Source organism: Eschrichtius robustus, chromosome 6 (genome assembly GCF_028021215.1).
Source record: "Eschrichtius robustus isolate mEscRob2 chromosome 6, mEscRob2.pri, whole genome shotgun sequence".
Classification (NCBI taxonomy): domain Eukaryota; kingdom Metazoa; phylum Chordata; class Mammalia; order Artiodactyla; family Eschrichtiidae; genus Eschrichtius; species Eschrichtius robustus.
The window spans coordinates 3,999,815-4,576,530 of record NC_090829.1 but is presented as its reverse complement, the minus strand read 5'-3'; the positions used below and the strand labels follow the sequence as shown (position 1 = coordinate 4,576,530).

General features: G+C 41.1%; 1 protein-coding gene, 1 long non-coding RNA gene and 1 pseudogene across 5 annotated transcripts; 2 read left to right on the top strand and 1 right to left on the bottom strand.

The window, feature by feature from the left end:
* Positions 1 to 961: 961 nt before the first annotated feature.
* LOC137766115 (uncharacterized) lies at positions 962 to 6,257 on the top strand. 3 transcript variants are annotated; one of them, XR_011074274.1, is made up of 3 exons: positions 969 to 1,205; positions 3,645 to 3,935; positions 4,845 to 6,257. It is a non-coding gene; the product is annotated as an uncharacterized lncRNA (long non-coding RNA). The 3 variants fall into 3 exon arrangements; XR_011074272.1 differs by lacking the exon at positions 4,845 to 6,257 and having other exon boundaries at positions 962 to 1,205; positions 3,645 to 3,982; XR_011074273.1 differs by lacking the exon at positions 4,845 to 6,257 and having other exon boundaries at positions 962 to 1,205; positions 2,236 to 3,982.
* A 109,166-nt stretch (positions 6,258 to 115,423) lies between these two features.
* LOC137766113 (ubiquitin-conjugating enzyme E2 E2) lies at positions 115,424 to 477,117 on the top strand. 2 transcript variants are annotated; one of them, XM_068545852.1, is made up of 6 exons: positions 115,424 to 115,580; positions 120,852 to 121,035; positions 129,197 to 129,247; positions 392,429 to 392,561; positions 426,944 to 427,091; positions 476,299 to 477,117. In XM_068545852.1, exons 2-6 carry the CDS (start codon positions 120,860 to 120,862, stop codon positions 476,394 to 476,396), a joined length of 606 nt encoding a protein of 201 aa, XP_068401953.1. In that variant the 5' UTR covers positions 115,424 to 115,580; positions 120,852 to 120,859; the 3' UTR covers positions 476,397 to 477,117. The 2 variants fall into 2 exon arrangements, with proteins under 2 accessions (XP_068401953.1, XP_068401954.1); XM_068545853.1 differs by lacking the exon at positions 115,424 to 115,580 and adding an exon at positions 115,648 to 115,784.
* Positions 237,803 to 239,171, bottom strand: LOC137766703 (elongation factor 1-alpha 1-like; annotated as a pseudogene).
* Positions 477,118 to 576,716: the final 99,599 nt, after the last annotated feature.

Genomic DNA, 576,716 nt, shown 5'->3' with positions numbered 1-576,716 from the left:
GTCTTCTGCTGGGGGTGTGGATCTTGACTGTACCACACCCCTGCCCCTCCTACCCATCTCTTTGTGTTTCCTTCTTTATATCTTTAGTTGTGGAAAATCTTTTCTCCTATTCTTTGGGTCATTCTCATCAACAATTGCTCTACAAATAGTTTTAATTTTGGTGTGCCCATAGAAAGAGGTGAGCTCAGAGTCTTCCTACTCTGCCATCTTGGCCACACCCCTGATGTGTATCTTATATTTACACAATATCTTAATTAGGAGGACCAGCCACATTTTTAGTGGTCTATAGCCACATGTAGCTCTTGGCTAATATTGGGCTGTAAGCTACTGACCTATAAGCTACTAACCCCGGCACAATTCTAAAACTGATTGTGTCTTGGTGAAGCCTGAAGCAAAAGCTTATGCACTACTACTTCATTAAAGATGCAATACCAGGAAGTAGAAATGGGACAAAGGGAGAGTGCAGCAGGGAAGGAAGGCCAGTGAGTCAGCCACAGCCTGGAAACAAGGACAATTGTTTGTTCCATCTCATACAACCATCTTCTGAGACACGTGGACCACTATGTCTCAGCAGGAGGAAGGAAGAATTTATCAGCCAGCTTCCGTCTCACCTTGACCCAAGTCTACTTCACAGAACATTAACTCCCCCACACTTTCAAGTCACATATAACATGATGCCATTTCAGATTCCTCAGCATCTCACACCTTAGGGGCTATACGGAAAGCCTGGAGAAGCAAGCGAGTAATGTACAGCTGGGGTAGGATGCAGAGCATTGTTGGGTTGTACCCATGTGAAGGTAGTTGCCATAGCAGCTGGGAAAACAAACGGCCAAGGGCCCCAGGGACAGGAGTGGTAGAGGGTATGTGAGGTGGTGGATAAGGAATGTCTGATGCAACCAAGAGAAGAATGCACAAATGACTAAGAGTTGCCGCTGGTGCACCCAGACTGAGTCATGTCAAACTGAATTCATATTATGCTTTGTTCAAAGCACCAGATGTGTAGATCATGTTATGACTCGCCTGGATCTCTACCTCTCCATTGTCCATCTAATCTTTAGATCTGATGTAGCTTAGTTCCTTCGTACAGACCAAGCGTTGCCCTCCTCAAATTTCTGTATGGAAAGAATTTAAAGAAGCCCAAACCAATAACACCACATCCAGAGAGCTTTGCCCTGATTTTCTTCTGATCCCAGGACCCAGTTCTGGTAAGTGGGTTTCTGTACTGTTACTTAGTTCTTATCCTTTTTTCCTCTATTTCCTTCCTCTTTCCCATGAAGCTGGAGACCAGTATCTGCCAGGATCCGTCAGCCTGAGGCTGGGGTTGTTCCTTCATTTCTTTGTATTACTGTTCGCTTCCCAGGGCATTGATCTACCTGGAACCCAGATGACTTGTTTTATTGGGTCTTCCAAGTAGAGATGTTTCCCTGGTGTATCCCTGTCACCCTGGTCTCCACGAACAGCCTTCCTCAGTGTTATTGGATTTCCCACAATATCTGCAGCTTAATCTATCCCCCCTACTCCGCCCTCCAGAGTGTTCATTCTACTTTAAAGAGACATCAGTTCTCCCAAGTGCAAAGATCTGCTGTCTTTGGTTTTTCCTAGCTAGGGGATTCTGCTCCCCATCCTGTAGTTTGCACATCCCTTTCTCTGGACAGACACAGCCCTGTCCCAGGGTTCATGGCTTGGTCAGCAGAAGCACCTTTGTACAAGTCACAAGCTGCCCCACTTCACCTTCGCCTTCACTTTTGCTGCCTGGAAAACATTTCCTCCACACTCTTCCAAGGACTTTCTTCTCATCCTTCCAGTATTTGCTTAAACGTTCTCCCTCAGAGAGGTCCTCTCTGGCCCCCCATTCTAACGTAGACCCTTACTAACATCTCATGTCACCCTCAAAGCGCTTGTCATAATTTATATATTATATACCCGTCTGCTTATTTACTTATCTGTCTTCTATTTCAGACTGTAAGGTCCATGAGAGCCAAAATTACCAATTTATATCTAGCCTCCTTCATAGTTCTAAAATCAATATTTTTTGAATGAATGAATGATCTATTTACCTAGCAGCCAGGCTCCTTACATTAAAAATCAAGGGAATGACAGAGACTAAAGATCAGGATCTCACAGGGGTCAGGCAGGCAGCATAATATGTAAACCACTGGTTTACAACACTAGAAAGTAGCAGGATTGGGGGAAAACTGCAAAAATAACCAAAAGACATTTGATTTCAAATTTCAGATATATTCTACTGGCCCAATAGAACTCACCCTGGTCTCAGCCCGTTACCTCTACCAATACTGCTGGACTTCCTTCAGCTCCTGCAGCGTGTGGATCAGGAATCCAGGACCCATGGACATAGTGCTCTCTTAATTCTCTTAAAATAGCCTCGTTGGCAAATTAATATGGAATTTTACCCCCAGGACTTTGCATGTGTTATTCCCTCAATTCCTTTCACATCTGTCTTCTCCACCTTCACTTTACCAACTCCTATTCACCCTTCCTCAAGGAGCCTTTCATGACCATCCCCACCTTCTCCCCATCCTGTGTGTTTGCCCCATGCCCGGCACTGCTGTTTACCTGTTTGTCTCCCTCCCAGACTCCCCTTAAGGGAAAGGGCTGGGAATTGTTTCCTGCTGTATCCTTGGTGCCTGGCACTGTGCTTGACACAAAATAGAATTCAAAATATTTACCGAAGGAACAAATGACTCCACCATAGGGATTCTTAGCTGGTTAACCCACGCTGCTTGGGAAGCTAAAGAATGGATCCAGATACAGGTGAAGGTCACTAACGCTGCAACCAGGCTCCGTCCTCTTTGATCTCCTTTCTGAATGACTCTACTGAAGGCAAGCTTTGCTCTGACTTGCGAGGCATGCAAAGCAGGGCAGAAGAGTCAGGGTGTTGGGAAACGGCCAAAGGAGAGGAGATAAGAGATTGTGGCTGTGGTGAGTGTGGGTTGAGGTCATGGTTTTACAAACCAAGTTTGAATATTTTTGTGAGTGCTGGGATGCGTAGGATGGTGGAAGAGTGTGGAGGAGGAGGCGTGGCTCAAGGTCGGAATGTGCATCTGTTTATTGGATTTGCTTCCTGGTGGTTTTACAAGCCCAAGACGGGAGCGCTTTCAGTGGTTTCACTTTTGTTTTGCCAGAAAACCTGTAAGTGTTATTTTTAAAGTAGCATTGCTGGCAGGATCCTATAAATTAATCTGCGTGTACCTTTCCCACCCACCTCGATTATATAACATGGTTAGAACCTAGCTCCCTCTCTTGCTCATCCTATACACATAAATCTAACTGGTTCATTCTCCCTCTTAAATGAATGGACTGATATTTGCTTTATTCTTGAATTTGATATCAGGATTGCTAAATGTCTGTTAAGGTTTAGGAGAGGAGAGTTGATATAAATGGGGCCAAGAAAATCATATATTTTATATGATGGCCAAACGTCTAATGCAGTCTCTAAAAAAAAAAAATCCACCCAGTGGAACCCTTGGGGGAATGGTCTTCTCTAACTTATTGTCTCGTGAATGCCTCTCTCCACGGATCATAGAATCATATCTGTTAGTAGCTAGTAGAACCCCATTGATGCTAGCCCTAGGAAATTATAAAAGTAGGGATGCTGCATGTGTATAACTACTTACTTCTCACAGCAGCCTACTGAGATGGGTGCTTGTAACAGACCATGGAGTTATCCTGCATAACCACTAGACTTGCATTGAACATTCTCCAAAGAGTGGAGAGGCGCTGGAAATTGAGTTAATCGTAGATCACGCCTACATGATGAAACCTCCATAAAAATCCCTGAAGTATGGGGTTCAGAGAAGTACCAGGCTGGTGAACAGATCTACATGTGGTGGATGAATGACGCACCCCCATCTCCACAGGGACAGGAGTTCCTGCACTCAGAACCCTTCCGTATCTCTTCATCTGGCTGTTCATCTGTATCCTTTATCATATCCTTTATTATATAATAAACTGGTAAATGTAAGTAAGTGTTTCCCTGAGTTCTTTGAGCCGTTCTAGCAAATGATTCAATCCAAGGAGGGGGTTTGGGGACCCTCTGATTTGTAGCCAAACCAGAAAGAAATTGGGAGTAAACCGGGGACTTACTACTTACTATTGGCATTTAAAGTGAGGGCAGTCTTGTGGGATTAGCCCTTAACCTACAGGGTTGCACTAACTCTGGTTAATATCAGAATTTAATTAAATTGTAGGACATCCAGCTGATGTCACAGAGAATTACTTGGTGTGAGAGAAAAAAAAAAATCATGTCTGATATCAGAAGCATTATGTGGTTATGTGTATAAGCAAAGGAAGACACCCAGGAAAGTTTTTCCTGTATACCCCCAATGATCCTCACCTTCTAATACTAACAAACACCCTTGTTTTAATTTTCTTCCTTGGGTGTGGGCTAAACTTACTGACTTGCTTCTAACACGTAAACTATGACAGAAGTGTTGAGATAGCATATTCAAAATTAGGATATAAAAAGGCTATAGCTTTCATTGTGCATTCTTTCTTCTCACTCTCTCCTGGATCTTGCCATGACTTATGGACTGAACTGTGTCTCTCCCAAAGTTCATGTTGAAGCCCTAAGTCTCAATGTGACGGTATTTGGAGATAAAACCTTTAGAGAGATACTTAAGGCTCAATGAACTCATAAGGGCTGGTGTCCTTATAAGAAGAAAAAGAGACACCAGAAATCTCTCTCTCTCTCCCCACCCCCCAACTCTTCCATGCACAGAGAAAAGGCCACATGAGGGCACAGGGGGAAGGTGGATTTCTACAAGGGAAAAAGAGAGCTCTCACCAAGAACGGAAATTGCTAGCAACTTGATTATGGACTTCCAGCCTCCCAGAAAAGTGAGATTACATATATGTATTGTTTAAGCCACCTGGTCTGTGGTATTTCGTTGTGGCAGCCTGAGCATACTAATACCTCATGCCATGAGGTAGTCAGTTATGCCAAAGTCCATACGGCGAGGAACCAACAACCACGTGAGTGAGTTTGGAAGCAGATCCCCCTTGATCAAACCTTCAGATGAGGGACTTGCCTGGTGGCCCAGTGGTTAAGAATCTGCCTGCCAGTGCAGGGGACACGGGTTCGAGCCCTGGTCCGGGAAGATCCCACATGCCGGGGAGCAACTCAGCCCGTGCGCCACAACTACTGAGCCTGCGCTCTAGAGCCAGTGCTCTGCAATAAGAGAAACCACCGCAGTGAGAAGCCTCCACACTGCAACAAAGACCCAAAGCAGCCAAAAATAAATTAATTAATTTTTTAAAAAAACCTTCAGATGAGACCACAGTCCTGGCTGACAGATTGACTGTCAGCTCATGAGATGACACACAGTTAAGCCACAAACAGGTTCTTGACCTACAGAAACTGTAAGGTAATAAATATTTGTTGCTATAAGCTACTAAGTTTTGGTGGTAATTTGTTATGCAACAATAGATAACTATTACATGGAATGTCAAGAGAGTAGATGGGTGCAGTCAGCCCCAAATGCATTGCCATCAAAAAAAAAAAAAGTCACATCTGTGAATGGGGAATTCAAGTGTGAAGCCGAGGAAAATAGAGGTACAGGAGGCGAAAGCAAGGAACCGACAACTGGCCGGGCAAATGGGAGACCATCTTTGTAAATACCAGAGCCAGGAGTTTCAGCCTGGGCCCACTTCCTAACACCATTAAGTTGTACATTAGATTAAAATATATGAATTTGGGTGGGGGACACAGACATTTGGTCTATAGCAGCCAACACACAATGTGTTCTCATGCAAATTATCACTGTGGGAAACTGAACTTTAATGCCACTGGGGAACTCTGGGAGACAGAATAGAACAGGCATCTTAGAGTTTTCCCACCCAGGGGTGAGGGAACTGGTGTATTTATCCACTAACTCTTGTCCATCATTGGTTGAGGGCCGGGGATGGGGTCATGAATTCCCAGCACCTGTTGCCTACAGAGAATAGGGAGAAGTTAGCTGGTGTGCATGGCCACTGTAAATGCCAAGAAGACTGGAATCTGATTCTGAAAGCAACTGCTTCCTATAGGGCCCCTGAAGTAGCCTTTAATTATTTAGGTAGCAACTATATATAGTCTATCTAAATGACTGTATAGCACAGGGAACTCTGCTCAATATTATGTAACCACCTAATTGGTGGTTACATGGGGAAAAGAATTAGGAAAAGAATTGGGAAAAGAATGTGAAAAAGAATAGATACATGTATATGTATAACTAAATCACTTTGTTGTACACCTGAAACTAACACAATATTGTTAATCAACTATACTCCAATATAAAATAAAAAGCTTAAAATAAAAAAAATGGCATCTTTGAAAATTATTGTTGTGAAAACCTGTCAAAATGAAGCAGGCTGCTGTGCTTTTTAAGAGATTTGAAGAAAGGTGTTTAAATTCCAACGAACTCAGTCCCACTCTTGTTTCAAGCCTTGATTTGTTTCAGAGACCTTTGAAAAGTTACTTTGCTTCTCTGAGCCTCAGTTTTCTTACCTGTGAAATGGACACAATAATACCTACTATATTCGGTAGTGGTAAGATAAAGTGTGTAAAACAGCAAGCATAGAGATAGATAATTGCTTTCTTTAAAAATTTTAAACTTGCAATGACAACTTAGTGATGGCAACTTTGCCTATATAACGGATTGCTCAAACAAAAATAGTAATAACAAGTCAAAGGCAGTACTAGTGTATGTAATAGACTGAGTGTTTGTGTCCCAAATTTCACGTTAAATCCTAACCCCCAAAGTGATTATATTTGGAGATGGAGACTTTGGCAGGTGATTAGGTCATGAGGGTGGGACCCTTATAGAAGAGACCCCTTCCATCTGCCATGTGAGGACACAGAAAAAAGACAGCTGTCTATGGGCTAGGAAGAAGTCTCTCACCAGACACTAAATCTACCGGCACCTTGATCTTGGACTTCATCCAGCACTGTGAGAAATAAATGTTTGTTGTTTATAAGCCACTGGGTCTGTGGCATTCTGTTATAGCAGGCTGATAGACCAACAGAGTATGCTTAGGATAAAAAAACTCAACAATGCCTATCAGTATTGAAATACTTAATCTACGATTGTTAAAATAACATTAAAAATCTAATGCTGTTTTCAGGTATATGCATCCAAATTTTTTTTCTTCAAACTTGCTTTTTCTATAAAACTTTCTTTATTAAAGTTGTTATATATGAAAGAAATATGCAATCAAAATGGTGAAAATGTATCTAAATAAGTTGCCAACATTAGGTAAAAATGAACTTTGGATCTTAAAAAACAAGATGACAGAGAAAATGAAGGAATAGCTCTCCAAAATTGAGATTTTCAATTGTAAAACCACATTAGCACACACAAAATTTACCGTTATATGAACTAGTGGTTGGAAGCACCCATTTTCAGGAGTTTGTTTCTGGAAAACTTGGAGCTGGAGACAAAACTTGAGTTCATGAAAGATTGCCAAACAAGCTAAGCAGCCGTAACTGGTCAAAAACTCCAAATACGTGAGAAATGAACAGAAACTGTACCATCTTATAAATATCACAGGGTTCATAAAAATAGTTCAAAAACCCTGATACTCTCTGATAAATAGAAACAAATATTTACGATCACATTAGAATTAGCAACACTATCATCATGGTGCGCAAAATTACCAGTGTGACAAACTGCTATGATTGAAAATATTTATTTTTGAGCAATTTTTTGTTTCAGTCAATTCCCCTGGAGACTCCAGCCTGACACATGGTAGATGTCTGAGAAATGTTTGCTCCCCCTATTTATCAGTATGCCTGCAGTACTGTTAAAGGAAGAAAATGCTAACACAGATTTCTGAGACCCAACTCCAAGCGCAAACCATCACCAAATAGGGACTATTGGTAAAAGCCCAATTATGGGAACTCAAACAGAAGGATTGCTATAAAGTGCTTTGGGGTTGTTAACGGAAGAAAAGAATACCAAAGAGACAGAGGCAGAGATTAGACACCGAGAGATCCAGTCAAGGCATCGAATTGGATAGTGGTCCAATAGTCTAGGTGGTACCTCCCAAATAGTAAGGTCTAGGAGGTCCAGAAGCAGTGCCTGGAACAAGCAGGCAAAATGGAATGGCTCAGAAGCTGCATCTGTCAATTGAAAGTATCTCTTGAGACATTCTTTTTACTAAACCAGACATAAAACTAGAGATGAAACCTTATGCCGTCAGAAAAGACTGGACCAAGTCCATCCAATGCCTCGGATCTCTAGCACAGGTAGAACCCTGTAATGGAAAAGAATGACTCGGTAGCAGCACTTCTCAATGAAAATATGTCTTTAGGAGACTCAATTCCTTTCAGGCGGATTTCGTGTTCATCAGATTTTAGTTATTAATTTTTCCCAAAGATCTTCCTAAGAATGAGATGCACTGACCCATGAACATAAATATTCTGATTTTGATGGTCTCGATGTCCAAAACCGTACATTACAACATACATTCCAGTTTACTGGCCACAGGGGAATTAAGTCAGTGGGAATCCACACTTAAAGGCATAAGACAGCAGCAGACTTTTAGATGTGTGCTGCTCTCAGAAGGGGTTATGACCTTGGGAGGCATCTTTCTTTAGCCAAGTACAAGTCCCAGAGATGCACTGTCTGAGACATGTAGGCAGCCAACCCTCCAGGCAACTGGGAGAATGAATGTTGTAGTCCTGGAGTGGCAGATCTGGGTGGCACGTCCCAGCACCACATACCTTTTCTTTTTTTTTTTTTTTTATTGGAGTATAGTTGTTTTATAATGTTGTGTTAGTTTCTGCTGTACAACAAAGTGAATCAGCTATGCGTATACATATATCCCCTCTTTTTTGGATTTCCTTCCCATTTAGGTCACTGCAGATCACTGAGTAGAGCTCCCCGTGCTGTACAGTAGGTTCTCATTAGTTATTATTTTATTACATAGTATCCATAGTGTATATGTGTCAATCTCAATCTCCCAATCTATCCCAACCTTTATCCCCCCTTGGCATCCATACGTTTGTTCTCTATGTCTGTGCCTCTATTTCTGCTTTGCCCATAAGTTCATCTGTACCGTTTTTCAAAATTCCACAAATATGCATTAATATATGATATTTCTTTTGCTCTTTCTGACTTACTCCACTATGTATGATAATCTCTAGGTCTCTCCACATCTCAGAAAATGGTACAATTTTGTTCCTTTTTATGGCTGAGTAATATTCCATTGTATATATATACCACATCTTCTTTATCCATTCATCTGTCGATGGACATTTAGGTTGCTTCCATGTCCTGGCTATTGTAAATAGTGCTGCTGTGAACATGGGGGTGCATGTATCTTTTCAAAGTATGGTTTTCTCTGAATATATGCCCAAGAGTTGGATTGCTGGGTCATATGGTAATTCTATTTTTAGCTTTTTAAGGAACCTCCATACCACACACCTTTTCTTAAGATGCAGGTAAATTAATGAGAAACTAGTCTAAGGTGGAAATGACATCTAAAAATCTGTTGCTGTCACAATGAAAAGACGCACCATCCTCAACCCAATTCAAGATATCTCTGAAGGTTCATCCCAGCTGGAGTTCCCCACAGGATTAACTGAGGTCCTTGTTGTGACTGACCGCATTGCAGTTCAACTGCCCTCCCTGCCCAAACCTGTCTCCTCATTCCCTCAATAGGTATTGATTCTAAGAGCTCGCCCCAATAAATGGCCTGCATGCAAAAAATGAAAAATAAAAAATTAAAAAAATAAAGGCATAAGACACCAGGCACTATACCCTGAGTGTCCTTCTCTGAGGCTCAACCCCAGGCTCAGCCTGAGACAACTTGCCAGCCTCACATCCCAATAAATGTATTCTATGCTTGGATGTCAATGGTTACCACCAAACTCTCCGAAGCCATAAATCAAATTCTTTTCACGTGGCTAGATGCAATTCTGTTTGGGGAGTTGCTAAGCTGCTTTGTCTCCTTCCTGGAGACCCATGATTAATTGTTGAATGTCTTGGTCGTGTTGGCCCCCCAGTTGCTGGTGTGGGGAAGCACCCATCGCTAGGCAGCAGGACAGTAGTTCTACTCCAGACGGCAGCTGTGCCACCTTTATTTGAGAAAGCCTATTGCCAAAGTTTTTTGAGAAATGGCAGAAAGAAGATGCAGTGTTTCTCTTGGCCAGAAAGATTTTATTTGGAAAGCTGTGATCTAGATGTAGAGAAGGTCTCTGCCTTCTTAAAGCATAAACAGTGACCTTATCCCAGGGATTTCGTGCCATCGGGTTAGAACTTGTCAAAGAGCTGCAAGGGTGTGCCCCATCTTCAGACTTACCCCTTGGATGACTCAGATTGTGTTTACCCAACGGGTCTCCAGTTCCAGCAAAGTCAGCGGCATGATAACAGCAGAAGCCAGTCTGCCAAGTGGCTAGTTGCATTTGTTATGGGTGGTGATGGGGAAAAGTTTTTAGTCAAAATGTATGATTTGTGACCAAAGTATTCATATGATCTCAGTTTTGACTCCTCAGCATGAAAGAATAATCAAGAATATAAAATCATAGCCCAAGCCTTCAGGACCAGATCTTATTTGAAAACAGAGTGTTAAACCACTGTTACTGACCAGGGTTCTTGGCCTCCTTAATCAATAGAAACTGATTAGAGGCCAGACAAGAAATCCAGGCAAGGCTTTATTGGGGCCCCTGCTGCAGCAGAGGGGAGCGAGAACAAGCAACAGGTTCCCTCGCTCACTCATCAAGGCTGGATGATCTGGTTCCTTCTATGGGGTGAGGGTAGGGATAGGTTCAGGGGTTGGACCAGAAGGGTGGTCTGCCCACCCCTTAGGCGGTGTTGAGTGCAGGGGGCATGTGCAGTGCCCTGCTTTTGCTCCCAGCTCTTCAGAAGTGGCAGTTGGGCTTTTTTGGTCTTTTTGTATCTTGTTGTCCATAATTTGCCCCAAATGTGTGCATGCACACAGTTATTTTTAGTCCCTTATAGTTTCTTTGTATTTTCTTGCTGGAGGAGACGTTTGTCCAGGTGCAAGCCCTGCAGCAAAGGGTCTCAGGTCCCAGGTCCCAGGTCCCTGCCTATCTCACCACACACACCATGACTTGGGAACTGGGCAGATACTTTTAAGCCCAGATGCAACTCCTTCAGTCCCTGAGACATTGAGTGAGTCACAAATCCCTCTGAGCTTCAGAATTTCTTGAGATAATAAGATCCGTGTAACAAGTAGTTATTGAGTGCCTGATGCATACCAGTCATTCTTTGAAGTGCTGGGGATAGAGAAATGAAGAAGAAAAAAGAGAGAACATTTCAGCCTTTATGAAGCTGAGATCTTTCTACTCTTGGGGATTGGTTAGAGGAGTAGAAGAGCTAACAAAACAAACATAATGTTATTAGCACTTAGGAAGTTCTTAATGTTTGGTCATCCGGCTAACCCCGTCACTCAATTTGTTTCATAAATAAGTGCTATGGAGAGAGGAAGAGAAAATGTAGTGTGTCATTTCTGGACTGCGTTTGGAAATCAAAAAAACCAACCTGACCTAGGCCAATATTTTTTTACCAAACTTCAGATTCTGACATATTGGTGAGTTGTAAAGGGAGACGCAAGAGGGAAGAGATATGGTGATATATGTATATGTATAGCTGATTCACTTTGTTATAATGCAGAAACTGACACACCATTGTAAAGCAATTATACTCCAATAAAGATGTTAAAACAAACAAACAAACAAAAAAAATCAATTCAGTCAGTTAAGGCCAGCATTTTCTTAAATTAAAAAATGGAATGGAATAGTATAGAAATGTAGTAAGGTTAAGTATTGATTCCTGAAGCTTTTGTTTCAGTTGTGTGTGTGTGTGTGTGTGTGTGTGTGTGTGTGTGTATACATTGGGTCAGGATGTAAAATGCATCTCTGTAGGTCACAGTCAAAAAATTTTGAAAGCCATTAATCTATATATAGTTTTAAAACAAAGAGAAGAAATTTTCTTTCTGCTTTTGTTATTATCCCCAAATACCTAACTTCTTACCTAGTATTGACAATGATGACTACTATAAAAAGGTACAAGATAAATTCATGTTTTTAATGAGAAACTATTCTGTAAAATAGAAAACTGTTCTGTAAAACATTTTGAAAGTCATTTTCTATAGGCCCATAGACTTTATTGACTTCTCAGAAGGTCTAACCCAGAAGCAGAATAGACAGAAAGGGGACAGACAAGGGGTGTACTTGCTCCTTCTCAGCACATTTTCCAAAAGTGACACCTTCTCAATAATCTCTAAATTAATACATTTACATGATGGTGTTTAAATCTATCATGAAAACAGAGAAAGGCAAATACCACATGATGTCACTTATATGTGGACTAAAAAAATGATACAAATGAACTTATCTGCAAAACAGAAATAGACTCACAGACATAGAAAACAAACTTATGGTTACAAAGGGGAAGATGGGGGGAGGGATAAATTAGGAGATTGGGATTAACATATACATACTACTATATGTAAAATATATAACCAGCAAGGACCTACTGTATAGCACAGGGAACTCTACTCAACATTTTGTAATAGCCTATAATGGAAAAGAATCTGAAAAAGAATATATATATATATATATATATAACTCACTTTGCTGTACATCTGAAACCAACACAACATTGTAAATCAACTATACTTCAATTTAAAAAAATTAAAAATAAAGAATAAAAAATGTCATAAGAAATTAAATTGAGATATGAAAGCAAGACTGCATGGTGGGAAAAGAAAGTAGGCATACAGCCTTGCCCCATCTCCAGAGGTGCTGCCTCAGATGCTAGAACCTTGATATGTGTCTAGCGCAGCTTAGAGTCACCCAGCCCGGGTACAATATCATGGCTCTGATCCATGACCACGTTGTTTCCATGAGTCTTACCCTCACATCACCTGTCTACTTTGTAGATCATCCACTGCTGGGAACTAACTTACATCAATTTAGTCATGAACAGCTAGTAGGGGGTTTTCTGTAAATATCAATTGCCTTACTTCCCTTAGTATGATAACCTCTGGGTCCATCCATGTTACTGCAAATGGCAACAGTTCATTCTTTGTTATGGCTGAGTACTATTCCATTCTGTATACATGTGTACCACATCTTTATCCATTCAGTTCAGGGAACTATATTCAACACCTCATAATAACCTATAATGGAAAAGAATCTGAAAAAATATACATATATATATATATAGCTGTATCACTTGAAACTAACATAACATTGTAAATTAACTATACCTCAATTAAAATTATTTTCAAATATATATATGTATCAATTGCCTTTATAAAGCAGATGTTCTTAACTATTTTTATGTCTTCTCAGAGTGACCTTTTTAAATGCATAAAATAAAAGGCATAGGGGTTAAAAAGAAAGCAAAATATATTGAAATACAGTTGTTGAAATATTTTTAAATATTTATGATACAAAAATACATAGAATTCCCTACTAATAAATTAAAATTAAACCTACTAGTGGTTCTACTGCTGCTGTAATTTCAAAGTAATGGTGAGATTAAATGACATGTTGAGGTATCCATAACATCAGTAATGTGTCATAAAAATAAATGTGATTTCTATTAGTGACGAAGGAAAGTTAGCAACACCAGGGTCTGTTGCCTACGCTCATAACTGAAGGAAATTCTATATTTCAGTTAGAGTTAGTGAAGATGAAAACGGAATTCATTTTCATATCTAAGACCATGGACTCCTTGAATTCTACCTATACAAAAGGTCCATAGACTGCAGGTGGAGAGCCCCTAATCAGAGATAGGAGACAGTTCCAGGTCATCCTAAAATCTCCCTACAAGGTGACAAAGAAAGCAAATGTCTGACAGAACCCTGCCATTTAATTAGCAGGCAGTCCCAAGACAATCGTTTATTCTGTTCTTTAAACTTGATGAAATCCCAGCCCTCTGTCTTTTAGAAGGTCCGACAGCACCTTGCAGGAAAGTCTTTCCCAAGCCAATATGCTAAAATTCAAACACCAGAACTCCTCTAATTCTCAAAGTTAGACAACCAAAAATCTTTCCAACTAGTGGCCGGAAATAGGACTGCTCAGAAATCACATCCGGGGCATTTTTCAGGGCTGCTGCATACAGTTGTGTTGGTTGAGCACTGTATAATCCTATAACTAGATGAAATGACCCTGTACCCCATCCTTAAGGGTACAGACTGCTGGGCTCTCTCATTCTTATACCTTGTTTAAGATGCAATGCTCAAATATTCAATATCAAAAATAGCACAGATTACCCAATCAGAAAGCATGCTGACTGTAAACAACTAGTATAGGCATAAAAAATGTGTCTTAGCTGAATTTCAGCCTTGCCCTGATCATGCAAGGATGGGGACTGTCTTCTAGACAATCCCTATATCTTGACCACTAATTTCACCAAGGAAAGTCAGTTTCTAACCATGTATTCATTAACAAAGCCTGTGGTATTGATCAGAAATCAACATAGGTAAAATACGCACAGTAGCTATCTCTGGAGGGTGGGCTCTTGATTCAATGCTGGCTAGCCACTTCTGGTGGGTGTAATCCAGCAACTGTCTCTAGTATATGGATTAAAACGAACACAAATGCAGATATATCATACAGATTATACTAAAAATTTTTATAAAGAATACCCAATACCCACATTGGCCAAATACCCAATTGTCACTCCTTTGGTAAAAACAACCTGTTAGGTTATTAAGCTGCAAAAATATTTTGGAAACAAGAAAGATCTCTTACATCTATCATTGAAAGGATTTTTTTTTAACTTTCTCTTTGAGTTGGGGTGTTGCAGTTAGCCTTCATTAAATGATATTTTGCAAGCTTTGGGAAATCCCCAAAGTTTAAAGTTTCAGTAGAGAGATCCTGTCATCCCCTTTATGAAGCATGAAGGGATCCAGTTAAACAAGCCTGTCTGGAAAAACTAAAAGATCAGCACATGGAAAGATCACGATGAAAACAGAGCAGTAGAAGAGGATAAAGCTGTTGCTCTTTGAAAGTGACAAGTTGCAATTGTGTGTGAGAGAAGACATTAGTACAGCACAATTGAAGACACCGAGAAACAATGGGTAAGATTGAAAAGGAAGACATATGGGCTAGAGAGAAGGGCAGATTCCTTGCTTCCTCCTCCAAGGTCAAAGCAATCTCAAGGGTCCAGACAGCAGTGCCGCTTTCCACTAGGCTGCACCTAGTGAAATACAGTCTCTAAAAACAACCCAAGTTGGGATCATGTGAAGGAAATGCGGAAGTGAAGTACTCAGCTAACCCAGGAGTCAAAAAATAGCCCAAACAAAACTCAGAGTAAAAGCTGTAACAAAAAAATAGCAACTATAAAAAGAGAGAGATGTAACCTAACTAGTTCTGATCCAAAAAATAATTTTAAATAAAGAATGATGTTTCTAATAGCAGACACACTGAATCATGGCAAAAACAAAGCCAACTAGAATGCCAAGGACTCAACAAATGGTAGTGATTATAGTCGAAAATACCTTTTTTAAAAAAAATTCTGGGACAAAGCTAGACTCCATTTCCCAGCATCCTTTATAGCACTGTGTGCCAGTTCTGACCAGTCTACTATGGATGAAAGTGATAAACCTCGCTCCAGATCTGGCCCACACAAACCACTCATGCTCACCTCCCCACTTTTTCTGGGCTCCTGAAGAACTGCATAGAGTAAAAGCAGTGTGAAAAAATGTGGGTACCAATGAATATTGGAATTATGAACAATCTTTTTCCACTTCTTTTCAATTTCCTGTACTTCTCAAAATTTGTATGATAAGCAACCATCATAAAACATTTCAGTTTTATGATACAGTAAATATATATTTTATATATATATTATGTATATATAAAAAATCTTTTTTAAAGTAAGTTATAACTTTACTAACTTACTAACTTTAATAACTCCAGATAGCATGGATTTTGGTGTGCTTGTTCACTAATATATCCCTAGCACCCAGGACAGGGCCAGGAACACTGCCAGTATTTAATAAACGTAGTTTGAAAGAATGAATAGTTTCTGGTATCCTCAACATTTTGCCTAGTTGTCAATGCTCCTCTTAAAATGTGACAGTCTCAACTAAATAAAATGCTTAAGACAAAACCAAAATACTTTCCCTGTCCTCTTCATGGTGCAAAGTATCCTGCGACTGTTATGTTCCATTGCCGTACATCTAGGGCTATTATTTATACAAACATGACCCAAGATTGCACCTGATACATTTTGGTTTTGTTTTTATAAGGAAAACACTGTTCACTTATAATCAACTAAAACCCTTAAGTCTTTTTCACGTAATTTGCTGTCAAGCCTGATTACCCTCATTCTGCACTTGTACCATCGATTTTTTACCCCCAAATGCTAGACTTTAAATAATCCTTGTTAAGTTTTATCTTATTTGTTTTGGTCCACTATTGGAGTCCACTGACATGCTCTTGAATCCCTAATTCTGCAACCTTGTATGTTATCCACCTCTCCACACATGTCTTCTGATAACTTTATCAACTTCTAAGTCTCCAGAGGTGAGGATAAAACCATGAACCCCATTAGAAATCTCATCCAGACATCAACACTCTTGAGACAGGTATCTTTGGATGTTGGATTTGAAAGAAATCATCAAACTCATCCAGTTCAACCTCTAAGATGTACACTAAACTCCACAGCCTTTCGGTTATTCAATACTTTTATGACCCCACCTTTACAGACATGCTCATTATTTCCTTTCTATCCCATTCATTCCACTTTCCTGGAGGAAAGTTCTTTCATAAAGAACCTACCCTACGCCATCCCTGGAGGGAGAAGTTCTATTTACTTACAAGTGACTTCATTCCCCTGACCCCAGCTGATTAGAATAGGGAGGGGCAGCTAACAGGGTAGGAACACATCTATACACTAGGAGTCATTCATTTCTTTAACAGATACTGAGCATCTACTATGCTCCAGGCACTGTTCTAGGCCCTTGCAATATATCAATGATCAAAATAGACAAAGATTCCTCTTCTAGTGGAACTTTTATAGCAGAAGGAGAAAATATATATATTAAATATAAATATTAAATATAATATACCCATGTATTTTGCATTATAATAGAAGATGATAAATCCTATGAAAAAGAGAAAAAGTAGAATGGGATAAAGGGCCTTGCAGTGAGGAGTAAAATTTTAAATAGATTGACTAGGTCCTCATTAAGAAGGTGACATCTGAGCAGAGACTTGGAAGAGGTAGGGAATGAGCCATGCAAATTTCTAGGAAAGGAGCATTTGTGCAGAGGAAACAACCAGTGCAAAAACACTAAAACAACAGGCAAATGGCATGTTCAAGGAAGAAGAAAATCGAGGTGGCTGCAGCAGAGTGAATGATTTGAGGAAAAGACTAGGGACTAGACTATGAGATCAGAGCTATAATGTGAGTCAACATAAGGACTTTGATTCATACTTTGGATGAAAGGAAAAGCTGTTGCATTTCTATTTGAACAGAAGTGTGATATAATCTGATTTATTTTTTAAGAGAATACCTTTGGCTGCTGTGTCTAAAGGGGAGAAGTAAGATCTGTTAGGTCGTTATTGTGGCAATCTAAGTAAGAGATGGTGACTTGGACCAGGGTAGAAGCAGTAAGAAATGGTAGTAGTGAGAAGTAGTCAGATTCTGCATTTATTTTGAAGGGCAACAGTCTTTGCTGATGGACTGCATGTGGTTATGAAAAAGAGGAGTCATGCCAAGGTTCTTGGCCTGAGACATCAACTGTGACAAGAAAAGTAGGAGGTGGAGGAAGAAGGTGAGGAGGGCTGGAAGATCAGAAGTTCCGTTTTGGACAGATTGGAAATACAAGTCTGGCGTTTGGGGAAGAGATCCAGGCTAGAGATATATTGAAAGTTGTTCACATATAGATAGTTTTTAAAGCCTCATGGGCTGCAATGAGCTCAAAAAGGATGAAAATAGATCAAAAGATGGAGTCCTGGGCACTGCAGCATTAAAAAGTTTGGGAAAAGGAGGAAAACCCACAGAAGATGATTAAAAAAGGGCAATTGGTAAGCCATGAAGAAGTCAAGATAATATAGAAGACTGTTAGACAAATGAACAAATTTTTTGTTGTTGTTGTTAAAAAGGCTTTAAGTTTACATCTTTAGCTTTTTAAATCTGTATTTTCCCTTTTTGGAGAATGGAATGATTGACTATGTCCTATCTCTCTCAGTGTCTTCAAAGATTATCCATCAAGATTAACGATAGATTGGGAGTATGAGATTGACATGTACACAGCATTATTTTTAAAATAGATAACTCACAAGGACCTACTGTATAACAGAGCACAGGGAACGCTGCTCAATACTCTGTAATAACCTAAATAGGAAAAGAATTTGAAAAAGAATGGATATATGTATATGTATAACTGAATCATTTTGCTGTACACCTGAAACTAACACAACATTGTTAATCAACTATTCTCCAATATAAAATAAAATTTAAAAAGAAAAGAAAAGAAAAAATTTTTTTTCCATTTGCTCTAAAAAAAGGAAAAAAGAAAAAAAAGATTAAAAAGTCCCATGTACTCAAGAGTTACACTTCTGGTACCTAACCTACCTCAGGGAGATCATCACACATGTGCCGAAGGAATCATTCACTCAGCATTTGCTTACATCAGAACATCAGAAACCATCTAAATAGTTAAGGGGATGAATACACTGTGATATACTCATAATAGTATAATAGCATGCAGCAATTTAAAAGAACGGTTATATACATATGTATTTCACATACACATAATCATATGTATCATACATATTTTATATATATATGAAAAAGAAATGAGTTCTAAGTTATTTTTTGGTCTGAAAAAGGCAGCTGACAGATGAAGTTTGATGTCGTACAATATACATTAGTATATGATGTTATATTAATGTATTACTCGTATAATAAATATTTATGTTAATTAAAAGACAAAAACGATTAAATAGTCCCATATGAAAACTCTGTCGGTATCCTGGCGTAATTTACTTGAACCGATGACAATCTCTTTTTAAATACCTAGGCGCCCTCTCATTACTCATCATCTGTCCTAGGCATCAGTTCTCTCTTAACTACATTTAAGAATCATTCTTCTTAATAGGGAAGCCAGAAGTATACATGGAATTAAAAAGTCCTGCTTTCTCTGTTTTCTGTTAATATTGTACAATATGCCCTAGAAGCTGTCCTCTTCCTCCTTTGTTTCGTAGCTACGTAGCTGATCATTGCCCTTTGCATTTTGTAGGTCCAGCTGTCATTACTGGAGTGAGGTAGGCCATGAGGTATCCTTCGAACTCATACAGTGGGAAAGAGAGGAAACCAGTTCTGTAGCAGGAGACCTGGTTCAGCAGTAGGGCTGGCCCTTGAAGAGGTGTAACTAGTAATCCAATATTGAATATCCAAAGGGCATTGATTGGAGCTGGTGTCAGTATTCACGAGTTTCTAAGCCCAGAGGTTTTGTTTAGCAGGTGAATACTCAAAGCCAGATGGAGCATGGCCTTCACCCCCAATGATGGGTGTAGATGACCAAGGGGGTGCAAAGTCTCAAGGGGTGAAACTCCCAAATGATGGGGTTATAAGGCTACCTAGAGGTGTGGTCTTAGTCCCAGATTCACTCTTGGCCCTTGAGAAAAGGTGATGAGATCATGCTTCAGTGCGATCCTTTCAAGCAGACCCTCAATAGGCTTATGGGATTTAGGAAACATATCTGGTGGCCAAAAAGAAGGCAGTCCCCTAAGACGAGAATGAGGATATGGTCCAAGAGGAAGTAGAAATGTCACATTCAAAAGCCAAGAGAGTGGCGTCTCATGAAGACTGGATCCGTATGGCAGAATGGACAATTAAGATGGCACCCGGGACTGAAGCGCATTAGCTAATTAGTCATCAACTGCACATTCCACAAGACACGACTCACTGGCGGGGTGGAAGCTTCAGATACTCTTCCTGCCACCGTTAAGAAGGACTCAAGAATGAGTTTCCTAAGTGAAACTCACATCTGCATCAGCAGGTGCCTGCCCCATTTCCCCTCTAGAGCATGATTGGTTTACCAAGTACGCATTTCATGTTTTAAAAAATCTGCTGTCTTCCTGGACCTGGATTTCCTTTTGCCTCTTCTGGTTGTGGAATCATCACAATTGATTCTCTAAAAAGCTCAGGGGAGATCATGGGTCCCGGTCATCACGTTCTGTCCCTTTACTTGCACTCACTCTAAGATGACACTGTGACATCCTCTTTCAGTGTCTGGCACTCCCATACCCCCAACAAATTCTCCCTAGCGACCCGGATATAGTCGTTTCCTTTGTTGCTTCCTCTACCCTATGGAAAAGTAAAATCAGCAAACTCAAGAATTTGTGAAAAATTCCAGGTGGCAGAAAAAAATTCTAGGAGTTATCTGAATAATTAGCATTTCCTTTTATTCCTGTTTCTTATTTGTTCTTCACTTTTGAAATCTCTTCCAATAAGAACTTACTCAAATCTTCTACTTTGTCTGAGCATCTATGTCATCCTTCCTCATGCCATTATTCCAAGAATGGAGAGCCTCACCAGATGGGCTCACGGCAAAGTGGGAAAAAACATGCATAAGCATGAGTATAACCAGTATAATATAAAATAAAATGTATGATATAAAATTGAGGTTGACCAACCATCCTGGTTTGCCTGGGACTTGAGGGGACTTTTAGGATGTGGTCCCAGCGCTCAAACTGGGAGAGTCCCAGGCAAACCGAGTTGATCACCTTAAAACAGTAAACAAACACTGCACCTGTCCTGAAAATCACCAAAAGTTCCCTCGAAGTTCCTATTTCCTGGGTTTCAAACAGAATTGTATTCCTTTATGATTTTCCCTTAAAACCGCTGCTGCACACAGCACACGGACCTGACCTCCCTCTTAATCTCTGCGAGATATTGATAATTAGAACTGATCCACCCTTCAAATTTTTACCCAGTTCATCTACTTCTCTTTATCTCCACAAGCACCATCCTGGTTGAAGGCATGATCACTGAACACCAAGCCTGGATTAAGGCATTCATCCTCTTCCCATGGTTTCTCAAGCAGCGATGAAGGAGCAGTTTTTTTTCGTTTTTCTTTCTGTTTTGTTCTGTTTTGTGTTGAATGTGCAATCCATTATGAACCCATACTTTTGTAACATTCAATAAAAACTAGGAAAATGGTCATGCCCTTGGGTCTTGAAACAATGTCGAATTTGCTCTAAGAGTTTCTAAACGTTTCCCGTCCGTTTCTATATTGGCTTTGTCATGTATGGGGAACAGTCAGAGAAGCCACCAAGGACCGCACTTTGAGAAACACCCTCATCCAAACAATTAAGGCGTCAAGCCAGCCTCTTACCACGCGATAAAAGAGCAATACATTTAAGATTTCATGCAGATCGTTTGTGGAAGATCAGATTATTTTTCAGCAAATATTCACTCCTTTCTCCCCACTTATGGGAGAACTATATACCCACCTCCTTGGCTTTGCACAGGGCCATGAGTGAGTGAGACTTGCTCCGGCCAATGGGATGTCAGCAGGGCTGGTGCAGTTGGGTTTGCGCTTGAGTTTCTGCCATCACCGTGAAAAGAACAAGTTCTGGGCAGCCCACTGGCTCCAGAAGATTGAGAGTCACCTGGCTCAGACCCGAATGGGGCCAAGCCCAGACCAGCCCATCTGAGCTCAGCAGAGCAGCCCTGGCCAAACACTGAGTCACTGAAAATTGTGTGTTTGTTTGTTACACAGCCAAAGCTAACTGTTCACACGCTCTCACCTCTTTTCTTTTCCCTTTCCTTTAAATTCTGCTTCTCAGGATTTTGTCCCATTTCACTGCTAGGAAACCCCACTCCTATATGCTATGGTACATCTGGAGAAGTAGCACATTCGAAAAATAGCCCTTAGTCCATCCCATGGTTTCAGAATTTGGGGAAGCTCCTGAGGTTTTACTTTGGTCACTCAAAATGCCCAGTTTTTAGTAAATGTCTTGAATAAATATATATATTATGTATACATATAATTTTATATACAGGTAGAGGTAAAGCCCTCTCTTGATTGGTGCTATGTAAAATCAATCCAGAAGTGCAGAATTTGAGGTTGTCTCCTAATTCCCCATCATCTGAGTATAAGCTCAGGCTTACACATTAAAGCTGAGTGTAAACTGAGTGAAGAATATAAGAAACAGAAGGGCAGTGGTGTCCATGCCCGGAGAGCACAGGTTCACAGGCACAAAAGGAAGAACTGAAATTGCTACCATTTCCGTTCCTTTCCTACTAGATAATATAAAACAGAAGCTAAATAACTCTAGAGCTCTCAGATAAAATCTAAAATTAATTCTCACACATGCCAGTGATATTCTAAAGGTGCCCACTAGTTTGTAATAAGATTAACGTTTGCTATAATATTCAAACAGTTCCTTTATATTTTTCTCTCAGAATTTTTAAATAAATACGTACTCCGGATGTTTTCCCAGAACTGTGGCACATGTTGGTCTTCTTTTTCCTACAAGGATAGTGGGAAATGGTTGCAGTAATGGTTTCTGAGGCCCCTGCAGACGACTCCTCTGGGTGAATACACACTTGGCTGTGGATTACTGCAGTGCATTGTTAATTAGCCAGCTCACAACTCCTGTGAATGTTATTGGATGTCAACTTGATGCTGCAATGGATTTTGCTTGCTCTAAAACCTTAGGCTCTCACTTCAGATTTTATTCCCTCATGTCAAATGCATGACCATTTGAGAAAGCATTTTGAAATTTGAACTGAGATATGAGTTAACGATGGAATGTGTCAAGATGGACCGTGTTATTATTTTTTAACCAAGAAATAGCCTGTTACTTTGTCCCTTGCTTATTTATTTATTTATTTATTTATTCATTCATTCATTTATTTTTGGCTGCGTTGGTTCTTCATTGCTGCACACAGGCTTTCTCTAGTTGCGGCGAGCAGGGGCTACTCTATGTTGCGGTGCGCAGGCTTCTCATTGCGGTGGCTTCTCTTGTTGCAGAGCACGGGCTCTAGGCGTGCAGGCTTCAGTAGCTGTGGCACATCGGCTCGGTAGTTGTGGCTTGTGGGCTCTAGAGCGCAGTCTCCATAGTTGTGGCGCACGGGCTTAGTTGCTCCGCGGCATGTGGGATCTTCCCGGACCAGGGCTGGAACCCGTGTCCCCTGCATTGGCAGGCGGATTCTTAACCATTGTGCCACCAGGGAAGCCCTGTCCCTTGCTTGCTTCTTACCTTGTGAAAATTATGGCATCTTAGCACGAACTTGACTGTTGAATGTGTCAGGGGGTGGGGGGAGAGTTGGGTTACTGAAGTTAAAACTCCTCACTTTTATAATTCATTGACCGAGATGAAGTGAATGTTGCAATGGTTTTTTAATGTCGATTTCAAAGGTTTTCTCAGTTTGGCTTTTCGCCATGCTAAGGTTCACGGGATTTATGTTTGTTTAGTAAAATATACAAAAATTCCTACTTGAAGGTCACCACCGGGTTAGTGGCATAACAACTATATTCCAACTTGTCCAACCATCTATAGCTGAAAGACAGAACTAAACATACCTTCCCTCTGAAAGAGCATGTTAATTCTACCCCTCCGATCTGCATAAACTAAAGCAAGTGGGGAGGAGAGGCTGGCTTCCAAAGCTCCCTGGTGAAAGTACATTAAATCCAGAAGCAGCTGGTGACACTACATCAAAGGTTCCAAAAAAAAAAGAAAAGCTCTGAGGATCAAAACATCAAGGCTCTTTTTGTCTGCCAAACAATCTGATTGATTCTGCAGATCAGCCCCGACACTAAGTGATTTTCTTTAAGTTTTATTTTTTGTAGTTTTTTGTGTTTTGTTTTGAGAGGGTAGAATCATGATTCTTTAGGCCAGCACTAATACAAACATATATTTAGCATTAAAACCTAGCAGAGTTGAATATTACCCTTAGTCTAAAGACAGGTGATGACTTTAAGTAAGCTGCAAATGCTCTGTTTTCTGAATTACTTTTTTTTTTTTTTTCTTACTTGAAGTATTGACCTACCATACTATGTTAGTTCCAGGTGCACAACATAGTGATTTGATGTTTCTAAACATTCCAAGTGATCACCGCAATAAGCCTAGTTGGTTTCTGTCACCACACAAAGTTATTACAATATTACTGATTACATTCCCCGTGCTGTACGTTTCACCCCTGTGACTCATTTATTCTGTAACTGGAAGTGTCTTGCTCTTAATCTTTCTCACCTCTCATCCCTCAACCCCCCTGCCCTCCTACGACGACCTGTTTGTTTTCTGTAACTACAAGTCTGTTTCAGTTTTGTTATGTCTGTTCATTTGTTATGTATTTTATATTCCAAATACAAGACTGCAAGTTTTCCAGTTTTTCTCATCAGTAGTTTCTCTGTAAATAGTTGTAGTTTTGGTGCCTGTGAGAGACAAGTTCTTCATACTCTGTCATCTTGGCCACACCTCTCCTCCTTGAGCTTGGATGCCTGTATTGACAAAGAAGATCTTGAGCATAACAGCCTACGAGAACCCTGCATGTAACTCTTCCATAAAACATTGAAAAGCGTATATCACCTACCGTGCCTCCTCTAAGCATAATTTAGAGATGAATAAGGTAATTATGGGAGACTTATATAGTTAGTAATGGAATTTACATGTCTTGAAGGGACAGGTTCTGTCAGAAAAAAAAAAAGAAGTTTGCAGTGGAAGTCTCATCTTCACAAATAAAACACATAAGGTTGAAATGGGTGATGTATTGGGAGTTTGAGATTGACATGTACACACTACTATATATAAAATAGATAACCAACGAGGACCTACTGTAGAGCACAGGGAACTCTGCTCAATATTCTGTAATAACCTAAATGGGAAAAGAATTTGTACATGAATAGATACATGTGTATGTATAACTGAACCACTTTGCTGTACCCCTGAAACTAATACAACATTGGAAATCAACTATACTCCAATATAAAATAAAAATCAAAGAAAAAAAAATTTTTAAGGACACATTTGGTATGGCTTTCTGGCATGTCGTATAAAATTATCAATCAAAAGAAAAGCTGCAGTGACTGTTTAGAACAACTATTGCTGAAAAGCACAAGACGAAGAAGGAGAAGGAGAAGGAGAAGGAGAAGGAGAAGAAGAAGGAGAAGAAGAAGGAGAAGAAGGAGGAGAAGGAGGAGAAGGAGGAGAAGGAGGAGAAGGAGGAGAAGGAGGAGAAGAAGGAGAAGAAGGAGAAGAAGGAGAAGAAGGAGAAGGAGAAGAAGGAGAAGAAGGAGAAGAAGGAGAAGAAGGAGAAGAAGGAGAAGAAGGAGAAGAAGGAGAAGAAGGAGAAAAAAGAGAAGAGGAATCAGCTTCGCCCTTAGGAAAATAGTCCCTATATGTGACGCAGGGACTATGTTGATTGACAATTCTAAAATGAATGTTGAGCAGAAAAAATGGGAGGAAAGCTGTCAGTGGATCATTCCAGAGAAGAGAGCACTGAGCTGGGTTTTGAGCAATCTGAGTTGTAGCTTCATTTCCATGATTGATTGACTGATTGGCTTTGGGTAGATCAAGAGCCACTTGCTTTCACTGGAGTTCTACTGTTCACTAAGTGCTGTTACCCGAATCACTGTGATGAACTGCATTCTTCTTCAAAATACTTACTGTCCCTCCCTGCAAGGCAAGCCCTGCCCTGGAGAGAAATTGTACTTTCTGCTCCTTCGAGGTTAGACTAAGCCTATGACTTCCAAGCAGATGTTTTAAGAGCCAGTATTTACTTCCTCATGATCTCTTTACCCATCTGTCCACCAGCAATGTCTCAAATAGAGGCTGCTCTGTGGGCCTGGCCCCAGAATGACAGTCATCACCAAGGGAAGCCACACCTGGCCTAGCTTGGACCTGTAGCAAGAGCAAGAAATAAACCTTGGTCACTGAAATTTGGGGGTGACTGGTTACTAGGGCATAACAGCTTAAGCTGATTGATAAAATCAGACTGACATATTTAAGATTTAACTGAAACCCATAGAACTTATGTTTTCCAGGCTTAAGAGGACCTAGCTGAATAAGCCAGTATTCTTTCCCCCTTCCTGAACTCCCTGTGATTATAAATTTGGGGCCTTCAGTTCTTCAGCCACATATTGAAAAAGTTAGAATAAATAATCTCTAAAGTTCCTTCCCTTCTAACCTTCTATATTCTTTTGGCTCCCTCCTTTCACAGACTTTTTTGAGTCTATGTGTTCCGTAAGGGTTGCTTAGGTGATATTTGCTACTATGAGTAGTTATCTTAGATATATTCACTTAGATGAGATCTAAAATATTTGCATATTATAAAAAATCCCACAACTATTATTGCAGAGTTCTAGGGCATCTTGATTTGCACTCCTTGATACTTTACTGTGTAAATATGTTACTCAGGTTTTTGTAAATTTGCCTACAACCTTTCTGATTTAATTGCAAACTTCTTTGTAAGAGAAGTTTTTCTTTCTCTTTTACTTTGCTGCTTATCATGTCTCACCATGTTTTAATAGGTGCTAATGAACTTGCTTTTTTTTTTTTTTTTTTTTCTTGCCACACCACGAGGCTTGTGGGATTTTAGTTCCCTGACCAGGGATCGAACCCAGGCCCTTGGCAGTGAGAGTGCCAAGTCCTCGCCACTGGACTGCCAGGGAAGTCCCTTAACCAATAAATCCTTCTTTTTTTTAAATTCAAAATGATGGAAACCAGATTTGACAATTAGGTAAAGCATTCATGGTAAAGATTTTAAAGATGGCAACAAGTTCTTTGGTACTCCTCCCATCAAGAGATAAGAGTCGGGCTTCCCTGGTGGCGCAGTGGTTGAGAGTCTGCCTGCTGGTGCAGGGGACACGGGTTCGAGCCCTGGTCTGGCAGGATCCCACGTGCTGCGGAGCGACTAGGCCCGTGAGCCACAATTGCTGAGCCTGCGCATCTGGAGCCTGTGCTCCGCAACAGGAGGCGCCGCGATGGTGGGGGGCCCGCGCACCGCGATGAAGGGTGGCCCCCGCTCACCGCAACTAGAGAAAGCCCTCGCACAGAAACGAAGACCCAACACAGCCATAAATAAATAAATTAATTAAATAAAAATACGTTTAAAAAAAAAAAAAAAGAGATAAGAGTCTAACTTCCCTCCCTTTGAATCTGGGCTAGCTTTAGTGGCTCACTCGTAACCACGACAATGCAGCAGAAGTAACACGTGTGACTTCTGAGGCTAAAAGTCAGAGAAAGTCATGCAGCGTCCATCTTGTTCCCTGGAGCGTTTATTCATGGAGCCCCGGAGAGTAAGGAGTGCAAGTACTCTAGACCACCAGGCTATGAGGAAGCCCAAGCCACATGAAGAGGCCACATGGCACACACTCCAGGAGACAGACCCAGCAGAGCCTGGTTTTCAGGTCATCTTAGCCCATGAGCTAGACATGTGACGGAAGAAGCCTCCGGATAATTTCAGCACCCAGCTATTAATGTCACCCCCAGTCATTTGAGTCTTCCTAGCAGAAGCCCCAGGCTTCGCGGAGTAGAGACAAGCAATTTTTGCTCTGCCCTATGTAAATCCCTGAAGCACCCTTAAAAATCCACACACATAATAAAATGGCTGTTTGTGTTATGCTACTAAAATGCGGGGTGGTTTGTTACGCAGCAAGAGATAACTGGAACATAGAGGGTCTGCAAAAGTCAGCCCGAGCCACCATGTCAGCCCAGGCAAGTGTCACACAAAGAAATGTGTGCAACCACACACTTTCCTGCTTTGTTTATTTTTATTAAGGTGTAGCAACCCAGTGGGGTAAGCACCTCTCCGGTTAAGAGCAATCTGGAAGACAGGAGTATTAAAACATCAGGGGGAGATACAATTGAATTACTATCAAGCAATTGCAACCTGAAAAGAGTAGGCACTGACAGCGTCTCAGAACCTATTACTTTACTGTGCAATTGCAACACAACAACAGCACCAGTCAGGGATGTCATCACAAAGACAAGTGAAATCAATACTGACTCCAAAATACATTACAGCCCACTTTTAAATAAATATGGAAAAATCTGCTTAAGTTGATTCTAGCTCAGCGGGAGCAAACTGCTGTAACAATTTTTACATACAAAGCCCAGAGAAAAGAACATGGAGGAAGCACCCAACACGCGCACAGCCTGGGGCATAGCTTGGGGCGGAGAGATCCACTTCTTAAATTCACTCTGCAACACGTCCTCCTTTACAGGCAACAGCAGATTTCACCTTACGGATCTCGAAAGCTCTACTCTGGGAGAGAAAAACCCACACGTTCAAACTATAACACCTAGAAAGTTATTTTAAAAAAAAAAAAAAAAGCCAGTGCTCTTTAATGTCAGTTCAGTTGCCTAAGAAGTCTGCTGTTAGGGAGCAATAAAAAGTGTTAAGTTCGTTTGGGTTTGTTTGTGTGTTCGGTTGGTTGGTTGGTTTTGGAGCCAGGTACCATATAAGTTTATATGCACTTAACATAGGCTTAATGACGTTCTCTGTACAGGGTACTATTCTAAGCACTAAAAGATATGAAAGGCATAATCCTTGCCCTCCAAGAGCTTACATGTCAGTAAGGAAGTTATAGGTGTATCTAAAAGTTAGCTGTTGTGCAATAGGCAAGACATGGAAACAACCTAAATGTCCATGGACAGATGAATGGATAAAGAAGATCTGGTACATATATATCGTGTAAAACTACCCAGCCATAAAAAAGAATGAAATAATGCCATCTGCAGCAACATGGATGCAACTAGAGATTATCACATTAAGTGAAGTAAGTCAGAAAGAGAAAGACAAATACCATATGATATCATTGATATATGGAATCTAAAATATGACACAAATGAACCTACCTACAAAGCAGAAACAGAATCACAGACAGAGAACAGACTGGTGGTTGCCAAGGGGGAGGGGGGGGAGGGGGAGGGCTGGAGTGGGAGTTTGGGATTAGCAGATGCAAACTATTATATATAGAATGGATACACAACAAGGTCCTACTGTATAGCACAGGGAACTGTATTCAATATCCTATGATAAACAATAATGGAAAAAATATTTTTTAAAAGTATATATATATATATGAAACTGAATCACTTTGCTGTCTAGCAGAATTAACACAACATTGTAAATCAACTGTGTTTCAAAAAAATATTACAACTGAAAAAAAAAGTTAACTATTGTGCAAAGTAGAAGTTTCTAAGAACAGGAAACAAAAACAGTTTGGTACAGGCCTGTATCAGAAAGTTTTAATTTAATTTGGACATTAAATAGTCCAAATCATATTTAAAATCCATGAATATAAATTCAACCCCACCTCCATCCTTCTTTCCAAGATGGCAGCCTCCTAGAAAAAGTAACCTTTTATTACACGTTTTTAAAATCCCTCGCCATGTCCTTCAGGTATGTTGCTACACAGCAGTGCTCAGCAAATATGCATGGATTTAGTGAGTGCAGTGGATTAGGTGTAAGACCTACCACTAAGGACAACCGGCTTAGTGTCCCAGGCTCTCTTTACCTCCTTCTGTGGTGTCCATGGCTCTCGTTCTCATCTTCCCACTTTTAAAAGCTGTCAGTGTGGTTTTAATAAGACTTGAAGTGTTACCTTCAGAATTTTGTATTTTGAGCTTTATCGTGAATTGTGCAATAAAAGATTTGGTTCCCTGGACAAGAAAACAGCCCTGCTGTGGATAGACGAGCATGTATTTCACCGATGGATGACACAAGTCCTGGCTTCTTTACCCGACTTCCAGCTATAAAGTGGCCCCACAGTCATGCGGTCCACAGTCTACCAGCTCTGCAAGGGCCTCTAAAATGTTTGAGGCCTGATGAAAGATTTATTGACTCTAAAATATGAAAAGAAGCCTGCAAAATTGAAGTGGAAACTGCTTAATTAAATACCTTCAAAGCGTAAAGTTATATTACCTAGATGATTGCACCTCAGCTTTTACATAATTGTACAGAACTTATATTCAGAGTGGGCTATGGGCACATTTTTACATATATTAGGAAAGGAGTGAGCTGTCAGGAAACAGAGGTGACTGTTCTTGGTCTCTAGCCTTCGTTCCGCCCACCCCCTGCTTTTTTTCCTACAAGGCTCTGGCTTTGTTCAGATATCCAGTCCTTCCACAAGCAGCTGTGTGCCTCGGGGGAAAGCTGACCCCAGTTCTAGAAATAAACTTTATGGTCTGATGGTGATATCACTCCCTTTGGCAGTGGTTGGTTCAGAAACTGGCATACAGCTCAATTCTGACCAGTGAGATATGAAAAGAATTCTACTGAGGGAGGGGGATTCTGGAGAAAGTTTCTTCTCTGCTAGAAGAAAGGCAGTCCCTTATGCCTGAAATTTCTCTGTCTGAACATGATGCCTGGAACTCCTCCAGCCATTCTGCTCAAGCCTGAGGAAAAACCAACGCTGAGGAGGGCGGGATGAAGAGATAGAAAGTCCCTGGTCCTTGACAACAGGGTCAAGCTGTTGAATTCACTTATCCTACTAGACCTTCCTACCATGTGAGATAAAAATGCCTCCTCTGTTTAATCCAGCTTCACTCAGTGTTTCCTCACTGCCTTCTAGGTACCCTGTCAGCCTACGAGCCAATAGAAGACATCCCACCTCCCACTTCTCTGTTATCATCTGCTTCAGGCATATTCAGAGGATGACAAAACGCCTTTCTGTCACTGGCAGTGAGTCACCCAGCACAAGGGTCACATTGCACCGGTTCCAAGTCAGTTAGTTTGAATAGAAGATATCCTTTCTCATATCAATGCAACACATTCACTCTTTTTTTTTTTTTTTTTTGGCTTAAGTACACTATCTTTTTTTTTTTTTAGTTTCATTTTATTCTTTTTTTATTGAAGTATAGATGGTTTACAATGTTGTGTTAGTTTCAGGTGTACAGCAAAGTGATTCAGTTATACATATATGTATGTATATATATATCACAGTTACATATATCTAGATAGATAGATAGGTTCTTTTTCAGAATCTTTTCCCTTATAGATTATTACAAGACGTTGAGTATAGTTCCCTGGGCTATAAAGTAGGTCTTTGTTGGCTAACTGTTTTATATTTAGTAGTGTGTATCTGTTAATCCCAACCTCCTAATTTATCCCTCCCCCACCGCTTTCCCCTTCGGTAACCAGAAGTTTGTTTTCTCTGTCTGGCAACACATTCACTCTTGACAATGGCTAGATTCAGCCTTGTGTCTGGATTCAGTAAACTGTTGCCCAGTGGCTATAATCTGGGGACCTTTGGCAAGTCCCACGGACAAAAATCTCTCTACTAGATTTCCACCATTAAAGCCAAGACAGTGGAAAAAACTAACCAAGATATCGATTGCTCCTACCTAAGTAATCATTTGTGAGCCTACCTGGAATTGACCTACAGAACTATGTGACAGTAATTGGGTGTTCTTGTAAGCCATTAAGTTTGTGATCATTTGTTACACAGCATTAGAAAAGAACTAGGATGTCATACAAATCATGCAAAAAATTTTTAAAACACACAAAACGTATAATATATGCTAGGGGTCAGCAAACCACAGCCCATGGACTCAGTCAAGCCCGTGATCTGTTTTTATACAGCCCACAAGCTAAGGATGTTTTTTTATATTTTTACAGGTTTGTAAAAATTAAAAAAGAAGAATATAGGACATAGACTATACATGGACCACAAAATCGAAAATGTTCACTGTCTGGCCCTTTACAGAGAAAAAGGGCTCCTGCAATACACTATTTATTATACCTTTCTGTATAGGGACAAGCATCGGTAATAGTTCAGGATCCACCCTGTGCTGCGTCTTTGCTGCATTCACCTTCTCTGATCCATTTCCCAATAGCCTCCTTGCCCTGGGAGGCTGGTCTGTATGGACCCCAAGGTGCCTCCGGTTCCCGGCTGGGTGTGCAGATAAGCAGTTTGAGGGCAGGAGGAAGGTGAAACTGGGGTGTCCATTCACCCCTTCATCCAGAGCACTGTCTCAGGCAGGTACATCCCTCAACCAAAGGGCACAGCTCCTTTCAAGGCCGCTGCCTTGCACAGTTCTTTCCTCCAGAGTCCGAGACCTGCTCCCCCTTCTCCCCTTAGGTCTAGGGTGTCAGCACCCTAACATCCACGGTGATTTCCTACATTCTACCCACACCTGTGTAAGCGTCTTTTCACTGCTTGCTCCACACCTCACCCGCCTCGAGTGTGGCCCCTGACTGATACACCCACTAACTTAACTATCGTGGTTACCTCTGGGGTGAGCAAGGGAAAGGAATGAGAGATGAGAAGCGGAAACCTTCCACGTGATCTGTAGTGCTAGCTCTTTCATTCATAAAAGGACTTGAAGCAAATATAACAAACTCTTCCTCATGGCTGACTCTGGGTGGCAAAACAGACACAAATGTTGTTTTTTTTTTCCGGTATTTACATATCTTTTAATATCTTTACAGACATGGAAAACAAACTCATGGTTACCAAAGGGGAAAGTGGGGGGAGGGATAAATTAGGAGTTTGGGATTAACAGAGACACACTACTATATATAAAATAGATAAACAAGGTCCTACTGTATAGCACAGGGAACTATATTCAATATCTTATAATAACCTATAATGGAAAAGAATCCAAAAAAGAATATATATATTGTATATCACTTTGCTGTACACTTGAAACTAACACAATATTGTAAATCAACTATACTTCAATAAAAAAAAAAATTAAACCACTGTACCAGCCACACTATTATTTTGGATTAAGACTATCAAAACCACCTATCTGGATTCAAATCGCAGAGACTCCCTGATGGGCCCCAGTCTTGCCTGATGGACGGGTGTACCTCCTAACTAGTAACTTCTTCCTGACTCACTGCACCAAGATGCCCACTGCCCATGCTGCTCATTGCCACCCAAGGCATGAAGCCATAGAGGCACCTCAGCCCGGGACTGACTCAGCACCACGACCGTCAGCACTTCTCCCAGAAGAGCAGTTCCAGCGGCTCTCCTCCCCAGACCTCCCCAGCAGCTCTCTGTGCTGTCTGGGGAATGAAGTAATAAACCTTCCCTGCCAGTACTTATAAAATGTTCTGGCTTTATAGGACAGCATCTCCTGCTGCTTTGGGCACAAGTCCAGTTTAATCAAAGAATCTGGAAGGACAGCAAAAAGACTATTGGATAACCATCACACTAAGAACAGTGGAAACGAAAAATTAGGTGTGTGGTGAAAAAAGACCATACTAAGGGAAGTCAGACAGAGAAAGACAAATATCATATGATATCACTTATATGTGGAATCTAATAAAAAATGATACAAATGAACTTATTTACAAAACAGACTCACAGACCTAGAAAACAAACTTATGGTTACCAAAGGGGAAAGGTGAGGCGAAGTGATAAATCGGATACTGGGATTAACATATACACAGTACTATATACAAAATAGACAATCAACAAGGACCTACTGTATAGCACAGAGAACTCGACTCAATACTCTGTAATGACCCATATGGGAAAAGATTCTGAAAAAGAATGGATATGTGTATATGTATAACTGATTCGCTTTGCTGTACACCTGAAACTAACACAACATTGCAGTTAGTTCGGTAAATTATCAACTATAGTTCAATAAAAAATTTTTTTTAAAAAAGAAAATTCAAAAAAAAAGAAAAAAGCTCATCTTCAGAGCAAATGCAAAAAATAGGACTACTAGCTCAGATCTGTCTAGATGAGGTTATAAACGTGAAATTCTTGAGTTACTCATAAAAGAAAGCTTTAAGCATATTAGAAGACACTCCCCTCCACACAAACACCCACAGAAGGATTTGCCATCCCTCCCCCAGTGCTATGAAATACATGATCGTCACTGCAAAGTCATATCTTACCTTGGATAATCTATCCCCCTCATCGGGATTCTGACTTTTAGGGAAGTGCCTTTTGTGAGTTGTGTATGCTCGGTGGTTCTATGTGTGCTTCATTTTTTACCAGCTGTGACAAGATTTTTTAATCTTTATACAAGAGAAACCAAACCTGTGTAGGAACAACCTGCCAGGAATACTTACAGCCTGGCAGTTAACAGTTAACACTTCTCTCTCTTTCTCTCTCTCTCTCTCTTTCTCTCTTGCACGTGTGTGTGCGTGCGCGCACGCGCATGCGATTTAATCAGCAAGGTGCTGCTGACGATGTGTAATAGAACATTGTAAAAGCTACATGGTTTAACACCTCTGAGGGTGCCAAACGAGACTCCATAAAGGGTACGGCAGTGAAATGAAAAACGATGATTATTTAGCATTTATTAATCCTAAGCAGTATGCTAGGCTCTAAAGAACACAGCACTGAGAGAAGTGGATTGCCTCTAAAGTTCCATGCTTTCCTAAAACAAACATGGAAGGGACTTTTACAACACTATCCCTATATAAGAATATGAAATAGAAATACCTTGACTCCATGGACAAAGGCAGAAAAGTACCAAAATAAAAGCTATAAGGACTTTGGAGACGTGTGTCCTTCGTCTATAATCTGCTTCTGTTTACAGCACAATCTTGGGCAGCTGGATCAGGGTTGGCCAGCTACAGCCTGTCGGGGTGCCACCTGTTTCTGTAAATAGAGTTTCGCTGGAACGCAGCCATACCCATTTGTTTACATATTGTCTGTGGTTGCTTTTGCACAACAGAGATGAGTACTTGTGACAGAGACCATATGGCCAGCAGAGCCAGAAATATTTACTATCTGGTCCTTTCCAGAAAAGGTTTCCTGACCCCTGATCTAGACTGAACTGGAGAAAACCTGAACCAGATTTGTGATCGTCTCAATAGGTTTACTTACTAATGTACTTATTCATAGTTACTTATGCAAGGTAAAATTCAATTTAAGTTATTAGTTTGTTAAGCGTGGGGAAAATGTCTATTATTTTGCACTGAAGAGGAATATACGTACCACGGTGAAGGCTAACACATCATCCCTTGGGAGCAAAGGCACTCTGCCCTGATGGAACTATGGGAGATTCCCACAGGGAAAGCTAGTTTCCCTCACTACGTGTTTGGAAAAGGCCAGAGATCCAGATGTTGAATGGAGTTGAAGTTGAATGGATAATTAATAAAAAGAAGATTATACAAGAGCTCATTCTATGTAGGGTAATAGTTCATGGTTTAATTACTAGAACTGTTCTAGATAAGATTTGAAAACTATTTGCAGCATTAAGGTATTTATTGGTTTTATTTTAAAGCCTATGAGCTCTTGAAAAAAATCACTTGCAATCCTCTTCCTAATTCTGTGGTTATAGGGCATTGAACCCCACACTCAACAGTGTGATAAAATCAAATGGCATTTGTTTATTCAGAGACCACAAATGACTTTCTTGATATGAAAGTAAACATTGCTTGAAAAGTTCTAGCCTGAAGGATTGATTTTTTACGTCTTCTTGGAAGAACCACTTTTAGGGCTGCAAAAAATGTGGACATTGGCAAACTACTCTTTCATCTGAATAGACCAATAAACGTGTCTAAATTTCCCAGATGCATGGAAAGAACAGAAACAGCAGTATTCCAGCACATAGATGGTGCTTCAAATGGATGTTTTATTTTGTTCAACAAGAATTGAATGATATGACTTAATCTTACCTGCTTAACACCCAAGATCTGTTTTAGATTTTTGGCAACTAACATGCTCTCCCATGGCAACTGCATAAAAACATCATACAGTTTGAAGAAGGAAAAAAATTCAAAACCTTTCAGACCCAGTTACTTTATGAAACTATTTTACAAGTGTCTTTTTTATTTTACAACAGTTTTAAAGAATCTATTTGAACAATTTATATCTTTCACCACCTGTACCTCTAAACAAAAACATGTTTTTCACAAAGAACTATGAAGAAAACATCCAGGCTTATTCAGAGAACTGATAATGGATATTCTTTTTATTTTTTTTTTTGCAAATATTTTCTCCCAACTTGTGACTTGTGTTCAGATTCTCGTGACGTTGTCTTTTGCAAAGCAGACATTTTAAATTTATTTTATTTATTTATGGTTGTGTTGGGTCTTCGTTTCTGTGCGAGGGCTTTCTCTAGTTGCGGCGAGTGGGGGCCACTCTTCATCGCGGTGCGCGGGCCTCTCACTGTCGCGGCCTCTCTCGTTGCGGAGCACAGGCTCCAGACCCGCAGGCTCAGTAGCTGTGGCTCACGGGCCTAGTTGCTCCGCGGCATGTGGGATCTTCCCGGACCAGGGCTCGAACCCGTGTCCCCTGCATCGGCAGGCAGATTCTCAACCACTGCGCCACCAGGGAAGCCCAATAATGGATATTCTTAAGCAGAATCAAAACTAGCACTGAGCAGATGAGTCAGGATTTGAGTTTTAGCCTTGGCTGGGTTAACTAAGGAAATGAATGACCTTGACAAGTTACTTTCTGCTCTGGGTTTTGCTTTCCTCATCTGTAAAATCAGGTGATTTAAATCAATCTCCCAGAGCACTTTCAGCCCTAAATACAATGATGACTAAAGCTTGGCACTGATTGTAATTCTAAATAGTATTAACTGCTAACCTTCTTCCAGCCTCATTCCTATGCATGACAGAATGCCAGAGGGAAAAATCACAGTAAACCGAACACGAATTTGATTCTTCCCTTCTACCCCGGAAGGAGTCATCAAGACATTGCTGGGCCACAGAGAAAGTACGTTTCTTTGCCCCTCTTCCAACACGTCATACATTATTAGACACAAGTTCCTTCTCAGGTTATTGTTAACTGTATTATTTAAAAGAGTGGACTTGAAGAATGATTTTTAAAAAGAAGAATTTAGGACCACTTGGAATCTTATGGGTCAATACACTGGCATATTGTAGAAATAATCTTTCCTAAAGCTTGCTGCCCAGACAGCTCCATAACCTGTCCTAGAAATAGGGTGTGGTGTTGCTAGAACTTTCAGATTTTGCTGATGGAAGGAAAATATGGTCCTGCTTTGGAGAGCTGTTTGGCTGTCTCTTTTAAACAAACACATAACCATCCTATGACTCAGAGAGAATATGGCTATTAGAATCATGATATTTTACAAAAACGTAGTACAATAGTAAGCCCTTCAAGTAAAAAGCCTATCATAAGGGTTCTGAATTTTTTTGGAATTAATTTGAAGTATCAAATGATGACGGCATCACAAACTTAAATATGTTCTTTGAAAAAGAATGCAGTAAGCAGACAATCTTTTAGAACAATAATTAGGAAGAATTAAGAGTGTGAGGAAATGGACTTACAGACTACATTTTTTGAATGACCAGGTTGGGAAGTTTAGTGAGGATGGCTTAAAACAGTCAACAGTTTCTCATATCAGTAAGGACTAGCCAAGCAAAGAGAAAACAATTAAGCAGACTATCTTTTATATTATGAAAGACCCTCCAGGAGGTAAGGGGTCCCAGGGAGGAGCTGATGGTATAAGCAATAATTAAAAGCAACCAAGCACAAACTGCATAATTGCTAGTTTCTAGGAATTTATTTTTTTTTTTTTACTTTACCTCAAAGCATTAAAGGAAACAAAGAAAATAGTGATATCCCCAAGGAATAATTCCCTACTTTTCAGTCGTCTTATGCAAAATAATAAATCCAGGGAGAGAGAAGCTTCAGTAAAGTAAGAATAGGACATTGTTTGATAAATTTCTCAGACCCACCAATGACAGCAATAGCATGGGAAAAAATCAGACGACATTCAAATATTCCAAGCCCAAGGTCACCATGTTACATGAAACGAACTCCAAACTCTTTACCCAGCCTACAGAGCCCATCACAACCTGGCTTCACTTCTTGGCCTCACCCTTGGGCTAGGGTGAGGCCAAGAAGTGGCCTCCTCGCCCACTGGGTTCCACCATGTCCCTAGGACTCCTTCCCCTTGATGCAACCTCCAGCTGGCTGCACCAGCCTTGCCCTATGCCTTGCAGTGCCCTTTCGCCCAACCGGCGTGATGGTTTTGTCTTCCAGCTCTCAGCTGAAAGGTCTTCTCCCTGGATTGTTCCTCGGTGATCACCCAGCCTAAGGAAGCCCTCTATCCACATAAGGGGAAGTCTTAACATATTTGTTATTTTTAAAATTGTTTGTTTGTTTTTATGCTGTTTTCCTGAGCTTGGGGTTTTTTGCATATTTTGTCTCTACACCAAGCTCCATGAAAACTAGTAATTTATCTGTTTTGTGCCCGACACTGTTAAAGAAAAACTTATTCTGACATTTGTTAAAACAGTAAGGAAGACTTTTTATTCGAGACTACTGCAATATGGGTCTTGCAATAGAGAGAGACGGAGCTCAAATCCAAATATAGCAAAGACTGCTGGGGATTTACAGCCAGTGAGCATGTAGAAGGTCGGGGATAGGAGATGAACAATTACTAAGAGGAGACATCAAGGTTGGGGGATCTTGCTAAACTGACTTAATAGGATTCTTACTGAAGGCAGGCCAGGGTGGTCAGCTATCAAGGGTATGGGGGATAACTTGGCAGGATTCCTTGCTAAGACTGGGTTGAGCAGACCACGGACAGAATGGGGACCAAGGTTGAGGTCTAGTCAAGGAGAGGGCTTGGAGGAGACTAATTAAAGTTTGGTCAAGGAGAGAGTTTTTGCCAACACATAGTAGGCTGTCAAAAATTATCAGCTGAATGAATGAACAAATTCTCTTCCTCAAAAAGATTTAATGGCTTTACTTTTCCATTTCACCTTACTACCATAAACACTGGTAATAATAGGGATAAACAAGGAAAGAAAACCAAAGAAGAAACTCTCTACTCCCTTGCAAAGTGAAAAGAATAAATCTTCACAATTAAGGGTACATTTTGTTCATTTATTTGTCCCTCAGATACTTATTGAGAGCTCACTGTAATGCACTGGTTACTCTTCCAGACCTGGACAGACGAATCCAAAGGACACATCCTGACTTCGAGTTCATTTTCACTGTCTGCTGAGTGATAAATACATGAATAGAGTCAGGTATGGGAAAAGGAGTAGCTGAGATGGGTGAAGGGCAGCAAGGACCCCTCTTGGCCATGGGGATGACAGAAGACAGACTCAGGAGGAGAAAAGTGTGATGAGAACTTCACAAATGCAATACCCTGCGACATGCCTTCTGCCAGAAACCCTGCCTATCTTCCACAAAATTCCAAAGCCCAGGATAGGCCTGGCATGATTCTATTTCCTGTGGAAGTCAGCAAAAAGGCCAGGTTGGGCCAAAAGTTTGTGCAGAGCTTAGACTCAGCCAGGCAGACAAAAGGACAGCTGCCCTTCCAGCTTATGTTAATAAACTGGAAACGCATGACTATAAGAAAAGCACCTAGTTCAACTACTCCAGGACTGATGCCAAAGGGAAAAAAATGGCACAGATGCTCAAGAGGATGTCATTATTATTCCCCTGAGCTCAGAGGGGTGAGGAAGGAATGTGGCCCCATATGAGCACGCTGCTGCCCCCAAAGGCGGATCATGTGCATTTCAATCTCAGTGGCTCTCAGGAAAGGACAGGCCAACAGAGGAGAGAGCAGAAGCTGAGACGCTACTCTTCTGAGCGTGGTCCCAGCATCACCTGCACCCTCAGCAGTATGGAAGGTTAACTACCAAGCTGAAAATAATGTCTGATAATACCTGGGTATTTTTAAATTTTAATCTAACCAAGATCTGAGACTATAATTATATTTCCCAATGAATAGGAAAAAAAGATTCTCCCATTTTAATCTCAGGAGTATCATAAGCTAAAGCTAACTAGGTGATCCCAAACAGTAAAAGCAAAAATGTTGGGAAAGAGAAGACTAGATCAATGTAAGAGACGTGATATATGGTGGCAATGATTTCCAACACATGTTTATTAAAAAACTGTGCTAATTGGAAGCTTTGCTTCTTCCATGTGAAAGCAGCTAATAAGAAGCTGATGAGAGCAGAATCAGGCGCCAGAACCCCACAAGGAAATTACAGATGGAATAGATAGCTCTGGGTGCATACAAGACTTTTAAATCTAAATTGAATCTTTATTTAGAAATCAATTTATGTGGGTAGACTCTTTGCCCAAGGGTATTTGTTTGTTATTTTATGAATGTTTCAAGCTAGCAGTTTTTTCCTAGGGTTATAAATGCCTCTGACTAAATAAAATATGAGGATAGATTTTTGTAATAAATATGTCTCTGACATTATCTATTTATTTGTCCATGGAAATGTGTAGACTTTATCTAAAACAGTTATTTAACTATCATACTCTTTATTTTATGAAACAAAACTGTCTCTAAATGACCTATTTCCCCCTATGCCCTCCAAAGGAGCTAAAATAGTAAGACTTTATCCCAGACACTATGAGGTCAGTCTGACCACCCCCCTTTCCAAATAAGGTAAAGGCTACTCAGATTTATTTAATCTCTATGACTCATAGCAAAATATTACATAATTTATTTTAAAGAGCAAGATAGACATTTCTCTCTAAAGCTTTACCAATTGCTCCTTTTTAAACCACACTTCCATATCCCGGGGGGAAAATGGGGCCACAATTCAGGCAGAATCAGCTCTAGATAAAGGCTGACGGGGGTGGTGTGGGGGGCAGTTATGGGGGAGTGGGGATTCGGGGATGAGGAAGTTGCTCCCGGAGTCAGACAGAACCAGGGCAGGGGAGCTGCCTCAGCCTGGGTTGGGCACTGAAGCTGATGGTCAGCAGTCCACATGAGGATTTCTTAAGAAGAGTGTGAATTTTTTTTTAACATCTTTATTGGAGTATAATTGCTTCACAGTGGTGTGCCAGTTTCTGCTTTATAACAAAGTGAATCAGCTATACGTATACATATATCCCCATATCTCCTCCCTCTTGCATCTCCCTCCCACCCTCCCTATCCCACCCCTCTAGGTGGTCACAAAGCACCGAGCTGATCTCCCTGTGCCATGTGGCTGCTTCCCACTAGCTATCTATTTCACATTTGGTAGTGTATATATGTCCATGCCACTCTCTCACTTCGTCCAAAGAGTGTGAATTTGATGCAGTTGATGTGGATCCCCAAGGAGCCTACTTAACACTTTCACGTCTCAGTGGCTCAGGAAAGTCAACAGATGACAGTCTTATGAAACTCTCTGGTCCATCTTGTTTGGAAACAGATTCCAGCTAACAGCAGGGAGTGTGGAGATCCACCACTCAGCAAATATAGATTTGTCAATGGGATTTAGGGCAAGATTAAGTCCCAATAAGTTTCTGTTAGGAACCAAGGAAGAAGCACATTCCTATTGGCTAGACAAGGTTAAAGTAGAGAAACTTGGGCATATGGGAATTTGAGCGAACATTAAGCTACACAACCTCTCAACTGTACGTAGCCACTAGTGAGGACACGTTCCTAACTCTAGTCCTGCCTTTGATCAAATTAACCCCCCAAATTGTACAGGATTATTCAATTGTGCTGCCTTTTGGATTCCCTGAGATGGTGCAACAGGTAGGCTTTGCACGATAAAATGAGACAAACTCAAGTGTCTGAGGGAAAAATAATATGGAACTCTCCAGTGCAGTACATACACTAAACAATAAGGTAATGATAAGAAGATGAATTTTTTTTTTACTGTACAGATTTTTTTACTACACAGATCACAGATTTGAAGTGATGCAGTGTATTAGTCCCTCTCCTCTCAGATGTCAAGGTGTAGAAACAGCCTTCACGGCCCTGTTTCTCTTGATCATTGAGTTTCATATTGAAGGCTCTCTTTTCCAGTAAAATCTTCTGCTGTGCTTGAGAATTTCTTAATTACCTTTTTAAGTTTTCTGCTATCATGGCAGAATAATCCAGAAACTAATTATGGAGCTAATAAAAAGAATGAAAAGCTTTTGTTTGTTTGTTTTCCCAAAAACATACAATAATGCAAAGTTGTAAACACAGATGTAAATGATTTGCTCCACATTTGTCTCAACAAATTAAAATGGCATCTTCCCTCTATGAAGAAAATGTAGGACTTCCCTGGTGGCGCAGTGGTTAAGAATCCTCCGGCAAATGCAGGGGACATGGGTTCGATCCCTGGTCTGGGAAGATCCCACATGCCACGGAGCAACTAAGTCCATGTGCCACAACTACTGAGCCTGCGCTCTAGAGCCCTCGAGCCACAACTACTGAGCCCTCGTGCCACAACTACTGAAGGACACCCCATCCATTCTCACTGGCGCTGTCCCCACGTCTGAAGGAGAGAGTGGTCTAGCCCCACACAGTTGAGTAAGAATGTCCTCCACTAGCCCCTCGTTTTCATCAGCAGGGTCAGGTGGGAGCTTCTGAACCCTAGGTATTCCTGGCAAGCCCCCCCTCCATATCCCCCCTCAAAATTCACAGCCTGAAACTACAGTATTATCTTCACTGCGACTATCGACGCTAATTTTATCACGCCGTTATTCCTTCATCCTTGGACTCTACAAGTCCCCATACAGACCTGTGCACCCCATTTTCTGACGCTGTCTTCCCCCACTCCCTAACTTCTAACAACAGGTCAACAAGGCCCTCTAGAACTCGAGATTCAGCAGCAGCAAAATTCTAGAACCTGTCTCCTCTCTCAGTGTTTGATTGACCCGGTTGTCACCACCAAAGTCTCTAGCTTCAGGAGGATCAGGGGGCGACCCTCATGCCACTGACCTGAGGTTGGAGTGGGTGTCCTCACTGCCACTCCCAGCCCGTCCTCCCCGCTTCCTCTTGAGAACTCCAAGCCTTAGGTCTCATCACACTGTAATAGCCATTTCCCCTCCTTATAAGAGTCACCTAACCACCTCCAAGGGACTCTGCCTGCTCCTTGAAGATCTGAGCTCTGTTTCACAGCACTGCAGTTACCATGCTTCAGGAGTTCCATACCCATGTCATCTTTTCCATACCCTCATCTCTCAGTTCCTTCAATGATCTTCTTGTGCTTGATCACTCACTTCCATGGTCCTATGCTAGATCTTACAAGATTGCCAATAACTCATCTCCACCGTGACCCCGGTTCCACATCCCACTCTGGTCACCACTTCCTACCTTTCCAGCTCACTTTTAGTCCAGTTTCAGTGGTGCATTGACCCCACCAGGACCTCATCTACCTCATGGAATCCCTTCCCTTGTTAACCAGCCTAAGATTCCTGGTCTGTCCTCTTAGTCACTTGCACGCACCCTCAACTCTCCTGTCCTTCCCTCAACTCTCCTGTCCTTCCCTCAACTCTCCTGTCCTTCCCTCAACTCGGGCTCTCAGTGGGGGAAACCACCACGCCGTTTCCATCCAGCTCTGCAACCATGGCAACTCATCTTCCTGGAAATACATGGGCTCTTCACCCTGCCCACAGATTATATTGTATTTCCCCCATCCATTCCACCTCGCACCCTCCCAAGCAACTACTTCCTGCTTTATTGTCACTCTTAAAATCTCTGATGTTTCTCCGTCCTCCTCCCTCTCAGTCGATGACTTGGCTTCCTATTTCATAGAGAAACGGAACATTCAGAAGAGAACTTCTAAAGCCCCGCGCCCACCGCCATATCTGATTGCCCCCCTGCATCTGTGTCTCCACGTTCTGCATTCTCTCCCGTTAACTGTAGAGGAACTACTGGTGCTCCGGCGAGGGTGACCTGCCATATGCTTCTCACCTCCTCAAGTTCACCGCTCTAACGTGTTGTCCTCTCTATCTTCTGGATTTCCCCCCAGCAGCATTCCAGACACTCCCATTTTTTTAAACCGTGTCTTAAGTCTACTTACCCCTCTAGCCACTGCTCTGTTTCTTTCCTTCTCTTTACAGCTCAGCTCCTTACGGCGTGATCCATACACAATTCTTCTCCTTCCATTCTCTCTTGAACCTGCTGCAGCCAAGCTTTGACCCTGACCCGTCTACTAAAACTGCTCTCTGCTCAAGGTCCACAGCGAAGTAGCCTCAGTCCCCACCTTACCTGCACCCAGTGGATTAGTCTTTCCTCATCACAACACTTTCTTCATTTGGCTCCAGAACATTCTCCCTCTTGGTTTCCATTCTTCCTCACTGGTCACTTCATTTTTTGTCTCTGTTACTAGTTGCACCCAGGACTCAATCTGTGGTCTAGTCTACAGATGTATCCCTAGCCATGCGTCAAATTCAAATGCCTTGCCGAGGCAGGTCTCCACTTCCCACACCCACTGTTTCCCTTGATTATTCGAGTGAAAGCAACTCACTTCGGTAGGTTCTGCATCCAGATGATTCCTACAGACTCAGTTCTGCCTGATGCGTTAGTCTTCCCCTGGTTGTCTACTGGCCTAACCTGCTGAGGTCCCAGAATGCCTGGGGGCTCCCTCACCCACTGTATGACAAGATGAGAGAAGGAATAACTAAGAAGTCTAAAGTGAGGATGGTAGCTAACTGTCAAAAGGTCCAGGAAGAGGAGAAAAGGCTGCTGACTTTGGCTTTTGTAATTCTACTGACCAGCTGGCATGGTTTTGGCTCTCCCCATGCCTACAGGGGAGGCAAATCCACCCTCAAGCAGTATGCCTAGCTCTACCTATCAGGGCCCCAGGGGTGAGACTCTGCCAGAACACGCTTGTTCCTCTTCCTCACATCCAGTCACAGACCCTAGAAGAGTTTTCTGCCACCTGCTCACTCCCCACCAGATGTGACGATCGTTTCCCTCTCTGTGACACCACCTTTGCTCCAGACCTCGGGTTTGGGTTCCCTGCTCCCCGCCCCGTAGAAATGAGGCTGATCCCTTCTGCCCCCCAGACCCGCGTCCTGAACCACATGGTCAGAATGTATGTGGTGTGTAATCTTGAGGAAAAACACCTTGCAAGATATTTGAAAGAGGAAGTGCATAAGAAGGTGAGCAAGTAGAGAAGTCAGCTCAAGGTCAAGGAGACACAAACGAATTTTTAAGCTAGGATTGGTGGTGCTTGTTTAAAGCTGGAAGATAACCAGCAAGGACCTACTGTATAGCACAGGGGACTCTACTCAATACTCTGTAATAACCTATATGGGAAAATAATCTAAAAAAAGAGTGGATATGTGTGTATGTATAACTGAATCACTTTGCTGTACACCTGAAACTAACACAATATTGTAAATCAACTCTACTCCAGTTTAAAATAAAAATTAAATTAAAAAAATAAAGCTGGAAGAGGAGAAAGAGAGAGAAAATGAAGATGCTAAAAGGGAACATAAATATGATACTCAAATCCCCTATGAAGTAGAGGGTGAAAGGCTGTCTTCCTCCGAAACTTTGAGGAAGAATAAAGTAGCGGCCGTTAATTCAGTATTTTCTTTGAGCCACACACAGTCCCAAGTGCTTCATACATTGACTCAATTTATCTTCATACTAATCGTATGAAGTAGTTCCTGTTAATACGCTACTTAACAGATGAGGAAACTGAGGCACAGAAAGATATGATAACTCACCCCAAATCAGACAGTTAACAAGCGACAGAGCCAGAGTTTGAGGCTGAGCAGTCTGGTTCCGCTGTGCTCTTAACCGCTACACAATGCTGTCTAGGAAAGGACAGAGATAGACTGATGGCAGGTCCCCATCAGACAAGGGGAAGCCATCTGGCAGCTCACTCTGGACAGTGCCAATTTTTTTGATAAAGGAAGAGGTAAGAAGTCCTAATGAAGTGCTGTTTAGTAGAACTGTAATGTGAGCCATAAATGCAAGCCACATATCTGATTTTCAACTGTCTAGTTGCCACAGTTAAAAAATAAAAAGGGGGCTTCCCTGGTGGCGCAGTGGTTGAGAGTCTGCCTGCCGGTGCAGGGACACGGGTTCGGGCCCTGGTCTGGGAGGATCCCACATGCCGCGGAGCAGCTAGGCCCGTGAGCCACAACTGCTGAGCCTGCGCGTCTGGAGCTTGTGCTCCGCAACGGGGGAGCCCGCGACGGTGAGAGGCCCGCGCACCGCGATGAAGAGTGGCCCCGCTCGCCGCAACTAGAGAAAGCCCTCGCACAGAGACGAAGACCCAACACAGCCAAAACTAAAATAAATAAATAAATAAATAAATAAATAAATAAATAAATAAATAAATAAAAAATAATAATAATAAAAAGGATAAACAGCAAGGTCCTACTGGATAGCATGGGGAATTATATTCAATATCCTATGATAAACCATAATGGAAAAGAATATGAAAAAGAATATATATATATATATGTATATGTATGACTGAATAACTTTGCAGTACAGTAGAAATTAACACAACGTTGTAAATCGACTATACTTCAACAACCCTTTAAAAGATAAAAAAGAAAAATAGGTAAAACTGTTTTAATTAAACTCAGCTTATCCAAGATATTATAATTTCAGTACTATAATCAATGTTACTGTATGTTTTTAACAATATTATATCAATTGCTGAGATATTTTACATTCCTTTTTTTTAAATAAATTTATTTATTTATTTTTGGCTGCGTTGTGTCTTCATTGCTGTGGACGGGTTTTCTCTAGTTGTGGCGAGCCAGGGACACTCTTTGTTGCGGTGCGCGGGCTTCTCATTGCAGTGGCTTCTCTTCATTGCAGAGCATGGGCTCTAGGCATGCTGGCTTCAGTAGTTGCAGCATGCGGGCTCAGTAGTTGTGGCTCGCAGGCTCTAGAGCACAGGCTCAGTAGTTGTGGCACACGGGCTTAGTTGCTCCACGGCACGTGGGATCTTCCCGGACCAGGGCTCGAACCCGTGTCCCCTGCATTGGCAGCCGGGTTCTCAACCACTGAGCTACCAGGGAAGCCCCACATTCCTTTGTGCATACTAAGTCTTTGAGATTTTTTTTTTTTTTAATTTAGCCAAGCCAAGTGGCTTGCGGGATCTTAGTTCCCTGACCAGGGGTTGAACCTGCGCCCTCAGCAGTGAAAGCGTGGAGTCCCAACCACTGGACTGCCAGGGGATTCCCAAGTCTTTGAAATTTACTGTGTATTTTAAACTCATAGCACATGTTAATTTGGACCAGCCACATTTCAAGTGCTCCATAGCCACACATGGCTAGTAACCACCAACCTGGACAGTGCAGGACTAAAAAGCCATTGGTAGGAGGAGTGACAAAGAATTGAGGATATGGAAGGAGCTAAGTATTTAAGAAGAGGGAAAAATCTAGAATACCTGTGGTATGGGATCTATCTTGAGTAGTTGTTGAGAAACAAATAATAGAACTGACCAGCAGAAGCCAGGTCTATATGGAAATAAGACAACAAAAACCTATAGGAGTGTGTACCTTTGTGTATGTGTACACACACTGGGTACAAACAGAGTCAGCATTCATGATCAGTTGACCGGCAACCGGCACAACCTGACATCAATAAGGACTTCACATCTCCTCCGCAAAATGCTTTAGTCTGCCTATGATAGAGTATAGACTCTGCTCTAATTAATCGAATTAATTAAGTTCAATTTTGGGAACTAATTTTGAATTCATTCCAGGTTGTCTCCCTTCTGTCCACCTTTTGCCTAATTTCCAGTCATGCTGTCCCCAGTTCTCAGTTAGGTACCATCTCCTCTCCAGTCTACCGCCTATGGCCCCTTTCTCCTCATTGCGGACACCCATGGCAAACTCACTGACCTTGGACTCTGGGGCACTGCCTTTGCCCTTTCCACTCCTACACCTCTCTCTCAGCTAGTTTTATTGAAAATATGAAACCACGTCCTGTGGAATGACACCAAAAATCATTCCACTCAATACGCACTGTTCAACGTGTCATCCTTCTTTCTAGTTAATGCCCTTCCTTTATCTAAAGTTTGCCATCTCTTTAGTAGTGAATGAATGTTCATGAAGGACCAAGGACCCAGAGAATTGTTTCAGTGTCATGTAGATAAGAATCACAGGGCAGTTTGCCTAGAGGCCAGATTGAAAGATAGGAGCTGGGAAAAGAAAGCAAAATGACTGAGGAAATGTATCTCTATAAATATATTTTAAAACTACGGAGCAATATAATAGCTATGATATTGAATCTTCTTCCCTGGGGTAAGTAGGTAACACAGTATCAGAGGCCTTGGCAGGCAGAATAGTCCCCTTTTCCAAGTTGGAAGATATCATCCTTTGATCAAAAATCCTAAGATCCTTTCATTTTCTCCACCACAGTCAATGTTTCAATTTCAAAGGCCACTTGCTGTTTCTGGTCTGTTATCAGTCAGGCAGACTCAACACACAGAGAGAAAGCCACTTTCGTATAAGCTGCGGTCTCCTTTATCACAAATGCAGACTTAAGGATCCGATCCTGCTAAAACTACACAGCTCAAGGCCAAAAGGTGGAAATGAGGGCAGAGGAAAGCCAGCTTCACGAGGGGAAGTTGCAAATCTATTGAGAGAAGTAGTGATGTCAAATGCAGGTGAAATATGGCAAGTTGTCTAGGTGACTCAAACATCCCTTTGTTCTGAGCTACTTTCACTCCTAACATCAGAATTGCCAAAAGAAAAATACCAGGATGTTGTTGGGCACGAATAAATATGACATCACGAGTAGAAAGGAAATTCATTAATATGCTCAAGAACCTAATACATGCCAGGCACTGTGCTGTTTTTTTAAATACAGCAAACCTCACAGTCATCTCTGATGAGGAAAGGGAAGCTCAGAGAAGTTACATACATGCCCATAGTTTCGCTCTTAAGTGGAGAAGCCATTATTCAAACCCCTGGCTCTCCGGTCCTAAAGCCTGAGCTTTTTCTTTTCCTTTTCTTTTTAATTCTCTTTCTCCTATAGCACACTGCCTCCAGAGAAACAGAGAGAGGCTTGGGTGTGATGGTCTGTGGACTGGTTTAGCCAGAAGGGCAAGCCTGACCACAAGCAAATTTGTCTTCATTTTGTCCATTCTGTGTACATCCTAATTGTGCCTCCCTCAGAAAAAAAGGTTTGGCCAAATAAATACAAGACACATGAAAACATCTCTGACTCATTTCCACAACAGAAATCATATTTGCCAAAAGTTCTCACATTTGCTAAATTGGTGGCCCACCAGTATGAAGCTGCTGATTCATCCATGTGCTTTGCTTCCGTGGGACCACAATGTAATGTTCTCCATCTGGTTTTTTTTTCAGCAGCTCTTGATATCACTTATTCATATTATTCATTCAACAGTGTTAGTCAACAAAAGACAATTAGACAAAGGACAAAAAAGGCAAAGGACAGCTGGGATGGAATGACCATTGGAATTGAACCAAATATGAACTAAGTCTTCAGTCCAATAATAATTGTAATTTCCCAACTAGTTCTGTTTCAGATTTATTTACTTCTGTTTCCTTGCTTGAATGTTTGTGACTGAATCATTTTAGTGCTTTTTCAAATTATAACAGTAATACAAGAGGTAGAAATATGTACTCACTAGATTCTCTGTGTTAAGTTTGGTGTGGATTCTTTCACACCTCTATCCATATGCTATACAAACATTTATAATTATAAGAAACAATTTCCCTACTTTTTATAAAAATAATATTTACACACTCTATTCGACAATTTGTATTTGGTCACTTAAAAAATATCTCATGCACATCCCTCCAGATCAATACCTTAGACTGGACTTTATTCTTTTAAGTAGTTACATCATTTTCTATGATACATCTATCAAAATATCTTTAATCCTCTAGAGATGAACATTTAGGATGTTTCCAAGCTGGGTGTTCTTTTTGCTGTTTTACTGTAGTAAATACTATTATGACAAACTTCCTTGTGTGCATATCCTTATGCACATGAACATTTTTCACAATAAGATATAGCCCCCAAAACAGAGCAGTTAGCTCCAGGCCTATGCATATTTTCTTCTTATTAATAATATTATTAAGACACAGGCCTTAAGTGTACAGTTCAATCAGTTTTGATAGGAGCATTTACCACCCATGGAACTAACCTCCCAATCAAGATACAGAACCTGTCCTTGTGCCCCTTCCTAGTCAAACCTTTCTTAATCCAACCCCATCCCGATCAACCATCGGTCTGCGTTTGCCTGTTTCACAATTTCCTACCAACAAGTCAGAAAGTTTGACCCTTTTCGCGTTTGGCTCCTTTGGTTCAGCATAATCGCTCTGCCTTCATTCCATTTTATTATATGGATGTGCCACAATATTCATTGCTTTTTAATGATATGAATATTCCATTATGCATTCAATTGTTCTTCCACTGATGAACATTTCAATTGTTTCCGGTATTATTTTCATGACAATAGATGACACTTCAGTAAACTTCCTTGAACTCATGTCTTTTTGTCCTGGGACTTCTTTCATCCCAGGATGTGCCCCCCAAAACCAGATGAAGAATGTTAAAGTTCTTTAAATTTGTAATTGTGTTAGATACTGCCAGATTACCTTCCCAGTAGGTGAAAGCAATTCACACTCTTACCAGCCCATTTCCCCACACCTGTATCATCTGAGAAGCTCTTTGGCTCTCAGGGGTACTGACCCTAAATGTTAAAAACTCGTTCAAGGAGAAGCACCTACTAAAATATTAAAAATACACATACAGAGCACAAACTTTGTGTTGAACACTTTGCTGGGTACTGGTGATGAAAAGGGGAACAAAGCCTGTCCTCACCCTTGAGTGGCTTACAAATCAAATAAGAAAAGCCGTATGATTCATGCAAGAAGGAAAGTTTTTACATGGCACAGCAGGAGAGGCGATTTGGGAACATCAGATTGGGAAGTCTTATTAAAATGTGTGTGGCCAAATGCTTGTAAGCGCTAGTTCTGAAGAAGTCAGAATTAGTTGGACGAAGTAGAGGGAAAGAGTATTCTAGGCAGATAGAAGAGAGTAGGAGAAGCCACGAAGGCATAAAAAACTGACCGTCCGCATTAGAGATGCAGGTACGTGGCAATTACACGCAAGGAGGGAGCACAGAGAACAACAAATATGTGCTATAAAAACTGGCGAAATTTGAATAAGGGCTGTAGATTAGGTAATACTATTTTTTCTAATTTTTAAAAAATTTATTTATTTTATTTATTTATTTTTGGCTGTGCTGGGTCTTCATTGTTGCACGCGGGCTTTCTCTAGTTGTGGCGAGCGGGGGCTACTCTTTGTTGAGGTGTGCAGGCTTCTCATTGTGGTGGCTTCTCTTGTTGCAGAGCACAGGCTCTAGGCACACGGGCTTCAGTAGTCGTGGCACACGGGTTCGGTAGTTGTGGCTCACGGGCTCTAGAGCGCAGGCTCAGTAGTTGTGGCACATAGGCTTTGTTGCTCTGTGGCATGTAGGATCTTCCTGGACCAAGGCTCGAACCCGTGTCCCCTGCATTGGCAGACAGATTCTTAACCACTGCACCACAAGGGAAGCCCGGGTAATACTATTTTATTGATGTTAAATTTTTTGAGTTTGATAACTGCCCTGCGTTTGTCTAAGTGAATGCCTTTGTTCTTAGGAAATACATACTCGATTAAAAGGACATAATGTCTATGATTTACTCTCACATGGTTCAGAAAACACATAACACTATGTAGACAGGTAGATAAGATAAATTGTTAAAACTGAAAATATAGAACAAAAAAGATACTGAGCCAGAGATCTTTTTTCTTCAATTAAATCAAGTCTTTTATGATAACCCGTATATCATATTTTTAATCACGCTACCTGGGGGTTTATGAACCATTTGATCTTTCTTATTAGTGATATTAGTGCAAGAAATACATGTCTATGTGGGCTTAATGATAGCTTAGGGTGGAGGTTTGAGTTGTTATTTTTTTTTTGGTCTTGTGAAAATTCCACAAATACATTATTTGGAATAACCTGTGTATCTGTGTATCATTTCATTTATTTTGTCCCGGAAAGATGTTGATTTATAAGTGGTGGCTTACAAATGCATTGACTGAAATTTATAAGAGAAACAAACTCAATAGTATTTTATTCAATAACGGTATCCTGATTGAGGCATTAAAAAAAGATAGATAGATAGATGATAGGTAGATAGACAGATAGATGATGGATGGTAGGAAGAATGATGAAACAAATGTAAAAAATGTTAACAAATGGCAAATCTAGGTGAGGAATATATAGGATTTTTTTTGTACTGGTTTTGCAATTTTTCTCTAAGTTTGAAATTATTTCAAAATAAAAGATTTTTGTGTTAAGATTCAAAATACAAGAATGCCTTCATTGACCATCAGTTGGTTCTCTATGACAAGCATAAATGACATGAAATGGAAAGCAGTGAGCTCCAAGGGAGAGAGTCAAACCAAGGCAAATTCTTTTTTTAAATTTTTATTTATTTATTTATTTATGGCTGTGTTGGGTCTTCGTTTCTGTGCGAGGCCTGTCTCTAGTTGTGGCAAGCGGGGGCCACTCCCCATCGCAGTGCGCGGGCCGCTCACCATCGCGGCCTCTCTTGTTGCGGAGCACAGGCTACAGACGCGCAGGCTCAGTAGGTGTGGCTCACGGGCCTAGTTGCTCCGCGGCATGTGGGAACCTCCCAGACCAGGGCACGAACCCGTGTCCCCTGCATTGGCAGGCAGACTCCCAACCACTGAGCCACCAGGGAAGCCCAAGGCAAATTCTTGAAGGGCCTGTTCCTGCTGAGAAATTTTAATTTCATCCTGAAAGCCAAGTGGAGGAAAGGAGTGCTGAAATCCAATGGGATTTTTAAGAGTCCTTTAGCAGCTTTGTGGAGATGAACTTACCCTGGGACCAAACGAGGGGCAGGAGACCAGCTGGGAGGTCACCATGATGCATCAGACAAGTGAAGGCCTGGCAGAGGCAACAGCTGAGAGATGGAGAAAAGAAACAGCAACCAAATGTGTTAAGATTCTGCATGACCTAGAAAGTGGAGGATGTGGGAGGATTCTGGCTTGGGAAGCTGGTTAGATGGTGATGCAGGTCACCAAAATAGAAAGTAGAGGTAGAGCAGGAAGCTTGGGAAGAGAGAGGGTGAGTTCTGGGCAGACCATGATGAGTTTGAAGCACATGTGGAAAATTCAAAGGGAAACCTGTAGAGCTCAGAGCAATCTGGGCATGAGATACCGACCTTAACGTCGTCTGCATGTAAATGGTTTGGGCTCTAATAAAGGACTGGTCCTTAAAGTTTTTGCCTATTTCACCACTGTCAAAATAACGTCTTCTGAGGGCATTTTATTTTCAAAAGGAGGCTAAAAGTGGTAAGTTGTTTCCCTACAGTACCTGGAATGCCTTCTTCCAAGTACCTGTGGAAACAGGCCCATCCAAAAAAATGTATTAACTGCTTTAGATTGAATGATGTGTCACACGCTAGAGATATTGCCATTAAATGCAGCTGTGGTGAGCTCTCATGCAAAATACAGTCATGGCTCTTTGCACCATTGGAGCCAGAAGAGCATGGTAGTTCTGAACAAGGGGACAGATCTGACTCATCTCCACTGTTCCCCCTTAGCTCAGTCAGGGGCTTCACAGACACAAGAAACATTCAGACATGCCCCCAACATGCTTCACCACCACCACCCAGCAACACTGTTTCTGGAAGCCGCCTGTGTTGCGCCATATTGTCTGATGACAATTGAGGGGGAAAGTGGGAACCTGGGAACTTGCTAGAAACGCAAATGCTTGGGCCCCACACCAGACCTACTGAATCAGAAATTGGAGGTGGGCCCAGTAATCTGTGTTTCAACAAGCCCTCCAGGTAATTTCTGATGCACAGCAAAGGCTGAGAACCACTGTCAGACTTAAGTGAGGAAAATGAGCCTACTATAATCTCTATCCAAGGAGTGGCCCCATCCCAAAATTTGAAAATGATGAGCTTCTCAAGATGCAAGCCCTATCTTTTAATTTTTTAAGTTCCTGTAAACCCAAAGTCGAATGTCTTAATTCAATAAACGTTTACTGAGTCCTAAATGAGTCTGGTTCTTAATTAATGTGAAAGAAGAAAGGAAGGAAGGAAGGGAGGGAGGGAGGAAGAGGAGTTTGGTTACACAAAATCTGTGATTTCAAAGCTATCCCAGACTTTTAAAAGTCCATATTTTTCTCTCATTCTTCCAACAATGGCCAAGAAGCAATAAGCACATGGGGGTGCATAAAAATGAGCCGAGATCCTGTGGGTGGTAAAAGAAAGGAGAAAGCTGGGGAACAAAAAATATTTCTCTCCCACTGTCAATGCAGCCTGGCTCTAGGTATGCTATAGGCCAGATAAAAATCTCATGATTTATCCTCTAATTTGGGATACACTCCCCTTCCTTCAAAAATCAGCATTTCAGGGAGAAACCAGATAGTCAGAGAGAACATAATAGCTGACATTTATGAGCACTAACTATGAGCATGCCTATGTGTTAAGTGCTTTAATAATTTATCATATATTTTCTTTACAAAAACTCTATGAAGTAATTGTGCCCATCAGCTCTATGAAGTTATGTGCACATACCTGTGCCAATTTCATAGATGAGGAAGTTACAGATTAAAGAGATTGAGTAATTTACCTAAGATCCAACTATTGTAAGGGAAAAGCAGCTAATTCCAGAGTCTGTGCTCTTAACTACTACAGAACAAGAAATCTTGGCCACTGAATAAAGCTTGTGCCGTTCCAGTCACAACATCAGTTTTGTTATTGGCTGTGCGAATCCAATCGGAAAAAAAAAACCTCCCTGGCCAAGACAAGGGGTCTCAGGCTGGGCTAGGACCCCGGCTCAGGTCCAGTCAACCAATTGGTAACAATACCCTGGACCAATTAAAAAATCATCTGTGGGGGGACGACCCAGATATCTGTATTTTTGAAGCTTCATGATGATTCCAGTGCACAGAAAAGGCTGAGATCCACTGATTCGAGTCCAGTTCTCATATTTTGTTGGTAAGACAGCTAGTGACAATAGAAACACAAATAAGAGTGACAGGGGAAGTGCCTGCTACCCACCGACCCACAATGAACAAAGGAAGGCTTCCACCCACCGTGGGGCAAATGTGGAGTGCATTGCTATTCTACCTCAAAGAATTCACGTGTAAATCTTCCATGTCTAAGATTGGTAGGAAGAGGTATCATTGTTTTGCTTCGAATTTTTAGGCTGGGTGTGGTATCCTAGAAAGAACAAGGTTAGTGGTCATACACTCTAGAATCAACTCTGACACTTACTAACCATAATCTAGAGACACTTAACCTCCCTTGAACCTCAGTTTCGTTATCCGCACAATTACTGTAACAATAGTCCATGCCTTACTGACTTCACAGGTACTTCTAAAAATCAAATAAGACAGTGTATACAACGTATACCTTTGATGCAATAAGCATGATGCAATGCTGGTTTTTAACAGGTAGAGAACTTAAAGGTAATATGCATTGATGGCACACAGAACAGGATCTGAGTCTCACGCTTGCTATTCATTAACTCCTCTTAGGGAAGTAAGGCAAGATCTTTGAAAGAGTACTCCCCGCACCCCCAAAGGGTAGAAAGCAAAATCAATAACGTCATGATTGTTTTGAGAATTAAATAACACTTTGCACAGCATTGTGGCATCTCGAAGGTATTCAAAAGTATTATTTTCCCTTTCCCACCATCATTTATATGTCTTCTTCAGTCCATCATATATTTTAAATTGAAGTATACCAGAAAAAAATTAAAGGGTACTTAACAGCCTTATTCACTTTGAATAAGAATGGGCTGTCCAACCCTCAGAATGGAAGAAAATATTTGCAAATGAAGCAACTGACAAAGGATTAATCTCCAAAATTTATAAGCAGCTCAGGCAGCTCAATATCAAAAAAATAAACAACCCAATCCAAAAATGGGCAGAAGAACTAAATAGACATTTCTCCAAAGAAGATATACAGATTTCCAAGAAACACATGAAAGGATGCTCATCACCACTAATCATTAGAGAAATGCAAATCAAAACTACAATGAGGTATCACCTCACACCAGTCAGAATGGCCATCCTCAAAAAATCTACAAACAATAAGTGCTGGAGAGGGTGTGGAGAAAAGAGAGCCCTCTTGCACTGTTGGTGGGAATGTAAATTGATACAGCCGCTGTGGAGAACAGTATGGGGGTTCCTTAAAAATCTAAAAATAGAACTACCATACGACCCAGCAATCCCATTACCAGGCATATACCCTGAGAAAACCATAATTCAAAAAGAGTCATGTACCACAATGTTCATTGCAGCTCTATTTACAATAGCCAGGACATGGAAGCAATCTAAGTGTCCATCAACAGATGAATGGATAAAGAAGATATGGCTCATATATACAATGGAATATTACCCAGCCATAAAAAGAAACAAAATTGAGTTATTTGTAGTGAGGTGGATGGACCTAGAGTTTGTCATACAGAGTGAAGTAAGTCAGAAAGAGAAAAACAAATACCGTATGCTAACACATATATATGGAATCTAAAAAAAAAAAAATGGTTCTGATGAACCTAGAGACAGGACAGGAATTGAGACTCAGACGTAGAGAATGAACTTGAGGACACGGGGAGGGGGAAGGGTAAGCTGGGACGAAGTGAGACAGTGGCATGGACATATATACACTACCAAATGTAAAATAGATAGCTAGTGGGAAGCAGCCGCATAGCACGGGGAGATCAGCTCGGTGCTTTGTGACCACCTAGAGGGGTGGGATAGGGAGGGTGGGAGGGAGACGCAAGAGGGAGGGGATATGGGGATATATGTATATGTATAGCTGATTCACTTTGTTATACAGCAGCAACTAACACACCATTGTAAAGCAATTATACTTCAATAAAGATGTTAAAAAAAAAAAGAATCGGCTGTCCAAAAGGAGACGAGCAAATACAAAAACATCCCTTGTTCTTGGTTAGGACATCTCAACATCATCAATATACCAGTTCAAAGTGAATTTATCAGTGTAATGGGGTCCCAATAAAAATATCAACAAGTTCTCACAGATTTCAAAAACAAACTTATGGTGACCAAAGGGGAAACATGGGGGGAGGGGAGGGATAAATTAGGAGCTTGGGATTAACATACACACACTGTTATATATAAGATAGATAACCAAAAAGGACCTATTCCACAGGGAGCTCCAGGGAAATCCAGAAATATGCCCAACAAAATGCAGAAATCTGGATATGATCAAAGTGACATCTCAGATCACTAGGGCAAAGCTAGGGGTTTTTAAAAAATATTTATTTATTTAATTTATTTATTTTCCTTATTTTTTTGGCTGCATCAGGTCTTAGTTGCGGCACACGGGATCTTCACTGAGGCATGCAGGATCTTTCATTACCGCACGTGGTCTCTTTGTTGCAGCGTTCAGGCTTCTCTCTGGTTGTGGCCTGGGGGTTTTCTCTCTCTAGCAGTGTCGCGCGGGCTTAGTTGCCCGGCAGCACGTTGGATCTTAGTTCCCCGACCAGGGATCGAACCCTCAAACCAACAACAAACATATACTCCAAATGAATCTGAGATCTTAATATAAAAAAGTAAAAGTATACAAATACTAAACAAGAACAAGCGAATTCCTCTGTAAGCTGAGTGTAGGGAAAGGCTTCTACGACTAAAAATCTAGACGCAGTAAAAGAGAAGCTTGACAAATTGACTATAAAAATAAAGAATGTTTGCATGGCCAATTTAAAAAAGAACACCAAAATAAAGTCAAAAGGTAAATGGTAAACTGGGAAAAAAACAACTGCAAAATATTACCAGATAAGGAGCTAATAAACCTACTACACAAATAATGCTTTAAAATTGAGAGGGAAAAGGCCAAAAATCCTAAATAAAAATAAAGGCATAAACAGACAGAAGTTTTTAGGATATAAAAATGGCCCTTATACATATGAAAGATGTACATTACTACTCACAGTAAAGGAAATGCAAATTAAAACTAGGCGAGATACCATTTCTCATCTATTAGACTGGTAAACATTAAAAACCTTGACAACACATTCTGTCGGTTGGTGACACTTTGGGGATACGGGCATGTTCCTACATTGCTGGTGGGAATGCAAAATGAAGGAAAATTCCCTTATAGAGGCAACTTCGGCAATAGTTAACAAAACTACATAGGCAGTTCCACTTGTAGGAATCTATCCTGAAGATTATACTTCCAATAATATGAAAAGAACCTGCACGAGGTTAATCATTGCAACAGTATTTGCAGTTGCAAAATATCAGAAGCTATATAAATGCCCAAGCATAGAAGATGGGTTTATTATCACAATTGAGTACTATGAAGCTGTGAAAAGAAGGAGAATGATCTCTGTCAGCTGATACAAATTTATCTCCGGGAGATATCATTAAGCAAAAAAAAAAAAAAAAAAAAAAAGAAAGAAAGAAAAAAAAGGTTTAAAAAGTAAAATGCAACAAAGTAGATAGGGAGAAAGAGAAAGAGAGAGAAAGAATGTTCCCTTTAAGGAAAGAAGAAAGGGAATTAAAATAACATACATTTATCTGTTACCTTTACCAAAAGAAACGCAGGAAGAATAAGAGAACAAAACAAGGGTAGGAGGGGGCAAGGTGGGTGGAAAGGATACAGGAGAGAGTGATGCTTCCGAATATATCTTTCTGTATAGTTTTGAATTTTGGAACCATGTTAGTCTTCTAGATATTCAAAAATTAAATCAACGAAGATGGGAAGGGAAAATAATTTTAAAACCTAAAATTGAAAGCAAACCAACATAATGAATCCAATTGTATTTCAAGTGAATACCATGTTCATAGTGACTAGGGAAAGAAAGAAAGAGGAAAAAACTAATCTGAGAAACATGAGCAGAGTATTTGACTTCAAATATATATCTTCAGTCTTGGGCAAGGTTATGGAGTGGGGGGAAACTGCACACAAAACCTCAACTCTTTTTTTGTACGTTTGTTCACTGTAATGGTATGGGCGAAGTAATTCTGAAACCATCTTGGATAAATTATAGCACTAAAGGAATAAACGTGTTGCCATTGTTGGGACCCAGGATTCTCACTATGAAAGAAGCAACATCCAAATTACAAAATATCAGAGGGTGAGAAAGAATCCTTCGGAGATGGATTGGGTTTCCAGACACTGGTGAACCCATAATTTTAAAACTATGCATGTGTCTATGCCTACTTATGCCCATATGTATACACATGCCTGTGCGTATGTGTATCTGTAAGTGTGTGTTTGTATATGTGTACATACATGCATATATTTATTAGCTTTGTCTGCTGAAAGGCCCTAGAAACAAAGATACCTCAGTAGCATTGAACACACCTGGCACACAGATCTTCGTTTTTAATATCATTCCTCACTAAAAGGAAACAGGGCTCCTGAGAAAATGGCCTGTTCTGGGAAGGATAGATTCAAGGTGAACTTGGAATATCTTATAAGGAAGTGCTCACAAAAATGGTGAAGCCAAGTCATAAAGACATGGGAGTCAGCTTGAAGGGTTTCCACTGGGCAAATCTGGGATAATGGAGCACCAGATGTTTAAAGACAGTAATAAATTATAAACTATTGAGAGAAAAAAGGAATCGATAAGTTATTACCGTTAATAAATACATAAAGAAATGAGAGAGAAAGGGGGGATCTTATTTACAGCAGAATGTCAAGTGCCAACTGGTAATTGTGGAATACTAGAGTTTTGCATGTTTTGCAACCAACGTAGAGCTAATTAGTCCAAGCAGGAATCATCAACAGACGCTTAATCTAGGAGACAGTTTGATGAGGAGCAGAATACTTGCATGATCTTAAAGTGTTTCCCACAGATGGCTTATTAGTTGTAAGGAAAAAAATAGTAACTCTACAGTGGAGACATAGGGCAACACTTGACTAGGTGATGAAAATTAACACCACTAACGTGAGCAGGTCAACACCATGGGCCTCCGAGGACCCCTAAGGTATCCAACGTCATTTCCGTGATATTCCAGCCGGGAATGCATCACCTGAATCTAATCACTAGAAAACATCAGGCAAACCCCAAATGAGACACTTTTGTCATAAAAGGCCAAAAAAGGCTATGAAAATGTCCCAGATGAAAAGAGATTAAAGACACATGACAACAAGATGCAAAACCCTCTCCTAGACTGGATCCCGGGCTGGGAGCCCAGCTGAGGAATGACAAGGGGACAAAACTGGGTCCATAGGCAAGATGAGAATACAGATGAAATACACGCTGTGTATTTGGGCTTTACCCCGTAAAGGGGCCATGGCATATGCAACTGACTCTCAAATGAATCACAAAATATATGTACTTGTGTCTATATATACATGCACACACATGTTATACACATAGAGAGAGAGAGGGTGCACAAGTAACAAAACAAATGGGGTAAAATGTTAACAATAGATGAACCTGGGTAAAGGAAAGCTCTTCTTTGTACTATTCTTATTCTTGAAACTTTTCAGTGCACTTAAAATTATTTCCAAATAAAAGTTATTTTTTTAAAAAAGGAGTAGAATGAACTTATGGTTAGCAGGGTTGGGGGGAGGGTGGAGGGGAGGGATAGTTAGGGAGTTTGGGATTGACATGTACACACTGCTATATTTAAAATGGTTACCCAAAAAGGACCTACTGTATAGCACAGGGAACTCTGCTCAATATTATGTGGCAGCCTGGATGGGAGTGGAGTTTGGGGGAGAATGGATACATGTATACGTATGGCTGAGTCACTCTGCTGTGCACCTGAAGCTATCACAACATTGTAAATCGGTTATACTCTGATTATATAAAATAAATATATAAATATAAAATAAATATTTTATTTATTATTTAAATAAATATATTTTTATAAAATATACAAATATAAAATAAAAAGATTTTTTTTAGAAAAGGAGTATGCTGTCAACTTGATTTAGGAAAGACAAAAAATAAATGGTTTAGGTTAGCCCCAAATAGTGTAGGTTAACATCAAAATAAGCCAGAAATTCATTTTAATCTAGATCTAAAACATGTTGCAAGCTAATCTTAATTAAACAACTTCACTATTTAATATTTATAAGGCCATTTGCTGAAGTACTTTTAATACAATGGCTTACAAATTATAGTACAACAAATAGAGTATATTTAATAAATAGCGATGACTTAGCAATGTGCCACTGATAGGCTGGTCTGTTGCTGAGAGTCTTGACAGGAAGATCTGCTTAGTGATCCAAAAAATATTGGGGTGTCTAATCAGCAGGCTTCATAGGTTTGAAATAAATGTTTCAGTTACATTAGTCTTAAAATTATATCACATTTCTTTCTCATATTTTAAAATGATGTCTTGAGACCTAACAGCAGTATCTTTTTAATTTCACATTTTTAGTGCTTACATTTATCTAGATATTTATGTTGAGATTCTTAGGGCAAAGAAGACAGAATTAAATATTTCATGACTTGTAAAAACTTAGATTCCTTTAGTTCACAGGGAGATAGAGAGGCTGACATCAGAACATCTTTATTTCAATATTTGCTTCCTAAGGACAAATGTAAACAGAATATAACCTATTACTTTATCTGTATTCAGACAGCTTACATCCACCGGCCAGCTATGACTCTTCTCAAGGAGATGAGGTTGGATCCCAACTGGATCGCAGGGGTTGATTTGCATAACATGACTCCAGGCCTTGTTTTTCTGCATTTGTTTTATTTTAAAGGAACCAAATTTGTTCTAGATCTGAGATATTGTTACTTCAAAAGCTTCCCGTTACTATACCAGAACAAGAAAGTATGATTTCCGGGTTTCCCTGGTGGCGCAGTGGTTGAGAATCTGCCTGCCGATGCAGGGGACACGGGTTCGAGCCCTGGTCCGGGAAGATCCCACATGCCGCGGAGCAACTAGGCCCGTGAGCCACAGCTACTGAGCCTGCGGGTCTGGAGCCTGTGCTCCGCAACGAGAGAGGCCGCGACAGTGAGAGGCCCGCGCACCGCGATGAAGAGTGGCCCCCGCTTGCCGCAACTAGAGAAAGCCCTCGCACAGAAACAAAGACCCAACACAGCCATAAATAAATAAATTAATTAATTTAAAAAAAAAAAAGAAAGTATGATTTCCTTATTCATGAATTATCTACTACTTACAGTTGAATCAGATGAGCTAATTCTTTGTTTACTTAATGGGCTAAGTCTAAATAGTCATTAGTGGCTATTAGTGAATGAAATAGTATTTGTTTAAAAAAAATGTTTTTTAATTCCACTCTGCATTTCATGTGTATTGATTTTATATAAATACACTTCTGATTAAAGGATGACTTTAAAAAGTCAACATTTAATTTCTCATAATTGCCTGTAGAAACAAAAGGAAAATTCATAATTCATCAATGTTCTGTGGTAGACATCAAATTATGTCTTACAGTTGAATTGTACTTGTACTAATAAGCCTGTAGTGATTTCAACACCAGAATGGAGACATGAAGCAGAACTGAATGTATGGAGGTAAGAAGTAAATGCAAGGAGTGAGGAAAAGAATACAGAGGTAAAAAGAAAAGAGGAAACAGCAGAGGAAGGAGAAATAGAATGCCAGTGGGAAAGAAGACAGAACAGATGTTAAGAAAAGGGAAGAAGACAAAACTAATTCAAAAAGGTACATGCACTCCAATGTTCACAGCAGCACTCTTTCCAATAGCCAAGACATGGAAGCAACCTAAATGTCCATCGACAGAGGAATGGATAAAGAAGATGTGGTGGGAATGTAAGTTGCTGCAGCCACTATGGAAAACGGTGTGGAGGTTCCTCAAAAAACTAAAAATAGAGTTGCCATATGATCCAGCAATCCCACTCCTGGGCATATATCCAGAGGAAACTCTAATTTGAAAAGATACATGCACCCCAATGTTCATTGCAGCACTATTTACAATAGCCAAGACATGGAAACAACCTAAATGTCCATGGACAGATGAACGGATAAAGAAGATGTGGTACATATATACAATGGAATATTACTCGGCCATAAAAAAGAATGAAATAATGCCATTTGCAGCAACATGGATGGACCTAGAGATTATCATACTAAGTGAAGTAAATCAAGATGATTACCATATGAGATCATTTATATGTGGAATCTAAAATACGACACAAATGAACATATCTATGAAGGAAAAACAGACTCACAGACATAGAGGACAGACTTGTGGTTGCCGGGGGTGCCGGGAAGGAAGGATGGGGAGTTTGGCATTAGCAGATGCAAACTATTATTCATAGAATGGATAAACAGCAAGGTCCCACTGTATAGCACAGGGAACTATATTCAATATCTTGTGATAAACCATAATGGAAAAGAATATGAAAAAGAATATATATATATATATATGTATAACTGAATCACTTTGCTGTATAGCAGAAATTAACACAACATTGTAAATCAAGTATACTTCAGTAAAATTTTTAAAAGAAAGAGGAAGAAAGGGAAAATGAGAATGAGGCAGAGAAGGAAAAGTGGGAGATCAAAAGTTCTCTCTCAGCTGGAGGGTTATTGAAAAGACTCCGAACTGGAACCACCTTATTTACATTTTGGTAAAAGGGAGTACGAGATCTATAAGAAGAGAGGGTGATTTCCTATATGGCCCATTGCTTCTGTTTGTTTAATACATATTTATTTTATGTAAGCTAGAACTTAGCTTGCATGAAAGTATTCCCTTGGACTTGTTCAAAATGTAAGCAGTTGTTTTAGAGGTGGGTGTTAATGAGAATAGGTGACTAGGCTGAACAGAGACAACGCAATATGCCTGGAATTGGTAAGAATTGCCAACTATTAATAAAGCAGTTTTCTTCCAGTTGTCACTGTGTGCCATTCTTTGAAGCATCCCCTGTGGGATGTTTTTAAACAAGCTTAGACAGAGCTTGTCATGATAGCATATAACTGCTGTTGAACTGTTCTGAGCTTTAAATCAGCCATGTATCCTTTGTATGAAAAAGAAAAACAATCTGTCATAGAAGTGCATGAAAGTTGACAAGACTTTCTCTAATAGCTATATCCTGGGAATACATATTTATGAAGGTTTTTAAACACTAGCTTGGAAAACACATACAACCATTCTCAGATTGTTTAAAATATGAACCACTGACCTTAACCATCACACAACTTACTTTGCAGCTAAACCTGTGGTTTTTCTGACCGTCAAGCAGCCTATAGAGTCCTACATTAAAGAAAGAGCCTGTGTTTGTATTTCCTTTCAATGTTTTAAGTCATGATTAAGTATAGACATTATTCAAAATAACTGTCTCAACTTTTCTTAATGTTTATATAATATCCTTTCGGTATATTAATTTATGGGTAGATATAGACATTAGTCAAAATAACTGTCTCAATGTGTCTTCATGTTTATAAAAATTTCCAAACTATATCAATTATTCTTTAATATTCTATCATTATACAAGGAAATCAATGGGGTTATTTAAAGGCAATAATAGAGCAAAATGTCAAGTGAAGAGATCATTTTCCCTCTCATCTAAAAAATTGTTTTTCTCTTTCAAACCTTACAGTTAACCCACATAATTTTTGAAGTGGAAATCTTCCCTGGTTTTAAAAGTATTGAAGCTGCGACAGAGTGATCTATGAATGTTCTTAGGACACATAAAAAATTTTACATGAGAACAAGTGATGACTATAGTTGGGTTTACAGAAGCCCTTAGAATAAGTGATGTCTTTGCTTTTAAGTTATGTTGGAGTTTATTTCAGGATTCCCAGTATGAGCACACACAGACTTCTAGAAAAACACCTCACTATGTTAAACCCTTAACAAGAGGCAATACAATTCCAAGAGTGGTTTTCACATAATAGTCAACCATAAATGTTACAACTGTCCTTGCTAATTTGCATAGCATTCAAAATTACATCTCCCAGTCTTCTTTCTTTGACCTCCAAATACTATTATCTGCCTTTTAAACAGATAGACAAAATGATCTAAAGGTAACTTTGCCACCAATTAATTTAAGGTTCATTGTAATTCATGAGCTTCTAATTCTTGTACTTAAGACACCAAGGTATTATTTCCTTCCATCTCTGCTTGTGACATTTATCTCAAATGAGACCTAAATACCAAGATTAGCTTACAAATTAAGACCAGAGTGAAATGCACTAACATATAAAAGCATAGATAAGGAACCAGAAAATTTTTGAGCTGATGAAGATGTTAAAGATAATGCACCCAACAATTTAAAAGAAACTGACGTCCAAGGATGTGAAAAGGCCTTCCAAATCTTGCATAGCTAGTTGGGGGCGTGAAGCTGATGTGAGAATAAGTAGAAAGGAGGCTAAGTACATTTGATAAGTACATGAGAAAGGGTCAGAGAATAAACAAAGCCGTGGCAGGTAACAAGACAGCATTCCACAGTATTCCCAGGGGGCTCACATGGTCCATGGAACACTGCCCAGGAGAGACCTTCTAACACGCTTGTGAGCTGTAACGCCAATTCATCTGCTACGTGGTCATCCTTCACCACAAGCCAGAGCTGACAGGCTTTTCACCATCACTTTGAACATATGATCTGTTCATATGATCTGTTCATATGAATATATGATCTGTCCCCAAACTCCGTAAGCAGCAACTACACTGAACTACTAGTGTTCTAAATTTTTTTATTAACAGAAAATACCAGGCTTTCATCAAATGCATGAAGAAAATGTTTTAAATCATGAAGTCCATCCCCTGGTGTTTTTTTAATGAGTCAGGAAGCAGAATGGGGAGGAAGGGTGTGTCAATGACAGCACAACCTCTATGACTAAGAAGAAGAAGGAAAAACCTCCTGGCCTTTAAAGTGAAAATCCCCTTCTATTTTAAGGAACACTCTCTCACTTGAACGAATCTCTCAAATGAGTAATTAGGGTTGGATCATATCCTCCTGGGACAGCTACTTTCCAAAGAATAAGTCTTTAATGCATTGATAAAAAAGGGAAAATACACTGTGATGCCTAAGAAGGGGAACCATCAGTTTCCAAATGCCCTGTGTGTCCTGTTCGCAACAGTGCAGAGTCCAGATGACACTCGGGCAGCCAACTCTCAACTTGGTGGAAGGAAAAAGTCTCCCACATAAGTTCTCAGGTCCCAGGGCTTTCCATGGCTGCTTTTCTGGTGCTATTGGCTTCCCAAAGCCTCTACTTGGCCTTGACATGATGTGTCCCAGGGGCAGAGAAGCACATCTGTTGGTGCTTTGAAAACTTTGTCAGCTTTCAGGGTGAAATCATAACAGTGTATTTTAAGTCAGACTGGATAGAGACATTTATGAGTAGCTGCTATTTTATTGCTCACCCATTTAAAATGCAAATGATAATACCCCAAATTACCAAAGTCTACGTTGCAGATGTTCTTATTATTCACTAAGCTGCTTTTTTTTTTTTCCTGGCTACACTTATTCTCTCCTACATGTCTCTGAATTTAATCTACCACATAACCCTCCTTATGAAAACTCCTACTTGTTTCTCAAATAATTTTGTTGTATATACTTAAGGAGTTGGACTAAAAAAATAAACTCATTTTCTCAAGGAATGAAGAAAACAGATCTTCATTTCCATATCCCAAAAGTCAGTTATAGAGAAACAAACTAACAACAACATAAAGTGACAGACAACCTATTTAGGAAGCTCCATTGATCGCTCCGTGGAAACAAAGTGGCCCAGCTTTTGTCAAGAGCAAGTGAGATATCACTTATATGTGGAATCTAAAAAAAGGATACAAATGAACTTCTTTACAAAACAGAAACAGACTCACAGACTTAGAAAACAAATTTATGGTTATCAAAGGGGAAACGTGGGGGAGGGATAAATTAGAAGATTGGGTGGTGACACCACTATACTATAGACACCACTATACTATATATAAAATAGGTAATCAACAAGGACCTATTGTATAGCTCAGGGAACTCTACCCAATACACTGTAATAACCTATATGGGAAAAGAATCTGAAAAAGAATTTATATATATATATAACTGAATCACTTTGCTCTACACCTGAAACTAACACAACATTGTAAATCAACTGTATTCCAATATTAGATAAAAATTAACTGTAAAAAAAATTAAATTTAAAAAAGAATGAAATAATGCCATTTGCAGCATCATGGATGGACATAGAGATTATCATACTAAGTGAAGTAAGTCAGACAGAGAAAGACAAATATCATATGATATCACTTACGTGTGGAGTCTAATAAAATAGGACACAAACGAACTTATCTACAAAATAGAAACAGACTCAGACATTGAGAACAGACTTGTGGTTGCCATGGGGGAGGGGGTTGGGGAGGGCTGGAGTGGGAGGTTGGGGTTAGCAGATGTAAGCTTTTATATAGAGGATGGATACACAACAAGGTCCTACTGAAGAGCACAGGGAACTATATTCAATATCCTGTGACAAACCATAATGGAAAAGAATATGAAAAAATACATATATAAGTATGTATAACTGATTCACTTTGCCATACAGAAGAAATTAACACAACACTGTAAATCACCTATACTTCAATAAAATAAATTTTTTAAAAAACTGAGCAAGTGAGGGGAGGACTTTAAAGAGAGGAGTTAAAGTTCCTTGATTAGCTTCCAACTCCCCACCATGAGATTGCTTAATTCAGTCTTCTTGCATCTGGAGGAACACACACATACACACACACACACACACACACACACACACAAGCCCCCCTCTTTCTGCATGAAGGGAGAACCCTATTGCTGGCCGTAAACTCCAAGCAGAATGAGAGAGAGCAGGTCCCTTCTTCCCCCTCCAGCGGTGGTCTCCCTCTGGTGCCCTTGACCAGCACAAGCTGTGTCCCCATGAGTTACCTGTTTAATTTTCTTAATCCTCAATTTCCTTATCTGTTAGGTGGGCGCTCACATTAGTCCTACCTTCTGGACTTATAGGGAGAAGGAAAAAGCAACGAGACATGCCATGTGCACATGTAGTGAATGTTCAGCAAATAACTTTCTCTGTTATTAAAATAGGGAACCTGGGAGGAGAGGGGGAAGTCGGCATTGTTTGTCTGACAGTCAGTTTTTGTTTTTTGAAGAGCATGGGGGACAGGGAAGAGTGGGTTGTTGTAACCCTGTTGAGTTTGAGCATCTTCTAGAACAGTTTTATTTCACGTGGAGAGAATTGGAAGTGTAAGTCTGGACTCCACTGAGGGGTCAGGGCTAAAGGATAAATAGGATGAATCTGGAGTAAAACCATTTACTTGGGGAATATAACTTTTTCTGACAACTGCCAGCTATGAGCTGAGAAAGACAGGTGTGCTCAGGGGTCAGGTGGGAGCTTATGGATAAAAGCTTATGAAGCTTCTGAACTAAAGCTGAGGTTCTCAAAGTCTAGTGTCTATCAGAATCATCTGGAGGGATTGTTCAAACAGATTGCTGGGTCCCACCCTGGAATTTCTGAAGTAGGTCCGGGATGGTAAGGTTTGAGAATTTGCATTTTCTAACAAGCTCCCAGGTGATGCTGATGGTACAAATTCAAGGAGCACACTCTGGGAAGCACTGGTCCGGAGAATCAACAACGGAGCTGCTATTCTTGGTAAGCATCCAGAGTAGCTTTAAAAGGGGGAAGGGAAGATATAGAACCAAGATGGCAGAGTAGAAGGACGTGCTCTCACTCCCTCTTGCGAGAACACCAGAATCACAACTAACTGCTGAACAATCATTGACAGGAAGACACTGGAACTCACCAAAAAAGATACCCTACATCCAAAGACAAAGGAGAAGCCACAATGAGATGGTAGGAGGGGCACAATCACAATAAAATCGGATCCCATAACTGCTGGGTGGGTGACTCACAGACTGGCGAACACTTATACCACAGAAGTCCACCCACTGGAGTGAAGGTTCTGAGCCCCACGTCAGGCTTCCCAACCTGAGGGTCTGGCAACGGGAGGAGGAATTCATAGAGAATTAGAATTTGAAGGCTAGTGGGATTTGATTGCAGGACTTTGATAGGACTGGGGGAAACAGAAACTCCACTCTTGGAGGGCACACAAAAAGTAGTGTGTGCGTCAGGACCCAGGAGAAGGAGCAGTGACCCCATAGGAGACTGAACCAGACCTACCTGCTAGTGTTGGAGGGTCTCCTGCAGAGGTGGGGGGTGGCTGTGGCTCACCGTGGGGACAAGGACACTGGCAGAAGAAGTTCGGGAAGTACTCCTTGGCATGAGCCCTCCCAGAGTCCGCCACTAGCCCCACCAAAGAGCCCGGGTAGGCTCCAGTGTTGGGTCCCCTCAGGCCAAACAACCAACAAGGAGGGAACCCAGCCCCAGCCATCAGCAGACAAGCAGATTAAAGTTTTACTGAGCTCTGCCCACCAGAGCAACACCCAGCTCTACCCACCACCAGTCCCTCCCATCAGGAAGCTTGCACAAGCCTCTTAGATAGCCTCATCCACCAGAGGGCAGACAGCAGAAGCAAGAAGAACTATAATCCTGCAGCCTGTGGAACAAAAACCACATTCACAGAAATTTAGACAAGATGAAAAGGCAGAGGGCTATGTACCAGATGAAGGAACAAGATAAAACCCCAGAAAAACAACTAAATGAAGTGGAGATAGGCAACCTTCCAGAAAAAGAATTCAGAATAATGATAGTGAAGATGATCCAGGACCTCGGAAAAAGAATGGAGACAAAGATCGAGAAGATGCAAGAAATGATTAACAAAGACCTAGAAGAATTAAGGAACAAACAAACAGAGATGACCAATACAATAACTGAAATGAAAACTACACTAGAAGGAATCAATAGCAGAATAACTGAGGCAGAAGGACAGATAAGTGACCTGGAAGACAGAATGGTGGAATTCACTACTGTGGAACAGAATAAAGAAAAAAGAATGAAAAGAAATGAAGACAGCCTAAGAGACCTCTGGGACAACATTAAACACAACAACATTCACATTATAGGGGTTCCAGAAGGAGAAGAGAGAGAGAAAGGACCCGAGAAGATATTTGAAGACATTATAGTCGAAAACTTCCCTAACATGGGAAAGGAAATAGCCACCCACGTCCAGGAAGCACAGAGAGTCCCATACAGGATAAACCCAAGGAGAGACAAGCCGAGACACATAGTAATCAAATTGGCAAAAATTAAAGACAAAGAAAAATTATTGACAGCAGCAAGGGAAAAACGACAAATAACATACAAGGGAATCCCCATAAGGTTAACAGCTGATTTCTCCTCAGAAACTCTACAAGCCAGAAGGGAGTGGCATGATATACTTAAACTGATGAAAGGGAAGAACCTACAACCAAGATTACTCTACCTGAAAAGGATCTCATTCAGATTCAGTGGAGAAATCAAAAGTTTTAGAGACAAGCAAAAGCTAAGAGAATTCAGCACCACCAAACCAGCTCTACAACAAATGTTAAAGGAACTTCGCTAAGTGGGAAACAAAAGAGAAGAAAAGGACCTACAAAAACAAACCCAAAACAATTAAGAAAATGGTAGTAGGAACATACATATCGATAATTACCTTAAACATGAGTAGATTAAATGCTCCAACCAAAAGACACAGACTTGCTGAATGGATACAAAAACAAGACCCATATATATGCTGTCTACAAGAGACCCACTTCAGACCTAGGGACACATACAGACTGAAAGTGAGGGGATGGAAAAAGATATTCCATGCAAATGGAAACCAAAAGAAAGTTGGAGTGGTAATACTCATATCAGATAAAATAGACTTTAAAATAAAGAATGTTACAAGAGACAAGGAAGGACACTACATAATGATCAAGGGATCAATCCAAGAAGAAGATATAACAATTATAAATATATATGCACCCAACATAGGAACACCTCAATACATAAGGCAACTGCTAACAGCTCTAAAAGAGGAAATCGACAGTAACACAATAATAGTGGGGGACTTTAACACCTCACTTACACCAATGCACAGATCATCCAGACAGAAAATTAATAAGGAAACACAAGCTTTAAATGACACAAGAGACCAGATAGATTTAATTGATATATATAGGATATTCCAACCAAAACAGCAGATTACACTTTCTTCTCAAGTGCGCACAGAACATTCTCCAGGATAGATCACATCTTGGGTCACAAATCAAACCTCAGTAAATTTAAGAAAATTTAAGTAATATCAAGCATCTTTTCTGACCACAACGCTATGAGATTAGAAATGAATTACAGGGAAAAAAACGTAAAAAACACAAACACATGGAAGCTAAACAGTACATTACTAAATAACCAAGATATCACTGAAGAAATCAAAGAGGAAATCAAAAAATACCTAGAGACAAATGACAATGAAAACACGACGATCCAAAACCTATGGGATGCAGCAAAAGCAGTTCTAAGAGGGAAGTTTACAGCTATACAAGCCTACCTCAAGAAACAAGAAAAATCTCAAACAATCTAACCTTACACCTAAAGGAACTAGAGAAAGAAGAACAAACAAAACCCAAAGCTAGCAGAAGGAAAGAAATCATAAAGATCAGAGCAGAAATAAATGAAATAGAAACAAATAAAACAATAGCAAAGATCAATAAAACTAAATGCTGGTTCCTTGAGAAGATAAATAAAATTTATAAACCATTAGCCAGACTCATCAAGAAAATGAGGGAGAGGACTCAAATTAATAAAATCAGAAATGAAAAAGGAGAAGTTACAACAGACACTGCAGAAATACAAAGCATCCTGAAAGACTACCACAATCAACTCTATGCCAATAAAATGGACAACCTGGAAGAAATGGACAAATTCTTAGAAAGGTATAACCTTCCAAGACTGAACCAGGAAGAAACAGAAAATATGAACAGACCAATCACAAGTAATGAAATTGAAACTGTGATTAAAAATCTTCCAACAAACAAAAGTCCAGGACCAGATGGCTTCACAGGTGAATTCCATCAAACATTTAGAGAAGAGCTAACACCCATCTTTCTCAAACTCTTCCAAAAAATTGCAGAGGAAGGAACACTCCCAAACTCATTCTACGAGGCTAACATCACCCTGATACCAAAACCAGACAAAGATACTACAAAAAAAGAAAATTACAGACCAATATCACTGATGAATATAGATGCAAAAATCCTCAACAAAATACTAGCAAACAGAATCCAACAACACATTAAAAGGATCATACACCACGATCAAGTGGGGTTTATCCCAGGGATGCAAGGATTCTTCAATATACTCAAATCAATCAATGTGATACACCATATTAACAAATTGAAGAATAAAAACCATTTGATCATCTTAATAGATGCAGAGAAAGCTTTTGAAAAAATTCAACACCAATTTATGATAAAAACTCTCCAGAAAGTGGGCATAGAGGGAACCTACCTCAACATAATAAAGGCCATATACGACAATCCCACAGCAAACATCATTCTCAATGGTGAAAAACTGAAAGCATTTCCTCTAAGATCAGGAACAAGACAAGGATGTCCACTCTCACCACTATTATTCAACATAGTTCTGGAAGTCCTAGCCACGGCAATCAGAGAAGTAAAAGAAATAAAAGGAATACAAATTGGAAAAGAAGAAATAAAACTGTCACTGTTTGCAGATGACATGATACTATACATAGAGAATCCTAAAGATGCCACCAGAAAACTACTAGAGCTAATCAATGAATTTGGTAAAGTTGCAGGATACAAAATTAATGCACAGAAATCTCTTGCATTCCTATACACTAATGATGAAAAATCTGAAAGAGAAATTAAGGACACACTCCCATTTACCATCGCAACAGAAAGAATAAAATACCTAGGAATAAACCTACCTAGGGAGACAAAACACCTGTATGGAGAAAACTATAAGACACTGATGAAAGAAATTAAAGATGATACCAACAGATGAAGAGATATACTATGTTTAGAAAAGCAGCAGGGTGGTTGGGCGTGGTGGTGTGATGAATTGGGTGATTAGGATTGACATGTATACACTGATGTGTATAAAACTGATGACTAATAAGAACCTGCTGTATACAAAAAAATAAGCACGATCATAAAAAAAAAAGGGTGAAGGAAATTAATTGTTGAGTACCTAATATGTGCCAGGAGGTTCACAGGCATTATTTAATCTCATGAGTTCAACACCCCTAAAAAGCAGGTGTTATCATCCAATTTCTCAGACAAGGAAATTGCAACTCAGAGAGGTAAGGAACTTGCCCAAAGCCTCACAAGCAGGAAAGCAGTCACACTGATGCTCTGATTCACATCTGCCCTGCTCCAAAGCCCATTTCTTTTCCAAATATGTCGTGCTCTCAACTCCTCTTTGCAAGTTAAGTCAGGAGGGTCATAGGAGGCTTGTTTGATAAGAAAGACCTTATCAAACATAAGGAAGTTTCCAGCGAGTTTGTAAATACCATCTAGGTGATAACTCCAGAATTTATCTTCCGGGCCAGCACTCAGCTCCCCACCCATCCTCTCCAACTTCCTCCTCAGCTTGTCCTAAACTGAACTGTTACTATTCCCCTCAAAGGTGCGTTTCCCCCAGTTTTCCCTTCTCAAACTGACAGCAACTCTATCCTTGCAAACGCTCAACCGTACATCTTTCTCAGCTCCTTCTCACACGCTCCACATCTAATCTGTCAGCAAACCCTGACGGTTCAGTCTTTTAAAAAATATATATATATTTTTTACTTTGCTTTATTGCACTTCACAGGCATTGTGTTTTTTTACAAACTGAAGGTTTCTGGCAACCCTGCATCAGGCAAGTCTATTGTCACCATTTTCCAATAGCATTTGCTCACTTTGTGTCTCTGCGTCACATTTTGTTAATTCTGGCAATATTTCTTTTCTTTTAATTTAATTTTTATTTTATAGTAGAGGATCATTGGTTTACAATGTTGTGTTAGTTTCAGGTGTACAGCAAAGTGATTCAGTTATACATATACATATATCCATCTTTTCCAGATTCTTTTCCCATATAGGTTATTACAGAGTATCGAGTAGAGTTCCCTGTGCTCTACAGTAGGTCCTTGTTGATTATCTATTTTATGCATAGTAGTGTGTGTATATTTATACCAAACCCAGCCACTTTTCCCCACCTCTACTGCCCCCACCCTGGTCTGGGCCACCAGCATCTCTGTATCCACCCTTGCTTCTCTGGACCTTATTTTCAACTCTGCAGCCAGACTAATCGTTTTCAAATCTGAGTCAGATCACGTCCCTTTCTGCTTGAAACTCTTGCATAATTCCTCAGTGACCCACAGTAAAACCCCGTTTTGACATGACGCACATCCCATTATCTCTCCCCTCTGCTGCATCTTCATCTCTCCCCCCGCTCCCCTCTGCTTTCCTCTCTTCCTCCTGACCAATGCCCTCTACTTCTGGCACGTTGATTCCCCTGGGGACTTTGCACAGTCTCTCTTCCCCAGATCTCCTGGCTGATTCCTTCCTCCCTCAAGCCTTTGCTCACATTTCACTTTCTCAATATACCTATTTCATTGCAACCACTCTTACTCCCAAGAATCCTAATCCCTCTTACTCTATTTTTTCCCTTCTTTTTTTTTTTTTTTTTTTTTTACTTTTTCCTTATAACCCTTCTAAAACACTAATTTACCTATTTTCTCTATTTATTATTTTTTTCTATGTTTAGCCCCTCACAGACTAGAATTCTAGGAGAACAGGAATCTTTGAGTTTTGTTCACTGATGTATCTGAAGTGGCTGACACTGGGCTGGTCACATAGTAGGTGCTCAGTAAATATCTGTGGAATGAATGAGGACAGAACTGAGTTCAAGGGAAATAAGAAAGTGGAAAAGATGCAGAGTTAGAACAATGATGTCAGCAAGAACTGTCTCGGAATTGGAGCTCTCGGTGATGGTGTGGATCCTGGTGACGAGACCACCATGTGAGGTCTGTGCAAGGGGGAGGGAGAGGGCAGATGGGCCGGGAGGAAGGGCAGATAGTGAGAAATGTCAAGAACTGAAGTAGAAGAGCTTTTCTTACCACCATCCCCAGAAAAGAAATAAAGGGAAAATTGGAAAATTATTCTCTTTTTTGAAATTGTTCAGAGTTTCATAGTAACCTTAAAAACATGCATCACTTTTCAAGTCAATGTTTCATTACCTTAAAGAAGGATAAATAGAACCAGGTTCTCTCCTAAGAACCACTGTCATTTTCCATAGCTGGGCTCCTGCACTCTTTCTGTTTGAACCAGAAGGGCATCAATGAGAAGTACTTCCCTAGGCAGAAACAGAAGAAGAGGTTCCATCTACTCTAAGCAAAATTCCAGGGTTTGGGAGTGCAGAATTCTTTGGGTAGGCAGTAATAGAAGAACCAACTAAGATTGCCTTAAACAAGGGAAGGAAAGGAAATTTATTGCCTTTTGGAACATAAAAGCCCAGAGTTGTCCTGGTTTCAGGTCTGGTTTGATCTAGGCCCACACACAATGTTATTAGGAATCTGATGTTCTCTAGCAGTACGTTCTGCTTTCCTCTGGCCTGGCATCATTTCCAGGCAGGCTTTGCTAAGATAGGGCCTGCAGCATTTCTACATTTACACTTTCTCATATTAGCCACCTCATCAGAAAGAGCCTCTTTGGCAATCATTCCAAGACATGTTCCAAGCTTGTCTCTCTTTGGCCTAACTTGTGTTCTCCCCTAAATAAATGACCATGCCCAGGGGATGCAGTCCTCTTATTGTCTAGTCCCAGGTCTTACAGGTGTCCACTCATGGAGCCAAAAGATGGGTCAGACCCCACATGAATTGACTGCAGAGAAGAATGATTCTCCAAAAGAAAAATTGGGGCTCTTTTATCAGAAAATGGGAAAAGAATGCTGAGTAGGCTGCAAAAGTCTATTGGTATCTCTTTGGGCTTTTACAGGGGAGAATCTTACTGCTTATATAACAGTGATCTTGGGAATGTGCTCAAAACAAAGGCCAAAAACCATTTCCCTTAATTTAGAAAGTCCATATTTTTATAACAGTAAGTTATTTTCAGTGACTGCCATGGTTGAGGACAAGTTTCTTTTTCTTTCTTTCTTCTTTCTTCCTTCCTTCCTTCCTTCCTTCTTTCCTTCCTTCCTTCCTTCCTTCCTTCCTTCCTTCCTTTCTTTCTTTCTTTCTTTCTTTCTTTCTTTCTTTCTTTCTTTCTTTCTTTCTTTCTTTCTTTCTTTCTTTCTTAATAATCCTAGGCACTGCTGAGACCTGTGTCACCCTATCCTCAGCTGATGTCTGATATTTCCCAGATTCAATGCTAGACGCCAGGTAAGTACAGACAGAGCCAAAATGGGCCGTCAGGGACACCATGTTCCTACTTTTCTCCCCCTCCCCCAGCCTTCTCTTTTGATCCCATGAAATGACATCATCTTGAACCACCTGTCCTGGTCCCAGGCACTCATGACTGCCTGTCGTCCTGCCCAGCCCTACGTTCCAGTAACCTCATCCCTTTCTGTGAAAATGCTTTGGAAGAATTGGGACCTTAAAACCTCAGAAATCTAGAAATCTCAGAAATGCCACTCATAAGTCTGACCCTGCCCACCTGTCCGGAATCCAACAAGAAAATCCACAAGCACCAGCTCAGCATTTTTTTTTTTTTCCTAGAATTGAGCAAACCATCATGATCCCCCGGGCAAGGAATCGTAGTGCTACAAGTAAAAGTGGTGCTCATCTACTCCGGCATTGTATTTTCCTAAGTAGGAAGAAAAGAGTTGCAGACAAGCGGGAGAGCACAGATGGCTCTCCCCAGTGCTGTTGAGAAAGTCCACTTAGGGGTGACTCAGAAGAGCAGCAGGGATCGTAGAGGAACGAGAAGGGAAGAAATCACCTCTCCCAACCTGGTCTCCTGCCTTTTGGTATCCTAAAGCCTCCTTTTATTCTTTCATTTCTCCATTTATTTTTTTTCAGCAAATATTCGTTTAGTGCTTATCACGTGCCAGGCACAAGGCAGGTATCAAATGGAAAAGACTCTGTCCTTCCTCCCAAACACTCAGTCAACAGTGGACACATGCCTTTTGGGTGTGCACAGTATGTGCAATGATGGAACTGACAGTGACCCAGAGGTTAACGGGGGATGGAGAGGGGCCCTTACCCCAGCTCAAGGCAGTGGGAGGCCAGTGGGGGTGAGGTCACAGGGAAGACTGCCTGGAGGAGATTAAAGTGGTCTGAGTTGTAATGAATGAGTTAGTTGGGAGGAGGACAGCATGGTGGGTAGAAAACATATCCAGCAGAAGAAGGACAGCAACGATCAAGGCTGCCAGGATATAGCTCGGCAGGTACAAGTGACACCTGGAGAGACCAACAGGAGCCAGATCACGTCAAAGATTTTAAGCCAAGTTAAGAAACTTGGAATTTATCCTGTAGGCAATGCCCGTGAAGAACTAATGGCGCATTTTATTCAGGCTAGTAATGTGATCCAGTTTCCATTTTGGATCAAATATTCTGGCAGCTGTATAGAGGGTAGTTTTGTTTTGTTTTGTTTTTTTAACACCTTTATTGGAGTATAATTGCTTTACAATGTTGTGTTCATTTCTGCAGTATAACAAAGTGAATCAGCTATATGTAAACATATCTCCTCATATCCCCTCCCTCTTGCGTCTCGCTCCCACCCCCCCATCCCACCCCTCTAGGTGGTCACAAAGCACCGAGCTGATCTCCCTGTGCTATGCGGCTGCTTCCCACTAGCTATCTATTTTACATCTGGTAGTATATATAAGTCCATGCCACTCTCTCACTTCGTCCCAGCTTACCCTTACCCTTCCCTATGTCCTCAAGTCCATTCTCTACATCTGTGTCTTTATTCCTGTCCTGCCCTAGGTTCATCAGAACCATTTTTTTTTCTTTTTAGACTCCATATATATGTGTTAGAATACAGTATTTGTTTTTCTCTTTCTGACTTACTTCACTCTGTATGACAGACTCTAGGTCCATCCACCTCACTACAAATAACTCAATGTTGTTTCTTTTTATAGCTGAGTAATATTCCATCCTATATATGGACCACATCTTCTTTATCCATTCATCTGTCGATGGACACCTAGGTTGTTTCCATGTCCTGGCTATTGTAAATAGTGCTGCAATGAACATTGTGGTACATGACTCTTGTTGAATTATGGTTTTCTCACGGTATATGCCCAGTAGTAGGCATATTGCTGGGTCGTATGGTAGTTCTATTTTTAGAATTTTAAGGAACCTCCATACTGTTCTCCATAGTGGCTGTATCAACTTACATTCCCACCAACAGTGCAAGAGGGTTCCCTTTCTCCACACCCTCTCCAGAATTTATTGTTTGTCAATTTTTTGATGATGGGCATTCTGACCAGTGTGAGGTGATACCTCATTGTACTTTTGATTTACATTTCTCTAATGATTAGTGATGTTGGGCATCCTTTCGTGTGTTTGTTGGCAATCTGTATATCTTCTTTGGAGAAATGTCTATTTAGGTCTTCTGCCCATTTTTGGATTGGGTTCTTTGTTCTTTTGATATTGAGCTTCATGGGCTGCTTGTACATTTTGGAGATTAATCCTCTGTCAGTTGCTTCGTTTTTAAATATTTTATCCCATTCTGAGGGTGGTCTTTCCGTCTGGTTTATGGTTTCTTTTGCTGTGCAAAAGATTTTAAGTTTCATTAGGTCCCATTTGTTTATTTTTGTTTTTATTTCCATTTCTCTAGGAGATGGGTCAAAAAGGATCTTGCTGTGATTTATGTCAAAGAGTGTTCTTCCTATGTTTTCCTCTAAGAGTTTTATAGTGTCTGGCCTTGCATTTAGGTATTTAATCCATTTTGAGTTTATTTTTGTGTACGGTGTTAGGGAGTGTTCTAATTTCTTTCTTTTACATGTAGCTGTCCAGTTTTCCCAGCACCACTTATTGAAGAGACTGTCTTTTCTCCATTGTATATTCTTGCCTCCTTTATCAAAGATAAAGTGACCACATGTGCATGGGTTTATCTCTGTGCTTTCTATCCTGTTCCATTGAGCTATATTTCTGTTTTTCTGCCAGTACCATACTGTCTTGATTACTGCAGCTTTGTAGTATAGTCTGAAGTCAGGGAGCCTGATTCCTCCAGCTCCGTTTTTCTTTCTCAAGGTTGCTTTGGCTATTCGGAGTCTTTTGTGTTTCCATACAAATTACGAAATTTTTTGTTCTAGTTCTGTGAAAAATGCCATTGGTAATTTGATAGGGGTTGCATTGAATCTGTAGATTGCTTTGGGTAGTATAGTCATTTTCACATTGTTGCTTCTTCCAATGAAAGAACATGGTATATCTCTCCATTTGTTTGTATCATATTTAATTTCTTTCATCAGTGTCTTATAGTTTTCTGCATACAGGTCTTTTGTCTCCTTAGGTAGGTTTATTCCTAGGTATTTTATTCTTTTTGTTGCAGTGGTAAATGGGAGTGTTTCCTTAATTTCTCTTTCAGATTTTTCATCATAATTGTATAGGAATGCAAGAGATTTCTGTGCATTAACTTTGTATCCTGCTACTTAACCAAATTCATTGATTATCTCTAGAAGTTTTCTGGTAGCATCTTTAGGAGTCTCTATGTATAGTATCATGTCATCTGCAAACAGTGACCGTTTTACTTCTTCTTTTCCAAATTGGATTCCTTTTATTTCTTTTTCTTCTCTGATGGCTGTGGCTAAAACTTCCAAAACTATGTTGAATAATGTGGTGAGAGTGGGCAACCTTGTCTTGTTCCTGATCTTAGTGGAAATGGTTTCAGTATTTCACCATTGAGAATGATGTTTGCAGTGGGTTTGTCATATATAGCCTTTATTATGTTGTGGTAAGTTCCCTCTATGCCTACTTTCTGGAGGGTTTTTATCATAGATGGGTGTTGAATTTTGTCAAAAGCTTTTTCTGCATCTATTGAGATGATCGTATGGTTTTTCTCCTTCAGTTTGTTAATATGGTGTATCACATTGATTGATTTGCATATATTGAAGAATCCTTGCATTCCTGGAATAAACCCCACTTGATCGTGGTGTATGATCCCTTTAATGTGTTGTTGGATTCTGTTTGCTAGTATTTTGTTGAGGACTTTTTTATCTATGTTCATCAGTGATATTGACCTGTAGTTTTCTTTTTTTGTGACATCTTTGTCTGGTTTTGGTATGAGGGTGATGGTGGCCTCGTAGAATGAGTTTGGGAGTGTTCTTCCCTCTGCTATATTTTGGAAGAGTTTGAGAAGGATAGGTGTTAGCTCTTCCCTAAATGTTTGATAGAATTCGCCTGTGAGGCCATCTGATCCTGGGCTTTTGTTTGTTGGAAGATGTTTAATCACAGTTTCAATTTCAGTGCTTGTGATTGGTCTGTTCATTTTTTCTATTTCTTCCTGGTTCAGTCTCAGTAGGTTATGCTTTTCTAAGATTCTGTTCATTTCTTCCAGGTTGTCCATTTTATTGGCATATAGTTGCTTGTAGTAATCGCTCATGGTTCTCTGTATTTCTGTAGTGTCAGTTGTTACTTCTTATTTTTTACTTCTAATTCTGTGGATTTGAGTCTTCTCCCTTTTTTTCTGATGAGTCTCACTAGTGGTATATCAATTTTGTTTATCTTTTCAAAGAACCAGCTTTTAGTTTTATTGATCTTTGCTATTGTTTCCTTCATTTCTTTTTCATTTATTACTGATCTGATCTTTATGATTTCTTTCCTTCTGCTAACTTTGGGGGGTTTTTTGTTCTTTTTATAATTACTTTAGGTGTAAGCTTGGGTTTTTTATTCGAGATTTTTCTGTTTCTTGAGGTAGGATTGTATTGCTATAAACGTCCCCCTTAGAACTGCTTTCGCTGCATCCCATAGGTTTTTGGGTTGTCGTGTTTTCATTGTCATTTGTTTCCAGGTATTTTTTGATTTCCTCTTTGATTTAGTTATTAGTAGTGTATTGATATCGCTTGGTTATTTAGGAGTGTATTGTTTAACCTCCATGTGTTTGTATTTTTACAGGTTTTTCCTGCAATTGATATCTAGTCTCATAGTGTTGTGGTCAGAAAAGATACTTGATATGATTTCAATTTTCTTAAATTTACCAAGGCTTGATTTGTGACCCAAGATAAGATCTATCCTGGAGAATGTTCCATGAGCACTTGAGAAGAAAGTGTATTCTGTTCTTTTTGGATGGAATGTCTTACAAATATCAATTAAATCCATCTTCTTTAATGTGTCTTTTAAAGCTTGTGTTTCCTTATTTATTTTCATTTTGGATGATCTGTCCATTGGTGAAAGTGGGGTGTTAAAGTCCCCTACTATGATTGTGTTACTGTCGATTTCCTCTTTTATGACTGTTAGCATTTGCCTTATGTATTGAGGTGTTCCTATGTTGGGTACATAAATATTTACAATTGTTATATCTTCTTCTTGGATTGATCCCTTGATCATTATGTAGTGTCCTTCTTTGTCGCTTGTAATAGTCTTTAAAGTCTATTTTGTGTGATATGAGTATTGCTACTCCAGCTTTCTTTTGATTTCCATTTGCATGGAATATCTTTTTCCATCCCCTCACTTTCAGTCTGTATGTGTCCCTAGGTCTGAGGTGGGTCTCTTGTAGACAGCATATATACAGGTCTTGTTTTTGTATCCATTCAGCCAGTCTATGTCTTTTGGTTGGAACATTTAATCCATTTGCATTTAAGGTAATTATCGATATGTATGTTCCTATTACCATTTTCTTAATTGTTTTGGGTTTGTTATTGTAGGTCTTTTCCTTCTCTTGTGTTTTCTGTCTAGAAAAGTTCCTTTAGCATTTGTTGTAAAGCTGGTTTGGTGGTGCTGAATTCTCCTAGCTTTTGCTTATTTGTAAAGGTTTTAATTTCTCCATTGAATCTGAATGAGATCCTTGCTGGGTAGAGTAATCTTGGTTCTAGGGTTTTCCCTTTCATCACTTTAAATATTTCCTGCCACTCCCTTCTAGCTTGCAGAGTTTCTGCTGAAAAATCAGCTGTTAACCTTATGGGGATTCCCTTGTATGTTATTTGTTGCTTTTCCCTTGCTGCTCTTAATATATTTTCTTTGTATTTAATTTTTGATAGTTTGCTTAATACGTGTCTTGGTGTGTTTCTCCTCGGATTTATCCTGTATGGGACTCTCTGTGCTTCCTGGGCTTGATTGACTATTTCTTTTCCCATATTATGGAAGTTTTAAGTATAATCTCTTCAAATATTTTCTCAGACCCTTTTTCTTTCTTTTCTTCTTCTGTGACCCCTATAATTCAAATGTTGGTGAGTTTAATGTTGTCCCAGAGGTCTCTGAGACTGTCCTCAATTCTTTTCATTCTTTTTTCTTTATTCTGCTCTGTGATAGTTATTTCCACTATTTTATCTTCCAGATCACTTATCCGTTCTTCTGCCTCATTTATTCTGCTATTGATTCCTTCTAGAGAATTTTTAATTTCATTTATTGTGTAGTTCATCATTGTTTGTTTGCTCTTTAGTTCTTCTAGGTCCTTGTTAAACGTTTCTTGTATTTTCTCCATATAATTTCCAAGAGTTTGGATATCTTTACTATCATTACTCTGAATTCTTTTTCAGGTAGACTGCCTATTTCCTCTTCATTTGTTTGGTCTGGTGCTTTTTTACCTTGCTCCTTTATGTGCTGCATATTTCTCTGTCTTCCCATTTTGCTTGACTTACTGTGTTTGGGGTCTCCCTTTTGCAGGCTGCAGGTTTGTAGTTCCCGTTGTTTTTGGTGTCTGCCCACAGTGGGTAATGTTGTTGGTTCAGTGGCTTGTGTAGGCTTCCTGGTGGAGGCGATTGGTGCCTGTGTTGTGGTGGGTGGGGCTGGATCTTGTCTTTCTGGTGGGCAGGGCTGCATCTGGTGGTGTGTTTTGGGGTGTCTGTGAACTTAGTATGATATTAGGCAGCCTCTCTGTTAATGGGTGGGTTTGTGTTCCTGTCTTGCTAGTTGTTTGGCATGGGGTGTCCAGCACTGGAGCTTGCTGGCCGTTGGGTGGAGCTCAGTATTAGCGTTGAGACAGAGATCTCTGGGAGAGCTTTCACTGACTGATATTATGTGGGGCCGGGAGATCTCTGGTGGACCAATGTCCTGAACTCAGCTCTCCCACCTCAGAGGCTCAGGCCTGACATCAGGCCAGAGCACCAAGACCCTGTCAGCCACACAGCTCAGAAGAAAAGGGAGAAAAAAAGAAAGAAAAAAAATTTTAAAAATAAAGTAAAATAATTTTTAAAAATAAAAAAATTATTAAAATTTTAAAAAATTAAAAAGTAATAAAAAAAAGGAAGAGAGCAACCAAACCAATAAACAAATCCACCAATGATAACAAGCACTAAAAAGTATACTAAGATAAACATAAAAATCAGAAACAAGTCAGTTGCAGACACCAAACCCCAAGTCTACAGTTGCTCCCAGAGTCCACTGCTTCAATTTTGGGATGATTCGTTGTCTATTCAGGTGTTCCACAGATGCAGGTACATCAAGTTGATTGTGGAGATTTAATCCGCTGCTCCTGAGGCTGCTGGGAGAGATCTCCCTTTCTCTTCTTTGTTCACACAGCTCCTGGGGTTCAGCTTTGGTTTTGGCCCTGACTCTGAGTGTGGGTCACCCTCAGGCTTTTGTTCTTGCCCAGACAGGATGGGGTTAAAGGAGCGGCTGATTAGGGGGCTCTGGCTCACTCAGGCCGCGGGGAGGGAGGGGTACGGACGCGGGGTGAGCCTGCGGCGGCAGAGTCCAGCGTGACGTTGCAGCAGCCTGAGGTGCGCCGTGTGTTCTCCCGGGGAAGTTGTCCCTGGATCACGTGACCCTGGCAGTGGCGGGCTGCACAGGCTCCCGGGAGGGGCGGTGTGGAGAGTGACCTGTGCTTGCAGACAGGCTTCTTGGTGGCGGCAGCAGCAGCCTTAGTGTTTCATGTCCGTCTCTTGTGTCTGTGCTGATAGCCGCAGCTCGTGCTTGTCTCTGGAGGTCCTTCAGGCAGTGCTCCAAATCCCCTCTCCTTGTGCACCCCGGAACAATTGTCCCTTGACTCTTAGGCAGGTCCAGACTTTCTCCCGGACTCCCTCCCAGCTAGCTGTGGCGCCCTAGCCCCCTCCAGGCTGTGTTCATGCAGCCCACCCCTGTCTTCTCCCTGGGGTCTGGCCTCCGAAGCCCGAGCCTCAGCTCCCAGCCCCCGCCCACCCCGGCAGGTGAGCAGACAAGCTTCTCGGGCTGGTGAGTGCTGGTCTGCACCGATCCTCCGTGCGGGAATCTCTCCGCTTTGCCCTCTGCACCCCTGTTGCTGTGCTCTCCTCCGTGGCTCCGAAGCTTCCCCCCCATCCACCCCCACCCCCGTCTCCGCCAGTGAAGGGGCTTCCTAGTGTGTGGAAACTTTTCCCCCTTCACAGCTCCCTCCCCGAGGTACAGGTCCCATGCCTATTCTTTTGTCTCTGTTTTTTCTTTTTTCTTTTGCCCTACCCAGGTACATGGGGATTTTCTTGCTTTTGGGGAAGTCTGAGGTCTTCTGCCAGCGTTCAGTAGGTGTTCTGTAGGAGTTGTTCCACATGTAGATGTATTTTTGATGTATTTGTGGGGAGGAAGGTGATCTCCACGTCTTACTCCTCCACCATCTTGAAGGTCTCCTAGAGGGTAGTTTTTAAGAGGACAAGATAAGTCAGAGGGAAATTAGGTGAAAGGTTGAACTAGAAGGATTGAGACTGGTGGCAAGGAAAGGAAGGAATAAATACATTTGAGAAATGTTTAGGAGGTAAGTCAGAATAACTTGGGGATTAATTGGATGTACAGGCTGAAGGAAAGGGTGAACACAGAGACTAGAATCTGCATACCAGCTGGTGACTACAGGAAGTGGGAGACTAGAGGTGCCATTGGCCGTGGAAGGCAAGGAGAGAGCCAATCTGGAGCAATCTACACTCTGTGGGTGGCTAAGACACAAGTGCTTTCCACAGACTCATGGATGCAATGAAAGTAAGCATGTTCAAGCCATCTTGACAGGACCTGTGGTCCATGGGGAAAGGGAACCTCAGGCGTTGGAGACTACGGCATAGGCTAGCGGCAAGAGCAGGGGGGGCTGGACCCACAGGTCAGTAGTGAAAGGCATCACCCACATCGCTCCCCACAGGAGTGAATTCCAAAGAACACACGCATGTCCCATGGAAGAGCCAGACAGTGTTCACTGAGATAGGACAGTAGCACCAGTGACAAAAGACTTTTGCTCTCCTGAGAAAGGCTGAGAAAGAAGGAGAGACCCTTCTGACACTATAAGTCCCCCGAAAGTAAGGTTGCTGTTTGGATAGTAGGTTGAATTGAATCTTCTAACACCCCAACATGAGTTATAATTACCTAAATGCGTTGTTTTACATAGCTGAAAGTGACTAGATCTTGTCCAACAATGAGAGGGTAGTGGTGTGTCCCTGTTGTGGTCTGAAGTTTGTGTCCCTCCCAGATTCCTCTGTTGCAATCCGAATGCTTAATATGATGGTATGAGGAGATGGGGCCTGTGGGAGGGGCTTAGGTCATGAGGGTGGAGCCCTTATAAAGGAGACCACACAGAGCTCCCTAGCCCCTTCCACAAGGGAGAACTCAGCGAGAAGGCACCAGCTATGAATCAGGAAGACAACCCTCACCAAAAAACACAACCATGCTGGCACTATGATCTTGGACTTTCCAACCAACTGTAAGGAAAACATGTTTGTTGTTTCTAAGCCACGCATCGTGGTATTTTGTTATAGTTGCCCAAATGGACTAAGGCAGTCATCGTTGAGAAAAATGTTTAGAAAAAAATAAAACCAATTCTTTGTTGTCCTGTTCCACCTGAGTTGGTTCCACCAAGTTCAGCCCATTCTTAAAAACAGTTGCACTAATATCTCAGGGCTCCGTATTCACACAAGGTAAGGACTGTCATTAATGTTAACAGATGTTTATCTATGTTGTATAGTCATCTCAAGGACGACAATTTATTTGGCTGACCTTGTCAGATCTAGTTAGGTCATCATTGTTTGTTTGTACCTCCTAAGCTTGTCTGGGGGCAGGAGAAGTGGATTCAGCTCTGTTCCTTTGTGGTTGCTTGCTTGTGCTTACACTGAGTTTAGTCTTCAGTTTCTTGGTAGGAATCTGCCTGATCCACTCGTTCATCTTATAAAGATGCAATAATTTATAAATACAATTGACAGGGCACAAGTCAGCTACAACACATCAATCACAATGCTCTGAAACATTCAAATAAGATGCCAAGGCCAACCCTTTCCCCCAAAACATACATAGTGGAGCCCCTACTCTTGCCCTAAGAACCCCCCCAAAGACTATAGGTAACACGTAACCATGGATATGCACTAAAGGCACAGGTGTCACTGTGTATTCATCACTAGTAAAGCTTAATTGTAGGTGAAAGAAAAGGGGAAGCTCTAACATTTTCTGCCCACCTCCTGGGAAGCCATCTCTCCCTCTGCCCTGGGGGTGTGCCCGCAGCTGGAGACTCCTGCTGTTGCATGCCCTCCACTCTGCAGACCTGTCCTGGCATCGGCCAGGTCACTGGCTGCTTTCTCTTCTCTGCCCTCTGCCCCTTCCAGGTCCCGCTGCCCCTCCTTCGCCTTCAGAAACCTCTGGATGTTCTCAAGGAGCCCACGCTGCATGGCGATTCTCCCTTTCTCACCTCAAAACACCAAATTCTGATGACTTTTCCCAGGCAGTGGGAGTGAAGAGCAGGAGAGGAAAGACTGTGACTCAACTGCGAGTCATCCTTTCAAAGTGTCTCTCAACAAAGTCGCAACTGGAGAGCAAGGATCTCCTGGGAGGGGTCGTCCCTGACGGCAGAAGCAGAGTCTTGCAGGACTGAGCCTGGTGAGGCCAGGAGAGGAGCTGAGGCCCGCTCCACTTCTAGGGAGGGATGGTTATTTCTTTTCTATTTTTTTTTACTAAGCAAGCATCAAGGATTTGGGTTAGGTTGTAAACTACAGGAGGCTGGGCAGTGGCCCCAGGACCTTCTCTCGACCTGACTTCAACTCTGTTCCCTTAAAAGTTTCTGGACTCTTTTCCACCTCCTGGGGTTCCTTGATGCCCTCAGCCCTCATCTTCCTTATTGATATTCTCCCTTCTGATCCTGGCACTTTGCCAGTTCCCTGAGGTTATCTCCCGTAATTCTGCTTACCTTTGGAAAAAACCCATCATCTTTCTAATTATTTCTAAGCTACCTTTATGCTGGGACTCTTGGTCATTCTTTGTGTACTCCAGCTTGCCTTCAAGGGCCACAAACTCTCCTCACCCTCCCTGTCTTTGAGGATATTTTTGTAGTTCTCATAGGGAAATGTATCTTTTATTCTGGGTCCAGATATATGCCTGTCTGTCTTTTTCCATGGATATGCAGTATTTTGGATTGTATTATACATACTTAAGATTTTTTGTTTGTTTGTTTCATATAGTGCTTTCATACCTTTGTGTGCACACATGTAAAAAAAAGAATTGTGGAATAATAAAAAATAATCAGTGGAAGAATAAAAAATAAAAATCCAAGAAATAACACCTTCAGAGATGGAATACATTATTGAGTTATTTTTACAAGTTAAAAAGGGGTAAGAAGAGAAGACATAATGTGTCATTTTGGCAAATTTTATCACACGCAAAATGTTGCATGAATCCTAATCTATTTTTCCCTTAACCAAATTTAGGTAACAAATGCTATTTCCAAATGCTAGTACCAAAATGGATATGAAATGACACTGCATGAAGATATATATATGCATATATTCTCTATTTAGCTATACATTTAATATATATATTCTCTATTTAGCTGTGTATTTACTATATATATAGAGAGAGAATTTATATAGAGTATGTATACCCAGAGAATATATAGTCTATATTTAACTGTGTAGAAAATATATATATTCTCTATTTAGCTGTAGAAAAATCTACCAATCTACCCCATCATTCTTACAACCCTATCCCATGCTTGCCAACATGCCTCTCCACACACACATACTGAAATAATTGTTACCAACTGTATTCAAGTAATGTTTCATACAACATTCAGTCCACTCAGGATGGTAGAATTTCCTACTGAGACACTTATAATATTTGTGCTATTGATGTTCATAAAAATTTTCTCTATATGCGTCTGCTGAGCTGCTATTTAATTGTCATCCTTTATGTAACAACTAAACCATGAATTATTTTTAAATGTGAAAATTTCTTTTTTAATATCAAATAAATATTGAATATGTAAACTCAAGTTGCCAGGTCTATCTATGCATCATGATTTCTCTCCAGAATAGTAATTTAAGCACCATTGTTTAGTGTAGTCAATTCTCCACATTCATCAATTTCTTTTTGTAAAACAATTTAGAGAATGAGAGGTTAAAAATATTATTTCTGTGCAAATGAAAACTGCGGGGGGGTACCACCTCACACCAGTCAGAATGACCATAATTAAAAAGTCTACAGGCTTTCCTGGTGATGCAGTGGTTGAGAGTCTGCCTGCCAATGAAGGGGACACGGGTTCGAGCCCTGGTCTGGGAAGATCCCACATGCCGCGGAGCAACTGGGCCCGTGAGCCACAACTACTGAGCCTGCGCGTCTGGAACCTGTGCTCCGCAACAAGAGAGGCCGCCATAGTGAGAGGCCCGCGCACCGCGATGAGGAGTGGCCCGCACTTGCTGCAACTAGAGAAAGCCCTCGCACAGAAACAAAGACCCAACACAGCCATAAATAAATAAATAAATAAATAAAATTTTTTAAAAAGTCTACAAACAATAAATGCTGGAGAGGGTCTGGAGAATAGGGAACCCTCCTTCACTATTGGTGAGAATGTAAATTGGTGCAACCACTATGAAAACAGTGTGGAGGTGACTCAAAAAATGAAAAATAGAGTTTCCATATGATCCAGCAATCCCACTTCTGGGCATATATCTAGACAAAACTATAATTTGAAAAGATACATGCACCCCAACATTCATAGCAGCACTATTTACAATAGCCAAGGACATGGAAGCAACATAAATGTCCATTGACAAATGGATGGTTAAAGAAGATGTGGTGTATATATATATATATATATGCACAATGGGATATTACTCAGCCATAAAAAAGAATGAAATAATGCCATTTACAGCAACATGGATGCAACTAGAGATTATCAAACTAAGTGAAGTGAGTCAGAAAGAAAAAGGCAAATACCACACAATATCACTTATATGTGGAATCTAAAATATGGCACAAATGAACCTATCTACAAAACAGAAATAGACACGGGGCTTCCTTGGTGACGCAGTGGTTAAGAATCCACCTGCCAATTCAGGGGACACAGGTTTGAGCCCTGGTCCAGGAAGATTCCACATGTCGTGGAGCAACTAAGCCCATGTGCCACAACTACTGAGCCTGCATGTCTAAAGCCCATGCTCTGCAACAAGAGAAACCACCATAATGAGAAGCCCAAGCACCGCAACGAAGAGTAGCCCCCCCGCTTGCCACAATGCCCGCGCACAGCAATGAAGACCCAACACAGCCAAATAAATAAATAAATAAATAAAATAAATAAATTTATTTAAAAAAAAACAGAGACAGACTCACAGACATAGAGAACAGACTTGTGATTGCCAAGGGGGAGGGGGTTGGAGGAGGGATGGATTGGGAGATTGGGATTAGCAGAGGCAAACTATTATATAAAGAATGGATAAACAACAAGGTCTTATTGTATAGTACAGGGAACTATATTCAATATTCTGTGATAAACCACAATGGAAAAGAAAAAAAAATACATTATTTGTAGATTATTTTAACCAAAGAAAATGCATGAAGAACAAAAACTCTTTCAGAGTCAGGAAACGCTATATTACCTGAGCTTCCAGATTTCTTTTCTTCTTCATGTGATCTTTCATTAGTCAAGTAAAATGACTGCAAAACTCACTGAGCTTTTAAACTCCTTGTACCATTTGAAAGGAGCCATGTAGTGTGTGCTGTTGGTGCCCCACGGGATCAGCCTGAAGCCAGTCTCCAGCTGAGACCACATCCCTGTTACCTCCTTTCCTTACCCCATCCTGTTTACGTACTCCTATTCTTCTGGAAACACTCCTCCAATAAACCATCCAAACCAGAATCCCATCTCAGGCTCTACTGATTTAAGACAAGTCCTAAGCAAGAAATTTCTCAAAAAGAACAATTACTGCCTGGGTGACCTGCATGAAACCTCAGAAACGGGTGCTATCCTACTCAGTATCTTTTTTTTGCATATTTAATTTACAACCCTGTCAAATCATCTTTTCTAATTGAAACATAATTGACATATAACGTTATATGAGTTTCAGGTGCAAACATAATGATTTGATATTTGTGTATTTTGTGAAATGATCACCACAATAAGTCTAGCTGATATCATCACCGTACATAATTAACAAGATTTTTTTTCCTGTGTTGAAAACTTTTAAGATCTACTCTTTTAGCAACTTTCGAATATGTGACACAGTATTATTAACTATAGTCACCATTACATCCCCATAACTTGCTCAGTATTTTATATATAACATATAAAATTTACTTAGTAGCTATAATATTATTTAATATCTATGGTATTATTTAATATCTAAGACATCAGAGAATTTAATGCAGCAATGACCTTCTGGAGAAACCTCTTACTGCCATTTACTGCCATTTGAAGCAACGTCGGTAGACCTAGAGATTATTATGCTAAGTGAATTAAGTCAGACAGAGAAAGACAAATACTGTATGTCACCTATATGTGGAATCTGAAAAATAAAGGAATGTATATAACAAAACAGAAACAGACCCACAGATATAGAGAACAAACTAGTGGTTACCAGTGGGGAGAGGGAAGGGGGAGGGGCAAGTTAAGGGCATGGGATTAAGAGATACAAACTACTATGTACGAAATAGATGAGCAACAAGGATATATTGTACTGCACAGGGAATTATAGTCATTACCTTGTAATAACTTTTAATGGAGTATAATCTGTAAAAATCCTGAATCACTATGCTGTACACCTGAAACTAATATAATATTGTAAATCAACTCTACTTCAGTAAAAAAGACAAAGTAGCAAAACTTTTACTCATATATTCAGAAGTGGGCAAGGTAGAAAGGATGGGCCAATTAAAAATATTTTGCTTTGAGTAGCAATTAGATTGTATACAAGAGCAAGAATTCAGCTGCCAGAGAGGATCAAAAATACATCTTTGCAAAATTTTTAGACAACAGTCAGTCATGGTTTTCTAGGCTGTTCTTTCAGTCTGTCAGTAGCTTCTAGCTGTATGCTAGCTGTACAGAACATTGAAAGTAGTTATGGTGTCTGGCCAAGCCAGAGAAAACAGGGTGATAATTAATCACCTCAACCTGGACTGAATTCTCCATGTTGTTTTAATGGCATAGCCTTCTTCTGAGCTACAAATCCTTTTCCAGAAGGAAAGAAATATGTGTAGCCAACTCCCAATTTTCAGCTTTAATGGAGGGACTACTCATTCCCCAAATATTTATTGAGTTCTTGTTATGCTGTGTGCATAGCGCTTTTTTAGGTGCCAGGTAGAACCCGGAGGAGTAAATAGGCCGGGGGGACCCCAACCCACCTGCAAACACATCTGCCTTCTCTGAATGCCCCCCTCCTCCCTTCTCAGTTCTATTTTCTCTCACACGTTACATTTATGTTTTTTGGTTCCCCCTCTCTCTGCCAAATTATAGAGAAATATTGCTTCTTAAAAGGGCAGCCTGAACTCCTGCTTCTGCTTTCCTTCTATAACTCCTCTCCCTGAAATCCCATCCAGTTCCCTCTTTTTATGCTTCCTGGAGACAAGAGGATAAACAGGAAGTAAGCTCTTCAGTCGAAAAAGACATCATGGATTGTCCAGACAGGGTAAACTGTGCTGCAGCCTAGATTCAGTGAAAATCACCCATCTTCAAGAGAGCCAAATGCTTCTTTTTTTTTTAATTTATTTTATTAAAGTATAGTTGATTTACAATGTTGCGTTCATTTCTGCTGTACAGCAAAGTGATTCAGTTAGATAGATAGATAGATATACATTCTTTTTCATATTCTTTTCCATTATGGTTTATCACAGGATATTGAATATAGTTCCCTGTGCTCTACAGTAGGACCTTGTTGTTTATTCATTCTCTGTATAATAGTTTGCATCTGCTAATCCCAAACTCTCACTCCATCCCTCCTCCACACTGCCTTCCCCTTCAGACGCTTCTTTTTACATTCCTGAATTTGGCAACTGTCAAAGATAGATCTAGCTCACTGGCAGAATGAATGAGCCTAGGTAATGACCCCTTATATTTACCTAGTGTTAACAAAGTTTACAAAATCCTTTCACGTACGTCACTCTATTTAATTTGCACAACGATCTTGGGAGGCTGGCCTGTTCCATCAGAGGAAACCGAGGTTCAGAAAGGTTAAATTTGTCCAAAGTCACCTTGAATCAAGTCTTTCAGCTCCAAGCCTTTCAACTCTTCCCGTATTACCTCCCTTAAGCTCCCGCAAACCCTAGACTCCTTTAAGTGCTTTCCCCTACTAGTGCCCTCCCACTCCTCAACTGCAATTGCTACCTAAACCACAATACACTCGTCCTTCAGAAAAGCTGGTCTCTGGGATATTACAGCACTCTCCGCCCTCCGTACCACCCCGTTCTTTAGAAATCAGACCGGTAATATATGAACCAGAACCGCAGGGACAGTAATTACATGACCTACCTTCCTTTTTCCCTCCACTTGGTAGGTAATGATGCTGCAAGACACAATATTTTACTGACCAAAATGGTCTAGAGACCATTTCAGAATTGAGATAGAGAAAACTGACACAAAGCATATCTTGCTAGGATTCATACACTGTTGTTTTTTTTTTTAAACAACACTCCAGTACACCATAAGGGGGTGGGTGGGAAGAGCTCCTTGCATGATGAAACATGTTTGGGTCTCTAAGTAGGTGCCTTACTTTGGTATCTCTTCCATGACTTAACCGTTTCGTTCCTCGTATGAATAATGAAGGCGGAGGGAGATTAATGTTTTCAACTTGGACCAGACATTGGAATGGCCTGGACATGTTTTTTTAGGACAGTAGTTTAAAGTATTCACCCATTCATAGTCTTGTACATTACATCAATATTCTTATGTATTAGTCGTTGATGACCAGCGCCTAGACCGATTGCTATTGATAACCATTGCCTACCTCCGTTGACTCATCAGAGTTACAGAATGATGATATTCTAATTCTAATATTCCTTCTAATAGTATTCAAAAAACTGAAAAAATTTTAAAACACACACATAAAAATGGTATGTATGACAAGAACCAAACACAAAAAAATTAGGATGTAATTCTTTTTACAATTTACAACTTAATCTAAGCAAGGGGTGGCAAAACATTTTCTGTGAAGAGCCAGATGGCAAATGTTTTAAGCTTTACAGGCCATACAGCAGTCTCTGTTGCAACTACTCAACAGTTCCATTGTGGCATGAAAGCGGCCACAGACAATACGTAAGTGAATAGGTGTCGTTTAGTGTGTTCTAAAAAAATTGTATTCACAAAAACAAGCAGCAAACTGGCTTTCACCTGAAGGCCACAGTTTGCTGACCCCTGAGATAAGCCAAAGCCTTTGCATTTTTGGACACAGTTTTTCATTTTTGACTCTTTCTAAGGGGCAATTTCAATCATATGCAAGAGTTGAAGAATTAGTATGATGACTTGTTGGTAACCATCAGCTAGCTTCCTCAGTTATCAACTTTGGACCAATCTTGTTTCATCTAACTCCTTACCCACCTCCTTTTCTCTGAATTATTATTATTTTTTCTTGGCTGCGCCACGCAGTTTACAAGATCTTAGTTCCCCAACCAGAGATCGAACCCATGCCCCTGCAGTGAAAGCACCGTGTCCTAACCACTGGACTACCAGGGAATTACCTCTCTGAATTATTTTAAAGCAAATCTTTCTATCTTATTCAGAAATATTTATATTCATTTCATCCATGAATATTTCAGTAAGCAGCTCTTAAAACATATCTGTAACATAATTATCACACCTAAGAAAATTTATTTTTAAATGTAAGCGAATCAGAAACCTAACAAGATCCATCTTCAATTGACTGATTTGTTTCTTAAGTCTCTTTTACTCTGTGGGTTCTCCCTCTATCTTTTTTCCCCTCATTCAATGTATATAATGAAGAAACTGGATCATCTGACCTATAGGTGTTCTCACAGTCTGGATTTTGATTATCGAATCCTAATGGTGTTATTTAGCATGTTCCTCTGTCTTCCATATCTCCTGTGAATTGAAAATGAGCTATAGAGACTTGATGAGATTCTAGTTTAAGTTTTTGGTAAGAACACTTTACATATGGTATCGTGTACTTCCATCAGGAAGCCCATTTGGGGTCGGTCACAACCATTGATTCATTAGGAGCGACAGAATGTGGTATTCTAACATTCTTCCTTTACTTACTAGGGGCAATACTTCTGTAAACAAAAATTGTCCCTAAACAGCGATTTAACTTTCCTGATAATGTTGGTAAATGAAAAGCAGGATGAATACATGATTTTCCCCTTTATTTGGCAGATTTTAAAATAATGATTTGCTTCTCTACCATCCTCCAAAGGTGACCAATGAATTTTTTTTTTAATTGGCATCTCTTTAAAGTACAGGATTTACAGTCAGTAAAATACTCTGTCTTGCAGCATCATTACCTGCCGAGTGGAGAGAGAAAAGAAGGTAGTTAATGTAATTACTGCCCCAGTATTGACGGTTCATATATTATCCGTCTAATTTCTATAACACTGGGTCTCCTCCCGCAGACCTATTGAACCAGAGTCTCCAGGGGTAGGACCTGGCCTCCGCATGCTTAAAACTCTTCCTGAATGATTCTGAAACATGGTCTACAGCCCAGCCATTGAGAATGTCCGCCCCGGGTGACCACTGAAGTTCATCCCAGCACTACCATTCTACAAGTTTATAATGCGCAATTAATTATAGATTTCCCATATTGCTGCTCCTTGCTCTCCTCCAGGAGGGCTGGTGAAATGGTGCCAACCAGATGTTCAGAGAACATCCAGATACTCTCAGTAGCTTGGCAACCAGTTCTTTTAGGAGCTGCACCGTTGGTCAGGGGTACTTCTATTTCCCACCCAAAGGGTAGAGGTTGGTACCTTCAGAGTTACAAAAAGTTCAGGATGCCACTGAAGTTCTTCAGTTCTGCGATTCCACTCCCAGAGGTCGCAGGCACATGGATTAATATCTTAAAGTCACCCCCAGAGCTGGCTCTTCTTGCCATGAAGTACCCATGAAGATAACACACAGCGTGAGATTCAGGGGCCAAGACAACAAACCAGAAGGCACTCTGGTTATCTGCCTATTGAAACATACGGAAGACCCTTATTGGCGTCTAGGGACAGATTTATTCAAATCCTGCCTATCTCACTTAGTATGTGACTCACGGCAAGTTACCTTGCCTAATCTCTTGTGCCTTAGGTCATTGCATCTAAAATGGGGATAACAGTAACTATCTCACTGAGTTTATCTGAGAATTCAATAAATTTAATACATATAAGATGCTTGAAACAGTGTTTTGCCCTTAGATTGCTAACCACCATTATTATTTCAAGCCAGGAATATCACCTGTGTGATGACTTAAAATCAGTAACGGGATGGATAGATACAAACTGACCACAAACTGCGGCTTTCAGAAAAACTCAACCAATGTTTTAAAGACTCCAAGATCAAGAACAGAGTAGAATGTAATTCTCTTCTTCACACTATGTGTGGTCATATGAATACTGTCAGCTGAAGGAAGGAAGGCCACAGTATCCACAAATCTTAGTAAAATTTGGTTCAAACCACCAGCACTCTCCTAACTCCACAGTTCAAGGGAGTTCAAGCCCCCTTCTCACCCCAACAATACTTTTTGCAACTTTACGTGACCATCTTAGACTCCAACCTCTTACTTTTGAAATACAACCCATATACCATGTCATATTGATCTAGGCAAGAAATGTAGCCCTTTCCTAATTTACACTGACTCCTACAGAGCATTCATGAAATCAATAGTCTTTGCTGGTAATATGGGGAAAGATGAAAGAGGTGTTTCCCTTACATCAGTGATTTCACCACCTCCATAGTCAGGAGATACAGCCATGCTGAACTATCCTTTGACTCAGTTGTGTCCAAAAGAACATTCTATGGTGATAGAGATGTCCTACTTCTTCACTGTCTAATACAGTCATTACTACCACGGGTGGATTTTGAGCACTTGCAATGTGGCCACTGTGACTGAGAGATTGAATTTGACATTGATTTAATGTTAAGGTATTTATACTTAAATAGCCACATGTGGCTAGTGGTTACCATGTTTATAGCACAGCTCTAGCCCCTTCCCTGTGGCACCATGGGCGTTCTACCCGAGTCCCAGACTCTCTCCATCTTCCTACTCTGCTTACCTCTTTTCGGACCTTTCCTTAATTCATACCAAGCACTTTGTCCATCTACCATGACACTTTAGCACCTGCCAATGGCCATATCTTTGGATCTCTACTTATTACGTGACTCGACAAATTCCTCAGTGTCTATGTTCCTCAGACTTCTTGCCTCTAACATGGGGTTAATAATAGTAACTATCTCATTGCGTTAAACTGGGAATTAAATAAGCTAATACATATAAAGTGGAAAATATATCCCAGTGGGCTTAGCATAGGTCATCCCAAAGAGAGACATTTCATACCTAAAAGGAATTCTGACCATAAATGTTAAGAAACAAAATTTTCACTCGTCACATAATTGTAGGCTGCACTGCCCAGGGCATAGTCACTGCCACATGTGGCTATTTAAATTAAATTTAAATTAATTAAAACGAACGTTTAGTTCATCAGTTGCACTAGTAACATTTCAAGTACTCAATTGCCACATGTGGCTAGAGACATTGGACATGGCAGATGCAGGAAAGTTCTATTGGACAATGGCCGAACTTTGTCATCTCTATGTCCATAAACTCAAGATAGAAGAATTGCCACAGTAGGTCAGAAAATCAATTAAATTGGGGAAAACCAATCAACAGCATGTATGTCCCCTTGGTCAGTCTCACCCTCTCATTCTTGCTATACAATCTGAATTCCCACATTTCATTTTTCCCTTTTACTACCTCCTCTCCCACCTCGACAGTACTAATGAAATACATTTAATAAACATCAATAGAATATTGTAGACCTGATTTTCAATGTTATCAAGAACACTTCCTTTGGAATTTATTTTCTTCTAAGGCTTCACAGCAGAGGAGATTATGTTTTTCTTTCTATTAATACTATGTCATATCTGGCAAAACACCAGGCATAATCCTATTTATTTTCTGCAGCCATAGCACAGCTAGTCACAATAGATAACTTAATGAACATTTTTTATTTAGTCCTATTTGCTCCTAGGTTGACAGAGCCCAACATGAGGTGGTGAAGGGAAGAGGGGATCCATTGTGTGAGTGTGTGTGAGTGTGTGTGTGTGTGTTTACCCACAGTGTTCAGCTCCATGTGTATCTTCTGTCATTAATTGTAGTTGACCGTAACTTGACTGGCCAGCTAATAAGCATTCTCCCGTTAAGCTGCTATTCTCTTGGGCATTTGCTCCCAAGGGAAGGGAAATGTTATCATTAGTACGTGATGGAAACTTTCTTCCAACTTATAGAAGCTTATGCTAAGAGCACACTGTATTGCTCTGCATGTTGTTCTGAGTCTTGACCACCAGAAGACTCCTGTTTTAATCTTGGTGAGAGCACAAGTAAAGAGAAGTGTACTTGGTAGAGAAGAGGTTCATGTGGTCCATCATCCTGAAGAGTATTTAGTTAGTACTGGGTTTCATTAGAAGAAAATAAAAACAAGTAAATAAAATATTTTAATATATTATTAAATAATGAAAATAAAAACAAATCATGACTGATCTTCGAAACAAAAATTTAGCCACATATTCTGGATGTTTTATGTGCAAATGGAAAAGGAGCCAGATTCAAACCCAGATGGTTTGAGTCAGGCTCTGTCACTCCTTACCAGCTCCATGACCTTGGGCAAGCCACTTCTCTGAGCCTTTGTTTTCAGACATCTCTAAACCTTGGAGTTCAGGACTTTCTTCCCTCTCTGGGTTGAAGAATGTCGTAGGTCAGTTTCCCCAAGAAACAAACTTTGAGATAGAGATCTACTAGCAAAAGTTTTATGGAAGAATGCCGTTGAGAAGAAAAGCAGGGTGGGGCAGAGGGAGAAATTGGGTTACAATGAATCGCAACAGGGTCGTCAGCCGATTTCCCGGGAGCCCTGAAACTGGGATGGCTCTTCAAAGTGGTTCCACCTAGAGACAAGGGGGCCTGGACTTTGAACTCCCACATCTAACAGCCATGCCGTGAGGGTGGTCCTTTGGCTAATGGCGATTCACAGAAAAGGATGTGAGCTGCTGAGTTTCCCAACAGCTGGGGAAATGAGTGTGTAGGTCCTGAAGGAGAGAGCTGGGCGGCATCCACTATAAAAGGAAAGCCCATCTCATTTCCTGCTCCAGGGGTGGTACCCATTTTATTCAGATGTGCGGGCTGACCCCCAATGACCCAGACACAGCAATCACAAGGGTCTGCCATGAACCGCTTGTCTTAGGAAGGGTTCCCTGGAAGCAGACCCTGACATGGAGATTTGTGTTGAAGTGATTTATTAGGAAATGTTCCCAGAACAAGCCAGTAGAGAACAGAGATCAGGAAAGGAACGAGGTCAATAAGGCTATCGAGCACCATCCTACAGCTGGTCACTTTGGCTCAATTCTACAGGGGAGCTTTGGTGACAGCATAGGTAGTTGATCAAAGTTGTCCCCATTAGGGGGCAAGGAAGCTGCCATATTTATACTGCTGTACCCATCAGGGAGAACTCAATTCCCAGGCATCCCGACTCCCCAAGTGTAGACAAATTGGATTCCAGTCACTGGGGCAACCCTTCAACAAAGACATGGATGCTGGTTTTACTGGGGATGAAAGCACGCGGGCAGCCCGTGTGCATTAACACAGTAAAGGGACGGGGGAGGCTGTGGGTGGAGAACTCACAGCCCAAAGTCCGGGCTCATCAGGCTTTCATAACCTCACAGGTGGAATTACTCAGGCAGCAGCTGAGCCCGACTGCTCCACTTCCTTGCCCCAGTCTGTACCCCAAAGTAAGAGGAGTAGGTAATCAAATCGGCCAGTCACTCCTTCCTCAGCATGACGATACATTCTCCCACAAGCCAATGCTTACAAAGAACACACACGTCCCCCCTTCTCCCCAGGACAAGCAATGATTTTTAGATCAGGACAATCCTAATGTAGATGAACAAAACACAGCACCACTGCTGTCACTAGAACCAACCTTGGATTCATCCAATGGTTTTTCAGAAGACATCATCTTCGCATCCAAGTCAGTTTTTGAAATACAGCACTTTTACAATCCATGCATGACGCTATTAGAGAACTTATCCTAAATCCCATACTCTTATTGGCATAATATTAAGAAAGTTGAGTTCATCTTGTAAGTGTATGCACCATAAGTGCATCTCCTCAATGCAATAACTTTCTGAATTGCTTTTCAAAGGAATTTTAAAGAGTTTTTTACTCTATCCAATACAAGTGTTGGTGGAGTCAGACTCCCGGTAGGAGTAATTTTACCTGTGTTAAAATTCTTTGCCTCCTTTTAAAATTTTTAACTGAGTTCATCAGGGGACTTCTATCAGCATCTAAGACTCATGTGAAGGAGAGTCTTTTCAGGCTAACAGCTCATTTCCAAACAGTACTTCTTTGTTCAAAATTTAAAAATTGGGAGAGACCCTCATAGTACGAGAAACACCTTAAAGACTTGGGTATTAGGCAATTCCTTCTTTTATGGGCAGCTAGTTGAGGGTACAACCCTTACTTTATAATGATAAACAAAATGAAAGGAAGCCAAGATTTACCACCCTTCAGTGTTGGTACCCATGTGCAGGTATGAAAAGGGAGCTATTAGGCAGGCTAACAGCTTTATTAGACCCACCGTAAAGAAGCATTCTTCACCTTTTTTCTTAGGATCTCCTATAACTTTATTGATCCTATCTACAAGTAAAAGACTGAACACATTTCTATACAAAGGCTAAGGAAAAGGGTTTATTCTCTTTTGCCATGTGACCATTTTGAAGAAAGGACTTCGGTATGGTACCAAGTAGCAACTTTGATGTGATACTGAAACTGAAATGCTCTGTTGATTATTTTGCTTAATCCTTAGTATAATTTACTTGGAAAAGTGTGGTGTCTATGTAATAAGCGTGCAATCTTCTTTTTTAAAACTTATTTATTTATTTACTTATTTATTTTATTTGGCTGTGCCAGGTCTTAGTGGCGGAATGGGGGATCTTTTATTTGTGGCATGTGGGATCTAGTTCCCTGACCAGGGACCAAACCCAGGCCCCCTGCCATTGGGAGCGTTAGCCACTGGACCACCAGGGAAGTCCCACGTGTGCAATTTTCTAAGTGTCTAGATAAGAGATCTATATACTTTTTAAAAATATGATTTATTAAAAAATCATAGACCACTTAAAGTAAAGGCAATTTATAAAGTATTTTGCAAAGACTGTTTTATGAGGCCATCAGGTTAGAAATTACTGATGAACTAACTTTTTGTTTATGTTGCCCAATACGAAAGCATAAATATATTGATATTTGGTCACGTACTTACAGTTTAACAGTATTCAGGGATTGTAAAAGGAAGTTACAATCTAAATTAGAAAGTATGTAGTATTATCTGTAATCTGTGGATAACTTTTTTGTTTGTTTGCTTAATTTGCTAACATTCCACTGTTGGAATATTTGCTTTGTTTCCGAATATCTTATAATTAAGTTTATAAATTCCTATGAAGCACAAAAAGCCTCCAATCACTAAAAAACTGCACTGGGCTCAGACACGTTGGCCCTCTTATAACTCAAATTTCTTATCTGCAGAAAGGAGATACATTGTGTCTTATCGCCTGTGTTTGATCTGATTTTGACTGGGAATTTGAGCTCTGTTTTTTATTCTGTTGAAGGCATCCTGGAAACAGACAAAGGCTCTCAAGGTAAAGAACAGGAAATGGTTATTGATTTCCTTTATCCACCCAGTCTTTTTGCATCTTTTCGTATTGTACTATGATGGATTAGGGGGACAGTCCAGCAAATGGTTCACATTTGCTACCGATTGGATGCGCTTTGGGAAAAAGGATTTGAGGCATATGCTAGTAAAGAGAAGAAACCTTAAAACCAGGTCTGGGTCAGTGTGATAAGTAGCGAGGCATAGGTCAGAATGCCCCCAACCTCCTAATATTTCTCTTAGCCCCCCACCCAGCTCTCTCTTAAAGCACACGCACAAACACACACCCTACTGTAATAGATAACTGATGCTTTTCTGAATCTAAAGTTCCTTTTGGTCATTTCTGTCTTCCCTTTCTCAGGAGTGAATAGAGTCATCAAAATGACACTTTCTCACAAACTTATGGTTACCAGGGGGAAGGGTTGGGGGGAGGGATAAAACCAGAGTTTGGGATTGACATATACACACGACTATATATAAAATGGATAACCAACAGGGACCTACTGTAGAGCACAGGGAACTCTGCTCAATATTCTGTAATAACCTACATGGGAAAAGAATTTGAAAAAGAATAGATACATGTATATATATAACTGAGTCACTTTGCTTTTCACCTGAAACTAACACAACATTGTAAACCAGCTATAGTCAACACAAAATAAAAGTTAAAAACAAACTTGCAGATCACTAAAAAAAAAAAAAAAAAAAAAAAGATGCTTTCTCATTCTCACCTATAATCTGCCAGATCAGTATTTTTCAAAGTGTAATTTGCGGAGAAAGTGTATCCAAACCATACAGGGTATAATGCAGATCCTAAACTCATGGAAGCAGAGTCTTAGGGAGGGGGCCCAGGAATCTGTATTTCATCATAAAAGAGTCTTGTGCCCATTTAAGTTTGAAAGCCGGTGCTATGATTTGTTATATAGAATATAAATGGTAAATTAAATTAACCGAGGTACAGCCCCTCCAAGAGCTATCTGACACTCGGAAAAAGAAAAATACAAAGATTAAGTCAAGGTGGCACACCAGCTCACCTGGCCTCTGAAGCATCCCAGCCCCCTCTTCCCTACTGCTTTCGGTGCTTTGCCATTCTTCTTTCTCAGCAGTAAATTATTTACAACATAATTAAACAGTCATTGCCTGAATGTTTCTAGGCCTCTCACCCTATCCCACTCTGCCTTTCTAGTTTTTCCTGACCTTCTCTTTCTCACTCCTTTCAAGAGAGTAAGTTCAACAAATCGAAAAATGAAAGACAAAATAATTACTGTAGAAACGTAACACTAGAATGAATGGCTCTCCCCCAGATACCAGCAGGGGCAACTGTACAGCAGGCAGTCTGTTTTATTTACTTATTTTTTTGGCTGCGCAACTTGGGGGACTTGAGGGATCTTAGTTCCCCGACCAGGGATCAAACCCGGGCCCCCTGCACTGGAAGCGTGGAGTCCTTTCCACTGGACTGCCAGCGAAGTCCGGGCAGTCTGAGTTAGCCCCCACTCCAGCCCTGTCTCCCGGTGTCAACCTTGCTCCCCCCTCCAGCCACCTGGTAACCCGAATGATGTCCCCAAGAGAGCAGGTCTCCCAAATCCATCCTGCTGGAGCGATGCATCTCAGGAACCCTATCTCGAGGTTTTCCCTTCTTCCCATAACACCTTTTCTGTTCTGCCTTCTGGGTGAGCAAAACAAACAACAAGTTAATCAAGAAAAATGTCTATTTTGGTATTTTTCATTGTGCATATAGTTTTGCTTTTTTTTAATATTGTTTTTTTCTTTTTTTAATTGATGTATTTTTTTGATTGAAGTAGAGTTGATTTACAACGTTTCAGGAGTACAGCAAAGTGATTCAGTTTGGCATTATGGCTTTTACAAAAATGCTAATGTATAGTCCTGGCATTCAAAGGAATTTTTTTTTTAATTAAAGTATAGTTGATTTACAATGTTGTGTTAGTTTCTGGTGTACTAAGCGAAGTGATTCAGTTCCATAAATATATATACATATATAATATATATATTCTTTTTCAGATTCTTTTCCATTATAGGTTATTACAAGATATTGAATATAGTTCCCTGTGTTATACAGTAGATCCTTGTTGTTTATCTCTTTTATATATAGTAGTGTGTATCTGCTAATCCCAAATTCCTCATTTATCCCTCCCCTTTCCTTTTGCCTTTGGTAACCATAAGTTTGTTGTCTATATCTGCAAGTCTATTTCTGTTCAGTTTTTCTTTTTAAATCAACTTTTTTGAAGTATACTTTGATAGAATAAAATTCATCCATCTTGAGTGTGCAGTGAAAAGGGTTTTGACAATATACACCTGTGCAAATATCTCCACAATCAAGATACATAACATTACTCATCACCCCCAAAATTTTCTTCCTGCCCATTTGCAGTTAATCTTACCCACACATGACCTCCCAGCCCCAGGCAACCACTGATCTGCTTTTGGTCATTATAGATAAATTTTACCTGCCTTAGAGTTTCATAGAAATGGACTCATACCATGGATACTTTTTGTGCCTGACTTTTTTTCTCTCAACAGAATGCTTTTGATATTCATTCATGTTATTGCGTGTAAGGATATACCACAGTTTTTTAATCCATTCTCCTATGGGGGAGACAGTTGGGTTGTTTCCACTTTGGAACTATTAGGAACAAAGCTGCTATCATTATTGTGTATGATTCTTTCTTGGGCATATCGTTTCATTTTTCCTGGATAAAAACCTTGGAGTGGAGTTACTGTGTCATATGGTAAATTTGTATTTAACTTTACAAGGAGCTGCTGAACAGTTGTCCTATGTGATTGTATCACTGACTTTCCCATCAGCAATGGTTGAGAGTTCCAGTTGTTCCACATCCTTGTAAACACTTGCTATTGTCAACCTTTTAAATTTTAGCCGTTTGGATAGGTGTGTAGTGGTATCTCATGGTGATTTTATTTTGCATTTCTCTGATGACTAATGATAATGAGAATTTTTCATGTGCTTTTTATTCCCATTCATACAGTTTCTTTTTTGAAGTACCTGCTAAAACCTTTTGCCCATTTTAACTAGGTTATTTGTCTTATTACACATACACACACACAGTACTTTTGATACTGAACTCAAGGGATCAATTCTGATGGTAAGCATCAGACTGCGTGGTAAAGGATGGAGTCTTTCTGTATATGGGAGATGGAATTTTACCCCATATAAGCTGGAAAGTACTGGAACTTAGTATTAACCTTGCCCTTGCTATGTTTTGGAATAACACAGAGATCAGGAGGACAGGCTTAAGAAAAGCAGCCTGGATTCACACACGGGCTCCACCACTTACTAAATGCATAACATTGGAAAAAGTGCCCGGTTAAACCGTGGCTCAGTTTTCTCTGCTGTAAAATGGGGCAATGCTCACCTCATAGTGTGCTGTGATATTTAAGTGAGGTCATTTAAAGCACTTTGAACTGTCCCAATACAGAGTGAGCCCTCAATAAATGTTGGCTGTTATCAGGATGAAGAATCTGAGTTTCATTCATTAAAGTGCTCACCCAACCACATTCTTTCCAGAATCTTTATCTATACAGCATCATAGTTGTCCTCCAGTCCTCAACTCTATTTCTACATCTGTTTTCTAGACAAGCAGTCTCTGGACACTTATTTTCCTTTTGCCTGCAGGTGATTTGCAAAAGCATCCGTAGAGAAGGAAGTGGTGTGAAGGTAGCTTTTACCTAACTGGATTTAAATTTTATATCAATTTATACCCATTTGTTCCTTGGAAGTCTGATTTTTTTTAGAATATTTCAACAAAGACCTGACATAACTTAAAGTTCAAGAGAGGGAAGAGAAACTAGACTTATCCCAGCAGGAGGCTGGCAGTAACATTTGACAATTACATTCTTTTATTTCAGGGCAGAAATTTAGTGGCCTTCAAGACAAACAGAGGAAGTGAAACTTTAACAGCTTTTGGCTTTGAACTTCAGGAAGCCCTAAACATTCCTGAAGGCACATATTAAATGAAAAAAAGAAAGAAAGAGAGAATTAAAATGTATTAGATTAAGAGAATAAAAGACAAAAACCACACGATCACCTCAACAGACACAGAAAAGTCATTTGAAAAACGAAAAACATCCAACATTCATTCATAACAAAAACTCTGAAACTAAGAATAGAAGAGAACTTCCTCAACCTGATAAAGGGCATCTATAAAAAACCCACAGCTAACATCACACTTAATGCTAAAATACTGAATGTTTTCCTTCTCAGATCACAAACAAGGCAAGAATTTCTGCTTTGGGCAATTGTATTTAACCTTGCACTGAAGTTTCTCTAGCTCATGCAATTAAAAAAAAAAAAATTCTTTTTAAATTAGGGGCATCCAGATTGGGAAAAAGAGAAGTAAAATTATCTTTATTCACAGATGGTATGATCCTATATGAGAATCCAAAGGAATACCCCCAAATTTTACCAGAACTCATAAAGGACTTCAACAAGATTACAAGAGCAATAAACAAAAGTTAATATCTCTATACGCTAGCAATGAACCAGCAGAAACTGAAATTAAGAAAATAATTCCTTCACAATAAGAGCAAAAAGAGTAAAATACTTAGGACCAAATTTAATAGAAGAAATGCAAGACTTGGACACTGAAAACTATAAAAAATCACTGAAGGAAATTAAAGAAGGACTAAATAAATGGAAAGACAGTTCACGTTCATTGATTGGAAGGCTAAATACTGTCTTGTCTAGATTGCTCTTCTCCTCATACTGATCTGTAAATTCAGCATAATCCCTGTCAAAATTCCACCAGAGAGGATGGAAAATTGAGTATCCCTATTAGCTTGGACAAGGGTACAGATGGAAGTCCACAGCCTGCTCTCTTCTCCTTCCATGAACTGGCTCTGTCTTACACCATGAGGGGCTTTGCACGCTCACACGTGTGTGTGTGTATGCATGTCCCAGCCCATGGGTATAACTTCCAACTTCTTCTCCCCTCACCCCATCACAACTAGCTCCCCTTTGGCCACACCTTCAACCTCGGGCTGTGCACACAAAAAACAACATCCTCTTTTAGGAGCACAGACCCAGGGCAGAGGACCAAAGAGTTGCTGGGAAAAAGCTCTCTCCGAGCCATTTGGATGGGGAATCGCACAGCTCTGTCTCCTAGAGACACGGTCTAGAAGCAGAAACGTGGGCTCCAAATGGGCACATCCCTTTGGCCTCACTGACGCCTCTGAAGGGAGCCCGGGGCGTCCTCTAAAGCAATGCTTCTCAAACATTAATATGCACACAAATCACCGTGGATCTTGTTAAAATGTAGATTTAGTAGGTCTAAGGTAAGGCATGATGGTCTGCCTTTCTCATGAGCTTCCAGGTGATGGATGTTCTGCTGCTGGTCTGTGGACCACACTTTGAGTAGCAAGGCTGTGTGTGCAGCAGTGGCCCAGATAGGAGCCCCACTGAGCTGACTCTAAGGGCAGAACTCATCGTGTAAAGTAGTGACAGCTAGAGGAGTGAGAGGTTGTCTAGACCCATCAAGCCTTCATCACCTGCAGCGGGGCATGCTGGTGATGGCTGACAGGGAGCCAACGGACAGTGCTTGCCGTACTGGTTCTTGAGAAGTTGATCGTCTACCAGGCAAGTCAGATACAAATAAATAATTGCAGGACATTGTATAATGGGGAACAGTAGACGAATCTATGAGGCACATCGGTGACACAGTAGACGTGAGTAATGTCTGAGCAGAGCCGTGAGGGATGAACTGGGCTTCACAGAGAACAAAGAGGGAAAGGTGATTCAACACAAAGGGAATGATGTATCTGAGGTAGGTTGCATGTTCCAAAGAAGGCTGCAGCAATATCTCTAGTCTCATACAACCTTCTAGAAATTTCCACTCCCCTATCAAGAGATGATGTTTAGTTCCCTTCTCCTTGAACATGGGTGGATTTATGATGGCTTCCCCGAATGCAATGTGGAGAAATGACACTCTGTGACTTACGAGGTTAGATTAGAAACGAGTGTGTAGTTTTTGTCAGGTTTTCTTGGGTTGCTTGTTTTTTGGAACCAAGCCACCATGCTGTGGGGGAGCCAAGAAGCCCATGGAGAGTCTCGGTAGGGAGGAACTGAGGTCCCCACCCAGGAGTCTTGTTGAGCTCCAAGCCAACAGCCAACAGCAACTTGCCAGCTATGTGAATGAACCATCAGGAAAGCAGGTCTTCCAGCCTTTAGTCAAACTGCTCCAGGTGACACCGCATGGAGCAGAGATAAGCCATCCCACCAGGCTCTGGCCAAATTTCAGATCCGCGAGCAAAAGAAATGATTGTTGTTGCTTACCAGCTTTTGGAGTGGTTTATTTCACAGCAATACATTTCAGGAACAAGCAAAGGTAAAGAAGTGTGTTTTAAAACATGACCCAAATAAGGGCATGTTTATATATAACTCAGCTATTAGAAATAAAAACATAAAAATATAGGAGATGTTGGGAACGTTGAATTTGTGATGTGGAGGGGAAAAAGTTTCATCAACAAAGCTCTAGTAGTGAGTGTAATGCAGTTGTACTGTGTAGTCAACCACGCTTAGATTCATTATTCATGGCTCTGCCAGAACAAGTTCTAGATGTAAATACAAACGTATTTATCCAACAAATTTTTCTTTCTGGAAAAAAAACAAATTGTTATTGAAAATAATAATGATCTGCAATTGTGTGTGCTCTGGAGATGAAGCCCAGGTTGACAATTTCAAAAGAAATCAATTTATAGTTTTTGCTACCAAAATGGAAACATGCTGTAATTTCAAAAACAAATAAAAAACCCCACCTGAAATCTTCTATGAGGGATACGTCCCCACATTCTTGGGATAGAAGTACACAACTCTGACCTGCCAACAGTCCCTTTATTTTTCCTCCTAAATACACATTTCTTTTTTAAAAAAATATTTTATTTATTTAAAAAATTTTTTATTGGAGTATAGTTGATTTACAATGTTGTGTTAGTTTCTGCTGTACAGTGAAGTGAATCAGTTATACAGATACATCTATCCACTCTTTTTTAGATTCTTTTCCCATATAGGTTATTCCAGAGTATTGAGTAGAGTTCTCTGTGCTCTACAGTAGGTCCTTATTAGTTATCTATTTTATGTATAGTAGTGTGTATATGTCAATCCCAATCTCTTAATTTACCCCTTCCCTAAATACACATTTCTAAGAGAACTAACCAAGAGTTTCTGAAAGAGGTAAAATTTATCACTATTCTTTAAGGCTGACAACCTTATTTTCTATAGGCCTGAGGAGTGGTGGGTGCATGCTGATTGGAGAGAGAAAGATTTAGAATGTACTGAACTGATATGCCAACATTGTTTCCTGGGCTGTGGGTCTCCCCCAAATTTTTTTTTACAATTCTTTTGACCCTACTCTAGTGTTTAGTTGAAAAAGCGATATCCTCAAGCATCATAAGAATTTACATTACATGTAGGAGTTTGGAATCAGCGATTCCTGGGATGGAAATAGCAGATGACAAATATCTTCCTTCTCTTCTCAGCTAAGCTGACTACTCCTCCTGGGATACTGGGCTCAGTTCCTGACCACATGTTTTTATAGAAACATAGGCAATTTAGAGTGTGTTCGGAAGAGAGTGACTTAAATGGTCCAGGGACACAAACCTGTGTCACATGATGAACAAATGGAGAAAAGGTGGATGTTTCCTTGAGGAGAGGACAACTCATGGGGCATCTTAGCCAGTTTTAAATAATGAAAGAACTTTCTTGCAGAAGAGCTCTTAGCATAGCTCTGTAGTCCCAACGGCATAATGAGAAAGGGATTGGGAAGCAACTGAGGGGTGAAGAGAGTCACAACTGTCCAAGGATGGGATTGGCTATCAGGGGAGGTAGGAGATCCCATCCTTGGAGACATTCAAGCAAATTAGTTTGAAAGAATTCTAAATAAGGTAGTGGTTGGAGTAGACATCCTGCAAAATCCTTTCCACCACTGAAACCGAGCAGGGCCCTGTGGGGCTCCTGGGCACAAAAGCCTCTCTGTCCCCCATTTCTTGTTTGTAGGGAACAGACTCTAGCCTCCATGACCTTCCCTGAGTCCCAAAGGGCAAATTCAAACAGTTGCTAATCAGGGAAGGGAGGGGATGCAGAGACAAGGGAGGAAAAGTCAAGAGGGACAGAGAGGACAAAGATGGAAGCCCTAATGTCTTTTATGATCTTAGAGTATGTTTGCTTTACAATGTTGTGTTAGTTTCGGGTGTACAGCAAAGTGAATCAGTTACACATATACGTGTATCTATTCTTTTTCAGATTCTTTTCCCATATAGGTTATTACAGAGTACTGAGTAGAGGTCCCTGTGCTATACAGTAGGTCCTTGTTGATTATCTATTTTATATATAGTAGTGTGTGTATGTTAATCCCAAACTCCTAATTTATCCCTTCCCCTCACCTTTTTAAGTGAACTTAAAATTTTTCAGTATGATATTTATACTACGAAATAGTGGGACTTAAAGAAGTACTCATGTAATCTAGCAGTTTCAATGTGATTGGTCATTCTCCATAAGATTTCACTGCTGAAATTCTAGTCTATATATCAGGGAAAAAATATATTCAGTGGCTTGCTGATAGTATTTGCAAAGCAATTTTTATGACTCATTCAATGCTAATTATAAATTTTGAGAGTCCAATTAAGAATAAATTGTATATGTACTTTACACATAAAGATATTTGTGCACACACCTGTTTGAACTTGTGGGTTAAGACACAGCATGTTTTGAGATTCCCTGGAAAAGCTATAGATGGTGGAGAGAGTGGATGTCTGCCCTTCACTTTGAAAAAAGCAGAGAGAACTCTATTTATCTCTTCCAACTGAACCTTCCTTACAAGTGCATAACTCCTTAATGTTGGAACATGTCAGAGGGGGAAAAGAAGCCAACTTTTTGAATTCTTATATATTCTTCAGAGCGTCCTTCACTGGGCCCCTTTCTCTTACCTTTAAAAGGGAGAGAAATGAAAGGAATTAATGAGAAAGCTAATACTCTACTTGCTCTGTCTTTAAACCACCAAAGAACTTGGGCGTTTGTTCTGATTTGCTGAGGCCAGTCTAAGGAAAGTTGAGCACAGCATGGGATTGAACAAATCGACTATTAAGCAAATGCAAATGGAAGAATTGGGGGCAAGATGTCAGCTATGATCAAAGGAACAGAGTTTATAACCTAGGTGGAGATGGTGAGCAATAGCATGAATGAAGGAGCCCATGCACGTTAGCAAGTCCAAGGCAGATGGACAAATAGAAGTCTAGTGTCAAATGATATTCACGAATGTGGAGTTCTGATGACCAAGAGGCAAGGGGAGTACACATCTATGGAGATGCATGAAGAGATGTCACTCTTCAAGCAAGAACTTGCTTATCTGATGCGGGGAGTTCAGTTAGCTGACAGCTTACAGCTGCGCCTTCAGGACCCATCTTACCTTTTGAACCGAGGACATGCTCTTCCCGGGCGGTCTCTGCAAAGGACTAAGCATGATGGAGGCACTAGGACCTGGTAATGTCTGCCAAAGGTGGGACCGCTTTACGGATGATCTTTGCACCGGAGCTTTTTGTTAGGCTAGGTGAGACTTCCTCAGAGTCAGTCCAAGGCTCTTCCTACCCCAAACCTCCTTCCTTCCCCTCTCCTTTCACAGGTGTCAACCCTGCATTGTAGCCTGAAGGATTTCCCTGCCTACTTCTGCTCCCTTTTCCCTTTTTTTTTTTTCATAGATAAATAAGTAAATTTCTTGCACTTCTAACTTCATCCTGAGGTCTGCTTCCTTGAAGACTCAACTGATACAGGGGATTGGATGGGTGATGGTGCCATTGTTCTGGGACACAACCTGAACAGAGCCAGGCTGGTAAGATAAATCATCAACTGGGGGCCTTGGCTTTTCTGATGATGGTAACTTTTTGTTTGACCCTGGTTTGAATATTAATCCCAGAGAGCCCAAAGACATAGTTTACCTACGGGGTCCTCATAGTAAGCCCTGGTCAATACAAAAATAGAATAAACAGTAAGTGAAAGAGAGCAGAAGAATCTTTATTCTTCTCCATTCACAAAAATTGTGCCCTCCTGTGAATATACTGAAAACCATGGAATTATGCATTTTAAATTGGTGACTTGTATACTCAGTGAATTATATCTTGATAAAGCTGTTATTTAAAAATTGTGCACTTCCAAACATAGAAGTAGTACTAACGTGACTGTACAGGGGAAAAAGCAATAAGATAAAGAGAGCAAATAGCATCTTCTTCATTTTGGTCACATATAAGGAGATTTCATAATTTTTCTTAATGGAATCTGCAGAGAGGGCCAGAGAGTTCATAAAGCTCTGGAAAATATTCATTAATATACTTCTGAACTTCTAAGACATAGTAAAGAGCTCGTGTATTCTTTGAAATGATCGTTGAAATAAAAGACATAGCACACTAAGAAACCTACCTCCCAAAGTTCCATAATTTGAGGAAATCGCAGTTGAATAGCAGGTATATTACTTGATTTGACCAGCCCTTATGGGGTGCCTACTCTTTATCCTAACGGGTAGACACAGAGATAAATAAGCCTGGTCTCTACCCTTGAGTTGCTCACAGCAAAGTAGGGGCTTTTAAACAGTGTAGGATATTGGGAGGCACGCTGCTGTGACTGACGGGGAGAATGTTTGCAAGAAAAAGTAGCGGACTCAAGTGAGTCTCAACTACCTATTGATGTACAGCAAATTACCCTCAAAACTTAGTGCCTGAAACCGTTGATTATTTCAAGGTTCAAGAGTGGCTTAGCTGGGTGTTTCCGGCTCAGGGTCTTTCATGAGGTTGCACTGCAGGTGTCCAGCGGGGTGGCATCATCTGAAGGCTCAGCTAAGGTGGTAGGACTCGAGGTCACTCATGTGGGTATCAGGGCGAGACCTCAGTTTGTAGCCAGATGGGTGTCTCCATAGGGCCACTCACAATATGGCAGCCAGCTTCTCCCAAAGTGAGTGACGAGAGAGAGAGCCACAGAGGGACAGAGAGGACCAAGATGGAAGCCCTAATGTCTTTTATAATCTCAGTAGTGATGTACTATCCCATCTCAGTGTAATACCAACCAACCCTAGTAGGATGTGGGAAGTGACTACACCAGGGTGTGAATACCAGGAGGCAGGCATCATTGGGGCCATCTTTGAGATTGACTACCGTTCTTGGGCAGGGGCTGGGGTGGGAGGAACAGCCAGACTTCTGTGTTTGCATCTTCATTTATGTGAATGGTGCCATCTGATGTTTTGCAGTGTGCAACATACACAACTGTACATGGTGGCCCAAGTGGGAAAGTCAGGGGGATTTGTCCTCAACCCCTTCCCTTCTCTGTTAAGAATTAATTCATTTATTCATTTGTGCAACACGCATTTGTTAAACACCTGGTGCATGCCTCTGTGTTGGTGCTATACTAGGTAGTGGGGTCTTCGGGTTTCAGCTCTAATGGGGCTTCAATTTTCTCACAGGGTTCTTAAATATCCAAGACATTCAGAGGGACCACAGGGTGCCTATAGCCCCTTTCAAACGAGGCTGTAAGCAAAAGATTCTCTTTTAACCCGTTCTCTCAGGGTCCATTATTAGTTTGGTAAACAGATTAATAATGATATTTTGATATTTCCTCCGAGGGGTACAATCCAAATGTTTAACAACCCCTGATCATTGGGTGCCTAACGAGAATAGAAGTTGCGTAAACAAGGAGCAGCTCTACCAGGATGATGTGTTTTGCTGAAGTCCAGCCCAGTTGTCCCCAGAGAGGTCTTTTTCATCACCTCTCTAGTCAAACTAGAAAACTAATGGTGACTCTAGCTACTCACAAAGCTGGCAGTAACAAAAGTTATAAGAAGAGACCTACAAAAACATTCCCATTTGCCAATTCTAGGGGGTAAAATGTAGGCTCTATATTAAAGCCTAGAAATAAGAAGTGTAGGAGAGGAGGGAGTGAGTTCACGATGATGCATTGATGGACCAGAGCAGGAAATCGAAGGAAGGTGAGCTATTTGTTTTGGAGACCAAGTTTAAGTCTCAGGGGAGAGGAACTGAGAAAATCAAGTAAAATCTATTTTTGTAACACTGGACTCATGCTGAAGTGTCCTGACGTTCACAGACTCTAGAGCCAAACTGCTGATTCCAAATCCCAGATGTGCTGTGTGATTGTGGGTAAGTGATTTCATTCCCCCGCTCTGCAGTGTTCTCATCTGTCCAGTGGGAGTGACTGAATGAAACCAACCTTATGGGGTGTTTGCGAGCTAGTATATGTAAAGTGCTAGCATTTTGCCTGGTACAAATTAAGAACACGCTAAATGCTAATGTTATTATTGAAGAAATTAGAATAATGTCTATCATGCCAGCAACTGAAAGAGGGCAATTTCATTCACTCAACTAGTATTTGTTGAATATATATATAGCAATGAACCCCAGCCAACGAAATCCTTTTTCCCAAAGTACTTATATGTAGAGCGGAGAGGGACAGAGGAGCAGAGGACAAGGGGAGGACTAAAATAAATAAGTAAAAAGTATGTTATTTCAGATTTCTTATGATGCTCATGAAGAAAAATAAAGCAGAGAAGGGAGATAGGAGGCGCTGGGGGAGGGAAGCATGTTACAGAGATAGGAAACTGTTGGCTGAGAAACGTTTGGTGCGTTCCATACTAGCAAGGAGACCAGTGCAGCTGGAGGGAGAAAAGAGGGGGAAGAAGTCATACACCTGAGGTCAGAGGGGTCCTGCCTGGGGTGGCAGTCAAATCCTGCAGTGGCATGTTAGCCATTGTAAGGTCTCTGGCTGTGGCTCTAGGATAAGAAGCCACCTGAGGTTTTGAAAAGAGGAGAGACTTATTCTAACCTATGTTGTAAAGGATCACATACTCAGCCTATGTTGTGTGTAGGATGGGGGCTGGGGTGTGTGGGGAAGTGGATAGGGGAATTGGAAAGATCAGGTAAGAGGCTGTTACTGAGAGATGATGGTGGCTTGGACCAGGGAATTAGCTGTGGGGAGGGAGATGGGAAGAAATGGATACTTTCAGGATATATTTTCGAAGGCAGAGTCAACAGAATTTCCTGAGGAATTGGATGTAGTGTGTAAAACAAAGAGTCAACGATAGAAAAGCTCTGACAGGAGATGTCATATCCCAACCACCTAGACAGTGCCTGGTACTCGATAAATATTCCTTGAATCAGTGAAAAGCGTAACTGTGATTTGTATTATGATGCCCTTCTTAAACTCAGTGAATAGTACATAGCAGTTAAAACATCTACAGATAAATGAAGTCCTGTAGCAACTACAGTTTCAGCATTTGAGCAGTGAAGCCTTTTCCAATCCTTTCATAAAGTTAGAAGTTGCCATTTCTGCATCCCTGGCCCCCAGCTGCCAATGACCAGGACTGAAAAAGGCAACCTGGATAACTTTCTGTAATAGAAGAGTACTTTATTACAAAATAGTCATTGTGAACAAACAGAAACCAACAGGATATACGCCAAAGAGTATACAAAAGAGTAGTTTATTTGGAGAAAAGCACAGAGACCTAGGAAATGGGGATTCTGTCATCTATCCTCACCAGACAGTTGCAAAACATACTGAAACACAATCAATACAATGAGAATATTAATACACATGGATTTCACGAGGTAAAATAAGTTATGTAGACATTTAAGGCAGTCTATGAAATACTTTAATTTGGCCATATTCTAAGTATTAAAAAAATACGATACATTTTATGTCATCTTTGCCTACTTATATATCGCACCATGTGAGAGAGAGAGGTGGCTGTATAATTAACGATAAGCCCAGGATATGGTAATTTCTAATCCTCCAGTACATATTTTAGAGCTTAAGGGTAACAGGGCCTGTTGATGTCCTTGAGTGATACATAGAACACACCCACGTTTTGCTCAGTGGTGATTCATGGAGCCTAGAAGCAATTTTCAGGGATGTTATAAAGTAGTAGTGCTTGAAGAAGGCATTTGATAAAAGATGTTCAGTTCTAGACATATGTACAGATCTCGACTTCCTCTTGTCCTCTGGGGTCTCATGGCTGCTTGAGTTGCGGAGGTGGGGGAAATTTTGTGGAAGCCGAGTTTGCATAGCAGACATAGGTTTTTATTTTTTAATGGGTATCTGGGGTGAAGATGATAGGGGGACCTAACGTTTCCTCGGGTCGCCCACAGCACTGCTCCTGTTCTCATACCCTTCAAGTGCACCTTACGGCAGCATCTCAGTCGCTCTGGGAGAGCTGCTCCCCTACCTGCACTCTCTCCCCAGTATCCCAGGGATGAACGGTCGGGAGCTCTTGGCTCCCACATTCTGGGCCCCGAAGGCAGAAGGAGGCTGCAAGGTCGGGTTTAGAGGCTGGCTTAGCCTGGGCGAACTTTCCAGGCCATCGCGAAGTTTTCCATCCTGGGTGCACGTGGACACCACGCGTCCGAGTTGCGGTTAGTGTGTCAACAGGGTCAGTCCAGTAGACACTTCGAGAAAGCTTCGAGGCCAGTGTGCAGCCAGGGCCGCGGTGGCCGGGGGTAAAACGCCGCCCCTGCTTCGCCTTAGGGCAACTCCCCCTCCCCCTCCCCCCCCCCCGGCCAGTGTTTGCCTTTAACGCGCGTGCCCGTCAAGGTCCCCGCGTCCCCTCCCTCCGGCCCGCCCGGCAGCCTCTGTTTCCCTCCCCGCTCCCGGTCCGGGCCGCTCCTTCTCCATGGGACGCCCCTCGCCCACCCCCGCCGCTGCCCGCTCGCGGGACCCGGCTGTCACTTCACTTTTCCGCGCCGCCTCCCAGCCCTCTCGCCCGGCCGCGGGGCCCCGCCGTGCGCGCGCCCGCCGCCGCCCCCTCGCGGCCGCGCGCCCGCGGAGGAGGGGCGGAGCGGGGAGGGGGCAGGGAGGCGCGCGGCGCGGCGGGCCGACGTGGGACTCGCGCTCTCGCGGTCTCTCCCGGGCGCGCCGGCACGCGCAGTCGCGGGCGCGCGCGCGGACGGCCGGGCGGCGGCGGCTCACGGAGGCGGTGGCCCCACTTTCCAGGACTCAGGGGCGGCCACAGCGACAGCCGCGGGCAGCAGCCTCGGGAGCCGGAGCTGGAACGGCCGGGGGCGGCGGCGGCGGCGCCGGGGGTGAGTCCGGGCGGGCGTGGCGGGGACAGGCGTGGCCGGGCGGTCCGGTGCGCGGTGCGCGGGTCCGGGTTCGGTGACCGGACGGTCCGCGGGGACAGCCCGTCCCCGGGGCCTCCTCCGCGCCCCTTTCCCCCGCGCCTCCGCAGACTCCTCTTCCCGGGCTGGGGCTCGAGCCCGCGACCTGCGCGGACGCCCCTCCCTCAGGTACCCGCTGGGCCCCCGCCCCGACCCGACCCCCCGCTCCCCCCGGCGCCGCTCGCGCCCCGGTTCCCTCCCCGCGCCCCGCGTGCCCCCGTCCCCGCGCCCCCTCCCGCGAGCCTCCTGCCCCGGTTTCTCGCCCTTTCCACCCCTCCCCCTCCTCCCCATCCACCCCTCCTCCCCATCCACCCCTCCTCCTGCCTCTTCCCTCCCTGCCCATCCTCTGCCCCCTTCCGTTCTCGGTTCCCCATCCCTCTCCAGCCGCATCCTGGAACTAAGTCTTTGCAAAAGTACAGGATAAATGTCACGGTGGAAAGTGCCCGGCTCGGTCTTCTGCTATTTTCACTAATTGCATAATTGCAGCACATGGTGTCTCTCCGGGCGAGTGCCGGGTCTGGCCCCCCCGGGGCCCGCCTGGAGACCCGGTGGGGTGTGTTTGTGTTTGCCCTGGTGTGGAGTGTGTGTTGTCCTGGTCTTTTGTGAAGCCCAGCGCTTGTCACAGTTTGGAGCCCAAGCCCATTTTTCTCCAGCCTCTTCTCTGCAGCTCCCACTGGCCTGGTTCGAAACTGGATTCTCCCCCCGCCCTCCCCCCTCCCTCTCTCTTCTCTCTTAGTGTTTTGATCCTTTTGCCCTTTACCATTTCTAATGAAGATAAAGCGTAGCTTCTTGTGGTTTTTTTCCCACGACCGACCAGAAATGTCCAATCCATCTTCCCTTAAGGAAATTAAGGCCGCTTTAGAAAGACCTCATCCTGTGCTCGGTGGCTGTTAGACCTATTTGCATGTCTTCAAGATTCATCGTTTTGCCTTGTGTATTCTTGAGCGTTTACTCAAATATTTCTATTTAAGAGTACAAAAGGAAATGCTAGGGTTTACCTTAAGAGTATCTCGCCTTTAAGAAAGATTTTAAGTTCTTCTTAGTTTTTTTGTTGTTGTTGTTGTTTTAAAATCCCTGATTCCTAAAAATCTATGTTTCTGAATAGGTGATAATTCAGTCTGGACCTTGGGAATCTAAATATTTGTGTTTACTTAGTTTGGATGCTCCTTGGCTGTTTAGAGTTTTGTATGTGGGCTGATGCCAATGACGGAGGGTTTTCATATAATGTCATACCCCATTATAGAAAGGTGCTCCCTTCCAGGACATAGCACCTTTTCCTCAAAACTTGGGTGTTCCACGATTATTTCGTGCATAAGTATCTTTGCAGGTAAGTGCAAAGCTGGCTATTGCTAGATATTCTGCATATAATATAAATTATTTTACATTTTAGAAAAGTTTGGAAACGTGAGTGGGAAGACAGATAGCAAGAAATCAGATGACAGAATTACGCGTTTTCCTGTTGTAAAAGCTCAAAGGAACACTTGCTTTTGCAGTTTTATACCGTGAGGTACACTTATAAGGCTTATTTGGACAGTAATCCGGATTTATGGAGTGACTATGGTTGTTTTTATGTTATCAGTAATATTTATAACCAAATCACTTCATTTTTATGGAACATGTGAGTTTCATTTTGGATGTTGCTAATTTCCAAGACTGTAATTTACAATATAGAGTACATAGCTAATACAGGTTTAGGTAATTTGTGTGTTGAAGAAAGAACGATATCTAAACTCCTAATATAACCCGTATTTGAGGAAAGTTCTACTTTACTATTTTATGTTTAGAAGCCAAGTTTTACTTTGTGAGTACAAAGCAAAAATATCAATTTAAGTATCTTAATATCTTTGAAAATAGTCATGGAAGAGTAGCTCTATGTTTATAACGGTGGGATTCAAGTTTATCTTCACTCTAGATAATTGGATCAAATTAGCTATTTAGGAATTAATGTTAAAAGATGATTTTAAAGCGCTGATTTAGAAGATAACATTTAGAGAGTTTTAATTCAGGAAGTTTCATTCATTTGTACTTTAGAGAGACAAAACACCAATCTTGTAACTCATTAAAATGCTTATAGACAGTTTTTTCTTCATAAAGATTAGTTGTCACTTAATTTTTCCCCATACTTTTTCTGTAAGCAGGCATTCAAAAACCAACAGCCACAGAAGTTCCCCTTACTCTTGATATTTGAAAAAGATATGAAAACTTTGTTTCTACAGGTTTCTACAGTGGTTATTCGTGGCCTTGAGCGAATTTATCGTCTGTAGGTTAAGATTTGGACAAAATAAGGTATCTTAGGTCAAAAGTGGAAATAATCTTTTTTCCTTATTGTGAAACTGTAGAAATTATACATCTATTTGGGTATTTTAATAATTCTCTAGTGAGACTAATTTTAGTCTTCTGATATTCTGGAGCAGTTTATGTAATTTGGGTTTCAGATTATGGCTCAGATTATATCATTGAGTAGTCTTTTAAGTAATTATATATACTTGTGGCATTATTAGATATTATGTAGTTACACATAAAGATATTAAGACGAACGTGTAGCTTTATAACTAATGTAATATACAACTGAAATTCTAGGCATAGTTTATTAAACTGAAGCTGGAGGTTCAGTAAAAAAGAATTTTATTTAGGTTTCCATATGTTTGTCATATAATGGATTGCTTCTGGTTTAAGACGTATAAAATGACTTCTCACTCATTTCACATATCTCAAAATATTGCCAGCAGCATTTTGCTGTATCTGAGGGCCTTTCTCTGAGAATTATTCTCTTTCTTACTCCCATGCACATCTGCTCTATCTAACATGCTCTTATATACATACTTATAAGGTTTTAAACTTCTGATATATTTTTTTTTACTGAAAGAAGTAAGCTGAAAAAAAAATCAGTGTTAAATCCAAGGGTGAGAATTTAAGTGAAATAGCAATGAAAGGAAAAAAAAAGTAAGAAATACGTTCGGACTGTTAGAGCTAGATGTGAAACATACTGATATAAAATTTCAAGATTCTATTAAGTGACTTTAGTGCTCATAAAAGATGTCACGGCAGTGGAGACTCATGCTCTCCATTTACAGGGTAGAGAGAAAAGCTGTCAGGGTTCCCTGTGTGTTTCAGGATTCTATTAAGTGACTTCAGTGCTCATAAAAGATGTCACGGCTGTGGACACTCATGGTCTCCATTTACAGGGTAGAGAGAAAAGCAGTCAGGGTTCCCTGTGTGTTTCAGAGGTGCATGGAGGAGGGGGCCCTTGAGGGTGAGAGGGTGGTGGTGCTGTGTTTGGGTGTTGTCGTATTGAAGACATTCAGGAGTTTCTGTTGCCTCTTCACCCCCTGTACTTCCTGATTCCTCCGTTCTCTTGCAGTGCTTTTTGGTTTGTGTTACCCTACAAATTTCAACCACTTAAAGGTCTGTATTAGGAAATCACTTTGATTTAGAGCAAGCTACAAGTTAAATCTTTGGTGGTGATGAATTTTAATCATTGTCAGCTAGCTATACATTTGGACCGATTATAGTAATAAAAAACAGTGCTTTAGTTGAGGTGTCTCTCTTTTACGTATTCTTATTCTCGATCTATCAAATACAGTTTTATTTCAAGTCCTGATTTGATTGAGAGTAACGTAGTATCTTTTTCAAAAGGAATTTGTCCCATTTATGTGTGATTCTTAAAGGTATATTTTGTGTTGTTAATGTCACTTCTTAAAGGTAGTTTTGTTTTTTAAAGAAGAGGTACCTCAGAAGGTAGCTGCACCACCTCAAGTGGTTATGAGGTGACAGTAACATCGTGGGAGTCTGGGTGTGGGTTTTGTCACTTTGGTTTTGGATGTGTCAGTAAACTCTAAGCTAGCTGGGTCACGAGGGATGTATTCATGGTACTCAAACTCAGAAACTGATTATGATAGACTGACAGTTGCGCGGAGAGGACGGGCACTTTTTTTGTGTTATCTGGGTTATAACAGCTTACAATACCAGTGTACCAAGGTATTGAGGAAATGGAGTCGGTCATCAGAGTTGCTTGTGGAGCATGAACTCAGGGCCAAGGGAATTTGAAAGCCTTGAGGGATATTCCATCCAGACCGGGGGCGGGGGTGGGGAAAGAATCCTTCAGTGTCTCCGTACAGTCTTCATCTCCTGTGAAACGGGGTTGCTTGGTATATTGCCGGATCCGTGCTGGCACTGTGGTACAGTTCAGTTTTTATCTAGAGTCATGGAGGCCTCTGTGTTCTTCTGTTATCACAAAGGTTACTTCAAACAATTGACTGGTTTAGAGGATTTTAACCTTAGCCCGGCCCGGAGGATGTATTCATGTAATATTGATGCGAAAGTGTGCCCCATTCCTCTGTTGTTGTGGCTGTCTTTACTAACCTCTGTTACAGCACTTAGCAAGTTGGCTTACCCACTGGATCAGATTTCTCATGCTTGTGGGACCAAAGGGCCTAGCACAGTGCCTGGTGGGGAGTAGGCCCTCAGTTTTTTTTTGGTAACAGATCTATTGCCGTGTAATTCACATACTGTAAAATTCACTCTTCAAAAATGTGTAACTCAGTGGGTTTTAGAATATTTAGAGTTGTACAACATCACCATTATCTAGTTTAAGAACACTTCATCACCCCAAAGGGAAACTTTGCACCTATTAGCAGCCCTTTCCCATTCTTCCCTCCCTCCCAGCCCCTGGCAGTCGCTTACTGACTTTTCTGTCTCTGTGGATTTACCTATTCTGGACGTTTCATATAAATGGAATCATGCGGTTTGTGGTCCTTTGTGACTGGCTTCTTTCACTTAGCATAGTGTTTTCAAAGTTCATCCGTGTTGTAGCATGTAGATACTGTTCCTTTCATTCCATTCATTCCTTTACGTGGATGAGTAATAGTGCGTCGTTTGGATATAGCACATTTGGTTTATCTGTTCATCAGTTAGTGGACATTTGAGTTGTTTTCTTCTTTTGGGTTCTATGAATAATGTTGCTATGAGCATTTTGTGTGTATATTTTGTATCTTTTCATTTCTCTCCTCAGTACACTTTGAATGGATGAAAGAAAAGTTTTGGCAACTCCCAAAGCTGTTTTGTAAAGTGACCAAGTCATTCATTTTATAGTGAGCTTTCCTTGGTTCCTCTAAGATTCACTTTCTCTCTCTTCTTGAGGTACCTTACTGCAGTCCTCCCACAACTGAATAAATGATTTTTAACTCTCTAATCCAGGATCTAAAATGTCCACTGAGGCACAAAGAGTTGATGACAGTCCAAGCACTAGTGGAGGAAGTTCTGATGGAGACCAACGTGAAAGTGTCCAGCAAGAGCCAGAAAGAGAACAAGTTCAGCCCAAGAAAAAGGAGGGGAAAATATCCAGCAAAACAGCTGCTAAATTGTCAACTAGTGCTAAAAGGTACCTCAATTATTGTAACCTCTTTGGTTTTAGTATCAATTTATCACCCTAAGTTCTATCTTTCTCTTGCATTTAATCATTTATCTGGGATGTGGACCATGAAGTTCATGGACTTTTCTTTCTTCTTCAGGATTACTTCTTTTCCATGGTTTTACCTGTATGCAATATGAACTTTTTGGTATTTAAAGTCAGTTAAACAGCGTGGCAAATTTATAAAGTACACATCCATAGCGTGTGTGTGTGTGCGTGCGTGTGTGTGTGTTTATGTATTGTTAGGTGAGTATGTATAGGAAAATGCATGTAAAAGTGTGATGATTTGATTTATGGTTCCTTGACCATTAATATTTTATTCTGTTCAGTAGCAGAGAATAAAGAGTGGGATTCCATTGAAATAGTTATTGGATGGTACTGTATTTCCTACTACTCCCTGTTAGTAAAGTGAGAAATACAGGAGTTTAGTAACAAATGCATCTTGGTTTCATCATTTTAGGCAGTGGTTCAGTCTTGATACAGATTTTCTTTTTCTCCAGAGAATAGCTAGATCTGGAAGGAAGATATTTGAGTGATTCCCTATTGCCACATCAGTTGCTTTTGATGATTGGCATGTCATTGGACTCAGCAGACAAATCTGCTCTAATATTGTTACGTTACAGAATATCTCTTGGTAAATAATTTAAAGGTGAATTGAATTTAGTAGAATCTTTCCTGGTCCTGTGATGTACTATTCTTGTTTTAATACCTTTTTTATATCAAATAGGAAGTGTAAAGAAAAGCAGTCTGTAAATTTTAGGCATAGTGGAATGTCTGAATGTTGAATGGTAGCTTTATACTTTACTCGGTAGTATGAATTAGGGGGGGACCCATCCCAAAGATTATAAACCACGTGGGCTAGTGGACCTTGTTTCTCTCTGGCCTCGTCAGTCCACAGGATTGGGAAGAACCTTCTCAGGCCCCTGGCAGGACATGACTTTCTGGGGAGAGGTGTTAGAGCGATGGTGCGTGGTGAGTAGCCCATTCTAAGGGACTAGGGTACTCAGTTTCCCTTTTCCAGAAGTGTGTTGCTGATCCCTGACCTCTGTTGAAAGAGCTGTGTGACAGTCAGGTGGCTTTGAACTTTAAACCTTCGAGCCTCTATACTCGAATATGCCAGCGTGGGGAAAGGGTTCACTTTGTTTCTGCTGTCAAACCACAAATCCAGGAGGCCTCAGCTGGTGGACCTGGTGGCAACACAAAATGCCCTGCTGCGGGGAAATGGGGGTGGAGTTAGAGCGGAGAAGGAAGGTGGGGATGGAGAAAATAGGGCATTTAGATGAAGGAAAGGAGGTGGGTGTGGGTGGGTAGGAGGTACTCAAGTACAGATTGTGGCCCATGTAAATGGAGAAACTCTAATCAGTCAGTGTCTGATTGGCTCATAATAGCAATTGGTATTACTGCACTGCTGAAAGTAAGAAGGGTCTTTTGAGTTGCTTCCTGGCTGAAAAAAATCCCTCCATTGACAGATATATTCTTGTGAATCTGTGGTTTTCAAACTGTGATTGATGACCTTCCTCTAGACAGTCTCTGGGTGGTTTACGGGACAGTGTCTGAAGTGACTTAGTCATTTACTATTTGTTTTAAATATAAAAATGCTGCTTCACTGCTAATTTTTTAAGTAAAAAAAACCCCCAAAAAACCCAATACAAAAAACTTAATTCTTCCCTTTTCCTTTTCCCCAATTTAGTTGATAGTGAAGTTAATTTTGTTCCCCCCACCATCTCTGCTTAAGTTCTAACAACTGAGGAAAACATTGGGACTCATGAGCGCAGGGACTTAACATCTTTTTAATTCACCACAGTGCCTAACATAGTAGGGTCACGATAGTTTTTTACTGGCTGCCTTAGATCTTGAGTTTGTTGTAGGAGTTGGATCTTCTGTAGAGATTAGAGTCCCAGTACTAATGTGTTCAGAAGATCCAAGTTAGAGGCAGTTTCAAAATAAAATTCTAACTTGTTATTATTGATAATGATTTTTATTCAGATGAGACGTCTTTTCCAAATAGTGTCATTTTGTGAGCCAGGGTTAATCATCTGGATCCGGGTTTGATTCCGGGTTCTGGCATTTAGTCTCTCTGTGATATTAGATGCATAATTTAACATTTCTAAGCCTCAGCTTTATCTTCTGTAAAATGGGGATAATAACGGTCCCATCCTCACAGCCAGTTAAAGTCTACAGTGATATTTCTCCAAGTCCATTTGATAAACTTTAGGAAAATGAGGTATATGTTAACCTCTGAGGACTTAACGCTGTTTGTTAAACTAGAAAAACTCAGATTTTTATGGTAACTCAAGAAAAGTACTTTGCACATAGATGTTCAATTGCATAAAATGTGCTATAATTGTAGAATTAATAATTAGGTGTAGAAACATGTTTTCTTGAAAAAAAATTTCAGTTTTCAGATATTACAGAAAAGTAATGTTGGATACAGAAAATATTAAATGGGAAATTTATTTATTTACTTATTTGGCCGTGCTCCACGGCTTTTGGGATCTTAATTCCCTGACCAGCGATAGAACCTGGGCCCCAGCAGTGAAAGTGCAGAATCCTAACCACTGGACTGCCAGGGAATTCCTGGGAATTTTATTTAAACTATGGTAAAAATTAATTTCTGTCTTCTTCAGAGTTAAGAGGGAGATTTTAGTTACTTCTTTGATGCATTTTTGCTCTTCTTTGGCTTGAATTTGTTTCTTAAAAAATTGGCATGCTCTTATCACGGTCTGTTCTCTCGATAACGTCTATATCACTCTTGGTATATTTGCTATACCTCTAATTATATTTGTTTTGTATATATATATTTGTCTTATTTGTAGTTGGACTATGTCTGAAGTAACAAATTTTGATGATTTCATTAAATGGACTAGTCAATTCAATAAGACATCCATTTTGAGCTCTTCATTGAATTGACTGTACTGTCTGTCAGTGTGAATTTTTTAAAATATTTATTTTATTTATTTATCTATTTACTTATTTGGTTGCACCGGGTCTTAGTTTCGGCAGGCGGGCTCCTTGGTTGCGGCTCACAGGCTCCTTAGTTGTGGCATGCTAACTCTTAGTTGCGGTATGCATGTGGGATCTAGTTCCCTGACCGGGGATGGAACCCGGGCCCCCTGCCTTGGGAGCTCCGAGTCTTGACCACTGCGCCACCAGGGAAGTCCCTGTAAATGTGAATTTTAAATCACATTTATTGCATACTACCTTTGTTCAGAGTGGACGTTGTGATTTTACTGGATACAATATAATACTGTCCTAGGGATGATACTTGGCTTTAGACTCTAAATTTTTGTTAGGTTGAAAGGTTGATTTCAGTGTACATGTATTCCAGTGTGAACTTTTATTATATGGGCTCATCTAAGCTTGTTTTCCACATAAGAATGAAGTGATACTCTTTATAGATAATCTTTCATAACTATTGTATTTTCTTGATTCTGAATGTGCATTTAAAAACTTTTTAATGTTGCTGAAATCAGGATGCATCTTACAGTTGATGCGCACAATCATTAATTTAGGGTGTCTTAAAAATCAGTGGTCTTTTGGATTCACAGGTACGTGGTATGTATCAATCACCATTCAGAATTAAACTCTAGGTTTATTACTTGCAATGGCTCTGTGTTTTCTGGGTTAATTCAGAGATTTAAGGTTTAAATCTCAAAATTTAAATCTCAAAACTTTGAGATTTAAGAAATTTTAGTAATTAGTTGCATGAGGTTTTCTTCTTGAGAATGAGTTCATTTTGGAAGGCTTTCAGGAATGCAGACGGTAGGGGAATATAGAAAGTCATCTAAGTGGATGAAGGTTTTTTAAAATAATAACTGTTAAGCAAACACCTTTGTGAATCCCCATGTCATATATTCATGTCCCGCTTGGCCCTGAGTAAGTTACTGAATTTTCTTTAGCCTAAAATATGTTTGTGTTTTAAACATGTCAATACCTATACACCGCTTCATTTTTCTGAACCATAAGTCCAATATGTTGGTGTTAAAATGAATGTTTCATATTGCCTCCATTTTTGTGTCGTTTTGGTGCCGTTTTCTTCAGTGAAGGCTGAATGAATCATGATTGTGGCCCCAGTCCTCCACTCCCCTTTCTTTTTAGCAGATGACAGTCACGTGCAATACTCTTACCATTCCTGGAACATTTAAGGTATTGGGTGAAGTCTTACAAACTGAAATTTAGTCTGTATTTTGCTTCTGACTAGTCTCCGTAACCATGTGCAGTCACTGACTTCTGTATCATAATGACTAAGGAAGTGGCACTGCTGGACAGAAATTCGAGAGTTAGGCGATTGTCTAGTTGATTTATGTCTCAAGAAAGAATTTTGTCTTAAAAGTTCTGATAAGAGAGAGGAGAGGTCTTTTTGTTTATTTGACCTAGCAAGATAATTGCTTGTCTTTTCACCTTACCAGTGTACAGTTACTAACCTTAGTTTCCTAAATGGGGACTGATAAAACGGTAGTACTTAGAAAATTCTGTGAGATTTATTTAATTCACTTTTAATAGCCTAAGATCATCATGTAAAAGGTACACGGTAAGTGTGAATTATTGATACTTTTTCATTTTTCGTCACCCTAAGGGACAGTGCCTGAAATAGCTGCCTTCCTTACCCCGCATGTCAAGACTGAGAAACTTAATACATACCATGATCACAACTTTTGAGATAGAAATGAATTGCTGTTATTGAAAACAGCAGGACGTCTTGCAACCGTTTAAATAGCAATTCTTAGTATAATCTTTTCTGTCAAGAGAAATACAGCCATTCTTTGGTAGCAGTGGCTCAAAATATAGTAGACTGACTCACTGCTCAGAATTGTCAAGTTTATCAATTGCAAGTTTATAAATTGTTTTTTGTATTGAATAATTAGATTTAGAATTATAGACATCTGGAGGGGTTTCAAGTTCTATTATAGAATTCTGTGACAAAATTATGACATCAGTTTTTTAAACCAAAAGGGACAGTATAAGTATAAAGCAAGATGAGTTATTTGAAAATCCCAAAGAAGTTCTTTTATGTTAAAAATAGTTTTCTTTGACAGTTTAAGCATACTCTTGAATGCCTGTTCTTTTGGTCCTCTTGTTTTAAAAACGAAAGTATATATATATGTGTATACACACACACTTATATAGGTATTTGTGTATATATATATGTATATATCAGAATCACTTTACTGTACACTTGAAACTAACACAATATTGTAAATCAACTGTACTTAAATAGAAAAATTTTATGCAAGTTATTCATGTTTCTGGTAACAAATTAAACAGCACAGAGACATCTTTAATGAAAAGCAACAGTTTTCTGTTGAAACGCTCTCCCTGTACCAGTTCCATTCCTTTAGCTGTCTCTGGTTTGTCCTGCTACTGGTTTTCTGCACAACCCTGAATCATATGCATATACCTACTTTTTGAATTGTTAACTTAAATAATATCTTTTGTCTCCTTGCTATGAAATTTGAGGATGTAGCTTGTTCACCTGCTTTCTTTTTTTTCCCTCCTCCCAGTTAATGATAGTTATATTTAAAAGAAAGAGTATTGGTTGTCTTTCTAAACTAAATAATATAGTTAAGCCACTATTTCTTATTCCCTCACATTTCAACAGTATTCCTTGGTTCCCTAGTTTGTAAAATGGGGATATTAGTACCTTTGTTCTTCTTTCCATCTACTCACACCCCCCCATCCACTTTTTTTTGGTTTCTCTTAGCTACACCCAATTTCACATCTTCAAGGTTAGTAACGTTTTCATTGTGAAGTGCAACTACAACCTGTCTTCTGCGCTTTATCTGTAAGTAAAAGGCCAATAAACTGTCTGTACGTTTACCTAAATATTTAGTGCCAGACCAAACACGGTGTTAGGATTAGATTTCCTCTAAGTCCAATGTTATGATCTCAGGGCTCCGCAGTGAGTCATAGCATTTAGGTGAAATAGGTCACATCTTTCTGTTTTATCCCTTAATATCTGTTACATGATTAAAATTATTTTACTTACGTTTTAGTTTCCTTCCTGTTCGATCTATGATTTTCTTAGGCAGAAAATGTAATCTCTTCTGGGATTTCTGACTGTCTTTCTCCCCGCTCCCCGAATAGTAGGTCTTTTTTAATCTTTATGTACTCCGCAGTCCCCTCTTAACCATCTCAACCTGTTTGATCTATGCCCATCTGCTTTGTCTTCCAGAAATACACTGAAATTTCTCCTCCTTTGGTGACCACCCCCTTCTCTTGGCTGTCTATTCCTTTTTGCACTTTCTGTATCTCCACCTGCTCCCCCTGCCCCATTACCATGGGGTCCTGAAGGAGTGGGAGGTGAATGTGTGTGTTCTCAGTTTGCTGTCTTTAACCTGGACTTACCCATTTTGTTATTTATTTATTTATTTATTTATTTATTTATTTATTTATGGCTGGCTGGCTGGCTGGCTGGCTGGCTGTGTTGGGTCTTCGTTTCTGTGCGAGGGCTTTCTCTAGTTGCGGCAAGCGGGGGCCACTCTTCATTGTGTTGCGCGGGCCTCTCACTATCGCGGCCTCTCTTGTTGCGGAGCACAGGCTCCAGACGCGCAGGCTCAGTAGTTGCGGCTCACGTGTCTAGTTGCTCCGCGGCCTGTGGGATCTTCCCAGACCAGGGCTTGAACCCGTGTCCCCTGCCTTGGCAGGCAGATTCTCAACCACTGCGCCACCAGGGAACCCCCCCATTTTGTTTTAAAGTGCCTGTTTTATTTATATTTTTGTGTGAAATCCACAAAGGGTGTTCTCGTATATCAGATCTTTGAGACTTCTCATTTAATTCTGGGCCATATATGTACTTTAAATGCATATAAACACATCACAGAGTCCATATTAGAAGGAAATCATACGTTCTAATGATAAGCGGTCATGGAATTTGTCCTAGTTAGAACCTATTCATCTTACAGGAGAGAAAATTGAGGCCTAAAGAGAGGGAGCAGGTGTGAGCAGCCTTTTTGCCCAAGAATCCTCAGTTAATGGGATAGCAGAATTAATAGGTTTTTTGTCTTTTAATTTGTTAGTCTTGCTGTACTTCATAATCCCTCCCCAACCCTGAGTCACATGGCTTACAGAAGTGACCATTCTATCTGGACCATGCGCTTCATTTGGGAGGTTGGTGGCAGTCCTTCTGGGGGATTTGCACCAATTCTGAGCTTCCGTTTGTTGTCTTGAAAAAGGCATAGAATGAAACTGTTTGAGAATAAATGTCTTTGTTAAAATTCTTATTTTTTTGTGGTACTTTAGTCACCTGTCATTACCAAAAGAGCAGGCATCCAGCAGTTAGTGAATCTCATATTTTAAAACCAAGGCAGAGGAGAAGAAGTAGTTTTGAGAATTTTAAAAAATTAGGCTTAACAAAGCCTACTTTTAATAATACATGAATGATAGAAGGTTGCTAAGTATACTCTTACAGAACAGTGTGGCACTGTTAGCCTTTGTATATGTATAGGGGGTTAGGTGCAGTTAAGAATAAAAGATGAAAATAACTCATGAGGGCAAAAACAGGTTTTTAAAATAAAAGTTCTTTTTTTTTCCCCCTTTGCACAAGGCTCATGCAGTTACATTAAAATGAAGGAATTCTAGTCAGGCTTACTGAAACTTGAAAGCCTCAACTTGCTCCCGCCTAGAAGCTTCAGGGAATACCATTTATACTTTGATAGCGGTTTTGGGTGTTAGAATGAGATCCTGATAATCCTTTCTTCACCAGTTGATTGGCTCAGTCAAGATGCTTGGATTCAACTTAATATGATCATTTTTCCATCCTATATGGGATGTTCTAGTACAGATCAGAAGTTGGAATGATCCATAAATAGTGTGGCAAACGTTTCCAGTTTAAACTAGAAATTTTGGTTAGTGTTAGCAGTGGCTTAACGAAGTTTTCATTGAAGTCATAGTGTTGCTAACACAGGCTGCAAGCACTGATGGTGGCCAGTCTCCGTTACTCTCTGTAGGTGCATGGTCAAAACTGTGGCAGAAGTTACTACTTTGTTGGTATTGTATATGATGATTTATACAGTATTAGTATTTTAAATTAAAAGCATCCAAATGGGAAATACTAGTGTAAAAGTGTAATTGTAATGAAATATTAAAAGAGTGAAGACTTTTTAATGTAACTTTCTTTGTCTTTACTTTGAAGAATTCAGAAGGAACTTGCAGAAATTACGTTGGACCCGCCTCCCAACTGTAGGTAAGTACTTACGGATTTTTATTTATTTGTATCTTTTGCAGAAGAGGTAATTGAACTGTTGGTCTGATGCGCAACTATTGTCCTGATTAGTTAGTAAACACATCATTGTGGTTTGGAGTTTAATGACTGTGGAAGACAGTGGTGGTGGTTGTCTCTGCAGAAATGGGTTATTCCGCAAGTATGTTTGCAGTGGTGGAGTGGCGTCACCAAAAAAAAGAGTAACGCAATAACAATAAGGTAGTGAAATCATAGGGTAACAAATACAGTCACCTTTTAGTGGAAGAGGCGTGAGGGTTTTAAATGATTTCTTCAATGGTGCAATAACAGCGTGGCTAAAATATTTGCTATTGGATAATTATTCGATTGTTACCCTGTTGGAAATTGATTTTTAAAAGTGCTGGAACATTAAACAGTGTTCTTTATGGTTTACATCACTTCTTGTCGTCATGGCTTGTGACTAAGTCAGAACGGGTGATTGGAGGCAGGTTGAATTTAAAACGCTGTCTCCTTTACGACCACGTACCCTCAACTTTCTGGTCTGAGTTTACTTATAGGAAGTTAAAGTGCTTGCCCAGAAATGATTAATGATGTGCAGGTACGTAGTAAAAAGAGGAGAGAAACTATCTCCCACCTTAAACAGTATCTTGCATCTGGAGCAGTAGTTGCAAGATGGCTGTTTGGCTGTTTTAAGACATTTCTTTCTGTTTTGATGTGAGCTCAGTGTTGAAACCAGGCCAGCGTGGAGTTTTTGTCGTTTAAATTGGTGGTGGTGTGCATCAGAGGTGAGAGGGCAGGTTTCCAGTATTGAGTGCGTTGTTGGGTGTGATTTCTGATTTCACTGATTTTGTTTTTATGTGAAAGCAAAGATAGCAACTATGGTTGTTAGTGAAAGTGAAAGTTTTGTAGATGGCTCTATGGCTAGTTGACAGCTATTTTGTGTAGGAAAAATTCTAGTTAAGACTTAATGTTTGTGGTGAATTTAATATGGTTCTTTACATGAGAGTCGTATATAGTATATATAAACTTGCAATAGTAACATTCGAAGAAACTTTCACTCAGCTAGAACAAATGATTCTTTGTTCGGAAAAACTGTTTAATAGTTAGACTTTTTTGGTCACACTTAAGACTATGTTACATCAAAGCTGTTTCAGATGACAGATCATTGTTTAGGCTTTGGTGGCCAATTTGTGTAAGTGGATTGATTTGTGGAAAAACTTCAGTTTGAATTAAACTAAAATCCCTTGTTTCTTAGGATAATATTTGTTTTAATGGTTTGAATTTTTTTTTAATAAACTGTGTTTTACCTCATATATTATTTTTGTTACCTTTTTACAAACAACTGAACTGGTAAATATGTGAACTTAGTTTATACACTTACTTGCTTAAATTTTGACAACAGATTCTTGGCAAAATAAACTAATTGCTTTCTTTCAATGAGCTTGTTTAAGGCTCACTTTTGATAAATGAAACCCACATATAATATCATGTGATGATTAGACTGTTTGCAACTTTACTATCATATATTATTTTCTAATGCATTAGTCTAATTTAGCCTTGACTTAGTAAAAATAATAATTTAACTTAGATTAAACCAATATATTGTAAACATGCATGAAAACTGAAGAGTCTGTGAAAGGAATTACATAATGGTTGTTAACTTAAATAAACTTAAATAATTGAACCATAGTTCTATTTAATGTAAAAAAGAAAAGCTTAACTATGGTGTCATCTGAAATTTGGGGATTTACTTTTTCATTGAGCCTTAGTTAAAGTATCATTACTGGTTACGTAAGCGAAATATATGTAATAGTTTCGCATTTAAAAATGTAGATGTTACTCATAATAAGCCCCTCAGACAGTTTCAGGAAAGACACCTACTTAGTTTTATTTTTCCCCCCATTTTTATTGAGATATTGACGTAGAACATTGTAGGAAAGATACCTCCTTTGGTTGATTTGCTGGCTTTTGGAAATTTGCAATGAAATCCTTTTAACCATGTGAAGATTGGGTAACTAAATTTGCTTTAGAAGCAAGGACTATTGGTGAAGTGTCTTTAGCTCCTTTTATTGATCCCCAAATAGTTGATTGGACTGATCACACAGACGTTAAGATCATGCCCACCTTCATGTTTGTGGTGCTACCCCTTGACAAAGGATCCACCGTGCTGGGGCTGGCTGGGAAGTGGTGATTACCCCCAGGTTCCCTGCGTGCTTGCGCTACTTCACTTAGACGTTCATGCGCTTGTATTAAGCGGATTGCTGTGGCCTTTGGAGTTTGGGTGTCAAATATTTGATTGTGGTTTATAGTAAATCTGCCCATCTATATTTCAATGAGAATGTAGTCACGATCTTCAGAAAGAGAAGGTAGAACAATTTTGGTTGGGCATGTTTTTGGCACAAGGTTAACAGTGCTTTTGTGGTTGATTTTTTAGAAGTGCTGTGCTGTCTTCATGTGTGTCCTACTGACTGTAATGAATTAGTTTATAGAAGTGTAGTAATTAAAGCCATCTGCCTGATAGAGTCAGAATCCCCGGTCGCCTAAGTATTCCCTTTGCGTGTTACCCTTCCTGGGACACGTGCCTCTCACAGCCCTGCTTTTTGGTGGCTTGGGTACTTGTTAACTCACTGTCGCAGGTAAAGATCATGTGTGGGGAGCATTGGTGTGTTCAGGCAATCCGAGTGGAGAAGGATTTTATCTGTTAACTGTCTCGGTGAGGGCGGGTGTGTGTCACCTTCCACTTGGAGTGTGGTTTATTCTTATTTTCTGGAACTTAAGAGGCTAGTACAGCCCAGTTCTGTGTGTATGTCAGGTTAGAGATGGGACTTCTGAGTCTCAGTGCATCTCTTACGTGATGATGTCCGGGTAAGCAATTCTTGGATTCGTATTGCGGGAACTAGCATGTGTTTATCCTCTACTGCAGTATTGTTTAAGTTTTTTTTTTTTTTTCAGGTTTTGAACAAACTTAATCTTTTAAAAGAGCATGCACAAAACACTTTGACAATAAGTTACATTATTTCTTCTTACAGGAAACACCTGCCTATACATTTTTTGGTTTTCTTTTCACTTTTTTTAATCGTCTTTGAGGTAAAAATGCAATAATACTTGTTTTTTTTTTTTTAGGCTGCGTTAAATTAATTCTTTTTTTATATTATAACATTAGAATTAATGTTTAAAAACAAAACTTTATGATATACCTAAGAAAACAGTTTGTGTTCATAAAATCATAAGGTCTGTAGGGCTGTGGGCATAGAAAATTGTACATAATTTGTGTGAAATTCAGTTATATACTTAGAGTAGTCTCTGTAAATAGTAGAATGTATTTTGCTTAGTCTTTTTTTTTTTTTTTAATGAATTTATTTATTATTTTTTGGCTGCGTTGGGTCTTTGTTCCTGCACGCAGGCTTTCTCTAGCTGTGGCGAGCAGGGGCTACTCTTCGTTGCGGTGCGCGGGCTTCTCATTGCGGTGGCTTCTCTTGTTGCGGAGCACGGGCTCTAGGCGCACAGGCTTCAGTAGTTGTGGCACACGGGCTCAGTAGTTGTGGCACATGGCCTTAGTGACTCCGTGGTACGTGGGATCTTTCCAGGCCAGGGCTCGAACCTGTGTCCCCTGCATTGGCAGGCGGATTCTTAACCACTGCGCCACCAGGGAAGTCCTTAGTCTCAGTTATTATGATTGATATCATAATTGACCCATGACATTTGCAGGGGCTCTCTCCGGAGACCGCTGCACATCCATAAATGTTTTGGTACCGCCAGCTGAGTTGGAGGTGCTGGGCTGTTGGCTAGAGTTGCTCACGACCTCAGTGCCCTGCACACCAGCTTAGCTTGTAGATGACTAAGTTGTGACTTTCAGGACTCTTCACAGTTGTCAAAAACACAGATTTTAAATCTGTAAATGTGTTAGTGTTCTCATTTATATTTCCCTGAGGTTAGTGGAAAACTGGCAGCTAGCTAGAAATATTTCTGCATTAAAATAAAAATTTCTGTCATCCTAAGGATAATCTGTTTCTCTATATTGCAGAGAAAAGCTAAGTTCAAATTCTGTTATGATCTGATACTGCCCAAGTTTATATTAGCTTTATGAGCGTGGAGCTGACAGAGATCCTTATTACTTCTTGCAAGTAGAGACTGTGGTAAAATGATCCGTTTGGATTTGACTTTTGATTTACTAATTGAGCAAATAAAAGGAGGAGATACTAAAAAAGAAGATGTAATTCAGTTATATTAGCAGTTTTTACTCTTATTGCTGTGTTTCAATTATCTACTCACTGAACACAGGCTCTGCTTTATTTTTTAATTGTAACAGCTTTATTGAGATGTGTAATTTACAGTATAAAATTCAGTGGCTTTTAGTGTCTTCACAGTCTTACATCCATCACAATCGGTTTCACATTTTGGCCGCCCCGGAAAGATAACACCACACCTTTTAGCAATCACCCCTTTCCCCTTCCCTCTCAATTTTGCCACCACCCAGCCCTAGGCAACCACCAGTCTACTCTCTGTCACCATAGATTTGCCGTCTGGACGTTTCATATAAGCGGAATCATACAGTATGTGGCCTTTTGTGACTGGCTTCTTTCACGAAGCATCGTGTTTTCAGGGTTCATCCTTGTTGTGGTGCCATCAGTACTTTATTTATTTTTGTCTGTGAATAATATTCCATTGTGAGGATGTACTACATTTTATCTGTTCATCGGTTGATGGATGTTTGGATTGTTTCCACTTTTTGGCTATTGTGAATAATGCTGCTCTGAACATTTGTGTACAGGGTTTTGTGTGGACATTTGCTTTCATTTCTCTTGATATGTACCCAGGAGTAAAATTGCTGGGTCATATAGTGACTGTGTTTAACCCTCTGGGGAACTGCCAGACTGTATTCCAGAGTGGCTGCACCATTTTACCTTCCCCCCAGCAGTGTATCAAAGTTCCAGTTTCTCCGTAGCCTCAGCAATTGTTATTTTCTGTCTTTTAATGATAGCCATCCTAGCAGGTGTGAAGTAGTTATGTCATTGTGGTTTTGCTTTGCATTATTACCCTGTTGAATAATGATGATGATGACCATCTTTTCATATGCTTATAGGACATTTTTATATTTTCTTTGGAGAAATGTCTATTCAAATTCTTTGACCATTTTTAAGTTGAGTTTTGTCTTTTTGTCGAGTTGTGTTATTTATTTTGAATACAAGTCTCGTATCAGATGTATGATTTGCAAATATTTTCTTTCATTCTGTGGATAGTGTTTTCACTTCCTTGATAGTTACTTTTGAAGCATAAAAGTTTTAAGTTTTGGTGAAGTCCAGTTTACCTACTTCTTCTTTTGTTACTTTGTGCGTTTGGTGTTATTTCTACGAAACCATTGCCTAATCCAAGACTAAGAAGATTTACGCCTACAGTTTTCTAGTAAGAGTCTTTTTTTAGTTTTAGCTTTTATGTTTTGATCTCTGATCCATTTTGTATGTGGTGTGAGGTAGAGGTCCAGCTTCATCGTTTTCCTTGTGGATACCCAGTTATCCCTGCACCATTGCTACAAAGACCATTTTCCCCATTGAACTGTCTTCATATCCTTGTTGAAAAATCAATGGATCGTATATGTGAAGGTTTATTTCTGAACTCTCAATTTTATTCCATTGATCTATGTCTATCCTTCTGCCAGTACCACAGTCTTGATGACTGTCTTTGTAGTAAGTTTTGAATCAGAAACTGTAAGTCCTCTCATTTACTGTTCATTGTTTTAACTCATTAGTTAAGGCATTGCTAGAATAGAGGAGGCCGTGACTGGACATAAACCTTACCACTGTCTCACCTTCCTGTTGATGAGAGCCACTTAACAGAGGAAAATGTATTTTCCAGATCCTAGTAACTGAAACAGTAAGTAGGAAAACCGTGTGTGTGGGTTAACATTTTTCAAAACTATATTACAGAACAGGAAAGCATTGAGGTAGAAATTGGGGTTAGTGTCTATATAGGTGTGATCTCTACAAAGAGCCAGCAGTGTGAAAATCTAATTATTGTCACTAATTGTTGTTCTTTTTTTGGTTACTATAGTAATATTTATGTAGCATTTTGTAGCTTTTAAAGGATTTCCATATATGATGCAGTTTAGTCTTTTCTGTGAGGCTCCTGGGATTAAGTAATTTGCCCAGGGTTGCACAACTAGAAATGATTGATTTGGATTTGAACCCAGGTTTTCTGAACTTTCATCCTTTATTTTCCAACATGTGTGAGTAGATAGAGAAATACATTAAAAATTACATTTGTGGCTAGCTATTTGTGCTTCAGTCAAGGGGAAAAAAAAGAAAAAAATCAACATGCAAGGCAATCCAAAGTATCATTTGTACTGTGCTTGATTTATATTTCTGAATTCCATGAAACAATATTTAGTTGGAACATTTTGAAAAGTAATTCTGTGAGTGTAGTGATTTCTATAACTTTCCCTTGTGTGTGTGTTTATATGAGTGTATATGTTCGTGCTATGTTATTATTACCAGCACTGCTCCAGGGAAAGGATTTCTTTACATTTGACAGTTCCTAATTCGGGGTCTGCACTTTTAATGCCAAATTGTTTTTTCCTGTTACTCAGCCTGATTCTAGGTCATGTTCCCCTACGCTTCAGTATTTACTGAGAGCTTAATATTAGATCTGTGGTAGGACAAGTATAGCCTGCAAGAAAATAGGCAGATGCAGTTCCTAATCCTGCAGGTCTGGTTACAAGTAATTGAGAGATAAGACATAAAATGCTTAAAGAACCAAGACCAGGAAAATGATGGTACTGTTGGCAGGAACTGCCAATATCTATGGGCTCTGCAAATCTTAAAATTGATCATGCTTCCCCTCTTTACTTTGGTTGCCCTGAAACTGTGAGCCTTATCTATTCTTCGATTTTAGTATTTAACTGCATTTTGTGTAGAAACCTCAACTCTGGTTGTATTTTATTTTCTTACTCTTTTTTTCCACCTTATATCTTCTCTTCATTTTGTACTTTTCTACCACAAACACTTTTTTAAAGCCATCTCAGACTCTTTTTGGAGCAAGGAAGATTATTAGTAAATAAATAGTACGAATAACTGAAAAGTGATGTAAATGTGTATTGGTTAGCAGAATGCTGTAGTGCGTCTTATGAGGAATCATTAACGTGATAAAATTTAACTATATGTTGAGGGCTTATGTTATGTAGGACGCTGAATGATTTATATCCATCTCTCCTTTCTTTAGTGTGGATAAGCAAGGAATATTTTTTTTTTAATTAATTAATTTATTTATTTATTTATTTTTGGCTGTGTTGGGTCTTCGTTTCTGTGCGAGGGCTTTCTCTAGTTGTGGCAAGCGGGGACCACTCTTCATCGCGGTGCGCGGGCCTCTCACTATCGCGGCCTCTCCCGTTGCGGAGCACAGGCTCCAGACGCGCAGGCTCAGTAATTGTGGCTCACGGGCCCAGTTGCTCCGCGGCACGTGGGATCTTCCCAGACCAGGGCTCGAACCCGTGTCCCCTGCATTGGCAGGCGGATTCTCAACCACCGCGCCACCAGGGAAGCCCAAGCAAGGAATATTTTTATTCACTCCTTTGAGTTTTTGCCCCCACTGCTGCAGTGTTGAGTGGTCTTGCGTAGACTTTTATGGAGACAGAAGTCTTTAAAGGCCTTAGAGTTGCCCTAAGCGGTTAGAACGGCTTGAGCAGTGTTTGCAGCAGCACCTGCGGGCTGAGGCGCTGCAGAGCTGGCGTGTATACCGTGTGGCAGCGGGTGAGAAAGCATGGCCTTCCCTTACGTGCCCTTGGCAGTTCGGAGTTTCACGAATTTCAAGCCTGTTTATATTCTCATTTCCATACCTTCTTTTATGATATCTGAGGTGCGCTCCTCTGTTACTGCCAAGAGTATATGTACGGTTTTCTTTTCGCCTTTATCTCAAGGCTGACTTTTCACCCGGGGCATGACCAACACGGAGCCGTGAGGGGCCGTTACTTCAGACGGTGAAGTTCAAGTGTAATCGTTTGCTGTCGTGTACCTTTACGTTAAAACTGATCTTGGGGGAAGACATCACTATCTCAATAAAATCACCGGAAAAATTGCTTACGTTCTTACTTCAAAATGTTATTTTTTAACATCTGCCTTTAACCATAGATTTTTAAAATGTTTACTTCATAATAAAAGAAAATGTTGAGCGGTAAAGTGAGTGTTGTGCCCGTTATTTGTGGTCTCTGATTTTTTTTTATTTTTTCTAATCTTTCTTACCTTAAGAATGGTGTAAGAATGTGTCTGAAGAAACATGCATTAAATGATTACACAGGGATTATATTTTATAATAGCAACAGAACATTTTATCACTTATTTTAGGTCGCCCAGTTTTATAACTGGTTATTATTTCAGATTTATTACTTAAGCACTTTAGATAGAAAGTGTTATATTACTCTCTAGCATGTAATATTTTAATTCCCATAGCTGTTTTACCTTTTAAGATATCCTGAAAACTATTATTTAGTGCACCCAAAGCATTTCTTTACAGTGATTATTACATTCATTGGCTTAAATATCTTTTATCAGCTAAGCATTATTGCAAATAACAAGTAAAACTTTATTAATATTTTTTATGTTAAGAACAATGTAAATTTTGATTTTTAAACTTAACATTACCAAAGTTTGCTTTCTGACTGTGCTTTTTGTAAATGTTCATTTAGAACTGTTTATTTAGAATGTCTGTATACTTTAGGTTAGGGACTTAATGGGATGCCTTTAAAGCTATAACAAATTCCATATTTGTGTGGAAGCAGCATATTATTCTAAAATGTGTCATGCAGTCAGGTAAAGCCAGAGCTAAAATTGACTTTCTAGTCAAGTACGTAACAGGTAGACTCGCTCCCTCCACTCTTCCCCTGTAGAATAGGAAGCCTAGCAATAATTTCAGACCACGGAAAGGAGAGGTAGCACCCTCCTGCCAGAGCCGAGGTTTCTGCTTTGATTCCTGCTGTTCCAGCCACGTGGGATCCACCACTCCCCGCTCCTACACCCCATTGCTGTCAGGCCTCCTGATACTACAGCTCTTTTACCTAACTTACCCACTTGGGTGAGAGCTTTTTCTTTAACCTCTATATTTCAAATCTTAGCATTCATTTGAGGTTCAGTGTACCTATGAGTGAATAAATACAGTTGCTTATACTAGAAAGCTGACGTCTGTTGAATGCTGCCAGTGTTTGAGGCGGTGTACTGCCTGCTGTAATTAACCAGCATGATCTCACTTAATCATCATAACTCCCCATGAGGTAGATACTAGTTTTAGACAGTATTTTATAGGTGGGAAGATGGGCTCAGACAGGTTAAATGACTTGTTCAAGGTCACACAGCAAGTAAGTGGCACAACTAGGATTTCAGCCCTGGTGTTTCTGACCTTAGAGACCAAGGGTTTTGGGTCTTTACTGTGCTGTCTTCTGTTTGCAAAATAGATACAGGTGAATCAATCTAGAACAGCACTGCCCCACAGAACTTTCTCTTATGATGGAAGTGTTCTGTATCTGTCATCCAGTGCAGTGGCTGTTTAGCACTTGAAAGGTGGCTAATCCAACTGAGTACATTAATTTCTAATCTTACGGAATTTTACTTAATTTAAATTTAGGTAATCATATATGACTAGTGACTACTGTGTCACATAGCTACAGTCCTAGAAAAGTAAACACTTCTCAAGCTTAAATTTATGCTTAACTTTAATTTCAGGTAATATTAAACTAGAAGACCATTTTGACCTTTTTAAGGGTGCTTACAGCTATGTATTTACTTGTCTTCCCCCTCCTTTCCTACCGACCACCATTATAGTCTAACAGCCAGGGACCCCTAACCAACTTATTTTTTAGAGCATTACACATAGTGCCCTTAATTAAGTAAAAGACCCTTGTAAATATTAATATTATAAAGTATTGGTTAAATATTTTTTACTTTTTAACAAAATGAAAGCGGTATTGAAAGCATTGTTTTTATTTATTTTTAGTAAGTATTTATTTATTTATGGCTGCGCCGGGTCTTAGTTGTGGCATGCGGCCTTCTTAGTTGCGGCATGCATGTGGTATCTAGTTCCCCGACCAGGGATTGAACCCGGGCCCCATGCATTGGGAGCGTGGAGTCTTACCCACTGGACCACCAGGGAAGTTCCTGAAAGCATTCCCTTTAGATAGACTCATAGGATATTGAAGCAGGAAAGCTTATGGTCTGGCACTTTCTCCAGCCCAGAGAGAAAACAGCACTTCTCCAAGGAAGTACAGTTTCATGACAAAGCCGGGTCCAGCATTCAGCTCTGATAGGTCAGTGTGTTGCTTATTGCATTGACAGAATGGATATGTTTTATACACTTAGAATATCTAGATACAGTTAACTTTGTGACCACCTAGAGGGGTGGGATAGGGAGCATGGGAGGGAGATGCAAGAGGGAAGAGATATGGGGATATATGTACAGGTATAGCTGATTCACTTTGTTATAAAGCAGAAACTAACACACCATTGGAAAGCAATTATACTCCAAAAAAGATGTTAAAAAAAAATATGAACCTCAAAAAAAAAAAAAAAAAACATAAACATGGAGACTTGGGAATTCCTATCCATGATCACAGAGTACATGTGAAAGGAGTTGGAGTTACCTTGTCTAGTGGAGTGAGGGGTCATCATAGCTGTGTTTAACTGTTTTCAGAGCCATCAAATGGAAGAGAGATTCATCTTATTCTGTGTGGTTTCAGGGTGTAGAACTAGCAGTGCCGTGTTAAATTAGAAGGAAACTATTTTCTTCTTGATAAAAAGGCTTCGTCTTCATTCAGAGCTGTCCAGAGAAATAATGGACGGCTTCAGGAGGGTAGGTAGTGTGTGCCCCGTCTCTGGAGGGGTTGAAAATGACCCTGTTTGCTCATTTCAGAGGGATTTTCAGGTGTCAGATGCAAGGTAGTACTAGGATGGTATTTCCCAGCTGCTGGACTCCAGACAGATGAAGTATAATTTACCAGCTTTGTCTTCCTCATCACGGATTGTGACTCATTTTTTCTCTCTCCTTTGCCTTCTTGGAGCCTGTGGCATGTAATTTGTATAGTTTATTGGCCTGGCTATTTTATTTATTTTTATTTATTTATTTATTTATTTTTAAAAATAAATTTATTTATTTATTTTTGGCTGTGTTGGGTCTTTGTTTCTGTGCGAGGGCTTTCTCTAGTTGTGGCAAGCAGGGGCCACTCTTCATCGCGGTGCGCGGGCCTCTCACTATCGCGGCCTCTCCTGTTGCGGAGCACAGGCTCCAGACGCGCAGCCTCAGTAGTTGTGGCTCATGGGGCCCAGTTGCTCCGCGGCATGTGGGATCTTCCCAGACCAGGGCCTGAACCCGTATCCCCTGCATCGGCAGGCGGATTCTCAACCACTGTGCCACCAGGGAAGCCCCTGGCTATTTTATTTAAAACAGCCAGTTTATTTGTTATCCGTTCCATACATGAATTAGTAAGTGAGGCTTTTATTTCCTTTTCTATTTATAACTTTCAAATTTATAAGAAGAGGATGATACATGAAGAACATGTAGAAATAAGAGCCTGGTGTGGGGTTTAGAGACATTAACTAATATGCAGTAATTTCATAGGCCCCAGATTATTACATGTTATTTCATAAACTCCACTTATATGACATAGTGAAGAAATAAAAATTTTAGTGTTAGTCAAATGCCAATATAAATTGGCAATCATCTAATGCAAATCTTTTGAATATTCATTTGGCCAGTAAACATACCTTCAAGTCTATCAAACTATGTAACACACTGTTTGGAATTCTCATGGTTTCCCCCTCCTCCCTTTGGTCCTGGAAAAAATATTTGCATCCTTAGAAATTGAATAAATGTTAACGAAGAGAATTTATATTTTATTTGGTATGTGTTTTTTTCTGACATAATTTTTCCATGAGCCAAGCATCTTAGAATTAAAAGAAAATTCAGACTTTCAAAGATTTCAAATGACGGACTATACTGAAGAAACTACCGCTGCTCTTTGTGCGTTCGTGTGGACTGCTGTTTTATTTATGATCTTATTAAGTGATATTTATTTTAACACTTTTGTCCAATCTTGTGGAAAGATGGCTGTCGTGTCTGTAGGCTGGGGCACAATTCTGTGGCCTGATGTGTCGGAGCAGGATGATCTGAGACCTGCATACAAGTGACGAACTGGAAGAAGATGACAGGTTCAGCGCAGGTGCTGGAGGGAAACCCTTTCCTGCAGCCAGGGCAGAGTTTCTGAAGAGAGGCAGCTCTGCTCATTGCTTGAGGCAGTGGACATTCTGGTGTTAGGCTCAAGTTAGCAGGCAGTGCAGCCCAACATGTGCAGTCTTTGGATTCCAGGTGGCCAGCGGGTGAGGAAGGGGGTCTGCAGGAGGGGGACTAGGGCTAGCCTGACCCTGCTGGGGCAGGGACCGGGGTCTAGAATCTGAGAAGGTAGAATAAGGGTTTGGGAGTCAGGCCTTCTTAACTAAGGTAGGGTGGGATTGGCTAGGAGGACTCTCTCAGTTCTTTCTGAGTTACCTGTCATATCCTCCAGTGTAAGAGAGAGGATTTGTCTTCTTAGCCAGGCCCTCATGTATCACAGCTTGGTTCATAAATGATATGGAACAGTGTTATGATACTACTTTCAAACAACTGGGATTTGAGGTGGGGGGAAAGGAAGGACAAATTTTAAGAGGGGGCAAAGAAATTAAATTTACAGTCCTGTTGCATTGGTGTCAAATCCTTTAGAAATTTTTAGAGTTCATAGAATAGATACATTGAAACAAAACCTTGTGCATTTTGCTTTAAATTTGAGTTAGGTGTAAGGCACTTTTTGCACTACTTAAATGGCCTGGACTGTCTCTTAAGTGGCTTTAGTTATTGCAGTACCAAAAGAACCTCATTATAAGTTAGCTTTGCCTAAAAGGTAAAATCGACCCCAAAGATAACATTAGAAGAAGCCTCCAATATTTGTGTTGCAGACCTAGTCCATTCTTAATTATATGCATTAATGGGAAATTAATAATTTCCTATGTTATATAAGGTGAAACGTATTTAAAAACCATGGAATATGAATTATAGATAGTATTCTGAATAACATAACGGACAAAGTGTTTTAAGTAATAAATGTAGGGTAGTCTCCCCAAATATGTAAATACAGGTGATAAAACGTTTAGTAAGTATTTATCAAAATGATCATATGGTAGCTATCTAAAATTGATTCTTTCTCCTTCTCCAAATTATGTACGGGCCAGATGTGTCCAACTTTCAAGCAGGGAAAAACTGTTAACAGTTCTCCCAGTTTTTGAGCTCACCAGAGGTGGGGGTTAGTGGTTGGCTACTGACAGAGAAACAGAGTTGTGATGGTTTCTGATGCCATCATTCTCCATACTTGAAATATTTGGTTATTCCCCTGCTTGCCATCATTTTAGGAAGTTAGGGGTTTGGACTGGGACATGACCAAATTGAGCGTAGCTTTGTAATCAGCCAGCTGGGGACTCCTGACTGTGGATTTTGGAGATGGTAAATTTTGGTTGAGCAGATTTTCCCTCTTCTGTGTGGAAGGTAGTCAGAGATGGATATTCAGTTGGACACATACATGTAAATGCACCCAGTGACCTTCAGCTCCTCCGTGGTCAGGCCCATCAGCTAGGGATCCAGCTGGGGAGTTTTGACTGATCTACGAAGTGGAGAGTATATTTGAGTAAGCACCCGTGTCTAGGTAGGAGATCAGGCAGGCTTACATGGATATTTATGGGCTTACAACATTACCTTTATAACGTAGGCATAGTCAAGGACTGTTGGGATTGACGCCCTGAAGTCCGCTGGAGGCCTGGGAGGGAGGGGGCCTACTGACATACTGATCCCTACGGCTTAGGACAAGCGTCTCCGTTTCTAAGTGCTTCCTGGAATCTGGGTAGGAGAGAGCAGAAATGCATTTTGCCGCATTGTTAAGGAGTAAGAATTTGTCAGAGGGATAAGAATAACCATCATGTTTGATAAAGCAGCTGGTCAGAGATTACTAGGGAAGCCTTTGAATAGGCTCAGGGTGGTATTGGGACCTGAGAAACAGCAAAATAAAATTACATTTTTGAGTAAGAATGTGTAAGGTGCTGTTGTATTCAGAAAATAACTATTCCTAGGTTAAGCGAATAATAAAATAAGCTGAGTAGGGTGTATTTTGAGATTAATATTGGTAGTCGTTTAACACTAAACAAATGTTTTCTAGGAGCCTGTTGTGTGGTCAGCACTGCGCTGGGTCTCGGGATGCAATTACAAACGAGACAGTGGGTCTCCAGCCCCTGCGGCGCTTATGCTTCAGCTGTGAGGTCAGACTGGGACTTAGATTTAAGAATGCAAACCTACCTCACGGGCAGTGAGCAGATAAAACAATTGCTATGAAGACAACAAACGGGATGAATTTTAGGGTGGGGACCTACTTGTACTTTGGGTTTGGAAGGCTTTTCTAAGGAGGTGACCTCGAAACTGAGCGCCCAGTGGAGCAAAGGCATGGAGGCCCCCGGCTGTCGAAAGTCACCTGTGCCGAGAGTCTAAAGCGCACGGAGGCTTGGTGTTTGAGCTGGGAGGGGTCCGGTGTGGCTGGGTTCAGGGGACTGTGGAGCTTGCCTGGGGCTGCTGTGCCACAAGGTCAAGTGCAGAGTGAGGCCGGGCCAGGTCGAGCAGGGTTCGGCTTTCATGCAGATTGATCTGGCTGCCGGCTGGAGGGGCGTGTAGGCTGCGAGAGGATGGTATTCTGGATGAGGGTGGCGGCAGCGGAGAGGGAAGGAGGGTAAGGTGAGGTGTGTATCTTGAAGGAGAATTGACAGGGCTTGCTGCTGGATTGATGGCAGAGCTGGGGGGATGTTACAGGAAAGGGAGCAATCAGGTTGGGTTTGGGTCTGTTGGGGAAAGGGTGCTGCCTATTCTTGGATGGGGAAGATTTGCGGAGGGAAGCGGTTCAGGAGTCCTGTTGGGCTGTGTTAACTGGGAAATGTCTGCGAGACATCCGAACGGAGATGTGAGACAGGCAGCTGAACATGAGTTGGAGTCATGGAGGGCTGGAAATATCAATTGAGAGGTGTCGTAATAAAGATATTTAAGTCCACAGGAATTGACGCATTTATGTATGGAAAGGGTATGAGAAAGGAAGCGGACCCAAGACTAGGCCCTCTGAAAGCATAGCGTTTGGAGATGGGTAAAGGAGAAGGGGCCGTGGAGGAGGCCTAAGGAGCCGGCCGTCCAGGGGGCAGGAGGAAAGCCAGCAGAGAGGGTTCTCTGAAGCCAAGAAGGAAGGGGAGAGTACTCAGTTCTCGGTGAGTGGGTCTGAAATTGATCATGAATGAAATTTTTAAGTGAAGTAAGATCATAATTCCTCTCCCCACCAGGAAAGTAATAAGTGAATAAAGACTGTCAAGTTACACTGAGATTTCAAGAGTAATTTATTTTGTAATTTTTCAAGATTATTCATACTACCTATTCAACCAGACTCCATAGCTGGGCTCGAGAGGGAGGGCTTTCCCCTTGGGAAGCACGACACTGCCCACGTGCATGTTGGCCAGCCAGGCTCAGGGGCCAGCTGCATTAGGAACACTTTTGAGAACTCGCAGCCCGACCGTGACCTCGGACTGGGCACAGCCGGTTGTGCGTGTGTCGTTATTTATTGCCTTTCTCTTAATCTAGTGTGTTTCTCACTAGAGCAGAGGTCATTGCTGACTGCATGTCAGTTTGTGTACATCTGCTTCCCGTTCTCTTGGAACACACAGCCGAGTGTTCTTCGCTTTTGTCGCTGAGAAAGAGCTGTCAGGGATGTAGTACTTGGAGAACAGCAGAGGCTGCCTTTAGAGCCAGGGTTGGCTTAGGTGTACTTGCAGACATTTCCTGTGGGTGTGTGGCTTACCTGTCTCTCTGTCACCGTTCCTGCCTGTGTCCGTGTGTGAAGAGGCCAAATAGAAATAGCAGAGTCGGAAAGCCTTTCCCTACACACGTGCATAAGCATAGCCTTTTCTCCATGTCTTCCATCTAGACTTCAAGGCCTAGCTCAGATGTCACTTTTGTTCTATGATTTTCTCTGCTCTCAGCGTACCCACGGCACATGTTCCTTTGGGTTAGAGAGGCAGTATTGCACGGTTGTTTCTTGCACAGAGACTGCCTAGGTTTTCTATATTTAACCTCTTGGTCTAGTTATACAACTTCTCTGTGCCTCAGTTCCCTTACCTGTAAAGTCCCATGAGTCTGTGTGACGATTATGTGAGTTAGTGTATGTAAAGGACTGAAGGGTAGTGCCTGGCACATAGGGCTCAATAACTGTTTGTCATTGATGCAGTTGGTGTTATTTATAAGGGTTACATGCATTTATTGTCTTCCTTTGTTTTGAGGATGGTGAAGGCACATGATATATGTAATTCACTAACTTCTCAGTATGGTATATTGCATGTAAGAGGCACTCAACTATTTTTGGCATTATTAAGTTATTAAGGCAGAGAACTTGTGAATGTTTCATTTTTCTCTAAAAAGCTAAGCGTACTGCTTGGTGGTCAATATCTCTTGATAAAGATTTTCCATTTTCGTTTGTATGTGGACGTCTCAGCTGGGCTGAGGTCAGTAAAAGGAAGATGATTAGAAAATTCATTAGGAGGTTGTAGCAAACATTTTATCACTAAATTAACTCATTACTTTTTCATGTTTACAGAGCTCATTAATTGGGGTTGTATTTATTGTCAGCTAAAATGTCTTTTTTCCTTAAATTGTAATCTTTAGTTCTTTATGTTAATTACTCTCCATGTGAGGTACTTTGCTTCATTCTCACAGGTATGTAAGTTGTCTTAGTTCTTGTGTCTTGTAGCAGGGCCTACCACCATCAGTAGTTTTGGAGAGTAATAGTTGTTGAAAGGTATAAGCTCCTACTTAAGCTAAAAAATATTCTGTATAATGCAATTAATAAACAGAATCTTAATGTATTTGTTAAATATTTCTTCATAACATGAGCTGAAGTTTGGTTTTAAGCTCTCATACAAGTTTCTGGGAGGGGAGGGGAAATCGTTTTTTAAGATAAAAAATTTTTTCAGTGTTTTCCAGTTTGAAAAACTTTTCTGATGATACAGTTCAACAGCCATGAGTGTATTCAATGTACATGGGTAGGAGCTCTTGGCATTTTTAATCAACTTACCTCCAAGTCCTTAGTGCTTTGGGGATGTGGGACAACTGTGAGATATGGCTTCTTGACTTTAGGAGCTTATAATCTTAATTGTTGTAATAAGGCTGACTCACTCGAAATAGAGAAAATTATCAGACGGTATACAAAGGAAGTGTGGTGTATTGAAGTAGTAAGATAATTCATGCAGCAGTCTTGTTCATTTATTCACCAAAACCCTTTGAGCACCTCTTTCTCATTGGAGTCAGAACCTCTGAATTTTAGTCCAGGATCTGCCACTGAGAAGTTGACCAAGCCCCTTGTCTTTCCTTACTCTGCCTACCTCAAAGAGTGAAAGAAAGAGCAGACACAGCAACGTGTATGGAAGCTCCCACGACACCAAAGCACCCTGCAAATATAGAGGGTTGTATAACGCTAAGCCATCAGAGGCAGGCCACACGTCTGGTAGCAGTTAAAAGAAACAAACCAGTGGCGGCTGGGACAGCCAGGGGTCCCAGAATGAACCTTGAAGGCTGGGTGGGATTGTCCCCCGGAAGACAGTGGGGGAGAGGCTGTTTTTAAAAGCCAGTGCACAGGATTGATGCAATAGTTGGAGAAAGAAGAGTAAGATGGAAAAATTGTCAAATTGTGTGTTTTTGGAAGATGAAGCGTTCTGCATGACTGAATTCGTTGAACAACTGGAATGTATCCTTTCAAGTTTACAAATTTCTGTATTTCTAAAATGAGTTTTGCATTTCCCTCCCCTCTGAAACAGAGTATACTGAGTTTAACATTTTCTTGTTCATTTAGGACCTTACTCTGTAATGCAGTGATAGATCATGGAACTGCTGAGTTATTGAGGTGTGTAAGGACTTTACCTAATGCCCTATAAAGGATCTTGGGGTACTACCTTTTTTTAAATTGAGATATAATTTATATATCATAAAATGCACCCTTTAAGAGTGTGTCATCCAGTGGTTTAAATGTATTCATGAAGTTGTGCAGCCTCACCACTACTATTTCCGGAACACTTTCATCACCCCACAAGAAACCCCAAACCTAAGAGCAGTCACTTCCCATTCTCCCCTGCTGCCGGTCCCGGGCAGCCACTCTCTATCTCTGTGGATTGGTCTGTTCCGGACGTTTCACATAAATGGAATCATACGAGGTGTGGCCTTTTGGGTCTAGCTTCTCTCACTTAGCATAATGAAAACATTCAGTTTTATAATAAAGAATGCTAGTCAGATAAATTGAATGGGGGTGGGAGGTTTAAGAGAGCCCATGAAAGGAGGAAGGTGAAATAAGAGGGAACAGGATGAGATCAGAATAAATTCAGATTTAGGGAACACTGAGCATCTGTAAGCTTGGTGCTGTGTAAATTACTGGGTGATAACGCAGAGGAGGTTCTAAAAGGTGTGCTGGTATTTCATCCTTGGGTTGATGGTAATTGGACTTGGAGTAGAAAGAAGTTATACCCTCTTAATGTATAGAATTGCAGAATGAGCCCTTTGGAAAGGAGTTGGAATGATTTCAACTTGTACTCCTCTTTTAAAGTATAATTCCCACTTCTTCCCAGTTTCCGTTATTTGAGATATATAGGGTTCTTGCTGCATGGCGCCAGCCTTGTCCTTGGTTTTTTTATATATACATACACATACATACATACATACACACACACATATATATGTGTGTGTGTGTGTGTGTGTGTGTGTGTGTGTGTGTGTATATATATATATATATATGTATATATATATATATATATATATTTTAATTGCAGAGCATCCAGTTGAATTTTGGAAATACTGACCGGGAGAGTAGGCGTCTCAGTAATTTCCCTGTATTCCTTACTGCTTAATATTTAAGGTTCAGATAATTGGCTAAACATTCACATTTTATTAACTGGTAATTCCCTTTTTTCATTTATTTCATTGACAATCTTGCCTCCCCCCATTTCACTTAAATTATGATTCTTTAGCTTTATAATTCTTATAGGGTTAAATTAATTTTTGTTTTGTTTTAAAGTTGTGCTAATGCACTAGCCTTTAAAATTAAAAAAAATCTTATTAGGTAAACAGCTAACTTGGGTAATGCTTGAAATACGGCAGTGTGTGTAGCTGCATAGCAGTGTTCTTATATTAACCATCAATACTCAATTCTGGTTGTACCATGTTGTCATTAGTAAACAGTCATTATCCAGTTATTTTGTTTAGGGAGAAAAGCTGTCATTAAATAGTTTTGTTTCTTTGGTGCACAGTAGTACCATTTATGATGCCATTATGATCCTGCAGGGCTTACTGTGTCTGCAGTGAAAGATACAGATGAAATCTGACAGAGTCTTTGGGCATTTTCACCTCTAAGCATTATACATCTACTATAGGGGCAAATTAAGCCTTCTGTATTGTTGCGCTGTGATTATTTAAGCTGACTGGATAGCCTAAGTATTTTCTGTTTGCCCATATTCACTTTTTTTGTGACCTTTAATGATGGAGCATTACATAGATGTACTAAATAAAGATTAATAATATTGAAAAAATGTATTATATTGATTAGCTAGTCAAGTTGATGTTAACAGTTAAGATTTAATCTTATTGTTTAAAATTTATTTTTGTTTAGCTGTCTATAAAATAAACCCTATCATTTAAAATTTAACCTCTGTGTCTAGCTTCCTGCTCAACACTCCATTTGAATATTTAATAGACACCTCAAAAGTAACAAGTCCAAAACTGAACTCCTGTTTTCCCTCGCAAGTCGGCTTCATCCACAGTCTTTGCATCTCAGTTAATAGCAGCTCATCTTTCCAGCTAGCAAAACACCCTGGAGCTATCCTTGATCTCTCTCTCTGTCTCTGTCTGCATCCATCCTGTCACCACAGCTCTTTAGCCTGACCTTCAGAACATACCTTGAGTCCAATCACTGCTGCCTTCCTTGTTGTTACTGTTTTGGTCCAAGCCATCTTCATTTCTTGCTTGAAGTCCCACCGGGTCTCCCCACTTCTGTCTTTCCTTCTCTGTAGTCTATTCTTAACATGAGAGAATGGTCCTTTAAAAATGGAAGTCAGATCGTTTTACCCCTTGGATTCCCGTCACAGTGACCTGTGAACTGGTAAGCGCTCAGGTCTCTGTCCGTCTCCCTGTCCTCACCGCACATTCTCTTGATTCCTCTGCGCCTGCTGCATCAGCCCCTTTGCTGTTCTTCAGACGTGCCAGACGTGCTTCCACCTCGCGGTCTCTGCCCGGGCTCTGTCCTCTGCCTGGATTGCTCTTCTTTTAAAAGCTGCGTGACTTGCTCCCTGACCTTCATTCTTTGCTCCGATGCCACCTCAGTGAGGCTGCTCTGAGCGCCCTGCCTCAGCACGCCCAGTCTTCTTTGCTCTGCTCTGTGAATTCTTTCCATGGGACCAGACAGCCGACACTTCCTCTGCGACTTACTTGTGATGATCATGTGTATTCTCTTCTCGCCCGTTAGCCCGTGAGTATCCTGAAGGCACTGATAATTTACTTGTTCAGTGAAGCCCACTTTGTTGGCACCAGGACATTACTAGCACCTGAGAAGCCTCCCTCGTTTTCCTTTCCATCACACCTCTCCCTGGTCCGATGGTTTTTCACATTGTTTTTAATATATTGGATATCCTTCTCACACAAATAAAGGTCTGTTGCAGAGTGAGTGGTCTGTGCGTAGAGCTTTGTTCTTCGGGTGAGGTTATAGAGTAACAACATCCTTTTACCCTGTAGTTTCCGGCGCTGTCATGAGCAGTCCACAAAGCTGGAATGCACTTTGGAACAGAAAGGCTATCTTTGTGAGTGTATGGGAGTGTGTTTTAAACTGTTTTTACAGTCTTCTTCGCTTCTTAGGAATACAGTGTCGCAGGGACGACAGCCTTCACCATTTTTACTAAATCTTTATGATTTAGACGATGATAATTTTATTCTGTTGAGAGTGTGGAGTACTCTGCAGGTGGATGTTAAGGTTAATTATCATATTGAAAAGTGAAGCAGTACATTCTACTAAATCACGAGTCTTTCTGCTGATAAAAATGGAATGATTACCATTTGAGCGGTATTAGGTTAATAAATTGGTTAATAAAAGCAATTAAAACCCCTGATTTTCTTATAACTTGCCATAACTGCTTTGCTTGAAAATAGTTATCATTGAATAGATCTATAAAAAAGATCAAGTAACTATTGAAGTTTAAAAAAAGGGGACTGCAAAGAAAACCTTCAACACTATTGTGGTTTGGGTTTTTGGTGAACAAAATTATTCTTCATGTGCTGCACAAGATCCAGTAATATGAACAAACAGTTTTCATAATAAATAATAATATTAACATTTGTTGAGCACTTATTGTGTATCAGTTCTTATGCTTTATCTTTTATGCTCCCAACAGTTTTATAATGGCAGTTACTACAGTTTCACTTTCCTAAATATGTTTTATTCAATTTACAAGCCTCAGTTTTCCTATCAGACCTCAAATACTGGGCTCTTTACTCTACATCCTGTCTCCTGTCCCCCACCTTATACCTGATTTTTTATTTTGTATTTGATATTCTGAATTTCCTCGAAAGAGCGGCATATACTCATTTTGAAGTTAATGGCTTTATTTAAGGAAATAGTTTATTTAATGTTTAAAATAATACCGTACTCTGGCTCAGCAAAAAAATTATTCTACCATTAGTTCAGGCATAATTATTTTGGCAAGTTTACAGCCTTTTTTCAAGCATTGGTTAGGCTAATTGAATGTCTGAATACCTTTACGGTATTAAAATTTTTTTATATCAGTTGTCTGTTAACTAGTATTTCTTTTTCTTGGCCTTAAGGCTTTCTTACCAAATAGTCTTCTTCAGAATACTTAAATATAATAAGATGTAGCAGATTTTGTTCCCCCAATGCCAATTTAGAGAATATTTACCTTTTTGTGAGAATTATGATGCTTCAGGATTTTTCTTTAGACTGCACACTTACTGATTTTCACTTGGTATTTTAGCCGCCACTGGGTATCAGCGGTGCAGCCTTGATGATGTTTCCCTCCTCCAGCCACAGAGATTTTTTTTCTTTCAAACCTGTACAACTTTATCTCATCATTATTATACTTATTAAGGGTGATCTTATAGAAAAACATATACCCTGAGTTTTATATGGAAAAAAAGAGTAAATTGTTAAGTGGGAAAAATTTTTAAATACACTTAAGTTTTTGTCTTTTGATTTTTTTCTTTTAAACATACTTAGGAGAAACTTTTAAGATGAATATGCCTTGTGCAGAAATCTTAACCAAGAAAGACTAAATGATCTTTAGTAATAGATTCTCCCTGTATGTTGACAGATTCATATTTGCATACATTATTTATATATAAAGATAGATTAGTGCCTAGCTTTGTGGGAATTTTATTTTCTAAAATACATTCTTCCTTTTAACAAGTCACATGACTGTGCAGTCTGCTTTTCAAAATTAGTGTTCATTAGCCTCCTTAATGAAGATTTTTACAGTCAAAGTGGAAGAGGGCCAACTTTTTATTGTTAGTGCAGCAGCATAATTAACTATACAAGGTTTGTTTATTGTAGCTGAGTACTAGAACAGTGCTTCAAAGAGGAAAACAGAGAGAAGATTAGTGAATAACAGCAGTGTGTGAGGCTGGCCAATTGTAATAATGCCTTCATTGGGTGGTTCGTGAATTTGTAAGCACATGCTTACATTTTTCAGTTAATAGGAACTAAAATGTCTAATTTTAATTGCCATTTCTATTGCACTGCTATAAGGAAATAATGGAAACTTTGCTTGGAGAAACGATTGTATTGGAGATTGTATTCACTACTTGTTAAGTGAATAGTCTCCACCACAGTGGAGACTTTCTAGACTTTTTATTCTTTTTTTCCATTTTTCAAAAAGCCCCTTCTCCAATATAATCGTTTATGTATACTTTGGTTCTGAAAGACTGAGCTCTTTTATACAAATGGATGATGTTAGAAAGTTAATGAAAATTCACTCTAAGGCACATTATTTTTTGGTTTCTGATTTTATTGAATTAGAGCTAAAGAAAAATGATGCATTCCAATAACTAATTTAGTAATAATAAATTTGCAGTGGTGTGCAGAGAATTTAGGGCTTTGCTCATCCTACATTTTCTGGGAGAGTCCTGATTTCTGATACCCCTCCTTGTTTTCTTTTTATTAAATACATGTATAAATGAAAATACCCTTTGGGCCTACTTATATATTATGGCCTAGTAAATGTGCTTAGCCAGTATTTTAGGCACTGTGGGGATATACCAAAAAAAAAAAAAAAAAAAGATGAGATAGTGAAAGATACTGAGATTACAGTTCCATTTACATAAGAATGGAGGGTCATAAATGGAAAAAAAACCTGCAAAGGTTTTATTGTCTGGTAAGAGGGTATGTAACTGATAATGATAAATAGGTTATACATTGTTCTAAAGAAGGTAAAAGGGAAATATTGAGTTCTCGTATGTGATAGACATTATGCTGAGTATTGTCATGTTCTCATTTATTTAATCTTCGTGACATCTGTCTCAGGTAGGTATCTTTGCCCTCGTTGTGCAGTTATGGAGACCGAATCCCAGAGAGATTACATTGTTGAGGGTCACACAAAGCCAAGATTCAAATCCTAACTTTAAATCCCATTTTCTTTCTGCTAAATCGTAGTAAATGACTAGAAACCCTCAAAGGATGTAAGTTCTTTAAACTTGACTGAATTGGCAAAGTGTTGGATATCTTTAGTTAAATACTACAACTAAACTTACCAAGAAAGGATATGATAGGCCTTATTTGGTTCTTAAAAGTACCAATTCAGGTTAGTAGGGGACTCTTGATGTTCATAATAATAGCGTGAATAATTGAAGCCATCAGAGTAAACAAGCAATTTTGTTTAGTAATAATATATGACATTAGAAAAGCATCCTATAGTTTTAAAGGGCACTTTCATATATGTTATCTGAGCACCTTAAACCTTTTCTTAGATCTACCACATGATTGGTTTTGTTCACTCTTGACCTTTCTAAAGTGAGGAGGAACCATGCCTCTTTAAGTCCAGAAGCTGTCTTTGCATATTTACATACTTGCATCTTTCATTCTTCCCCAGTAATTATACCCATGGTTGGGCAATTACGGATAAATGGATGGACGAATAAAAGGACAGCTTTCAAAAGGAGGAGCAAGAAGCTTCAGGTTGTTGAAAATAGGCAATAAAATGTATTTTGAGCATAGACTGCCTGGTTATAATCAGTGAAAAAATGAAACATTTCATCAAATCTTTTTTAAACCACCAGTGGCGTATGTGCGTCTTCCCTAAGAATTTTACGAGAGGGCATGACAAAGCACCTGAATTGTTGCCTGGCACTTCGTAGGTATTCAGTCACTACTTGTTAAGTGAATAGTCTCCACCACGGTGGGGACTTTCTAGACTTTTAATTCTTTTTTTCCATTTTTCAAAAGCCCCTTCCCAAAGGCTACAAAAAATAAGAGAATTTATTAATTGCTGAAACATTATAAAACTAGACTAGTTTTACATATTATTGTTCTGGCACTGTAATATCTTGTTCTTCATTATCTGATGTTTAAGTCAGAAAATAACTTCTTTCCGTATTACTTATATCTATGGGTATATCATTTATTAAGCAGAAATGTTTGGGCCTAAAGAAGAAGAATTCTTCCAGAGTATTGGAAAGGCATCTTTTTGACAGTGGGCTGACTATAGAGGTTCATTTGCAAAGGCATTTCCCATTGCACCTCTCCCCCAGAAATTAGCTTATAAAGTAATTCTGTGGACATTTACTACTTCTTCCTCCCCTGCTCCTTTTACAAGAGAAACAGTAATTTGTAAAAAGTCACTAGCAAATTCAGTTTGGTTTTCCACTGTACCCAAATAGCAACCCTAAAGGCTCTAAGTTGTAAAAGTCTTAGAGTTGTATTTTAAAAGGATAGTATTGCCATGTAAAATTTTTGATTAATATAGAGTTAGAAGAGTCCATTGCACATACCAAGCAAGTGTATTCTGTGTGCAGTTCCCAATTCTAATAAATTTTGTACTCACTTCTCTCTATTGCAGAAGTATAGATCACGTTGCCCATTTTTTTGTAGTTGAATACATTTTCTTCCATCAGCAAGGTAATTATTGATTGGCCTGATGCACCCCAGCTTCACACATTTCTGTAGGTGATTCCATCAGGTGACTGCCTTAATGACAGGCATCTGATTCCGTTTCTAAATGTGGGAATACTCACTAGGCAATGTGATCTGAATTACCCTACATCCTCACTGGTATTCCTCTCACTTTTACAGGTAGGAAAGGAATTTCTGTGGAATTTCCCTGAGACTTCAACTTAATTCTGTACTATAATCCCTTGTTGAAGGAGAGGTTAAGGGAATCAGGTCATGAAATTTGAAATTGTTCCACAGAATCTGAGTTCTGCCAGCTAAGTGGAATATTGAAAATTTAGAACATTCAGCCTAAAAACATCTCCTGACCAGTTTGCATATGGAAACCTCAAAAAAGAATGTGTCACGTTATACAGTTAAACTATAATATATAGACATTGAAGTTGTATGGCATCAGAACTACTTTTAGAATTTTTAGTGCAGACATTATCTCATATGCATTGTGTCTAAGTTCAGCTGTGTATACTTAATCTCCCATAAAGAAAAGAGGGAGCATGCTTGGGAGAAATGTAGTCTAAAGAGTGTAGGCGGGAGTCATTCAGCCATTCCTGTCTTCTGATCAGTGAACGTGTATCCTCCAGTGAGAGGTGGGAGATGTCCTTTCCGTTCTTGATTGTGTTTCATAGTGCGAACAGCTCCCTCTCCTGAGTGTGCCTTCAGTCTTTCTGGAACACGTCAGCCCCCTCATCTGGCATTCAGCTGAACGGCCAGTGGTCAGAGCAGCGCTGGAGGAAAACTGGCTGTGCGGGCCTAACTGAGGGACGGCACTTTACTGGCTGGTTTAAGGAGGTGTTCAAAGGAAATTTGTGTGCAGTTTTTGCCATTTACGATGACTTCAGAATCTAATTCTGGAGTAAGGTGTGACTTTGCTGTAATTTTACATGAATTAAAGATTAACTAGACCAACAGAGCTGAAGCCAAATGGAGGCATTCGAGAACAAATGGCTTTGAAAAATCCTGGACATTCAGTAAGATATGCATAGAGAAATAACTCTTTAATCAATCAATTTTCTTTAAGGCCACTTAGTATATTTTCCAACTTCTTAAAACTTTGGGCAAAGAGAAAAAGTGGGAAGCAAGGGATTGAGTCAGGATAGGTGTAGTTAAATTATCCAAGATTAGGGCTTCTAGTGACCTTGATAGTAAATGTCTATATTAAGTAAAAATCAGGTCATTTAAATTAAATCTGATAGTTAAAAAGGCTTCTATGTTAACCTAAAGTTTTAAATATATATATTCTTGAAGGATTGCATAATAGCTGATAAGTTACATATGTCAGACCCTGTCCAACCCCGTTTAATCTTCACAGTTCCAGGTGGGTCAGTAGACCCTGTCTGGGAGCTTATATCTATCAATATTAACTTATTTAGTTCTCAACAACTCTATTGAGAGTGGAAACTGTTGTTATTACAACCTTGCCGATCAGAAACTGCAATATAGTCACAGAAGGTCACACAGCTATTAAGTAGATGAGCCAAGATTCACACTGAGACTGGCTCTGTTTTCTGTACGTCTTCTGTGCTGATTCCTGATTCTCTGTGACATCACTGTGTCCTCTGTAAAGGTTTCAGATGCCCACTCCAGTGTATGAAGAGTGACTGCTTTGAGGATTCTGAGACTAGGTCTGCACTCAGTGAAAATTTTCTCATTTTGTTATCAGAGGCGGTTACGAGCATGAGATTGGAGACGGTGGCATAACCTCATTTGTAACCTTATATCAAACTAGATCATCAGAAAGATGGCTAGTCCTATATTTTAATATCATTCCCTCATATTTTATCACTTTGTAAGATGCAGTTATATGGTAAATGTTTCTGCATCTCCTATGAAGCTGTCTCTTAAAATATGTTCAGTGTTCCTTTTATAAGCATTCACATGACAAATTCTTCAAGGATTTAGTTTCAGAGAAAAGTTCTCTTATGATCTGGCACGCTTCCTTCTATCAGCCATTGAGAATTATTTAGCCCATTGTGTTTTCTATTTGCTTTGGCTGCAAGGAAGCTTGGAGTTATATTTCATTTTAATTACAGTAACTTTATTAGCCTAGGCTTTTGATAGGGATAATTTCTCCTCTAGTTCTCTCTGGCAGGAGTTTTTAAGCCATCCTCTTTGTATCAGCTTCAGGGAGTTTGTGAACCCCTCTGAAATGGTAGGTAAAATTGTGTGCACGTGGGAATCTGGGGGAGTGTCCTTGGCGTTTATCAAAATTTCAGTGACTTCCACCCCCACCCCCCCCAAAGATAAGGAACCATTGTTCTCTGGGTTTGCTGTTCATTTTATATTTTAATGGTCTAACTGTATAAACTCTCTTGTTATAATCTGCTTATAACCTTTTTGGCAGTAGGTGGGCTATAAATGATACCTTCACATTCAAATCATTATCCTGTTTCTCAGTTTTGTAACAAAGTTTTCAAGCAGTTCTCTGTAATGTTAAAAAACACTCAGTCTTAGAAACTTAAAGAATAGTTGATGTGCTTCAGTAGCAGTAGAAGTGTTCACAACCTTTAATTTAGTAGTTTAGCATAAGGGGCTCTAGCTTATGGAAAACAATTAAAAATAAAGACTATTACTTGTAACAGTGAAATGTGAAAATAAACAGTGTTATGTGAAGAGAAATGGCTAAAGTTAATTCTTAGTTTGGATGGTTATATATCCAATAAAAACAAATGGGCAAACTACATAGCAATATGAAAAGATGCATATAACAGGAGTAGGCCATGTTATATGTTATATATGATTATAGGTTGATAAAATATATTTTAAAAACTTGAAAGGTAAAGAAGAACATTTAGTTTATAATACCTTGTGGTAGGTTACAGATGATCTCCTTTCCTCTCTTCTGGCCTATCTGGAATAGTGTTATACTAATTTTAATATTTAAATGTAGATTTATATTTTTAAGAAGATCTAGCTCTTGTTCTCAAGGAACTGCTAGTCTAGTGGGATAGAACTACAATAAAAAGAAATACGTTATTGGCATGAGAGAGACATAAATGCTCTGGGAAGACTCTTGAAATTCAGTTTTGTACATACTGGGTTCTTATAAAGTCAGGTGAACCTTAAAAAGTTAATATTTCTTTTTTTTAAAAAATAAATTTATTTATTTTTGGCTGCATTGGGTCTTCGTTGCTGCGCGCAGGCTTTCTCTAGTTGTGGCGAGCGGGGCTACTCTTCGTTGTGGTGCTCAGGCTTCTCACTGCGGTGGCTTCTCTTGTTGCGGAGCATGGGCTCTAGGCTCTAGGAGAGCGGGCTTCAGTAGTTGTGGCACATGGGCTCAGCAGTTGTGGTGCGTGGGCTCTAGAGCGCAGGCTCAGTAACTGTGGCGCACGGGCTTAGTTGCTCCACGGCATGTGGGATCTTCCCGGGCCAGGGATCGAACCCGTGTCCGCTGCATGGGCGGGCGGATTCTTAACCACTGCGCCACCAGGGAAGTCTGAAAAGTTAATATTTCTTAATGAAATACATAAACTAGATTTTTAAAGGCACTAAAAATGTCTCAGAATTTAAAACTGTCAATGAGATGCTGTTTCTTTTATTCACATTTTGATGGTAGAACCATTAAGTTACATTCTATACTATTGTGTTGCAGAATGGTCAGCTAGGTATTTATTTAAATAAATTTGCGAAATGCTTGTGAAATCTCCTAGGCATGTGTCTGGGGGTGAGAATGAATGGAGAACTTGGTCCCAGCTCCATGGGAGCTTTGCTTTGGTTGAGGAGAATCGTCTATGCATCTGATTAGGTCCCGCTCTCAGTCACACTTTATTAAATACTTCCACCACTGTTTATATCAAGAATGACTCGAAACTGTGGGGAAGAGGGAATTTTGACTGAGGGATGCAGAGAAGACTTTACAGGGGTTGTGACGGGCTGCTGAACCTTGAAGGATGATAAAAGGTCATGAAATAAGCAGTGTTTTTTTCATGGATCCTCTGAAGGCAGCAAAGGATCCATGAAGTAAATGAAAGGAAGATACTGGGAATAGCATGAGTGAAGGCACGGGTGTCCCCCTGGGTTAGGGGACATTCAGGTTGCCGTGTGTTTCTGGAGTTGTAAATAAGAAGGTGTTTGTGCGGCAGTGAGAGGAGAGTTGCTAGCCGGTATTTGAGAAGCTGGTCCCTGCTAGTCTGTGCAAGTGACGAGGTATACAGAGGTGAAGAAAGTTCTGTTCTCAAGGAACATGTAGTCCAGTGTGGGGACCAAGAATTAACTAAGATCCAGTATATTGGCTTAAATGTGTATGTTAAGGGCTTTTTGGCCGTATTAAAATTCCTTTTCACGAAATTCTGATTTCAGACATTGTGCTGTTCTAAAGGAAACCATGAGATGTTACGGGATTACATGGGGGTGGGGGGCTCTTTGATTCTGGCTGGGAAGGAGTGACCAGAGAGGACTTGCTGTAGGAGGCTGTGTGTGAGCTGAGCTTTGAAGGATAGATGGTGGACTTTAGGGGAGAGGGTGGGGGTGAGGAGAAGAGCACCCCGGAAAGGCAAGTGTAGCCAGATTATCCTCCAGGTAGCTGGACAGTCTTAAAGGGATTTGGGGATTCTGTTAGTTTCTTTATACTTCTTTTAATCTAAACTGTTTTACTGTTGGGTAAATTTCCTGGTAGCTGGGAATGAAATACTCCAGCATAGCAACGTTTGAGAGTACTTACTAGCAAACTTACTTTCCCAAACCAGCCTTTGAAGTTAATTCAGGAAAAGCCAGTGACGCTGCCCATCTTAATCCCATGAGGCAGCTGTGGAGGTCATTCCGTTTGCCTGCTCTTAGAAATAAAACTGGCGTGAGTCATGGCCACCTAATTTTTCTCCTGTTCTTATAAGTTTTGGATTACAGAGTTTTTAGCATGTACATACTTTCAGTGTATATGGGAAAGACTTCACTGAAATTAATAGGATTGTATTTATAATCATGATATTTCTAATTAAAGTGATAATTGTTTATTTTAGCTGTTTGAACACCGTGTCATATTGAATGCTTGGCGATTTAGGTTACTGTTTTTATTAGTCTTTTATTTTAAAGGATGTTGCATAACAAGATGTACACGTGCCTGTGTGCATTTTTATTAGTAATATAAACTAAAGTAACTTCTTTGACAAAAAACAAGTTAGTTCAAACTGTATTCCTGAAGGATATGTTATTTAATCAAGAGCATTTTAGTTCTTAGTTATAAACTTAAAGTGAGAAAAGTGTTGATTTGTTGAGGTTAATGTCAATTTCTTTGAAAGCAATGAAGTCCTTTTGAAATTAGTGGGATATATAAATTCTTTATAATAATACTATATTAGGTCAGTGCACGGCTGCGTGTTTTGGTCTGAGTTCTTTCTACATTTTAATGCAGTGCATTAGATATCGTTTTGATCTTTAGTTGTTTACTTAGAAGCTTTATTGGGTTCTAAGGCTCACACGTGTACACACACACACACACACACACTGTCACGCCACACACAAAATCACTTTCTCATCATTGTGCATTTTCATTTTATTCCCCCAGAGGTTGCTAGCAGGGCATCTCATCTAGCTTGAGTAATATGCAGTTTATTTCAATTCTTCCTGACCCACCTGCATGTTTTGACAGAACATCAGGCACTTAAAAAAGAATAGAACTCTACTTATTTGGGTGTTGTGAACCAAGAAGGATGTGACACCAACTTAGTTATCTCTCCATTTCCCCGCCTTGGGTCTCGGGGATAGGTGTTTTTATGGACCACGTATGGACCTTTGCTCTAGGTGGATGGGGCTTACGGGAGAAACTGTTAGTAACTCCTGAGCCCCGGCTCCTCTGTGTGGGTCTCTGTCTTTCAGGAGAGGCCAAGCCAGAACTCTCCTAGCCTCAGGTTGTTGTCTCAGTGGGATGGATGCAGTGACAGCCACAGCACATGGCACAGGCCAGGACCTTTCCTGGTGATCTTTTCCCATCCAGCTCTTTTCCATTAGAGCGGGACACCCTTCACTGCTCGCACGCCTCAAGCTTGTTAAATCAGGCCATGAGCTGAGCTTTCATTCTTCCGTCGCTGTCTAAGGGCCAGTCTGTGAGGGAAGGTCTGCAACACCACAGCTCTCCTGGTTAGCTTCACGGCCTTACCCTGCTGAAGGGAAGAAAAGTATAATATAGTAGGACTTTCTTCTGGCTTTTTATTTTTTTAGATTCATGGTACATTTGAATCCAAAAAATACTCAGTATCTAGTACTAAACATGTCAGTATCACTTTCATCTCTTTTTTTAATTTGGAGAAAATATTAGTATTTTATGGAAAATGTATAGTATACAGGTTGTCATTCACTTCATCTTTCTTCATCCTCCAGGATTGTAAAATTAATAATCAGAAAGAAATCTAAAGTTGATATAATTCCTTATGTTCTGTATTTTTTGCTTTTCTTCGTTTAGATCTGTGTCTTTCATCTGTTCAGCCACTGCCATTAAAAAAAAAAAAAAATTCTCTTCCTAGGAGAAATGAGTGTTAGAAATGGATTTCAAAAGAAAAGGTTAATGAGAAGAGATGACAGTACATATATAACCATGTGATGGCTCTGTAAAGTCTGAGTTAATTATGCTGATAAAGGAGGCGAAGCCTAGCACAGGGATGGGATCCGAGTGCTCGCAGGACGGAACGGCAACTGCACGTGCCAGATTAGAGCGTGTAATTGAACACACTGAAGATAAGACTGAGAACTTGCATTTGATTAGGAAGGCAAGAGGCAGAACAGGAGATGCCTCGCAAGGGGAGCAAAGAGGATGAATAGTAGATGTTTCTAGTAGGACAAAAAGGGAGAGATGTCACCAGCAGTTTAGAGTAGAATAGGAGAGAGGTGAGTCCTAGCATTGGAAATGATCTTGATGTAAGTGGGGTTAGTAGTGATAGTAAGAAGTAGAAAAACAACCTAAGCTGATTCATGGCCTGTTGAAAAAAGTCACCTTAGTATACTGCTTTTGAACGGCTATTTTTAAGTACTTTGCCTTTTCTATCTTAGTTTTATTAATAACAACAGTAAAAGGAGCTACCAAAATATGTGTTATAATTATGTTGATTATAACAAACACGTTTCTTTTGGTGGTGATCTTCTAGAAGTGGATCTAACCTCAAGAAGGGAGAAGGAATTTGTCATAATGTTTTGACTTGTATACAGTAAAAGACTTATTCTGAAACACAGAAAGTCTTTGGCAGCTTTAAGGTGACCATTTTTATCCAAGTGAAATCTCGGGTGTTTTTTTTGTATCTGTAAATTTTTTTAAGTGCACCTTATTTTTTTAGAGCAGTTTTAGGTTCCCAGAAAAACGGAGATTTCCGTGAGCGTGCTTCCCTCACACGTGCATGCTCTCCCACATTATTGGCACCCCGCCGGGTGGCACGTTTGTCACGGGTGATGAACTTGCACCGACACACCATTCCACCCAGAGTCCATAGTTCACTCCATGGTTTTCTACCGGGTGGTCACGCCATCCGAAATCTTAGTTTTTGAGGGAGCAAGTGAGTTTTATCGAGGATGGCACTGGGGAGTCGTGGGAAGGCCGTCGCACACTCCATGACCGTCCGTGCGGCGTCATCTCTTCCCAGGAGCGTGGCAGCCCTGCCCTGTCCCCTACAAAGCGTCTTGGGCCCACAGATGACCCGGAGCCGCCCTGCTCACTGTGCCCCTGTGCAGGGCCCAGGCTCCCGGTGCCGCTTCTCCTTTGTCTGCGATCTTCCCATCACACGTACCTGTACTTTAAAACTCCCCTCTCCCCCCCACCCCCATCTATTTATTTACATTCAGGTATAATTGACCTGCAGCGTTATATTAGTTTCAGGTGTACTACATAATGATTTGGTAATGAAATCTGTTTTTCGTCTTTTTTTAGTTTCATTAGAAAATGAATTTATTAAATGTAATGCCAGAGGTAGAAGCCGCAGACGGATAAATACGCAGCATCCCTGTGGGGAAAAGGGCTTCTTTACTGCAAAGACCGCTGCCACCACTGGTGCTCAGAACCGGATGCCAGAAATTCCATCGCTGCCCCTCCGAGGAGTGCGGGGATGGGGGTGAGCGCGCGGGGAGGAAAGAGCTCTCTCTGCAGGCTCTGCTGAGGAGGGTGGGTTTGAGAAGCGAGCAAGGGAGGAGGTCCAGGTCCTTCAGAAGCGGCCACAGCCCAGTCCCGTGTGGGGCCTCCCAGGCCTCGGGCCTCTCGGGGGCACAGCTGCCGGCTCTCCTGGGCCCTGCGGCGGCCCCGCCTTCCGGAGGGTGCTCTGCTCCCTCTGCGCCCGCCGCAAGCAGAGGCCTCGCGGAGCCCCGAGCTGGCGCCCTGGACGCGCCTGATGAGCAGGGCCCTGTGCGGACCTGCGTAGGGCGGCTCCAGGCAGAGGGCAGCGCCCGGGAGGACGAGAAGGGCTGCGGAGAGGCGGAGCCGGCGTCTTCATGGCCTCGCAGGAGGGCTTCTGCAATCTCTTTCTTCAGATGGACACTGCAGTCGGAAAAGAGTCACAAAAAGTCACTTTAGATTATGGAAGATGGATGCAACGGGAACATGAATGTTACCCACCGGTACCTCTGTGGGATTTCATGAGCGATGGCCCACTGAAGGGCCATCTCCACTCTGCCGAAATACGCAGATTGGCTCCCCTAAATCACTGTCTGTGTCCTCAGTGATCTTCGTAAGAGTGTGTGTGTGTGTGTGTGTGGGCGTGCATGCATGTCTGCGTCCTTGATGATCCTTGTAAGTGCGTGTGTGTATACACATGCATGTGATCACAGATGATCCCAAGGGTAGCTCTGTTCATTTGTGTACAGTAATATTTAAGTTATTTTCGGGGCATGGTTTTATAAGATATTAGGTTGTTATCCTTTTCTCTAAATATTTAATGAAAATGTTGCATTGTTACTATATTATTTCTTCTCATGAAAAAACAGTATTGTAAAAAAAATCACCCAAATGCTGCAGTTTTTCTTAGAGTAGAATTTAGTGACCAAAGCTTATTGCATGTGTATGTTTACATGTAGAAAAATTACCTTACGTCATATCTACCCTGTGGAAATTGTTTGGATGATTTAGCATATTTGAAGAGATTTATAGTGATACAGTTCCTTAAAGGAAAGATTTCTGTGGAAGATTTAAGGGTAAAAAAGGCCTAGAGAACTTTCCCAATTTAGAAATAAAAGTAAAATTCACCAATTTTGTTTACCTTTTTCTGCTTTATAATGTCAGCAAGAGTTATGGGTAGAAAATATATGGAACTAGATGGACAGACTGCAAAATCCAACTTAAGTTCATTAAAGATAATGCTTGCTTCTTGAATTCTCCTTTCTTACAAAAGCACTCTGTGTGGAAGACTTTTTGTAGAAGCAAGTTGTCAAAGGAGGAGAGAACCAGGACCTAGAGGACTCAGGGTCGAAGGAGGATTTAAATTACTTTATCTTTTAAAAGCAATTTACTTTCTCACAAAAGTAAATATCTTTTTTAAAACATGAAAATGTTACCCTTTCCTTAGTGTCATTTAAAAGAGTATCTTAGTATCACAGTGGAGTCCTAGATATGGGTATAACATTGCTGGGTTAAAAATTACTGATCTTTGTGTCTTTGAAAGCATCTGATTTACAAAGGAGGTTTCTGGGATGTTAGTCCTGTTTTGTTTAATGAGTCATTATGCATATGGTAAGCACAGTGGGTATATTATAAAATTTAAAGACTCTATTATCTAATCCATATATTACATATGTTTAAGAATTGGAAAACAGTTGTAAATTATCCTGTACCAAATTGTTTTCAGCGCCAGGAATATTTCATAGTGTAGTTTTAATTTAAAAAACAGTATCCCCGGGACTTCCCTGGTGGTCCAGTGGTGAAGAATCCACCTTCCAATGCAGGGGACACAGGTTCGATCCCTGGTTGGGGAACTAGGATGCCACGTGCCGCAGGGCAGCTTAGCCCGCGCGCCACAACAAGAGAGCCCGCCTGCCGCAAACCACGGAGCCTACACGCCCTGGAGCCTGCACGCCACAGCTAGAGAGAAGCCCGCGCACTGCAATGAAGAGCCCACGTGCCGCAACTAAGACCCAACACAGCCAAAAATATAAATAAATAAATAAGATAAGATAAAATAAAATAAAATAAAAAACCGTATACCCATCTCAGTGGTTGGCCTTCTGCATAGACAAAAGCCTTTTCTAGCACCAATGCGTTCCAAACAATCTCTAACACAGAATATCATACTTTAAAAGGGACTTTCAAATAATTTCTAAGGTTTTAAAGGATTCTACCATACCCTTACATTGCTTACGAGATACCAGGTATTGAGTTCCATTAAGTTTAGGAATTTATCACATATGAGATACCATCTTTTTTTTTTTTTTTTAACATTTTAGCTCATTTTAATTTATTTTTTTTAATTTATTTTATTTTTTTGGCTGTGTTGGGTCTTCGTTTCTGTGCAAGGGCTTTCTCCAGTTGCGGCGAGCGGGGGCCACTCCTCATCGTGGTGCGCGGGCCTCTCACTGTCGTGGCCTCTCCCGTTGCGCGGAGCACAGGCTCCAGACGCGCAGGCTCAGTAGCTGTGGCTTACGGGCCTAGTTGCTCCGCGGCACGTGGGATCTTCCCGGACCGGGGAACGAACCCGTGTCCCCTGCATTGGCAGGCAGATTCTCAACCACTGCGCCACCAGGGAAGCCCGATACCATCTTTTTTAAAAAAAGTAAATTTCTTTACATAATTGGATGCAAGGATGCTATCATTTTCACATCCTTATTAGAAAACCACCAGGATGGGCATACTGTTTAAACCTTAGCATAGTCTTAACTTTCAGTTGACAAAGTCTTTAGCTTCGGAAGACTTGAAACTCTTTGAATTGTGCTAGCTTGTTTTCTAAGTGTAGGAAAGACCTTCCTTCTGATGAAGAAAAACAGGTGTGGCGTTGGTGTTGTGACAGAGAGCTGTACCTCTTGGATCAGTGTCTCCCCTCGTGATGAGGATGAGGGGAGGGACAGTCGGTGTGCAGGTGAGAGAGCACGTGTGGTTGGGATACAGCCGTCTGTTAGCTCCACACGTACTGAGCCATTTGGGACAGCAGGGGGCATTTTGACATCCAGTTGAGTTAGGTGAGCAAACAACCATGGCTTTCCATCTTTTATTTATTTAAAGATTTTCCTCAGGTATTAGTTTGTAAAGTCTGATGTTTACGAGAGCCATATAGAAAGATACCATTTACACAAAGATCTTTTGCATGTTTAGGTTGAGCTTCTTAAGTAGGTAAATGAGTTAAGTTGAATAGAATTTCTGAGGAGCGTCTGCCAGTAACAGTGGTTTTGGCTTTGGCATAATTGATATTTAGCTGTTCTGACAGTAATAGGCTAACAGATTCAGCTGCTCCTTGAGTCCCTTTTTGGAACATGCTAATAGGATCATGTCAACATAGTGGAGGATGCTTATCTTTTTAAAAAATTATAGTTGGGGAGGGGTCTTTTATTTAAGAGCTGTAATGATTTGTGAGGTATGTGTTTAAAAAAAAAGGTGGTTGGAACACAGCCTTGTTAAATTTTTAGGAGTATAATTGCTTTAGCAAAAGATCATTTCAGTCATTTTGATTTTTATAGTATTTTGGTAAAGACTGAAAAGGAACACTAAAAGACTTGACTTTATACTAATATCATAAAGCTTGGTCCATAGATAGGTTTAGGACGCAGGGTAAGATTTTAAAAGATATATATATCTAAAAATAATACCAAAGTCATAGTGTTTTTAACCCTTTTTATTAAAGTTTTGGTGAAATAGCGTAGGTCAGTGCTACCTTAGAATAGATAGGCCTAAGCTTCCCTGTTGTTGTTTTTTGTTTTGTTTTGTTTTGTTTTTTTTAATAACAAGCTTCCAGATTGGGGGAGCCAGACTACAGTTTATTTGTACATTTGTATTCCCATCTCTCCACAGAGGATTTGCGGTGAGTAATCACAATGATAGTGACAGCAGTAATTAACATTTATTGAGTGCTTACTATGAGCTAGGTGCATGATCCTTACACTGACCATATGATGTAGGGACTGCTGTTATTTGTGTTTTGCAGTTGAGAAAATAATGCTTAGAGGAGTTGAGTAACTTGCCAAAGTTTAGCGTTCTGGGAGACGGAGGCAGGGTGCAGACCTAGGAAGCCTAACCTTTGCTCCTAGTCTGTACAGAGGGGAGGAGATGCAAACCAGAAGCAGTGGCCAAACCAGGAAGAAAAAGAAAAGGAAACCTTCATGTCTTTAGGTCCCACAGCTGTTACGACTAAACCATGAATTTGACTCTGAATTTCCTATAGCAAAAGAAAAAAGGTGGGGCAGGTGAATGGGGTATGGGAGAACACCATATAAAACCCTTGTCTTAGGACTTAATCCTCAAATAGAGCCCCCCTGTGGGAGCCTCCAGAGGAGACTCACTGGGAGATGTTGGAAATGATTTCTTCAGTAATGTTTCCTATGTTATATGTGGTGATGGGCTTAATAGGACTGCTTTTTTTTGATCCCACAACAAAACTTGAGGCCAGAATGCCCAAGCATGATTTGGTAAGAAGAGCTCAGTGAGATACCATGTTGATGGACCATGCAAGTAGCTCGGAGTAGCTTGATCCACGTATAAAATCCAGAATACTCCCTCAGAATGGGAGAAAATATTTGCAAACGAAGCAGCTGACAAGGGATTAATCTCCAGAATACACAGACAGCTCGTGCAGCTCAATATCAAAAAAACAACCCAATCAAAAACTGGGCGGAAGATCTAAATAGACATTTCTCCAGAGAAGACATGCACATGGCCAAAACACACATGAAAAGATGCTCAACATCACTAATCATTAGAGAAATGCAAATCAAAACTACAATGAGGTATCACCTCACACCGGTCAGAATGGCCATCATCAAAAAATCTACAAACAATAAATGCTGGAGAGGGTGTGGAGAAAAGGGAACCCTCTTGCACCGTTGGTGGGAATGTAAATTGGTGCAGCCACTATGGAGAACAGTATGGAGTTTCCTTAAAAAACTAAAAATAGAGCTACCATATGATCCAGCACTCCCACTCCTGGGCATATATCCAGAGAAAACCATAATTCAAAAGGATGCACACACCCCAGTGTTCATTGCAGCTCTGTTTGCAATAGCCAGGACATGGAAGCAACCTAAGTGTCCATTGACAGAGAAATGGATAAAGAAGATGTGGTACATACATACAATGGAATATTACTCAGCCATAAAAAGGAACAAAATAGTGCCATTTGCAGCAACATGGATGGACCTAGAGACTGTCACACAGAGTGAAGTAAGTCAGAAGGAAAAAAACAAATATGGTGTAATATTGCTTATATGTGGAATCTAGACAAATGGTACAGATGAACTTCTTTGCAAAGCAGAAATAGTCACAGACTTAGAAAACAAACTTAACGGTTACCAAGGGGGGAAGCGGGGGATGGGATGAATTGGGAGATTGGGGTTGACATATACACACTGCTGTGTATGAAATAGATAACTGATAAGGACCTACTGTATAGCACAGGGATCTCTACTCAGTGCTCTGTGGTGACCTGGATGGGAAGGGAATCTAAAAAAGAGTGGATATATGTACACGTATAAGTGAATCACTTTGCTGTACGGCAGAAACTAACAACATTGTAAATCAGCTATACTCCAATAAAAATTTTTTTAAAAATCCAAAGTACTCAGAGGAATGGAATAGATGGCTGCACGTTTGCCAGTTAATCCTGGGCTTTGTGTGCACTTCGGAAGGCAGATGAGCAGGTAGTAGTTGACATCTCTGTTTGGAAAATTGAGACGTATAAACAAGGCACACCGTGACAGTTGTTCATTTGTTTAAGCTTACAGTTGAGTGGGTAATTATCCCAGGCTAGGGGACTACCGTGGAAGCCAAGAAGGTGAATTTCCAGTGAGAAGGAGTTTTTCCGTCCTGTGCAGTGCAGCAGAGAGATGACATGTCAGATAAGGACGGAAGTGTCCACTGTGCTCAAAGGCAGGTCCTGTGCGTCTTAGCTGGAACAGCGTCAGTGGAGTGGTGCAGAGTAGAAACCTCAGTGTATTGGGTTCCGGAGTGAGCGCAAGGTGAGGAATTGGCAACCCTGTGTGTACACTGCTCTTGTAGCTGCACGTTGTGTTGGGGAGAAGGAGAGGACTGGGAGCTGGAGACCCCACGGTTGAAGGAAGATTTTTGTATAAGGCCTTGAAGAGGCTTGAGACTGTTTGTATGCTAAGGAGAAGGAACCAGCAGAGAAGGAAAAAGTGAAGATGGAAAGCAGAGTGATGATGGGTGTTGCAGGGCCCACGTGACGGGGCCTGGAGGGGTCGGAGCTCAGATCGCAGAGGGTGGCGAATGGGTCAGCTCTCCTGAGAAGCGCGAGTGGCTCCCACGCCACTGCCCCGCCCTCCCCAGGCCACACAGAGGGGGGCAGACGCGGATCAGGGGCCGAGCCTAGAGAAGGTGGATGAAGTCCAGAGGTGAGTCACACGCGCGTGACCCAGCTGGAGGGGTGGCGCGAGGGCCGCTCTCTCCTAGCCCTGCACATGGGCTGCTGTGCGAGTCGGCGAGGAGGGCACTGGCGTGGAAGACGGCATAGGCTGGAGGGTGACAGAGAGGCCGAGAATCCTGGGGGAGGTACAGATGTCTTCCTCTCTGCCGCTCCTTCCGGTGGCTGAGGGTGCTTTTGTACCCAGCGGCTCCCTCTGCCCCCGGGGCGTCCGGGAGTGCGTGTGTGCAGGTGGCAGGGAGCCGCTGCGGAGGAAGCTGGGTTTGCCCCTCTCTTACAGGAGGTTTGCGTTGCGTGGGCCGTGCATTCGAAACCCGATTGGAGTTGGCACGTAGAGTTACAGGCGAAAGACCAGAGGCCTTGGGGGTCCGTGTTGCTCTTGGGGACGCACTGAAAGAAGGAAATGTCGATGATACTCAGAGACTGAACTGGAGAGGGGCACAGCCAGATCAGGGTCGCCCTCCAAGGGGGGGACTGCAGGGTGGGTCGGGGGCACAGGAGCGAGGGGAAGGTGCCTCGTTACCGTGCAGAAGGCTGATCAAGAGAAGGTCGTCTGTTCTGGGCACCAGAGAACGGCTTTCAGCTGGCATTTCTGCAGGAGCAGCGGCGGCTGAGGTAGGTTGTTCGGGGCGCTGGAGCTCTCCGTGGGCAGAAAGCAGAAAGCCCGTGTCAGCGGAGGTGGCTGTAGGGAGACGTCACAGAGGAAGGAGAGTGACCTGTAGCTTACGTGGCGACGGCTGAGTAGAAAAGGGGGGGCGGCATTTTTTCAGCCAGTTTTTAAAAGAACAACATGTTTTCTCAGGCCCTGGTAGCCTGATGGAGCCAAGAATCACGACACAGGGGCCACCGTGAACACCAGGAACCGGGAATTCCTTGAAAGTCTTGGTTTGGAGCCCCTTCTCTGTAACTCAGGGGCTCCAGAAACGCCTTGTCCAGGTGCAGGCCCTGCACCACTCTGGTTACTCCCCCAGCAGCAGCAGGGGGCCACAGGGGTGTGTCTAGCAGGCTCTCTCTGCCACGAGGTCTTCCTCGTCCAGGGCGAGGGCCAGAAGTCTCCCTCTCCTGATGCCACCCCCCAGTCCGCTGTGGAGGACCCCTTTGCGTGCAAGGTGTGCGCTGGGATGGTGGATTTGTGCAGCCGACATGGCCCGGCTTGTGTGCGGCTCTCCCTGCCCTCCTCTCTATGAGACCCCTGCCCAGGTTATGCTGCGCCTCGGGGAGGGGGCTGGAACCAGGCCTTGGGGCCCGTGGGACCCTCAGTCTGACTGGCAAACGCTGGGGCCGAGGCTTAAGCCCGTGTCTCCGCAGGCGTGCTCCCACTCTCCTCTCAGCCAAGATCTTGTAGGGCTCAGGTGTTCTAGCCCTCTGCAGTGGTAGGGCACACACAGAGAGGTGGGCAGAGACGCTGGGCTCTGAAACGACCCAGTATTTGTCTCTGAGTTTTCTGTCTCTGTGACCGGGCAAAAGAAATAAGGAGGAGACGGTTTGAGTGAAGGAATCATTACTGGCTTCTGGTATTTCCAGCTCCCCGTCCACCCTCATTTTGTGGATATTTGCTTCTAGTTACAATGCTTAATAACAGTTTCAGGAATTCATTTAATCATTTCTCCTAGGTATGCAATTGTTTTTCTTTTCTTTTTCTTTCTTTTTTTTTTGGGCTGTACCGCACGGCTTGTGGGATCTTATTAGTTCCCTGACCAGGGATCAAACCCGGGCCCTCAACAGTGAAAGCGCTGAGTCCTAACCACTGGAACGCCAGGGAATTCCCTGCAATTGTTTTTCTCAAGCAAATTTGGTTTTCAGTCACAAGTCCTGGATTAAGAACTGTTAGACAGAAAAACCACAGGCCCCAAAATGGCGCCACTTGTGCTAAAACCCACGATACCAAACCTCGACTTAATACCTGACTTAATTGCAGTTTTGACCTTCCTCAGAAGTGTAACTTAATCAGCCAGTCTGGAATTTTCTGGTCAGCAGCAGTGAGGTAATCTGTCATGTGGGCCCCCTCCATTCCCCTCAAGCGAAAGGAAGAAGCAGTCTACCTGATAAAACTCCTGTCTTCCCTCCCTGCCGGAAAAGGTGTCCTGGCCTGAGAATAATTTTTTATTTTCTTTTGCTAATAGCTCCCTTGCCCAACCCTTCTTCCTATAAAAACCTTCCATTTCCTATAAAAACCTCCCACCTCCCACCCCCAGAGCGCTCTGCTTGCTAGATGGGCTGCTGCCCGACTCATGAATCACCTCATAAAGCCAATTAGATCTTCAGATTACTTGGTTAACTTCTGTTTTTTTTTTTGTTTTTTGTTTTTTTTACAGAGCGATAATTGTCTAACATTTATGAAATCATCCTGACACCTGAACCTTATACCCCGTTTGTTAACAGGCTGCCCCTGATTGGGTCCACTTGCATCTTCTCTAACCTGTGGGCAGCTGGAGGGAACAGATTTTATCTTACCCATTCCTCTATTACCTATGCTTAGCGCGCAGTAGCACCCAAAAATGAGATGAGAGCAGGGATGCCAAAAACCGTGGACCTTGAGTTTCTGTGCTTGTATTCTGATGGGCCTTCAGAGGTTGCTGAGTGTAAGTGTGTTGGGGTTTATGTGTGAGAGGGGAGAGCTTCGAAGTGGGTGGGGATGTGCGATATATGGTGTAGTGGTCAGGGTTCTCCAGAGAAACAGAACCAACAGGATGCATATATGTAGAGAGAAGGATTTATCATAAGGAATTGGCTCACCTGATAAGAGAGGCTGAGAAGTCCCAGATCTGCAGTCGGCAGGCTGGAGTCCCAGGAGAGCCCAGTGGTGCGGTTCCAGCCTGAGTCTGAAGAACCAGGAGAGCTGAGGGCATGAGTTTTAGTCCAAAAAGCTGGCAGGCTCCAGAGCCAAAAAGAGCTGATGTTTCAGTTGGAGTTGAAGGCAGGAAAAGACTGATGTCCTAGCTCATGCAATCAGGCAGGAGGGGTTCCCTTTTACTCCAGGAAGGGTCAGCCTTTTTGTTCTACTCAAGTCAAACGGATTGAATGAGGGCCACTCACATTAGGGGGGGGCCATCTGCTTTACTCAGCCGGTGCTGCAAACGTTAATCTCGTCCAAAAACACCCTTACAGGCACAGTCAGAATAGCGCTTGACCAAATGTCTGCCCCCAACCCCAGTCAAGGTGACACATAAGATTGACATCAGTGATGGTTTGCACTGCTAGAACAATTATAAAGTATAAAATGCAATATGGTAATTCTAAAGCATCATGAAATCGGTGAATGAACTTCTGCAATTGCTGAATTAAAGATCATTCTCCCACTTTCCAGGATTATTTTCATCTGAAGTTGACATAGTACATGCTGTTAAAAATGATTCAGATATTCACAAACTTGACAGTCCTTAGTGATTAAATCATTCTTACGTAGAAACCCTTTGATATAGTGGGGAAAAAAGTGCTGTTCATAAAAGAAGGGAGGTCAGATATTATAGGACAGGAGTTTTGATTTAAAAACTTTTTTTTTAAAGCACAGCAGCAGTGAATTGCTAGGCTGCTGTATTTTGTCTCCCAGTGTGTGATGCTGATTTGTGATCTTGGATCATATTTAAAATCAATGGTAGTTTGTGAATGTGAAAAATTTGTATATTGTGATAGCCTTTTAAGTTATGAAAAATCATATTGTTGAGGAAATGCCTGGATTCATTAAGAAAATGATTTTCAGTGTCTAGATATTCCTTTATTGGTATATTTCATAATTTATCCTTTATCGCTGGAATTCTTTACTTTAAAAAGTGCTGCATTGTTCAAACGAATGAAATAATGCCATTTGCAGCAACGTGGATGGACCTGGAGATTATCATACTAAGTGAAGTCAGTGAGACAGAGAAAGACAAATATTGTATGATGTTCGCTTATATGCAGAATCTAAAAACAAACTTATTTATGGTTACCAGCAGGGGGAGGGTGCGGGAGGGATAGATTGGGAGTATGGGACTGACATATACACACTCCTATATTTAAAATGGATAACCAATAAGGACCTACTGTATAGCACAGGGAACTCTGCTCAATACTCTGTAATAACCTAAACAGGAAAAGAATTTGAAAAAGAATAGATACGTGCGTGTGTGTGTGTGTGTGTGTGTATGTATATGTATATATATATAACTGAATCACTCTGCTGTACACCTGAAAGTAACACCTTGTTAATCAACTGTACTCCAATATAAAATTTAAAAAGATGCATCGAATATTCTTGTTTATAAGTATTCCGCATAGCTCTCATAATTCTTTACAATAAGTGCTGTGGAGTTAGTAAATAAATAAGTGGAGTGGAGGTATGTCAGTGTCCACTTTTTGAACAGTTTTAATAAGTATTCCTAATTGCCCTTATTTATTCACTCATAAAAAGTAAATATTGATAATAACAGCTAACTTGTATTGAGTGCTGGTCTGAACCGGGGCTTTCTATGGATTGTTTAGTTTAACCCTCGCGGTAGCCTAGGAGGCAGGCGTTAATGCTGCCTGTCAGGAGGCGGAGCTGAGTGCCTCCTGGGTGCTGGACGGGGTACTGTAGTAATGAACAGAACAACCATCGCTGGTGCCACACCCAGAGCAAAGACCGAGGGTCAGCAGCTGCTCTCCATTTGTTAATGACCACTGTGAGAAGGCTCTGAAAGAGACATCTGGGCTGCCTTGACAGTATATCACACAGGGTATGGGAAGGGGTGTCAAGGAAGAAATTAGCTTTGAAAAAACACCTTTGCAGCCTAAGCTGAGTAGGCAAAGGGGGAGCAGGAGTGTTTTAGGCTGAGGAGGCGGCATGTGGACGGCAGGTGGGCAAAGTTCTAGGAGCAGAAATAGACCAAGTGTGGCTGGAATTCCGAGGTGCCTGGAGTGGGGTGGCTCAAGTTGCAGCTGGGGCTAGATCACACCAGGTCTTTCTGGCTGTGCTAAAGATTTTGTTCTTTTTCCTAAGAGCAGTGGGCAGCCTTTGAAGTGTTTTATGTGGAGGAGTCCCAGGAGGATTTACTGTTTAAAAAGAACACTTTGGCTGCTATGATATGGACAGTGGGTTTGTGATGTATGACATTTTCTATTGCCGTATAATTGTTAGCAACCGTATTATCATCGGTTTGATAGAGGTGCTTAAATTTCTTAAACAGAAACCAAAAACTTAAAGAAATCCAGTCATAGGACTGGGGACAGGCGTTGAAAGGGTGGCTTTGGGGAGAAGGGAGGGATGATTTCAAGGCTTAGAAGTCAGAGAACTCCCACTTCCTTTTTGTCACGGTCCGGAAGACTGAGTTTGCATTTGAAGCAGTATATGTTGACCAGCTGACCCAGATTCATTAAAAATCTGAATTTGAACTTCTTTCAATTCATAATAATGCTTGCCTCCATCCCTTCTGACCCCCGTGGACCACATAAGACAGGATGTCACGTAAGGGACTTACTGAAAGATACCGAAGCCTTGGTAGATGGATAAGACATGGTATGGGGAGGACAAGTAGAGATAAGCCTATTTTTATTTTATTTTTCAATTTTTTTTCCTTTTATCTACCTCATGATGCCGATGAAAGTAAGACAGCTACCTGGCACGTGCGTAGGTTGGTCCTTATAGCTACTCCATTATTTTCAGTTATTCATTTCTTTCTGACAATCCTTCAGTAGGTTACCTACCTCCTACATTTTTACCCTAAAACACAGAATTTTACAACCCATATGTAGAATTGTAGTTCTATAAAAGGTACACTTTTCCTAATTTTTTCTTTTAAATTTGTTTTAGTTTCAAGAAACAAACCTTTAAAACCAAATACTCGAAAACTGTTCTGCTCTTGCATAAGTTAAAAATAATGAACTGAAAAATTTTAATACAAAGTTAAGGAGAGGTTGGTTTCCATTAGCACAGAACTTCCTTTCATTTAACCTTCTTTGAATCTTTTCATGACCTCAGAAGGAAAAAGAAAGGTAGGAAGTTTATAAAAACATTAATATATTTCATAATGCTTTCTGTCTTCTAAAATGTGTGAAAATTCTCTTACAGTGGGATCGTGACCCAGACTTTTGTGTTCAAATGATCATGCCCCTTTTTCCTTTGCTTAGTTAATCCTGAGTGCAGCAAAGCTATAAAAATCACAAGTAGAGAGAAGTGGGTTGTGTTTTGAGGTCTTTAATCATTATGAACAAAAATAAAATAGAAAAATTTCTCAGGATTTATCATGGGATACTGTTTTACATTGTGAGCATTTATACTTTTGTTTTTGTTTCTAATCCTGATTGTGATTTTGAGATTATTTCTTTATATAAACATTGATAAAGAAAAAGTTAATCATAGTAGTAATATTTTAACAGAATAATTTTTTTGTATTTGCCTAAGGAAGAAATAAAGAATTTTTTAAGAAATTCTTTTTAAAACAAAGCAAAATAAACCTGAGCTACTTTAAGCAGTTGCAGTGTTGTGGGAAAACAAAAGCTTGGGCACTCATGCTTTTGCTAGTAGACATTGTGACCTGTATGCTTTCTTAATAAAGTCTGACATTATCAAATTGATTAACTCAACATGGGGCCTAATCAGATTTAACTATGGTTGGCAGCTGTACGCTAGAAGAATAGTAATACAGAGGGGGAATGAAATTAGCTCTTTAATCAGCTGTATTAAATACAGAACTAAAAAATATATCAAAAGTGTTCATTATTTCACAGCAACATGTAAAACTTGTATTTCACATAGTAGCCTTCCCAAATTTATGCTGACTTACATTTTCAAAGATTGACTACTGCCAAAAACTAGGCCTGCTAATTAGGCTTTCATCTGATAATTGATGGTGTGGGTTTCAAGCATTTATGATTTCCTGCAGGCTTCAAAAGTCAACATTTGTATCCATATATTGTATTTACTGTGTAAACCTCAGACTAACCCAACCATCTAAGAACGAGAACCCAAACCACTGATGACTTTTCCTAGGGTCAGCATAAATATTTCTCTAAGAAATTTGTCATTGCAAAAATAATTGTTTTCCTTTTTGCTTTTAAAAAATACAATCATGAAAAGTTAATAAATGATACATAAGAAAGAGTCCTAAATTAAGGGGTTGTAATTGAGTCTGATTCTGCTAGGAACTGTAGCTTGAGCCTTAGAGGTTATTTAGACAGTAAGTGCCTGCTGTGTGCAGGCCATTCAGGGCTCTACAGTTTTGACCAAAACAGCAAAGATGCCAGCTTCTTTCAAAACACTATTTTGATGTGCTGAGAATTCCTGTTGAGGATAGCAGGCATTAATTAACCTGTGAGGACTAATTTTCACCCATTGAGAAATAGGCATGACAAAAATAGTGTGAATTTCTGAATTGTGTTGCATAAAGTGTATGCACAGAATTTTCTACTCCACTAGGTGTGGCATCCAGCTTTTAGTCAGTGTTCTAAAGCTATTGAGCTAATAAAACTTTGAGTATTCAAATATTACCCAGTCAAATGTTATCATTTGGAATTAAGGTAACAAAACAGCTGATAAGTGAGTGGAAAGGCATGCAAATTATGTGGAGCAATTTTCACCTTCTGGGAAAAGAATAACTGCGTTTTAGAGAGCAATTTTCCAAATAAATGTGCATTAGAGTGTACTTAGATGCCAAGTATGTTAACACATAATCATGTTAAATGCATGTATGAGAAAGAGTGTATATTACATTTTTCATGTTGCTTAAGATTTCTAACTTAATTAGTACAGTATCATGACTAGTTTTAATTCAGAAAGTTAAATATATTTAATTTAGGAAAAAGAAGCAATAGCTGTCATTTTAAGAAGGTACAGTAGTCCCCAACAGGTTCTCATTGTAAGATAATATAATTTTTAAAGGTTTGGTAAGTCCCTGAATACATTCAATTTAGATAACTTACTCAAACTTAACCTTAACTATGATTTTGCAGATGAGAATGAGAGTAAAAATATTCCAGGTCCAAGAGGGATTATCTTGAGGTTTAAGTGCCTGTAAACAGTAGCTTATAATAAACGTGTATTTAGCTGTCACTATAGCCTTGTTTTAACGTATAGTATGTCTGGAACATGTTGTAGGTACGCAGAAGCATTTGCTGAATTGTATGTATGCTTCCTAGGTGTAGCTTCCAAAAGATATTGAGCAGTTGTTTAACTGCATTAAATTATAAATAGTAATCAAATGATCAATAATTTATGAAATCTGAAACTAATTTTGAATAAATGGAATTGATTTGTGGTAGAATTCAGCAATAAATTTTGCATAAATATGCTGTTATAACCGGAATTGCCAAAATCCTAGCAGTATAAATCCAGGCATAGCAATATTAGATGTGATTTATGACTTTTGATAGTTTAAGCAGATAGTCACCCATTAATTTTGTGATTTTTTTTGGATCATGTAGTAGTAAGTCATTCAGTGTACTAAATGGTTACTTTTTAACATTATTGGAATTTACATACACTCTACTGATCAGATCTTGAGTCACTGGGTAAGTTTTTAAAGGTAGGAGGTTGGGAAGAAACAAATTCACTGTTTAATTTATCCTCTATTATAGACGTGGTTTTAAAATAACTGTCATTTTAAAAAATTGTATTATTCTTTACAGGTAATAAATCGACACATTCTGTTTAGTAGTGGAGTGTCATCTCGGGAAATGCTTACTTACCCTTCTCTCCTCAGTACCTCTGTCACCACTCACTCACTGATACTTAAAATGTATTAGTCATCAGCAGTGCCTTTCATTCACCTATTAGGAGGCCATAAATGCAGATAAGCCTGGGAGAGAAAGCATGTTCGACTTACCGCCATATTAAGATTCAGATCATTGATACCGAATTCCTTTTCTTCGGAGGCTTTGGTAGAGAAGAGAACACAGTGGGGCAGGGTGGAGCTTGTAGCAAAGGTAGGCGAAGGGTACCAAAGATAAATAACTTGCCACAGCGTATTCTAAAACTTTGCCAAGGGCAAGGGCAACCCCTGTGATTAAGTTCCTTTATAAAACAGTTTTGGGAGGTTTTGTTTTTTTGTTTTTTGGGGATTTTTTTAACTTTCATCTGCAACTCTTTCTGGTATTCAGTGTTGCACCCCTAAGTGTAGTTGGTTAGCGGTGGGAATTGTGTTGGTGCTTATTTTCTTTGGGAAGTGTAAATGTTGTGCATACACTGTCGTCCCCCTTAACTGTTACAGGGAAGAGCTGATGTGGATCAGGATCCCTCTGGTGCCACTTGAACTGGGGAGTTTTGAGGCATCATGAGTGAGACTAGACACGGGCGCCCAGTCTCTTTGGTCCTGCTTTGTTTCACATTTTGCGCTCTTTTATTTCCATCTGTAGTTGGCACCTGACAAGTGTTGAGGCTGCCGTTTTCTTGGGAAGCCTCTTGGCCTACCAGCAGCCCCGATGGCCCGGTTGTCTTATGCGCTCAGAAGTGCTGCCTTCTTTTAGGGGCGCTGGCCGCAGTTGCCCTAACACGCTGCTTGGCATATAACCCTGCTTGGGTTCAGTTCGTATTTGTTGCATGAAGGAGTTAATACCGGAGACCCAGCTTCTTTGTTTCTGCTTCGTATTCTCCTTTTCCGTTTTTACTGATTCTATTTTTCTTCGTTCATGTTACCTTCTCTCTTATTTTACGTTCAGAATTCCCATAGAGGGTCAGATGGGTCAGTTACCGTCAAACCTGGGGGGTGACCAGAGTTCTCACACCAGCTATCCCCAAGAGCTCTGGTTTCTCTTCTGTTCAACCCTTGGTGGGTTGCTTTTGACTAGGGTGTGGAGTCCTATTCTAATTGGCTGTGTTTTGGGTGAATGGCTGGCCTGACCCAGAGCTTACGCAGTCAGTCACTAGTGTGTGGGCAGGGATTACTGTGGTTGGCCGTTAGTAGAGTTTGAATGGAAAAATGTATTTTATCTTCTAAACATGCTATTTATTTATATATTAACTGAGAAATGTTAGTTTTTATGGGGGATATGTTACATGGAAAGCATGTATTCTTGTATTATGAAGGTTAAAAGTAAAACTTTTAATGAAAAAGTTGTATTTTTGTCTAGAGGAAGAATTTTTGAAGATGTCATTTTTATTTTAGGTATACCTACTTATATCCACTTATAGCTACTTACATCCACTTATATTGTAGGTGTATCTATGTATACACCTTTAGGTATATCTATTTATATACATTATGAGATGTCTTCATGATACTAAAAAATACAGTTGTGGTCCAACATTAATAAAGCTAGACGCTTTATAAACAATTTTCTATAATTTATTTTTGTTTTTATTTTTTAAAATTAATTAATTTTATTTTTGGCTGCATTGGGTCTTCATTGCTGTACGCGGGCTTTTTCTAGTTGCGGCGAGTGGGGGCTACTCTTTGTTGCGGTGCACGGGCTTCTCATTGTGGTGGCTTCTCTTGTTGCGGAGCATGGGCTCTAGGCGTGTGGGCTTCAGTAGTTGTGTCACGTGGGCTTCAGTAGTTGTGGCACATGGGCTTAGTTGCTCCGTGGCATGTGGGATCTTCCCGGACCAGTGCTCGAACCCATGTCCCCTGCATTGGCAGGCAGATTCTTAACCGCTGAGCCACCAGTGACGTCTCTAATTTGTTTTTAATGTTAAGAATAAATAACCAGAAAATCTTGTGAATAGAAAACTTTTTTTTCAACTATACTTCAATAAAATAAATAAGTTTATAAAAACTTCCTGAAAATTTCATTAACAGTGACGTAAATCTGTTAAATCCCTTAGAAATCTAAGAAATACAGAATAATTTGAATTACTTTTATTGAAGAAGTAGATATAGGCCAGATTTTCAAAAGTAGGTTAATTGTTTATTAATAAAGTACTCAATTTATTGAGTACCTCCTTTGTGTCACAGATACTTTGGATGTAGTTTTAATTCAGTCTTCAAAATGATCCTGGAAGCTTGAGGGAATTATCTAAATTTTGCAGATGAAACTCAGATTTTGGGATGTGGTCGCTTGCTCTCAAAGCTTTGTAACCAGCAAGGAAGAAACAGCAGATCTCCATCTTATTCCAAAGCCCAGCCCTCTCCTCTATGCCATGTGTAATTTCTACTGTCCTGTGCAAATGACTACTTTGCAATGAATAGAATTTTAAAAATTGTATCACTGTTGGAGACTCTGAGAAATTTCTCATTACATTGTGTTTTACAAGCTTTCATCTAGGTCCTCCTGTCATCCTGGTGTAGTTGGCGGTGGATCAGTGTTTATTGTAATGAATTCAGTATAACCGTTGCTCTAATGACACAGCCTTAACTTTTAATGTAATTATGTATCAGCTTCTATCCTATTGTAAACAGTTTTCTCCGCTCTTCTCCCACCAGACTGATACAAGCAAAAGCACACACATATAAAATTCTCACGTTGATAGCTGATAAATTTATAGGGCTTTTTATAGGAGATGATACCCCATTGAGTTTGAGTTCACTTTATCTAAGTTGTGAATAAAATTTGCTTTGTATACTTAACAGTAATACCGTATTTGATTATCCCAAGCCTTGTATTCTACAGTGTGAAATTTAGAGTTTTATCCTCTTTCAGGATAAAAATTCTGGTTTTATATGCCAACAAAAAAAACTAAAGTGAACTTAAAAAGTAGAGTCTGTGTATTGTCAAAGTAGTGAATATGAAAATAACTGGGTTCAGCTTGTTTTTCTAAACACATATTACATAATCATTTATAGAAGCCTTGATAAAAAAAAAATGCAACAGTGAACTAATTTAGTAATGGACTAGGTTAGTTTGTAGGCAAAAGGCTCTGGCTGGTCAGGATGAGATTTAGAGCTGTAAGATATACATTAGTATATCAGAATTGGCAGAAACTTGGATAGGGCTAGAGTTCATGTTTTGTCAGATTGAATGGTAGCCAAATGATTCCAGAGGTGGGTCTAAATTGTCAGGATAGTTTAAAAAGGCTGATTTTTTTGTCGGTAAAATTCTTATCTAAAGAGAAGTTAATAATGCCACCCTCCTATGTCCACTCTTGAGAATGCAGATTAATAGGTGATGGATCCCCTGTGCCTCTGAGGCAACCAGTACACATTTTTTTCTTTCTAGAAAGTTGAAGCTTAGTTGTTTCACAGGTAAAACTCAGGCTTTGAAAAGTGGTCACTTGCTCCCCAAATTTGTAACTGGCAAGGGGGGTGGGGGGTAAGCTGAGACTTGAACCCACTTGCGTCTTATTCCAAAACACATGCTCTTTCCTCTGTATTGTGTGGGGCTTAAATCAAATGCCAAATCTGCCAATTTTCAAGATTTCAGACCCGAGATCAGTGGTCCTCGCAGTGTGATCTCCAGGCCAGCAGCTTGAAATGTCACGTGGAAACTCGTCAGCAGCACAGATGGTCAGGCTCCACCCCACGCCCCTGAAACAGAAACTCTGGGGGTGGGGCCAGCGGTCTGTTTTAACCGGCCCTCCTGGTGTTTCTGATGCACGCCAGAAGTTCAGGAATCACTGCCCTAGGTATCCTTGCGACTTGAAACCTTAAGAACGCAGGTAAGAGGGGTTCTGTACAATGTAGGGCTGTTCCTGCTTAGAGTGGTGTTAGGAATAAACCCATCTTGTGACCAGTTGATTGTAATTCAGGTACAGTCTGAATTAATAACACTCCAACTCCAATTCTCTGTAGGGAAAATTTTTAAAGAATAATCCAAATAGTAAATTTGATCAAAATTTGGTTTATCTGGTTTACTATTTTTTTTTTTTTTTAAATAGCCATCAGTCATAATGTTTCTATTTTAGACTTATCCATGTTGAGGGAATTAGAATTTGGGTAAGAACTATATAATATTTATGTGTTATGAAACATAAATATAAAAAACAAACAACTTTTTTCTTACACTGAAGAGAAGTTAACAATATTTAATTTTTTTTTTTTAAAGTATTTGTTTATTTATTTATTTATTTACGGCTGTATTGGGTCTTCGTTTCTGTGCGAGGGCTTTCTCTAGTTGTGGCAAGCCGGGGCCACTCTTCATCGCGGTGCGCGGGCCTCTCACTGTCGCAGCCTCTCTTGTTGCAGAGCACAGGCTCCAGACGCGCAGGCTCAGTAGCTGTGGCTCACGGGCCCAGTTGCTCCGCGGCATGTGGGATCTTCCCAGACCAGGGCTCGAACCCGTGTCCCCTGCATTGGCAGGCAGATTCTCAACCACTGCGCCACCAGGGAAGCCCACAATATTTAATTTTAATGAAGTGTATGTGATTTTAAAATAATCTCTTATTGGCCTTACCTGTGCTAATAAAATATTTGGACATTTTATCAAGAGATTTTGTTAAAATAGTGTAAGATGATTTTATTCTTTCCCAGTGCTTCAGTGAAGAATATTTGTTTGAACTGACTGGATATTTGCTGATATTACGAAATTATTATTTGTGTAAGTATGTGTAAGAGAGGGGATGATACTTTGCGTATGTTTAATAGGGGGAGTGTTTGTCTTTTAAAGTTAAGGCATAATTTCATCTGTAAATATTTCAATATGTATCAGGGATTTGCTTTAAAATAATTGGAGTGGAGGTAATGAGAATTAATACATGGGGGTAGAATGGAAACGTGGTCAATCGTGACTTGATAATTGTTGAAGCTGAATAAAGGGGGCTGTGGTCTGAATGTTTGTGTGTGTCCCCCCACTTATTCCCCCTTCCCCCCAGTATGTTGAAATCCTAGTGCCTGACGTGAGGAATTAGGAGATGGGACCTTTGGGAGGTGCTTAGGTCCTGAGCGTGGAGCCCACATGAATGGGGTTAATGGTCATAAAAGAGACCCCACAGAGCTCCCTAGGCCCTTCCACCCTGTAGGATGCAGCCGCTACCCTGTGAGGCGCTGGCTCTCACCAGAATGCCACCATCCTGGTGCCTTGATCTTGGACGTCCCAGCATCCAGAACTGGAAAGAAAGAATTTCTGTTGTTTATAAGCCACACGTCTTCCCAGTCTAGGTACCTGTTACAGCAGCCTAAAGGGACTAAGATAGTAGTGTATAAGGGCATACTCTTCTCTCTGAAAGTATGCTAGTAATCTTTGATTTTTATATTTTGTTTATATTTAAAATAAAATATCTTTAAAGTTGGAAAGAAAAAACCCAACGTTGATACTAGCTCAGCAGCCTCCTCGCACAAAATTTGTTACTTGACTTTCCTGGATTGTAACTCATCTCTTGAACAATTTCCAAGTTCTCTAAGTGGCTAGATGGGAAACAGTTATGAAAAATAAAAAAAGAAATAATCAGGCAAGCATACCATCAGGATAACTCTGTAATTTATCGCTGATGTGGGGAGATGCTGGCATTTACTTGTGCGTAAAACAAGTGTTCAAGAAATGTCTTAAATATTGATAGATGCATTCTCATCTCCATGAAAGTTAATGTGTTGTCAAAGCTACAATAAGCAGAAAAGAAATAAATATTGGAAAGAATGTAGATCAGCTTTTATGTTATGATATTCTTAGTGTTGTAAGAGTCTACTTATTAAAAACTAAAAGAAGCCCTATTTCCCAAGAAAAAAAATAATGTTAACCGAAAACTTTTCTGAGCAAGAAGCAGTTTGACACATTGCCACTGCCTGATATAATTTTTCAAATGTGATGTATGAATAGAAATTAACAAACAAAAGCAATCAGGAGGAAAAACTATTAAAACAGTCACTTTAAAATACCATATGATGTTGCCATAAACGTACAACATAGGGTCCGTTTCCAGACGCTATGTTTAAAACATCTTTTTGATTATGTTTACAATTTTCTCTTTATATGTTTAAATATACACATTAGCTGAAGACTGTGGTATTTTAAATGCTTCTTATTTAGTTTTAAAATGTCCAGGTATTTCTTAATATATAGTTAAACTTAAGTTATGAAACTGTAAAGAAATGGCAGGTGCCAGTGACATTACAATAAAGCCTTTTATGATCAAATTGTAATAAATTGTTTTATTTAAAATTTCTACTTTAGGAATATAATAGTACTGTAAAAGTGATTTTCCTTACTGTGATAAAATTTTTCTTTAAAATGCAATTATACTTTTGCATAAAGATGATTGATAGACTCTTAATTTCTCTTGTGATGTGTGTGTGTATGTGTGTATTCAAAATTGACTAAAGAGGACTCGTTGAAATATTTCTAAAGGAAAATCTGAGTTCACAAAAGGGTGAACATAAAAGACATTTCAAGTCAAACCACCCAATGAAAGGTGGGTTTTAGAAAATATGCATAAGAATTATTTGCGAGAACAAAATCCAAATATGTGTTTACTCTGCTGAGCAACTACAAGGTAGTAGCTGCTGTATCTAGTTAGGTCAGTACAATAAATGAGGGAGCACTTAATCTAGATTGTGGGATGGTTCTTGAAGCTGTTCAGGCCACATAGCGCCCAGGGTTTGCTGTCTCTACTGGTCTAGATCACTGTTCCTCAAACTTGAATGTAGGTGAGAATCATCAGGAGATCTCGATAAAAATGAAGATTTTGTTTTTAGGAGGTCTGGGATGGAACCTAAGATACTGCATTCCCAGATGATTCCAGTGTAGGTCTGAAGACCACTCTTTGAATAGGAAAGGACAGGATTATCATAGTTGTGATTTAGTATTGAAAATCTCAGGTAACATATGATTATAGATAATATATTTCCACTGACTTTAAAATATGTACTTTTTAAAAAAAATTTACTTATTTATTACTTATATAGGAGGTTCTTATTAGTTATCAATTTTATACACATCCGTGTATACATGTGAATCCCAATCTCCCAATTCATCCCCCCATCACCCCCCCCCCCCCCCCCCCCCGCTTTCCCCCGTTGGTGTCCATACGTTTGTTCTGTACATCTGTGTCTCTATTTCTGCAATTGCAAACCGGTTCATCCGTACCATTTTTCTAGATTCCACATATATGTGTTAATATACGATGTTTGTTTTTCTTTTTCTGACTTACTTCACTCTGTATGACAGTCTCTAAGTCCATCCACGTCTCTATGAATGACCCGATTTTGTTCCTTTTTATGGCTGAGTAATATTCCATTGTATATATGTACCACATCTTCTTTATCCATTCGTCTTTCGATGGGCATTTAGGTTGCTTCCATGACCTTGCTATTGTAAATAGTGCTGCAATGAACATTGTGGTGCATGTGTCTTTTTTGAATTATGGTTTTCTCTGGGTATATGCCCAGTAGTGGGATTGCTAAGTCATATGGTAATTCTGTTTTTAGTATTTTAAGGAACCTCCATACTGTTCTCTATAGTGGCTGTATCAATTTACATTCCCACCAACAGTGCAAGAGGGTTCCCGTTTCTCCACACCCTCTCCAGCATTTGTTGTTTGTAGATTTTCTGATGATGCCCATTCTAACCGATGTGAGATGATACCTCACTGTAGTTTTGATTTGCATTTCTCTAATGATTAGTGATGCTGAGCAGCTTTTCATGTGCTTCTTGGCCATCTGTATGTCTTCTTTGGAGAAATATCTATTTAGGTCTTCTGCCCATTTTTTGATTGCGTTGTTTGTTTTTTTAATATTGAGCTGCATGAGCTGTTTATGTATTTTGGAGATTAATCCTTTGTCTGTTGACTCGTTTGCAAATATTTTCTCCCATTCTGAGGGTTGTCTTTTTGTCTTGTTTATAGTCTCCTTTGCTGTGCAAAAGCTTTTAAGTTTCATTAGGTTCCATTTGTTTATTTTTGTTTTTATTTCCATTTCTCTAGGAGGTGGGTCAAAAAGGGTCTTGCTGTGATTTATGTCATAGAGTGTTCTGCCTATGTTTTCCTCTAAGAGTTTTATAGTGTCCGGTCTTACATTTAGGTCTTTAATCCATTTTTATTTTATTTTTGTGTATGGTGTTAGGGAGTGTTCTAATTTCATTCTTTTACATGTAGCTGTCCGGTTTTCCCAGCACCTCTTATTGAAAAGACTGTCTTTTCTCCATTGTATATCCTTGCCTCCTTTGTCATAGATTAGTTGACCATAGGTGTGTGGGTTTATCTCTGGGCTTTCTATCCTGTTCCATTGATCTGTATTTCTGTTTTTGTGCCAGTACCATATTGTCTTGATTACTGTAGCTTTGTAGTATAGTCTGAAGTCAGGGAGTCTGATTCCTCCAGCTCTGTTTTTTTCCCTCAAGATTGCTTTGGCTATTCGGGGTCTTTTGTGTCTCCATACCAATTTTAAGATTTTTTGTTCTAGTTCTGTAAAAAAATGCCACTGGTAATTTGATAGGGATTGCATTGAATCTGTAGATTGCTTTGGGTAGTATAGTCATTTTCACAATATTGATCTTCCAATCCAAGAACATGGTATATCTCTCCATCTGTTTGTGTCATCTTTGATTTCTTTCATCGGTGTTGTATAGTTTTCTGAGTACAGGTCTTTTACCTCCTTAGGTAGGTTTATGCCTAAGTATTTTATTCTTTCTGTTGCAATGGTGAGTGGGATTGTTTCCTTAATTTCTCTTTCTGATCTTTCATTGTTAGTGTATAGGAATGCAAGAGATTTCTATTTATTAATTTTGTTAAAATACGTACTTTAAAAAAAATTGTTTTCTTGGGCTTACAAAATATCATTGGCTTAGGGCTGCTGCTAGCCTCTGCAGTATCTTTGCTGATTGGGTACACATGCTCCTTCAGGTAGATGCATAGCTTGGCCAGCTGTGAGGCCTTCATGAGTTAGAAAAAGATGCCTGCCCTCGGTATGGAACCCTGCACAGTCAGGCTTGAACGTAAGCCCTCACTCGCTCCCTGGGCCAAGATGCTTTGTGCAGTATACAGGCTTGCAAGTTACTAGATGATTCTGCCTTGTTTGACCGCTGAGTACAAAGTTACAAAACAGTGTGAAAAGACATTTCAAATAATCATAATACTATGTAATAATTAATATATATAATTACATATTGTATATGTGATAACAAAATCAACTGCTCAAAAAGTGTATAAGCTAAGTAAGAAATCTTACCTTTTCGTGTGTTGTAGTAGTAGGATTTTCCTCTACCATTTTAATATACTTGCTATAAAAATGAATACTGTTGCTACCCAGGCTAACTAAAATGCAGAGCACATATACATATGTAAGCAACATACTGTTGACCATGGTAACTTAGACAATAGCCACATCCACAGATTTGTAATCTAGGGAAGTGGTTCTCAAATTTATGGTATCAGACAAAATGAGAAAAATAAGGTAATGTAGTGAGGTTTTCATATTTATAAATTTATTTAAGGGACTTTTCATTATTTATTACTATTTTTTGGCGTTAAAGTGTCTTCTTTGTGAAACAATGTTGGGAATATATTAGAGGTATATTTTTGTGTGTGTGCTTGTGTGAAGGCATGCATACCCATGCTACTTCTTTTCCTGGCTTTTTTTTTTTTTTTTTTTCCCAAAGGGAGAAACAGCTTCTCTTCCTGGTCTTTAAGAAAGAAGAGGAATACCAAGGCTGAGCCTGGTAAAATTTGGAATAGATAAAATGATAGCATTCTTTTACTTTTCTTACCTCTCAGAGATCCTCTCACCTGTCTCCAAGGTGCCTCATAAGTAGTTGCCAGCTCTCTTTGTTGCAGTATGTCATGAAAATTCACCTAGTCCTGGGAAGCAGTCCAGGCCTTCAGAATAACCTTCTGCTACCTGGAAGTAGCATGGTGGCTAAGTTCCTGCCTTGCCACTTAATAGCTGTGTAGCCATTACGTAACCTTGACAAAGCTATGTGACCTATTTGTGCGTCTTTTTATTCATATTTAAAATCAGGATAATACTACATCCCTCCTGTGGTGCTTGTGATTATTAAACGTCTGGCACAGCGCCAGTCACATAATAAGCACTCAGCTGCCTTATTGTCCTCACCCTAATTTCAGCTGTTGCGTGGAAAGCAACAGAACAGATTAAACAAAAATTCACATCCCTCCCCCAATTCTGTTTCAGTCCCTCTCTGTTGGATCCACTTTCCAGGTAATTCTTATATTTAAGACATTACCCTGTATTATACTTCATACATTATTCTAAGGATCCTCTCAGAGTAAACTTCATCTTGGACCTGGCTTAGCCACTAAGGATTGATTATATGTTCTCATATACATGAGCGGGCAGAGATATTGACTTGTTCACTGTGTTTAACACTGTATCTACAGTGCCTAACAGTGCCTTCAACGTGTGGTCAAACCTCATGTTTTATGAGATAATATAGTCTTTTTAAAAAATTGAGAGCAAACACTGGTTCTAGGTACGTTACAGAGACCTTAATGGTGAATTCACCAAAGTGTAAGAAATTAATCATCTGTGAGTATTCTTCCCATGGCTTGTTAAAAAAGATCAAATGAGCTGTATTTAAACCATAATCTTATTCTCTGGTATAAAATTTTTTAATTCAACTTTAGCAGTTATATAATAATGTTTCTTTTGAATTAAGAAACATAGTTCTTAGGCAGCGAGGCTGCTCATAAGTATAATCTATAAAATAGAAACATGTTTTATTTACCTTGAATAATTTACTAGGGCACTGAATAAAAATGCTAAGAAACTAATACTTCCACAATAATTGTGCAGTGATCTTATTTTTGAGTGAGGCATTTTCAACTACGTGTTAGTAGAAGAAAAAACTTAAATGTCCTTGGTAAAACATTATTCACAGCATTACGATAGGTACAAAGCAGTTCTTACTGAGTCGTAATGATAAATCAGTGTGTGGTTAAACTAGGAAAAACACTGGTATTTAGCATATGTTTTTTCCTGATGTAAGTTGTATATGTGGTCAGCTGTTTTTGTAATAGTAGATTATCTGACATAGATTTATTGATGAGAAACCTTGATTTCCAATTGGTGTGATGTTATCCTCTACCTTCCTTGATTACTCTACCAGAAAAGAAAAGATAATCCAGAAATGACTTATCTGATTTCCATTGCTCTTTATCATCTGTGTTCAGTTCAGAGTATAGGGGGTTTGGTGTATCTTTCAATTTCATCATTATTTGCTCTAAAGATATTCTGTTCAAATATGTTATGGCCATAACTATAGCCAGGAAGGTAATTATTGTCTCAGTCTACAAAATTACTCTCTAAAGCCAGTCACTCTACTGAATACAGAAACTTCATTGTTTCCATCTGCCTGAGACTGAGTCTAAAACCACTTCTCACAACTGCCCCCCCTCACTCTTTTCCGTTCAAATGTATATAAATATCTGCAGTTAAAAATAATCATATTATAAACCTGTTTACATGTAATATCCGTCTCTCTTTTGTTGTTATTGCCATCTTCCCTTTCTCTAGCCCTTTTTTTTTTTTTTTTTTTTTAAATTTTTACTCTCTCCCTTCCCTTTTTTTTTTTTTTAAATTTATTTATTTATTTCTAGCTGTGTTGGGTCTTCGCTTCTGTGCGAGGGCTTTTCTCCAGTTGTGGCGAGCGGGGGCCACTCTTCATTGCGGTGCACGGGCCTCTCACTATCAGGGCCTCTTGCTGCGGAGCACAGGCTCCAGACGCGCAGGCTCAGCAGTTGTGGCTCACGGGCCCAGCCGCTCCACGGCATGTGGGATCTTCCCAGACCAGGGCTCGAACCCGTGTCCCCTGCATTGGCAGGCAGACCCTCAACCGCTGCACCGCCAGGGAAGCCCTCTCTAGCCCTTTTAAAATTCGTCCACTGTGGGATGGATTCTGCAGATCAGCTGAGTCTCCTCTCAGAGGCTGTCAGTAACCTCCTCCTCGCTGAATTCTAGTGTCTGCTTTTGCTCACTGAAGTCATCTCCTGCCTTGATTTCTGCAGTACTGTGCTTATCTCTGATACTTCTTTCTTGGTCCCTCTGCTGGTTTCCTTTCATGCCTCAAAGTCTTTTCTAAGACAGAGGTCCTAATCCTCTGCTTCTGTCTGTTTTAGGGTTGCACAGTCCCCCAAAGAGGTCTCTGTCAGTGATGTGAAGGAATGAATGGGCCAAGTTAGGGACACAAGTAGTAAGAAAGCAGATTCCTGTCCAGAAGGAACACCGCTGTTTGGCTTACTTTCCTGTGGGAAAGAAACGTTTACTGTAATCAGATCTTCTAATTAAGAAAAGTATGAGAAGTCTAAATATTTGTATGAAATATTCCAGATTTTGAATGTTGGCAGTCAGTTGAAGTTTGGGAATACCCAGATGAGAGGGGGTTGGCATAGTACGCTGACTGGAAAGGGGTTATGTCGCTGGTACACTGCACGGCCATGTAGTCTACGTTATAATATGCACCACTTGTACTACCATAAGAGTGCCTTGAAGCTGTATTTTCACAGCAAGTGCATATTTTGGAATTTGAATATATGTATATTGTTTGGGGGTGACAGAGAGGAAAGGTTGATGGAGACGGTAGGGGTAAATGTCCCCCAAGCCTCTCTTCCTGCCACAACTATTGGAAGCTGATTTTTTTTTTTTTTCTTTTTTTAAACCACAGTCCAAGCAATATGACTATGGACCTCTAAGTTGTAACCTCAGCTCTGAATCTTGGAGAGCTCATATATTCTCCTAGCTTCCAACATTTAAGTAGAAGGTAGAAAACTGAAATTCTGGGTCCTGTTCCAGAAAGTTTTAGCTGGTGACCTGGGAGTCACAGTTCTTTGGCCATCGGTTGGCTCCACTTTGAACTGGAGGCAAGTACTTATCTACCTCAGAATGATAGGGCAGCTCAGCTCAAGGACCTTTCCAGTTCGAAAATTTATGATTCTCGTATTCTCAGTCTCTTTCTTGTCTGACCTCTCACACTAGGTCTCATGTTATGTGTCCGACCACTTTTGGGACATTTGGCTACTTCAGTGTTTTTTTTCTTAGCCAGTTTAAAATTAGCATGTCTCAAATTGAACTCACTTTTTTCCCAGTCTAGTTCCTTTCTGTTTCTTTGTCTTAATCATTTTCCTGATAAATCAGACTTGTGAGAAGTTGCTGATTCACGTCCCTCCGTACTCCTGTCCTCCGGCCCAGGACTTCCCGAGACCTGGCAACCTACAAGTTGCTCTGTAGCTTATCTCCATGACTCTGGTCTCTCTGTGTCCATGATGCCCTTTCCAGCCATGTCCAGTCTACTGTCAACAAAGCTCTGACCGTTCTACTTCTCTTTTCAGAAACGCCAGTGGTTCTGATTAGGTAGGAACCTACTAGATATATTTCTCTTTCAGATTTTCAGAGACCCTGTAATCTCATCCTTACCCTATCCAACTGTATTTCCCACTATGAAATAGTTATTACTCCGAGTTAGGAAGTTATGTCTCCTGTCTCATGTCATTGTCTGTTACTCTTCTAGCACAATCCCCCTCATCCTTACCAGCCCAATTTCATGCTTTCTGGGAATCTCCTCTGGTGACCCTAGCTCATAACTGACTTCTTTCTTTGAATTTCTGTTACATCTAATGAGTGCTATATGGCTTATCACTTAAAATCTTAGATACTTTTGGAGCTGGGAAGTATCTTAAAGATCAGCTCATCTGTGCATTTTATAGATGATAGAAAATTTGCAGCTTGCCCTCGATCATATTAGTTAATAGCAAAGCGCAAACTTCCTATGTGGTTTGGCCAAGGTAGTATGAAAGCGGCTGTAGACAATACTTAAAACTAATAAAAGTGGTTGTATTCCAATAAAACTTTACCAGAATTATGGCTTATGGGCTGTAGTTTGCTAACCTGTTCTAGAATATTACTAACAACTGTCCTAGCAAATTTTTTTCCTTTTATGTTGGTTTTAGAACCAACACATTAAACACACAGACACACGTTTTTAAAAACTCGTAACTTTTCTTTGAATTGTCATCAGATAAAGAAGGAAGGGCAGTTTACTCTTTATTATCAGGTACAAATTGTCATGTTTAGTTCAACTTCAGAAGTCATACAATAATGTTTCTTTTCAGTTGAGAAACATCGCCCTTAGGTAGTAAGGAAGCTTTTAAGTATACTCTGTATAGTAGATCCACGATCTGCATAAATGTGGGGTGATGCCATTCCAGTGACTAGTGTAGGATTTTAAATCACAGAATTATTGTTTTTCCTCATCCTCCAGATACTTGGAATAAAACAAAAGTAAGTTACTGAACCGGGGGTCACAACAACTTGTTACTCGAGCTAGAAGCAGAACTGCGTAACTCAGTCTATCTACTAAAGCCTGCTGAGGTACAGCAGTCAGATTCTGACCACTCTTGGCCACGAAGATCCCACGGCTCTCCTAACGGGAGTGAGACTGCTAACCCGTTCCTTCTCGCCACGGCCCAGCCAACGGAGGGTTATGCTTTCAGTCTTGCCTGAACTCCCTCTGCAGAATGCAGTCGTCTGAGCTGGATTCTAGCCCGGGCACTAACGGGGCTTACTAGCACCCCTACTCGAAAGGGGTCTCCTTATCTTGATTCCTTGACTGTTGAGCAATTTCATTTCTGCTGTTCAGCAGCTAAGTACTGTCCTCCATGGAAGAATTGGCACTTTATGTTCAGTGTAGCGTATGTTCGGTTTCACTGTTTACTTTGTGTAAGAACAAAACTGACCTCGGGCATGTCAAAGATGTAAACATGATGACATTGTAGCAAAAGGGTTAAATATTTTCAAATAAAGACATTGGAATCAACCTTAGAAACATAGAGACCTTTTAAGTTTTTGACAGTCAAAACCCACTGTTTTATGCCATGTTATTTTTTTTAATAGTGATAATGTAATCTTTTAAAAATTAATTAATTATTTTTATTTTTGGCTGCGTTGGGTCTTTGTTGCTGCGCACGGGCTTTCTCTAGTTGCGGCAAGTGGGGGCTACTCCTCGTTGTAGTGTGTGGACTTCTCATTGCGGTGGCTTCTCTTGTTGCGGAGCACGGGCTTCAGGCGCGCTGGCTCACTAGTTGTGGCTCGTGGGCTCCAGGCGCGCGGGCTCAGTAGTTGCGGCGCACGGGCTTAGTTGCTCCGTGGCATGTGGGATCTTCCCAGACCAGGGCTCGGACCCATGTCCCCTGCATTGGCAGGCGGATTCTTAACCACTGCGCCACCAGGGAAGTTCCTATGCCACATTATTAAATCAGCAGTTCTCAAGCTTTTTCGTCTCAGGACTTTACACTCTTAAAAATTATTGGATTATATCTATCAATCAATATTTGCCGTATTAGGAATTAAAACACAGTTAAAATATACTTACTTTTAAATACACTTATTTTTTAATTTTTTAGAAATAGCAACAGTAAACCCATTCTGTGTTAGCATAGATTTTATGAAAAATATATATTAGTTTAAATATATTCTGAAAAATCCCTGGAAGAACGGCATTGTTTTACATTTTTGCAAATCTCTTTAATGTCTGATTTACTAGACCACAGCTGAATTCTACTTTTGTAGAATGTTGTTATATGTTGTTTTACTTAAAGTATATGAAGAAAGTCCTCACACACATATATGTAGTAGGAAAAAGGAAGAATGTTTTAACAACTTTTTCAGATGATTGTGGATTTTTTTGATTATACACCAAAAGTTGACAAATAGTAATTTTTATACATTAAATGCCATGTGGAATCTAAAACTATATCAGTGAACTTATCCTACTATGTTACATTAAAATCCACTGGTCCGTCTTACACTTTCCACACATGCATTCATTTACTTATTCATTGGGTATGTGTTTCTGTGTATGTGCACACATGTTCACATGCGTGTTTAATTTCTATTTTTTTCTTGTATGTTCAATGAATCCTTTACCCATGCATGATTTTGTAACATCAAGTATTGGTCATTTGGGAATTATTGACTCTCTTAGTTTCGCTAACCTTCCAAATGTTGATACATTTCATTATACAATATCAAAAAATATCAATTCTCTAATATCAACACTGATCGCATCAGAAAAATCTTCTAAGTATTGACAGCAGATGTGTTTTCCAAAATTCTGATTTTTTGCTCTAAAGGTCAAATTTTATCACTGGCAGCAAATAACTTTAAGTTGATTTTCTTGATATGACAAGCTCATTTAGTTATTATTTTTAGAAGATACCTGCTATATGCCCAAGTCTGGATTAGCATACTTTATCTGTCATTCTTTCAAGGAAAAATGGTGTTCCATGAAAAAAAAACAGCTAATTCAGGTTGCAGCTCTAACAGATACACAAGTGCTTTGCTTCAACACAGCCATCACATTTAGGTATGCAGTAGAAATGCTTTATGCATGCTCAAGGGTCAATATTTAATGCGTCTAATAGTTCTTACTGCTTTTATCAAGAACAAATGAAGCCAATTTGTTTTTCTTTTTTAACTGCATGTAGTACAGTTTGGTACCATTGTATTGATTTTGAGATAAGACACCAGCAGTTTACCTGATGTTGTGTTTGCATTGTCATTGCAAATGTCAACACATTGAAAAAGGTAAATGAGGTTTAGTATTATTCCGAGGTAGTTTTGACTTCATTGACTCTCTGAAAGTGTCTCTGGGATGTTCAGAAGTCTGTGGGCCACACTTTGAGAACTGTATTTATATCCCTTGTAGGAGACAATATTTAATGTTTCCTTTTCTTTTGACAGTATAAAATATAACCATTCTTTTATCTTGCTCATTTCATTTACTTTGCTGTTCTCTAAGAACATTACTATGAAACCTTTGTTCATTTTCTAACCCTAGGCCTTTATTTGTTTTATTGTTTGGTTCAAGTAGTGGTACTGTCACATTAATAATTATGCTTGGATGAACCCTCAGAAATTAATGGTAGATAAAAAAGGAAGCGACTGAAAGCAGTGTTTAGAAAAACTTGTGCTAGAAACTTACCTAGCCACTGAAGGAATTAAAATAAACTAAGGTTTGAAGTATTTTTTCCTTTTATAATAATGATTGAGCATTAGCTGCTTTGTGTGCCCAAATCTAATTCCAAAGCTGTCTGTTCTGTTATCCTGAGCAAGTCATTTGACCTGTCTATACCTCTGTTCCCTTAACAGCTATAATTCTGGGCTGTATGTCCAGGAACTGAAGTAGACCTCCATGGAAGGAAACACAATCCTTTACGTAAACCCACTAACAATATTTTAGTTGTGGATTGGATCTAAAGAACAGTACTGTATTAGCACCCCCCGGCCCAGGACTTGTATTCATTGTATTTTCAGAAATGAATGGTGTATGTCTGAATGCTAAACAACTATCTATCAAAGAAGATAAAAATGTTCTGGTTCCGATTATAGATATCAGTAAGATTCCAATCAAAATACATCAAAGAGGTGAGTAAATCATCTAGTTGCAGCCCTTTCTTTTATACTGCAAATGTCACTGTGGCTTCGTGGCACTGATTTGTGATTCACGGCCAGACACGTACACATTTTTCTCCACTTTGCTGCTCTTGGTTGGCTTTCTTACAGCACCACCATTCCATCTGGAACGACAAGCAAATGAGCTGGTGGGTACCTGCAGGGCAGGTAGCACCCCTGAACCGTGGACCCTGAGTTCAGAACCCGGCTCAACTGATACGGGCACAACGTAGAAGAGTTTTGTTTTGACTGTTTTCCCACCAATCCAGACAGATATTCTTTAGATATTAGTTATTAAACTTCAGATATTGGATTTTAGATATCCTTTAAACTAGATTCTGTGATTAAACGTGAACTCTTCAGGAAAATTAAGCAAGTCTTAACGGTTTGACTTAAGTAAGGAAAATTGACACACTTTTCCAGTATGTTCGTAAGAATCCTTTTGTTCAATAAAGACATGATAGGCTTTGGAATGCAGGAAAAGCAGCAGAGAAGCTGACCTTTAGAATACCATTTTCTTTATAATTCAGAGAAATTTAAAGGGAGTACACTAATTTGGAGATATTTTGGGTAGAAGTGCTCAAATTTGATTAAAATTTGTTCTGTGTTCTGTAAGTAAGACATATAACTTTCTATGCCCTTTCCATTTTGTGAATTTAAAAAAATAGCATACTTACAGTTTTATGCTGTGAATATCTTCTCTGAGTAAATTAGTAACAGTTTTTTCTCTGTATAGGCTTTCTCCAAGTTGCTCTTGTTTTTTTTGACTCTTTTATGTCCCGTAGTCCTTGGTCACTTGTGTGTATTATGGGCCAGGTTTCTCAAGTCTGCTAAATCATTATTACTTGTTTATGTGCTTTCCAGCTTCCAAAATTTATTGCTTTTACCTCTTTTCCCCTTACCTCTAGACCGATGTATTTATGCTTTTTTTACAAGTTTTACTCTGTCATTTTAATAGGGCTTTGAAAGGGAACAAAGGTGTTTGTTCTGTTTCCATCTTTACTTTGATGGAAATTTGCTTATTTAAGTTTGTTATTTAAATGAAAGCAGCCGTACTGTTTTTATTTCAAACCAGAAGTTGAATTCAGCAAACAAGTACTAAAGTCAACACAGTGGTTTAAAAAATTGTTTTAGCAATCATATTTTTATATTTTATAGATCCTGTAAAATAATCTTACGGCTTCAGTAATGTTGCTTACGAGTTATCATTAATTGTTTTCGTTAAAAGGTAACAGGATTTTAAAATTAAGTTATGAATTATTTTAAAAAAGACATTTTATTTACTTAGTGAATTAGGTCATTCTCAGTAGGTGAATTAAATAGAAATGGACATCTTAATGCTCCACACCTTAAGCAGTAATTCACAACTGGGAAAGATTTACAGGAGCACAGAAATAGTTTGGTTTTGAATATGCTCAATTTTGCATTTGTGTATGCTTCTCCTGACCTACTAATCAAGTGGCTCCTTCTAGGAAGGTGAGTTTCAAGAATATTAGCCTTGAGATTTTTACAAATTCCCCCCAGTAATTTAACAGATGGCCTTGGGATGAATAGTGGAATGGCCACAGATGTTGGAATCAGAACCTGGAATCGGAACTGGTTTTAGATCCTAGCTCCATTACCTTTTAGCTGTGTCTGCTTAAGGAGGATAAAATGGAAAATGGTGATAATATGTTTGCTTCAGATTGCCATCAGAATTAAATGAAGTGAAATGTGTATAGTACCTAGAGCAATGCAGGCATTCAGATATTCGTTTCTTTCCCTTGTAAGCCTGCTTTCCAATTTTTCTTTCTTCAGGATGACAGATGTCAATTCTCCCATCATTTTCCCATTGCGCATGATTTATTTGTATTGCTATGATCATCCCTCAGTGTGAAGAATCCATCACACACTATATTGTATTCAGTTAAATTAACAATAACATTAGAAGATGACTGTACACAAAGAGGCTACTGTTTTTACACCAATAAATGTTAAGGTAGTGACAGTGGTTTTGATGTCATTGGCAGTCATTATAAAAAATTTTTATCATGCCTTGTATTAAAAAAAAGTTGAATTTTTTTCACTTGAAGACGGTTATTCCTGTTAGACACATGACATCTGTTGGTCTCTCAAAATCTACTGTGATTCGGAAAGATCATGGGAATATCTCAGAAAAGGGAACACAGTTATAATAGCTTAGGTACTAGGTGTTATTTCAGATACCTCATTCATTCCTTCTCTGGCAACTGTGTCTTCAGTACGAGGTGCTAGTGCTATAATGGAGAAGAAATTTGTCAGTTATTTATTGCTGCATAACAAGTTACCCCAAAAGGTGGCGAGTTAAACATTTATTATCTCACAGTTTCTGGGGGCTAGGTCCGGCTTGGGGGTGTCTCATGGGGTTGCTGAATAGCAGCCATCTGAAGGCTTGACTGGGCTCGAGGGTCTACTTTCAAGGTGGCTCAACCACATGCCTGCCAAGGTGGTACTGGTTGTTGACAAGAGGCCTCACTTTTCCACTTGTGGGTGCCTCCACGGGTTGCTTGAGTTTTGAGTGCCCCTAAGACACGGTGGTTGGCTTCCCCCAGAGCAGGCTTTCAGGAGGGAGGGGAGGGCAGGGAGAGAGGAAGAGGTAAGGAAAGGGGAAGGGGAGGTGGGGAAGCAATCCAACAAGAATCCTTCACAAGTCACATAGCATCAGTTGTATCACATCATTTTCATCAGAAGCAAATCACCAAGTCTGGTCCACATTCAACAGGAGGGGAATTACTACCTTTTGCAGGGAGAGGTATCAAAGAATTCATGGACATATTTTAAAATCATCGCAGTAAAACATCTTTCTCTTCCAGATACTCAATTTCATAGATACCTTGAGACTGTAGTTACATTGGTAACCATAATTTAGTGTTATCTAACACCGAATTATAGTTACATATTGCTATAGGAGCAATATGTACCAAAGGCATGCCCTTTTTTGATAACTGCTAACTTGGCGTTTTTGACTTGGGTTTCCTACCATTTTCTCAAATTCAAAAGATCTACGATCTGACTCACCAACGATATCCCCAAACCAGCTCTCTTTACTTCCTGTTGTCATTGTTAACAGTTCTTCTCCGTGTCACTTTGATTTGAGGCTGAGCCACCTTTTAAACACCACACTGCAAGCAGCCCTCTAGAGCGGCTCCCCTTGGCCTTTTCAGTTTGCTCGTCCTGTGTCCTAATCATGCCCCTCCTCCTCACTGCCCTGTTACTCGAAGAATGAGCTCTTAGTTCCTCAACTGTTCAAGGTTCTGAGATCTCCCAGCTTCTCCTTCTGTTTTCTTTTTTTTTTTTTTATTAAAAAAGGACCTACTTCATTAGTCCTTCCCACCAAAATTGGAGAGATTCTACCACAGGGAGACATTAGTAAATGTTCTCAGTATGTTTCTAAAGTTGTTTTCTATGGGATAAAAATGCAGTACTACAGCTAAAGAATTCTCTTAAACCTAAATGTCGAGAGGGAAAAGATGTGACCAGGTTGACTCCATTGTGGAGAAGCGTTTGGAGGGAAGGGAGGGGATGGAGAGGAACGAGACAGGATCTCTTCAGGTGTTGGAGAGGGGCTAAGTGGAAGGATTCGAACGGAAAGGGAATCTCGACTGACAGGAGTGCAGAAGCACTTAGCACAGTCTGGGGAGGAGAATGGTGATGCCGTTACTCACTAGCCCGGGTAGCATGCGTCTCGGGAGGAGAGAGTAGAGCTGTCTACTGCGCGTGGATAGGACAGGGAGAGACGGTGGACCATTAGTATCCAGAAAGACGGGTTCTCAGAGGCTGCTTGTGCAGCCGCAGTCAAATTGCTTACGTTCCCTGGACTATAGCTTCTTAATCTGGGAAAATAAATGGGTTGGACGAGATCATTTCCAGTGCTAACATATTATGCCTTTGGAAAGGAACTTAGACATACTTGAAACAATTGAATTTCTCTATTTTTTTAAACAAGTTTCCCCCGCTTATTTTTTTAATTCCATAAAAACAATTTCAGAGACATATTTAGAACATCTACTTAACATCTCCCTTTGATTGAATCTCTCCAATTTCCATTTATTAAATGGAAGCCCATATGAAATCAGATTATGCCATTATAACTGAAGTTGCTATTTAACTAATATATATTAATATTTTAAAAAATACATTCTCAATGGGTTATAATTTGAAAGTGTTTATTAGAGAAACACTTTCCAAACTTACAGGCAAGAAAGAGTTAAAGTGGCCAGTATATCTGTGTAGACAACAATCTGCTTATACATTGTCTTATAAATTAATATTTCCTTATATAGTTTTGAGTATTACTTTAAGATTGCATTCTTCCCAGTGTTCCAGCTGCTAAAAAATATTTTCATGACAAAAAGGAGTGTGTTAATTCTAAGAAGTCAGTGAACATTAAATGGAGAGAAATTGATAGTCTGTTACTTTATAGAGAATAAAGGATTTTCAAACCATGACTTCCTATTTTAAACTGTAAACCAGATTGATGTTATAATTCATCTATGTTGACCATGTTAACCAAAATCGATTAAAGCCTGGTTTTATGAACTTTTTAATCTTCCAAAGTAAACAGGAAGGGGTTGGGTCTGTTGCTTTTTGCTCTTTCCCTGCCTTAGCCCTGATGATCTCTTTGGCCTGAAATGGGCCTGGCCGTTCTGCCAGAACTTAAGCTCTTGGTGAGAAGAGTTACAGGTGAGCACAACCTCCTGAAACGCTGTGCTTTTCACCCTCCTTGAAATGTCTGTGTGTTGACCTTGGTAACACACTGTAATTCTCTTCATTTTATAGCCAGCGCCTGTATAGTGCTGACCGTGTGACAGACACATCCTGAGCTCTTTCATGTTTTAACACATTTGATTCTCAGAACAACCCTCTGACAAAAAGCTGTCCTTCCCTTTTTTACAGATTGTCCTTCTCCTTTGGTGTCAAGGCAGCTGGGTCATAGACAAAGCTGAGATCCCCACTTCTGGCCAGCATTCATGGTTTGTACCCAGTGGAGGGCTCAGAGAGAGCACCCTTCTAGGGGAAAACCAGGATTTACTCGGATTGTCACAGTGCCTAACACACAGATACCCAGAGCTGAGATCTGAGAATTGTCCCAGCCATCCTTCTCCCCTTATTTCCTCCCATCCAATCTGAAGTACTGTTAGTTCTTCCAGCACAATGTTTCCCCTGATGGGTCCCCTCTTCTCTGTGCCCACTGGCTGAGTTAATCATTGTCTCCCTTTGGACCTGTTTAAGTGATAGCCCCACACTGCTTCATGCCTCTGTAGGTATTACTTTTCTCTAATTCTTCGCAAGTTGTAGGCTGTAATAGCTTTTCTTTTTTGGTAACAGTTTTTATGAAGCTGTTCACCCATTGAACGTGTACAAATCAGTCAGTAGTATATTTCGTTGCTCCAGAAAGAAACCCTGTACTCACTAGCACTCACTCCCGTTTCCCCATACCTCACTCATCTACTTCCCAACTCTGGAGTTTTGTCTGTTCGGGACATTTCGTAGAAATGGAATCATACATGTTTCTTGTGACTGACGTCTTTTATTTAACATAATGTCCTCAAGGTTCACTGCTCAGAGAGGTTACGTATTTGCTCTGCGTTCAGCCAGAGACTCAGAACGTGGAACTTGGGCTTCCCTGGTGGTGCAGTGGTTAAGAATCCGCCTGCCAATGCAGGGGACACAGGTTCGAGCCCTGGTCCGGGAAGATCCCACATGCCATTAATGGCATTATTTCATTCTTTTTTATGGGTGAGTAATATTCCATTGTATAATGTACCACATCTTCTTTATCCATTCCTCTGTCAGTGGACACTTAGGTTTACTTAGCATTGCTTTTAACTATAATAGTAGGTACCATTTCCTGAGCATTTAGAATGTTCCAGATATTGGGCTTCCCTGGTGGCACAGTGGTTAAGAATCCACCTGCCAGTGCAGGGGACACATTGAGCCCTGATCCAGGAAGATCCCACATGCTGCGGAGCAACTAAGCCCGTGTGCCACAACTACTGAGCCTGTGCTCTAGAGCCTGGGAGCCGCAACTACTGAGCCCACGTTCCACAACCACTGAGCCTGTGTGCCACAACTGAGCCTGCGCTCTTGAGCCCGCGTGCCACAGCTACTGAAGCCCGCATGCCTAGAGCCTGTGCTCTGCAACAAGAGAAGCCACCGCAACGAGAAGGCCGCGTACCGCAACGAAGAGCAGCCCCCGCTCGCTGCAACTAGAGAAAGCCTGTGCACAGCAATGAAGACCCAACACAGCCAAAAATAAATAAATAAACTAAAAGAAAATTTAAAAAAACAAAACAAAGAATGTCCTTCTCCAGTTGCTTTTCAGAAGTCACAGTTGTGATCATGTGTATGGTGTTCAGGACCACCAGGGATTATTGTGGGTTAGTGGGTTCTCTTTGACTGCCCTCTTTATCCCCTAGTCTCCTGCCTACTCTGTATCTGTCATCATCACACTCAGCTGTTAGCTTCTTAATTCCTAGCTGTATTAGTTTTCTAGGGCTGCTGTAACCAGTTACCACAAACTGGGTGACTTAACAGAAATATATTGTCTCACAGTTCTGAAGTCCAGAAGTCCAAAATCAAGGTGTCCGCAGGGCCATCACGCCTCTGAAACCTGTAGGGGAGAATCCTTCCTTGCCTCTTCTAGCACTCGCCTCTTCTGACACTCTTCTGGTGTTTGCCAGCCGTCCTTGGCATTCATTTGGCTTGTGGTGGGGTCAGGCCAGTCTCTGCCTCTGTCTTCACATGGTGTCCTGTCTTCATGTGGTCTTCTCCTCTGTGTGTGTATGTGTGTCCAAGTTTCTCTTCTTATGAGGACACCAGTCGTATTGGATTAGGGTCCACTCCAGTGACCTTATCTTTCACTTGATTACATTCTGTAAAGACGCTGTTTCCAAATGAGGTCACATTCACAGATGGTTAGGACTTCAGCCTTTTGGAGGAAGAGGCCATTCAACCCATTGCTCTTCTGTCCTCAGTAATGCTGTGGGTCATAGATTGCTGCACGTTCTGACCCAGTGTCTGGCTCCTTGGCCAGGATTAGGGTGCTGCCGGTCTTTGAGGCTTGCCTGGACACTCTCCTAGGCTTAGAACTGTGCATCTGTAGCTAGCTGGTGACGAGGGGCCTGCTTTCCACCCGGATCTTCCCTGTGGAGCAGGGGCTGTGTATATGTTGGTGTGTGAAGGGGGTAGAAACTGATCCTGCCATGCAGCATGGATTGTCCACAGCCTGGATCTAGTAGTGGGAATCTGGAGTGGCAGAGTGGGTGCTGCCACCTCCTCGGTGGGGGTCTTCTGCGCGTAGAGCCAAAGGACGTGATGTCTGCAGATGTTCACCAGCCGTCACATCCACCAGGCAGAGCTCTGCCACTCCAGGGGTCTGTGGGCGACAAGCCTACTAGGTCCTTATAGCACAGAGTTGGGGGCCGGGGGTTGGGGGCAGACTCTGGCTGGAACGCCATGGCCTTCCACTGTTGTTGCCGAGGGTTGATGGATTTCATTAAATAAACGCTTTGCAGTTTGTGGCAAGCCCTTTGATTGATCTCCAGGGACTCTGAATCACTGTCTTTGTTAATTTTTGCCAGATTAATAAATAGTGCGTAGGGGGAGGGGGAGGTTCTCCCAGCTCTTCATACAGCCATTCTAGAAAATCTTGCCCCTTTGAAGAGTTTTAAAGCAGCATCTTTGAGGGTGGGGTAGTGAGACAGACATAGGGTTGGAGTGGCACATAGCTCCTCAGGGAATTCAGGCCATAGAAGAATCATTTCCATTAGTGTTGATGTTATTTTTCAACATATTCAACATTTTCAACATTTTACAAAAGTTGTAAAACTCTTACAACCCTTTGTTAACATGACTGGAAATCATCTCTTACTTCATTTAAATAGCCTTTTTTTTCCTACCTACACAGAAAACATTTAAAAATAAATGGTTAGAGAAGAATGTTCTTAATAAAGTTTCATTTTAGCAAGTAAAGTTTTGCTTAGGATATTTAACAGGTTAATTATATAAGCTAAGTCTTCATTTCATTGAAAGCTGGAATTTTTCATGATGAACTTATAGCACATCTCTTTCGTGGGTGTTTATTTGATGTAAATGTCACCATCTGGGCTGCATTTTTTTTTTTTTTTTTTTTTTTTAATCTTATTCAGTTAGTTGAAAGGGCCAGCAAGACATCGTGAAAGCTTTTTAGAAACTCTGAATGTATTTATGTTGGGTTAGCGTTCTTGTAGTGATTAGTTTTAACTAAGCTGAGTTCTACACTTAGAGATTTCTGAAACTAGAAGCTGTTATAAATCTCTGTTATTTCTCCCAGACCGAAGTACTGGGAAGTCACTCTGACACTGCAATAATGAGGAATTATCACAAGGTATTTTTTTAATGTTTTCTGTAAAGCTTTGTAGGCTTTGTATCTTATTTTATAGGACTATAAATACTACCTCTGTGTGTGTGTTCATTTATCACCAACGCTTTTCATTAGAATTTTAGAAGCTTGAAACTTAGATTTTGCTTAGTCCCACCCCATCGTTTTGATGAAGTAATGGAAGTACTTAGAGATTATGTAACTTTCTAAACTTTAGAATTTAAGATTGCATATATAACTGTAAGGGCTAGAACAAAACGATAAATACTTCCCAGAAGCCATGGAGCAACGTGTAGTCTTCTTTTTTCAGAAAACTTTAGGAAATACCATGTATTTTTCCTTATAATATAGTATTATACTCATTATTTTGTCAAGCATTAATTTGGCATCTATATACCAAATAATTTGATTTTAGGCTTAACTAAGCCACAGAGACCTGATAATTTTGTATTTTCTTTCCTAGTAGAAAGCATTTCCTTGTTGCCTTTCTCAACATTTATGTTTCAGTAAATCATAAATAGCTGTCAATAGTTAGTATTAACATAAACATAAAATCTGATCTATGTACCTCACTTAAAATTTTTTGGAATTCATGAATCAGGAATTAACATCAAAATTTATTAGGTCTTAACAAATTATGATTTGCTGTGTTTATTGCTGTATATTGATAAAGAGACTGTCTGTATATTATTATATTTGATCCTCACAGCCACCTGATGAAGACAGGTTGGACAACCTTTATCATTGACATTTTATAGATGGAGAAACTGAGGTTTGGAGTTTACGTAACTTGCCTAAATCTTATGACCTTACTAATTTACTCCTGTAGTTACCCATTTCTTTGCATGTCACTGGTCAGTCACGGTAGCATTATCTCATTTCTTCCAACGACTGCAAACGTCCTTGTTGACCTTTATCTTAGAGAATTTAAGAGGAATAATTTGTGTTACTCAGGTTGACCCCACAGCTGGCCCAGGAGGGAGGGGTTATAAGTTAAACTCCTCTGAAGGCCAGGATTCCCTTCCTCCTCCTTTCAGCAAACTCCTGTCCTTCTCTCAGTTTTAGCTCAGATGCCACTTTCTCTGTGAAGCCTGCCTTTTTTTTTTCAAAGGAGACAAACATTTTTTATTCCTCTCTGCTCTCTATAGCGCTTGGTACCTGCATCGCTTGGTACAAGTAGTATTTGTCGATACCGTGATTGAGCTCCTTGAAGGCAAAAGCTGTGATGAGCTTCTTCACTTCTCCAGGGCCTTGCATGAACCATAGTGGAGCTCAGTCCATGTTTTCCTAATAAACGGATGAATGAATGTGGCCCATAAGCTGTGCAAGCCCAACACGGTGGAGCCTCTGCTTCTGGATTAACTGTGCAGTGTTAAATGTTTGACTGCACGATGTTTCGTTGTGGTTTGCTGCATCAGTACTCTGGAGTCCTCCGTTGGTGCTGGGCCAGTTTATTCCTGCCCCGCTTCATCTCTTAGGGTTATTTGGGACCTGAGTCAAACAGTTGCGTTGTAATGTTGCATTAGTTGAGCCTGTGATTTTATTAAAAACAAAAAGTATTGTTCAGGACGTTTAATTTCTTAACGCAAGTGAAGTTCTGTCGCTTGAGGTCTGTCATATTTGTCTAAATGTGTTTAAAAATAAAAATCTTAGCTAAAGTCTGACTACCACGCAAGTGAACTTAAGAAAGAGCAGAGTTCCTTGTGAATTATGAAGGGAGTTTAAAGGTGGGTACGTGCAGAAAGGCCTGGTTAGGGTCTGATTTCCTGTGTTTTCTGTGCTTTTCTCCTCTCTTCTGGCAGCCACCTTCTGACCAATTCTGCTGTTTAGTAGCTGCAGTACCGGAGGGTGGAATAGGAAATGAAGTTCCCATCCTTCAGTCTAGTTACTTCTTAGCAGATTCTGTAAATTTTAGGTGTGAAGAAGAGTGAAAATAGTTAGGTTATTTGTGCCTCTTCCCAATTATCCCTACCTCCCATTATCACAGATAATAATGACTTACCTGTAATTGGCTAAAATTGTAAGAAAAAAAAGTAGTTAAGAAATGCTTCCTCAAGATTTTTTTCACAGTTTCATTTTGGGAAAAAAATTAAAAAGAAAAAAAGCTCTAAGTGGATTCTGATTATTTTCTTTATGGTATTTTGTTTTGTTAAATTGTGTTTTATATAATGAATAGCAGAATTGGCTCAGTTGTGAATTACAGGAAGTGACACACATGATAGACTGCGGTTTTATGTCTGTTCAGCATTTCAAGGTGGAACTGAAATGAAACTATAAATATTTTAACAACGCCAATTGCTTCTGCCACCAACCAGGACTAGTCCTGATGAAAACTAGATCTGCTGATACAAAGTTAATGGAAAGCAGGGTCCTCATTGACTATCAGGCCAACTTTAGCAACTTTGAGTCTGCTAGGCACACATTCATTTTGTTCACTAAAAATACAAATATTAGAATATGTAAATGTTTACATTTAGTAATAAAATGTGCTTTATATTTAGTAAATGTGCATGAAACAGTAATATATTGAAAAGCAAATAAAAACGTTCAATTTGTGTAATCTTTCCACAATTTACATACCAATCTGATACTGGGCTGGAGGAGGGAGACAGATTCTTCAGATTATTAGGCTGCCAGGAGTATACCATACTTTGCAGAAGCTTTTTCTTGAATAGTGGTAGCTATTAAGATTTTACTGTTAGGATCGGAACACATTTAGGTCCTTTAGTAGTCTATAGAGAACATTAAAATATATTTAATAGGATAGCCTAAATAATTTCCATTTTCATTCTTTTCTTGGATTTTTAAATCCAGAGCAATAGGTTTACAAATTTAGACTTTGTCCAGAGGAGTCAGAATGTTACACTTACTTGTGCTTTCCTGAGCAGCTGTGAAAGTCCTCTTGAGTTTATTTGTTCATTTTCCAGCATGAAACTTGAATGCTTATTAGTTCATGCAAGATAGTGTAAAGCTGTAGGAAATACAATAATGAGTTTCCAACTCCCCTGTACCATTGCTCTTCAAGTCTAGTAGAGGAAGGAGAAGGATGAGGGTAACCAGGGAGCCCAAGTGTCCTGCTTTACGTCTCTCGTCCTGGTGTAATTTTATTTTTTTTTAATATTTTTTTGATGTGGACCATTTTAAAAGTCTTTATTGACTTTGTTTACAGTATTGCTTCTGTTTTTATGTTTGGTTTTTTGGCCACGAGGGATGTGGGATCTTAGCTCCCCGACCAGGGATTGAACCCATACTCCCTGCGTTGGAAGGCAGAGTCTTAACCACTGGACCGCCAGGGAAGTGCCTGGTGTAATTATTAATCGTACCGCCTTTCACTTTCAGGTGTCCTGGTTTGGATGACAAGTTATATGGTCATACTCTGAATAACTATGTAAAAGTCAGGCTGAGTTGAAACCTGCTTCAAATAAAGCATTATGAAAATTTAGAAGGGGGGAGATTGGTTTTTGTGAGGGTGGAGAAAGAACAGGTATCTTAAACCTGACGCTTCCTGGTTACTGATAAGCGTCCGGTAGCACGGGATTGCCACTTGGTTCTTGGAAACTTCCCAATGTAAAAGTAAGAATTTCCTCTCTCATCTTCACTTCTTATAGATGTATGTTTTGTAAACTGTAATCTAAAAAAAGAAGAGAAGGGCACCAACTCCCATGTTTTTTATGCTTTTATTTTTTTTTTAAAGTCTTTTTTTTGACGGTTTTTATTTATTTATTTGTTTTTATTTTTGGCTGTGTTCGGTCTTCGTTTCTGTGCGAAGGCTTTCTCTAGTTGCGGCAAGCGGGGGCCACTCTTCGTCGCGGTGCGCGGGCCTCTCACTATCGCGGCCTCTCTTGTTGCGGAGCACAGGCTCCAGACGCGCAGGCTCAGTAGTTGTGGCCCACGGGCCCAGTCGCTCCGCGGCATGTGGGATCCTCCCGGACCAGGGCTCGAACCCGTGTCCCCTGCATTGGCAGGCAGACTCTCAACCACTGCGCCACCAGGGAAGCCCAATGTTTTTATTTTTGATACTGTTTTTTCTAAGCAGCTGCTGAGATTTTTATGTTTTTAACTCAGATAAAAGAGAAACATTTAAGATGTTTCCATCCCTTGATTTTTCTAAATCACTTAATCTTACTAGAAATATTGATTATTAAGTGAGAGAAAGGTTATAATTAATGTCAGGTATCCTTTAAAAAATTTGAGATTGTGTTCAGTTTTGGCTTCAAAAATTTTCCAGAAGTCTTATAATGACACATAAAGTTTAATCTGCAATACAGAATAAGCTACTGCTACTGTACTCCTTTCCTCCCATCATTGTTCACGTCGTTTCACTGATGAGAAACTCTTTAGCCTTATAACCAGGAGAAATGCTTGTGTAAGCCAATACAGATAAGACTGCTTATTGTACCTACAGCGTCAGAAGGTAACTCTGGAATTGCTTTTTCTGTTCTTTCAGACAATGAAGGTATATGACTTCGTTCTCTATCTTTTCTTCCTGTTGGCAGGACAAACACATACGTTTAGTAAAACACTCCTTGTCTCTTCTTGGCCATATGTACCAGAAAAGCAATACTGAACACTTGGGCAAGCAAGGTTCTATAGAATGGTCAGGCAGGCGTCAGGTTGGGGACGGTGCTGCAAATACAGTCAGTCTTGCTGAAATGAAAAACGAACGATGACCCGAAATAGGAGGCTGTGTTCCGGTGAAATAAGCCAAAACTCTGGCTTTATTTCATCTCATCAACCCTGGGAATGCCGGACAAAGTTTCGTAGACTAGTGAAACCATATACAGGTCTGAAAAATGCATTGTAAGGTTCTGATAAAAACTTCTGTGTGCAGATTAGGAGTTGCTGTGGTTTGGCAGCTTGTGAAGATGGAGTGTTCCGGGATCTGATTTCATGAAATGTCGCTTCATATTTCTTTTCATCTTAGTTGTATGATGATAGGAATATGCTGATTTCTTGTTTAACAGTGATTACTGTGTGTAATAATGAACTCATCTCATGTCTATTATTGTAAACATAGAATGATGGTCATAGTATAAATACTGAGGACATCAAGTATTTTCTTTTTCTGTGATCTAATGTGAAAAGTAATGCAACCTTTCAGAATAATTTGGTACAGTGAAAAAGAAAGGAAAAATGAAGCATGCCAGTAATCTTGACAGGCAAGTTTCCTGATTTGCAAAACAAAAGATCAGATTAGATAATCTCTAGAAGCGCCTTCTACCTTTCTCTGTGTCTTTGAGTCTGTAAAGCAGACTCCTGTTTATTTTGGCTAAAATATCTTGGTCTCAGTGGTCTTTTTGCACGTGTGCTATTTAAATTGAATAAGACATTCATACTTAGGCTCCTGCCCTCTCGCCCCGGGATTTTATTTGCTATAGTAGATGCTGGTTTCCCTTGAGACTGTAACAAAGTAATAACTTTTGATAAACATTTTAGTGTTTAATGATATGAAAATTAAGGTAGGAATACGTAGATGTAAGGATTTTTATATTAGATAATAGGGCATTCTAGTTATAGCTAGAAGTCAAAATTTCCGTATTATATTGAGAAGTCAAATCAAGTAGACAGAATACCTGTGGAGCTTCTGAAAGTGAGCATGGCTCCTCTCAGAATGGGCATCAAAAATTTTGCTTTGAATAAACAGTGGATGCATTTTTACTAGGTACTTTGGGGGATGAAATTGCATATTTTCTCTTTGTGTTGCCTTGAATTTGACAGTTAAAGGCAAATGCAGTGCTTATATTTTGCCAAAAGTACAAGGCAGAAGAGTAAGCAAAAAATTGTTATGTGGGCGGGCAAAAGGGCAGATTCTCTGCCAAATGGCTCTAAATGAGTTGATACAAGGAATTTAAATATTAGGTTTTGATGAGAGATTGTTGAATTTAGTCAGTGTTGGTGTTTCCCTCGGTATGCAAGCTAATTAGACAACAACAGCTAATTGGAGCCAGTGGCTCCCACAGCTTGCCTCTGTTTGCACAAATGCCAGAGGGTGGCACGGTTGGCTTTATGCTGGCCAGGAAGACTTCCATCAAGGCTTAGCTGTTAATGTCTTCAGACCTCTCCTGGCCCTCTCTTGGAGAGCCTTGCCTTAAATAACCATTGGTAACAAGGGGTGTTCCAGGTGATCCCTACTACTTTCACCTTCTGTAATATTGACGCAATTTGTACTCACCCCCTTAATGTATATCAGCAATTGCAAAGTTCTACCACTGTAGGAATATAGAGAGGTCCCCTATTTGGGAAGGATAAAAATTATTACAAAGCATCCTGCTTCGTATTGAGTGGTAACTTGCAACAGAACAGATGATCTCAGTCTTAATTGTGCATGAAAACACCCAGGAATCTTGTTAAAAATTTAGATTCCTGTGGCACTACACCATAAATTCTAGTGCAGTGGGTGTGGGATAAAACTCTGTAGAAGCCAGCCTTTCCCCAGCTTACCCAGAATGGAGACTGCCTCCTAAAATATTCAGAAGTCAGAAATGATTTTAAAACCAAAGTGTTTATAAACAATTTAAAGCAAATTTGGTCTGTCCATACGTACTTCAGAGCCGAACTTAGTACTCTCCTGTCACAGCTCTAAGTATTATACTTTCAGTGGCATGACATGAGGTCATGTCTCTATTACACTTCCAGACTTTAGCGATGGGACTTTGAAAGCACTCTTATTTTATTGTGTAGAAGTAAATATTGGAAATAAGGTATCCTCAAAAGTAAATTTACTGTACATTGCTGGCTAGGATACATTATCCTGTAGAGGTAAATGATTATAACTGTCTTTAAAACTTTGACACATAATAAGTACAAGAGAGGTTATTTAGATAAGAGTTGTGTATTCCACATTATACGTTGAATAGGTGCAGATTACCAGGAATTGGGATTTGGGTGTCTCCTGATTGAGCTGTTTGAATTTGGATAGGACAGGGTGCCTTCCCTGAGGTGCAGGGAGAGAATCCAGACGACCCTTTCATTGTCCAGCAGCTTCATGCATCAGGGTTGGACTTGTTAAAGTCTGGGGTAAATGATTCAGGATTCTAAAATGCTCTGAACTATTTAGCTGTGCTTATTTACATAGTTACTTCTGAGATCAAACCAAATTAGTATCCTAGCCTCAGAAAACAGATGAGAGGTTACATCTTTGGTCTCAAGAGCTTATTTATTATTCCTCAAGAAGAATGCATAAGATTTACCATTACCGAAAAAGGTTAGGACAACATTGTTATACCACTTAATTATTTCTAATTATCCTTTTGCGATGCTGTAACACTTAGTTTATTCATATAATTGATATGTTAGTTGGCCACCATGTAATGGAGTTGTGATTTTCAAAGTAGAACGTGTTGACTTAAGGAAATGTTTGGCAAATATGTTTAGACAGTGAGTGATTTCTGTTAGATTTTCCAAATCCAATTTATCCTTCGATGCTTTGGTATCATACACAAGCTTAACTATCTTAATGTTTTGTTAAAAAAATCCAGTGCAGTTAAAAACTTTCAAAACCTGTTTAAATGATGCTTGTTTAAAGGAAAACTATTATCCTTTAGTCCTTTTCAAATAATAGTGATAGGACTTGCTAACATTTGATTACTTTGTGCCAGTCACTCTCTTAAACTCTCATTTAGTCCTTAACGTTGACTCATTATGAAGGAAGTTAATGATCCCTTCAATATGTATCTTTCCATTTTCATTACATTGGCTTTTGAAGTTAAACGTTTTAGGTTCAGATAACTGTAGACTCAAATACAGCCATAAGACAAAAGACATAGATTCCTTGAACTCTTTCCCAGTCTTTATATCCTCTTGACGAGGTCTTTCACAGAGCAAAAGTTTTAATTTTTGACGAGGATTAGCTTATCAAGTTTTACTTTAGTGGACGATGCTTTTGGTGTCACGTCTAAGAATTCCTTGCCTGGCCTTAGGTCACCAGGATGTGGTGGGGGCAGAAGGTGAGTTAAATTTTAAATTTAATTTCTTACTTTACTATGATACATTTGTCACGACCAGTAAACAAATATTGCTGCATTATTAGGAAGTAGGGTTCATATTTTATTCATATTTTCTTAGTTTTTAATCTAATGTTCTTTTTCTGTCCCAGGACCCCATCCTGGATATCATATATTACATTCACTCATCATGTGTCCTTAGGCTCTTCTAGACAGTGACAGTTTTTCAGACTTTCTTTGTTTAGATGACCTTGACAGTTTTCAGGAATGCTCTTCAGATATTTTGTTGAATGTCCCACAGTTGGAATTTGTCTGATGTTTTACTCTCACGATTAGACTGGGGTTTATGGGTTCTTGGCAGGAAGAACACAGAGGTAAGGTGCCATTTCTCATCGTATCGTATCGAGGGTACACGTGATCAACATGACTTGTCACTGATGATGTTCAGTTGGACCACGTGGCCATAGGTCCTGTTTGCCAGGTTTCTCCACTGTAAAGTGACCCTCTCCTTCTGCCTGTCCTGTAATCATTGGAAGGAAGTCACTGTGCAGCTCACATGTGAGGGGTGGGGAGTTAGGCCCCAGTCACGCATTTTGGTATGGTATGTTTTCATTTGCATTCAGTTCTATGTATTTGTCTTTATTTTCTTCAAGGCTTCCTGTTTGGCACACGGATCATTCTATACATATGTTTATTATCTAAATGTTTGGGGATTTTCCTGTTGTCTGTCTGTTGTTGATTTCTAGTTTAACTCCATTATAGTGAAAATATACTCTGATTTCAGTTCTTTTAAATAAATTTGTTTTATGTAATCTGCTGTTGTTGGGTGGAATGTTCTGTGTATGTTAGTTGTATCCTGATGGTTGATTATTTGTTCTGTTTTTCTGTACCCTTCCTGATTTTCTGTCTAGTACTATCACTTGTTGACAGTGGGGTATTGAAGTTCCCAACTATAGTTGTGGCTTTGTCTTTTTCTCCTCTCAGTTTTTGCTTGATGTATTTTAAGATTTCCTGTTCAGTGCAGACACATTTAGGATTATGCTTCCTGATGGAGTGATCCTTTTATTGTTATGTAGTGTCTCTGCTTGTCTCTAGTAACTTTTTGATTTGAAGTCCCTTTTACCTGATGTTAATATAAGTATCCTTGCTTTTGAAAAACTTACTTGCATGGTATATCCTTTTCTATCATTTTACTTTCTAGCTACTCACGTATTACATTGGATTTTAAAAGTAAATCAAATCCAAGTTTAGGTTTTAAATGTTCTCGTGAAGTTCTTTTGAATTCTTTCAACTAAGGTCAGGGTACACATGTGGATAAATGGTACAAATCACTCTTTTTTTTTTTTTAAAGAGGGAATTTTTTTTTTTAAAGAGTAGCAGCTATTTATTTATTTATTTGTTTATTTTATTTGGCTGCATCAGGTCTTAGTTGTGGCACACAGGATCTCACTTGTGGCACGCAGGCTCTTTCGTCGCGGTGCACGGGCTTTGTAGTTTGCGGCGCATGGGCTTCTCTCTAGTTGAGGTGTGCGGGCTCAGTAGTTGTGGCACGTGGGCTTAGTTGCCCCATGGCATGTGGGATCTTAGTTCCCCGACCAGGGATCGAACCCACGTCCTCTGCATTGGAAGGTGGATTCCACTGGACCACCAGGGAAGTCCCACAAATCACTTTTAAAAACTAGAAAATGGAATATTGGTACAAAGCAGAGTAGAGAGAGCCTTATTCATTGGGTCAGTCTTTTGGTCATTAAACATATATCTGTTGAATACCTCATGTGTGCCAGGAACTGTTTAGGTGCTGGAGACATAGTAATGAGCAAAACAGAAGGAAAACAAAACATGACTAGCCTGGAGTTTATATTCTAGTGGAGGAAGAAGAAAGTGAACAAATAAATTACATTATATGTCAGAAGGTAACAAATGCTTTGGAGCAAAGTCAAGCTGGGAAGGGGCTAAGACAGGTACCACCAGTGGATGGTGGCGGGGTGTGGTTCTGTTCCCCTAGGGTGATTGGAGAAGACCTCTCTGATAAGTTGACATTTGAGCAAAGACCTTAAGATGATGAGGGAACAAGCTGTGTTAATTTAATTTCTCTGGGAGAGAAGTACCTCAGGCAGAAAAGGGCATGCTGGCACATTAGAGGAGCCCATGGGAGGCCGGTGTGACTGGAGCAGAGTGAGCCCTGGGGGGAGGGCGGGTCAGAGAGGAAGCGGGGAGGTCAAGTTGAACCCTGAAGGCATCCTAAGGACATTAGCTGTGCCAGAGGGGAAGTCACTGGAGAGTTTTGAACAGGGTGGTGGCATGATTTAGCTTTCATTTCAAAAGGAGCATTTGATAAATTGTGTATAGTTACCTGATCTGTTTAATAAAAGACAGTAGGGAGGTGGGCGTTAAATGCTTTTGATTTTAAAAATTGTTTTCTAAAAAGAGGAAGGCAGGCTAGATAATTTCAGAGAGTTTTTTCACTTCCCAAACCCCTTCTTTGCCTTTCATGGATCTAAAGTAATTGATTTTTAATTTAAAATGTATGAGGGGTGCTGTGGAATAATTCTAAATGTGACCCCAGTAGTAGCTTTAGGAAAAAACCCCTCGTTCCTGTTGAGCAGTTTGACAGGACGTTTTAGAGGTCTGAAGGAATTCGCCAGAGGCACAGATGGTATCACGTCAGGAATAGCAAAGACTGGAACCCCGGCCACAACTGTAATCTATCTTGGTTTATTTTCAGTGGACTGTCAGGCACTTCATACCCACTACAGCAGCCAAGTGCTTACAACAATACACCCGCAGCAAGAGCAAACGCAGTAATTGCGGACGGTAAAGAAAGAAGAAACGCAAGCCACTGATAACAGAGACTAACATTACGCAATTTTCAAATTGCCAGGGCCTTGTCACATTTCGTTTTCTGATAGGTCATTTCACTTAAAAAATTTCAGTGAAGGTGAGGACAAGAAAAGACAGACATGAGAAAAGCGCGTCTTATGGATAAAGAAGGAAATCACGGTCACAGTGCTTAAGGATCCAGGAAATGCACAAAGATCTGTTTTTTACAGATACCATAAAAAGTAGATTTTGCAGAGGTTGAAAGCAGAGGGTTTATCTGAGATACGATCAAAATCCAATCCAGTTCACCTTTTGGAAAGAATTAAAGGATAAGTACAAAGAAAGAAATAGTACCTTGGGCCTTATGTGAAGATGATCTCACAGCCTCTGTTACAATTTCTAACCTGTACCCAGGGTAATCTATAACTACAGTCTCCTTAAACCATCATGAATACTATGTCTGAATATCTCCAGAATTAAAAATCCTTCTAGGGGCATCTGCATGTGTGTGTCTTAAACTTTGCTTCAGTTTGAACCCTGCCTCTACTCCTAAACCAAAAAAGTCTTTGTAGGGGCTTCCCTGGTAGTACAGTGGTTAAGAATCCACCTGCCAATGCAGGGGACATTGGTCTGAGCCCTGGTCTGGGAAGATTCCACATGCCGTGGAGCAACTAAGCCCGTGAGCCGCAACTACTGAAGCCCACACGCCTAGAGCCCATGCTCCGCAACAAAAGAAGCCACCGCAATGAGAGGCCTGCGCACCACAACGAAGAGAAGCCCCCGCTCGCCCCAACTAGAGGAAGCCCGCGTGCAGCAACGAAGACCCAACACAGCCAAAAATAAAACAATTTTTAAAAAAAAAGTCTTTGTAGGTAGTAGTCTCAAGTATTACCTTCTCATAATCCTCCATAGATGCTTTTCATATAGCAAGGACTCTACAAATGCTTTCTGATTCAACAGCTTAGGTAAGTTGTACCTGATGAGAAGGTCAGGCAGCAGGACCATTAATAATAGGAATTATAATTATATTTTCTGATCCAGGTATCAAAATAATAGGGTCTGACAGCATGTCAGAATCTATGAAAACTTAGTGACCAGAAAATTCAAGGTATAAGCTCTTTGTATCTACAGAGGAGACTACTTTTGTCTCAGATTTGGAATCCTGTTTCCTAATTTAGTGTATAAAATACTTGGCCAAAATGCACTGATTAGCCAGAAGTAATGTCTGTATCAAAACTACATCTGACGATGGCTCTTAATATGTGAAAACTCACTTACATATGCATGACTCATATTAAAAATTTATGATACATTTAAATAAATCTGTGAAAATAAATGCAGTAGCTGAATAATAGATCTGGTCTGTTAACATCAATTAGACAAATTTTTTTTTAAATTATTTATCTACAGAATAAACTCATGCTTTTAAAGAATCAATCTATGTGTAATCATTTTTATTTCTTTATGGCTACTCTACAGTTAATATTAAAGACAATGTCAAGCAATAACAGAGAGGAAGTAGCCCAGACATTCGGCCCTGACCCAGAGAAATAAGTGTGTTAGTAATTCTGTGTGATTTCAGTGACCTAGCTTTGCACCAAACAAGTTGGAAAAATTTCAGTTTATTTTAAAAAGTCATATTGCAACACACAAACCGACTTCCCAATTTCTCCAGTTCTGACAGTCATACTAATAAAAATAACGTAATGATAACGATGCTCTGGATAGACCTACCGCTTTGTTGGGCCAGGTTACACGCTGTTACTTGGAATACTTGCCCTTTTGTCAGAACACTTCCTCTTCCTGCATGCAGGTATTAGCGTGCTCAAGCGCCATCATCTTCAGGAGGCCCCTTTGACAACATAAGCCCATGATGATGATTTCTCTGAATTACAGCGGTCAATTTGTCTCTACCACACCATCTAGCATTTCATGATGCAGGACTCGTGAAGTTCTCTGGCTGTTTTTCTGAATGTACAGTAATTCTATTTGCCCCTAAAAATAAGCTCCTTGTGGGTCAGTGCCATCTTCTCTTTCCCATGCCTTCACTCATATAGCCTAGTTCTGCAAATACATACACTTAAACAGACCCCTCCATTTTGCTTTTAATGTTAGTTAGGATTCTTGTTACTTTAATTTACACAAAAATTACCAAGTGATTATCCTCCTTGTTCTTGACCTCAATGCTTTATCAGTAAGTTCCCTGCAAAAAGGCCTAGTTCACAGACACAAAGTTGAGGCTGACCTTGAAGAAAGAACAGAATATCTTTAAGTGCTAATAATGCACAGGAATAAAATTCCCGACCCCGTTCAACCAGGTTTTTTGAGTATAATTGTAACAAACTTACGTGACTTTTTAAGTAGTGAGCTCTCCTATTAGCTCCAGTATCACCATTATTTTGAAGGTCATGCTGATCAGAATAACACTTCTCTGAATTCAGCCAGAGGTCCCAAGATATTTTAAGAAATCATCCTTTTACAACCAGGAAAGGTCTGGAGGGAGGGGGTCATTTAATCCATTTTACAAATATGGGATCTAAAGTACAGAAAGGTTAAGTGGCACATAATAGACTCTCAGTACATGTTCACCAAAGTGAAAGTGCTAGGTAAATTGATGAAAAAAGTGAAGATTAAAGGTGGATCATCCTGAACCTTAGTTTAAAAGCACCCTCGTTTAAGGAAGGCTCAAGTCAAACTACGAGGCGTACACCTCCACAACAGATCAGGGAAAGATGTGCTCTCTTGCAAACTTTGGCACAAAAGATAATCTTTTCCTTTTAAAATTGTTTGGCTCCCCATTCAGGCCATCTCTTCCACCACAAAATTTAAATGTTTTGTGACTTCAGTAAATGAAAATATTGATACATACTAAAACCTCATTAATATAAAACCTAAACTATTTGGGAGAGTTGGTTTGAATTATCTGCTGTTTATTAAAGACTTTAATCTCTGAGAGGCAGAAGTTTGTTTTTCTTAAGGTAACAATTTTAGCTTGTGATCGGTAAGCTAAATTCTGTGAGTAATTAATGAAACAACTGTGGCAGCAGCCTTTAAAGGACTCTTCGCATGTGTTAGAAAGTTACTGACAAGAAACACTTAGAAACGGAATGGATCACTTCACAGCAGCGTTGCTATCGACCTAAAGGTGGGAATCATTTAAGCATGGAGTCGCAACTGTTCAGAGCCAGCAGCTTCAATTAGTAGGTTGTCCATTCCCTTGGTTTTCTTCTTCCTTGCTGATCGCTTGTGCTAGAAAATAATTTATTCTGTCTCAACAAACTACAGATAAGATGTAATAAAATTCAAATCGGATAATTTTGCTTTAGGTAAGGCGCACCTTCAGAAAGTATTGTGGATTTCATTAAATAAAACAGAAGGCAAGACTTCTTCTTGTTCAGTTGTTCATAATGCTATCCCTAATATTATGGATAAGTACTGGCTAAGCAGTAACCAAAATCAAGCCACACTTCTACAACCACTAAAACTATGATTGTGGCATCTTAGCTGGGTTGTAGTTTGTAGATTGAAGAAATGTATCGATTGACCTAATTTCTTTCTTTTTAGTTCTTTGAGATGTTTGTACTGGTTTCCTGCAAGCAGGTCTTAATTAGCAAAGATTTTTAAGCCCCCCCCCCCCCCGTTCCTATCAAGACAGGCAGAAACCAGTCTTGGCAGATAAACTGACTCTAATCTTGGGAACAATTAAAAAAAAAAAAAAAACAAAAAACTTTAAAAGGTCAGATCTATACATTTTGATACATAATCACAATATATGCTGATGGAGCAGAGTTTGTGGGTTAAATCACATACCAGTTAAATTCAGTTTGTTTTGAGGGTACAAGTATCACCCCAAATACAGATCAGTAAATGTATCTCAGGAATCAAAGGTATGGGGCTTCCCTGGTGGCGCAGTGGTTAAGAATCTACCTGCCAATGCAGGGGACACGGGTTCGAGCCCCGGTCCGGGACGATCCCACATGCCGCGGAGCAACTGGGCCCGTGAGCCACAACTACTGAGCCCGCGCTCTAGAGCCCACGAGCCACGACTGCTGAGCCCGCGTGCCTGGAGCCCGTGCTCCGCAACAAGAGAAGCCACTGCAAGGAGAAGCCCACGCACCGCAACGAAGAGTAGCCCCCGCTGTCAGCAACTAGAGGAAGCCCGTGCGCAGCAACAAAGACCCAACGCGGCCAAAAATAAAATAAATAAATTAAAAAAAAAAACCTAAAAAAAAAGTATGAGAGAATGGACTGCTGAATGGAAAAGACATTAGACGTTTAAAAAATGATGCAGCTTTCTGAAATAGTGTTCGTATTTGCCCTGAAGTTGATCAAAACAGAACTTAACCCTGCACATGAAAGTGAGGTTTGGCTCTGCTGAAGATCGTATCTGATTTCTTAAGCAGTTTCATCAGTGTCAGCTGTGAGATACACTTAACATTAAGTGACAAGGCAGGATTACAGTGCAAGCCCTGGAGTCCAGCCAATTTATCATCCTTGAAGCTATGTGGAATGCTGTGTAACACGATTGAAAATAGATGACAGAAGGCTGTCCAAACAGCTGCTGCATGGTGATCTAAAACGGGGGATCGCAGACCAGGCTGACAGAAGAAATGCTTTAAGGGCGCACTGAATCACAGCATGAAATGCTAAAACACAGCTCAGGGCAGCCAGGAAAGAATTGTTTCTGTGAATGCCATAATCAGAAATGAAGTGATTTCTTTATAGCAAAGCCACTGAAAAGAACATGGTCCTAAAGCAGTTGCTTGCAAACAGGGACAGAATGTACAAATAATAGTTGCAATTCAAATCAAAGGACAAGTTAATACAGACATCATGAAAAGAATTAATTAGATCCTTTCTTTAAAGCAGTTCACAAACCATTAGAAATATCTTTCATTATCAAGGCATCAACAGCCTTAACCACTTACCTAAGACAGAATTTTAAATTATGTTAGTTTGGTTTAAAAAATAATAAATGCCCAAAGGGCTAATTTTCCAGTGTAGAAATGTTCCTCCCTCCTCTAGTGTAAGACATCATTTTGAACATGTTCAGTGCTTAGAAAAATTGTGGACTTAATTTATTAATAGTTTTCTATGACATGAAACTGAAATCTTTTTTTTTTTTCATTAGAAATAATGCATTTCACTGATGGGGATAGAGACTGCCTGTTCACGTGCCTTTGAGTAAATCTTATCGGCATAATAATATAGAATAATTTAGTTTAAAAGTTCTATAGCATAAGAGTATATCATCATACTTAAAGAAATGAGGTAAAACTGAGCCAACTAAAGATCCAGAGGAAAGCGTATTTTCAGATGTAGCCAGGCTTCTAACTTAAAGCAAGTTATATCCCCAGATTTCTTCAAAATAAGTAACAGAAACTCAGAATGCACTTTTCCGAAGCATAATAACGTTAGGTTCACAGACTGGCCCACAGATGCCAATTTAACACATAAAGTACCTAAAATATACATTTGCATTTAGAAATGAAAGTAACCACTGCGAATACATACCAGTAATTAAACAAAACGAAAAAAAAATTGAAGAAATAAGTGGATAAAATAGTCAAATATAAAATGATCCCTTTGCAGCAAAGCTGTTGAAAAGAAAGTGATTCTAAAACAGTAGCTTGCAAAAAGGGACAGAGGGTACAAATAATGGCTGCGACTAAAATCAAAGGATAATGTGATATAAACAGCAAGAAAAAGATTAGTTCTAATTAGAGACATACGGATTTATTTGAAAACTTTGGGGTCTGTTTTGAAATCTGTATTGGAGCAGGGCGTGTATTTTTGAAGTTATGCTTAAGGGAAAATTAGAAGCTGACTTCTTCCTCTGCTCAATTCTTAAAAGCCAGTTGACTTCTTTCTCATTCTATATACTTGTTGGTGATTTCATCTACTTCCCCTTATTTCACGACCATCTATTTGCTGGACTTCCAAATCTATACTCCTGATTTAGTGCTTTTTTCTTAAGTTTGTTCAACTGCCTACTGAACGTTTCCACATGGATGTTCCACAGATACCTTAAATTCACTATGTCCAAACCCAAAAATGTTACTGTACTTAAAACTCTTCAACTGCTCTTTTTTGCCTTCAGGTAAAGTATAAACTCTTTCAGGTGAATTACAACACCCTTTATAATTTACACCTGTTTATCCCAGTTACCTTTTCCCTCCTGGCAGGATGAAGGGCTGACCTAGCAATTCAGTGAAAAAACACTTAACCATTCTTTCTCCTGTCTGGTCCTTTGCACATGCTTTTAAATGTATAAAGAAACTGTAGAAAAACTACACAATAAACTTATAACAGTTATTTGTTTTGAGGGGTATAATTTCCTTGTATTCATAAACCTAAATGCTGCTCAGAGCATGGATTTTAATTATCTCCGTACAGTGAAGCCCAGGTTGACCTGAGACACGCTGACTGCCGTATACTTCTCCAGCAAAGATGAGTTCATTTGGGATTAGCAGAGAATTGCAATTCACAGTCTGCAACCATAGCGAGCCACGAGCCACGTGCAGAAGTCCCTGGCAAGGAAAGGAAAATACTTTCATAGAGAGGAAAAGGAAGTTGGGAGGGCTGTAATAAACAAAGGGTCTGTGGCTTTTCATTGGCTGAGTCCTTCTCCTTCCTGTTGGGCTTTGCTATAGTTGCAGGGTGTGAGAGCTCCCCCTTCTGGTCTCCTAACTCTAGTTAAGTGGGCTTTCTGTTTGTTTATTTTTTAATTAATTAATTAATTAATTTCTGCATTGGGTCTTCGTTGCTGCGTTGCTGCGGGCTTTCTCTAGTTGCGGCGAGCAGGGGCTACTCTTTGTTGAGGTGCGTGGGCTTCTCATTGCGCTGGCTACTCTTGTTGTGGAGCACAGGCTCTAGGCTCGCGGGCTCAGTAGTTGTGGCTCACGGGCTTAGTTGCTCCACGGCATGTGGGATCTTCCCGGATCAGGGCTCGAACCCGTATGCCCTGCATTGACAGGTGGATTCTTAACCACTGCACCACCAGGGAAGTCCTGTTTATTTTTTATACCCTCCAGCAATGCTGTGATTTAAAAAAAAATTTTTTTTTTAGGTGCTTAATTTGGTTAGGAGTAGTAAGTGTAAAATAATGAATTATGTGAATACTGTTTCTTCCAAAATAAAAATTTGGGTTCATTTAAAAATATGAGTATAAACTTTCCCCAAAATGCCATTGATATGCTCACAGTAAAATCAGTTGTTTAGTTTTTTTTAAGTGTCAGTACTTATAAAGAGTAATGTAATTTAAATTATCTTACTTTGTTACATTTTGTAAACTACAGATAATAAAATTGTTAATCCTGGTGTATTATCAATGATAGGTAAAGTTAAAAGTCTCTCAAGTTACAGCAACTGTTTTAAAAAATGGGTTATGGGGCTTCCCTGGTGACACAGTGGTTAAGAATCCTCCTGCCAATGCAGGGGACATGGGTTCGAGCCCTGGTCTGGGAAGATCCCACATGCCGCAGAGCAGCTAAGCCCGTGCACCAGAGCTACTGAGCCTGTGCCCTAGAGCCTGTGAGCCACAACTACGGAGCCCATGCTCCACAACTACTGAAGCCCACGTGCCTAGGGCCCATGCTCCACAACAGGAGAAGCCACTGCAATGAGAAGCCTGCTCGCCGCAACTAGAGAAAGCCCACGCACAGCAACAAAGACCCAACGCAACCATAAATAAATAAATTTGCTAAAAAAAAAAAAAAAAAAAAAAAATATGTTATGTTACCTCCTACACTGTAGGTGGGAATGTAAATTGATGCAGCCACTGTGGAAAACAGTACGGAGATTCCTCAGAAAACTAAAAATATGATCCAGCAATCCCACTCCAGGCATATATCCAGACAAAATTATAATTCAGAAAGAATACATGCACCCCTATGTTCATAGCAGCACTATTCTCAATAGCCAAGACATGGGAATAACTTAAATGCCCGTCAACAGAGGAACGGATAAAGGAGATGTGGTACATATATACAATGTAATATTACTCAGCCATAAAAAAGAATGAAATAATGCCATTTGCAGCAACATGGATGGACCTAGAGATTAACATACTAAGTGAAGTAAGCCAGACAGAGAAAGACAAATACCATATGATATCTGTGTGGAATCTAAAATATGACACAATGAACTTAGCAGAAACAGACTCACAGACATAAAGAACAGACTTGTGGTTGCCAAGGGGGAGGGGTGTGGGGAGGGATGGAGTGGGAGTTTGGGGTGAGCAGCTGCAAACTGTTACATAGAGAATGAATAAACAACAAGGTCCTACTGTATAGCACAGGGAACTGTATTCAGTATACTGTGATAAAAGCATAATGGAAAAGAATATGAAAAAGAGTGTATATATATATATGTGTAACTGAATCACTTTGCTGTACAGCAGAAATTAACACAACCTTGTAAATCAACTATACTTAAGTAAAATAATTTTTTTTAAATGGGTTACATTAGAGTAAATTATCCCCAGGATGGGAAAGGAGTAAGTAGGAGAAGGACTGTGGAGACCTGCCAGCATAACCGTATGAGAGTCCCTTGTGGTCAGCAGCTGCCCACCTTCACCTTCTCAGTCTGCATCTTCACACTCCAGGTCACAGTGGCCTTGAAACACTGGGAAACTGGCATCCAAAAAAAAGTGTTATCATAACCAACAAAGTACCAAAGAAAGCTCCTTTATTTTCATCTAAAAGTAAGTCACGTACCTGAAACGGGACTTTCTGAATCATGCTCCCAAAGAGAATAAATTGACCGTGAACTGAATTCTCATTGGTAGCAGAAAGTATTAGCAGGCGCTTCTAAGTGATACTTGTAAGATGTTGTCTTTTACAAGTAATCTGTCCCTTTCCCTTCCTGACTGATACTCTGTAATTCAGAAGGGCAAGAGATGCTCTATGTACCAGCGTTTCAGCCAGCAGGATGCTGGCAGGAAGGTCCTGAGGAGCAGTGCAGAGCTTTGAAAGAATGACTGACACACACACACAGACACACAATCACCTTAGACATTTTTTTTTAAAACAAACCTGATCCTATACTTGAAAAAGTACCCCTAACCTACCTTCTTCTGAGACATTTGCGTAAACTAACGGTTTATGATCATTTGCCGTTTTCTGTGCGTGGACAATGCGGTTTATAGATTTAGTGAGACATCAGATAGCTTTTCTCATTTTGCTACCGGGATATCTTTCTACACACTTCTTTACACACCTAGAAGGAAACCATATCTGACCATCTGATCTGAATCCAGTGCTAGTCTACGCTGTAATCTTACCGTGAACCTATAAAAGTACGCTGCTAATACAATCTTCAGATTGTTTGAAATGTGGGAAAGTAAAAGAGATCAACAGGGAGATGATCTCAAGTTCTTCATTAGAAAAGAAGCATCAAATAAAATGCCCTTTCCAGTGAAGAGAGCAGGAAGCATCAAGGCTCCATTCACAAACACCACCAAAAATCAGAATCCTGTGGATTCTCGCAATGAGTCACAAAACAAGATGATTGAAAATGAAAATACAGTTGAGCTCAAGCAGTTCCCAACTTCTACACTGGTTATATTTCAAAACTTGGTTTATCCACCTTAGTACTTAGACCCTGGAATTCACTTACCCAATTTAATTATTTTGTATACTGTTCTTAAGAGCCCATGACTGTTCATTTAAAAAAAAAAAAAGGTAAGCCACAGTGTACCTGAAATACAGAACATCATTAGCCAATCCAATTCTGAATCAAAGAAAAGCATACTCAAAGGTGTAATAAAAGAACAATATCTACACTGTTTACATGGACTGAGAAACCCCTCAGACCAAAGTCATTGACAGCAGGCATGTAAGCACTTCAACAGAATTGCGCATATGGGGCCCGGAGGGTGAAGGTCAGGGAGGTCAGTGCTCAGGAAGATGTTTTCCTGACTGTGAAGCCTGTGCCTTAAGTATGAGGAGAAGGCATAGGGGCGGGAGCCCTGTTACCCAGGCAAGGGGAAGGGACTGTCCTCACAGACTGCCCCCTCTTTATACTGTCATCATCGTGGGTCCTGTTAGCACAGACCCAGTTCTGTATCTCCTTCCTAGATTCAGGGGAGGCATGGCTGGGTGTACACTGTGGCACAGGTGGTGACTGGCAAACGGGCAAGAAGAGGGCAATTCAAATGCAGTGTTAAATCCTGAAGGGGATTCCTGTGGCCCTTCCCACGTCCATTTGCCTGTAGTGACTGAGGTGACTTGAGCCATCAGAGACCCTGTTTGCGGAAATCTTAACAAAAGGATGTCTTGGTGGGTTTTTTATAGAATAAGGAGAGAAGTTTAGCAATTTTATGGAGTTTTTTTATTCGTGGTACTCAAATTCTCTTAATAGTTCTCCCTTTGCAATCAAGGTAAAGTAATAGCGTTAGCTCTGCTGTGGTGTTTTGTTTTGTTTTGTTTTTAACATCTTTATTGGAGGATAATTGCTTTACAATGGTGTCTTAGTTTCTGCTTTATAACAAAGTGAATCAGTTATACATATACATATATCTCTTCCCTCTTGCGTCGCCCTCCCTCCCACCCTCCCTATCCCACCCCTCTAGGTGGTCACAAAGCACAGAGCTGATCTCCCTGTGCTATGCGGCTGCTTCCCACTAGCTATTTTACGTTTGGTAGTGTATATATGTCCATGCCACTCTCTCACTTTGTCCCAGCTTACCCTTCCCCCTCCCCGTGTCCTCAAGTACCAGTCTCTAGTAGGTCTGCATCTTTATTCCCGTCTTGCCCCCTATGTTCTTCATGACCATTTTTTTTGTTTTTTTAGATTCCATATATATGTGTTAGCATACAGTATTTGTTTTTCTCTTTCTGACTTACTTCACTCTGTATGACAGACTCTAGGTCCATACACCCCACTACAAATAACTCAATTCCTTTTTTTTTATGGCTGAGTAATATTCCATTGTGTGTGCCACATCTTCTTTATCCATTTATCTGTTGATGGACACTTAGGTTGCTTCCATGTCCTGGCTATTGTAAATAGGACTGCAATGAACATCGTGGTACATGACTCTTTTTGAATTATGGTTTTCTCAGGGTATATGCCTGAGATACTGGGATTGCTGGGTCGTATGGTAGTTCTATTTTTAGTTTTTTAAGGAACTTCCATGCTCTTCTCCCTAGTGGCTGTATCAATTTACATTCCCACCAGCAGTGCAAAAGGGTTCCCTTTTCTCCACACCCTCTCCAGCATTTATTGTTTGTAGATTTTTTGATGATGGCCATTCTGACCAGTGTGAGATGATATCTCATTGTAGTTTTGATTTGCATTTCTCTCATGATTAATGATATTGAGCATTCTTTCATGTGTTTGTTGGCAATCTGTATATCTTCTTTGGAGAAATGTCTATTTAGGTCTTCTGCCCATTTTTGGATTGGGTTTTTTGTTTTTTTGATATTGAGCTGCTTGTAAATTTTGGAGATTAATCCTTTGTCAGTTGCTTCATTTGCAAATATTTTCTCCCATTCTGAGGGTGGTCTTTTCATCTTGTTTATGGTTTCCTTGGCTGTGCAAAAGCTTTTAAGTTTCATTAGGTCCCATTTGTTTATTTTTGTTTTTATTTCCATTTCTCTAGGAGGTGGGTCAAAAGGATCTTGCTGTGATGTATGTCATAGAGTGTTCTGCCTATGTTTTCCTCTAAGAGTTTTATAGTGTCTGGCCTTACATTTAGGTCTTTAATCCATTTTGAGTTTATTTTTGTGTATGGTGTTAGGGAGTGTTCTAATTTCATTCTTTTACATGTAGCTGTCCAGTTTTCCCAACACCACTTATTGAAGAGGCTGTCTTTTCTCCATTGTATATTCTTGCCTCCTTTATCAAAGATAAGGTGACCATATATGTGTGGGTTTATTTCTGGGCTTTCTATCCTGTTCCATTGATCTATATTTCTGTTTTTGTGCCAGTACCATACTGTCTTGATTACTGTAGCTTTGTAGTATAGTCTGAAGTCAGGGAGCCTGATTCCTCCAGCTCCGTTTTTCTTTCTCAAGATTGCTTTCGCTATTCGGGGTCTTTTGTGTTTCCATACAAATTGTGAAATTTTTTTGTTCTAGTTCTGTGAAAAATGCCAGTGGTAGTTTGATAGGGATTGCATTGAATCTGTAGATTGCTTTGGGTAGTAGAGTCGTTTTTACAATGTTGCTTCTTCCAATCCAAGAACATGGTATATCTCTCCATCTATTTGTATCATTAATTTCTTTCATCAGTGTCTTATAATTTTCTGCATACAGGTCTTTTGTCTCCTTAGGTAGGTTTATTCCTAGGTATTTTATTCTTTTTGTTGCAATGGTAAATGGGAGAGTTTTCTTAATTTCAGATTTTTCATCATTAGTGCATAGGAATGCAAGAGATTTCTGTGCATTAGTCTTGTATCCTGCTACTTTACCAAATTCATTGATTAGCTCTAGGAGTTTTCTGGTAGCTTTTTTAGGATTCTCTATGTATAGTATCATGTCATCTGCAAACAGTGACAGCTTTACGTCTTCTTTTCTGATTTGGATTCCTTTTATTTCTTTTTCTTCTCTGATGGCTGTGGCTAACACTTCCAAAACTATGTTGAATAATAGTGGTGAGAGTGGGCAACCTTGTCTTGTTCCTGATCTTCGTGGAAATGGTTTCAGTTTTTCACCATTGAGGACAATGTTGGCTGTGGGTTTGTCATATATGGCCTTTATTATGTTGAGGAAAGTTCCCTCTATGCCTACTTTCTGCAGGGCTTTTATCATAAACGGGTGTTGAATTTTGTCGAAAGCTTTCTCTGCATCTATTGAGATGATCATATGGTTTTTCTCCTTCAATTTGTTAATATGGTGTATCACATGGATTGATTTGCGTATATTGAAGAATCCTTGCCTCCCTGGGGTAAACCCCACCTGATCATGATGTATGATCCTTTTAATGTGCTGTTGGATTCTGTTTGCTAGTATTTTGTTGAGGATGTTTGCATCTATGTTCATCAGTGATATTGGTCTGTAGTTTTCTTTTTTTGTGACATCTTTGTCTGGTTTTGGTATCAGGGTGATGGTGGCCTCGTAGAATGAGTTTGGGAGTGTTCCTCCCTCTGCTATATTTCGGAAGAGTTTGAAAAGGATAGGTGTTAGCTCTTCTCTAAATGTTTGATAGAATTCGCCTGTGAAGCCATCTGGTCCTGGGCTTTTGTTTGTTGCAAGATGTTTAATCACATTTTCGATTTCAATGCTTGCGATTGGTCAGTTCATATTTTCTATTTCTTCTGGTTCAGTCTCGGAAGGTTGTGCATTTCTAAGAATGTGTCTATTTCTTCCAGGTTGTCCATTTTTGCTGGGAGTTAATTTATTGTCAAGCGACACTACCTGGTGGGGATTCCTGCTCATCCCCTCCCTCAGCAGGCCCCCCTACGCGCGGTTACTTTGAGTTTGTCTAACAGACCATATTCCCTTCAGCCCCTGGTCTCTGCACATTTTGCTTCTACTTGCACCTAACCTGCCCTTACCCCTCTCAGATTTTCAACGGAAATGTCACCTCCTCAGAGAGGTGTATTTAGTTGTCTCCTGTCTCTCCCATTAGCTGAGTGAGTCAGGAGGATAGGAACCATGTCCATTTTGTTTACCCCTCCGTACCCAGGGTTTAGCACCATGCCTGAGATGTAGTTAGAACTCAGTCGGTACACAGTCTTGAAGAAATATAAGGGAATCTCTGTGGAACGTTTCTTCAGGTGTGAAGAGCTACTTTATAATTTACATTTAAAAATCTCCAGTGCTTAATGATTCCCCAGACGTTCAGTCTCTTGATGAAACAGTATCAATATACTTTTTAAAAAAACTTTTAATTCTATATTGGAATATAGTTGATTAACAATATTGTGTTAGTTTCAGGTGTACAGCAAAGGAATTTTGAAAAGGAGCCCTTCTCCCAAAGATGTAAATACAAATATAGCAGCACTAATTTTAAAGAAACACTTCAGTATCTGACAAGTCTATAGACCACAACACAGTTTGCACAGATGTTAGCAAATCACTGCTTCTAAAAATGTAATAACGGGAGTCAGAGATTTGTCAAACAAGATTAGTATTAATGTTATTCTTCTCTTAAGTAAAATGTAGGTCCGTCAAGACAAATAATATTTTTAGTTAAAATACCATCAAATATCCACCTTTGTTTTGTGCAGTCTCCACTCCACAACTTTAGCCGGTTGTGTCTATACTAATTTTCTTACTGAATTTTTTAATCAACACACTTTTAAAAGTCTTAAGTAAATACATTTATTACACATGAATAAAAAAATTGAGCGCTGCCTGCAAACATTTTGCTGCTGACAGCTGACATATTTTGAGAAAACATGAGCTTGACTAGCTGGTCCCTGCAGAAGATAGAGTTTGGTTACATAGCATACATGCTATTAAGGTTGCGAAGGACAGAACACACCTCATATTCAGCTTTAGTTGTAGAGTATAATCAGTACCACAGTAGAATTAGAATTATTCAGGTGGGGGACACATAGCTTTGAAATTTAAAGAAAAAAAAGTTTTTTACAAAATTCCTGTATACACTAATGAAAGTAAGATGTGTATAATTTTAAAGTAAACTGTGGTATTCTTTTACTCCTCACTTGTGGTTAGCTTTGAGTATATTCTGCTTTCTGACTAAATTTCCTTTTTAGATAGGTATATAAACATCATGTGCCTGAGCTCACTTTGTGTTCTTACTTTAAGAAACTTGTGCGGTTTCCTGTTCTGCTTTTAAATACCTCTCAGCTGTAGCCATAAATCTCACATTATAGCAGATTAAGAAAATATCACGGGAGGAATAACTAACTTTTAAGACACCAAAAATAGGTGTTGGGAGTTGGTAATGACTATTGTGTCCTCATAAGCATAAATGTAGTTATATATATGTAGTTGTTTCTAGGGAGAAAAATGAAATTAACTACAGGTTTTCATCTGATACAGGTACACATACAAGAGATAGGTAAAAGTTGTTGAAAACTTGAAATTTCAAATATTGCTATTTAAGATGAAAAAAACAAATAGTATTTATTAAGCTATTTATTAAGCTCTAATTATATACCAGGCACTATGCTGAACACTTTGTTATTTCATTTAATTGTCTCAAAAACCAGAAGGGAGATAAGGAACTGAGATAAGGAACTGCCAGTAAGTTGGGCAGGTGAAATTGACACACACCTGTTGTATTCCAGAGCCCAAGCTCTGTACACTTTCAATTTCAGATTCTAAAAACCATCTTTCACCAAGTCCTCCCAGTATTCCACATAATGACGAGGATCTAATAGATAAATTGACTACTGACTGATCTAGTACATGTGGATCTAATAGATAAATTGACTACTGACTGATCTAGTAGATGTGGATCTAATAGATAAATTGACCACTGACCTAGTAGATGTGGAAACCATCCTCCTGGTTTCTTTCACATCAAGGCTTTTGCACATCCTTCAAACTCTGATCTCCTAAAGGTAGAAATAATATTGATCTCACTGTGAAAATAATCAGGCAACAGTTAGTACCATAAACTATCACTAATGATTACCTAAAATTACATGATAGCGAGCAAAGTCACATAGTAACATACTTTGGATGCCGGCTGAAGCATACATACACAGCTACTGGTGCTTCCGGTGTGCTTGCTAAGTGAAACGATGTTATCATTCCCGGCACATGGGCACCAAGGCCTAGCTGATGGAGTGCAGTGCAAATCACATCAAGGTCAGGGGTTTGATTTCCTTGTAGGCTAGTTAGCTGCCCACTGTTAGAGACAGAACATGGGCTCAGTGCCAGCCGGTGGCACGGTATGTTTGGGTGGATATAGTAATTAGAGAAAAGCATGACTAACATCCACATCTAGGAGAGATGCCTGAGACTGAAGCTAATAAGAATCCACATAAAATGTCTAAAATAGACTGGCTACAGGAAAGTTTTTCAGAAGCATCACAATCTGTCTTGTGATGTAAAAGACAAGTATCTCAATACATATTGTTAGGTAGCGGCCCACCTGAAATTTATCCAATGGAAGAAATCTACAAGTGTGGGTGTTATGACAGAGGACATGCACAATACATACATTTAATTTATATAAGTTCCTTTATGTAAATAATTTATATTAAAATACTGCAAGTAAAATACTTTTGGATTATGTATTCCTTATTATATCATGTTTTACTAAACATTATACATATTCTACTGAATATTGTTTTAAGAAACCCACTTATACTCTAACTTATAGGCTGTTTATGGAATTTTTAAGAGTACTCTGACTATATATAATTTTTGCCTTATGCACTAACTTTAGAGTCAGCCTACAAGTTAGCGGTGACTCTAGAGCACAGAAGTAGAGAGATAGATGTTGTAATAACAATCAGAGTAAGAATGGGCTTTTCGTGGATCTGGATATGTTATGGTTTAAAAACATTTGCAGAGTGTCTGAAACATATCCAAGAGCAAAGATGCCCTAATTATAGACATATGGGCACGGTTCTTTATACACAGACATGCAGAGAAAAAGGAAAGGTAATTTATTAACCAATAATGGCTTGAGAGACATGTGTTACTTTACAATGCATCCACCAAAAATCCATCTGCAGTATAATTTGGCTTCCTAACTTTCAGAGTCTACGTAGCAGAAAGAAGGAGGCTTCCTCTCTACATTGAACCACTGCAGCTCCCTCACGCAGTTACTGTCATCTGACTTGGGTGTGTCGTTGTCCAAGACCTCTCACCAGGTTATGAACCTGTTAAAAGACCAAGTGCGTTTCACCTCTGTATTCACTGTAGTGCCTCAACTGAGAGTAGCAGGAACTCAGAAACATCAGATGAATTTTTCTGGTTCTTGGATCAGGTCGCTTTCTCGTGGCAAATTAAAAAGTGATTTACTCGTCTGTAAATCAATCTCTTGTGAGTTTGGTTAGCACAAATTAATTTCCCAGAGTTTGATTCCCTTGGGTGAAGTGATAAAATTAGATTTCAGTGGAATGTACATAGATCAGGAAGGTACAGGGGACAAAGTTTCTAATAAATTCCTGTAAATGAACGGTATGTTTCTCCAGTGCATATCAATGGGATTTCATGATAAGCTAACCCTCTTTCTGTGCCACATCCTCTGATGTTTTTTCACATCTCATGATGTCCAAATAGGAATAAGGGTATTTTTGCCCTTTATTATTATAGAAAGACATAACTCTCCACTTCTGGAATGGTTTTAAAGGTATATAAATATATTAAAGGAAGAAAATATAGTCTCTTTATAGAATCTAGAGATTTAAACAATTAGAACGATAAACGGACAAACATAATAATTTTATTTAGCAATCCCTAAAGGCAAGAGGCAGCAAATTCCATCTTGAAAGTCCCAGCAAATCTGTGATCAGTATCCTGTGGGTGTAGTTAGCAGTCTGGTGTTTTGAGAAGGAAGATAGTGGTTTTTAACTGGCTCATTTCTGAGTTACATCCTGAAAGGAGAGGAATGAACTTAGAGCCAATATGAACAGGTGGTAATTAAATTATGGGTTCTGCATGCTTAATGTCCTAGACTAAGGCAAGATGAGACAACTGAGGCCATTAACTTTAATAATTGGAATCGGTATCTCTCTTAAGTAGTATGTTATAGCACATTAACAATGGTTGATTAGTGTTAAATCAGAAAACAAACTGTTTTCTTACTAAAGCATGTTTTACTAATTCAGGTCCATACCTATACATTTAAATGTGCAGTATAATTTATAGGAGGCAATGTCTTCTACAAAGGTAAAAAGAAAGATAAATGTAAAACATTTGTCAAATTTTAAAGTCAGTATCTCTTGACGGCCCGTGATTGGCTGCCTTTAATTATAAAGAACTGGGAACAAGAAAAATTTAAACATTTAATTTTATTATTAAAGCTGAAAAATTCCCAATTGAAATGTTTATTCTTTTATGAAGATTTTTTGCCATCTGACTTAATGTTTTAAATACTAGGCGGTTATTCCACATTAATTATATAGCAGTGCTGTAGGCATAATGTACGCATTACATCATAGTAATGACAGTCCTCTTTCCAAAGAGTTTTTTGTTTTGTTTTGAAGAACATTTAATGAACATTTGCATTTGTAATACTTTCAGACATAACTATTACCACATTGACTTTGAAATACTTAATGTCATTTGCCTATATTTCGGGTTTTTGTTAAACAATCCCAACCTCCCCTGAGAGGTCCATTTTGTTATGACTCGAGTGAACATATAATTTATCTGCCAAACTTTTGGGGAGTGAAAGGGGATGCTGTTATTAAAAATAAATATGCCAGGACAACAGGTGTAAACCAGGATATATATCACCCAGTGCAGTAGTAGACTATTACAGTATTATAGTAGAATAGTCCCTGAATTATTATACTCCCTAATCACCAAAGCAATGCATCTGTGGAGAAATGCTTTCAGGATCCCTGCTTGGGATAACTGGAATGCATGTTTCCCTGAGATCTGGGTCTCCCTCACCTCCAAGTCACTGGACGTGTTTTTGTTGTTGTTTTCACTTTGGTGCCTGGTGCCCAGCACATGAAACGAGTGGAAGCTCAGGCCCAGACTAGGAGAGGAATGTGCTGGAATTGTGCAAAGGGGGGGGGGGGTCGGAAATGAAGGGAATTGCGGGCTGAGGACAGGGAAGCTGGGCTCTCCTTCCTGTTTAAACTCCAAGGGAGAGAGTCTCTTATGGGATTGCCAGAATTTGAGCTATTTCCGCCAATCTGGTGTTTTACTCAGTACCCACTCAGAGAAAGACAACGGCCATTCATAAGGTACTACCGATAAGGGATTAATACCCAACACATACAAACAGCTCACACAGCTCAACGTCAGAAAAACAAACAACCCGATTAACAAATAGGCAGAAGAACTTAATAGACATTTTTCCAAAGGAGAAATGCAGGTGGTCAACAGGCCATATGAAAAGATGCTCAACATCCTTAATCACCAGGGAGATGCAAATCAAAGCCACAAGGAGATATCACCTCACAGCTGTCAGAATGACTATTATCAAAAAGAGCACAAATAAATGTTGGTGAGATTGTGGAGAAAAAAGAACCCTTGTGCACTGTTGGTGGGAATGTAAATTGGTGCAGCCACTGTGGAGAACAGTAGGGAGGTTCCTCAAAAAACTAAAAATAGAGCTACCATATGACCCAGTAATTCCACTCCTGGGTATATATCCAAAACAAACCAAAAACAAAAACACTAAGTCAGAAAGAGACAGGCACCCCCAGTGTTCACTGCAGCACTATTTACAATAGGCAAAATATAGAAGCAACCTAAATGTCCATCAATAGATGAATGGAAAAAGAAGATGTGGTATATATATGTACAATGGAATTATTACTCAGCCATAGAAAAGAATGAAATAATGCCATTTGCAGCAACATGGATGGACCTAGAGATTATCATACTAAGTGAAGTAAGTCAGAAAGACAAATACTGTGTGATATCACTTATATGTGGGATCTAAAAAATACCACAAACTAGTGAATACAATAAAAAAGAAGCAGACTTACAGATAACAGAGAACAAGCTAGTGATTACCAGCAGGGGAAGAGAGAAGTGGGAAGGGGTAATAGAGCAATGGGGAGTAAGAGGTACAAATTATTAGATATAAAATAAGCTACAAGGATATTATACAACACAGGGAATATAGCCAATATTTTATAATAACTGTAAATGGAGCATAACCTTTAAAAATTGTGACTCACTGTATGGTACACCAGTAACTTGTATAATATTGTACATCAGCTATACTTCAATAAAAATAAATAAATAAAGTTAAAAGAAAAAAGAAAGACCATTCATAAGAGTGGTGAATGTTTAAGTTCAGCAGGATTCTGGAGGGCGGAAGGGACGGATCTGGGGTTTCTGCACCGCCCTCTTCAGTTCATCTGTTCTCCCCCATTCTGCTGCTGGAGACTGTGTTTTGAATCAGAAGGGGTCAACATTGATAGGATTGAAGGACCAAGGAAGGGGGGGGCAGGTCAGGCAAGAGGGGAAGGAGAGGGAATTGGGAGAACAGTAGTAGATTTGGCCCCAGGCACAACAGGTTCTAGAATTTTAAAGTGGGGGAGAGAGAGGAAGTGCTTCGGCTGAGAAGCCTGTGTGCATGGCGAGCTGCAGGTAGGACAGTCACAGAGATGCCCCTCTGTCTGGACATATAACCTATAATTAATCTATACCTGTCTGATTCATACGTATTTTAGACAGGTCTGTAATCTTCTCAGAAAAATAACAGCATGAGTAGACTTGCTCAATTTTTCTCTTGTTCCAGTGATTTCACAGCAATACCTCTTTGCTCCCAGAAAAAAAGAAAGGTCTTGTAGCTCCACATTATCTTTAAATGTGCTTTTATTGTGTGCTTATCTGCACTACGGTCGTTCAGTGTACAGACCCCATGGTGCATGCACGATCTTTAAAATGGGGGAAACCATGTAAGGAAGTTAAATTAGGAAAAAAGGAAGAAAATCAAAACAGAGTACAAATCGCAAGGTTAAATTGAGTGCTGTTAACCCCCTGCTGACACCAACTAATAGTGCAGAAGCAACAGTGGGAATCTGAAACAGAGGCTAGTGTTGGGAAATTTCGGCTCATGACAGTTACAAATGAAATATATTGGCTGGTTTTTCTTCCTAGGGTATCCCTTTAAAGAAGAGTTCAAAGATGATACTCAGCGTATATCCAGTAGAAATAATAAAAACTAAAATAATATCTTAGTCTGAAGTACCCATTAGAACTCAGGTGAGTTTTCCCCTGCCTTTAAAAAAGTAAGATGTAACTTACATACAGCAAAATGTGTAAACGTTAAGTTTTATTTATACATCATACAGCTCAGTGACTTTTAAGATAGGAATAAACCCATGTCATCAGCAATCAGATCAAAGTTCTGAACATTATCACCATGCCAGAAAGTTCCCTCATGCCTCTCAAAACCATGTCTGTTATTCAGAAGTTTGATTCTCTAGTTTATTCTCAGTTCGCCTCCAGTTCTATGTCAACGACCATATCAGTTTCACAGTCATAGGCTTGTTGCATGTGGTTGCAACAAGCAATTGTCTTCTCTCCCCAGTGTGTTTCCAGAACACTTCTCTTCTGCTGTTGGCCTTATTCTCTCATATCCAGTTAAATGGAAAACAGCTCTTATTTTATGGATAAGTAGGTAATTAAATAACAGTGACATAGTTGCCTTAGCAGAAAACTCGCTACTTTGAGAATATGGGTAATTCAGAAAATCTGAGAACAAATCAGTGACATTGAATGAAAGATATAAAATATCCATAATACTGTATGTAGGGTATAGGTACTTAACATCTTAAAACACCATTCATTAAAAATATGTTCATAACTGGTTGTAGATTTCATCACATAGAAAAAGGGCTCGTCACACTCTAATTTAATAACTAGTGCATCTTTTGAAAACTTAAAACTTTATAAGCAACAGCCACATTGATTCTTCTTTTCTGCCTACACTTCTCCTCTCTTCCCGTTTTATGAGAAAGTTACACTCAGGAAGTTTTTGTTTGCCTGTTCATCTTCCGCTGGAGGTGTTCTTTGGTTGTCTTCACCTCTTTTCCTTCCCATTTCCAGAGCTCAACAACATCTTTTCTGTTTAGATTCAGATGAATCCAGTAGTTCCACCTCCACCACTGGTGGAGCTTAGGATTTCCTCATTCTACAACCCCGGTCCTTAAGTATCAAAATGCCGTTCTCACAGCTCCTTGTTTTCTCACCATATCACAGAGCACACCTATCCATTCTTCCTTTCACACCCTTCCTATGAAAATATAGTAAACATTTATTTAGAAAGCTTTTAACTATCATGAATATGATTCTATCCTATTTCCTGGAATACTTTATATAGAAAGGCTACATATAAAAAACCAGGGCATTCTGTTCCTACGTTCCCGTGTGGGGTTTACTTTGTTTTGAATTTAGTCAGTGTTTCTTTAATCATCTAAGTGAACACTATTGTCTATAGCCAATCCACTTCCACATTTTGTGTGTTGATGATTAGCTGCTGGGTAGCAGGGCCGGGTGCCCACTGCACTCAGGGTGAGCACAGCCTCACTGGAGTGAGTGCCACAGGAAAGGCCTTGACAGCGATTCAGGACAGGGACAGACTTAGGACAAAGACGGGAAAGGAAATCTGGCAGGAAAGTAATATAGAACTGAGGAAAGACAAAAAGTTGTCCAAAGAATGTAGACAGGTTAAGAGAAAAAATTAACGATGCAGGGTCATTAGGTTCACTGAAACAAAGCAAAAGCAAAACAAAACAAACCCTGCTTTTTGAAAACTAAAAATAGAATTACCATATGATCCAGCAATCCCATTCCTGGGCATATATCCAGAAAAAACTCTAATTCAAAAAGATACATGCACCCCTATGTTCACAGCAGCACCATTCACAATAGGCAAGCCATGGAAACAACCGAAATGTCCATCAACAGATGAATGGATAAAGAAGATGTGGTACATATATACAATGGAATATTACCTAGCCATAAAAGAGAATGAAATAATGCCCTTTGCAGCACCATGGATGGACCTAGAGATTATCATACTAAGTGAAGTAAGTCAGACAAAGACAAATACTATATGATATCACTTATATGTAGAATCTAAAATATGACACAAATGAACCTATCTATGAAACTGAAACCGAATCACGGACATAGAGAACAGACTTGTGGTTGCCAGGGGTGGGGGGAGGGGAAGGGATGGAGTGGGAGTTTGGGATTAGCAGATGCAAACTATTATATACAGAATGGATACGCAACGAGGTCCTACTGTACAACACAGGGAACGATATTCAATATCCTGTGATAAACCATAATAAAAAGAATATGAAAAAGAATGTATATATATATATGTATAACTGAATCACTTTGCTGTAGAGCAGAAATTAACAGCACTGTAAATCAACTATACTTCAATAAAAAATTTTAAAAATTAAAAGTAAAAAAACCCTGCTTTTGGTTAAAAAAAAAAAGACGGGGAAACCAAACATGGAAGAGAGCAGAAATGTGTTCTGGGGACTGAGTTGATAGAGCTTTTGAGAAATTTTCACAGCTCTAAAACAGTAATTAACAATGGAAAGAGCTTGTATTTTCCACTTCCTACATGAGGCTATTAGTATCTAAAGAGGCAACAGATATAAAATATCTAAGAGATTTGGGAAGATTGTTTTCCTCATTAAACTTTGTTTTAATGGGCCTCAAAATTCTATGACAGATTTTTGGTCAGGTTGTTTCCATGAGAAAGTACTGATTTAAAAAACTGATAACTTAAAACCGCCACATTCACAAACAAATGGTCCATAAAACACTCTCCTTTTCCTTCTGAAAGCTTAATGATGAACTGTAATCATTAACCACTCTTTTACTGTTAAACTTAAATGTCCAGTTGAGAGAAGCAGCTCTGAGACCATTCTTCCACCACTGACTAAGACTCGGGTGGCAAGTATTAGGGATAATATTCACTTAACTCTCTGAGCTTTCTGGGCAGGCTTGGTGACCTTGCCAGCTCCAGCTGCCTTCTTGTCCTCTGCTTTGATGACACCCACAGCAACTGTTTGTCACATGTTACAAACAGCAAAATGACCCAGAGGAGGGTATTAAGAGAAGCTGTCAACACACATGGGCTTGCCAGGAACCATATCAACCATAGAGCATCAGCAGATTTCCAGGATTTAGGGCCATCTTCCAGCTTCTTCCCTGAACGGCAATCAAGCTTCTCCTTCAGCTCAGTAAACTTGCAAGCGGGGTGAGCTGTGTGACAGTCCTGCACAGATGCATGGCCAGCACTGATTTGCCCTGCATGGCTCAGGATAATTCCCTGAGCCGTGAAGCCACCTGCTTCCATTGGTGGGTTCTTCTGCTGTTAACAGCCATGTTGCTGTTGCCGTGATGAACATCTTTGACAGACATGTTCTTGACATTGAAGCTCACGTTGTCCCCAGGAAGAGCTTCACTCAAAGCTTCATGGTGCATTTCAGCAGACTTTGTTTCAGTTGCAAGGTTGGCTGGAGCAAAAGTGGCCACCACGCTGGATTTGAAAACACAAGCCTCCATGGGGACAGTACCACCTTTGCCACCAGTTTTGTAGACGTCCTGGAGGGGCAGACACAGGGCCTGTCAGTTGGATGTGTTGGTGGCAGGATACAGTCCAGAGCTTCAAGGAGTGTGGTTCCACTGGCATTCCTGTCTTTACCAGTGAGTTCCCATCCCTTGAACCAAGGCACATTAGCAGTTGGCTCTAGCATGTTGTCACCATTCCGGTTGGAATTTGGCACAAATGCTGCTGTGTCAGGGTTGGAGCCTGTTTTCTTAATGTAGGTGCTGACTTCCCCAATGATTTCCTTGTTTTTCTTCTGGCGGCAGGGTGGCTCAGTGGACTCCATCCTGCTGACACTAACAACTAGTTGTTTCATACCCAGTGTGTCAGCCAGAAGAGCACGCTCACAGGTCTGCCCATTCACCTGCTTCAGATTCAGCAGTGCCCGCATCAGCAAGCAGAATAGCACAGTCAGCCTGAGACGTGCCCGCCGTCATGTCTTCGATAGTCTCTTGTGTCCTGAGGCATCAGTGATGGTCACATCACACTTGCTGGTCTTGAATTTCCACAGGGAGGTATCGGTGGTGATGGTACACTCGTATTCAGCTCTCAGTTTATCCAGGACCCAAACATACTTGAAAGAGCCCTTTCCCATCTCCAGCAGCCTGGTTCTCAAAATTTTCAGTGGTTCTTTTGTCAGTCCCATCACATTTGTAGATCAGATGGCCAGCGGTGGTAGATTTGCCCATATCTGTGTGTCCAGTGAAGATGTTGATCGGAGTTTTTTTTTCTTTCCCATTTTGGCTTAGATTTGTAGTGGTTTTTTATGACACCTGTTGTGGTAGTAAACCTCTTGCAAAAAAGTGAGAGGATTTTCTGTAAGGTGATGTAAAGTTAACCTAAAATTAATCTGAAATTCCCAGTGTAGAAGGTTGATTTAGGGATTAGGGGCCTAAATAAATATGACTGTACCTACAATTACACCAGCTAGGCTAGAGTTGCAAAAGATCAGTCCTCGTGCTTTGTAAAAAGATCACCGGATGCAATGAAAGCAGAATTTCTCCCTTCTGTACGTTGCTACCCAAGTAGGCAACTCAAGGGACCTTAATGCCTGCCTCTAATGCAAGACAGACTGCGTTCAGGGCAGAAAACCAGACCTGATGGCTGGATGGCTGGCTTCAGCATGGAAGTTCCCACATTTCTAAGAGCGTATGCCAAAAGTATGCTTAATGCCTCAGCAGGTTTGGTAGCTCACGGTGCTGGAGGAACAACCATAGCGCTAGTCTCTGGGGACATGTTATACCAAAACTAAGATGGTATGTACGTGAACCGATAACTCACAGGAATCTGACGGCTTTCAAGAGTGTAATCCCATTATTTTTCTTAGGAGAGAATGTAAGAAACCAAAAGATCTAAGCCTGAAAGCTCAGTGACACCTTATGGCTCTGTCTGTGAAATGTATCATTATTTGGTTATTCATGCTAGAGGACAGCAGTTTTTTAAAAAACCAAGGCAATAAAGCAATAACTTCTGAAGTTTTACTCATCTTAAGAGGCATTTTTCTAGGAATGCCATTATTCCTGGGACCACAGAGTTCTATGTGCCTGACCTAACAGGCTAATTTTAGACTCCTTCCTCCTATACTGTTTGATGTTGAAGAGTCTTTTTTTTTTTTAACAATAAAAACAGCATCTTTGACCAAAGGCCATGATCAAAGCTGCTCTTTGAATGAGAAATAAAGCTTTCAAACAACTGAAAATTCACCATCTGAAATTCCAGATTCTGCAGTTATAAAAGAGTAAAATATCTGTATTTCCTCCTTCAACTCATGAATATATCAAAGCTGAATCTTATAATTCTAGAGTAATGGGTTATAGAAAAATACACATTGTAAAATAACTGCAATTCCAATGGCAATCACAAGTTCCATTAAATAGACACTTTTATAATAACAAGCTGTTAGTTAGATTTACTTCATGAGGTCAGGTAGTTTTTTAAAACACTACTACTATATTTTATGAGGTTTGTTTTAGAAAGCTAATTTCATTAATTCCACATCTTTCCTTCCCTTTTGAATCTTGAATCAGCTGAGACAGGGGTATGTATTTGTGGATTCTCTCTCAATAACAAACAGGAGCAAGAGACATTTTTACTTTCTTAATAGACAAAGTATATAAAAATCTAGAAATGTATTCCTACAACTGTGGACTGATCAAGTTTTTATGAATTTCATACTATATGCACCAAAAACTGTATTTAAACTCTGAAGTGGATGCTTCTTTACACCAAGGAAAGACATTGTAGTGCAGAGCACAAACGTGAGAACTAGAATGGCTTGTCTTAAACTGTTAAGACACTCCCCACCTGTGTGAATTTCCTCAGTTCCCTTCTCCATGAAGTCAGGATGATTGACACTAACCTTGCCGGGTTGTGGGAAGGATTACTCTATATATACTGCCATGTAGAGCGCCTGCACACAGTAGGAGCTTCACAGATGTCAGCTGTCAACCACCATCATCATCTTTTTTCATACTCTAGCTGGTTTCTGTGTTAGGATTATAATTTTTATAAAGTGAGTTCCATACATAATGATATAAATAATTAAAAGAGATTAAATGAAATGTTCTATTAGGTGTTAAGAAATATACTATACCAGTTCCTACAATTAAAAAATACGAGAGAATACATAGGGAAACAAAAGCCATAACAAAATGAAAATACTAATGAAGAGACCACTGACAAAATTAGTCCTAACACAAACGTTATTTCTGTTTAATACCAGTGTCTATCTATGTGCTCATCCTGTCAAAGACTGGTTTCTCAACAAATACAAGGCAAGTTCAATTAGACTATAAAGTGAAACTGGAAATTATTCAGATTTCATGAAATGAATTAAAATGATGAAGAGGGCTTCCCTGGTGGCGCAGTGGTTGAGAATCTGCCTGCCAATGCAGGGGACACGGGTTCGAGCCCTGGTCCGGGAAGATCCCACATGCCGCGGAGCAACTGGGCCCGTGAGCCACAACTACTGAGCCTGCGCGTCTGGAGCCTGTGCTCCGCAACAAGAGAGGCCGCGATAGTGAGAGGCCCGCGCACCGCGATGAAGAGTGGCCCCCGCTTGCCGCAACTGGAGAAAGCCCTCGCACAGAAACGAAGACCCAACACAGCCATAAATAAAAAAAAATAAAATAAAATAAAATAAAATAAAATAAAATAAAATAAAATAAAATAAAATAAAATAAAATGTTGAAGAACTGCTGGATCACATTCCAAGCCACCAATAAACGAGAAAGCCAACAGGGATGACAACAGAATAGTTCTTCCGAGTGACTTGACTGTCAGAGGACTGAGAGAGGCCCTTGCAAAAACTGATGAAGCACCTTAATATTTTTTGTAAAAATGATGCGTTCATTATACTGTAAAAGCCAAATATGCAGTAAAAAAAATCTAAATGTGTTGTCAGGCATACAAAAAATCATGCCAGTAGAACATTCAATTTTTACTATCCTTCTAATTAGAACACTGTTTCAGTCATAGTAGAGATTTTCTTAACTGAGTTAAAATCAGGTTAGTTTTCTATTCTTGTTTGGTTTATTTTTTTCACAAGTTACTCTGTTTTATCCTAGTTTTCAGTGATAGCACTTTAAGGAGCCTTTTCATGGAATTAGCCTCAGAGAATAAGTATCTACTATATATGAAATAAAAGTTTGTATAAAAGTTACTAAAAATTTTAAATTACATAAAGTGATACAGATGGTTCTCTGTATTACCCTTGCTTAACGCTCAAATAGATGATTTTTATATAAAGTGGTTCTGTGGTTATGGTATAAAGAATATCCAACAGTATCTTCAATTTATAAAAAGGAAATTTCTTCTGAGGAGTTCAAGTTGCTCCCTACAAAATTTACAAATTGACCCATCTAGAGCCTGAAATAACTCTTAATTTTATTTTTCTTCTCTAGCAAAGACTCACAGACTAAAATCCCAGAGGAATGACCACGGTAAATCCCAAGCTAGTAATCTTTCCAAATATAGTTACACCTCATTTATCCGACACCACTGGAGAATGAAGTATTAACTGGAAAATCCACCATGATTCTGAAGCTGGTCTTGACCACTTCCTCAGGAAGACGTCATTATTCTTTCCTCTGTGCTCCTTAGTAGTATCTGTAGAACACACCCGATAACAATAATATTGTATTTGAATTATTTGCTTATGTGTTTATTGAACCATTACATAGCAGACTCTTTGAGGACGAAAAACATGTTTTTTACTCATCTTTGTGTCCACAACACTCAGTACAGGTCTGGCACACAGTAGAAAAGCAATTAATCTCTGTCACATAAGGAAGAGGGAGGTAGGGAGGAGGAAGGACTCAGACTTTTTTTTTTTTTAACAGAAATCTTTCTCAATTACAGCACTCTCTCTTTTTTCCTAACAGAGTGAACTACACATGCTTGGTAAACTTCTTTGGACGACTGAGGGCCGTAGTTGGGAACACTATCCCTCTGTGCTATAATAAAGATGCTTTTCAGGGCTCTTCGGACTCCTAGGTTGATCTTTCCAGGAATTCATAACTGTGGCGGAATGAAGTGGGGATTCCCCTTGTAATTGGCAGGAGGAAAAACCAGGTGCCTAAGGATGTGAAACCAGCAACCTTAACCCGGAAGACAGTCCTGGACCCAAGTGCGGGCCTGGCTCCATGGCAGCTCAGAGGTCTTCTCTGTATTCCCACGTTCAGAGTTTAGAAAGTTAGTTCATGTTTAATTCCATTATCTGTGTTTCATACAATTTCCCCTTCTAAATACATTGGAATTCCAAACTTTCAAAGTGTTCTCAAGAGGCAAGTATAATTTTTGAATTAATTAAAATGCTTAATTACGTAAAAACCAGAAACATCTTAGTGTTGACTGAGAATTACCCAAAGATAAAAAGCGTGTCATTTTGCAGTGTCCGGAGAAGGGCAAAAATGAAAAGTTCTGTTTCTTAAATAGTAGTTTTTAACAGCTACAAATGTTTATTTTGTAGATCAAGGTCCATTTCCAATATGCTACCATTAAAGCAGTTTCCAAAGTCCACAGATAACAGTTATAAAGGTCAAGAGAAGTTATTTAGAAATTACTTGTCATTTAATTCCAAAAGGAGGGAATGACTAGATAGTGCTTTGTTTTCTCGGAGAAGGAACTTGCCCAGTAGGCTACCACCAGCCCATCCATGCCTGACTAAGGCCCGAGGAACCGAGGTCATCTCCCCAGGGTGCGCGGCCAGGTTACAAGCCCACCTGTGTCTGTCCACACCCGCCAAGCCTGCCAGAATTGTGTTTCTCAAAGCAAGTACTACACTTGAGCTGGCAGGACCAGTGCTCTGCCACTACCTGTGGGAACACCACGATCCTGAAAGAGTGCAAGAAACATGAGCAAAGGCACAAGAGTAGTAATTTGTCCAGAGTCTGTGAAAAGCAGCAAAGCATGAGCTCTGAAAGAAATGTGGGGCTGACCATGCTGGATAGTTGAAAGAGGCTGAAGGCAGAGCGGGGTCAGGTCCAGCTCCTTCACCATCAGTTCCTTTGTCCCTGGCACTCCCACCCCCTCCCAGAGTGCAGAAACAGCAAAGCAAAAGGAAAAGAACAAGCACGAGGGTTCAGATTTTGCTTCTAAAATTTAGTGTCCTTGGGCAGTTTATGGACTATATCTGAGTCTCAGTTCTCACAGGGTTACAATGGGATTAAATGAGATACTGTGTGTAATAGGCAGGGTATTGTGCCCAACATAGGCAAGCACTCAATCCAGGATGGTTTGTGGCACGTTAACTTAAAGCGTATGATGTGTTTTTTTTGCTTTTCTTAGAGACAAATAATTAGGTATTTAAAGACCTGTTTTCAGTTCCCTTGTGATATTCTGACAGCTGCTTTTATAAATAAAAGAGATAGATGTAAACAAAACGAAAGTGATCTTGTTGTAAGCAAGACATTGTCTTTAACCATATAATTTAATAAATCACTTTGTAATTTATAGTTATAGAACAAGTGTATCAATTTGATTCTGACAGACTCATGTCCTTAAAAAGATCCTAAAACCCAAGTGTCAACTATTCAGTTTTTTACAAAGGTACTTACCAATCCTGTCCATGGAGCTATTCAAAACTCATTTTCACCCCTTCTTTTAAAGAGGTTTGTTATATAGAATATTTTATCACGACAAACGTATTAGATGTTTCCACACGAATTTCATTGGCAGAGCTTAGCGAATTTTATGACCCGTGGTACACAAAACTTGTTAAAAAAACTTAATGTTTATACTTTGCTCTGACACGTTGATTCAGCAAGGCAGAATAACTACACTATTGTATACCGTATGGGCATTTTAACAGAGCTTTCTGTAAAAAACAGCTAGTAGCTAATTCAGAACCCCACAGAACAACAAAAGCCTACCAGGAGTATATAAATATTTTTCCAAGTGGTCCTGCCATCAGTTTTGTGTCTCTTCTTAAAACAGATTTCTTTCTGTCTTTGAAGATGCAACAATTTCAGAGGAGGACTTTCTACCTAAGTATAGGTGACATATGTTTAGGAATCAAGAGTCAGGCAGTGTTGCTAGAGTCATACCACCTCCCCAGAGATAGAAACCTTCGGTGTCTCTAGTTCTTTTTCGTTATCTCTCCATTCAGTATATTTATTTTCTGAAAATCGTCCCTGGTGATTGAGAGCGCTCATGTAGAATTAATGGCTTTAATGGAAAGGCTATGCTCCCAGACTCCTCAAATCTCTTCGGAATGTAATTTCACATATACAATTAAAACAGATAAAAAAAATCCTAAATCTGCCTGTTATAATGGGTACTATTGGGACTTGAAAAGGAATCAAATACTTAAATATTTTCTGTGGATATGCTTGCAGTCTCATTTGTGTGTGTGTGTATATATACATATATACACAGACATGTACACACTTCTCCGGGTACTGGCATTCTCAGGACTCAGTAAATGAAAGCTGGCCCTTTAGAGGAAGGAATTAAGTAAGTGATCAGCCAACAGGTAAGAAAAAAAGAGCTTAGGGTAACAAACACTGTTACAGTTTCTTGCTTCGCAGAAGTCCGTATCAGCACATCAACTTTTCATTGCCCAAGCAAGGTGTGCTGATGACTTAGTATTTATCCATTCTGGTTCCCTGTTCCTTCTGGTCCGTGGAAGGATTATGCTTTCCCCCTCCTTGCAGTTGAGCAAGACCGAGAGAGTTTCTGGCCAATGGCATTTGGGCCAGATGAAAGCCTTTAATTGCTAATTCGAGACTCTCCACTCTCTCCTTCCCTGCCATGGCAGTCATGGTAATAAGCTCAAAGCAGCCTGGATTACTAAACTACTGACGTAGGAGTTATAGCCCGGGAGAATCACTCTGGTACACAGTCTCTGTGTGCAGTGAGAAATGAACCCTTGTTCTGTGAATTACTGAAGTTTTGATGTTTGTTATGCAGCATAACTTAGCTTGTCCTGATTGATAACAGAGATTTAATGTTTGTTTTTCCTCGGAGGGCTAGTTCTGCAAGCTACTTGGAGTTTGTGTGAGGTTTACTGGAAAGGGGAGATGAGTCTCAGGCAAACATTTTACAGAGTAAAGGGTACTGATGAGGAGTAGAGGAAAACTTTTAGGGGATATTCAAAACAAAGATGAGGTGGTGAAGTCAAGGAATATACTTGGGTATAGGAAGAAATGAAATAATCCACAAAAGTAAATTCTGGAGAAGAGTTTTCAGGGCACGTATGAAAGTGAAGAATTTGTCTACAGTCCGTGTCAGTCTGACATGAGGTTGAAGTCTTGGTTCTAACCTCACATCCCTCTTTGACTTCCCTAACAGCACTTAACCGCAGGCGCAGCCTCTGCAACTCTTGGGATTCATTTTTGAGCAAGCATGCAATATTTGTCTACTTCACAACCAAGATTTCTTTGTTAACAGTGACTCTTGCTCTGTAGATGGCTGTCTAGCTCAAGCCCTTGATCATCTGACTACACTGGGTATATTCCATCCTGTTTCTTTACCGTCTTCCTGGGTTCTGACTCACTGCTTTTGCCTGGCTCTAAGGACAGTCCAGAGACTTCCTCTGCTGCTCAGAACTGGCAGCTTCACGCGTAAAACAAAAACTTTAAGAGGTGGCGGAATATCTAACAATAAAATTCAGAAAGTCTTAGATCATTTACATGAGAGCTAAAAAAATTTTCATGTAGTTGTAGAGGGTGCATATTGCTTACACTACTTTATATGGTTAGTAAACAGAGAGACATAAATGATAGCATGATATTTTTTATCCTTCAAAGGTAATGCTGTAGAAAAAGGAGGAGTCATAGCATTAATCATTGAGTACAGGTTTTATAGATCGGGAATTTTAATTTCTGTGGGGATTGTGACAGTATTATAGTTTGACGTTTTCTAGCATCAGAGGTCTAAATTGGCCAGTCCCAATCTAGGGTGTGCAAAAAAAGTAGCTTTATTGTCTGAAGTGATCTCTTTCTAGTTCTCAGCTGCCATTCCCAATCATGGTATAAAACACACAACCTCGCCTTTTAAAAAGGTATCTCAGTATCTTCTCACTTGAAACACTTTCTTTTGACCAATTATTCAGTCTGTAAAAATTTCTCCTCCTCTCTAGGGTTCTCCTCTCCCTCTTAATCAAGATGGCATTTGAGTACAGGCGAGGCATGCCCCCTCTTGCTGTGCTTCCAGTGATATCTTACATGGGCTTGACCTCTGGGCCTCCGGCCTGTCCTCACTGCATCCACGGGGTCAGTAGGAAAGCTGTGGCAGGGGCTGCAGAGGCGTGCCGTTCTGTCTGTGTGTAGGAAATCTGCACTCAGCTGCCTTCCCCTCCCTCTGGAAACCAAGTCAGTTTTAACCCTGCAGTTCCCTAAGCACCTCCAAACTCCTTATCAGCACCTTGAAATTCTTGGTTGCTTTCTCTGCACTACCCAGGAGTTTGTAGAGTCCTGTAAAAACTACCCTCTGGTCCATCAGCCGGGAAAACCTTCCTCAGACTTCATTCCTCTGTCCATTACTTCTGGGCCACGATGGACACAACACTTTGTCCCCAACAGGACTTTCTGAAAGGCTTGCAGTTTTTGCAGGCTCTTCCCCCAGAGAAGCCAAGCGACAGCCTGAAAATTTCGGGCTTACCCTTTAGCTTTTCTGAGCATCCTGTCTTGTTCCACCTCTTAGTGTGAAAGTCAGGGAGGATGAAGGGAACTTGGTCCCTCCTCAGGACTGCCCCACGCTAGGCTCATCCACTCAGAATCTCTGTGTCCCCCAACCCTTCTGGACCTGGAAGGTGTGGAATTTTCTTTGCAAGGTATTTGGAATTACTCTTCTCACTATGATTATAGTACAGTTAATCCTCCAAATTTGTTTTTTCTTATGTAAAAACTTAAGCTTTGGAAGTTCTTAGAAAACCTTTTAACCACTTGAAAGCCTGTCTTACAAAGCTTTGAACTTAAAAAAAAATCTATTTTCAAACTCAAAGTTAAGCTTCCCTGTTGGTAGGTGGCAATCCCAAGCAATAAAGTTTCAGCCTTATAGGTTACTTAAGAATAGTCCTAATGGCAGGAGGGGGAGAGGGGCCGGGGTGGGAGGTGGAGTAAAGAGAGGGGACTAGCATGACTGAAAAAGAAAAGGTCGCTGGATAACGTTTAAGAAGCTACTATATTATCCTCAGTACTAATTGGCCATCAGAGAATGGTACCACTTCAGGGGAGCGGAGCCTCTGATTACAATTGTTTAGTACCCACAGTATCCAACTGTGGTCTCATATGTAACTTAGTTTTCTCCTTCAGGAAGCAGGTTGAGCCAGAAGTTTTCACGAATGAACCAAGTTTTCCAGAATATAATAAGGAAGTAATAGTGCTTTCTCCATAACTGTCCATGACTCTATGATGAGTAAAAAAGTAAAAGAAACTTACAGAAAACATGGATAAATTTTGTATTTTTCTAGTATTGTGAATAAAATTCTATTGGTGCTAAAGAACACCGCTAAATACAGTTTAGGAGTAGTATTTATATAAGAGAACATCTTATTAATTAATATGCAGTACATTACAGTCTTTAGTGAACAGTGAATGCCTTTATAAGTGTATATACTTTTGTAGCTAAAACTTCACCAGCAGTCTGTCAAAGCAGTATCATGTCTCCATCAGTAGACTGCTTGCAGCTCTTTGATAGCTAAATACAGTTCACTGAAAGTTATGCCTTGATAGTTGGGTAAATGGCATTTTCAATCTATGTGTGATGATAGTATCTGAAAGCAAAATCTGGACCCAGTAGGTTAATTATAAGTGAAAGGTACTAATCTTTTATTATTCTAGGATATTACCAACTCATCTAAAGGCATTTGGCAAATGTGGGACAAATTTTCACATAGCTGACTATTTTATTTTAGTCAAATAAAGAATATTTGTTTTGTCTAACACAAGGCTTAACGTTTGTTGCAACTCAACAGGCTGCCGGTTTTCTTTCACTGTCAATTATTAGCTTTAAAATAAACACATAGTTAGAAACTACCTTTTAAGGAAGGGGGAAACCTGGAGTTAGCTAGGCTTAAAAATTATAGGGGAGTAGAATGCATCCCAACGGAACAATATATGAATCACACAAAACTGCTTTCTGTTACAGCACCTTGATCAGTTACATCAGCAACAGCTGAAAACCGTTAGTTGCTGCTGGCTGCTCTTCCTGAGATGCTTTCCTTCCTCTTCGGTGTCCTGACATCAGTCTATCACTTTCCTACCCAAACAGTGCTTGGGGCTCTGCTATCTTTAAATAATTGAAAAGAATGAAAGAAAATATTTTAGTAATCAAAATGAGAACATCGGTATCTTGTTTATATATTAATCAAATGTGCAGCAGTAGCTGCTCAAAAAAGGATTTTAAAGAAAGTTTTATAAAGGTAATTTAAGTGCTTATTTAACATGACAATTAAAAAACCCAATTTATCAGTTTAGCAGTCTCTACTTTTTGATGTCCGTAACCTTAACTTTTATATTTATTTTATTTTACTTTCCACGCTGCACAGCTCGCAGGATCTTAGTTCCCTGACCAGGGATTGAACCCGGGGCCATGGCAGTGAAAGCACTGAGTCCTAACCACTGGACCACCAGGAAACTCCCTGTAACTTTAATTTTTAAAGTTTCAGTGACTTGTATTATTCTTCTACCCATTTTCTCACATGACTATTAATTTTGTGAGTAGTCAGTGCTGTTAAGATGGAATTCAAGCTCATTTTTAGTTACATTTTAAAAAGTATTGGTTTAGAAATGCGACAGATTTCTGTATATTAATTTTGTATTCTGCAACTTTGCCAAATTCGTTGATGAGCTCTAGTAGTTTTATAGTGACATCTTTAGGATTTTCTATCTATAGTATCAAGTCATCAGCAAACAGTGACAGTTTTACTTCTTCCTTTCCAATTTGGATTTCTTTTATTTCTCTTTCTGATTGCTGTGGCTAGGACTTCCAAAACCATGTTGAATAAAAGAGTGGGCATCCTTGTCTTGTTCCTGATCTTAGAGGAAATGCTTTCAGTTTTTCACCATTGAGAACGATGTTGGCTGTGGGTTTGTCATATATGGCCTTTATTATGTTGAGGTATGTTCCCTCTTTGCTCACCTTCTGAAGAGTTGTTATCATAAATTGGTGTTGAATTTTATCAAAAGCTTTTTGTGCATCTATTGAGATGATCATGTAGTTTTTATTCTTCAATTTATTAATGTGGTGTATCACATTGATTGATTTGCAGATGTTGAAAAATCCTTGCATCCCTGGGATAAATCCTACTTGATCATGGTGTATGATCCTTTTAATGTATTGTTGGATTTGGTTTCCTAGTATTTTGTTGAGGATTTTTGCATCTATGTCCATCAGTGATATTGGCCTGTGAAGTATCAGTAAGAGAAATTAAGGAAACAATCCCATTTACCGCTGCATCAAAAAGAATAAAATACTTAGGAATAAACCTACCTAAGGAGGCAAAAGATTTGTACTCTGAAAACTATGACACTGATGAAAGAAACTGGACATGACACAAACAGATGGAAAGCTATACTGTGTTCCTGGATCGGAAGAATCAATATTGTTACAGTGACCATACTACCCAAGACAGTATACAGATTCAGTGCAATCCCTATCAAAACACCAATGGCATTTTTCATAGAACTAGAACAAAAAATTTTTGAATTTGTATGAAAACACAAAAGACCCTGAACAGCCAAAACAATCTTGAGAAAGAAGAATGGAGCTGGAGAAATCATGCTCCCTGACTTCAGACTATACTGCAAAGCTACAGTAATCAAAACAGCATGGTACTGGCACAAAAAACAGACATACAGAACAATGGAACAGGATAGAGAGCCCAGAAATAAACCTATGCACATATGGTCAATTAATCTATGACAGAGGAGGCCAGAATATACAATGGAGAAAAGACAAGACTCTTCAATAAGTGGTGCTGGGAAAACTGGACAGCTACATGTAAAAGAATGAAATTAGAACATTCTCTAACACCATATACAAAAATAAACTCAAAATGGATTAGAGATCTAAATGTAAGACTGAATACTGTAAGACTCCTAGAGGAAAACATAAATCGCAGCTATATTTTTTTGGATCCGTCTCCTAAAGGAAAGGAAATAAAAGCAAAAATAAACAAATGGGACCTAATTAAACTTAAAAGCTTTTGCACAGCAAAGAAAACCATCAACAAAACGAAAAGACAACCTACTGAATGGGAGAAAATATTTGCAAATGATATGACCGATAAGGGATTAATACCTAACATATATAAACAGCTCATACAACTCAACATCAAAAACACAAACAACCTGATTGAAAAATGGGCAGAAAAACTGAATAGACATTTTTCCAAAGAGGAAATGCAGATGGCCAACAGGCACATGAAAAGATGCTCAACATCGCTAATTGTCAGGGAAATGCAAATCAAAACCACAATGAGATATCACATCACGCTTGTCAGAATGGCTATCATGGAACAAAAAACCCACAAATAACAAATGTTGGGTAGGATGTGGAGAAAAGAGAACCCTGGTACTCTATTAATGGGAATGCAAATTGATGCAGCCACTGTGGAAAACAGTATGGAGGTTTCTCAGAAAACTAAAAATAGAACTACCATATGACCCAGTAGTTCCACTCCTGGATGTATATCCCTCCAAAACACAAAAACACTCATCAGAAAAGATACATGCACCCCAGTGTTAATAGCAGCATTATTTACAGTTGCCAAGACATGGAAGCAACCTAACTGTCCATCGACAGAGGAATGGATAAAGATGATGTGGTACATATATACAGTAGAATATTAGTCAGCCATAGAATAAGATTGAAATAATGCCATTTGCAGCAACATGGATGGACCTAGAGATTGTCACACTAAGTGAAGTCAGACAGGGAAAGACAAATATCATATGATATTGCTTACATTTGGAATCTAAAAAAAAATGATACAGATGAACTTATTTACAGAACAGAAACAGACTCACAGACTTAGAGAACAAACTTATGGTTACCAGGGGGGACGAGGGTGGGGGTGGGTAGATTGGGAGCTTGGGATTGACACATACACACTGCTATATGTAAAATAGATAACTAAAAAGGACCTACTGTATAGCACAGGGAACCCTGCTCAGTATTCTGTAATAACCTAAATGGGAAAAGAATTTCCAAAAGAATAAATACATGTACACGTATACCTGAGTCACTGTGCTGTACACCCGAAACTAACACAACATTGTTAGTCAACTATTCTCCAATATTAAATAACAACTTTAAAAAATAAAAGAAGTGTTGGTTTTTGTAATAGTTACTGGGGTTAAAATTCTGAAGAACATTTTACCATGATATTTCTTAAGCCACATAAAGTAAATGATACATAACAAAATGACAAAGACAAAAAGCTGTGTTGGATCTACTGTGCCGAGAGCTGCTAAACTCTCTACAGCATTGTCTTCATTAACCTGTGTTAAATTTTGACAGGCAATAGGAGTTTAGCACGGGGCGTCCAGAAGACGGACCCCTGTCAGCCATCAAGATCTCACCGACCTAGCCCTCCCCGCCGTGTAGCTGGAGTGTCGTTCAGCCTTCTGTTTGCCACAGCCAGATCTCCACTCAGTTTCCGAAGGTCAGTTGCAACTTAGTGCAGTTTTAGGCAGGTGGTCTCCACATTCAAGTGGATCGCAGTCGGTTAATCTCTAGTCAGAGGCAGAACTAGACCTGTGCGAGCAAGGGCAGCCATGCTGACAGACACCTTGTGCTTAAGGGTGAACTTCCCTCCCCTGCTTCCAGGATCTCATGAGGATGTTGTTTCTATACTCCAGGGTTGCGGACTCGGCGGAGCGTCTGCAGCTGAGTTCAGAACAAGAAGACCTCACATAGGCAATGTTTTTTACTCTCCCCACCAACTTTTCTTTTTCAAAAAATTATTTCCTCATTTAATTAATGCATCCTCTCATTCATGAAACATTTATGCATCACTTAAGTGCTAGATGCTATGGTATATGAAATTTAATATTACAGTATCCACACTCAGAGGAGCACAGTCTAGAGGAAGAGACAGACATGTGAACAAACAATTACAGGACTTCCCTGGTGGCGCAGTGGTTAAGAATCCACCTGCCAATGCAGGGGACACTGGTTCGAGCCCTGGGCCAGGAAGATCCCACATGCCGCGGAGCAACTAAGCCCGTGCACCACAACTACTGAGCCTGCGCTCTAGAGCCCGCGAGCCACAACTACTGAAGCCTGCACGCCTAGAGCCCGTGCTCCACAACAAGAGAAGCCACTGCAATGAGAAGCCTGCACACCGCAACAAAGAGTAGCCCCCGCTCACCACAACTAGAGAAAGCCCGCGTGCAGCAACAAAGACCCAATGCAGCCAAAAATTAATAAATAATTTTTTTTTAAAAAAAATTGCAGAACAGTGTAATAAGACTAGAAGATTCTGGAATAAAGATCAAAGAGAATTCTTGTTTTCTTTAAAGAGATGTCTTTGAGAAGTATTTTTTAATATGCATAAATCACATTTAAATAATTTGCTGAGGATCCTACTGTGAAGACTATCTCCAGTAAAGGGTGCATAGACTGTCCTTACTCTGCATTTCTTTGCACTTTATCACTTGAACTTGGCTCACACCACGCTATCTCATTAACATCCATACTTTCATTCTCAGTTTTTCATCCTTTCTGTTATTTCTTGCAGTGGGATCCTGCAGGAGGCAACTCAGAGACAGTGGGAAGTGATGGTAGGAGTGGAGGTGATTATACTCACTTACGTTAAGACAAACAAAAAAAGTTCTAGGGCATTAGCTTGCTTCATAACGTCTGCCCGAAATTACATGAATGACTAAGCGCAAAGAGTTTTGTGGCTCTGAGGCTTTTTTATATGTATGAGCTTTTGGTTTCTTTATTACAGACAGCAGGAGTTGGCCAACACGTGACCTCTGGGAAAGTTTTTCCGGGCTGTTTTTTGACAGGTTTTTAAGTGTCTCTGAGGTTGAAAAGGGAGAGTGAGCTGGTGCCTCTGTTGTGAAATGTCAACAGCCATTGAGAGGGAATGAAACTCTGAACCAAATAAATCAAAGCACTTATGTTTGAAGAAAAACAGGTTGAGCAACATCAATAACATGGTCAGACACCCCTACATCGGCAGCTTTCTGATAAATCAGAGCTGGAAAGAAAACTTGTGGAGTAATTAGCATAGTAAATCATTTGCCAATTTCAAGATTGTTCATTTGAAAACTAGTTTTGGTTGGTGTTTCTGGTGTTTAGATCTGTTTTTAAGTATAAAAGCAAAACAGTGTCATAAGCCCAAACTGGAAACTACTCAAGTGCCACGAAGGTAGAGTGGATGGTTTATGATCAGTTCACATGTTGGATTACTACACAGCATTAATAAGAATGCATCAACTACAAGTACGCAAACATGGATGAATCCCACAAACAACATCAAGCAACAGGAGTCGGACACAAGAGAGCGCACGCTGTGTGATTGTGTTCGCGCACGGTCCCGAGCAGTCCAGGTTCATCAGCGGTGCTGGACGTGCCTTCTGTTTAGAGGGGGCGGGAGGCAGCAACTGAAAGGGAGCCTCAGGCGCTGGCGGTGTTGCTTTGCTGGTCTGGGCACTGGTCACACAGGCGTGTTCACTGCAGACGCATTCTTCCGCCTGTACACTTCCACTCGCGCACTCTTCTGTATGCATGCTGTGCTTGGCAAAGGGTTACCTACAAAGTAATATGCCTGTTCACTTCAGCAGAGTTTTGGAAAAGCAGAATATATTACCTGTTTAATCTTGCCTCTTGCTTTTATTTTCATTTAACACTAAGCTATAGCATATTCCCGTGTCATTTAATACGTTTCATTGAAGGAACTTTAATACCTTCATTATTTTAAGATATTTTTGAAAGTAAGGAAATACTCATTGCATTCACTCACACATATACAAGTAGTAGGTAGGGTTGTAGCATAAAAACCACAGTTAAAAATCTGAGAGAGAATAACTCTTCTCTCCTTTTTCATGTTAGACCAGAAGGCTTATGCTGCTAAATGCAAAAGCACCATTCCCTCTACACAGCAACAGCAGCAGTGATGGGAGAAAAGTTCTCCAAAGGAAATGCTTCCCTTTATAAGTTGTCCTGAAATATCAGTTCTTTTAACTGTAAGACCTTGGTTGTTATAGTTTTCCACAGTTAAGAAGTAGGGAAAATAACATAAAAATGTATTCTTGGCCTTAAAGTTTATTAAGGGAAGTTTCCCCTTCCCTTTTCTATTAAATTCACCTCATCAACTCAGGCTGATGCTAAATGCTAATCTATCTTCCATAATATTTGCAATGAAAAAATATAAATATGTGTTTTGGGTGTCAGGAACAAGTCAGAAATCTAAAAATAAACACAGAGGAATAAATAATAAAGTTGAATATAAATAAATACACTGGTACACTACAGAATTCACTGCGTTCTGCAGCCAGAGGCCTGGTTTATATAATGTTAAAATTCAGTTTTTATGACCATAGGCTGGTTCTCAAAATCTCACAGAGATTAAAATACGTGTTTATAAAGCAATGGAGAATATTATCTGTAATCTAATCAGCTAAAACAAATTCTCAGTAATGCCTAGATTCCCCTTTCAATCTAAAGAGATGTAAATAGTGTTACCATCAGCACTTTTTCTCCCTTACTAATCTAACCAAATTTGGCATTTCAAACCAAATTTGTCTCTATTGTAAACAATAAATCTTAAAAAAACATCTTAGGCAGGAAGTCAACAAATGTTTATTCCTTTTCACTTCCCTTACTATCAATTATTGTGTTTGTTTTATGGAACTGTATACACATAGTTTTTTAGTCTTTTGTTTTTTTCATACTTTTTACATCATCTCATTGATCCCTTTTGAGAATTAAGATAAAATGATATACAGCAGTGTTGTTTACTTTTCATAAGGCGGAAATTTTGGCCAGATGTGTTTCCAAATAAATAGTGTGATCAATGATTACACTATTAAAATTATTGAGGCATTTTTAGGAAAGAAAAAACAGGAAAGAAAGGAAGGAAAAGGGCAAAGGTCATGAATTAGAATATAGCTTATGCAGGTAAGAGTAGCTGTGCGGGACATAGTTTTATAATGCTGTCTTTCATTTCTGTTCGCAGCTGTCAGCTGGTTTAGATGCTAGTAAAATGTAGGCTTATACCTAAGCTTACCTGTGCTTAAATGTTTAGCTTGTGGTCTTTTACGTTGAAGATAAAGGGCACAAGTAGAAAAATATGTATATTATACATAAACTACCAGGGTTCCTAAGTCCAAAATAAGACCTACGATGCCCTGTAGGTAGAATCTCAACAGTATAGCTTTGAGTAATTATACTTCAGTTTCCTTATCCATAAAATGGGGATAAGGCTATTACCTAAAATTATAAAGAGTAAATGAGTTCATACATATCAATCACTTAAAGTAGTGCCTGGCACACAGGAAGTGCTCTGTAGAAGTTCACCATCATTACTACAATTGACCTCATGACTAGTAAGACAGTTTGTGGCTTCTAGCATGCCTGTAGTCCTGCTGCCAGTATTTAATGCCGCAGTCTGTTGGAAAAATGGAACTTTAGGCTATGAGGAAGACTTACGCCCCCATCCACAATGCAGGGACTCTGCGAGCATGTTATTCTTGGAACCATGGTCCGTATTTCAAAAGAAACACTCATCATTTTTGTGATAAAGTTAATTTGACTTACTCATTTGTATAGTCAGAAGGGTCTACAAATAAGCTAAATAAGTGTCCCCCTGGTCTTGCTGGCGGTGAGGAGCTGCCGTGAAAGATAAGGGCGTACACAACAGAAGTGTAGGAAGTGAGGATGTAGAGTAGGTTGGGGAGGTGCACTGCTGGTTAAAGGTAAACGAGTGCTGTACGTATCTGCCCTAAAGGTCCCATGAACCTAAGCATCCTTTTCTCAAGTTCCCACTCTCAGTTATTCACAGGGTTAACACGCACACCCACCATTCCCAGCCCTTAGTCTTCCCTGTTCTGACCTATGTACAGGCTACACGAGGACATTTATTTCCCATACAGGCCAGGAAGGGTTTTCAGGACTAGGGATTTTACGTCGTTTTGAAAATTCTTACCGTGTACCCCGCTAGGATGGTTCCTCAGAAAAACAGTACCTTCCATGTGTTTTGCTTCTCTAACATTTTGAAACATGTATTGTAGTCTAGTTATGTACGTTTATATTAAGGAGGGTTAGGTGTGATTATGTACTTAATAATGACAACCTGTAATTATTTTTGTGATCATCAGCTGTTCAGATTTCGTATTTATTTTTCAAGAGCATGACAGGCACTCGCAGTTGCTTGCCACACGTGCCACAACTACTGAGCCCATGCACCACAACTGCTGAGCCCATGCATCATCACAACTACTGAGCCTGTGCACCACAACTAGAGGGAGAAGCCCGCACACCACAGCGAAAGATCCTGTGTGCCGCAACTAAGACCTGACACAGCCAAAACTAAAGTAAATAAATAAATATTTTTAAAAAAGATTATGGTGCATAGTAGATGCAAATTATTTTTGCTCAGTTGTCGAAAACCAGTTTATAAGTACTCTGTATTTTAGCTAAAAACTCCATGTAAATAAATATTGACGATTTTGAACATTGAAACCCTGATCACCAAATACACGAAAATATTTTTTTAAAGAGTAATGGCTCTTCAGAAATTCAGCACAATGTGTACATCCTTTATTCATTACAGTGTTGTAGGAAATGTGGAGCCTGACAGAGCTAGGTTCACACGTGGCCTCCAGTATGTTAACTGTACGAGCCCAGCAAAACAGTTACGCTTCTGGGCCTCATCTTATCCGCATGTTAAATGTTAAATGACTGACAACTCACAGTATTATCCAAATATTGAAAGATTTTTAATGTTTTCCTTCTTTTTGTCCTAAACCCTCTTCTGTAAATACTTCAATATACGCAGTTATTCCCAATAATTAAGAATAAACTAAAACAGGGACTTCCCTGGTGGCACAGTGGTTAAGAATTCGCCTGCCAATGCAGGGGATACGGGTTCGAACCCTGGTCCGGGAAGATCCCACATGCCACGGAGCAACTAAGCCCGTGCGCCACAGCTGCTGAGCCTGTGCTCTAGAGCCCGTGAGCCACAACTACTGAGCCTGTGCTCTAGAGCCCGCGAGCCACAACTACTGAGCCTGCATGCTGCAACTGCTGAGCCCGCGAGCCTAGAGCCCGTGCTCCGCAACAAGAGAAGCCACTGCATTGAGAAGCCCGTGCACCGCAACGAAGAGTGGCCCCCGCTTGACGCAACTAGAGAAAGCCCACACGCAACAACGAAGACCCAATGCAGCCATAAATAAATAAATAAACAAGTAAATAAATAAAAGATTTACTCTCAACAACTTTCATATATAACATACCTCAGTGTTAATTATATTTATCATGTTGTACATTGCATCCCTAGTACTTATTGATCTTATACCTGGAAGTTTCTAGTACCTTTGGCCCACCTTCATCCGATTCACCCTCCCCACCCTTCACCCCATCTGGGAACCACAAATCTGATCTCTTCTTCTATGAATTTGTTTGTTTTCGAAGTATAATTGGCTTAGAACACTATGTTAGTTCCTGGTACGCAGCATAGAGATGCAGTATTTCTATACGTTTCGAAACAAATTACCGTGATAATTCTAGTTACAATATGTCACCATACAAGATATTATATAGTTACTGACTATATTCCCCACACTGTACGTTTCAAACGCATGACTCATTTATTTTGCAACTGGAAGTTTGCACCCCTTAATTTCCCTCACCTATTTCTTTCCCCTCCGCTACAATCTCCCACCACCTGGTTTTTCTCTGTATCTATAACTCTGTTTCTGTTTTGTTATGTTTGTTCATTTTGTGTGTGTGTGTGTGTGTGTGTGTGTGTTTTGGATTTCATAAATAAGTGAAATCATGCAGTATTGTCTTTCAATGTCTGACTTATTTCACTTAGCATAATACCCACTAGGTCCATCACGTTGTTATAAAGATAAGATTCTGTTCTTTTTTGTGACTAATATTCCATTGTATATATGCAACACATCTTCTTTATCCATTCATCTATTAATGTGCACTTAGGTTGCGTCCATATCTTGGCTATTGTAGATAATGCTGCAGTGAACATAGGGGTGCATATATCTTTTTGAACTGGTGTTTTCATTTTCTTCAGGTAAATACCCAGGAGTGGAATTGCTGGATCTTATGGTAGTTCTATTTTTAATTTTTTGAGGTACCTCCATATTGTTTTCCATAGTGGAGGCACCAATTTAGAGTCCCACCAGCAGTGCACGAGGGTTCCCTTTTCTCCACATCCTCACCAACATTTATTATTTATTGTCTTTTTGATAATAGTCATTCTGACAGATGTGAGATGATATCCCATTGTGGTTTTGATTTGCTTTTCCCTGATGTTTAGTGATGTTGAGTACCTTTTCATGTGCCAATGGCCATCTGTATGTCTTCTTAGGAAAAATGTCTATTTATATTCTCTACTCACTTTTTAATAGGATTGTTTGCTTTTTTGGTGTTGAGTTGTATGAGTTTTTGGTATATTACAGATATTAGCCCCTTATGGGCTATATAATTTGAAAATGTATTCTCCCATTCAGCAGGTGGCCTTTTCATTTTGTTAATAATTTTCTTCACTGTGCATATTTGTTTATTTTGACTTTTGTTTCCTTTGCCTGAGGAGACATATCCAAGAAAATATTACTAAGACTGACATCAAGGGCTGTTTTTTCCCCATTGTATATTTTTGCCTCCTTTCATTGTGATTTTAGTCTCTATTTCATTTATTTCTGCTTTGATCTTTATGACTTTTTTCTTTCTACTAACTTCGGGTTTGTTTTTTTCTTCTTTTTCTAGTTCTTTTAGGTGTAAGGTTAGGTAGTTTATTTGAGATTTTTCTTGTTTCCTGAGGTCAGCTTGTATCACTGTAACCTTTCCTCTTAGAACTGCTTTTGCTGTGCTCCATACGTTTTGGATTGTCGTATTTTCTTTTTCATTTGTCTCTAGGTATTTTTAAATTTCCTGTTTGATTTCTTCAGTGGTCCATTGGTTGTTTACTAGCATCTTGTTTAGTCTTCATGTCTTTGTGTTTTTTGTAGTTTATTTCTTGTAGTTGATTTTTAGTCTCATACTATTAAGGTTGGAAAAGATGCTTGATGTGATTTCAGTTTTCTTAATTTTACTGAGACTTGTTTTGTGACCAAGTATGTGATCTGTCCTGGATAACGTTCCATGTGCACTTGAAAAGAATGTGTATTCTGCTGCTTTTGGATGGAGTGTTCTATATATATATCTGTTAAGTCCATCTGGTCTAATATGTCATTTAAGGCAAATGTTTTCTTATTGATGTTCTGTTTGGTGATTTGTGCATTGATCTAAGTGGGGTGTTAAAGTCCCCTACTATTATATGTTACTGCCAGTTTCTCACTTTGTACCTGTTAATATTTGCTTTATGTATCTAGGTGCTCCTATGTTGGGGGCATATATATGTTTACAATTGTTATATCATCTTCTTGGATTGATCCCCTGATTGTTATGTATTGTCCTTCTTTGTCTCCTGTAATAGTCTTTGTTTTAAAGTTTCTTTTGTCTATGTATTGCTACCCTGGTTTTCTTTTCATTTCCACTTGCATGGAATACCTTTTTCCATCCCCTCACTTGCAATCTGTTTGTGTCTTTAGATCTGAAGTGAGGCTCCTATAGGCATTTATATGGGTCTTTGTTCTGCATGGTTTCTTCTGTTGTGGTGGGTTGACTACTGTGGGTGGTCTGGTAGGTGTGGCTGGCCCCTTGTCTGGTTGCTTGCCAGGCCTTGTCTTTTGCAGAGTCTGTTGACCACTGGTGGGAGGGGCAGGTTCACAAGGCAGCTGATTACAGGTCCTCAGGGATCCTGGGGTTAGTGCTAACCCATGGGTGGACAGAGCCAGGTTCCGGGGTTGGCGGTTGTGGGGCTGGGGTTCCCAGATCTGGTATTGTCCTGCTGGTGGGTGGATCCAGTTCCTGACATGGCTGTCTTCAGAGTCCAGGGTGTCCCAAAGCTGGTGACAGCCCACTCGTGAGTTGAACTGAATCTGGGGCTCTTGGCTGAGGGCTCCAAGGTGTCCCAGGGCTGGTGTCAACCTGCTGGTAGGCGGGGTCAGGCCCAGAGTGGGGTTCCTGGATTGGTGCTGGCCCACTGGTGAGTGAATTGGGTTATGACTTGGCAGGTTGTAGAGCTGCAGTGGTCCTGCAGCAGGTGTCTGCCTTGTGGTGGGTGGGGCTGATCCCCGGGTTCCTGAGACGGGTACCTGCATACTGGTGGGTGAGGTTGGTCTCTGGGCTAGTGCTGGCCCACTGGCAGCTGGAAGCAGGCCCCAGGGTATCTGACTGCAGGGCCCTGGTGACCCTGGGGCTAGCGCTGGCACAGTGCTGTTTGGGACTGGGTCTTCGGCCCTCTGCTGGACGGGGTGGTGTACTGTGGAACCTGTGGGCTTAGGGGTCTGCAGGCAGCAGGCCTGCTGGTGGGTGGGTCTGTGTCCCTGCCCACCCAGGAGGTGTCCCAGTACTGGTGCTGGCAGGTTGGTGATCAGGGCCGGGTCCCAGTGTTAATAAGCTGGAAGGAGGATTCCACAGTGGCACCTGCCAGCACCAGTGTCCACGTGGTAGAACGAGCTCCACAAATGCCTGCCGCCTGTGTCTCTGCCCCCAGGGTGAGCTCCTGTTGCCTCCTGCCTCTCTGGGAGGTTAAGATCAGCAGGTGGTCTGACCCAGGCTCCTTTCAGTTTACTGCTTCTGCCCTGGGTTCTGGAGTGTGTGAGATTTTGTGTGTTCCCTTTAAGAGTGGAGTCTCTGTTTCCCACAGACCTCTGGGTCTCCCAGAAGTAAGCCCTGCTGGCCTTCAAAGCCAAACATTCTGGGGGCTTGTCTTCCCAGTGCAGAGCCCCCATGGGCTGTGGAGCCCAGTGTGGGGCTCAGACCCCTTGCTTCTTGAGGAGAACCTCTCAAATTGTGATTATCCTTCCTTTGTGGGTCACCCGTCCAGGGGTGTGGGTCTTGACTATACAGCATCTCCACTTCTCTTACCCATCTTATTGTGGTTCCTTCTTTATACCTTAATTTGTAGAAGATGTTTTCTGCCAGTCTTGGTCTTTCTCATCAGTAGTTGCTCTGTAAATAGTTGTAATGTTTGTGTACCTGTGAGAGACAGTGAGCTCAGCATTTTCCTACTCCACCATCTTGACCACCAGGTCCACTATTGCCAGTCTTATCCGTCTTGGTCATTTATGGCACCTCCCAGAAGAAATCTGCAGTCATCTTTTCTCACACTTACCAAGTTTTGTTCGTTGTATCTCCCAGGAGCTTTCAAGCTGCTTACTTCTTTTCTCCCCACCCTACTGCATCTCTCAGCTGAACCACTGGCATACCCTTCTGGTAAATCTCCCCACATCCAATTTTGCTCCTCTCCAGTTCAAAGACTGAGCCAGTGATCCTTTAAATATACAAATCTAATCATTTACCTTTTGATTTTTGTTGGCTTTCTCTGCGTTTCAGGTGAAGTCTGAAATCTTCAACATAGCCTAAAACACCTTGCATGATCTACCTTCTCCCCACCTTCCTAGCCTCAAGGCATGCAGTATTCCCTCCCCTTATTCTCTCTGTTCCATCTTTATTAACCCTCTTTGAGTTCCTCTTTTACATTCCAGGTGTTGCATATGCTGTTTCCACTACCCTAACAGTGTTCCTTTTCCCTGTGTCCCCCTTAGTCCTGCTAACTTCTAAATGCCATTCAAGTCTCAAATATCATTTTCTTAGTAAAGTTGTCCCTGAATTCCCAGTCTGGGTTAGACTACCGTGCCAAACCATCCCAAAGCACTTGGCATTTCTCAGTGGCAGTTTATACCAAACACATTTGTAATTACGTCTTCTAAGTGGGCTTTCCGGGCTAGATTATATACTTCTTAAAGGAACGGATTTTGCCTGTATTGCACAGTGTTATGTTCTCTGTGCCTGAAACAGTGTACATATAGCACGAAAACAGGGCTCATATGGAATGAATTAATGAACCAAAAGTATTTTTGAAAAATGTTAGGTAGATACTGAAACCATATCATGATTAATAACTACCAGCAATACATAAAAAGTAACCTTTGTACAATTTTTATGGATACAGAGACTTCTGGATCCTTTCTGCTGCATTATAGTACCTTACTATGTTGGAACTACCAATATAAGGTAGTAATCCAGCAAATGGAGAAAGGTTAAAATTGGTTTATACAGTGAGTCTAGAACCATAAAAAATAATTTTTTAAAAAGCCTAAAATCCTAACACATAATAAAAAAATTCTCATCAATTCTTCCTCTCTCAAAAGTTCATTATTAGATTTTGCTAACCATCACTCATTTTAAATCTAGCTGCTTTGAGATACCCAGTATCTAGGTTAGCCTGCTTTGTGTCCTTGATGAAGTTTTACATTTGAGATAAGTTTATGTTGGCTTAAACATTAATACAAAAACCAATCTGTTTAAATGAGATGGTGATCGGAAATTTTGAGATGTTTTGTTACTGGCATTGATTTTGTATTTCCAGTTCAGTTGACTTTGACAGAAGTTTTCCTATCATGTGATTGAAGAAAACTGTGACCAAGTATAAATGGGTCTTTAAATGTATTTTCATATCAAAATAATTTAATTTGTCTTTAGGAATTTGAGAAAGGTTGTGACTTTTAATCTTGTAGATACTTATAAAATCAGAATCCTGTTTTATTTCTTAGGAAGTGACATATGATAAGGACTATAGTTTATTACAACTGTTTGGTTTTTTTTTCTCCCTCCTTTTCTTCTCCTTTCTTTTTTCTTTTTGGTACAATTATTTCCCTGCACCTTGGGTTGCTTAAACCAACATATTAGCAAACTAGTGATTTCAAAACCAGAAATAAAAAGTAAACAATCTTAATTCTTATAGAAGTAAAAAAACAGTATTCCTCTCTCATTTTTACTAATAAGTGAAAGTGAGACAGTCTTGCTCAAGAGCACATCTGTCAAAAAAGGATGAACCAATCTTGCTTTAATCACTGATGGCTGAGAATGATGAAGTATACTGAGGCATCAGTGAGGCTTACCCTACCTACTATGTCACCAAATTTTTGAGCAAATAGCTAACTCAAAAACTGTACCTTTTACCCTGTTCATAAGAATTATTGACTTCTGAATAAAACCATTAGTTATAAAATTTAATTTCACTACAGTGCCTAAAATTTTAAATGCATTAATATATACTTTGCTTTGTTAGAAATAAGCAGACTACACATTCACTTTTATTTCACCCAAATGTAAAACAAGTAAAGATAATGAGCTTCAAGGGACAGCGTTTTACTATACTTGATATTATCACTCTAGATATTTACTGTGGATTAAAGCTAAGTGTCAGTTATAATGTGAAAGCAAGCCTAATGAGCTCTAAATATTTTTTAAAACCTCGCAAGATTATCTTGCGATATGTATAATTACTAAAACAAGTTCAATTAAAACTGGAAGTCTAGTGTATCAAATGGTTTACATTTTGAGTTTTTCACTTTATCTGTCTTGGGTTTTTCACTTTATCTGTCTTGAGTTTTTCACTATGTTCTAAATCTTCTATAATGAAAATTCACTTTTATAATCCGATACTTTTTAATTCAATTTTTAAACTGTGGTAAAATATACATTAGACAAAATTTACCATCTTAATCATTCCTAAGTGTGCAGCTCAGTGGCATTGAGTACATCCACATTGCTGTGCAGCCAACCCTAACATCCATCTCCAGATCCAGGTAGTTTTCTAAATGAACATTATTTTCTTTCTAACTCATCTAAAAAAGTTTCATTCAGTAATAATCATGTTTCCTGTATTGCCACAGGATAGTTAGGACAAAACTGATTTGCCTGTTAATGAAATAAAATATCAAATTACAACAGTGTTAAAGATAAAAAAAGAGTCCACAAACAAAATCTAGTTTCAGTGTTTCATGAAGAAACTTGATTTCAAATCTTTATGACTACTAAAAGTATGTGGGCATTTGTTTACAATAAAATCAAATATTCATTTCATTTAAAAGACTTCGCCTTCCAAGCCAATGTTTTGAGTAAAATTATTAGCAAATTTACCTGGTTTAAATAAAAAATGCTTCATATACATTCAAGATAAAATGATTTGTTAAATTTGTAAAAATTTCGTAGTTTTTCCCTACTTAAGATATATAATTCATTTACACCACACACACACACACACACACACACACGCACACACGCACACACACAGAGTATACTGTGGGGGTATTTTTCATTTTGTGAGTTTCAGTTAATTTTATTGATTATAAGTCATGGACAAACGAAGTAATGCATTTTAAATAAACGCACTGCTTTCCACAAAGCATTGTGTGAAATGCATATATACACGTTTGTCTTGTATTTTAAACCTCATTTGTAACTTTTACATAAAACTTTTTCTTAATGTTTAGGTACATTCTGTCAATGAGCTGACCTGCAGGTTGGCATGTACAAACTATTTTTTAATACAATCTTCCAATACAAAGTTTACAAATTTGAGATTGTTTCAATCAGTGATTTATATTTCAAACAAATAGGGTTTTATAGCGTGGTTGGTTTTTAAATTTGGTTTAAAACTCAGCGTTTTCCTAATCTGTGAGAAGTTAGTAGGTACTCCATAAAAGGGGATTCCATGGTGAAGTGAATCTTCAAAAAATGCTTTATTCCATATCCCTTTCTATGAATGTTATTAGCATGTTTGTTTCTAACACATCCAGTAGTAAAGACATCTATTTCAATTTAACTTCTGTATCTCAGCTTTCTGAAGATGGAACCATATTTGTATATGACATTTGCTAACACTCCCATGAAATGATAGTCTGTATTAATCTGCTGATTCAAGAAATAATATTATCTATATTACTTCAGAAATCTCCCCCCCCAACCCACTGCCGCAAAAAAGGCTAACATTTCTATGATTTGGTCAAAATAAGTCAACAGAAAGAAAGGACAAAAACAGACTAGACCACTGAAAGCCAGAGTCAGTCTTCCCCCATTTTTTTTCCCCTTCATAATTGATGGCATAATTCTTCTCTCTTTAAATTCCAAGGATTCACCAAACCCTTTGGGAAATATATCTTGAGGTCCACAAAATGACCATTGATTCAAAGCACAGCGGAGGGAAAAAGATGCCTAGATAATCCACACAACTGGAAAACCAATTGTTAAATTAGGAATTGTACTCTTATGTGCTTATTTGCTGGAACGTTTAAGGCCCTAAAGCCTTGTTTCTCTCAAATTTGCACACAATAAAAGTCCTGATTGCACCATAAATGTAAAGATCTATATAGAAAGTCAATGAAAAATCTGACAAATTAGCTAAATTTTAGCCGAAGAGACAGCTCATCTGGATAATTCATGTCTGAACAGCAGGTCTCCTGGCTGAATTGTACAGCTAGTTGCCTCACTCCAGAACCTGTGGCTGAACGTGCTCTCGTTCAGAAAAAGACACTTGAAGGGCCGCTCCTGGAGACTCCACAAGTAGCACAGCAGCAGAGAGAAAAATATAATATACTTGGCTTTTCATTAGCACAAAAGTATGCTAATATAGTTTATTGAGTGTTTGTCATTAATTTCTCATTTGCCTTCCTGTTTAAAATGTATCCCTGTTGTTCAGAATCCATTCTAGATGATCTGAAAGACACTCGAGTTATAATTTCTTCAGTTTTATTTTGTTTTGAAAGTTTTGGTCATTAAAAATGGATGAAATGGGCTTCCCTGGTGGCGCAGTGGTTGGGAATCTGCCTGCCAATGCAGGGGACACGGGTTCAAGCCCTGGGCCAGGAAGATCCCACATGCCGCAGAGCAACTAAGCCCATGCGCCACAGCTACTGAGCCTGTGCTCTAGAGCCCGGGAGCCACAACAACTACTGAAGCCCGCACGCCTAGAGCCCGTGCTCTGCAATAAGAGAAGCCACCGCCATGAGAAGCCCGCGCACCGCGATGAAAAGTAGCCCCCGCTCGCCGCAACTAGAGAAAGCCTGCACTCAGCAACGAAGACCCAATGCAGCCAAAAATAAATAAAAAAATAAAAATTAAAAAAAAATTAAAAAGAAGGGTGAAATGAATATTTTGGTCTGTTTTTGTACACTGAAATCTTTTGCTGTAAGTAGGTGCCACTGATACCTAGGATATTTACGTACCAGGGGCTATGCCCCCATCATTCATGAGGGAGGAAGGGGTCTTGAGGGCTCAGAAGGCACAGCAGGATAGAGATTTCTCAGAAGCCTTTCTTACAACCCCAAAATACAAAAACGATAAAAATAATCACTCTGAAAAATACTAATAAGTTTTACCTAGGGTGAAGGAGATGAAGAAACTTTTTTAACCTATTTTTAAGGGAAATCATATACTGTTTTATTACTAAAATGGCGGGTTACTAATGATAGTGCATATTTTAATTTAAGCCTTGGGTAGGGCTAGTACCTGTTACTTTTTCAAATAATATGAAAAATGAAGTTAATGTTGCTCTTTCTGAGTGGACAAAATGCACCAGCAACTGAAACTTTTAATTTAACAAATGATGCAGTTGAAAGACCGTTGAGCTTTGAAAAGTCGTATATGATCAGAACTTGAGTCTCAGATTTTAGTTAGTAAGTTATCGTAAGCTAGTTACTTAACCTCTATATGCCTTGATTGATTCATCTGTTACACCGAGTGATGACAAATATGTCTGTATTTCTCAGAATTATTGAGTGTTAAGTGACATTATATGTGATAACACACACACAGGGGAAAGTGTAAACCCTCTGTAAACTGCAGACTGTCTACTTACCAGCTGGTACCGCTCCTGCCATTACTACTACTATTGCTAACAACAATAATACACAGAGTTATAAATACTTCCAAGTAATTTTAGTAGTGAGTCAGCACTCTGACTGCTCTAACCAAAACGAATGAATGCTAGGGAAGCTTTGTACAGGGTCTTCTTAACTTTTTCTCTTGCAGGTGAAAAAAGCAGTCAAGTAAGCAGGTGCTGTGATTTTGTGCCAGAAAACCTAAGGTTCTTCCTCTCCATCACAGATCTGAAACATCAGAATCTCTTTTTAAGCCCTGAGAACTCTCCCAGTTCTCCAAGAAAAGTAAATATGCAAGGCGGGTCACTCACAGGTCAGTAACTTACTCCCTCAGGGTAGCCTTCCAAAGGGACAGAGAGAAGTATTTGATGAGCACGTTATCTAAAAGAGGTTTTAGGTGTGGGAGTTTAAAAATATTGAAACTGAAGAAGAACTTTTTCTTTAAACGCTCTGGAAGCTCAGGACCCTGGGCATTCGGTATCCCTCCAAGACCCCCCTGGACCAGTTTGAAAACCACTAATCTCAGAGAGCCTTCCAGGGCTGTTACTACTTCAGATTAAGACTGAAACTATGATCTGTTCAGTCTTCAACAGCAGCACCAGCACAGAGGTAAGGCTGGGACCCGCAGATGGCGGTGGGGAAGAGACGGGATTAAGTCGCTAGCATCACACTCTTCCCAGTCATTTTCACAAATCTCTGCTTCAGTCAACGCTTTTATCACCTGTATAAGGAAACTCATAGCTGTATTTTCCAGCACTAACAGCACATACGCCTGTCATCACCTTTTAAAAAGTGCCAAAGGACTCTGTTGGTTTTCTCTAAAATTTGCAAAGTGATTTCGAGCTTTAACGAAAAACATTTGGTGGGCACCTAGAAATGGTTTCCTGGGTACCTAAATACCACCCCTTTCTGCAGATAAAAACATCACCGGATAAGGTTCCCAGACAGAAATACGCGTATCTGCAAACAGCACTGGCTGCCAGGAAGCTCAAAGCTGAGTTCTGTGTCCAAATGCAACCATTTTCCTTAGCCCAGTTCGCCGTCACAACTGTTGTTCCTCCTTTTGTTACATAGGTCCCTTTACTTTCCCTGCTTGAAATGGTCGTTACATTTAGTTTTTAGATTGTAATGACCACATGATTTTTAATGAGTTTTTAAATGATTTATCTTTATTTTAATGACTATCATGTATGCATTTCCTTTTCAGAAGTAGCAAGATAAAAATAACAAGTAAATAACACAAAACAGACATTTGGACAAAAACTACCATATAATTTCCTTTACAATGACTGCTATTGGGAAGAATAGTTAATAAAGAGGACAAAGAATGAGTTCCTGAAAAACTGAAACTGAGCTTCAAATGACTGGAATGTGACCTTATACATACTTATTCCAAACTACCTGGTAATCTTCAGCTACCTAAGAAAAATTATCAGACGTTTTTCAAAGAAATTAAGGCGGTACAAGGCTGCACTTCATTGCCACTCTTTGCAATCTTGATTCACAGTCATTTGTGGAGTACTGTAAAACTATTGTTCAGTAAGGACTGCTTACACTGTTTAAACAGTATTTCTCAATATTTACCTGCTTCTGTAATTACCTTGTAATTATTTTTTATTGTTGATGGTAAAATATGTAGCATATTTCCCAGGTGGAATTCTCACTGCTGGTCTGTTTTAAAACACTTGTTTGGGGGATGTTCTGTATGCTAATTAACATTGGTCTCATATACCTCTGGTCATAGAGAGCGCTGTTAATTTTAGGACATTAAAGGAGAAAAGATACTTCACTAAAAATGCCTCACTTTATGACATTATGATTGTCTCTATTTACAAATGAATTTTTCCTGAAATGTAAGCTACTCTTAAAGAAAATGTCTGAGGAATTTTAAAGCTTTTAATAATACCTTTAAAATACATGTAATATTTCTTCGTTTATTGAAAAGCTACATGTTAATACTCTAATATTAATAAAATATTTTATATTATTTTATATATTTAGAAGACATAATACTTTGACATTGTCCGCTCCCATTCTGTTTATTTAAATACCGAGCTAGTATTTTTGAAAGAACATGGAAACATACTAAGAAGGCAAACATCAGAGGTGGTAGACTATATTCATAATTGGTTTTGATGTCTGTGTTTATTTTACTGTCCAGTATTAAACTGACTCATTTTACAACTTAGAAAACTTTTTTAAAGAATTGTGACATCCCCTTGTACAGTCATTTTATTAGTTTCTGTATGCCATTTCGTAACTAAACAAAGCTATCTTTATTAATCCCCCCCAAATAAATCACTTCTTTCAGGAAAGTTATTCAAGGAATACGTATTGAATTTCTCTCCATGTTTGTCGATGTAGGTATTCTTTGCAGTAGCTTACTTGGAAAGCTCTTTGTATTTTAAACTGTGCTCCAGGATAAACAAAAGCAAATTCTGCTCCTTCGGAAAACTTAAGTAGTTCTTATCTAAACTTTGATTTGAAAAAAAAATTGAAAACAATACACAAATTTTTAGTTTACAGAAGTGAAATGTTGGTATAAACTCCCTAGAATACCACTTGTAATTGCATTAGATGACTAATTCCTGCTTTTCAGTTTCAAGTCTTCTCAGAACATTAAGATTTTTTTTCCTTTTGCAACTTTACACCAAAACTTGAAAGTTTTGGGCGTGTTCCTTTGCCAGAGTATGAACTAGAAAATGATTGAATGAACAACTGAAAGAAAGAAAAGAAACCCTTAGTGGCTTTTCTGTCCACAAATATGCCTGCTTTCCCCACATTCAGCTAACTAGAGATTCATTTATCACATATCTGTTAAAATTCAGTTATTCCTAGACAGAAAGAAGAATGGATCAGAATAGAACAGAATATGAAATCTTAGAACATCCCGAGAACATATGGCGGTTTGAAAAAGTTGGGAAATCTTTAGTGAATTACATTTTAAGGACATAAAACTGCACAGAAATCTTGAACTTTCTTCAGTAGGTTCATTGTTACTGATAATACTAGTATTGTGACTTGAAAAATTTTTTAACTTTTATGTGTAAAAACATATAAGCATGTTATTAGAACCCAGGATATTCAGTGTAACAAAGTTACAAATATAAAATGAAAGAAGTTAAGGAAAAAAACCTGTTATGTCCAATTTGAATTGCTACTGTCAATACGAACTCATGATACTGCAGAAATGTAGTTCCTGTTCTGTCCATAGGAAAGAGCCAGAAGAAGTGGCATCCCAGTAGCAGTGAGTATACCTAGTGCCCAGATCTTGCTATTACCATTCCCCAGTAAAAGAAACCAAAGTTCCCTGGAGAAATAGCTGATTCCAGATGTGGGGAGGGAAAGTGTAAAATGAGCCTGAGATCACATGAAGAGATGCTCAACATCACTAGTCATCAGGGAAATGCAAATCAAAACCACAATGAGATACCACCTCACACCTGTCAGAATGGCTGTCATCAAAAAGAACACAAATAACAAGTGTTGGAGAGGATGTGGACAAAAGGGGACCCTCGTACACTGTAGGTGGTAATGTAAATTGGTGCTGCCACTGTGGAGAACAGTATGGAGGTGTCTCAAAAAACTAAAAATAGAGCTACCATACAACCCAGCAGTTCCACTCCTAGGTATATATCCAAAAAAAAAAAAAAAAAAAAAAAACCACCTCACTAATTCGGAAAGATACATGCACCCCAGTGTTCATAGCAGTAGTATTTACAATAGCCAAGGTATGGAAGCAACCTAAGTGTCCATTAATAGATGAATGGATAAAGAAGATGTGGTGTATACATACATACAGTGGAATACTGCTGAGCCATGAAAAAGAATGAAATTTTGCCATTTGCAGCAACGTGGATGGACTTGGAGGGTATTATGCTTAGTGAAATAAGTCAGACAGAGAAAGACAAATACTGTACGATATCACTTAATATGTGGAATCTGAAATATACCACAAACTAGTGAATATAACAAAAAAGCAGCAGACTCACAGATACAGAGAACAAACTAGGGGTTACCAGTGGGGGGCAGATAATATAGGGGTGGGGGGGAGGGGAGGTACAAACTGTTGGGGGTAAAATAGGCTCCAAGGATGTATTGTACAACACGGGGAACATAGACAATATTTTGTAATATTGTCTATGTTCCCCCTGTTGGAAATGGAAAGTAACCTTTAAAAATTGTATTAAAACTTGTTTTAAAGAAAAGACAGTCTGTGAGCCAGATATGCAGAATTTTTACAGTTTTTTTATAAACCAAATTCCTGGTATAGGGTCTGAAATACAGTAAGATCTTGATAAATATTGAAAGAATTCATTGTATTTTATTGTATTTTTCACTTCTTTACAAACTTTTTAAAAAGATTAATTCTGATATTAACTACCCTTTCTAGCTTTGTAACATATGTAAATTTATTGTTTTTGTTCTTTCATGAAAATTACCACATAAATGTTGAAGGGGACTGGGCAAGGTTCAAGGCATGTGATACTTTACAAGTTGCAAGTCAATCTCAAACGATTGATTAGTACTGTTTGGGTTTGGTCCTTCAACTAACTAAAAATCCACCTGTTTCTCTATCTTGGATATCATATGATAGCTTATTAGCAAATGTCTTGTAAATCCTGGTGTAGCATGTTCTTAGAATTCCTTCAGTCCTGAAACCCTATTAAAAGAAGAAAATTCGGATCTCTTAGCAAGAGTTTAAAAGTATATCTGAATTCTAATAATCATCACTCCTCTTTCTAAATGGTAGGCAAAACCCATCCTTTCGAAAACGGAAGCATTTTGCTTTATTTGCTCTCTATTGGCACCCTGATTTTTTTCTACAGTTCTTTAAATAATACACTGGTTCCCATATAAATCTCAAGCCAGAGGCCGTTCCGTGGGGGTAACTTGCTTAGGCATTGAGAGGACTCCGTGAGCTGTGTAGGTATCACGGGCTCACCATGAGATGAGAGAGAGTTGAATAACAGGACAGGGAGTACAGAGTTCACCTATTTCTGATTCTGATAGGATGGCATGGGGTATGTGGAAACGTCTTGCTAGTTTAGATGTTAGGCATTTAGGCATCCTGCCCTGTGCCTTTACGTAGAGTTGGGTTGGGCTGGACAGAGCTGTAGGAAGGCACCAGTAGGCAAAGGTGAGCAGTTTGTCAGAAGCATCATGGAGCGTGTGTGATGCCTCAGAAATTACCCTGTCTGGAATTCTACCAAATGCTATATATCTGTCATAACAGTTTACCGAAGCCTGCTAGGTTTTTGGCTGTGGGTGAATGGGTGTTATGGTTGGAATAATCTAATAGTCATCTATTTGTATCTGATGATAAAATCAGGGAAGATCAGTGTGAGTTTTCAGTGCTCACTTTAAGTACAACTGTAAACAGTCTTCGGAGTAACTAAAAAGGACAAGTATTGTATGATTCCACTTATGAGGCACCTGGAATAGGCAGATTCATAGGGACAGTATAATAGAGGTTACTTGGGATGGGGTGGCAGGGCGCGGATGGGGACTTACCGTTTAATGGGTACAGACTCCCTGTTTGGGATGATGAAAAAGTTTTGGAAATGGATAGTAGGGATGGTTGTACAATGCTGTGAATATACTTAACGACACCAAATTGTACACTTAAAAATGGCTAAAATGGTAAATTTTATGTTACATATATTTTACCACCATAAAAATGTAATCAATTACTCTTAACGCAAAAACCCAAGGGGGAGTGGCAAGTAAAACAGAATGCTGAGGAGACCATTGGCAAGGTCTCCAAGTGAGAGCAGGGCCACATGGAGGCTGGTTAGTCTGACAGCAGTGAAGGGCCTCCGTGTAGGGTGAGAGCTGAGCGAACGGGAGCTGCCCAAGTCACAAGAACGAAATCCCAGGCACACCCAGACCGCCAGGCTGGGGTCTCCATACTCGGCGTCCAAGGGTGCCAGCTCAGTGAAGCTAGATCATGGAACTCTGAATTCCCCAGTTAACCAAGTGTTTGCGTCATGACGCATTTGCGATTTTAGGTGACCCGTTAAACTCTGTTTCTCTAAAACTTAAATTTATTTCATAACCATTCTAAGCATAGACTTCTTCTTCTGTGAAATCTGTGAAGCCATTTACATTATTTTTCTCTAAGTTTTCAGTTTTCATTTTAGTATTTCCGACTGTCATCAGTTCCAGATACTCTAGAGGGTTCTTGTGGAAATCGTCTCTAAGTGCTCTTTTATATTCATTTTGGAGAAATTGTTGTTATAAAAATGATTCAGTACTGCTTACTTTGTACAGGATAATATTTCCTAAGAATATGGAGATTATATTCACATGGATATTTTTTCTTTAGTTTGCTGGGTTTTTGCTTTTTGGGTTTTTTTGGAGCGTATGTTTTAGCAGACTCCCAACGAGATTATTTATTTTAAATCATGTCTTTTAAAAAACACTTTCTAGTTTATCTTTGTAGATGTTTTCTCCCTTGAACAAGCTATCCATTGAAAGGGTATGTAAAACTCAGATTTACTGTTACTGTGGTTTTCCACTTGCTATATATTGACAGAATATCATTATATCTTTGCTTTTGGCATTCGCACTTATTTATATCTAAACCACAGTAGTCATCATCACATTTTAGTGAAGTAATAAGTAGTGGAAAATACAAGTTTATGTTTGTGTACATAACAGTAGTTATATAGCAGCTAATACTGGATGCTTATTTACTGTTTATTTGTGGAATGCTGTTTGCTTTACATACATTGGAAGCGTTTAATCCTTACAATAACTCTATGTGGTAGATATGTTATCCCCGTTTTTCGTACAGGAAGTCTGAAGTGTTAGGATGGTTGGTTACTTACCCAAAGTCATACAGCTAGCACATTCCGCAGGCAGGTTCTTAACTACCTAGCTGAAGGTTAATGAATAGAGGATTCCCAGAAATCAACCTGAGTTGCCAGTTGTTATCTTAGCTGATAGTTAAGCTATATATATATATTTTTTTTTTTAATTAATTAATTATTTATTTATTTATTTTTGGCTGTGTTGGGTCTTCGTTTCTGTGCGAGGGCTTTCTCTAGCTGCGGCGAGCGGGGGCCACTCTTCATCGCGGTGCGCGGGCCTCTCACTATCGCGGCCTCTCCCGTTGTGGAGCACAGGCTCCAGACGCGCAGGCTCAGTAGTTGTGGCGCACGGGCTTAGTTGCTCCGCGGCATGTGGGATCTTCCCAGACCAGGGCTCGAACCCGTGTCCCCTGCATTGGCAGGCAGACTCTCAACCACTGCGCCACCAGGGAAGCCCCAAGCTATATATTTTTAAGTACTAGTTTCATCATAATAGTAAGTTTGAAATAAATTTATAATGTACACGTAAACCATACTTTAGGAATGAGGACACTGTATTGCCTGTGTATTAACACATTAAGCGTTCATCAGAATTTTTATTGGACATCTATCATGTTCTATGTCCAGGGATGATGGAAAGATTTAGAAATATGATTACTGTCCTTAGGAGACTCAAGATCTCGTTAGATGTTTCTCAACACCCTTTTTTTTTTTTCAGCCTATGCCTCTCTTGGACAAACAACCAAAGCAAATGGCACGCCCTCCTTAATTTTAAATCTCAAAATAAATTAAACTCAGGTATTCTCTGCTGTCTGAGTCTGTTTGGTTCCTGACTTTGTATACTGAAAGAGACCGCGTTATTTAAATATTTTTGGTCCATGAGTTTCGGATAGTGAGTAGTAATGAAAGCTTGAATAGCAAAGGAAAACAACTCCATCTTAAAAAGTTTGTTCAGTTTCCTGAGTTTGGAAGAATTTGGATTGTGAGGGATATATGTATCATGTCTTAAAATAATAAAACAATAATAAATGGAAGGAAGTGGTGATTTAAGACAGTATTTTTATCCCTCTATCACTGCTCTACTGTGTACCCTTTGAATGTAAAGATACTCCACAAGAATACCTATTCCTCTCTAAAAATAATTTTCACAGAAATTCAGTAACTGGATTATGGTAATATGTTAATGTTCTGTTTATGCTGGCTTACATTTGTATATATAAGTAGGTGAAATGGCTTAGCACGTCGATAAAAAATATTGGGTATGAAAAGAATTAAAGGACTTGATCCACATAATGATGGTACTACAGTTGTTTAAAGATAAAGTCTGTAATGGATTACGCGAAGACCAATGGCAGGGTGGAGAGCCCTTTTTTGAAATAAGCCTTAATAATGTGGACTAGTGAATGATATATAATATTCTGCTAAAATATAATCAGTTAATTCATTCAGCAAGTCGTGTACCTGATATATTCCAGGCTCTGTGTGAACTCTGTCTGCATGGTGTCTGACCACATGAAAATTAAAATCTAGTCAAGTTGTCTGCTCTTGAGAGGCAGTATTTATGGTCTGGCGACAGATGGCTTGAATTTGCATTTGGCTCTTCCACTTACTAGCTGGTTGAACTTGGGTGAACTGTTTAACTCTTTGTGCCTCCGTTCCCTCATGTGGTTTAATAAAGGAGAGGAGGAGGAGAAGGAGAAGAGAGAATTCTAACAGCAGCTACCTTGTGGGGTTTTGTGAAGGTTAAATAAAGAAGTGTATGAAGGGCTTGGAACAGTGCCTAGTATAAGAAATGTTAGTTATTTTTATTATTTTAACGTGGAGACAGATGGTTAGGAAAAACTACACATTGTGGGGATCTTGGCCTGGTCTGGAAGGGTCAAGAATGACTTTCCTGGGGACGTGACTTGGGCCTGAGAAGTGAAAGATGAATAGTGTTGACTGACTGAATAGGGAAAGAATCCTGGGCGGAGAACAGCAAGTATGGAGACCGGGAAGGAGCCTGGTCAGAGCAGCGTGAGGGCCAGTCCAGGCCAGAAGAGGTGATAGGGGCCCCATCTGGTACAGCCTCGGAAAGCCTTTAGGAGGGTGGTTTTAAGCAAGGAAGATTTTCATCTTAAAGGGATCATCCTGCATGCCTTCTGCAAAATGTTTGGAATGAGGCAGAGTACATGTGGGGGGCACAGCGGGAAGGCTGTTGAAAGGTAAGGTGGTAGTCTGGAGTCAGGTGGAAGATGGGTAGAAGTGGGTAGATCAAAACGTATCCGGGACGTCAGATAATCATGACTTCACGTTTTATTGGAGGTGAAGGATGAGGGAGAAGAACTGCCCATGAGGACTCCCAAGATACCAGATAGAAGATACATACGTTGCAGGTGAGTCCAGAGAGTAGAGGGAATGTTCTAAAGAGAGACTGAGGATGTACCGTACTTTGCTGATAATCCTGAGGAAGTTGAGAGCAGTGGTTCTCAAGGTGTGGTCCCGGGACCAGCAACCTGAGCGTCACCTGGGCGCTTGTTAGAAATATGAATTATCAAGTCCTGCCCTAGACTTACTGAGTCAGAAACCCTGGATGTGAGGCCCTCCGGTCCGTGTTTTAACAAGCCCTCAGAAGATTTAAAATTTGAGAACACCGTTCTTAGAGGCACAACGGAACGGTTCAGGAAGAGGGACAAGTGAATGTCAGAGCTAAGGACTTGATTGCTTTTGCGCAATGACAGAACTTCTGAGCAGGGGTCAGCAGACTATAGCCAGGAGGCCAAATCTGGTCCACTGCCTGTTTTGGTAGAGTCCAGAACCTAAGAATGGCCTTGTTGGTTTCCGTTGTTTAAACGAGCACCGAGGAAACTCGGGAAGCAGGATTCCTCAACACCGTCTGTTTGTTTCCAAAATAGTCTTGATGTTTTGTAATGTCTGATCTCACTGTCTTGGTCTTTCTGCTCTGTCCAGCTTTGGAGATGGATGGCATATCACCAGGAACCTCAGAATTCAGGTCTTAGGAGAGACAGGATAGTGACAACTTCGGACTGGAAAAGTTTAGAAGACAAATTTTACTTTTTGCCTGTACGTTCATGGAGAACTTGGTATAGGGATGTGTATTAAAGGGATGTATGCTGAAGTGAACATTTTCATCTCACCTCTGTATTGTCAAAGTGGCATTTTACTAGGTTTACTTTTTATTTCCTTGTCAGTAGAGTAAGTCTTCTGAAAACTATTAGAGATGCCGTCTTTCTGCGAAGAGATTTCAAGAAGTTCTGGAGGCAGTGATTTATAGCCAACGCCTTAACGTTGATGATGCGTCTCATTTCTTTAAAATGATCTGGATTTAAACCTTGAAATCAAGTCTCAGAAACACGGACTTCACAGTAAATACTTCATTAAGTATTAGCGTAATTACGAGAAAACTAGTAGAAAACACACTTTTTCTTCTTAGATAAAAATTAAAACTGTGTATGATGAACTTGGAAGTAAAATGAAAATTAAAAATTTAACGCGTAAAAACCAATTCAAATTACTTACAAAACCGTGCGCACAGCTCAATTTTCTCCTCCTGCCAAGCAGTACGTTTCCATTATAACTTACCGTTCACTATTTGCATTATGCAATATATTTATTTACGTTAACATGTCGCTAGTGTGAAAGTGGAAGAAGAAATACTGTACAGACGATTTCTGGACTCTTTCTCACTTTGCTGAAGTACTTGCATCCTTCTTTGGCACTTGAGTTGAGAATTACACTCCTTCCTCTACTGCAGGGCAGGTCGCTTTTAATTACCCCCTTCTCTTGAACATTCTCGTACTTCGGAGCATGAAAAAGGCAACACATTTCTGTCTGAACTATTGCCATTCCATCGATAAAGCAAAATGCTGCTGATAAGGTTTTATGAAGCCCCGCTCATGTAGTTTTGCAGAGATTCTGAGCTTATATTTTGCAAAATAGATTTGCCAGAATACCGAAGTCGGGAAATCATGTTTCTGTTAGAAGAAAACATAAACATTCCTACAGATCAGAATTCTTGACTAATCTCTGTGCCTAATAAACCACATGTAGTCATAACAGAAAACAGACAAAAAGGAACGAAGCGGGCCGTTTAATTTATAGATGAGGAAAAATAATAGTGGATGAGTTGACGTGTCGTGTGGATAGGAGCCTATGGCTAGCAGCTCACTCTTAGAGTTCATCCTGAGATGTGCAAGTGGACATACGTATCCATGTGAATGTGGGTGTGTGTATGTATGTGTATATCTGAAACCCTGCTTCCATGATGCCATGCCTTTCAGTACTGCAGTTAGGTAGGAGAATTCACTTACTGGCCACTTATATAGAAAACCAGGTTCCCTGTCAAACTGTAGTAACCTTTAAAGCATCAAGTTCATTTTTTCCAGCCTCAGATTTCTTTCCCTCTCTCCCTCCCTCCTTTCATCCACTCCTCCTTCTCTCCCTCCTTCCTTCCTGCTTCTGCTTGTGCTTAGGACTAGTTCTGGGTGCAGGAGATACAGCTGTGAACAAGTCTGTGTTCTCATTCAATTTGCAGTCTAGTGTGGCGAGACAGATAGCAATCAAACACAAAGTGAATAAGAAGATATCAGAAGTGAATACATGCTCTGCAGACAAGTAAAACCTGGGGTTCTGCTGGAGAATGAGTGGTGTTCCCTTAGAGTGGATGGTTAGGGAGGTCCTCTCTCAGGAGGGGATAGTTAAGCTGTGCCCTGGTTGTCATAGAAGGAATCATCATGTTAATATCTTTGGGAAGGACATTCTAGGTGGAGAGACCGGTGCAGAGACCCTCGGGCAGAAATCAGGTAACAGAAAGAAGACTGGGTGGCTGGAGTATGGTGAAAAGGTGGTGAAAAGATGAGCCCGGGGCAGCAAGCAAACCCTTTGTAGGCTAGGGAAGAAGTATGGATGAAATAGTAAAAACAATAATAATAGTAGCGGCCACTGTTTATTGATTCACTTTACTCTGTGCCAAGTACTCTGCTTGGCATATTACCATCTATGATCCAATTTAATTCTCTAAATTCTATGAGATAAATATTGTCATCCCCATTTTTCAGATGAGAAAACTGAGGCTCCAGAGTCCATTTGCTTAAGGTCACATATCTATGAAGTGGAAACAAAGTGGGATTTTATTTGCACCCTGGTCAAGTGTGATGCAAAGCTGGTGCTCTCAACTATCATGCTGTAGGGAATCTGTACAGTTCTTAATTTTCACCTCCTGTCCCCTTTATCCCTCAAAAATTTTTCTTATTCAGTTACGCAGGTGCTGGGGCATAGCCAGAGAAGCCCACTATATTCCATTGAAACTGGTTTCCAGTCTTCTTTGTATTTTATTTCTCCGATTTGTCACTCTAGGCCCCTTCCTTGGTAACTCACACTGTCTTTATTGGCAAAGAATATAAACTTCGAATAAGACGAGGGCGTCATGCAGCTGCTTCCAAGCAGTATCAGCCCCAGGACAGTGTTCCTGCTTGGTAATCGTTGGTACTGCCAAATGAAGTACGCCAACAATTGGGTAAAAAACCACTTTGGCCAGAACGATTTTCAGATTTTCTAGTTTCACTAAAAATTAGTGGGTACTCCTTAAAAAATGAGTACTAGGTAAGGGTCAGGATTGATAACGTTTAGAAAATGTTTTAAGAACTTTAATCCAGGAGTTGATATTTTGTATTTCAGAAATACATTAGTTATTTTAGGTACAACGTCCTGAAGATTTTCAACCATCTTTAGTTTGGATATTCTTTGCAGGGGGGGGGGGGGGGAAATATATATATATATATAGATATATATATATCTATCTATATATATCTATATATATATCTATCTATATATATCCTCCTTGTATTAAATACAGAATAGAAAAAATAATTTTCTCTGACATTTGTCTCTAGGCATATAGCTGAGATGTCATTAGAATTACAATATATGAAATAAAGTTAATATTCTAGTCATGTGCTTTTAAATGGGCATATATTAGCCGTAGCACGAAGGCTCGTTTTGATTTCAGTAGCTTTCCAGAACGTCTGCCGTCTGATCCAGCACGAGACCCTTAGTAGTTGTGACACTCAGTTGGAGGCTCAGAGTGAGCCTGTGGCCTTAATCTGATGCCTGTTTGGTCACTAACCCTGGATGTGGTTGAGCCCCGCCAGAGTACACCCACAGCCCAGCCATCCTTGACCTGCCTCAAGCTTGACGGGCTAAAGGCGCCTGAGGGAAAGGTTCCGTGGTGGCCACAGGTGCAAACTGGATGTGTCTTTCAGAAAGTGAGTGGCAGTGGCAGGCTGGTTTGCTGGGAGGTATTGGAGCTTGCTTTGTAAATGGTTTATACTTACTCCGAATTAAATTAACAAAAGTTCTTTCACAAAATTGGGCAAAGATTACCGAAAACAAGCTTCATGAAACTGAAATGAATGTAACTTCTTGAACAGATGTAATTATTTTTGTACAGTTATCTCTTAACTTGTCCTTTGCAGTGCTTGATCTGAGCATTCAGAGAAATACCCCTAGGCAGGACTTCATGGACGTTGCAGTGACTGTCACAAGCAGATAAAAACACTGCACATCTTTCAAACAGCTCCAGTTTCGCTTTTCTGGGATCTAGGAAAATGAGTCTTGTGCCATTAATTGCCAAGGCCTAATTTTAAAATCCAACCTTGTGTTTTGTTCAGCTGTTTGTAGATTGTGGATGTCGAGTGATACAACAGTGTACTGAACAGTTCTTTGTTCACTCGGAGCACACATATTCAGCTTTCCATGGAGTAGCATTTCAGCCGCCTAACAGGGCTCTGCCATCAGCCTGTTAAATCCTCAGAGTAATTATGTGTGATGCATGCCATAGTAGGATAGTAGTGGCTTTAAAGACAAGCCAGGAGAGCAGACAAAAAGCACTCTCTGCTTACACCAAGGGGAGAAGCAACCGCGTCAGTGACCAGAAAGCGGACCATTGGTGGTCTCTCGTGACTGCTTCTCTGTGTATCTCTTTCTTCCTGCCTCTCTGCCCGCTGTCCCATTTTCTCTGCAGTCCTGCGCAGGGACTGGATGCAAAGTACTACGGATTGTGTTTCAGAGACAGAACCTCTGCCCCTAATCTCTTTTTTTTTTTTTTTTTTAACGTCTTTATTGGACTATAATTCCTTTACGATGGTGTCTTAACTGCTGCTTTATAACAAAGTGAATCAGTTACACACACACATGTGTTCCCATATCTCTTCCCTCTTGCCTCTCCCTCCCTCCCACCCTCCCCGTCCCACCCCTCTAGGTGGTCACCAAGCACCGAGCTGATCTCCCTGGGCTATGCGGCTGCTTCCCACTAGCTATCTATTTCACCTTTGGTAGTGTGTATACGTCCACGCCACTCTCTCACTTTGCCACAGCTTACCCTTTCCCCTCCCCATATCCTCAAGTCCATGCTCTAGTAGGTCTGTGTGCCCCTAATCTCTTTTTTTTTTTTTCAATCAGTCATCAGTTTTATACACATCACTGTATACATGTCAATCCCAATCGCCCGATTCAGCACACCACCATCCCCACCCCACCGCAGTTTTCCCCCCCTGGTGTCCGTACGTTTGTTCTCTACATCTGTGTCTCAACTTCTGCCCTGCAACCCGGCTCATCTGTACCATTTTTCTAGGTTCCACATACATGCGTTAATATACGAAATTTGTTTTTCTCTTTCTGACTTACTTCACTCTGTATGACAGTCTCTAGATCCATCCACGTCTCAACAAATGACTCAATTTCGTTCCTCTTTATGGCTGAGTAATATTCCATTGTATATATGTACCACATCTTCTTTATCCATTCGTCTGTCGATGGGCATTTAGGTTGCTTCCATGACCTGGCTATTGTAAACAGTGCTGCAGTGAACATAAGGGTGCATGTGTCTTTTGGAGTTATGGTTTTCTCTGGGTATATGCCCAGTAGTGGGATTGCTGGGTCATATGGTAATTCTATTTTTAGTTTTTTAAGGAACCTCCATATTGTTCTCCATAGTGGCTGTATCAGCTTACATTCCCACCAACAGTGCAAGAGGGTTCCCTTTTCTCCACACCCTCTCCAGCATTTGTTGTTTGTAGATTTTCTGATGATGCCCATTCTAACTGGTGTTGTAGTTTTGATTTGCATTTCTCTAATAATTAGTGATGTTGAGCATCTTTTCAAGTGCTTCGTGGCCATCTGTATGTCTTCTTTGCAGAAATGTCTATTTAGGTCTTCTGCCCATTTTTGGATTGGGTTGTTTGTTTCTTTAACATTGAGCTGCATGAGCTGTTTATGTATATTTTGGAGATGAATCCTTTGTCCGTTGATTCGTTTGCAAATATTTTCTCCCATTCTGAGGGTTGTCTTTTCATCTTGTTTATGGTTTCCTTTGCTGTGCAAAAGCTTTGAAGTTTCATTAGGTCCCATTTGTTTATTTTTGTTTTTATTTCCATTACTCTAGGAGGTGGATCAAAAAAGATCTGGCTGTCATTTATGTCAAAGAGTGTTCTTCCTATCTTTTCCTCTAAGAGTTTTATAGTGTCCAGTCTTACATTTAGGTCTCTAATCCATTTTGAGTTTATTTTTGTGTATGGTGCTAGGGAGTATTCTGATTTCATTCTTTTACATGGAGCTGTCCAGTTTTCCCAGCACCACTTATTGAAGAGACTGTCTTTTCTCCATTGTATATCTTTGCTTCCTTTGTCATAGATTAGTTGACCATAGGTGCATGGGTTTATCTCTGGGCTTTCTATCTTATTCCATTGATCTATGTTTCTGTTTTTGTGCTGGTACCATATTGTCTTGATTACTGTAGCTTTGTAGTATAGTCTGAAGTCAGGGAGTCTGATTCCTCCAGCTCCGTTTTTTCCCCTCAAGACTGCTTTGGCTATTTGGGGTCTTTTGTGTCTCCATACAAATTTTAAGATGATTTGTTCTAGTTCCGTAAGAAATGCCATTGGTAATTTGATAGGGATTGCATTGAATCTGTAGATTGCTTTGGGTAGTATGGTCATTTTCACAATATTGATTCTTCCTGTCCAAGAACATGGTATATCTCTCCGTCTGTTGGTATCATCTTTAGTTTCTTTCATCAGTGTCTTATAGTTTTCTTCATACAGGTCTTTTGTCTCCCTAGGTAGGTTTATTCCTAGGTATTTTATTCTTTCTGTTGCGATGGTAAATGGGAGTGTGTCCTTAATTTCTCTTTCAGATTTTTCATCATTAGTGTATAGGAATGCAAGAGATTTCTGTGCATTAATTTTGTATCCTGCAACTTTACCAAATTCATTGATTAGCTCTAGTAGTTTTCTGGTTGCATCTTTAGGATTCTCTATAGTATCATGTCATCTGCAAACAGTGACAGTTTTACTTCTTCTTTTCCAATTTGTATTCCTTTTATTTCTTTCTCTTCTCTGATTACCATGGCTAGGACTTCCAGAACTATGTTGAATAATCGTGGTGAGAGTGGACATCCTTGTCTCGTTCCTGATCTTAGAGGAAATGCTTTCAGTTTTTCACCATTGAGAATGATGTTTGCTGTGGGTTTGTCGTATATGGCCTTTATTATGTTGAGGTAGGTTCCCTCTATGCCCACTTTCTGGAGAGTTTTTATCATAAATGCGTGTTGAATTTTGTCAGAAGCTTCTTCTGCATCTATTGAGATGATCGTATGGTTTTTATTCTTCAATTTGTTAATATGGTGTATCACATTGATTGATTTGCGTATACTGAAGAATCCTTGCATCCCTGGGATAAATCCCACTTGACCGTGGTGTATGATCCTTTTAATGTGTTGTTGGATTCTGTTTGCTAGTGTTTTGTTGAGGATTTTTGCATCTATATTCATCAGTGATATTGGTCTGTAATTTTCTTTTTTTGTAGTATCTTTGCCTGGTTTTGGTATCAGGGTGATGGTGGCCTCATAGAATGAGTTTGGGAGTGTTCCTCCCTCTGCAATTTTTTGGAAGAGTTTGAGAAGGATGGGTGTTAGCTCTTCTCTAAATGTTTGATAGAATTCACCTGTGAAGCCATCTGGTCCTGGACTTTTGTTTGTTGGAAGATTTTTAATCACAGTTTCAATTTCATTACTTGTGATTGGTCTGTTCATATTTTCTGTTTCTTCCTGGTTCAGTCTTGGAAGGTTATACCTTTCTACGGATTTTTCCATTTCTTCCAGGTTGTCCATTTTATTGGCATAGAGTTGCTTGTAGTAGTCCCTTAGGATGCTTTGTGTTTCTGCAGTGTCTGTTGTAACTTCTCCTTTTTCATTTCTAATTTTATTGATTTGAGTCCTCTCCCTGTTCCTCTTGATGAGTCTGGCTAATGGCTTATCAATTTTGTTTATCTTCTCAAAGAACCAGCTTTTAGTTTTATTGATCTTTGCTATTGCTTTCTTTGTTTCTATTTCATTTATTTCTGCTCGGATCTTTATGATTTCTTTCCTTCTGCTAACTTTGGGTTTTGTTTGTTCTTCTTTCTCTAGTTACTTCAGGTGTAAGGTTAGATTGTTTACTTGAGATTTTTCTTGTTTCTTGAGGTAGGCTTGTATAGCTATAAACTTCCCTCTTAGAACTGCTTTTGCTGCATCCCATAGGTTTTGGATTGTCGTGTTTTCATTGTCATTTGTCTCTAGGTATTTTTTGATTTCCTCTTTGATTTCTTCAGTGATCTCTTGGTTATTTAGTAACGTATTGTTTAGCCTCCATGTGTTTGTGTTTTTTACGTTTTTTTCCCTGTAATTCATTTCTAATCTCATAGCGTTGTGGTCAGAAAAGATGCTTGATAGGATTTCAACTTTCTTAAATTTACTGAGGCTTGATTTGTGACCCAAGATGTGATCTATCCTGGAGAATGTTCCGTGCGCACTTGAGAAGAAAGTGTAATCTGCGGTTTTTGGATGGAATGTCCTATAAATACCAATTAAATCTATCCGGTCTATTGTGTCATTTAAAGCTTCTGTTTCCTTAGTTATTTTCATTTTGGATGATCTGTCCATTGGTGTAAGTGAGGTGTTAAAGTCCCCCACTATTACTGTGTTACTGTCGATTTCCTCTTTTAGAGCCGTTAGCAGTTGCCTTATGTATTGAGGTGCTCCTGTCTTGGGTGCATATATATTTTTAATTGTTATATCTTCTTCTTGGATTGACCCCTTGATCATTATGTAGTGTCCTTCCTTGTCTCTTGTTACATTCTTTAGTTTAAATTCTATTTTATCTGATATGAGTATTGCTGCTCCGGCTTTCTTTTGATTTCCATTTGCATGGAATATCTTTTTCCATCCCCCTCACTTTCAGTCTGTATGTGTCCCTAGGTCTAAAGTGGGTCTCTTGTAGACAGCATGTATATGGGTCTTGTTTTTGTATCCATTCAGCAAGCCTGTGTCTTTTGGTTGGAGCATTTAATCCATTCACGTTTAAGGTAATTATCGATATGTATGTTCCTGTGACCATTTTCTTAATTGTTTTGGGTTTGTTTTTGTAGGTCCTTTTCTTCTCTTGTGTTTCCCACTTAGAGAAGTTCCTTTAGCATTTGTTGTTGAGCTGGTTTGGTGGTGCTGAATTCTCTTAGCTTTTGCTTGTCTGTAAAGCTTTTGATTTCTCCATCAAATCTAAATGAGATCCTTGCCGGGTAGAGTAATCTTGGTTGTAGGTTCTTCCCTTTCATCACTTTAAGTATATCATGCCACTCCCTTCTGGCTTGTAGAGTTTCTGCTGAGAAATCAGCTGTTAACCTTATGGGAGTGCCCTTGTATGTTAGTTGTCATTTTTCCCTTGCTGCTTTCAATTGATTTTCTTTGTGTTTAATTTTTGCCAATTTGATTAATATGTGTCGGCATGTTTCTCCTTGGGTTTATCCTGTATGCGACTCTCTGCACTTCCTGGTCTTGGGTGGCTATTTCCTTTCCCATGTTAGGGAAGTTTTCGACTATAATCTCTTCAAATATTTTCTCTGGTCCTTTCTCTCTCTCTTCTCCTTCTGGGACCCCTATAATGCGAATGTTGTTGCGTTTAATGTTGTCCCAGAGGTCTCTTAGGCTGTCTTCATTTCTTTTCATTCTTTTTTTTTTTTACTCTCTTCCGCAGCAGTGAATTCCACCATTCTGTCTTCCAGGTCACTTCTCCGTCCTTCTGCCTCAGTTATTCTGCGATTGATTCCTTCTAGTGTAGTTTTCATTTCAGTTATTGTATTGGTCATCTCTGTTTGTTTGTTCCTTAATTCTTCTAGGTCTTTGTTAATCATTTCTTGCATCTTCTCGACCTTTGCCTCCATTCTTTTCCCGAGGTCCTGGATCATCTTCACTGTCATTATTCTGAATTCTTTTTCTGGAAGGTTGCCTATCTCCACTTCATTTAGTTGTTTTTCTGGGGTTTTTTCTTGTTCCTTCATCTGGTATATAGCCCTCTGCCTTTTCATCTTGTCTGTCTTTCTGTGAATGTGGTTTTTGTTCCACAGGCTGCAGGACTGTAATTTTTCTTGCTTCTGCTGTCTGCCCTCTGGTGGTTGAGGCTATCTGAGAGGCTTGATGGGAGGCTCTGGTGGTGGGTAGAGCTAACTTTTGCTGTGGCAGTCAGAGCTCAGTAAAACTTTAATCCACTTGACTGTTGATGGGTGGGGCTGGGTTCCCTCCCTGTTGGTTGTTTGGCCTGAGGCAACCCAACACTGGAGCCTACCTGGGCTCTTTGGTGGGGCTAATGACAGACTCTGGGAGGGCTCACGGCAAGGAGTACTTCCCAGAACTTCTGCTGCCAGTGTCCTTGTCCCCACGGTGAAACAGAGCCACCCCCCCGCCTCTGCAGGAGATCTTGCAACACTAGCAGGTAGGTCTGGTTCAGTCTCCCCCGGGGTCACTGCTCCTTCCCCTGGGTCCCGATGCGCACACTATTTTGTGTGCGCCCTCCAAGAGTGAGGTCTCCGTTTCCCCCAGTCCTGTCGAAGTCCTGCAATCAATTCACACTAGGCTTCAAAGTCTGATTCTCTGTGAATTACTCCTCCTGTTGCCAGAACCCCAGGTTGGGAAGCCTGACGTGGGGCTCAGAACCTTCACTCCAGTGGGTGGACTTCTGTGGTATAAGTGTCCTCCAGTCTGTGAGTCACTCACCCACCAGTTCTGGGATTTGATTTTACTCTGATTGCGCCCCTCCTACCGTCTCACTGTGGCTTCTCCTCTGTCTTGGGATGTGGGGTATCTTTTTTCGTGAGTTCCAGTGTTTTCTTGTCGATGATTGTCCAGCAGCCAGTTGTGATTCTGGTGTTCTCGCAAGAGGGAGTGAGAGCACGTCCTTCTACTCCGCCATCTTGGTTCCTCCTCACCCCTAATCTCTTGATTCCCCTCCTTTGACATTACTTTCGAAGAGAATGGTGTTGGATTACACAGACACACACACACGTGCGTGCAAGCACACACAAATACATTTATTTCTAAACTCAGTAGTAATGAAATTCTGCATGTCGGAATATCATATGAGGAATATCTGCATTGATATTTCTCGAACATTGGCTGTTTATGTGAGTGCAATAAGATTCGATGCCAATATTTAATCTGTTCTTCCCACCCCTCCCTCCCCACGTGACTGCATTTATCAAAAATAAATTCCCAAATCAGTGGAATGTTTCTGTAACGGGTAGGAATTACCTTAGACTTACTACCCCATAACCCACAGGCTTATCATTTTTTAGCACATAAACCAATTGTTCCTGCATTGAGCTGTGAGTTTTCCTTGTTATTTGACGAAAAGATCACTTGAACGACTATTAGAAATATTGCATTTGGAGTTGAACAAGCAAAGGGTTAAAACCGTCTACTGGTTTTCTTATTTTTTATTCTGTTTTATGAGTGTGTTCATAGCAGTCCCATGTACCTTGTTTTGCAAAGATTTTTTTTTTTAAGTCAGCATTTTTGGCAATTTAAGAAGCATGATTTTTATGCTCTGTGTTTAAGATAATTGCCAACTTCAGCTTTCCAATATTTGTCAGGCCTAATATGTCTGTGCTCCACACTCCTTTGGCAACAGGCAGAGAGACCTTGCCTATAAATTTTCTTCGGTGTTCTGCACTGTCAAATTATATTTTATTGTGTCTATATTGAGCCCAAGGGAATTAGGGATACGAGTAGTTTACCACAGTCTGTGTCCCACTCCTCTATTTAGTTCAGCCACTTTGTTAGTATTAGGAAATCTGGCTTGTATAGTTTGACTCAGGTATTTAGGTGTTTCTCTGATGTGAAATAAAGTGTGGACAAAGTTGATGCTGCTTATAATCAGTGCATTTTTGAGAAATACAGCAACAGATTTCTCGACAATATCCTTGGGTTTGTTTTCCTTTAAAAATTTTATAGATGGGAAGTCATATGGTATGGTATATAATGTGGTACACAGATTCACGTTTGAATTCCAAATCTTTTTGCTTCGTAAACTTAGGCAGGGCATCTAACTCTCTGAGCCTTTGCATCCTTTTTTTAAAGCGTGAATGATACACTTCCCTCACTGAGCTTAAGAATGAAAAACAGGGTTGTGTAAAACATCCAACACTGTGTCTGGTGCCTTTCTTTAGCCCTGAAGTCCCAGCTCTCCTTAGTGGCGGGTATCAGTCAAAAGTCTGGTCGTCTGACACACAGAAATGGTTTTTCAATCACAGCACGTTTTTAGTGTTTACCAGCTAGTAGGAAGTCTGGGTCCTGGCAGATGGTTATGCAGAGTTACGACCTTTTCAGCTAGTTTTCCCCTGTAAAATTCTGTTCAGGACTTTCCTCAAGAATTCTAAGCGTCAGTAATAGTTGAAAGGCAGAGGGGGCGTTGAGAACCGTCCAGGCTCTCGGCTGGCTGGCGGTCGATAAAGGGCCGTTCAGTGAGGTGGGGAGCAGAGGAGGGACATGAAGCAGGTCTGAGTGAGACTGAGGTGGGTTTTAACTTCACTTAGAAACATTTCTCGTTCCCGATATTACTCATTTTAGGTATTCGTAAATTTGCATGATCTGTCATGTGGAGACACCCTTTTATCCCCAACTCAAATACAGATCACAGTAACAGAAATTCGTGGCAGTGCTGATGTCACTCAGAAGAATTGACTGTTTATTGAGTTTTCCATAACTGGTGCCATGTTAAAATCTCAGCGTCTTTAATGACACTTTTCTCCATGAAGATCATCTTAGTAAGGATCTAAATGTATGTTTGTTTTAAAAAATGAATAAAGACAGTAACTTGAGTATAAAACAGGATCGCTTAGAAGTTTTACATCGGCTGCCTGAAGGTGGTACCAAAAAGTAAAAGCCAGTGTTAGTCTCTCCAAGGTCATGCCGTTCATAAAGATTTGGCAATGTAGAGAACAGTATAGAGATTCCTTAAGAAACTAAAAGTAGAGCTACCATATGATCCAGCAGTCCCACTCCTGGGCATATATCCAGCGAAAACCATGGTTCGAAAGGATACATGCACCCCAGTGTTCACTGCAGCACTATTTACAATAGCCAAGACATGGAAGCAACCTGAACGTCCATCGACAGAGGAATGGATAAAGAAGTTGTGGTACATATATACAATGGAATACTACTCAGCCATAAAAAAGAACAAAATAATGCCATTTGCAGCAGCATGGGTGGACCTGGAGATTATCATACTAAGTGAAGTAAGTCAGAAAGAGAAAGACAAATATCACATGATATCGCTATATGCAGAATCTAAAAAAAATATGATACAAATGAACTTATTTACAAAACCGAAACAGACTCACAGACTTACAGAACAAATTTAGGATTACCAGGGGGAAGGCCAGGGAGGAGGGATAGTTAGGGAGTTTGGGATTGACGTGTACACACTGCTATAATTAAAATAGATAACCAACAAGGACCTGCTGTGTAGCGCAGGGAACGCTGCTTAATATTCTGTAATAACCTAAATAGGAAAAGAATTTGGAAAAGAATAGATATTTGTATATGTATAACTGAATCACCTTGCTGTACACCTGAAACTAACACAATATTGTTAATCAACTATGCTCCAATATAAAATAAAAATTAAAAAAGATTTGCCAGTGTATTGTCCAGTTTTCTTCTTCCGTCTTTTGCTGCCTGCCTTTTTTGATTCCTTTTTTTGTAGAAATGATGCAGCGTACTGCAAAGGGCAGGTCAGGCCCTAGGTTCAGATCCTGGCTCTGTCACTTACTACTTGTCTGATCTCAGAATGATCTGTTTAACTCTCTGAGCAAGCTTCCATTTCCATATCTGTTAAAATGGAGAGAATAATGCCTAATTTATGAGGTTTTTGGGAAAAATGAGAAAACAGATTTCAAGGGCACATTTAGTAAGCAGGAGTTTTTTATACTGTTATCATTAGGCATCCAGTTGAAACTACAGAGTAACAAATTTGATGATTTGTAAAAAAAAAGCTCAAACAAATTTGATGATTTATGGGTTGCTAAATAAAAGGTTTTGGTTAAAGAGGAGATTGAAACTAACAGTGAAAATGAGTTTCCTAAAAATTATCCCTGATGTTATCCCTGCTAACCCTGTCTTCCGAGACCATGCTAATTGAGTTGACCGTAAGAAAGAGGCGGTGGCGAAGCAGTGCTCCTGCCAACTTCAAGAAAATGCGTGTGCCCAGAGGCAGGCGTGTGCCCAGAGGCAGGCGTGGCCAGCCTAGTTAGAGAAAGTACTTTAAAATCCAGCCAGCAGTACTTGAGACTTCCCTGGTGATGAATTGCCTGCCAAACTCTGCCACCGAGCATTCAATTTAATTCACTTATCTGTCTTGGCATATAGCTTCCTTACAAAGCCAGGGCCCTCACAGGGGGAGAAAGGTCGGCAGGAAAGCCCGTTCCAAATCTTAAAGCGACCATACTTAGTGATATTTTGAATTCATGGGCTGTTTTCTTCCCAAACTCCCCAATTGTTTTGGAGACATACATTTCTTCAGTTTCACGTGCTAAAGATATTCGCCAAAGGATGTCATCAGGATGGCATATTCTTTCTTTTTCTCAGGAGAGCCCTGACTTTCAGAACGGCCCAAAAAAGAGGACTTGCCACTATGCAAGTGGATGTCAAGCCCCTTCATACCCTCCTTCTCTTGCTCCCTCCCTCCCTCCTTCTCTCTCTCCCTCCCTCCCGGAGCCTGTATCCAAAACTAACCGGTCATGTTTCTTCTCTTTTTGTTTGGGAAAGAAGTTAAAGCCCCAGGTGAGATCTGAGACAACCTGGCATCATGGAATCAGCCCTAGGTGTCTACATGTCTGTTCTTTGGTTCTGTGACCATAGCTAGGATCTCAGTGTCCACAGATGTCAAATTATGTCTTAACATTTTGATGTCTTGATTAGCTGGAGGGTTCTTTTTGAAAAATTTTAAACTTGTAATTGTGAAAATGTCCAAACATACACAAAAGTAGGGAGTGAAACCCCAGGCGCCTAGCAGCTTCCGCTACCATCAACATTTGCTGGACTATTTCATCTCTCTCTCCTGCACTTCTCCTCCCACTTTTTATGGTTTGGGGTTTTTTTGTGTGTGGAGTATTTTGAAGAAAATGCCAGTCCTCGTTTGATTACACTCCTAAGTTTCATTATACATCCCACGGAAAACCGAAAACTTTCAAGTCTTTTACCTATGCCTCCCTTCCCTCCCCCCACCCAACCCCGGGAAAGAATTACCAATAGTACAGAAATGTAAACATTTCCGTTTTCCAAAGATTTCTGATTTTATAATAATCTTGCTTCAGCAATTCTTTCTTTCGTTCGTTCATTCTTTCATCCGCCCTTCCTTCCTTCCTTCCTTCCTTCCTTCCTTCCTTCCTTCCTTCCTTCCTTCCTCCCTCCCTCCCTCCCTCTCTCCCTTCCTCCCTTCCTTCCTTCCTTCTCTTATGCATGCGGGATCTAGTTCCCTGACCAGGGATCAAACCTGGGCCCCCTGCCTTGGGAGCACAGAGTCTTAACCACTGGACCACCAGGGAAGTCCCAGCAATTTTTAATGTGAAGTTTATAGAACCCTGGGTGGGTATGGGAACCTTTAGAAATTAATACAGCTATTTGTGTGTTTGTGTATTTGTAGTTTTTTTTGTTTGGTTTGGTTTGGTGGGGAGATCAAGTGATATCTTTTATTAAAGTTTTGAAGGAGTCCCTGGCTGGGAGATTTTGAGCCTGGGTAGAGAATGTGTAGATAAGGTCTCACCTGATCCTGAGGCCTTGCATAAGTGGAAGCACTCTTTGTACAGTCGAACCTTGAGAAAGAATCTGTTAAAATACACTAGCACAGCATGATGGTGTCTTTGTAACATAACCCTGAGCTAATTCTGCTCACAATTCCGTATTTAGTGAGGCAGAGCCATTTAGGAAAAGACTATAAATAAATGCTGTCCACACATTTTTGGGAAAGGGTTATCTAAAGCTAGATAGGATATATATTTGTGGCCCCAAGATCGAGTGATCAGTCTCCTCCAGTGTCTGTAAAGAAATACAGCTTTCTCTTTCTTTGTGCTAATAAAATGTTTTCAAGAGAAGGCCATTTAGTATTGATTTGGGTTAGATACCTTATTTGTCAAAAAATGGATATAATTTATTTGGAAAAATCATTCCATCTGGGTCACACTGGACATCTAAATCTTTAAATAACACACATGCTGCTCCTTTGGTCCTGCAGCGCTCTCTCCCAGCCGGGATAGATGTGAGTTTAAAGCTGGTAAGTGTGCCAGCCCTGGGTAAGGCATTACCTCTGTCGAAGCGTATCACTCTGTTGGCCTCTTGCAGGTCCTAAGTCTTTATGGTAAGATATACAGAACCTGAATTAGAAATGAACTTTTCCCAGTTTAACACCAGAGTTGGAAATTGGGAGCAGAGTTTTGACGACAGTGAAAGCTGCTCACCGAAGCAGAACCCGGCTGGGCCTCACGACCTGTATCTAAGGGTCACAGTTCACAGAAACTCCCCAAGTTTTGCCAATACTTTTGTTTCATTTTCTTTTCCTTCAGGAATACACTGGTTACTTGGAATATGCTTGTCAATGTTTGTGGTTTTGCTTTACTCAGATGTAATATCAAGCATGAGCAAATGCATAGAGTTATCTTAGCTCATGATGGATTTCCCTCAGGGATTATAAATTATGCTATCAGAAATCAGTAATGGTTTTTGCATGACTCAAAGAGCAGGCTGCTATATATGGAGCCGTGTGCTTCATTTCTACTTGTGCAGGAAGTTGTTAGATCTGAGTAGCCACAGTACCCAAAGCAGATGGTTGACTATTACACCATCATGAGTTTGGTTCTCCTCATACTTCATTATTAAAGAAGATCATTCTGATGGTATCGTCTGTTCGGCTGCCGTTCCAACCATTGGCTTTACTTTCCCAAGAGTAATGGAAAGTGGATTGTGCTGTATCCTTGCTTCTGTTTCAGCCACAATCCTGAGGATGAGTGTAGTTAGATGACTGTGAAAGGGGCAGGGTACCACGTGTCTACTGCATCTTTAAATACTCCACACAACATCAGTAATGCAGGAAAAGCACCGAAGGGAGAGTTACACAGGTTGACTGTTAGAAAACAAGTATTGGATCACAGAATGAGAGGTTTCTGTGGCTGTGATAGAATGCCAAACCAAGATCAACGTGTGTACAAAACAATCAAGTATTAGTAAGATGTACATAGAATAGAAGAACCCTTGGGTAGAATTTTCTAGAAGTAGCCTTACGGCTGCTCCCTGATTAACATGCTCTTACATGGGTAGGAGGTGAAAAGACAATACAGTTCACCCATGAACAGCACAGGGTCCACTTAAACGCAGATTTTTTTTTCGATAGTAAATACTGCAGTACTGTGTGATCTGCTCTTGGCTGAATCTGTAGATGTGGAACCGTGTATATGGAGGGCCAGCTAGAAGTTATACATGGATTTTTTACTGTGCAGCGGGTCATCACCCCTAACCCCTGTGTTGTTCAGGGGTCATTTGTATGTTGTCATTCCTTCTAGTGAAATCTTACCTCCCAAATACTTTCCCTCTAACTTTGTAAGGCAACTGGGAAAAATGGATGCCGTAAAACTGTTTCTTTATTTTGAACTCTTTCTGCTATAACTGATGTATGTTCCTCTTTTTTAGGCTCTATTAATTTCTTAGGGCGGCTGTAACAAATCACCACAAATTCAGTGGTTTAAAAACAAAAGGGATTTATTCTCTCACAGTTTCAGAGGCTAGAAGTCTGAAATCAAGGTGTCAGCAGGGCCGTGCTTCCTCTGAAAGGTCTAGAGAAGAATCCTTTCCTGCCTCTTCCTAGCCTCTGGAGGGCCCCAGCAGTCCTTGGAGTTCCATGGCCCTCCTTGGCTTTGTAGCTGCATGCGTCACTCCAATCTCTGCTTCCATTGTCGCGTGGCCTTCTTGCCGGCGTGTGTCTCCTCTGTGTCTCTGTACCCAAGTCTCCCTCCCCTTTCTCTTATAAAGATACCTCTCATGGGATTCAGGGCCCATTCTAATTACCTGATCTTAACTTAATTACATCTACAAAGACCCTGTTTTAAAATAAGATCACATTCACAAGTTCCAGGGCTTAGAACTTGAACATCTCTTTCTCAGGGAGACAAGTTAACTCAGTAGAGGGGCCATAATCAGCGATAAGCAGAAGGGCTGCTTTTCAGTGTTAGATTCAGAGTTACGGTTTTACTTCTTCTTGGTTTTATTATAAAATTGTTAATCGCAGAGTTAAAAAGTGGAGATCAGTCTTCTGACATAATGGGAACTTGTGTTAAGTGAGAGGTGATTTTACTTTGTACAGAATGTTTTGTTTGGTTAAAATTTTCTGTTTTTGTTTTCTCTCGATAGTGTTTAAACAACAGTTTTAACCTTTAGGATATGATTTCTTGATTCCTCCTTTTATTTTTTGTTGCTCACATACTTGACACAGATTTCCAGAAATAGATGTCAAGAGAGTAAATACAGGGTGGGAAATAACCGGCTGTGAACTCTGTTGTTTAGCACACACATAAAGGAATGAGGCGTCCGTGTTATGAATGCTTTAATAAACCCTCTAGTTTATTACGGAGATTAGGGTTGAGGACTACTATTAATTATGACGTGTATAGTACTTTCAGTTTTTCTTTCTTACTAATTTTACCCTTACAGTAGCCCTGTGAAGTTAGAATATGTATTATATTCACTGAAACGATGGGAGAACTGAAGTATATAGAGTTAATATGAATCCTGTCCAGTGCACCAAGTGGCGGTATGTGTAGGTAACATTAACAGAACAGATCACATGTCCCCTGCTCTCAAGGCCTTTAGATCTAGTGTGGGGTGCAAACAAGCAACAAGCAATGATATTTAATGTAATGTCAGTGCTAGAGGTATCTATAGGCTGCTTTGGTAGCAAGTGGGTGAGCTGTGACGGAAAAGGAATGACAATTCTTAAGGAAAAACATAGAATGAACACAGACCATTCCTTCCATCCGTTTTCCCTTTTTTTTCCTCCTTCTCACCCCTCTTCCCCGCCCTGGAACTGGCATACAGTTTCTAAGTTTTAAAAAGTTTGGTGAACAAATGAAAGAGAATGATCATTGTAGAGTAATGTGCTCTGAAGGATCAAGTGCAGATATTTCACATCACAGAGCAGAAACTCAGGGCAAACAGTGCCTGCTCTAGTCCAGGGAAATCCAGGAATCAGGCAGCAAACTGTCTCCTGCCGTTGAAGCCCTGGAAGAAGCCATCTCAGCTTCTAAACTACACGTGGCAGTTGTAGGTCAGCATGGCCCAAGCATCACCTGAGGTTGGGAGGGTGGGACCCTGTGAGGGTCCAGCAGCCTCTGTCCTAAATGCACGTAACCTGCTGGTCTCTGATCCGTGTCTCCTGGGGGAGAGGCAAGCCTTCCCTTCTAGCCCTGGTCTTTTGGTTCTTGAGGAGAGTGAAACTCCACTCCTGCTTTCTCCCTTGGAGATTCAGGATAATTCTGGGCTTCACCTGCATGTCTGTTGGTTATTGAGGGCATCCTAAGAAGAGTCAGGAGGAAAAAGGGATTGAGGTCAAATTTATGTATGCTAAATTAAATTAAATTTTTCAATATTACAACTTAGAAGTACTCCAGTAGTTTCTTCTATAATAGTGTCTCAGAAGAATGCCAGAAATGTCCCAGCTGTCTACTTAACAGTTGTATCATTTTCGGCAAGTTACTTAAGTTCTCTGGGTTACATTTCCTTCCACTAGAAGACTGAGGTACAGAGTGTGAAAATTAAGTACTTAGTGCAGTGCATGCAGACTTCCAAGGAGTCAGTGAACTAACGTTGTTGTTATAATTATATGCATAATTTTGTTTTCAGCAGTTTATGAGACTCTTTCATGCATCATTTCTAACTATGCATTATTAAAATTAATAATTCTGATTGGAACGAAAGTGAAATCACGGTTGCTTGTCTGTGTGTATATTGATCATTAAAATTGTGCCAACAGCACGTTTAGATGACAGTATGGACCTCATATGTAGCTAACTTGTGTTCACGGAAGTGTCAAGCCCCCCAGAGATGATGCAGAATTACCAATGATTATAATCACATATTTAATTCAATAGAATAACTTAATGTATGTAAATGTTGGCCTTTGTTAATAACATGCATTGCAGTTGTTTATAATCTCCATTTTCACTATCTGAAAATTTATTTGCTGTGTTTTTAAAGAAAAGATTGTTGTTCATGTTAAAAATCCTTTGCCTTATAAAGGACCTTATTTGTACACTAGATCATTTTGGAAGGATATAATTTCACTTAGTTGTAGTAGAAGCAGCCAGACTAAAGTGGTTTCAGAGAGCTTTCAAAGGCACAATGCTCTTAGCTGATGGTTCTTGCTAGACATCATTGACAAGCTTAAAGTATTTAACCGCTCTGTGTGAAATTAGAGGTAGACTATTAGTAGAATTCCTACTGGTGGAACAGTAAATTCAGACAGGAAGATTGGCATGTCAGCTCCTCAAGATGTTTGGAAAATGCAATTCAACTAAGTGAAATTTGGACACCTGACTGTATCTACCATAGGTAAGAGTCCAGAGACAATTCTTTTTCCCTCGTACCTTGACTCAGGTACGCTTACAACATGATGCAGTGATTCTCAAGGTGTGCGGTTCAGGACCCCAGCGTCAGGATCATCTGGGAACTTGTTAGAAATATACACCCTCCAGCCCCTCCCCATGCTTACAGAATCAGAAACTCTGGGCTGGGAGCTCAGAAACCTGTGTTTTAACAAGCCTTCCAGGTAATTCTGATGCAGCTGAAACTTGAGTATCATTGCTTTTTATCACATTGGCTCTTGGCAATTTGATGGAAACTTTAAGGAAAAACTGACAAACTAGAGAAAGTATTGCATCGTAGATAGGGAATCAAGATGCTTATTGAAAAGATAATTTAAACTTCAGCTCATTATGTGGTTAACATTAGGCAAAAATTTCCCTTTAGCTTTGTAATAGAAACAAATGATAAATGTTTCAGGCCATTAATAAGAAATTCATATCGTATTGATTTCTGCAGTAGTATGGCTAATATCCCTTTGATTATAACTTTTCCTGATGATGTTTTAACTATACACCCTCAGGGAAGAGATTGGAAGTATTAAATTTCAAGTTCCAACTGTAGTCGTTAAGGTCAGTCCAGCCTTAATCGTTTGGTACCTCCCCTTGCCCTGGCTCCCAAAGACTCAGTCTAAACGACTTTATTTCCCTCAACTTCTTAACGCTCCTTCTTCACCTTTTGGTGAAAGAGATTGAATTACCTCTGTCTGGAAGCATCCTTTTCCCCCCGCTCTTTGCCTTGATCTACTCATTCTTTAGGTTTTAGCTTAGACATTTCTTGAAGTAAACTTCCCTTAGCTTCTCTGTGTTCCCACAGATCCTGTGCCTAGCACTAGAAAGTGCTTGCTTGTGTATTGCTCTGTAGCCCTTTATGCACTAGACAGACACACCTCGGAGGTAATTCGGGTTGGGTTCCAGACCACCTCAGTAAAGCCAATATCACAATCAAGCGAGACGCGTGAATTTTTTTGGTTTCCCAGTGTGTGTAAAAGTTATGTTTACACTATACTGGAGTCTGCTAGGTATGCAGTAGTGTTATATCTTTAAAAACAATGTACATGCCTAATTTTAAAGTGCCGTAAAGTTTTTTATTGTTAAAAAACTCTAACCATCATCGGAGCCTTCAGTGTCGTCACCTTTTTGCTGCTGGAGGGTCTCGCACGCCTTGGCGTTGATGGCTGCTGACTGATGAGGGTCGTGGTTGCTGAGGGCGAGGGGGCCGCGGCAATTACTTAAAATAAGACGGCAGTGAAGTTTGCTGCATCAACTGACGCTTCCCTGTATGAACGATGTCTCTGCAGCGTGCAGTGCTGTTTGACAGTATTCTTAACCACATTAGACCTTCTTTCAAAATTGGAGTCAGTCCTCTCAAACCCTGCCGCTGCCTTATCAGCTAAGTTTATGTCATACTCTAAATCCTTTGTCATTTCAGCAAGCTTCACAACATCTTCACCCAGAGTAGACTCCGTCTCAAGAAACCGCTTTCTCTGCTCGTCCATAAGAAGCAGCAGCTCCTTATCCAGTCAGGTTTTCTCGTGAGATTGCAGCAATTCAGTCACATCTTCAGGCTCCACTTGTAATTCTCGTTCTCTTGCTGTTTCCACCGTATCTACAGTTACTACCTCCACTGAAGTCTTGAACCCCTTCAAGTCATCCATGAGGGTTAGAATCAGCTGCTTCCAAGCTCCTCTGAATGTTGATATTTTGACCTCTTCCCATGAATCACGAATGTTCTTAATAACATCAAGAATGGTGAATCCTTTCCAGAAGGTTTCAGTTGACTTTGCCCAGATGCATCAGAGGAATCACTATCTATGGCAGCTATAGCCTTATGAAATGTATTTCTTTAATAATAAGACTTGAAAGTCACAGCTACTCCTTGATCCATGGGCTCCAGAATGGAAGTTGTATTAGCAGGCATGAACACAGCATGAGTCTATTTATTTATTTGTTTGTTTGTTTATTTATTTATTTTGGCTGCATTGGGTCTTCGTTGCTGTGCACGGGCTTTCTCTAGTTGCGGCGAGCGGGGGCTACTCTTCGTTGCGATGCGCGGGCTTCTCATTGCGGTGGCTTCTCTTGTTGCAGAGCACAGGCTCTAGGTGTGTGGGCTTCAGCAGTTGTGGCACGTGGGCCCAGTAGTTGTGGCGCACGGGCTTAGTTGCTCCACGGCATGTGGGATCTTCCCGGACCAAGGCTCGAACCTGTGTCCCCTGCATTGGCAGGTGGATTCTTAACCACTGCACCACCGGGGAAGTCCCACAACATGAGTCTTGTACGTCTCCATCAGAGCTCTTGGGTGACCAGGTGCGTTGCCAATGAACAGTTGTTATTTTGAAAGGAGTCTTTTTTTCTGAGCAATAAGTCTCAACAGTGGGCTTAAAGTATTCAGGAAACCATGTTGTGAACAGATGTGCTGTCATCCAGGCTTTGTTGTTCCATTTCTAGAGCACAGGCAGAGTAGATTTAGCATCATTCTTAAGGGCTCTAGAATGGTAAATGAGCATTGGCTTCCACTTAAAGTTACCACCTGCTTTAGCCCCTAACAAGAGAATCAGCCTGTCCTTTGAAGCTTTGAAGCCAGGCATTGACTTCTCCTCTCTAGCTATGAAAATCCTAGGTGGCATTTTGTTTAAATGTAAGGCTGTCTCATCTACATTGAAATATCTGTTGCTTAGTGTAACCACCTTCATGAATTATCTTTAGGTAGGTCTTCTGGATAGCTTGCTACAGCATCTCCATCCACATATGCTGCTTCACTTTGCACTTCTTTGTTACGGAGACGGCTTCTTTCCTTCAACCTCATGAACCAACCTCTGCTAGCCTCAAACTTCTCTTCTGCAGCTTCCTCGCCTCCCACCGATTACAGATCACTATAACAAGTAAAATAATAATGAGAAAGTTTGGAATATCGTGAGAATTACCAAGATGTGACACAGAGACATGAAGTGAGCAAATGCTGTTTGAAAAATGGTGCCGATACACTGGCTCAGTGCCGGGGGATCAGTATATTAACTGTCAAGGAAGGTTCTCAAGTACAGCCTTGTCCTCAGCTTCTAAAGGTTATTAGCTGTATGTTATCATGTATTTTCCAAGTTCACTTTCATAGTGGGGATTTCTTTTTATCACGTTTGGCAAAAGATAGGCGTTCAATGAATCAGTGTCAGTAGCTCAAGAAATAGTATATTAGCCTTAAAAAGAAAAAAAGCTGCATCCAGGTATACGTCCCAAATTGACAGGTGAATTCAGTCATCACCTCATTATGTTATGATTAAAGCTGATCTAAAGGTACCTGTTCTTACAGATTATGGTTATTTGATAATATTTTTTTAAAATAGTCCTATAGGAATTTGGCGTTTAGTCTTGGAAGGAAAATAATTAACCTCTGCTGCTGTTGTACCATAAATTTGGTTTCATTTGTGTTTTAAACCTGAAATATTTTAAATTAACCATAGTGACTACTAAGCAGAACCAGAAAACCCAAATATCCATATTTGGTCAGTCAGATTGGCAAAGATTAAAAAGATGTAACTCGGCTTGTCAAGGATGCGGGGATACAGGCAGCATCGTATGCTGTTGGTGACGCTGTAGATTGGCACAGTCTTTCCAGTTGGCAGTTCAGCAGTGTGTGTCCTGTGACTGTGAAATTACAAAGGCAGCAACTGGACAGGTGCTCCAAGATATTTGTCCATGGCTCGTCATGTAGCATTTTGTGTAATAGTACCCTAAACTTCTAGCAGTGAGAGCTTAATGAGGTAAGTTGTGGTATATCTATTCAACAGAATGAACAGGCAGCCATTAAAATGTTGATTGATATATATTATACATATTTATGTATATATATATATAAACATGGAAAGACTTGCTTATGTTAAGTAAAAGGAGGGAAGTGATTACATAGCTGTAGTTACTTAAGCAAAGGAAAACTTTCAGAAGGAAATACACCAAAATTACAGACGTTTCTGGGGAAGTAATTGTGTGGAGTAGTGTAAAACTCAAATATTTTGAATTTGTGTGTGTTTTCCACACAGACTTCTAGTATAGTGGTTCTCAAACTGTAGTAACTCAGTAACTTCTCAGAAGTCTTGTTAAATATGTAAATTGCCTCAACCCCAGAGAATCTAATTTAGTGTGAGTGTGAAAACCACACTTTCAGCAATACTGCTTAAATTTTTTTTTATAGTTTCTGTTCCTTCTCCCTAACATCTGTACGTAGCACTACTAGAAAATTATTTTAATAGCACTAGTATTAGATATGGTTGTGTGTATAACTTTAAAAAATGCTCATGTATATAAGACCTAGCCTCAGAGAATGCTAGGGCTCCCTGGATGCTTTAGGAATACCACAACGCATGAAATGTTTTCTGCCAAACAGATTTAAGCTGCTAGGAACTCCATTATGGTGTTTAGGTTCCTTTGAATAAAGAGGGTTTTTTAATCCAAAAAAGGGGGGGGGGGGTGGTGTTGAAAACAAGAGAGTAATAAACAACAGATAAAGTGGACTATATGTTGTTTAATTCCACGAGAAGATAAAACTGATTTTCAAAGTAATATCTCGTTTTAATAGTCCACATTTTAATGTTATAAAGGATGCATCTGTTTCATGTTGTAAAACAAGTATTAAACTCTGACTTGACAAATTGGAAGCTATTTAGGACCCAGACTTATTACATTTCCCATTGAGATTAGGTTTTCTTTTTTCCTTCGTAGAATAAAGCTTTTCCTGACTCTTAATAGGATATTTCCTTCCATTCTCTTTTTTTGTCCTTGCTATGCCAATTTTTAGTTTACTACAGCATCTGACATCTGTGCTTTGAAAAAGGAATTTATATAAAATTGTATTAGAATATAGTAAAATCATTCACTGAAGAGAAACTGATAAGAGATCATTTTAGGACCTACGAAATTATTTGATAAAGATCTTTTTCTATAATTTAAAACATGTCACAAAGTAGTTAAATGTTTGATGAAATAATACTGATTTGTGTATTATATGAGTATTATATGGACCTTTCTGTTGCAAACCTATCCAAGCCAATTTGATTATTCATATTTTTTCAGGTTCTTTTGGTAATTGTCACAGCCTTGCTTCAGGTGAACTGAGATCTCAGACCAAATTTTGCCGCACGTACAATCCTTTGTTATCACGCAGACACAAAAAAGATCATAGAACCCTTTTTCATAGGCAAGTAAATTCCCTGCTTTGTCCTTTTAAACATGCTCAGGCAAGCACTAAGGCAAGAAAATATTCTGATGGTAGGATTAGCTAACTTTCTAGTCTGATTAGGCATCAGAATCTTCTACTAATTTGGGAAGCGTGTTTGGTGCAGGAACCAGGCCTGAAGGCAGTCATGACCTTGCATGCAACTCAAAAGGAATTAGACTACGGGACTTGCCCGAGAACCCACTCCCTTCACGCAGGGGTGGAGGAGCCTGGGTGCTACTTCTGGCCAGTCACTTATTCTGAACGCTGTTTATTTCCCCAATAAAATCTATTGCTGACCTCTTTGGTGCTCACAGATGCAGCCTCCATTGGAGGTGCAGGTAAACACATTGCATCCATCTGCCTCTGGAGTGAAAATCTTGAAGAGAGTCTTTGGCCAAGCTAACTAACCACTCTCAGAGTGGTAATCCTTGACCAGGCCCCTTGCACGTTAACTTGCGTATGTAGAGATACATCATGTGATCTATACTGATATTTTTTCAAGTCTCAACGATGATCAATTAGTGGTTTGTGAAAAATCAGTGGGACCAACATCTTGTGCTTTAGTGTAATTTGGAATGGGATGGGATAGATGTACATGCCTTGTAGTAAGTATTATTTTGTGAACCTTTTCTTTCTGTTACATATGTATATATCATTGGGTAGTGATATAAGATGTATAGCCCGCTGTCACAGACACAGACAAAAATGTTTGAAATCAGCAGTTAGTATTTTAGAGTACATTACAGATGAGGTACAACCATAACTTTAGTCAATCCCAGATTTATAACAGAATAGAATTTACTGGCTTCTTGAGGGTTATTTTAGTAACTAAAACATCCAAGCCTTCCCCATATTTCCAAAGTTCCGTTACTCTTATGCGGAACTGGCAGCCAAGATAGTAACTGAAAAGAAAAAAGTGTTGTTTGTTGAAAAGCAGGTTTTATGCTAGGCATTCTGTCAACCACAGAATGTTCTCTGGAGGCGTTAAAAATCACTGTTATGAAAGATCTCTCATGTTAGCCTGTAGACACACTCCCTGAATCTTCAGAACAACAGTAGAAGGAGATGGGATGCGATGTGATGATCACAGAGGTAATGAGTCTCAGTGCCAGATTTAGCAGTATTTAAGTCACGCTGTTACTTTGCCAATGATACTTTAATACGGTTAAAATTCCCTTGGCGGTAAGGATGTTAGATTAAAGACCTGAGCACCTGTTCTAGTCTTCCTGATTTTGTCTTTCACAAACGTGACTTTTCAAATGTGCCCGGCGTAACCCTTGAGCTGTACCGTCTCTGGCTATGCAGATGCTGCAAATGTAAAGAAGAGCTACCCCTCCTTCACCCTCGGAATGAGCCCTTTTCGTTGTTCTATCTGTACAGTGATGGGTTTCTCTTACCAGATCTCCCTGAGAGCCAACATGGCAACGACAGGAGTGGAAACCACTCAGGGCTTGAAATAGCACAGGGAGGTGCTTGAGGGAGGATTTGTGTTTCGTTTTGTAGGGGCTTTGCAGACAGCATTCCCACTCACCTGCTCTGCAGGGTCTTGAGAGAGACCTGAACTAGACCGCGAGCCTTGTCCTTCACATGGCGGTCTTTGTGCCAGCACATAGAAGCAGCCGAATAAATATTTGCCAAGTGAATGAATGGCGCATTCATTTCATTGATGTCGTCTTCTCTGGAGGCCTGGTCAGCCGATTTGAATTGCATGGCACCTAGCGCATGCAGTGGGGGCATTCTCCCTCTGCCCACTCTTGCTCAGGGCTGCCGAATCCTGAAGACTCTGCCTCGCTCCTCAGCTAATCGGTTTCAAAACCAGCAGTCAGACTTGCATGGAGGCTGACAAAAGGCCAGCTGGTAGGCGGCTAAGTCTCGGCTTGTAGACACAAGAACGAATAAGCAAAATACTTTTTTTTTTTAACATCTTTATACTCCATACTTTATTGGAGTATAATTGCTTTACAATGTTGTGTTAGTTTCTGCGTTATAACAAAGTGAATCAGCCATATGTATACATATATCCCCCCATATCTCCTCCCTCTTGCCTCTCCCTCCCTCCCGCCCTCCCTGTCCCACCCCTCTAGGTGGTCACAAAGCACCGAGCTGATCTCCCTGTGCCATGCGGCTGCTTCCCACTAGCTATCTATTTGACATTTGGTAGTGTATATATGTCCATGCCACTCTCTCACTTCGTCCCAGCTTACCCTTCCCCCTCCCCGTGTCCTCAAGTCCATTCTCTACGTCTGCATCTTTACTCCTGTCCTGCCCCTAGGTTCACAGTCAAAGAGAAAAACAAATACCGTACGCTAACACATGTATATGGAATCTAAAAAAAAAAAAAAAAAAATGGTTCTGATGAACAAAATACTCTGGAGGCATTTGGGAGGTGACAGATGCCTGAAGGAAGGAGTCCACGATGGAACATTAGAACAAGTGGCCCTCATCTACTGTAGAATTCAAGATGTTCTAACAGAAGTTATTATTTATGTTAGTTTCAGTTGTCTGCTGAATGTGAGCTCGTTGACTGCGTGAGATATGACTGTTCACACGTATTTTTAATCATTCATTAATTTGATACTTATTAATGAGATATAACTCTGTAGTAAGAATACCAATGACATTCTAAATACAATTCTTCCTTTCATGGTAAAAGAAAATGAGTCTCCTTATAGAGAATTTGAACATAAAGGCGCAAACAGATGATGGAAACCACCTGTGATCTCACCATCCAGAGATGATGAAGATCAACATGTTGATATCTTTTCAGGTTTTTATTCTGTTTGTGCCTGTAATTTTTATAAAAATTAGATAAAATTAACTCTAGTTTGCTTTTTTTCACTGAGCAAGTTCCCCATATCATTAAAAAAATCTTCAAATATATAATTTGTAGTGACTTCATATTCTACTGTTTGAATATGTTATTTAACCATTTTTTCTATTTTTAGATATTTACATTGTTTCCATTTAAAGTACGTAAATATCAGTATTCGTACTGTAACCTCTGTAACCTCCCACATGGTGCATTGTACATAACAGGAGCCCAGTAAATGCTTAGTGAAGGTATGAACTGGTTAGATTTCCCAGAAGGAACTCTGTAACTGCTTACTGAGTCACCTCTTGAATAAAATGAAGGAATTGGATTAGAAAGCTTATAAAAGAGGTCTTTCTGTCTCTCAAGTTTTTATGATTATGTGATTTGGAAAAATAATTGTAATTGACAGTCCCATAGTCAGTCACATCGTGTTAAGATGTATGTATAAAAGTCATACAAGGCTCTTTTATGTGGTGTTGGAAGTGAAGCTTAAAGTAATCGGAAGCGCTAGAGAGTACTGTAGGAGACAGACGGTTCTAAGAAGCAAGGCCACACCATCTCTCGGTGACCGTCCCTTGTTATCTGTAGTCTGGGGACAAGTCATGTTCATAATTCTAACTTCCATGGCAGGTCTTCACAGTTCTCTTCACCATTTACACCAGAACCACTTGTAAAGAGGCAAGAATAGTCACTGAGTGTTGAATCATGATATTGATATATACGTGTCTGTTGATACGTATATCTGAAATTTAGTTTAAATCCTGTTTCTTCTATGAGGTCTTCTCCCCAGACTCCCCTTCTTTCCAGGACAGGAATGGTCTTTACGTGTATGTTTTTCTGCCTTCGTAATTAGAACCACACATGTTCCAGGCGAAGCGTTGCCTCGTCAGGAACAGAGTAACCTGGAGGAAGAGGACAAGAACTGTTTTCAGACGGGTAAAAAGAAGGTCGTGCGGCTCGTGTACGAGAAGTAGCATCCTTATTCCTTTTGCTTTCAACTGAGGAAGCAAGATTTTAGTTTAGTACTGGGGAGAGCTTTTCTGAAAGTTAAAACTCTTCCAAAGGGCATGGTCTACCTGATCATGTGTGAACTAGTAGTGTTAAAGCATCTGTAGGATTGTTGTATGGGGTGTTCCTCTGTTAGCTTGAAGAATAATTCTCAGATCATTTAGGCGGAAATGCAACAGAAGATATTTCATACATGTTTGTGGTAGACACAAGCTCTGATGAAATTAGGTAGTGATCTATTCTGTTGCAGTCTATTATTCCCTGGCCTGGGAGATGGGCTTATGCTTATTCAAAAGGTGAAACGTAACAGGAATAAATGCAATACACAAACTTTGGCTTTCCCAAATGATGGCAGTTATTGAATGAGAGAAATGTGGCATACTGGTAGATTTGTTTACCACTGTTGACTAAAGACCAGGAGATGTGTTGGTCAGTGAGTCAAAACATTAATGGCGTAGTATTTGCATATAATCTATGCACATCCTCCTGTGTCCTTTAAATCATCTCTAGATTACGTATAATACCTAATACAATGTAAGTACTATGTAAATAGTTGTAAATAAAATGCTACATAAATAGTTGCTGGGCATGGCAAATTCAAGTTTTGCTCTTTGGAACTTTCTGGAATTTTTTATTCTGAAGATTTTCGATCCATGGTAGGTTGAATCCACGGATGCAGAACCCGTGGATACGGAGGGCTGACTCTATAGGCTGTTTGCTTGGAAAAGATTCTGTTTCTAGAAGGTGTGGCATTCGAGCCGGTGGTGGATGATCAGTTGTCAGGAAGATACAGTGAAGGCTTTGGACAGGATGACATTTCAAGTTCCCTCCTGTCCTGAGATTTTTGAATCACCAAGTTCTAGGTCCCTGTTGAGCCGTCCTGCAAGTGAACAGCCTCCCAATACCGGGCAAGCGAATCCATTGCTCTTAAAGACTTGGTTTTCTCTCCTTGTCTATTTACAATGTATGGTGAAGAGTTTGCAGTTCTTGTGTAAAAGGTCCCTTCTAGGTTAAGGAATCACAACATTCAGCGAAAGCTTTCGCATCTCTGAAGCTGTCCCTGTTTCGTTCTCCTGAGTACATATAAAACAGTTTATAGCTAGTGCTTTAACTGAAGCCACTTTACCCCAGTCCTAACACGCCAGATGTCTTGGCCATGCAATGTGACGTGACCTAAAGATAACTTTAAAAAAAAACCCTTAACTGGAATTATCTTATATTTTCATTATTTATCTTAATAGTAAGGATACGAAAATAAAGCCCTGCTAGTTCATTTTTCATTTCTCAGTATATATAATCTTTTCTGAAGATTTATTATAAGAGTGTATGTCTAGTTCTGGTCATAGCTCTTGTTTTAATGTTTAACAAGTAATTTCTCTCTTATCAGGATGGCAGTTAATACATTGTCAGCCTAGATAAGAGCTCTTGGTCTTCTTTCACTTATAACTGCTTTTAATTACTTGATAACAAACTAACACTATAATCTGTATAATGTTTGCATGACCAGTGTGTTTATATTCATTTGTGAACAGTTATTGTAAGAGGTACCAGGTACTTCAAACATATATCTTAAACTGGAATATGAGCCATTGCACTTTTGCAAAATGTATGAAGTCTTTATGAGGATACTAATGAATATTATCAGTGACAATAGAGCGTAAATCCCACATCCTTTTTTTTTTTTTAAGATTTTTTTGATGTGGACTTTTTTTAAAGTCTTTATTGCATTTGTTACAGTATTGCTTCTGTTTTATGTTTTGGTTTTTTGGCCGTAAGCCATGTGGGATCTTAGCTCCCCCACCAGGGATTGAACCCGCCACCCCCATGCATTGGAAGGCAAAGTCTCAACCACTGGACCTCCAGGGAAGTCCCACACACGGGGTCTTTAGTTGTGGCATGAGAACTCCTAGTTGCGGCATGCGGGATCTAGTTCCCTGACCAGGGATCGAACCCTGGCCCCCTGCATTGGGAGTGCGGAGTCCCAGCCACCGGACCGGCAGGGAAGTCCCCGACATCCCTTCTTGAATCCTAAGATCGGAAGTACATACGTCCTGGTGCTGCCTGTCTATATGCGTAAGGACCATGCCTTAGCTCTGGAATGCTGAAAACAGAATCCCACGTCCTCCTTCAACTCATGATGCTCAGTTGCCCAGCTTAGTTCCTGAGTCTGGGGGTTGACCTCTTGAATAGTGGGAAGGAACACTCCTGACAATTTTGAGAGTGAGTGGATATTTTAAGAGTTTCCCTTCAAGCTTTTCTTCCCTGACTCATTTGGAAAGATAAGTACTGTTTGATAATTCTGTTTAATTCAGTAGTTATCTGCTGTGCCAAGCTCTACAGAAAATACCAAGTTAAATAAGACATAAATCTTTAAGGAGCTTCTTTTCTGTAGTCAACCAGATAAGTCTAAGAAATAAAGCAAAGACTACATAATTTGTAGTACAATGTTAATGAAAAGATAGCAAAGACTTGCAGCTATCATATTAAGGTACGAATGATTTCCTAACTGTATTCATTTATCTACAATCAGTCACAAAAGAAGCAGTCAGTGGACAGATCTCCTCTAATAGAGGATTGGGTAGCCTTTCTGCATGGAGAGCAAATATTAATGGACTTGAATACCGTTGCTTTTCCTGTGTGTGCCTTAATTAATACTGAATTTGATGGCTTTTTCTTCTGGTTTCTAAGGGTAAATATAGAAAATTTAATCCTATTGTTTGGATTAATGAGCAGTCTTTTTACAGGCTTGTGCACATTGTACCATTAATGAAAGTTCTTCTGCTGCAGGAAAAATATTTTATTTGAGAATGAAAAAGCAAATTGAGTTACTATATTGTGTAAGAGGTTCGTAGTTAAGTATTGCGTCCACTTGATCTCAGCTGGGGCTAAGGTACCCTGATAGCTGTGAGATGGTGCAATAATGGAGACGTTTAGAGATGTAGGGCTGTGATTTTTATATAAATCAATTTGATTTATAATTGGTAGAGTTTATTTACCGCTATGATTTGGTAGATGTACTAAGCCCAGTAAGTTGGTATCAGCTTTCAATTCATGTTTACTTACAAGCCTTCTGTAATAATAATAGCATGAATTCTTTGAGTAGTGTGAATGATGAAGTCAAAATCAACACTCGTTTCATTCTTTTTCTGCTTTGCCATGTTTTTACCATTTGACTATGGGAAATTCCTGTCGTATACCAAGTAGGAGATTAGTATAATGAAGTCTGTTTTCCCATCACATTGATCAACACGTGGCCAAACTATACCCATCCACCCCCATCTCACTTCAGATTTGAAATCAGATCCCAGGCATCACATCATTTCCTTGTACATATTTCAGTATGTGGCTCTATAAGTTAAGAACCTTTTTCTCTTTAAACATGACTATAATACTATTGAAAAAACAGAGCTGCTTTCTAGTTGCAGGTAGGAAGTAAGAAATGCTGGAGTCCAGCCAGGTTCTGATGCCTTTAAGTGGCTCTAGGTACTTGGACAAGCCATTTAACTTTCCCCTGCCTGTGCTTTCTTGTCTTTAAAAAGAGAAGATTCAAGATGGTCTCTCAAATCCCATCTGTCCCTGAAATTCGTAATGTAAAAAATGAGGCGACCTCCAGTTTCTGGCCCAGCACGTAAGGGGCTTGCAAGTCATCACTCTGTGCTAACAAGTGAAAAGCCAAAGAAACTGAAAAATCAACAACTCTCCTTAAATCTGTCAGAGAAGTGGTGTCACAAGGCAAACCCTTGCCCCAGAATTGGAGAGACAGTCAGGCAAATACAGAGGATCACAGCTTACTGGAGCAGAGCTATCTGTGGAAACCAGCACAGGGGTAAGAAACCCTAAACTGTAATTGACAGATTGCTGGAGGTGCAGAGTGGACAAGCCTGAGAGAGAGTTCAGAACTCCGGGGAGACCCAGCCATAGTGACCCCACAATTGTGTAGTTTTACAGTGAATCCCTCATGCTTCTGGCAGGGGGAGGGGAAAGGAGCCTTGGTGAAATACTCCAGAGCGTTCTGTTCTTCATAACAGAGGCTGTCCTCAAGAGAAACTATGTATCGGAGCCTAAACTCCTGGGGGTTTATCGGAGCCTAATGGACCTGGGGAAGGGAAATACGCAACTCCAGCCCAGTCTAGTCATGCTGTCCCACCTAAGTGGGGTGGGGTGGGGGGTGGGGGTACTGAGAAGCCCTGAAGCTCACGGTTCAGAGGCAAAGGCTCACTAAAAGAAAGATCTGATCATAGGAGTACAGAATGCTGCCCCTTTTCCTGCACCATATCACTGCATTACCAAAGGCCTATTTGAAGCAGTTCCCTTGACCCAGCACATCACAACCAGCTGTCAAGAAAAAATCACAAGGCATACTAGAAGACAAAAAACACAGGTCAAAGAGACAGGGCAGGTAACAGAACCAGACTCCAATATGGCAGGGATGTTGGAATTATCAGACTCAGACGGGGAATTTAAAACAGATTGTGATTAAAATACTAAGGGCTCCAATGGCTAGAATAGATCGGCTGCAAGAACAGATGGGCATATGAGCAGAGAGATGGAAGTTCTGTGAAAGATTCAAAAAGGAATACTAGAGATCAGAAACACTGTAACAGAAATGAGGAATGCTTTTAGTGTGCTTAATAGGAGACTAGACACGGCTGAGGAAAGAATCTCAGAGCTGGAGGATATGTCAGTAAAACTTCCGAAAAGGAAAAGCAAAGAGAACAAAGAATAAAAAACAGAAAAGAGGGGGCTTCCCTGGCGTTCCACTAGTTAAGACGCTGTGCTTTTCCCCTGCAGGTGGTGCGGGTTTGATCCCTGGTCAGGGAAGTAAGATCCCGCAAGCCACTGGTGCGGCCAAAAAACCAAAACAAGCAAACAAAAAAACCAGAACAGAACATCCAAGAACTGTGGAACCACTACAGGAATATTCATAAATTCATGTAATGCAAATACCAATAAGGAGAAGAAAGAGAAAAAAGAACAGAAGAAGTATTTGAAGCAATAAAGACTGAGAATTTCCCCCAATTCGTGGCAGACACCAAACTACAGATCCAGGAAGTTGAGAGAACACCAGGCAGGATAAGTGCCCCCCAGAACTGCATCTAGGCGTGTCACATTCACACAGCACACCACGATTGTCATGGTATAACCTCTTACGCTAATGACTTCCAAGTACGTATACACATGTATTGTGTGTGTGCGTCCGACTCCGTTCTCTCCCCAGAGCTCCACACCCACCTGTACCACTGCCTACTTGACATTTTCACTTGGATGCTTTACAAACATCTCAGATTTTACATGTTAAAGGGAGCAATTGATTTTACTCTCCAAACTGATTTGCAATTCTCTCCCCGCCCCATCTCTTCCCAACTTATAATGGCACACCGTTCACCCAGTAACTCAAGCCAGACCTCTGGAAATCAGTTTTTACCTGCCACTCGTCCCCCTGTGCTATTCACCCCTGGGTCCTGTCCATCGTACCTACAGAATACATCACCAGTTTGTCTCCTCTTCATAGCACCCTCTTCTCGTGCTTGCATTCTTGCCCCGTCCAGTCTCTACAGAGGAGCCTAAGCAACCTTCATAAAACGCAGGTGGGATTTTCTCTCTCCACGGACGTCCCGTAATGCCTGAAATAAATCTGACTCTAAGCTCCTTACGGTGCCCTGAAGACCCTACATGACCTGGCCTTTCAGCCCTCATGCTGCCACTCTCCTCCTTGTTCCATTTGAGGACCGCTCTCAGGCCTTTCCCATCTTAGGGACCTTCCACATTGTGATTCCCTCCCACCTCTTGCTCAGCTCCTTCTCATCCTGTAGGTCTCGGCTTCAATATCCCTGTCATGTGAGGCTTTTCTTTACCACCACATAACTAAAATAGCTCCCTCTCCCCCTATTTGTTACCTTTTTAATAACTCTCGCTTGGTCTGCTTTTGTGATTCTTGCCTCCTGCCGTGCTAGAACATGAGTTCCATGAGGGCAGGGACTGTGTCTGTCTACCTTGCCGTTAATAGCTCCAGGGCTCCAAGAGAGTCTCATACCCGGTACTCCAAACGTATTTGGTGGATGGAGGGCTGAAGGGAGGGAGGGAGTGAGGGAAGGAGGGAGGGAGGGTAGACATGAGGTGAGCAGTGAGGTTTGGAAAATATGGCTAAGTTTAGACAAATGGAGACCATGGAAGAAAGAAATGGAGAAGGGGAAATATTCTAGACAGGAAGGCAGTATGTACAAATGTAGAAGAATGAGTGTAGTGGTCATAACCGTTGACCCTGACATCCGTTCCACCCCCGTAATTCGTCCAGGCCACTCACGATCATCCTATTTCCCTTGTGTGGATTGGCCTGAACAGTGAGACGTGAGGGGAAGTGGGCTGGGTGAAGTCTGGAGATGTTTTCCTCACGTCTACGGAGGAGAGCTCAGGCAGTTACGCTCTCTCTCCCTGCTCGGAAGTGGTCCTGTCTAGATAAGAGGATTGGAACTCCTGGAACTGCCTTGCTACCAGATGGAAGATGAAGCCATCACAAAGAAGGAAGGCAGCCACGGAGCCAGAGCCCTCATGTTCTGCACTCATGGGTTTGCTTTCTTGGATTTACAATAAGTAACGCAGTGAATGCCCTCTTTGCTTATCTCGGTTTCACTTAGAGGATCTGACGACCTCACTAAAACAGTGAGAATCTGCCTGGATGAAGGAGCGCATGCATACAGGACAGTAGTCGGAATTCATTCTAGAAAAGCTAAGTTTGGAGAGTCAGGGCCCTTGAATGATAGACGGAAGTGGTCTCTGCAGTGCTGAAGAACAAAGCCTCCGGATGCAGACCGCCTGCACTTAATCTGCTTGCACCACTTTCCGGCTGTGTGGCCCAGGGCAGGGCACTTACCCTTTCTCTGCCTTGCACCTTCTGTGTCCAGCGCTGTGTCAGTGATGCCCGCCTCGCAGGGTTGTCACGAGGATTAAGCGAGCTCATCCGTACAAACTAGGCCATGTTGAGCCTCGAATATGTTGGCTATTACTCCTAGTGGTGGCGAAATGTATTTATTTTACAGTTAGTAGTTCACAAGCCTCTGGGTACATAAGAACCAATTGGGAAGTTTGTGAAACGCTGGATCCCATTGCCAGAGCATTTTACCAGGTCGGCATGGATTTGGCCAGTGCATCTTGGCAACTGTCTGGGTGAGGTCTGCGTCAGGTCGCCCCCAGACCTCACGTAGAGAAACTGCACAAAATCAAACAGTCTGTGGAGGCTTTACAGCCGTGAGGTTAGGTCTGTTCGGAAATTAATCTCTTGGGCATCTTTACGGGGAATTGGAGGTTGGAGTTTCGAAATGAAAAGGTTTTGAGATGGCTGCTCGAGATATGACAGAGGTAGTTTTGTCAGGCTTTGGTATGAAAACCCACTTTGACATGTTGAGCCTATGTCACTCAAAGAATGATGGTGCCCCTGAAAGGACGAGAAAATGGCAGAAATGGGGGGGGGGTATGTTTGCTGAGAATCGTTTTGTTTAATATGATGGAGGTCCACTCTTGGCCATGCCCAGGAGGCTGTTAAAAGATGCTGACCTGAACGTGTCTCTGGAGGGTGAGGCAGACCGGCAGCGGGCTGCCTCGGAGAACAGGTGCCACCAGCCAGTCTTCACGTCGCTCAGTTTACAGTTTCTGAGATACCAACATTGGGATTGCATCGCTTGAGATTCGGTATCACTGTGTAACTCTTTTTTATGTTTACTGACGTTTTTTTTTTTTAATTTTTTTTTTTTTATTTATGGCTGTGTTGGGTCTTCGTTTCTGTGCGAGGGCTTTCTCTAGTTGCGGCGAGCGGGGGCCACTCTTCATCGCGGTGCGCGGGCCTCTCACTGTCGCGGCCTCTCTTGTTGCGGAGCACAGGCTCCAGACGCGCAGGCTCAGTAGCTGTGGCTCACGGGCCCAGTTGCTCCGCGGCATGTGGGATCTTCCCGGACCAGGGCTCGAACCCGTGTCCCCTGCATTGGCAGGCAGATTCTCAACCACTGCGCCACCAGGGAAGCCCACGTTTACTGACGTTTTGATAACCTTTCCATAGTTTGCAATTCTCTTGTTTTTTTCTCCTTTTATTTTTTGAAGATTCAGTTAACTAAAGACTTTGAATTTTGCTACCTATGCGAAGAACCTCCTACACACCTCTCTACTGGATGCTTTATACACGTTATTTATAATCCTCACAACAGCTGTGCAAGGTAAGCACGCTTCTTTTGTAGGTGAGAAAAGTCAGGCTCAAAGAGGTTACATTACTTGCCGCAAGTCATGGCTAAGTTAGAATTCAAACTGAGGTCTGTCCAGGAAGTCCTTGCTCTTGCAAGGTTTCCATTAATGTATTTAGTCGTGTACCTAACACAGAATGCTTAACTATGCTTATCCTTTTTTTGAAATCTGTGAAGGGACTTTTCATCAAGATGCTATCATTCTGCTGTTTTCGTGTTGCGTAGAGCAGGTAGGTGTTATTGATGAGTAGTGACGAAGAAATAGATCCTGAGGTGGCTTTTTATCCTTTAAGGAAGCAAAGTTATCATGATTTGGATATTTTAACTTTCTCATCCATGTATCATGTTCTCACGTGAGACATTAAATCCATTTATTCCATCTTAGTAAACTATGTACTTTTTTTCCTCCGGATTATTGCTCCTATTTCTCCTTCCTCTGTCTCTGTCCTCACAAATAAATTACCATAAGAATAAACTGATTCTTCGTGTGAGAATAGGAGAGCAAAATTTGGTTATTAAAACTAAAAAAAAGGGCTTCCCTGGTGGCGCAGTGGTTGAGAATCTGCCTGCCAATGCAGGGGACACAGGCTCGAGCCCTGGTCTGGGAAGATCCCGCATGCCGCGGAGCAACTAGGCCCGTGAGCCACAACTACTGAGCCTGCGCGTCTGGAGCCTGTGCTCCGCAACAAGAGAGGCCGCGATAGTGAGAGGCCCGCGCACTGCGATGAAGAGTGGCCCCCGCTTGCCACAACTAGGGAAAGCCCTTGCACAGAAACGAAGACCCAACACAGCCAGAAAAAAAAACTAAAAAAAAAAAAAAAAAAAAGAAAATTGCCTTAATGTCTAAAAAGAAAAATCTAATTTCTTTGGGGATGGGAAGAAAAATCCCTGAATACTCTACAGTTTAAGAATCATCCAGAAAATGTCTAGCTGAATTCCAAATATTCAAAACATGTTTTAATATAGTAGCCAACTTTTTTTTGTATCATTATAGGAATTAAATATATTGTCTGAACACTGTGGGAAAGATGTTCAGTAGAGCCTTGTGAATTAATTGGAGAGTTTGACATGCTAATAGAGCATTGATATATTTCCAGGCACTTGTGAGGCATTGAAAAGCCAATTTGAGGACCGTGTCTACTCTCTTCACTGCATTAATAGAATTAAATTTTCCTTAAAATTTTTTGAAAGAAAATAATCTGTAATGCTACGACTTTTTTGTTACTCTTATCAACAACAATGGCTCTGGGAACAAAGATAACGACAGTACCCTGCCTGGCTTTCCAGAAGCACTGTCACTGTCACTCACTGTCACTGTTGCCACTCTCGCTAAGCAGAGCAAAGAGCACACGTGTTGGCAGAGCCCGCAAGTACTGGCGTGACGCTGATGCGTATATGCGGCCCATGATGGCATGCTAATGTCAAGTCCTAGCTCTGAACCTGCACAAGCACTCAAGGGTCAGCGCGCACTCGGCTTCAGCGGGATGCTCGTGTGAGTTTCACAGCAGCGCCATCTCTTCCTTTTCTTTCTCCAACCCTTTCTCACCTCTTACTCTCAGTTTTTCACTTCCTCTGTATCTGAAGGGTAGGAAATGTGAGTATGTAGGGAACAGTGGGTCAGGGGAAAACAGGAGAAAGGAGAAAGAAATCTGCTTGTTTACAGTGGTTTTTTGGTTTGGGTTTTTGTTGGTTTTATTTGTTGTTGTTAAGTTATGGAATTCTGTTTAAACAGAATTTGATCCCAGACTCTAGAACATGTCAAAGCTGAGCTGCTCCGTTAGGGGTTGGCATACAAAGCTGAATCCTCATTCACATACCCTCTCCTCCTTTGAGAAAAGGTAGGGGACAAAGGGGAGTCTTTTATATAAGTTACAAGAGCATGATTTGAAAATCACTTCTCTGCACCACAGATTCATGCTTTTGGAAGTATATTGAGTCGAGTCCAGCGTGGAGGAAGATGGATTTTACTGTTTAAGAGGAAATCAACAAATTTTGTTTGTGAGCTCAATATGTGAGAGGTATTAGATAGCATAACTTGATAGATTTTAAAATGTGAATAATCAGGCTATTAGTCTATCTTTTTGTAATTTTCCTATTAAGATTGTCCCTTTGCTTAACAAGACATGTAGTCTCCAATTTATGTTACTCTTTGGAAATGGCTTGAATACAGTATAGTATGCTTACTACGGGTAGATTGTAACCATTAAACATTCTCTCATTTCTCTTGAGCTATTAATTTTTTTTAATAAATTTATTTGTTTATTTATTTTTGGCTGTGTTGGGTCTTCGTTGCTGTGCGCGGGCTTCTCATTGTCGTGGCTTCTTTTGTTGTGGAGCACGGGCTCTAGGCGTGCAGGCTTCAGTAGTTGTGGCGCACGGGCTTAGTTGCTCCGCGGCATGTGGGATCTTCCCGGACCAGGGCTTGAACCCGTGTCCCTTGCACTGGCAGGCAGATTCTTAACCACTGCGCCACCAGGGAAACCCTGAGCTATTCATTTTATTATCCTTTTCTTAGCTAACGTATTACAGTCAATAGAGCTATCTTATGAGTCGCATAAGGAGTTTATAGAGTTACCACCATTCCTGATGTATCTGTGGGTCGCCTCTTAAATACAAAATAGAGCTTTGCAGTGACAATAAAATAGTATAAACAGAGTTTTACTCTCTGAAAACCACTTTCTTTGCAATAACCACTGTATATAGAAAAACCTTCCTGTTCTCAGGTAGTATCCATTTATTTGAATTACTAAGCCCTGCAAACTGGAGGTTAAGGACCTGAGTTTGGTTTTTTTTTTATCATAAATGATGACATTACAGAAGTGCAGTTAAGTGATGCTTAGTGAAAATAAAGCCATAATATTTTAGGGATTAAAATTAATTCAAAATATTTTCGATAAGAATGTGGTCAAGTTGGCCCACATACTGTAGTGCAAGCTGATAAGTAATCAGAAGACTGTGATGTGCAATTACTAAATAAGCTCTTGCAAACAGTTCATGTAAAACCACCTTTAAATCGAATACCTTAACTGAAAAGCACGTAGGTAAACCCTACTAATCTCGATCACATGGTGTAATATACAACTTTCAGTCCAGAAGATTTGGGTAAATGTTCTGCAGCTATACCCAGAAATCAGCTTTTCAGTAATTTCTGTAAAATATTCTCGATGTTTTATCAAATACAGTTATTATATCACAAGCAGTTTCAAATTCCAAAATGGTATATATCGAGAAAAAAAAGCAGGAGTCTTTGCCTTTCTTAACTCTGATTACCCTAATTTAGGATAAATAGTACCTCCTTAATTAATTAATGCTTTAAGATCGTGGACTGAAAGATGCCGTAAAGTGCAAATTACTGTTTATTTGAATGAACACTCTTCATATTTAATAATTAAAAGGCAGAATAAAAGGAAAAGCCAAACATCATAACAAATAGTACCAGCATTTAAACACAAATTTCCAAAAATGATTATCACATTAGACTTGAAACAGACTTTTTTACATCTGGTGAGAGGACTTTAATTTTTTAAGTATTTAGAAGGCTTTTTATTACACAACTGCACATCTCGGTGTACCCATTATACTGTTTTGTGGGTAAATTGCTGCCGTAAATCTCTACACAACTCTGTTATGTTCTCCTTTTCTCTTTATTTCCTTTTCCCAGCAAATGTAGTATTTGAGAATAACGCTTCCTATTATTCCATCCAATTTAATAGTAGTTTTCTCATTTTTGAATGTTTCATATTCAATGAAAGAGGACTTAAATACTTTAAAAAGTTCTCCCCACCCCGGCCCTCCCTACGGAGATATGTTTACTTCTGGACTCACTTTGAGGTAACAATAATATACAGACTTCTGCTACTTTTTTCTCAAAGTTCTGAATGAAATTGATAAACCTTCTTCTGCGGTCCTGTAAGAATAGACATTGTTTGCTTTCATGATAAGATTCTGGATTATGCTGCAAGTGAAAATACTAAACACTGTATTTTCAGCTTTTGATGCCTTGAACAGATATTCTGTTCATGTATGTGATAAGATGTTAATGGAAGCAAAAAATTAAATTTTCTGGTAGAAGACTTGTACCCACGTGTTTATTCCTTCCACAAATAATTACTGAGTGTCACTTTCTGTATGGCAGGCACACTATGCCAGGCACCTGGGATACTGCAGTGTACCAAAGAAAATCTTGTTCTCACGACTGTATATCTTCCACCAACTGAATTGCTGTATTATTGATTTACCCCCCTGTGAAGAACTAGACTAGTTTCATGACAGTAAACAAAAACATCCTGAGTTTATACCTTAAAAAAAGGAAAACACTGTGAATGTCAGCTGATTAAATCCTATCCTATGTGAAGTTGGCATCCTCTTTGATGTGCGGTTTTAGATAAATGGTGATAAGAGTTCTTGACGTGTTTTAATGAAATTTGATGCGGATGAATGTTCTGGATTAATCTCAACAGTAAATATACATGATTTGGAGCATTTTTTTGCACTGTAAATTGGTTTAAAATTTTTTAAAAAACAGACTGATGCAGACTTATATAGGCTGATGACATCTTATTGGCTATAATTAACCAGAATATGGGATATCTGTATGTTGAACATACCATGCAATATTAAGGAATCAAGAAAATGACTTCTCTTTATGGCTTTTTTAAAAAGAATTTTTTTAGCACTGAACTAACTTACATGTTTTTTTAATACTCAACCCAAGTGGGAAGGTAGACTTAACATAATGAGAGTGAATGAAAAATCTGACCCATCAGTGGTCTTCTTTTGTAAATTTATAACCCTTAAGAAAAGTTGATGGGGAATTCCCTGGCGGTCCAGTGGTTAGGATCCGGTGCTTTCACTGCCATGGCCTGGGTTCAATCCCCGGTCGGGGAACTGAGATCCCGCAAGCCGCACAGCGTGGCCAAGATAAATACATTTTTTTACAAAAAAGAAAACTTAATTATGGAAACACATCATGTCTTGCTTTTTTCCAAGGTGTAAAATATGGGAATACATATAGACCAGCAATGGTAAATTTTTTAAGCTACCTTGTTTGTAAGGATGAAAGAGAGGTTTCCTTTCTTTTCTCATTTGCATTTGAGATAAATCCTCAATGTTATATATACTTATTTATAATACGTGAAAACCGTTTCCTTTGAACATATAAACATAAAGATTTCCAATAATCTGCAGCTAATGTGCATCGGCTGAAGCTAGTAGATTGGACGGAATACAGCTGCAGTTTGGGTAAAAGTTAATGTTTTTGAGACCAGCTAATACACTTAGTATACACTGTAGTGCTATAGTGGAGGAGCAGTGGGTGTCCTGCTTATTTTTATTGCAAGCTCTGTCACTGCAGTTTACTCACAACATGCTAACAGTAATCTACTGTAAGCCCTGCTGAAATATATATTGAATGTGGTAGCCAAGGAGCTGTATTTACAAGGTACATTTAAAAAATATCTCAAAATGGCATTCAGTTGCTTACTGAGTAACATAACATAACCTGGATTATGGTTATCTCAAACTTTATAATAATAAGTAATGTTTCACTGTTCAACTAGAATTCTGAAGAGAATAAAGTTTGTATCCCCCAAAGGAGACAATTACGTATCAGTTCTACTACACTAGCCAAAATCTAAAGTCAAAAACTTCTTAGTACAAAAAAGACACCTCAAAATGATCACCCACTGTGTGTCCAAAAGGATCTTCAATATTTTGTAAAAGTCTCTCGCCCCCCCCTCTTTTGTATAGCTCTAAAATTTCATTTTAATATGAGTATATATGATATATATTTTCTAATTCTCCTTCTTTCCAAATACATAAATACACAAACTTGTATAAATTATGTAATTACATAACAATTGAAAGACAGGAAACACGGATGCATTGGGGTGTGTGTTTAAACAAGTCGAGATGTGATAGACAAGAAAAAATCTGATGAGAAGGAAATTCCACCAGAGTGAAGCTTTATTAGCTCCATTTTCCCCCGTTTCATATCTGGAACAACCAGATTTTTCATTTGTTTAAAAATAAAGCATTTGCACACACAATGGTAGCTTATCACGAAGTCTTGTACCACTATAAATTGCTACATTATTTGCATATCAAGATTCACGCCAAGTACGGTTAAATCCACTGTTTAGTATCTTGAAAGCAGTCTTGGTTTCATGTCTACTTTGTTATTTGCCCAAAACTCTTGTAAATTCTCCTTGTCGTCCTTTTGGTGGTAGCTGGAATTGAAACGGTATTTTTTTCTAACAAGCCAGATTGTGTTTGAACCAAATCTGGCCAATCTGTTGTGTATATCCGCACCTATGGTTTCCAACTCAGCTAGTTATTAATTGTAACTTTTGATTGGCTCAAAGTCAGTTGTGGTGCTGCAGAGGAGGTGACAGGGTGGGGTGGGCTCAGACCTAACCACGAGTCTGGCACTGACCGCTGGACACAGCACTCCCAGCAGTGCCCAAGGTGAACATCATTAATCCTCTTCCACAGAAGGAAAAGCTCGGAGGTGAAAGTTAAGTGACTTGGCCTGAGGCCCGAGTCACACATCCAGTAAGTGGCTGGGTTTTTTATTTGTTCGTTTGTTTGTTATTGAAGTACAGTTGATTTACAATGTTATGTTCGTTTCAGGTGTACAGCAAAGTGATTCAGTTATACAGTCAGGGACTCTGGAACCGCTTAGCAGCAGTGTGACCTTGACCAAGTTACTGAACTTCTCTGGGCCTCAGTTTCCTTGTCTGTAAAACTGGGATGGTGTGTAATAGCACCCCATCCTGAGTAGGTGCGTATAACAGTGCCTGGTATATAGGAGACAGTATAATAAATTATTCTTATTGCAAATTAGATGGTTAAGGCTGTCTACGGGGGAGATGCCGTATACACACCTAGAAGGGGCTCAATAAATGTTGCATTTACCAAATGTTGCATTCCTGAAGGACCTGCCTTTTCTTTTTGTTTTTTATTGAAGCACAGTTGATTTACAGTGTTACAGGTGTACAGCAAAGTGATTGTTTTATATATGTATATACACATATATATATATATGTATTTATATTCTTTTTCAGATTCTTTTCTATTATAGGTTATTACAAGATACTGAATATAGTTCCCTGTGCTATACAGTAGGACCTTGTTGTTTATCTATTAATCCCAAACTCCTAATTTATCCCTCCCCCGCTTCCCCCTTTGGTAACCATAAGTTTGTTTTCTGTGTCAGTAAGTGGCTGTTGTGATCGCCTCTTCATCTCTTTCATGAGAAAAGGATTCCTGCCATAGGGCTGTGGGCAGGACTGAACACACGACGCCCGACCCTTGAAAGCTGAGATCGATGCTCAGGGAGAGAGGCACTGCAGGCCAGCAGGGTCAGAGGGGAGCTGCACATGTCTATAGAGCGAGCAGCCAGAGGCTGCCGGGGGGCAGGCTTTGTGGTACAAAGCGGGTGGGGCATCCCCTGGTCCCCACAGAAGGCTGTGATGGGCTTGTTCAAATGGTTCTGCAGGCGGGCAGGGGACTGAGCCCTGCTCCTGAGGGACGGGCAGGAAGGCCCCTGAGCCCTTTGATAAGGAGGGATAGGGGGCCGTGTGCACGGGGCAAGCTGGGAGGGCAACCCACGGTCAGGTATTCATCTGATTTTACCAGATGTCAAGACATCATATGACACTGAACCTTGACTTCAGGTCTTTACATCACAGTGGCTAAACCAGGATTCTAATGTGGACTTTCTGATTCCATGCCCACGTTTATTCCACCGTTGCGTGGCACTTCTTCCCCTTGCTAGGACCACATGTCAACATTTTATTAGTAACTAAGTACTTTCCTTTCTCTGGGCATTTCTTAGTCTTGTCTTATGAATTTATATACTGTAGTGTCTATTGTATTCTCACAAAATACTGGAGCACTCCCAAATTTGGGAAAGAATTTGAGAACTTGTTTTTCCTTTTAAAGGAAATTGGAGTGTAAGTCCTAATTGTATCTTTTTTAAAAATTTTTATTGAAGTATAGTTCATTTACCATGTTGTTAGTTTCTGCTGTATAGCAAAGTGAATCAGTTATACATATACATCTATCCACTCTTTTTTTAGATTCTTTTCCCATATAGGCCATTACAGAGTATTGAGTAGAGTTCCCTGTGCTATACAGTAGGTCCTTGTTGATTATCTATTTTATATATAGTAGTGTGTGTATGTCAATCCCAATCTCCTAATTTATCCCTCCCCCCATCCCCTGGTAACCATAAGTTTGTTTTCTACATCTGTGACTCTACTTCTGTTTCATAAATAAGTTCATTTGTACCTTTTTTTTAGATTCTACATGTAAGTGATATCATATAATATTTGTCTTTCTCTGACTGACTTCACTTAGTATGATAATCTCTAGTTGCATCCATGTTGCTGCAAATGGCATTATTTCATTCTTTTTTATGGCTGAGTAATATTCCATTGTATATATATGTACCATTTATCCTAATTGTATCTTGATTTAGAGTTTTCTTCTTCCCAGAGAAAACTTTTTTCCTTTCAAGAATTCTACCTTCCCTGCTCAAAACAAAATCTTGTTTCCTCATATTCCATCACTGTTATTAGAACTTTTTTACTTTCCCTTCACAGCCGTGCAGCTGGCATTCCCCAGGTCCGGAATGCCCTCTTTCTCCAATTGCATCTCCTACATTAGGCCTTTTCAGCTACTCCTACTCACGGTGACACCCACCCCATCCTACACTGTGGGCTAAATGCTGCAAGAAATACTTAAAAACGTAAGAGATGGTTTCTGCCATTGAGACTCTCAGTGTGGAGAACAAGAAATAAGGATTGCACAATGTAGAGGCAAATCAGTACACATCGAACTCCGTACTCAGGCCCCCAGGGCCACCCATGAGCTGGGCTCTGCCTGCCAGGGCAGCCCCCTCCTCTGCTGTGTTTCCTCCCCTTTCACTTGGCTCTGGCCACATTGGCCGTCTTTCTGCTTCTCACCATTCTGATTCTCCATGTTGTTACTCGGCCTGAGTACTCTTCCTTCCACGTCTAGCTCTTTCTCTTCTTTCGGGCCCTGTCCAGGCATCATCTATAAAGACACATCCCTTGACCGTGCTACCCAAAGCTGACCCCGCTGACTGTTCCATGCCCAGCGGTTCCCAGGTCAACCTCTTACAACCTGTGAGATTTTTTTCCCCAAGATATTTCATTTCTCTGTGCCACAGTCTGCTTATCTGTAAAATGGCGACATGTTAATAGGTTAGATTGTTGTAAAAGTTGAGTGCATCGGTGCATGTAAAGTGCTGATTGTGAGTCCCTGGTGTAGAGTGAGCGCTCGGTAAACACAGTCGGTTTCTAATCGTCATCATCAATAAGGGTAAAGAAGTACCGTAACCCATTAATGCTATAGAAAGGGGAGAAGTCCTTGAGGCCCTGAGTCATCACAAGAACCTTCCTGGCGAGGGCAGACTTGAGCGCTATTGTGTCTCTATGGAGTCTTGATTGTTGCCCGCAGACAGGCGCCCCATCCTCCCGCTTTGGATTTCCATGGCTCTTTTGGTTCTTCTCCCACGATACTGACCTTGATCTTCCTTGTATCATCACTGAGTGTATGTCCTCATAGAAGGGCTGGTCCTGCATCTCTGCATCCTAGCACCCTTGTGCTCTACACACTGGACAGGTGACCACTTACTTGATCAGTATAAGAAACACTCAGAGAGAGGCGTGGACTTATAAATACTACCAAATGTAAAGTAGATAGCTAGTGGGAAGCAGCCGTATAGCATAGGGAGATCAGCTCAGTGCTTTGTGACCACCTAGAGGGGTGGGATAGGGAGGGTGGGAGGGAGACGCAAGAGGGAGGAGATATGGGGATGTATGTATACGTATAGCTGATTCACTTTGTTATACAGCAGAAACTAACACACCATTGTAAAGCAGTTATACTCCAATAAAGATGTTTAAAAAAAGAGAGAGAGAGATGTTGTGAAGTCAACAAGTTTAAGAACCCTCAGCGTGGGCACGTGGATGCGGGATGAGCCCAGTGACTCCGAAGATCACTTACTGGAAATGGTCCAGCTGGTGCTGTGGGGAGCATATTGTTCATGGGGTCTTAAGTTGGTTGTAGAGTCTGTTTAATTCAACAGACATTTGAAGAGCATCATTTCATGCCAGCCTCTGAGCTAATAAGATTGTGGGACCACAAACAGAACCGATATAGGTTCCCTTAAAGCATTTAAAATGGATTCAGACGGGACTTGAGAGAAGCAGGAAAGGTGGGCCAGGCATGCTTTAGAAAGAGCACAGGTAGAGGCATAGAGTGGGCAAGGTCCAGGATTTCAGGTTGTCCAGAAGAAAGATTTCCTCATTCTAGAGCAAGAGGAAGTAAGATTGCAGCGAGGGACCCCAAATGTTCAGCGAGCTAGAACATGGGCTTTCTTATATAGACATTTAGGAACCTGTGGAAGGTGTGAACAAAAGATTGGCAGAAGTAGTACTCAAAATTAGATCATACATTTGTCTTTTCTCTGGTATCACGAATTCCTTGTTTGAAATGGTTTGAATTAAAAAGGACAGATCTCAACTTTATGTGGCAGGCACTTTAAGTAATTGTACAGTTTTGGATACTAAGTAAATTTTACAGCATAGTGACAGGTGTCGGGAAGCCATTCAGCTCTTAGTCGTGTACTCTTTACTTGAGTGATATTTAAAGTATTAAAATTGTCCTTTTCACTGTAGTTTATGTATCATGGGCTTGATATATTCTTGAAATACTTAAGAAATTAGTTCTTGTGGAAGTGGCCTATCCCACGTGTAAATGGAAAAGAGAAACTTTACATCGTTCATAAATTGAAATATTTGGTTTCAGTTGTACTCAGATTGAAACCATCAAAGAATCAGAATGAATGTAGTTTTATGATTGTCAGATTTACCACCAGAGCCCCAGATTTTCTCAATACCACATCTCAGTATTCTCGTAAGGTTTGTAACTTCTTTGCACCCATGTTTGAACACTCACCACACCACACAGTTAACTCTTCTTGCCTTCATTTTAAGGAAAACATGAATATTATTAGATTTGTCCCCAAATAATTGAATGTCAAATTATTTTCATCAACAAGGAAATTTGGTAAGAGTACAAAGTTTGGGGAGAGAACTCAGTAACACTTATAAACAGGTTGATCAAAAGGAATATTTTCTATTTCTTGACAGTGAGTTTGTGATGTTTTGCTTCTTATGTGTGATTTTTAAACAACCCGTTGTTTTTATAGGCTGCTTCTGTGGCTAAGAAACTCTCTTCCCTAATGTACATTCCAGAAGGAAGCCATGTGACTGAATTCCTTCCTAATTGGTTATCACATATTGTGACTTGCCAGATGCAGGAATCCAGGGACTAAAGGGATACAGAATGTCTCATAACAACTGTGCCAGGAGATACTGCCAAACTCAGGGGCACCCCTCCCCAGGGTCTGAACCCTGGAATTATGTTAGGGATTCTCATGGATCAATGTTCGGAAAATGAAACGAGAATTTTAAGTGAGCCCTCGTGCTGGCCAGCTGCCCAAAGCCTCTAACACCCCAGAAATTATGAGAGGGAACCTTGGGGATCTGGAATGAATGCTACACCCTCTTACAATGAATATTCTCCAGGCTGTTCTCTTAGCAGCTGTCTGCACCCCTCCCCTCAAGCAGCTTGCAATCCCTGTCCCATGACACCAGCTTTTGAAAATGGAAAGATAGACCTTTATTTTTAACATGTTTAGTAGATTAACATCTTCAGCCAAAATGCCTTGTATATCCCAGCCCCATCCCGCAAGCCAGATGTACGACTCCAGTACCATGGCTCTCTCAGTGACCTACCCAATCGCAGCGTCGGTGGCCTTCAAGCCTGCCTGGTCTCAGCAGTGTATCCAGATGAGCCACTCATGGAGCCAGAAAAGCTCTATTTATTAATCCTAGACGTTCTTATCTTTTTTAATAAACACCTAATAAGATGTAAAATAATGACCCGCATGGTCTCCATGTTAACATTTGTACCTCAGAGTCTAAACAGACCAAAGGGTTCATACTGTGTGAACAGAAATAGTTTAGCATCAAAAGGAGAAAACCGTATTTCTTGATAGAAAGGAAGTGGTCACAGATCATGCCAGTCAAACAAATCTGTCAGGGCTTTGAAATATAGAGCTGTTAGGTGAGATACTGAGGTAAAGGGTAAAAATAAGATCAGACTAAAGGTTGCAGTCTAGTTAAGTTGACTTCTGTTAGACTGGTAAATTTCACTTTTAGGAGAATAGTTTTCAGATATTAAATAACTATAAGGAGTTGAGTTATTGTTTGACTTGGATTTGGGGGGGGAAAGGCATTTCCGACTATTTTGTCCCCCCCCCCCCCAATTCCTTTCCTGCTCTCCCTGGAACTGGTCCTTATTGACCCCTGCAGGGGTACAGCTGGGTATCTAAGTCGTGAGATTTTTTAAAAAATGGTACAAATGATCTTTTTTACAGAACAGAAGCAGACTCACAGACATAGAAAACAAATTTATGGCTACCAAAGGGGGGAGGTGGAGGGGGGTTAAATTGGGAGATTGGGATTAACATACACACACCACTATATATAAAATAGATAACTAATAAGGACCTACCGTATAGCACAGGGAACTCAACTCAATACTCTGTAATAACCTATATAGGAAAAGAATCTGAAAAAGAGTGGATACATGTATATGTATAACTGAATCACTTTGCTGTACACCTGAAACTAACTCAACATTGTAAATCAACTCTACTCCAATAAAAATTTAAAAAAACGTCCTGAGACTTGTTTATGGTTAGACAGGCCGATAGTCTGCTGAACCAAGCACAGGAAATTTGAAACACCTAGAGGCTTTTTTTCAAAACCCTTTGCTGCTCACATTTTAGTTAGAATTCTAAAGAGAGAATGGATCGTTTGGAGACTGAAGTCTAGTGTTAAAATGCTGGGGTTTTTAGGCCAGCTCTTAAACCTCTGAAGTCACCTGACCTGGCGGGGTGTGTCAGTTGGGTATTCTGAAGCATCAAATGAAAACAAAATCCACCCTGGTGTTGGCAGGCAGCCGTTTCGCCTGTCAGTGAATTAGAGTTGCTGGAATACCATCCATCCACTTAAGCCTGAATCAGAAAACTGGGGACGGAGAGCTTAATGTGGAGGATATGTCACCATCTCTCAGTAGGCAGGCAAAGGGCTGTGTTATTGCAGAGAAGCCCACTGAGCTGGTTCTCATGTTCACGTGCCCAGAGTAGCCCCCAACACTGGGGATCAGGGACACCGATTCTGCCTTATTTTTAAGTTAGAGTGTGTTCGAGATGGCTTTGTGCCATGGTTTTTGAAGGACAGCTGTTTAACTGTACAGCACTTGAGGCAATATGATGACCTAAAGATTTTAAATATGTTTTTTAATTACCAAAAGCAGTGACAGCGAATAAAACTCTCCACTTGGGTCCTTTGAAACACTTGTGTGTATTTACCACTGCTGTGACACTCGTGTTCAAGAACATTTCATATTTATTTCAATTGAAGTTCCCCAGTGTTCATATTGTTAGTTACAGTTTAGATTTTAGTTCCTTGCCTTTTATGTTGTTAACTATAACTTTAGATTTAAATGTGGTCGGTGTAATACATGCTGTGAAAGTAAAACCTGTCTGGAGAAAGACAAATATCATATGATATCACTCATACGTGGAATCTAATTTTTTAAAAAATGATACAAATGGGCTTATGTGCAAAACAGAAACAGACTCACAGATATTGAAATTATAGTGAAAATCAGGGAGAGCTGATTGCAATACATTAAATTAAATAAATAGAAGTTTTAATGAGCTAAAGAAGAGTACTACAACATTTCTAAATTTTAAAAAATTTAATTCTGTGACTGATATGTATATAGAATTAATTTAAAAAATTTTGATGACTGTGTGGCTTCTTGTAACAGAAGTTGACATTATTGCATACCTGTAGGCTTTGTGATGAATTCTGAGTATTAAGGAAGATTTGTTTTCTGATCCTCCGTGTTCATAAAGACATATAAAGCATTTTTATGAACTCCCATGTCCTCCTGTGTGTAAGGAAGAAAATTTTGCTGTGAAATATAGTTTTAAGTCTCCCAAAGTGCCTTATTCAGGAAGTTGAGCTTTCTGTGTTTCTTCTATAGTATCTCCTTAAAAAAGTTTGTGTGTTACAAGCCTTTTTTCTTTTATTTTTGGATATCTAAGCTTTTTATTAAAAAAAAAAAAAAAGAGAGAAAACTTTAAAAGACAGAATTTTGTAAATTGATAACCACCAGATCGTCCTCTTCTCAGCCTGGATCCCCACCAGGTTGCCCTCCAGAGAGGCAGAGAAGGAGGTCTGCTTCCTGGTTTCTGATTCCTCCACTCTTACACAGTTTGCCTGGAGTCCTTCCGCCCCTAGAGGAATGTGGTTTGAAAAAACTTCCTCCACACACTTTTATTTGCATATTATTTCATTTCCTTTGGTAATACATCAAATCAAGTAGCCACAGCAGTCAGCATCTAACATAATTAAAAAGCAACAGCTCCTTAGATATAGTTTTTTTTTTCTTTGTTTTTTTATTTTTATTTTTTGGCCATGGGGCTTGTGGGATCTTAGTTCCCCAACCAGGGATCGAACGCGGACCTTCGGCAGTGAAAGCACAGAGTCCTAACCACTGACCTCCAGGGAATTCCCAGATAATAGATTTTCTCCATGCCCTAGTACACTCCCTCGCGGTAATATCAGAACTTGCCAGTTTTTCGCCCACCTGTCTGGCCAGTGCCCATCTTCTGTTCTAGCCGTTATCCTTATGGCCATTGATGGGCCACGTGTTAGGCCCTCTTTTCTTCTCACTCTGTCTCCCTCTCTGAGTGATCTCAGCTCTGCCTGTGGCTTCACTTACCACCTCTGAGCACCAGAGGAATGAATGACCTAGCGGATAGATCATAAAGACACCACTCCTACGCTGTTCATCTTAGCTTAGGTTCCCCAGAAAAAGAGCCTGAAGCAGCAAGCTGTGTGCCGTTCCTTCATCGGGGGATAGCATCCCAGGAGGGAGAGGGACCAGGAGAGTGTAGTTTGGTGGGAGGGAGAGCGCATGCGTGTGTAAGCTACTGGGACTGCCCAATCCTATAAGATCACAGGCCAAGACATCCTCTGAACTGCGTCCTAAGATTATGCATTGTGAGAGAGAGGAGAAGGGAAGAAGAATTTTTCCCCTGCTGTCTGTCCCTCACTGGTCAAAGGTTTCCCTCCGATGTATTACCTCCTCCACACCCCCAGGTAGTTAATGGGTAGTGTGAAAGTGTGGATCCAAAGCCCTGTCAACTCAGAAGCCATGGAGGGAGAGGCAAGAGCTGCCCCCAGGCATGAGCAGGGGCTGTCAGACTCTACCCAGGGACACTAGTACTGATGGAGCAGCTGAAACAAGACAGGAGAGGGTGCGAGAGCCTCAAGTGGTACATCCAGGGCTCCAGGATGATCTGCCCCTTTACCGCTCAGACCCACCCATGCCAGACACCGTCGCTTCCGTACTACGACATGGGGCCTCTGCTTTTGTGAGAGTGAGATGCCCTCACTTCCTCCCAGAGACCAGATATCCAAGTGCAGGCCGTACCTGAGTCCCCTTCGAGGGGAAGCCCTGCTGTAATCACATGCAAGAGCCTTGAGGCAAGAGGAGAAACGAACTACAGTTTCCACTGCTGCAGCTCACCTGGGACTCAGCATCACGATCTATCACCCGGTCCAGATTTCCTGCACCGGTACCAAATTGGCCTGGTTTGAATTGCTGGCCTGCTGAGATGACCCAGACCTTCTTCCCTCAATTGTCTGAGCCCTTGGTTGCCTTGTTGCTGTTGAGCCATAAGTGCTGAAATTTCCCATTTATGGTTACCACTGGCTGTGGAAGCACCTAGACATACCCTGATGAATCCCTCGAGTTCTGGACACATCCTCTCCTACCTCACTGTGTAGCCATAGTCTTTGCTGCTCGTGATATCAGGATGGAACATCCCTGGCAGTCACCTGACTCCCTGTTTTCTGCTGGTGTATTGACACGAGGAGTCCAGAATGACCAGGAGATGGTCAGAGCTTCAAGTTTATTGGAACTTTTGCGTGTCCCCTGGAGGAAACAATCATCCCCCACTCCTGCCTAGGAATCAGGACTTCTAACTTGGCAAATACGAGAGTTGCATGGATGGGAAACACAAATTTTGCAAGTGGGTCCCTGGGATTGATGATGACAAAGGCCAATCCTGTTTTCATCCTTTGGTTCCCAGACCTGAGTATTGTAGCTCTCGGTAATGCAGACCAGATATTGAAGCCATTGCTTCAATACCTATACCACATCCTGGAGGGCAGGGCTCCAACTCTGCAGGAAGTTATCCTAAGATGCCTCTTGGGTTGCTTTTTAGTAGACCACTCTCCCTGCCTGTTGGGCCAGCTTTGAGGATGAGTCATTGTCAGATCGGTGGATTCTAAGGTTATGGACCCATTGTCACATTTCCTTTGTTATAAAATGGGTGCCTTGGCCTAAGGTGGTGTTCTGTGGAATATCCTACTGAGAAATCAATTATTTTATAAGCCCAGGGATGGTGGTGGCAGCAAAGTATTGGGAGCTGGAAGCCAAACACGGTGGTAAAGACAGATCATTGCCCCTTCCCACAGAACTAATCTTACACCAAGTCAGTGATGGGTCTTCTGGAGTAATGATGCCGTATCCAGGGCTTGGTATCAGTGTCTGTGGCTGGCAGGTGAGACATGTAGCAGTTGCAGTAACTTTTCCGGCATTGGTGAGAGGGAGAGCCTCTGCCACTCTCTTCACAGGCCCGTGGTATCAACTCTTTTCTGGCCTGAGCGGGAGGCTGGCTGACGGCCCTGGAGTGACTCGTCCTGTCCACCTTTTGTTGACGTTTGACAGCACACATGTTGACATCTTGGGGGCTGCTTCCTGGTGGGCATTAGCCTGAAGCACAGAAAGCACCTGACCTGTGCCGCGTGCATCCGTCCTTCCCAGACCTCCTCAGCACGTCATCTGTCCCTGTTGTTCCCTAGGCCCCTGACCAGCTGTCCGTTCGCTGCTGCCCTGGAGTCAGGGTGTGTCTGTGGCCCAGGCCTTCCCTCCCTCCACGTGGCGTGAGCGCCCAGGGCTGCACTGTGTCCTCACCCGCCACACTTCTTCCCACGGTCCCTCAGGTCCCCTGCTGCATGACACTGCGGTGTAGCACCAGGTCACTTGGGGCTCTGTCTGGATTCCTGTTTTCTCTGTCTATTGATCATGAAACAGAGAGACACCCGTCGTATGGGAGTCTGGGTCACCTATAAATGTAATTTCCTTGTGCCCTCTGAACGTACTTGGGCCTAATCCCAGATGAGCCATTTCCATCCTAGAGTGGGTGTTTTCTTTGCCCGTCTAACTTTATGTCAGAGGGTCATTTGTTGACCATGGTTGGGTATGCCAAGGCCCTGGGCCCCGTAACGTACTAGGGGCTGGTTTTTAAACGGAATGTTGTTCTCTGCCCCAGAACCCCAGGGATCTGCAGTGTGACTTCTCTCTTGGCACTCCTTAGCCATCGAGGATAGGTCTGCACCCCCAGATCCACTGGCCACAGCTGCATCACCGTCTAGATGTGCCGCAAAAGTCTTCTCTGTCCCTCGGGTCGCTCTTGAAACTGGCAGCCGCCAAGTCTCTGATAAATGGGTCCAAACAGTGTTATAAGGTGTGGAATGTACATGCTCCAGAATCCAAAGAGGCCCACCTTTTTCTTAGCCGTAGATGTTGAAAGAAGCAACCTGTTCTTTTCCTTAGGATGTTCTCAGCCTGTCCTGGAGCCCTAGGCTTCTTAAAAACGTAAGCAGTGTGCCCTGTCTCTAAATTTTTGTGGTGTGTGGTGTTTGCGTTTCACTAGGCCCACTAGGGTGCTTTCCATTTCTTGCTCCAGTTAACATGTGGTCGTCCGTATAGTGGGCTAGAGTCGCGTACTGTGGAAAGCCAAGATGGTCCGGGTCCCTGCAGACTAAGTTTTGAGGGAGATCGGGAGAGTTCACATCACCAGGAGGCAAGGGAGTAAGTAGCCTGTCTCTACCCATGGACGGTAATTGCCATATTCACATAAATAGCGGGGTACCCAGTGCCAGAAGCTGTATAATGTCATATCTAGCATGACAAGGACTATTCGGGATTTCCACCACTTTTAGCTTACAGTGGTCCATCGTTTTTTTTTCTGCAGGGTCATTAGAAGTATAGAAAAGGGGGTATAAGGAGGGACCACTGCTCCTCCTCTCTAAGGCTTTGGTAGTGTTCTCATCTCTGCAGTTCTTCCCCGTATACACGGTATTGCTGTTGAGTTACCACCTTGAGTGAGGAATACACTTGCGGGGGAAAGTTTCAGAGGCTTCTACTCAGTCCTTCACACCCAAATGACACTTACTCCCCATATCAGAGACCCATCTGAGGGTCTCCCAGTTACACACTTGAAGTCAAGAAATAACTCCAGTCGCTACCTCGCCCCCGTAAGGCCCCATTCGAACCGGGACATAACGGCATTTAAGATTCCCCAGTGTCGGTGTGGTTTGGAGCCCTGACGTAATAGTCCTCAAAAAGCCTAGAGTCCTTTCCGCAGGGCACAGTTACCCATGCAGAAAAGTTCTTCGCTCTCTTCCGCGTTACACGTGCTCTTTTCTCTGCCTGATGGGTTTCTCTCTCCCCTCTTTCCTTAGGTATTGCCTGACCTCCCTGACGAGGGCAGATCAGTCATATGTTAGTATGGTACCATGTGCCTCTTCTCTGCTTTACTTAAAATAATCGTAGCTCTGTATTAATTTTCTGTGTTTTTCAATTAATGCCAGTCTCTTCCTAAGGTCCTTGAGGGGAGTGTCCTTCCCTGCTTTGTGCTCTGCTCTCTCCCTAACTTGGTACCTGCATCACATACTAGGTGCTTAATAACTATTTGAGGAATGAGTGAATCGTTAGGTGGATGGGACAAAGCAGCGGAGAACCCTGGCCTCAGGAGCCCCGTTACTCTAGCTTAGCGATTCTCAGAAGCCCTCCCCCACCATGTTTTAACATTTCTAATATCAATTGCTTTGGGCCGGGTAGCTGTTGTGAGTTTAGTTGTTATTGCCTGTGCATGCAAAAAAAAAACCCCAAAAAACAAAAAAGCAAGCAAACAAAAACTTGTAAAAAGGGTGTCAGCAGCTTGGAAGAAAATTCCAAGGACAGTACTAGAGCAACAGTCGAGATACACTGCACCAGCAAGGCTCTTGATGACACAAAGGGCCATGTTTGGTGGTCAAACAGTCATCCTGGAGCTGAAAAGTGAGGCAGAAGATTTGAAATCTGAACGTGAAGAAGTTCTAATAATCCATTTTTTTGGCTTCCATAATGTCACTCTTGAGCACAAATAAAAAGATTAGCGTATATCATGTTCTACTTATCATGAGAGCCCATTCAATAAGTATGATTTTTCTGTGATAAGAAATCAGTTATAGTTTAATTTGGCAATTTTTAAATTTCTTAGTGGTTCAGAGTAAGAGCTCATCATCATTTTAGAGTCAGTGAAATGTGATATTATATACAGTGGTCTTCAGGGCCTCTGTTAACATATATGGCCTCTGGTGTGAATTAGAAAGAGGCATTTCTTTCTCCAGGGCAGCCTTGCAGCTGGATGTAGGGGTCAGGGTGTCAGGCACTCTCCACCAGCTGTCTTTGGGAAAGGGAACCAGCAGTACCGTGTGTGGCCGCTTCAGCTAGCCTAAGCTTTATGAAGAGTAATTTTCTTTCCCAGTTCAGAACAGAACATTCTCTGTAGTTTGAGGCACTGCCGTCCTGTTTTTGCATGGTGTGACCTGGAAGAAAGGTTACAGGAAAACTTGGACTATATAGCAAAGTGAGTATCATTCGGAAGAATAGGTTTCTATTTTTTTAATTTAATTTTTATTTTATATTGGAGCATAGTTGATTCACAATGTTGTGTTCGTTTCAGGTGTAGAGCAAAGTGATTCAGTTATACATATACATATATCCATTCTTTTTCAGATTCTTTTCCCATACAGGTCATTACAGAACACTGAGTAGAGTTCCCTGTGATAAGTTTCTGTTCTTAAAAAGCATTCTCTTTAAGGCAGTTTTTTTTCCTAATGGATAAGCCTATTGTGAAGAAGTTTTGATCTGAGAATATCAGGGTGTTTCTGGGTAGACAGGAAGTCTAGCAGAATTTCATTTTGATTGAGACTGTCCCGGTCAGTGACCTCATAATCTTTTTAGAATGAAGCTCTGGCAGGGAAGCATTCCAATCCCACTCCTGGGAACTTTGGTCAGCTCCTGAAAGGCAGGCGTGCCTTTGATGTTTGATGTAGACTTTGATATTTATGTCGGTGTTTTTGTTTGACCATATACTCTGGAACTGCTTTTCATACTGCTTGTGTCAAAATTTAAATTTCTACAACTGTACTTTGCCGCAGCAGCTAAACCTAATTTACTCACTACAATTAAGATGTTGAACACAATTAGGAAATGTTCTACTAAATTAATACTTTTATGCAGGGCCTGCCATAAGGATACTGATAAGAAACTAATCAAGAAGGATGTTAGTTCCTGTTGTGGGAAACATTCAAACTTACATTAAGTACTTAGATTCTAGATACCTTCCAACTATCTGAAAGGCATTTCTGTTATGAATTGGAAGGTTTATAATTTCTATTTTAGGTCTATAATTTATATTCAAATATATCATCTAATTTTATGTAAAGTAGCTTTTCCTGCTTACGATTCCCTTCTCCATCCCCCATGCTCACTGTAGGACAGACAGAGAAGTGTACTTTGCAGTAACCTGACCTCTGATTGCTGTCTGGGAGCACAGGTAATTATAAGAGATTTAGAGGGGAAAGCTGCAACTCAAGAGATTAGGAGAAGCAAATCTGGCAGAACCACGATCTGTGGTACCTGGTAGGAAAAATCGTGTGTTTCAGTGCACAAGTCCTGTTTGCATCTCAGAGTTCACCACAAACTGAAATTTTCTCATCTTTTTGTTACCGACCAGAGATCTTGGCCTCCCTAATCAATAGAAATGGATCAGAGGCCAGACAAGAAGTTCAGGCAAGGCTTTATTGGGGCCCCTGCTGCATCAGAGGGGATCAGAAACAAGTAAAACGTTCCCTTGCTTGCTCCCTGAGAGGGGGCGAGCTGGTTCCTCACATGGGGTGAGGGTAGGGGTGTGTCCAGGGATCCGGCTAGAGGTGTGGCTTAGGTGGTCTGCCCACCCCTTAGGCGGTGTTGAGTGCAGGGGGCATGCGCAGTGCCCTGCTTTTGCTCCCAGTTCTTCAGAAGTGGCAGTTGGGGTTTTTTCTGGCCTTTTTGTATCTTCTTGTCCATAATTTGCCCCAACAGTGCATGCACGCAGCTATTTTTAGTCCCTTATAGTTACTTTGTATTTTGTTGCTGGAGGAGACGTTTTTTCCAGGTGCAAGCACTGCAGCAAAGGGGCCCAGGTCCCAGCCTGTCTCATTTTCAGTGCTTTTTAGAAGTGTGATGTTATCCATTATCCAGAGAAATCCATAGTATTTTATTAATATGGGCCTCTAACCTTACTGCCCTAAAGTATGCCATTGTAAAATATACAGGCAAAAGGAGTTTGAACTGGAGAAATTTAGGGTATTTCTTCCCGTTTCAGAATGTCAGTAGAAATATTCCACCGTAAGTGTGCATGTCACAGCTAAAACCATGCAAATGGTCATCTCGCACCAGTAGAAAACATTTTGTGCGTGAAAGCGTTCATGGGGGATTTTTATTGTTAGCCGCATTATTAGGCATCAACAAACTGCTTACACGGGTTTCTTAAAACTTGTTTGAAAACACAACAACAGATCCTTGTTTTGACCATTTGATCACCATTAACGACTCCCAAATCACAAAACGGTCAGGAGAAGTAAGTGGATGGAATTCAAGCGTTTGCTTCTCATTTGTAACTCTCATTTTAGACGTTTGGATGGGGTGAGAATTAGGAGCCGTGGAATTTTGTGAGGTTTTTATTACATCTGATTGCATTTTCTCTTTCCACCACTGCCCATCACTGATAGTTAAAAAACAATTTTCCTTATTTTTTATCTTGATTGGGAAAACTGTTGTCTGGTTCAATCTAATCTTTTTGGTACGTGACTAGAGCTAAGATTTGAACAGTTGCAGGCCTGCTGCTGGTTATTTTTCCTGGGAGACTGAGGGGCAGGGAGAATCATCACGCGGTCGTGGTTCATCAGTTCTGAGACTTGATCTCGTATAACCCTGTTTTGAATTAACTGAATAATCCAGTAAGCAGCATGTTTAATATCTCAGGTAGGGAAAGACTCAAAGCTGGCTAACAGTGAAATTTCCCGTTTTTCACTGGCAGGAACCCCAGCCCCATAATGGGGAAGGTCCCACCAGTGCGAAGGCCCCATATGGGGGCCGCTCCCCTAGTGAGGACATGTACCCCCGAAGAGGAGGCCCCCTGGCCGCTGGCCCCTGCCACCTGCCACCCCCACCACGTGAGTACAGACACGGCTCTGAGGACCTCAGCACGTCTTCCATTTCTTGGTGGCCGTTTGTCTGATGTGAGACTTAGCCAGACCCTCTTCCCTTTCATCCCCTTAAACATTTCAGAAAAGGAGATGTAAGCCTCCTTTGGGTCCCTTTGCTTCATTTTGGCAAGTTTAATAGAAATTGTCTGGTTAGGAGGTGAAGGCTCTTGGTTGAGACTCAGCTTACGCGTGATTAGTGAAACAGTCTGTGGCTACCTGAGCAGTTCTGTTCCGTGGAACTTTCTGCAGTGGTGGAAATGTTCCACAGCTGCACTTTCCAATACAGTAACCACTAACCACACGCGGCTACTGAGTGCTTGAAATGTAGTGCAGCCGAGGAATTTCATTTTTAACTTAATTTAATTTTAATTAATTTAAATTTAATTCTCCATGTATGACTAGTGGCTGCTAAATTGGGCAGTGAATATGCCTACGTTTAACGCCATGGGCCTGAGCTGTCTTTGAACATTTCTACAGGTGTACCTCTCTACCTCTATTCCCTTAATAGCCCAGAAGAATTTTCCTTGTATTATATGCATTATTATAAATGTGATTCTCTAATAGTCAGAAAATACTTAAGCTAAAAATTCTCATCTCAAAATGTATTCACCCATCTTGCCCTTATGTAGCTTTAATTACTTTATGATCTTGAGAAATTCAATCTTAAAATTATGAAGTAATATCTGTTTAAATATCCCAGCTTTATTTTCTTCCTCACACGTTTTAATTTGCAACTTCAGTATATATTTAGAAGTAATCACACACAGTAAAATAACTTTCCCATTTTATTATTCCTCTTTAAATGAGACTATAAAATATCCTACATTAGTGCAGTAAGTGCAGTGCTGTTACCAAAACATTAAATTCAGCATGTACTCATTATAATACAGTACTTAGAAGTTTCAAAGTTTGGTTCTGATAGGTGGGTTATTGAGATTACAGGTTAATTAAATTTGTAGTTTTAACTACTATAGTAAATGTCCTTCCATTATTGGGCTATCATTAAAAATTGCTTACACCGTAAGATGTGCATAAGGGAAATTATGTGTGGGGTATATGGGAACTCTCTGTACTATCTGTGCAGTTTTTCTATAGCTCTAAAACTATTCTAAAATTTCTTAAAGTTTATTTTTAAAAATTGCTTACATCATATTTTCTCATGCCACCTATTTATATTTGTTAACATAGCTGTGTATGCATCCAAAATAAGAATCATCAGATCAGCAGTGGGTAGCACTTAAGTAAGTGTCACAACATGGCAACTTCAGAATATCCCTGAGAGATAATATTATCATAATTTTACAGGTGAGGAAGCTGAGGCGTGGAATACACAGTAATTCAGCCAAGGTTACTTAGCTGGTCAGTGGCAGAACCAGAATTTGAACCTAGCAAGTCAGTCTTTTAACCACTAAACTGTGTTACCTCTTAAGGAATCTTGATTATGCAGTATAAGGTGTGTTCTCTCTGCCATCAATGTAGCAAGCAAACTTTCCACTATAAGAAATCTAAAATAAAGTAATACGGTAGTAAATTACTTATACAACTTGAAAAACATAGAAGTATGCTTTGTGTTACAGTGATTTCGATTTTATTCTTTATGCAGTGGTTCATTATTTTTATGAGGAAAATGTTCATATTCTCTTGACAAGGAATGTCTGTGTTAGTGGGGTTTTGAAAAATTGATGTGTGTTTCATTAAGACAGTGGCTAAGAATGAAAAAAAAAAAAAAGAGAGAGCAATATCTAAAGGGCAAGGGGGAGTGGATGTGGTTGGTTATCTCATAAAGACAAAGTTTTTATAAGACTAAATTTTTAAGGAACCTAGAGTAATTTGTGGCATAGTATTTTATTATTACAGTGTTATTTTCCCATTTTCCTATCACAGGCTTTGTTTTGTCATATGCCTGTTAATGCTGTTGTTCCTGTACCTTAAATTCTAGATCTTTGATTGTTACTTTCCATTGTGAGCAAAAGAGAGAATACTTTATATCTTTAACCCATTTTTAAAGAGAGGGTTGGTGTGAATATGGTTTAAAGGAAGTTCAGCAGAATAAACACCCAAAGTATTAACAACAACAAAAAAACCCCAGGATTAAAGTTTTAGCATACTTTCTCTTTCCTCGTGTTCAACTTCTCACTTATAAACAGTACAAATACATTACATACGAAAGTTGTTAAGAGACTAAATCCTAAGAGTTCTCATCACAAGGAAAACAATTTTTTTCTATTTCTTTAATTTTGTAGCGTAAGAGAGGACGGAAGTTCACTAAACTTATTGTGATCATCATTTCATGGTGTATGTAAGTCAAGTCATGATGTTGCACACCTTAAACTTACACAGTGCTGTATGTCAATTTTATCTCAATTAAATTGGAAGAAAAAAGACATTTTTTTAAAAATGGTACAAATTTTAGATGACTAGAACTGGTAGTTTGGGGATTTAAAAAATCCATTGAGAAGCCTTGCTGAGTCCGGAAGGGAAATCACTGAAGATCCTCATCGAGTATAAGTCAAGATATTGCACGTAAGCCACTTGGCAAAGCAAATAATAATTAAAATTTTAATTATAGGTTCTCCTGATTGTCGGCAACCGACAGAGCTTTCTTCTAGGGCACCATGTCACAGCTTTCTTTCCAGGATGTATTTGCACACTGGCCCAGGAAGCACCTCTTAAGTTTTAAGATGTTACTAATACCTTGAGGACCCTCTTCCTGAGCTTCTCCAGAGTTGCTCTCACAGAAGATAAATGACCCAAAGCAAATAGCTCAGCCGCCTGCCGTAAAATAACCTGAAAGAAACAGTCTTCTGTACTCTTGAGTTTCACGGTAGGGAGGCAGCATTTCTGAGATATTTGCAGATTGTGTAAAATTCTGAAGCTAAGTTCAGGTGCCTGTTAACATCATAGGCTAACGCAACTTAACGGGAAGACTAAGCGACAGTGTTTTACTTTCCTCAGTTTTGTACTATTTGGATTTTTTTATAAGCAAATGAGCTTTTTCGATGCTCATTAGCTGCTCTTAAATTTGATTGATTTTAATACTTCGTAACTCATTTTTTAAAACTTTGTGGTACTTACGTGTAATAATATACTTCTTTCATATGGTATGTTTATTAGTTATTAATTTATAGCAGATTATTAGAAAGAGTTTATTATTTTAGAAGAACGAAAAGCCTTGAAAAAGAATGGTTCATTTGAAATGGTGCTACCCGTGAAAGGAGTCCCTGTTTTAAAAGCTGAGAGCTGGGTTAGACCTTTAAGGGCATCTCCTATCTGAGTGCTTTCCATCTGCCCTCTGAAATCTGATTTAAGCCTCGTGTTCTACCTCGTGTCTTCTTTAGTCTCAGAGAACTTTAAAACAGAAGCTATGGAAGAAATTCTCAGAAAGCCTAAGACAACAGAGTCGTAAGCTAGAGGAAGCAGCAAGCAGATGTGAAAGGAGGAGCGCTAGCGCCTTCGCCTACATCAGGACAAGGAGAACTGTCACCTCGTAAACCAGAGAGCATGGCCCGTGCCCCAGCCTGCTGCCAGGGTCACCTGGCAGCTGCCTTTCACTTTCGGGTGATGTGCGGGGATGCTTACACGAGAAATAATGCTGCGTAAACACACCTAGAATAGCAGTGCTTTTCAAGCTGTATTTGAACTATGTGAAAGTCTTAAGGTGCCAAGCTTCTTAAACTGCATAAAATGCAAACACTAAAAGAAAAGCCTACCTCCTTTTAAGCCGTACAGTGTATTTACTAATCTAGCTGCAGTTGATCTCAGATTCTTCGCATTTCACGGGAGATGTTAGGAACATTTTTGGTCTGCTTGGGTTCCACGTGGCAGTGTGCTTTGCTCCTTGACGGATGTGTCAGAGATTCTCTCACATCACTGAGGCCAAGGGTGGGGACTTGATTCCAAAGAAGTCTAAGAGCTCACTAGGCTCGTCCTAGCTTTCTGCCATAGTCAGGCCTATCCCTGCCAAGAACAGCTGACTGCAGGTTTTGCTCTCTCCTCTTTCTGGGAGACCTGAAACGTTGGCCTTCCAAAAGGCTTCCCGGCATGCAGAGTAAGTCGAGGGACAGAACTGTCAACAGAGCTGAAATTAAGCAGTTCAGCTACCTAGCTGAACTGTCAGTGCCAACTTAAACGCCAATAGGAAGTGCCTTTTTTTTTTTTTTTTGTTACACCGGGTCTCAGTTGCGGCTGGCGTGCTCCTTAGTTGTGGCATGCGAACTCCTAGTTGCGGCATGCATGTGGGATCTAGTTCCCTGACCAGGGATCGAACCCGGGCCCCCTGCATTGGGAGCGCAGAGTCTTAACCACTGAATCACCAGGGAAGTCCTGGAAGTGCCTTTTGCGTCTGCCAAACAAGTCAAGTAAATACGAGTAAATCAAAAAGTAGGGTAATCATGAGTCGCCTATGTTTTACATACAGGCTGATTTAATAACTCAGATTCCACCTCATCTTTTGCAAGTGGTGGTATGAACTAGATCTCTCCTGCCTTAATTGTGGTGCCACACACATTGAAACTAAGCACACATCGTGTGTGTGTGCTCACAAGTTATTGACCCCTGTTATGTTTTCAAAGCCTGCCAGCACTTTTTTGTTTTTTTAATAAACAAATCTAACCATGGGACGTTCCATAAAGGCCAGCCTGGGCTCCTGGGACTCTTGTTCTTGAAATTTATTTTTCATCCTTCAGTTATCTAGAACAAAATGAATTTTTTTCTTTCGTAAGCACTCTGCTTAGACATGACTAAGAAAGATGAGAGACACTAAGAGCAAAACTTGTAACCAATGCGTATAGCTGAATTACACTCAAAATTAGTTCAGCCATCATTAAAGGTTGCTTAACTGATACATTTTAGTTCTGCTCTGGCTTCTGAGCGTGAGAAAATAAGTGAGTGCTAAAAGAACCATAACATGTTTACAAATGCATGCACGATTATGAAGCAACATATACATGAACCGAAATATGAGGAGGAAAAAAGAAAAGCGAGTGCTATTTTACAGTAGGGGAGCTATATAAACACCCCCAGGGCCTCTGCACGAACCCTTCTATTGCTCTGAGGGCTGCCACACAAACTCAGCGCGTGAGCCAATTATCCGTGCCTCGGCCACTGTAGGTTGTAAGGGAAGTTTCTGAAGAAGGTCTGCTAGCAAAGAGCTACTTTGCCTGTCTTAATTGTGTATTCCTCAGAACTTCTGTGATCTGGGAAAACCACAGACCAGAGTGAAGCCCCCTTCTCTCAGCATCTTTTCTATATAACGAATCAAATAATTTTGTTAGTTTTAAATGATCACAAGGAAAAGAAGAAAATATAAAGTTTACTTTGTGCTAAATAATTTTATTCTGAATAGCTAAAAGCAGGGGTCCCCAACCCCCGGGCCATGGACCGGTATTGGTCCGTGGCCTGTTAGGAACCAGGCCACACAGCAGGAGGTGAGCGGCGGGCGAGTGAGCGAAGCTTCATCTGTATTTACAGCCGCTCCCCATCGCTCCCATTACTGCCTGAGCTCCGCCTCCTGTCTGCATTATGGTGAGTTCTATAATTATTTCATTATATATTACAATGTAATAATAACAGAAATAAAGTGCACAATAAATGTAATGCGCTTGAATCATCCCCAGACCATCTCCTCCCCACCCCCCGGTCCGTGGAAAAGCTGTCTTCCATGAAACTAGTCCCTGGTGCCAAAAAGACTGGGGACTGCTGGCTAAAAGGTTGTTTTCCCCCCTTGGTTTCAAATCCTGTGAGTTTGGGTGGGGGTCAGGTGTGTACCTCCGTCTTCCTGGCAGGGAGGTTAGTGACGAAGCTGGCTGTCACCTTCATGGCAGTGCTGGGCAGCAGCAACCCCATGGGTGACACTTCCCGAGTTATTTTATGATTTGGACTCGTTGTGATTGGTGGGCGCTTTGAGCTGTTGAGCTGCCTCTCAGAAGTCCTTCTTGGCCTGCCGGGCAGGATGCGTGTGCCGCACAGGATGCTTGTGGCAGGGGTGGTTTAGCTTAGTGTCCAGGCTTGAACCCTGGCTCTACCATCTCTGTTTCCTGTTTCCTCATCTATAAAGTGGTAGTGGTACCTACCTCGTAGGTTATATAAAACGCTCTCAAAATCTACAGTAAGCCCCCTACATACAAACCTTCAAGTTGTGAGCTTTCAAAGATGCAAGTGTGGGGCTTACTAATGAAGATCTGATGGAATTGGAGGCCCAGAGAAAGGACGAAGAGAGGCAAGAGGAAGAAGCAGTAACTGAAGAAACGAACAGATGCCCGATGCAGGAAATGGCAGAGGATTTTCTTTATCTGAGGAGGCACTGTTAGTTTTTGAGGCACAGGATGCGAATGTAGAACGGTCCACGAAGGTTGCAGCACCTGCTCAGAATGCAACCCAGTGCTACCATGTCATCTATGACGAGAAAAAAAGAGCTACTACCCAGACATCACTGGATCGTTTTTTCAAGAGAGTAGATAGAATTGAAGCCAGCAAGGACCCAGGGCCTGTGCCATCAACGTCAGGCGTGAGTGACATTGCAGGCTTGCCCTCCATCTCCTATTGCTGACAATCCTTCAGCTCTGCCACCTCCCACCTCCTCTCCCTCCTCCAGTCGGTAACGCTTCTTGCCTGTTCACTCGATACCAGCCCCTGGATGCCAGCTGCTGTACTGCGCTACTGTTCTTTTCAAGGTAGTGTGCTGTAAGATTAAAAATGTTTTCTTTATTTTTTGTTTGTTTGCTTTTTACGTATTAGCTGTGTGAAAAGTATTATAAAACTATTACAGTACGGTGCTATATAGCTGATTGTGTTAGTTGGGTACCTAGGCTAATTTTGTTGGACTTAAGAACAAATTGGCCTTATGAGCGTGCTGTTGGAACGGAACTTGTTCATATGTAGGGGACTTACTGTATATGATTTTTGGTGTATAATAAGCTCTCTAGAGCTTCTTATTATTATTACTATTACTATTATTAGGATTAATGAGATGTTTGACAGCATGCTATAATCTTTATTGATATATAATCAGAGGAGATTAAATATATAGAAAAATAATATCAGGAGGATGAGGATAATACAAAGCTCTTTGGTAATTACAGGAAGGAGAGATTTTTTTCCATCAGGGTTATCATTGGAGTGATTTTGGGAGAGGTGGTTTTTGAGCTTGGCCTTAAAGGATCGTAAAAATTTGGACATGCTTAGGCTGAAGGAAGTGAAAGTGGTGAAGGACATTCCAAGGAGAAGCAAATACCTGAACAAAACAATATGCTTAATTACTAAGTTACTATATTAATTTCAAGGAATCATTACATTCGTCCATCTTTTGACCATGTGTCTACGTGAACATAGCCTATCGTTTTAGGTGCTGGAAACCCTTACAATATTGTGTAATTCACAAAATACTTTAATTTCCACAGAAAACTACTGATGGGTTTTTACTATTTTCATTTTCTAGATAAGGAAACTGAGGCTCTCACAGCAGTGATTGGTAGAAGGGGAAAACCAGTTGTACAAGCACTAAATTTCATGTCTGTCCACAGCCGTACACTGCCTGTTAGTCTAAGTTGAAACAGTTTCAAGGCCATCAACCATAGAGTTGGCCCAAGGTTGCTTTCTTAAAATGTGTGCCGTATTCAGGAGGGCTGGAGAGACAATGTAGATGACCCCCTGTAAATCCAGCACCACCACTGTAAATGGAACTCCAAACCCACAAGTTGCTGGTGACAGACCTAGAAGGCAACCACAAAGCAAGTGTGCTGATTAACACTGTGTGTGATCTTTGCTCCATTTTGCCATAATTAGCTGAAGTTCGCTAGGTAGTTTTGATTCAGATGTTGTTGTCTTTAGTTTATCAAATTGAAACTAACCGGTAAATGAATATCAGGTCTTAAGCTGTGCTGCGGTGTGTTCTTGATTCTTGACTCAAAGATATTTGTAAAAATAAGAAATAAGAATTTTTAAATATTCATGTTAGGAAATTATAAATTCATACTAGTCAAGTAAAGTAGGCATCTATTCATAGACCATAGTATTCTGAACAATTTTCTAGTTACCATTAGTATCATTTCCCTTTAAAAGGATTTTTCATATGGATAAAATATCATGACTTGCATTTCTTATTTATTTTAGTTGATATAATAAGCCACAACTTGTGTTCCTTCCATCTAATCTGCAAGACAGATATTTCTAGCATTAGAAGAATTCATCATATTCCCATGATTATGCTATTGCATATTTGTTACATTTTAAATGCAAAGTGAATATATTTCTACTTGAAATGTCTTGATTACATTGCATATTCTGAAAGCTCACAATACTCCAATAAAACTGTTACTTCAAGAATAAAACGACTATATGATGTGACATTTATATTAAATGTGATTTTCATCTACTATATAGGGTTTTCTGAAATTATAACAAACTGTAATTCCATCCAGTTCTGGTTGCAGTGTAAACTTGGGAGTGAACTGATTCGTCATAAATACCCTACTCCGGGATTTACTTGGAATACAGCGTAACATATTTTTCATTTCTACTAATACAAGATTAGCATAATTCAGTATGAAATATTATATTGATACACAGCATAATTCAAAAATGTCTCCCTGTTGTTGCTGTCACTGTATGGTATTGATTCCAGCTGGATGTCTTCATTGTCTAATGTTTTCTCTACTTTATATGCTGCTTATTCTTCATATTGCTAAGAATTGTGTGTGACTGTATGCCTTTGTTACCAAATGCATATCAAGATCTGTCTGTTAGAATTTTGGAGGCAGAGTAGTACTTTCAAGCTGCCCATCTAAAGTAGGACACAGGCTTAAAATGCTGATTCTCTTTATGTGGTGACAAATGCCAGAGACTATTAAGTTTACTTTGAAAGACCAGTGAATCTCCCCCTTGGTCTCCACTGATAGTTTTTAACTGTCTACACAGGCGTGTGATAACGTGTGATGAAAAACTACAGCGTCTCCCGCTCCTGTTAGCTCCGCATGACCCAGGCTGTGTCCTCCGGTTTCTGCACCCCAGCTCAGGAAATGAACCGTCTTGCCCCACTCCTGGGTGCTAGGTCCACACCAGTCTCAGCAGACGGGAGGGGAATGTGTGGAGTTAGAGACAAGACAAGAGTTCAGTGATACCTGGGCACTTCTAGGGCGTGGAAAGAACGAGACCAATTCTCGACCAAATATCAACATGGAAGAAAATTGCTTTTTGATGCCCACCCACCTCATCGTTTGCATCCCTCACTGTCTCTTACACTCTTCTGTCTGCATATCTGATAGAAGAGTTCTTTGACAGCGATCAGGTAACTTATCGGTCAAGGACTCTGGAGCCACTTAGCGTCAGTGTGACCTTGAGCAAGTTACTGAACCTCTGTGGACCTCAGTTTCCTTGTCTGTAAAACCAGGATGGTGTGTAATAGCACCCCATCCTGATTGGGACGTCAAGTGCATACAACAGTGCCTGGCTTATAGAAGACAGTATAATAAATTATTCTTATTGCAAATTAGATGGTTAAGGCTGTCTACAGGGGAGATGCCGGGTACACACCTAGAAGGGGGTCAACAAATGTTGCAATTATTAAATGTTCCGTTCCTGAAGGACTTGCCTTTTCTTTCTTTTTTTATTGAAGTATAGTTCATTTGCAATGTTACAGGTGTGCAGCAAAGTGATTGTTTTATATATGTATATACACACACATATATATGTATGTATATGTATATTCTTTTTCAGAGTCTTTTCTATTATAGGTTATTACAAGATATTGAATATAGTTCCCTGTGCTATACAGTAGGTCCTTGTTGTTTATCTGTTTTATATATAATAGTGTGTATCTGTTAATCCCGAATTTCTAATTTATCCCTCCCTCCTTCCCCCTTTGGTAACCATAAGTTTGTTTTCTGTGTCTGTGAGTCTGTTTCTGTTTTGTAAATAAATTCATTTGAATCATCTTTTTAGATTCTACATGTAAGTGATATCACATGGTATTTGTCTTTCTCTGTCTGACTTACTTCCCTTGGTATGATAATCTCTAGGTCCATCCACGTTGCTGCAAATGGCAAATTTTCATTCTTTTTTATGGCTGAGTAGTATTCCATTGTGTGTGTGTGTGTGTATACACACACACACACACACACACACCACATCTTCATCCATTCGTCTCTTGATGGACATTTAGGTTGTTTCCATGTCTTGGCTATTGTGAATAGGGCTGCTGTGAACACCGGGGTACATGTGTCATTTTCGAATTAGAGTTTTCGTATTTTCCCGATATATGCCCAGGAGTGGAATTGCTGGATCATATGAACATCGTGAATTTTTAGAGAAATGCAAATCAAAACTACAATGAGGTACCACCTCACACTGGTCAGAATGGCCATCATCAAAAAATCTACAAAGGATAAATGCTGGAGAGGGTGTAGAGGAAAGGGAACCCTCCTGCACTGTTGGTGGGAATGTAAATTGGTGCAGCCAATGTGGAGGTTCCTTAAAAGACCGGCCTTTTCTTATAAGTGCCTCTTACTCAGAATTACCGCTCAGTCTTCCCCCCACCCCACCAAAACACTCGCATAAGGGTGCTGAGAGAGAAAAGTTGATAATCCACTAAACTGAACCACTTTTAAGGCAGGTTGGCTAGTGGCCACCACACCCTATAGCAACCTTTCCTATTTAAATCATATTAATTGGGAGAATTCTAGTCAACCTGGAATTAGGAAAGAGAATCTGAGCCTGTAACCTAGATGTCCAAGTCAGTTTAACTTCTCACATCAGAGAAGATATGGCATCACTGTTAAGCCAGGGAGAGACCCAAGACTTGGTGTCTGCCATACAGGGACTCCTAGTAACCAGCAGTAGCCATGACCCTCAGTCCAGGTCTCACGGAGCATTTGGGCCATGAGACCCTCTTGCCAGTGACTTGAACTGGCCTGAGCTCCTGGGTCCCAGGATGCCAGATGTCTGCACAGAGTAGCTCCTGCGTCTGATGGGCTGCTCTCTTTCCTCCCCACTGTTTTTTTTAAATTTTTGGCTGGAATTTAAAAACCGGTACCTGAGTTGCTTATTATTTCACCTTAATTACTACCCAGCATAATATAGTGACCATTGGCCACCTCATTGCGTTTCAGACTAAACCCATTTTAAGTTTATTCCAGTACAGTTATAAACTCCTTCATGCTGAGTGACTGTCATTTATTGTAACTGTCATTTATTGTAACATCACCTGGTCCTCTGTTTTCAACTCAAAAGAATCAGAGGGATTAATGCTAGCCATTTTCATTAAACCAATTTTAATAAACATGTTAAAGATCATAATATTCTTGAGAAATTAAAGTGTACAGAACATATGAACATTGACCTTCATGGAAAGATGGCATGTTTGCATATCACACATCACTGTTGTGGCCATGTGATACCTTGAAGGGTCGTAAAGCCCTGGCTTACATTTAGCAGAAAATCGACAACTCTGACAGAGGAGCTTAGCCTGGCCATAGCACAAGAGAACAATCCTCTGTAACAGTAACAAGGGTGGTCTTTGAAGGGTAAGCCAGAACCTGACCTGTGCAGTCAACAATATTGTCAACGTATTTTGTGTAGATGGTAGATTGACTGTTTAATCCACTATTTAAATGTGCTTGCTACTCTTTTCCAAGGAGACAAGATAAAGCCAGTATCCTACCTTTCATGAAAAACAGCTTAGTTACACTACCGTGTGATTGCAGTGTTCTAGAGTAACTTGGCTCTGGAGCAGTAAGCCAGTCTAGGAAGGCTGTCTATTTGGCATCTGAATAACGTCAACTATTGATATAAATGTTTGCGTTTCTTTCTAGGGCCTTCCAAACAGGATACTATTCTAGAACCTAATAAGGCTAGAGAGAGAACTATATGTACATCCATTAGAATTAATTTAGAAATTTTATTGCGCTGAAAAATACTTTGCAAATTCTGCTGACATCCAAAGCAAAAGAAATTGACAGTCATCTTAAATCAACATTTAATTATGTAACACTCATTTCTTTAGTAAGTGTGAACAAGTAGCAGCTATTAAAGGCAAAGGTGGTGTAGTGAGAAGTGCTTCCCCAGTTACTGTAATTGTGGGACGATTAAAGCACCTTTCTGAACTGCAGTTTCCTCATCTGCAGAATGTGAATAATAACTTGTGCTGCTTACTTAGGGTTTGTGGTGGGAACCCAATGAGATAATAGATGAGAAAATGCTCCGTTAATCACTAGATGTTTTTTGAACGTATATGTGTGAAATCCCCAATGCAAATGGTCCAATTAGCAACATAGACTCAAAGACTACAGCTACACGTCTTTGTCTTAGAAGGTTACTTAGCTAACATCGTCTGAAAGGCAAGTGCGTTGTGTCACCCGAGCTTTTACTGATACTCGAATTGTCATCTTAATTTTTGTCTCACACAAAGGGGTGCTGCTTCTTGTAATGCCAGCCACCAGATGTCGACCTCTGATTATCAATCCACAGATTATTTTTACTCTTTGAGCACTGTGTCTGCATGCCCTATGACTGAATCCCCACAGCGGTCCTACGATGTAGGTACCGTTCGTATCCCCATTGAAAGAACTGAAACAGAATTTCTTAAAGAATTTCCCAAGGTCACGCAGCTAATGAGTGGCAGAACTAAGATGGAACTCAGATCTGTGTGATTCCAGAACCCAGGCAGCTCAGCTACCCCCTGCAGTAGGGAATTCAAATCACACCAGATACAATATAGTTCATCTCATATTAAACCCCTTCCCCCAAAAGTCAGAAACGTCTGAAACTTTAGAACTGGTGAGACCATAACTTTTCCCCACAAAAAGACCCATTAGATTTTGCTGCTTAAGGGTGCCTGACAAATTCATGACCGGACTGTGAGATGAAAGTGTATGACCCTGGCACTCTCAGAGACCGCTGGTGGTGACGCCGTTGGCTGACTTGGAAATCCTTTAGTGAACAAGGGGAGTGGGCTTCACTTCTGCTGCCCCCCAGGCCAGGCCTGTGGAATTCTTCCTGTCCCTTACATCCCCAGATCTGACTCACGCTTCAGCTTCCTGGCTCTAGTACAGCTGGCTTTCTTCCTTAACTAATGACAAGTATCGTGGCACATTTAAAGAGCTCCTTAAACCGTTTTTTAGTTTGTTATTTCTCCTTAAAGCGTTTTAATTGCACACCTACCAAAGCTCTCTTGAACACTAGCTATCAATGGAAACATGTATCTGTTTAGCCGTAACTGAGAGTTATGTAGCATGCCTCAAATTTTACAAAAATTTCTACTTTGGCCAAGTTTCTCGTCTCAAAGCACTAGTGTGCATTTATGAGTATGAGCTCACACTCTAGAGTTGTGTAACAAGTTACACAGTGATAGAGGAATACTTTTTAACTGTCCCCTTATTAGGAAAACACCTATAAAGGTATCTCTTAAAGTATGCTGCTTTACGACCGGAGGTGTGCACAATGATTACTGGTAGTACGGAATAAACGTTAAGAATGTATAATTACGTGGGGCTTCCCTGGTGGCGCAGTGGTTGGGAATCTGCCTGCCAACGCAGGGGACACGGGTTCGAGCCCTGGTCTGGGAAGATCCCACGTGCCGCGGAGCAGCTGGGCCCGTGAGCCACAACTACTGAGCCTGCGCGTCTGGAGCCTGTGCTCCGCAACAAGAGAGGCCGCGATAGTGAGAGGCCCGCGCACCGCGATGAAGAGTGGCCCCCGCTTGCCGCAACTAGAGAAAGCCCTTGCACAGAAACGAAGACCCAACACAGCCAAAAATAAATAAATAAATAAATAAATAAATAAATAAATAAATAAACCCAAAGGTAAAAAAAAAAAGAACGTATAATTACGTATATTAATTTTAATGTATATTGGGAAAAGTATAGAACTAGTATATCAAAGCCATGATTTCATGATTTTTAAATTGAGGCAAAACTAGATATTTTATTTTTTAAAAGGGCTTACATAGGTCTTTTGCTCTTTAAAAAAAAAAAAAATTAAAGAAAATTTTAAATGCAGTATACTAGAGTTAGTACCTGAGTAGACAAGTACACATATAAATGCTATGTGGAAAGCATTGGCCCATGATATACACAGTTAGCTCACAGCCAGTTTTCTACAGTGTTGTGTCCTGTGTAACGAAGTCTTGGTGATTCTTGCTTTTGTGACAGTCTCTCATGAAAGCTTTGGATTGTTTCTTCTTTGCATTACAGTAAACTCTTGACAGGATTTTTGGTCTTGTTTCAAAATAACAGTTAACCTCTGAGTCTTCTTTCCTTATTTCTCTTACAACAATATATTTATTATTTGCCAGCTCTTTCAAAATTGCAGAGGCTCCACAGAGTTCACTGTGATGTGTTTGCAAAGTGAATTCAAAACAGCAGTTCTTCTTCTTGGTAATTTAAATGAGATGTTACTATGGAAAAGTCTGAGATAAAACTTCAAAGCACTTTTTCCCCGAAAAAATTAGTCAGTTAAGGTGGCCACAAGGAATGTTAAGTGCTCTGTTAAACGTGTAACGTATGCTCTGTTGGGATTTCACAGAAACTGTTGGTCGTATAATATACTTCATTACATGTGCTTATAGTTTTTGAATCTGGCTGCAAGAGAAACCTCAGGCTGTAAGGTTTTCTTTCCTTGGCTTTTGATCTTTTAAGTGTGTTTTTTCCTTTGTGGTGTTATGGTTGAAAATAATTTAAGTTGAAAGCCTAAGATTTGTGCTTTGGTGAAGTTTTTGGTGGTTTAATCTGTTGGTTTTCATGGAGAAATAACTGCCAGAAATAGTGAGGGGTTTGGCATCCAGCAGACATGGTTTGGAAGACTGAGCTTCCACTTACTTTTTCCTGTGGCTTTGGGCAAGATGCCGTGAGCGAGCCTCAGTTCCACCAACTGAAAATGGGCCTCACAATCCTTATTTAATGGAGTTGCGATCAAGGTTAATGTGGAGGACTGTAAAGGGAGTAATAGATGGTAGCTATTAGTTTTATTTTCAGTCGTCGACAGTGACTCCATAAAGTACGGTTGTGGAACCCTGCTGTTCCAAGGCTCACTGGACTTCCAGGCAGCCTTCTTTCCATGAACTCCTGCGGAGTGTCCTTCCCGGGCTCCGCACAGGCCATTCTGAACTGCGCCGCTCACCTGCTGTCCCTTCTCGAGCCCTGTCTCCTGCCTTCCCCCATCCCAGGCCTCCTTGTCGGTCCCGCGTGCCATCCACCCTTTGTATGTCAGTCTTTACTCTGTTTCATCTGGACTTCTAGCTGACACAATTTAACGGTTTTTTCTTCTAATTCCCCTATTCATTTTTTATTTTATGTATTTATTCTATTTATTTGGTTGCGCCGGTGTGCTCCTTCATAGTGGCTCGCCGGCTCCTTAGTTGCAGCGTGCATGTGGGATCTAGTTCCCTGACCAGGGATCGAACCCGGGCCGGGGAGCGCGAAATCCACTGCGCCACCAGGGCGGTCCCTCTAACTCCTTTATTCAGATCTTAGTGTCTCCAACCAAACTTTAAGTACTCGAGGGCAAAGAACTCTGTATCCTATACTTTTTCCATATTACCCACAATTATCTGGCTTAATGCCAAAATCGTGATGATGATGATGATGATGATGATGATGATGATGATGAAAGAGGACATTAAATCAGACCCACTGAGAAAATGGAAGAGTGGTGGTCATAAAGTGAAATAAGAGCGTGGCACATTCTGATCCATTCACTTTGGGGATGGTTATGCTACACTGAACGTCTACCGTGGTACTTTACTCATAGGAGTCACTAAGAAATAGTATCAAAGTCTACTTCATTGAGGGAGGTACCTAACTACCCAATAATGAAAATGAAATGGAGAAGGGAAAATACACTAAATCCCTGGCGTCAGAAGACCTGGATTCAAATATGACTCCAGTTGCATGACCTTGGCAGGGTCACTTAACATTAGGTGTGAAATTGACGGGATCCAGGGGAGTGGGGAACCGAACCACACAACTGCTGAAACATTACAGATTTAAATCTCGGGTCTGGAACTGGCTTGCTGCATGTGTGTTCTCCGTAGAGTCGTCCGTCTCCTGAACTCTCCGTCTCTAAATTTAGCGTGACGAGATCCTTCAGAGCTGCTAGGGTTACTTCAGGACGTGTGCGTTGGTGCCTGGTGTTGTGGGCACCCACTAAGTGGTGTGTTTATTTATAAATTTTTTTTAACTTTTTATTTTATATCGGAGCATAGTTGATTAACAGTGTTGTGTTAGTTCCAGGTGGACAGCAGAGGGATTCAGTGATGCATAAACGTTGTGTTTATTTTTAAATAAACCTCTGTGGATCAACGTTGCTTCAGTTGTAAAGTGACGGACTTCAGTTAGAGAGTCACCAAAATCCCTCTGAGCTCTAACCTTCTATGTCAGTTACCTCAGAGAGAAGATATAGGAGGTAAAGGATATTGTTTTATTTATGTATTTATGTATTTATGTATTTATTTATTTTATTATTACTATTTTGGCCGTGCCACGCAGCATGTGGGATCTTAGTTCCCCAACCAGGAATGGAACCCGTGTCCCCTGCAGTGGAAGAACGGAGCCCTAACCGCTGGACCACCAGGGAATTCTTAATACCGTTTTTTTAAGCTCATTAAGGATCTTTAATTCACCTAGAAGAAACTGTTGCAGCAAAAAGTGGATACATCTAAATTGCATTAGTCATTAGTAAAATTTTTTTCTCACTGACAGTATGGCTTCACCTTTGTCGTCATACTGGTGGGCCTCTGTGTCATCTTCCCCTTGAGTTTTGCAGTTCCATTCTGCCCACTAAGAACTTCTGTATTTGCACCCTTAGGATGGTCAAGTACCTCAGTAATAACTTAAAACAGAGTTGAGCCTGTCAAGTTGGCAAGCAGGTAATTCACCGGCAGAAGAAGAGCTATATTTTATAATACACACGTCAAGTTTGACTGCTCCTCAGTATTACACATGATTAAACAAGTTCCGAGAGAACGTAACATTGATTCACTCCATTTTTCAGTGAAGGACTCTGCCTATTGAAGAGACAGATGTAATCGACTGCCAATTTGTATGTTTTTCCTTCAAGTCCTCTGATTCCTAAAATAAACACAAAATCACAGTTTTCTTTTTCTTTATTTTCACAACTTTTCTATGCACACAGTCCTTCAATATTGTCCCTTCCTGGCAAGTTTCTGGGTAAGGGTTTACAATGCCTGGGGTTACAGAGCTGGCATGTTGCTCTGCAGACAGATGTTACAAGGCCCAAGTAGTGCTAATCTGAGTCTTCAGGTTAAAGAAGCTGGTATGTACCAGGCAGGTTGGAAAACTTAAGAACATTACAGTAATTAGAGGCTTCCTGGGAAGGTCATGTTTACCAGTGGTCAAATATGGAGATTCCAGCTAATGGATTGGAATCCACCAACAGATCTTGACGTTGGGCCTTGGAGGTCTCTGGAGGAATTATTGCCCTGCAGCCTACCCTTTTCTTTCCTGGTTTGCCAGAACTGCAGTGTGGCACTATGATAACTGCCCTCCTTGCTTCCTGGGAGTCTCACCATCTAGGGACATGAAAATCTCTCTGCTTACAAAAGTGTTACAGATCCCGGTCTCTTTGATCCAGGGGGTGAGTGAGAGGCAGGTCCATGGGGTCCAATTCCATGGGCGTGTGGTACCCTAGACTGCACACCGGGATCTCTGGCTTACCCAGGAGGAGTCCCGTCTTCCTGCACAAACACTGACAGTTAGGGTTTGGTTTTTATTTTTTCTAAAGTTGGTCTTTTCAACATTTCGTTCGTAACATCTATGAGGGAAATTACAATTTTAAATAGATAGTACAAAGTAGAAAAAAAATCAAATTTGGTTGATGATTTCTGAGATTACTTTAAGCATGTGTCGCTTTAAATTTTCACATTTGTTCTAAGTAAGTAGTTGGACAACTTAAGAACCACATTCTATACCATAGTTGATATGCAGGCAACAGATAGTCAATTGGAGAAACGTAAGACCAATAAAAACTGTTAACAGAAACGTAAAGGAATGTAATAAATGTATGTCTTCTCCTCAAGCCTTTGAAAAACAGGAGAGATTATTAAAAGATCTGTTTTTTGCTTCAATACTGATCGTGGTTCTTAGTTCAATTTATCTCTGCAAATACTAAATCTGTTTTAGGAGTCAGTTGACTTCACTTATGTTTTAAATACTGATTTTAAAAGATGATTCCTGAACAGTGATGCTCAGACAGTTCTAACCACATAATCTTTTCTTCAGACGAAATATTTCATCTATACTGGATCTATACTGGATCCCCTCTGTTTAAAGTGGGGTGAGGAAAGGAAAACAGAGGTGCCTGTACACACACACAGACATGCATACACACATACATTGCCCACGCTTCCCAGAACTACAGTCTAAAGATCACTGGTATTTTACTACCTTTCTGTTAGAATGACTAATAGTCCCAGTTCATCATATTCTGAAGTAGACCTTGAGCAATAATTAGCTTAAATTAAAAAATACAAAAAAAAAAAAAAAATATACAGACTTCAGGAAAGAGATTCCTAAAAGATGGTGGCAGCAGTCACATTGTTCATTCATCTCTCCATAAAAACAGAGCAACTGGGATATCAAAATCGCAACCCACAGAGAGCAACTACAACAAGCCAGGTTCCTCCACAAACCGCCCTATACTAGCAGGTAAGGACAGACTACCAACAACTATGAGATTCTTGTAGGGTTAGTAACTATGTGTGAGGAAGCAGAGGAAAGGAAACAGCACAGCTGATGGCTCGAGAAGAGGAAATCCCTCAACTTGCTGGAAAGTCCACCAAGCCGGTCAGGGTAGCCGTGAGATTGGGTGGGTGTTCTTTGCAGGATCTGGTTCGTAGGCGAATATTAGGGGACTGGAAACGATGCCGTAGGATGATGCTAAAGCAATCTGGGCCTTCTAAACTCTTGAAGCGAGCAAACCAAATCTCTGTTCCAAAACAGATCTTCACACTGAGGAAAGCTGCTGGAAGCAGGATCCAAATTGAACAGGACGGGACAATAGGGGAGAAGAAAGAAAGTGTCCAGGTAAAAAGCGACTGATGACAACTGAGGCCGTCTTACGGACTGGAAGGCTAGTTTTTGAAAATCACGTTGTGAAAACAACGGAAGGGAGAGTTCGAGAATCATAAAGTTGGAAAAACTATCCTGGGCTCTCCCTTTCAAAGTACAGGAGAACTTATTAAAAACAAAAACAAAAAAACAAAACAAGAAACCAAGCAAAATGAAATTCAACAACGTTTTTCTAAGGGAAAAACAAGGAACAGAATAATGTCCCTGCGATGAAAACATGCCCCCCAAAGCCTACAAAAATAGATGAAAACTCTAAACCATTATTTCAAAACAAGGTAAAAAAAAAATGGTTTAAATGATAGAGGATAGGAAAGAAAACATAAATCAGAATTAGATCAGAAATTAGGTGATTGAAGAAAATCCATGGAGTAGCATATTTAAGGAACTCAAGGATGGAAAACATGAGCCACAAATTTTCTACCCAAACTTAGCTGCAGGTATGACAACCACAGATGAAGAGTTATGAATCGTGTAAGAACTGAACTACTGCTCTCATGAGCCCTTGCTGAGGAATCTGCTATAGAATGAGCTTCAGACAATCCCCCTCCAAAACAAAAACACCCAGGAGACATCACAGGAAAGGAAGCAGTGAAGTTGTTTCCCAGCGCTTAGGTAGTAGCCACGTGACTGAGTTCTGGCCCTGACGTGGAGAGACAGAAATGCCTCCAGGTTACCTCCAGGCCCCATCCTCCACATGCGCTTCACTGATTGGCCAGCCGGGTGCACAGGGTCCAGCAAAATATTCTTTGACACCAGTAGAAATCACATTACTGTTATTCCAGATAGCTCAAAGTAGGGTCTGTGCTTCACTACTTCAAGATTACAATAATTATGAGACTTACCAGATTAGATTAAATGTTGTCATTTAATCTAATAAGGAAGCACACCTGCAACACCAAATTTTTTAATAACTTTGATAACTATATTTCAGTATAATCCGTTTCCTTGATAATACCCTGCACTTTATGTAACGCATTTAAAAACATTATTCTGAGAAGAGGTCCGTATGCTTCACCAAACTGCCGCATGAGTCATAGAGCAAAAGAGAGGTTCAGAACTCCTGAATTAAATGGAAAGAGACGGGTCTCTAAATTAATAGGAGCCTTCCCTCCACTCTGTCAACACACACTGAAAATGACTTGAGCAAGAAATAAACTTCTGTTGTGTTTAAATGAAAATGATAAAAAGGAAAAAAAAAACTTAGTATGGGAGAAAGTCCTTACATGATTTTATTCAAATGCTTTTACAGAAAGAACATTAGTTTTTCTGAGTGTTTTAGTAGCTTTCTGCTATTCAAAATCAATTTACGTGGTCTTTACTGGTTATCCACAGGGGTCAAAAGAAGCACCAGCGTTTCTTCAGTTTTTGTGGCTGGACTGACTAGGCCAGACGGAACATTCTGTTACCTGACTGAAACACACAGCGATTCTAGTGCTTACTTTAAAATGCAAATCAGGAGTTTGGGATTAGCAACTACTGTATATATAAACGGATAAACTATTATGTATAAATAGATAAACAACAAGGTCCTACTGTAGAGCACAGGGAACTGTATTCAATATCTTGTAATAAACTATAATGAATCCGAAAAAGAACATATATGTCTGTGTGTGTGTGTCTATAACTGAATCACTGTGCTGAACACCAGAAACTAACACAACATTGTAAATCAGCTCTACTTCAATTTAAAAAAAAAAAAAGCAAATTTGATTCAAAGTGTGCTTCTGCAAGGGGCCTGTGCGGATATCAGACACAAGTAAGGACATTTTAGTATACTTTTGGTAATCTTCTATCACAAGAGATCCTCATGAGATTAGGCCAGACGTGATTGCTGAAGGGGACTTCGTCCACCATCCTCACCTTTGTAAGTGTGACCCGAGGGCCAGACAGGTGTGGTCAGCTTTACTGTGGTCACAGCCAAGGCGGCCGCCTAGGCCCCAGCTGTGCCGTCTACACATGTGACATTCACGTGGCGCTCTACCTGCCACCGTCTCCCCCCGCCCCAGCTTTCCTCCTTCCCTCACGTCACAGTAGAATTGCCCCCAGTCCTTCACAGATTCCTGGGAAAATTTTCCCAGTTCTCTAGCTTTTTTGCTTTTAGAGCTCAGGAAAAGATTTTCTTTTCCCTCCTTTCTTAAGGCTGTTTATATATTTCTTTTCTTTACCCTCATACATTTGGTTACAGTGACTTTGACTTAATTAAAATGAATAAATGAGAGATAAAAAAACAAATGATCTTTATTATACAAATACGTTTGTACTTAAATGTTGCCTAAGAACAGGTGGTTAAACCTCAGAAGACCCACAAATCTGTCTGGTGGGCAAATTGTGAATACAAAACATTCTCTTACCATTTTTTTTTTTTTTGTTTCTAGATGTAATGCCTAAAATTCCAATTACCATCATTGTTAACTATCCCACCACTGATCCAGATAGCTTTCAAATCTACCTTTGTTACTTAGATGTGGAGAAACAGAGAATATTTTTTCTTCTTTTTTTAATTTAATTTTTATTTTATATAGGGGTATAGTTGATTTACAATGTTGTGTTAGTTTCAGGTGTACAGCTAAGTGATTCAGTTGTACATATACATGTATCTATTCTTTTCAGAATCTTTTCCCTTTTAGGTTATTACAGAATGTTGAGTAGAGTTCTCTGTGCTGTACAGTAGGTCTTTGTTGATTATCTATTTTATATACAGCAGTGTGTAGGAAACACAGAACTTTAATGTGCACGAATGCTGACAACAATTTGAGAGAAGGGAAGTAATACACTTAAAGCCTCTCTGACGCCCCAGGGCGTGTATTCTTTGGACAGTCTCTTGCAGCTTCTTGGCGACCAGCCACTTTGTAGAGTGAACCTGGGTGCCCTGCGCAGTGTCCTTTCCTCTGTTTGGCCCGTTTCTGGTCCATGTCTGCATCTGGTCTTTCCTTCCCGTGAGGTTCCTTCTTAGGAATAACCCCGTGAGAATCATCTCTGTTTCCCTGCCTTTGCTGTATCATTGGGGTGGGTGTGCGTTTAGCCTACTCGTCACTGCTTTGCTCAGAGAACTGATGCTTTGCAAGCCCCCCTGATCTTTCCGTGACAGAGTCAGAAAGGTGATTCAGACCTAACAGAACCTCAAGTAGGTTTTTCTGCACTTGGGGTGCTTCTTTCTAGCCTCGCCATTCCTACTCTCTGGGAGAAAGCGTATCTCAGAGTTTTTGTCTCTGAAACCATTCTTCTGATTGGAGTTCTTAGCAGCACCCTTAGGAAGAGGCTTCCGTTCTCTTTTCACTTCTTCCTTAATGTCTTTCTCTTGGTCTGTGTGTGTAGGGGTTATGGAGAAGCAGGAAACTGCCGAGAGATGAGCTTGAGCTTTTCTAAGGGCTTATTTTTTTAAGCACGATTAACGGTGAAAGGGAAGCAGGTCTCGACTGTTTTGGGTTGGATTTCTCAGTGAGACACGCAGCTGTCTTTGAAATCCACATATTAGCAGGTCTTAATTTTTTCCTGGCATTGGACTGTTCCCGTAAAAGGAAGAACATATTTCTATCTGTTTACTCTAAGAGAAATATACTAATGTGTGGTGATATCATAACTATACAAACATAGACCCTTCGCCTGCACTGAAATTAGCTTAACCACCCTACGAGGCCACTGAATTGACAAGCCGAGCATTACAGGGGAACCTGTGAACACACTCATAATGTGTCTACGAGTTGAGCCTTTTTAAACAGAAGAGTTAAAAGCATGAATTGATCTGTCATCCGCCATCTGAATAAGGCTCTAAATTTTTAAAACAGAGGAGTCACTTAGTCTGTGGTGACTTATTGGGCTTTGGAAAGAGACTACTACCAACCCAAGCGAAAGCATGGGACTCCCAAGGATTCCCATTCACTGTGAGTTGCAATCTACTCTATCGTGTGCGGAGCTCACCTTCCCCTTCCACGTTGTTTTCTGCATTGCCCAAATGACCCAGCAAACAAATATGCTTTGTTAAGTAGACTTCTCTTCCTTTATCCATCATACTTCTCTCAATATTGGTTTGCCTTTCTCTGTGGTTCTTCTTGTTGCTTTTGTTTTTGAAATTTAGAAAATAGTATTGGTGTTTTGATAGCTTAGGTATTTTTAAATTTAATTTTTATTTTATATTATAGTTGATTTACAATGTTGCGTTAGTTTCAAGTGTACAGCAAAGTGATTCCAGTTATACATACACATATATCCATTCTTTTTCAGATTCTTTTCCCATATAGCTTATTACAAAATATTGAGTAGACTTCCCTGTGCTATACAGTAAGTCCTTGCTGATTATCTATTTTCTATATAATAGTGTGTATGTTGTTAATCCAAACTCCTAATTTATCCCTCCCCCTCCCCCTTTCCCCTTTGGTAACCATAAGTTTGTTTTCTATCTCTGTGAGTCTGCTTCTGCTTTGTATATAAGTTCATTTGTATTAATTTTTAGATTCCACATATAAATGATATCACATGATATTTGTTGTTCTCTGTCTGACTTACTTCACTTAGTATGATATTTTCTTAACTCTGATAGTGGGTATAGACATTAAATATAATTATTATGCTAGGTACCTTAAGATTTATGAAATCGGCAGTAGAACGCCGCTAGAAAGTATTGACCCACAGTTTAAATGTAATGACTCTAAATGGTTTTCTTTTCCATTCTACTGTGCCCAATGGTTAATACACTATTCTTTGTTGCTTCCATCCTGTGTATTACAAAAATGTTATATGAATTGCTGCCCACATCATACTTAAAGTTACAGGAGTAATCAAATTGGAATGTTATGACAATAGCTGCTGAGTCCCAGGGTTTAGTATTTCCAATTGGAGCATTGATTTAGCTCTGGAAGTTTGAATTAAATTTCCTGTTGCTTCTTTTACTAAAAACATTCTCTGTCTTTATTTTAACGTTATTCTGCTGAACTAAAGAGATATAATCATTTTTTACCATTACAGTTTTAAAAATTACACTGTGAATATTTAGCATGCCCTGGTCATAAATCGTGTTTGCAGTGAATAAATTGTTAGCCTAAAATAGAAAGAATTCTTACACGAATTAGGACAGAGTTTCTCTCGATATTTTGCAAATCCTTAGCCAGCTGTGAACATGGAACTACATCGCATTACCTTTCACAGAGAAAGCAATTTATTATGTGCTAATAAATATTTTAGGAGCTTTTTAATGATTGTTTTTGGAATAGGAAAAATGCAATTTATAGAGGTAGATAAATTTCACAAGTAATACCTGAATGTTCCACATGTGTATTTTAGGTTTTGTTTTGTTTTTAATAATGGGGAATCACTGCCTTCACCAACTCTGTTTTGTTCACCATTATTTCTCACTATCAGACAAATGATATATTTACTTATTTGCTTACTCTTATCTTCCCCTCACTACGATATAGATTTCATGAAATTGAGGACTTCGGATTTGTTCACTGCTAAATGTATTACCTAGAATAGTACCAGGCACAAAGAAGGAGTTTAGAATATATTTGTTGAATAAATGAACAAATAAATTAATTTTGTTTTACATCTTTTTTCTTTTTATTTAACATATTTTGAGCATTTCTTTGTTATTAAAGAGTAAAATATCTTTTCAAAAAAGAAATCATAGGCCATTAAAGCAATTAAATATAAATCAAATCTGTTGGAGATGTTTTAGTAACTCCATGTTGGTTAAACTGTGATTGTCAACAACAGTTTGCAGAGTCTATATTCTGATCCACCACACCCTTTTTGGAAAAAAATAAAAAGGCAGAAGCTTTACAGTATACTTTATTCTTAACGAATGAAATAATGCCATTTGCAGCAACATGGATGGACCTAGAGATTGTCATCCCGAGTGAAATAAGTCAGACAAATATATGATATCACTATCTAAAAAAATGATACAAATGAACTAATTTACAAAACAGAAACAGACTCACAGACTTCAAAAGGAAACTTACGGTTACCAAAGGGGAAAGGTAGGGGGAGAGTTAAAATAGGAGTTTGGAATTAATATACACACACTACTATATATAAAGTAGGTAATCAACGAGGACCTACTGTATAGCACAGTGAACTCTACTCAGTAATCTGTAACAACCTACATGGGAAGAGAATCTGAAAAAGAACGGATATATGTATATGCATAACTGAATCACTCTGCTGTATACCTGAAACTCACACAACATTGTAAACCAACTCTGCTCATATAAAATAAAAATTAAATTAAACAAATTTTTTTAATTAAAACAAACAAAAAATTCATGAATATACAAGTGCTCAGTTAAAAGAACAACCCTCTTGAAACTGAAAAATATTCATCATCCCATGTAAAGAAGAAAACTGTCGGGGTCATGGGTACCCATGAGTGATGCGGTTGGACGTGGTACAGTATCACGACTCCCTGCGGAACAGGATGTGCCCCCGGCAGGGCTTGGGCTCAGAAGCAAGGGTGAGTGAGAGCAGGTGAAGGAAGTCAAGCGCGCCTGTAAAACAGCAGAGGAAGGGTCCTCTTGTTATTTAGCCAGCAGTTTGCCAGTTGTATGTATTAACTTTGAGAAACCTCTGAAGCTGATGTTCTCTTAGTCGATTCAGTAAAATAAGAATCCCGCAAGTGAGTAACTTTCAATCATTTTTTGCCTCTACCCTGCAATCCTACCCAACTCTTTGAGATGGTCGTTGAACAGCTGCTCTCCTTTTACGTATATTATACAATACATTTTATCTCGACAAAATTAGATTTTATATGCATCGGGGCTGGAACTGGGGTAGGACAAGAAAGTTCAATTCTGCCAGCTTTTAAACTATCATAGTAGATTGTAAATCTATCCAGTCACATTTTACTGGTCCCAAGCAGCTGTCGTTCACTCCTGCTTTCTTTCCTGTATCTTTTCTTACCTTTCTTTGATCTCCCACTGCCTTCTCTCTCCCTTGCTTTCTCTTCTCCTTTCTCACGTGCACAAGCCCGAGAGCACGTGTGGGCTGAGTGGTTGGAGGCGCAGGCGTGCTGCGGGGGCCAGTGCCCAGCCAGCTCCGTTCTTTCTCAGGTTTCTCCCCAACTTTATCATTCTTACCAGTTTCCTTTCTGTACGGATTTCCTTCATATCTTCACGGACAGACGTCTGACAGGCAAGTGTACCAAGGAAAGAAGATTCTTGGGGACTGCAAGACTAAAAAGTGCTTTTAATAACCATCCGTAGTTCCATTGGAACCATTCATTCTCCCCTGCTTCTTACAGAAAGTTACAGGAATGGACATCTGGACAGTTTGGAGTGACGTGCCCTATGGAATTGTTAAGTGACCATTGACCAAATCTTAACTAGTTCTAGGACTTTCATATCATTTCTCTTGAGTATTCAATTGACACTTTGTTTTAAACAAATTCTTGAATGATAGTCTTCAGATAAAGGGGGAGATGGGTTTGGGAAGGTATTTTGAGTTCCTAAAATATCATGATCTAAAACACTGGAAAGTAGCCATTCCCATGCCAGCTAACTTTTCTTTTACTATATATTCGTTTTCACTAAGCTTAGTAAAATTATAAATGATATAGCACAGAGGAGCTGAGGGTCTAGGGAGCAAAGGATCAAGCGAACTCAATTTGGACTCTTTAACTTGAGTGTGTATCAGGACAGATCCAGTTGAAATATCCCCACCCTCACGTCTCCCCACACCTCCCCACACCTCCCCTCCCTCCAAATCAAGTGATTTTAAATTTTGACATTTTACAAATAATACTGGTGAGCACAGTCATATTACCAGTATCATTAATAAAACTAGGATGTAGCTAATGTAACGCATTTGACAGTATTTGGGGAAAACCTCCATGTAGAGAGATGCGTAATCATACACTGTCATTGTACAAGCTGAACATTTGTACACAGAGGAATTATCTTTAAAAGAAACCCAAGAAAGATATTGTCTTTGTCATAAAAACTTTTTAAATTAACTGTTTATTTTGGAATAACTCTAGATTTACAGGAAAGTTGCAAAGATAGTACAGAGTAGTTCAATATACACTCCACCGAGTTTCTCAACTTAAGTTTTTATTGTATTATTTTTTAAAACAAATGGAGCCTAAGTAGACATGACTACTAAATAATATGGTGTCCTGGATGGAATCCTGGAACAGGAAAAGGACATTAGGTTAAAACTAAGGAAATCTCAGTACAGTGTGGACTTTAGTTAATAAGAATAATAATATGTCAGCAGTGGCTTATTAATTGTGACAAATGTACTATACCAATGTAAGAAGTTAATAATGGGCTAAACTGGCCATAGGGTATATGAGAACTCTGAACTATCTTTGCAATGTTTCCATAAATCTAAAACTTTTAAAGTAAAAAGTTTATTTTTAAAAGTATCATCCCCCCCCAGAAAAAGTTAATCATATATTCATTCAGTAACTACTCTGCCCTCAGCACTTTTGATCGGTGTTACAAGTGTCAGTTCTTTGTGAATTCACACAGTGAATCAAGAAACATTCTGTGAGTATCTGTTGTGTTCCTGACACTGTTGCAGCTACATAGGATGCAAAGATGAATAGGACACAGTGCCTGCCCCCAAGGGACTCTGATCTACTCAAGGCAGGAGACAGCATAACGTGGGATTAAGGCTATAGTGGAGACAGAGGTTGTGGGCTTGGGAAACCAGGGGCTGGAGTCACTTATTTCACTGGGGTTGGAGTGAAACCAAGTGTTACAAAATGGCTAACTCTGGGACAAAAGCAGTGGACTGGAAACCAAAGGAAATTTAAACAAGTATCTAACAATTAGAAGGTGATAGCAAAGGTCTAGTGGTGTTCACTGGAAACAAGAGTCATAAGAACAACTGTATCCAGTGGTGACTCATTACAAGTAGGACTACAAACTACAAGATTTCTAGTCCCAGTGGAAAGCAAGTTCAATACAAGCCAGCAGTTTTCTTACATCAAAAAACTGACGTGAGAAAGGAAAATACTAATAATATAACCTGCAGCATAGGCGAAAAACACTCTTTGACATAAATCGCAGCAGTATTTATTTTGATCTGTCTCTTAAAGTAAAGGAAATAAAAGCAAAAATAAACAAATGAGACCTAATTAAACTTAAAAGCTTTTGCACAGCAAAGGAAACCATCAACAAAATGAAAAGACAACCTACTGAATGGGAGAAAATACTTGCAAATGATATGACTGATAAGGGGTTAATATCCAACATATATAAACAGCTCATACAACTCAACATCAAAAAACAACCTGATTAAAAAATAGGCAGAAGAACTGAATAGAAATTTTTTCAAAGAAGAAATTCACATGAAAAGATGCTCAACATTGCTAATCGTCCAGGAAATGCAAATCAAAACCACAGTGAGATATCACCTCACACCTGTCAGAATGGCCATCATCAAAAACACAAATAACAAATGCTGGCGAGGATGTGAAGAAAAGGGGACCCTCGTACACTGTCGGTGGGACTGTAAATTGGTGCAGCCACTGTGGAGAACAGGGTGGAGGTTCCTTAAAAAACTAAAAGTAGACCTACCATATGACCCAGCAATTCCACTCCTGGGTATATGCCTGAGAAAAACAGAAAAACACTAATTGGAAAAGATACATGCACCCCAATATTCATAGCAGTATTGTTTACAATAGCCAAAATATGGAAGCAGGCTAAATGTCCATCAACCGATGAATGGATAAAGAAAATGTGGTACATATATACAATGGAATATTACCCAGCCATAAAAAGGAATGAAATAATGCCATTTGCAGCAACATGGATGGACTTGGAGGGTATTATGCTACGTGAAATAAGTCAGACAGAGAAAGACAAATACTGTATGATACCACTAATGTGTGGAATCTAAAAAAATTCCACAAACTAGTGAATATAACAAAAAAGAAGCAGACTCACAGATATAGAGAACAAACTAGTGGTTACCAGTGGGGAGGAGGGGAGGGACAATACAGGGGATGGGGAGGTACAAACTGTTGGGTGTAAGATAGGCTAAAAGGATGTATTGTACCACACGGGGAACGTAGCCAGTGTTTTGTAATAGCTGTAAATGGACTATAATGTTTAAAATTGTTTAAAAAATTAGAAACAAGGGAAAAAAGAATATAACTTGCAAGAACCAAAACATAGTATTTCTGTCCTCCTGGATGAGAAGCTGATCTTTACTAAAATAGCAAATCCAATTCTGATCTCATTTGATCATCCTTTTATCTATTACGTGCAGAGAATCGTCTTTAAGTTAGATATACAAAAAATTAGAGAAGATTCAGAGAAGCAAAAGAAGCATAAAAATGGAAACTAAAGGCCGTTTTAAAAGCCATAAAATTGCTTAGTACAGAAAAAAAGAATTCTATCTTCCTAACTTTCCAGTAACGGAAAGGTTATTATCGGAAGGGCACTGATACGGTCTTTTGAACAGAAGTAGAGGGAAAAGCCTTAAATTTAGCAAAATAAAATAAAATTAAGCATAAGCAAGAAATTTCCTAGTTTAAGAAAAATTAAACATAACTACTTTAAAGTCAGTAATAGAAGGAAACTGCCCTCTTTGATTTAGGGGGATGTCCTGCCCTTTGTTGGAGGTCTAGAAACGGAAAATTGTTTCCAACTATTCAGATAAATAGGGTACTTTTTGGTTTGACTACGATGTTAGATACCAACAACATTTTAGCAAGACTATAAAATATCAGTGACTGCTTTGTGATCCTAACACATAAATATGACGGTGCATGTGGATTTGGGTTCCCAAAGGAAAATTAAATCCATCAGAAGCAAAGAAGAATCCCAGCTGGCAGAAGCACTTGACAGATTCAGGGAAGATAGGGTTTTCCTGTAATATATTCGATTCTCAACCTTTGTTTCAGCTTTAACATTTCTATTTTTTTAAGTGCTATTGCAGCCAACCCACCTGCATCAAATGAATAATGGCTTTCTGTAAGAAGTAGCAATTTTTTTTTCTGTTCCTGGATAATGAGAGCGCCCATCTTTAGAAGTTTTTTTTTTTTTTCTTTAGACTCAGACTCCTATTGCTTTTTTTTCATTGGAACTAATTACCAGGCGCTTTCAGAGCCGTTGCTTTTCATATACTATATATATTGTAGGCACACTATGTCCTTAGCGTTTGTTTCCGTTTATAAAGAATACAATTAGCCTTTTTAATGCTTTAGTTCAGTCACAATTAAAACTCTCCTGATGGTTAGGGATTGGTCTTTCCAAGGCTGAGAAGGTGTTTTAAATTATTCATTCCTCGGTTTGTTTCTTACAGCAGCCTCAGCTGTGCTTTATTATTCAAAGGTTAATGCAAACTGAGAAGTAGGTAAATTAAATCTGCTTGGCAGTCGGCAACCCTTCGTATTAGCAGACGCTGAAAGATGGGGGTGGACAGTGTAAGTTATTTCCACCGTTGCGGCACTGCCAAAAGCAAAAACCACGAAATCCCTCAAAGATAGCCTACGTCGACAGGCACTATTAAGGGATACTATAAATTGGTGGTTCTTAAGTAGCAGATCTTCAGTAAAATCTGTGTTTCACTTACAAAGAGAGAAGGCAGTGGCTGAACTCGGAAAGGTAATCATCGCTTCTGGAGTAAATTGGATGTAGATGCCATGACTAATGAACTTCGTATAAGGTTAAATCACCAAGTTGAGTGTTAGAAGTCCCTTCCATAAATGTTTTACAAGGGCAGACTGCAGAATCTCACATGAAAGTGACGGCATGATGGATGTCCATAGGCAACTGAGCAGTATGGAAGTGCAGTCCTAACCCGCCCCCGGGAGCCAAGTGGGGAACAAAGCGTTTCCAGAGCCTTTCGTGCGCTTGCCTTGTAAGAACGGGTGTTCTTCTCCTCTTAGTATTCTGTAGTGACCTGTGTGGAGGCGGAGTCTGGGACGGAATGGATAGATATATATGGGGCGGGGGGGCTGATTCGCTTTGCTGGACCCCTGCAACTAACACAACATTGTAAGTCAGCTGTGCGCCAATAAAATTTTAAAAAAAGAACGTGTGTTCTTTACAGCTGTGGAATCAGGAATTTTGTAGACTCTTAAGGATGCCTGATAGACATAACGCCGCAAATGATGTGGAGGGTAAAGGACATAACTCCATAGATTTTGTGAACACGCCAAACGTCGAAAAGTAACTTCTCAGTCTTCCGTTTGGGTCCCCGTTCTCTCTTCTCCATCAGGGTATCCTGTGTGGCTGGTCTCTTAAAAGTTCACTAGAGATGATCATACTAAGTGAAGTAAGTCAGACAGAGAAAGACAAATACCGTGCGATATCACTTATATGTGGAATCTAATTTTTTTTAAATGATACAAATGAACTTTTTTACAAAGCAGAAGCAGACTCACAGACTTGCAAAACAAACTTATGGTTACCAAAGTGGGGGGGAAGTGAGGGGAGGGATAAATTAGGAGATTGGGATGAACATATACACACTACTATATATAAAATAGGTAACTAATAAGGACCTACAGTATAACACAGGGAACCCTACTCAATATTCTGTAATAACCTATATGGGAAAGGAATTTGAAAAAGAATCGATAGATAGATAGATAGATAGACAGATAGGTAGACAGATGTCTGATTCACTTTGCTGTACACCTGAAACTAACACAACATTGTAAGTCAACGATACTCCAATAAGAATTAAATTTAAAAAATCACCTCCAGCTGGGGCAGCACTTGTGCCAAGAGCCCCCAGAGTTCAGTCACGTCCCTTGCAGCCCCTCTCTACGGAGCAGATAAGACAGATGGACCCACACTACCTCCTTGTTCTTACTCCCTGGGACCAACACCTCATCTGTCTTCTCATCTTTGCTGATGGGCTGAAGGGAAGAAAGAATGACTGACGATGAAATCTGTGCATGTCACTGAAAATCCGGAGTTTTTTTTAAACACAAAGCCCGATTCTTTCATGAAAGCCACTGTAGGGTATTAGGGAATCTTGGTTTGTGAGATTCAATGGGGGTTTAAGGAGGAAAAAAGTAACTGGAGTCGTCTCATTTGAGAATAATAATCCCATCTCACATAGTTGTGGTGAAGGTTAAAAAAAAATGATGCCTGCGAAAGTGCTTTGTGCACGCTCTAAACCTGTCCAATGATGAAAGATTGTTAAATCCTAAGTAAATATTACTAGAAAGATTGTTAACTAAGTTGCTAAATATTTACAGGATGTTAGCACTTTACATGTTTTCTTCAGACCGTAATGACTCTACTCTGCTTTTTATTGGTACTTGTTCGTCATTTTAGCCGATTCTCGTCTCTTCGACAGAAACGTAGGGAGCTGTGCTGACACCGTTTAGTTTACTATCAGGGCTGCCGCGTCTTCCATTTCTCCTGCTCTCGTTCCACGCCGAGCCCTGCTGTCAGAGCACTGGGTGGAAAGGAGAAGAGGTTTTGAATGAGACAATCCAGGGTTTGAAACTCAGTTCCACCGTTCACTGCGTAACCTTTGTCAAGCCACTGACCTTCTTTGAGCCTGCGTTTCAGAAAACAATAAGTTTGCAGAGTGGCAGTAATTTGAAGGAATATATGTTAAGGGTAATAGCTACCGTTTTTAAAGCACCCACTCTTTGCCAGGAGCTATACTTGACACTACATGTATTTAGTTCCTCACAAGGTAAACAGCCCTCACAAGGTAAACAGCGTTCCCTTTTACAGAGCAGCGTGGAAAAGGCCTTGCCACGGTGTCTGACGCTCAGTACATGGAACTCTTATTTATCACGAGGATTTCATTGTGTGATCCCTACTTAGAAACTTCCATCAGTGTCAACCTTTAGTGTCCATACTGGTCATCTGCAGCTCTTTCTTTCTTTATTTTTTTAAATTAATTTTCATTGGAATAAGGTTGATTTACAATGTTGTGTTAGTTTCAGGTGTACAGCAAGGTGAATCAGTTACACCTACACATATACCCACTCTTTTTTTTAGATTCTTTTCCCATATAGGTCATTACAGAGTATTAAATAGAGTTCCCAGTGCTATACAGCAGGTCCTTCTTAGTTATCTGTTTTATATGTAGCAGTGTGTATGTGTTGATCCCAGTCTCGCAGTTTATCCCTCCCCCCTCTGTAGCTCTTTTCTTAAAAGTAGGTTCTGTTGAGTAGGTCTGCCTGAAGCTGCTGCTGTCTGGACCGAACTTCAAGACCCTCAGTGGCTCCATAATCTGTGATAGTGGCTCTCAGTCCCAGGTGCTCTTTAGTTCTGATTCAGCCGGTCTTGGGTGGGACCCAGGCTTTTTTTTTTTTTTTTAAGTTCTAGTTCAAAGTCTTTTTTAAAACACTAGACTCCTTTTATTCACATGCTCCCTTTATTCACTAAATGTGTGTGTGTGTGTGTGTGTGTGAGTGTGATATATATATACACACAGTGGAGTTGCTCTGGTTGAATCTCAGGTGGGAGGGAGCAGAGAGACGAGTGATTCCCAAAAGACCTCGGTGGAGCCCTGCAGCTCCTAGAACCAACCAATCTGAAAACCACAGGTCTCCAGAATCCAATTCCTATCATATCATTTAAGGCCCTACACTGTCTCACCTCAGTCACCTGCATATTTGCTGTGCTCCCAGCAGGGAACCCACTTCCCCCTCCCTGCTTTTTTTTTTCCATGCAGTGCATTTCACCTGTTAGGCCCCAGCTTCCCATACCTGTTGGAATCGACTTTATCTTTCACACAGTAAGTGGCAGAGCCGGGATTCAGACCCTGAGCCTCTCCATGTGAAGCCCACTTCCTTTACCACTATGCTGTACTAATAGACTAGTCTTCTGCTCCAGATGTTTGTTATTTTTCAACAAGCATTTATTAAGTATCATGCATGCAGTTTACTTTTGCCATTAGGCTTTTGGTTGACTTGTTTCCTCTCTCTCCTCTGGGCTAACCTTGGTCTCCAGGCAACCAGGTGGAAGAAAACGGTGTTGGTGAATCTTGGGGCCAGAGAGCAGCGTCAGGGATACAAAGAAAACCACGCAGGTTGCAGGATATCACAGCTGACCTTTTTTGGAATAAATTAGGCAGCTCTGTGAGGAAATTGTTGCTTACCACTTTCCTATGGAAGAAACAAAGATTCTCAGCCAGTGAGAAGTGTATCGAGTATACCGGAGGTATCTAACCTACTTGAGAAACAAAATTGCCTTGATAGTAACTCCGTATACAAACAAACAAATAAATCTTACCTCTCCTAAGAATAGCTAGCTGTCCTCAAGCTCCACCCTGCCTTAACATTCAAATAGAATTTTTACTTTGGTATAGTATAAATGTCAGAAAGTCAGAAAGCTGCCGTTGAAATGATACCAGGGGATCTTACATTCTGTCCCCAGTGCGTGGTAGCGTTTTGGAGAATTGAAACGTTTCGAGAAGGATTTGGCTTCCTGAAAACTGAGCAGGGGCAGCAGTGGCTTGTCTGCTTGTCAAAGGCTTGTTTAAGATGATATCTCATTGTAGTTTTGATTTGCATTTCTCTAATGATTAATGATGTTGAGCATTCTTTCATGTGTTTGTTGGCAATCTGTATATCTTCTTTGGAGAAATGTCTATTTAGGTCTTCTGCCCACTTTTGGATTGGGTTGTTTGTTTTTTTGTTATTGAGCTGCATGAGCTGCTTGTAAATTTTGGAGATTAATCCTTTGTCAGTTGCTTCATTTGCAAATATTTTCTCCCATTCTGAGGGTTGTCTTTTGGTCTTGTTTATGGTTTCCTTTGCTGTGCAAAAGCTTTTAAGTTTCATTAGGTCCCATTTGTTTATTTTTGTTTTTATTTCCATTTCTCTAGGAGGTGGGTCAAAAAGGATCTTGCTGTGATTTATGTCATAGAGTGTTCTGCCTATGTTTTCCTCTAAGAGTTTGATAGTCTCACACCGGTCAGAATGGCCATCATCAAAAAATCTGGAAACAATAAATGCTGGAGAGGGTGTGGAGAAAAGGGAACCCTCTTGCACTGTTGGTGGGAATGTAAATTGATACAGCCACTATGGAGAACAGTATGGAGGTTCCTTAAAAAAACTAAAAATAGAACTACCATACGACCCAGCAATCCCACTACTGGGCAGATATCCTGAGAAAACCATAATTCAAAAAGAGTCATGTACCAAAATGTTCATTGCAGCTCTATTTACAATAGCCAGGACATGGAAGCAACCTAAGTGTCCATCATCAGATGAATGGATAAAGAAGATGTGGCACATATATACAATGGAATATTACTCAGCCATAAAAAGAAATGAAATGGAGGTATTTGTAGTGAGGTGGATAGAGTTAGAGTCTGTCATACAGAGTGAAGTAAGTCAGAAAGAGAAAAACAAATACAGTATGCTAACGCATATATATGGAATCTAAGGGAAAAAAAAAAAAGGTCATGAAGAACCTAGTGGCAAGACGGGAATAAAGACACAGACCTACTAGAGAATGGACTTGAGGATATGGGGAGGGGGAAGGGTAAGCTGGGACAAAGTGAGAGAGTGGCATGGACATATATACACTACCAAATGTAAAATAGATAGCTAGTGGGAAGCAGCCGCATAGCACAGGGAGATCAGCTCTGTGCTTTGTGACCACCTAGAGGGGTGGGATAGGGAGGGTGGGAGGGAGGGAGATGCAAGAGGGAGGAGATATGGGAACATATGTATATGTATAACTGATTCACTTTGTTATAAAGCAGAAACTAACACAGCATTGTAAAGCAATTATACTCCAATAAAGATGTTAAAAAAAAAAAAAAAAGCCTTGTTTAACCTGCAGATAAGATCAGGAGACACATGACAGCTCTACAACCTTCCTGTCTAACACTTGGGGGTGGAGGGGGGATTTCAAATAATAAAGACACATGATGTGCCACATGGGCTAGCTCCAAAATTGTTCTTGCAGTGCAGATAAGAGAGGGCTAATTCTGCAGGCCTGGGGACCTTGAGAGCTTCCATTTCTCACACAAACTAGAGAAAATACACAGGAATTGAGGTGGGAGGTGAGCAACAAAAGCGGGGGGTGGGAGGGGGGGGCAAGAAATGGTAGATTTCCTGCAGAAATGAAGAGAGTTGCTATTTCTACTTTGAAAAGTTAAAAAAAAAAGAATTTGGTAGCTGAAATAAAAATGGCTGTTCACCAAACCTCTGAATCTACCCTGAAACGTGCCCAGGATGTGAAGGCAGAAGACAGTCCAGATGTTGGCCTTGCTCTCTGGTCTCCTGTCTTGAGCAGAGCAGTTTATGGTCGTGGTAACCACACGGCTTTTCCAGTTGAGTCCTGCTGTCTGATTAGCAGCAGTGGTGACGCAGGAAGAGCTCTTCTTGGGGTCAGAGGGCTCAGGTGTTTCCAGGTGTGGTCTTGGGCAAAGCACTTCACTTTTCTGACCCTTCATTTTATCGCCTTTGAAATGAAGGCTTTGAAATAGAAGGGATTCCCAGTGGGAAAAGAGCTTTTTCATTTTTTCAAATGATTCCCTCCCCTGCCCCACCCCTATATACATGCTGAGCGTCACTGCTGAAGTGGGTTGTTTTTTCCGCAAGGCGAAGGTGCATTGAAAAAGATTTTTGAAAGACTGAGAATAACTCCATCACCTTATTGCTGGAGGCCTTTCAGCTCACTAAAGGATTAAAAATTCTATAATTCAGTATTTTAAGTAACGCTGATTGATGTTATGCCTAATGGTCTAGCTCAGTGGAAGTCCAGTCCCGTTCTAATGCCTGCTTCCGTGTGATGAAAAAGTTGAACTAGATGGTTTCCAAAGCCTTTATGATTATAACCTTATTTCTGACAACGCACGTATATATAAAATAGGATGTGGTTCCTTTGGACACTGTGACTTATCTTTGTGCTTAGGAGCGAATGCGTCTTACGGAAGTGTAGCTTAGAAGGGAAGGGGAGAATATACCATTTTTTCCCTGAGGCCTTCCTGCTTCCCAGTTTCTCTGCTTTTCCCTCCTCGCTATTTCATAGTTACGTCTCTTAAAGTTATGTCTGTTGCAAAGTTGTTCACTCAGTGCAGTATATCACCTATTGGGAAAATTAAACACATACACACACACACACTCCTGTATTATGTAACGTAGAAAGAAGCAAGGATGTCTAAGCTGTCATGAATTTAACTGAAAGAGACTGCCTTTTTCAGTAACTCTAGAAGGTTAGTTTATGACTTAGCATACTATCTTGTCGGCTACTGCCTGCCGTGGGAAAAGGAAGTGCTGTGATTCTTAAGCAGTACTTATTCTGTGTTTAAAATTCTGTTTTCCTCCTGTTTCTTCCTCTCAGCCCAGTCACGGACACTGTTGACAAAGCATCCAAAGTAGATGACAGTAGCGACTTTTAAGATTTGGTAAAAGATAACTGTAGTCAAATGAATTTTTTTTTTGTCATCTGTGCATCTCAAATCTGAAAAGGGTGATTGAGGACAAAGGTCCTTCCCATTTACTAAAGCACTCATTCACAAAAAGCGTAAAATAATTATTTTTCTTGGACTACCTCGAGATAAGCACCAGATCCTTGTGAGCTGGAAAGAAGCTGTATGAAACGGTACTTGGAGGAAATAGTAACAGTCCAATTCTGCTTGGAGCTTAGTGTACACAAGGGATCTTGTCTTTTTTTTTTAATTGTCCTTTCTTTTAGCATTTCACCCTTTTGCCTGGTTCTTTTTTAAAATTTTTTCCTTTATATTGGAGTATGTAGTTGATTCACAATGTTGTGTTAGTTTCAGGTGTATAGCAAAGTGATTCATTTACTCCATACTCAGCACTGTTATATCCTAACTTCCTAAGATGTTATGGTGGACTTCAGTGGTCTTGGTTCTTTAGAAAAAAATCACTGAATACAAACATCGGGACCCCCAGGAGTTTGTGAGGTACCATTCTCTATTTGTCCTCTCGAGAGCTGCAGACCTGGCTTGTTTTCTCAACACCCTCTTGGCGGTCAGGGATGCCCTTTCACCATCAGAGTGAGTTCTTCTTTCCTGTGATCCAGACAATGTTGTTCCTTGATATTTCTTCTTTCCCCAGTATGAAAGGCCCCATCCGTAGCTGTTTTTTTATAATGTCATGTTTGCATAGAATGTTACCCCCCTGCCTTTGGGGGTAAGGAAGATGTCCTGGAGGAGAACGCGGCTAAGTTAAGACCTCAAGGACAAGTAGAATGGCCAGAGCTGCAGAGCATCTTATCCAAAAGCCCAGAAAGAGCCCAATCCCTGTGGAGGTTCTACAGGTGATTCCAGTACGATTGGAGGATGGAGTTGGAGGAGAGGGGGCTGCGAAGGATGAGGCCAGAGATGCAAGCTGGAGCCACATCTTTCTGGAAGACTTTGTGTGCTCCAGAGGAATCGGGGCTTGATCTTGAAGGTATTGAGAAGTCAGAGGGAACAGGGAAACAAGATCCCATTTAAAAGATTTCCTGGAGATTGCCCTATCTGCACTTCAGTGGAAGGATCGGCGGAGAGCAGAACTGGAAGCAGGGAGACCACAGAGGGTGCTGGTGCCGTCGTGGAAGTGACAGAGGATGCAGCCAGTAGACGGATTCGGAAGATACTACGGAGTAGGATTCAACAGGTTTTGGGGAACTTAGAGGAGAAGGGGGAAGCATGGTTCCCGTCGACTGTCAGGTTTCCGACCAGGTTAGAGATTCCATCAGTGTTTGGTAGGTTGGTTGTCGAAGGTGGATGATGAGATCCTAAGATGGAAGGGGAGAAAACAAGGTGGCCGAGGGTAGAGCCCCCAGGGAGGCAGACGCTGAAGAGGTGTCATTGAAGAGGACAGAGGCGTCGGAGCGGTGCCCTGTCAGAGGAGGCTCTTAGATACCTGGGGAGGAGAGCTTTTCAGGAATTGGGGCGGGGGGCAGAGCTACGGATAATTTTAGTAAAATAAAGACAAAAAGCAAGCAACAAATAGGTCCGCCTATGGCCTTGAGAATGCTGAAAACGTTTTCCCCTTTAAACCTCCCCACGCCCACGTGTTTTTCCTCATTTTACTCAGACGGTTGTGTGGCTTTTCCCCTCTGTAGCTGCCTTTCCTACTGTCCTTATCTGCAACTGATCTGCGCCTTGCCTTTATATGTTCTTTCAACACATGGGAACTAGAAACTACGCTTTCCTTCCAGTCTGACGCTAGAGAAACACACGTTATTTATTATGTTGTAACCCCAGAAGCTCAAAATGCCTGCAGCTGTTTACTCGCAAAGGGACTTTGGACATGGCTGCGGTATATCATTTGCGTGTGAATGATGTGCCTCCCAGTGGGAAGGGGTGAATTCAGCTCCATGGAGTCTGATGTATAAGCAGAGATTGCCAGAGCTCCTGAGAGGTCCCCTTGTACCGTCTTCTCCTTGCTACCCTGTCCCCGTCGATTTCAGGTGAGTGTTGGCACACCAGAGAATCTCTCCAAAGGCAGGTTCCTTGTCCTGGGGAGCCCGGGCATCCTTCCTCTTTACCTGGCTTGGAGTCAGCATTGAAGAAAAGGCAGCAGGCACAGCCAAAAACTCTCGGTCTTAGAGTCACAACTGTGGCACAGCACATTCAAAGTATTCAGATATATTTAAAGCATCTTATGATCTTAAATACAGTGAGCACTTAGTCCTTTTCATCAGTTTTATTGTAAATGTGTAACATTTCATGTATACATAAGGGCTCCTCCACTGTAGAGAATGGCATTTAAAGTCAAACAGTTTATAACACTGATTCTCTAAAGGATTTCTCCAAGCAGCAACTTTGGCCCTTCAACCAATTAGCAATTTGTGAACCGATACTTACACTTTAATAGGTTCGTCTTTTATTTGCAATTTAACTCTGTTAACTGTGTTTATTTTACTTCTTTAAAAAATAAAGTCTGGGAGTTCCCTGGTGATCTAGTGGTTAGGATTCGGCGCTTTCATTACAGTGGCCTGGGTTCAATCCCTGGTCAGGGAACCGAGATCCCGCAAGCTGAGCGGTGCCGTGCCCCCCCCCCCCCGCAAAAAAATCTGATTGGTGCAGCCACTATGGAAGACCGTGTGGAGGTTCCTCAAAGAACTGAAAATAGAGTTGCCATATGATCCAGCAATCCCACTCCTGGGCATATACCCGGACAAAACTCTTAATTCAAAAAGTTACACACACCCTTATGTTCACAGCAGCACTATTTACAATAGCCAAGACATGGAAGCAACCTAAATGTCCATCAACAGATGAATGGATAAAGAAGATGTGGTACATATATACAATGGAATACTACTCAGCCATAAAAAAGAGTGAAGCAATGCCATTGGTAGCAACACGGATGGACCTAGAGATTCTCATACGAAGCAAAGTAAGTCAGAAAGAGAAAAGCAAACACCATATGATATCACTTACATGTGGAATCTAAAATATGATTCAAATGAACTTATCTACAAAACAGAAACAGACTCACAGACGTAGAGAAGAGACTTGTGGTTGCCGGAGCTGGGGGGATGGTTGGGAAGGACTGGGAGTTTGGGATTAGCAGATGCAAACTGTCATATAGAGAATGGATAAACAAGGTCCTACTGTATAGCACAGGGAGCTACATTCAATATCCTGTGATAAACCATAATGGAAAAGAATACGAAACAGAATGTATATATATGTATAACTCAATCACTTTGCTGTACAGCAGAAAATAATACAACATTGTATATCAACTATACTTCAATAATAAACTTTTAAAAATAAATAAATAAAATCTGAAAATTAAAGAAAATTAAGGGTATTGAACATTAAGAATACCGGAAGTGGGAAAACGTTGCTAAATATAATAACTTCATACCTAAAAATCCTGGTTGTAAATAAACATTCCATTTAATGCAAAATTTGGTTTCCTGGGAGTGGCAGCCTAATTAATTCTAATGGTTTCCAAAGTTTCGCCCTAAATACGCGTCATAGGATTAGATGGCAGGGTGATGACGAAGAGGAAGATGATTGCCATTATTTGTGCACAGGTCTTGGTAGCCTGTTTTCTAGTCCTGATATCTTGAAACCTTTGTTAGAAAACCACCAGGCAATAACCTCTTGAGTGTGTCGGTGAACTTCTGTGCCACCCACAGGCATAACTGCGACCACAGTAGCAGCTAACATTTGGAGGCTTACTATTTGGACTGTTATAGACCCATTTTCCAAGCTCTGTGAGTGCAATTCCACTAAAATTTCACAGTTGGTCCACCGGGTTGGTGCTGTAATGGCCCCATTTTGCAGGTGAGAAAACTAAAACATACAGAGATGACTTATTTACCCAGGGTCATACAGGTGCTCAGCAGGGGGGCTGGGATTCAGACAAGCAAATCCAGCTCAGAGCCTGTCCACGGGCTTCCCCACTGTACTGCAAGTGTCCTCTGGCACCAACCTCTATTTGACCAATTTAAGGAAGAAGGGATAGTTAAAAGGACAAAACAGTCTGCAGCCTCTGCTTCTCACTTTTTTGGTCCAGTCAGAGTGTATAAAAGCTCATTCTTCCATTTTGTATAGATCTAAATAATTCTTTCTTTTTATAAATTTATTTATTTATTATTTATTTTTGGCTGCGTCGGGTCTTCGTTGCTGCACGCGGGCTACCTCTAGTTGAAGCAAGCGTGGGCTACTCTTCGTTGTGGTGCGCAGGCTTCTCACTGCGGTAGCTTCTCTCGTAGCGGAGCATGGGCTCTAGGTGCACGGGCTTCAGTAGTTGTGGCACACGGGCTCAGTAGTTGTGGCTCGTGGATTCTAGAACGCAGGCTCAGTAGTTGTGGCGCACGGGCTTAGTTGCTCCGTGGCATGTGGGATCTTCCCGGACCAGGGATCGAACCCGCGTCCCCTGCATTGGCAGGCGGACTCTCGACCACTGCGCCACCAGGCAAGTCCCTAGACCCAAATAATTCTGACATAGTAAAAAAATATTCTGGGCGGACCTTCAGGATGGCAGAGGAGTAAGACATGGAGATCACCTTCCTCCCCACAAATACGTCAAAAATGCATCTACACGTAGAATAACTCCTACAGAACACCTAATGAATGCTGGCAGAAGACCTCAGACTTCCCCAAAAGGCAAGAAACTCCCCACGTACCTCGGTAGGGGAAAAGAAGAAAGAAAAAACACAGACAAAAGAACAGGGATGGGACCTGCCCCTCTGGGAGGGAGCTGTGAAGGAGGAAAAGTTTCCACACACCAGGAAGCCCCTTCACTGGCAGAGACGGGGGGGTGGGCAGGGGAGAAACTTTGGAGCCACGGAGGAGAGCACAGCCACAGGGGTGCGGAGGGCAAAGTGGAGAGATTCCCACACAGAGGATCAGTGCCGACCAGCACTCACCAGCCCGAGAGGCTTGTCTGCTCACCCGCCGGGGCAGGTGGGGGCTGGGAGCTGAGGCTCGGGCTTCGGAGGTCCGACCCCAGGGAGAGGACTGGGGTTGGCTGCGTGGACACAGCCTGAAGGGGGCTAGTGCACCACAGCTAGCCGGGAGGGAGTCTGGGAAAAAGTCTGGAGCTGCCGAAGAGGCAAGAGACCATTGTTTCGGGGTGCGCGAGGAGAGGGGATTCAGAGCGCTGCCTAAATGAGCTCCAGAGACAGGCGCGAGCCACGGCTATCAGCGCGGACCCCTGAGACGGGCATGGGATGCTAAGGCTGCTGCTGCTGCCACCCAGAAGCCTGTGTGCAAGCTCAGGTCACTCTCCACACCTCCCCTCCCAGGAGCCTGTGCAGCCTGCCACTGCCAGGGTCCTGTGATCCAGGGACAACTTCCCCGGGAGAACACACGGCGCACCTCAGGCTGCTGCAACGTCACGCTGGCCTCTGCCGCCGCAGGCTCGCCCCGCATCCGTACATGTCCACAATCAACTTGATGTACCTGCATCTGTGGAATACCTGAATAGACAGCAAATCATCCCAAATTGAGGCTGTGGACTTCGGGAGCAACTGTAGACTTGGGGTTTGCTTTCTGCATCGAATTTGTTTGTGGTCTTATGTTTATTTTAATTTAGAGCTTATTGTCATTGGTAGATTGTTTATTGATTTGGTTGCTCTCTTCCTTTTTTTTTTTAAATATTTTTTTTTTCCTTTTTCTCTTTTTGTTGAGTGTGTATGTGTATGCTTCTTTGTGTGATTTTATCTGTCTAGGTTTGCTTTTACCATTTGCCCTAGGGTTCTGTCTATCCTTTTTTTTTTTTTTTTTAGGATAGTTTTTAACGCTTGTTATCGTTGGTGGATTTGTTTATTGGTTTGGTTGCTCTCTTCTTTCTTTTTTTTTATTACTCTTTTATTCTTTTACTTAAATGATATTTTTTATTTTAATAACTATATTTTTTTTTCTTTCTTTCTTTCTTTTTCCCTCCCTTTTTTTCTGAGCCGTGTGACTGACAGGGTCTTGATGTTCCAGCCGGGTGTCAGGCCTGAGCCTCTGAGATGGGAGAGCTGCATTCAGGACATTGGTCCACCAGAGACCTCCCTGCCTCACATGATATGAATCAGCGAGAACTCTCCCAGACATCTCTATCTCAATGCTAAGACCCAGCTCCACTCAATGACCAGCAAGCTCCAGGGCTGGACGCCCCATTCCGATCAACCAGCAAGACAGGAACGCAACCCCACCCATTAGCAGAGAGGCTGCCTAAAATCATAATAGTTCACAGACACCCCAAAACACACCACCGGACACGGCCCTGCCCACCAGAAAGACAAGATCCAGCCTCATCCACCAGAACACAGTCACCAGTCCCCTCCACCAGGAAGCCTACACAACCCACTGAAGCAACCTGGGCCACGGGGAGCAGACACCAAAAACAATGGGAACTGCGAACCTGCAGCCTGCGAAAAGGAGACCCCAAACACAGTAAGTTAAGCAAAATGAGAAGACAGAGAAACACACAGCAGATGAAGGAGCAAGGTAAAAACCCACCAGACCAAAGAAATGAAGAGGAAATAGGCAGTCTACCAGAAAAAGAATTCACAGTAATGATAGTAAAGATGATCCAAAATCTTGGAAATAGAATGGAGAAAATACAAGAAACGTTTAACAAGGGCCTGGAAGAACTAAAGAGCAAACAAACAATGATGAACAACACAACAAATGAAATTTAAAACTCTCTAGAAGGAATCAATAGCAGAATAACTGAAGCAGAAGAACGGATAACTGACCTGGAAGATTAAAAATAGTGGAAATAACTACCACAGAGAAGAATAAAGAAAAAAGAATGAATTGAGGACAGTCTCAGAGACCTCTGGGACAACATTAAATGCACCAACATTCGAATTATAGGGGTCCCAGAAGAAGAAGAGAAAAAGAAAGGGACTGAGAAAATATTTGAAGGATTATAGTTGAAAACTTCCCTAATATGGGGAAGGAAATAGTCACTTTCAGGAAGCACAGAAAGTCCCATACAGGATAAATCCAAAGAGAAATATGCCAAGACATATATTAATTAAACTATCAAAAATTAAATACAAAGAAAATATATTAAAAGCAGCAAGTGAAAAGCAACAAATAACATACAAGGGAATCCCCATAAGGTTAACAGCTGATCTTTCAGCAGAAACTCTGCAAGCCAGAAGGGAGTGGCAGGACATATTTAAAGGGATGAAGGGGAAAAACCTGCAACCAAGATTACTCTACCCAGCGAGGATCTCATTCAGATTCGATGGAGAAATTAAAACCTTTACAGACAAGCAAAAGCTAAGAGAATTCAGCACCACCAAACCAGCTTTACAACAAATACTAAAGGAACTTCCCTAGGCAGGAAACACAAGAGAAGAAAAAGACCTACAAAAAGAAACCCAAAACAATTAAGAAAATGGTAATAGGAACAAACATGTTGATGATTACCTTCAATGTAAATGGTTGAAATGCTCCAACCAAAAGATACAGACTGGCTGAACGGATACAAAAACAAGACCCGTATATATGCTGTCTACAAGAGACCCACTTCAGACCTAGGGACACATACAGACTGAAAGTGAGGGGATGGAAAAAGATATTCCATGCTAGTGGAAATCAAAAGAAAGCTAGAGTAGCAATTCTCATATCAGACAAAATAGACTTTAAAATAAAGATTATTGCACGAGACAAAGAGGACACTGCATAATGACCAAGGGATCAATCCAGGAAAAAGATATAACAATTGTAAATATTTATGCACCCAGCATAGGAACACCTCAATACATAAGGCAAATGCTAACAACCATAAAAGGGGAAATCGACAGTAACACAATAATCCTAGGGGACTTTAACACCCCACCTTCGGCAATGGACAGATCATCCAAAATGAAAATAAGGAAACACAAGTTTTAAATGATACATTAAACAAGATGGACTTAATTGATATTTATAGGACATTCCATCCCAAAACAACAGAATACACTTTCTTCTCAAGTGCTCATGGAACATTCTCCAGGATAGATCATATCTTGGGTCACAAATCAAGCCTCGGTAAATTTAACAAGATTGAAATCGTATCAAGTATCTTTTCCGACCACAACGCTATGAGACTAGATATCAATTACAGGAAAAAAATCCGTAAAAACTACAAACACATGGAGGCTAAACAATACGCTACTAAATAACCAAGAGATCACTGAAGAAATCAAAGAGTAAATCAAAAAATACCTAGAAACAAATGACAATGAAAACACGACGACCCAAAACCTATGGGATGCAGCAAAAGCAGTTCTAAGAGGGAAGTTTATAGCAATAAAATCCTGCCTCAAGGAACAAGAAAAATCTCAAATAAACAACCTAACCTTACACCTAAAGCAATTAGAGAAAGAAGAACCAAAAAAAAAAAAACCCCAAAGTTAGCCAAAGGAAAGAAATCATAAAGATCAGATCAGAAATAAGTGAAAAAGAAGGAAATGATAGCAAAGATCAATAAAACTAAAAGCTGGTTCTTTGAGAAGATAAGCAAAATTGATAAACCATTAGCCAGACTCATCAAGAAAAAAAGAGAGAAGACTCAAATCATTAGAATTATAAATGAAAAAGGAGAAGTGACAACTGACACTGCAGAAATACAGAGGATCATGAGAGATTACTAAAAGCAAGTCTATGCCAATAAAATGGACAACCTGGAAGAAATGGACAAATTCTTAGAAAAGCACAGCCTTCCGAGACTGAACCAGGAAGAAATAGAAAATATAAACAGACCAATCACAAGCACTGAAATTGAAACCGTGATTAAACATCTTCCAACAAACAAGCCCAGGACCAGATGGCTTCACAGGTGAATTCTATCAAACATTTAGAGAAGAGCTAACACCTATCCATCTCGAACTCTTCCAAAATATAGCAGAGGGAGGAACACTCCCAAACTCATTCTACGAGACCCTGATACCAAAATCAGACAAAGATGTCACAAAAAAAGATAACTACAGGCCAATATCACTGATGAACGTAGATTCAAAAATCCTCGACAAAATACTAGCAAACAGAATCCAACAGCACATTAAAAGGATCATACACCACGATCAAGCGGGGTTTATCCCAGGAGTACAAGGATTCTTCAGTATACACAAATCAATCAGTGTGATACACCATATTAACAAATTGAAGAATAAAAACCATATGATCGTCTCAATAGATGCAGAAAAAGCTTTCGACAAAATTCAACACCCATTTATGATAAAAACCCTCCAGAAAGTGGGCATAGAGGGAACTTACCTCAACATAATAAAGGCCTTATATGACAAACCCACAGCCAACATCGTTCCCAATGGTGAAAAACTGAAATCATTTCCTCTAAGATCAGGAACAAGAGAAGGATGTCCACTCTCACCACTATTATTCAACATAGTTTTGGAAGTTTTAGCCACAGCAATCAGAGAAGCAAAAGAAATAAAAGGAATCCAAATCAGAAAAGAGGAAGTAAAGCTGTCACTGTTTGCAGATGTCAAGATACTATACATAGAGAATCCTAAAGATGCCACCAGAAAACTACTAGAGCTAATCAATGAATTTGGTAAAGTAGCAGGATACAAAATTAATGCACAGAAATCTCTTGCATTCCTATACACTAATGATGAAAAATCTGAACGAGAAATTAAGGAAACACTCCCACTTACCACTGCAACAAAAAGAATAAAGTACCTAGGAATAAACCTACCTAAGGAGGCAAAAGAGCTGTATGCAGAAAACTATAAGACACTGATGAAAGAAATTAAAGATGATACAAACAGATGGAGAAATATACCATGTTCTTGGATTGGAAGAATCAACATTATAAAAAGGACTATACTACCCAAAGCAGTCTACAGTGATTCAGTGCAATCCCTATCAAACTACCAATGGCATTTTTCACAGAACTAGAAGAAACAATTTCACAATTTGTATGGAAACACAGAAGACCCCAAATAGCCAAAGCAATGTTGAGAAAGCAAAACAAGAGCTGGAGGAATCAGTCTCCCGGACTTCAGACTATACTACAAAGCTACAGTAATCAGGACAGTATGGTACTGGCACAAAAACAGACATGTATAATCAATGGAACAGGATAGAAAGCCCAGAGATAAACCCACGCACATATGGTCACCTTATTTTTGATAAGGAGGCAAGAATATACAATGGCGAAAAGACAACCTCTTCAATAAGTGGTGCTGGGGAAAGCTGGACAGCTACATGTAAAAGAATGAAATTAGAACCCTCCCTAACACCATACACAAAAATAAACTCAAAATGGATTAAAGACCTGAATGTAATGCCGGACACTATAAAACTCTTAGGGGAAAACATAGGCAGAACACTCTTGACGTAAATCACAGCAAGATCCTTTTTGATGCACCTCCTAGAGAAATGGAAATAAAAACAAAAATAAACAAATGGGACCTAATGAAACTTCAAAGCTTTTGCACAGCAAAGGAAACCATAAACAAGATGAAAAGACAACCTTCAGAATGGGAAAAAATATTTGCAAATGACGCAACTGACAAAGGATTAATCTCCAAAATATACAAGCAGCTCATGCAGCTCAGTATCAAAAAAACAAACAACCTAATCCAAAAACGGGCAGAAGACCTAAATAGACATTTCTCCAAAGAAGGTATACAGATTGCCAACAAACACATGAAAGGATGTTCGACATCACTAATCATTAGAGGAATGCAAATCAAAACTGCAATGAGGTATCACCTCGCACCGGTCAGAATGGTCATCATCAAAAAATCTACAAACAAGGAATGCTGGAGAGGGTGTGGAGAAAAGGGAACCCTCTTGCACTGTTGGTGGGAATGTAAATTGATACAGCCACTATGGAGAACAGTATGGAGGTTCCTTAAAAAACTATCATATGACCCAGCAATCCCACTACTGGGCATATACCCTGAGAAAGCCGTAATTCAAAAAGAGTCATGTACCACAATGTTCATTGCAGCTCTGTTTACAATAGCCAGGACATGGAAGCAACCTAAGTGTCCATCGACAGATGAATGGATAAAGAAGATGTGGCACATATATACAATGGAATATTACTCAGCCTTAAAAAGAAACAAAATTGAGTTACTTGTAGTGAGGTGGATGGACCTAGAGTATGTCATACACAGTGAAGTAAGTCAGAAACAGAAAAACAAATACCATATGCTAACACATATATATGGAATCTTAAAAAAAAAAAAAAAAGTGGTTCTGAAGAACCTAGGGGCAGGACAGGAATAAAGACACAGATGTAGAGAATGGACTTGACGACACGGGGAGGGGGTAGGGTAAGCCTGGACGAAGTGAGAGAGTGGCATGGACATATATACACTACAATATGTAAAATAGATAGCTAGTGGGAAGCATGCACATAGCACAGGGAGATCAGCTTGGTGTCTTGTGTCTACCAAGAGGGGTAGGATGGGGAGGGTGGGGGGGAGACACAAGAGGGAGGGGATATGGGGATATATGTATACGTATAGCTGAATCACTTTGTTATACAGCGGAAACTAACACACCACTGTAAAGCAATTATACTCCAATAAAGAGGTTAAAAAAAAAAAAATTCCGGTCAATATGAATCTACACTGTCCAATATATGTGACCATCAGCTGCATGGAGCTATTTGGATTTAAATTCATTAAAATTAAATGAGATTGAAAATTCACTTCCTCATTCTCATTGCCCTCATTTCAAGTGTCAAATGGCCACATGTGCTCTTGGTTATGGTATCAGATCAGGATGAGAACTAGAACATTCCCATCATCACGGAAAGGTTGACTGGACAGCGCTGCTTCAAAACAGTTCTGTTGAATAGTAATTTCTCGAAAAGACACATTTTGGCAGCATGAACCAACTCAGAGTGATACTGTTAACTGAGTTATTTAATCCACTGTTAATAAGTACATAGACAGCTTACTGACTTAAAAGAAGCAATAAAATTTGGAGTTCTGACTGAGAGCCAGATAAAACTTGGAATGGGCACAAATGGAATATACGTTATCTGCAGACACGGCCCGGTTTGTGAAGTATCTCCTGCCCTGTGCTTTCGAGGTCCTTCTTTGGTGGCACTATTGGTGACTCCTTAATTAGCCGACATTATATAACTAACTGTGGTGACCATTCTTGGAAAATCATCTTAAAATTCCTCAGAGTGGCTCACAAATTATATCTTCAGATTTGGGAAGTGTGTCTCTGCACACTGTTTCATAGCTGTATGCTCTCCTGTGTGTATTTTTTAAACTAAATTTCATCTACCTTGAAGTAATGTTGTAAGTACAAACCTATAATTTACTTTTAAGCCCTTCCTTCTAATAAACTTATCTATGTGTATTGCGTCTAATTATAGCTCCGGGCGTAACCATGTGTATTATTCATCTAAATGAGTGAGCCTGTCTGGCAACAAGGGCTGTTGTTGGCAAGCTTTTGCTGTCATCTGGCCTGAATATTCCCGTCTGCCTCACTGTCTGCTTCAGGAGAGGGAGGTCAGTGGTCAGATGGGGCAGGGAGGCTGGACCCCGGTCCCTTGCACCATGTTTCAGTACTCGGCCATAAACTTGGCTAACTGTGATTTTCTTTTATTTTATTTTACTACATCTTATTTTAAATAAGAGAAATCAAACTGTAGAAATAAAGTTGAACTCTCCTTCATTCTCTATGTTCAGATTTCCTCCCCTCACCCCCTCCAGTTCTCCCCTGTTCCTTGCACAGCTACCATCTTGAATTTAGGTGTATTTTTCCAGTTCATTTCCTGAAAGACATTGACGTAGATATGTATCCATAAATGATATAAAAATGTTGTTTTATTAATATGTTTCTAGTTTCTATAGTAGGATCACACTGTACCTGTGCTACAACTTGCTGTTGGCATAGTTTATCTTAATATAAAAATGTGATACAGATCTAAGAAGATATCTAACTCCTAAGTAAGTTATGAAACCTAGTAATAAAACAGATAGCTCCTGAATCCGCCACACATCCTGAGACGTAGAACATCCCCAGAACCATTGAAGCTCCTGTGTGCTACTTCTCCACCCTCTGATTCCTCCCCTCTGGAACTTTTTGTGTATGTCCCTCCATAATTTATTTTCCTGTTTACTTTTATACTTGGTAGAAATAAGTGTCATACCGTATATATTCCTTTTAGACTTGCTTTTTTATCCAATATGCTATTTCTAAGATTTATCAATGTTAGTCTGTATATTTTCACTGCTGGGTAGTATTCCTTTGGGTGAATGTATCCATTTTTCTGTCAGTGAACATCTGTGTTGTTTCTAATTTTGCTGTTACAAATAGTGCATCCATGAACATTCTTGTACATGTCTTCTGGTGCATGTGTAAAAGTTCTTCTGGGGTATGTACCTAGGAATGCAATTCCTGTGTTGTATTATAGAACTGTCTATATTCAACTGAACTAGGGAAGTCCACGTTCTCATTCAGAGTGATTGACACCCTCATCAACAATGGATATAGTTCTTGTTTTTCCACATCTTCATCAACACTAGGTTTTGTCAGGCATTTATTTTTGCCTATATATTTTGTGAAATAATATTAAATTGTAATTTTAAGTTTCCTTTCTCTTATTTTAATGAGATTGAGCGTTTTTCATATGATGATGGCCATTCGTGGTTCCTCTTTTTTCCTTTCTAATGGATCATTAGTCTTTTCCTTATTGATTGGTAGGAATTTGTATATTATGGACACTAGAATTTTGTCAGTTTTATATGATCCAAATATCTTTTCTCAGTTTATGGCTTGCCTTGTCACTCTCTTTAGTCAAACTCCAAAACTTTTGACTTTGGCACTTAAGTGTTTAATCCATCTGCAACAGAGTTTTGCATATTTATTGAGGTAGAAATCAAATTTCTCTGTTGTCCAAAGACAAAACTGTTTTCTTAGCCCCATCAGTTCTGACATACATCAGATTTTCATATGTGTGTAGAAAAGTTTCAGGAGCTTCTTGGAGCTCCCAAACTCATTCTAGAGTCAACGTGTCAAGTTTCGTTTTTTAAAAAACTGTTGGACTGTGGATTAGAATTGCATTGGATCAGGGAGAAATTGACATACCCAGGATCCTGGGTCTTCCTACCTATAAACTTGGTGTCTTCATCTATTGATAGTTAATTTTCTTGAGTGTATTTCAATGTGTTTTATAATTTTCTCCATAAAAATCTTAGATATTTTTTATGAAATTTATTCATAAGTTTCTTATATTTTTAATACTATTATAAAAGGTATCTTAAAATACGTTTTCTAATTTTGCTGGTGTGTTGAATGCAGTTGATTTTGCCTATTGATCTTACATCCAGCTACTTTGCTAAACTTTTATTAAATTTAATAAATTGTGTATCGATTTGGGGAGGTTTTTTCTGTGTACATAAATACTGCAAATGCCAACAGCTTTATTTCTTCCATCCCAACCCATAAATCTTTTGGGTTTTTTTCCTGTGTCTTTCGTACCTTGACGAACATGAGCTCTAGTACAGTAATGATTAGAAATGGATATAGTGGGCACCCTTGTCATGTTCCTCAGTTTTTAAAGGGTGTGCTTTAATATTTTACCATTGAATATATAGTTGCTATGAGGTTTTTGGTATATGCTTTTTATCAGGTTAAAGATGTTTCTTACTATTCTAATTTTGCTAGGAGTTTTTATCTTAAATAGCTATCATTTTTAATAAAAAAGCACCTATGGAGTGCTTTTTCTGCACCTATAGAGATTATCAATTTCTTCTACTTTAATGTGTTATACGGTGAATTACAATAATAATTTTCTATTATTAAACTATCCTTGCATTCCCAGAATAATCCGAACTTGGTTAAGATGCATGCTTTTTTGGATTTTGGGTTTTTGGGGGGGTTTTTTTTGGTGTCACCATACAAAAATGTTCCATAATTATTGACTGTATACTTCATACCTGTGACTCATTTATTTTGTAACTGCAAGTTTGTACCTCTTAATCTCCATCACCTGTTTCTCTCATCCACCAACCCCTCCTCCCCTCTGGCAACCACCTGTTTGTTCTCTGTATCTGTGAGTCTGTTCTGTTTTCTTACATGTATTCTTTTGTTTTGTTTTTTAGATTCCACATGTAAGTGAAATGATGTGGTATTTGTCTTTCTCTGTCTGACTTATTTCACTTAGCATAATACCCTCAAGGTCCATCCGTGTTGTCCCAAATGGCAAGATTTCATACTTTTTATGGCTCAGTAATATTCCATTGTGTGTATATACATGTACCACATCTTCTTCATCCATTCATCTATCGATGGTACTTAGGTTGCTTTTTGTATCTTGGCTAGTGTAACTAATGCCGCAGTGAACTCTGGGATGCATATATCTTTTCAGTTACTTTTCAAATTACTGTTTTAATTTCTTCAGATAAATACCCAGAAGCGGAATTACTGGATTGTGTGGTGGTTCTATTTTTACTTCTTTGAGGAATCTCCATGCTGTTCTCCGTAGTGGCTGCACCAACTTACATTCCCGCCAACAGTACACAAGGGTTCCCCTTTTGTTCACATCCTCGTCAACCCTTGTTAATTGTTGTCTTTTCGATGATAGCCATTCTGACAGGTGTGAGGTGATATCTCATTGTGGTTTTTTGTTTTTTAATTATTTATTTTTTATTTATTTATTTATTTTTGGCTGTGTTGGGTCTTCGTTTCTGTGCGAGGGCTTTCTCTAGTTGCGGCGAGCAGGGGCCACTCTTCACCGCGGTGCGCGGGCCTCTCACTGTCACGGCCTCTCTTGTTGCGGGGCACAGGCTCCAGACGCGCAGGCTCAGCAGTTGTGGCTCACGGGCCCAGCCGCTCCGCGGCATGTGAGATCTTCCCAGACCAGGGCTCGAACCCGTGTCCCCTGCATTGGCAGGCAGATTCTCAACCACTGCGCCACCAGGGAAGCCCCCTCGTTGTGGTTTTGATTTGCATTTCATGATTAGTGATGTTGAGCATCTTTTCATGTGCTTGTTGCCCATCTGTATGTCTTCTTTGGAGAAATATCTATTCGGGTCCTCTGCCCACTTTTTAATAGGTTGTATGTTTTTTGATATTGAGTTGTATGGGTTCTTTGTATACCTTGGATATTAACCCCTTACCAAATGTATCATTTACAAATATCTCCTCCCATTCAGTAGGCTGCCTAGGAATGATAGTTTCCTTCACTGTGCAAAGGCTTTTTAGTTTGATGTAGTCCCATTTGTTCATTTTTGCTTCTGTTTCCCTAGCCTGAGGAGACATATACAAAAAAAATATTGCTAAGATGTCAATCTTAGATGTCAAAGAGTGTACTGCTTTTGTGTTCTTCTAGGATTTTTATGGTTTTAGATCTCACATTTAAGTCTTTAATCCATTGTGAGGTTAATCCTGTATATGGTGTGAGAAAGTAGTCCAGTTTGATTCTTTTGCATGTAGCTGTCCAGTTTTCCCAGCACCATTTATTGAAGAGGCTGTCTTTTCCCTATTGTATATTTTTCCTCCTTTGTCATAGATAAGATGCATGCTTTTTTGACATACTGCTCAACAATGAATTTTTTGTAGATATGAACTAATTTCAAAATAAGAAAGAAGACAAATCTTTGTTGGCAATAAAATCTTCCCAAGCACTTTAACAGGGTTTCCCACTTTGCTACAGGGTGTGAGGGGAATTTCTGGCTGTTAGATGTACATATTAGCTTGATGGGGCAAGAGGAATACTGGAGCTAAACAATAATCTCACTTTGCCTTCTGTTACCCTGGGAGAATTAACACAGTTAAGTTGACTTGTGTGGGCCTTATTTTCCTCAGTGAGTTTCTCTGCAGCTGGGGGACGTATGTTTGCTGCTAGTAGCCATGTGGCTTCCCTTGCTTCACTGTTAACCCAACATCATCATCCAATAAACATTTACTTACTAGGCACTGAGGACAAGGCAAAATCTGTTCCTCAAAGAACTTCCAGGGAGGGATGTAAAAAGCAAACAGTTACACAACACAGGTATAAAACAAAAGGAGGCATCTTATCTTTTACAGACCACACTAGTTGGAGGGTGTGGGCGTTGGCCAGGAATCTTTGGGTGGAGAGACAAAAGAAGATTCAGATGGGAATGATACTTGAGCTGAGTCTTATGAATGATGAACATTTACTGATCTCCATGAACCTCTTTTGTGTTCTTAGTTAACAAAGGGTTAGAGTATTTTTTTTCTCTAGTGTCCCTTGTAGCTTTGAAAATTTATCTTTTTGACGCTATATCACCCTTTTCAGGATCTCAGAAATAATTTTATGCTTTATTAAACATTTGTGCTCCTACCTCTGGTCTACGGTCCTTGGAATCTTTAGTTTCATAAGTTTAGGGTTATGAATGGCAAAACAGAATCTTCTTGGTTCTGTTTTATTTAGTAATACCAACATGTTTTACTTAGTAATACCAACATATTTCATTTATAGAATACTGATGATATTGACAAGTGACTCTTTATGTAGAATTAATCTATTAACTTCGGTGTGTTTTTATGGAATGGCTCAATTTATTGTTACCATAAATAGATATTTTTTAAATTCCAAGCTTTATTATAATCTCTAAGCACATTTCATTTGTGTGTCTTATTTCAGTGCTGGACCCAAAGGAGACAACATTTACGAATGGAGGTCAACTATATTGGGACCCCCAGGATCTGTCTATGAAGGAGGGGTGTTCTTTCTTGACATTACCTTTTCACCAGACTATCCATTTAAACCCCCCAAGGTCAGTATGAAGTATTCATCCATTTTTAGCAATATGTATTGTTGCATATATATATATATATATATATATATGTGTGTGTGTGTGTGTGTGTGTGTGTGTGTGTGTATATATATACATATATATATAAACGTATTCTTCAGTGCACATACCTAGGAATGCATGTCTGTTCTCTGAGCATAGGCAACTTCCCAGGGCTGATTGTATGTAAATGGAAACAGAATGTGAAAAATTGTTTATTCCCTCACCCCAGCCCTTTACGCATACTTCGTTGCTTTTTTTCATCCTTCCTCATGTCGCCTTTCTGTGGTACATGCTTTGAGTGTAACATAAGACAGCATGTTATGGGTGGAAGTAGGGGCAGAGGGTGGGCTGGTGCCAGCCCTAGAGCCAGGGGAACCAGACCTGACCTGGGGGTGAGGGAGCCCACCACGGCCAGGCTTCAGGCGCCAGCTGCCAGCTTCGAGTTCGACGCCTCCAGGGCTCAGCTGCCCATGTGGATTCCACATGCACTAGAGTGGAGAGTGTGACCCACAGAGACTGAGGAATCATGTCAGGGAAATGCAATAAAGAAGAATTTATAATAGTCCATTAATAAAAATGATGGATTAATGAAAAGCCATACATAAGTGAAGGAAGTATAAGAGCAGTGTCATCAGAACATGGGCAAATTTTCACTTACTTAAGACAAGATTATATCCTTTAAGAATTCTTCACATAACTTTCTACTGCCTGCAAGTCGGTCATTTGACAACTTTAAATTCATTCTTTTTTTTTACTTTTTAATTTATATTGGAGCATTTTTGATTAACAATGTTGTGTTAGTTTCAGGTGTACATACAACAAAGTGATTTAATTATACATATGCATGTATCTACTCTTCTTCAAATTCTTTTCCCATTTAGGTTATTAGAGAATATTGAGCATAGTTCCCTGTGCTATAAAGTAGGGCCTTGTTGGTTATCTGTTCTAAATATAGCAGTCATTCTCCACTTTGGAAAGGAAAAGACCCAGAGGACATTGACTCTGTCTGCTGGGCACCAAGCAGAATTCTTACTTCACCTGGCTTAACTTCTCAACGTAGAGGGAAGTAAAACCTATTTGAGTTGTCGGCTGGAGTGAACAATTTAAAAAGCAAGACTCAGACTAGACCTTCACCTTCCTGTGATCCCCCTCCCTGGCTCCTACCTCCCCTCTTTTATTTTCCTCTCTCCTCCTTTCTTCCTTCCTTTCCATTGCAGTTTGGATCTTGTTTTGGTATCAAAGCAAAAAGTAGTAACTGGCATTTTACCAAATAGGAAACCAATACACAGAGAAACTGAGTAACTCCCCAGCATAATCCGAATAATATCAGGATTGAATCCAGGAAGTCTGGCCCCAAAGCCCGTGTCCCTCACTACATTACACAGTACATTTTATCCAAGATGACAGAGCTGGTGGCACTGGGAACACCCAGGGCTGCATTTGGTCGGTTTTTAGTGATGAAAACCCCGTATAACTGATCTTTATTTTCTGCTTCTACTGGGTGGGTACCTTATGTCTCCCCTTCTACTTTGGACCAGCCCATAAGTCATCCGGTTTTACCTGTTGCACTGCCGGTGCCGTGAGGACCTTCCTCTGCAGCCCCATCAGTAACGGAAGCACAGGTGGTGAGGAGGGAAAACTCAGATCAGGCAGTTGTGCTGCTTACAAGCCTGGTGTGGTCTGTTCTGTGAAGCATACGTATCACAGAATGCGTGGGCTTATCCAGCTTCTGCATGACAGAAATGTGGAGATGAAACAAACCCAGGAGGGAAAACGGATTAATAGGTTAGATAAAGTAATTCCGTTTCTGCAAAGGCCTCCTTGATGGTCTCGAAGGATCGGCCAAAACTAACAAGATGGAATGTAAACGGCTCGGCTCAAGGTATAGTATTTATTTCATTGAAAGTTCAGAAGGAAATCATGATACAAGATAGGAAAGAGAGACTTGCTTTATTGTCATATAAATAAAATGTGTGGCCTTCTGACTGAGTACAATTCTGTGGGAACTCGAAGTTCTTGAAGCCTTAAGGAGATATTTTTAGGCGCACAATCTCTGGAACTCTGAACCCATCGGATGGTATCAGGGGTGCCTCATGCCCTTCTGAGCTCTTCATTTTCAGAAGGACAAACAGGAATAAGCTGGGGAGGGAAAGAGCTGTTAGCATTCTTGAGTTTCTTCACTGGAGCGGGCGTCCGCTGTGTGAACCCATCTCTCCTCCAAAACACCCTAGTAAGGCTGGGATGTTCCCTTTCACAGAGGAGGGGACTTAGATGAGGTTTGGAGAGGTTTGCTAATAATATACAGCCAGGAAATCTACTGAACTTGGCCTCCAGGGACCATGTGCTTTCCACTGAATTATACATAGTTACCCTGGAGATGTTTACTAGGAAAAATAGGACCCAGGAGGAATGTGATAGCTGTTCTCTGATGTTTCAGAAACTGTGTGGGGCTAGACTTGCTCCTGGATGGCTGGATGGGACAAAAATAGAAGCAGAAGGGTGTCAGTTACAGGGAAGCAGATTTCGATTCCACGTGAGGAAAATCTGACCCATCGCTGGACAGTCTGCGTTTGAATAGCTTTGCCTCTGAGACCAGGCTTCCCTTTCCTGGGAGTGTTCAATGAAAAAAGCTGAATTAGAACCTGTCAAGAATACTGCCAGAAAAAAACAAAAAACTAAGTCCCTCCAGTGGATAAATTTGATTAGACAATCTATTAGGACAAAGAAAAATCAAACTTTGGTAATCAAATTATCATTTAAATGCACATTTATTAGAAACCCGTGGGACGTTTTCAAAGCAAATTATCACCACCTAATTTATCAGTTTTGGAAATCGGATTTTGTAAACAGAGGTGTTACTCTAAAGGGGAAAGTTTGCCAGTGTCTTGAAAGCTGTTCACTAAAACAAAGACTTAACTGATAATCTGGAAGTTTCACGCCCATCCTTTCTAGTCTCCTGTTACTCTAAATAGTCCATATTTGTGATTGTCTTGTTTATTTCTCTATTGCCTTCATCCTTTGCTCTTTTTCCAGTAATCTTAGGCACACACTTCGATTCATGCAGCATTTTCCAGTGCTCTGAAGAATGAACCAGGGTAGCTGTAGGTGTCAGAGAGAATCGTTGATGAGAGCAGAGGTTCACAAATCAACCTGATTCGCCATCTAATCGTTATCAGATACCTACCATAAAATGAGTCTGTTGTGCCACTGAATCCATGAGATCCCTTTTCCCAAACTCTCAGACTGGGAACCCTTACTGAGAACTTTTAACTACTGTCGTGCTCAAATCTGTCACTTAAAGGGCAGTGGAGTGGCTTGGATGTCTCTTCTTGCCACCGGGACTTTTTGAGTATCCCACACTCCAGCACCCAACTTCTCACACTTTCAGAGGAACCACTCCAATAATTCCTTCCAGAAGTCACCTAACTTCTAACAAGGCAAGCAAAACACATTTTTCATGCAGTATGTAAATGTTCATTACACTTAGTATACTAGTTTTAAATCAGTCAAGTACCAGTTGTACTGTCAAATGCTGTATCTCAGTACAATTTTTAGTCCACTGATTTTTTTTATCTAATCAATATGTTTATGCCTCTTTTACTAAATGCGTGGCATGCCTGTCTGTATGATACTGGTAGTTGTCTCTGATGCCAAGTCTTTAGTTGAAAACTTAACCACCAATGATGTCCTTTCTCTGAGAAAATATCTGTTTAGTGAAACTTTATCCAGAAATAGTATATATATGGCCAGAAAGAAAAGCATAATACTCCCATGACCTTGTCTGTGGAGCCTTTAACCATACTCAAATATTTGAAATATTTTTGATCAAAAAAAAAAAAAAGAAAAGAAAAGCATCATAAATCACTGGTATGTCCCAAAGTCTTTTAATACTGTATTTCTTTTTCAGTGTAGACATACATTTTAATGTTATAATTCAGATGTCTATTTACTTGTAAAGTAGGAGTTGTTTTATATCTTATTGGGGATTACATTTGCACACTCATATCATAGATAATTACTCCTGTGCTCAAAACCAGCACTTTTTAAATAGTCTAATGTGTAAATATTTTCATGTGTACTTGAAAAATTCAGAAGCAAAATAATGGAATATGTTTTATTCCTATAGTATTCTTTTTTCTGCTAAAAACCCTTTGAAAAGATTGTGACACACTGTGTCTGGTGTTTCATATCTTAGAGATTCTGATGACATACATCCTAAGGATAAGGGGTCTTGTTAGGTAACAGGTCAGAGCTGTGTTTTTGTGGTAGAAATACATAGACATAGGCTATTCATAATTGGCTTTTTCTGTCTCCCTGTGGATCTGGATATTTTATAAAATAAATAAATAAGTGGACCTTCTACGTAGATCTAAGAGTGGGTCGGTAGAAGGATCAAACGTGCTTGTTGTTTACTTTTGGTATCTCGGCCCACCTGCGCCCCAGTGAGATGCACTATATTGATGCTCATATCTGTTACTGGAAAGCATTGTTTTCGTGGTAATGGCAGGACAGTATCTGCCAGTAGGTATTTTCCAAAAAGGAATGATAAAATTTGCGCCTAGCATGTTTAAAAAAAGTAAACAGAAAACCTACAGGCATACATATTTGTTTGAGAAAAAAAGCTCGTTAGTATTAGTAGTCTCTAAAAGCTTTTTAATATAGCGTGTTCTTCCATTACAAATTGCATCAAATACATTTTAAAATAAATCTTAACTTAGAGATCACTTCAGAGTGTACTGTATGTTTTATGGTTTGGTTTTGTTTTTTATGAAATTAACTGTGGTTTGCTTACTATTGAAAAGTCAGTTAATAGGAAAGGTATTCATTGCTTTCACACAATGAAATAGATAATTTAGGCCCGTTAGATTTTAAAAATTTTCATTTTCTTAAATTGATAGGTCGAGGCTAATTGTGAATAAAGTAGCTAACTAGTTATACAAGAAGCAACGACAGCCAGCATTTGAAAGCCAGAGAGAGATCTGAAACTCAAGTTCATCAGGGATTTCCATAATTTTGTTCTAACTAGGTTATTATTATTCACTTGCTTTTGTTGTTGTTGTTGCTGCTTCTGCCGCTTCTCAAAGAAGAAAGCTGACAGTGTCCCCCAGCATTTTCAGAGAGAACAGTGGTTTACATGTGTAACCCAACTGCCTGCTCATTCACTCTGGTCTTGGAGAGAGAGCACACAGTTGTCATGGAGTGACATGAATTTACTTGTTTTTAACCTGCGTTCATGCATTCATATAAAGCCTGGCCATGGATCAGGAGCTTTCACACGGATTGGCTTGCCTATTTGACACGTCCAGTTGAACACCCAGCGGTCAGGTCCCAAACCAAACTGTTGATGACACAACACACCCGACTCCTGCCAATCCAGGTCCCTCAGCGCTCCCCACCTCAATGTATGGGAACTCCATTTCTCTAGTTGCTAAAGCTTAAACTCTTGACTCTCACACAGCCTAGCCAGATCCCATCTCACCAGCTCATAATAAATATTCAGAATAAACCCAGATCTAACCATTTAGTAATGCTCTTTCTAGTAGTAACACTCTGGCCCCAGCCTCCACCAGCTGCTTCCCTCCCCTGGATTATTGTGGAGTCTCCTGTCTGATCTCCCTGCTTCTGCCTTATCCCTCCTGCAGTGTATACCCCTGCATCAAATGATCCATTTATAGTGTGAATCAGAGTGTGTCCATTCTTGGCCTAAAAACTCTCCATGATTCTCACCTCACTAAGTAAAAGCACGCAAGACCTTACAGAATCACGCTGAAATCGCCAGCTGTCACTCTTGGTTCAAATACTCTAAGCAGGCTCCTTCCATGGAGCCTTGACATGTGCTCTTCCTTCTGCCTGCATTGTCTTCCCCCAGAAGTTCACATGGCACACTCCCTTCCTCCCTGCAGGTATCTGCTCAGTGTCACCTTCCAGGGGAGGTCTCATGTGACAACCCCTGACCACCTTATGCTCCTGAACTCCCCCTACCCCACCTGCAAACGTGGCTTTTCTCCATAGCACTTCTCCCTCCTGGCATCCTGTGTTTCTCTGTTTATGAGTTGGTGATGCTTCCCTTTCTCCAGTTAGCATGTAAGCTCCACGAGCACAGGCACTTGTCTATGTTTATGTCACTTCTGAATTCCCAGCACCTAGAACAATGCCTGGCGAGGCAGTAGGCCTACCATAAAAATGCGTTGAATTAATTTAATCCATACAACTTTGCCGTGGAGACAGCATTTACCCTCCCACACACTTCATAGATCAGAGAACTGAGGCCCGTGGAGGTCACGTGGCACACAGGTCACATAAGAAGTAGGTAGCAGAACTAGAGTTCAGACCCAGTTCTCAACTGAACCTTTCATTCCCCAGGTATAGAGAAAATTTAAATTACTTAACTCCTGGAAGAAGGCACACTTGTTCTTGGATTTTACACTCTGGTATAAATTCACTATATTAGATCATTCTCTAAAACAGGTTTTCGGGAGGGAGGTGAAAGAGGTGATCCAGGGAGGGAAGAACGCTACGAAGAGATTCTGAGTCCCTTGCAGTTTTGCCAGAGGCACCTGGAGCTCTTCACCAATGAGTTCCTAATTAGCAGACTCTGCAGTATTAAGTCTGTGTGGAACAGTAAATACTGATTTCTGGATTTTGCTAGCCCTAAGCTAAAGGAGAAGTCATTTCCTGGGTATAAAAGGGGAACATACCTCAACATAATAAAGGCCATATACGACAGACCCACAGCTAACATGATACCCATTGGAGAGAAATTGAAAGTGTTTCCTCTAAACTCATGAGCAAGGCAAGGATGCCCACTCTCACCGCTCCTATTCAATATAGTCCGAGAAGTCCTAGCCAGAGCAGTTGGGCAACACAAAGGAATAAAAGGCATCCAGATCAGAATGGAAGAAGTAAAATTGTTATTATTTGCTGATGATATGATCCTGTATAGAGAAAATCCCAGAGAATTCGTCAAGAAATTGTTGCAATTAATCAATGATTTCAGTAAAGTGGCAGGATACAAAATCAACATACAGATATCAATTGCATTCCTTTACACTAATGATGAAGCATCTGAAAAAGAAATAAAGAAAACCATCCCATTCACAATAGCATCAAAAACAATGAAATACTTAGGAATGAATTTATGCAAGGAAGTGAAAGATCAGTACAATGAAAACTATAAAATTTTGCTGAAAGAAACTGAAGACACAGACAAATGGAAAGACATCTCATGTTCGTGGATCAGAAGAATTAATATTGATAAAATGGCCATACTACCCAAAGCCATCTACAGATTCAGTGCAGCCCCCATCACAGTGTCAAAGGCATTCTTCACAGAAATAGAAGAAACAATCCTAAAATTTGGGCAGAACCATGAAAGATCCTGAATAGCCAAAAAAGAACAAAACTGGAGATATCGTGCTCCTGGATTTCAAACTGTACTACAAAGCCACAGTAATAAAAACAGGTACTGGTACAAAAATAAGCACATCTACCAGTGGAACAGAATAGACATCCCAGAACTATATGGTCAACTAATATTTCAACAAGGGATCCAAGAATGCTCAATGGGGAAAGGATAGCCTCTTCAACTAATGGTGCTGGGAAAACTAGAAACACACACAGAACAATGAAATTAGACCCCTGTCTCACACCACTCAGAAAAATCAACTCAAAATGGATCAAAGATTTAAACATAAGACCTGATACCCTAAAACTTGTAGAAGAAAACATAGGGAAGAAGCTCATCCTTACTGGTCTTGGCAGTAATTTGGGAGGCACAACACCAAAAGCACAAAAATCAACAAATAGGGCCACATCAAACCCACAAGCTTCAGCACAGCAAAACAGACAAGTAACAAAATGAAAAGACAGCCTACCAAATGAAAGAATATTTCTGCAAAGCATATATTAGTAAGAGGTTACTGTCCAAAATATATAAAGAACTCAGTCAATTCAATAACAACAACAACAACAAAAAAACCGATTGACAAATGGGCAGAAGAACTAAATAGACATTTCTCCAAAGAAGATACACAGATGGCCAACAGGCATGTAAAAAGATGCTCAACATCACCCATCGTCAGGGAGATGCAAGTCAAAACCACAATGAACTATCACCTGTCAGAAAGGATGTAATCAAAAAAGACAAGAGACAACAGGTGCTGGTGAGGATGTGGTGAATAGGGGTCCCTATCTGGTGGGAATGCATATAGGTCCACCCGCTATGGAGGTTCCTCAAAAAAATTAAAAATGGATTTATTTATCATATAATCCAGCAATTCCACTTCTAAGTATACACCCAAAAGAAGTGAAAACAGGAATTCAACACGATATATGCACCCTCATTTTTATCACAGCATTACTGACAGTAGCCAGGATACAGAAACAACCCAAATGCCCATCAATGGATGAATGGATAAAAAAGATGTGATACATATACACAACAAAATATTATTCAGCTGTGAGAAAAGAAAATATCCTCCCATTTGTGACAACATGGGTGGACCTTGAGAACATTATGCTAAGTGAGATAAAGACAAGTACTGAATGATAGCACTTATATGTGGAATCTAAAAAAATTAAACGGGCTTCCCTGGTGGCGCAGTGGTGGAGAATCCGCCTGCCAATGCAGGGGACACGGGTTCGAGCCCTGGTCCGGGAGGATCCCACATGCCACGGAGCGACTAAGCCCGTGCGCCACAACTACTGAGCCTGCACTCTAGAGTCCGTGAGCCACAACTACTGAGATCACACGCCTAGAGCCCATGCTCCGCAACAGGAGAAGCCACCGCAATGAGAAGCCCGCGCACTGCAACAAAGAGTAGCCCCCGCTCACCGCAACTAGAGAAAGCCTGCGCACACCAATGAAGACCCAACACAGCCAAAAATAAATAAATAAAATAAATAAATTTATTTAAAAAAAGAAAAGAATGAACTTGACATGAAATATCTTAGGCTTATGTAAGGAATCTACAAATCCTGATCTAGGGTCATAATCAAAGACCTAAATAAATGAAAAATAAATAAGTAAATAAAATAAAATAAAATAAAATAAATTAAAAAATTAAACGTGTAAAAAACAGTAAAACGGTGGTTACCAGAGAGGATGGGGCTGGGCGGCAGGGTAAAAGTAATGGTGTTTAAAGGTACAAACTTGTAACGAGTAGTAAATAAGCCATAGAGATGCACAGTATAATGAATATAGACCAAGTATTGTATTATAATTATACAATTGATAAATATCGCTACATCGGCAGTCATGTTACAGTATACAAATTTATCAAAGTAACACATTTTACACCTTAAACTTATACAACGTTGCGTGTCAAATTTATTCAAATAGGTAGGGAGATCGAGAGAGAGAGAGATGGATAGGTGGATAGATACATACATAAATGGATGGATGGATGGATGGATGGATAGATGCATAGATAGATAGATGATGGATGGATAGATAGATGGATGAACTGACTGCTTTTCTACGTGGAGACCCTGACCCTGGTCTGCCTGGTCTTCAGCATTGCCCAGTTGAGCTGGCAGGAAGCTGGGCTCTGCTCTGGCTCTGGAACTCCTCCATCTCCATCCTCAACCTGCCAGGGACCAACTTCCTCTTCCTCTGCTGCCAAATTACCCATTCCGTGGAGGGACTCCTTTACTCCTTCCCTTCTCCCTCATCTCTGTCCTCAGCCTTTTCACCACGGTGTCGCCACGGGCCTGAGCATCCTCAGGACCATTAGCGCTGAGCACTGCCTGTCGGTCTCGTGGCCCGTCTGGTACCACTGCCACTGCCCGAGACACATGCCAGCTGTCGTGTGCGCCCTGCTCTGGACCCCGTGCCTGCTGAGTGTTCTGGGGGGACTGCTGGGGCTTCCTGTTTCAGGGTTCTGACCAGGTTTGGTGTCCGGTGTTTGATTTCATCACTGCTACGTGGCTGATGGTTGTACTGGTGGTTCTCTCCAGGTTCAGCCTGGCCCTGCTGGTCGGGGTCCTCTGTAGCCCCCAGCAGATGTGGTGACCGGGCGCCACATGGTCATTCCACTGACAAGGCTGATCTTTCTTCTCTTCGGCCTGCCCTTTGGCTGTGCTGGATTCCGAATGATTCCAATCTGCTCTTATATTATCTCAGAAGGACCAGATGATCCTGTCTCTTACAGCAGCACCAAGCCCATCATTGACTTTTTCTTTGGCTCCTTTAGGCACCCGAGGCATCAGAGACTCTCGGGTTGGTTCTCCAGGGGACTTTGGAGGACATAAGTGGGGTGAGGAACAGTGGAGGAAGCCTTCCTCAGGAAACCGTGGCGATTTCAGGAAGCAGGTTCGTGCAGTGATTCTGTATCAAGCAGGGTTCAGTCAGAGCAGTGGTACAGCTGGTCCTCCACATCCACGGAAATACTCCAGGATCTGCAGTCAGTTGAATCCACAGATGCAGAACCCAGGGATAGGGAGAGCCAACTAGGAGGGGCTTGAACATCCTCGGATTGCCATGTCCTCCGGGAGTTACTGGAACCCATGCCCTGTGGCTACCGAGGGAAGACTGTACTCATAGGAGAGTCTACATGCAATTGTGTAAGGAGATATATATGTAGCTGTAGGACCCCACACAACGGTAGGTTCTGGTTAAATTGCCTCTGGGAGGCTGTTGTCTGATGCTAGAGCTTGAAGTCTGCAGGGCAAGCTAGAACCCGGGAACATGAGCTAAAACCCGCGAGAGCTGTCGGGAACTCATGTCAGTCTCTCATCGCCTGCGGTTGTGATGATACAGGAGTTCTGCAGAAGAAGGTGGCTCCCGGCGCCATCCAGGTAAATAAACACGCCCCCGGGCCAGGAGTCAGAGGAGCTGAAGCAGTATCCTGGGGAGGGTGGAGCCCTGCGCCAGTGACATGAGCCTACAGAGAAGCAGCAACACCGATGAGCACCCTGATGCCCTGGCACCAGCCTTCCACACATGGAAACCATCTCTCTGCTCCCTTCTTTCCAACCACCAACTCTTGCACGCAATGCCTTTTGGTGCCCACCTAACCAGACACATGTATGGAAGGGAATTCTGTGCAACGCAGTTCAGCCTAACCAGGCTGGCACTTTTCAGACCCATCACCGCTTACCATTGTCAACTCGGCACCCGTAAACACCTCATTAAACCCCACTTAAGTCCAAACAAGATAATAAAGCAAAGTCAAGCTTCTCCCTAACCCTGACACCTACACCGTGTACACCTGAAACATAGCATTCTTTTTCCTAAAAGAGGATACATCTTTTCATGTGCTATACACCATTTATATATCTTATTTGAAATGTCTGTTCAAGCTCGCTATCCATTTTTATTGTTGTTTGTCTCTTTACATTGATTTGTTGGCACTCTTTATATATTTTAAATAAAAATTCTTTGTCAGATTTATGTAGTACAAATATTTTTTCCCAGTCTGGGACTTGCCTCTTCATTTTTGAAGTATCTTTTGGTGGGCAGAGGTTTTTGCTTTTTATGTACTCTATCAAATTTTTTATTTTATGGTTAGTGCTTTATGCATTCTGAGAAACCTTTGACTACTCCCAAGGAAGCAAAGGTATTCTCCAATATTTTTTCTTTGTTTTCTTTTTTTTTTTCAATTTAAAGGCCTGCCTTTTATTCTGACATTACAGCTTTTTGCCATTTTATTGTTAAAATGTCCTTTCTTTCATGAAATTACGGTCCTTGTACATTGTAGATAGTAGATCCCCCTCCCACTCATCTGTTTATTTTCCAATTATTTTTACGGTATCATAATTTTTGCTTTTACATTTAAATGTATGAGCCATTTCAAATAAATTTGTGTGCAAAATTTGAGGTAGGGGGGTCAAGGTTCCTTTTGTCCCATACAGTTATCTAGTTGTTCCAGCACTGCTTGTTGAAAAAACATTCTTTACCCCCATCACCCCCGTTGAATTATTTAGCCCCTCTGTCAAAAACTAGCCTTATAAGCATGGGACTGTTTCTGGATGTTCTGATCTGTTGTCTTAGTCTAGTCCAGGAGTCAGCAAACTATAGCCTATGGGCCAAAGCCAGCTCACTGCCTGCTTTTGTAAATAAAGCTTCACTGGAACATAGCCATGCCTGTTCGTTTACATATTGTCTGGGGCTGCTTTCATGCTCCAGCACCAGGGTTGAGGAGTTGTGAACGAGACTATATGGCCTCAAAGACTAAAATATTTATTATCTAGCCCTTTATAAAGCAAGTTGGCTGATCTCTAGTCTATTCTTAAACCAACACCCACTGTCCTGATGACTGTCGCTTTGCACCAAGTCTTCAAATCAGGTAGTATATGTCCTCTTAACTTTGTTTTTATTTTTCAGGATTATTTTAGCTACCCAAGTCTTTTGCATTTGCCTAGAAATTTTGGAATAAACTTCTCAATTGCCGCAAAAAATCCTGATGGGATTTTGTTGAATCTATTAATTAATCGGGGGATAATTGACATATTAGAATAGTCTTTAAATTAAAAAAGTAAAAGAAATCATTTCACATTTCACAGATCAATTTCATACTTAGTGCCGAAACAGCCTTATATCCTCAGTATCATGACTGGGATACTGCTTACATTTCATGAGTCAGTAATTTGTCTTTCTAGTTCGTTCTCCTTTTTCATAAACCTTTTAAAAATGCTATGCTATACTTTAATGTTGTGAGAAATTTCAGAATCAATGTGGTGAATAAAAATAGAGCAAAACAGTGGTCATTGTCTTCCTGCTTTTAAAACAAGGTACATTGTATCCATCTGTGTGCTGCAGCAACTGCCCCAGCTACCACCAATATAAAAGTTACTGAAAGTAGGATTGGATTTTGTTTGTTTTGAGGGCAAGGAATACCAACTTTTTTTTTTTTTTTTTTTTTTTATTTTTAGCTGTGTGGGGTCTTCGTTTCTATGTGAGGGCTTTCTCTAGTTGCGGCGAGCGGGGGCCACTCTTCATCACGGTGCGTGGGCCTCTCACTATCGCGGCCTCTCCTGTTGCAGAGCACAGGCTCCAGACGCGCAGGCTCAGTAGTTGTGGCTCACGGGCCCAGTTGCTCCGCGGCATGTGGGATCTTCCCAGACCAGGGCTCGAACCCGTGTCCCCTGCATTGGCAGGCAGATTCTCAACCACTGCGCCACCAGGGAAGCCCAGGAATACCAACTTTATTTGTTCTAAACCAAATATGCCCATAAGCTAATAGGAAATCAGCCATTAGGCTGACGGGAAGTTCAGTTTAGTCACATTTTGGGTGGATTCCTTTCTCCCTAGCTTTCCAGAATCTGATGCAGTTACAAACTTTGGAGAAAGACTTTTGGCTTTCCACTGTCTCCTCTGAAATGTTTATTGCCCAAGCCAACGTAATCTCTTCACATTGGATCAACTAAACCACCGACACCTTTGCCCAGCTCTGATGGAGCTGGTGTGTGATCCGCCCCTCTGATATCTACCATCCTCCCCCATCAGAGCCTGGCCGTAGATATGGGGGCTTCAAACAAGGGTTTTGCTATGTCCCTGCACGCTCTGGAATTCCTTCTCTGTGGAGTGTGCCCTCCTTCCAGCTGGGAGTCGGTGTTTGTGGATATTACTGTCAGCATATCTGGGAGAAGTGGGCAGGTCTGCATCTCTTCACAAAGGTGGTTCTTCTACCGGGAGGTTAAATGAACAAAGGAAACTGGAGTGAGACATTCGGATGTTTGGAAAACAAGGAGTTCTCTTGCCGTCACGGCCAGGGAAAGATGGCAACTCGTTTATCGGAGAGATTTTTCTAAAGAAAAACTCACAGATCTAGACAAGTGACACCCTCTCCTCATGGGTTTTCTGAAAAGGAAAGGGGGGAGCCGCTTCAAGGTGAAGTTTTCAGGATCCCAAACATCAAAGGATAGGGACCCACTAGTCCCAGAAAACAGCACTGGGAACTCTGAAACACCATGGCCCATGGAAAGTTCAAGGACAGAAGGATGATGTTGCAGGAATGGTGTGGTGAAGAGGGATGCCTTCTGCGTGACTGCACCAGAAGCAACTTCGAATCTGACATTTTTCCAACCTTGTAGGAAAGAGCCCCTGATGGGACCAGATCAAGACGTGGAACAGACACCCTGGGTTGATTAAATGTCTGTCAGTTTTTAAACAAATCACATCCACTTGAGAAATGGGATGGGGAAATGGTATTCTACGTGTAAGAAAAAAATTGTAATATTCTCTACTTTATGTAAATGTGTTACTTTTGTTTGGATTGCTATAGATAATGTTATTTTGTTCAAGTTTGGGTAGAGGGGGGAGGTCTGAGTTAATCTTCAGGACTTCCAGCCAAATATCACCCCATTATAGCAAATGATCACGTTTCCTTGATTTTTTTTTTTCCTTAGAGTTGAAACCAGATCTCTTGATGAGATAGCAGCCACTCAAGAGATTTGCTCAAGCAGGTCCAAGCAAAATTAGGGAGAAAAGAGTGTTCTCAGTTCCCAGTTGGTCAAGATCAAAAAGTCAGTATGTAATTATGACTTGTCACTGAGTTAGGGGAAAGCTATGGTCAGCTGGCCCTTGGAGGTGTTATGCAGGTCTTACCCTGCAGAGCATAAGAAGAAACAAAGTCAGAAGTTGAAGCTTGTGAGTGAAATAGATTGAGAATCAGACAGTGACACTGATTTATTCATACGGGTGTAGCTATTCTAAGCAATCAGATACATTCTTCTGATGGTATCAGTATATCAGGAGAAACTTGCCAAAAATTCTTAGAAGTTGGTTGCTTTTTAAAACGTCTACTTCAAGCCTAATTTATAAAGCAGAGATTCATTGAGCCCTTACTACTTTCCAGGCCCGCCATATATAGACATGAGTAAGAGGCACCCCAGGAAGCACGGAGACAAGGAAGGAGAACAGTTAGGGGCTTTGTTTCCAATTCTGTTGACATTATGATGGTCGTGGAGCATGGGGTACTAGACATCAGACTGTATTTTATACCAATGTTATACTGTACTTTTGCATTCATTATCCCACTTGGTCCTCTCACTTTGAGAGGCAGGTTTCATTATCACAGGAAGCTAAAATTTAGATTAAATAATGTTGATTAGGATCACATAGCTAATAAGTGCCAGGGCCGGGATTCAAACTCCTGGCTTCCTGATTTCCAGTCCTACGCTTTTCACACCTCAAGTAGCTGAGCTGTGCTGAGCTGTGATCTGGCTAAACACAGAGTTATTCAGTTTATTGACAACAGCCATACTTTCCATCACCCCACTGCATTCTTTTATGTAGTTAATGGAGAACATCCTTTTGCCTTTCTTTCTGTGGAGAATTAGGTTAAATATGGGGTTTTGTTTTGGCATTTGCCAAGTTATAAACCTGTATACGTACTGTATATTTATGTTTCCTGTCTACTTGGCTACCAACTTATTTTAAACTCTGCCCCTATAGATTATATAAAACAATAGTTTCTACAACAAGGTAATAATACATAAAGAAATGTGTTTATTTCGGATTATTTCCAGTTATTTTCTTCATTTCCACGCTTTTTCTTATCTTCCTTCTTTCTCAATTTAAAACATCACCTCTTCTTTAGTGGTTTGTCTTTAACCAGACTATTTCATTTTTTAAAAACAGTGTTAAATAGGTGATATGTATATACACCGTAAAAAGTTCAAACAGCACAAAAAGTGTGCAGTAAAACTGTCTTCCTCCCCATTGCCTGGCATTCATTCCCCTCCCAAAGACATCATTTTTTTCTGCATTTGCTTTTTTTCATTTATCATCTTCAAGATTCTCCCCTATTCATATATGTAGATCAGCTCCATTATAATGATATGTTATTTCATTGAAGGAATGTTCATAGTCTACATAACAGGTTCCCTACAATGGACATATAGGTTATTTCCACTATTTTGCCATCACAAATAATGCTTCACGGACTGTCTTTGTACTTGCTGTCTTTCTTGTGTAAATATAGCTGTAGGACAAATTCCTAGAATTTCTAGATTGCTAGAACAAAGGATGTGTGCATGTTCAATTGTAATAGATGTTACCCAGCTTGCTCTCCAAAGAAGTTGTACCAAGGTTCTACTCCCAACTTAGGTGCATCTGCCTTTTCCCTACATCCTTACCCAGGCAATGTGGCACCACCAAATATTTGACCTTGACCAATCTAATAGATAAGGAAGAATGTTTAATTATAATTGCATTGCTCTTATTATGAATAAGAATAATACCTTTCCATGTGTCTGAAGGTTGGCCTTTTTCTTATTAAAAAGAAACCTCATAGGAACCTATGCTTTTGGGAGTTCAGATGATACTTAGCATTTTTTAGCAATAAATTATTTATAATTAAGGTATGTTCCTTGTTTTTGTAGACATAATGCTATTGCACACTGAATAGACTACAGTATAGTGTAAACATAACTTTTATGTGCACTGGGAAACCAAAAAATTCATGTGACTCACTCTATTGTGATGTTTGCTTTATTATGGTGTCTGGAACTGAACACACAGTATTTCCAAGGTGTACCTGTATAAAAATCAGGGCAATTGCATTAAGTTTGCTCACAGAAATGTTCGAAAGCATCTTCTTAAAGCAGTACATAAAACTTCAGTTTGTGAGATTACTTCCGTGAAATTGCATTATCACTATGGACCAAATCTGTAAGACAAATTGTTGAAGGGGAGATAACGTTTTTACCTTCCTCAGTTTCTAGAGGAAGAAAAGCTAAATAACTATAGCAGTAGAATCTTACACCGTAGTATCTAACCAAAAGTATCTTGTTCCTCCACTAAGCTAGGTATAAAATAAGTAAATGTGTATTATAACAGTCAACAGTGCTTGAGAAAATACTCCTCCTGCATTATAGCAAAGAACTGAAGAGTTCACTTACAAATTTTGATAGTGAAAATGTGATAATAATTAGAAATTTGGATAAAATGTTAAATGTATTCTTGTATCCTCTCTTTTTAACCTCTTTCATGAATTGATTCTTATGTTCAGTGAGGAATAGAATTACTCCTAACCAGCCCAAAAATACCCCACCATGTGACTATAAAGTATAATACAGATTTTAAGTACCTATCTGAGAAATAAATTGTCTTAATTTAATGTTTTACCACATCTTAGAAGGTAAATCCATCCATCAGTTGGAGTCATGGGACCTCTGATGACATGTGTCTTTGGAAAGCTCAGAATTTGTCAGCGAGGCCGATGTAACCACCTTACTGTGATGAGATGTTGGCGCTTACTACTAACAGGAGGCCGGTTGCTTTGGCCTTTTAACCTACACATCACTAAAAAAGGGAGAAAAATAATGAAAACCTGACTCAAATAGGCTTTTAAAGAAAAGTAAATTCTAATATTGTCAGGACAAAAATATATGAATCTTGTTATGAAGGGGAAAAAAAGGCAGTTTGTTAGTCATTTTTACCTAGACATCTCCTATTTTTTAATTCTTCGTACTGTTTATTTGAGGTAGACACAATGTAATAATATGTGTCAGACTTCTGGGCTGTCTTTCAGTTCTGTTTTCTAATTTGAAGGATTTATTCTGAATCCTAACTCTACAATTAATATTTAGACTGTTACAGTCTCTACTGATGAAAATATTAATCACAAGACTTTGAAATTTGCCCTAAGTCAAAATTTGAATAACAACACATTTCCCTTTATCAACTTTACACGTCTGTCAGGTGATACCCGCCCCTAATACAAGGCTCTGTAAACCTAACTGTTGGCATATCAGAAGTTCTCACTCAGTTGTCATTTTTAATTACGGTATGTTTGGCCTTTTCAAATGTAAATATTCTATATTTTCAATTCATTTGCTTACTGAATAAATACATGTTGACATCCTACACGCCCCTATATAGGATAAAAATCAGCATCAGATAAAATCCTTGTCCTTAAGGACCTTACATAAATTTGTTCCCTTTGTGGATAAACATACGTTGTTAGCCCGTCTACCAAAATTCATTTCTAAAAGCTTTATTTAACTATGCGTACAGCTATCAGTTTTGTTAAATGAAGTTGGCACTGTTTATAAGAAAGCCACGTATATGCGGTGCCGTTGTTTGCTTTTAAAAGGTAATATTTGTTATGTCACAGAAGCCAATTTTCTACAGGACAGAGTTGAATGTTGCAAATTATAGGGAAAGGGCCTCGAGGGGTTTTTGGGGTTTTAAAAATATTTACTTATTTAAATATTTATTTTGCTGCGCCGGGTCTTAGTTGCACCATGCAGACTTCTCAGTTGCGGCATGCATGCGGGATCTAGTTCCCCGACCAGGGATCGAACCCTGGCCCCCTGCATTGGGAGCGCAGAGTCTTAACCGCTGGACCACCAGGGAAGTCCCTCGAGCTTTTATTTAAGATACTACTTCAGAATTTTTTCCAAGGATAGGAGATTGAGGCAGCTGGAATAGAACATTAGAAAATGGAGGGTGTTTTTCCCACACGATTCTGAATCATTGCTATTTGACTTCCTTTTTGTTGCTGTTATCTCTTCTAGCAGATAGATTTCCACACGGCCTTAGGGAAAATTAACCTGTTGGGTGTTTTTAGATTAAGATGCAATTTATTTTTTTATTGAAGTATAGTTGATTTACAATGTTGTGTTAATTACTGCTGTGCAGCAAAGTGATTCAGTTATACATATATATATATATATATATATATATATATATATATATATATATATATATATATATATTCTTTTTTTGTCTGCTTTTCCATTATGGTTTATCATAGGATTTTGAATATAGTTCCCTGTGCTATACAGTAGGAGCTTGTTGTTTATCCATTCTATATATAATAGTTTGCATCTGCTAATCCCAAACTCCCACTTCACCCATCCCCCAATTCCCTCCCCCTTGGCAACCACCAGTCTGTTCTCTATGTCTGTGAAAACTAAAAATAGAATTACCATATGATCCAGCAATCCCACTCCTGGGCATATATCCAGACAAAACTCTAATTCAAAAAGATACATGCACCCCAATGATCATAGCAGCACTGTTCACAGTAGCCAAAACATGGAAACAACCTAAGTGTCCATCAACAGATGAATGGATAAAGAAGGTGTGGTACATATATACAATGGAATATTACTCAGCTATAAAAAAAAAAAGAATGAAATAATGCCATTTGCAGCAACATGGATGGACCTAGAGATTATCATGCTGAATGAAATAAATCAGAGAAAGTCAAATACCATATGATATCGCTTACATGTGGAATCTAAAATGTGACACAGATGAACCTATCTATGAAACGTGTTGGCTTTTTTAGGGAAGTCATCTTACAGAGAATACCAGAGGGAAAAAGACAAACCCAGAGCAACAGGCTTCAGAAGCCCTGAGGTGTGAAGCTAGAAGATAACCCAGGAGGTAGAACTAGAGAGTGAAGGGAACAGTGTCAGGCATCACAGATCGTAGCAAAGACTAGACTGTAGACGGGGAAGAACAGGAGCGGGACAGAGGAGAAGGGGAGAGGTTGCCTGCTTCAAAGAAAAACAGGCATGAAAGCTTTAAAAGGAAACAAACCCGTGTAGTTTTCATTAGATAAAAATAAAACGTAAGGAATCCCTCATAATACAAAATATTCCTTCAGTAAAACTTACAAGGAGTTCCTGAATGCTTGTCAGGAAGGACAGAAGAGCTATGTTGCTGGTAGCCCTGCAGTTCTTGACATTTTTTTTTTTTTTTTGAGGGGGGAGGGGGTGAGGAGGGAAACAAATATCCATCCTTCTGAGGATGCCTCAACCCAGGGGTCACTCAGAGTAAGAACTGTTGGCGCAGGAAGTTGGGGTTAGCAGATGCAAACTATTATATATAGAACGGATAAACAACAGGGTCCTACCGTGTAGCACAGGGAACTGTATTCAGTATCCTGTGATAAACCATAATGGAAAAGAATATAAAAAAGAATGTATGTGTATGTATAACTGAATCACTTCGCTGCACAACAGAAATTAACACAACATTGTACATCAAGTATAGTTCAATTTTAAAAAATTTAAAAATTAAAAAAAAAGAATGGTTAACCTTGAGCTATGAGGTATGTACCATCTTTCTTTTCCTGGCTCTGTCTCAGCAGGAGGCCTCCAGGGGGTGATGAAGGCCATGATCAGAAATGGTTTTTCAGGGCTTCCCTGGTGGCGCGGTGGTTGAGAATCTGCCTGCCAATGCAGGGGACACGGGTTCGAGCCCTGGTCTGGGAGGATCCCACATGCCGCGGAGCAACTGGGCCCGTGAGCCACAACTGCTGAGCCTGCGCATCTCAAGCCTGTGCTCCGCAACAGGAGAGGCCGCGATAGTGAGAGGCCCGCGCACCGCGATGGAGAGTGGCCCCCGCTTGCCGCAACTAGAGAAAGCCCTCGCACAGAAACGAAGACCCAACACAGCCAAAAATAAATAAATAAATTAAAAAAAAAAAAAAAAAGAACGAAATAACATCATTTAAAAAAAAAAGAAAAGAAATGGTTTTTCAGCCATTTCTGGTGGTTCTTTACCTGCAGTGCCTGGTCCCTCCTTTCCTACGGACCTGCTTCAGATTGTGGCCTAAGCTGCCCACCTCTCCTCCCTTCCCCCCTCTTCTTTTCTGTCACCTATATCTATTTCTCTCCTGATTTGGTCAGCTGTTCAGACAGTATACCAAAAACAGCTTCCACACTGTTGATCATAGAAAAGCCATTTTATGAACTTAGGAATAAGTCAGTGTCATCAGCTGTAAAGGATTCCTTCCACACGGGGCTAGTTTAAGAGGAAATGCTGTTGTAACAACCCTATTACAAATTCTCCAATCCCCTGTCATCATGGCGCTCCCCTGATCAAAACTACAGAAGAGACCAGCTCCCTATGTTATCTCTGAACACCCAGCTCCCCCATCCTTCCAAACAGACCTCAGTCATATTTTACTTTTCAGGGAAGTTACCTGGTACAGTATCACAAGTATCAGGCCCGTTCGTTACATCTGTTCCCCACAGATGTTTGAAGAATACTCACTAGGATATTCTAAATGGTGAGATTTAAATTATTCAAAAACTAGATAAATCTAAGTGACAATTTTCAAGTCATATTAAAACATTATTTGTTTGTCTTTTGTTGACTGTCTTGGTTTTTCTTGCCTTCAGTAATCTCACAGAGATGACAGGTCAGTTTGCAGAATAAGAGCAGTCGCGATAATAGTGAACATCACTTTTCTTCTCTTTGCTAAAAGCACTTTACACGAATTCTCATTTTACCAGAACTTGATCCGAAAAAGCTATTGAAACCCTGTATCATGAGCTTTTCCGTCTAAAGTCAGACTGTTGGGATCTAGAATTCATGTAAATTTCTTTATCCTCTTCCTGTTTTCTTCTCTTATTTTCAAAAAACTCTTTGGGGTGTGGGTTGTTTTCTTGTGTGTGGTTGTTTTGGTTTGTTTTCGTCTGTTTCCTATTTCCTTCCTCCTTGTAACTTCTTTACTTTCTCTTGGAATTGCGTCAACTAGGAGCATTTGAATTCCTCCGAAGCTGTGACTCAGTTTCTTTATCTGTAAAATGAGAATAATAGTAATACCTACCTCACAGGTTGATTATGTAATCAACACACATCAGTTAGAACGGTACCTGGCACGTTGTTAGCTGTTTCTCATTTATTATTCTTAGTAGTTGTAGTTATCATTTTGTAAGATATACGTGGCATACTTTTTAATTTCATGGTACAAACATAGGGAACCAGTTACCCCCCCAGTACACACGCAAAGTTCGGAAACTTCTGTGGTACTTATGAACACTCTGCCACTTACAAAGGACGTCTCGTGTGTGTCATGTAGCACTCACTGAGATTGTGGGCATTCAGCCAACTCTATAATTGCTGTTAATTTACTGTATCATTAACAGAATTAGTCATTGTTTCATTTTAGACTGTTAAAATATAGTTTACTTCTAGACTGTTGTGGGTTATATGAAAAAACAAATTGCCACTTCCAGCTAGCGATGATGAATGCTTTGTATTGTGTTGTATGTATGTTGAATTAGTAATCTCTTAAAATAAATAACTGCCACTTCATATGTCTACAAACATGAAATTTATTACTTCTTTTCCAGAGGATAAAGGAAGTCTGTATATTACTTCCATTTTACCCTTAGCAAATCTGTAAATAGGCTACATCTCATAGAATTGCCTCAGGTAATGTGAGACCTGTAAAAAATGTAAACAAAATACAAAAGAGGGCATTCTTCTCATGTTTATGTTCATGTCAGTGTCTTTAACAGCAACTGTCACATGGTTGGTCATCTGTTATACACTTTACATGGACCCCGTTAAGTATCTCAGCTGTTATGCTTCGTAATGAACTGTCGTTATGTAGAGACACTTTTGCAGTTTTAAAGCAGAAATGAATCATGTTGTCTTCCAAGTGTAGGTTCGGGTCAACATCGCCCCACATAATGGTTTGAAGTTCAGTGTCCCCAGGAACAGCAGCCTGTGGGATTTAGGCTAGACAGCAGGAGGACTTCCCACCAGCAGACTGCTGGAAAGCCAGCGGGGACTGTCTTTGAGAAGACACCGGCACAGCCCTCAGCATGGTGCCTGGCACACTCAGCGCCCCAGTGGGACACAGTTTTTCCCCGAAGAGGATCTCCTTAGGCTTGGTCACGTTCTCCCCCCTCAAAGAGTTGGGGACTACCAGTGGACAGCAACACATGGTTTAACTGACATTAAAAAGCATACGGTAGCACATCAAGAAAACAAAAAGGTGGGAGGTGATGCCTCTTAAGGGAGTATTCAACTCAGGGAGCTTTGGGGTCTGCTTTTGATGGACCCTCAGGCATTGGTTGAGTATCTACTGTGTGTATGTGCCCAGTGAATGAAAACAGTGGGAATGTTTAAGTGATACTTTGGGCATACGTTTCTGTTTAGATACCAGATCATCTTCATTTTCCCTCAACTGTTTGGGATTCAGCAGTTTTGGAATCCATATAGGACTATATGACTGGAAAATTTGTCCAAGCCATGAAAACCCATTTGTAGAAAACTCAAACAGCCAGGTTTTTAAGAAATTTCTTCATTGTTTGAAAGTACTGTATTTCTCTTTTCAGTGACCTTTAAAAGGCTGTTAAAATCCGACTCTTCAAATGGTAAAGTTGTATTCCTAGGAATGTCCTAGTCCTAGAGCATTGTTAAATTTCTGTATTTTCCCTTTTTTTTAACTGATTTGAGGGAGGAAACTTCTATATGCATGCCACTTCTATATGCATGCCAAACAAGAATTGACTGAGCTGATTTCAGGCTACTGTGTCTTTAGCAGATAGTATCCTGTTCAAAATAAAATAATTGAGACACTAAATATAAGAGATTTTTCCTTTAGACTTTTTAAAAAAAAATTTTTATAGTAGTAAAAGTCACACAATATAAAACATACTGTTTTAACCATATTTAACTGTACAGTTCAGTGGCACTAAGTACATTCACATTGTTGTGCAACTCTCACCATCATCCATCTCCCAAATTTTTCACCTTCCTAAACTGAAACTCCATCCCCATTAAATAAAGGTTTGACTGTAAGTCAACTCTTCCTAAGCGGTGACTTTATTGCTTTACATTTTGGCATGTATAATACAATCTGCGCTCAAACTGGTGTTGTCCTTGAAACCCATGAAGAAGCAAATGCAAAACACTCCACCATCCAAGGCACGTGGGATTTCTACAGAAAAATAAGGAATGTACACGGAGGATGAACTCACACTCAACAGTTACAAGCCACACTGTGATACAATCCTGCCATAAAGGAGAACCTGCTGGGGACCATTACTGAAACGTGAGACAGTGGAACGAGTCAAAAGAGACAAGGTAATTGTTTAAGGAGTACAAGATGGAAAAGAAAGCACAGTGAAAGAACAAGTCACTGATAAAAAAGAACACACAAATGTGAAAAACCAAATTGCGCCTTACTCACTATAGGTGTGTTCCTGAAACATTCTACACAAATTGAATTTTTATAAGAAGGAGTCTAATGATTGGTCCCTAATCAAGTCATTGCAAGCATCGTGCCTTGCAGGAGGTAGGAGTAATCCATTGCTGTGTGGTTAGAAATTGAATTGGGAATTGAATACGGTGTCCCAACTCCCAAGAGATTTGCTGCTCAGGATGGGGGAAAGTTTCTAGTTGCACCTTTTTCTACATCTATACTTCCAAGGAACTGAGAAAGACCTTTTTAAACTTCAGTGTCTGTGGTATAAAGTGTTTTTATTTTTAATCATTTAAATTGTGCTTGAAGCTTTTGCAATGTAGCTCTGGCCCACAGCCAAACAGAGCATGCTCTGAGGTCTCAGTCACAGCAGGGCGGGGGTCATGTTCACGCATCGTGGTTTCTAGGTGATGTTTCATTTTCATTCCCTTACTGCCAGTTATTCAAGGTGAAATCTACTTCCAGTTTTTTTTTTTTTTTTTTTTTAGTTCGGGGAGGGTTTTTGTTTTGTTTTGCTGCTGTGTATTTCTTAGTGTGTCTTTACGATTTGTGATTCCCCTCCCTTAGAATGGATTTTTCCAGCTTTTATTTTGCCGCTAATACTTTAAAATAATCTTAGGATGTGTTCATTGTGGGGACAGTGCTCTTGAGTCGGCTTTAAGAAGAGAGCACTTGAGATCTCTAGGAGGGTGGTAGGACTAACATTTTTAAATGTGCACTAAAAACTGTTCAGATAAAGAGTTTCATAGTGAGTCTGTGGCCAAGATCCACTTGAATGATGATAATCCTGCTATTTTGGGACCTTTGTTACATGGTTCACTGATTTATGGCACAGGGGCTCCAAATATTTCCTCTCGGGGTCTCCATGGAAAAGTCTTTTTAAGAGGAATGTATTTCTCACTGATCTCATACTTCCTCAGTAAAACCACTGTGCCATTTATCTCCTGATGAAAACATTTTTTTTGAAAAATGGAAGCTATGTTAAAAATAGAGGTTATTACTGAAATCTTATTTGAATTGATTATTTTTACTGTCGTTATCAGCTTTCCGGCTCTGAGGTGTTTATTTGCTTTACAACATTTTTCTAAATTAAGTGTAGACTCCGTTGGACAGAAATACTTTCTTAAAATATTTTCTTCTCTATCTCTATTCGTACCCTACATGACCTCTCTCCCCGTTCAGAACAGCTTTCTCTCTGTGGATGGCATGTTATCTCTGCTCTAGAGCAGGGGCATGGGAGAAAGAAAGCATGTTTAAAGTTCAGGTGACGGGGAATTATTGCATGAACGCGTGCATCCTGCAATGATCTTGTAGAACTAGGAGAGGTGAAGAAGGGAGAGGGGATTCACACTGCTCCAGCTCCTGCTGGGGGCCAGGCCTGGTGTTAGGAGTTACCTTGTACTACAGTCATCACAACCTCTGTGGGGATAGCTGTTGTTTCCCCATTTTTGCACGTGAGGAACCTGAATCCCAGAGATGCTACGTTGATCTGCCCAAAGTCAGGATTCCAGCCCAAGTCCAGCTACTCCCAAAACCATATATTCTTTTTACAGTACAGCTCCTGGATCTTGGTACTAGAATGGACCTTAGACATCATCTAGTTTAAGTCTCTCACTTTGTCAGGAAATAGAGGCTCAGAGTAGCAAGCAACTTATCCGAGATCATTCACCACTTAGTAGCATTCTTTTGTGCTGTAATCAACACAAAGAATCTTATTAACTCTTTCTAAAATTATGTTTTTAATAAGCCCCAGTCTCCTCATCTTTATTTTTTTGTTTGACTTCAGATCCTATTTTTTTTAATATACAGTTTTTAAAGGTTACACTCCATTTACAGTTATTACATATGTTGGCTATGTTCCCCGTGTTGTACAGTACATCCTTGTAGCCTATCTTATACCCAAAATAGTTTGTAGCTCCCACTCCCCTGCCCTGAGTTGCCTCTCCCCACTGGTAACCACTAGTTTGTTCTCTATAGAGGTGATTCTGTGAAGGATGGAAGTAACAGAGCTTTTAAGGTACCTTTTTTAGATTAAAGGGAGGAGGCAACTGGAAACTACATATACAAACATGTATTTGTTTCCTGTAGCTGCTGTACCAAATTAACTCAAACTTTGTGGCTTAAAACAATTGCAATTTCTTTCTTACAGTTCTGGAAGTCAGAAACCAAAAATTAGGGTGTCAGCAGGGCTGCATTCCCTCTGGAGGTTTCAGGGGGTATCTGTTTCCTTGCATTTTCCAGCTCCTAGAGACCAACAGCATGCTCCCTTAGCTCATCCCTTAGGCCTCTTACCCCACATCACAACGACGCCCTCCCTCTGTCATCACATCCCCTACTGATCCTCCTGCCTCCCTCCTATAAAGCTGTTTTGATTGTATCAAGCCCACCAGACAATCCAGGATAATCCCCCCTTCTCAAGGTCTGTAACTTAATCACACCTGCAAAGTCCCTTTTAAGTAGCATATTCACAGGTTCCAGGGGTTAGTACAGGGACATCTTTGGGGGGATAGGGCTTTATTCTGTCCAACACACACACTCACACACATACACACACATACACGCGTGCACACACACACACACACATATGCCTGTGTGGGTATTTATGTATCACACATAAATTAAGACCCCTCTCATCCAGAATTATCTGGGAATTAGCCGTTCTGGATAAATTAGTTTTCTGTTATCACTATGTGCGAATCATGTTTTAAAACTTTCTTAGTATATGGAAAATGTCTGAAATGTGCTGTCCTCCTGTCTTTGAAAACGGGATCCTCAGTATAATTTTCCCTCTCCTTGAGGAATTGAGGGCTACCGTTGTAAAACATCAGTATTGAGCTGAGCTTCAAATACAGCGGTAAATGCAAGGGCAGGAACAGCCCTGTGATAATTTTGGAAGGACTGTAAGATCTACAAGGCCATAAAAAACATCGACTTTGCTTGGCTTGAGGTTACGGCTGTCACCATGAACGGGGTTTGAAAGAACCTTTGCCTGCAGTTTGTTCACGATTTTCGTGGATTTGAGAAGGTGGATGAGGAGTCCAAAGGGGTCGTCAGCAACTTAGTGACCCTCAGCGAGAAGCTGAAGCTAGATCTGCAAGAGGACAACTTCATTGAACTTGTTGCTGTGCAACACAAGGAGCTTACTAATGAAGACCTGATGGAATTGGATCTTCATCCAGTGAAAGGATAAAGAGAGACAAGAGGAAGTAGAAGTAACTGAAGAACCGAAGGGATTCACGATGCAGGAAATGGCAGGGGATTTTCTTTATCTGAGGAGGCACTGTTAGTTTTTGAGGCACAGGATGCGAACGTAGAACGGTACACGAAGGTTGCAGCAGCTGCTCAGAATGCAATCCAGTGCTACCATGTCATCTATGACGAGAAAAAAAGAGCTACTCCCCAGACATCACTGGATCGTTTTTTCAAGAGAGTAGATAGAATTGAAGCCAGCAAGGACCCAGGGCCTGTGCCATCAACGTCAGGCCTGAGTGACATTGCAGCTTGCCCTCCCTCTCCTGCTGCTGACGATTCTTCAGCTCTACCATCTCCCACCTCCCCTCCCTCCTCCATCAGTAACTCTTCCTGCCTGTTCCCTCGATGCCAGCCCCTGGATGCCAGCTGCTGTACTGCACTACTGTTCCTTTCAAGGTACTGCACTGTAAGATTAAAAATGTTTTCTTTATTTTTTGTGTTTGTGTTTTATGTATTATTTATTTGAAAAGTATTACAGCCTATTACAGTACAGTACTATATAGCCAATTGTGTTAGTTGGGTACCTAAGCTAACTTTATTGGATCTCCCAACGCATTCCGTTTGTATGTAAGGGACTTACTGTAATTAGAAATGGGCAAAAACATATACACATCCTCTCTCATGGAAGAAAGTATCCAGATAACAAATAATCACATGAAAAACTGTTCAACATCATTAGCAGCTAAGGAAATGCAAATTAAAGCCTCAGTGAGGTATTACTAAACCCTATCGGAATGGCTGAAATAAAGCATGTTGATAGCCCTAGATGCCAGCAAGGATGCGGAGAAACTGGATCACTCTGCTGGCGTGCATGTAAAATGGTACATCTGCTCTGGAAAGAAGTCTGGCAGTTTCTTATAAAGCTAAATATGAGCTTACCATACATCCCAACAATTTCACTCTTGGACATTTGTCCCAGAGAAATAAAAACTTATGTTCACACAAACACAGAGAAATGTTCATACCAGCCTTATTTGTAATAACTAAAAATGGGAAACCATCCATTTTCCTTCAGTGGGTAAATGGTTAAACAAACTGGTACATCCATATCGTGGATTACTACTCAACAGTAAAACAACAAAGTCTTGATACATGCAACAACTTAGATGGATCACGAGAGTATTATGCAGAGTGAAAAGCATCCAATTTCAAGAAGTTACATCCTGTATGATTTCATTTATTTAGCATTCTTGAAATGACAGAATTATAGAGAGAGGAATAGAGTTGTGGTTGTTGGGAATTCAGAAGTGGGGGGAGGACTGTGGCTAGTGAAGGGTCTCACAAAGGACGTTTGTGATGGACTGTTCTGTGTCTTGACAGCGGTGGTGGGCACACAAATCTACCCGTGATACACTTGCGTAGGAACACATGTATCCATCAGTGCGTGTAAAACTGGTGAGGTATGGGAAGGTCAGCGGACTGTGTCAATATCACTCTCCTGTGATATTGGGGGAAAGTGGGGGAAGGATGTAGGTGATCTGTCTGTATTCTTTCCTACAACCGCATGTGAATCTGTACTTAGCTCAGAATTAAAAGTTTAAAAAAAAATAAAAGAACAGGCATTGAGGCTGAACGGGAGAGCATGGACTTCTGGATCAACAAGGTTGTGTTCAAATTCTGGCTCCATCACTTAACCAGCTGTGGGACCATAAGCCAGTTCTTAACCTCTCTGTGCCTCAGTTTCTTCATTTTTTTTACCACAGTAAGTTTAGTGAACATTCATCATCTCATATAAACCCAAAATTAAAGAAATAGGGAAAGAAAATTTTATTAAAAAAATGTATTTTTATTTTCATAAACCCTTAGGATTTGCCCTCTGAACCACTTTCATACATAACGAACAGCGGTGTTAATTATATTTACCATGTTGTACATTATGTCCCTAGTGCTTATGTATCTTACTGGGAGTGTGTGTGTTTTTTTTGTTTTTTGTTTTTTTTTTTAATTTTTTTTGGCTGCCTTGGGTCTTCGTTGCTGCGCTCTGGCTTTCTCTAGTTGTGGCGAGCGGGGGCTACTCTTCGTTGCGGTGCGCGGGCTTCTCATTGCGGTGGCTTCTCTTGTTGAGCACAGGCTCTAGGCGCCTGGGCTTCAGTAGTTGTGGCACGTGGGCTCAGTAGTTGTGGCACGTGGGCTCAGTAGTTGTGGCTCACGGGCTCTAGAGCACAGGCTCAGTAGTTGTGGCACGTGGGCTTAGTTGCTCTGTGGCATGTGGGATCTTCCCAGACTAGGGCTCGAACCCGTGTCCCCTGCATTGGCAGGCGGATTCTTAACCACTGCACCACCAGGAAAGTCCCTGGAAGTGTGTATCTTTTGACTGCCTTCATCCAGTTCCCCCTCTGCCCACAAATCTGATCCTTTTTCTGTGAGTTTGTTTTTGAAGTATGGTTGACCTACAACACTGTCTTAGTTCCTAATACACAATATAGTGATTCAGTATTTCTATACATTTCAGAATGATCACCACAATCAGTCTAGTTACAATATGTCACCATACAAAGGATATTACATTATTATTGACTATATTCCCCACACTCTACATTTCATACCTGTGACTCATTTATCTTGTAATTGCAAGTTTATCGTGTACATTTAATCTCCTTCACCAATTTCTCTCCTCTCCCCTCCCTTCTGGCAACCACCTGTTTGTTCTCTGTATCTGTGACTGCTTCTGCTGAGTTAAGTTTGTTCATTTGTTTTGTTTTTTAGATTCCACCTGTAAGTGAAATCATACAGTATTTATCTTTCTCTGTCTGACTTACTTCACTTAGCATTATACCCTCTAGGTCCATCCATATTGTCGCAAATGGCAAGATTTCGTTCTTTTTTATGGCTGAGTAATATTCCTGTGTGTGTGTGTGTGTGTGTGTGTGTGTGTGTGTGTGTACACTACATCTTTATTCATTCATTTATCGATGAACACTTATGTTGCTTCCATATCTTCTATTGTAAATAATACTGCCATGAGCATAGGAGTGCATATATCTTTTCAGATCAGTGTTTTCGTCTTCTCTGGATAAATGCCCAGGAGTGGAATTGCTGGATCATATCATAGGAATATAAATTGGTGCAGCAACAATGGAAAACAGCATGGAGAGTCCTCAGTTTCTTTATTTAAAAAAATTATTTCTTGTTTTATTGAGATATAACTGACATATAACATTGTATTAATTTTAGGCGTACAACACACTCATTTGATATATGTATATATTTTGAAATAAGTACCACAGTAAGTGTAGTTAGCATCTACCGACCTCACATACTTACAGCTTCTTTTTAAAGTGAGTACAATAAGGGCTTCCCTGGTGGCGCAGTGGTTGAGAATCTGCCTGCTAATGCAGGAGACATGGGTTCGAGCCCTGGTCTGGGAAGATCCCACATGCCGCGGAGCAACTGGGCCCCGTGAGCCACAATTACTGAGCCTGCGCGTCTGGAGCCTGTGCTCCGCAACAAGAGAGGCCACGACAGTGAGAGGCCCGCGCAACGCGATGAAGAGTGGTCCCCGCTTGCCGCAACTAGAGAAAGCCCTCGCACAGAAACGAAGACCCAACACAGCCATAAAAATAAATAAATTAATTAATTAATTAATTTTTAAAAAATAAAGTGAGTACAATAATAATACTTCCCTCCTTTAGTCATTTTGATGATTAACTGGCTCAGAGTAGTCTGAGCTAGGTTTTTCTCTTTTATTTACATTTCATTGGAGTAGAGTTGATTTACAATGTTGTGTTAATTTCAGGTGTACAGCAAAGTGATTCAGTTATACGTATATATACATATATCCATTCTTTTTCAGATTCTTTTCCCATATAGGTTATTACAGAGTATTGAGTAGAGTTCCCTGTGCTATACAGTAGGAGTTTGAGATTAACATACACACATTACTGTATATAAAATAGGTAACCAGCAAGGACCTACTGTATAGCACAGGAAACTACTCAGATAGGTTTTTAAAATATGGTATTATGGACAAAAGCCACTTATCACGTACACTGGATCATAAAAGTATTTTGTCTTTTCATCTAGCACTTAAGCAGCTAGGTTCTCTCACTTCAATGCAGAATTTTAATATCACAGGTATTCTCTATTTTATTAACTTCTGCCCATTCCTCTCTACTTTCATGGGATTTACTCTATTCTTTTTTCTTCCTTTGGACACAACTCAGGAAATGTCTCCCTTTTTAATGTATGCATTTAAAACTGTAGATTTCTCTTTCATTAACTATTTTAGGCAAATCACAGATTTTGGTATTGGCAACCCAACATTTTCATTGTCACTCAGTTATAAACATAGCTGATTTTTTTCTTTGATCCAAGAATTATTTGAAAATGTGTTTTTCAGTTTGCAAACATATGAAGGGGGACCTTAATAGTCTTAATAATTTCTGGAAATATGTTAAGCTTTCTTTGTGGATTAGCATGTGATCAGTTTTTATAAATGTTTCTTATGTGCTTGGAAAAGAATAAGTATCCTCTAGTTGTTGAGCATGGAATTTCATCTTCATTCAGTACCTTCATTTTGTTAATTTGGCTTTTCATATGTTCAGTATCCTTGCTATGTTTTGGTCTGGTTGACCAAATCTAGTGCAGTGACAGTGTCCCTCTTTGACTGTAGATGTGCCATTTTCTCCTTATAATTCCTCCAACTTTTGCTTTTTATATTTTTGGCTACGTTGTTAGGTATAATACATTCAGAATTGTTATGTTTTCCTTGTGAATTATTAATTTAATCATAATGCAGTTATTCTCTTTATTCATTTTTGCCTTAAATATATTTATATGTTTTGCCTTAAACATGTATTTGATCTGATAGTAATGAAAAAAAAAACAACTCTTTTTAGCTCTTTTTTAGTTAGTGTTTGCATAGTCTATGTGCCCAGGATTTAGAATTCTCAGGGGAAACACTTTTCTCCCAATTCCAGTGCCCAAGTTCTCTCTGGCTAGTGTCTTAACTCTCTCTCCCATGAGGCATTATCTTTTCAGGTTCAGTCATTTACTGAAAGACTAGTTGCTCGGGTGGTCTAATTTATGTGAGGGCTCTCAATTCCAAACCCTCACCACCTACAGACCTAAGGTTTCATCTTCTTTCTCCATGAGGGCATCAAAACCCAAGCCCCACCCCTGGCAGCTACACTGTCAGCTCATGTGCTTGCTGTGATTTTTGGTTTTCAGTTCTGGCCTCTGGGGATGCCCCTTGCCCATTCAGCTATGCATTTTAAAGACTGTTAGTTATATTTTCTTCAACGTTCCTGGGTGTTTGGGATGTGTGGGGTTGGCGGGGGGATCTCGAGGTTACCTGGTCTGGCGTGTTGCTAACAGGGTGAGTGCTCATCTAGCCTGAGAATGGTACCATGTTGTTGAACAGTAATATTGATAGAAGGCTGGATCTGCCCTTTCTGACCTTGACATCGTACAAATTCAGCAAATCTGATGTTTGAGTGGATACTGGATGCTCTGGTAGGGTGGCAGCACCTACAAAGATCTGCCATGTGTGTGTTTCTTGGTTCAGAGTCATTTTGAACTTAGAGTACCAGAAGGACTGGTCTTGAGAACACCAAGATTTTTTGAATATTCCAGCTTATAAATTTGAGAACATTTATAAACATGATATTAGTAAATAGCATTAAAATCTTGTTGCTTACATAAGACTTTTGTATTGATAAAACAGAATTTTATCAGAGTTACAAAACTGATGTGGACTTAACTTTTTCAATCAAAGTTCTTGAAAAATTTGTATAAGCATGTTTCAGAATTATGCCTAAGCAAAGTACAGTGGCGATCTAGCTATTATAGGTAGGCTGCACTAATATTACATTCAAAATACAGAATTTAAGGAGGAAACGGTTTGTAAATTATAACTAATACAGTTTTTCCATGAACTAAGTGTATTATTTACATACATGCCCTAGTTCATGTTTTTAAACTGTAACATAGAATATTTATTTCCTTTTTGTAGTATTGCCATGTGTTTTTTTTGAATTTAATAATGTGCAAAATCCTTCAAATAACTGGAATCTAAGAAAAGTTTCCTTTGCGATTTTTATTTTTGAAAATGTCTTTCTTTGAACTTTTTTTCGAGCCTTGAGTTAGTTTTCCCCTACGAGCATTCCTGCAGTTTCACCAAGAGCAAATTCAGTCCCCAGAACGTTCGTTAAGTGATTAGACTCTTCATCAAAAACAGAATGTCATGATTTTGCCGCTGGAGTTTAGTCCTCTGTGCCCAGAATGAGAAGTTCTAAAATAATGATTTTGTTTATTGATTCTTCTCGTGTGCCGAAGGAACAATTAAGTATAGGGTCAGCCAGTGACCCTTGGATTATTTTGTCTAATAAAAGGTATGTCTACCAGTCAGAATGGCCATCACCAAAAAGTCTACAAACAATAAATGCTGGCGAGGGTGTGGAGAAAAGGGAACCCTCCTACACTGTTGGTGAGAGTGTAAATTGGTTTAGCCACTATGGAGAACAGTGTGGAGGTTCCTTAAAAAATTAAAAATAGAGCTACCATATGGTCCAGCAATCCCATTCCTGGGCATATATCCGGAGAAAACCATAATTTGAAAAGATACATGCACCCCAGTGTTCATTGCAGCACTGTATACAATAGCCAGGACATGGGAGCAATCTAAATGTCCATCGACAGAGGAATGGATAAAGAAGATGTGGTACATATATACAATGGAATATTACTCAGCCACAAAAAAGAATGAAATAATGCCATTTGCAGGCACATGGGTGGACCTAGAGATTATCATACTAAGTGAAGTAAGTCAGACAGAGAAAGACAAGTATCATATGATATCACTCATATGTGGAATCTAATTTTAAAAATTGATACAGATGAACTTATTTACAACACAGAAACAGACTCACAGATTTCAGAAACAAACCTATGGTTACCGAAGGGGAAACGTGGGCAGGGAGGGATAAATCAGAAGCTTGGGATTTACATACACACACTACTATATTTAAAATAGATAACCAACAAGGACCTCTGCTGTATAGCACAGGGAGCTCTACTCAATATTCTGTGATAACCTATGTGGGTAAAGACTCTGGAAAAGAATGAATATATGTTTATGTATAACTGAATCACTTAGCTGTACACCTGAAACTAACACAACACTGTAAATCAACTATAATAAAATTTTATGAATAAATAAATAAAGAGCGTGTCTATTTATATCAACTTTGCATTTTCTTCTAGGTTACCTTCCGAACCAGAATCTATCACTGTAATATTAACAGCCAAGGCGTGATCTGTCTGGACATCCTGAAAGACAACTGGAGCCCGGCCCTCACCATTTCTAAAGTCCTCCTGTCCATCTGCTCTCTTCTTACAGACTGCAATCCCGGTAAGAGACTTGTGATCCAGTGTAGAACTGGAGCTACGCAAGGCTTGAACGTCAGACCTTAGTAAATTGTTTGCCACCGCCAATACTACCACTAGCACTATTATTTTTATTCTTATTGATCTTAAATTTTCATAGTTTGTAACTGCTTTCTTTTTCAATTCAGTCTGGTCATCGGTCTTTCGAGAACTTATTATTTGCCAAGAAGGAAAAAGCATAGTGTGATAATAAGCATGAATGAAAAATCATTTTCCGTGGGGAAGTGCATTTAAGGAATGCGTTACATTCTGCTTCCAAATAATAATAGAAATTGAAATTGAATAGCTAGATGTATAATTAGGTGCCTACCAGAAGATGTTCATTTGGGAAACGTGGGCTATTAAAATCCGACAGCCACCAAGCAGCACCACACAGACGTCACCATTTTCGCATCTCAATAATCATGCATCCTTACAAGCTATTAGGGCCAAAAAACTCCTGAACTAGGAAATACCCAAAAAGTCAACGAGGAGGTACAGCTTCCCAGGAAACCTGAAGAGAGCCTGTGGCCAAGCCCTTGAGGCTTTCTGGTATGCTTCACGCTGAAAATTCTTACTTCCTGTCTTCCTAGATGCGCGATTACGTGTCTTTGACCAGCTTCTTTTAACTAAAAGACTAACCAACTGCCAATTTTTTTACATATTTGGGTGTATTTTGGAAAATACAAAAATCCAAAGGTTTTTCATTGGGGTTTTCACTGATGTTCTCAATGAGAAATTCTTCATTGAGTAGTTAATTAATAGTCTTAATGTTTTTTGAGATTCCATCTACCATGTTCAGGAATGAACTCACTAGATAAGTGAAGTTTTAGACAAGAGAGAAATGGCAAATGGGAATCGAGGTCTCTCTTAGGTCCCTGGCTGGTTAATAAAACGTGAAGAAATTATCATCTTTTCCATTTTTGTATGTTTGTTGTTTTTCAGTAATAAAACTTTTTTTTTAGTGAAGGCATTTAAAAACAGAATCTAATTAAATTGTGATATATGTAGACTATATATAGCAAATTAATGCTTTTAACACCAAAAAGAAAATAAAGTATAGTTTTGCAAGATCATTATAAAATATTTTTTAAATTAATTCATACTTCATGCCAGATTGTGAAGTTCAATCATGATGCACTAATTTAAAACTAAATGACAAATACTTTGTTTTTTCAGTCTCACTATTCCTATTTCAATCCCATTTGTCTCTGTGACGCTGTATAACCTCATTTGGAGGTCTTGTCTTAAAAAGGTTTTTTTTGTGTGTGATACTTCCTTTTGGAAATGTTGCAACGTGGGACTACATCTGCCTCCCCACTCTCCAAAAAGTACTTCTTCTGGAGTTTGCTGAAATTTGGAGAGGAGGGTTTTTTTTTTGTTTTTTAGAGACAAAATTTATTTTGAGAGGTAAGTCACTTATTCAGGAAACTTTGGGTGTCAAGTTGTCATGCCGTACACCTTAAACTCACAGTGTTATATGTCAGTTATAGCTCCATAAAACTGGGGAAAAAAGAAAGAAAGCAAAAAAAACTTTTGAGACTCTACTATTTATGAGGCACTTCTGAGCCTCACACAAGATGAATAAGAAGTCTTCACTTCTTATACATGGAATAAGGTGTCACTTCACACTTAGAGAAAACTTGGTGCCGAGAGGCAGTCCTTACCCCAGAGAGAACCACGTGAGCTGAAGTGGACCCGTCACCTGATTCTCTTCTCTATGGAGGTGACCCTGCTCTCCACCAGAGCCTTCTCTCAGCAGTCAAGAAGGGTTTCCGTTCCGTAAGTTAGAGTTTTTTCTGTGTCTCAGAAAATTAGAGACACATTCTGCAAAAAAAATAAAAAATCACCCCTGGCTAAAGCAAAATCACATAAATTGGATAAGTAGATTTTGAAAATTATACTATGAATAGTAAGAAAAAAACCTAAAGCTAGTAATATTCCTTAAGTGTCACCAGCTAGAGATAGCCTATCTGGCATAAGAATAGAATACTATCTGTAAAATACATGGTAACAAACTAAGTGTTCATACTTGAACACACATAAAAAAGGTTTCTAATCGGCACACGATTTACAGGTATGTTCACACTTCTAGGGTTTTAAACAAAGTTATCAAAAACAAGTCAAAGATGTCCATTGTTTTGTTCAGTGGATTTATTTCACACTGTTTTCTGGTACACTGCCTTCTAGTCTCTGTTGATTTTTCTCCCTAGATTTATGTTAAACTTCAATCTAACCTATTTTCAAACAATCACAAATGTAAGTTTGATAGACTATGAATAAAGATTTTCCTACACTAAATCTGCAGACCTATTTTAACACCAGAAATGCTGTCAGCTCAGAAGTAGGCTTTGCATGAAGACACAGATTTAACCAAGTTTATAAGGGCTCCCACTCTTGTTCCTACATGAACTGGGGTTTCTTTTTCATCTTCTTTCATATTTTTCTCATAATTTACATTTGTCTCTTTCAAGAATTTTTGGTCCATTCAGAAACAGATGTTTTGTGTTTCAGGGTGGGGCTACACACCCTTTCTTGCATGGTATTGATAGTCAGCAGATGTACATTTAAAAACCATCTCCACCGTTTATTACTTGTGTGACCTTGTACCAGCCATTTAACTTTCCTCACCCTCCATTCATTATATCAAACGGACATTATCCTCAGCTGTACCTAAATCACAGGATTCCTGTGAGTTTAAAATGAGATGGTGTATGTGAATGCCCTTTGTAAGCATAATGGATTTTCTTGATGTTATCTCTCAGAATATTTAGGACTCCAAATGGGCATCCATTCGATGCGATAAGTACCCACTCAGCTGCATTTAACTGAGAGAAGATAGTATTTTTTTTTTTAATTATATTATCAACTAATTTATTTATTTATGTATTTATTTATTTATGGCTGTGTTGGGTCCTCGTTTCTGTGCGAGGGCTTTCTCCAGTTGCGGCAAGCGGGGGCCAGTCTTCATCGCGGTGCGCGGGCCTCTCACTGTCGCGGCCTCTCTCGTTGCGGAGCACAGGTTCCAGACGCGCAGGCTCAGTAGTTGTGGCTCACGGGCCTAGTTGCTCCGCGGCATGTGGGATCTTCCCAGACCAGGGCTCGAACCCGTGTCCCCTGCGTCAGCAGGCAGAATCTCAACCACTGCGCCACCAGGGAAGCCCTAGAAGATAGCATTAAATAATCTCCAACAAACACCACCTCCTCGGCACGGGCCCTCTTGGATTTTTTAATCTGAAAAAAAGCCTAATCCTGAATTAGTAGTGCCGAGGCTATATTATCTCTTGGGAAGGATTATCTGTCAGGTGGCAGATGTCCAACCGTTACCAGCCAGTTGACAGGTGCACCAGGGGTAACTATGCTGTTCCCAGCAGGTCTGTTCTAGGCAGGTCTCCCTGTTCACACTTCACAGGGGTGTTTATTGGGCCCGCTGTGACACTCTGCTTTGTCAGGCATAGCTGGCTGCCAGAGTATGGCTGTGACACACTGCTGGGGGCAAAGGGACAGCCAGAGGAGTGGAGGTTGATGAGCTCAAAAGGTCAGCACCAGCCTCCCAGATCCTCTGACTGTGGTCCTGCTTGGTGAACATGATTTAATCCATGAATTGCTGAAGTTTACAGTAGTAAACACATTTCCATCTTTCATGGGAGAGCTCCTATTTGTAAACAGTCTCAAGCGTATATAAAATTTAAGCTCTGTTCTATTTAATGTCATCTTTCAAAGTTTGTTTTTGCTGTTTTGTGCTTGCCTTTTCAAACTCTTAGCTGTTTTAGCATATTCTTTATATGAAATCTGTTGATTTATTATTTAAAATCTGCCTATATGACGGTCTTCAGGCCTCTAAATAATGGGTATTTTCCCTCATACAAAATGAACTATCCTGAGAACACTGGCAGTTATGAGATAAAATTAGGTCAACAGTTTTCCTGTCCCAAATGCTTTATCCACAGAGTAATGTCCAGAAATATTACTAATTTTTTTTCATAAATCTGCGTATCATCTGGCATCATTAATCTCAGTTCTGTCTGCTCTACTACTGTTGCTTTCTAAAGTGTTATGAACTTGTTTGATTCTTTTGTTGTGGTGGTGGTTCCCTAAGTGCTGAAATGGAAGATGTTGGCATTTCATAATATGGGGAAATTCTGAAAAGGCAACTTGGTGGTTATAAACTTTTTTGTTCCACACTCTCAGTTCATTTGTACCTAAGCCTCTATTTCTGTGGTGTGTTCTTAATAGAACCATCCAGGCCTTTTTTTTTTTTTTTTTTTTTTGCTGCAAATTTCTACTGAGCTGCTAAGCTTTCCCCTTCATTCTGACTGTGACCGTCAGGCTACTAACTCCTTTCTGCCTCAGCCTTCTGGTCTGTAAAATAGGCATAATGATAGTGCCTACCTCAGGAGACATCATGAGATTCTTATGCTCTTGTGAACTGGTTTGATTCTAAATGTGATTCTGACACTGTATCATGAAAAAATTCCACCACCCCCCCCCCCAAAACATATGCCACTTAGGAGATAATCGGAAATTGGAAAACCGAGTATTGGATATTGAGGAATGATTGCCAGAAATTTTTAGGCATAATAAAACGGAATTGTGATGCTGAATTTTTTATCTGTCCTCTCCTTTTAGAGATCCATACTGAGTGCTTTGCAAATACACTCTGTGTATTTCATCCCCTGATAATCTGCTTCACACTCCAGGCTGCCTGCGGTGAGCCTGGCCAGCAGGGTCCCGCGTCCATAAACAGCCGAGAGGTCTTCGTCCACCACTTTTCAAGCAGGCAGAACGCCCCAGGCCAGGTCACTTGAAGGTGCTCTGAGCACACCCACAATCGTCACCCTCCTCCCCTCCCCCCCATCATCTGCCAAATGAAATCAAGGATCGGTTACTCCCAGTCTCAGATTTATGCAGATCTTTATTAGAACAACAAGTGGAGCTAAGAATGGCAGCTAATTAACCCTCCGCCTTACACAGCGATTAAGCCAAGGGTGCACGCAGCTGCAGCTTCCCTGGTGAGAGTTCTGTTCTTCCCAGATGCAGCAAACGGACGGAAGAATCTGCTCCCCGGGACCCTTTGATAGGGTTCAAATGGCCTCCTCCTTTCCCAGCATCACAGCCCTTAGCTCCAGATCTCTTATGGCCTGTTTTTAAACAACTAATGCAATCCTTATCCACCAATTGTCTCAGATACATTAACTTTGATTGTTACCAATTGCTTGTCTTTGCCCTGGTTATGATTCCGTAGTAAATTGTGTTACTATTAAATATTAAACTTTTTGATAGTGACTGCTGAGGGGTGGAGACCATAAAATAGGATTAATTATTTCAACACAGATGTATTTGTGTGGATTATTTACACTAAGTTCGTGAGCTCTTAGGCTGATGCAAGGTACATAAATGGAATTTAAGAGAATTCCGTTGCTTACAACAGCAGCGCAAACCTTGCTTCCACATACCCCATTCTACTCCTACACTTGAGAACTGGCAGAGAACAATTTATTTAACTGAAATTTAGGGAAAGCTGTAAAAGTGATAAGCCTACCTGTTTTCAAAGCAGGCTGTCTTAACAGGAATGCAAAAAAAAAGTTGGTTTTTCTAGAACAGACATTACAGATGGCTACGTAGACATCAGATATCTTCGGATACCTATGACTTTTTTTTTAAGTGAGAAACTTACAATGTAGAAATACACAGTACCACATACAGCTAACTTCAGGCTGTTTTCCTTGTTTGTGAAGAATTGGCTTCTCTTCTAGAATATTACATGTTGAATTCCAAAAGCCATTCCAATCAGTACTTCCAAATATAGATGTAAATAAACTATAATTTGTAGTCATTTATCTTCCCTGACACCTTATACGAGAAAGAGAAAGCTATAGTTATATGTAGTTAATTAACCTACCTGGTATTTTAAATACCAGGAGTTAAATGGGGACCAAAAAAATGTATAAAGGGCTTTGGGTTCTGGCTCAGTGTTTGCTGTAGACACCTGGGGTCACTGGCCCCTCTTGCCCCATCGGTGCCCATAAGCTTACTCAGATCAATTTGGAAATATGCTGTCTAGGGTATGGAGGTTCTCGAAGAACTGAGGCTTCATTGAGAAGGATGAATAAAACCAGGGAATATGCATCATTAAAGAAAATGATGTTTCAGTTTTGTGAATGAAAGAAATTTCACAGAAATTATTCCATACCATCATAAATTAGGTTAAAAAAAAACCAGAAAATAGAAATTCTGAGATATTCACCTTGACCTATATATTTATAATTGTGACTCTTGAATGCTATTAAAAGGATTGTTTCCCTACCTTGCCACTCTGTAAAAAGAAACCCTTTATAGTTATCTTACAAGGTACACTGGTATATAATAATGAAACTGAAAAATCCAGTTGTAACACTTTGTCAAAGGATGATTTTCTAGGAAATACAGAATGATAAAGGAAACTTAGAATTACCTGATCATGGGTTCAGACTTTGGATTGCCATGTAGTGAAACAAGGGAAAAGGATTCCTCTTTGAGACAGAGTTGCCAGGTAAGGGTTGGGGGCTTTAGTGTGTAGGTGAGAGACAGAGGTGCAAATGTCCTAATCAGCCTTTGGTGTTTCTATTGATACTTCATGTAGGCAAGTCTTTTTTTTTTTTTTCTGGCCGTAGACATAAAATAAACTTTTATTTTTAGAGCAGTTTTAGCTTTACAGCAAAATCGAGCAGCAAGTACGAAGTGTTTTCATATCCACACACCCACAGCCTCCTCCACTGTCAGCATCCTGCACCAGAGTGTACATCTGTTACAGTCAATGGACCTGCATATAGGGTTATCCCTCAGTGTGTGTAGATAACGTTAGAGCTCACTTCTGGTGTTGTACACTCTACGGGTTATGTCAAATGCATGATGATATGTACTATTACAGCACCACATAGAATAGCTTCACCGCCCTAAAAGTCCTCCATGCTCCACTCTACGGGTTATGTCAAATGCATGATGATATGTACTATTACAGCACCACATAGAATAGCTTCACCGCCTCCATGCTCCACCTGGTCATCCCTTTCTCATCCCTAACCCCCACCAACCACTGATCTTTTTCCTGTGTCCATAGTTTTGCCTTTTCCAGAAGGTCATATGTTGGAATCGTATTTACCTTTTCAGATTGGCTTCTTTCAATTAGTAATATGCATTTAAGTTTGCTCTCATGTCTTCTCATGGCTTGATGGCGCGTTTCTTTTTAGCTCTGAAAAATATTCCATCATGCAGTTGTAGCACACTTTATCCATTCACCTACTAAAGGACACCTGGACTCTCTGTTATTTTCCATGGATCTATTTATCTATTCTTTCACAGTGCCACACTGTTTTGATTACTGTAGCTTTATAGTAAATTTTGAAGTTGGAAAGTGTCTGTCCTGTGACTTTGCTCTTTTTCTTTAATATTGTGTTGGCTATTCTGGGTCTTTTGACTCTCCATATACTTTAGATTCAGTTTGTCAATATCCACAAAATATTGATAACTTGCTGGGATTTTGATTGGGATTGTGTTGAATCTATAGGTCAAGTTGTGAAGAACTAGCATCTCGACACATTGAGCCTTTCTATCCATAACACAGAAGAGCTCCATTTATTTAGTTCCTTTTTGATATCTTTAATTAGACTTTTGTAGTTTTCCTCGTATAGATCTTGTACACATTTTGTTAGATTCATACCTAAGTATTTCCCTTTATCGGGTTCTAATGTAAATGATACTGTGTTTTTAATTACAAATTCCACTTGTTCATTACTGGAATATAGGAAAGTAATTGACTTTTGTACATCAACTTTGTGTCCAGTAGCATTGTTATAATTACTTATTATTTCTAGGAGAATTTTTTTGTCTCTCAGATTTTCTACCTAGACAGTCATGTCATCTGTGAAAAAATACAGTTTTATTTCTTCCTTCCTAATTCACATACTATTTTTTTCATTTTCTTCTTTCCTTCTTCTTAGTTAGGACTCCCAGTGTAATGTTGAAAAGGAATAATGAGAGGGGACATTTTTGCCTCTTTCCTGACCTTGGTGAGAAAATGAAAACTTCCTCACCGTTAAGTATGATGATTGCTGTAGGTTTTTTTGTAGATTCTTAAAATCAAGTTGAGGAAGTTTCCCTCTATTTCTAGTTTGCTGAGGGTTTTTTTCATGAATGGGTGTTGGATTTTGTCAGATGTTTTTTCTGCATCTATTGATATAATCATATGATTTGTCTTCGTTAGCCTGTTGATGTGATGGTTTTACATTAATCCATTTTGGAATATTGAACCAGTCTTACATACCTGGGGTAAATCCCACTTGGTGGTGATGTATAATTCTTCTTATATATTGTTGCTAATATTTTGTTGAGGATTTTTGCATCAATGTTTATGAGAGATATCGGTCTGTAGTTTCCTTTTCTTTTAATGTCTTTGTCTGGTTTTAGTATTAGGGTAATGCTGGCCTCAGAATGAGTTAGGAAGTATTCCCTCTGCTTCAATTTTCTGGAAGAGATTGTAGAGAATCGTTATAATTTCTTCCTTAAATATTTGGTAGGATTCATCAGTAAACCCGTATGGGCCTGGTGCTTTGTGTTTTGGAAGGTTATTCATTACTGGTTCAGTTTCTTTAACAGGTATAGGCTGTAGGCAAGTCTTTATCTAACATAACCATCACTTTGCTATCTTTCCTGAACAGCCAATGTGTCTAGGTTAAAAAGAACGTTAGCTGCTTATTATTCTTTTGATAGATCATTGTCCAGAAATGCTGACCTCCAAAAGCTTTGTTGCTTTCATAGTTAAATATATCTCCTTAGTAGGTTTGGTTCTTTTAAAGATGGTAAAAACTAGACTTTACCATATTTGTTGATATATGGGATGAGATGCACTTAAAACGTGCCCATAAAGTTTCACCTTCATAACTTAACTTAAGAAAAGGGCCATTGGGAAAATTGCTCCCAGTGGTAAATATGAAAATACAGCCTTGGATTTATCACCCTCCTGTTTCTTTTTCTGGCTTCCATTTCCTTAACCTCTGACCTAGGGAATAGCTGTGACCAGGGAAGAGCTGTGCTCTGGCGTTCCTAAAGCAGGAACATGAATCCCGGGGTCACAACTGCAATTCCGCTCTCTTTTTAACCATTATGGAGTTGTCCACTCGTCCTTTGTAAGGATTCTGATTGGTGTGTCCCATGACAGCGTGTACGGTAAAGATCTCACCATTTCAGTATAATTAAGAAAAGGTCAGCCTGATTAGTTATTTTTTAATGAATTGTAGGAAATTTTAAATGAGCAAAGACCCAATACTTTTAAGCACATATAGGGAACATTAGTAAAATGTTTAGACTGGATGCCCTGTAGACTCTGCTTTACCAAGGAAAGGGGTGAAAGTGGGTTTTTCACGTTCAGAAAAATAGAGAAAATGGTTACAATGAACCCTAATATATCCCTCACCTAATACAGATTCAAAACTTACCTTTATTTAGGGTTGAGGTATTATTACAGGTTAGCAAGTACTCTTTCAGACAGGCTAACTAGTCTCAGATAATATTGCTTTCCACCATTCATTTTCACGGCAACCCTTTTTAAGAGGGATGAAACAGTCAACTTCAGAACGGGTTGTTGCCTCACAATTATTATTAATATTCGTTACTGAAGGGTGCAATGTGTGTTGCTGTGGACAGTAGGCCACTGAGTGAAGTCTTGTTTTTTTAAGGAGAAATGACGATAAACTATTTAGGTAACACATGTTTGAAATCGTTACCGTGCACTGTAGTGTTTTAATGTGGAAACTTTAGAATTCTGAAACATAATAAAACACCTCTAATTGTCCAGAAATGTACTTGTGTGGACAAAACATCGGATGATTAACAGTTTGCCTTTTTAATTTGGATATTTGAGATCGTATTGTCTGGGGAGAAATATCATAATTATGGGAATTTGAAGAGTTAATGTAACCCTACCAATGTCTGGCACCCTTAACAGATCAGCAGTCATCTTTACTTTTCCTTATTTTCTAACTCAGCCTTCCGTTCAAAATTGGGCCTGGGAAGCGGCTGTCAGTAACAGCATGTGCAATAACTCTTATATTAAAAAGAAGATGCTTCTAAAATGTCAGACTAATTATTCCTACCCAACAGCAATAACTTCTTTCTCTTTTTCTTCTCTTTCTGTTTGTCCTTTAAGAGATCCTGGAGCCTCATGCTTATTATGGGTGTTGAATTTCTGGTTGTGTCATGTTGGTGAAGAATCCTGTACTAAGCAGTACAGGACTTCCTTGAAACCACAGGCATATTTCTTTCCACGACAGGTGTGTTCCTGGGAAAAAATTATAAATCAAAATATTTTTGGTGTATTTGGAGAACTTTTCTGCTGCAGAGTAGCCTGTGGAGGAGCCAAAAGAAGCACTTTTAAACTTGAGTAATGAACGCCCCCATTTGTTTTTTCTTAAAAATTCAAGAGTTTTTTCCCCCTAATTCAGCACTGCCTTTCCTTTGAGGGCATTTCCCCAAATTAGTCATATTGTTTGGGATATTCAGGTGCCTAGGCCAGCTGACAGAAGCCTGCCAGCCGTGTGCCCGGTGGGCAAGCATGTAGGTAGGACCTTTTGGGGGGACTTCACATCAGTGAAGAGCTTCGTGGCCACACCTTACCCCGGCGACTGACTTTTTTGTGCAGACTGGCTCCCGTGATGGAAACATGTTCATCCACAGTCGAATTCAAATACATAAGGGAAATTAGGATAAATGGAGACGTACAGGACATGTCTTTACAGTATATTGAGCTTTGGATGCCAGCGTTAGGTCTTTAGAAGAAAAACTCTAGAAAAGAGCACTCAGCTACGGTGCGTGAATAAATAACCCTGCTTCACTCGGGCGATGACACGTAAGAGTACCAGCCACCCCTGGTCCTCTGCAGAAGGGTGCATTTACCTGAGGAATGTGTACGGTTTTTATCTAGGCAAGGGCCACATAGGGCTGGTGTATAGTAACTTCAGCCTTATCCGGAATAGTTTTGAGCCTGCAGAGAAGGCTTTCAATGGAGTTACACTGAAAATACTGTGGAGAGGGAATTCCCTGGCAGTCTGCGGTCAGGACGCTGAGCTTCCGCCGCAGGGGGCCCGGGGTCAGTCCCTGGTTGGGGCACTAAAATTCCTCAAGCCACGTGGCGTGGCCAAAAACCAAAACAAAAACAAACCAACACAAATACTGTGGGTAGCTTAGAGTTGGGATTCATCACATCTGAGTTCAGAATAGCCTGTGTCTAGTTCGGTAAAAGTTTTTGAGTGAAAGATTACTGTTCGTGGGAGGGTTTTGTTTGCTTGTGTGTTTAATTCTCTGGAAAAGTGATTTAAAGTCGCAGTTATTCTAACCAGGCAAAGAAGCCTTTGATTTACATGCGAGAGTTGCGTTTGGGGAACTCAGTTCCAGCCATGGGTATATTCATAGTGTTCATCGTGGAAGAGGGTATCTAAGGTGGGAAAAAAAGGGGGTTCTAGATGCATGTACTCCTTGATTATGTATCTGTAGTGGCTTTTTCTTTTTTCAAGTGGAAATATCTTTAGTGTATTTTCTTGTAAAAATAATGCATGCTTATTAATTTTTTTCTTAAATCAACTGTCCTTTAAAGGTAAGTATTTAATTTTCCTTTGAGGCTCTTTGCTCTGCAAAGTCCAATTCAGTGGGACTCAGCAAAGTGTATTTGTCAGTTAAATTTGTCTCATTATAATGTGGTGTAGATTTAGACTCACTGACCTCAACTTTTTAGCCCTGGCTTTGACCCACTTGTGCTTAGCATTCCCTGTGCATATTTTCTTATCTCTTAATTAATATAAATCTAGACATGGATTAGCTGTTGCTACACGTTTTGTTATAAAGTCATCTATTGCTGTCCCTGCAATAATAACCTGTAATTTATTGGTTTGGAAGTTGATCTCATTAAAAAGTTGCTGTACATACTAACTCGTGATGGAAATTCTCTTCGATCTACTTTTTAGAAAATGTCACTTGGGGGTTTTCCTTTTTAGAAATCAGCAGTGATCTATTTTTTCTTTAGAGAAACACGGAGGGAATGATGGGGTGGTCTGAATCAGTACTTATCCATTTCTACACTCTCCCCAAACTGAAGTCTTCCTCCACTAAAATCGATTCATGAATGTATTTCTTAGTGTCAGAATTTAGTAAATTGTCTGTTTTTGAGGTGTTTTTCTCCCCATAAAATTGTCTTCAAATCTTTAACATCTGATGCTCTTTTGGGAATTGGGTAAAGCTGTTGAAATATCTGACCTGTCCTTGTCAGTGAAAGGCTCTGAAAACACAAATAAGAAATTGAAAAGTGAAGCAGACCCTCAGTATAAACGAACACCATCTTTACTCACATGGAAATGTCTTTTACTCAGAACTCTTTAGCCAAAGAATGATTTAAAGACTATCTTTCCTTTACTTGAGGAATTTCTGAAGAGTCGAGAACATTTAGGCTAGATCTTAATTAACTTTTTCTTTATTATTTCTTAAATGAAGGTCATTTAAAGATAAAGATTACAGTGGTGGAAAAAGGGCTCATTAATTCTCCTGAACCTACAGTAGAGCAAGATTTGTTTTAAATGATAGGGAAGGAATTATGCAAGACTTGTATATTTTAGGTCAAAGGTCTTTCCTATTCCCCTAGATAACCTCTCCCAGTGGGTTTTTGTTTTGTTTTGTTTTTTACAGTTTAGGACCAGTAATAAGTTTCTCACTCTTTAAAATGAGCCCTCTTTGCTTCTGTACTCCCGTCTTTTTTTACTTTGGTCATGAGGTAGCACAGCACTGATTTAATGCTTAATCACCATCACTCCATTAACCCTTATAATGAATATGCATACTAATTATACGTGCTGCTTTTCTGTACCTCTGTCCATGTTCTTCATTATGACTTACTCTGTTTCTGTTGTAATCATTTTATTGAGCATAAGTATTGATATTTTATTGCAAATCGTTTGACTCTTTTTGGGCAGAGTAAGGCATATATAAGAGATTGAAGTCCTGCTGTGGTGGGTTCAAGGGGAACATTTCATAACGACCCAGCACTCGCTGTTTGGCTTTATTTACAGCTTCAGTCAGGAGAAACATAACTGCGTCAGGCTCTGCTAGGTGGTTTCGTTCCAACAACGAGAGGTATTTTTTTCTGTCTGTTGTCCAGCTGTCCTGTGGTCTCTGGGTCTCCACACACACGGAAAGGTACCCGCTCTTAATCCCAGGCAAGGATTTGCCCCTGGTGTCTTTTCTATCACTTAGAATATGTAGAAATGATGAGACGATTACGGAGCTGGGAATAGTCTGTGTAATTCTCTTAGATCTTCACTATATGCCACTCTTTTCTTTTTTGGCTGCACCTCGCAGCCTATGGGATCTTGGTTCCCTGACCAGGGATTAAACCCGCGCCCCCTGCATTGGAAGGCAAAGTCTTAACCACTGGCCCACCAGGGAAGTCCCTGAGTTATGTATGGGGTGTTGTTGTTGTTTTTTTTTTTTCTATATGCCACTTTTGAACCTCCAAGTGCTATTTCTTGGTTGGTTAATTTCTTTTGCAATTCAGACTTCTCTCCCCATTCAGTCCATATCTGTAATGTCATGGTTTGTTAATACTTGTTGTTGGTCGATGGGATCATTCTAACATTTATTGTCAGAAACACCTATACCTGGTTTACAAATGACATAGCGTGGATTTTACCTACTGTAAATTTTAAAAGCGGATACATTTTGAAAATGTGATAACAGCATGAAACACCCTCCAGGATGTTGACTGTCCCCCAACCCCTGCCTCCCCCACTCGGAAGGACCCCTCAGCCCAGAGGCCATGGGCCCCTGATAGCTTTTCTCTCGGCCCAAGTCCCCGTGTGGCTGTCACATTCCCCGTTCAGGTGACCCTTCCAGGAGGACCACCTCTGAGATCACTGACACCACCCCAGCGCACCGGGGAGGCCCCTCTGTGATCACACGGGCTGTTAAAGAGTCTTTATGCACAGAAGACTTGTTGATGAAGCAGCTCTGCGAGAAAGCTGGAGGGAAGAGTGATGCTTTTGAGGGAGAGCCCTAGACCCCCTCCTCCTGCAAATAGAAGCAGCCAGTGTCTGGTGAGCCACACTCCCACAGCGGCCTGTTCATCACCGCCTTCGGAAGAGCGCCCCTTTCAGGGATCCTAGCAGACAAAGCGGTCGAGGAAGAGAACGGACCACATCAGAGGTCATCCAAAAAGTAGCATAACCCAGATCATCTCTTGAAAGAGACACAAGCTGCAGCTTCACAAATGCTTTCTTACTCACCTTTGACCCACCCTCATTAGCCCAGGGACTCTGCTGTGCGTTACTTCCTGGGCTTCGTGATATGAAAACAGAGCACCTCTGCACAAAGCCCACCTGCGCCCCAGGCTCTGAGTTGACTCCTCACTCAAGCGTGAAGGGCCCCCCTATCCTCCGAAGCAATCACTGAGCTGGATCCAGGGCAAAGTGAAGGGGACCAGCACATACTTATCTCTTTAGGACAGAGCTTTGTGGTGGGTGTCTCCTTGGTTGTTCCTTCTCCTTTCTGCCTTTTCCCACTAGGCGGTCTCTTCTCTCTTAGATGTATTTCCGACCTCTTGGTTTTTCTGCTGATTCTTCTCTTTTTCTTTTCTTTTTTTATCCCTGTTGGTCACCTGCTGCTCTCCCTCTTTTTTTTAAATTGAAGTAGAGTACATTTACAATGTTAGTTTCAGGTGTACAACATAATGATTCAATATTTTTATAAATTATACTTCATTTAAAATTATTACAAAATATTGGCTATATTCCCCATGCTGTACAGTATGTCCTTGTAGCTTGTCTATTTTATACATAGTCATTTGTATCTCTTAACCCCTTCCCTTTTCTTGCCCCTCCGCCATCCCTCTCCCCACTGGTAACCACTGGTTTGTTCTCCATGTCTGTGAGTCTGTTTCTGTTCTATTATATTCGTTTATTTTTTCTTTTCTAGATTCCACATGTAAGTGAAAACATACAGTATTTGTCTTTCTCTGTCTGACTGACTTCACTAAGTATAGTATTCTCTAGGTCCATACATGTTGCTGCAAATGGCAGAATTTCACTCTTTTCTATGGCTGAGTAAGGCTTCATCGTATACATATACCACATCTTCTTTATCCATTTATCTGTTGATGGACGCTTAGGTTGCTTCTATATCTTGGCTATCGTGAACACGCTCCTATAAACATTGGGGTGCATGTATCTTTTTGAATTAGTGTTTTCATTTGCTTTGGATATATACCCAGGAGTGGAATTGTTGGGTCACATGGTAGTTCTGTTTTTAATTTTTTTAGAAACCTCCATACTGTTTTCAGTAGTGGCTGCACCAACTTACATTCCCCTAGGGTTCCCCTTTCTGCACATCCTCACCGACATTTGTTATTTGGTATCTTTCTGATGATGGACATTCTGACAGGTGTGAGGTGATATCTCATTGTAGTTTTGATTTGCGTTTCCCTGATGATCAGTGATGTTGAGCACCTTTTCATGTGCCTCTTAGCCATCTGTATGTCTTCTTTGGAAAAATGTCTACTCAGGTCTTCTGCCCGTTTTTTAATCAGGTTGTTTGTTTTTTGATATTGAATTATATGAGCTCTTTACATATTTTTCATATTAACCCCTTATGAGATGTATCATTTGCAAATATCTTCTCCCATTCAGTAGGTTGTCTTTTCATTTTGCTGATGGTTTCCTTCACTGTGCGAAAGCTTTTAAGTTTAATTAGGTCCCATTTGTTTATTTTTGCTTTTATTTCCCTTCTCTGAGGAGGCAGGTCCAAAAAAATATTGCTTAGACTTATGTCAAAGAGTGCATTGCCTATGTTCTCTTCTAGGAGTTTTATAGTTTCCTGTCTTACATTTAGGCCTTTAATCCATTTTGAGCTTATTTTTGTATATGGTGTGAGAAAATGTTCTAGTTTCATTCTTTTCCATGTAGCTGTCCAGTTTTCCAAGCACCACTTATTGAAGAGACTGTCTTTTCCCCGCGCTGCTCCTCCCCTTAACTTTTTTAACCTTTCTTTCACCCAGCAAAATGTTAATTTAAAAAAAAGAAGAAATGGAATGAAAAAAGAAGGAAATCCAAACTACCTTTTCGATTTATTTTTGTTTTGAAAGAGCTTTATTTATTAGTATCTCTATAACCAGATGACTTAGCTTGTAGTGTCTGTTGGCCTAGGGTAACCTTGGAATATTCCATTTCACTTCGTGTGCCAAGTGGTGACTCTTGTTCTTCTGGTATGCCAGGGCAGGAGTGGCCCGACAGCTCTCAAAAGGGCTATCGTGTCAAGTCTGAAACTGGGGCTGAACACTGTGAGTGGTGTCAGAGCGGGCGCCGTTCGCAGCCAGTACATACCTTATTAATACCATGGCCTCTTTCTCCAGCTAACCAGCTTCTTTTTATAATCTAGTCTGGAAAATATATTAAATACAAAGTCCTGTGCTCTGTAAGTACCACTGCCAAAGCAGTATCATGCACATAGCACGATGATCTCATTTTGATGTTCTTAACATCTTTGTCCTGTGTGTGGATGGCATGTTTGAGCACAATGAAGGTTATACTTTGCCATGTTAAAAAACATATTAAGTCAAAGGAACCAGATTATACCGAGTTTTGAAGGTGTCAGGAAAACAAGAGTGTTGCCCACCTCTTTCTCTCACTAGATAAGTCGGTGTACTCATTATGAATTGAAGACAGTGCTTCTGACCCTGACTGTCTTGCGGTGTTATTGTAAAGACACAAGGGGCTATGTATCTGTAAACACTTTGAAGGCTGTGAGTATCGTCGTACAGAATATATTGAACTGAAGGCCCATGTTAGCTCTGCAAGGTGTGATGACCTTTGACATGTCTAAAAAAACAATTTTGTTTCTTGAATAAAATCTTTAAATTGTTCCTTCATAGTTCTGTGAATCTGGAGTTTCACATGTGACAGAATTTACTTTCTAGAAGGAAAACTAATAGGAGGAATGAATTATAAATCAAGCTTGACTTAATGATTTCAATTTGCTTTAGTCTCCCATCTTTATAATCTAGATAATTTAAATATTCAGTGCTATCCTCTGTCATGTATTGAATGAAGTATAAATCTGCTTCTTTATTCCCAGCACCCATAATGCACAAACTGTACATCCTCATGCAACCCCATCCAACCAAAAAACTCTCCAGGGAACTTTGCCTTATTTCAAGCCCAAGCCTTTATTAATCTTTACTGCCACCCCTCATGTTCCTTTGCTCTTTACCTTGTATAAACTATAAGCCTCAGGTCTAAAGACAGCTTAAAACATATCAGAACATTATACTGGATGGCAAACTGCACAGAGAGAAAGTTCCAGAGATTGAAAAGGGATTTGAGCCTGCACATATATCAGAAGAAGCCACCTGGGACCAGCGAAAGAGCCTCCACAGAGCAGTAGACACAGTGATTCCTGGAGCTCACGCAAGACTCTCTGTGAATGGAAACACCTCACAATAAACAGGAAGCCCCCAGAAGACATTGCCGTAATAGTAAGGGTAAATTAGCTTTGCACCAAAGGCTACTCTGGACCTGCCCTAACAAAGTAGAAAAGCAAGCTTGAAAGGATCAAACTTTACCTAAATAAATGCATGCTAGAACAAAGTACAACATTCTTTAAGGGAACAGAACAAATTCCACCACCCAACAGTGTAAAATTCACAGTGTTGTACATCCAAGAAAATAAGACTGGGCATTTTAAAAGCAGGAAAATGGAATCCATAACCAGCAGAAAAACAAATTCATAGAACCAGACCCAGAAATGATAGAGGTGATGGAATTAAGTAGGCAAGAATGCTACAATGCCTATTATAAATAAGTTCTGTGTGCTTAAGAAGGTAGGGGGAAATGCAAACATGATGAGGAGGAAAAGTGTCAAAAAGATGCAAATGAAACTTCTAGAGATAAAAAAAAAATACAGTATCTGACATAAAAAGTACATTGGATGGGAGTAACAGCAGATTAGATACAGTAGAAGAAAAGATCAGTGAAATTGAATGTAGTGATAGAAACTATTCATAATAAAGCAAGAGAAATAAAAGCCTAAAAGAAATAAAATGAACAAAGCTTCAGTGAGCTGTGGGACAACAGGAAGCTATCTAACATACTTGTAATTGGAGTCCCAGAAAAGGGAGTCAGGAAAGAAAAAATATTTGAAGAAATAATGGAACTTCCACTTCCAAGAACAGGGACTGGATTTGCCCTCCCACCTAAAACAACCAAACAGATTTGACTGCATAAAAATTTTTAAATTCTATATGGCAAAAACGCCATAAATTGTTGACAGATACCAATCTTGCAACATATACTATGGGCAGAGAGTAGACACTGTCCCTAATATAGGAAGAACTACAAATCAACAAGTAAAAAACCAGTGACTCAGTAGGAAAAAATGGCCTAAGCAAGCAATTCATAGACCAACGATATGTGACAAAGAAACTTTGGAAAAGATGTTCAGACTCTAGTAAATACTGACTAAAATGAGATTTCCCTTTTTAATCCCTGGATTGGCAAAAGTAAAAAGATTAATGACATCCTATATGGGGAGTGTATAAGGAAAGACACAATTATACATTGTTTGTAGGACTGTAGATTGGGACACCATTTTTCAAGGACCATTTGGGGGCACCTGTCAAAATGTAAAATGCACATAACCCCTGGCCAGCAGTCTCACTTTGGTGAAGCCACCCTGTATAAACAGTCAAATATGCTCATGGATGTACATACAAGGAATATTCCACAGCATTGTTATAGCACAGCATTTGGCATTATGAGCAAAATACCGGAAACGTTCTTAATGTGCATCATTACAGTATGGTTAAATAGATGCTTAATGTAGTCATAAAAAAGGAAGATGCACAATATGATGTACTTCAATCTATTTTTAAAAACTGACCTTACACACACACACAAACACCCTCAGACATATGTATGTGACTATAAATGCATAGAAAAAGTGTGGAAATTCACATACCAAACTGTTAAAAAGCAGATACTCTTGGGACTTCCCTGGTGGCGCAGTGGTTAAGAATCCGCCTGCCAAAGAAGGGGACACGGGTCCGGGTCCAATCCCTGGTCCGGGAAGATCCCACATGCCACAGACCAGCTAAGCCCGTGCGCCACAACTACTGAGCCCGCGTGCCTAGAGCCCGTGCTCTGCAACAAGAGAAGCCACCGCAGTGAGAATCCCGCGCATCACAACGAAGAGTGGCCCCTGCTCGCCGCAACTAGAGAAAGCCCGTGTGCAGCAATGAAGACCCAACGCAGCCAAAAATAAAACTAAATAAATAAATTAATTTTTTTTAAAAAAGCAGATACTCTTTGGAGAGTTAGAATTTGACGGTGTAAGGTGGGAGAGAAGGATTTTCATGATTTACTTTTACATTTGTTTTACAGTTTGAAATTTTAAGTAAATAAATTTTATATACCTAAAATTTTAAAATAAGTGTTGGTAAATTAAAATGAGAAAAGCTGAAGTTAAATTTTGGTTGATAATGGTTAAAATAGTATATTTTATATTATGTGACTTTACCACAATAAAAAAAAACATTTAAAAAATTTTTTCAGTTGATAGAAAGGCAACCTTTTAAGTTAGTTTATGAAGCATTATTGTAGTTTTTAATTAATATTTTCAAATTTATTCAGCTCTTTTCTTCTTGATATGTAAATGCTTAAGAATTGACAAGCATGGCTTTTGCTTAATTAGAACCAAAATATTACCTGTTAAACTGGTCAGAAATTTATGTTGGCTGAAGTAGAAAAGTGCAAATATTCAGACTTGCAGTAAGTTGTGGTTACTTTGTAAACGTTCTCGGTACCCTTTATAATTTTAAAGCATCAGTCTCTTTGCATTCACTCCAGCCACTGATGCTTCATTCCTAAAATTATGAAGTTTCCCTCTTCGTCTTGAGGAATTAACTTCTTTTTTATAAATAATTAGTAATGTGTATATTTACTGCTCACTTGTACTATGTTCAACTTACAGAGAATTAGAAACTCATTAGGAAATAAACATAGTAACACATTTCAGAATTAAAGGAGAATTCATTTCCACTTGCTTCAAGGGGTTTTGGTAACGAAGTGTCGCCTCACCTCCTCTTGGCCGTCAGCAAGGTGACTCCTCGGGGCGGCCCCTTGAGAACAGGAAGCATAGAGACAGGCATCACCTTCCATCTGCTGGGCATCAGGAGGAAATGTAACCTCCTGTTCCTGTTGTGGTCTTCCTAATAGAGAATTAGAATGCTTTATCAGAAGGTTTCATTTTTACTTCCAAAATGTATGTTACATATTTATTTCAATACAGCACCCCAGTGACATTGCATTGCCATCGTAGTAATCAACCACACGATGGGATGGAAAATTTTTTTCACACCAAGAAGGAAATCCATAAATGGCTATGAGGTTTTCTTCTTACATGTTCTCTCATCTAACATTCTCTACATAGTTATAGAGGCGGTAGGTGTCATGCAGTTTAAGTCACCAAATAAGTGACGGCATTACGACCCTTAGGCTCTCATCTCTCCCCCTGAAAATCTGTTTACAGCGTAGATTTTCTATTTGTGGCCCAAGAGATAAAAGTTTAGGTCTGACTTCATGCCTTAATTATGCACGACCAGTTGGGCTTTCACCAGCCACTGTTTGATTGATTTCACTCCTGGTGAAAATAAATGTGTTTATGGCAGGAAGAAACTTAGACCAGGGTCTCAGTAAATCCTGCTTAGTACCAAGGTGTGAAGGCTGCACGTAGTACAGTGTCTGAACCGAAGGTGATCCTTAGGCGTCTCCCAGGGACATCACTGGACTCAAGGGGAAAAAGAAATGTCCTCCAGATTGTCCCTGGGGAGGCCCGGAAACATTGCCTGTCAAGAATCACCATCCAACAACGATTTGAATGTACTTAATGCCCCTGAATTGCACACTTGAAAATGGCTTAAAATGGTCAATTTTATGTTATGTGTATTCTACCACAATAAGAACACTTTTTTAAAGAACCGCCATCCACTTTCTAAAAGCAGCTCCGTAGAGACACCAAACAACGTACGCTAATGGTTAACCTGTCGAGTGGCAGTTGGACCCAGGTTGGGAGAGACAGGAGAGGGATGTTGAGAAGCCCTTTCTGCCTCTGCAGCTGGAACAGAATCAACCCTGCAGCATGAACACCAGGCGGCAGTGAGGGGACTAGTGGCCGTTGACGTCTCCCCTTCTTTTGCTGGGTTTGGTGATGCGAATGGTGGTGAAAATGGTAATAACACAGCAGCAGCAGCTGGCCAATTTTGAACCTACTGAGTCCTGAGCACTGTATTCGGTGCTTCTCATTTTGTTTAACTTATTTTTAAAGGTTACTTTCCATTTACAGTTATTACAAAATATTGGCTATGTTCCCCGTGTTGTACAATACATCCTTGAGCTTATCTTACACCCAGTGGTTTGTACCTCCCCCTCCCCCTCCCCTATGTTGCCCCTCCCCCCTCCCCACCGGTAACCACTAGTTTGTTCTCTGTATCTGTGAGTCTGCTTCTTTTTTATTGATACAACTAGTTGTAATTTTTTGATTCCACATATAAGTGATATCATACAGTATTTGTCTTTCTCTCTCTTATTTCACTAAGCATAATACCCTCCAAGTCCATCCACGTTGCTGCAAATGGCAAAATTTCATTGGGTTTTTTTTTATGGCTGAGTAGTATTCCATTGTGTATATATATATATACCACATCTTCTTTACCCATTCATCTGTCAATGGACACTAGAACATTCTCTAACACCATATTCAAAAATAAACTCAAAATGGGTTAAAGACCTAAATGTAAGACTGGATACTATAAAACTCCTAGAGGGAAGCATAGGTAGAACACTCTTTGACATATATTGTGGCAATATTTTTTTGGATCCGTCCTCTAAAGTAAAAAAAAATAAAAGCAAAAATAAACAAATGGGACCTAATTAAACTTAAAAGCTTTTGCACAGCAAAGGAACCATTAACAAAACAAGAAGACAACCTACAGAAGGGGAGAAAACATTTACAAATGATATGAGCGATAAGGGATTAATATCCAACATATATAAACAGCTCATACAGCTCAACATCAAAAAAAACAAACAACCCGATTAAAAAATGGGCAGAGCTTGAATAGACATTTTTTCCAAAGAGGAAATGCAGATGGTCAAGAGGCACATGAAAAGATGCTCAACATCACTAATCAGCAGGGAAATGCAAATCAAAACACAAATAACAAATGTTGGCGAGGATGTGGAGAAAAGGGAACCTTCATACACTGTCAGTGGGAATGTAAATGGGTGCAGCCACTGGAAAACAGTATGGAGGTTTCTCAAAAAAACTAAAAATAGAGCTACCATAAGATCCAGCAATTCCACTGCTGGGTATGTACCTGAGAAAAACAAAACCACTAATTTGGAAAGATACATGCACCCCAATGTCCATAGCAACATTGTTTACAATCGCCAAGATATGGAAGCAACCTAAGTGTCTTTTTTTTCATTTAATCCTCGTAACCACCTTATGGGGTGGGCACTAATGTTATCTACTTTTTGCAGGTGAAGAAACAGGCCCAGAGAGGCTAGGTGATTTGTCCAGGTAAGGGTCAGAACTGGGGCTTCCATTCAAGGAGTTTGACTCCAGAGCCTGTGCCCCTAATAGCTGGTCCTACTGCCCCAATCATGGCCTCTGTGTGACACAGCTGAGATGTAGCTTCTCTGCACGGACAGCACATTGATGCCTTAAGCTCAGTCACTTGGATGTCCAACAAACATTTACCAAGCTCTGGTTCAGGCCCAAGGCCAGAGCAGGAAGGAGGGAGGAGTTAAAATACTCAGGTTCAAGTCCCTGCTCTTGAGGACATTCAAGTACAAGAGTCTGACCCTGAGTGAGAATCATCACTGAAACCCAGAAGTTGGGAGCAGCAGTGGTGTTCGCCATGAGGCCCCCAGTGACCAAGGATGGAAGGCCCCTGCCGCAGGATGCCTGCTCGGCCAGGATGTCCTGCAGGTGGAAGCCACTCCCCGCCAGCACAGCCCTGTGGCTGGAATACAAGGTGCTCCTTTTAGGGAGCCCAGAATGCCTTTATCAGCATTTCTACAGTGTCCACCCCTTAGGCTGGGAAGCAGACTCACAACACAGCTGATTCAGGGGGTGGAGACGTGGGGGGGCGGGGTATGAGGGAGCAGTGTGACTCAGCTCTTTCTCAGTCATCAGCCTCCCTGAGCAGGGTGGGTCCTTGACACCCAAACACATTAGACCCAAGAGGTGGACTTCCGCAGTTCATTCCCCGCCCCTCCATCTGCCCCAGACAAAGGGGCCTTGTCTCCTTGAGGCCCCCAGTTCAGAGGACCCTAGTGACCTATGCAAAGAAAGCATGAGGAGGAAGCAGAGAGCTCTGGGCAAGATCCCAGAAGCTGGGTTAAGACCTGTCACCCTCACACGCGACCTTGTTATTGACTGATTCATTCATCACAAGAGCCCACTGCAGCAAACTCACACGCGTGTTATAAAAGGAGCACGTCAGACTCAGAATCTCCAGGAACACGATTTTCACGGCGGGCTCAGGATTGGCCAGCTCGGAGTGAGGCAGAGGAAGCTACCTTTGTATTGATAGTTCTGAAGTACATCGGTACCTTCATACAACAGGAGTGATATATAAATGCTCCCCGCATATATTCCGTGCAGGGTCCATTTTTTCCTCAGTAGAACATCTGCCAGTTTTGACATCTGTTGAGTCCAGGTTTCCAGTGTCTTTTCCAAGGTCCCTCCAGCTACAGGACATCTTGCTCTCGGCATTGTACCAACTCTGCAAGGCTCTCTGTGAACAAATGTCCAGGGCTTAGCAGTCTTTTCAAATTATTCTTCATCTACCCCAATCTTTTAACAGTATTCCTCGACATACTCCCCTTCATACAAACTATTCTCACAGATTTCTGAATGTAAAATAATGTTCCTGTTCACTTTTAGTCATTTAAAATTAGCCTATTAATAGCCTTTGCAATTATTGTTAATTACTGTAATTTTAGGGAATCCTCAGTCACTCGAGTCAACAGATATTTATTTTTCGTGTCGAAAGTTGGGAAGCACTGAACTAGGCACTGCAGGGGGGGTTCTACAGGGGCTACAATCACAATAGCAGGAATATTCTTCCAGCCACTTAGAATATAAAGGAGGGTGGGTCAGAAATTCGGGAAGTACAGAAATAGCGTGCTTCCTCGTTGGACTTGGAGAGGGTACGATTGAAGAGGATGAGGCACCTGGGGGAGGGTTATCCCAAGGGCATAGGACAAGGAAAAGAGGGGATGCAGATGTCAGGACGACAGACCGGGGGGCTCATGTGTCGGGAAAGGATGCTGGAGATGGGAAACGTGGCTGCTGTCACCGGCCCCCCGGCACAGGAGCAACAGCCTCTACGAGTGTGCTGTGGATGGAGCTGTGTCCTCCCCAAAGCTCATATGTAGGAGCCCTAACCCCTAATGTGACTGTATTTGGAGATGGGGCCTATAAGGAGGCAGTTAAGGCTAAGTGAGGTCATAAGGGTGGAGCCCTGATCCAATAGGATTAGCGTCCTCATAAGAAGAGAACTCAGAGAGCTCACTCTTTCTCTCGCTGCCCTGTGAGGACGTGGGGGGAAGGTGGCTGTCCACAAGCCAGGAGGAGAACGCTCGCTAGAAACTGGATTGGACGTCTAGCCTCCAGGACTGTGAGAAGTAAATTTTCTATCGTGTAAGCCACCCTGTCTGTGGTACTTTGTTAGGACAGCCCGAGCTGACTAGTACAGGGTGTAATCAAAGCTCCCGTCAGAATGTTGGTAAAAATACTCTGCATCATTTACCAGTTCCCAGGGGACTGTGGATGTTGACAAGACCGAGATTCCCTCAGTTTACTGGGGACGCAGCAGTGTCTACTGGCCTCGAAGAAGGATCTGGTGTTTGTTTTCTTCCAAATTTTAGCCATAAGGGCAGGAATCGATCTTCCTCCTCCTGTTCTTTCTCACTCCTAACAGGATACCCAGCATTAGGAAAGGGTCATGGCGAACATCTGTTTAACTGAGTTGAGTATGTCACTATTATCAAGCACAAGGTCAAGACAGTCTAAACAAGGAAGGTCACCGAGGAGAGGTTTGGGGTGTGGACACTTCTGCATTTCCAAGAACTCGGTGGTCAGGAGACAGCACGTGCCTCCGTGTGGACGTTTCCAGTCTGCAGCTCAGTGTCTGCACAACCAGGAACTTGGGTTCTCTTCCTTATGAATAGAGTCTGGATCACTATTTCTTCTTTACAAATTGTACTTTTGCACTTTTAAGAATATAAGGTTCTGTGGCATCTCCCATTAGCTGACTTCACCTCTCCATCCGTTTTCACCACATGAATGCAAACACAGTCTGAAATGCTCTCCAGCCACCGTCCAATGCCTTGAACAAGCAGCTATGGCCATCAGTCATCCAGAAAAACACTGACCTCTAGTTGACTAAAATTCTAGAAGCCCGCTTTCCTCCATTTCCTGCTACTTCCAGCCAGTCTTTTAACTACCAACACATTTAATGGTTCCAGAAGAGTCAAGTCATCTTACAGCAAAATGAATTTTCCAAAATGTATTAATGGTATTTTCCACTAATATAAAATTTTAATTTTTTTATTATAAAGAAAAAAGTTATTTATTTTCTGAATTTTAATAGATATCTTCTTGTTGATTCATAACCACCTTGGTTATATCTACCCTAGGGTCTTACAGATCAAAGTTGAAGATGATTTCAGGGGAAGAAAATGTTCTCTTTTGTTTCAATCATAAAGTTAGCATGTGGATGAATATAACACATTCAGTAAATAACTTGACATGTTTCCATTGTTAACATAGCTCACAATGCACTCTGTATTTCCTCTTTATGGAATGATAGAAGCCTTTGGTCACATTTTAGTAAAAATAAAATGCTAGGTCAGGAAGCAATGATATTCATTCTGGTCCTTGCTCTCCTCTTAGGGATGCTGGATGGAAAAGAAAGGGAATAAATGGTGCCTGATAGTTGAAGAAAAAGAAGAAGCAATGCTATTATAAACGTTGTATTTATAACCCTTTTAGAAAGAAAAGGATAACTGCACAGAATCACAACTTGTGGGCATGGAGTGAAGCAGTTTCCCATAACAGATCAGTGTCTAAGTGTTTTCAGTTTCTTGGCAAAATACTTCAGTATGCTGGTAGTCATAACCATGGGGCCTTTGTTTTGGTCAATGATTTTAATCTCCCATTTACATGTATAAACTGACATAGCTCTTAAAGTGGATCAGACATTCACCATTCAAAATTCAACATTCGTTTCTCAAGGAAATGGTTTGGTTTTCTAAATGCCTCTGTTCTTTTTCTTAATTCCAGTCATTGACACTAGTTCTTTGGATCCTTTTAGACATGAGAAGGCTTTCTCAAAGCTGTACCAGACAAGACAAGGCTACCTCAAAAGTAAACATGGAAAGAAAGCAGATTAGAATTGTTGATATTGTGTCAGTGTCAAAAACCAGCTGATCCTAGATTTAAGATGAAACCAGTATTACGTACTTGCATTGTTTATATGAAGTTAAAGATTTACCCTTAAAATATGTAATGCGCACGTATCGTTTAGAATTTTATCCTTTATGCCACTCAGACGCCTTAACCATGTATATATCTCAGGAATCCAGCATTTTTTTCCTCTGTACCATCAAAATTTATACTTTAAATTAACTCGTAAGAATCCTACACAATTTTAAAACAAATGCTACCATTCTATGATTCTGAAATAGCACAAACAGAATTGGTATGTTCTGTAAAACTGTTCCTTTCTTTACCTATCAGTTATGTAGTCCATACGATTGATGAGATTCAACTTCCTAATCATTCACTCAATTATCCAAAGATAGACAGCATAGCAAGCCTCACCCATAACTGTTTTCAGAGGTAAGTTCTCAGTTCTTTATCAGCAAGTTACTCTGTCACTGTATTTCTCTACCCTCTTGTCTACAAATGAGGCTTAAGCAGTCTTCCTTGGAGTTTATAGGGATCTGACAAATTCCATTAGAAAGTCAATCTAGCTTTTTGTTTCTCTTGACACCAACATAGTAGGTCAGCCTGTGTCTGAAAGGGGCCTGTCAAAATGGCAGTCTTACTGCATTTCTCATTGTTAGTCTCTGGGGTGATACCCCTTGAAGGTCATATTATAGATGGTCCTATCAAAGGCATGTCAACAGTAGCGACCGGGCAAGAGCTGGTTCCGCCTAATGAGATATGTCCTCCAAAGCCACTAACAGCTTGATGCCCTAACAAAACCTGGTTGCCTAAATACTCCACCGTGACTTCAGGCTAATCTCAGAACAAACCATGTCTGATCTGCACACTGATTCTCAGACCTCAAAAACACATTGCTTAATAGCTTTTATTCTCTAACTCTAGGATGAAAGCCCAGATAAATGCAAGTATGCAAACAGTATTTCGCTTTATTATTGCCACTCCTCTGCCTCACACTTTTATACCCCTAAGCAGACACACACACAGGCGTATCTATAAATGTATACATATATGTTTTCAGTTTGATGCCTGAGTCTCAGACTTACTTAAAAACAAGTCTGGTAAATGAGTCCAGACTGTGAGGTTTGGACCATTCTGAAATCAGTCTCCAAGAAAAGGCGGTTCAGGGTACCAGCTCATCAGCAGCAGATTTTCCTTAAGGTGGACTCACTTGTGTTTAGTTTATAGATTGTCATCCTTATTCTAACTTGTAGGATAGTGTAGGTGGATGAGAGGGATGGCATGTACCAACTTTTGGAATATGCCATCGTTTCCTCGCATCCATCAGCTGGATATTGCCCGTCCAGGATGAGCGTATTGTTTTGCCTGTTTCAGCACTTCTGGTCACTAAAATCTGCCCATCTACATGTTATTTATTGACCAGTTCAAGCGCTAAAACCAAATTTTTATAGACACCTTCATTCCCATGATAAGTTAAGTACCGCTTCCTGAGAAATTCTAACGCAATCAGTCAAATAAACCATCAGAAATCGGAAGTCTCAACACAAAGCGTAACGTGATGACTTGCTACAGGTATGGACTGAACCTCTTACAGCTTCACAGACTTTACTGCTGACAGAGTAAAAATAACCAGGTAATGAAATTAAGCACTAAAGTTTATCTTGTCCCTAGAGATACAATTATTCATTTTTAGTTTGGTTTATAACCTGATTGTAGATTGAGGGTTAGCTTGTTAGTACAACCCTGCACCTTCTAAGGAATCCAAGTACGTTTCGTTAAGCATTTAACATCACTCCCAGGGCAGGCGGTCCCAAAGAGCCACTGGTCATGGGAGGCAGGAAACATCTGTTCTTCTGCCCTGTAATCAGCCTTAACCATGACCTGTCACCCCACACTAGATTACCTGGGGGCCTTTCTGTGTCAGATATCATGTACTAGACACTTGAACTTAGTACAAACGAGAATTAGATTTAAATTACTGAGCTAACTTTCATTTCCGATTTTAAACAAAATTGAAATAAGAGATAGTCATGTTTAACTAATACCAGCAGCCCCGTCTGTCCTGCCATGAAGAGTTTATACATCCTTCCCTTTTTTTTTTTTTTTTTTTTTGGTACAATGTCGAATTAAGGACACAAACATCTACTTGTCACTCCAGTAAGAATTTTAAAGCCTGTTAAAATATCTCACATGAGTTGACACCGAAGTGGTTTGGTGCCATGTACCTCAGAAATAACCTCTAATTCAGTTAAATGCCAATGACGCTTAATTCTGCTATCTTTCAGGGACTAGTTCTCCAGGATTATTTTGATTTATTACGGATTTTTATGATTATCCTAGACTGAGTAATTTAAATATGTAAAGCCCTATAGGCACCTGCTGGACCTAATTTGCAAGGGAGAATACAATCATTGTTCACGCAGGTAGCGGTTGTGTTCTCAGAGGCCGGGAGGCTGTTCAGTCTCAGATACCCCCGTCCCCTCCCCCTCCCCTCACCCCATACCTCTTAATATGGCGCTGGATGTCTCTCCTGGTGTGCCGAGCACTTCATATTATTTTCTCTGATTTTCTCTTTGAAGCTCTTAACTTTCTGCTTTATCTGGAAGAATAAAAAAAAGAAATTTGAAGAATTCAATAAATTTCAAATTGATAATTTAGGGATATAAGCAAGAATCCTTACTAGATATATTCTATAAGGGAAATGTTGGTACATAGATAAAATGAAAAGGAACATCCATTCTATTAATTTTATTTGCCACAAATAGTCATTGAGGTGTATTTCCCAGAGGGCTGTGTATTCTGTTTGGTTTTTCTAAACCTGAGTAAGACAACATGGTATACGTTAATGCCCAAAATTTGCCTACTGGCCTCTGACAAAGTGGGGTAAAATTTAACGGGTCTAGAGCGTTGATTGAACCTTTCAAAAAATGTATATATTTTTATAATCATTCTAAAAACAGTCACGGTGTGTGTATATAAAGAATCGTTTTTTAAGCAAGGAAAACATTACAGGTACAAAGGGTACCCAATTTGCAAGTGAAAATATAATTGTTCATGCAGATGTGGGTACATTCTCATCTAGGGGCAGTGGGTCTATTCATTGCCTCCCCCCTCCCCTCCCCCCAAAAAACAGCTGTAGACGTATAATCACTATGCAAGTCTAGTCAGCATATTTACACTGGAAACAAATGTATCCAATTATAGAAAAATAGGTGGAGCTGTTTGAAGCAGTCATTAAATCTTTCAAGGCAAGGGGGTAAATTAAACTTTATAAAGCTGCTGTAAAAATAACTATTTTAGAATTTAAATACAGTTGTATAATTTACTGCTTGTTACCAGATTCCATTTTAACAGCAAATTTTAGCTCCCAGAAAAATACTCCAAATGGGGCACTGCATCTGAGAACCTGTGACTGTGTCCCCAACACGAGCATTTAAAAATTAGGGCCTCGACGTGGCCCATTTCATGCCGCATCAAGAGTGGCCTTTCTATTTCCAAAAAGATCCCACGGTTTAAGCAGTCGTGAATAAATATGGTGGTGGGTTAAAGCCCCTGGGGATGGTGGGGGGAGGTCCTGTCAGCATCCTCTGCAGGGTAGAAAGCATCGTCTCTGCCACCCATTAAAGGTCTGCAGAGTCACAGCCAAGAAGCCAGCTTTCTGCAACCAGTCTCCTCACTTTCCATGATGTATCTTGGAGAAAGAATTGAAGTAGTATCATATGAGTGTTACAGTGCCATTTGCAAAGCTAAAGCGTCAATGCGGGTCAAATTTTCACGAAGAATGATGCACGCATCCAGCTACATGAGGAGTAATCGTGAAAACCAGGCTTCTGAGAAGGGGAGGGCAAAGACACGGTTGTGTGTCACGCCCTGCGCTGTGTCCCTTCGGAGGCAGAGTCGGGGGTGGCTTTCAGCTGTGTGATTTGAAGAACCCCAAACTCCTCCGAGTCAAAAGACAGAGCTAAATTATACACCTAGTCCTTTGTTCCAACTGTTTTGTGTTAGTTTCATTTCTTTGTGCTGAATGGGGTCTCCGGATTTCTCTTTGAAAAGGTACACGCCTCTGGGAAAGATGACCCTTTCGGGGACAGTCACACCGAGGTCAGATATATGGTCATCTCGTCTCAGAGAGAAAGATCCGGGAGTGTCAGGAAGGGGAAATAAATACGCCAGGGAATTAGCCAAACGGGGAGGGAGGCAGCCAAATAGAAGCCGGATTTCCCCTCCTTCACCAAGGGGTCCTGCAGCCACTTAGAGAGAGGCTCGATTCTGTGCGGGTTTTTCACTTTTTTTTTTTATTGAAGTATGGTTGCTTTACAATGTTGTGTTAATTTCAGGTGTACAGCAAAGTGATTCAGTCTTATATATATATAAACACGCATTCTTTCTCATATTCTTTTCCATTATGGTTTATCACAAAGTACTGAATATAGTTCCTGTGCTATACAGTAGGGCCTTGTTGTTTATCCATTCTTTACACAATAGTTTGTATCTGCTAATCCCAAACTCCCACTCCATCCCTCCCCCACACCCCTCCCCCTTGGCAACCACCAGTCCGTTCTCTATGTCCATGATTCTGTGTCTGTTTCATAGATAGGTTCATTTGTGTCATATTTTAGAGTCCACATATAAGTGATATTACAGGATGTTTGTCTTTCTCTTTCTGACTTACTTCACTTAGTGGGATAATCTCTAGTTGCATCCATGTTGCTGCATATGGCATTATTTCATTCTTTTTTATGGCTGAGTAATATTCCATGTATGTATGTACCACATCTTCTTTACCCATTCCTCTGTTGATGGACATTTAGCTTGTTTCCATGTCTTGGCTATTGTGAACAGTGCTGCTGTGAACATAGGGGTGCATGTAACTTTTTGGATTAGAGTTTTGTCTGGATATATGCCCAGAAGTGGATCATATGGTAGTTCTATTTTTAGTTTTCTGAGGAACCTCCATACTGTTCTCCACAGTGGCTGCACCAGTTTACATTCCCACCAACAGTGTCGGAGGGTTCCCTTTTCTCCACATCCAAGAGAGGCCCAATTCTGAATTACTGCACTCTCCTGAAGAGTGAGAAAGTTGGAGAGTTTTGGAGTATGCCCGTGTCCCAACATAGGCCTGGCATTTTTTTAAGGTGACACAGGCTTGCACCCGTGCTGAGAAGTGTTAAGGTAAGAATGGTCAGCAGGTTACAGAAGCCAGTGCAACAGGTCTTGCTAGGGGTAACCCAAAACCTACTTAGGGGAGCAGTGGCCAGCAGAGGGCTGGGATTTCCATGCTGCGGAGGTTATAGGGGCCGTGTGGCTCCAGAGAAGTTGGCTTAACTCTGAGAGGGTTTAAAATGCGGATTAGAAAAATCCCACAATGAGCAATTTGCTCTTTTCTCCCCTCCCACGTATGGGACAAGATGATTCTCCTAAATAGTTCATTATTTTGGAGGAGTGAGTGTGTATGCAGTTACTTTGGTTAAGTGCTTCTGCCCCCTCCCTTCTTCCCTCCTTTCTGTGTTTCCAGAGCCCCCCTCATGAGATCAGTGGTTCCTATTGCCTTCATCCTCAGAGATTGGTCTGCCAGGGAAGACGCGCAACAGTGTAGACTCACGCAGTTGCTATCAGGAGTTACTGCTCACAAGGCTGTTTATGTGGAAACCACTTCATACTGCTGAGTTGTTTTAATACATAGGACAGCACTTTACACTTAATGAGCATAAAGTTTGGAATCAAAAATCTTCCTCTGTGAACAATAATGTCACACTGTTCTATGTTATCATGTTCTCTCACCTTGTTTGCCTCTTTTGAAAACTTCTGTTTCCTCCAGAAACAGTAAGAACTAAAGAAGAGGGCAAAACATTGGAGCAGCCCCTATTGAAGATAGAAGTATGATTAAGATACAGAAAAAATAATTTAATGGGTAAAAAACATCTGTGACATCAAGCAGGTTATTGGCAAAAAAGCATCTTTATGCGTAGTTGGCCTTGCCCCTGGGGCTCTCATGGCAGGGGGGAGGGGACAGTGGGAAACAGAAGGTTTTAAAAGAGGGACCTTGTATGACCAGGTTTGTGTCTTCAAAAACTAGAGTTTAGTTTATTGGGGAGTGGAAAGACTGAAGACAGGGAGATGTTCAAGAAGGTACTTTGATGGTCCAGGTAGGAGATGACAGAGGCCATAAGGAGGTAGAAGAGGGGAAGGGCCAAAAGATATTTGGGAATCAGAATCCCCAGCACTTGGTTTCCTAACCGCTATGACAGCATCACTGGTGACTGTGTGAACTTGACTGTGCCTGGTCTCCCACAAATTCCCAGACCAAGCCTGGTGTGCAAGAAGGATGCATTCCAAGATCAGTGAATATTATTTAGTCAGTTCATGGTACCCAGGGGATCAATCCTCCTATCACCCATCCCCCATTTCCTGCTAGCAGAAAAATGGAAAACAACATTCACAATTTACTACCTATGACTTACTAGAATTTGTTTGACATGGTTCTTTCCCTTTATCAGAAGGATACAGTAGGAGTTTGAATCCTAGAAATAAACCTTCACACTTGGCTGAAGCAGAAGTATGGAAGAAGCAGTATATAGAGAGAAAGTTTGGTCTAGCGGTAGAACATGTTGCCCAAGGGGTTAAAACAAAGGAGGTTCAAGTTCAGGCAAGATGCCAATAAAACAGGGAACAACTGAATGCAGACTAAACATAAAAATCTTTTAAGAATTCAGACTATATTACAAAGCAACAGTAATCAAAACAGTATGATACTGTCACAAAAACAGACATGTAGATGATTGGGACAAAGTAGAGAGCCCAGAAATAAACCAATGCACTTATGGTCAATTAATCTACAACAAAGGAGGCAAGAACTTACAATGGAGAAAAGACAAGTCTCTTCAATAAGTGGTGCTGGGAAACTGGACAACTACATGTAAAAGAATGAAATTAGAACATTCTTTAACACCATATACAAAAATAAACTCAAAATTGATTAAAGATCTAAATGTAAATTGGGAACCATGAAACTCCTAGAAGAAAACATAGGCAGTACACTCTGACATAAATCGCAGCAATATTTCTTTGGATCTGTCTCCTAAAGCAAAGAAAATAAATGCAAAATTAAATGATTGGACCTAATTAAACTTCAAAGCCTTTGCACAGTGAAGGAAACCATCAATAAAACGAAAAGACATCCTACTGAATGGGAGAAAATATTTACAAATAATATGACCTATAAGGGGTTAATATCCAAAATATATAAACAGCACATACAACTCACTATCAAAAAACAAACAACCCAATTAAAAATGGGCAGAAGACCTAAACAGACATTTCTCCAAAGAAGACATACAGACGGTCAACAGACACATGAAAAGATGCTCAGTATCGCCACCCATCAGGGAAATGCAAATCAAAACCACAATTAGAATCACCTTACACCTGTCAGAATGGCTATCATCAAAAACACCACAAATAACAAATATTGGCAAGGATGTAGAGAAAAGGGAACCCTTGTACACTATTAGTGGGAATGTAAACTGGTTCAGCCACTATGGAAAACTGTATGGCGGTTCCTCAAAAAATTAAAAATAGAACTACCATATGATCCAGCAATTCCATTCCTGTGTATATGTCTAAAGAAAATGAAAACACTAATTCGAAAAGATATATGCACCCCAGTGTTCATAGCAGCATTCTTTCCAGTTGTCAAGATATGGAAGCAATCCAAGTGTCCATCAACAGATGAATGGGTAAAGAAGATGTGAGGTAGATGTACATATACATATAGATATAGGTATAGATATAGATAAAGATACACACACACACAGTGGAACACTAAGCCATAAAAAAGAATGAAATTTTGCCATTTCCAACAGCATGGATAGACCTGAAGGGTATTATGCTGAGTGAAATGTCAGACAAATACAGATAGTGTATGATATATTTATACGTGGAACCTAAAAAATACAACAGACTGGTGAATATAGCAAAAAAGAAACAGACTCACAGATATAGAGAATAAACTAGTGGTTACCAGTGAAAGGAGGGACAAAGTAGGGGATTAAGAGGTGCACACTACTATGTATAAAATAAATAAGCTACAAGGATATATTATACAACACAGGGGATATAGCCAATACTTTATAATAACTATAAATGGAAATATGACCTTTAATACTTGTGAATCACTATGTTGTACACCTAAAACTTATATATTATACATCAACTATACCTCAATTTTAAAAAATAAGAATTGAAGCCTTCAGGGACCAAAAGGAAATAGCAGGGGAGCTTGAAGACAAAGTAAGAGGTCAGTTATAGGAAGTAGCTCATATTGTATGCTTTAGACTCGAAGCAAAGATAGCTAAATATTAAATCACAAAAAAAATGTACACCGGGGCTGCCCAAATGCTTACCATCTCACGTTAGTGACTTGGGGAGCTGCTGGTCCCATAGGGATAAATGTCATTTAGGCTCAAGCATGGGAAGGAAGAAGGATGTCTAGCCAGAAACCTGATACCTCCGACAAACTAAGTTCCATCCTGACCAGTGGAATTACTCGTTAATTCATTTATTACACAAATACTTATTGAACTGTCATCTCCAGTGCCCCAGACACTCTGCTGTTTTTGTGATATAAGGCTGCAAAAGAGAAGTAGAGACACAGACATAGAGAACAGATGTATGGTTACCAAGGGGGGAAGGGAAGGTGGGATGGATTGGGAGATTGGGATTGACATATATACACTACTATGTGTAAAATAGGTAACTAATGAGAGCCTAAAGTACAGCACAGGGAACTCTACTCAGGGCTCTGTGGTGACCTAAAGGGGAAGGAAATCCAAAAAAGAAGGGATGTATGTATACATATAGCTGATTCATTTGCTGTACAGTAGAAACTAACACAACATTGTAAAGCAACTATACTCCAAAAACAATTAATTTAAAAAAAAAAAAAAAAAAAAGACTGCAAAAGAGGCCTTGCCTACCCTGAAGGAAAGGGAGGAGTTGGGAGGAGAAGGATTAGAGCAAGGCCTCAGCCCAAGTCAAAGCCCACGCTTCAGGGAAAGTCATTCCTCAGCGCGACAGGGTCCATGTGACTCACCAGGCTGCCTCGGCTACACAGTGCCAGCCCTCAACGGCAGACAGAAGGATCCAGTCATCTGACACCACTGACATTCTGGTCCAGCTGTGGCCCTGAGCTGGGTTATTTATACCTTCGGACTCGAGTCCAGATTCCCCGACGCGGTGGAGACTGTGGACGTGTGCGATGCATCTAGGGCACGACTGCTGTGTTCACAGCTGCTCTCACACAACCTCCTGTCCTGCTCTCCGCACCGAATAGCAGTGTGAACAGAAAAGATGCCATGAGGGGGAAACTGATACATTAGAATACTAGTTTTTAGTGGGCGGACTACAATTGAGGACTGTGGGGTTAAAAAGTATTTTTTTATCTTGAAGAAAAGGTGTGCATTACAAACAAGTCTCATTGGATTATTGTTGTCATTTTTACTTCCATCGTGGTTAGAAGTAGAGGGAAGGCAGGATCAGGATAATCTTTGGTCTCTCGTAGACACAGACCATGAGAAAAATGCTCCAACTTCAGAGAATTTATTTTCCATGGTTGGCAGGAACAAATGTTTGTAGGGAATATGGTATATATTTTTTTAACTGGACACCTGGTAGGTAGAGGCCAATGGGTGTAAGCTATTCTGTCTTTATAATCTTGCATCTTCAGATACTAACACGTGTTGGTGAGGACATGGAGAATTGGACCCCTCACACGTTGCTGGGGAGGGATGTGAAATTCTCTTTGGACAGCATTTTGGCAGTTCATCTAACGGTGAAGCGTAGAGTTCCCATGTGACCAAACAATTCCACTGCTGGGTATAGACCCAGGAGAAATGAAAACAGGTCTATGCAAAACTTGTACACAGATGTTCACAGCAGCATTTGGATATTCACAATATCCAAAAAGTGAAAACAACCCACATGTCCATCACCTAAGGAATGGATATAGTGTGGTATATTCACACAATAGAATATTATTTGGCAATAAAAAAGAATGAAGTACTGTTACATGCTACAACATGGATGAACCTTGAAAACATTATGCTTTGTGAAAGAAGCCAGTCACAAAAGACCACATGTTGAATGATTCCATTTATATGAAATGTCCAGAATAGGTAAATAGACAGAGACAGAAAGATTAGTGGATACCTAGGGCTGGAGGATTTAGAGGTATAGGATACAAGGTATCTTTTGGGAGCGATGAAAATATTCTAAAGTGGATTGTGGCCGTGACTGTATAACTCTGTGGATGTACTAAAAATGACTGAAGTGTGCACCTTAAATGGGTGGATTATATGGTATGTGAATTATATCTCAATAAAGCTGCTTTTTAAAAAAGTCTAGCTTTGATATCTCAGCATCTTTGACTCTTTCCTACTTGCTGCAGCCATAGCTTTTTGCAGAGGCATTGGGTTGCCCAAAAAGTTTGTTTGATTAGCGAATACGTTGTTCAGTAAAGTTCTTGGTGAAAATGAAAAGTGTCTTTTATTTTTACTTAAAACCGAACGAACTTTTCGGCCAGCCCAATGTTTGAGGGAAAGCAATGTGAATCTCTGGTGTCTTAAACAAGTCCAATACTGTAAGGATATTTTCTGAGAGTTCATTAGGAATTATTGTTTAACTAAGCCTGGAATTGCAATCCAGTAGCTTCTCAGTAGGGTTGCACCCTCTGTGCTGCTCTGTGGATGAGTCTAGTCTAACAGACGCTTTCTATTTCAAAACACACATTGACTTAGGGTACATAGCACTGCTGTGTAGGCTGATAGGACAAGTTTTGACGTTGGGAAAAAAATTTTATCAACAGTATAGTTTCGGTTATAGCCAGTGTATTCGTATTGTTTGTTGAGCCATCTCAACTCAGGGGGCATTAATATGGACTGGCCTTAATTTTCTCCAGTCACTGCTTTAGGCCACATTTTGTTGAATTTTGCTTTTCTATCCCTTAACAATATTTAGCAGCATTCGGGTTACTTTCAGTTAATAGAAAAGTCAATCTTGTCGGTTTTTAAACTCTCCTCTCATACTGATTTAAATCTGATTTCCTGTTTCCACTCTGTCAGGGTGGAGCAAGCAGGTCCGGTTCTCAGACACCTCTTCTCTCCCTTTCCAAGGCCTGACTCCTAGGCTGTGGGGTCAGATAAAGGATGAGGGCGGCATCCCTGTACCTGATTTCCTGCTTCTTTGGCAAGCAGCATCTTGCCGTCCATGCCTTCTGAGTGACAGGTGTCAAAATGCTGCTTCACGTGCGGTAATCCGAGGTCTCACTTCCCAGTCCCCTGATGTAGAAGACCCAGCCCCGGCTCAACTTCCTTGGCTAAGCCCTTCCCCATGGGTATTGGTAACTTTGAAATGGGCAGGGGCTGGAAGGGGTGGTTGTATGCACATGTGTACGTAGATACATTTATTATGCATTTTACTGATGTAAAAATGTACGCAGTTTACAGATAATAAAATATACAGTACTCTTTACTGCCAATTCCATGTAGCTGATTCATTCTCAGAAGACTTACAGTGACTTTTGCAGCTGTAACTGACAAATGAGTGTGGTTCTAACAGGAATGTTGGGTGATATTTTCATACATAGTTAAGAACTAAGACCCAAGTAAAACAAAGAAAAGAGTGTCAGAACTTCACTGGTTAGTGTCATGAGCAACTTCTTTCTGAATCAGATAATGGTTTCATGTGCTGGAAGAATATATCCTCCAGTGTTTATGTTCTTCACTGTGTAAGGATCTAGACATGATAACACTTTTAAGTTTAATCTGCACTATTACCATTTTCTCCATCACTTTCTTCACCACAGACAATCAACAAAACAGTAAATCAGGTCCTCATTTGTAGCATTTGCTGATTTCAAGCTACTTATGTGACCTTCCTGAGTGTGTAATCGGGACAAGATGCACAGTAGTAGCACATGGTGTTTTTCCACCATGCGGATAGAAAAGACCTTAAAAAAAACTATGACGATAAATAATAATAGCAGTAAAATAATTAAGAAATGGTTTTAAGTATTGATTACCTTTATAAATTACTTAATTGTAACTTTATGTAATTTAATATTTGAGAATGGCTGTGTGTTTTTTTTTTTTTTTTTTTGGCTATGTTGGGTCTTCGTTGCTGCGCATGGGCTTTCTCTAGTTGCGACAAGCGGGGGCTACTCTCTGTTGCAGTGCGCGGGCTTCTCATTATAGTGGCTTCTCTTGTTGCGGAGCACAGGCTCTAGGCGCACAGGCTTCAGTAGTTGTGGAACGCGGGCTTAGTAGTTGTGGCTCGCGGGCTCTAGAGCGCAGGCTCAGTAGTTGTGGCGCACAGGCTTAGTTGTTCCGCGGCATGTGGGATCTTCCCGGACCAGGGCTCGAACCCATGTCCCCTGCTTTGGGAGAGAATTCTTAACCACTGCACCACCAGGGAAGCCTCCCAGCTCCTCTTCTCTTAGCAAGTCCTGAGGAAGGTATTAATGTCTCTTTAGAAGTTGGGGTACTTGATTCCTCTTTTAGCATCACTAGTTATTAATTCTGGGGTAATAGCATATCTTGCTAGACTGGTATGCAGTTTTATTTAGCATTTTCAGAGTTAAATCTAGTTGGATAACATCCACCACTTGGTTTAAATCATAGGCATGGTAACGTTCTCCCCTAAATCGCTTTATGAGCCACGAGGGCCACACACATGCACACACACTATGTGTATATGATTTTTTTTTTTTTCCAGGGTGCTTAACAACCTTTCTGGTCTGGGTTAGGCCTATAATTAATGGTCTGGTTTTCCCACATTCCAAACTACAAAAAACCTTAACTTTGTCCTACTCACTTGATTTTTAATTAGTAGACCCTGAGGAATTCAGTCATTCCTAAATCTTGATAACATTCTTCAAAGAGATGTGAAATTCCTATACCCTGGGGTGAACTAGCTTTAATTGCTCCAAGTCTTAGCCTCAAGATTACAGTTCTCCAAGTAAAACTTTAGTGAAGGAAAGAAATGGGGACACGTGAGAACTTATCCTACCAGATATCAAACATACTGTAAAACAGTAGCAAGAAAAACAGGAGTAAATAAAGCAAAAGACAAATTAATCGAATGAAAGAATATCAAGTACAGAGTCAGGTCCAGATACGTATGGGAATCGTATGTGTGATAAAGCTAGCATTGCACAGATGGTTACTGTATGTAAATGTAGGAGAATATTTCTAAAATACTGGAGTGAGTGCAGAAGGCCTTTGTCAAATACACATGACATCACACTAAAAAATATTAAGGAAAGATTGACTTATTTAAGTACTGAAAAACTTTAAACTTGTAATGGCAAGAGACACTATAAACTAGGTTAAAGGACAAAAGACTGGGAGAAAATATTTCCTTCACATATAATAGATAAATAGTATTTTCCTTAGAGGTGCACTGAATTTATTTTTGGCTGAATACTGAACAGCCAGCATTAAAATTAATGAACAACCTAAGGCAATGCTGAATGTTCCCACCATAAAGTGATCTTCTGAGATACAAGAATAAATATGAAATTTTATTTTAAGAATTTAAGTAATACTGTAATATTATTATTAGAAATCAGAGGGAACTCCCTGGTGGCCCAGTGGTTAGGACTCCGTGCTTTCACGGCCACGGCCCAGGTTCAATCCCTGGTTGGAGAACTAAGATCCCACAAGCTGAGCGGCCAAAAAAAAATTTTTTTTCTAATTTCATGAAAAATTAGGTATGTTTTTAAAGTTTGTCGTGATGATGTCGCAGTACAGTTTCTTAGCACTGCCAGCTACTGGGAGACTCCTCTGCACGCTTGCAAGACTTAGACAGATGTTTTCGCCTGGTGACAAGCATGTTTTTCTTTGGCTGTCTATCCCAGTGTGGGTTACTCTTCGTGGAGATTTTACTATCAGATCAGTAAGCTTTCTTTTTTCTCTAATGGTAACAAAAGGGTGAAGACTTACCTCCTCAACCCCTAGACTTAAAAGATCATGGTACAGTGTCCTTGCAGCCCTCCCACAAACCGAAGCTGTGTGCAAAATGCTTGAAGACGATGTCTTCTGGATACTTAAGAAGCCAACAGAAGATTTTTGCCCTCACGTTTTTATCTCTAATGTTTGCATTCATTTCCTGACTCACACAATCATTGGATGCACTGCTTTCTCTGCCGGCAGCCACTGGTTGTTACAAGTGCTTTACTCTCAGTTTTAGTATCTGCAGTGGACAATCGTAAGGCCTGTTTTGTGCCAGAAGCCTTCTCCCTTATGATAGCTGCACTTCCATCTCACTTTGAGCGTTTGTATGAATACATGTGAAGACAGTTCCTAATCTTTTCCTTGTATGTCATATTGTTTGTCTTCGACTGAAAGAGATTTTCAGTCCCAAGTTAACACTCATCATGCTTACCAACATTTTAAAAACCAGTATTCAGATGTTAGCAATAAGTCCAAAAGATGATCTATGTTTATTAAATATGATGGTAACCCGATCTTTGATCTCCACAAGTTCAACAAAGCTCAAAATAACGTCAAAGGAGGCATTTGTCTGTTCAGTCTTCCAAAGACTAAAGCAATTTTGGCTGAACACTGAGGCCAAAGCTGAACTTCAGTGCATGCTTAATATTTATAATATATAAAATACTCCTTCATGATAGTAAGGAAAAAATAGACAAAAGGCATGAACAGGGGCTTCCCTGGTGGCGCAGTGGTTGAGAATCTGCCTGCCAATGCAGGGGACATGGGTTCGAGCCCTGGTCTGGGAAGATCCCACATGCCGCGGAGCAACTGAGCCCGTGAGCCACAACTACTGAGCCTGCGCGTCTGGAGCCCGTGCTCCGCAACAAGAGAGGCCGCGATAGTGAGAGGTCCGCGCACCGTAATGAAGAGTGGCCCCCACTTGCCGCAACTAGAGAAAACCCTCGCACAGAAATGAAGACCCAACACAGCCAAAAATAAATAAATAAATAATAATAAAAAATAAATTAAAAAAGGCATGAACAAACACATCACAGGAGAAGAAATACAAATGGTGAACAAACACAAGAACATGTTAAACCTCAGTAGACATCAAGTTAGATCCAGATACAACAATGACAGGGATTTTTTACTTTTTTGGGTACCTTGACAAAAACAATTTTTAAAGATTGGTAATGCAATGTTAGGGAGAATGTCCAGAAATAGGATAAATTGTACATCCTTTTATTGAAGGGCCGTTGGGCAGTATTTGGCAAAAATTTTAAATGTGTACTGTACTCTCTGGCCCAACACTGTCACCTAGAAGAATCTACCCTCCAGAATGACACAAACCTATGCTCAAAGATGTATACAAGACGGTAATACTAGTCCTGATAGCAAAAAATCAAATCTAATGTATCAATAAATGTGCATCAGTAGGGGATGGAAAAATGAATGCTGAATAGCTGTGCAAAGGAATGCCCTGTAATTATTAAAAATAATAAGCTAGGTCTATTTCTAGTATCTTAGAAACACAACTACTGTATATTGGCCCAGAGGAAAATCCAAGTTGCAGAATCATGTGATTCCCATTGGGTTTAAATATAAATAAAGAAAAAAGTCTGGAGGAGTGAGCATCCAACCATTAACAGCAGTTACCTTGAGATGGTGGGAAATTGAAGGGAAGAAGATCATATTCTTTACATCATACATGCTTCTTTATGATTTGAACTTATTATAATGAGCATCAATTACTTTTTAATTTTATAAAAGATTTAAATGAAACTAGGCTAAACCAAACCATGGAAGAAAAGTTCCATGGAAGACACAAAAAAGAGCTATTCCTTATTGCAAGGCAGACCCACAGAAAGCCTTCAGTGACTTGGTGAGTAAGTGCTCATCATGGGGATAGTGGGACAGCTGGAGAAGCGGTGGTTTATAGCCTTGAAGAATCCAAGAAATGGAAAAGTGCAAACCACAAAGTTCAATAAGAAAATAATTAAGGTAGGACCTCCCTGGTGGCGCAGTGGTTAAGAATCCGCCTGCTAATGCAGGGGACATGGGTTCGAACCCTGGTGCGGGAAGACCCCACATGCCATGGAACAACTAAGCCCGTGCACCACAACTACCGAGCCTGCGCTCTAGAGCCCGCGAGCCGCAACTACTGAGCCTGCGTGCCACAACTACTGAAGCCTGTGAGCCTAGAGCCTGTGCTCCAGCAACAAGAGAAGCCACCGCAATGAGAAGCCCGCGCACCGCAACGAAGAGTAACCCCCTCTCGCCGCAACTAGAGAAAGCTTGTGCACAGCAACGAAGACCCAACACAGCCAGAAAGGGAGGGAGGGAGGGAGGGAGGGAAGGAGGGAGGAAGGAAGGAAGGATTCCTGCTTATATACAAAAAAATTAAAAAATAAATAAGTTTTAAAAAAAGGAGAAAAGTGACAAGAAAGCTGTCACACTCTCCATCAGGTCCCCTTTAGTGACTTGCTAGTCGTGTGTAGAGAAGAAACTTCTATGATGAGCCAGCATATAATGCTACAGAGGGACACCTGCCTTATGGAGTAACTGCTCTTTCTGGCTGTTATTTTGTGTGTTCCTTACTTACTTGTCTTATGTTCTTCTATCCATTCATACATCACAGTAAACATGGGGTTAACGAGAGGGAAACGGAGACAGAGGGGCCCAGGCAGAGTCCCATGAGGGCAGGAGTTTGCTTATTTAGCACTAGTTCTGCAGGACCTGGAACACAGTAGGGACGCAGTGATAGTTGACGAACGACTGAACGCGTGGGCTCCAGTCCCATGGGAAATGTAGATATACAGCAGACAGACAACTAAAAGGCAGCATTCTCAGCACAGTGATAGAGGTGCGAACAGACAAAACAGAAATGGGGCACATAAGCCTGCTGCAAAGCACCTAGAAGCATCCCCAAGGAGGCTATGCCTGAGCTAAATGTGGAGAAATTCGTAGAAGCCCACCAGGCAAAGGACGTCTCAGAAGCAAAGGTGCAGAGAGCTTATTGGAGGGCTTATCGCAGAAGCTGCGAGTTGTTGATTCTGGTTTGAAGCATGGGTGGAGAAGGCTGGAAAGATTAGGTCGAGATCATGATGCTCTTGGGAGCCATGCTAAGGACTTTGTTGGTTTTGTTTTTGTTTTTGTTTTTGTTTAACTTATTTTATTGAAGTATAGTTGCATTACAATGTTGTGTTAATTGCAGGTGTACAGCAAAGTGATTCAGTTACATATATATATACACACATTCTTTTTCATATTCTTTTCCATTACGGTTTATCACAGGATATTGAATATAGTTCCCTGTGCTCTACAGTAGGACCTTGTTGTTTATCTATTTTATGTATAATAGTTTGCCTCTGCTAATCCCAGCCTCCCAGTTCATCCCTCCTCTATCATCCTCCCCCTTGGCAACCACAAGTCTTTTCTCTGTGTCTGTGAGTCTGTTTCTGTTTCATAGATAAGTTCATTTGTGTCATATTTTAGATTCCACATAGAAGTGACATCATATGATATTTGTCTTTCTCTGTCTGACTTACTTCATTTAGTATGATAATCTCTAGGTCCATCCATGTGGCCACACATGGCATTATTTCATTCTTTTTTATGGCTGAGTAGTATTCCATTGTATATATGTACCACATCTTCTTTATCCATTCATCTGTCCATGGACATTTAGGTTGCTTCCACATCTTGGCTATTGTGAATAGTACTGCTGTGAACAGTGGGGTGCATGTATTCTTTTGAACCATGGTTTTCTCCGGATATATGCCCAGTAGTGGGATTGCTGGGTCATATGATAGTTTTTTAAGGAACCTCCATACTGTTCTCCATAGTGGCTGTATCAATTTACATTCCCACCAACAGTGCAAGAGGGTTCCCTTTTCTCCACACCCTCTCCAGCATTCGTTATTTGTAGACTTTTTGATGATGGCCATTCCGACTGGTGTGAGGTGGTACCTCATTGTAGTTTTGATTTGCATTTCTCTAATAATTACATGCTAAAGACTTTGGATTTTATCTGAAGAGAATGTCTTCAAGAAGACAATCAGATTTATATTTTTTTAAGGTGCACATGAATATTCATTTTCCTGTCTTCATTTTGAAAATGATAGCAGAAGTTTTGTATGTGCCTGACAATAATCAGCTCATTTCATTCTTATAACAACTATAGAGCAGTTCATTTCATTCTTATAACAACAACTATAGCAATTTCATTGTGCAGTTGAGGAAACCGAGGCACAGAGAAGTTAAGTCCTTTGCCTGACGTGACGCGGTTATCGGTGGAACCGAGGTACAAAGGCAGGCAATCTGGACCCGGAGCGCACCCCCTTTTCCATCATACTGGACTGGTTTTGTTTGTGTTTCTTTGAGAATACATGTGTTGTCTTAAGAAAAGGGAGTCAACATTTCTTTGCCATGTGATTTCTCCCATACCACCTACCAACCAAGAGAGAATGTTCTTTGGCCTTGCACATGGAACCACTGGGCAGCTCAGCCATTGCCTGTCGTTCTCCGCTCCCTCTAACCACTCAGCTGCTTCTTACCCCCTTTAGTCTTGACCCCTGTCTCCCTCCTTTCCTGGACGGGCTGTGAACCCTTCTGGTTTCCGGTGATTCCAGTATAGCCCCCGTCACGGAGAGGTGAGCCTTCAGACGGGGTTGCAGGAGTCGCCTGAGCCTTTCTCTTCTGGAATCAAAGGTGCATGTAACACGAATCTCCCAAAAAAGGGAGGGGGCAGAGCACTGAGATCACCTTTCACTCACTTGCAGATAACCATGCTTGTTGTTCAGGCGCCTGGCGCTGTGTAGGGAAGCAGAGGTCAGACAGGAAAGTAGAGAAGGAGGAAGAAGATGTGTCACCCATCATCAGTGATCTTTCCGTCTTACACTTCCACGGAGGCTACTATTTCCCAGCTCGTCTTGTGCCAGCAAAAATGATGGCATGATTTTTATACACAGATGAGGCGATGTGGTTTAGAGGTCTGTTGATGGAGAACGTTGTGTTCTCAGCTCCCAGCCCCGAGATTTTCCATTGACCACACCGTGAGTCCTGTACCTCTGCCCCAGGGACCCTCTCATACGTACCACACTACTAATTAGGAGAATCAGTAACAATAACCAGGAATAATAACCATCTAATAATCAGTAATAATAACCATCTGCTGTGAGAGGAGCCAGGTGTGAACATGCTCTTCTTCTCAGAAATTCAAATAATTACTGACCAAAAGCAGGCCATGTAGGAGACTTGAATTTCAGTTTACTTATTCGCAGGTGAACTTTGTGGCTTTTCTTTAGTAAAGAGGAGGAAGACTGATAGATGATCATCTCAAAGGCTGCCAAAGCCTTGGGGGAGTAGTAACAATCTAGAATCCAAAATGATGGGGAAATTTTCCTTTTATTGTAGAAAGAAAGTGTTAGAGAAATAAGGCCGAGTAATTTATGTTTGGAGACTTGTTATTTCATCCCTGGAGTATCTGTATCCAGGAAATGTGAAACCCAATAACAAGATTCAATCTTACTTCAAGTCATAATTATAAATATACTACAAAAGGAGTATCTCATTCCACTAAATTCACTGCGATGATCATTGAATATACATTTATTGCATAGTTTCAATTCAGTTACTTGTAGTCTTAACTTCTTTTCTATTCAACAAAACATTTTAGCATTTAAGAACTACTTGACTGATAACACATGATTTTTAAATTCCTTCATTTTATACCTTTATTCCTTCATTAATACTTTAAATTTAAGATTTGCATAAATTTACAAAGATGCGCACACGATAATGTTCTTCACAGCATTGTTTATAAAGCAGAAAAAGAAAAAAAAAAAGGAAAACCCAAATGTCTCTAAACAGAAGACTGGTTATTAATTCAGATTAATATTTAAAATGATGCGCAGGAAATATAGTCAGTGTTTTGTAAGAACTTTGTATGGACTATAATCTATAAAATTATCAAATTACTGTGTTGTACACCTGAAACTAATATAGTAATATAAGTCAGTTATGCTTCAATTAAAAAATCAAATCAAATAAGAATGATCAAGTAGGATATAATTATTGATATAAAAAGTTATTCACCATACAGTGAGTTTTTTTAAAGGTTCCAAAAGCAGACTATGATCTTTTTTTAAAATTGTATGTTTAGAAAAGAAGTCTGGGAAGATAGATGTAAGTCAAAATGTTAACAGTACTTCTCTCAGTGAATTTGCAGACGGTTTTCACTTACAACTTTCTGTCCTGTGTACTGTGTGAGGTGATTTTTTTGAAATTGTTAATTATTGTTTTTATATTTAGCATGTATAATTTTGCAGATGGAACAATATTTCTCTTTTCAAAATCGAACTTGAAAAGGTATTATAAAAGAAACTCGGGCTTCCCTGGTGGCGCAGTGGTTGAGAATCTGCCTGCCAATGCAGGGGACACGGGTTCGAGCCCTGGTCTGGGAAGATCCCACATGCCGCGGAGCAACTAGGCCCGTGAGCCACAATTACTGAGCCTGCGCGTCTGGAGCCTGTGCTCCGCAACAAGAGAGGCCGCGGTAGTGAGAGGCCCATGCACCGCAATGAAGAGTGGCCCCCGCTTGCCGCAACTAGAGAAAGCCCTAGCACAGAAACGAAGACCCAATCAATCAATCAATCAATCAATCAATCAATCTAAAAAAAAACAAAAACAAAAAATTAGAAAAAAAAAAAAAAAAAGGAACTCAAAGGAATTTACTGCTAATTATTTAAGCATACAAAAAAATGTCTGCACAACGCATGTGAGTTTTATCAATAACACTCTACCGTGTTTTTGAGGTTTTCCCCTCTGCCCCTGTTGAAATAGTATGGATGCTTTTCCCACCCCACCGTCTCCTTCTCCCTCTCCCTCCTTTGTGCTAAAACGGCAGACCCTTGTTCCCAGTGTGCCCACTCTCAGTGAGGGTAGATTTGCACTAGAACATTAATGTCACTGGTCCTTCTTCTGACCTTAAACCTGCCCTTTACCTCGACCAGTTAAGTCAGGAAGTACAGATGGCTCTTTAGCGTACATCACTAATGTAGAGCAGTGTTTAACCAAACAGCTGTCTTGAGCGATGTAGACGTAAGCTCTGTTGAAGGTGCCCAAGTTCTGCCCTAAGGCTTTGCATTCCAGAAATTGAAACAAGATGATTTGTTTCAAAGGTAGAGAAATGTGACTCAGACCTCTCTTTGGCCCTTTTTAGACTCTAATAAGGTCATTACTTAGTCTGAACTGAAAGACAACATTTTTTTTTTTTTAATATCTTGTCAATCCCAGGTGTTTTGTGTCTACATCTGGTACTGCTGGTTTCAATCATCTTGAACCCTGGCTCGGTTGGTTGAAGTGATAGAGTTTCACCATTTGGGCAAGTGAAGGACAAGAGTCACAAAGAGTAGGCAGAGAGGCAGACATTCCGAACACACCCATTAACCATCATTGTGATGTAAGTGAATATCAGAAACTGGCCTCTCCCTAGAATAATTATAACAAACTTAGCACAAGTCCAAGAAAACTTAAGTGAGGTTTGTTAAAACTGAAGCAAGTCTTGGGGACTTCACTGGCGGTCCAGTGGTTAGGATTTGGCGCTTCCACTGCAGGGGGCCCAGGTTTGATCCCTGGTCAGGGAACTAAGATCCCACAAGCCTCTTAGCACGGCCAGAAAACAAAAAAGCAAAAACAAACAGACAAAAAAATGGTGTAATATAATGTTAGAACTGTAACAAAACTTAAAAAATAAAAGCAAAGTCTTGTCGGGAGGACTTTCAAAAGCTTTGTTATCATCAGCATCAGCAGATCGTGAAAAGGTGGTATTCCTGTTACACCTTGGTTATTGTGAAGGTGTGACCTTGAATGTCTTACTGGGTCTTCGCAGACTCTCAGAGTCTTCCCGAGTTATGAGGTGGTATTAGACCACAAACACCCTTCCATATTCTTTACCTATTTTCTTTTTTTCATATTTAACGTTAGCTTTTGCTAATATTTTTCCTTTTCCCTTTTGGTCCTTTCTTATCCACGTGCCCTAATACACTCAAAGTCTCAACACCAAAAATACCGGAAATAAAACTCAGGGAAGAAGTGAGATTAGAGAATGGAGGGAAACGGGTGGATTCTGGGATCTCCAGAAACCTAAATTACATTTTTTTTTTTCCCACTAACCTGCTGCTGGACCCCTGCCTGGGCAATAAACCCAGGTCGGGGAGTTGGCCAAGCTTGCCCCGCCCCCTTCCCCCAGGGGGATGGTATCCAGGACCCCGCAGGCCCCGCCCACAGCCCACCTGCATCTTCTCTGTGAAATAAACATCTACCTGAAAACCAGGGGAGGAGGAGGAGGGGGGAGAAGCACATGTGTGGTGGGGGACAGAGAGAGTCACGCTTGTCCGGAGACGTGACAAGAGGCAGCAGCCAAAGCACAGGTAGGTGCTCGTTCGGGCGGCGGGGGTGAGATGGGGTCTCCGGGGCGGGGTCTGCGGGGCGGGTCACTTGCAGGTCACGGCGAAGGTGACCACGTTGCAGAGCGCAGCACCTCACCTCTCTGGCCACGCCCTGAACCGGGGCCAGCTGTGCAGACGCTCCGCTCTCCCCCAGCCTCGAAGAGGCCGAGCTGCTGGCGCTGACTGACTCCCGCCTCTGCTTCCTTTCCAGCTGACCCGCTGGTGGGCAGCATCGCCACGCAGTACATGACCAACAGGGCGGAGCACGACCGGATGGCCAGGCAGTGGACCAAGCGGTACGCCACATAGGGCCCCGGCCCGCGGCACGCTCACCAAGTGCACCGGGGCCCCACACCTCGGCTCTGCTTGTCTTATTTTTATCACCTTTGGAACCGTTTTGTGATGGAATGTCATCCATCCCCCCGCCCCACCCCCCCTCCCTCCCTTTCCTTTGCTCCCCACCCCTTCCCGTTTTATTCCCTGTTTCACTTCTGTTAACTTGAAAGATCTGGGTTTGTTTGTTTTTTTTCATCCCACCTCCACGTGGATGGGAACGTTTGTTTTCAGTGCAAACAGCGTCAGATCTGTAATAATACGAGCTTTCTTTCAAAGCTTCGTTTTCCTGTGTGGTTTTGTTTTTTGTTGTTGTTGTTGTTCGTTTTCTTTGGATCCTTTTTCCCTTCCTGTGATCTTCGGGAAAACACGAGTTCAGAATTCTATCTCGTTTCTACTTCAACGTAATGCTTAGGGTTAATTTTTTTGTACTGAGGTCTTTATCGGTGGGTGCATGCTACTGGGAACCAGATTTTTGTACAAACGCTTCAATCAGAATCACTGTGCATTACTGAGACTCTGTTTATCACTGGCCTTCTGTCCCCACACAGAAGACTGCTGGATTGAACAAAATAATATGTATTTTGATTTACTTAAAGTGCTTGTAAATTTCTTAGGGACCTGCCACTTTTGACTGTGGATCAGTTGATGTACACTTGTATTATTAAAGCACTCAATAAATCACTGTGGCTGATCAGTGCGCTTCTGGTGACCCAGCGTTTGCTTTGCATCCATCCTGGTGACCAGCAGAGTTCTCCAGGCAGCAAGGCTTGTCTAATTCAATTACAGATTCAGGTGTATTTTTTTCATCTCAAGCCTCTTAATATTTCCTCGCCGTTGAGTTGCTTGGCATGCGGAATTTCCCCAGCCGTCAATAGCCTGATGATTTTATGGTCGTTTCCAATCACTCTCGTTTTTGCATACTGGCTTCACATCACTTTCTCATGGACATCTTTTCTGTTACAGCCTTCTTGATGCAGTAATTCAAGTATGTGACTCCAAAAATAGGCTCCTAGTGAAAGTGAGGTCTGAGCTAATCGTTGTGTCAGACCACGTTTGGACTTACTTCTCTCTTCTTTTTCCTCTTAAGATTGTTACAGTGATTGCCCTTGAGTTTGGAGTTTGTTCTTCCACCATAATTTTAGTGGAGGAAGTAAACCCACCTCATATCTGTCATGGTCAGCACATTCAGTGACAAGAGTATGTCTGTCTGGCTTTGACCTTCAGGCTATTTTGGGTTTGCAGCTACAGGAGGCTGAGGAAACTTGTGTGTGGTGTAGCTTGAAAACCACACTGACGTGCTGATTAATATTCAGGGTTCTTTGTGTTACAAGGCCCGTTGGAAACTCCTGCTTCTACTAATTATAGTTACAAGCCCACCGTACAGCTTGGTCTCATTTGAGGAACATCTTTCCTGCCACATAGTAGGATTTACAAGTGTAAGTCATTTACCTCTAAATATTTCTGACTTCAATTTTAATATCTTTATCAGAAACATGTTAAATATCTGATTCAGAAGATGCAGTTTTTATTGGGTTTCAGTGGTTCAAAAGAAATCCTACAGAAAATACATTTAAATGTTGAAAGTGGGACTCTTAAACCAAAGTGCCTAAGGATTTTTTTAATAATGATTTTACCATTCATTTTATTTGAAAACAGGTTCCAGCTTACAGAACACCATACGACGGCCTCGGTTACAGCTACTCAAATCTGTAGTTGTAACTAGAGTCACCACAGACAATATGTTTGAATGGGCACAGCTGTGTTCCAATAAAACTTTATTTACCAAAGCAGTCAGTAGCCAGATTTGGCCCGTGAGTTGTAGTCTGCCACTGCCCGTTACAGACCACCATAGACTGGGGGGGAAAGAGTCAGATAACTGTGTGTTTAACATTTCTTTCCTTAAAATGTTATGAATTTAATTAATATAATACAAGACTGATTTTTAGAAAATTACCCAGACTGTTTTACCACCTACAGACTTTCTCACCACAAAGGTTTATATGTTTAGTTTAATACTTTAGATTAAAATATTCAACCCTAAAAGCACCGTTTTAATGTGAAATTTTATTAAACTGATTTTTTTTTTTTACTTTTGACTGATTAAACCAGACTCATGATATTAATACTGACTTTTATAGAGAGTATTTAAATTCTGTTTGCCTTTCTTCTTTTAAAATGTCAGCACCATTGGACACATTTTAAATGATGTTTCTAATATATTACATCTACATCTCCAATCTGGTTGTACTTTAGATCATTTTAAAATATGTGTTATTTAGGAGACAGAGATTATAACACCTCTAGTAGGAAATCCTATCAGAAATCCATGTTTGCTATTCCATGATCAGGTTTTCTATTAATTTGATATGAAGAGGAGTCTATACAACTTCTTTCCCCATGTTATGAACTCCAAGGACTTAATGACAAACAAATGTACCTTCCCTTCACTGTGAAAGCTGGAAAAACTCCAGAGAGACCAAGAAGCTCTTAGTTGAGCCTGTTAAGTCTAGATTCCAGATTAACATGGTAATTTTATTTGACATCAGAGCAGGCAATACAATTCTAATAAGTTTTCGATAACGCTTGTGAAATAAGATTTGGGAGTAGCTTAGCTCTCAGAAAGCTAAATAGTTTTGCTAATAATTATGGGGATAGCATTGACTTTGTACCCTAATATTATTTAACTTTCCAAACATACTATTGCTAGTTGTGTTATTTTGTAGCTTTGTTAAATAAAATGTTGGCAGATCCTTGACTGAGGCAGGACCACTGGTAATTGAGAAAGTAGTTTAACATGGTATTTATTGATCTTAAATAATTCAGAATGTTGTGGCCTTAGTTTGTTGTAAAACTGCAAATAAATAGAACAGTCCTCATTTGTTCTTCTACAGGAATCCATTGAAGATAGCAAATGCAGGAGTAGTCGATCTTTCCTTCTTATTCCAAGATTAGAGAGTAAATCTAAAAGTTTATCCTGTAATGCTGGTCTGGGAATTAGGGAGAAAGGAAATACTTATTCGGAAGGTACTATACACCAGGCCATACGTTACCTAATAAAAACCTTAGCCCAGCCCTGTAGGGTGTAGGTAGGTGTCACAGTCTGAACATTTGTATCCCCCAAAATTCATGAGTTGAAATCCTAATCCCCAAGGTCATGGTATGAGGAGGTGGGGCCTTTGGGAGGGGATTAGGTCATGAAGGTGGAGCCCTCGTGATTGGGATTAGTGCTCCTATGAAACAAACCCCAGAGAGCTCCCGAACCCCCTTCCATCACGTGAGGACACAGTGAAAAGCTGCAGTCTGCAGCCGGGAAGAGGGCCTTCACCAAAACCCAACCGTGTCGGCACCTGGCCTTGGACGTCAGCCTCCAGAGCTGTGAGCAGTATATTTCTGTAGTTTATAAGCCTCCTAGTCTGTGGCTTATAGAGCAGCCTGAAAAGACGGAGACAGTGGCCCTGGGTCCTGCACAGCTAACAAAGTACTGAAGTGAGAGTTCCACCCAAGCATGTGACAGGGGAGCCCTTGCTGTCAACTACAAAACCACACACACCTTTCTTCTAATGACGAGATCATACTATCAAGATAAACTGGCCTGATTCAGTCTTAAGAGTCCAGGGGCTGTACAGTTGTAGGTGCTGGGGGTCTTGCCATCCTCAATAAATGGGAAATAAGGTTGTAGGAAATGTGGCCCTGGTGTTAGATGGGAAAGCAAGCAGTGCTTCCAATCTTAGAGCTGCTGCCTTACAACTGCCCAGCCCTGGGGAGACGTCACTTGGAAGAGCCCTGAACTTCTCTGCATCTCAAGTGCTGCGATGAAAGCACTGTTAACTATTACCAGGCATGGCAATTTTTTGAATGTCTCCGTAATAATTTGTGCTTCAGAAAGAGATACATTTGCAGAGAACAGACTGGTGGTTGTCAAGGGGGAGGGGGTGGGGGAGGGATGGAGTGGGAGTTTGGGGTTAGGAGATGGAAGCTTGTATATATAGAATGAATAAACACCAAGGTCCTACTGTATAGCACAGGGAATTATATTCAATATCCTGTGATAAACCATAATGGAAAAGAATATTTTAAAAAGAATGTATATATATGTGTAACTGAACCACTTTGCTGTACAGCAGAAATTAACACAACAGTGTAAATCAACTCTACTTCAATTTTAAAAATTGATAAAAAAAAATTAATGAACCAACAGCAATAGTCCATACTTTATGCAGATTTAAAAAAAGAAAAACGAGGTATGTTTGTAATTACTACGGAAAACAGTTGAAATTGTACAAAATAGCCCTACCAGAGGATCCTGACTTACCCATGTATTTTATTTCCAGGTGGCTTTATAACCTATTAACATGTCCCCTCTGTACAGGGCTCTCAGGTCTGTGGCATGGGCCTCAAGCCACACAGGCACGTCCCGTACCCTAAACTGGTCCTGTAATTGTCCACAGAGGAAAACTGGAGCTCGCCGAGTTGTCTGCTGATCTTAGCACTTCCAGCTACATCAGATCTGGGAGCTCTTGGAGTTGAGGCCGGCCTCTGAGGACCTCTTATGATGGCCATGCATCTCCCACAGCCAGGCTCCCCCTGGGAAGCTGGCTGGTCCCCTGGGCCTGGAACACTAGGCCCCTTTCACACTCGAATTCCACCAGGCGCACTGGTGGTGTGCATGAGGGTGACCCGCTTATTACGCCAGTTTGGCTGGGACTTTCCCTCTTTTAAAACGGAAAGTCCCACCATTGTAAAGCAATCACACTCCAATAAAGATGTTAAAAAAAAAAAAACATAAACAGAGAGTCCCATGTCTCAGCAACGCCCTCAGTCTGGGACCCCCCAGGAGTGTTGGTCACGGGAGCTTTCACGCCAGGACTGAATTTCAGCCTAAGGTCTCACGCATTACACAGGGCTGGTTGCGCTCACAGAAATGCTTTGTTTGAGAAAGAGTATTTTACTCAATGGACAGACATCCTGTTAGAAAAGATGGGCCCTCCGCAGCTTGAGGAATTCCTGTATATTCCACCCTCTCTGGCTTTCACACCCAGCCACCTGCGCTCATTCCCTCTGCTTCTGGAGGCAAATGAGTGAGTGAAACCAACTGCAGCCTGCCTTTGCATCTTCAAACGTGACTTCAGATATGTATGCCTTTCTATGAGGAGTCTTACTACCAAGGAGTGATCTGAAGCATAATATGCCTTTCTAGAGGATGTTTTTTAAGGGAAATTCCTGAATTTTAAAAATCTCTCATGTATGGGACCCACACAGGAAAATGGAGGAGATAATGTGATCACCTGCCTTTTTTTCTTTTTTTTTTGAAATTTTCATTGGAGTATAGTTGATTTACCATGTTGTGTTAGTTTCAGCTGTACAAGCAAAGTGAATCAGTTATACATATATACATATATCCACTCTTTTCTAGATTCTTTTCCAATATAGCCCATTACAGAGTATTGAGTAGAGTTCCCTGTGCGATACACTAGGTCCTTGTTAGTTATCTGTTTTATATATAGTAGTGTGTATATGTCAATCCCATTCTCCCAATTTATCCCTCCCCGCCTTTTCCCCCTGGTAACCATAAATTTGTTTTCTACGGCTGTGACTCTATTTCTGTTTTGTAGATAAGTTCATTTGTATGATCTTTTTAGATTCCACATGTAAATGATATATCATATGATGTTTGTCTTGCTCTGGCTGCACCTGTCTGTCTTATTACCTGCTTATATGTCCGCACAGTCCAAGTGGGGGTAACCCCAACTGCTCCAGAATTCCCAGTGTCAGAGTTTTCAGTTTTAAGAAAAACCTTCCCCAATAACCTTGGTATCTTTTGGAGCTGATGTGACCCCTGAACCCTGCTCTATCATCCCCCTCCTCCCACTCACCCCTCTCAATTAGATGGGAGGTCAGAGTTCAGGGTGACAGTCACATCCTGGTTGATAGGAAATTTTAGGAACTTTCTGAGAAATTCTGTCAACCTATCCAGCAGAAAAGTAACAGGTGCTTGACAACTGGTGCTCCTGGACACATTGAGAAACACCAAGCGAGATTCTCCTGCTTAATCTGTAGCTCAAGGACAGTACAGAGGGGCAGAGGGGCCACGCCCGCCTGCTCCAGCCTGCCTCTGCTGAGGTTGCCTGGAAGTAAGATGACAACATTCTTCAAGGCCTGTTCAGCCTCCAGCTTGGAACTACTGACAAACCGGTAAATGAAGGTGCCCCCCATGAACTTTGACAGTGTCAGTCTGCATCCTTTAGACGGGACAGCTGACTGTATGTTCCTCAGCAAACAGCTCCCGAGTACTAGGATTTACAAATCAAAGCAGGAGTCACGTCACCAAGATGGTGACATAGGTCGTTCCCGGCTTCCCTCCCCCTCACAAGAAGAACATCTCACAACTCTTCGAGAACAAGACAGCACTGAGAGAATCCCAGAACTTGGGGTGAGGCTGAAGCACTCCTGCAGCTCAGAGACCAAGAAGGTAAGAGAAGCGGCCACGTGCTGCCCGCATGCCCCTCCCAGGCCAGCACAGCTCCACGAGGAGGGGTCACCCCCGAGCCTGGGTTCCTCAAGTGGGAACAGAGAGCCCGGGATGGACAACCAGCCTCCCCAGCATGGTGGGTCCTTTAGTGGGGTCCCTACTCTGCTCTCGGCCCACAGGGACTGCAGGGGGATCTGGGGGCTCAACCATGGGGAATCTGTGATGCAGGTGGGGGAGGGGCTTGCAAGAACCAGCTCCCGGATCTGGGGGACCGAGTTCCTACCGGCAGGGCCCAAGTCCTCATCCCAGGCGGCGGCTTTGCTCACCGCAGAACCAGGTCAGGGGTGCGCTCTGACCGGGCAAGTCGGCAGGGTGCAGATCTGCCTGATTCGGATCCTCTTTGCCCACGCCCAGGCAAGGGGCTGAGTTCCAGCCCCACCAGAGGCTGCGGACAGTGCCTCCCAGCCCCAGCTGACCAGAAGGGCTGGTGGCAACCCCTGGAAGCTGTGCGGCCCAGTGGTGCTCGGGCCAAGAGGCAGGCAGGCAGAACGGAGCTCCCCCAGGGCAAAGCCAGTACCAGGCCTGCTGCGCTCAGGCAGGGGGATCCATTCATAGCCAAGGCGGAGGGCAGCTCCTGAACCCTCCCCGCTAGAAAGCCTGTTGTGGAAATTGACAAGTAGCCTGGGGAGGCCCCGCCCCCTCCTGCTCAGGCAAAGGAGCTGAGACATAGCCACACCCACTGTGGAAAGTGTCTTCCGGCCCCATCTAAACAGTAGGGCCCACAAAAACCCCTGAAAGCCGTGAGGCCCAGTGGCGCTCAAGCCGAGAGAAGGGCGGACAGAGCCAATGGTTTGCAGAGCAAAGCCAGTGGTCCTGGTCAGCCAGGGGACTTGGGGCGGGGGCGGCTGGAGTGAAGACACCAAACAAAGAGCTTTATCAGTTCTAGAGCTGCGGCTCTCACTGCATCCAGGCAGAGAATCTAATGTGTAGCCCTGTGTATCGCTGAATACAGCCTTCGGCCTGTCCGACCAGGGCGCCTAACCAGGGCACGTGGAAAGCTGCAGAGCCCGTTCACCCGCCCTGTGTAGACGGGCCCTTACACAGAGAGCACAGCCCGTGGCTTCCCCGGGTCTGCAGAGCAAAATCAGCGCCCTCACCTGACCAGGGGATTCAGTGCACACTCAGGCCTGATTCAGGCCGCCAGACAACCAGCTGTGCAGGCCCTGGCCTGCTGCCCTTTCAGTGCAGGGAGGCTAATTCGTTGCCCTATCTACTATTTGGTGTTTTTTTTTAGAATATGGTTGATTCACAATGTTGTGTTAGTTTCAGGTATACAGCAAAGGGAATCCGTTATACATGTATCTACCTTTTTTAGATTATTTTCCCATATAGGTTGTTACACAATATTGAGTAGAGTTCCCTGTGCTATACCGTAGGTCCTTATTAGTTATCTTATATATAGTAGTGTGTATATGTCAATCCCAATCTCCCAGTTTATCCCTCCCTGCCCCTCCCCCCTACAAGCAGATGTAGGTTTGTTTTCTACATCTGTGAGACTATTTCTGTTTTGTAAATAAGTTCACTTGTACCATTTTTTTAGATTCCACATATAAGCGATATCATACGGTATTTGTCTGACTTACTTCACTTAGTATGGCAATCTCTAGGTCCAGCTGCGTTGCTGCAAATGGCACTATGTCATCCCTTGTTATGGCTGCTGTTGAATATAGCGCCAGTCCTGAGCATCTAGGGAGCCTGACCAGAGAATTCAGACAACTGCGGAGCCCACCCTGCAGCCTCACTTGCTGAAGGTGAGGGTTCTCAAGCGTATGGTAGCATTTCTTATCTGTAGATTTTTTTAAATCTTGATCTTCCAACTGGAGGCGAAATTCTTTTAGAAGTACTAGTGTGAAAGGCTTGAGATTCTAGAAAGCTGTGAAAGTTGTGTGCCTTTGGGCAGCAAAAGTAGATTTCTGTAGCAGAACATTTAGGGCTTCTGTTTCTCCTTCATCAGCTCATCTTAATTTTGTGTTTGATGAATAAGAAGAGCGATCTACGGGTACAAGATCCTGTATCATCATCATCACCACAATGACGACCCCTCCTTCGGCACAGGGCATGGAACACACTGTGTAAATATATGTATGTGTACGTATAATCGCATTTAATGTTCGTTATTATCCCCCGAGACGTATATTATCCTCATCATGCAGATGTGGAAACTGACCAGGGATTTTAATAGATCCAAACTCCTGGACTTCCCTGGTGGCGCAGTGGTTAAGAATCCGCCTGCCAATGCTGGGGACACAGGTTCGAGCCCTGGTCCGGGAAGATCCCACATGCCGCGGAGCAACTAAGCCCGTGCGCCACAACTACTGAGCCTGCTCTCTAGAGCCCGCAAGCCACAACTACTGAAGCCCGCGTGCCACAACTACTGAAGCCCGCACACCTAGAGCCCGTGCTCCGCCACAAGAGAAGCCACTGCAGTGAGAAGCCCGTGCACCACAATGACGAGTAGCCCCCGCTCACCGCAAGTAGAGAAAACCCACGCTCAGCAACGGAGACCCAATGCAGCCAAAAATTAATTAATTAAACTTTTAAAAAGTTGATCCAAACTCCTGTAACTACTAAGTGGCAGAGCTGGGTCTCAAACCCACATCTGTGTGTCTGTGAAAACCAGGTGCAGAAGCAGCACCTCCCAGCCTGAGGACACGTGATACGCATCGTTGTGGATTTACCAGTTAGAGAAGGAAGAAATTATTGGGTTTATACGACCAGAATCCTTGAACCTTGTGTTCAGGGGGCCTCAGATAAAGCAAAATATTGTATGTAGCTCCACCAGGTCTGAGAGCCCCTCAAAAGAAGAACGAGGAGAACAAAGCAGGAGGAAGTGAGAGGGATCCTCACAGTCAGTCTGGAGAGCACAGAACCAGCCACCCAGCGAGCCACCCAGCCAGCCACAGAACCAGCCACCAAACCAGCCACAGAACCACCCCCCAATCTAGCCAGCCAGCCAGCCACAGAACCAGCCACCAAACCAGCCAGCCACTGAACCAGCTACAGAACCACCCACCAATCTAGCCACCCAGCCAGCCACAGAACCAGCCACCCAGCCAGCCACAGAACCGGCCACTAAGCCAGCCGCCAAATCAGCCAGCCACAGAACTGGCCACCCAGCCACAGAACTGGCCACCCACTCAGCCACAGAACCAGCTACTGCCAGCTCCGCAGCCCTTCTTTTCTTCCTTCTGGCAGCAGGTTTCTGCTTTTTTCTTTCTTTCTTTCTTTTTTCAATCCCCATGGGAAGATTTCTAGTCATTTAATAGCTGAATTCAATAGAAAAAGAATGTTTATTCACTTCACAGCCAATTTGGCCAGAACACGTCTCTATTCCATGAAATAACGCACTGATACATTTACGATTCAGAATTGCAGGCACATTCCTTGTGTCCGGTGGTGTGTCAGGCTGGATGAAATTAAATATTACTTTCCTTTTTCTTTGCTGTGGATTCACTCGAGTTGCCCTCATTAGGTGGCACTGGTGCTCTTGGGAGAAATGCCAGCCTTCGGAGTAAAGACCTGGCCAACCCAACCTCATAAAGCTGCAGCAGACCCAAACCAAGATGGGGGGTGCGGGAACAGTAGGTGGACCCCTCTCACACACACGCATGCACACACACACACACACAATCTGGCTTCCTTTCTGCCACCTTCCTGAATCCGCTCACTCAAACCCGCTCACTAATCATCAAAGCCAACAGCATCTCCTAGCAGCCCATCTTCAGGCCTCCAGAGCCTTCCATGCTCTAACCCTCCTTCCAGAACTTCCCTTCCCTCTCAGCTCAGGTTTGATCCCCGCCCCAAAGGCAACCTTTCACCCTCTGAATGTCTCCGAGCCTCAGTTTTCTCACCTTCTCTCTCATGTGACAATCTCATCTCGTCTGCTTTCTGATGACCTCGACGTCACTCACCTGGCATCTCTCACAAACATCAGCTCTCAATTTCCAGCTTCCCTCAGAAAATGGTTACCTGGATATCCCACAGCACAGCAAACTGTATTTTTTAAAGTTGAACTCATGCACTCAGTATGCCTGTGTGGCATCCGTAAACCATGTCCAGCTGCAGGAGAACTACAGAGATAAAAGACAAAGTGCATCCTGCCGGGGACCAAATCGGCCTGACACCGTGTACGTTTGTCCCCTGAACGGAAACAGTCGCGTGACTGCCCTGCCGCATTCCGCTCCAGAAGGAAGCACAGGCAGAGAGCGTGGGCTTGGAACCAGGTGAGCTGGGACCTGGGCAGGTCACGTAGCCTCCCTCCCCACGTGTGCCTGTCTACGTGCTGGAAATAAAAACACCCGCCTTGTTCCTCTCCTGCGTTCTTAACCCAGAAATAGGAAAGGGTTAAAATTGAATTAAAAGAGGAAGAGAAAAGTACACCTGAAACTAACACAACATTGTAAATCAACTGTACTCCAATAAAAAAAATTTTTTTTGATGTAAAAAATTAAAGAGGAAGGGAAAAGAAAATGAGTTAAATAGAGGGCAGGGTAGAAACACTGGATCAGTGGAGATTGAGGGGGTTTTCCCAAAGTTATTAATCCTGGTGAAATTTATTTCAGATATCTCACAGGTGCTTCTGTTTAAGCGACCACCCCACCTTCCTATCTCTAGCAGGACACACGAGAAACTGTAACAGGGGCTGCTTTCCAGGGAGGGGATCCGGGTATTATAAGTTAGAACTTGGAAGAAAACTTGTTACCATCCACCTGTAGCCCTGTGTGAATCTTAACCATATGCAATTACTATATTTTCAAAAAATAAAAGCTACCAACCAAACAACTCAAAATTCTCTCCAGCGAACAGTTGCAGGGGGGCGGGATGTGGGGGGAGTTAGGCTAACCATCTTCACCCAAAGTACACGTTGTCTTTGGATAAATAAACCCAAATGAGCTCATAAAGATGCATGGAAACACCTGGTACATCCTCTTCACCCACAAGACGGAGCCCAGATGCCGTGCAAACCTCATTTTTTTGTTGTTAATTTTTATTTAACATTGGAGTATAGTTGATTTACCATGTTGTGTTAGTTTCAGGTGGTTTGGGGTTTTTTGTTTGTTTGTTTTGGGGTGTTTTTTTTTTTTTGCAAACCTCATTTCTGACCGACTGTAGGATGCCAAGAGGTGGGTGCTGGCTCGGGCCCTGGAGGCTACAGGCCACCGAGGGGTTAACTAAGTCAGGTGAGAGGATCAGTTTCCAGCCTTGGCCCTGGCACTGACTGGCCTTCACCCCTCTGCAGCTCATTTTTCTCTTCTATAAAACGCCAAATGTAAAATAGATAGCTAGTGGGAAGCAGCCGCATAGCACAGGGAGATCAGCTCGGTGCTTTGTGTCCACCTAGAGGGGTGGGATAGGGAGGGTGGTAGGGAGACGCAAGAGGGAGGGGATATGGGGATAGACATATACGTATAGCTGATTCACTTTGTTATAAAGCAGAAACGAACACACCATTGTAAAGCAATTATACTTCAATAAAGATGTTTTAAAAAAAAAACATCTATGGACCTGGAAAAAACAAAAAACAAAAAACGTGACTTGTAATGTTGCTCGGATGCTCTGATCTGTGGTCCTATGTGGGCACAGAGTTAATTACACTCACATTCCCCTGCCTGCCCCGGCAGATACAGCCTCTGCCCTCGCCCTCCCAGTGCCTGAAAGGCTCACGAGGAGGGTACCTTCCTTCTTGGCTTTTGGGGTTATTTCTTGAAATGCCTGCCAGCCCCCACCAAGATTAGATGATGTGTTTTCCAAAGGGTGTTTACAGCCAGAGGGGCTAGACAGGAAAATGATTCAGGGTAGTTCATCGACAAACGCTTATTGTAAAAGTTATGTGTTTCGTTTTATTATGTTATTTGTGTTTATGTTTGTGTATTTTATGTATTCTGTTTACCATTATCATTCTCATGGCATGTAATGCTGGCTTTCCGTTTATGGTATAAGGTATTATGATCTTGGTAAAAAAAAAAAAAAGAGAGCTAATAGCAAATAAATAATAGTATGTGTGGCGTATTATTCAGGAGAGCCGTCACAGAGGTGGTTTAAAAAACGACTGGAATTTGAGGAACGCTAGCGGCTGAATTGTGTCCTCCCAAAATTCGTGTGTTAAAGTCCTAACCCCGATGGGACCTCATTTGGAAGTGGGGTTCTTGCAGATGGGATTTCATAAAATAAGGTCATGCTGGAGCGGGGTGGGCCCCTACTCACTCCAGTGTGACTGGTATCCCCAGAAAAAGGGGAAATGTGGGCACAGACCCACACAGGGAGAGCCCCGTGTGAAGACTGGAGCAAGGGACCTAGGAGCGGCTGGGAGCCAGGCCTGGGGCGCATCCTTTCTCACCGCCTTCCGAGGGACCCCGGCCCTGCAAACACCTCCCCTCCAGAACGTGTGAGGCAGTGCACTTCTGTTTAAGCCACCGTCTGTGGTGCTGTGTTAGGGCAGCCCCAGGAGAAGAGCCCAGGGGACGGAGCAGGAGGGTGTGAGGTCAGGATAACTCAGGGAAGCAGGGCCGTGTCTGCGGGTGCGGGGCGTCCCCGGACGGCTGGGCCCGCTGCCAGCCTTCGGCAGCGTGGCCCCAGGCAGGGCATCTGTGTCCAGGACCAGAGGAAGCAGCTGGCTCACGGGTCTGACAAGTGATGCTCGCCCCCTAGGTTCGTTTGCTCTCCGGCCTGGGCACCTCCAGGAGGACTCCTCGCCACTGAAGAAGCGTTCTCGGGCTCTCCTTCCTGGTAGCTGGTGTGGGAGACCTGAACTGTGGTGCTTCAGAATCTTCTCTTGTATCTCTCTTTTTTTTTAAGATTACACATATAAGCGTTATTATATGATATTTGTCTTTCTCCGTCTGGCTCACTTCACTTACTATGATCATCTCTTACAAATGAACTTACATACAAAACAGAAATAGACCCACAGACATAGAAAGCAAGTTTATGGTTACCAAAGGGGAAGGGGGGAGGGATAAGTTAGGAGTTTGGGATTAACAGATACACACAACTGTATATAAAATAGATAACCAACAAGGATCTACTGTATAGCACAGGGAAGTCTACTCAACATTTTGTAAAAGCCTATAAGGGAAAAGAATTTGAAAAATAATAGATATATATGTATACATATGTATGTATAACTGAATCACTTTGCTGTACTCCTGAAACTAACACAACATTGTAAATCAACTACAATTTAAAATTTTTTTAAAATAATAGAATGTACATCAGATCTTTATACTTTTGCAAAAATTATTAGTTTTAAAGAAAATATCTTATACATGTTAATTTTTTGTCAAAAACGTGATAAAATAGTATGATTATTATTACTGCACACATATTCTTGAAAATGATGAATGCACAATTTCAAGGACCTTGGTAATGTATCTGGACTCCACAAATGTAGCTTGATTGTAGATCAGCAAATGAAGGGAATAAGCCTCTAAAAATAAAGATGGCACGTTGAAAGGAAGGAAGGAAAGAAGAGAGGGAGGGAGGGAGGGAAGGAAGGGAGAGAGGAGGAAAGGAAGGAAGAAAAAAAAGAATCTTCTCTTGCCTCCCTGCTAACTCTACCAGGACCTCACATCAAGAACTATTAACTATTTGGGGCATTTCCTGGTGGTACAGTAGTTAGGATTCCTGCGATTTCACCACCAGGGCCCAGGTTCAATCCCTGATCAGGAAACTAAGATCCTGCAAGCTGTGCAGCAAAAGAAAAAAAAAAGCCCACCAACTTTCTTTGCTGTACACCTGAGACTAACACAACATTGTGAATCAACTATACTCCAATAAAAAAAAATTTTTTAAGCATTTTAGCAGGCAAACCGCAATCATCAGGGGACGTGAGGTTCGGTAACCTCTTTTTCCCAGAGGTCATTTTAGATGCCATGAATGCCAATACTCCCTTCCCCACTCTGAGATTCCGTCGACCTCCAGGGCAGGGCCTGGAGGCTCACCTGTGCCAGGTGATGGAGAGAAGGTAGAAGGCAGAAGCTGGGCCGGGGCCCACACTGGTGGGACTGTACAGCCATCTCTCTCTCTCTCTCTGCCTCAGTTTCCGCATCTGTCATGAGCAGATGAGGTGCCTTTAGGCCTCACGCTGTTGCTGTGAGGATCCACGGAGATTGTCTACATGGAAGGGCTTTGAAATTTGAAAAGGAGAAAGAGACCTTCCCCAAATATTTGTTGAGGACTTCCTAGGTGGATGACAGGGCAACACAGGAGCACTTGAACCCCTCTCCTTCTTGGAGCATTTACTTTATACACGTGTGTAGAGTGTATATATAAAGCAACCACCAAATGACAATGCTGAGCAAAGTTAACTTGAATTAAATAAAAAACCAGAGTGCTCAGACAAGGGAGGAGTTGCTGCCGGCTAGAGGGTCAGGGAAGGCTTCCTGGCCCTTGAGACACGGAAGGAATGGGAAAGAGTCTATTCCATGGAGAGAGACAGCTATGAACAAAGATGCAGGGCTGGGTGAGGCCAGCTGGAGCCAGAACCCCAAGAATCCCAGGTTCACAGGAATGGGGAACCAGCAGGAGGGTTCTGTCCACAACAGACTGGGAGATGGTTGGAGTGTAGGCAACATGACCTGCAGGCGGTGGAACCCACTGGAAACCGCCAGAGACGTCAGTCCAGAGATGGCAGGGCCTGAGCTCAGGGATGCTGAGATGCAGGGGACCACAGGGGCCCAGGAGAGCCTCTGGAGGATGACAGGACTGGCTGCAGGTGAAATCCCGGAACAGTGTGCATGGTGACAACATGAACTGGGTAGAGGGCTGCCATGATGGTCCTTAGAACGCTCAGGGAAGCAGAGGAACGTAATACTTGTTCATCAGTGACTGAGAGCTTTGCGGGCTTTAGTCTATGCAGTGTTCACAAACCTTTATGAGCTGAGGGCTGTTTTCGCCCCTGGTTTATAGGTGACAAAAATGAGGCTCAAAAAGTTTCATTAACTTGCCCAGCATCCTACAGCTGGGAGTTGTGGAACTGGAATTCAGACTCAGGCCTTCCAACCCCAAAGCCTATAAAGTTTATTCAAAGATGCATTTAATAACAATTTAATGTAAAGTACTCTTGAATTCTTTTTTTTTTTCATTTACAATATTTCAAACTTTTTAAACCTACCATAAAAATGCACAGATCGTGGACGTTGATTTTGATGAATTTTGACAATTGCATCCATCTGTGTAACCACCACCCAAAACAAGATGTAAAACATTTCCTTGATCCCAGAACATTCCTTTAAGCCGTTTTCCTGTCAGTTCCTCTCCCGACCCCCAGGGAACACATTCTGATTTCTCTCTCTGCGGTTCGCCTGCTGTCAATTCCCTACGATCGGAGTGTGTCATCTGCTGTGTCTGGCTTCTCTCACTCAGCACGTTTTGCGAGATTCATCCACGTTATTGAGAGTATTAATAATTCAAAGCACTTTTTAACTCTGATATCCTGAGGGGCAGGTGAGTACTGTGTTGGTAAGACTTTTTTAGAGCATCAGCGGGCTGTCTCTCTTGGCTTTCTGAGAAGCTAACCTTCATCCTACTCCGCGCGCCTGGGAGGAAACTAGCATCGGCTGCAGAAGGAAATCCAGGAGAGAGCCCCAGGTAACCACCGCCTTTCCTCCGTCATGATGGTTGAATTAACTTTGCAACACAGTGGCTCTCAAACCACATTTTGGACGATAGCTTATTGTCATTGTTGTTGTTTTTTCCAGCGCAATAACTTTTATCCAACAGCACACTAAATAAATATGTTGAAATCGGTGATATTTTGACCTCCAGGCAGGCAAAAACACATCAGCCGTTTAACCAACATGACAGTGTCTCGTCAAAGAAGACCGTACGGCACAGCTTTGAATTGTTCACCACGTTTGCACGAACCCCGTTTACCGGGCGAGTAAACCCGGCCAGGAAGAGGCAGAGCAACACGTCCTATGACTCTCGGCTCTTGTTACCACTGCGCGAGTCCCACATCTCCAAGAACCCGTGTGCTCAGCCTTTGTTTCTCCCTAATGATGTTTATCTGTATATTCCTTGAAGTGCACCTTGAGAGCAAAGTAATTGCGAGCCCAAAGGTTGAAAACTTAGTGAACAAAACATGAAGCAAGAAGGACGAACTTACAAGGCATGATTCCCTCCCAGCCTTCTTCCCTCAACCCCTCTTGCTCCTTTGGTGAGTTCAGAAAAGACCTTTGTTACCTTACATTCTATGTCCAAACTAGATTTATATACCTTCATGTGTTGTTTATTACTTGTATGTACTTATTATTTTCATTGTACAATTGACAGAGTTTTCTACCTGTGAAAACGGTTGAAGTATCTCGGATTAGGAGAAAATACATCATGATTTTTTTTTTTCCCACTAAAATTGATGAGAAAAAATTTCTCATGAATGACTTTTCCCTTAGTAGCAAAATTTCAGGAGCGGATTAGGTCGTTCAGCCGGGACGGGTGGGTGTAGATTTCTGAATTTCCAAACTGGGATTCTGCAGTATGATGACGACCTTGAAATGTCTAAATCCCTTTACACTCCTGGGGTCTGTCTGTGGGTGGAGACTCTCATAAAAGCAACGCAGGCGGAAAGGGCAGATAGAAGAACAGCGGCTCCTTGGCCCGCCGGGAGGTGGGAAAGAAAGGAGGAGAGAAAAAAAAGATAAAATTCACAAAAATGTCAACTGTTACCCACCGGTAATCTTGGCCTCCTCAATCAATAGAAATTGACAAGAGGCCAGACAAGAAATCCAGGCAAGGCTTTATTGGGGCCCCTGCTGCAGCAGAGAGGAGCGAAACCAAGTACCAGTTTCCCTCACTCACTTGCCCCCTGAGTGGGGGGCGAGCTGGTGAGGGTAGGGGTGCGTCCAGGGGTCAGGTCGGAGGGGTGGCTTAGGTGGTCTGCCCGCCCCTTTGGTGGTGCTGTGTGCAGGGGGCATGCGCAGTGCCCTGCTTTTGCTCCCAGCTCTTCAGAAGTGGCAGTTGGGTTTTTGGTCTTTCTGTATCTTCTTGTCCATAATTTGCCCCCACTGTGCATGCACGCAGCTATTTTTAGTCCTTTATGGTTTCTTTGTATCTTGTTGCTGGAGGAGATGTTTGTCCAGGTGCAAGCCCTGCAGCAAAGGGGCCCAGGTCCCAGGTCCCAGCCTGTCTCAAAACCGGGCATTGGCTCCATCGAAGAAAACCAGGCCAGGCCCAAAGGAGGGAGGCCCTGACGGCTAGCTTCCCGGAAGCGTCCTCAGATGCCACTGCCGAGGCCCGTGGCCTGCGAGAGCCTGTCTTGCAGGACCACAGGTGCTGCCCCAGGCTCAAGATCTTTGGTCACAGTGGCACAGACCTCAGAGGACATTCCCCCGGGACCTGGAGAGAAGGACCTCACCCTAAGGACCCCACCTGCAGGGCAAGCCCCCAACACCCTAGGCGGGCACTCACGATGTGCCCTTTCTCAGCCCCTAATCCACAATCAATGCCCCAGGACAGCACCCCTGCAGGTAACCGCAGACTCTGAGCACACAATTGCAGGGCAGAGGGGGTGTCCAAGGAGAGTGCGAGGTGTGAGCAGCAAAGCCCAGCTCCAGGAGGCTGCAGAAGAGTGACCCAGGTCCTAAGCAACAGAGACATCGGGGGATGGGGTGCGTGTGTGTGTGTGTGTGTGTGTGTGTGTGTGTGTGCACACGCGTGGGCGTGTTACCGGGGAGGGTAAATGAAAAGTGGCCTAGGAAACATCCACCATTTGCAGTGTGGGGACCTTACTTGGGTCTTCGTTTTAAACAATCTGTTAACAAAAAATTCTTAGACAGCAAGGGAGATGTAATGATTTTGAGGAATTGCTCCTTGTCTCTAGTGTGATAATAGTATGATGGCTATGTTTTTTTAAAAGAATCCTTAGAGATACATCCTGAAACATGTGTGGATGAAATGATACAGTATCTGGGATTTGCTTCAAAGCGATGGCTTGGCAGGGAGTCGAAAGGAGAACAGATAAAACACCAGGGGCTGTGTGTTCACACTGTTAAACCCAGGCAATGGGAACATGAGAGTTCTGATACTGTCTGGTCCACTTTTGAATGTGTTTGAGGTTTCCCATAATATGACGTAAGGAAAGGTGGGAAAGAGGGTGGTGGAAGGGAATGGGACCCAGAGGCGGAAGAGATTTCATGAGGGCCGGGGAAGAGAAGGAAGACCACACACACACACACACACACACATACACACACACACACCCAGAAGGAAGACAGGATGGGCTCTTAGGAAGGGGGGCACACTCGGGGCCCAGGCGCCAGGCAGAGGGTGCAGGATCCCGGGGTGTGAGCTCTGGTGGTGGCCGGGGGATTGGTCCTCTGAGCCAGCAGGGCAGGGAGATGGAACAGCCACCAGGGATGGGCCTGGGCGGGAGTCCTGCTGTCCCACTTCTGCCCCTGAATCCAGAGGGCAGCTTGGTCTGCATTATTACCTGTACCTGCTGGCGCCACCAGGGCAAAACAGATGTAGCCAAAGAAATAGAACAGAGATAAAGGTTTACAAGCCCTGAGAAAATTAGGTACAACTACAAAGGATTCCTGAAGAGACTTGGGGGGCAGGGCAGGAAGGAGGGGGAGGAGCTGGGAGGAAGTGGGGTTAATTTACTCCCGGACTAAGAAAGTGCAGCCGAGGGAAGAAGGTCCACTCACCTCATGCAGAGCCTGGAGGTCGTGTGGAAATCTCACGTCTGGAGTGGGTTTAAAATAAACCCCAATGAGGGGTTGTCCTGTTTTGGTTTCTACTATTTATATATTTAGGATTCATTCACTACCAGTTTCTAAGAAGGAATTTAAAGACTCTACTAATAATAATCTGCAGAGTTTCTTGGGAAATGTTTCGGTTTTGAAACCTCAATCAATGTTGCAGCCCTGGAACAACTTACTGCTAATTCTGGTTAACATGAGGATATGTTCACCACAACTCAGTCACTCAGGCTCCAAAGGGTGCTTTCATTTATTTTAAATTTTATTGAAGTAGAGTTGATTTACAATGTTGTCTTAATTTCTGCTGTCCAGCAAAGTGACTCAGTTATACATATGTATATTCTTTTTCATATTCTTTTCCATTATGGTTTATCATAGGGTATTGAACATAGTTCCCTGTGCTGTACAGTAGGACCTTGTTGTTTTTCCATTCCGTATATAAAAGCTTACATCTGCTAACCACAGCCTCCCACTCCATCCCTCTACCAACCCTTACCCCCTTGACAACCACAAGTCTGTTCTCTATGTCTGTGAGTCTGTTTTTCTTACATAGACATGTTGATTTGTATCATATTTTAGATTCCACATATAAGCAATATCATATGATTTTTGTCTTTCTCTGTCTGACTTCACTTAGTATGATAATCTCTAGGTCCTCCATCCATGTTGCTGCAAATAGCATTATTTCATTCTTTTTTATGGCTGATATTCTTGTGTGTGTGTATTATATGTATATATATCAATCACATCGTCTTTATCCATTCACCTCTTGATGGACACTTAGGTTGCTTCTATGTCCTGGCTATTGTAAATAGAGCTGCAATGAACATTGTGGTACATGACTCTTTTTGAATTATGGTTTTCTCAGGGTATATGCCCAGTAGTGGGATTGCTGGGTCATATGGTAGCTCTATTTTTAGTTTTTTAAGGAACCTCCATACTGTTCTCCATAGTGGCTGTGTCAATTTACATTCCCACCAACAGTGCAAGACGGTTCCCTTTTCTCCACACCCTCTCCAACTCCCTAACAACATACACAAAAATAAACTCAAAATGGATTAAAGACCTAAATGTAAGGCCAGACACCATCAAACTCTTAGAGGAAAACATAGGCAGAACACTCTATGACATAAATCACAGTAAGATCCTTTTTGACCCACCTCCTAGAGAAATGGAAATAAAAACAAAAATAAACAAATGGGGCCTAATGAAACTTAAAAGCTTTTGCACAGCAAAGGAAACCATACACAAGACGAAAAGACAACCCTCAGAATGGGAGAAAATATTTGCAAATGAATCAACAAATCGGACAAAGGATTAATCTCCAAAATTTACAAGCAGCTCATGCAGCTCAATATCAAAAAAAACAAACAACCCAATCCAAAAACGGGCAGAAGACCTAAATAGACATTTCTCCAAAGAAGATATACAGATTGCCAACAGACACATGAAAGAATGCTCAACATCATTAATCATTAGAGAAATGCAAATCAAAACTACAATGAGATATCATCTCACACCAGTCAGAATGGCCATCATCAGAAAATCTACGAACCATAAATGCTGGAGAGGGTGTGGAGAAAAGGGATCCCTTAACCTTTGACGTGAAGAGACAGGCACATGGCTTTGCCATCCATCTGTGGTAGGACCTCACCAACAATGACAGCCCCCAGGGACCGCGACCTCCAGGGGTGTGACAGCCTGTATGGGTTCAGCCCTCTGGGGATTTGAAATGCAGCCTGATTCTTAGGGCCTAGGCTGTGCAGAGAAGAGAGAGTTGTCAGTGGGTTTGGGATGCAGACAAAGCATCCTGGCTGGCATGGGTTTAGGGTGCTTATTTACCCCTATGAGTTTATGAGGATTAAATGAGAATATTTAGCTTAAACATTTAGCCCAGCGTTGGGCACCTGTTAAGTGCTGAGTAAATGAGGTCTACTGCTGTTGTTATTATTCATTGCTATTATTACTAGCATTATTATTTCATGGGCATAACGAGTGAGCTGGCAATACTAGCACGGATTCCAGCCAGAATTTGACGTGGCCAAAATAAAACCAGACTCGCCGCCCAGTGAAGGAGGCTGAGCCCAACAGGACCTGAGAGTTGGCTCTCCAGCTGCGGCCGGCTCTGATGAGAAAGGGCTTCTAGACAAAGCTCCTTGAAGCTGGTGCTTGCTGTGTCCCTAAGCATAGGGACAGCCCCCAAAGGTTGGTTGTGTTTTCTAAGTTGTGGATGGCCAGTCTGCAATATCCGTATCAGTCAGATTAGGTGTTTTTTCCTCTGGGGCCCCCCAAGGCAGGCCTGCGTCAGTCCTGATAAGGAATTCCAGATGAGTCGGTGGTCTTCATTTGACAAAGGCAGAGCTTGTTTCAAGGCCAGGCAAGTGAGTGTGAAACTTCCTGCCAGAGCACGGGGGTGGGGTAGGGCGGGAGGTGCCCATTTCTGTAGGTTGGTCACCTGCTGCTGTTTTGTAACATATCAAGGAGTCAGAATCTGGTGATTTTACTTCACTGAAGAAGGCAAATCAGAGCAGATGCGCTGGGGGGCGGGGGGAGGAGCAGCTGAATCAAGAGAGAAAAACCCTGCCCCTCCTCAAATCTCAGGGTAGGCTCAAAGCCAGTGTGGACAGGGATGGCCGGGGACCTGCTGTAGAGCACAGGGAACTCTGCTCGTATTCTGTAATAACCTACGTGGGAAAAGAATTTGAAAAAGAATAGATGCATGTATATGTATAACTGGATCACTTTGCTGTACACCTGAAACTAACACAACATTGTAAATCAACTATACGCCAATATAAAATGAAAATTACATTTAAAAAATTCCCCGTGAAGTAAGATCTATCACGTGCTCTCATTCTTATAAAACAAAATCTACGTTTTCAATGTTTCTGCCTCTCTCTTTAGTCCAAGATATGTTGGAGCCCTGTAAGAAATTCTTTTATTCACAAAAGAATGCCCTTATAACTGTTAGAAACACTTTAATTTTATTAGTGATAACTGCTTTAAAACTTCTATACGGCTTCATGAATTCCGGCTTTGAAGCTGCAACTTCTGAAATCTTACTTTCTCTATTTAAGCATCAGTTTCAAAAATAATCTTTTTCAACACTTAGAAGATCAGAGGACCTGTTTAAAGCCCTCTTTAAGACAGGAACATGATTCAGTGTCCATCCCCCTCTTCCACAGATGCCCCAAACTATAAAAGAAACTTCTTGCCTTTTTATTTTGAAGAAGAATTTATTGGAAGAAGTGACTATTCCAGTCATTCCAGGGAGCAACTTAGAAAGTTGTAGCATTTTTCCCTCTTTGGAGTTTTGCCGGAGGAGGGGAAAAAAACTATTGTTAATAGAAGTTGCAGCTGTCACAACCATCGAAGACTGTGAGAGAGGGGTGCAAGTTTGAGTGCAAATGTGTTCTTTGTTGTTTTTTTTTTTTGAATTTTATTTTGTTATTTTTTTTATACAGCAGGTTCTTATTAGTTATCTATTTTATATATGTTAGTGTATATATGTCAATCCCAATCTCCCAATCCATCCCACCCCCACCCCCACTTTCCCCCCTTGGCGTCCATACGTTTGTTCTCTACATCTGTGTCTCTATTTCTGCTTTGCAAACTGGTTCATCTGCACCATTTTTCTGGATTCCACATATATGCGTTAATATACGATATTTGTTTTTCTTTTTCTGACTTACTTCACCCTGTATGACAGTCTCTAAGTCCATCCACGTCTCTACGAATGACCCAATTTTGTTCCTTTTTATGGCTGAGTAATATTCCATTGTATATATGTACCACATCTTCTTTATCCATTCGTCTTTCGATGGGCATTTAGGTTGCTTCCATGACCTTGCTATTGTAAATAGTGCTGCAATGAACATTGTGGTGCATGTGTCTTTTTTGAATTATGGTTTTCTCTGGGTATATGCCCAGTAGTGGGATTGCTGAGTCATATGGTAATTCTATTTTTAGTATTTTAAGGAACCTCCATACTGTTCTCTATAGTGGCTGTATCAATTTACATTCCCACCAACAGTGCAAGAGGGTTCCCGTTTCTCCACACCCTCTCCAGCATTTGTTGTTTGTAGATTTTCTGATGATGCCCATTCTAACCAGTGATACCTCATTGGAGTTTTGATTTGCATTTCTCTAATAATTAGTGATGTTGAGCAGCTTTTCATGTGCCTCTTGGCCGTCTGTATGTCTTCTTTGGAGAAATGTCTAATTAGGTCTTCTGCCCATTTTTTGATTGGGTTGTTTGGTTTTTTAATATTGAGCTGCATGAGCTGTTACTTTGGAGATTAATCCTTTGTCCGTTGATTCATTTGCAAATATGTTCTCCCATTCTGAGGGCTGTCTTTCGTCTTGCTTATAGTTTCCTTTGCTGTGCAAAAGCTTTTAAGTTTCATTAGGTCCCATTTGTTTATTTTTGTTTTTATTTCCATTACTCTAGGAGGTGGGTCAAAAAAGATCTTGCTGTGATTTATGGCAAAGAGTGTTCTTCCTATGTTTTCCTCTAAGAGTTTTATAGTGTCCAGTCTTACATTTAGGTCTTTAATCCATTTTGAGTTTATTGTTGTGTATGGTGTTAGGGAGTGTTCTAATTTCATTCTTTTACAAGTAGCTGTCCAGTTTTCCCAGCACCACTTACTGAAGAGACTGTCTTTTCTCCATTGTGTATCCTTGCCTCCTTTGTCATAGATTAGTTGACCATATGTGCATGGGTTTATCTCTGGGCTTTCTATCCTGTTTCATTGATCTATATTTCTGTTTTTGTGCCAGTACCATACTGTCTTGGTGACTGTAGCTTTGTAGCATAGTCAGAAGTCGGGGAGTCTGATTCCTCCAGCTCCGTTTTTTTCCCTCAAGATTGCTTTGGCTATTCGGGGTCTTTTGTGTCTCCATACAAATTTTAAGATTTTTTTGGTTCTAGTTCTGTAAAAAATACCATTGGTAATTTGATAGGGATCGCATTGAATCTGTAGATTGCTTTGGGTGGTATAGTCATTTTCACAATATTGATTCTCCCAATCCAAGAATATGGTATATCTCTTCATCAGTTTGTGTCATCTTTGATTTCTTTCATCAGTGTCTTATAGTTTTCTGAGTACAGGTCTTTTACCACCTTAGGTAGGTTTATTCCTAGGTATTTTATTCTTTTTGTTACAATGGTGAATGGGATTGTTTCCTTAATTTCTCTCTCTGATCTTTCACTGTTAGTGTATAGGAATGCAGGAGATTTCTGTGCATTAATTTTGTATCCTACAACCATACCAAATTCATTGATTAGCTCTAGTAGTTTTCTGGTGGCATATTTAGGATTTTCTATGTATAGTATCATGTCATCTGCAAACAGTGACAGTTTTACTTCCTCTTTTCCAATTTGTATTCCTTTTATTTCTTTTTCTTCTCTGATTGCCATGGCTAGGACTTCCAAAACTATGTTGAATAATAGTGGCGATAGTGGACATCCTTGTCTTGTTCCTGATCTTAGAGGAAATGCTTTCAGTTCTTACCATTGAGAATGATATTTGCTGTGGGTTTGTTGTATATGGCCTTTATTATGTTGAGGTAGGTTCCCTCTATGCCTACTTTCTGGAGAGTTTTTATCGTAAATGGGTGTTGAATTTTGTCAAAAGCTTTTTCTGCATCTACTGAGACGATCATATGGTTTTTATTCTTCAGTTTGTTAATATGATGTATCACATCGAATGATTGCATATACTGAAGAATCCTTGCATCCCAGGGATAAATCCCACTTGATCATGGTGTATGATCCTTTTAATATGTTGTTGGATTCTGTTTGCTAGTATTTTGTTGAGGATTTTTGCATCTATATTCATCAGTGATATTGGTCTGTAATTTTCTTTTTCTGTAGTATCTTTGTCTGGTTTTGGTATCAGGGTGATGGTGGCCTCGTAGAATGAGTCTGGGAGTGTTCCTTCCTCCACAATTTTTTGGAAGAGTTTGAGAAGGATGGGTGTTAGCTCTTCTCTAAATGTTTGATAGAATTCACCTGTGAAGCCATCTGGTCCTGGACTTTTGTTTGTTGGAAGATTTTTAATCACAGTTTCAATTTCATTACTTGGATTGGTCTGTTCATATTTTCTATTTCTTCCTGGTTCAGTCTTGGAAGGCTATACCTTTCTACAAATTTGTCCATTTCTTCCAGGTTGTCCATTTTATTGGCATAGTGTTGCTTGTAGTAGTCTCTTATGATGCTTTGTATTTCTGCAGTGTCCATTGTAACTTCTCCTTTTTCATTTCTAATTTTATTGATTTGAGTCCTCTCCCTCTTTTTCTTGATGAGTCTGGCTAATGGTTTTAAATTTTATTTATCTTCTCAAGGAACCGGCTTTTAGTTTTATTGATCTTTGCTATTGTTTTCTTTGTTTCTATTTCATTTATTTCTGCTCTGATCTTTATGATTTCTTTCCTTCTACTAACTTTGGGTTTTGTTTGTTCTTCTTTCTCTAGTTCCTTTAGGTGTAAGGTTAGATTGTTTATCTGAGATTTTTCTTGTTTCTCGAGGTAGGCTTGTATTGCTATAAACTTCCCTCTTAGAACTGCTTTTGCTGCATCCCATAGGTTTTTGGATCGTCATGTTTTCGTTGTCATTTGTCTCTAGGTTTTTTTTGATTTCTTCTTTGATTTCTTCAGTGATCTCTTGGTTATTTATTAATGCATTGTTTAGCCTCCATGTGTTTGTGGGTTTTTTCCCTGTAATTGATTTCTAATCTCATAGCATTTTGGTCAGAAAAGATGCTTGATATGATTTTAATTTTCTTAAATTTACCAGGGCTTGATCTGTGACCCAAGATGTGATCTATCCTGGAGAAGGTTCCGTTTGCACTTGAGAAGAAAGTGTAATCTGCTGTTTTTGGATGGAATGTCCTATAAATATCAGTTAAATCTATCTGGTCTATTGTGTCATTTAAGGCTTCTGTTTACTTATTAATTTTCTGTCTGGATGCTCTGTCCATTGGTGTAAGTGAGGTGTTAAAGTCCCTCACTATTATTGTGTTACTGTCGATTTCCTCTTTTATAGCTGTTAGCAGTTTCCTGATATATTGAGGTGCTCCTATGTTGGGTGCATATATATTTATAATTGTTATATCTTCTTCTTGGATTGTTCCCTTGATCATTATGTAGTGTCCTTCCTTGTCTCTTGTAACATTCAGTTTAAAGTCTCTTTTGTCTGATATGAGTATTGCTACTCCAGCTTTCTTTTGATTTCCATTTGCATGGAATATCTTTTTCCATCCCCCCACTTTCAGTCTGTATGTGTCCCTAGGTCTGAAGTGGTTCTCTTGTAGACAGCATATATATGGGTCTTGTTTTTTTATCCATTCGGCGAGCCTGTGTCTTTTCGTTGGAGCATTTAATCCATTCACATTTAAGGTAATTATCAATATGTATGTTCCTATTACCATCTTTTTAATTGTTTGGGGTTTTTTTTTTTTTGTAGGTCCTTTTCTTCTCTTGTGTTTCCCACTTAGAGAAGTTCCTTTAGCATTTGTTGTAGAGCTGCTTTGGTGTTGCTGAATTCTCTTAGCTTTTGCTTGTCTGTAAAGCTTTTGATTTCTTCATCAAATCTGAATGAGATCTTTGCCAGGTAGAATAATCTTGGTTGTAAGTTCTTCCCTTTCATCACTTTAAATATATCGTACCACTCCCTTCTGGCTTGTAGAGTTTCTGCTGAGAAATCAGCTGTTAACCTTATGGGAGTGCCCTTGTATGTTATTTGTCGTTTTTCCCTTGTTGCTTTTAATAATTTTTCGTTGTCTTTAATTTTTGTCAATTTGATTACCATGTGTCTCGGTGTGTTTCTCCTTGGGTTTATCCTGCCTGGGACTCTCTGTGCTTCCTGGGCTTGGGTGGTTATTTCCTTTCCCATGTTAGGGAAGTTTTAGACTATAATCTCTTCAAATATTTTCTCGGGTCCTTTCTCTCTCTCTTCTCCTTCTGGAACCCCTGTAATGTGAATGTTGGTGCATTTAATGTTGTCCCAGAGGTCTCTTAGGCTGTCTTCATTTCTTTTCATTCTTTTTTCTTTATTCTGTTCCACGGTAGTGATTTCCACCATTCTGTCTTCCAGGTCACTTATCCGTTCTTCTGCCTCAGTTATTCTGCTGTTGATTCTTTCTAGTGTATTTTTCGTTTCAGTTATTGTATTGTTCATCTCTGTTTGTTTGTTCTTTAACTCTTCTAGGTGTTTGTTCCTTAATTTTTCTAGGTCTTTGTTAAACATTTCTTGCATCTTCTCGATCTTTGCCTCCATTCTTTTTCCGAGGTCCTGGATCATCTTCACTATCATTATTCTGAATTCTTTCTCTGGAAGGTTGCCTACCTCCACTTCCTTTAATTGTTTTTCTGGGGTTTTATCTTGTTCCTTCATCTGGTACATAGCCCTCTGCCTTTTCCTTTTGTCTATCTTTCTGTGGTGGGTTTTGTTCCACAGGCTGCAGGATCGTAGTTCTTCTTGCTTCTGCTGTCTGCCCTCTGGTGGATGAGGCTATCTAAGAGGCTTGTGCAAGCTTCCTGATGGGAGGGACTGGTGGTGGGTAGAGCTGGGTGTTGCTCTGGTGGGCAGAGCTCAGTAAAACTTTAATACACTTGTCTGCTGATGGGTGGGACTGGGTTCCCTCCCTGTTGGTTGTTTGGCCTGCGGCGACTCAGCACTAGAGGCTACAGGCACTTTGGTGGGGCTAATGGTGGACTCTGGGAGGGCTCATGCCAAGGAGTACTTCCCAGAACTTCTGCTGCCAGTGTCCTTGTCCTCACAGTGAGCCACAGCCACCCCCCGCCTCTGCAGGAGACCCTCCAACACTAGCAGGTAGGTCTGGTTCAGTCTCCTATAGGGTCACTGCTCCTTTCCCCGGGTCCTGATGCACACACTACTTTGTGTGTGCCCTCCAAGAGTGGAGTCTCTGTTTCCCCCAGTCCTGTCAAAGTCCTGCAATCAAATCCCACTAGCCTTCAAAGTCTGATTCTCTAGGAATTCCTCCCCCCGTTGCCAGACCCCCAAGTTGGGAAGCCTGACGTGGGGCTCAGGACCTTCACTCCAGTGGGTGGACTTCTGTGGTATAAGTGTTCTCCAGCTTGTGAGTCACCCACCCAGCAGTTATGGGATTTGATTTTATTGTGATCGTGCCCCTCCTACCATCTCATTGCAGCTTCTCCTTTGTCTTTGGATGTGGGGTATCTTTTTTGGTGAATTCCAGCGTACTCCTGTTGATGATTGTTCAGCAGTTCGCAAATGTGTTCTTAAAGAGAGTGCTGCCTAAAATTCAAGATATAAGTCACATACCATAAAATTCACCTTCTTAAAGTGTACACTTCAGTGGGTTTTAGCATGAAGTTGTGCAACCATCACAACTAATTCCAGAACATTCCACGATTCCAAAAAGAGGCCCCATACCCATTAGCTGTCACTCTGCATCCATCCAGCATCCATCCTCACCCCCAGACCCTGGCAATCACTAACCTACTTCCGATCTCTCTGAATTTGCCTGTTATGGACATCTCATATAAGTGGAATCATACACCATGTGGCCTTTTCTATCTGGTTTCTTTCACTTAGCACGTCCATGTTGTAGCATGTATCCGTACTTCATTCCTTTTTATGCTGAGTAATCATTGTGTGGATAGACCATATTTTATTTATCTATTTATCAGTTGACAGACTTGTGGATTGCTTCCGCTTTGGGTCTGTTATGAAAAATACTGCTATGAGCATTCATGTACGAGTTTTTATGTGAACATACATTTTCAATTCTCTGGGGTGAATACCTAGCAGTGGGAGTTGCTGGGTTGTATGGTAACCATGTTTACCTGTTTGAGGAACCTCCATACTGTTTTCCACAGTGGCTGCACCATTTTACATTCCCACCAGCGACGTATGACGGTTCCAGTTTGTCCACACCCTTGCCAACACTTGTGATTTTGATTTTAGCCATCCTAGTGAGCGTGACGGGGTTATCTCATTGCGTAGATCTTCAAGGAAGGTTTGCAGATAGGATATAATTGTTTTTCCCCAGAAGACCAAACATCTGCTACTTAATTGATGCATAGCCTGCAACTTACTTCTAAACCCTTCATTTTAGCATTATAAGATGTGTCTTCTGTGTGGGTTACGATATGAATAATGACTGAATAAAGATGACTCGATCACGAAGACTGTCCTCTTGGGCACCACTTCCTTTGCTCCCATCTCAAACACAGCCCTAAACACGCCCTGCCAGCCCCTCATGCTGACAGCGGGGCCGCCACCATGCGACCGAGCCCTCCACTTAGCCAGTGAGGCCAGGGCCAGATCATAGCACTGCCTCGGATCCTGGCTCAGCTCTGCTTCGAGCCCACTTTGGCTGAGAGCTGCCTGCATCTGTGGGGGCCTTCGGAGACGAAGCAGAACTCAAGTCCCCTGTGGTTTTTCAGCCACATCAAAGCGGGGATTGGGCTTTCTAACTCTGAGCTTTTGCTGTTCTGTGTCCCCTTCCGAGGCCCAAACCTCCTCCTGAACCTCCAAGACTTCGACTCCTTTCTGGAGATGGGCTAGTCTTCCTCAGCCCCCAGCAGGGCCATCTGCATTCATTTCCAGCAGGTTGAAAGTTGACCAACCCAGAGTCAGCAGTTCAAGGGCTCGAAGATAGAACTGTCTCTATTTGTCGTCTCCTACTAAAATGAACTCGGCTCTGGAGCCCTTGTTTCTGCTGAGGGCAGAAAACTAATCTTGCCAATTCAAAACAACTGGTTGCTTCCAGCATAAAAATCCTGCCCTATTGGGTATTTGCTCCTCAGGTGACCTAAGTGATAGAAAGCTGCCCCAGAGTGTGCCCTCTGTCCCGACAGCCTCTGTGTGGCCTCTGTGGCCACGGCTGGCCCACCAGGACTGTCCCTGGAGGGGTGCCCAGGACCGCTCAGAGCGCCCCAGCAGGATTCTCTGGGAGGGCTGGCGTCCCGGGCCACAGCCTGGAGATGCAGATGGTCATAGCTTTGCTCTCAAGTCCCCTGACCTGTCTGAGGTGTCCATGCCCCCACCTGTGTTTGGGGGCTCACTCTGAGGCAGAATCCCAGAACACTGCACCTTCTCGGGGACCCCACCTCGAAGCTCAGATCCTGTCACCTGCGAGTCGTCTTCCTCTCCCGAGGTGGCAAAGCCGTGTTTCCATCCCCACTCCTCCTTGGTGCTAGACCTAGCCAGGTGGTTCTGGACGTGTGCCCTCTGGACCAGTCCCAGCAGCACCCCGACCGCCAAGGCAGGCGCCCTGGAGGGGGCCTGAGTCTGGGGTGGACCAGCCCACAGTGCTCCCAGCCAGTGTCTGGGGGCGGCTCTGGTCCCAGTGTCCTAGGCCCACCACATCCAGCTCCTGACAGTTTGAACCAGGTCTGGGGACTTCCCTGGCGGTCTAGTGGTTAGGGCTCCGCGCTCTTACTGCCGATGGCCCAGGTTCAATCCCTGGTCGGGGAGCTAAGATACCACAAGCTGCGTGGCCAGAAAAACAACAACATCAACAAAAACAAAAACAATGAAACAGGTCTGGGATTCAAAGGTGCTTTTCTTTCTTAAGAACTAGGCTTTCAAAACTTATTTCCACTTTACATCTTCAGAGCTGAGAGCCAGCTCAAAGCCACACTTTATTTTTCAACCGCATTTATGAGAGGTAATTGACCACAATCAACTGCATGTATGCAAGTGTACCATTTGATAAGTTTTGACTTCCGTAAACATCCGGGACACCTTCTCCACAATCGAGATAATAAACCTACCCCGTCACCCCGAGAAGTTTCATGTTGTCAGGATTTTTGCTTCTAGTATTGATGGGTTTCTCTTTCCACACAGGACAAGCCCCAGCCCATCTCCGTGGTTTTCCTGGTAAGGGGCAGCTTGGGCAGGGAGAGGGAGGAGCTACCAGGAGAGAAAATCCACTGGGTGATAATGCAAACGGTGTCTCAGGACAGAGTCCCTCTGCGCTGGTATTTTGGAGGGAGAACTAGATTCTGAACGCCCCAGAGAACAGGACAGACACCACCCTGACCCTGAGCTCAGGTCCAGTGAGGAATCCATCATTTATGATGACCAGAATGTGTCTCAGCAGAGGGTATGCTGAGGAGAGAATAGCAGGGGAGCCAGCCTAGTTGGGGCTGGGAATGGGTGCAAGAGTTGGGCATTCAAGCCAAGACTCGGAGGGCGGGCTTGAAGGGACTGGGTGAGCCCCAGGCAGGGCGGCAGCCGTGCTCCTGGCCTGGGAGCTCAGAGAAGGCCTCAGGGTCCAAGAACTCCCCTCCCAGCACTTCCTCACTGTGTCATTCATTGTGGACAGCTTTGCATCTTCTCTTGCGTCATTATTTAATTCTCACAGTGCTGGTGAGGTTTTTAATATTTATCTCTGTTCAGGCTGTGGGCTTGTGAGCACAAACTCCTCAATTTGGTGTGTAACGTGTGTCACAGTTACATGTTTCACTACATTAAATTTACTCAGCTCGGGGTCCGCCCCCACTTTCCACAGAGTGGAGAAATTCAGTCTCAGACTCAAGGGAAACTGTGCCTTAACTCCCTGCTCCCCATGGTCCTGTGAAGGAACTGAGGATCTTATACAATCCAGAACACTCAGCAAGGGCACTCTGGTTTGGAGGCCTAATTGAGTGTTACGGGATTGAGTCTCGCCCCCCTCGATTCGTGTTGAAATCCTAACCCAATGCGATGGTGTTGGGGGTGATTAGGACATGAGGGTGGAGCCCTCGTGGTGGGATTAGTGCCCTTGTAAAAGGGACCCAGAGAGCTCTCCCGCTCAGCCTCCTCCTGCCATGTGAGGAGGTCAGCTGTCTACCCAGGAAGGGAGCCCCAACCAGACACTGGATCTGACTGCTGGCACCTTGACCTGACTTCCAGCCTCCAGAAGTGAGAGGAATAAGTGTTTGTTGTCTGAGCCTCCCAGTCTATGCCAGTTTGTTAAAACAGCTCCAACTGGCCAAGACACAGACAATGACTCATGAACCCACTGTCAGAGCCAAGGTGATCTTGCATATGGGAGGGTGTTCCGCCAATCCTGGGCCAAGCTTGCGCGTGGGGTCTTTGCTGAGACTGGGAGTCCCACTGCCTTGGATCCAGCCTCCCTGGCTGCACCCCAAAGCCTCTCCCTGGGGCCCCCGTGTGGAACAGGTGTTACTGGTGACTTCCTCTAAAGCAGCACCCACCTCCCAGTCTCACCAGCTCTCTCTCCAGGCTGGCCCCTTCCCCTTGCCTCCATGCCCTTGCCCTCTGAGCAGACCCTTCAGAGCTTTCCCTGTAGGGGCCTCTCCTCCTCGGCTGAGGTGAGGATGAGATGCTGGTGGGGGCCAGCACTTCCTGCGGAACTCATTCTAGCATCCTTCCCTCAGCCAGGGCATTATTCTCCATCCTCGTGGAGTTGGCTTTTCACCCAGTTCCCTGGGTTCTGTCCTGGGTTGCTTCCTTAGGACGGTAACTCCCACGGGCCAGGAGATAAGCTTGGGAAGGAACGGCAGCCTCCTTGGAGGGTCTCCTTCCTGCCTGCCCTGCCCTGCCCTGTGTCCTCCGGAGGCAACAATAGCCAGGGGAGGAGTGACTGTCTTCAACTGAAAAGCCCTTGGATGAGGATTCAGTAGGACCACCGAGGGCTGACTCTGCGGCTGGCCCTCAGCCCAGCACCTCCCCCCCGAGACTGGCCAGTGCGCTGCACACCTTCATAGCCCCACACGGGGTGCAGACCAGAAAAGCTCTCATCATGCATTTGCATCAGAGAATATCTGTTGAATTGAAGCCCGTTCCTGACTTTTATTCAGGGCCCGTCTCCGTGTTCTTCCAAATCCACACACTCTTGAGAGTAAAGCACTACTGTGCAGTTTGGGAGGGACTCTTGGTGGCTTTACAGGTGAGCGGGTTGGGGGGGGGGGCGGGGGAGGGTGTCAGTGGCGGGCCCCTCTGGGCGGAGCTCCAGGGCACGTGGGACCTCTACCTGCTCTCGCCCTCACCTGATCGCTTCCCTCTTGTTGATTCAGAACCTCCACTTTTTTTTTTTTTTGCTCTCTTTCACAGACATCCCTTTTCTCTAACTCATCACCTTCCTGTCGTCACAGCCACCACTCGCCTTCTAAGCGTTATTTCCAAGCATCCCTTATGCATCACAAGTTGATGTTTGCAGAACCAGCCACCTTCACATCAGGCAGCTCTGAGGAAACCCCACCTAGACTCAGAGTCCTTAAATGGGACCTTTCTGGCGACCTGGTTTCCACCCCGACCCCCCCAGCCCCACTTCACCTAGAGAGAAAGAGGGCCCAGGAAGATGAAATGGCGGGTCCATCCCATCCCGCCCAGCAAGCTTCCTCCCCCGCGGCTCCTGCCACAGGCTGGGCCAGGCCCCTGCCCACAGATGTGGACTAATCGAGGATTAATCGACAGAAGTGCTTGGAGCGCCGTCAGAGGTGGGGACCCAGGAGCAGTGAGATACTCACCGCACAGGTGCGCCCAGGAGGCGCCTGGAAGGGATGGGGACGGGCACGGGGAGCGGGCAGCCGTGCAGGGGCCACCGCCGCGGACCTCGGCCTGACCCGAGGGAGCTGCGGAGTGCAAGTCACCTTGCGCGTCCTCAGCCCAGAGCAGGCGAGCCAGCCCCCCAAGCCGCACACCGTCAGTCCCGGGACAGAAACGCCCGTGAAACGTGCATGTGGGCCATAAACCAGTCCACCCCTCTTCTCTGTTGCGCCTCTGCTGCTCTCTGTGTATTTGGGGAGGGGCTCCAGTGGCCTCAGGGCAGCCCCCTGAAGATCACAGACGTCCGGGGTGGGGGTGGGGGGGCCGCGGTGGGGCAGCTGCGCTCACCCCCGGGGACCAGCCCTGCCCCACCCCACCCCCCCCCCCCCGGGTTCCAGGCCTTGGCCGTTTATGCCACACAGCGCCCCGTGAGGTTGGGACTGGTAATGCAGTTCCCATTCTACAATAGAAGAGGCCGTCAGGGCGCACGGAAGTTAAAACACTTGCTCCAAATTGCTTAGCTAGTAAGTGTCAGGGGAGGGTTTCCAACCAGATCCTCCAGACTGTCAGCTCCTAGCCACCCAGCAAGCCTCAGGACAGCGTGTAGAGCATGACCCCTCGGGAAAAGAAAACAAACCAGGTTATTTGTGGGTATGTGTGCGTGGGTGGGGGAGGAGATAGCCAGTGCTAGCTTACACAAAAGACTGCTGAGTGTGCGTGTGTGTGTGTGTAAAATTCCATTTAAATGAAGCTCCAGAACAGGCAGAAATAATCTGTGGTGGAAAAATATCAGGTTGGAAAGGGAGGTAGGCTCTTTCCGGAGTAATGTTTGTGTTCTATTTCTTGTATTCTTGATGATGTCTGCAATTGACTCTGAAATACGCCCTCCAAAAAAAAAAAAAGAGTTGATGTGGCCCTTTGGGGGAAACCCTGAAAGCTTTGACTTCTGTCTCACTGGAGAACTTTGGTGCCATGCCGATTTCCTTCTGTGTCATTTAGTGACCAACCTTGTTTGATTTACCCAAGTATTTTCTGGGTCTAATTCTTTGTTGGAAGCTAGAACTGACATTTGTTAATGTGATGGTTAAGTGGAATTAAATGACATAAGGCAAGGCTGGCATCTTAAGTGCTCACTTAATACTGTTATTATTTCCTAACAAGTAAAAATAGTTGGATAAGATGACTGCTGAATTCTCTTCTGTTTTTTAATATTTCATGATTTCAACTCAAAAGGCACTAACATAACTCACTGAAAACTAGGCAAACAGTCTTTTATCTACAGTACAAAGTACAAAGTGCTCTTAATTCATCTGTCTGCAAACTTGGCCTGAATGGCTGGGAAGCTATTTATAGTCCTTACATATTTCACAGCAGAAATATTCATGCATTAAAAAAAAATGAATTGATGGCTGAATAGAGGCATAGGTAGATAGATGCACAGATATGTGATAAAGCAAGTAAAGTAAAATACTCATTTGAGAATCTAGATGGATATACAGGTGCTCACTGCAAAGTTAGTATTTCTGTGTATTTGAATTTTTTCATAATAACATGTTGGGGGGAAATGTAGTTATCTCTGGAGGGTCCAGGGAGGAGATGCTGGTGGATGAAAGGGCACCTTCTCTTACTCTATGTGCTTCTTAATCGTTTCATTCATTTTTACAGGCACATACTATTTTTGTGATTATTTTAATTTAAGAACATAATAAAAAGGTAGGATCTTTCCCTTGTGGAGTTTCATGTGATGGGATATGTAAGACACACACACACCTTTCAGTATATTGTTGTCGCCAGTAGAAAGGGATTGTCTAACAACATACATGAATTGGTGACTCACGCGGATTAGAAGCCAAATGCACTTTGTCCCTGCTCAGTCACCAACGGGCATCGGGACCTGGGCCTCAGTTCCCCAGACTGTGAAACAAGGAGATGTTGATTTGGGGATCCTGGCGTCCCCTCCAGCACTGCCACCAGACATGCCTGGATGTTTGTGTGGATGGTGGCAGTAATGTTTGAGAAGACGGGAAGAGGAAAAGCCCTGCATACAGGAGATGGAAAGACTTACACTTTAAAATAAATAGAATTGCTAGCAAGCCAAATCCGAGGGAGGAATATGCTTCAGGATGGCTGTGGTGAGGGATTCTTCATCTTCGGCCAGCGGAGGACACCTTACATCACTCTTGCTCCCATGAGTGTCCCTGACCCAGTGCGACTCTCTGACAGGTGGGCAAACCCGCAATCTGTTTTGTAAATAAAGTTTTATTGGAACCCAGCTGTGTCCCTCTACTCCAGGAGACAGTGGGGGCAGAACTGAGTAGTTGTCACAGAAGCCCCATGGTCTGTAGAGCCTAAAAGATTGACACTCTGGACTTTTACAGAGAAAGTTTGCCAACTGCTGCTCTAAACATGCACTTCTCTTCTGGTGTGATCAGCACTGAATTTACGTGTTCAGTGTATTTTGCCAAACTTTCTCGCAGTTGACAGAGCCCATCTCAGGATGGAGGGGTGGTGGGAGCAGGGCCAGCTGAGCAGCCCGGGGCCTGGGTCCTTGGTCTCCCTGGCACATCACATACAGCCCCTTAGATCTCCCGGCAGAGCCCCAAAGTCCCCCCTAGGCAGCCCCGTAGACGGGCTGTCACCGAACCCACAGCCCCGTGTGTACTTGGCCGTGGCCAAACCATGACTTCTCCCAGTGAGTGGGTTCTCAGTACTACAGACCCCACAGCTGCCAGCGGACCAGACCGCAGGATGTCCTCAGAGAGTGGGCATCAAAGGTGACCTATGACCCAGCTTCCAAATCACCCCTTTGACATAGAAAGAAAGCACTGTGTCCTGGGCACTGTGAGGGGAAACGACATCATTTCTGCCAGGTGGGCCTCATTCTGTTTCCATCTCTACTGTCCTATTTCCTTGATGGCTTTTTCAGAATTGACAGTTCAGTCCCCATAGCTGTAAGGAGGTATTTGTGTGAAGGTACAGCTTGTGACAGAAGAGGCGCCCGCAGGAGAGGGGCTGTCCTCAGGCCTCAGTCCCTGGAGTGCTTCCAAGGTGTCGTTACAACCTTCTAGTGAAGGTAATAAACAAAGGAGGTCATCGACTGGAGAAAACATAAACTCAGCTACAGAAACAACGCTCTTTTGTGGCTGCTTTTTGTTCTTTTTCTTTACACTAGTGACATCCAGCAACGATTTCTTATCAGAGCCTGACAAGGCAGAATTGTGAAATGAACTACATTTGACTTCAGATCCACCAAGATTGATAGAGAGTACAAGGCAGTAGACACCATGGGACACAGAGAGGACAAAGACACAGTGCCTGTCCTCAAGCAGGGTACGGCCAAACACGGGGTGTGGGGCAGACACGAGAGGGGTCTGATGAGAGCTGTAAGGCGGTGCCCGGTGCTGAGCGGCTCAAAGGAGGGAGGGGGTCACCATCAAGTCCAGTGATGGTCTGGGGGAGAGCAGAAAGGCCTGGGGAGATGGGCTTTACGGGAAGGTTGGTTGGTTGGCTACTGTCACAATAATCCTGCATCACAACCCCCAAAACTCCTCCGCATGTCTGCAGGTCAGCCTGAGGTTGACTGATCCAGGCTGGCTTGGCCGGGCAGCTCTGCCCACACAGAGGCTCTGCTGGGCTTGGCCCCCCTCTGTGGGGGCTTAGCGTACCCCACATCTGTGCAGTCTGGACAGTTCCTGTGGTGACAATAGACACAAGAGGGCAAACCCAGCTGCCCCAGCACATCTCAAGTCTCTGCTGTGTCACTTCCCCTAACATCCACTTTCCAAAGCAAGTCAGATGGTCAAGGCCAAAGTCAGGGATGGGGAAACAGCCTCCACCTCTAGTGGGGAATTGCCAAGTCATATGGCAAAGCAAAGAGAGGGGAGGGACCGGGGCCAGGACTTCAATCTGCCATGAAAGCGCCTTCCAGCCACAGGGAGCCATGCACCCAATTGCACAGAAGCTGGAAAAGGTGAGTCCTGTCAGGAGGCTGGCAGGCGTCGGGGTCTGACCACAGCACTACAGGAGTGCTGAGAGAAAGAGTCCCACGAGATGCCCTGCACATAAAACAAGGCGTTTATAGGTTTTTTTTAATGTGGGGAAATCTGTGCATTTGAGTCTCTCTTTGGAATTTTCCAGTGTGTATCGGCATAGTCGAGACTCTGACAAGTCCTTCAGGAAATAAACCAATTCCACTTGGTCTAAGCTCAGGGGGCCTCAGATGCTGTTCTCTCAAGAACAACGGAAACGGCACAGGACTCTTTCCGAGAAATGCTGCATCGGCCGGTAATATGCACATATGTAGCAAGGCCTGGAAAGTTCAAGTGGACCATATCACGTGGTTCTTGTGTAACAAGATGAAGAGATTGTACTTAATTTCTTAGGCGGCGGGGAGCCTTGAGAGCTTTAAGAAGGACTCATTGGAAGTACATCCTACCTACTCCAACCCTTGTCTCACACATTTTTTATAAACACAAACTTTTATTATTAATAAGGCTTCCTTAGGACTAAAATCAGTAAATAAATCATGGCCTAAAGTTGTGTTTCCAAACTTTGGTCATTTGTGTATCGTGGTCTTGTTTCTATGTACCACCTGTACTATTGTTAATTTTCTAAACCTAACTTAGTTTTAACTTAAATATGCTTTAAAGGGGAATTTTGGTTTAAAACCACTACCTGTCTGTAGATGGCTTGAGTGTGGGCTGGACTTGGTAGTGGCTCGCTTCTGGGGATAAGAAGGAAGCAGAAGTGATGATCTGAGACTTCAGAAACCAGATCATAAAAGGCAGTGGGACTTCCTGTCTCTCACTCTCTTGAATCACTTGCTCTGGGGGAAGCCAGCTGCCACACTGTGAGGAGCCCCATAGAGGGACCCAGTGAGAACTGAGGCCCCCAGCCAACAGTCATGTGAGAGAGCCATCTTAGAAGATGCTTCTCCAACCCCAGTCAAGCCTTCCAAGGACTGCAGCTCTTGCTGACATCTTAACTGAAACTCTAAGCCAGAACCTTCCAGCTCAGTCACTCCCAGGTGCCCGACCCTCAGAAGCTGAGGGAGATAAGAAATGTTTACTATTTTAAGCTGCTAAGTTTTGGGGTTATTGTTATGCAGCAATAGATAACTAATACACAACTCTAAGTGGAAAACCTGGACCACTTGCTATAAATAGAAAGTATCCTGAAAATAAACAAAATAAAGCTAAAACAATGTCATTGAATTTCATTAGATACTCTTGACTACCCAAGTCCCTGAACCTGAACCAACCGTCTCTTTCTTAAAAACAGAGATTAGCATGTGTTAAAAACACCCTAGCTTCATATAATGAAAGACTGTTCAGCAATAAAAGGAAACAAACTACTGATAAATGCAACAACATGTGTGGATCTCAAAAACTAAGTGAAAGAAACCAGACACAGAGGACCACATATTGTATGATTCTATTTATAGGAAATGTCCAGAAAAGGCAAATATGTAGAGATGAAAAAGCAGATCAGTGGTTGCTTGGGAATGGGGTAGGAAGAATGCTTGACTGCCAGTGTGTACAGAGGAAATTGAGGGCACTTTGGGGATGATGGGAGTGGTTTTTTTTTTCTTGGCCGTGCTGCATGGCATGCGGGATCTTAGTTCCCCGACCAGGGATCAAACCTGTGCCCCCTGCAATGGAAGCTCGGAGTCTTAACCACTGGACTGCCAGGGAAGGCCTGGTGGGAGTGTTTTAAAGCTGCATTGTGGGGACTTCCCTGGTCCCCAGGAAAGTGGATGAATATTATGGTACATAAATTATGCTTCAATAAAGAAAGATGTTAAAAAGTTAAAAAATAAAAGATGGAAAGATGACATTTATTTTCACTATATGAGTCTCTATATGCCTAAAGGCAACACCTCACGTAGCACCAGGGATGACTTACCATGCTTTGGGCAGCCCTGGTTCACTGCTAGCGTGCGTGGTGCCTGAGCCCACCCTCAAGGCCAGAGGGGTTTGTGGTGATGTAAACCTTCCAAGGCCAGGCATCAACTGCCACTGTGTTTCTGGCACCAGGAAACCCCCTATTTCCAGCTCTGCCCACGACTCCACGGGCAAACAGCCCTTCTTCTGTTCCTCCGAGAGCCCTTTTGTAGTCAGAGCAAATGATATGTCAAAAATCTGTGGTCTAATATATACACTACCAAATGTAAAATAGATAGCTAGTGGGAAGCAGCCGCATAGCACAGGGAGATCAGCTCGGTGCTTTGTGACCACCTAGAGGGGTGGGATGGGGAGGGTGGGAGGGAGGGAGATGCAAGAGGGAAGAGATATGGGAACATATGTGTATGTATAACTGATTCACTTTGTTATAAAGCAGAAACTAACACACCATTGTAAAGCAATTATACTTCAATAAAGATGTTTTAAAAAAAAAAAAAATCTATGGTCTACTTTGAACAATAAATAGATCCCTGCCTAGCAAAAAACCAAAAACAAATTCGCTTTGGTGCTTGTGGCAGACTTAATTAATGGCCTCACTTTGTGCCCCCTCCCTGTGCCCATGACCTTGGCCACAGGACTCTGCAGTTCTTTTCACTTGTGGTGAGTCAACTGCCCTGTCCCTTGACTTGAGGTTGGGTCACATGACTAGCGTGGGCTAATGACGTGTTAGCCTGTCGTGGCAAAGGCTTGAGAAGCACTTGTGAGATAGGTTTGCCCTCTTGTTCTTGGAGGAAAAGCCAACAAGACCTGTTGAGAGATTGGATGTGTGGGTGGAAATGAACAGTGAGTCCAGGTTTCAGGCTGAGCAGCTAGATGGATGGTGACGTCATTGACTCAGACGGGAAGGACGTGGGGTGGGTGAGATTTGAATGTGGGAGGATTAGGGGAGTATCAAGATCATGGTTGGGACGAGTTAACTGCCTATCAAGAATGTGAGGGACGTGGGGCTTCCCTGGTGGCACAGTGGTTAAGAATCCGCCTGCCAATGCAGGGGACACGGGTTCGATCCCTGGTCTGGGAAGATCCCACGTGCCGTGGAGCAACTAAGCCCGTGTGCCACAACGACTGAGCCTGTGCTCTAGAGCCCGCAAGCTGCAACTACTGAGCCTGCACCCTAGAGTCTGTGAGCCACAACTACTGAAGCCCATGTGCCACAACTTCTGAGCCCGCATGCCACAACTACTGAAGCCCGTGCACCTAAGAGTGCGTGCTCTGCAACAAGAGAAGCCACCGCAATGAGAAGCCCGCGCACCGCAACGAAGAGTAGCCCCCGCTCGCTGCAGCTAGAGAAAACCCGCATGCAGCAACGAAGACCCAATGCAGCCAAAAATAAATAAAATAAAAATAAATTTTAAAAAAGAACTTGAGGGACCTGAGATTTTACCGTCCTTGCCTGCCAGTTTTTTGCATGCTGACAGAAGACACAAAGACACTGCACTGCACTGTGTTCTGGTGCAGGTTTTAATGCATATTTTTATATATAAATCTTTCTAAAAGGCCAAATTTGGTGCCAGGTTTTATATGCAGGTCACTATAATTTGTATTACATCCCCTGATTCAATGACGGTTTTCTTTAGACTTGTTAAATTAAAAAGAAAACAAAATTGTTAATTTAAAAAAGGAAAATGTTTTTGAAAAAGTGACCCAGAGTCTGGGTCAGAGACAAAGGACAGTTCATCACTTACAGCAATAGCAGTAGCCAAAGCATCGGCATTTATCCTCCCTCAGAATAATTTTACATCTCAGAGGCAGCAGGTTCACTGGCTTCTCTCCAAGTTCACTGCTATCGCCCCCTGGAGGCTTCCTGCTTCTTGGTCCCTACACCCCACCTTCCACAGCACAGCCAATCGGATCATGTCACACCCAGTTTTCCCCTCTCCCTACACCTCCCCACCACACCCCGCCACCGCCCCCCCCCCCCCCCGGCCTACTCTCATTCCTAGGTGCACACCAAGGGCAGGTTCTTCTTCTCTTTCCCTGGTTTTTCTCTCTTCTTTCAGATGAAATGTCCCTTTCTGGGCAATGCCATTCCCAACCAGCGTAGTTAATGTAGATCGCTCAGCCAGCACGTGCTCTAATTGTTTATTCCTGGGCTTGTTGACTCCCATACCCCGACTGGAAAGTAAATTCCCTGAGGGTAGAGGCCTTGTCAGTGTGGTTCATCTAATTCTTAGACATGCACCTGGCACATGGCAGTTTCTCAATAAATATTTGTGCGATCCAAAGTCGTGTTTTCCAAAGAGCAGCTTGTGTTCTAAAGACCCATACTAGCTGGCATTTTGGTAGGATAAATTCTACCAATGACAAATTCCTTGAAAAAGATACATTTTGATAATTTCCTGTGATCTTAGTATTTTTGAAGACGTTCCAGAAAGCATCATATTAGTTCAGATGGCTTTTCAATGGCTTTCTGGGCCTTTTATACTAAATGATAAATGTTCTAAGGAAGCTTTAAAAGCTGCAAAATTAAATGCAGGGATCTTTCCCAGGAAATACACAGTTGCTTTTCAATTTCTTTGGCCCGCGGAGCCAATAACTATACGGTAAAGGCTTTATTAGGGTCGTTACTGTTGGGAAATCTTCTGGGGGTGTGAGTGTTCATAAAAACATTGCATTGTTTTTGACAGTACTGACTAGCCCCCCAAATTACACACTATCTGGCAGAATGCTTACACACTGCTGGCACTTAATAATGAATAAATAAAGACATGAGGCATTGGATTAGGGCTAATAATACTCCTTTTTAAAAAAATGATTATTTTTTTAAATTTATTTTTGGCTGCATTGGGTCTTCATTGCTGCACACAGGTTTTCTCTAGTTGTGGCGAGCAAGGGCTACTCTTCCTTGCGGTGCATGTGCTTCTCATTGCAGTGGCTTCTCTTGTTGCGGAGCACAGGCTCTAGGTGCACGGGCTTCAGTAGTTGTGGTGCATGGGCTTAGTTGCTCCGCAGCATGTGGGACCTTCCCGGACCAGGGATCGAACCCGTGTCCCCTGCATTGGCAGGCGGATTCTTAACCACTGCACCACCAGGGAAGTCCAGGGACTAACAATACTCTTTTGAAGAGAGGTTCTTTCAGTGTGTAAAGTGCTCCCAGAACTCTTACATGCATTGAACATTTTCTTTGATGCTTCATATTACATCTAAGATGTCCTAGAAAAGCTACCCTATTTGACTTCACTGGGTGTGAGGATATGCGTTTGTGGAAGTTCCTAAGGAACCTTTTGCTTTCCTGATAAAAGCATTGCATGCAAGAGTACAGCCCTTCTTTCTTCACTCCTTCTTCTAGCCTTAGTTGCAGATGAGATGGCAGGAGCTCTGGCCAGCTTTTTGCAACCGTGGGGGAAAGCCCAAAGAAATCTGAGACTTGCCAATTGTGTTAGTCTAGGTCCATCAAGAAGCAGATGCCTAAATGGGATTAAATGTGCAAGGATTTTATGAGGGGAAATGCCTGCCTGAGGGAAAGCAGGAAGTGATCTGAGGAAGACAGGGAGAACCATCAGATTATGATCAAGTCTGACCCCAAGTGAGGAATAGAGGGACAGAAGGTTCTACAGTCTAAAGAAAGTCCAGCAAAGCCATCGGGGAGCCATCAAACCAAAGTTGACTGTCAGAGGAGTCCCAGGTCTCCCAGGAGCTGGTCTGTGTTGGTACCTGTGATGCACCGTCATTGGTTGGGAGCTGCCCATGGAAGGTATGGCTTAGGCACAAACATTGCAATGGATTTTAAAATGCAAGAACTGGAGCCCTTGGTCGGTAATGTTCCCTGTAGCTGGAGGTCCAGGAGGCATATTCCTGTGGCCACAGCACCAATCTTTGCATTACTGAACCATTGCCAAAAACTAACTTCCTCTGGAATACTGTCTATCAGAGAAAAATAAGCTCCTACACATCTGTGGATGCCATGTGCCATTTTCTATAACTTGGTGCTGAATGAGTTCCTGACATGCCCTTCACCCCTGGTAAAGCCCAGCCTCCACTACTTCAGGGCTCCCCTCTTTCTTCCTTCCTTTCTCCCTCTCTTATCTCTTCTCTCTCCTTTCTTCCCTTCATTGTCTCCTGCAGAGCAGCTTCATTCTGTTTCTTTCATGCTTGAACTCCTGCCAGCACCCAGCCCTCAAGGTGCTACCCTCAACCCCAAGTTGAAGTGCCTTGTCAAGTTGTTTTTCCAAAACAAACACCGTTCTCCCCCAAAAGGAATTCTGGAGCCAGGTGGTAAGATAGAGATTTCAGCTCATTGCACACACAGGTGTGCACGCACACACACACACACACACACACACACACACTACAACTCTTCTCTAGGACAGGTTACTCATCTTCCTCCCTAACGTGTAACCTACTCGAGAACTGAGACTGTATATTTTTATGTATAATTTAATTTTATTATAAAGCATTGAAAAGTATAGAAAATTATCAAGAATAATATATAACACTTGCAAAAAAAAGCACACGGATTTAACAAGTGGTAACACTTTACTATATTTGCTTGAGTCTTATTTTAAGAAACAAATTATTACGGATGATAATGATTACAATAATTCTAACACTTATAGTGTTGAATATGTGCCAGCCTCTGTTCTAAGTACTTTATATGTATCAACCCCTTTAAATCTCATAAAGTCTGTGAAGTAGATATTAATATTGTCCCTGGTTACAGACATAGAACCTAGGCACAGAGATGGTAAGTAACTAGCTAATAAATATAAGAGCCAAAATTTAAGCCCAGGCAGACTAGACTAGATGCAGCTTTGGAATCATATTTGATGTATTCTTATGCTTAGAATATAATAATTACCCAACAGATATTTGTTGAAAGAATGAATAAAAACTCATTAAATTAGTGAGTCAATAAATACATGACTGACTTGTGGTGCTGGGAGAATCAAGCTTGAGGAGATGACCAAATCCTTTTTGTGAAACAAGCCAAGCCATAAAATCATACATTTTCTCTTGAGATACAACTTATCCCAACACTAGATGGCTTAAAACAATGGTCCCTTGTTCTCTCTCACGGTTGCCATGGTTCAGGTGCGGATGGCTTGTCCCTGCTCCACACCATGGGGGCCTTGGATGGAAAACGAGAAGGCTAGGAGCTGGGGTCAGGGGAGGTTCCCTCACTCGCACATCTGGCTGTTGCCTGGGGCACCGTCAGCCTGTGCTTCCTTACAACATGGTGGCTGGGTTCCAAGGACAAGTGACTCAGAGAGCCAGGCAAAGCCATCTTGCCTTTGTTGGCCTCGACAGTCACGCAGTATCACTTCCGCCTCATCCTATTGGGCAAGGCTGTTCCAAAGGTCAGCCTGGGCTCAAGGGGAGGGAACACAGGTCTTCCCTCTCAGTGGCTGCGTGTCACTGTCACAGTGTGAGGAGAGCAGGCAGGATGCGTGCAATGGACCACAGGTCCTGAGAAACAGATAATGTATGGGTACTCTTTCCATTAGGAAAGGAGACCTGATTCTTACTCCCAACTGGATCCCATTAAAATGTATGAGAATATACAAATCTTCACTTGTATAATAAATATATCACAGAAAACTAATCTACAACATAATTGACATGATCAGTAATATTGTAATAACTTTGTATGGGGACAGATGGTTACTAGACTTTTCATGGTGATCATTTCATAATGCAGTCAGATACCAGTCACTATGGAGTACACCCGAGACTAACATAACATTGTATGGCAACTATATTTCAATAAAAATAAATAAATAAATAGATCATCACTAAGAAAAAAATTTTTAATAAATAAATAAAATGTATGAGAATGGACTTTATCAGTGTGCCCACTATTAAAGCAGAACAGGAGCAAAACCTACTGTGCATTTCAACTATTGTACAACTAGTACCATGTTTTTTTCTTTACCTGTTCAAATGCTATCAGCCCTTAAGTCACTGAACATGCAGGCAGTTTAAATCCTAGCCAATCTCATTTTCTGTCATTCCAGAGTGTTTTCCTCTCCAGTGATGTGGGTCAACCCTTCCCTCTGCTTCACTTTGTCTCATGAACCCACAATCCACAGGTCGTAAGGGCTGCAGGCCTGTCACGCCAGTTCCATCCACAGTTTCATCAGTAAACTCCTGTTAACTCAGAGCAGATTTGACAAAGATCAGGGGGTGCTGCACTATTCCTTCATCCATGTACAAAGAACGACTGCCTGGCCGGTTTAAATTCCAGGGATGAAGCAGATGGAATCCATACCTCGAAGAAATAAAGGCAACAGCCTATTTGACAGTTCAAAACACTTATTCTCCTTGCCCTGATAGAAAATATCTACTTCCCAGAAGGGGGCAAGAAAACATCGTAAAGTGGAAAAGCCTCTTGAAGAAGAGGTTGTGACACTTTTGCTCGAAAAGAGAATGCCAGGTCAGTTTTCACGGTCACATCACACACCTGGTGTTCTTCTGAGTGTGGCAATAAATGCAGTGAACCCTTCATGTTTTCTTCAGTTGTAACCAGAGAAAGTGCGAAGTGTGCTGAGTTGAAGATCATCTCCTGCTAAGATTTTCAATCCCCTGAGCGTATAAAGCACCCAGGCTCAGGGCAATTCCTGCCTTATCTGGAACCGTTCCTAGATTGAAAGGGAGAGATGGCAGTATCTAGAGAGCGTCCCTGCTTCTTCTTGTTATTAAAGAAAATCAGCCTTTTCCCTGTCCTATGACCACTCAATTTCCACTGTCACTGCTTAAATAGCTTTGTGACTTTGGCCATATTTTTTCTAAGGAATGAGTTATTTAAGTGCTCTAATTTAATCGTCCCAAGATGATCTTCCTACATTGATTTAATAAAGAAAATTAAAATGTGTTTTCTTTTTGTTACCATCTGCTTAAAAATGTGGATCTAATCAGCCACTGGAAAGTATGAGAAACAGATCATGTTTACAAAGGAGTTTCTCTCTTTTAAAAAAGTGTGTGAATAAAATTTTGAAATCCCCATGAGGAAAAAAAAATCTGCCAGAATTTTTAGTTGAAAGGGATTTCATTTCATAGCAAGAGCTGGTCATGTAAAATGATTCCTCCAAATATAAACCCACGGCTTCCTGGTAACTGTGTTATTTTTAAGACAAGTAAGGTATTTTCTTCCAATTTATTGTTTTCCAGAAACTCTTTGCAGTCTGTCTGATAGCACTCAGTGAGACTAAAATTCGGGCCACCTATGCCCATTGGTCTTCAGTCTTATGTATCGGGAAAATCACTCTAGTCATCTTTCCCCATTAAGGATGATTCTGGAGCAATAAGTACTGTTTTTAACATTAGTATGAATGTTTTTTGAGTAAGGGGCATTAATATTAAGATTTTTTTACTAGGAAGATTGACAATCAGTACCTTTTCTTCATAAAGGAAAACATACATTGATTTTTTTTTTTTTTTTTTTGGTCTTCGGCTGCGTCACATGGCATATGGGATCTTAGTTCCCCAACCAGGAATCAAACCCGTGTCCCCTGCAGAGGAAGCTTAGAGTTGTCACCACTGGACCGCCAGGGCAGTCCCTACATTGCTTTTTAAATAGTTTTATTGAGATATAATTATCGTGTAATTATATTATCGTGTAATTCACTCATTTAATGTATACAATTCAGTTTTTTTAGTATATTCACAGGGCTGTGTAACCATCACCACAATCTACATTTAGAACATTTTTGTTCCTCAAAAAAGAAACAAAACACAAAAAACCCTGTTCCCAAAAAAAAAAAAAAAAAAAAAAACCCTGTTCCCTAAAGAGTTATTCACATTCTTAACCCCCAGTCCTAAGTATTAATCTTTCTTTCTCCTCTGATTTGCCTTCTCTGGACATTTCATATAAAAGGGCCCATATAACATGTAGTCTTTTGTGACTAGCTTCTTTTACTTAGCATAACGTTTTCAAGGTTCATCTAAGTTGTAGTGTGTATCAGTGTTATATACCTTTTTATTGCCAAATTATAGTCAGTTGTTCAGATGTACCACATTTTTTTTATCCATCTATCAGTTGATAGATGTTTGGGTTGTTTCCACTTTTTAGTTATTATTAATAACGCTGCTATGAGTATTCACGTACGAGTTGATGTGTGAATGTACGTTTTCAATTCTCTTGGGCATATACCTAGGAGTGGAATTGCTGGGTCTTATGGTAATTCTATATTTAACTTTTTGAGGAACTGCCCAACTGTTTTCCACAGTGGCTGCACCATCTTACACTTCCACTAGCAATATATGAAGGTTGCAGTTCTTCCGTATACTCACTAACACTTGTTATTGCCTGCATTTTTACTATAGCCGTCCTAGTATGTATAAAATGGTATCTCATTGTGGTTTTCATTTGCATTTCCCTAATGATTAATGATATTGATCACGTTTTCATGGTCTTTTTGGCCACTCATCTATCTTCTTTGAAAAAAATGTATACTCAAATACTTTGCTCAAATATATTTAAATTAGGTTATCTGTCTTTTAATTACTGAGTTGCCAGAGTTTTTTATATATTCTAGAAATGAGTCGCATACCAGATATATGATTTGCAAATACTTTCTCCCATTCTGTACGGTTGTCTTTTCACTTTCATGATGTCATTTCATGCACAAAAGTTTTTAATTTTGCTGTAGTTGAATCTATCTACTTTTTCTTTTGTTGCTTGTGCTTTTGGTGTCATATCTAAGAAACCATTACCTAACCCAATGTCCCAAAAATTACCTCTACATTTTCCTACAGGAGTTTTATAGTTTCAGCTCTCCAATCCATTTTGAGTTAATTTTTGTGTATGGTGTGCTGTCGGGGTCCAAATTTTCTTTCACATAATATATCCAGGTATCTCAGCACCATTTGCTGAAAAGATTCGTCTTTCCTTTTTAAATTATTCTGGCACCCTTGTTAAAACCAACTGATGATAATCGTAAGGGTTTATTTATGGATTCTCATGCTATTCCATTGATCTATGTGACTACTTATGTTAGTACCACACTGTATTTATTACTGTAGCTTTGAAGCAAGTTTTAAAATTTAGAAATGTGAGTCCTTCAATTTTGATCTTCTTTTCCAAGATTGTTTTGCTATCCTGGGTCCCTTGCATTTCCATATGAATTTTAGAATCAGCTTATCAGCTTCTGCAAACAACAGCTGGGATTTTGATAGGAACTGCACTGCATCTGTAAATCAATTTGGGGAATCTTGCCATCGTAATGATATTAATCTTCCAATCCATGATTTAGATCATCCTTATCTATTAATTTACATCTTCTTCACTTTCTTTCAACAGTGTTTTGTAGTTTTCAGTGTACAATTTGTGTGTTTCTTCTGTTAAATTTATGCCTAAATATTTTATTCTTTTTGATGCTATTGTAAACAAAATTGTTTTCTTAATTTCAGTTTTGGGATGTTCATTTTTAGAGTATAGAAATAACATTGACATTTCTATATTTATCTTGTACTCTGTAACTTTGCTGAACTTGTTTATGAGTTCTAATAGTTTTTGTAGTGATTTTCTTAAGATTTTCTATGTACAAGATTGTCATCTGCAGATAGAGATAGTTTTAATTCTTCCTTTCTAATATGGATGTTTTGTTAAATTAATAGTGTGTATTACCTTAATATATATAAACCAATCTTGTGTTGCTGGTATAAATCCCACTTGCTCACGGCGTATAATCCTCTTTATGTGTTGATGTATTATGCTTCCTAGTATTTTGTTGAGAATATTTGTGTCTATATTCATAAGGGATATTGCTCTTTAATTTTCTTTCCTTGTGTACCTTTGTCTGGTTTTGGTATCAGAGCAATACTGGCTTCAGAGTTGGTAAGTGTTCCTACCTCTTCTATTTTTTGGAAGAGTTTGTGAAGAATTAGTATTATTTGTTCTTTGAATGCTTGGTAGAATCCACCAGTGAAGCCAACTGGACTTGGATTTTTCTTTTCGGGAAGTTTTCAAACTACCAATTTGATCTTTTTGCCTGATATAGAGCTATTCAGATTGTCTGCTTCTTTAATCAGTTTTGGTACTTTGTGTCTTCCTAGGAATTTGTCCATTTCATCTAAGTTATCTAATTATGGCATACAATTTTCAAGGTATTCTCATAAATTTTTTATGATCAATAATAATGTTCCCTCTTCCATTCCTAATTCTAATAATTTGAGTCTTTTTTTTTCCCCTGTTGGTCAACTAACCTAAGAGTTTGTCAATTTTGTTAATCTTTTCAAATAACCAGCTTTTGGTTTCATTTCTTTTCTCTATTGTTTTTCTCTTCTCTACATTATTAATTTTCACCCGCATCTTATTTTCTTCCTTCTGCTTGCTTTAGATTTAGTTTGCTCTTCTTTTTCCAGTGTCTTAAGGTAGAGGGTTAGTTTATTGATTTGAGATCTTTCTTCTTTCTTAATATAGGGATTTACCACTATAAAATTCTCTCTAAGCATTGCTTTAGCTGCACCTCGTAAGTTTTGGTACGCTGCATCTTCCTATTCTTTCATCTCAAAGTACTTTCTGATTTTCCTTTTGATTTATCTGCCTGGTCAAATTTACTGTTGAACCCTTCTGTGAAATTTGCATTTCAGCTTGTACTTTTTAGCCCAGGGTTTCTATTTGGTTCTTTTTATTTAAGAGTTTTTATCTCTTTATTGATATAGTAGTCCCACCTTATTCATGGAGACTATGTTCTGAGACCCCCAGCAGACGCCTGAAACTGAGGAGAGAACTGAACCCTGTATATACCATGTCTTCTCCTATGTTAAGGGGAGGGCAACATATACAGCGTAGATACACGGCGCAAAGGGATAAGTCACATCCTGGGGGGGAAAGGAGCAGGACGGTGCAAGATTTCATCAAGCTACTCAAAGTGGCACACCATTTAAAACTTATGAACTGTTTATTTCTGGAATTTTCCACTTACTATTTTTGAACCCCAGTTGGCTGTAGGTAACAAACCGTAAAGAGCGAAACCACAGATAGGGAGGGGATACTGTATTTTCTTTGATGAGACATTGTCATCATACCTTACTTCAGTGCTCTAAGCATGGTTTTCTTTACTTCTTTGAACATCATATTTATAATAGCTGTTTTGACGTCTTTGTCGGCTAGGTCCACTCTCTGGACCCCTGCAGAGGCAATCTCTATCGTTTGCTTTTTTTTCTTGTGTGTGGGTCACACGTTCTGCTTCTTTGCATGTCTTGTGATTTATTGTTGTGGAGAACTGAACATTTGAGATCATATTTTGGGGCGACTCTGGATATTGACACACAGACCCCCAACCCACCCCTGTAGCTGCTGTTGCTGTTGTTTGCTGGGTGGTTTGTTGGTTTGGTGACTGGACTGAAATAATCCTGCAAAGTCCAGCACCCCGCAGTGTCAGGCTCTCAGGTCCTTGCTCAGTCTTCTGCCACCTTGCTCTTGCCTTTTGGCCTGGTCCCCAAGGAATCACTTCTGCTGTGCATAAGCCAGTTAGTGGTCAACACTGTGCTCGAACCCCCAGAGCTGGTCAGGTTTTGACACTGTACGGTGATTCGTGGGTGACTGGGAGTTGCTGTCAGTTTGGGGGTAACTTAGAGTCGTCTGACTGCTCCTCTCTCACTGTCCCCCGGGGGCAGCGGGGGGCAGCCTTGGACATCACACAGTCTTCCAGCCTGCCAGGGGGCAACTGAGATCGTGTTTCTAAGCCTGGTTCCCTAGAAGTTGCCCTTGCATCAGATTGTTCTTGGAGGGACAGCAGTCTTGAAGCGGGATCTTATTTCCCTGCTCAGGGATTGAACCTAGCTGCCAGTCGACCAGGGGCTAGAGGCTAGAAGCAAAGTCCCCTCGCTCTTGCCCCGTTTGAAAGCAAGAACGTTTCAAGGAGGCAAAAACTGCAAAAACAGGTACAGCGTTTATTATAATAGACATAGCACAACATATGGGAGAGAAAGAGAGAAACAGTTTATTTATTTAAGTCTGAAGCAAGGCAGAAATACACTCCCAGAAAGGAGTGGGGACGTCTTGAATGAGAAACACGGTAAAGACGTGATTTATATCACTAATATAGGACAGTCCTTCCGGGTCTTTGTTTACCTTTGGCCAGTTATCTTGTTTCTTTCTTCACACCTGACCTGCCCTGGGACCCTCCCCGACACGTGTGAGCAACGTTTTGCTCAGATGGATTCCAACGCAGAGGTCTGTGGAGGTCTTGGCATCACCTATTATGGGGTGGCGTACCCTCCTTTCTGACCCCCAAGGAGTCTTTCTGCTCCTGTGCAGTTGGGGACATTTCTTCGACCTCAGGAGTGGTCCTCTTATCTCTTTATTCCAGCAGAGCTCGGCTTCTGCCACTAGCTTTGTCCTTGGAGTGTCTGGGGGAGAACACAGCTTCAGTGTTTCTCCACTTGACGAACCCCAGCTGTCCAGCCCAGGGGCCCAGCTATCTCCTACCTCAGGATGACTTCGTTTTCAGGCAGGGTTTGGTCAGAGGTTGTGTTTAAGCCCCTTGAGTCAGTGAGGTCCCCCTGCGTCGCTGGGTCTGTTTGAGACTTGGGGGACGCTCAGCTCCACATCCGGCTCTGATTGCCCCCCCCGAGGCCCCTGGGCCCAGAGCATGTGCACAGTGTTGGCTGTGATCCCAGGAAGGCTCTCCTGCGTGGCCTCTTCCTGCTCCTGTTACGCTTCTGGCTGCTCTGCTGCTTTCCTTGCATCAAAGTGACCAGCCTCTTAGTTTCCTCCAAGACCTCCATTGCTACTGGCAGCACCCCTAGGCGTGGGGTCCTCCATTCTGCTCCAGATGAGGTCAGCCCTCTCAGTACAGCTCTGAGCTCTTTGTCCTTAGGCCTGCCTTCCCCAGTCCCTCCACCCCCCTCCACCCCCAAGCTGAACCCCTGCACCACTGAACAGCGCTGGGGTCAGGCGCCCACTTTTCCCAGAGTGCTAAACGCCCCATCTTTACAACTGTATGCGGGACCTCGGCAGCCCTGGTCTTCTTGGCTTATTCCTTGCAGCATGGAACCTCCAGCTTTTTCGCCCACGAGCTGGCCTGGGGTGGGGTGGCAGGGACCCCAGTATTCTCATCTGGAGGAGAGCTTCTACCCCAGGAGCAAGTGGGGCAGGTGGGGAAGGGGAGACTGGTGCTCTTGGCTGTACTTCCGGAGGAGAGCTTCTGCAACGTGGGAGTGGGGGGCCTGAGCCTGCCCCTCCAAGTGAGACCACAGCCTCAGGCTGGGAGCTGGGGCCCGCCCAGAGCAGAGGGTCCCGTGGAGCACACGCCTACTACAGAGCTGCAGGTGCAGGTAAGGAAGCTGGGGGCGCTTCAAATGCCACAGACGCTCGCTGTGCCTTCTAAGGTTTAATAGATTTTCTTTTTTAAAAAAAATAAATTTATTTATTTTATTCATTTATTTTGGCTGTGTTGGGTCTTCGTTGCTGCACAAGGGCTTTCTCTAGTTGCAGCGAGCGGGGGCTACTCTTCGTTGCAGTGCACAGGCTTCTCATTGCAGTGGCTTCTCTTGTTGCGGAGCACGGGCTCTAGGTGCCTGGGCTTCAGTAGTTGTGGCGTGTGGGCTCAGTAGTTGTGGTGCACGGGCTTGGTTGCTCCGCGGCATGTGGGATCTTCCCGGACCAGGGCTCGAACCCGTGTCCCCTGCATTGGCAGGCGGATTCTTAACCACTGTGCCAGCAGGGAAGCCCTTAATAGATTTTCTTGAATGACTTTTTCTTCATTTGCTGTATGCCCTTTGAGCAATTTCTAGAGACTTGATTGCTTTTTTGTAATTTTCACCAGTTTAGTTGTTTTGCTGGAGAGAGGGTCTGCTGAGTGCCTAACTTCACCATCCTGGAAGTCCTACCCTACACTGATTCTTTCTTTGCTTCTGTATTTCATCGGATTGATGAGCCCTTGACCACTCCATTTGGGGGGGTTGAGAGCTGAGAAAAGATGGGAAATAATGACCTGTGGACAGTACCTGAAAACAGCAGCACTCATTGCAAATGCTGGTTGCTTCTTAAGATTTCAAATGATGTCATATAGTTTTTCTTCCTCCCCCTCAAAGTTATCAAACAGAATGTTGGTAGCTCACTTTCATTTTATACCATGAATATGTGACATAGAGCATTTTCAAATTGGAAGGAGACATCAAACAAATGAGGGTATAAGTCCCAGGAGAACAGAGCTTGCTATTCTAGTTTTCCAATTTTTGTGTGAAATAGGAAACAGTAGTCAAACAACAAATGATGTCTTTAAAATGGTATTTTTAAATTGAGTACTGTTTCTGGATAGCACAAATTATTCATAACTCAGCAGGGTCACAGCAAACTTCATATTCTCAAAGGAATGGATTTTCTTTCCCAATACAAAGGCCCCAATAGACAAAGAGCTGAATTAAGACATTTCCTCATATCAGCAACAATCTTGAAGTTTTAGTTTGAGGAAGAATACAATTTGAAATCTAAAGGTACTCAAATGTAACATTTTAAAATAGATAATTTTCTATTTAAACAGTTATCATGTTAAAAAAACTAGTCATATTTAGTTTTCTCTGGGGAAAATAAAACCACAATATTTAATAACCTGTGCCATACTTGTTCCACTGGGATAGGAGTGCTTGAGTCTGCTAAGTTGTGAATTAATTTTTACAAATATCAATATAACTCTAATGGCGTACTTTAACATATTTCCAGAGCTTCCGATCTTTTTTTTATACCTATATAGGAGTGTGGTATGTAGCTGTGACTACAGTTTATTGAAGACAATTTTAATAATTTCGTCCATTTCCATGGCCATATGCATCTCAGCCGCCGGTGATCGGGAGGCTGTTTCTAAATGCCTAGTGGCATTCCGTAAAACCTTCAGAAGCAATGGCCTTGTAGAAAACCATAGAATTCGAAGACTGTAACCCCTGGGGAAACTGAGACGCAGGAAAATTAAGAGATTTTCCCCAAGGCCCAGGGTCAATAACTGATAGAGATAAAACTAAAACCCAAGTCTCCCAATTTCCTGTGGAGGCCTCTCCCCTGCATTACGTCAGACACATTATGTCCTGAAATGATAAAAAGAATGCAAGAGAGGAAGCAGGACATCCCATAATAGTAACATCAGGGTTTTTTTTGTTTTTATTTATTTATCTATTTATTTATTTATTTTTGGCTGCGTTGGGTCTTCGTTGCTGCGCTCGGGCTTTCTCTAGTTGCAGAGAGCGGGGGCTGCTCTTTGTTGCAGTGTGCGGGTTTCTCATCGCAGTGGCTTCTCTTGTTGCGGAGCACGGGCTCTAGGCGCAGGGGCTCAGTAGTTGTGGCGCGTGGGCTCAGCAGTTGTGGCACGCAGGCTCAGTAGTTGTGGCTCATGGGCTCTGGGGCACAGGCTCAGTAGTTGTGTCACGTGGGCTCAGTAGTTGTGGCTCGTGGGCTCTAGAGCGCAGGCTCAGTAGTTGTGGTACACGGGCTTAGTTGCTCCGCAGCATGTGGGATCTTCCCGGGCCAGGGATCGAACCCGTGTCCCCTGCATTGTCAGGCAGGTTCTTAACCTCTGCACCACCAGGGAAGTCCCTAACATCAGTTTTTGACTTTTCAGTTGATAGAGTTTTCACATTCCTTTTCTAAATTTTATCTTAGCACAATGTTTGAAGTACTGGTAGTTGTTGCAGTAAGAGTGTTAACAGTCTCATTGTGAAGATGAGGAAACTGAGGCTTCGTTTACTGATCTGCCCAGCATCACACAGCCGGGGGGTAGGAGGCCCAGAGCATGAACCCAGGTCTCTCCACCCACATGAGTGTTTCACACACAGAGTGAGAGTCAGTGGGACTTAATGCACACTGAGGACCAAGGTGTTGTAGGAGCTACAAGGATGCACAAGACAAGGCCTGGCCCTCAGGGCATGGCACACCCACCCGGCCCCTCACACTCCTTCCCATCACACTGTGTCGACACCAAGAAGGCCTGACTCGATATTGCCACCAAGACTCTCCCAGGTTCACTCAAGTCTACCAACATCTTGCCTTGGAGTAAATTATTCAATCTCTCTGTGCCTTGGTTTTCACTTTAAAAAACAAAACACTCCCAACATATGATCCAGCAATCCCACTCCTGGACACATATCTGGAGAAAACCATAATTCGAAAAGATTCATGCACCCCTATGTTCACAGCAGCACTATTCACAATAGCCAGGACATGGAAACAACCTAAATGTCCACCAACAGATAAATGGATAAAGAAGATGTGGTATATATACAATGGAATATTAGCCATTAAAAAGAATGAAATAATGCAATTTATAGCAACATGGATGGACTTGGAGATTATCATACTAAGTGAAGTAAGTCAGAAAGAGAAAGGCAAATTTCATATGATATCACTTATATGCAGAATCTTAAAAAAATGATACAAATGAATTTATTTATAAGATAGAAACAGACTCACAGACTTTGAAAACAAACTTATGGTTACCAAAGGGGAAAGGTGGGGAGGGATAAATTAGGAGTTTGGGATTAACACATACACAGTACTATATATAAAATACATAACCAACAAGGACCTACTGTGTAACACAGGGAACTCTGCTCAACATTCTATAATGACCTAAATGGGAAAAGAATTTGAAAAACATTAGATACATGTATATGTATAACTGAATCACTTTGCTGTATACCTGAAACTAACACAACATTGTAAATCAACTGTACTCCAATATAAAGTAAACATTTTTTTAATTTAAAAAACAAAAGAACAAAACACTCCCAACTGCAATATGGTGCAGCGAAGACCAGCTGACTACATCATAAACATGAAACTTCAAAGAGCAAGAGTTGTATGTGGTACTTCGAGGGACACTCTCCCCAGTGTCTCTGTGCAACAGTGGTTTCCTTGTTCTTAGTTGGACTAAGTCCATAGTGAGTCTGATCTCATCAAAAATGCCTAGTCTCGGGCTTCCCTGGTGGCGCAATGGTTGAGAATCCGCCTGCCAATGCAGGGGACACGGGTTCGAGCCCTGGTCCGGGAAGATCCCACATGCCGCGGAGCAACTGGGCCCGTGCGCCACAACTACTGAGCCTGTGCGTCTGGAGCCTGTGCTCCGCAACGAGAGGCCGCGACAGTGAGAGGCCCGCGCGCCGCGATGAAGAGTGGCCCCCGCTCACCGCAACTGGAGAAAGCCCTCGCACAGAAACGAAGACCCAACACAGCCAAAATTAATTAATTAATTAATTAATTTTAAAAAAATGCCTCGTCTCTGTCTATGTAGCTTGCATCTTCTATATGAAAAATAACCCTCTTATATAGTGTCTACACATAACACCATGTATAACAAAGGCTTGGAGAGCAACAGAAGACATGACTGTAAGAAATTTCCACAATTCAGTTCACCTCTCTTTTATATGAAGGAAATCATTTTATTCTCTAACATTGAACTGAGCATAGTAATTGGAATAATATTGTTAAACTCATAGAAAGAACAGGGGAGGGCTGTCTCTGAGAAGGGGTGTTTCAGTAATGCTACATAAAAAACTACCCCCAAAACTTAATGGCTTAAAACAACCATGCTTTATTATTTCTCACTAGCCTGGCATCTCACCGGGGTCACGTGCGTGACTGTAATCTGCTGTTGGCTAGGCTGGAGCTGTTGGCTGGGGCATCTTTGTTCCCCTCCACCAGGCTAGCTTGGGCTTCGGCACAGCATGGTGGCCTCAGGGTTCTAACAGGGAAAAAGTGGAAGCTGCAGGCGTCTTAGGTGATAAATTGGCAGGGCATCACTCCCACTACATGCTGTTGGTCAAAGCAAGTCACCGGAGTCAACTCGGATTCAAGAGGAGGGCACGTAGTCTCCACCTCTTGATGGGAGAGGTGATGTGCTCAGTCAGAAATGGAAGAAGTTAACGGGTGGCTGTCTTTGGAGGCTACCTACCACAGTGTGTTATGAAATAGGAGCCTATGACTTCTATTTATAAACCCCAGACCTGCAGAGAAGGTGGGAGAGTGGGAAGGGGCTGTGGAGTTGTCTGAGGGTTCAAGACAGTTCTGAAGACATCAGTTCAGTGCTTCCAAGTTTAGTGAGGGAGTGATCTGGTCTTAGGTCTTCTTGAAATTCAACAGTATGGTATGACCATATTCCCACTCCCCTCACCTTTGGGTAGGAATTGAGACACGGCTAAGTGAGGTAGAGAGTATTATGGACTGAATTATGTCCCTCTCCAAATTCACATGTTGGGGCTTCCCTGGCGGTCCAGTGGTTGGAACTTCACCTCCCAATGCAGGGGGTGTGAGTTCGATCCCTGGTTTGATCCCATGCCTTGCAGCCAAAAAAACCAAAATGTAAAACAAAAACAATATTGTAACGAATTCAATAAAGACTTTTAAAAAGAAAATTCACACGTTAAAGTCCTAACTCCCAGTACCTCAGAATGCGCCAGAATGGCTAACATCAAAAGGTCTACAAAGAAAAAATGTTGGTGAGGATGGGGTGAAAAGGGAACCCTTGTACACTGTTGGGAAGAACGTAAATTGGTGCAGCCACTGTGGAAAACAGTATGAAGATTCCTCAAAAAGCTAAAAATAGAGCTACCCTATGGTCCAGCAATTCCACTCCTAGGTATATATCTGGAGAAAATGGAAACACTATCAAAAAAGATACATGCACCCCAGTGTTCACAGCAGCATTATTTACAATAGCCAAGACATGGAAGCAACCTAAGTGTCCATCAACAGGTGAATGGATAAAGAAGATATGGTATATATATATATATATATATATATATATATATATATATATATATACAATGGAATATTACTCAGCCATAAAAAGAATGAAATGTTGCCATTTTCAGCAACGTGGGTGGACTTGGAGGGCATTATGCTTAGTGAAATAAGTCAGACAGAGGAAGACAAACACTAAATGATATCACTGATATGTGGAATCTAAAAAAGTCAACAAGCTAGTGACTATAACAAAAAAGAAACAGACTCAGATATAGAGAACAAACTAGTGGTTACCAGTGGGGAGAGGGAAGGCGGAGGGGCAAGATACGGGTAGGGGATTAAGAGGTACAAACTATTATGTATAAAACAGATAAGCTTGGGGACTTTCCTGGTGGCCCAGTGGTTAAGAATCCGCCTTCCAATGCAGGGGACGCGGGTTCGATCCCTGGTCGGGGAACTAAGATCCCACATGCCATGGGCAACTAAGCCCATGCACACAACTGCTGAGCCTGCACACCTCAACTAGAGAGAGACTAGAGAGAAGCCTGTACGCCGCAACAGAGAGCCTGTGTGCCACAACTAAGATACGATGCAGCCAAGTAAAAAAAAAAAGAAAAAAAGATAAGCTATAAGGATATATGGTATAGCACAGGGACTATAGCCATTATTTTGTAATAACTTTAAAGGGACTAAAATCTATACAAATATTGAATGCTGTACATCTGAAACTATATATTATAAATCAACTATGTTTCAATTTAAAAAAAGAAGATCCTAGTCCTGCTGGAGAGAGAAATGTAAATAATAATAAGGAAGTCATTAAGTTAAAAATGAGGCCATTCAGGTGGGTCCTAGTGCACTCACTGGTGTCCTTCTAAGAAGACGATGAGGACACACAGAAGGGCACCAGGGGCCCCTGCACAGGGAGATGACCACATGAAGAGGCAGCAAGAAGATGGCCATTTGCAAGCTAAGGAGAAAGGCCTCGTGGGCTTCCAGCCTCCAAAACTCGGAGATAATACATTTCTGTTGTTTAAGCCACAAGGTGTGTGGTATTTTGTCAGGGCAGCCTGAGCAAAGGCATACAAAGGAGAAAGCCTGAGCCGGAGGGAACCAGTGAAACCAGAACTTGCAGAGTCACGGGAAGCCCTCCCACCAGGAGCTCGGCTGGAGACACCAGGGCAGGTGTGGTCTTGCGGATTTGTCCCGGGTTCTGAGAACCAGAGAGGGGTCACGCATGGGAGACTTGGTCCAGCCTTGTGGAACCCACTCCGTTCTTACAGAAATTGTACTTAATTGCCAACATTGAAAACCAGGAGATTTTACTCTGTAATCACCTATGTGGGAAAAGAATCTGAAAAAGAATAGGTATATGAATATGTATAACTGAATCACTCCGCTGTACACCTGAAACTCACACAACATTGTAAATCAACTATGCTCCAATATACAATTTTTTTTTCCACTGTATATGAAGAGTTTATTCTCCAGTGTTCAGAAGATCAAAGAATCTGTTCCTTATTCAGGGCTTTTCCACCCTGTTCATTGGCCACTGGCAACTGCTTCCAAACCTGAGAGACCCAGCTCTGTGTTAGCTTCTTCAAGAAAAGTTCGCTAATTCCTGCAAGATCGTAACACCCACCTCACTTGCTCTCAGAACTTCTCTAGCTTTTAGCTAGAAATAAAAGAATCTCCTAATAAAGCGGCTTAAGTAATGGCAGTACTATTGCACAAACATTCTGCAGAGGCAGCTCCGTATTTGGTTCGGCAGATCCCTGCTGTTATTGAGGCCCCATCTCTTCACCCTGTTATCCTGAGAGTTCCAAAAGAAAATTTAAAAAAAAATTTTTTAAAGCTTATCAACCTCCGCGCCCCCCCCCCCCCAACCAAAAAAAGAGGATTTCCAGCTTCTCTTGGAAAATTAGTAGAGCTGGCCATCGTGGCCTCACGTGCCTCGTGGTTAGAGGGCAGGGCCTTGGTTTCCATCTGAATCCCAGTTGTAGAAGCTGAGTTCTGTGAATAACAACAGGTGGGAAGAGAGACGAGCACGTTCTATCAGATGACAGCGCTTTGGAATTTGGGGATTGGACGTCTTTACGGTAATTTACGTCTTGTCTCGTCATTACGGTAATTTATGTCTTGTCTGTAAAAAAGAGTGTGATTCACCTGCTCGACTCTGTTCCTTGTGATTTACAGTGGAGGAAGTTATATAATTGCCATATCCAGAAGAGGGGGAAGCTTCCAATATCCCGAGTAGAGTTTTTAAAGAGCTTTCGTGATCTTAAACTGAGCTTGTAGAGGTGTTTCTATTTCCGGAAGACACTGGAAATAGCTTTAAGTGTACGCTTGTGTTCAAATTGCTTCTCACTTGAGATACGCATTGGCAGCTTGTAAATTCCCACTTTGGTGTAATGAACACTCTTGTTATAATTTGCACATCAAACAGGAGGGCCCCGTTCCTCTAGCTGGGGGAGATCGATTGAATTTCTAGCCTTTTGAGAAATTCACAACACTCCTGGTGGTTAAGGTTCTTTCTACATAATGTCTGGGACAGAATTAGCAACAGTTACTGCTCAGATAGGAGCTGCTTTTCTTTCTTTCACGGCAGTGTGTGTGTTTGAAAGAGGATTGCCCCTGTGCCCGGGTTAGAGGAGGCGCTCAGAGAGGCTGCAGTCGCGCTTTCCTGGGCACTGGGTGCTGTATCTCCACTTGGGGCAGCCGATTCTTGGAAAGGGGGGTTGCCTCCTGTTCACTCCTGAATCTCACCTGCATGAAGGCACGGCCTCCTGACTGCGGTGCGTGGGAGAACTCCCCAGGGTCTCTGTGCCCGCCTCGCCCCCAGTCCTTCTCCTTCAATGACCCCCATTGCACCCACACCACCTCCACAGATGCCCCACTCCACTGCTCCTCGGCTGTTCCTGAGGGAACACTGTCGCGCCTCCCTGGATTCAAGCTTTCCTGTAGGAACCCTCAGTCTGCCGTGCAGGTCCAAGCCGGGCTCGGTCAGGGTGATGGGGGAGTCTCCGATCCAGCGTTGCCTGTGGGAAACTGGCCACATCTCACGGGGATGAGCCGCTCCGACCCACCAGCCAGGCCCATGGGAAGCGTGGCCTCCCATTGTTACTAACCAGGGTTCTTGGTCTCCTTAATCAACAGAAATTGATCAGAGGCCAGATACAAAATTTAGGCAGGGCTTTATTGGGGCCCCTGCTGCAGCAGGGGGGAGTGAGAACAAGTAACACTTTCCCTTGCTCATTTGCTCCGGGGGGGGGGGGGGGGAGGGGAAGGAATGCTGCGAGCTGGTTCCTTCTATGGGGTGACGGTAGGGATAGGTTCAGGGGTTGGACCAGAGGGGTGGTCTGCCCGCCCCTTAGGCGGTGTTGAGTGCAGGGGGCATGCGCAGTGCCCTGCTTTTGCTCCCAGCTCTTCAGAAGTGGCAGTTGGACTTTTTGATCTTTTTGTATCTTGTTGTCCACAATTTGCCCCAACTGAGCATGCACGCAGTTATTTTTAGTCCCTTATAGTTTCTTTGTATTTTGTTGCTCAAGGAGATGTTTGTCCAGGTGCAAGCCCTGCAGCAAAGGGGCCCAGGTCCCAGGCCTGTCTCACCATGAATGGGGTGATGGACTCAGAAGGGAAACAGCAGAGCCTCCCATGACGCCCACTGCGGCAGGAGATTGCACGGTGGGTTTTCAAGGCCGCCACTGTGGCTCAACCCAAATAAGGTTTGAATGAGGTGGGCATCTGTTGGCATCAGGGCTGGTGTCACTGCTATACTGGGGGTACACCTTCGTGGTCTAGAGATGTTATAGCTGCTGCGGCCACCGCGTCTTCAGTCAGCAGGGCGAGGGTGGGGTGCGACATCTCCATCGAGAATCCACAGACTTTCCCAGCAGCCTGGCAGGCACCTTCTCTTGCATCTCATTGAGTAGAGCTGGGTCATGTGGCCACCACTGCTGGGGGACTTATAGAGAGAAAGGAGTCGGCTCAGCCCCTGCCGCTGGCACTTCAGCTCCGTGCAGACTCCGTGTGGGGCAGTTCAGCCTGGACCCTGCTGTGCCTCCAGTCACCTCTCAGGGACTAAGGTGGCCTGGAAGGCTTTCTAATAGCTCAGCCTGGTGAGCCATTCCATACAGATGACATAGTTCATTCACTCCCTCCCAGAAAAGCGTTTAAATTTTCTTTGGAGGCTGAACTATAATTGGAAAGGAAGTGACTTTGGTTGTTTGTCCCCCTACCAGAAGCTCTCACAGTGTCCTGTTGTTCACCCCTCCCAGCGACCTTGTAGGTGACGGAGATGTTATTACATGCACTGGGGCTTTTCTCCACTCCCCCCTGTTGTGTGGTAGCCATAGGGTTAGGGTGTGGATGCCAGATCCATTGGGGGGTCCTGATTGATCCAAGCAAATCAAAGTAATCCTATGCCCTTGGCAGTGATGGGTTCAGAAATGGGCTTATGACCAATTTGGCTCAATGGGATTCAGCGGAAGTTTGCTGGCGCTTCTAGAATTTTTGTTTTCCTTGAGCTAGAGAGAAAGCCCCGGGAAAAGCTAGTTTCTATCTTCAGCTAAATGTGAACAAGAAAATCAGGAGGTCTGATTGCCCTGGCTGCCATCCTGGGACCCTGAGGGGAACCCCATCGGAATGAAATCAGCACTGTGGACAGAAGTGTAGAGTGAGAAAGACCCTGGTCCTTGAGGACATCACCGAGGTATCCCCAGCTGCCCCGAAGCCCTTGCAATCTACAGACTCCCAGGTGTGTGAGCCCATCAAATGTCCTATGCTTAAAGCCAATGGGGTTGGATTTTCTGTTACACTGAAAGCACCTAACTGCTCCAGATGTGATGCCCATTTTAGAGACGAGGAAGCCAGTATCCGAAGGGATTAAGTAACTTGCCCGAGGTTGCATAGCCTGTGAGGCAGAGCTGGGCTGGGAACCAAGGTGTGACTCTTGGCTCCACACCCTGCAATTAATCTGTCTTTTCACTGGGATCGCTGATTCACGTATTTCAAATGTTATAAGAACAGCTCAGACATGCCGAACTAACTCAGAAGCTTGTCTTTGACTTTTCATGCTTCCTCCCTGAGTTCAGAGCTGGGCCATTTCCTGTGCAACCAGGTTCTCCAGAACATCAATAGGCTTTCACAAATCACACTCAAGCCCAATCAGGCAGATTTATTACTTGTTTTCAGGCTGACATCGGTACTTTCCCCCCGTTGTTTTAAAATAGGCAGTAATGATGACTGCATAAAACAAATATATGCTGGGTAATGGCTTCCAATGTTATCTTATCACAGTACAAATGTCCCCTACCTGTGGGAACGGTGTGGGTGGATGCTGAACATCTGTGAATTCTCATACTGTGGATAAAAGGATGTGAGTGCAGCAGTATAATCAACAAAAGTCTAAGACCTTTTTATCAGAAAACTTAAGATCTGAGACCTGGACGGAATCGGGAGGGCAGCTGTCCTAGCCTCCCACCTGCGGTGAAAGGAACACTTCCAGAGACCTGTGGCCGGTCCCTTTGGAAACACTCCAGGTGAGGATGGCCTTCTCCATCCTCCTGGTCAGGAAGCTCCTGATATTGTACTGACTCCACACGTACGTTTTGTTATAAGCAATGTCGCTGTTCTTCCGAGCATAATGGATACCAGCTCGTTAAAAGATAAATGGTAACAAATTCTTTGTCACTTCTACTGCCAAGAAGATGGTATAATGAATGAGCCACCAGGAGATGTACCTCCAACAAGTTGACCAAACCCGTTACCCCTTCACTCCCAACTAACTTGAGATAGAAATGGATACACAGCCTGTCTATGAATCAGACGTAGGCAAGGGGTCACGTCAAGGTTTTGTTTGGCTCAGAGGTGACCTTTGAGAGGGAAGGATGCCTTTGTTTTTCATTTATGTTCATTGCACGGATGTGTTTGGTGTCAAGAGTTCAATTATGGACCAGCAGTCTCCCACCATACTCTCCTTGTCTCTAAAGATACTCTCCAGAGGCAATCACTTTCAGATCTTCTAGCCATTTCTTCTGGTGCTTATACTTCTATTTCTCATCATGTGTTGATATTGTTATCTCTTGATTTGTCCTTTTTTTTTTTTTTTTGACCAAACAAAACTGAGTAATTTAATTGCATACCAGAAGGCAGTTAAGGATACCTATAGGAATACAAAAAATATCCAGCAGCCCACAAGGTAAAATTTACGATGTCTAGAACCACATCAACAATCATCAAGCTTGCAGAAAAGCAAGGACGTACAACCCATAATAAAGAGAAAAATCATTGATTTTTCCATTTTAGATATCATCTTTTTTTTCCCAGTGCAGAAAATAAGGATTTAGCGTGCTCACACCTCCCCTCCCTGCCCCGTGCCCCTCCCCACCTCCACTCACACTCAGTCACTCCCTCTCTCTGGCTTCCTGACTTAGTGACATCACAAGTTTTGGTTGAGTCAACACTTAGTACTTACATTTTTTTAATAAATTTATTTATTTTTTATTTATTTATTTTTGGCTGCGTTGGGTCTTCGTTGCTGCGCGTGGGCTTTCTCTAGTTGCAGCGAGTGGGGGCTACTCTTCCTTGTGGTGCACGGCCTTCTCAATGTGGTGGCTTCTCTTGTTGCAGAGCGTGGGCTCTAGGCACGCGGGCTCAGTAGTTGTGGCTTGCGGGCTCTAGGCACGTGGGCTCAGTAGTTGTGGCCCACAGGCTTAGCTGCCCTGCAGCATGTGGGATCTTCTTGGACCAGGGATCAAACCTGTGTCCCCTGCATTGGCAGGTGGATTCTTAACCTCTGCGCCACCAGGGAAATCCCTAGCATTTACATTTTGATGACAACGTAAATCTTCTTCACAAGCTGAGCCATACAACAAAATCCAGAAGGAATACAAAAAAAAAAAAAAAAAAAAATCCAGAAGGAATAAAGAGGTATACTTGACCTCACAGGCAGAGAGAACTTAAGTGCAATGTGGGTGCCGCAGCGCTCTCTGGAGTGTTCCAGACAGTAACCCAGACTGTGGGAAAGGGCTGTCCTGTGTTTGCACAGATCCAGACCAGACCACCTCCTGAGGTGGCAGGTGGGGTTTCCTTCCTGAGGAGGGTGGGAGTGTGGGAGGGTTTGTGCAGAGGCTGAGTATAGAGAAGAAACGAAGGGTGAACCTAAGGCAGTAGAACAATGCCATCAACTCCCCTCCACCCATGCGGAACCTTGCCGAAGAGTTTTGAGTTTTTTCCCTTTTCCCTTGGGCTGTGGGAACAGTCATATGAAGTATCCTGCTTAAATGCTTTTCCCCTTTGAGGCAATTATCTCCAGTTATTCATGACGCTTCAGTGACTCACTGCCCACCTTGGGTTTGTTCTGCATTGAACTTGCAGGCGAAGCAAGGGCCAGGCCGTGGGGAGCCCTCCGTACCAGCCTCCTCCGGAGTGTCCTCTGGGAGTCTCCCCCCGTCCCATCACCACTCCACGGTGGTCCCTTTTTGCCCGCTGCTCCGGCCCGGGGTGGGGGGGGGGGTGGTGCCCAGTGGGAGTTGGGGGTCTCAGGAGCACTGGGGGGCGTCACTCCCTGCGGGGAAGAGGAGGCTTATGCTTGTCTGCCTTCACTTAGATAAAACAGTCAAGGGGATTTTGTTTTTAAAATAAATGTTAAATGAACTTATTTACAAAACAGAAACAAACTCACAGACAAAGAAAACAATCTTATGGTTACCAAAGGGGAAAGGGGGAGGGATAAATTAGGAGCTTGGGATGAACAGATACACACTGCTGTATATAAAATCGATAATCAACAAGGACCAACTGTAGAGCACAGGGAACTATATTAATATCTTGTAATAAACTACAATGGAAAAGAATCTGAAAAAGAATATATATATGTGAAACTAACACAACATTGTAAAGCAACTATACTTCAATTAAAAAAAATTAAAATACCGTATGATATCACTTGTATGTGGAATCTAAAATACGACACAAATGAACACGTCTATGAAACAGACACAGACTCACAGATAGAGAACAGACTGGTGGTTGCCAAGGGGATGGGGGAAGGATAGAGTGGGAGGCTGGGGTTAGTAGCTGCAAATTATTATACATAGGATGGATAAGCAAGGTCCTACCATATAGCACAGGGAATTATATTCAATGCCCTGGGGTAAACCATAATGGAAAAGAATATAAAAAAGAATATAGATATATATATATATAACTGAGTCACTTTGCTGTACAGCAGAAATCAACACAACATTGTAAATCAACTGTATTTCAGTAAAAAAATTTAAAAATAAACTAAACTTTGCTACTCTCCCAAGGAATCAGGAATTCAAATTCAAACTTAAGTTTCTCTAATATCTACCAAATAGGGTGGAATCAATCAAGTCCTCACTTACTAAATCTCCCCCTATGTGTTTGTATAATGGAGGCAGTCTCTGCATCTATCGTTTTTATTTCTGCCCTAAGAAATTCTCCTATTGTTCCTGAGTTTTCAGTTTGCAGCCCCTTGATGGGGAAATAGAAATCCATAGGGATTTAATTATAAGTTCTAGTCCAAGAGTTATTTTTCAAGATCTATAGAGAGGAGTTGGACCCAGGAAAACCTCACTGCCTTTTATTTTTTCCTTTCTATTAATGGAAATGTTCAAATTACCTAAAAGACAAAAACCCAGAAAACAAGCACCTGAGCGTCCTTTTACATTTTCAAATGCTCAGCTTCAGTTTCTGATTAACAGAAGTCCTCCACCTCCGAAACTCACAGTTACTTTTCTAAGCAGCTTCCTTGGCGCGGTTCCCTTTTAGCTGCTTTCTTTTATGGGTCTGTAAACCTGTGAAGATTCAGTTATGCAAAGGAGGTTACATGTGCTGTCTTCAAAGGAGGGGGAAAGCCAGAAGTGGATGTGAAAAAAGCCATTTGGGCCGTCGGGGGTGTTTTCTTGAGAAAGTTGACCTTCCTCTTGTCTTCACGAGGGATGAATGTACCTCTGTTCAGACTTAGAGCTTACCCTTTGCAATTAATTGGGTTCCACCAAAACTCAGCCAGCAGCAGAGGTGACCAAAGCATCGATCTTAGATGCAATTTTAGGCCCTGCGAGATAATAATAGCTAGCAATAGGATTTAGTGGCCTGCAAAGGGGCTTTTACAAATGTTGACATTTTGGATCCTTAGAGCAACTGCACGGTGACAAGAAGAGTGGAGAATATTTACTGAGTGCTGACTCTGTATCACATCCCACCTACACATCTTCCAAGTTAACCCCTTTGATCCACACAATTGGTCCTCCCAGTACTGGCACCCGCTCTGATCACCTCAGAGAAGAAAACTGAGGTCACACGACTGATAAGTGGCCGAGCCGGGATTTGAACCCAGGCTCCAGGCTCCAGGGTCTGTACTCTTAACCACTATGGGGTAATCCTCCTCCCAACCCCCACACAGTAGGGGGTGGGCATCCTACACATTTTACAATTCGGGAAACGGAGACCCACAGCCTAGCTTATAGAAGTCCACACAGCTTGCAAGGGGGCAGAAAAAAAGAGTTAAAACTCACGGGTCTATTTCCAACCCTTGTGTACCGCACACAGCAGACCACCTTCCTCTGCGACCTTGCTTACCAGGCAAACCTGGAATGGACCAGTTTGTCTTTCTGGCAGACAGGAACTAGGGCACACTCACCTCAGGCATAGAAAGGAAGGGATCTCCAAACAAACAAACAAACAACTCCACCATCAAAATAAATAGTAGCTATGAAATATTTTTTTAAATCAAAATTAATACAAAAATCCGTGATGATCAAGATATCAAACATTAAAATAAAGACCATCTCAGTCCTGTCCCAAATTCTTTTTCAGGCCTTTCCCCCAATTCTGGCAATTCTTATTTATTCCAGTTCCTTCATGCCTTGCTCTTAAAGAAATACCTGAAAATCTTGAGATGTAAATCATTCATTCCAGGGGTATTTACGTTTAATACCTCGGGTGTGAAGGAATTAGTTTCAGTGAGAATTGCCAGCATTGGGGAAAGGGCTTGAAAAGGAATTGGGACAGGACTGAGCCTTATCTTTTATTTAAATGTTTGACTTAGCGTTCATCATGGATTTCTATATTAATGTTGATTTTTTTTAATATTATTTGAGGGACTTCGCTGGCGGTCCAGTGGTTAAGACTTTGCCTTCCAATGCGGGGGGCGGGGGGGTGCAGGTTTGATCCCTGGTCAGGGAGCTAAGATCCCACATGCCTGGAGGCCAAGAAAGCAGCACATAAAGCAGAAGCAATATTGTAACAAACTCAATAAAAATGGTCCACATCCAAAAAAAAAAAATCTTAAAAAAAAAAATGTATTATTTGCTGACTGCATTTTTGGCAACCCCTTCAATTTGGTTTGCACTTAGTACAGGGCCTGGAAACAAGATGAGCCATTTTCAAAACCAGAGGAACAACCCTAATATGAAGTTTCAAATGGTGTGTCTGGAAGGTAGCGGGACCCCTGGGGCAGGTGTCCAAGGTTTGGCGTCCTCTCTGACCGGCTCTTGGAGGTGACTTCACAAACTTGCACGCCAACTCTGTGGGCGAATATGGGAGCTACTCAGAGAAGCTCATTAAGCTGCTTGAGGCCAAACAGGAAGCAAGTGGTGAGTCAGGATCTGAATCTGATTTTTCTCTTCATCACAAAGCCCCGGGCAATGGTCTCTCCCAGGTGAATCAGGAGTAAACAGGAGAGAGCATTGTGGTGGTGAACAGACTATTCAATATGTCACGAGATTCCATTTTATAGGAAGAAAACCCCAAAGAGACAACTGCTTCAGGAGTAAATAGCACATAAAATAATTCTGAAGCAGATCATTTTTTCAACTTCATTGAGGTACATAAACTGCATATCTTCAAGTGTAAAGTTTGGTCAGTTTGGGCGTAAGTAGACACCTGTGAAATCAGTCCCACACCAAGATAACATTTTCATCACCCTCCAAAAGTTTCCTTGTGCCCTTTTGTAATCCACCCCTCCGTCCACCCGTGACTCCAGGCAAGATCTGCTTTCTGACTCTGTGGATTTGTTGGCCTTTTCTAGTATTTTATATAAATAAATTCGTACAGTATTGGGAATTCCATGGTGGCCTCGTGGTTAGGATTCCGGGCTTTCACTGCTGTGGCCCGGGTTCAATCCCTGGTCTGGGAACTGAGATCCCACAAGCCGCGTGGCCCAGAAGTAAATAAATACATTTATACGGTATGAATGACTTTTTCTTTGGCTTTTTTTGGCTTTTTTTCCCGCAGCGTAATTGTTTTGAGATTTATCCATGCTGTTGCGACGATCAACAGTTCATGCCTTTTTATTGCTGACTAGTATTCTGTTGTATGGATGTACAATTGTTTATCCAGTCACCTGCTGTTTGTTTTCCATATCTTAAATTTTTTATGTACGTGAATAATACATTTTTAGATACTTGAACCTGCAATTATGTGTTCTTCCTGAACTCCTAATCACTCTGATACGGCAGGGTAATGCTATGTGTCTCCAGAAACACAGAAAATGCACTTCCTGGCCCCTTTGCACACAACCCCTATGGCTAGATTTGGCCAAGGTGGTGTGAGCAGAGGAGATGAGAATTGTTTCTCAGTGGAGGCGGCAAGCTGCCTCTGCGCAAACGCCAGTTTCTTTCTCCCCCTTCGGCAGGGAGAGTGGAGGCTGTGATTAGCTGGCGGGACCACTGGATAGAACAGGTGGGGCCACAGCCCCACCAGAGGGATGCAGTAGCCTTGGAGAGCCACTAGACCTGCAGTGGACTTTATGTCCCGGAGAGGCAACCTCTCCTGTGAGTCAGGGCTGTTTGTTACTGCAGCACAAGCCTAGCCTTCCCTGACAAACACACTTTAGCTTGGCGAACCCTCTCTTTTCAGACACCACAAAGAGACCGTCCCGGCGAAATTTCTACCAAGGCTCAATGGAGTCCAATTTTATGAGGTTTTTACTATTTAGAATTGTCTAAGAAATCTACTAATATTGTACCATTACAGACCACCTTTCTCTTCGGTGGGTGGGAAAGAAATGTTAAGTATTCAGAAGAGGAGCATGGGGAGAGGCAACAGAGAAAGGAAAGAAAAAAAAAGGTGTGACTCTTTATCTTGTACCTGCAACTCCCCTACATTAACTTAGTTAATTGTCACACTCTGAGGAGATATTTATAGTCTCATTTGTACAAAGGAAAAAACTGAGACACGAGAGTTTCCTAGGATACACAGCTGCTAGGTAGCAGTTTCGGAATGAAAGTCTACGTCTGCCTAACTCCCAGCTGCTCGCTGTTTGTCCTGTTGGATTGAGAAATGCAGGAAGACGTGAGATGAAGATCCTCCCAGCACCCCCTGCTACGTGGTAAGGCCAGTTAGCAGTGGTCCAAGGTGGACGCACAGACAGAAGGCGCTGGACAGTTGGCCACCGCAGCCAAAGCCTACCCAGCCCGGGCCAAGTAGACACGGTGACGGGGTGTAGACAGAGCAGAGCCGGGAGTCAGAGCTCCCGGTCCAGACCTGCCTCTGTCCTGGGGGTTCTGTGGCCTCAGGGAGAGTCAGTTAACGTGTCGGAGCCTTGATTTCCAGTTTCAAGCAGGCACGACCTATAGAAAGCAGACAGGAAGCCCAGAAGTGCTGGGCAAGGGCGGGCTTGTCCCAGGCTCTCTGGACACAGCTCCGGTGACATTTACAGGCAGGCATGATGTTATCACCAAAGGAGACCCTGCTTTCTGTGCCCTTCCCTTTCTAAGTACACCTTGTGCAGACCTCAGGAGTCCACCTGTTCTCAGTAAGAAAGCACTTGGGAGAAACCCACCAGCTCAGGACCCTCTTGTCCTGAGACTTGTCCTCTGAAGAATTTTGTCTCCTGGTGAAACTTCCCTCCCAAAGAGTATGGGTGTGGTGGAGGGAGCAGGGGGGCCCTCACAGACCCTGAGGGTTTGCCCATTTCTGCAGATGGGGTGCCCTCAGAGGTGGGGAGGGAAGGGAACATTCCTTTTTCTCAGCCACGAAAAGACCCCACCTCCTCTGCTCCAAAGGCAGTGAGGTGGGGGGGGGGGGGTGTCCCCAGCCCAGGGTAGAGGAGCTGAGCTAAATATATCACAGTTAGCAATTGAACATCTTGCATTTACGGGCATCAAGCCACAGCTAGATTACGTAATATTAAGTAGATGAAATTGCTGCCTTAGTAGGTTAGAACAGTCGCACCTACTATATTTTATCACTTGGCAGATTCCGGGAAGGAGGGTGTGCTCGTGGTAACTTTTAATATTTCTTTCCGCATTCTTCCTTGCTTTTTTTCTTTAAAAGCATTGGGTATGATCAGAAAGATAGATGCAATAAACATGCACCCGTTAAGTCAAGTTCCATCTTAATTAAAAAAAAGTAATTTTTTGCATATTAGGTAATGGAACTCTGCTAAGAGCTGGGAGTGGGAAAAGGCATTCGCCCTTAGCTGTTATACTTTTCTCAGGGAGAAAAGTCATGAAAAGAAGATTGTTAGGGGGAATTCCCTGGCGGTCCAGTGGTTAGGACTCTGAGCTTTCACTGCCAAGGGTGCAGGTTCAATCCCTGGTCGAGGAACTAAGATCCCACAAGCCGTGTGGCACGGCCAAAAAAAAAAAGAAGACTGCTAGGTTACTCATATTACACAATCTGAAAAAATTATGAGAAACTAAAATTAAGCATCACCCTCTACTCAATATTCTGTAACAACCCATACAGGAAAAGAATCTGAAAAAGAATGAATATATAAGTATATATATAACTGAATCACTATGCTGTACACCTGAAACTAACACAACACTGTAAATCAACTCTACTCCAATAAAATTAGAACATAAAAAATAAATAAATAAAATTAAGCATCACCTCCTCTAAACAAACCCCACTCTGAATTATGTGTAAAATAGAACTAAAAATATTTAATTACGTGATAAAGGTCCTAGTCTCTGGATTTTATTCTTGGGTATTATACTCCATAGAAACAAATCATTGGTCAATGACAAATGTACTGAAGCATAAAATACTTGATTAAGGCTGTGATTATTCACATGTGGTTTCTGAACCACACTGCCTGCACCCTGATGGGCTCATATTCCCGGCCTTTCACTCCATCCTCCATGGCGCTTCTAAGCTCTGCAAGTACGTAGTTAGTGTATCCACATCCTTAGTACTGAATAACAAGTTATTGGATCTGTTATATGCCTGAATCCTTGGCTATGACCAATGGGATCCCTGGGTCCTTTAAAGGAAAGGTGCTTCATGTAAATAGAGCTATAGCAATGACAGTGTATCCATTGGCTCCCTGTGTGTTTCTCACTCACAGCACCCAACCCTGGCAGCCAGCGGCACTTGAGGATGCTGGCGCGGATGGTGGGGCGTTATTGGATACACCCAGCCTCGCTGGAAGTCAGCATACAAGGATCGTAAGCATAAACTCATGACCTTTTAGGAAGCTCTGAGGTCAAATAAATAACAGAAGAATTTTATATGAGCTGTTGTAAAAACCCTGGTCACCAACTCCTACGGGTAAGGAAATGTGAGTTTAAGCCTAGATTCAATTACTATTTGGGAAAGAAGGGAGAAAGAGAAACCAGGTGGAACCATTTGCTGACCACAGACTATAGGAAGCAAAGCTCTCGGTTCCTGGATTAAATAACCGTTCATTAGTATGTGAACTTGTGATGATCACACACAGCCGCAGAGAAGGGCCTTTGGGTGCTGGGTCCCCACTTTCTTTTCTCCTCTCCAATCAAGTTTTTAAATATTGGGTTGGCCAAAAAGTTAGTTCGGGTTTTTGCATAAGATGTTATGCAGAAACTGGAACGAAATTTTTGGCCAACCCAGTAATTTAACATCCTATTAACTATTCTAAATCCCGCCCGGCAAGCCTCACATTTGATCATGGCTGCTTTTCAAAGTTCCATTGTTCTGCGTAATACTTTCTAGTACAATTTTTTACAATAAACAGTAACAACACTAGCATGCCTACCACCTAGAAGGAACAAACAAATGCTGACACTTATTAAATAATTAAAAGCCACAGAACAAACATTACAGATAAAATGAAACCCTCCGCCCTGGTCCCCGGTCCCCTCCCCAAGGCCCCCCTGATCACAGACTTAGCGTGTGTGCTTCTGGCTCTGGTTCTATCCTTTCCCTGCATGGACGTGCATTATAACTGGGGCGCCGTGTCGCTGTGACATCCCTTACAGGGATCCCACCTCCTGCTGGGAGTTGCTGTTTTCACTCATCCCAGAGCCTCAACCACGTGACCACAAGCAGATCCGTTCATTCCTGGGACCTCCGTGTGTGTCCCCCGCCCCCTCCCCTCATGTCCCTCTCCCCCACTACCCCGGGATGTTCCCGCTGTCACTGTCGTTATTCCCAACGTGATGGCCGTTCAGGTGGTTTCCAATTTCTCGATATTTCAAACGATGCTGCGATTTCCCAGACTTCAGTTGGATTCAGCTTTCCTGGGTATGACCCAATGGCTCGGCCAAACCCTTCACAGACTTAACACTTCCTCCAGCCCTGCCTCAAATGCTTGCCTTCCCCCACCTGCTCTCACTTGGTTTTGTCAGACTTTTTGATTTCCCCTAACCCAATGGGAAGTCTTTGGGGTTTTAACTTTTCATTTCCCTGCTGCTGAGAGCTTGGACACACACTCACCTGGGGATGTTGTCCATCCTGATGTCCTCTTATGAGCACTGTTCGTCCCTGTCCTTTGCTATTTTTCTACTGCAAAGTTTGTCTTTTTCTTATGAATTTATAGTTCTTTGCATATTCTGAATATAATCCTTCAATCTGTTTTTATTTGTTGCAAATATCTCCTAGCCTGCCATCAGCCTTTTAACACTTTTATGATGTCTGCTCTAGTACAGATGTTTTTCATTTCGATGAACTCAGATGTATCCACTTTTTCATTTGAGTTCAAGTTTTGTTTTTCACATATAGGTTTTCAGTCCCATCAGGATGGGTGAGATAGAGATCTAACTTTATTTTGTTTTTTCCATTGGGATAAACAGCTGTTCCAATACCCTTGATTTGTAGGGTCACTGCTATCACATCTCAAGCCCCTAACATATTTAGGATGGTTTCTGGGCTCTTTATTTAGTGCCATTTTTTGTATCTTCTTCCTACCTTTCCTACCCAATTAATCTACACGGCGGCCAGGATATAGTAAGCATATGAAGTGGTTATTTGATTCATTTAGAATTTACATGGAGGGAGTTCTCTGATGGTCCAGTAGTTAGGACTCCACACTCTCATAGCTGAGGGTCCGGGTTCAATCCTTGCATGAGGAAGTAAGATCCCGCCCGCATCGAGGTGGGGCCAAAAAAAAAAAAAAAAACCTTTACATGGAAAAGCCATAGGTAATTTTTTTGGCTTAAGGAAAGAGCCCTGTTGAAGGGGGGTGGGTGTGTGTGTGGCAACACCACCTCTCTTTGGGTGGAGTTTGGTAAATGTGGAATAAAACAGAGAATTAGAGTGGGAGGGGTTGGGGGTAGGAGGAAAGAACTCGAGTTTGTCTAGCACCTAAAATGTGCCAGATGTGTTGATTACTTCATTTCCTCTTTTCAACAGCCCTTTGAAATAAGCTTTATTTGTACTCATTTTCTAAATGAGGAAACAGGTGACCAAGAGGAGTACCATGGCTTCTCTGAGTCACACGGTGAGTGAGAAGCAGAACTGGGGCTGATACTTCAGCCTGTCTGTCTCCAAAGACCTTTACCCCTCTGTTTTGCCACAGAGATGAAACAAGATGCAGCTGGACCAGGCCATCTCAGGCAGAAGTCACTTTGCCCCAGTCACACGACCATCTGAGCTCTGGGCTGGGACCAGACCATGACTGTATACCACACACATGATCTGGTTACTCTATACCACCCCAGCCAAAGAGGAACGATGACTCTACAATTGCAGGCGAGAAGCAAGATTTCTCCTAAAGTCACTCTGCTACTGCGATGTAACAATACTATAGGGCGGCCGGTGTCCTGTATGCCTTCATGTGCACTAGAGGAAAAAGACAGCTCCTGGCACTTCCCCACCCTGGGTAGACACGGCCTGATGGATGGGGCTTGGCCAGCAGAGTGCACGCTGGACTCAGCCGTGAGCCCTTCCCCAGGTGCCCTGTGCAGCCATAGGTGGGAACACAAAGTGGTCTGACTCCAGGACTTGTTCTGTTTCTCCTCCATCCCATTGTCTTCGACAAGTGCCTCACCACCTTTTCCAGTTCCAGACCTTTTGGTTGAGACCAAAGACGCCAAAGGCCAAGCATTTCAACCTTCCAGCAGCAACTAGGTAACAGCAAGGCATTGTTACTCACCCGTCGATGTGCCTGTCTTATTTAGCTGGAGCTGTGCTTAATTCATACTGGAACATAATGCATACTAGGTCATAAAATCTCTTTGTTAGGAAAAAAATAAGTCAAAGTAGTGATGCCAAATGTTGTCACGGCCAGACCTCTTAGGATGAAGACAGTTCTCTGCTCAAGCATAAATTACTAGTAAGTGGGTCTGAGTGGTACATCACCATAAAAGCCAGTGAGAGCAGTTGAATTTTTGCATTAGCTCACAGCCACTAGAGATCTGACTTTGAGAACGATTTTTTCCCCCTGAAAACAGTTTTTTTTAATTGAGGTATAAATGATATATAACATCATGTTATAACTGAATTACTTCGCTGTACACCTGAAACTCACACAACAGTGTTAATCAACTATAATCCAATAGAAAATAAAAAATTTTTTAAAAGACCAAAAAAAAACCACCCCACTTCATACTTGTTTCAGGTGTACAACATAAACATTCAATATTTGTAAATACTGTGAAACAATCACCCCAGTGTTTAGTTACCATCCATCAGCATACAAAGTTACAAATCTGTGTGTGTGTGTGTGTGTGTGTGTGTATGATGAGAACTTATAGGGTTTACTCCTTAACAACAAGAACCACTTCCTTGAAAAAAAGTCAGACTACATTGGATTTCTCAATTCCCAATAGAATTCCTACTTTGGGAATACACAGGAGCTTTTGTTACCAACTGCATCCCCGAGTGATTCCCCACTCTTTCTAGAGGTGGACAAGTCTCCAAAGTGTGTCCACATGAGAGTCACTTGTCTAGGATCACAAACTGCAGACACGAGTCCAAAATGATGGCAGCCCCTTACGTGTGTAGAAGATCATCTGAACACAGAACTGCAGAGGACTGTGAGAACCGGAATATAATTATCCAAAAGACATGGTAAAACAGTTGTAACTGGGCCAGAAATATGATAAGCTAGGAGGAGTGGAAACAAATGACTTTATTGAGTTTAAGAGGGGGGAAAATGGATTCCACGTGTCCCCAGTCCAGATAACACGGGTTCGATCCCTGGTCCAGGAAGATCCCACATGCCACAGAGCAACGAAGCCCGTGCGCCACAACTACTGAGCCTGCATGCCGCAACTACTGAAGCCCACGCGCCTAGAGCCTGTGCTCCGCAACAAGAGCAGCCACTGCAATGAGAAGCCCGTGCACTGCAACAAAGAGTAGCCCCCGCTTGCCGCAACTAGAGAAGGCCCGCGCACAGCAACGAAGACCCAACGCAGCCAAAAATAAATTCATTAATTAATTAATCAAAAAAGAAAAAAAGTCCGTGTTCAATAGCTGAATGAAGCAAAGAACAAACGAACGCCCTTCAGCGAGAAAAGGAGAAGCGGGAACCGATCACTGGCTGCTCTGCATTCATGCCTCTTCCTGACCGAGCAGCCATTGGCTTAGACTTGATCGAGTTAAGACATTTGCTACTCCGTGTTCACTTTTTACCTGGACTCTTGTCAGCCTCCTTGTTAATTTCTTCAGTACCTGTCCTCCAGGCGATCCTTTAATGAAAAAGACAGTAAAATGATGAACTTTGCTTTAGCCTTCTGGGTAAAGAAACAACCATTTCGTTTGCTTTTTGGAAAGGGGACCCTCCTCTGCCTTTGCTGCGGTCCTCAGAGCGACCAGGAGGACAGCCTGCAGCCCCAGGGGTTGGTGATGCAGACGTTCTGCAACAGCAGATTCGGTCCCCAGCCATGCCTTCTGTTCGAGCTGAGTGCCACGGATTTCTCTCAGCAACACATGGCCCCTTTTCTGGTTCTCCATTTGCTGCTGCTGGTTTTCCCCCTGTTGCATTTTCCAACTGGGTCTGTGTCCCAACTGTGTTTCCAACAATACCTCCAAACTTGAAGGGACTTGGCACTCGTTGCTTTTGGTCACTGGTGTGCTACGAATCAAGCTTGTGAAAGCCGCTTCCCGGGAGATTAACACGGTCTCATCCCACAGGCAAAGCCTTCTCTGTCCTCATCTGCCGCAAAGCCAACCAAAGTTCCAGGTAGGCTTTGACAGAAGAGCCTGGAATTGGTTCCCAGGACTGAGTGCTGACGTTTGGCATTTCTATTAGCCAGAAGAGAGGAGAAAAGGTTTCCTTTTACCTTGCCCCTTCCCCTGAACCCCTGACTGACCAAAAATAAAAAAAGAAGTAATATCTAATTCATGTTGATTCATTTGGGCAACTAGCAGTTTGACTGTTTTGGCTAAAGAAATTCTCCTGTTACTTAGTAAACAGGCCAAATAAGGAAACGACCCACCTTGCCAAGTTCACTCACCCTAATTTTGTGGGCACGCCTTATCTGACATGTAACAATAGAATTTCAACATTGGAAGAGATTTGAAAAGATGGTTATCCAATGATGTTCCAATATCCTCTGTGCATGAGGCCTCGGTACTGGCTGCACATCAGAGTAACTAAAGGCACTTGTTCAAAATGACCATCACTTGGCCTCACCCCCGTGAGACTCTGATCCTATAGAAATCAGAGGTGGACCTATTTATTTTGATTAACACCCAGGTGATTTTTGGTGCAGCAGCTCCACAGGACAGGGTTCCAGAACCGCCACACTGTGTGGCGGTGTTGGGGGACTTGGCCAAGAGTCAAGAGCCTTCCTGAGTCTCCTGCAGCACCTGACCCTCACTGCTTTCCAAAGTAGCCGACTATTGAACACTCTGCCTCCATCTCAGGGAGACATTTCTGCTTCCAGCTCCTTCCTGCTGACTCTACTCCTGTTACAGAGTCCAAACTCATTCTGCTGGCCCCACGAGAGGCCAATAAATTGGGAGATGAGATTTTGGGGCAAGAAATAGCAACTTTATTCAGAAAGCTGGGAATCCGGGAAGACGGTGGACTAGTGTCCCAAAGAACTATCTTACCCAAGTCAGAACACAGGCTTCTAGTCTACTAAAAGGGGAGGGGGTGTGGTTGGTTGTCACAGACTTCTTGCTGTCGGAATCCTTTGTTCTTGCAGCTGTCCACGGAGGTCAGGTCACAGGTCAGGTCACGATGTTCCTGTAAACCTCCAATAAGACACATGTTATTCTGTGTTCTGCAACTTTTTATCTCTATATGAATAGAAAGTGTTACACCCTTAAAGGTCAGAGCCTTGGGGATGGGCTATCCTGTATATTTCAGGCCCTAGGCAACATTTTTAACTGGAAACAAAAGCAATAGACTACAAAGATGAAAGTGAAAGAAACAGATCCAATATGGAGTCAGATTCATTCTTGTCAATTGCACTACTACCCCGTGGAGCTGCACAGACCCGTCTGATCACTGGTGAGCCTTTGGCTATTTGAAGATGGAGCTCGTAGTCTGTCCTGGGATCTTGTCTCCAAACTTCTGTCACGGTTCCTGTGCAGCTTGGATCTGACCTTCTCCCCGGGGGTCTCCCCTCTTGGGGGTGGACCTACCTTTGGACTTTCGAATTCAATAAACCTAAATTCTAACATGGTGCTTCCTCTCCTGGCTGGGGGTTGGGGCATGGCCTTTAGCCTTTGTGAGCCCCCATTTAGTCCTCCGTGGGGTGAGGAGGAGACAACCGGTCACACAGCTGAGTGTGGGGGACAGTGCAGAGCCAGCCACATGGTGGGTCTCCACAGCAGTCCCCTTGCACCTCCTGGTCAGTGCATCTTTCTCTCGAGTGCAGTGGTTTAAGCAGCACCATTAAAATAGAAATGTCATGTGAGCCACAAATGTCATTTTTCACACATGTAATTTTAAGCTTTCTAGTAATCACATTAAAAGAGTAAACATAAACAGTCACATTCTTTTTAATAATATATCCTATTTAGAAACAACCTAGAAGTCCATTGACAGATGAATGGATAAAGAGGATGTGGTACATATATACAATGGAATATTACTCAGCCGTAGAAGAATGAAATAATGCCATTTGCAGCAACATGGATGGACCTGGAGATTATCATAGTAAGTGAAGTAAGTCAGAATGAGAAAGACAAATATCATATGATATCACTTATATGTGGAATCTAAAGTGTGACACAAATGAACTTATCTGTGGGAGACTTCCCTGGCCGTCCAGTGGTTAAGACTCCATGCTTCCAATGCAGGCAGCATGGGGTGGTCAAAAAAAAAAAAAGAAAGAAAATGAACCTATCTATGAAATAGAAACAAACTTACAAACGTAGAGAACAGACTTGTGGTTGCCAAGGCGGAGGGGGCGTGGGGGAGGGATGGATTGGGAGTTTGGGATTAGCAGATGCAAACTATTATATACAGGATGGATAAACAACAAGGTCCTACTGTATAGCACAGGGAACTATATTCAATATCCTATGATAAACCATAACGGAACAGAATATGAAAAAGAACATATAATTGAATCACTTTGCTGTACAGCAGAAATTAACACAACACTGTAAATCAACTATACTTCAATAAATTAAAAAAAATAATACATCCTATTTAACCCAATTTATCTAAAATATCTCAACACGTGATCAATAATGAGTTATTTTACATTCTCTTTTTCACTCTAAATCTTGAAAATCTGGTATGTGCTTTACTCTTCCTGCAAATCTCAATTTGGACAGCCTCACTTCAAGTGCTCAAGGGCGACGTGTTGGACGGCGCAGGTTTAAAGCAATAACTGTTCCTAAACTATGCAGTAGCCCTTTCCCTCTCAGGAGCCTTCCTTATGAGGCTCTTACCCTTGGAAGGCTTTTCTGTCTCTGAAGATTAGTCTCCGGTCAAAAGCACAGCTCCTATCCCACGTCTGCACTGTTAAATCCCAGGATAGCCATTCAGTATTCAGTCGTCATTCTTTGAGCACCAAGTAAGCTAAGAACTGGGGGACACTGGTTCCTGCCCTCAGGGGGTTTGAATCTAGTTAGGCTATATACCCACAGAGCTATAAAAACCAAGGCAGAATTATTATGTACATAAAAACATAACTATATTGAGGAGACATTTCATTGTCTTACTGCTGACAATAGAATCCCTCTTGGAGTTGTTTGAACCGCTGCTGTGTAAACCCCTCCCTTGCTTTACCCACCCGCACAGATGTCGGATGTGGATTGCTCTTTTTCTATGGCTACATGGGGCTTGGGGGTATTCAAAGAAGTGGCTGGGCTGATGCAGCGCCCTCAGAGCCGTGAGGGAGGAGCCCGGGGAAGAGGTGACGCAGAGAATGTGCCCACATCCTATAACCACACCCCTGCCCAAGACAGGTGCAGAGCACAAATCTCACAGACGGCTTTAGAACTTCGGGGGAGATGAGACAAGAACTGAGCTGGTCAGACCTAGGCCAGTGGTTCTCAAACTCTGCTGTCATTAGAGTCACCTGGAAAGTTGCTAGTACTCCCAAATGAATGAAATCGGAATCTCCAGCGGTAGGATCCAGGCTTCAGGATGTTGGGTTTTTTTTTTTCTTCCAGTTTTATTGAGAGTTAAGTGACAGACAGCACTGTATAAGTTTACAGTGTACAGCATAATGATTTGGCACACATACATCATGACATGATGATCACAATAAGTTTAGTGAACATCCATCCTCTTGTATAAATACAGCAGTAAAGAAATAGAAAAAAATCGTTTTCCTTGTGTTGAGAACTCTTAGGTTTTACTCTCTTAACAGCTTTCACTTCTACCGTAAAGCAGGCTTAATTGTATTTCTTGCGCTGTATATTACATCCTAGTACATATTCATCTTATAACTGGGAGTTTGTGCATTTTGATGGCTTTCATCCAATTTCCCCTCCTCCTACCCCCCCCCACCTCTGATAACCACAAATCTGATCTCTTTCTATGAGTTTGTTTTTGAAGTATAATTGACCTATAACACTATGTTAGTTTCAGTTACACGACAGTGATTCAATATTTTTGTACATTTTTAAATGATCACCATGATAAGTCTAGTGATATGTCATCATGTAAAGATATTACATAGTTAGTGACTATATTCCCGTGCTGTACATATCATCCCTGTGACTCATTTATTCTGCAACTGGAAGTTTATACCTCCTAATCTCCCTCACCCATTTCTTTCGTCTCCCATCCCTCTCCCCTCTGGCAACCACCTGTTCTCTGTATCCATAATTCTGTTTCTGTTTCGTGATGTGTGTTCATTTACCTTGTTTTTCAGATTCCACATATATGTGAAATTATACAGTATTTTTCCTTCTCTGTTTGACTTATTTCATTTAGCATAATACCCTCTAGGTCCATCCATGTTGCCGCAGATGGCAAGATTTTATTATTTTTATGACTGAATAATATTAGGCTTAGGGATATTTTTAAACACCCCAAAGGATTCCAATGCAGCAAAAGTTGAGGACCAGTGATCTTAGGAAGGGCTTCTCAAACTTTAACACGTATACAAAGAATCTGGGAATCTTAAAATGCAGATCCTGATTGCACAGGTCTACGGTGGGACTAAGATTCTGCATTGCTATGTGATACCTGTTCTGGTCTAGAAAGTAGCAAGGTCGAGATTTTAAGGAGCCGGGAGACCCTTCTTATCATGGGGCTGTGTGATGCTCTCTGAGGCTTCAGAGGCTGGGAAATTGACTTCCAGCTGGGAGGACCGGTCTCAGGAAGAGGAAACAGTAAAGCTGGAGCATGAAGACAGGTGGGAAGGGCAGGGGTGCATTTCAACAGGAAAATAACCATTTCTTGTCGCCACAGGGAGTCGCCACACCCCACACCCCAAAAAAGGTGTATGTTTGGGAAAAGTGGTTCCCTGTGAAGGGCAGAAGCTGGAAAGACAACCAGAAGCAAGTTCCGAGCTGAGAGTAGGTCTGGAATTCACGCTTAAGCTACCCTGGAAAGCCTACCAGGTTTTGACGTGAAGTGCAGCTTTCTGGAAGCATCTAGTGATTTATCTGTGCAACTAAATAGCTAAAGATAGAAATACACCCAGGCAGTTATGCACTGAGGGATTTGCAAACAAAGGGCATTGGGATGTGAAAATAGATTGAATAAGTACCGCCAGATGGGTTTTGAAAAATCCCGAGGTTCTGACTCCAGCCGGTGCTCCTGAGGTGGGGCAGGGGAGAAACTGACAAACCCAAAGTAGCCAAAATACCCAACATCTACTTTTGGGAGGAAAGAAACTGTAAGTTTCCCTCTCTTATCTCCTGTTACACTATCACTATATGCCAGATCCAAACTCCTCAGCTAATGTGTCCAAGCAGTTGGGCAGGATCCCCAAATAAAGCCAAATATCTCGTTTTATTTTCCCCTAATTCCCCTGAATATCAGCACCCCTGCCTTCAAGCCTTTGAGCACTTTAGGATTAGAACATGTCATCTGGTTCCTGGTCCCTTCTGCCACCTGCCCTCCCTGCTGGCTGCACTCTCTCATTCCATCACATCCTGAGCACACAAACCACAGCCCGGGTCCCCCGTCCCAGCCCTCCTGACGTTATAAGGCAGGTGCTGGCTTTCCATAAAGCTGCTGTGGGTAAACTTGACCCACAGAGCTTGCTTCCCACTCTCTGCCCCACAGCTGTTTATGCCTGATTTACGTACAGCGTCATCTTCATCTTTGACTTTGCAGTTGTTTTGGATGGCAATCATCTGAACCCCATTCCCAAGTTTGGGGCAGTCCCCCCGCCCCGAATGTGTCCACCTCCCATCACAACCAAAAAGGGCAGATTCTAGCTGCCTTCCTGACCCAACCATGTGTTTGTTGACACGTGGATCAGTTTAGCAAATAAGATGCTCCCCACCAAGACTTTGAATCTGGAGATGGGAGACTGAGAAGCAGAGAGAGGGAAATACCCTTTCAAAAAGTTGCCTAAGTCAATCAGGTCCAGTTTCCACGGTGTACAGGGTCAAGGTGTTCAAGGTGGTACCCAAAAGGCAGGCAGGGACGCAGTCCCAGAGTCTGTGTGGTTGGGAAACCTACACCATTCTACACGTCTTCACACCAGGGTCACCCACCATCCAGGTTTTCCTGGGATTCAGGGGGTTCCCGGGATGTGGGACTCTCTGAGCTAAATCTGGGATGTGCTGGGCAAAGCTGGATGGTTGGTCAGCCTAGAGTAAGCCAGCGGACATAAAAGAGTTTTGGTGTCCACTTAGCTGCAAGTAACAGGACTCATGAATAGGTCCTGGAGAAAAGCAGGATCCCAGGAACGCCCTCCGCGGAGACAGCCTGCTGCTATCAAAGGAAGCGCTCAGTGATTTTATGAGAGTGACTGATTCAAAGTATTTTGATGTGAGCAGAGGCAGATTTACCAGGAAACAGGCTTCTGAGGAGGCTAAATCCGGCCCTGGGAGGCCCTGGAAGGGGCACAGTGAATATTCACAAGATTGTATTTTTTTTTAATTCTACGAAAGTAAGATTTTCTTTTTTTACAACAATAGGTTAAGATGCCTATCTCTTTCCGTTCTGACTTTCCCTCCTGTCAAGCGGTGAGTATTGGAGGGACCAAGGGCATTCTGGGAAATTCTGCTCAGGGGACATGAAGCTTAGAATACAGTTCATTTGGGTACAGTGGGATTTATTTGTGTAGTCACTGCCACTTCCTCGGATAATTAAGCTGTTTCTGGCTGAGCTGGTGTGAGAAATGCACAAACCTAACCTTGAATGTTTTATCCAATGTCCACAAAAAGTGCTCTTTCAACACACAAGGATGCAGTGTTGAATTATCCATAACTTCAAAGCCTGAGAGTGGGTTAATAGAAAACTCTGAAAAGGATGGGAACTGCTTTGAAAAGACAAGTGTGGTCTCTCAAGAAAGAGATAGCTGGGGCCCTAAAATAATTCTCTCCACACAAAGAGGAGCTCTGGGGAGCAGACACATTCCTGTCCCGGATGCTTTCTTTTGGACTGGAATTGGTCAAACTTGAAACTGCCTTTAGTTAGGAGAGATAGCAGGTTTGGGAGCTTGAGGGTCTAATAGGGGCTATTTAAGTGTGAGATAAAAGTTTAAGGAGGGGGACTTCCCTGGTGGTCCAGTGTTAAAGAATCCGCCTTACAATGCAGGGATGTGGGTTCGATCCCTCGTCAGGGAACCAAGATCCCACGTGCCATGGGGCAGCTAAGCCCGCGCACCACAACTACTGAGCTCGAGCGCGTCAACTAGAGCCCTCGTGCTGCAAACTACAGACCTCACGCACCCTGGAGCCTGCACGCCACAACTAGAGAGGAGCCCGCACACCACAATGAAAGATCCCACATGCCGCAACTAAGAAGACCCGATGCAGCCAAAAATAAATAAGTAAAATAAATATTTTTTTTAAAGTTTACATCAATACAGAAATAGACTCACAGACACAGAAAACTAACTTGTGGTTATCAAAGGGGAAAGGTGGGGGGAGGGATAAATTAGTAGCGTGGGATTAACAGACACACACGACTGTATATAAAATAGGTAAACAACAAGGCACTACTGTATAGCACAGGGAACTATACTCAGTATCTCTTAATAACCTATAATGGGAAAGAATCTGAAAAAGAATATACAGTAAATCCCCTACATACAAATGAGTTCCATTCTGAGAGCACATTTGTAGGTCTAATTCGTTCGTAAGTCCAACAAAGTTAGCCTAGGTACCCAACTAACACAATCAGCTATATAGTACTGTACTGTAATAGACTTATAGTGCTTTTCACACAAATAATACATTAAAAAAGACAAAAATAAAGAAAACATTTTTAATCTTACAGTGCAGTACCTTGAAAAGAACAGTAGTGCGGTACAGCAGCTGGCATCCAGAGGCTGGCATCGAGGAAACAGGCAGGAAGAGTTACTGACTGGAGGAGGGAGAGGAGGTGGGAGATGGTAGAGCTGAAGAATCGTCAGCAGCAGGAGAGGGAGGGCAAGCTGCAATGTCACTCACACCTGACGCCCATGGGATGCACGTTCGCGTCTTTGAAAGCTCGCAGCGTGATGGTTCGTATGTAGGGGACCTGTATATATGGCTGAATCACTTTGCTGTACACTTGAAGCTAGCGCAGCGTTGTAAATTGACTATACTTCAATTTTTGAAAGGTGCTAGATTATGATGTCAGAAATTGTATTAGGAGAGAGAGGATGGAGCGGTGAAGAAGGGGGTGTGCCCCCCACCAGGCGAGATCAGGCTTCTCCCCGTGCCCTGGCGTTGCTAAGAAAAACAGCACTGAGCATGCTTTTGGGTTTTATGCCTGGGAACTCGTTAAAGGCAAGGTCTTCCTGATGCTGTCTGTATCAGCAGCACCCGGCAGAGGGCCTGGACCCCAAAGTAGGCTCTCCAGAAATGTTTGCTGAATTTCACGCAAACATCATGCAGGATCTATGACGGCTCTGACACCCAGCGCCCTGCCACTGACCAAAGGGTAATGACAAGGAAGGGCTCTCCTAAGAAAAGGTGGACGTAGACAACCAGTGGAGGGGATTCTGGGACCACAGATCCTTTCCCTTCCACTCCCAGTGCTCGGCTGAGCCTGGGCACTCTGTGATCGCAGGAGAGGGGAGGGGAGAGAGGACCTCCTGGCCCCCTGTGTAGAAGCCAGAAGAAGAGCAAAAAGTGCTACAGGGAGAACAAACAAAAGAGGGGAAGGAAAGCAATTGCACTGATTTGAATCCCTGTGTGTCATCACATGTGTGCATTTAAGCGCAATTGTACATAAGGAGGGATCTTCCCTGGGGGTCCAGTGGTAAAGAATCCGCCTTGCAATGCAGGGGCCGCGGGTTCGATCCCTGGCCAGGGAACTGAGATCCCACATGCCGTGGGGCAACTAAGCCCACATGCCACAACTACTAAGCTCATGCGCCTCAACGAGAGCCCACATGCCGCAAACCACAGAGCCCACGTACCCTGGAGCTTGTGCGTCACAGCTAGAGAAGAGAAATCCCGCCCGCCACAACTAGAGAGGAGCCCACGCGCCGCAATGAAAGATCCCTCGTGCCGCAAATAAGACCCGATGCAGCCAAAAATAAATAAAATAAATAAATAAGTAAATCTTAAAAGAAAAAAATTGTACATAACGAGGTAAACGCAAATCAATTTTTCCAAGCTCTTAGAACAGGGATCCTTAATGGGCAGGTGGCGACACCTTGGTACCAAGAACCCCTCCTGGATGCACCGTCCAGTTTTAATGTATAAAAACAATCTGGGCTGCAGCTGAGGACAGATGCTGTCTTGATAGCTCTCTTCCAGGTGGGACACTGAGCAGGGGGGCTCAGAGGAGGGGGCTCAGTGTCAGGCATCTCTGACTTCGAGCAAACAAAGAATGGAGTTCCCTGGCGTTGGGGACAGCGGGCCCAGTGGCTATGTAAGAAGGTACCTTGAGGGAGTGAGAAGCTCTGAAGCCCCACCAGGGAAGGGGTGTAACAGTCCCATGTGCAGTTAAACCCACCGAAGCACGCCCAGAGGGGGGCACCACTCCCATGTTGGAGGATCACCACTCACTCATTCCTCGTGTTTCAGAAAAGTCAACTTCATAACTTTCTCAGCTTCCATGGGGTTTTTTGTTTGTTTGTTTGATGGATTTTTTTTTTCTTTTTTAAACTCTTAACTTTTGAAATAATTTCAAATTTACCGAAAAGTTGTAAGAATCGTACCCAGATTCACCAGTTGTTAGCATTTTGCCACATTTGCGTTCTCATTACATGTACATACATATTTTTTCCGGAATTATTTGAGAGTAAGTTGCAGACATGTCCCCTTTACCCCTAGATATCATCACACTATATCCTGAGAACAGGATGTTCTTCTTCTTTTTTTGAAAATTTTAGAAGGAGGTTTATTTATTTTTTTATCAATATATTTTTATTGAATTATAGCTGATTTGCAATGTTGTGTTAATTTCTGCTGTACAGCAAAGTGATTCAATTATACACATATATTAATTATTAGAGAAATGCAAATCAAAACGACAATGCAGTATCACCTCACACGGGTCAGAATGGCCATGATCTAAAAATCTACAAATAACAAATGCTACAGAGGGTGTGGAGAAAAGGGAACCCTCGTGCTCTGTTGGTGGGAATGCTAAGTTGGTGCAGCCACTGTGGAGAACAGTATGGAGGTTCCTTAAAAAATTAAAAATAGAGCTACCATATGATCCAACAATCCCACTCCCAGGCATATATCCAGAGAAAACTATAATTGAAAAAGATACATGCGCCCCAGTGTTCACTGCAGCAGTATTTACAATAGCCAAGACATGGAAGCAACCTACATGTCCATCAACAGAGGAATGGATAAAGAAGATATGGTACATATATACAGGAAGTTCTTTTGCATAACTAGGTTACAATGATCAAAATCAGGAAATTTAATATGGATACATAGTATCATCAAATATACATTTTGTACTCAAAAATTGCCAGTTGTCCCAGTATAGCCTTTCTACTTAGCAGCGCTGCCCAGTGGAACTTTTCTCGATGGTGGTAAAGGCTGATGAGCACTTAAAACGTGCCTAGTGTAACTGGCCAAGTCAGATTTTCATTCAATTTAATTTTCTTTTAAATAGTCATGTGTCCTGGGGGCAAGTGGTTAGCACAGTGGACTGCCCAGCTCTATGTCAACACCAACCCCACCCTCATTCCACCTTCCTAGGTTTTAAACAAATAATTTTAGACTCGGCTGTCAGCAGAGTTCCTCTTTCTCAGAGGTCACCACCTGAGGGGACCCCGGACTGAGCAGACTGTCAGGTGTGTTTTGTTTATCCAGCGTGGGGTTTTGTTTTTTGTTTTGTTTTGTTTTTTTCTGAAGTATAGTTGATTTACAATGTTGTGTTAAATTCTGGTGTACAGCAAAGTGAGATATACATATATATACATTCTTTTTTATATTCTTTTTGATTTTGTGTTTTATTACAGGATATTGAATATAGTTCCCTGTGCTATACAGTAGGACCTTGTTGTTTACCCATTCTGTATATAATAGTTTGCATCTGCTAATCCCAAACTCCCACTCCATCCCTCCCCCACCCCCCTCCCCCTTGGCAACCAGCAGTCTGTTCCGTATGTCTGTGAGTCTGTTTCTGTTTCATAGATAGGTTCATTTGTGTCATATTTTAGATTCTACATATAAGTGATGTCATATAGTATTTGTCTTTCTCTGTCTGGCTAATTTCACTTAGTATGATAATCTTTATGTCCATCCACATTGCTGCACATGGCATTATTTCATTCTTTTTTTATGGCTGAGTACTATTCCACTGTATATATGTACCACATCATTTTTTTTTTTTTATTAAGGCAAACACTATGGTAATGTTTCTTTTTTTTTAAAAAAAACATCTTTATTGGAGTAAATTGCTTTACAATGTTGTGTTAGTTTCTGCTGTGTAACAAAGTGAATCAGCTATGTGTATACATATATCCCCATATCCCCTCCCTCTTGCATCTCCCTCCCACCTTCCCTATCCCCTCTAGGTGGTCACAAAGCACCGAGCTGATCTCCCTGTGCTATGCAGCTGCTTCCCACTAGCTATCTATTTTACACTTGGTAGCATATATAAGTCCATGCCACTCTCTCACTTTGTCCCAGCTTACCCTTCCCCCTCCCCGTGTCCTCAAGTCCATTCTCTACGTCTGCGTCTTTATTCCTGTCCTGCCCCTAGGTTCATCAGAACCATTTTTGGTTTTTTTTTTTTAGATTCCATATATATATGTGTTAGCATATGGTATTTGTTTTTCTCTTTCTGACTTACTTCACTCTGTATGACAGACTCTAGGTCCAAACACCTCACTACAAATAGTTCAATTTCATTTCTTTTTCTGGCTGAGTAATATTCCATTGTATATATGTACCACATCTTCTTTATCCATTCCTCTGTCAATGGACATTTAGGTTGCTTCCATGTCTTGGCTATTCCGAACAGCGCTGCAGTGAACACAGGGGTGCATGTATCTTTTTGAATGGTTTTCTCAGGATATATGCCCAGACGTGGGATTGCTGGATCGTATGGTAATTCTAGTTTTAGTTTTTTGAGGAACTTCCATACTGTTCTCCACAGTGGCTGCAACAATTTCCATTCAGTGTGGGGTTTTCTTAAAAAGAAGTTGACTGAGTTGCGTGCATTTAAATGCTGTGCAATTGCAGATGACATTTGGAATGTCTGGCTTTTCATGAGATATGGGAGGCCTGGCAACATGGCCGCCTCTTCCTCAGGGGCCCTCCTCCTATATGGGTGCCTTCCCTGGGGCCTCTCAGGGTCTCTCCTTGGGGGACAAGCCCCAAGAAGGCTCTGCCAGCCTGTCCGAAAATGCTTCTCAGCTTGTTCCAGGAATGGAGACAGGAGACCTGCCTGGTGGGGATGACACCTGGTTCCATTGGAACCAACCCGTGTTCTGTTCCCCAGGGGGTTTCTTCCACTCAGGCTAAATTCCAAGAATTGCCCGTTGCATGGACTCCCGGCCTTGGAGGTAGATGAGAAGATACAGTTGACACCTTGGGCAGGTGAGAGCAGCCCCTCTTCTCTGAACTACCGGGAGATTGTCTGAATTCGGCTTCCAGAGATGCTGCTGTGAATCCTAGCTCCTTCCAAGTGTTTGCCTGCAGGGCTGGCGGATTCCCCTCTGAAACACAGTGTTCTGGAGGTGTGTGTGTGTGTGTTTGGGGGTGGGAGGGTGTTAATAAACTTTATTTGAAATCCGTTTTAGACTCACAGAATGATTGTGACCATCGTACAAAGAGTTCCCATATACCCAGCACCATGTCCCCTCTCTTAACAAGTTACGTTAGCAAAGTGCATTGGTTACAATTCATCAATATCGATAGGTTACTATTAATGAGAGTCCGTACTCGATTCAGATTCCCTTCATTTTTACCTAATGCCCTGTCTCTGTCCCAGGATCCCATCCAGGACACCACGTTCCATTTAGTCATCCTGTCTCCTCAGTCTCCTCTTGGCTGTGACAGTTTCTCAGACTTTCTTTGGTTTCAGTGACCTTGACAGTTTTGAGGCGTGCTGGTCGGGTATTCTACAGAATGCCCCTCGATTAGGATTTGTCTGATGTTCTTCTCATGACTGGACTTGGGTTATGTGTTTGGGGCATGAAGACCACAGAGGTGAAGTGCCATTTTCATCACATCACGTCAAGGGTCATGTTATCAACATGACATCACTTGGCATTGTGACACCTGGCTTAGGTTGTGTTTGTTGAACTCCTCCCCTGTGGTCACTTTCCCCCCATTCCATACTGTACTTTTTGGAAGGAAATCACTATGTACAGCCCACACTTAAGGATTAGGGAGTTAAGCTCCACACCTTACGGGCAGAGTGTTTACGTGAAATATTTGGGATTCTTCTGCATAATAGATTCGTCTATTCTCCCCAGTTTATTTTTGTATTCAATCATTCATACCAGTATAGACTCATGGGTATTTTTTTTATATTTTGGATTATAATCCAATACTAGTTTTTTTTTCTCAAACTGTTCCAGATTTGGCTATTGGGAGCTCTTCCGGTTGTCTCCTGTGTCCCTTTGACACACCCCCATCCTTGCAGAGTTGTTTTTTGTTTGTTTGTCTTGACACTTCCTTACTTTCTGGCATTCAAGATTCTCCCTGCTCATCTTGTATATTTCCAGCCCCAGTCCTAGAATCAGCCATTTCTCCAAGGGGCTCGGGTTCCTTTTAGAATGGTATTAGAAATCAATATTTGGGCGCTAGGTGTGCTTGTTGCAATTGGGGTGTCTTTGCTTCTAGACCCTCTCAGCTGTCAGAGCAAGGAAATATATGTATACTAACCTGTGTATATATTCTTACTTCTAAATATTTCCATATATAACCATCTGTATGTATACTAAGCTAAACATGAGTTCACACTGATGTTTCCAGCTCTAACCCACTACCACACGTGTTATCCTGAACTCCCACCCTCACAGTGGCTCCCTCCACCCACCATCCATGTATGGAATAGTTCAGTTCCAGTGTACCTGTATAGCAGTGTCAGCATGGTTAATCCACACCCCCAGAGAAAAATTGTATTGCCTAGAGGACAGCGCTTATATATAATTTCTTTTGCCTTTAGTCTTACCCCTTCAGTGAAGTTGTTCACATATTTGTAATACAGTTTGTTTTGTCACATTCTGAATTCCATCCTAGGATTTTTGCCAACCTCCTAAATGATGTTTTTGGAGTTTACAACATACCTTAAGTTTCGCTATTTGTGCTATAAAGTTCTGTGAGTCATGACAAATGGGTAGTGTCATGTATTCACCACTACAGTATTATACAGAATGGGTCCACTTCCTTAAAAATCCCCTGTGCTCCACCCATTTAATCCTCCTCCCCTCCCCCTGACCTCTGGCAACCACTGATCTTTTTACTGTCTCTATTTTTGTCTTTTCTAGAATTTCATATAATTGGAACCATTACATACCTTTTTCAGTCTGGCTTCTTTCACTTAGCAATATGTATTTAAGATGCATCCGTGCCTTTTCGTGGCTTGATAGCTCATTTCTTTTTATCACTGAATAATATTCCGTTGCATGGATGTACCACAGTTCATGCATCCATTTACCTATTGAAGGACATCTTGGTTGTTTCCACTTCTTGGAAATTATGAATAACGTGTCTATACACATTCACATGCAGGTAGTTATGTGGAAATAACTTTTTTTTTTTTTTTGAAATAACTTTTTAAATCAGTTGAGTAAATACCTAGAAGCACGACTGTTGATCGTACAGTAAGCCTGTATTTAGCTTTGTAAGAAGCTGTCACTGTCTTCCAAAGTGACCGGACCATTTTGCATTCCCACCAGTAGTGAATGAGCGTTCCTGTTGTGCCACATCCTTCCCGGCAATTGGTATTGTCAGTTTTTTGGATCTTAGTCATTCTAATAGGTGTGTAGTGGTAACTCATTGTTTTAATTGGAATAATTTTTTGAATGTGGCATTCTATGCTCCAAAAAAATGAGATGGCTTATGATATTAAATGACATGGCAATAAGATATAAAAAGAATCAGAAAACAAATTAAGTGAACAGAAGATGGGTATTGCCAGATAACTGGAGTGGTTGATTACTGCACTTGACTACATTCAGCTTTATGTTGCAAACAGTTTCCTTTATACTTGAAAAGAGAGCATACAAGGTTACTGGGAGAGAAAAAATTTTTTCCTACTCCAAACTTAAGTGGAAATTTATCTTGTGAACTTTGAACTAATAGACTTTGGTTGTCATAAAAGACGGTGTTGTCAACCAGTTTTACAACCGTAGCAACATGCTTCCAGCTGAAGTTCCTTATATCCGCCTTCCAGGGAAACTGCCCTCCTTCAGCCGCCTCTTCTTTCTAAGAGTCATGGTTTGCTGAAACGTATGACTCAGAACATCAGTGTGTCTTTCACTAAAGAATTTTAGAACAGCAGACGTCATGACCTGGATGTACTAAACCCTGATAAATACCTACCTGTGAGTTGAATTGAATAAAGATGGTATAGACACCATCGTACATGGTGATGCGGAGTTGATCTGGCGGGTTTCTGCCAGTAGTTCCCAAATCTGTGGTGATTCTCTCTAGAGAGCAGATGAGAATAAAAGCCGGGTCCACTGCGACCCCGGCAGCCTTCTCTCCCTTCCAGCTCTAACTTGGGATTTCTTACTTTTAGTTTTGCTATTCTTTGAAGAAGAGTCTGATTTTTAATGCATTTTCTTCTTTAAAAAATTTTTTTGAAGTATAGTTGATTTACAATGTTGTGTTAATTTCTGCTGTATAGCAAAGTGACTCAGTTATACATATATATACATTCTTTTTTATATTCTTTTCGATTGTGTTTTATCACAGGATATTGAATACAGTTCCCTGTGTTATACAGTAGGACCTTGTTGTTTACCCATCCTATATATAATAGTTTGCATCTGCTAATCACAAACTCCCACTCCATCCCTCTCCCACCCCCATCCCCCTTGGCAACCACAAGTCTGTTTTCTGTATCTGTGAGTCTGTTTCTGTTTTGTAGACATGTTCGTTTGTGTCGTATTTTAGATTCCACATATAAGTGATATCATATGGTATTTGTCTCTCTCTGTCTGACTTACTTCACTCAGTATGATAATCTCTAGGTCCATCCATGTTGCTGCAAATGACATTATTTCATTCATTTTATGGCTGAGTAGTATTCCATTGTATATACGTGCCACATCTTCTTTATCCATTCCTCTGTCGATGGACATTTAGGTTGCTTCCATGTCGTGGCTATTGTGAATAGTGCTGCTATGAACATAGGGGTGCATGAATCTTTTTGAATTATAGTTTTCTCCTGATACACGCACAGGAGTGGGATTGCTGGCTCATATGACAACTCTATTTTCAGTTTTTTAAGGAACCTCCATACTGTTCTCCACAGCGGCTGCACCAACTTACATTCCCACCAGCAGTGCAGGAGGGTTCCCTTTTCTCCACACCCTCTCCATTTAATGCATTTCCTTAAAGTGTAGTGGTGTCCCTCCACTGGAGGAGATGCCTAGATTTGTAGGAAGCTCTGAAGTGGAGATCTACTCACTCTGGTTTTCCTTTGGGATGGCTGCGTGGGCAAGAGTGATTGCTGAGTGATTCGTGTTCACCTGACACATGTGGCGAGAAGCCAAGGGTTTGGGATGAATAAGTACAAGGAAGCTTAACTCCTTTACCTGGAGTTAAAGGAGGAAAAAGGTTCTTGACAGTATTTCAAGTTAATTTTCCACAGTCCTGCTGAAGACAGAGCAGTGGAAGGAAATGCAGTTGTCTGACAGCTTATGTGTCTATCTCAGCCGTGAGATGGAGAGAAACAGGTGAACTAATGACGCTACATCCCCTCTTTTTATAAATCCGCTATGCAGAGTGCGCTGTCCAAAAAAAGAAAAGAAAAAAAGCACAATGAATGTCAGTAGCTCTTTAGACAGAATGATAATAATGCTTTTTCTAGAGTGTCCATTTATGCCAAATTGCTGTGAAATTTTCCAAAGCTAATGAGATATTAAACGCATTTTGTTGAGGGAAGAAGCTGATTAGTCCTTGGTTTGGTTTTTTAATGTAATTGGCAAGGAAAAGTACACGGCTTACATTTTGGAAGTAACTTTCATTCAGAGCCCTGTGGAAACATGATAGGATTTGTGAAGGACATGAAGACCTTGCTGGCTTGGCTGGGAACTTGACAGCAGTTGTGAAGTGTAACTTCTCCTCTGGATTGAATTCATCCAATGACCTTTCCTGGTGTTTGTAGGGAGCCCTTCGCCTCTCGTTTAGATGCCTGAACATTTTATTTTCCAACAGGACTCTCATGGCTTTCAAAGGCAGTTCTCATTCTGGTAAGGGTTACAAACAAATAAACCACTACACAAGATTTAAGCCAGTAATCAATAATTAACCTATATCAAACCCACAGTTAGCCAGTATGGAACTATATGTTATATAACACATAGATCATGGGCTGTGTGATGTAGGACATTTGGTCTTCTGGAACCAGGGGAATTTTTGAAACTGATATAAGTTATTGATAAACGGCACCAAATCAAATTCTTTTGTTCCCCTTTAGGGTGGGTGGGAGGACAGTTTGAAGAGTCCAAGGTTAGTTCAACCTGGGTGGGCTTGAAAAGACAATTCTATCAGCTTAAAAAGTAGTTTCACACCAGTTTCCCGATATTCTCAAGCCATGTATGGAAGATTATTATTTTAGCTGATATATTTTTGTGTGTAAAATCCCCACTTGTGTGGGAATACTAGCTACCTAATCCAAACATTGGGAGGCTAGATATTCCCCAACTTCCAGTTATGTCCTTTAAAATATACCTAGATATGTAGATTGTTATATGACCAGGTAAAGATAAGAATAAACAACGCTTCTGAACACACAACTGAAAATCCCTTCTATTTAGTGAAACAGAAGGCGTGATTGTGACTATAGTGATGCCAGTCATCACAAATGATAAAATTCAAGTGGAAATATAGTGCTTCACATTCAACAAAGTCTTGAAATAGTTGAACAAATGAGAGAAAAATGGGAAAAAATGGTAAACCCTTGCATTAGCATGTAGGGGTAGATAGAGGCAAAATCGAATGTGACAGGATTCAGACCCAGATCTTCAGACGCCGAGTCAGGTATACTGCTCCCTGCACCTGTGGCTTCAAGTTTCAAGGCAGAACCCAAGCCTCTCATTCTGAGCTGGCTGACTTATTCTGCCTTACTAAGAAAGTCAGAGGGCCTCTCTGACCTTCAGTCTCCAAATTTGCAAATGAAATCCATGTGAAGTGGGAGCTTCTCTTCACTAGCTAATATGGAGGGACCAGTGGGTTAAAGGTGGATACCAAGAGCCACATGCCTCCATACCCCCCCCCAACTTCCCCCTCCCTGCCTTTCAGTTTTGTGAGGAACTCTTAAGAATAGACAATAACAAAGGCAAGTATGTATTAAAAGCTTACATGTGCCAAACCCTGTTCTATATGCTCTGAGTACATCTTCTCATTTGAGTTTCACCTACTCTGTACTGGTTTTAGCCTCACTGTAGACATGGGGAAACTGAATCATGGAGAGTTTACGTAACTGGGCCAAGTCTTACAGCCAGATGATGGCAGGTCTAGGATTTCAGCCTGAACAGTCAGGATCCAGCCATGTTTCTCCCTTAGGAGAGACGAGACTTGAACGGAGGTAAAGCAGTGATGTCCAGTGAAACAAAATGTGAGCCACAAAAAAGTGAGCCACATATGTAATTGTAACTTCTCTAGTAGTGACATTTTTTAAATATTCATTTTATATTGGAGTATAGTTGATTTACAATGTTGTGTTAGTTTCAGTTGTACAGCAAAGTGATTCAGTTATACGTATAGCTATTCTTTTTCAAATTATTTTCCCATTGAGGTTATTACAGAATACTGAGTAGAGTTCCCTGTGCTATAAAGTGGGTCCTTGTTGGTTATCTATTTTATACAGAGTAGTGTGTATATGTTATTCCCAAACTCCTAATTTATCCCGTCTCCTCACCTTTCCTCTTTGGTGACCATAACTTTGTTTTCCAAGTCTGTGACTCTGTTTCTGTTTTGTAAATAAGTTCACTTGTATCATTTTTTTAGATTCCACATATAAGCAATATCATATGGCACAGTATTTCTTTCTCTGACTAACTTATTTCACGTAATATGATCATCTCTAGGTCCATCCATGTTAGTAGTGACCTTTTAAAAAGGAAAGAAAAATAAAATGATTCTTAATAATTATCTTATTTAACCCAGTATATCCAAAAATTTATCATTTCAACACATATCAGGGTAAATAATTATGAGAGAGTTTGCATGATTTTTCACACCAAGTCTTTGAAATCTGGTGAGTATTTTGTACGACTCAGTTTAGATTATCCATATTTCAAGTGTTCGATAGTACTTGTGTCTGGGGGCTACCGCCAGATCAGGAACATGGCTGGATCCTGACTGTTGAGGCTGAAATCCTAGACCTGCCATCATCTGGCTGTAAGACTTGGTCCAGTTACATAAACTCTCCATGGTTCATAAACTGTCTCACTGTCACCCTTAGTCACCCAAAGAGCCAGGCTGCTCTTATTTCCTACCCATAATAGAGCCCCACAGTCCAATCTTGAGCATCCTTTAGGATGCCAGTCAGTTACTGGAAGGCCTGAGCTTCCCCCTCTATTCAGCCTCGGGGGGCAAGGGGAGGGTTATCACCAGCCTCGTAAATTGCAGACATCTTCTGCCCTGCAGACAAAAACCCAGATTCCACAGTCCTGTCGTCTAGATCGGGATTTCAGTTCGCCCGAGGCTGGGCGGCCAGTTCTGTGGGTTCACCCTGGCTGGAGTGAGTCCAGCTCGGTGAGTCAGGGCATGAGTTATGAGTAACCCAGGAGGCTCTGGAACAATCGTCTTCCTGACTAGCTTTTGAATCACCCGATCCTCTCCGGGATCAGATCAAGTTGGGGAAATTGGTTCTGCCCAACCAACCAGGGCTCCCTGCCAGGATGTCTCATCTGGTCCCTTTTTCCTTCTTGGCTCGCAGACAGCCAGGCATTTGGCAGCGGGAGCTTGAATTTTCTGGAATCGCTTTTGCAGGGAATTTGGCAGAAACTAATCAGCCCCTTCACGTGGCTTCCATTCTCTCAAGGTTTAGTTCATTGGGTCATTGTTTTCTCCCCTCTCTCTTTCATTTAAAAAAATGCCCTAACCATTAAAACATAGGATAACTCCGGAAGCTGGAGAGTACTTTAAACAGAATGAAAAATCGAAAGAAGATTCTGGTTATGGTGTGTTGTCAACTTCTCCCGTAACTGAAACCAGTCTCTCTGCACCTGAATCCTGGCCCAGAAAATTCTACCGGTTCAGCTTCCAGACCCCTCTGCCCAAGGTACTGGCAGAGACTTTGATACACTGGGGCAAGACGTAAAATTCTTGCAGGAGAAAGTGCTCCAATACTAGAGGGACGCTAACGTCGAAAACAAAATATAACAATGGAGTTAATTGGCATCGCGTGGCTCACAAATCCCCCTCCAGGGGCTCTTCCTTGATTTAAATCAGAGAGGGAACAGCTCCCACTGAGAGACCCCTTCCATCGACTGCCCGGACCCCTGTTGCCCGGCTTTTCCCTTGGTTCTGGGAGAAGGGACAGCTGAGCCCAGGATGGGGAAGGGGGGGCAGCCTTTACCAGCCGCCTGTTTATAGGACTGACCACCTCCCCTCCTGCCCTCCCCTCCCCCCTTGCTGCTCTATCCAGACTTTCTTAACCCGGGCATTTTCCCCAGCGGCCTTTTGGTGAGCCTGGACTTTTTAAACTTTTTTGAAATTTTATTTTTATTTTTTATTTTTTTAATTGGAGTAGAGTTGATTTACAATGTTGTGTTAGTTTCAGGTGTACAGCAAAATGATTCGGTTATACATATACATGTATCCACTCTTTTTAGACTCTTTTCCCATATAGGTTATTACAGAATATTGAGTAGAGTTCCCTGTGCTCCACAGTAAGTTCTTCTTAGTTGTCTATTTTATATACAGTAGTGTGTATATGTGAATCCCAATCTCCCAATTTATCCTTCCGCCCCGCCATGTCCCCGGTAACCATAAGTTTGTTTTCTACATCAGTGATTCTATTTCTGTTTTATCAATAACTTCATTTGTACCATTTTTTTAGATTCTGCACATAAGTGATAGCATATGATATTTGCCTTTCTCTGTCTGACTTGCTTCGCATAGTATGATAATCTCTGGGTCCATCCATGTTGCTGCAAATGGCATTATTCCATTCTTTTTCATGGCTGGGTAATATTCCATTGTATATATGTACCACATCTTCTTTATCCATTCATCTGTTGATGGACATTTAGGTTGTTTCCATGTCCTGGCTATTGTGAATAGTGCTGCAATGAACATTGGGGTGCATGTGTCTAAATATAGAACTACCATATGATCCAGCAATCCCGCTCCTGGGCATATATCTAGAGAATACCACAATTGGAAAAGTACATGAGCCTGGACTTTTTGGCCCAAGCTCTCCTCCCAGCCTGGCCCTAGGAAGGGCATTTCTTACCCGACCCTGCCATTATTTCCCTCTGGCTGTGCGCTGGATGCTTCCCAGATGCCCTGCAGGCTTACACCCAACCCACCCGGCAGGCATAAGAATCCCCTCTTTACAAATGAAGAAACTGAGACTCCAAGAGGTTAAGTGATATTTCTAAGGCTGAACCTGTGTAAGAGGTTGTCCTGAGACTCCAAACCAAACCTCCCTTGCTCCAGAGCCCTGCGCCAGGCATCCTGTACCTCATGCTTCTCTGGGCCCCAAAGGTAGAGACGCTGTTGCTGCCACTGATAGTATGGATGACAGGGGCAGCTAATGCTTTGCGACTGTTGCATTTTGCAAAGATGGATAACTACAGTAAGTCCCCTACATACGAACGAGTTCCATTCTGAGAGCATGTTCGTAAGTCCAATTTGTTCCTAAGTCCAACAAAGTTATCCTAGGTACCCAACTGGCACAATCGGCTATATCGTACTGTACTGTAATAGGTTTATAATGTTTTTCACACAAATGATACATAGAAAACAAACAAACACAAACAATAAAGAAAACATTTTTAATCTTACAGTGCAGTACCTTGCAAAGTACGTAGTGCAGTACAACAGCTGGCACACAGGGGCTGGCATCGAGTGAACAGGCAGGAAGAGTTACTGACTGGAGGAGGGAGGGGAGGTGGGAGATGGTAGAGCTGAAGGAACGTCAGCAGCAGGAGAGGGAGGGCAAGCTGCAATGTCGCTCACGCCTGACATTGGTGGGACGCACATCTGCAACTTTGAAAGTTCGCAAGGTGAAGGTTCGCATGTAGGGGACCCACTGTATATAAATATAACACAGAAGTTAAGGTTGGCGGAAGGGGTCTTCTCTGCAGGAGCTGTTCCATCCTGCACACAAAGCCTGATTTAATCTGAGGAGCCCCTTGAGGGGTTTTTACGAGCCATACGACGGGAATAAAGACACAGACCTACTAGAGAATGGACTTGGGGATATGGGGAGGGGGAAGGGTAGGCTGTGACAAAGTGAGAGAGTGGCATGGACATAACATACACTACCAAACGTAAGATAGCTAGCTAGTGGGAAGCAGCCGCATAGCACAGGGAGATCAGCTCGGTGCTTTGTGACCACCTGGAGGGGTGGGATGGGGAGGGTGGGAGGGAGGGAGATGCAGGAGGGAGGAGATATGGGAACGTGTGTGTATGTATAACTGATTGACTTTGTTGTAAAGCAGAAACTAGCACACCATTGTAAA

Excerpts from the sequence above, each read along its gene's own strand:
- LOC137766113 (XM_068545852.1), top strand. The coding sequence starts at position 120,860 with ATGTCCACTGAGGCACAAAGAGTTGATGACAGTCCAAGCACTAGTGGA. Across the intron at positions 121,036-129,196 it reads TTGTCAACTAGTGCTAAAAG|AATTCAGAAGGAACTTGCAG; the intron begins GTACCTCAATTA and ends TTTACTTTGAAG. Across the intron at positions 129,248-392,428 it reads GACCCGCCTCCCAACTGTAG|TGCTGGACCCAAAGGAGACA; the intron begins GTAAGTACTTAC and ends GTCTTATTTCAG.